The sequence below is a fragment of the Lepisosteus platostomus genome, chromosome 2, assembly GCF_059453375.1.
Source record: "Lepisosteus platostomus isolate fLepPlt1 chromosome 2, fLepPlt1.hap1, whole genome shotgun sequence".
Taxonomy (NCBI): Eukaryota; Metazoa; Chordata; class Actinopteri; order Semionotiformes; family Lepisosteidae; genus Lepisosteus; species Lepisosteus platostomus.
Genome location: NC_142612.1, coordinates 11822178 through 12292151, shown reverse-complemented (window position 1 = coordinate 12292151; position 469974 = coordinate 11822178). Strand labels below are relative to the sequence as shown.

Below are 469974 nucleotides of genomic sequence, written 5' to 3'. Positions count from 1 at the left end.
TAGCTGTTTCTTGAATGAAGTCAAAGTACTGGCTTCAACAACGCTGCATATTCTGAACTCCCACAAAACTCCCACAAAACAAAGAAATGCCTTCTATTCTTGTGTCTTCTGTACTTAAGTTTACCATATCAATGATCCTTAGCTTAGTTCTAATTGTTTCCATAATCATACATGTAATGGAAGTAAGGCTTATTGATCTACATTTACAGTACATGGTTTGGTTTTGTCACCCTTTTTATGGATGGGTGCTACATTAGCAATTTTCCAGTCAATAAGTACTCACAGTGATTACTAGCTTTCTAATAGTGTATGAATAATACTGTACATATTTCTATGTCAGTACAGTTAAAGTATAATGCTTAAGCGCTCTTCACTGTTTATATTATTTAACAGTTTTATACAGAATTTATATTATTTCATAGCTTTGTCCTTCTTCAGTGTAAGGCATGATGTTAATTTATTCCACGATAAATATATTAATTAAATATTAATTTAATACCTCAAATATTTCCTTTCAGTCATCAATACGTTTCCTATATTTCTTAGACACTGCATGTCTTTGTTGTTTTTTATTTGGTGCTGTGATGATGAAAAAGTATTTCTATTATTTTGTGGCTGCCATTGCAATATTGTATCTTGTGTCTTAGACCTTTTAATATCTGTTTTTACCTGCCTTGCAGTTAATTATATTCTTTTTAACTGTATTCTGTTTGTCTTTAATAATTTTAATGCTTTCTTTCATGTTTTTTATACTGATTTACAGTAGTAAACTGCTTTCTGGTCTTTGATTTGCTTACTTATGGGATGAATCTGCTCTGTGGTTCATGCAGGTGCGAAACATCCTGGAGTGGGGAGATCATAAACATGATTATTTATAGGCAGGTCTAGGTAAAACAAACACCCCAAACAGCTGTAACTCACAAAACCCTAAACACAAGCGTAAGCCAGTTGGTTAAGCTGCTTACCTACTACAAAATAAAAGCAGATGGTCCCTCTCAGAGACTCTTCCAAAACACAAAATTTAAAATTTTACAAAGGTTACTTGCCTGATCAGTCACTTGTTTCCCTTTCTTAGTTGGTTGTGGTTTGCGTATCAGAGGATACTGTATTTCTCTGCAGATAACTAGAGGTTGAGAAGAGCAGACAGCAGATGTTGACCGTCTCCAGAAGCCTCAGTTTCTTGCTTTTTACACAGTCATGTGAGTCCGGGCAAGGCCTTCCACACAGCTTTCTGCAGAATATGCAGCAGTTCAGACAACAGCTGTCATTTTGTCTGGGCCTACTGCTCTACTGCCCCTACAGCAGGGTTCTGTACCTGTGTCACCCCATCTACTTCTCTAAAGCTACTGTATGTCTTATACTTGCGAACTTCTCTCTTCTGCAATTGTAAACAAGTACACATCACAGGTATATTATAATGCACTTCTGTAATGATTCTCTCATGACTATTGTCCTCACTCTATCCTGTTAGAAGACAGTTGATCAATACAGACATTCCCTCTAATAGGTGTTCTTAAGAATGTAAGGAAAATTAAAAATCTCTCACAACAACCACTTCTTCCTTTGAGATACACGTCCGTTTGCATTATATTACGCTTTTATAATTGCATTATGATTTCTATAAGAAGTTGGTGTTCTGTAGCATAGTCCTAACATTTTGACCTTTCAAATTATATTTCCTAAATGACTCAATAGATTCTGAGGCCATTGATTCATTAAGGTTAGGTTCCTGTGAATGAATGCTCTTTGTGATGTACTGTATAGTGCTGCACATCCACCTCTTTATTTTTTCTCTCTCTTTGGAATGCTGTGTACCCATTCATCCCTATTGCTCTCTGCTGGCTCTGTTTCAGTGATTTCAATTACATCAAAATTGCATGCTAATGAATTAACTTCTATTTCTTGCATTTTGTTTCTAATACTCTTGCCATTAAGGTATAAGCATTTAATTATCTTGTTCTTTGATGTTTTGTTTTTCCCTTGGGTTCTCATTTTGACTTTTCTCTTTTTGTGCCTGTCTTGCAGAAGTTCTTTGGATTTCAGCCCCTTCCATTCTTGTTTAAATGTTTTTTTTTCTGTAGTTCCTGGTTTCCATTTAATTCTGATTACATCAATTGCATCAGCACTGGTACCTACAAAAACATTTCTTGAAGGTTGAAGGTTTGTGTTTAGGGATTAACAGTTGTTTGCCTTTAAGTGTTGTGGGCATTACTTTAGAGAAAACCATTGATTTAGTCCTTCTCTTCAGTTTCCAAGGTCTATGTTTGTATGGAAAACACACTGCTTATGCCAACGTTGTTTGTCACACCCAGAAAAGCACCTAGGTCTTCTCTTGCATCACTTCCCTTTGTTAAGAGCCTTTCTAGCCTTTGGGTGATGTTTGCCACCCCAGCTGAAGGGGGACAGCAAATAGTGCCTGATTGATGTTGTTGAAAGTGATCCTGCTTTCCTGGGACCTACTGCCTTGAACTTCCAAGCACTGGCTACTACCAGGTCCTGGAGTGAAGTAAATGTATTTGGCAACCTGGGATATTAAGCTGTTAAAATAAAAGCTGTTTTATTTTATTTCCCTCCTTAACCTAATACCTTCTCTTCTCTGTCAAAAAAATCTGAGCTGTTGCTCTGATGATATGGGTTGTATACCAACATGCATATTGGATTCCCTCTCATCCCATCCATCTCATGATCCAGTCTGAGTTTCTATAACATCGTCTCCAGCACAGTCAGATTTTGGGGAACGGAACCCCCAGTTACCAGCTCGAAAGACGAGATCTCATTGCCGTAAAGCCTAGACAACCTGGCAAGGCAGCAACTTGTTTCATTCTCTTAGCCACAGTGTAAACATACCACAGACTGTACCACCATACCACTATACCAGAACCGAGACACCCAGCAGCACAACAACACACCGCAGTGTGGACCCATGAGAGCAGCTCCATTATACTGGCCTCCTGTCAGCAGCTGCAGAAAAACCCCACAGGTTTTTATCTTATTATATTCTACACTAATTTTAACACTTGTAGGGATCAAGGGCCAAGCTGTGGAAGTCTATTGAACACACTAGTCCTAAAAACTTGCTTGTTATTTTTTCACCAAAAGACCCAGACTGTGACATCCTAATGATTCTATTCACTGTTGTATACAGACTTCCAAAACATAGTGATCCCCTGGAAATACACACCTGTTAAGATGGATAACAGCACAGCCGCGGACTAAAATATGCAGCCTTGCGGTTCTGCAGGTGTGCTTCAACAGATATAAATAGTAACAATTGTACACATATCGGGGAATCTTTGTTTCCTTGGTTTATTACTCTGTGGCTAAGGATCTGCGCCTGTGGCTGTTGCCGGTTTGTTTCCCGCGGCCGGCAGAGGAATCGTACTCCGTTGGGCCCCTGAGCAAGGCCCTTAACCCCAACTGCTCCAGGAGCGCTGTACAATGGCTGACCCTGTGCTCTGACCCCAAGCTTCTCTCCTGTCTGTGTGTCTCATGGAGAGCAAGTTGGGGTCTGCGAAAAGACAAATTCCTAATACAAGAAATTGTATATTTGTATGCATTTTTATACATATTTTTATGTATATATGCAGCCTTATTGTACCCCTTATTGTATAAGGCTGCATATGGCCAGCAGCCATATCACCCTGCAAAGCACAACGGGCAACCCACAGAAGCTAAGCAGGTGTGAACCTGGTCAGTACCTGGATGGGAGACCTCCTGGGAAAAACTAAGGTTGCTGCTGGAAGAGGTGTTAGTGGGGCGCTCACCCTGTAGTCCATGTGGGTCCTAATGCCCCAGTGTAGTGACAAGGACACTATACTGTAAACAGGCGCCGTCCTTCGGATGAGACGTAAAAAACCGAGGTCCTGACTCTCTGTGGCCATTAAAAATCCCAGGGCGTTTCTCGAAAAGAGTAGGGGTGTAACCCCAGCGTCCTGGCCAAATTTCCCGTTGGCCCTTACCAATCATGGCCTCCTAATAATCCCCCTCTATGAATTGGCTACGTTACTCTGCTCTCCTCCCCACTGAGAGCTGATGTGTGGTGAGCGTTCTGGCGCACTATGGCTGCCGTCGCATCATCCAGGTGGATGCTGCACATTGGTGGTGGTGGAGGGGAGTCCCCATTACCTGTAAAGCGCTTTGAGTGGAGTGTCCAGAAAAGCGCTATATAAGTGTAAGCAATTATTATAATTATTATTATATGGCCAATAAAGTGATCTTATTAAAATTGTGAACTTTCTCAGAGATTGTTTCTAATACATGTTATCTATACACTAGTGACATGTACAGGTAGCACTTTGAATTATTTTAATTTTTTTTGTGATAAACAGCAGTGTACAAGTGCAATAAATTGATCTGATCATCAGGTTCCTTTAGGTAGGACCTTCCCATGGATCTTTAGATGCAGTATACAGTACAGTATTTAAACATGGGAGCTGTTGGCTGTAGGGAGAAATTTCCCTCCACAATTTCCAGAATAATTAAAGAAAAACTATAGGCAAGTATTCTGCAATTTAAAATTCTAATTTCAACATTTAACAGAAAAATATACTTTCTATTCTCAGATTTGAATGTTTTGTTAATTCTTATAAAGAGGAAACAAATCAAAAGTAGAATTAGTTTTTGAAAGAACTTGTAATAGAAGATTTGATTATTTGATATAAAATCAGTAATGTTTAATTCACAGAGTATTGTATTTAATATCAATTGTATTTGTTATCAAATCCATTTACATTTAACCATATAAAACAAAAAAATAAGCTGTTTTTGCATTGTACTGTAGTACAACAGCACAAATGAAAAACAATACCTAGATTATATACTGCATCTACTCTATAATCAGTTTTAGTACTTTATGAGGTGCATTTAGTGACTAATTTCAAACTTTTCCATACCTGCTTTCTGGAATAATTACATATTTCAAACCCACACAGCATAGCCTTATCAAATCTCTCACTGCAGGCCAGCAGCCGAAGAAATGCTTTCCAGACACAACTCAGACAAGTCCTTCCTGGCTGAGGCTAAAAAAAAAAACACCAACAGTTACAGTATAATGCTGCACTACATATTGTCTTTGTGTACTTGCTTTCTTCTCCATATGTTTGATATATTTTGTACTTATCATAGAACAGGATTTTGATAGATACTAGATAACTGATAAAAGTGTATGCTTGCATGTACTGTATAATAAGCAAAGGAGCACTGACAGTGTATTAGTGCCTGTATAGAGCTCAAATTACACCAACTGTTATTTATAAATACATGTGTTATTTATAAATAATATTTTTTTTCCAATTTGTTTTTTTTTATTTTATAACATTAGAACTGTCGGACAATTCAACCCCAAAAAAGTATGTTATTCTTGATGGTGCCAATTCAATTTAATGACCAACGCTGGAATGTATCCGTGTTTTTTTCTGAGTGTAATTAGTTATTTAAGAGATGCATCATTATCCCCATTTAAATATTAATTGCTGACACAGATTAACTGAGCCGAAGACGGCTGTGTCTTTTGAAAAAGAGCTTAAGAGCAGTACACTCTAGCCATAGCCAAAACAAGAAAAGGTGGATATGTCTGACATTTGGAAGGGAAACTCATTTTGACAGGAAACCACCGAAATATCACTAAAGGAAAAAAAGAAAAAGGGAGCAGAGGAACACTACAACATTAACTACACATCTGCTAGATACTTTTCTGCATGTAGAATTTACTGTAGCTGAAGGAGCAGAAATGAAAGTTTTTTTTTTACCTTATCCATGACAACTGTGATAAGCTTTTGAATGTCCCTTGATTATTCATTTTGTGAGTTTCTTGATTAAAATATTCAAAATCTCACTTTTCCCCAGATTATTTTTGATTATTACTTTTCCAACTGATTATTTGTGATGTTTGAAAACATGGTAATTTCAAAATAGCTCACAGGTTCCATCAAGTTTGATTTGCCCTGCTGCGGTCTTTTTTTATTACAGTATAATAAAAGTTTTTAAAAATCATTTTTGGCAGGCACTGTTCCTTTGGTTTCCTTTCTATCAGCTTCTTCCAGTATACCTACAGTAAAATGTGGTACATTGAAAGGATGGAGATAAGCACACAGATGTGTGCATATGTAGCCAGGGGCCTAGGTGGAGGCAGAGGTGTGAGGGGTTGTGTCCTCGCACAGGCTGAGAGCTAGTTCCCTACTACCAGTTCTACTGCAGTACTCTTGTCCTGTGTCATCCTGTAAAAATGTTCGGAAAGCCTTCCATGATATTTTCTAAATAAACCTTTAAATAAAGGGATCCTGTGTGAGTCCAGTTTGATGCATTCCTGTTGACGTACACTGGTTGTTTAGCCGCCTGTGCAGCGTGATGAAAATGCACCTACGAGCACTGTCAGCCCTCCCACTGTGATGTGTTTGTTAGTACGATGGAGAAGAAAGCGATGTGGATCGGCTTTCTTTCCCCTGCTCCTTGTTGACAGAGTGGCATAATCCAAATCCAGACAACTGAAAATACACCTGTCTCACAATTCCAGTTCCAAGAGAACCGTATACAGTACAAAAGAGTCAGCCATCTGTCGCTCCAAGTGGGAAAAAAGAGTGATCAGTGCAGGACTGATTTATTTAACAGTGTTCTAGCATGTTCCACTATTTTGGCAACTGGTGCAATTAATACTATGGGAAACATTTGTGAATTTACCCCCCTTTTAAATTTAGCTACCGAGGTATTACTAATTATGCCAATACAAAATCTTAGCCCAAAGTTAACTACATCTAATTTATACTAAAATTAAATTTCTGCCCAACCCCAGGGGAAAACCTACAGTGTTACTAGCCAGCGTCACCATCCTGCAAGTAGCACACAATTAAACGCTAAACTATTGACATATCGCTTGTAATTCATTTGATTTGTTTCAATCTGCAACACCTTTTTTAGTCTTTTCAGAGTTGTTTAAGAATTTAAGGCTGTCTGAGACTGTGTTGTCAGTTAGAAATGGGAAAAAAAATAAAAATGAAGTAAATACTCCATTTAAGCTTTATCTGAATCATACTGAAAAAGTCTGAAATCGCGAATTCTTTTTTATACAACCACCAAATTTGCCATTTTGAATTGTTCCATGACGTAACCGTCCTTCAATGACTCTTGTACCCACTTGGGAGGGAATGAGACATGCAGATCTAATCCTCCAACACAACCATCCAAAAAGCCATTAGTCATTTCTGACACATTGCAAGCTCCATAATGCTGCACAGGACAGTAGCACTGATTGCAGAATTGCAAATCTGAGAGAGTCATGCCAGCCCTGCCCAGATGAAACTCAGCCTGCTGTGCATCACCATTAGAAGAATGCCGATCACAGCTGGGTAGTGATATGACCAGGACTTGGGTACGTGATGTGTGAGGGATGCAGTTCAACCTGGATGTGTTAATTGATTGATACACGCAGGAGCCTCATCAGGTCGAAATATTAATGCCAATTCATACAGTACCTACCACGCTTAGTGTAACTATTCTGGATACTATATTTGAATCATCAATGTGAAGCAAGAGGACAAACACGTTGCTAAAAAAATAAAAGCAAGTCAAATATGTCACACTGCACATTTCATTTTGGAATCTTCAGTTTTGCATTAATTATAGTTCTAGTTTTAAATCTACAAATGTATTCATTTGGGTGAGATTAATCAGCACTTATTCATTGTCAACTGCTAGTATCAAAACATTAATTTCAAGTATGAATGTTCTATTGATGTGGCTTTTGCATTTTCTATTCTGATTTTGCCAAAAATAACTTAAATAATAAAACGCTTAAAAGCCATCATATTATATATGACAATTTGGCATCATACAATGAACTTTATTAATAACTAAGTCCTAAGAGGGAGATTAAAATGACTGGAATACAGCCAATCTCTTTTGATAACAGCAGATGTTGCCTTTTGTGGTTGGAAGTGCAACTGAATAAATTAGAGGTTCCTTAGGAAATGGATCCTTTGAAATCTGAAAATAGTTTTTTTTTCTTAAAAGTAAATAGATATTTACATCATTCAGTGCATGTCTTCTATTTTAAACATCAATGTTAAAAAGCTTGCATTGGTGGTATGCTCCCATAAATCCACTGTGTTGTCTACAAGAGCAGTGGATGGAACTGTGCAAATGATTGATTACCATAATCCACATCATTTTAGACAAAAATTTGGAGAATGGACTTGATTAAACATATTCTTTGAAATCTTTGGAGGTAATGCCACATGAAAGGATTTTTGTGTATGTAGTAGAATAAATGACTTGATTTAATTATTAGGCCATTCAGTTCATAAAGCAGGACACTTTTTATATCCTGGAAGTGAGTTAGACCTTTCAGCTGTGCTGAATGAAACCAAACCTCCCACTTTCAACTGTAGGCTTTAATAAGGGCTGCTCATTCTTCTCTGCTGTAACACAATGAACATTAAGATTTATTCAAATAATTTTAAAAATAAGATTATAGAGGTAAATTCTTGGGTTCTATGTGGGTCCAGAAACAGACAAATTGACTACAAAACATTATATTAGGAGTATGAGTATTGCATCTACCACCTAATCCTTTAGACACACAGCTCTTAGGCCCATGAAGAGTCTTCGGTGTTAATTTCGAATATAAGAAATCAAGAGCTGGATATAAATTCTAAAATGAGTTTGCCCTTAAAATACTGTGGTTAGGAAAAGGAGCTGTGTAGCTCTCTTAAAGAAGCACCACAACACTGGTTGTGGAGTGATAATTACAACAACTATTATGACAGTGTAGTGCTTTTTATGAGGTTTAGGCAGATGTTAAAAGACTAGAACAGCTCATCTGGCAAGATGAATTGACTTCTATTTCTAGTGGGGAATGAATCTGATATTTTCAAAGAAACACTGAAAGTTATACGTTGAGTGATTTTGAAATTTAAAACTCATATTCTTCTCCTACTGCAAGTCATTCTATGAAGTACATCTTGACACATGTGCATCTATTGATTGTATTAAGCCTCCTGCAGCCTGCTGGACAAATTTATTTGATATTGACCCTCTCCCTCACAGATATTGCTAAAGGACCATGGTTTTCAAATCAGCTTATTCAAAATGAGAAGCCTGACTAAAGTGAATCGGATTTGACTAGACATGACATTTCGCCATTTATAAATCAATTGAACTTTTGTTTTCTTATAGTCATAAAAGATGACACCATATAAGTTATTTTAGAGACTAAGTTAAGACAGATATATTGGCCTGTTGATCTTTTTGTTGTTAAAATGTTCAACATAGTCTGTTTCATTTTACATTGACATTTTCATAGAATTTAAATTCTTTTCTATAATTTAAAGGACTTTTTAAAATTACAGCAATTATTGTAACAGCCATGTTTTTCAGAGTTCTGCATTTGATGATTTTCTCTAGATCAAAAGATACACATTTCAAGATACCATAGACAACTACATTGACGTCACATATGAGTACATTCAGTGTCCATTGTATGGCCTCCCGCTGCAGCAATTAGTGACAGGAGACTTTCTGTCAGTGTCAGGAATAGATTTTATATAAGTATAGCTCAGCAATAGCTAATGCACCCCTAACAATACAGTGTTGCTAAAGAAAAAAACAAAGTTGTTATTTTCTTTGAATGCATATTGTAAAACATGTTTTTATTTAGGTTGGACGTTTATAGAGAAAGATGGGGGAGGAGTTGCAATATGGGCAGTTAAAGTTATGGCTTGTGTTTACTAAGTGAAACAAATGCTTAACACATTCAAATACATCGTATTCCAGACTTTAGTCTTTTTGAGTTTTCACTTCACACACCAACTTAAAAGCCTCCTCATTACTATTTCAAAGTTTTTCTATGCTGTAACTATGCAAGTAGTCTGTATGTCTCATAATACATGAGCTACCACTGCCAAAAATTCAAAGATATTCACTTGCTACCAAACGTATAAATTGGTAAGCAGATTTTTTTTTTGTGTAGAAACCAATCAATTGATTTGTTCTTGAAAATAGCCTTAAATATTTAAAATTAAAATGTATGCAGAAAACTATTCTACTTTTTTTTCTGTATCCTGATCTCTCTTATGTACATTATATAGTTTTAGAATTTATACAGATTTTAAAAATCCATTCATTGAATTCAGAAGGAAATGATCAATGGCCAGTTTCTCACTTTTAGTTCATCTTTGGAGAATTTTTTTTTCAAAACATGATTTTAGCTATTTTTTTCAGGTCAGATTAACTGAATTATGTTCAAAGTGAGGTATGCATGTTGCATTACTTTTGTTATTAAGGTGAAATAAGAAAAATATGTATACTAAAGGACTACTAAAGTATACGAAATGGTAAAAAATGCATGTAGAAATATTTTCTTCTAAAATTTGACAAAAGAAGCTTTGGCTTAATCCACCTGTCTGAGGGCCAACCACCTGGATGTTGGATGAGGAAGTTAGGACCCACATGCAGAGCAAGGAGGTAATTAAGGGGGAACTGAAAAGGTGGAAATAGAATAGAGGAGGATTACAGAAAACCAACGCAGATAAGAGAGATTGGTATAGAATGGCAATTATACCTTAGCGGGAAGTGACATTGATTGATTGATAATTATGATTTTAAAGTAGCAGAGGTTAATAAGACCTAGGCTGGTGTCATCCATCCCAAACGTGTGTTAAAATCTCCAAATATTTTTTTATGTATCACATTAGAGCTATCCCAGACCCCCCCCAGTATCATGACTACTTTAGAGTGGAGGATCCTGGAATTCACTTTAATTCACAGAATTCATTATTGATATGCCCTGAGGAAAGCTGCAAAACAAAGCTCTGCGTCTATGTATTTAAAAACATATCACATCATTAGCTTCAACAACAATTCTGACACATTAAAAATTAAACGAAGAGCGAAATTCTATGGAATACTGAGAAGACACAAATGCAATAAGAAACCACAAATTGAAGAGACTTGAATCAATCCTACTAAAACAACATGGCAAACACAATTAATACAAATCGTGGTCTGTTTATATTGATAAAGGGTGCAATGCCTGCCAGTGTTTGGGATGTGAGATGCACTGAAAGGCTTGGCCAATGCTAAAAAGCATGTATTAATTTCCCTAAATTGATCTGTACAAATTCCCTAAGGTTTCTGAATAGCTTTGCATTCACTGTACATGTATAGTATCACATCATATCTGATTTTTGGAGGTTTGCAATGAAACTTCTCGAGCACTTACCTGACAGTGTGATTCTATTAAGGTCCTTTACTGCTGAGAAACTCAGTCGTTTGCGTACTGAATTGGAAATTATTAGAATAATGGAACATTAGCGTGGTCTACTGGCTACACACAGGTTAAGTGAATCATCACATAAAAAGTTGGATGGTACAGGCTAATGAGATGAAAACAAAAGGTTTCAACAGTTTAGAGTGTTATGAATGTGCTGTGTATGTCAGTGTGTGGGTGCAGGGGAGTCACTAATTCATTCTGAATACTGTGCAAATAGACATAGCTTGCCTTTAAGTATTCATAGCATGTTGTCAGAACATTTTTATGTGATGAATACTTAATGTCAAGTTATATCCCTTAGCAGGGCATGTGTGAAACATTATGCACAACAAGGTTATAATAGGTTATGGCAGTTAGAATAGCAATATTGAAAGGCATGAAGTTGTGTTGATTACAACTTGAGGTGTCTAGATGGAGTGGGAGTGAGGTATGGCAGACGATGCGCAGAATTTTCTCCTGTATATCTTTCTATTAGTTATTAATTTGTTTAGACTTACTTACTTACCATTTTATCAAATACTTATCATCAGGAATGAGAACCCATCTCCTTAATGAAGTGTTAATACATTGAGAAATAATTTGGGATATTTTTCCTTCTAGAATTACTGCAACAATGTACTGTATCTAGCCTGAGCATTATATAATCATTCATCTGTTTGCTGTATACAACACTTCTAACATACACCTTAGCACGCACAGCTGAAAGCAGGGAGCAGATGGCCAGGTTAACAAGCATTAAATGACAATCTGACACTCGCTCCTTTTATAAAGTATTCATGATGATCATGATTCATCTGGATTACAATGCTTTATCATCTGGTACTGCACATGATAAAAAAAATTGTTAGGATGTTGGGCTAATTGAATAACGTACTGGAGAACCACAGATTTGAAGACTGAAGGGTTTCCTAAAAATTGCCGCTGGAAACCCTTAATTTGTTTCTCAGCTACAGTATAAGTTTTCTTTAGATTTATCCTACAGCCAATCACTCTATTGTTAATATATTCCTTCACAAATGCCTAACCATGTATTGGTTATATTCACCTTGTTACAGTACATGTCCTTCTCATTAAACTAAATATTTCCAAATTTGAGAACTTTCCAAATGTCATAAATTCTCTACATTTATCCTACTATGACATTAACTTCCTCTTCAGCCAAGAACGTGGGTTTTACCATGATTTACTCTCTTCCTCTTAACCCATTCTCCTAAGCATTTTTTTCTGACATCTCTTTATAACACCTGTAAGAAATGCTGTTTGCTACTAGGTAATGCTCTATTTCTTTCTAGATATGGGTTATTGCAAATTTCTTTTGACTGGTCTCAACGTGTCAACAACCTGTTCTTTTCAACCACCATTCAAAATTTATGTTGGCTAAGATTTTTTTCACTTTTATTCACAATTGCACATTGCCAGTCTCCAGCACCCATTTTAAAATACAATTTAAATTTCTTGTCCATACTTTAACTTGCACTGTACTTTTGCTTGACATTGTATTCTATTTTCAGCAGATATCTACTGTTAAAAAATCTGTATCTGTATATAGATATGAAGGGGGTTCACGGTTCCCTCTCAAGTATTAGCTTCACATAATGCATTTACCTGTTAATAAACATGTCCGTAATTAAAATCTGCATTTTACTTCCAAAGCCTTGTTTTTTATGAAGGTTTTTCTAATTTTTTTTTCTTTAAGGATAACACTGGCTGCTTTTTTCATCATTTCTTTTTTACTTTCTCTTTTTTTGCGAAAGGACAGTGGTATTAAATCAGTAGAGCACTTACTCTCAACACATTATAATCTCCACTTTATAAGTGGTGCTCTCTTAACAACAAAGGTAAAAGTCTCCTCTATCACTGCACAGGCACATTAAAAATAGATAACAAATAATCAAAATGAATGATTTGTATGCCTTTCATATATATCATAGCCGCAGATATTGCTGCTAGACTTCACAAAGATAATGCGATTTTTAAAGTAATGTGATTTGCCTTTTGAATGTTAGACATTAATTTAAATATGACATGTACTTCTTTTAAAGTGCTGAAAAGAATAGACTAAAATCCAAGCTTTTGTTACGATTCACAAAAGTAAGTTACATTTTAAAAAGGGGTTAAAATTTGCAAAATGCTGGTGTCGCTGAACAATCTAAAGTTCACATTGTAATTCTCTCATTGATCACTTTTCTATACATTTAGAAGTTCACACTTAATGGCTTAATCCAAAAGGCACTTGCCAGTCACCATCTTTAAAGAACAATAATGAAACCAATACTTGGCACTACATAATTATACTTGCTAATGAGCTCACCTGCTGGTTGGCTATATCCAAGCAAGAAACTGTCAAGAATGTTAATGTTTTTATACCTTAATAGTAAAATGACAGCTGAAAAATCTTCAATTTAATTTTAAAAACTTACTTTATACCACTATTTCCTGTCGATAGTTGCTTAATCAGGGCAGACTGCTTGGTTCTTTTTTAAGTAACCACTACACCTGTACAGTATGAACTGAAAGATTGCATTTGGTTGCAGATATAGCATATCACAAAGGCTTTTTATCAAATCAGCAGTGGTTAGAAGAGGGATAATTTGCAATTATACTGAAAACGACCACACACATTAGTAATTAAATCATCTTAATTGACTTGAAAAATTAATTATACTTTATTCATATTTTCTCTGTGGCAGACCCTAAGTGGCCTCTGCTTTCTCTTTTTTTAAACAAACCCACAGCTTGCCCTGTCATTTTCCCCCAGAGAGATTATACTAACCTGATGACATTTAAAAGGGTGGAACTTATCGAATTATTACTTTATCCAATTTCCTCCACTTTCCCTCAAATGTAATCGTCTAGAGATTTTACTTTATATATCATTGTTCTGTAGTATCACCTTTAACTGCACTAAAGCTATTATTTTACAAATCAAAGGTGAATTATTAATTCACAGCTGTAAAGGGATGCAGTCTGTTGGATCTTGTCTGAGCATTTCATTAGAAGTGATCTTTGAGTTACTTGAAAACACCTCCCTTTGAAAGAACTTACTTTCCTGAAATATATGGTCAAGAACAGCAGTATCAGTAACATTAGTATTATGGATTACAAAACATGGCACATTATGTTCTCATTAACTACATTATGGAAAAAAACTCAAAAATCTCTTTATTCAGTGATGGTAAAGATTAATAAGCTGTAACTGACAGGAAAATCCCTACCCAATGTGTCATTGTGCTATTTCTATGAGTGGTTGTTTGTATATGAAGGGGAAATATGCATAGACATCTGGCAGAAAAAAAATGAGACTTTGAAGTTTCAACTAAGGTTGCTGCTGGAAGAGGTGTTAGTGGGGCTAGCGGGGGGCGCTCACCCTGCGGTCCATGTGGGTCCTAATGCCCCAGTATAGTGACGGGGACACTATACTGTAAACAGGCGCCGTCCTTCGGATGAGACGTAAAACCGAGGTCCTGACTCTCTGTGGTCATTAAAAATCCCAGGGCGCTTCTCGAAAAGAGTAGGGGTGTAACCCCGGTGTCCTGGCCAAATTTCCAATTGGCCCTTACTAATCATGGCCTCCTAATAATCCCCTGCTATGAATTGGCTACATTACTCTGCTCTCCTCCCCACTGATAGCTGATGTGTGGTGAGCGTTCTGGCGCACTATGGCTGCCGTCGCATCATCCAGGTGGATGCTGCACATTGGTGGTGGTGGAGGGGAGTCCCCATTACCTGTAAAGCGCTTTGAGTGGAGTGTCCAGAAAAGCGCTATATAAGTGTAAGCAATTATTATTATTATTATATGTGATGAAACACCCACAGAGAAAGATGGGTTAATGCTGATTTACACATGAAAAAGATATACAATAAAAGAATAACAAAACAAAAAAAAATGCTTCTTGGTTTGCCTTATTTTTTTACAGGCTTCTTCACATTCATTCTAAATGTGGATAGTGCTTCAAACTACCGAGAGAACAAAAGAAAAAGAACAGGAAAAATATGCTACATGTTTCGAATTCGCCAAGTATTTTTATGACATTAATTCTATACATGGACTATGGTTCAAACAGAAAGCAGGAAAGCAAAAACAAGACACAACAAAAGAGAAAAATATGCTATTTGTTTCACATTTGCCTCTCACATTATTCTCACGTTGTCTCATTCATTCTATATGTGGATCTGGCTCCACACAACAAACAGGTAAACAAGAAAAATAAGACCGAACAAAAGAAAACTATACACTACTTGTTTTGCATTTGCTTTGCTTTTCTATTGCATTCACTCTATATGTGGACTGTGCTTCAAACAAGCAGGAAAATGAAAACTCAACAGAACGAAAGATTAAATATGTTCCTTGGCTGGCCTTCACTTCACACTCTATTTGTCTATATGCAGACCACAGCCCTCAGAATTCGAAGCCCTTCGTCTTCTCTCCCTTCATGTTCTTTAATTTAGTCCCGACTCGTCCTTCTTACCACTGTATTGTTTCTGTACCCTAGTGTTCAGTTTGGGCCTGGGCTCCTCTCTCTTGGCCCTACTGCACCTGTTAACCCCTCTCTTTGCTCCAGGTCTGTCCGGTGCCCTACCTGAAGCCCAGCCAGCACGAGTTGTACAGTTGACACTATCCCTGGTTTCAGCATGGTTGGTTTAGGGGTTCATGTGTTTCTTGTGGGGTGGGAACAGCTCCAGGTTCCTCCCTCTTGGCTCCTGCTGCTTTTGATACCAAAATTAAAACAATAAAAATTATAAATTACGATGATAAAAATGACCATATTACAGAATGCATCGTATATTTTACACTCTTTACAACATTTTAAAAATTCATCCATTTTAAACATTAACTGTGTATATTTCAAACAATCTAGATTGTATACATAATTTATATTACCATGTAATAATTGCTCTCTCCCAGCTCTGGCACATCTTTTCCTTCAAGTGCAATAAACTTACTTATTGGTTCTTTAGGGTCTTTAAAGCAACACATATTGTTTTTTCTCTTATTTTGCATAAGATCTTGTGATCATTTTAAAGACATTCATGACCTCTATTTTTACATTGTGTCTTACGGTATATTGCTCTGTGTACCCACAAAGCTAACAAAGTTAGAACCTAATCCAGGGTGTAGGTAGCTTTATTTACAGTATGTTGTCTCCAGTATTCTGGCTTGGTAGTCACTCTAGGCTGGAGACTCCTGTGTAACACTGTTGCAGACTGTTTGCCTTGACTGTTCTCCTTGAGTGAACCTGTGTTTCCTGGGAGCATAAATTGTCTTTGGGAGACTATGTTAGCTACTATGTTAATGAAGTTGCATGCTGAAACAAAGTGACCCGAGGTGGGTGGCCAGCAGTTTTGTTTTAGAATACAGTCAATAGTGTCAGTTACCAGGGTTTTCTCACATGCTGATGGCAGTGTCTCGTGTAAGAAGTGTGCTTGAAGAGAGTCCTAAAGTAAAAGCAACTGAGGTTAGTATAAGTCTGTGGCGTATCCAGTGTCTTTGATTAAACAAGGGAAACTAACAAGAAATGCTATGATCGTTTTCCATATTACTAGAGAAACTGTTTTCTACAAAAGCAGAATGTGGTGCGAATAAAAATAAAGGGAAACGTAAAGCAAATTGTTTTCATAATAAAGCATTTTCATCCAATTATGTTTTCACTGGGACTTTATTTTGAACATTGATATGTAGTCACACCTTTTAACTTCATTTTGATATAGTCATTTGCTGGATTTGTTTGCCGCTTGTTTTCGCTTTACCAAATCCGATACACAATAACCAAACACATGTGATACAATACAATTCGTTTTATAAGTAGAGACCTAGACATCATGACGTAATACTAACAGACCTGAAATGCTCTTATTGACTTATTGTATTTGCATACAGCATTTCAAAACCAGGATGGTAAGAAGTGTTAATTAAAGCACTGCGGAAAAGCCATTCATAATGAAAATACTTTTTTTTTAATTAATGGTACAACTATTCCTTTACCTCTAAAAGAAATAAGAGTGAAAGAAGGCTTCTGGATTGTTATAATCTTGCATGTATGGCCATTATGGCCAACAGCCATATCACCATGCAACTCACACTGGCAACCCACTGAAGCTAAGCAATTCTGATTTTGATCAGTACCTGGATGGGAGACCTCCTGGGAAAAACTAAGGTTGCTGCTGGAAGAGGTGTTAGTGGGGCCAGCAGGGAGTGCTCACCCTGCGGTCCATGTGCATCCTAATGACCCAGTATAGTGACGGGGACACTATACTGTAAAAAGGCGCCATCATTCTGATGCGACATAAAACCAAGGTCCTGACTCTCTGTGGTCATTAAAAAGCTCAGGGCGTTTCTTGAAAAGAGTAGGGATGTTACCCTGGTCAAATTTCCTATTGGCCTTATGGCCTCCAAATAATCCCCATCTATGCACTGGCTTCATCACCCTGTTTTCCTCCCCACTGAGAGCTGATGTGTGGTGAGAGCACTGCCACACTCGGTCTGCTGTTACATCATCCAGGTGGGGCTACACATTGGTGGTGGTGGAGGGGAGTCCCCATTACCTGTAAGCATTTTGAGTGGAGTGTCCAGAAAAGCACTATGTAAGTGTAAGGTATTATTAATTATTAATATTTAGAAGTGAGAAGAAAACAACCATTCTGAAAGGATATCAGATAAACGGTAATTCTTTCTCATTAAGCATATACTTGTACACGTAAACATTAAATGCACAATGTCTGAAAATTACTGTACATTAAATGTCACTCATGCAGTGTACTGTAAGTAATGTAAATTCTAGATTTCAATCATCCAAAGCAAGAAAAAGTTAACAAAAAAACAAGTTTTTCAGCATCCTCAAGATGAACGTGGGAACCCAAAATATTCTTAGATTAAATGAAAAATTGAAGTGTATTACTCTTAGATTAATACCCTTCTACTTCGGTTTCAGATGAACAAGCTGACACAAGTGGACACTGAAGAAAATATATTGTAGGTTTGGAAGATATATATTTTCTAATAAGAGCATCATAATGATACAAAACAAGCTGGCAGGATCATATGTCCCTTTCCTTTCTGTTCACCTTTTGCCTTTTCTCTTACTAGTTAGCTTCAGCAAAGGTCACAGTGATCAGATGCACTGTGCAGGGATGAGAAACTGCCTCATTTTTCATTGAGTCGCTTTTCGTTTTCCATTTCTGCATTATTTCGTAGAGCAACAGCTGCTTTAAGGCAAACAAGCACACTGAAAGTGATTGGATGATAAATACGCTCATACATTTTTAATCAATGTTACATACTTCTTACAGCCTCTCACATGTACCAGAGTATAAGTTAATACAGAGGGAATGACAGAAAAGATTTGAGTAAATTGTATCTACTGACATTGCAAAAAAGACTTTTTGCTATTTCTCTAAAAAGATATTTGTTTGCTTTTTTCTTCTGCTCTTGATATTGAACAAGAGATGCTTTTAAATCAAACTGTAGTTTAAAGCTTATTTGCCAAATTCAGTCAAACCTTTCATTTGAAATTGAAAAATTAGGTTATTACTCTTAAATTACGACTTTGAACTTTTTATTGTTTTTTCCAAATAAAAAATAACTAATAATGTACAGTAAATATACTGACAGTTAATGACTTTTTCAATCAAGAGTCGCTCTGAAATGTGGTCTTGTAATGAATTAACTGAAATAAAAGCGTCTTCTGGCTGAAAATACATCGTTGTCTCCTAAAGCAAATATAGTAATGTTTAGGATGGAGACATTAGAAATATTTACAAAGGAATAAATAATGTTCGTGGTAAGATGCTGGCTATGTTTTATCAGAGTGAGGTGGCTAGTTTATGCAGTTATCCTGAGGAAGCCCACACTTATAGTAGGAATGTGTGGCATCCTTTCCACAGTGATTTTGGATCACAATAGCCTCTTCATTGGTCATTTTTTAGCTTTTTTCAGCTGCATCACAGAGATATTCAGGTGATCCCTGTTACCTGCAGCCATTCATGCACTGAATATCTCCAGAGTATTTAAAGACTTTTTATCTTGGACTTTTACTGTTTTTACCGTTCTCGTTTTAAGAATAGTGCACTGCATAGTTTGATCAACTGTGTCAATGTACTGTGCTACAGTATATGTCTGTTTTTGGAGTAATTGTCATGTCTGTTGTGTTTTGATGATCTTTTATGTCTATGAGCTGTGTTGGAAACTTAATTTCTACCTTGGGTACTGAAAAAGTGTACTGTATCAGAATATACTGTAGGCTCCGTTGATAAGCCCTTTGCTATGCTGACCACCTATTTTTTTAAAACAGGAAATAAACTCTTATGTTACTAAATTAAAGTAAAAAAATAAACCGGTTTTAATAACTTAAGTAAGAATCCTGAGAATTACTGTTCCATTCACATAAGGAAAAAAGAGGGTAAATTTAACATGCCAGTTATACTGTAATAAATGTTTTTATGAATGTGGATGTATATAAGGATGGGTTTGTTTTGATTTCATGAAAATAGGAAATTTATATAGAGAACAAGCTTCTAAAAGAAGAAAGCTTGATTAATGAGTGTTATTAATTCTGCTTCATTGTATTACATAATGGACTTAAACATAAAACATACTTCCGCGCTTTTTAAAGAATATCTCATTTAACTCTGACATGAACATTTATCTCAATATGTGTGGAGGACTACATGTGTGCTTATTTATATTTTAGAGGCCATGGCATACATTCTATGATGTCCCACATTGTATTTAGGCCAACAGGAATCAAAATAATTAGATTGCAGAGATTAGATTGCCTGTTGTATAGAAGGTTTGTGGAGTTTTCTTCTGTTGCAGTTGCAACAATTTAACGCAGAAAAAAGTTCTCTTTTCCAAGCTTTCCAGCCCAATACCTTACAAACCACTTTATTTCAAAGCTGAATTCACTCCATTAGCCTTTTTTCATCTCATGAGGACTGCAAGCTGGGTAAAACTCCTTCAAAACAATGGTTTCAATCTATCTGATGTGGACTCAACTGGTGATGTGGCTGAACTACTAAAGCTATTTTTGGACGGTCTATTGATTCTGGAGCTTTATGTGAGTTTCCCCACAAAACAGTCGCCAAGTGCTTAATGCCAGTGTTCAATGAACCATGGTGCACAAATATCCAGATATTATCAATATTTATTAATATTATACAAATGATCATTTTTATTGCATTTCATAAAGGTTATCCGTATTCTTCCCCTGGTATGCTAATTATTAGTTCTTGTATTGGATATTTCAGATAGCTGTGGAATAGCAAAGTACATTCATGTATAACTAAATTCTTGTTCGAATTGTACTGTAAGGTACAGTAGGCTTCTACATACATTTCAATCAATATTCTGTCTGGACTTTAAATGTTATATTGCAAATGTAAAATGTTATTCTTTTTTACATCCCTTAAATAAACATTTTGCCTAGGATTTTTCACTCCAACTCTGCCAGTTGAAAACCGTTTGGGAATTTAGCGTGACAGGGCTCAACAAGCTTAAGCCTCATAAATGCCAATGAAGCGCAAATACAGCTGCTGGCATAATTAATTTAAAGTATACCTTTGTTTGGTTGGCACAGGATATGAGGTAAACTGTTGTGCAGATGTTGCCATCGCTAGGCAGCCTCTTCTTGCAGGAACAGAAGGAAAAGACCCCACACTCCTCCAGCGGTTCTCCAGGTGGTTCCTGATGGCATATTTAGATGCTTCCTGGGGGAGACAGCTGTTCCAGGTGTTTTCTTTCTGTGAATGCAAAGCTCTTTAAATTTGTTTTCCCCCCATAGGAGAAAGGGAATTGAGGAGATGGGTGAGGATTCTGGCGATGTTGTGAAAGTGGGCAATATGTCCATAGGCATTTTCCCAGTCCTGTTTCCAGCTGCACATGATCTCTTTCTGCTCTGTCAGCAATGTGCCATCTGTCACTTTGATAGCCTCCAATTTACAGCAGCTCTTTTTTTAAGTCTCTCTTTGACACAATAAAGAGACCTTTACAGTGGCTTTCTTCTGATGTAACAGACTCTAGAGAATTATTCTGAAGAATCATCTCTTTGTCATGCTTCTTTCTGAGCCTCATTTCTATGACTTTTGATATTACTCTCTGAAGTCATAATTCTTTGAGATTTCTTTTTTAAACAAGGCTATTCCTTTTTTACTTCTCTTTTTATCGGGATATAATATTTTACATTTGTATGTTTTTCACGCACATCTTTCACATACTACTGCCACTATAACCAGAATTGTGCTTTTACAAACAATTACTTTAATTTATTTTACAGGAGCCCCTTGAAAACAAGTTGACACATCTCAAGGGGTTTTATCCTGTCACCAAGCTCTAAAAAACAATTAAGGTAGAAATCAAAACATTAATGTAGGAAAAAGGTAACAATATTTGTGCAAACTATACGTAGAGGGTGTTTAATATACTGTAGATATGCAGCAATTTACAAATAATGTACTTCACCTTTGAAAAAGCCAAATGTTATCAATGTTGAAAACATTGACATTGTACTCTAGTAAAAATTTCAACTTGACAATAATATTTTTTAATTTAAATGAATCAAATGTTTATTGATTTACTTTGAATCCATAATGAATCCATAATGAGTTTTAAAATAAAAAAAAGTTTGAGATAGAGAAAAGGAGAGTGCAATAAGTTTTTTTGTATTATGAAGGCAAAAGAAAAGTCAAGGATGAAGTATTTTGGAAACAATAATGTGAAACATTTTAGGGAGATTGCTGACATATTCATTTTTCTCTCAGTTGTGTACCAAAGAAGAAAATTACAACATTAGGCTGAGGAAAGACAGAGTTCTGTATGCATACTGTATGTATTTTTGGAAAAATAAAAATGTTGATTTTGGATATTAAATATTTTTCATTAATTGTCAATCCGTGATACTCAAATGACCCTGGCTGTTGCATGAGCACTAAATTACCACATTTGACTGGGCACACTTGATGAAAGTCAAACTTGGTTAAAATCAAGAAAGAAAAAACAGAAAGAAAAAAATGAATCCCACTTATCAAGAGGACAGCACCTTCTCACCATCACCATACTGGAGCCAGAAGTCAGTCTGTGCAAAGTCATTTGCTGTCTGGCATGTTCAAAGCCAGCAACTGCCAACCCGACAACATACTGCAGCCAAAAACAGTGAGTCAATTAAAGGCCATAATTTGGGAGACAATGAGTCATGACCTCTTGCCAAAATCAACACTTCATCCTGCTCCATTTTCGTGATCCTTTTCAGTCTGCCAGTTCCTGTGCATCAGGCATCAGTATATCAATAGCAGAAACTCTGGCAAACAATCATCATGTAGAATTCGATCAAGTCCTATGACTTTACTTGCTGACCTCCATACGGACACATCTAGATGAAACAACATTTCAGTAAAACAGCTCAGGATTTTATGCTCTTCATGTAGCTGCCTTCTTGTGACATGAGACTGTGACAGCTAAGCTATGCATGCCCCACTCCTGAGGCTTGAAACCCATTGAACTTTGGTGGAATTACTAGGATCATGTGTCGCGTTCAGGGCTCATTTAGGGTTCAATGAACACATGGTACATACTTGTCAACGCTATACAAGACAATTGGGACAGAAGCCCACAAAACATCTGTAGCTTGACACAGAGCTTGTGTCATAAATCTACAGCTTGTATAGCATTTGACAATCTCTAAAAGTTAACGTTAAAGTATTTATATAGATGAAAATCATATCGTTTTCAATTATGACATGTTACATTTATAATGCTTTTCACTACATGACTGTAACATACTATAAAAAATATAACATATTCTCTATTAAGTTGTGGGTTATTAGCATACAATAATCTAATTGGATTCTGTGTCATTCCTTCCTCAAGTCTCTGACAATGCAAAATACTGTACGTTTCCTAAATTTCCCCAGCGGTATTGCCCATCTCTTTTCATTTTTGTGATTGAGCTTTTGAGGCTGTCCTCTAGATACACAGGCAAAATTGCAATTCAGTTACGCTTTCATGAACAGGAGTAAATAAACAAAAATCACTGGTGAAGTATTGTACAGTGAATGCCAAAACCATGCATAAACCCATCATATACTCTTTAACAACGTGTAAATGTGCACATAAATGTAAAGTGTTTCTTCTGAATCTTCATTAAAATGATTTTTATGGATATGGAGCTTTATTGTTATGCTGCATATAAGGACCTTAAGTACTACAGTATATTGGTCCGTATTATCCTTATATCTATAGCCCATGTTTGTGTTCCCGTGCCAGCTGTAAGCATGAGTTTAAAGATGCAGAGCTCTACCCGAATTCAGGATTGTGTTGGTCAGGCTGATCTGTCTCATTCTGGCAGGTGTCTATGAGTTTATGGTGTTTTCAGTAAAACCTGCATCATTCCCCTAGCTGATGCTAACTCTCTTGTGGTACTGTATACTGTATCTCACACTGTGAGAAATAGAGGATAGTTCTAACATGGAGGAAGGTAACCACAGTTCCCATATCCCTGTGCTGCTTTAGTACTGGTGATTTAACATTCAATTTTGCTTTTAATCTGCAGGTTGTGCAGAACTGGAAATTACGTTGTCATTCTCTGAACAGATGATGTGGTAATTCATGTTAGTTCCACATATTATTCTCATTAAGTACTATCAATGCAAGCATCTGCAGTGCGATATACGTAGGTAGAGTAGAAGCTGGTTGCTTATTACCCTCATGAGTGTCAGCTGAAATGATCCGAAAGAGGCTGTCTTTGGTGACTTGACGCATTTAAGTGGTGAGAATTCCCTCAGAAATGTAATAGGGATAGTGATGCGGGAAAAAAAAAACAGATGTAAGAGTACTGTCATGCCCGACATCCCTCCCTAGAGGGCGCTCCACTACTCCAGTTTTTGTTCCTGTAATTGTGTTAGCTCCCCAGGTGAACCTTGTGATGTGTATTATTTAAAGACCAGCTCCTCCAGTCCTCGGGGTTCAACATCAGGGTAAGGATGTCGCGAGGCCCACCTAGCACCAGGAAACCCTACGTCCGTCTCCTGAGGGCACAGGCCTCATCCCCGACACCTCCCGCTTCCCGAGCCCGGGGTCTGGAGGATCTCGCCCCGTCACCCTTGGACCTCCATGTTTTGTCTGTTCGTGTTTTCGCCCTTCCCGGGGATTTTAACCTTGTCGTGTCCCAGGATGGATTACTCGCTGATGGACTCCCGGACTGTGCCCTGACCTGCCTTTGGACTCGTTTGAATTTGGATGCCGTTCTTTGTCTCCCCCGTTCACTGTCTCACGGACGGTCACTATTATTTTGTGCACTATTAACCCCCTGTGTGTTTTCCCATACTACGTCTTCCGTTTTCTCCAGCTCTTACCGCATCGCATAGGGTCCACTACAAGACCCGACAGGGACATCTGCCCATGGTCGTAACAAGTACTGCTTGGCATAATTTTTAACAACTGTTGTGTTTAACTAATTAAAATATCTAAAAACTGAGAACATGATACAAGCAAATGGTTGTGCAAGTTTTTTAAAAAAAAGTTTAACTGTCAGATGTATTTACTGTATTTTATCTCATAAAGAAACAGTATACTTACTGTATCTGTCAGTTGGTGTGTTTTTTCTGCTTCTTTAAAACTTTCTAGATTTAATTCACAGAGTTATTTGCTAGTCTTCCCTTTCTTTCAGAACATTCCATGGAGAGGTTTGGCTACTGTAGCAAACCATCTTGATTTGGAAAATTCACTCTATCTGCCAATCTCTGACATGCAAATCTAGACATGCGTGCCTTGGCGATTTGGGTTAGTCATGCTTGTCAAACGGTTTTAAATGGTCCACTTTTAAAATGCTTTTGTTTCATTCACATTTTGTCAGAATTAAGGAAAAAAAAACATTATCCTCTCACTGACCTGTATGACGAATAGAAACATTGGCTTATATTCTTATATACTGTAAATATAAGTTTTTTATTTATTTATCATATTTGTTTGGAAGCAGACATCCTATAATAAAAATCCTATAAGACAAATAATATATGATTTCACCTATCTGATTGTCATATAAGTTTCGTAATCATTTGTCTTCTTATGCCCGGAGCAAAGTCAATGTTTCTTTAATGAGCTGCAAATAGCTGAGTCATAACTTTAAGTAAATAAGTAGCAATGAAATTGTAGGTGGTACAAAGTGGAATGATGGGGATTTTAATTACATTTCACAAAGTTATGAAATACTATTTTCTTAAAGAAAGTGAATGGGCTACAACTGTACCTTGAGACAGACCAAGCCTGCCTTTCGTTTGTTTGGTGGTGGGTTAATTTATGTGAGGATTATGTTTAAGTTGTTAACGTTATGTACAGTAGTTGTTACAACAAAATGTTATAACAAAATCCATGTTGAAGTTCTGTGAGTATTGTCATCAATTAATGTCCATTTACAGTTCTGTATATGTACTGAACATGATCATTTCTTTGTTAAAAAGCTTAATTGAAGAAGACCTAGATTTTTTATATTAAAAAGTGAGAGTAGGGGTATTTAGTGACATTTACAAAGGATCTCTTATAGTTATTTTACAAAACTGCTATTTTCCTTCAGATACATTATGTAGGACTCTTTGATTTCGGTATTTATTTTAAATCACATGACAACTGTTTCAATTTAACTTCATTCAGTTCTATTTTCCTTAAATAAACACAAACCCTGCCAATTAAAAACATGGAGAGTTGCTGTACACTCATAACTGCCTGGATTTTTGCTTAATATTTCTTCAAACACATTTTAAAGGTGATTATGATCACTAATCTCAGTGCCTGTTTAATTCAAATTTCAGGACTCAGTCGTACAGTTTAACTGACAGTGAATTTATAATGATTGACTTGTTTTACTGGTAGTAAAATAAGATGTTCAGATAAATATTCTTTTTGATAGAATGCCGAGTATTTAACAGTTTTTTATCTAAACACTTCGTACTTGTGTTTATTGAATACTGTCCTAAATTAAAGGTTACAAAATTTTTCATTACATTGAGATTCTCTGACATTTCAGTGGTTGAAAATGATTATTTCAATGGTCGCAACAGGTGGAAAACAAGCACTGAAACTGTACAAGTATGATAAGAAAAATAAAGAATTGGTCATGTGATTTAAGCTGACTTTTACATGAGTCCCATCCAGGGTGTCCAGTACTACTATGCCTGCTAGGTTAATGCAGCCCTATGGATCAAGTGGTTAAAGGAAATGGATATATAGATGGATTATATTATTTGTGACTGTTCTCAGGTTCATGGACAGCATATTAATGTACAGCCAAGGTTTAGAGTGTATCCAGTTAGGGAATCTAAATGTGTTGCATCTCTGCTGTTTGTCCATGATGTTGTCCTCTTTGCCTCATCTGACTCTAGTCTCCGGCTTGCAATGGTTTGCAGCATAGTTCGTTGTGGTTGTGTTGAGGGCCAACACCACCAGATCTGAGGTCATGGTTCTCTCCCGGAAAAGATTGGCTTGCTCTCTCTATGTGTGTGTGTGGGGGGGGAGGGAACAGCCTCTAGAGGTGGAGGTGTTTCTGTACCTTGAGGCCTTGTTTACTAGTACAGCAGATATTGACATTGACCACTGATTTGGCACAGTGGCTGCAGCAATGCAGAAGCTGTACCAGACTGTGGTGGTGAAATGGGAGCTGAATTTTTGAATGACGCTCTTGGATGTTTGGTTGATGTATGTCCCTTTCATCACTTATGGTCACAAGCTTTGGGAAGTGACAGGACGAATGAAATTGCCGGTACAAGGCAGTGATTTGAGGTTTATCTGTAGGGCCTTTAAGGTGACTCTGTTACAGTTAGGAGCTTGGCAATGTGGAAGGACCTTAGAGTAGAGTGCAGGTTTCCCTGGATCAAGAGCAGCTAGTTGAGGTATAGTTCAGCATCTAGTGAGGGTGCCCCCCAGGAGCCTCCTGCTGGAGATACACCAGGCAAGTCACACTGGGAAGATGCCCTGGAGCATACTGGGGCAGGCTGGAGGGATTACATCCCCTGTTTTACCCAGGAGCACCTGTGAATCTTCTAGGAGGAGTTGGAGACTGTTGACTGTCTGCCCTACTCAGCCATCTACCACTACAACCCTCATCAGTAGAAATCTGTTAGAAAATACACTACGGCCAGCGGTCAATCTCCCAATCAATTGTCTCATCTGCCCATTCCCGTGACAACATGATTATGCAGGTTGTCAGTACCACCATGCTATAATGAAACAGCACTTATCTCCTTAATAGGAGGGTATTTATATTGTTTTTGCCATCATTGCAGCACTCGGTCTTAGTTTTGGCTCTGTGACCTGGTGTTTGTTTTTCCTGTGGTCGTGTGAATTTTTCCCCAGGGCTTTGTATTCTTATTCCATCTTGACTCTTCTGCTTTGTTTCCCGACCATGATTATTGGATTGTCCTCTGCCTTGTTTGGTCTCCAATGCTTGACCTGGACTCCGATACCCTTCCCTAGTTACGGTCCTCTTGCGAACTCGACCCTTCTCCCCGGATTTCCCTTTTGTACTTCTGCTTTTCATGTCCGAGGCGCGATTACAGCTCTGCACCCGCGGCACGCCTGCCGGCTTGCTTCGGCAGCTCTGTAGTCTCACACCGCCTTCTGTGTATCCTTTCTTCAACACATACTGCTGCCACCTTCAGGGTTGTTCAGTGGTCCATTACATTGAGATCACTACAGGGACACATCACATCCATCATGTGTATGAACATGCAGTGAGGTAGCCTTTTAATTTATGGTTTGTTAGCTATGGAATGAAAAATTGTGGCTATGTAGTGCAAGTATGCTTTCAACAACCATTCTGCTAGCTAATTATTCTTATTCATTATTTGTTGTTGTTGTTGTTGTTGTTATGGCTAGTTTGGTATTAAGTACTGTAAACAGACACAAACAGGCAAAAGGACACTGGTCACAATAAGAAGAAATTTTGCTATCGAATTCCCCGAATTCACAATGTATTTTAATGGATGTTAGAATTCCAGACAATATATTTACCAATTACTAATTCAGCTACCCAGACATTTTCATCCCCAAGATCTAAAAACGAAACAATGAAATAATTAGGTAACAAGTGCAAGGAAACCAGAGAGATGGATGTAGATCCTTTCTATGTGAATCACCGCCAGAGAGCAAAGGTTTTGAATGATGCAGCTCATGATTGACACCGACATTTCCTATTAACTTTTTTTTTCTGCTATACTGTAGGTGCTAGGTATCAAAAGGCTCATCTTCCCCCCATTTGCTCCTCTAGTGTCAAAAAGTCATCCTAATGAAAAGAAAAAAAACTTTTAAGATTTTATACTCTGCCTCTGACACTCCTTAATTTTATATGCTCTTGAAATGGAAAGTCACCACTTTCCACCACCATTAGAAAGAGCTCAGTTACCGCTCTCTCTTTTGCACAACACTGCAGATAAAATGTTATCAGTCCAGAATCTTCCTTACAGCTATGTTTGTATGTCTCTGAAATCTAATTGCCAAGAAGATTAAGCACACATCTTTTTAACTAATGTATATTATACTATGTGGATACTTTTCTTGATTTAAGTCTTTTCATGTACAGTAATTGATGTACTGCACTGTCAGGTTTGTGAAATTATAGTCTAGTCTTTAATTTGTTGTAAAACTTTGACACCACGAACATTCTTTTCTAACTATATATATTTTGAAGTCTGTGGTCATGGTGTGTGTTTCAGGGCGATGTTCTCTCCTTCAGTTATACTTTCCAATGCAGCTGTTTGGTAGTGAAAGTGAAGAAGTGAAATGATAGAAACTCAGATACATTTATAGTATCTGCTGACATTTTCTTCCTTTACTGAAGTACTGTAACAAGTTTGTAGAGAATCAGAAGAATGCTTCTCACTTCTAAGCTAATAGAAGAGGATACAGCAATATGGAGAGAAAGTGCAAATTGTTTTTTGACAATTCAACAGTGCATCGGAGGTGACAAGACTCATTTCTATCACAATAGCCATGAATATTGTTTGTTTTTCTAAGGAGAAGATTTAAGTCACACAGCAACAAGACCTTTGAGGCAATTACAGTAGGTGTTGACTCTCAAATAATAATAACTATACATGGTGGATTTTATAAATCAGTTGTTGAAAAGGGGAAAAACATACTTTTCTGTACTACATATTGAAATTTTAGAATTTTAGTGTAGATTTTAAAATATTGTGTAAATGTGGCCAAAATGGCAATGTGTTAACTGGTATCCATACCTATTCATTGTGATTCATTCAGGAAAGAACATTATACGTTAAATATACAGTAATCCTACAACAGCAAGTACGTATTCCAATTATATACAAAGAACTAGTGTTTGTTTACTGAATATATAAATATTTTAAGTGTATTGATAGTCTTTGTATATTTAAACTTTAATCTCGTTTGTGGAATGCCTTAATCTTCAATATTTGGTATCAGACCCAACAAGATTTTTTAGATAAGCCTTTTACCTTTTTGTACAAATAAATATTGATGACAGAATACATACAAAAGGAACTGTGGAGAATATTGGCGACTTTAAATGACAAAGTTTGAGATTTAAGAAAGACAAGATTGCTTAGGGAAGCAAAGCTCTGTTTCTTTAGTATGAAAAATTACATGCTAACGACATTTGAAAAATACACATTTAGGACGCAACCACGGGCTAAGTCAATACTTACTTAAGACTCACATCTCATTTAATCGTGTTTCACCAACAAAACCAAACCACAAAACCTGTTATCAATCAAAAAAGGTCAACCGGATCTTCACAAAACCGTTTTCAGAACCGAAAAACACCCAAGGTAATCGGTCAAAAAAAATGATTGTGCGCTTCGTTACCGCCAGCGACCACGGGCCAAGTCAATATTTTCTTTTGAGACGTGCGTCATACTTAATCGTGTTTCAGCAACAAAACAAAACCACAAAACCTTTACAGAAAACCTGTTATCAGTCGAAAAAGGGACAACCGGAGCTTCACAAAACCGTTTTCAGAACGGTTTTCAGAACCGTTTTTATCTGATGATGCACTTCATCAAACTTCCAAAGTGCATCGATAAAGTAATCAATAAGCCAGCAAAACATGACCCCAAAAACCAGCAAAAAAAGGAATATATCCCACGTTTTTACCTTATTCGGAAATATGATATATATCCACAAAAGGCTAAAATAACTCCAGACCTGGAAGAAACTCAAAGTTCCTGATTTTGAATTAGAAGCTGGACCGCCCGAAAAGAAGGTGATCTGATTGGTGAAAAATGCTGTCAATCATTGTATTTTCAGCCATTCAGAGTTCTTAGGAGGTGAGACTTCCTCTGGAACCCCCAGGCTGCATTCAAACTTCCATTCTAGCTGTCAATCATTGACTCAGAAGGGGTCATCAATCAGATTCTTATCAGTGGTCCTTTTTTTCACACCTGAAGGCAACTTTTTTTTTACTGCCTAACAGCAGAAAAGGGCTCTCTAGCTGTGTATAAAGGTTTTTTAAAGAAATTGCAATGGCTTTTACTGTTATTGCTTTCAATAACTTTTATAATTTGGGGGGGAATTTCATTCCAGATCCAGTCTTCACAAAACATTATGTAGAATTTTTTCAAATTTATCAATTTGTCCCCAATTATTATCCAAGCTAGTAGACTTGGATAGACTCCGTCCTTCGGATGAGACGTAAAACCAAGGTCCTGACTCTCTGTGGTCATTAAAAATCCCAGGGTGTTTCTCGAAAAGAGTAGGATGAAAACACCTTTTCTAAGATATAGACCCTTAGAAAAAATTGAAGAAATACAGGTTAGTTTTACGCTGAAACATAAAAAGAATAAATGCAAAGTTCCAACTCATGAGCCATCTTTAGGTCGAGCCTTTTTCAAGCTCAAGAGCTGGAACATTGCATTTTCTTTCACTTTTCTAGTGTGGAATTAAGCTTGTTTATAAAACTTGTTCTTTTGCAGCCAGCACACACTGATGCTGCTCCCCATTCAAATATCATTAATTAATATTAATCAGGCATTTATATAAGACCTCTTGTACAACAATATTATAATAAGTACATCAATATTGGATCATTTCAAACAATGTTAAGGCCCTTTTCCAATAAATTGAATACATTCTTCTTAGGTCATATTTGAGGCTACATGTTTTTTGTTTCACCATTCAGAGAAACAAGCCTGTAACTGACATGGGAAGTCAGATGATCTGACAGACATACAGTATGGTAATCAACAGAATGAAAGTGACAGACCTGTAAAGTATGTAAATTATATGAACTGAGAAGCCTCCTTATATTTTCCTTAAGTGCTCTTTTCCTTTGGTAATCTAAAATGTGCTGTTTTCATTAATCCCTTGCTTTTTTATGTACACTGTAATCAGACTGCACAGTTTAACATGCATAACTTGAAAAAGCATCATGATGCTCTTAGTTTGTGTAAAAAATAAAATCCATATTCATATTGATCAAGACTGCAAAACACCCTTTGTTCTTCCATTAGCTTATACATTTCACGAGTGACAGTGTCTTCTACAGGGCCATCTCAAGGGGTGGGCAGGGCCAGGGTGGAGGGGTTCTTGTGTGTAGTAGTGGCAGGGAGCAACTTTGAGGTGATGAAATAGCTACCTAACTGGCCTGCGCAAACAGACACACAGAACCGAACAGAACGACTAATCGCTGTTGTTGCTCGTGCTATCAGTAACTTCAGGTGTCTCCATGTTAGCATCCTTGTCATCGTCGAGATCACCACCCTTGTCCGTTTCTTCTTCGCTCCTGGTTTTTACAACGAACCTTTCCAAAAACCCCTTAAGTGCCACATTTGCATCCTCCCTCTTCTGCTTCTTTTTTCTTTTCTCACCCCCACTGTAGTATTTTCGAAATTTGTCCCTAACATTTTTTTAGTTATGCCGCAACAACTTTTAGCTGGCACCTATGACGTAGTTAGTGCGGGACACGCCTCTGTTTTGAATAAAGCATCTGCTCTCCCATGACCTTTAATTTTCACCTCGACTTAAAATAAGAGTTTTGTGTGTCGCTTAATTAAATTATTTAAACTAGTATGTATTTATATTTTTATGCGTGTGGGGATTGGGGGGGGGTTGTTCCTGGGCGGCCGCCCCCCTCGCTTGAGACACCCCTGGTCTTCTATTGCAATTGCCTTGGTAAGCAAGGAGAAAAGAGCCTTTGGAAGAACTAGTGTCTGACATTTGGATGACTTGAGCATCCCCATGAGCATGTGTTACGGTACAAAGCAAAATCAAATAAACAGAAGATAGGAAGGAAATGAAGGAATTTCCTTTTTTGCTTTCATAGCACCTGAAGTCTATTTAGTTACAACACAGTTGTCTTGGTATCCCTGGTGTCCTAACTGCATCCTAACTGGGATATTGCTGTTCCAAAGGGTAGAGGAGTGAACATTTACAGTATAGTGAAGCCTTCGATATTGTAGTTAGGAACATCACATCTCAACTCCACTTGAAGGGCTGGCACACATTCTGCTTCTATGTCATTTTATATTCTTCCTAAATAAACCAAACTTTTATCTCTGACGTATTTCCTATATTTTGTCAAATGCGTTTGCATCAGATTGGAAGCTGGCTTCTGAAGCTTCCTTGGATTGTCATATTCCATGTTTCTCTGTTGATGCCAGGACTACGAAGCTTCCCTTTTCTGGGCGTGGATTTTGTCAGTACTCTTCCCACATCTATCTATTTTTTAATTACACGCTCTTGTTCTGGTGTGAGTTGGTTTTCCATTCTCTTCTGTATTTCTGTTATTACCGCGAAGGGCATAAAAGCCTTTCCCTTTGTTGTGTTCAGTGTTTTTCCTTAAAAAAGAGAATTCAATTTCATTTCATTCACATTTCATTCTTTCTCTGGGCTGGTGTCTTCTTTTGCTTTATTTATAGGTTCAGTTGCTTTTGTACCGCCTCCATGAATAAGTCTTCCTGTTTTCCTTCTGAGATTCTTACTCCTTTTTCTCTGTGATTTCTGCTGCTGTTGGCATTCACTCTGGCCTCTTCTTCACTTTGTCATCTTTTATTTCAGGTGTTAGGGAGAAAATAATTAACAGGATACGAAACAGCAGACTTCTCAGCATCAAGCTGCACTAAAGATTTCCCTATGGCCTTTTACTTGAAAGTGTGCCTGCTCCTGTGATCATTAATAGTCAGGATCTGTAACCATGTTCCATGCCTCCTTGCACCCCTGTCTTTCTATGTACCCCTTACAGTATATGTAATCCTGCACCTTTCTCGATTGAAGGTGCAAGGAAGCACATATTATACAGTGTAATAGGTTTATTCCATGCTGAAAAGAGAAGAGAGGAAACACAACGTTTCGGCTGTGAAGCCTTCTTCAGGTGTGTCTTCACAGAAGCCTTCACAGACAAAATGTTGTGTTTTCTCTCTTCTCTTTTCATCATGGAATAAACCTATTACTTGTTCCTTTGCAGACTACACATGCTGACGCAGCTACCCACCTGAACTACTATAACATGAGTATTTATACTAATATATTGTGTATACTATATACTACTATAGTATATAGTATATTTAGTATAGTATAATAATATATAGTATATATACAATACTAATATACAGTACTATGAACTAATGTACTGTGTAATGCATTTTGTGCTCCTCAGTATTCTCCATGCTGCTTATTGCCAGCCTTCTATCTGCTGTCTAACATTCTCCAGACAGCTTTTTTATTGCATAGATAAAAAACAGCGGTGAGACGAAGGAGATATTCATGTTCTTCCTACTGAGAGCCTGCTGTACTCCATGTTGCAAATTTTGGGGCGTTTTACCAAAGAAACCTAAAAATTAGTTTGCTAGCTGCTTGTTGTTGTGATATCACTTGCTCCAAACACAGAGTCTTTTTTTCCCAGACAGCTGCAGAGCATAAGGTTCTGATCTACGTAGATGAAGGTCTGATCTGCACACTGACCAATGAGATGGCTACAGTATGTTACATGCAGCACTTGTCGTGGACGATCTCAGTAAGGTCAGTCTCACATTTAACCTAGTGGCGAACCACATGACTACTGTATGTTCCTGAATCTCTTGATGAACTTTCGTGATGAGTGCTTCACTGTCACACTACTGAATTGCCCCTCTTGCCACATGCATGGGTCAGATGGTGGTCACTGCCTTTGGCCAGTGCAGGCATGGTTTAATTCCTTTGCATTGCATCCAGTGGTGTTGTGCTCTTGATAGGATACCTTCTACTGGAGATACTGTTTTAAATGTGTTAATTTGTATGTGTTCATTTGGCTACAGTTTTTGTCAAGTTTTCATGGAATGAAATACTTTGCATATGATGGTGTGTCCATTGTACTTAAGTGGGAAATGAGGGGTTGGTGTTTTTCACAGCACTTTTAAAGCAAGTCTGCCATAGTCTGGAAATTGTTGTGAGACACTGGACTAGAAACATACTTTATTTCCATCAGTGGCCCTGTTTCAGCCTTCCTCTCTCAATGATACAGTATCTGTGCTGTGCCTAACGTGGCTACTCCACATACTGTACCTTTGGTAGGTTCTATTATAAAGACTTGGCTGGTTCCTTGAGCCATTTGGCCCTGATAATTACGCATCTTGGATCTGACCACAGCAGCAATGGTGCATTATCCTCTTTGTATTCATTGAAATGAAGGGATACATTACTCCTGTATCCTTGGTTCATTAAAAGACAAAGGTAGCCACCAAGCCCCTAGGGTCCAAGAATGGGGTTTGTCAGTGAAAGAGCAGAGCAGGAAGTGTCATCCATATATCCCCTCAAGGGGTTGGAGATCACTATGCTTACTGGCCTTTGGCTGCATTGGTATAAATGTTTCATTCTCCTCCCCTGGGGATGATGATGATGATGATGTCCAGCTAGTTACTGGGGGATGCACAGCAAATCCCTCAGTACTGTAGATGTAAATGTCACATGCATATACAGACACACAAAAGGTAATTGAGTATGAGAAATCGCTCTTCATCACTACACATGTACAATATTTCAGTGGGCTTTTACTCCTGCATCACAATAATCAAACAGTGTGACCAGTCAGTAGTTGATAGCAGATTTCACTTTTGCTGCTGGATTTCTGCAAAGGTAATCATTATTATACAATTAGTTTGATTTTTTTCATGTGCACCAAAACTCAAGCTACTGTATGACCGCCTAAGCCAATATGATTTCAGTTCTAGATGTTGTATCTCTGCATGGAATCTCCAGACTCTATGAGGTTTACTGTAGTTGGTTAGGAAGACATAAGACTTCGTACACATACCCATACAACACATTTTTTGACAAAATGTATTATCCATCCCCAAATCAGATTACAATTTTTATAGAGAAGGTAAGAAAGAAGCTGCACAAAAATATCACCTGAGGGGAATATCAATTATTGAGATAGAGTTTCTGGGCAGCATGAGAACTGTTAAAACTGATTGTTCACAGTGCGCTGAGAGTGAAAGGAAACCTATTCAAATAAAGCAAAATAATACAAAATGAAAAACGTTAATACAAGTTAGAATTTGTGACAACCTATACCATCCTAATGTTATACAGTATGCAACAGCTGTTTTCTCAGTTGTGGGAAATACATTAAGGAAAGCTATGTAATATTCTGAAGGATATAATTAACAGATTTTATTCAGACAGAGAAGAGGTATTAAGATAGGGAAGAAACTTATTCTGGCATTTGCTAAAAGGTTTTTTGTTGTTCACAGTTTAAAACTTGGCATGTAAGCTAAGTTTATAGAATATGCAATTATTAAATCCTTGTTAGAAAAATTGCTAAAAAACTTTAAATCATAAATCAAATAGGACTTCCAAGCTATTCGCTTCATGAATGGATATGCTTTAAAAAGGTTAAATTAAAGTCCTAAAAATAATAATATGGGTAATATGAGAGAGAAAAAAAGAATAGAAAGAACAGATTGTGCTCATGTGACAAATGTATTACCTGGGAATATTTACTTTTATTTCCGTATAAAGTTTTTACATGTGAATAGTGCACAAGACTTTGTGATGGCAAGCAATCTGTATTTAATTTCTGTTTCCCCACAATATGATAGAAAGAATGTATTATGAAAACTGAAAAAGTTATAGGAGGAAGAAGTCATTCATATTTCTATAATAGACTGTCAGAAAAACATGGAGAAAACTGTGCTTTCAATCAGCTAACAGCAAGAATACCTACTGTGGCGTGTAATTTAAAGATTTAGACATGAATCAGACTGGGAACAAGGCTTCATTCGTTACCTTCTGATTTATTCAATAGCATGAATTGCGTTCTCTTCTCTACCATACAATTTTCTCTCCTCAATGGATATATACATACATTTATTTTTGTGACATCTAATTTTCCAGCTAATTTATTGCTGGCATAATAACAGAATTAAGCAAATAATTTAAATCCATTTGATTGTGTTCATGGAAAGACTGCCTGATTCATAATTTATAACCCATCCCCCTTTGAAATACTGTGTAAGAAATGGGGAATGCCAAAGTGTTTAATATTTTAACTAAGACATAATGAAATGCTTTTGATGCTCGATATACTGTACAATATTGCAAAGCATTTTGGAAAGGAAGGAAAAAGTGGGTCTAGAATGCAAATCACATTCACAGAGTAATAGCTTTTATGCAAAAGCTTTTACCTAGAACATTATTTCTTCTTATGGTTACATGTAACAATTCATGGTAGAGTGGTTGTCAGCCAAACCATCAAAAAGTGCCTGCATAAATATTGGAAGTGATACTGGATTTTTAAATTTGGTAAACACTAGGAAGTTAACCTTGCATGACAAAAGCATGAAACTTAATAGCTCGTGAAGGTTACTCCTGATGATAGATTGCAGTCGAGTTTCATAGTGTATTTCATACCGTTATGTAAATTACTGTATCTAATACTCTGAGAGGGGTTTGTGAAACTGGTACTGTTGACTATGGAACAGGTAGAGCAAGAAAAACAATTTAAAAAAAAGATAAGTAATAGCCTTCTTTCCACAGCCCGAAGAAGGCTCCACAGCCGAAACGTTGTGTTTTCTTTCTTCTCTTTTCAGCATGGAATAAACCTATTACTTGTTCATTTGGAGCTGTAGTGGCCTGGGCTCTGACTCCACTCTCCTGCCTGCTCTGCACTGATTGCAGAGGAGACAAGATACTTGAAACACCTGATTTGTAGTGTGATGCCACACAGCATCAAGTGCTCTGGCTTATTTAAGCTCTGCTTAGCTTCTCCTCAGCAATCCAGCATTGCGTCACTCCTGAATCACCACCTGCTGTTTTCTAGCAGAGTCCTCCCTGCTGTTTCCCTGTTCCCTGCCTTCCTGGACTTTCCCTGTTGTTTTGTGGTTTCTCAATTTCCTAACATGCCAGGACTCCGGCTGAAGACCCATCTTTTATGTTGTGCTTTCCAGAGCTGATCCGGTTTTCTGAGTGTGATAGTGTGGTCTGTGTCCCACTCTGCATCCAGTCCCACTGTGGGTGCTCTACTTGGCTTGCTCCAGGGCTCGCCTTTGGTAGATCTGCTAAGCCCGGCTCCTGGGCTGCTTTCTATGAACTGTCCCGATAATATGTCTAGACTGATGCACTACACTACACCGACAACTGTTAAATTCCCAATGGAAAATTCAAATCAGATATCAATTGAACACTAAGATACTGTAGGCCTTCAAAGAATGCATGCCTACCTGTTGTGATTTTTATTATTAACTTTTAGGTGGAAAAAATACACTGTTCATTGGTTAATTTGAGTGAGTTCACGTTTCTTGTGAATATTTGGAAACATCTTTCAGATTTACAAATCAAAGCCAACTGAGAGGTAACATAGACATGCATGCCTGAAATTTTAACCAGGTCAGGCTCCTCTCCTAAAATACTTTTGTCCTTACTTTACAATAATGTAAGTACTCTATATATCATTTTTCATGCACAGCACCGACACGTCCAGCGCAAAGAACTCTGGCTACTTTATAAGGAATTAACTTTGATGTATTACTGAGCGGGCAATCCCTTATTAAAGATATAAAAAACATTTTAAAGGGAACTGATGACGATGGAATTTAGATTAAAAAGTGAAGTGCATGGAAGTATATTTCAATTATTAGCTCAAGGGCAATATTAATAAAGTCTAGGTTAGTGTTAAGAAGCACAATAAATCACCCAGCACATGTAAAATAGAAAACAGAGTTTATGAATATATCCTGTTTTTCAAAATTAGTGCAGTTGTTCTTTGAAGCTAGGATACGAAGTGATGTGTTTTAAACCCACCCTTTACTTATTTTACTCAGAGCTGGACAACTATACAGTATTCTAAAAGAACACAAAATAGTTTAAAAAATGTAAAAATAAACATCATTGTTCTGAGCTGTAATGCCAATAAATTCTGAATTTGGAACATTTACAAATGTGAGAATTTGTTTTTTATTTGATCATTTATTAATATGAAAATATTAAATCATTCAAAATTTTTAATAAAAAATAAAAAATACTTTAGTATTCTGTTCACACAACTGTACAGGTGAAACAGTAAATATGAAGAGTAAATGTTTATCTCCATCGGAAGAAAAATATATATTTTTGGGAGGAGCTGAATGTGATAACTCTATTTTCAACAAATCCTTACTGTACATGGGTGAAACAGTTGAAGAGGAAGGTATTAGTGAATTATGTTGATAAAAACGTTTAGCTTTTATTTGAAGTTTTTAAAGAATTATAAACGTGTCACTGTATTCGTTGGTAGTTTAGAGTTCCTAAATATTTGGGTGTGGCTCAAAGAGTTCACTGTTTTCTGGGCATTTTGCTTGACTTGAACTTAACTGAACTGTCACCATTTTATTTCTAACTTCCTGTGTTCTTTCAGTCTTGCAGGAGAAAACAAGATAATAATAAGAAAAAACACAAAAAGGCCCTGTGTGCTAAGCTGCACTACAGTTCCCACTGTAGCTTTTTACTCAGTTTTCTGTCCCTGCACCTCCCTGGTGCTCTGTGTACTCAATTACTATTTTATTGTCCCTTCCATCAAAATTAAAGTGGACTTCTGTTAATCTTTTCAATTGTCTTTTACCTAGCGCTTTCCATAATGTACTGCCAGAGTCACAAGAGGTGTATTCAGTTCACCTTTGAGTACTAAACCAAATTATTGACACTCATCTTTAGTCTGTCTCTCACTGTAAGCTTATTTTACAAATGTAAAAAAGAGTGTAAATCTGTCTCCCCTCTGGCAGTGGGGCATAGGTACTCTTGAATTAAAATCTCCGGACAGCTGGCTAATTTATGCTGTATCCATGGAGGTGGCTACAGTGCATATAGCACAGACCATCGCTCTCGAGCTCATACTTACAGTAACGTGGAGAAGAAGCACTTTGAGTCACCTAGACTGTTCTAGTTTTCCTGGTGTATTCCCACACAATGAAGAATTAGCACTCACCTTTCACAGAACTTCCTGCTGTCATTATGCACCAGCAGAAGCACTACACTGCGGATCAGGTAGAAAAAAGATTAATTGCTTGACCAACCTTATTAAGTGGGTCCTTAATAGTAACCGTAATAATCCAAATTGTACAAGCCGAAAGAGTATCTAAGAATATTCTACCCAAATGTAAGATCAAAATTTAGGTTTTGAAGGCTTATTCACATTGAAAGGCATGTACTGGGTATTTTCTAAAACACTCTGGCATAATCAGGCTACAATCCAGGGTACACTTAATGGTCTCCAACAATACTATTTAGAGTTGACTTCATGAATCTGGTGTCTGCAGCACAGCGCTTTGGCAACATGAAAAAGTAAAAGTATTAAATTGACAACTACTGTAATTAGCTCCTAAGTGAAGGATGAAACTCATATTGAGATTTTGGCCTCACCAGAAGTAAGATTTGTGCAGAAATGTGAAGCTTGCATTGAAAATGTAATTTTATCTGCAAGGAAGAAATCTCTTAATGGTTGTTTTGCATCCATTATTCCTGGTGTCCCAGTCGGAACTGAAGGACAGTTAAGCTCCATTTTTTTCCAGGATATTATAACCAGAAAGCAATATCTTCTGTAAAGAAACTCATGCTTGGTAGAAAATGGGCTTGACAATAATTTAATGATACAATGGCTGTATTAACCTCAATGTCCAAATGATTAAAACAGCATCAAAAATCAATGTTCTTAATTGATTAATATAGTATGCAGTACAATATTTATGGTATAAACTGAACAACGTAGGTCAAAAGCATAGACTGTACAATCCAGAGGAGCTGGTATCGAACATTATGCATTTACAAATATATGTAAATATTATTGCACTCTGTAGTTAATAGTACATAAAAATGAGCTTACTTGGATTTTTATGCCAAAACCAAGCTAATCCAGGATTTAACTACAGTTTTTCAAGGGTATGAATACATTTTAATACTAGTATATCTGCTTCTTTATTGCCAGATACAATGTGAAAACACAACATTTAAATAAGCCAAATTCTCCCTTTAAAGACAAAAAGCTTCTAGAATAATCAAGGGTTGTAGAGATACCTTCAGACTAATGGTAAGGTATGTCAATGTAAATGCAGCATGATAAAAGACTTTTTAGCAGTTTGTAATTAAAGCCTTTAACTTAACTGAATAGTCCCATACTAGACAGAGACAGGATACATGAAATGTAAAATGTCAGTTTTAAAAATTGTGTAGAGGTGTTTTTAAGTCAATTAACAATAAACATTTAAGAGTGCTAATTCTGATATAAATCTTTCTTGTGCATACTGTACATACAGTATATTTACACATTTTACATAGAGAGAGAATGCAGAGCCACTTAGAAAACTCCTAAAAGACCTAATAAAATAATGTGATTTTCAAAATCCTGAATGGCTTTAACCATGCAGCAGCATTTTAAATAGACAAGGTCCATAGAGGATTAGCAAAGGAGTGTCTAGTGCTGGGCACTCCAGAAAGCCCAAATCAAGGAGGGAATACTGTATGACAGGCATTTTCAGTGTCCTGTCATGCTGTCTTGCTCTAAATTCCTCTGTCATGCTGCCTATCTAATTTATTACATGCCTGTTGTGTAAGGACTTAAGGACATAATAAAAACAAATGTATTCCACATTTTACAAAATAAATTCTGTGGAAGGACTGGGAAAACAATTTAAACTAATTTAGCATCTCAACTGAGCTGGAAAAAGTAGCACTTTTCAATGACTACATTTAATAAAATTATGTTATCAAATGTAATAACTGAGGGCAATCAAAATGCAAGTTGTCTCCTGGAGCAAATGCCCAGCACTCCTACTGGTATACATAGACGTGTTATAAATTAAAAATTATTGCAGCAAAATAATGTTCCTTGCATAAAAAGTAGAGCAATTAATACAATGGAGAACACCTGGTGTGAAAACAAAAACAGGATACAGCAGACAAAAAAAATCCCTCTGAGAAACTTAACCTCTGTCCCTTGATAGGTCTGGACCTTAGAGAAGTTTTTACTAGAATTCTATAGAGCTCAGGTGCAAAATCATTGCTAACGATGGGGGAAAGTCAATTAGAAAGGATCATGTCACTGATTTCAGCACCCACACTTTTACAGTATACAGTACATTCAATGCCCTTTTTGTTTTGTAGTGGCATCACACAGCATTTTCCATTTGGCCTGCAGTATTAAAATAATGAAAAACCGGTTTCCCCATATCACTGTTTTTGTTATAAATACAGTATACCCTTGATTTGACAGATCTGGACCTAACAGACTTCTGTTGTTTCCTACTGTACAGAAGGTGTCCAACCTACACAGTAACAATGGATTTAAGTCTGCTACTTCAGGCTTTTATCTGCATGTTATTTAGATGCAGGTAGGAGGATATGTACTGGAGTATGGCCATAATGGCATTCAAGAGTGGTGAGAATAGAAAGTGTATTAAAGTGAGTGTTAGTCAGAAACTAGAATTTGAATCTGGTGTGTCAGTTGCATGAGTGTGTGAGGAGTATGGTGTAAACATGTTTCATATAAACAAGAGATCTTGTAATTTTCACTAATATTTGATGAGTGTGCAATGGCTAGTGGTACATACTGTAGAAAGCATATGAAAGTAGTCAGTGATAAACAATTGGAGAAAATCTACATACTGTAAAGGCATGAGTGGTACCTTATGTTCCGTAGCACGGGAAGGAAATTCGTACCAAGCCCGATAAGCATGCAAAGCACCAGAACTTTGCTTCTATTGCCAGTGATGGGTGATTATAGAATGTCTGTGGTATGATAAGCAGTAAAATTTATGGTGAATCTCTAAGTGCACCAGTGGAAAACGTGGAGCCACTTTGAAAACTCCTTAAACACCTCCAAAAATGGGTCCATAGTTCATATGTACTGTATATTTTGATGAACCTGGATTGGTTTGTGAAATCTGAAATATGTGATGGTGGAGCACACCTCCCACTGTACAGCACCTGAGGCTCATCAGGTTTACTATTTAAGTTCCCCGCGAGATCACGGACGGGGTTCAAGTTCTGAACCAGCGGTGTGGAGAAACGGGTACTGAACAATTATTTTCCCCTTTAGTAGAAAGACTCGCCTTAAGCTATGACTACACACCGGCACACCGCTCGCTCGCTCGCTCCCTGGCTAGGGAAAAGAAGCGCTCTGCCAGTGCTCACACAGTCCACGCAAACCCCTCATTATTACAAATGTTATACTCCTGTTTACAAAATAACTGAAAAATGCATATCAGCATTGCTTTGCACCACATACACATATAATATACATTTACTTTGTGACTAATGGACGCTCCTGGTGTTCATGGACCGCACTTCCCCCATATTAGTCCATTAATGCAAGGTGTTACCGTCTTTATACAGTAGACAGCCATTTGTTTGTGTTTAGGTATATTCTTTTCATTTAAGCCAATTGAGAACAATTCTCATTTAATATGACAACAATTCTCATTATGACAACCTGGAGAACCATTAATATGGTAGATTAATAACTGGAGCAAGTTGAGTGTTGAGTAAAGCAACAGGGTCAAACCTGGTGTTTGAACTCACAGTCCTCTGATCGAGAGTCTTAACAACTATTTACATGCTGTTATGCCTGTTCCATACTGTTTATGTTCTTATGGCTTACCACATTGTGTGAATGCAAATGGATTGAGAATTGTTTAATAAATAGAAGACACAGAGCTAAAGGTAAGAGCTGAGTGTTCGTATTAGGCTGATGAAAGTACCATTTGGATCTGCCCTAAGACCACAGCTCTTCCTGATTATATTATCTTGATAATAGTAGTAAACTAGTCAATTTACGGATGATAACAAAATTGGAGGATTAGTAAAACTACAGAATCAACAAACGAAATGCAAAAAGATTTAGATTAAATTTAAGACTCAGAAAACACGAGGAAAATGCTGAGTAATGCAGGGTTTTACATGCAAGTAGCAAAAACAAACTATTGCAAAACAGGAAAACATTGAACAGGCTACTTCACACATATTATATTATATGACATATTATACACAGTATATATTTTAGATTATGAGGGGAAACAATAAAAAAAGCATATAAAGGCAAACAAAATATTAGGATATACTGTACAGACCCAAGTGTAGAATTTAAATCAAGGGATGTTATGTTAAAATTGTATACTTTTGTAACAGGGCTCAGTGCACAGACTTGAGATCCCCCCCCCCTCTGAAATCCAGTCAGTGTAAAACTCTGCACTCTGAATAAGAAGCACTTTTTTGGCCAGCTTCCTCCTGTTTGAAACCATTAATATGTTGCATATTACGTAGCATTCGTGCTTATTTAATATGGCAGGTGAATGCAAAACTAATGTTTAAGAAATGCTTAAAAAGAGGTGCTTAGCACCTCTGACAGTTCTAAATTCAGTCTTTATAAAGACACTGCACATAAAAATATTTAAATCTTACATATTCATTTTCCCCTACTCAGTAATGACAATGCATTGTGACCCTCTTTCTTGTAGAATTACATTGACATTTTCAGAATTTTTTTAGCAGGGAAGAAAACATGCACATCGCTGTTTAAGAGTGATCTGACTCACCTACTGTACGTAGACAACTGTCCATTTTTCTGTTGAAATAAGAGACACAGTGAGCTCACTCTCAATGCCCAGCTTTAATGCATGTCATTAATTACTGTATGATGTGCTGCCATGGGAAAGAGTGATTATCATTAATGAGTCACACCCAAGAAATAGCATACTGCTAATAACAAAATATGCTAAGCATTATACTAACAAACTAATATGGTTTAAGTACAATAGAATACTTAAAAGCTTATAAATCAAATCAACAATACTGCACTATACTGTATGTGGTCTTGACTACACTAAAAGCATTATTGAAATCAAACAATACAATTGTACAATAGTTAAAATGTACAAAAATGTGACTAAATGGAAAAAGACTGAAGTACAACACAAATATGGACTATTGATAAAACAGATTTGAATTGCTTAGAAAATGTTTTTATTTCAGAGGAAAGAATGCATGTTCTGTCAAATGCTAATTCATGGTTGTGAATCTGAGGTGAAAAAGAAGCATTGGATACAAAAAACAATGCTGAAAAGATAAATATATATGTACTGTAAATGCTCATGAACTGTGCAGCATATAATAACTGACAAAACATAAGGTACTGTATTGTATATGTTTTAACTACAGATCATTCACGATTTCAAAAAACAAATACAAAATACCTCATCTAATATTTAATTGATAGCCTGCAATGAGCCAGATAGAAGCCAAAGTCTGTGTATTTCAGCACTGCTTGCAAATGCTTTATCATTAATCTTAACTTTCCATGGCTTGTTGAAGCTTTAGCAATAGTACATAAGTCAAGGGAACAATTTATGACAAGCAGTGAATTCTGCAACATGAATTATTTTGTAGAAGTAGTTTGATCCTCTTTAACAACATAACAATTAACAGAGCTTTGACTGTCACTGAATCCTTCCATTTGGCTTTTTCATCTTTATAAAGATAAGTATGAAAAACCTCACCTAAGAAAATTTCAGAAGTGTCAGTGAAGCAGCATTCAGCAATGGTTACAGGAGTTTATATCAAATAAAATAAAATCAATGAATGCTTTGATATATAAAATATATATGGCAGAAGACAAATAGACTGAAATTCATTTATTCCTTTTATACATTAATCTAGGTTATTTATTTTCTAAATTCTCAGAAATTCTGCCAGCAACCCTGTCAATTAGAATTTAATACATTCATCTTTTCCAAGAAGTTCATTTCCTACCCATAGCTACATTGTTATGGCAACAAATCAAATCAAAATCTTAATTGTCAAAAATCTGGAGCCCTCACAGAAGACTGAACAGGAAAAGACAGATGTGAACCACCATAAAAATAAGTTCTCAAAATGCATTTTAGATAGCAATCAAACTGTTGAAAAGTTTTTAAACATGTCAAATATACTAATCTCCAAAATAAAGATTGTGTGATCTAAATGTAATATCTTAATGATCTGATATTTGTGATTCTTTTTCATGGGATGCAATAAGTACCAAGAATATCTACAAAATTCAAATTGTAATTTCTGTGATCTCATAGATTAATTTAAGTCAAAAAGCAGAAACTATGATCTCAGGAACACTTGTTCACAATAAAAACCATATTATCTATGACAATTGTGTATGCTGGGCCTTCATTATACAGTACTGTTCACCATAAATACACACAAACTATTGTGTATTTCCACATAGTGCCCAGGACTTTTCGGCCACTGCCCAGGTAGCCACTACACCCACTAGGAATAAAACTTTTTGATAATGATCAGAAGAAATCATCCCCAATTCTTCCCGGATACGTTTAGAAAAGTGTTACTGGTATTGAGCTTGTGTTCTTCTGTTTTTTTATTTTGAGTGCCAAATAAAGTCTTAATTACCATTTATAATTGAATTATTAGTTTAATAGGACAGATTAAACCCCCTTCCGCCCCCAACGTTGCAGGAACAGTAAGTTAATATCTTAAGATCTTTACCCATTATCTGTAATGTTGCGGCTGGATAGAGTTGCAGGGATGGCGATTTGTCAGAACCCAGCTCAAGAGACCGGAGGGAGAAAAGTCGAACAGCGAACGTCCGGAACAGATACAGAGTGGGCTCAAGTACGGAAAAACCGTATAGTAAGACTTGTAAAAAAAAAAAAAAAGACAGAGAAGGGCTTCAGAGCTGCCATGGGGCTGCAACATGAGTGCATAGAGATATGCAACATAAGTGCAGAGAAGACCGTCTAGCTCAGCAAACAAAACCATGGGGGTGAGACAGACGTGCAAGTGAAAAGGTGACTGTGGTGAAAAAGTTCCGTCAAATCTCCGCCTCTGCTTTATATAGAAAAGTGGGGATTGAATAAAGAACTCATTAACACGGATCATGAAAATGTGATCCGGTCAGAGCAACAAGACCCTGGAAAACAGTGAGCCCTCGTGAGAATGTGAGAATGGTAGCCGAAGGACGCCGTCCTGGCATTATCTTTATTATTTAGAAATCGTCATTGACTAGACCTTCAAAACACTTTAATTATTACTTTTTTGTTTGTATCCATTTATTTTTAAAGAAGTTACACACATTGTATTAAGCCTTCAAAATATTGCTCACCAAAAAGCACATTATTAAAAGCTTATGACTACATTCACAAAGTGTTAATACAAAATCTAATATTATTTTTTAATGTTTTGTTTTGTTGTGGGCTTAGACTATACTATGTCTATGTCTTAATGTGCCTGGAAATACATACTTCACACCATCATTAATATTGCAGGAAAGCTAGATGATGAAACTTGCTTTAATAAAAATAAATCTCTATGCAATATTTTAAATGAGTACTTTGGTTCTCTGAGCGATATAGTCATCAGAATAAATGAGGCATACATTTAAGCTTCAATGCACATAAAATCTGTACTCATTTTGTCAAATTATTGTCATTTAGTATTCTTTTGATGTTAAGGACATCATGTATCTATTTGGATATTGTTCTAGTTGATCTTATCATGCAATTTCTATATATTCTGAATATATACAACATATGTAGAACATTGCCCTTACTGAGGTGTTTACTATAAACAAGTTGATAAAGCATAATGCATTTCTGAATCTCTTGATTTGCACATAAAGAGTATGAGAAGGATTTTTTATACATGAATTATGGTAATGCCACTGTTCTCAATGTACTGTAAGACAAAATAGATCCATATTACATCGCAAATTTTATATTGAACATCTGTTAAACTTCCATACTGAGAAGCAAAATGGGCTCATTACTGTGTGAATTTCTTTGCAGCTAAATAAATCTTAAATCCACATTTTTAATTTGTGAACTCTGTTGAACTTGTATATCAGCAATCATGAGTCTGTACCTTTTTTTAAATTTGTGACATTTTCTGTAAAAACTATGTTTTAGAACATGCTGTAACATCTGATTTGCAGTGTTAGTGCTGCACATGGAATACTAAAACAATAATAATACAGATAGGAGTTGAATACAGTATATGTAACAATATCTAAGACACTGTATACACAAGCATCTTTTGGAGTGTTAAATTTGACACACTGATTAACCAATGTACAGTAGTGCTACTCTGTGATCATCATGACAGGGGGCTCTCAGTGTCTATGACATTTAAATGGAATCATTACAGGCTTTTTGCTTTTCAGATTGCAGTGGGTTTGGAATTGTTTTGATGTGTGTTTGAAGTGATCCCATTTATGGTAAAAACAATCCAAAGAATTCATACAATGGTACTGCTTGATTCTGCAACTTTCACTTTGACAACGTTTCATGTAGTCCGGCACAAACTTTTTGACATACTGTAATTTAATCAAATCTTCAATTAATTGCATAGCTTCACCAAAGCTGTCAGATTCTGTATAGTATAGAGCCATTATATTATATAAGTTAAAACAAAATTAATTTGCCCATTCAGTCCACTGTTATTAATTTCTAGTCATATTTGTAATGTACTAACATTACTGTAAGTATGTTAATATCTTCTGTAATAATTTTGGGAGGTAAATCTTTGACAAAGGAAAAATTATTTTCTAGAGAATGTTTAAATAACAATGGTCTATTGGTTCAAGGTCCTGAAACATTGAAAAGAAGGCTGTGGAAAATGTTTCTGAACATTTATTTGTCAGTGGCACCAGAAGTATTAACCTTTGTAAATGATATGCTTTTATGGTAGGGATGGTGCTGGCAGAAATAAAAGACATAATGAAAGCAGCATGATCTGGAAAGATTGTGAGGAGACGGGATAGTGTCTGAGCTCTAGTGAAACATAGAGGCTAATTCTAGCGTGAAACTAACCTCTACTTGTTCTTTATTACCTCAATAGGGTATTTATTACATTGAAGGTGTCACACTTTGGGGTTAAATTGAATTTATCAGTAAATTAGAGTTCATCTGAGACTTCATGTCACCAATAAGGTCACAAAGAGACAGTTTGACAAAGTATTGTCAAGATAGTGATATAAATCTCTAGTACCTAATGGATTTCTGAAAAAAAAAAACATCCAAAGAATCACTGTTGATTCTGAAAAACTTTATTCCATTGGCTATACAAAAAAGGAATTATTTCAGTTACCTGTTTAAGTCTTATAATCTTAGTGTGACAGATTAGTATGAAGAAAACTGTATATATTAACAATCAAATGAAATTAATGAATGACAATAAAAAATCCAATTAGTCTGCACAATGACTTTTGCAAATGAAGCAATATGTACAATACAGGTGAAGATCTCTTTCTGATACGAAATTTTAATAATAATAAAAATACTGACATTAAGTAATATGTGTTTTTGTACTTTTCAAATAAAATTAACAACAATACTAAAATTTTATTTTATCTCAAAGTCACAACAATTCTGAATACAAGCTAATTGGTTTCTTTTGTGTATTAACTCTTAACATGTATACTGTACATGCAGGTACGTATTGTACTGTATAGTGATACACGATACACAATGTTGAATTAATTTCCTCATTTCATCTATGTTCTTATCAAGACATTTCTTGAATAGTATGGTTTGAACTGCATCCATAACATAAGTTCAATGTGTAATTGTTCTGTAGACCAGACTCTTAAGAATTAAATGAGCCATTCAGGAGTCCCAAGTACCCTCGTGATCATGATGTTGAAACACTTTTCAACTGAAAAATCACTGAAACAAAATCAACTTAATGATAATCACACAGTGTTTTTGACATTTGTTCTTATTTTATAAACAAAATGCTGTTTTGTTTGCTAGATAATTTGACAAGAGAATTATTTTTTAACCCCTCTATTTTATTTATTTTATCCAGTGAAGCACCATAACCTATGGTGCTACCAACCTTAGCACCATCAATTATGCCTCACAGCACATAATCAATTACAAGTCTAGTCCTTCCTATCCACTTCGCTCATAGTCTGCATTATATGCCTCTTCAATTAATGACAATCTGTGAAGTACAGACCTCTAATCATGAGTAAATTTCCATTAGCATGTGCATATTTGTAAGCTTCAGAAGGCAACAAAAATCAGAACATTGAAAACTAAACAGGCTAAAGGAATAAGTATTTCTTGTATTCCAAAAGTGCTTTGTAAATGAAATATTAATATCATGTGAATAACCTTGACCTTGCTATGAAGAAATATTTGAAGTGGGTCTGGGTGGGTCCTGGTTAACAAACACACCAAACATACAGAGAAATTAAAAATACCATGTTATGACCCCAAGTGTCTAGGGGTAAAGGGGTGTAACATTTAGGATAACTTTTGGAAGCAGGTGGGTTCTGGTGAGTCACTAGGAACCGTGATAACAATAAAATGCACTCTGATTGGCTGAGAAGCTGATTGATGATGACATCATACTGAAACAGTGGTGTAATGATGGACCAATGGGGGAGGGAGAACAATCAAAGGTCAGCAGTGTGGGACATAACAACAAAAACACACAGACCACACACTGGGATGTAACACCCCCACCAATAAAAACAAACATCTAATGTTTTGACAAAGCGAAAAACATAAAGAAAACAAATTTTAAAACTCTAGAAATGGCATCAACCAACACATTGTCTGCACCTTTCTTGTGCATGAGCACAAACTCATCTGCCAAAACAGCGGCTTGTGACAAGGAAGACACTTTTTGTTCATTTAAATAGACAACAATGCGATCAGGTAAACAGTTCTTAAATTCCTCTAATAACATTAACTCGCACAATGAGTTAAACTCGCTCACTTTACTAGCTACACACCATTTATCAAACAGAATTCCCTTTTCTCTGGGGAATTCAACAAATGTTTGGCCTGACACTTTACGATGATTTTGAGAGCGTTGCCCTCGAAACACCAAAATTCTGCAAAAAAAAATCCTTACAAGGGGAATTTGGTATCCTGGACGAGCCCTTAAAATGTTACGATCCTAAGTGTCTAGGGGTAAAGGGGTGTAACATTTAGGATAATTTTTGGAAGCAGGTGGGTTCTGGTGAGGGACTAGGAAGTGTGATAACAAGGGGTTGGTGCAAAAAGTGATAATTTTAAGTTGAATAAGTGACTGGTATGAAATAAGACACAATAACACACAGGGGTAAGGAACTAGAGGGGTGCCAAAGAAAAGAAAATAACAAACAAAATGGAGCTGGCTAAGAAAGTGAGGGAAAGCTAACCTGACTACAAGAGAAAACCCGAAACACACAGTCTTCGGTGTCTTCAACACCCTAGCTAACCTCCACTGACTACCCAAAACCATACAAGACAAACGGCACTCACCCGTACTAAACCAGTGTGACTAATACAAGAATCAACTACGTGTGTGCAAAATGTACCCAACAATCTAAACTAACTCTATACACAAAAGTTCACACAAATACACAAGTGAACTAGGAATACAAACAAGAGTAGAGAAGTAACAGGGAACAAAAGAACACAGAGGTCGATACAATAACAAGTTCGGGCAAGGTAATGGCGAAACAAGGATAAACACTAACAAACGAAAGTACAAAGAAACAGACAGAAACCAACAAAACAACAAAGCCGAAGCTATACGAAAACACACACACACCCACACACACACGAAGCAAAACATCAAACCAACAAAGCCAAAGCAAAATCAAAAGCGAAGCAAAAACCAAAGCTGGGGTGTCAAAAGAGCATTTCTGTGATCTATATCTAAACTTCTCTGGGCATCAGATTTTGACATGGTCCCCAAACCAAAAAGTATGAGTGTGAAATCATCAAGACACTTGATAAAAGCTCTTGGAATTTCATTGTCTTCAATAATCTGTCTTCTTTCGAAACATTTTCAATGAGGTGAAAAATACAGTACAGTACTCTAGGATCCTTTTTAGGCTACTGTAGGGTTAGGGTTTGCAGAAACATTAAACGTTGGCCTCCGGTAATCTGCTTATCAGTATTTAAATGACACAATTAAACGTGTTTGCCCATTAAAATTGGTTTCCTTACAACTTTTGATCTGGCTCAGTTTATACAGTACGTAAAAATTGTCTAAGTAGTGAGAGAATTCTAACCCTAACCCTTAGCTGGGGTTTCAAAGGAGCATTTCCAGAATCTGTGCTCCAGGCATCGGCTTTTGAAATGTTCCGCAAACCAGAAAATATGACTCTGAAACAATCAAAACCATTCAGCTCTTAGAAATTCATTATCTTCAATAATCCATCTTCTTTAGAAACGTTTTCAATCAGGTGAAAAACACTGGTAAAATGGTATTTGATAGAGGATCCATTTTAGGCTACTGTATGGCTAGGGATAGCAGAAACACTAAACGTTGACCGCCGATATTCTTCTTAATGGAATATAAATGACACAATTAAAAGTGTTTGCTCATTAGAATTGGTTTTCTTACATCTTTTGATCTGACTCAGTTTTGGGATACAATTAGTGAAGGGCACCCTGTACCTATCAAGCAGCAAAACGTAAATCACTGTTGACTTGCTCTCAGTATATGTTTACCTTTAATTCTAACAATAGTTTTTATCACTGTACAAATAAAAATAGACTCAGACCTATTGGTCTGCAATTATATCATTCAATATATTCACCCCTACCCTGGGTGAGAGCTACACTGGATGTTTGCTATGAGTACTACCAATGTCTAAACCAGCTGTTGGAATGTTATGTAAATGGCTATTGAATAACATCTTATTATAACAATAACAGTTTAACACTTAATTATATTAAGTGTTTTACTGAAACTATATTTGAATTTTTTCCCAATTCAGGTAGTGTTTTTGGCCTATATTTGGATTCGTCCGTCTGACATATGCCAGAGTTGCTGATTACTAATATTCAGGCCTGTCTGACTTGTTCTCCCTCTAAATACCTGTAAATTGCCTCAGTCACATAGTTTATTTCAAGCAATGATTCAATAAAACAAATTCAAAGAGACTCAGTGTCCCTTTTCTCATGGTGAAATCAATCATTTGGAAGGCAAAGATGTATTGTACCAATCAGACATTGACTAGATTAGGCTGTTCCTCCAAACTGAGCTGAAAGGCAAGAATGAAAGTTATTAGTGATGTCAACATTTGAAAGAGTTACAAAATGCAGTGGCTTAGATGGAAGAAATTGTGTGAATCAACAATATCCTGATCACTCTAGAGTTGGTCTGCAACAGAGACAGAGGCAATAAGGAAACTATAATAAGCCATAAAAAAATAATAAAAAGAAAGTGAATGACCATGAGTGGGTCACTGAAACTTCTTTCACCTATAAAAGTGTTCCATTAGAGCATTCATGGTTTGATTAAAATACTATAAAACTGCATATACAACATACTTAAATCCAATTTCCTAATTACTCCATAGACTTCAGCTTTCTCAATGAAAGAAATGGTTTTGGCATTGGTAACATTGGTCAAGGAAGAATGTATTTTGTAAGATAATTCTGATTAGGCAGATTAATATTTTCAAAACACTGTTTTATAATGCAGACAGCCCCCATTCATTTTAACTCTATTGTTCTCAGTGCTGCATTGCAAACCAGAAACTTGAAATTCAATTAAATTCAATGTATTTTTATATAGCGCCTTTCACAACAAGGTTGCCCCAAGGCGCTTAACAATACAGTTGACGATACATTTTGTCAATACAGAACAGAAGACCAGAAGACAATGGAGGAGAGGAACCAAAAACTCCTTAGTAAGGAGAGAAAAAACCTCTAGGGGTCCAAGGTCAACTAGTTGCCCAACCCCTTTGGGCATGCTAACATTATATAATTTAAAAAAGGAAACGATGAGGGTATTAATCCATCCATCCATCATGTCTTCTGTGTGTTAGTACTCCATGCAGATCTCTGTAGACAAGTAAATTCACCTAAACGATAGCTATATCCACGATGTCCCTCTCGGATCCACAAATCTTTCCCTTGCAATGTTGTGCAATATTTGGAATGCTGAAATCTACAAAATATTCTCTTTGGTTTATGATTCATAACAAACAAACGCCTTTCATTGTTTTCCTGGCTTCTGCTATTAATTGTAACATGCTTCACTGCCTCTGAGAACAAAACTATCTACAAATACAGGGACCTAATAATTAAGCAATATTAAGTACATAATCTAAATGAGAAAAGCAGATGAACAATGAAAGTATATATAACCATATCTTAAACTACCTTCTGTATTCACTGGAAATGTAAGTGTGCATCTGCAATGTATGTATATATATATACACTGTCCATATTAATTAGATAATGCCTCTCATAATTTAAAACCTAAGAAGTTATATACGGTATGTTCAACAGGTAGTACTCCCATGGGAAATCCAAAAGCTCTGCCCAGAGATTCAGATGATGAGTTTGATGCACAGGTATATTGTATCAAACAGAGAAACTGAAGCAAGCAGTATATTGTATGCACAGATGAAAGAGAAGGTGACACTTTGTTCTTCTGACTGTTGACATATGATGATTCCCCCAGGAGCTTGCAAATTAAAAAAGACATCTAGCATTTGATGCATGTTTTCAAGATAACGGTCCTGAGATATACAGTAAAGTACTTTGCTGGGTAAATAAAAGCAACAGTTTGAATCTTTTGTGTGCACATGAAACACTATTATTAAAAACAACATCAATAATAAAAGGATTTCCATTTTCTTTGTTTTTTTTTCTTAACTTCACTCCCTGTTTCTACATCTTTTAATTGCACAAATGAAAATCTGAAATGAACACAATACATGTTTATTTATATAGCATTCCTCAAGTCATGGCGTTTTAGAGCACTGTACAAAATGAAAAAGAATTTTAAATCCAGCAACACCTAATCAAAAGCACATTCAAGAAGCAAAGTTTCTAAACTAATTTTAAACAAATCTAGCATCATAGTATTTCTGATGTTGAATGGAAGGAATTGCTGAAAAGAAGAACATACCGTAGCATCTAAAAGCACTGAAACCAGCCGACTGAAGATGTTGTTTGGGTACTACCGGCCAATCTGGATTTTTAGACTTCAATAAGCTATTAAGTATGTACGAAGTTAGAATCTCCTGAAGGCAAGAGGGCTCTGATCCATGAAGGGCTTCATAGGTTCTTACTGTAATTTCTAACCAACTGATAAACATGATAGCACATCTTATTGGGTGGAATTGGGATATCCAATTTTGCACTTTCAAAACCCATCTAATTTTGTTTAATATAGAATATGCAATTACTTTTGCCACCTTTTTGGTGTAATAATTTAAGAGTTTTTTTTTCTAATTTTGCCTCAAAGAATTAATTAACCTCCCTCTGAGAGGCAGCCTCAGGATGACCTTTCTGGAGTTCTATTTTAACATCTATTAAACATGTAAGACTTACAATTAAATGCTCAATTATTCATTTAGGGTTTCTGACCGCTCTCCTTCACTTCATGCTGGAGCCAGAGAAGTCTGTTTCAGCAGGATAAACCCCCATTTAGGGGGGGTACCACAGACAAACCTTTGTCGTCTGTTCTTTGATGAGTATTTTTTCACTATTGATTTAATCACATATGTAGGTTAGGTTCTTTATTTTTGCCTTACTACTGTTATTGTTTCCTGTGGTGTTGACATACTATCAATCAGCTGTTCGATCATCTTTTGGAATGCTATGATATACAATAGCAGATTTTTCTAAGAAATGATCATTAAATTACACTATCATTTAGTCATGATAAGGGGCAGTGCATAGTACCAGTTAGGGCTGGAGACTCTTAATTAGAGGGCCAAAGGGTCAAGTTTCCACTGCAGACCTTAAAGAATGTATTTCATATTGATTGCTCTAGTCCACCCATTTGCACAAACAGGTATCAGCCTAGATGGGGTTAACCCTACGATAAGCATCATAACTAGCATGAAGTACTTACAGAAACCCTACAGAAAATGTGGCAAATGATGAAAGTAAGGTAAACCCACAATAATAATGCAACAACGTTACAGTAAATCCACACTTGTGAACTTCCTAATGAAACCAACAATAACCTTCTGTGGCTTTTGTCTGTATTTCTGTTTGGGATTCAGCCAATGACACTGAAACCAAGTAATGAACCCACTTGCAGGAGCTGACAAAGTTACCCTGAAGGAGATCAATACTGCAAAACAAAACCAAATCCAAAGGGGAAGCCAGTAATCAGTAAACCAGGGAGAGAGAGACCGAAGCCAAGCCGTAATCCAAAAAGCCGTAGTCGAAGGAGTAAATCAAAAGTCTGTAACCAAAAAGTAGTAGCGCAGAATAAGGCATAGCGCAACAAAGTAGCTCAAACTGAAAACCAATACTGAGCGAAGAGGTAGGGAAAAACTGTGCTTAAGTACAAGATGAGACGGAGGTGTGGTGGTGAATACGTGCTCCTATAGGTTGTCTAATTGAACTAGGACTACACCTTCTTCTGCCTCTTCCGTTGCCGGAAAACAGGGATCGTAACAATTTCTGGTGAAACCAAATCAGTTGATGCAGCTTATTTTTATTTTTTGCTTATTGAGCTCTTTTTGACTCATTGTAGTGATGTAATTTGTGGAATACAGTACCATTGGGATCTCGAATAGGATCACTGCTGTTCCTAATTTATATCTGTGATTGAGATACAGGAACAATTAGTTAGCTAGTCAGGTCTGTAGATGATACCAAAAATAAGAGGATTACCAAACACTAATGAAGAAGTAAATTAAATTCTAAAAGAAAAGTCATGATTTAGTAAACATATACTGTAGGAGAAAATGTTTGATTTACACAAGAAAAAGAGGCTACTTATGAAAAACACTTACAGTAGGTATGTTGATACATCATTTACAAGACAATGTGGAGAAGCAAAAAACTAGGCAAATGCAATGTTAGGACTATAGTTAAAGCAAATAATTTTTAATCAAATGTTGTATTATAATTCTACAATACACTAATAGGACGCTGTCTAAAATATGATGTACTGTATATATATTTTTCCAACATGTTATAATATGATACAGCAGCTCTGGAATCAGTCATGATAAGAGCAAACAGTTACATTTCTGGAACTGAACATTTTTATTCTTTGAACAGAGAAGACCATAAAGGGGACCCTAAATCTTTTCAAAATCCTCAAAGGCACTGAAAAACCAGTGGATTTCTTCAGAAAGAACAGTGAAACACGAACCAGAGGGCACAGGTGAAAACAAGTGAAGGTACATTAGATTTGAGAACAGGAGGCATGTCTTTAAACAGATGGTGATAGGAATATGGAACACGCTACCCAGCCATGTTGTTGAGGCTGATACCCTGTCTTTCATCAAAAAAAGGCTGGATGAGATCCTTTTAGCTACTAATTAGCCAACATCCAAATGTGTTAGCTGGAATAACCTCTTATCATTTTCAGCCTTTCTTTAGTTCTTATGAAAATATCAGCAATCTGCTGTGAAATATACAGTATAGGCTGGTGTGTTTGAATAATACAAATAAACCCACCAGAGATACTGTACAAAGGGATAAAATACACACTCAGAAACATTGCCTACAATAATTGTCTTTAACATTTAAACAAATTCAGGTTTAAATGGTAAAATATCTTTCTTTATTAAGCAATCAAAGTTATCAAAGTAAAAAGTGTCTTTCCAGACAGCAAAAAAATAAGTGCACTAAAAACTATTGAAATGAAAAAGCAATTACTGATTAAATCACATGATGATTAAATTGTAGAATAATTACATGAAACTGTGCCATATGTTTACAGTGTGTTAAACATTGTAATCAAAACATTATTATCAAAAATAAAAAAAAATCAACAGCATCACCTTCCTATAGCAGTCCAGTTAAGGGAGTTGTAGTGCTTGCTTTTGTGTCCAAATATCCAACATGCACTTAATGTGTGTTGTTTGTTGTAGGTTTTATTGATCCCTTGTGCTTCTCTGATTTAGTCATACTTGAAGATAATTACTTCTGATGCAGTAGTTAAAATGCAAAAGAAATCGATGGATTGCAAACAAATTAATAGAAAAAAGCTTGAAGTGACCTAAAATAATAACAATTTAGGATAATTAATTCCTCATTTGCTGATAAGGGTGATACAATGAAATTGGTTACAAGGTTTTGTCACAAGCTTGTCTTAAAAAGCTTTAGAGATTTCAATCAGGGAAAGTAGCTCAGGTATCTTTTATAGGAAATAAGGCTTAATTGATAAACAAGCTGAAGTTTCTAGATGCTTCAAGATATATACCTGTACTTTACTTAAATGATATAATCTGATAAATATTTGATATAAAGTAGTTCATGTATTGAAATATAAACAACAGTGTTTGATGATCTGTAATATACAGTGCCTGTAGAAAGTCTACACACTCTTTCCAAAGTAATGAAATAAAGACATTTACAGATTATACAGTAACACACAACCTCCAAGTGAAAAACATGCTCATTCTGAAAAGTATTTACAAATCAAAACTGTAAAAAAGAGTTACAGTACATACTGTATACTGTGCAGCCACTATATGAAATGAGAACAAAGCATAATGCTAGCTAACATTTTCTTTTAAAATAGTCCTTTCATAACTATAGAATTCAAACAGAAAGTAAAAAGAGTTTCTAATTAACATTTACCATAAATAGAAAGTGGGCTATTCTTGTTCATAAATTGTTGAAAAAGTTAATAATTGAAATATAGAAATAACTAACTTATTTAATTAATTCTAAGTTAATTCTATTTTATAGTGGATCCTATACTTCTTGAAAAATGTGGATAATGATAATGCCTCCATAGTAATGCTCTACTGTATAAATGTGCCTACCAATGACCCTTGCTAATAAAAGACTTTGTGTAAACCTTCAAGTTATAGACAACAAGTAAAGTAGGAATTGAAAGGATGTGGTGTTCCTTTAGAGAAGATACTCCATAAACGTATATTGTAATTTCTGTATAGTAACATCCATTCATGTTCTAACCTATTCTTCCAATGCAGAATTATGAGGGAGCTGAAGCCCATCCCAGCAAGCAATGGGCGCAAGGCAGTGTCCTGGAAGGCACATCAGTCCATTGCAGGGCAGGCACACAAACACATTTTCCCGAAGCCAATTAACTTAATAATGAACCTGGTTTCCTCCCAGAGACCCAGTGTTTTTGGACTCTGGGAGGAAACCGGAGCACCTGGAGGAAACCCACATGAACACGAGGAGAACATACAATATAGCACTCCAGGTCTAGAATTGAACGAACCCAGGGCCCCAGCACTGCAAGGAAGTAATGCTGATGACTGTGCCTCTGCCCCCCCCAGAATAGAAAGTATTTAGTATAATTTTTCACTTTGTTGAAATACACCACAAGGAATGACCAACGAACTGTGATCACTGATGCCATTTGAGAGGTCTGTAAACATGAATAAATATTCAAATACATTTTGAAACGCAGAGAAATCCTTTCAATGATGCCCACCCGAACTGTATGGCATAACTATTCTTAACATTTAAAAGGCGTGGTTTTAACAAGACTTTAAATACGATCAATTACAAATTAAAATTAATTGCCTGTACCTTGCAGAGGCAGACCCCTTCATTATTAGAAAAATATATCCTTTTTTAGTGTCACTGTTAATTTCAGGTGCTATTCCACAAGAGGGGACTAAAGACAGTGTTTTAAAATGGTGTCGTTACAAGAAACATTAAATGATACTACTCTAAGCCAGAGAGGGAGAGTTGTAACCCAACTTTTTTTTCAAAGAGTTGGATATATAGATTATGCTGTTGATTGTAAATTATTATGATTTTGAAAAGAATTTAAAAAAACTATTTCGCCAGCTTTCATATCACAATGGTAATATCTTGCTGTAGTATTGCTACAAGTGTTACTGTTACAACTGTTTTTGCACCTCTAGTCCCTTTTTTTGTAGTTTTTACATTTGTTATGCTATTATTAATATTTTCTTTATTATTTTATATTTTCCTTTAAACATTTAATTTTAAGGGCAGTAAGGTGGCATGGCTAGCACTTGCATCCTAGATTAATTCTTGACTTTGGTTCCTTCTGTGCTTAGTTTGCAGTTCTCCCTGAATCTCTGTGGGTTTGGTCTGGATGCTCTGTTTTTCTCCCATATCTTCATGCTGGCTTGATTAATTGGGCAGAATTGTCCCTGTGTGTGTGCTACTTATGGACTAGTAAACTATGTAGTAGCATTTGTGCAATTTTCTTCAGGAACAGGCTCATGGTTACTTCAATCCTTACCTTTAATAAGCAGCATTCTGATAACAGCTGGAATAGATTTCATCTTAAAATCTCGGTTAAAACTACAGTAAACATGGAGCTAGTTTAGGACCATGAGATTTTGTTTTGTTGTAGTTGTTCTATCTTTAAAATTATGAATCTTCTTACTTTTTAGAAAAAATATATGGTTCTTTGTATTGTAGTTCTGTTTTTATGTGGCTTTATCTCATCCTGATTAGCCATTTCAGTACTGTCGGTCTGAATTTGATGTCAGCATTACTGCCATGAACTCAGACAGAAGTCCATTGCATTTTTTAATGGTATTTTAAGAGGTACCCATACCTCTACAAAACCCTTTAAACTTATCTAGCATTATCAACTGCATTGTCTTCACTGATATGTACTTCTAACACATGTAATTTTATGGAGCTGAAAGGGCATTGCTATGGGTTATTTTAAAATTGCGTTCCTTCTCATTAATTATGACAGTATGTCAATTAGATATCAATTGAGTGATACCGTAAGTTAAATTAGAGCTCCGGAAGAATATCAGTAGAGTACAGTACAGTATATTATAGTATTTTATATTTTCTGCAAGCACAAAAGCTGCTAATACTCAACATTTCATGTTGTGATTTAGAAAATATTTATTTTAAACGCATAATTTTTTGTTTCTGGAAATATACATTTTCTTAAAACCAGTTTTGAAAAAGCTTTTATATGTTGGAGCTATTATGCTCAACAATGTGTTAAACCAGGCATACAGTAAACAGCAGAGTGATGGCTGTGACTCCAAATTAGTACAGAATTTTCAATCAATAACATCTCCTCTACCTCTTTTAGAATCAATTCTTGTTAGATTCCAAGTAGGTCTTATTAAATTTAAACGAATTACGGGGTTCCATTGTTTCCACATAATTAGATTATCTGCTTGAATGTGTTCTCAAAATATTACTACAAGGTGAATTAGTGGGCTTTGCAGTTTCAACATAACAGTGTAATGACATCTTATAAACACTACTATCTTTGTATTTAAGAAAGAGAAGCATGCTTAATGATCATAAGAAAAAAATAATGCGCCTGAGAATTGACATGTAAAGACTATTGTTTTTATTAGACATTCCCAAATATGCTTGCTTGTGTTTTTATCCACGTTTTTAAAATTGTACTCATAATTTTGTAGGAAGGCAGTTTGTGTCCAAGCTTACTATAACTTTGTTTGAAAAACAGTATTTTATTTATAATACTAAGCTGTCAGCAGCTTTTATAGATTAAGAGCCCTAACACTACCAGAGTACTTGGCTGAAATACAACAATAACCAAGCACAAGAAGTAGAGCACCCAAGTACATTTTTACACAGAACATCATTAGGTCTTCTCAGCACCTCATTTAGATTGCAGAGGCTAATAAGGGGCTCATGCAATTTTACCATTGCCAGGCAAAACACTATTTGTGAGGTGGGGCTGATTGCACAAGATTGATGAACAATTGATTTACACTCTCATGTCATACAGTATGTACAACTTTTTTTTGTAAATAATAACTTTATAAATAGTTCATTTACCCTACATTTACATAAAAAAACACAACAGCAGCTGACCCAGACGGCAATTGTTATGTGTGGGAGATCCTGCCAAATTTAATAGGCGATGACCCCTAAAAAGAAGAATTAGTTTTGTTTTGGTAGCAGACAGCTTCACCTAGAAATTGTAAAGGTCCTGGGAACCCTATAAACCTGCAACAGATTCTTTATCTGTTTTCTTCAACAGATTTCTATTTTCTTTACCTGAAACCAACAAATCAATCGATTTCTTCATTCTTTACCTGCTAAACCACCAGGTTCTTAGGTGCACTTTAAGCTTGCCAGTTCTGTATTCTTCATGGTTTACTTGAGCAGTGTGAGGCAGTATTTTTGTGTTGCTAAAGCCAATAATAAGACAATTAATACTACTAGAATGTTAGGATATACATTAACATAAAGATTTAAATATATATATTCCATAACCTAAGTGAAGTGAAATATTCAAAACAGAACAATATTTACACATGATTCCAATAAAGATTATTAATATACAGTAGACAGATTGACACTTTATTGATCCCATTAGGGAAATTGCAGTCCATGGTCTTGAAACCAGATTTTCACCAATTGCAATTTTTTAGTCAGATTTGTACCCAGACTCTCACCAACTGTAGACCAGGACGCTACACGACAAGCCACAGCACCACTCAGTATAGCAATATCTATTTCATTTCTGATAAATGTTTTGCATTTAAAAACGTATTTTTTAAAGTTTGCTATAGTAATACTAGCTACCAACAGTCAGATACTTTAAAATCGTATTGCTTTCTGAAAATAAAAATGATTTACTGCTTAGAAAGGATTTACCTTTTCCATAATGCAGTTGAGCATTCATAGTCTGTAGTGAAAATGATTTGCTGGGGTATTTAAGCTTCTGTTAGTGCCTTACACCATATATCCTCAGCTCTCCCAGCAGCTGAATTCACCTTCAGTCTTGCATATCTTCTTGAAACAAGCCACCCTTTATATCCCATGGAAACAATTTCCTCTCTGGAGTCTCATTGCTGATTTTTGTTTTGCTCTCCAACCAGCCCCAGCGCAGTCCATATTGAGCTGGTCTCCATTTTCTCAACTTTCATCAACTCACATGATGCTGGGTCTGCTACCCTAGTTTCACTTCTCACGCCATGGTCCCTATGCTCCTGCTCAGTGTCCCAGATTCTGCTTACAGAAGAACTTATTTACAGCCCCCTTGTGCCTTTTGTGTGTATTTCTGCCTTTCCCTTATATTTCTTATATTATAAAATATGACTACAGTATATGTGTGCAGATCATTAGAGCAGGACACTTAAAATGTGTTCACTATCATCACTAAAGCTCTTAAATGTTTGCCAATTAACCTAAAACCTCAGGCACCACATAGGGTTAACCAGCGAGGTATTATCTTACAGTCCATTTCTCTTTCACAACACCCAGCTTTTTCAACACACTTTCAAAAGCCCTTTGCTGGATCTTCATTTACAAGTTCCCTCCATCCTTTATTTCTTGGATGTCTTTCTTTCACTGACTCTCTCTTTACTTTAGCTCTTTCAGCCTTGACTGGAGTTATAGCTTAGCTCCCTTCAGCACAGTGAAAAATTAGGCAATCCCCCTCTGATTGATACCGTTATTTATTTCCTCGAGCTTGCTTCTCTTATAAGATCTCAATACAAAGATTTTAACCCGGGATCCAACTGCACAGCACAATAAGGCTGTGGGGCCTTGCTCCTGGAGCAATAAAATGGTATCACTATATCAGTCAGCCATCTCATCCATCACTACACTCTTTAACAAATCAACAGTGAGTGACCTGCCACTCATTCCTACACATTTCCTCATAGCACTTACAAAGCTGACTGCAGCACGAAATGCTATCTGTTAATTCCATGGATTGGCATGGCAAATTTCACTGCTCCCAGTAGAATGTCAATCACCGCATTAGAGATCGAGAGATTGAGGAGTTCATTTGATATATGTACATGTACAAAGGGATTCTTGTTCACTCCATTCTATCGGGACATGCACAGTTCAGCAGACAGCACAATACAACAGATAATACCACACAATGAAGACGGTACATTACATAACAGTAAATAATAAATAGTAACAGTACTGTATGTACAGACAATAAACATACGAAACACTACATACTACATACAAAGCACTACATACATGGTAGAAAATCAAAATGCAGAGTGCTGAGGTGCATTGAATTCTGAGGCATTGAACAAGTAACTGTTAAAGATGTATGCTGCCATAAGGTAGAATCTTTTTCCAGTCCAGTGGTAAATGCTTTAATGGTGCAGTACTGCAGCACAGGAGGGAGAGGAGTGTGTGGCAGGGATGATTGGGATCCCGAATGATGGATTGGGCTTTACTGTGATTGTGGATGGTGTGAATCTCATTGATTGAAGGTACTGTACAGTACATGTAAGTCACATCCTGTAATCCTGTGTGCCATTGCCACAGTCCTTTGTAGAGTGTCTTTGTCATGTGTGGTAGTATTGCCATTCCTTACAGTAATGTCACTAGTGAGGACAATACCTTTGATGCTGCAGTTAAAGTTCAAAGCACATTTAAATACCTTCAGCACCAGTCCTCTCAAGTTAAAAAGCTTACATCACTTCTGAACCCATTCCCCTATCCTTGTGTTTGTGTGTCCGAGCACACTGAACATCTTCTGCAATTAATAGGGTTGGGTACCGACTCTAGAAAACGTATCGTGACATACCGCAAACTATTTTGCATGTATGGAGACTCTCTCATAGTTTGATTTCTTGATTAGTAAAGCATATTGAGTTGTATACAAAATAAAGTAATGAAAATTATGTTTTTTTTTTTTATTGGAACCAAAGAACTAGAAATAACAGTGAACCGTGTAACAGAACAATTTAACAACATGCAGATTTTTGTCAATAATTAAATGATTAAATATTTTTTCACAAGGTATTGGAGGTTAATTTCACTAAGCAAGATAACGATGTAAAATTCAAAATATGACAGGTGCTTGTAAGTTGCAACATTTTTTCTTTACAATGAGTAAAGTTGTCATTCACAACCTTATGAAACATGTATAGCATGTTCCATTGCCCTTGGCTATTTCTAAAACTTAAAAGAATCCTCAATACTTGCTTAAAACATTGCTGAGACAAGACATTCTTTATTGACTTAAACAGTAAGACAATCTTACTTGCAAAAAAGAAAAAAAAATCAAAGCATGTCTAATGGTAGTAATGGAATTAAAAGCATGTTGAAGACTAGACTTCGCTCCTGACTAGAGTTACATTAGAATCAGAAAAACTAGAAAAAACAGCATATTTTCAACGGGTCATTGGGAATGCCCATATCGATGAAAGTCAAGGTTGTTCTGAACCAATCAGCTGCGATTATTTTTGTGTGATTTCCGAAATCACGTCATATTTCTAAACTTACTAGCCAATGATATGCGGGAAATACCTTTAGTATGACTTTTTTTTACTCACCCTTTTAAAGTCAACAACATATTTATTGCAGTCATTTTGTTCTTTGAATCACATTTGATTTTATGAATGTAAACAGAAGAAAATCTTTGTTAAAATCGAAAAAACGGAAAATGACGGAAATTACTGAGCGTACCGGCACAGTCTTAAATGTACCATGGTACGTACTGCGTAACTAAAGAACTGCAGTTTACTGTGCACCTCTAGCAATTAAGTATTCTGCTTTGGCATTGCCAGGGTCTCATTCATTAACCTTTTTCACATTTGCTCAAATACTATTCCCAAGAGCAGATTATCCTGAATGTTAATCTCCGTGGTCAATTTGGAAATGTTACTTTCTATCTATTCTGGGATCTTTCTTGTTTATTTTGGGGTACTGAAGACCCTGTCCTTAAAAATGGGTTGTCATTTTCCTCAGTCAGGTGATTTATCTCAATAAAGCTAATTAATGTGAATCATGTCTATTCCCTACCTTTATTAAATTCTGAATGCTTATTATATCAATAGACCTCAACAATACATTTGATTTGTATTCATAAATATTTAGCATTTTGCCTCATAATTGTAAATAATGGATTTACAATTGTATTCCAATCAAAATCCTGTCACCTTTCCTTTATTAAAATATACATTTGTAAGACAGACATTTAGTACTATAGCTTGGCAACCTAATACAATAAAGCAAAGAAGATCCCCCATATACTACACATTTCCTGTGCTGTGCAATATAATTTAAGCAGCTGAATATGTCCAAAAAGAAAGTGAAGATAAGAAACTCTTGTTAAGGTTCACTTCAGCCCCAAAGTACAGCCATGAGGTCACAAAAGTGTCTAACAATTGTGGGATTGAGAACCCTAACCCTAGCTGGGGCTTAAATTGAGCAGTCCTTCTACCTTTTTGTAAAGCCTTCCATTCGTCAGATTTGAAAAGGTTTCTCAATCCATAAAAATAAGCCAAAAACAATTAAATCCATTAATAAAATCTCTTTGTTCAGTTTTCTTCTTCATTAACGTAGGCAGGTTTTCAAGCAGTTGAAAAATGCAGTAAATACAGTTCAGGCAAGGCTAGATTTAGGGTTACAGGAATCAACCAATTTTGATGCCATTTCTACTTCTGATTCAATGTAAAATGACAACATTGAGACAGTTTACCCAGTAGAATGGATATTGTTAATTTTAATATGATTCAGTTTTGGACTACACTTCCTGTAGTTTGCAAATATAACTGAAGCAGCAAAATCTGTACGAAAAAAAAGTGACAAATGGAGAAAAGTATCACTCTTCCTAAAGTTCCCTTGGGCCACAAGGTACAGTACAGCCATTAGGTAAAAAAGTGTCTGAGACGCTAACCCTAACCCTAGTTTTTAATTTGGGCAATACTGCTTTAGGTCTCTGAAGAAATCCATTCATAAGATTTGAAAATGTTTCTTAATACAAAAAATATGAGCCTGAAACAATCAAATCCAAGCATAAAACTCTTGTTTTAACCCTAAGCTGAGCTGGGCCTTTAATTGAGCAATCCCACCACATGTCTATGAAGCCTTCCATTCATCAGATTTGAAAATGTTTCTCAATTTAAAAAAAAGTTTAAAACAAACAAATCCATTAATCAAGTTGTCAAAGTTGTCTTCTTCATTAATGTATCTTCCATAGGCAGGTTTTAAATCAGTTGAAACATGCGGTTAATATGGTTTGTAAATGAGCATACATTTCATACTTATCAATTTTAATATGACTTACTTATAGTTTGGGGGCACACTTCCTGTACTGTGCAATATAATTGAAGCGGCCAAATCTTTTTTTGTCCCCAAAAAAAGTGAAGATGGGAGAAAAGCCTAAAATTCACTTGGGCCCCAAAGTACAGCCCTGGGGTTAAAAGATGTCGAACTACTCTGGGATTGCTAACCCTAATCTTAGCTGCGTCTTAAATTTAGCAACACTGCTACCTATGTTTGAAGCCTTCCGTTCATCATATTTGAAAACGTTCCTCAATCCCAAAAATATGAGCCTAAAACAACCAAATCCATTCATAAACACTCTTTCAAATTTTTCATCTTCAATCATGAATTTTATACAGGCAGGTTTTCAATCAGCTGAAAAATGCTGTTGACACTGTATTTAAAGATGCATACATTTCAGGCCAGGTTAGGGGTAAGGTTTGAACCAACCATTTTTGACACCATATACTGTATACTTCTTGTTCCAGTGGAAATGATAAAAGAGAAAGAGTTTACCCAATAGAATGGATTTTCTTTATCAAACTTATGTATACTACAGTATATGCATTGTGTTTGTATTGACCTAAAAAGTTCATAGGCTTAATTTGAAGAATCTAAACACTTCACTGAAAATAGAAGCAGCACAAGTCACCTCACAACTAATGCCACAGTGGCATCTCAAATACTGTAAGAAAGGCTAATCAAATTAAGGAAGACCTTTTAAAGTGAGGTGAAGTTAGATTTACTGTCCCTTCTAACGATATCAGCTTCTGTAGCTTGGTCAGATGAAAACTGGGTAAAGGACATCAGATATTATACAGTTCAACAAGTATGATTCACTATTACTCCAGCATAAAAATATCTTGAAATAAATCTGCAAGCATAATCAATATATTTACTGCTTTTGTTATTTATTACAAAACGAAAGGAATTTTTTTGTAGCAAATACAAAAGTCTCACTTCTACTGTTAAGCCATAATGACATGGAGGATATGTTAAATCTTTGACTGTTAGCGTGTGCAGAAATGAATATCTTTGCATTATTTAAAGGGGTGTGCTACATAACATACATCTAATGCTTATTAAAAATGTTTTGTATCCATTTTATGTGTTCCAAAACAGCACAAACAGTTAAAAGCAAAGTAGAATTAACAGATTTTTTGCACGCAATAGATAAATATTTCAGGATGTTGTACCTTCAGAATATCACTTTTCATTGTTGAAATTAGCTGCTTGCCTCCATTTAAAAGTTAAATTGATAAAACCTGAGGTGTAAAATTATAGAACAATTTGAGATTGTATGAAATCTTCTTTTTCTGTATAGAAAGTTGATTTTTCCATGAAACGTATAAACTTATTAAAATGTATTAATAATGAGGGATCAAACAGTTATTTCTCTTATTTCATTAGTTTTCTTTTATTGTGTAAACAATTTACCAACATCATTTACAGTACTAACTATCCTGCTAGAGTAATGGAAAATTACTAACTGCAACTTAAGTGTGAGCTGGCTACATGCCTGAAACGTGAAGGGCCGAGCCAGCCTCGGGCAGCCTGACCAGAACTGAGAGTGCCTGATATATCTGCTTAAACTAAGATTAACAAAATCTAGAAGTACATAATGTCTGCTTAAATAATAAAGGAACCCAAGAATATTCTTACAGTTTATAACGTACCAAGTCTAGCAGCCTTTGCTTTACACCATATATGGCATGGAATTGTACTGAAACTGTTCTGGGTGGGTTTTCTGTTTGTGATTTTGTATAAAAAGCGTCCTTTTGTATCAATAAGTTGGGTCAGTGCTTCATCGGCTTTGGCTCCCGTATACATACGTAATAAAGGTAATGCCTGCTTCATACACACTCGTGTCTCCTTTGTAGGATTCAACAATAATTGTTTAGTTGATTAAGTTATTTATTAGACTTACTGTGCATGTTCTACAGTATGTTTAATAGGTATAGGAACAAGTAAGGAATTGCTTCATCTTGTGAGCTGAAAATAGTGTTACTTCTTATTTAATCTATTTTTTTAGTATGGAATTAATCTCAATTTATTGCTATATTTAATACTTAATTTAGCAGGTACTGTACATGTTAAGTCATGCCCTCAGAGAACTCACCACCCTTAATCAACTCCATCACATTCCAGTGCAGTTTCCAATGAACTAATCAGACACACCTTCTTCTACCTGCCTGCTTAAACCAACTTGACACACCACTCCTTGCTCAGTATTGGGTTTTACCTACCGTTGCGGCATTGCGGCGTTGCGACCCTGGCCTGACCTCCTGGCCACGTTTTTGGATAAATTTCGGCTGGCACTTTTGAGTTCAGAGGATTCTGCTTAGGGTCCGTAACAGTAACAGTCACACCGTAACAGTATATATGTGAACAATATTGTCACGTGTGCTCTTGCTACAGAAAAACGAGTCAGGGTATTTACTTGTGGAAGGTTCTGAAGGTTTTTTTGATACCTGAAAATAAATATCCAGTACAGCATGTCCTTTGTGGCAATACATTTGAGAAGAATCTAGGAACAGGTTATATCCAATAACATAATCTAGTCTAAGAATTTAAAAGACCTTAATCTGAAATGAGTTTTTTTTTAAACTTTTACATTTTGACTAGACAAAGGTACAAAAGATTTATTTTTCTTGTTTGTTGAAAATCGATACATTTAACATATTTGAAATATTTTTAATGTCCTTCATTAGATCACATGACTTGTCCTTCTTTCATTGTTTCACAGGCTTAGGTGACCTAATTCAGAGTTTGAAGTGGTCAAAAAGCTCAGAATTTGGTAATTTATATTCATGGCAACCTTGTAGACATGCTGGTTTACTTTCAGATAAATATCCGTGCCTGCTGGTAATAATTTAACAGGGTTGTCCAGTATTGGATAAAAATAATGGAATCAAACAATGAGATTCAAAATGAGGTAAATATTCATGGTTTTAAAGGTACCTAAGATGGAAAATACAGCAGTTCTCTAAATGATGATGACTATGGCAAAGCAATACATTTGAATTTAATCACTAAGGCAATTTATCAAGGATAATAGGATTATAGTGGGGATGAACCTTTTCTGCAATTCCTCTTTTGTGTACTTTTTGAATATCTTTAGCTGAATTTCCAAGCTTTCAAAACATTTTTTATTCATGCATATACTGTGAATATTTCAATATTTTGTCACAAACTAAATTTTTAAATCTGTCTTTCACTTATATTGACTATGGTTTTAAATAGAGATTATAGCCTTTACTAGCAATTGATTTGCACAATGATTTTATTAATGAGTGATTTTTTTCATTAAAAAGTTCTTCAAACACTTTTGTCCCCTGAAAACCAACCTCTTGGCTGCAACAAAAGAAGGGATAACAAAAACAACCAGAAGCTTGCTACATCAAAGGAATATGCAATAATGCTTATCATGTTTATATTCATGCATATTTTAGGTGAATAAACTGTCTGAATTGTTTCTCTTAAATTACTTGTTTAAATCTATCTTCTGATTTGAGTACTTAATACAAATTCATTTAAATACCCAATATTGAACCACCAAAGAGTCATAACAAAAAGACTACATATTACATTGATAGCCCCACATTAAATACGTAGTAGTGTTCTGTATTTCAGAGGAATAATTATAAACCTGTTGGAATTTCCATGTACAGTAACATTGAGCATGTTGAAATGAGGCTACTTCTCATTTTTAGCTTCCACTCCCTGGTGCTCAGGACTTAAACACACATGACGCTATTGTTGCTCAAATGAGATAGCTACAAGTCTTTAAGCCTCATCCATTAAATTCTGCCAGTGTTCAGACAGAGCATGACCCCAAGCTCCACACCAAACCCTTCACAATCCCCTCCGTCTTACAGAGTCAGACAATCTGCAATCGAAAACATTCAAAGACAGTATTTTAATGGCATATAGTATACTCTTGAAGACAATTCATGCTGTCTCCTTTAAGGAAATTACTGTACATTATTTTTAGTCTTTCTAGTGTCAGATTTATTATCTTGTTTGTTCACACACACAGATGTGTTGACATTAATGAACATACCGCTTATAAGTATTACTGTATAAGTATATTAAATAATACTCAAATATTGTTTTTTTATATTTAATATTAAAGCTGTGATGTACTGTTGTACATTATGATTAATGTACAACTGAAATTTTGTTTCAAGGATTATGTAACACAGGGCCCTGCATTATTACAGTTCTAAACCTTCCTTATTACACTTAAACAGGATACTCTGCATGAATACTGTCAAAGAATTCTTAGATTAACAAGGAGACATACAATATTTAGTATTGAGCACATATACTGTGTCAGATCACCTGAAAGTAGGGAAGTTTGGTCTATTTGTGCAATAACTGGAATAGGGCCATTAATCTGAATTCTAACAGGTATCCAGACCCAGGCTCACAGGGCTCCAGCACAAACACATTAACACTACTTCAAAAGAGCTTGGCAATCCAGAATGTACTTTACATATGCTTTAAGCTCCATTATAAGCACTATAATCACATGGCATTCTCTTATCTTTCAGGGCTTTTGCAGGGTTATCTGCTTATTTTTTGTGTTTCCCCTATGATCTTTAATATTTTCTTTCCTAGGTCTTAAATACCCACAATAATCTTTTTTGTGATACACATACAGTAGTCAATGATAAATTATTTAGCTAAAAAGTAACCCTTAATAAGAAGAGTTCTGAAATCTAGCATCTGTCGAAGCATTCATGCTAATTTCTAATCATGTCCTACTGTTTAAAAGCTAGATCTATTAAAAAACAAGTACTTCAAAGACATTTCCAACAGGTTACTGAAGAAAAGGCTTGGTTATTCTGAAAGCCAGAAGACACTGAGGTCATTCCTGGATCTGGACTGATAAACTTTGCTTTATACAACAATACAACTTTATTATGGGAAATACTGTAGCACTTACTGTAAACCCAGTATTAGATTTTTTAACAAGACCTTATTAGAAAATTTTGCAATGTAAAAAAAGAGAATCATTCCTGCCTTTTCAAATTGAACAGATTCTTTAAAAATATATATTATTCTTTGAAAGCCAATTTATTAAGTGCGACTACATTTACATTGCTTACAAACAGGGACAAAATTTTAACTGAAATACCGTATACCGTACTTTATATTGGCATATTTAAAATAATCTTCTTTCAGTTTATATTTCCAAGTTTTACCTTGCCAATTTAAAATTAGATATTCTAAATGCATTTCAAAAATGAAATTGTACCATTTTGTAGATGTTTTTGCATTTTATTATTTTTTGCCTGCTTAAATTACATTTTGTACAAGGTCTTACAATTAGGAGAAAAGCATGACAGAGAATATATAAAGATATAATATTTTGTTTTCAACAGGTCTGTAAATATATCTAAAAAGACATTTAAAATGAACTGAAATTAGGCATCTGCACTCTGGACTCATTTTCATTATCAGCAGGTTAAATTTAGTTTCCGTGGCAACTGTTCCAACAATTTATGGCCTTCTTTTCAGAACCTTGATTACACTAAAAAAACAAAGCAGCTGGAAGAGCAGATTTATCATTTTGGTAATTATTGATTGGAATGCATCTGTCATAATCTCAAATACAAAAAATGTCTTCCCAATTTGACACCAATATTTTCTCATAAAAATAAAACATAATGAATGGATATTGTTTCTTTCATTAAAACAAACAACCTAATTTAACTTTACCCAATCCAACTGATAAATACAATGTAAGGACGAGTCAAAGCCATTTTCAATGCCTTTCGAAAACAAACCAACTAAAGAAATAAAACTATGAATGGAAATTTCAGTTAATCCATTACAATATCTGATGTAAAAATCACTTACAATTTTAAGTGTATTTATAAACATGAACATATACTCACACAAAATAAAAGTCAAAATTGATTGGAAAAAAAGTTATAAATGTGAGAAAAGACTTCTACATTGTACCTACTGAGTAACACAAATTATAGTTTTCCAAAAGCTCTCACTCATACACTATAGTGTTTTTTCTAGAGATGGGGTTGACCTTTCAGGACTGTTGGGAAAACTCCCAGCTACTTGTTAACAGCAATTGTTGAACAAATTGTTTTGTTTAAAGACAAAAATGTCTGGATTCCTCCATAGTTTCTTTTTGTTGTTTATGTTTTAGTTCTCTGAAAGCAATTTGTTTATTCCAGCATATTTTGTGGCATCAATGTTTAGAAGGTGTGACTAAAGTGCTTTGCTTTGTACAATTGCCAAATGTACTCTTGGATTCAATGAACACCTCTTGCTTTGTATCACTTCCACCTGTTTTACTGAAATTTGCCTTTCCTTGAACTTTCTAGAAACACATTCTGTTTTACCCTCACTAATAAAGTGACGTTCTAACTCTGTAACAAACCATTTCAGTTTGTTTAATCCCAGAATCCTGGTTAGGCAAATCCGAGAAATAATCTTTATGAAATTATTAAGATCTTAATGTGCGCATTCCTAGACAAAACATGCATTAACTGAAATTAAATGGTATATTGTTCTGGGTATATAATATACTAATTTTTATGTACACCGAATTATGGTAAAACCATAACTGCTAGAAAAAAGTAATAAGTGAACATGAAGTATTTAGAATGATGATTTAATTTACATTTTTTAATTTAAAAAATGTGCAACTTCAAGCTTCTCATACATTTTTCTTTTAAATGTTTGTACCTGATGGATAATACACGGGTGTTTCAAAAATATTGTTTTCAAACCACACCATATCACATTTAGTATTTGTTTTTACCACAGTTGGTTTGTCTTTATAAATGTTTAAATGTTTTCTGATGGAAAAGCATGGAATACATTGATTCTTGTCATCTAGTTGTTAAACAGTATGAGGTTTGACTGTTATCATGTGCTGTACACACCAATGGCTACAAATCTTCCATGCATGAGACTGAGAGCCTTTTACTGGCTTGACAATCTGAAGTCCTATAATTACAGTAGAACAAAATGACAGTAACTGGTACTAATGCAGCTGGGCGCTACAATATGTAGGGTACAATATATAGTACCTGATATGTTTCTTATTTTTAGCATTCAGTTTTAAGCGAATGCTATTGCTTGGTTTTTCACCTTCTTAGAAAATATTAATGTGAATTATAATCATTATTTTTTAATATTATTGTTGTTATTGTCACTGTTGCTTGTTCAAATTCTGACCCTGCATTAAATGTAAATGAACACATATAAAAAGCTATGACAGATTTTTGCCATGTAAGAGATGACTAATATCTGATTTCTCCAGCTCTACACTAATACCATCTCTCATGAATGACAGGTTTGTAAATGGCCTCCTGTATAATTCAGACTGAGAAGAAAGGTACTGCTATCATTCGAAATAGTGTGGAGCTCAGTGTTGTGGGTGGCAATTAAGCATTTCAAATGAATTCTCAGTCATTTGGTCTGGAGAATGGTCTGGAGAAAAAGCAGTAATTAAGGTATTCTAACTGGTACAAAACCATAGACATGATTGTTATAGTCTATAGTGTATTGCTTTTAATTACATTTTTGACTTTTTGTGGTTACAGTTTTTATAATATTTAGTAGAATAGCACACTAATATGTATCTTTATCTTTATTTGTTCTTACAGTATGTACAGTACTATTTTAGGCAAACTTAAGAAAACCCCTGTGACTGTACAGTAACTGAAGAAATTTAACTTTTGGTAGGAGCCTCTGGTGCTTCCATTGATGCTAATTAACTTGATATCTAGGTCATTTAAAATGCTGCAGCATAATAATGCATTCATTGGTAACCATTGGTAACCATTACATTTGTTATTTATTGTGCCTTCTTATAATACCTCAAATGTCACCTTTATATTTTCAAGTTGTATGAAAAACAATTATTTCGGTATTTAAATGAGTAGAAAATGCTTTTTCTGTCTGGATTCACTGTAGAGTGTATACAATAGCTTTACATGTGGTACTTCCATTAAGATACAGTTACCTATAAGAAAATCATGAGGTAAATTGCTGTTTTGTGTAGGCAATTATATAAAATGGACCATTTTAATGCCAAAAATGTATTACTTTCACTGGATATGCTCATCTCATTAAAGAGACTTTGTTTAATTCTTGCTTGTTTCCAAAAACCCATACAAGATAAAAAACAATTGTACTGTGAACAGCTTTGCTTATTTGAACTTGGGATGTCCTTGATCCAGATTTAAATATTGGTTCACTACTGTATTTAATATCGAAATAATTGTTTGAGTGTGTTTCCAGCCCTACACTGTCCATTCTATTCTTATCCCGCATTTGAAATAATGATTTCTGATCTCAAAACACTTTTTATTGTTTATTTTTAATAGCAGCAACAAAGTAAGTTAAAATGCAGCTTATAAGGAACCAATATATATTTTGAAACACCTTTACCCAACATATTATGTGTTGCTTTTCCTTTATTATCTATAATATACTGGAATTTTTTATTAAAAAATGTTTCCGTAAATGATATTGTCTGTTCAAGATTTCGCTAGCTACAGTGCATGCATTATGAATGCAGTCCCGTTGGACCCCAAGTGTGAAATTGTACAATGTTAGGTTTCCCACCTGCGCCATGGTTTATAAGAATTTATTATTTCTTTTCAGATGAAGCCTGGCAAGAATTGAGTATTCTCGATGCAATCCACAAGAGAAGAGCCATTATAGGCATAAAATTGAAATTTGAAAAATAGTGTCTGAGGGGGATATGTAAAATATAAGCCTTTCCTGTGGAAGCTGAAATCAGAGCATGAAAGATGTTTAAAGGTCACTCAAATGTTTACAAAAAAATACTTTAAAAATGTTTTTGGAGTTTGAATCATTAAGAGATAATGCATTCTTGTAACAACTGAATAAAAAATAATAATAATAGTAATACATGTAATAATAATTAATAATAAGTTTTAGTATGCAAATTCACTTTTCATTTTATGATTAGGATTAAATAATGTGTTCCACAACACATGGGTTGATTAAAGTTGGATGCAAATGTAATTTTTCAAATTGAGTACTGTATAACTCAATTCAGAAATACTTAATTATTGATCATCACAAGAACCAATATAGCAGTACTCCCTAATTTTAGGCATGGTTATAAAAAGTGAGCATATTTGATGTTGGTACAGTAGTCCGAATAAAATAGTCTTAAATTATAACACTGGTCCGAATAACCTCCACCCTTTTGCAGCTTTTCTTATTTTTAATTTTCTCATTAAATGTGTTCCATTTTCACAAATGACACAGCTGCACAACTGGATACTTTACCGCACTGCATGATCATGTCAATAATGTTTTTTGGCAAAATCCTCTTCAATGTAAGAGCATACTCTCTCAGAATTGAAATAGGTTGGTCAGGAAATGAATTAAAGGAAGCAACTGTATTTGGAAATGCATGGTTGTCACAGCATGAGTTTGTCTGACTTATGTCCATGGAGTTGTCCTGGTTTTTGTTACGTAAGGCAAGCTCCTCCACTGCCATAGTGCCAATAATACACCAGAGTACTTGAACAAAATAGCCTCAGTTGCGACTGGAGACACATGTAAGGAGAGCTAAAGTACAGATGATTACTAAGATGGTTGCAATATAGAAATAACTACTAGTGTGTCTTTTTGTGCAAAGCAGAGGTAACCCTGAATGAAAGAATTTCAAGTGTTTTATAAGTTCTTTAAATGATTATTTCTTATAACAAAAAATACAAATATATTCCCACTATTATTCCTATTATATACACTATAATATAATTCCCATTACATTAGCAACAAAAAGCTTTAACTCTGAATTTTGTTGCAGCATGTAAGTTAACAGTATACAATATATAATAAATGTATTTAAGTGGTTTTTGAACAGGGTTAGCATACATTTAGACTTAAAAATGTGTTTCTGGAACAAGTTGTCATATTGGGAAAATCCATATTACATTTTCTAAACCCCTTATCTTACCTACAGTATATTGATTCTAGAAGTATGGTTACTGCTAAGATTTTTAACTGTTGATATACTGTATGAACATATTCTCTCATCATATCATGTCTCCTTGCAGACGTTGGGCTTCCAAATTTCAAGCTATCATCTCCAGGAAATACTTGTCACAGTTTATAGCAAAACTAATAGTGAACTAATGCTGTGGCTTTTCACAACAAGAAAGGATGAACCAGTGACCTGGCAGAGGTGCCCAAAATGTTAATTTTGCCCAAATTATTTGGCTATTTTACAGACTGTACCCCTGTACCTCTCTTCGTTGAGGTTATGCATTCCAGTCAGGTCACACTGTATTTAACAATAATTTAGGCAGATTTCTTGATTGAGTAGTGATGTTCTTTGGGATAATAAATGCGGAGCTCGTAATGTGGTGTCTAAAACTAAGTGAAATGAGCCAAAATGAGCTGGTTAAATAACCTGGGGCTGTCACATCCATCTGATCTGTCTACATAGCTTTTTCTTTCGGATTCCAGGGACTATTGAATGAAAAACCCCAGGAACAAATAAACCAAATGAGCCAAATGACTGTAGCTGAGAGGCTGCTCAGGGATAATGCTGAGACGAAATCTTCATGTTCCAGGGCCAAAGAACATCTGTAACATTTCATAAATTAATATTAATTTTGTTAATATTAGTTTTTTGTTTAATTGGATAACTATTTTGAGACATTCCTAGTTGATGTAGCACGCCAAGGTCCTTCCTCACTATTACAGACACAGGCATTATTTGAAGGTGCAGGACAGGACTTCCAAACTCACTCTTCACACAACCGACTTTATTCTCACAAAGTCTTCCCTCATTAACTGACAACAGAGTGAGAAAACAAACACCATAATATTAAAAAAAAACACCATGTGGGAACTTCTGTGTTTCATTTAATCAATACACAATTTGAATCACCCGAGCTCTTCCAAAGGTCACTCTGTTATACTGTGTTTAAAATATTTGGGTCCCATACACCTACTGTACCTGTAAGTGTTCTGTTTCATATGCACATCTCTGAATTCTGAAGGATCCTAAAGTGCTTTAAGGTTAGGAGTTGAGCAGCACCAATGCACCATATAAAATGGAGAAGTCTATTGAACCAGCATAGGGAAATTCAGGTACACCAGTTTGAAAAAGTCTGAACAGGAAATTAGCATTAGACCTCTGAAGTTTCTCTGAAACATATTATCTTCTACATCAGAGTGTCCACTATCAGCATAAAAGCACAACCAGTTTTCCTTGGAGGTCTGTTATTGAAACATTAACTAGATCCCACCTTGCTTAGTTTCTAAGATCTGATTAGAAAAGACTTCATACAGTATGTATAGAATAGTATTTGTATATTCAGCTGTGGAGGCTACTTCAGGTGTTTCATTTCTTCTCTTTTCAGCATGGAATAAACCTTTACTTGTCTCTTTGCAGCCTACGCATGCTGACGCAGCTACCTACTTGAACTATTTTTATATTATATTTTAAATAAAACTTTTGACAACAGTTTATTAATTTTAATTATGTATACACTTATGCCATATTGTGAAACATAATACAGCTATTTTGTAAAAGGACTGTCATCCTTATTCAACCTTTAATGGGGCAAAATTAAAAAGACAACTTTGTAAAACTAATCAAATCTTCCATCACATATTAACATATTATATTGTTAATTCAAAGCTTTTATAACAGATTATTAAAGCAGACAGTTCAAGAGTTTTAAAATCCAGATCTTCCATCTCATTTGCCTTGTTGATGTCTCTGGACGGTTGAAGATATTCCATATGACCTAAACATGAAGATCCCCTAATATTAATGTTCAAAAAGTTAATATTGTTTCCTTCATGACTGAAGTTGGAATGCAAACACTTTTCTTTTGTGTGAATCAATCTTTTTTCTTTGAATTGAACAAAACAAGATCAAAGCAACAACCTCCTAACCCCTATAACTAGTGGTTCCCATAAACATGTTCCTACCACTGTAAGTGCAATAAGAAATTAACCATGCGGCTCTTGGATAAAATTTTTCCTGCTTCCCCTTAAAAGACAGTCAGGAATCCATCTCAGAAGTTAAAAGAAGTTTTTATTTCATGCGCATGGGAGCGAAACACGCAGAGATGTTCAGTGTAGTTTTCTCAAAGTAATTAAACTAGAACAGTCCATAAATATTTTTCTGTTATCTATCACGCTTCCCTGTGCTTACAAGATTGTCAGTGTTTCGAAATAACGCATTAATTGCATTAATTGCAAACACATAAAAGAGCTGTGAATGTACAGTTTGGTAGGTGCATGCACGTCTTCATATTTCCCTATTTGCTAAATATAACTTCTTTTCATACAATTGGCTACTTAGATTAGTAGCATACACTCCTATATAACATTATAGAATTACATAGTAGCCCTTGCATCCAGCATTCTTCCAATCCAGTTCAAATCAGTTCTGAATGTCCACCTTATAAAATATTGCATCTTCTGCAGGAAAAGTGTGTACAAAGTTCACAGAGACCCTCTCAGCACTGCCTTTACCCATTACCCTGCTTGGCCTTGTTACTGCACTAAGGATCACTAGATGGCTCCAAATTCAGAACAGGACAGGTTCTACTGCTGCCAGGAGAGAGAATGCCAGGAGAGAGCCTCTTTCATCTGAAGTTTTGTTCACCAACAAATGTTTAGCAGCAATGAGACCAACCACTTGGATGCACTTCTTCTGCCTGGAGTTATCAATAAACAAGAAGACAACTTGAAAATAAAATAATAACAGTGGACAAAGAGAAGGCAACTTGTTTCCAAACCTTAAACACATCCAGACACACATCCAGTACCGTATGTGGAAAAAGATGCCCACTTTGCCCACTTTACCTATAATAATAATAATAATTGCTTAAACTTATATAGCGCTTTTCTGGACACTCCACTCAAAGCACTTTACAGGTAATGGGAACTCCCCTCCACCACCACCAATGTGCAGCATCCACCTGGATGATGCGACGGCAGCCATAGTGCGCCAGAACGCTCACCACACATCAGCTATCAGTGGAGAGGAGAGCAGAGTAATGAAGCCAATTCATAGATGGGGATTATTAGGAGGCCATTATTGGTAAGGGCCAATGGGGAATTTGGCCAGGAAGCCGGGGTTACACCCCTACTCTTTTTGAGAAACGACCTGGGATTTTTAATGACCACAGAGAGTCAGGACCTCGGTTTTACATCTCATCCGAAGGACGGTGCCTGTTTACAGTATAGTGTCCCCGTCACTAAACTGGGGCATTAGGACCCACATGGACTACAGGGTGAGCACCCCCTGCTGGCCCCACTAACACCTCTTCCAGCAGCAACCTTAGTTTTCCCCAGGAGGTCTCTCATCCAGGTACTGACCAGGCTCACACCTGCTTAGCTTCAGTGGGTTGCCAGTTGTAAGTTGCAGGGTGATATGGCTGCTGGCTGCATGGGCAAAGTGTGCACAAGACATATACTGTGAAAACATATTGGGTGTAGTGGACTGCTGAATGAACCTAAAGGGGCAGCAGTCTTCATTGGAAGAAGGATCCTAGTACAGGAGAAGACAGGAACATGCAAGCAGGCAGGCAGGGCAGGCAAGGTATGGTTGCAAAGCCAGGCAGAAATGTAGAGGTTGTAGAGCTACAGGCAGAGGCACAGAGGGGACATCCAAGAAGAATGGTGGGACAGGTAAGAGGTCCAAACACTGGAGAGAGTCCACAGAGTCAGGCAGTCTGGGTCAAGCACCAGAAGATGTAAACCAAGCCCGAGGAAGAGACCACTGTAATGTCAGTGGAGTGGGAATAAATAGTCTGCTGGCAAAAAAGTAAGTGTTGTTTAATTATGGGTGGATGGCATTGACAACCTGCCCGACCATGTTGTCACAGAACTGACAGATTGAAAGATCGATTTGGTGATTGACCAGCGGGTCTGGTGTTACGGGAGCTGGGAGCAGCACTTAACTGAGCACAGAGCACTGGGACAGTGAAGTGAAATTTCTCCTTCTTGCTGTATACTATTGAAATCTGTATTTCAGATCAACATTTCTCAATTCAGATCATGAATATGAGGCAAAAGTATGAAATTTCAGGTTTTGTTTTTGGTTTCTTTTCATCCCGCGAAATACATGCTTAGCCATGTTAGAACAATGCTTTTTGTTGTGTTTAATCCCCTATTTCAGGTGAACATAAGTATTATGACAAATGGCTGACAGGTGTTTCAATTTATTCCAGTGTTCTATGTTGCATTAATTGCATTAATTGCAGACACATAAAAGAGCTTTGAATGTACAGCTTGGTAGGTGCATGCACGCTTTAATGTACAGTAGGCTTGGTCCCGGTCTTTGGAATTCATACTTTGGGTCTGCCTCTTGAGTTTGAAGAAGTAAACCAAAAGGAAGAATAAAGAGCTGTCTATGATGAAAAAGTAATCAATTATTAAGACAAGAGCAAAGAAAATTCCAGTTGGAACTATTCCAAAATCAACAAAATGGAATGTCATGAAAAAGAAAGAAACTACTAGAGTAGTAAGCAATTGGCAAAGATCAGATCATCCAAGAAAGAAGAAAGCAGTTGATAACAGAAAAATAATTACTGCTATTAAAAAAAAACCCTAACATACATCTAAAGGGATTGCAGACAATTTCCAGAGTACAGGGGTGATAGTATCTGAATGCACTGTGGGCAAAAGGCTTTGACAAGAGAATCATGAGGGCTACACTAAAAGATTCAAACCTCTCATCACTAAAAACAGAAAGGCCAGATTAGAATGTGCAAAGAAGTAAAGATGAGGCACAACAGTTCTGCAACAAGGATTTATGGACAGAAAGAAAAAACATCTCCAAGGAGTTCATCGGGAAGAAGAAGTGGAAACTGGCCAAGTCATTCTCCTGATTTGAATCGTATTCAATATGCATTTTTCTTTCTTGTTGAAGAGCAACCTTCAGTCAGAAATCCTCACCAACAAGCAACACCTGACAGTCTCTGCTTTTAATGCCTGGCTAAGCATCTCTAAGGAACATATCAAGAGTGATGTAAATGGAATGCAAACTTCAAGCAGTCATTGCATGTAAGTCATTGCCCTTAATTTGGGGCAACCAAATTCTTATTTTACCCTAGTTTAATTTACTTACATTTCATTTCCCCCAATACTTATTGCTTACCTGAAATTGGGTGGCATTAAACACAAAAACATTTTTGTTATGACATGGTTTAACATATACTGTATGCACAAATCATCACGAAATAAAAACTTACATTCTGTTCTTTTGCATCATATTTATCATTTGATCTGACATACACATTTCAGCAGTAAATAGCAAAAATGTCAAATTTCACTTCACTGTCCCAATACTTCTGCTTTTTACTGTATCTTTAGCATAGAGTGAAAAGCAATACCGAGTGGCTGTCATCATATCTCTAAAAATAATCCAGCTGAACATCTATCTGGACTGGACTGACCAAGCAATCTTTCCAAAACTGTCTTCTGAGATCTGCCCATGACATTTTGAAGTCTAAATATATTTAAATTTAAAAAAAGTGTAGTCTAAAACCAATGAGGACTTTCATTGGAAAACAATATCTTTAACTGTATTCTTTTATTTATTACTTTTCATAAGGAAATCCTTATGTTGGTTTTCATTTAGTTCTTTGACAATACTGTACCTGAAATACCTGTTTTTGCCTAAACACTGTAATTGTTTGAGTACAGTTGGCATACAATCACTGTTTTAAATTTGTTTTAATAGACAAAACATTAAACTTTAAATGTATTATTAATATTTCCAACTAATAAATGAAAAATGTACATTCTTTATTTCTTGTGATCAAGATATAAGGAAAACAGAAGTGAAGGTTTGATTTATTTTTCACAACATTTTGTATACTGAATATATTATAGGCAAAGAGAAATGCCATTCAGTTTTCAAATAAAGGACTAAACATAGCTTTAAACAAAGCACTTGAAACAAATGTGAAGCATATTTGTCTACGGTTCAGATTAGTAAATAATTAATTATAGGAATTTAGTCTTTCTGGATACAAATGATAATATTATGGCTTGACAGAAATAATGCAAAAGCAGCATCACTGAAGCCTTTCAAGTTTACTCAAGAGGTTTACTGTTGAGCTCAATTAAAGTGAAAGTAATTTATTTAAAACATGCTTAGTCAAAACTGCTGTACTTGTGTAGCCTCCCTGTTTATTTTCAAAAGCTTGCATAGGCCCTACCTTCATGTAATTACACCCTGCTGATTTGGTTAAAGGCACTTTTTATGCTTCAAAAATGTTGACATTGCCTTAACAAAGCACAACCTTTTACAAAGACTCTGTGCCCTGTGTGATTCTCTGTGAGTGCTACTGCAATTGATAGACAAGGTCAGGCTCTGCCTATAACACTGAAGCTGGTCAGAAATAAGGAGCAGATTTGAAAATATCACACCTTTTTCAAGAGATATCTTTACTTTTGCTTAGGTTGCAGCAGTATTTTATACTGTATTCATTTTGCTGCTTAAAGTCATAATTACAGTATGTGCTTGATCTCTTATGCACCATTTTTAATTGGATAAAAAAACAATATTAACATTGTACTAAAAAAGTGAAATCTACTAGCGGTGTTTAATTTTATCTCTACAGTACCTACCCTTTACATATTCTATTATTAAATATTTCATGCCTGATTCTGAAACTGAAATGGTGGTAATATTATTAGCTGTTTTCCTTTCATACAGTTTTTCTCAATGAACTGTTGAATTCAAAGATTTCAGTTAACATTTTGCTGAAGAACCTGTGAACGCACTATATGAAGTGTTTAATTTGACTATCATACGGTAGTTTGGAAATCGGATCATTAGGCTTTCAAGTAGTGCCAGTTTTTCTGTGCTTTAAAACTGCTTTGGTTAAAGACAGGGAAGATCAACAACACTCTACTAGTTTACTTTATAAATGTGAGACAAAAATTGTTTTGTGCTTTAACCAAGGAGGCAGTCTGATGCATGTATTGGAAAAAACTTTTTGTCTTAACCGTTTGCAATAAAACTGGTCAGATTTCAAGAACAACCCAATAAGTTTTACTTTTTATGCTTGAACATTAGATAATATTATTATTGTACTCTATTAGTGCAATAATCTGTACACCTACAATATCCTGCTTTAAGAAAAGTGGCCTATCACATAGGGTCTGGTCTTTGATTAGCTGGATTAAAATTTTTTCACCTTCAGGCGAGCCAGCATGGGCGGTACACTGGAGCTGTGGTTGACATCGCTGCCTTGCAGCGCTGGGGTGCATTTCTGTGTGTGCCTTGAGATGGACTGGCGTTCTATCCTGGGTGTGTCCAATGATGCGCCTGTTTCTTGTCGGCATGGGCTCCAGCTCCCCTGGGACCCTGAAGAAGTTAGAAAACAGATGAATGGATGAACCACCACTCCTGTTAACTACAGATTAAAATGTCTAAATGAACTGGGGGAACTGATAGTATTTTTCTACTTAAAAAACTGTGACTATAAGAAGGATGAACAACTTTACTTTACTTCTGGATGAACATAACTATGGTACTAGTTTGAAGTGCTGGTCTGGACCTTTTTTCGGCACTTATTTCTAAAGACGGCTAATCAGTAAATCTGACTTGAAAGCCGAGAAGTCACATATCATGATAATAATAACGGAGATTTGTTATTCGAGTAAGTCATAATGTTCTTTTCTCCTGTCCAAAAAATGTTTGGTCAAGTATGGTTTTAGTTTCAACAGAATATATGTAAACCTTTTCCCACAATAAAAACAAGGTAGTTGTGTGACCATCATTTCCTGCTCTTCATTTTCAATATACAATCTGTAACACTTAATCCTCTTATAATAAAAAATGGCCTATTAACATCAAAATGTACAGTAAATGTGAATGTAGTTAGCATGTAATTAACATCTGTTGAATTTACATCCCTCTGTGAACTTATAAGACCATCTGATTACTATTCTGTTCTTACAAATGTTTAAAAGTTACCTTTATCTTTGGAACAATCACACCAGTCAAATCAAAATCTTCAGCAAACTTCATGAACATCAAAGCTCTTTGTAATCTATACCAAACATGTTGTTGTCATATATTTATCACCCAGATTGTGTGAAGACTACTTAACAAAATGTGGCCTCTTATGCAAAAGACTCCTGTTCAAGGCTATTTAGCCAATTAAATCCAAACGAGTATAAAAGAGTCAGCAAATAAGATTAAGCCATTTAGGTTGCATTGCACTGCTTTATATAAACCACAAACAGCTCTTAAGTAAAAGTTAAAGAATTAGGGAATTACTGAATTAACTGCATTGGTTGCCAGACAGAAATTTCATCACACTAAAACCTGTTTCAGACTTGCATTTCCTATGCTGAAGTGACACTTTATATGCTCACAATAGTTAATCATTTGCTTGGTAGATCAAGCCCTGTACTTCTAACTGCTGTTCTCCAAAACGTGTTTGGTCAATGAACACCAAAACTGATATTTGAATTCTTATTTCCTCATATTCATCCTTTTTTTTGCTTTACTTACATCGTTGAAGTAGTTTGCTTGGACACCTTCAAAACAGCTGGAATTTTCAAAACATTTTGTGTGTTATAACCCAGATTTCTCTTTTTTATACTGTTCTCTAAACATTCAAATAGAGAGCATTGCTTTGGATTTTTAGTGCCCAGTAAATTTAAAACTTGGTATGAAAAAGATAATCATTAAAACTTTCTCAAACTAATGGAAAAATTCCAGAACCATTCCCCATGGTGTTTGACAAGGTTTGATAAAACCTTTGTTTGTGTCTCCACAGGGAACTGCCCTTGGTCCTGAAGCATAATGCAGTTTAGGTTTTCATTATGTACTGTAATAGGTTTCTTCCATGCTGAAAAAAAGAAGAAAGAAAACACAACGTTTCGGCCGTGGAGCCTTCTTCAGGTGCTTCGTTCTGACGCAGCTACCCACCTGAACTATTGCGTATTGTAGCTGCAAGGCTTATTATGCAGTGTTAGAATTAAGTGTTCAGAAAAGTTTTAATAATCTTTATGTTTCAACCTTCAATGGAAAACGACCCTGGTACAGCTTGGCTCTGTGTATTGGAGCTTTTATGAATGCATATGAGATGGGCCTCTCTGAAAAGCAGCATGTCCTGACTCTAAAATCGGGGTGCATCTTTGACACCTTTCGAGAAATGCCCTGGGATTTTAAATACCACAGAGAGTCAGGACCTCGGTTTTATGTCTCATCCCAAGGACGGCGACTTTTTACAGTATAGTGTCCCCATCACTATACTGGGGCATTAGGAACCACATAGACCACAGGGTGAGCGCCCCCTGTTGGCCCCACTAACACCTCTTCCAGCAGCAACCTTAGTTTTCCCCAGGAGGTCTCCCATCCAGGTACTGACCAGGCTCACACCTGCTTAGTTTCAGTGGGTTGGCAGTTGTAAGTTCCAGGGTGACATAATGGCTGCTGACATAATAGCAGATCTCAGCAGCTATTGTTTTATGGGTTCCTGCACAATTTGTTTTAACTGAAATGATTAAAATCTCACACCCAAAATCATAAAAATGTGAACATGAATAAATGATGAAAACTATAAGGCATTTCTAGCTGCAAACTGAAAAAACCTTAGAAAAATCAATTTTTTTTTTTACCCAGAGGAAAGCTTGAGAAATGGAATCTGGTCTCAAAATGAGTTCAAGAATGTAATGTGTTCAGGGGTGCTTGGTTTGACTTAAAAGTTTCATCCTAAATCCCTATATCACAGTCCATTGGATCTTGCAGTTGTAGAAAAAAGTGTGATAGAATGAATGCATAATAGAACAAAGACATGAAAAGCTATCTCAAAACCAATGTACCTTATTCCATTTTTTTCATTACATGCACATAAAATAGAATTTCTTTAGAACTTTTTAGAATTTCTACTTTTCAAGGTACATGAACATTTAGTTTTCGTCTCACAAGACATTCAGTTGTCAGCAATAAAATCACTGTGTGGCTCTCAGTCAGGAAATGACAGATCATTAGGTGTATTTTTATGCTCAGGGAATATACCTGTGTATTAGTGTGACCTGTAATTAATACGACAGTTAAATGTGGAAACTATAAAAGCAAACAGATCCAGAAAACAACAGGGACAATTTAAAACAAAAACCATCCCTTGTGACAATATACTGTAGTGTGCTTTGTTTTCTCTAGTAGTATACTGATGGGTGCTCCAGCCTCTATTGTCATGGCATTGCCACTAACCTTGCAAACGCACATAGGAAAGAACGAGGAAGGGTAGAAGACATCTCCGCTCCGACCCACCCACCTTTGAACCATTTGTTCAGCTCCCATTGGACGAGAGGTGCATCCCTCGCTGACAGCACTGCTGTATCCCAGAGAGCTGAGAGAGCCACGGTCGATTCACTCCGATCTACCTCATCCAGTCTCCACGTTTAAGGCAATCCTGGGCACGGTTCTCTTTGTACAGCTCGACACACGCTAGGTTAAAGCACTTTTAGTGCTCAAGACCATTGGAAGGCTGGGAACGCTTTTCCAACACTGGCAAATATTGAGCACCTGAAAATTTTGTTTTAAAAATGCATTTTAGTTTTTTGTTTCAATACCAATCAAAAGTAGGATTTATTTCTTAATGATCTGATGAACTCAGCATCATGTGGATGTTTTCATATTCTCTTATATCTTATATCTTTTGCCTTTATGACGTTTTCTAAGATTTAACATCTTCAGCATGAGGGTATATCATTGATTTGATGATGATGTGGACTACCCACTGCATAGAAAGTAGAGAACAGAAACATTTTATTGTTTGTATTTTTTGTCCAGTTACTTGCTAGACATTTTTTTAGTTTTGTTTACTGCTTTGTGTGTGTAATAGAAACTGCTTAATTATGACTGTGTCCATAGCAGTGTCAAAAATAATGAATGTACAATTCTGAAACTGTCTATATTAGGAGAATCTGCTTGTGTTTTAATAGCCTGATTTAATTATTTTAATGTAGTATTGACAGCATTAGTGATACAAAATTTCTCATGATAAAAAAATAGAATAAAACCTTATGAGTTCAAGAGTAATTTTTAAATGGTTCAGTATGTGTACTGTATGTGATCCAATTACTATAAGCGAACATCATGTGGTTTGGTGGTCATCTTCATTCATTACCTTCATATAAAACATCTCATTTAACAAAAAGATTATGTAATCTGCATTGAAGTACTGTGTACACTTGGGCATCGAACTAAAAAGCTTCATCATTTTTATAGAGAGGTAAAATGTGGGTGCTCATTACACAGAAAATGATTGTAAACAACATAAGAGCGACGCTTTGTCCCTTTATCAAATTTAAAAATATTTTGGGAATATTTAGAAATACTTTTTATGAATGTAACCAATTAATTAATTTCATATAGAGGATGTTCTTCAAACACATAAGCTCTAAATGGTTCAGTTACAGTAGTGCGACCATAACATTGCTAACCACATACACAGATCACAGGAAAAATAAGAGCCGATTTCTATGTAAAAATCTGGAAAAAAAATGTAGTTGAAATCATAGACATTTTCATAGTTATAAAATAGAAGTATTAAAATGAACAAAAAAAAAAAGCAAAATCAGTGTCCAAATTAACATGTGAGAATAGCAGGTATTAAAAACAATCATCAAACCCATTGTTCAGGTGGGTGGGTTTCTTCTTGCTAAAAACAAAACTCTTCCCACTTGATCCTGCTCATAAAATAGTGCTCATTTTATTGTAAATACATTTAGCTAAGACACATATAAAGTGCAAGGGTAAGAATGTAAATGATACAGAAAAGACAAAATTTTATTTTTCAATTAACTTATATAATGTACATTGTTTACCAATATTAAAAAAAGAATTATGAAAATAGCATGGAAAATAGAAATGGATTGTTGACAGTTCTAAGTCTCATTTACAATTTTCATTTAAAATGCAACACTGTAAAAACAACTCTACTTGCAAGACAACACAGTATCTTTCATAAAAACAGTTAACTGAACACTTGTATTACAAATCTGAAAAGAAAAGAAAAGAAAAAAGTCACAGAGTCTTCAAATCGCTCAATATAAACCAGCAACTATTAGTGTTTGTTGTTGTGTAACATAACACAAGGACCTGGATAACGAGAGGGCTCAGTGTAAAACATTATGCAATATATGTGTGATTATACAATACAACCTTTAGATGGTAAGATTTAGTATTCTACTAAAATACTTGCAATAAATCTGTGGAGGCAACTTCGGAGGCAAATCCGTGGAGGTTAATAAAGCAAGAATCTAGATAAAAGTGCTTTGTACAGTACCTAAAAAGTTTGCACTAGTTTACACTAGAGAAGGTTTTGAAAGTGAGCAAAGTCTTGTTCTGAAAACGTTATAAAAAGGGTGTTTAATTAAAATGTTATTATGGATATTTTTAAAAACCGTGCCAGTAATGTGATTTTTGGACGTCTTTAAGGTAAGGTGTTGTGTTGTATGTTTTAGCAATGTAATATACTGTACTTTGTTAATAAAATTTACAGTAGTATGTGAATACAGGCACTCACACATGAATTTGAAATATGTATAGAGATACAAATTTGGTGTTTTACTTTTTTTGATATTCTACTGAACGTGTAAAACTATACCTTTGTGCTACCCATAATTTGAATGGGATCTTATGTAGTCATCATAACACCTTAATAGTGACTTCATGATACTACAGTATATCAACATTGTAATCTTGATGTTAACCCCACCCATATCAGTAAAACAAGCTACAGACAAAGCTTTGTCACATGCTGTGCATTTTTTCTGTTGACTCGTATATCTGTGATATCTCCTGTGACAACAGTCAAATAGGATTCTGAATGTTGGTATTGTCCATACAGTATGTACTGTAGTCTCTATTCAGGTTTTATGCATGGTACAAAACTTTTAAGCATGCTTACGAAGTGTTGAAACTTGAAAACAAACTTTCAAAACTGAGTGCTGGTCTATTCTTCTGTTTCTTATTAAAGTGCATGCTACTAACATAAATATCAGAATGGAATTAATAAAATGCTTTGGATGGAAACCCTCTAATGCTTGATTAAGAACAGACAATTACAAACTGTTTTTTAAGTAATTGTCTATAATGTTGCTTTTTTTAAAAAAATGAAAAGTTTTGAATACTTCTTTCCATAAGTGATTGTCTAAATTATTTTAAGTGAACATTTTTAGTGAACTGTATAAAGAAATTATAATGAGAGAGTAATAAGGTTGTCAAATCATACAGAAAAACAGTATTATCAAGCAAAGAAGAACAGAGAACATGAACTACTGAGAACAGTAAAGGGCACTTTAAAAAAAGTAATTATGAGGTATATAAAACCCACCAGGTGAAAGTTTTACTGTTTTAAATGCTTCTTAAGACCTTTCATATCTTAAATCCTTATACTGCTTATGTATAAGCTATTTCTATTTTTGGAGAATAGTTAGACAGGTGTTTAATTATTTTTGCAGTGTCCCACAGTCAGATCTGGTAGTGGAAATGTAATGGCCTGAAAAGTGAATGTCATTAGCAGAAACTGGCAGAATGTTTTCATGTGCAGGTCTAAAACAAAAATGTTTTCAACGAATAAATCGTATGTGCCCTCTGAGGATTTTGAGAAAATAATTTTTATATGAAAGCATTGCAATTTAGGCACAGAATATTTTTTATGAAAAATGTTACTCTTCACTCTTGGCCTCCACAGTTTTATGACTAGAATCCAATTAAATCTATTTAGGCAATTCAAAGGAAAACTATGAATGAATTTGACTGAAATGGAAAAATATTGAAATTACCAACACAAAGCAGCTAATGGACATCGTGCCCCAAAGGACCTTAACAGTAATTTAAGTAAGTGACATTCCCTGAAAATATTTAATCATTTTTAGCAGTCATTAAAATAACCACCCATAAGGTTTCTGAATGTGAAACTGAATGTTGTTTTGAGTCCCACTTACTTTTTGTTTTTCTTTCTAAAGATTGATTGGAGACATTTTTCTTCTAGAATGTTAGATTGTACTCCAGTCCTTCTTAAGAAATGTTTAGCTATTTAGTTCTGGAATAAATATAATTGTTGCCTTATTGTGATTGGTCTGGTCTCGACATGGTAATTGTATACTTTTTGGGTTGCCTAACTCACAGACATTTAACTGGAGATGTAACTACATGTAACCTTTTAAGCACATTTTACCACTGCTTGCCGCTGGAATAGAACCTATACAGTGTTAATAAATCAGTGGTCTGCTTTAGATAAAAACATACGTATAGAATAAAAACTTACAAATAAACATGGTGTTCAATAGTAAACCAAAAACTTTATACCCACCATTGTAGATAGGCAGTTCTCCATATGATGAAGAATTAAAGTTACAATCCAAAACATTCTGCGAGAAAAATCTCCATAATAACATTTGAAGCAAAGGGTATACCTGTATTTGTATATGTATTGTATGCATGTGTGTAAGCAAAAATAGTTAAATTAGTTTTTAATATTAAAACTATAAATTTGAAAAGGGATTTACTGTACCTCCTTTAGAAAACCATAATCTGTTGGTACTTAGGAAAGAGCTTAGGAAAGAGCTTGTCAAAAAGGAAATAAATTATGATACAATTTGTTTACCATTAACACCATACCATTTGAATAACATGTCTAATTCAACCATGTAGTCTTAAGATTTTTCTAAGCATTTTCAAATAATTAGAGCTCATATACAGTTTACACAATCTCCTAATTAGCATAATCTGTGAAACAAACTACTAGTTCTCTAAAACAACTGAAACAAAACAAAGAAAAAAAAACAGTGCTTTAATCATATTTTCTGTCAAAAGACTGCTTCTGTTAACAATTTGTTTTATCTTAGATCCTTTTTTATAGTTTCACATCTTTGGCATTTATTTATTTATTTTCCTCTGTTAATCAATGTAATCTTTGAGCTACGACAAATCTATCACAGAACGAACCTCACCAAAGTTTTACACGTGTAGATGTTAGTATCTTCTTGAATCCGTTACACAGATTCTTGATTCTGGTACACAGGTTCTAATGTATCCTGCATCTGGTCTATTTAAATTTTGGATCATATTCTGGTATTACTATTACTAGTATCCTAAGTTACTAGTAACTTAGAAATGACCTGTGTGGAACCTGGGTAACATTCATGAGAAAATTAAGCCCTCATTTACATTGAATTGCTTGCTGTATCACGGCAAACAGTACTTCTATTAGAGATATCCATTTAATTATACGTTTCTGAAGTTAACTGTATATAGTTACAACTTTTATTCATATTAAAAAATAAAAACATAACATAAATTAACATTAATTTTAATGGAAACAGTAACACAGTATTTTATATTGAATGTGACTATTCACTTAGATTCTGTGCTCTGTAGCCTAAACAGTAACAAAACTACTAACTTCCTGCCTTCCAACTGACTTCAACAATTGTCAAAAGGACTAGTTTCTTCTATGAGAAAGACTGTTCTGGCAGGGAAGTTGAGGAATTATTTCAACTAAATTAAAACATTGTGTTTATTTTCTTTAACTTTTACTTTGCGCTAAACAGCAGTTATTTTAATGGTTGCAATAATATATTATTTGAATTGGAAACTTTCTTAAATGAAGGAGCATAGTAAGAGTTCCTCTCTCTGTTCCAGGTTAGTCCTTATCATTGACATTTTGGGAAACACTTGGTCAAGGTGACTGATTGTGTAGAATTTAAGAGATACAGCAACACTGCTATACTGTAAATGCAATGGTTTCATTTTCTAGTTGTTGGCAACTGTGAACTTCCGTACTCCACACAGAAGGGTGCCAGCTTGCGCTATGAATACATTGAAGCCATGGCCTTTGGCTAAGCACCTTTTACAGCTGTTTCATTCCAGACAAATATTTGAACATGTTGTATAAAAAAGCATCATGAAGGATTAAACTGCATACAAGAGAAAGGCAGAAAAGGATAATACAGTAGAAATTCGAGAAGCCACAAAGCCAATCACTCCAGAAAATATTTTAATATACTATAAGTAGAATTAACTTGTTGAAGTTTACAAGTGGTATGCTACTGTATGAGTTCAATACAATTACAATGAAATAGAAGAAAACCATTGATGACACTATGAATAACACTCGACACTACCTTTAAACTCATCAAAAATAACAATTGAAACTTGTCACTAAGAAGGCATCAAATCAACATTGATAAGAGACTTAAGGAACAAAGAAAAGAACATGAAAAACAAAACATGAATTGCTTATTCAGCTTAATGCTCTGCAGTTTGTATTCAGTTTTGCAAACACATTAAGGAACAAATCTAAGTTGTACATGTACTGTGTTTTTCCCTATAAAAAAGAAACCGCATTTCACCACAGTGGTAATAAAGTGTGCATTTAAAGTTGTTGTAATAAAGTGTTGCACAAAAAACAAGAACGGGGACTAGTAAATGAGCAGCAGGGAGACAAACTTGATAATGAAACACAGAACTCACAGGACAGTATGAGAAGGATCAACTATTTCTAACAGTAAAAACGAGTCGTACAAAAGTTGGCACTTCTGCGAAAGGAAACTAGACTTGGATAGACTGCCACAATGGCACATCAAATTGTTTTGTCAGTTTGGGCTAAGCCTTTGGTGATGTATACCTCAGACCCAAACTGAACCTTCTGAGGTACTCGGTTCCTAGTACAGAGGCTATTTAACGAAAGCCTTAGAGTTCTGGAGCAGCTCCAGATGATACGGGATGATTTTACCTTCTCGGTGTGTCTACACATGCAGCGACTGCCCGGGATAGCTGCTAAACTAGATATTTTGAACAGACATGGCAGAAGCAGCACTATAGCACCCTTTAAACTGTAGGATTACATTGACCACGGTGACGTGGATTAACAGGTGGCATGCAATCCAAAACTTGATCGTAGAGTTCAGCATCCAGGAAACCTCTCAGTTCGATGTTGAAAACAACCTTAAGTGGCAGCAGCTCTCTATCCAGTTTGCTGGGAGTGTTCATACCATCTCTTAACTAAGTTCCTTAAGACTAAGTGGTTATAAAACACTAGTTTACTACTACGTGTAAATCACATTCAATTAATTGTTGAGCTGTAATTGAAAGTTAGAATCTTGATTGCAGCTTCTTTGCTACCATATCCTCCTATCCCCACTAATGAATTATGGTAATGATAATTAAGAGCAGAACCCGTCAAGACATCCCATCTCTTCCAATCTACCTGAATGCAGCCAGAACTACAGTCCAGTCTTATACTGTATATACAGTATTAGAAATTTCTCTTTGGGTCTTGAAGATATAGATGTAAATATAACAAGAGACACCTATGGGAAATAATACTGTTTCCATTGAAAACCTACATCAGCCTTTGAAATGAGAATATCGTGTTTCACTATAGTTATTTCTTATTGTGTCATGCAGTTCTTTTTTGTCTAAGCCAAATTAAAAACAGAAACATTTTCAGCTGAGAGTTATAATGTGAAAATATTTAATATATCTTTTTAGTTCCTTGGAAAATTCAATTATAAATATAGGACAAGCTTAGTTTTTTGTACATCACACTAATATAAAAATAATTACAATTCATTGTATTTCAGCTAACATACAGTGTCTTTCTTCTTTCCTTTGTTGCTGTTATTGTTCATTTCTTTGGAAAATTGTATCGAAAAACAGTTTTGCTCATTTCCAATCAATTTAAACCGCATATGGGCACTGTATTTACATGCTTTTAGTATGTCATTTTTTTGTTTTGCGTCATTTGTGCACCCTTAGGGATGTCTTACTAAACTTATTACCACACAATGTCAAAGTGAGATGTAATTCAATGTGATGAGCACACAAATCATAGCCATGAGCTATTTTAAAAATCTTTAGGGACTTGTAAGAAGGTATTTCAGCAAACAGTCAAAAGCTGCAGGTTTCCCTTTATATGATTTGTCCACCTCTGTATGAAATGACAGTTACTCCTCCCAAAGAAGGCACTAAATGTTGCTTAATGTCACTCATACAACTTGCATCCTTTTTTTGACTGATGGCTGAATGAGGATATATTTTTCAGCTTAAACCTAGTGAATGTTTCTTGATAGGAGTTTAAGAGTTCAGTAAAAACTGCTATGATAGGCATATTCCTAGCCTTAATGTCTAACCCCTTGGCAATATAACATGTGCAACAGGAACTCCAAGGGTATTTAAAGACCACCTAGTTATGTGTATTTGTTTTCTGGTACCTGAAGTACAAGGCAGAATTCCTGGCAAGGCTGCCAGTATAAATCACTGCGAGGTTCAGCCAGCTTCCTGATAAGGGAAGCCAGGTCTTCCTTACGGAGAGGCTCGAAAAAGGAATTGCAATAATTTAGCTATGGCAATGGTTTTCTCTCCAATACTCTTGGAAAGTATTATTTGTTGTAAAACCACTGAACTATTGTTGGCATTACCACAAAGGTTTTTTTTTTTCTTTTTTTTTCCCTTCTCCGTGATATCACCTCCCCCAGGAGAAAAAAAAAAAAAACAGCCGCAAGACAGTCCTCTTCATTTCAGGAGAGTTTCTGGAGTTAAAGGTAGAGGTAGCCGACCCAGTAGACGAGGTTGAACAACAAAAAGGATGTGGGAAAGAAGACCCGAGAATAGGCGTCTAATTCTAAGATGTCAATGTGAACCCGTCCTTTCCGCCATGCCCCTGACTTACATTCTTCATAGCAGCAGAAAAAACTCTGACAGTCTTTGCCATCCAAGCACTCATATACGCAGGCCTCCTCAAACTCCTGCCAGTACATGGAATTGTTCAATGTGATCACTGTCGGAGGGGGTCCTACGTCGAGCACAGAGTAGTTCTGGAAGATATGGCAAAACAACTTCATCAGTGGGCTGATATTGAAATAATGTCACAGCACATATGAACGAGATGAGATACAATTTAAGTTCGACGACCACATTAGTCTGTGCAGTAAGCAGAATCCAATCACACCCAGCAGCGCCTAGAGAGGCTCACCCTGAGCAGATCTGATCATCTAATCGCTTTTTTCATATCTGAACATTTATCCTTTCATCCTTCCATCATACTGCTTACTCCTGGTTAGGATTGTAATAACCAGAAAAACCCACCCAGAAAAAAAAAAAACAGGTGCACAGTTTGATGCCAGTCCCAGTACATCCACAAGGACAGTTTAGAGACACCAAACCATGTCTTTAGAAGGTGGATGAAAAACAGAACTGAAAAAAAAAACAATTAAACAAAGGAAGAAAATGCATACTCCACACAGACTTTTGTCTGGAATCAAACCCAGGATCCAAGAGCTGTGGAAGCAGCAGCGCTAACTACCACACCACTATGATGTCCTGATTGATCGCTATTAAAAAATAATATTTATTTTAAAATTTCAAGACAAGACATACAGTATCTTAAAACCTGTATCTGTATATGTCAACATTAATTTATCAAAAAAACTTGGTAAGCCAAGGAATTCTTCCAGTCTCTCCCTGCATCCCTTGTTTAAAAACTTACCTTTCACCACCTCTCTAATAGAACATGAATTATACATCTACTGCATTGTGAATGTCCTGTTTGTGGTAAATGCCAAAGGATACACTGGAAAGCAAGACTGATGTTTAAAGCTGAAAGCTCAAAGAAAATTGAATGCACGACTCCTTTATAAAGTTTATACCTACAAACACATTTTTTTACAATGTGCAGTACTGCTTTTGGAGCAAAACAAAACCATTATCAATTATGTCAAGAGTGATAATCATCTAATGGAATAAAATGAGTCGATACAATTTATATATAGTATTGCTTATATACTGTAGGATTTGATATTGAGATTCAGCAATGTAGTGTTGCTTAAATATTGATGATAACAATTGTATAACATCGCCAGAGGAAAATAGTCTTCATAATTTACTAGGATGCAGTAAGGGAATCCCAAGGATTCCTTTTCTTTTAAAAAGAGTTAGTATTTATTTTGGAAAAATATAATATCTTTATGAAGTGGAAAACATCTTTTATTCAAAAGCTACATCAAGAAATCTACAACTGGAGTCTCATAATTACCCCCCAAAAAATTGTTTAAGAAATGTCAAGAGTGCTAAGAAACACTCTTGTGACTTTTAATATTAATTTAACTTGGAGATTACTTACAAATAAATTTCAGGGGAGGATTTGGAAAATAATGCACGCACATTAATAAAATAATAAATAAAATAAATGCATTTAGAGTTACTTTTACAATTTATCTTCATAGAGATGTGGGGCACACGTTTACTGTAGAGTGTCTGTAGGGCTTGATTTCCCCAAATAATCTATTTTCACACCTATATTTAATTGAGTTGTTAAAAAATAAAGCAAACCAAACATTATTAATAATACTTATCACCATTATTAAATCATTAATTCAAAGAAACTGCTGCTCCACTTTGAAACTTGAGTAGCTTTTTAAACACACATCATGCATTTACCTCCACTCACATAAATTATCATACCATACATAAATAGATAAATATGCCTAGCTTTTGAGCAATTAAATAAAAGATTCTGTAGTAACAAATACACTATAGAAGGTAGAAATAAAAGCATGCTTTCATTGGTGGAACAATAACAGGTTAAAAAAAGACAATGTCTGAAGAAAGACAAGTCCATATTCTAGTGATGTTCCTGTAAGATGAAATTGGTTAAGCTCCATCTTTACAACTCATCTGAATTTTGAAAAACATTTTCTGTCTTGGATAATCAAGATAACAATAATAATCCATTACCTGCCTGTAAGCAATACTTTGAAGCTTAGCATGAATGATTAGGCAATTCATAGGGGGCGGTGTGTGCTGCCAAAACACCTCCTTGGACAGAGCAAAGAATGTAGGTAGAGACTATGGAAGAAAGAGGGTGGTTTCAAATCGCACACCACGATCAAAATACCTGTTCCCTACCAATCGATTGGATATGTTTTTACATTAACTATACGGTCAACTAAAGTCCAATGCACAGGTTTTAGTGTTTTTGTGATTTAAGCTTCATCTCTTCAGAACTCAAACCAAACTAAGTAAACAACTGAAACAAAAAAAAGAAAAACAAGTCATACAGTACAGTACATCCTGACTTTTTCCTGGTGGTCAAACACTGAGCCAGTGCAATCAACTGAGTCACTTACAGTGTCTTGCAAAGAATTCATCCTATTCCATGATCCCCCTTTTGTTTGATTACAAATGATGTACATATATTTTAAAGAGAATATTTTAATAAAAACTTTAATAATCATAGTGAACACTGTGAAAGAAAGAACTTCTGAAATAAGCTGAGTGTTGAGTTCATAAGGTATTCATCCCACTGAGTTAATACTTGGTGGAAGCAACTACAGTTGTTAGTTTTTTTTAATAAATCTCCTACCAACTTTTCACGCTTTTTTTCACACTCATTCTTTTGTGTTAACTTGCCAACCAAGCTCTGTATACTTGGTGGGGATCATCGGCAGACTGCAATGCTCAAGTCTTGCCACTGAGTATTCTCTATTGGACCATTTTAACTTTAAATGGGTCCCCTAAGGACATTCACTTTCTTCTTGTTAAGCCACTCCAGATTTGTTGACAAGCTTGGCAGCTCCTCCTGATCACAAACAGCCCAATACCATCATGCTGCCACCACTATTCTTATCAATAGGGATGGTGCTGACTGGGTGATGTGTTGTGCTGGAGCCAGATGTAACACTCTACATTTAGACAAAGATGTTCCAATTTTGTCTAGTCTGACAAAAAACCTTTTGTCACATGTTTACACTATCACTAAAACAATTTTGCACACTCCATTAGAGATTGGAGGTAGGTTACCATATAGGCCAGGTTAGTGGATTGACAAGAATATTATTGACTAATCATTTTCTCCCTGAAAGAGTCACTGGACTCTTTAACTCTTTCAAAGTCAATGTAGGTCTTTTGGGGGCATAACTGATCGTTTTACTCCTTGTCAGGCTTCTTGATTTTGAGGAAGTCAGAGCTAGACAGTTCCTTGAGGGTATGATACTGTATACCTTCCCATTCTTAGTAATACATTTCTCAGTAATCTTAGGGATATTCAGTGTCTTTGATTTTTTTTTATTTCCTTCTCCTGACCTCTGATTTTCTACAACTCTATTCCTTTTGAAGGCTTGTCTTTATAGTTGAATCTTCACTTGAAATTCACTACCTGACTGGATGACCTTACAGAATAAAAAATCTTAATTCTGAAGCCATGTAATCTACTGTTATTGTATACAGGCAAAGGACAATTTAATTAATTGTCTAATTTGTCAAACTAACTTTATGCACCTGAATTAATTGACTTGTTGAATTAAAAAATAGGTTTAACCTAATTTAGGTCACATTTGCAATTCAACATAATTAAACATCATTGGAAAAGACTGAATACCTTTGTAAAGCACTGTAAGACCCCCTGAACAGTTATCTTTTCTTGCACTGTTTGATTTTCAGAACAATTTACTAAAACAGATGGACATGGACAGGTAAATGTAATCAGCAGGTGCACAATAAAAAGTATATGTAAAATATTCTATATAAAAATAAATACTATGAAAATAGATTTCTTTATCTCCCACTCTAATCACTGATTCAGAAAAAAACATAAATGAACATTTGCTGGCAAAGAAGAAACAAAAACAAACAACTATTCATATTGTTGTTTTAATTACTGTTAAGCTAGTTAGCAAGAAAAAAGAAAGACTAAAGTGATACAGTATATCTCCTTTTTCCCTTGGTTTAGTGCACATAACCTACAACATATTCTGATTTTCCAGCTAACATCTCACCGATTTTTTCTTCTTTGTGCAGCTTGGCTTTCTCACGCTGGAGTAGTAATTGAGGGTTGCGTATTCCATCAATGCAGCAAACACAAACAAGAAGCAAACTGTCACAAAGAGGTCCATTGCAGTCACATAGGAAACCCTAGGCAAGGAATTTCTTGCAATTGTACTCAACGTTGTCATAGTCAGCACTGTTGTTATGCCTGCAAAAGAAACAGGAGATTTTCTTCACTTGTTGCTTCATCATGTCAGTTACTCATGTTTATATTTACCAGGTACCTACAGTATCTATTTAAGATGAGCATATTGGGTCATTAAGAATTTTGCAGTTTTCCGCTAGTGTCCTATATCCCTGATACGCAGTAGAACATTTTTTGCATGACTTTTTCTGTCATCTATTCTCAAAAAGAACATTCCGTTCTTTGTTTCTTTATAGCAGCATAGGAAGTGCTTTTTGCCCCTCTCCCTGATGCTTTTTTTATTGGGAACACATTAATATCCTTTGGTATTTCATAAGCAATAAAAATGATAAACTGCTGAAATGAAATGAAAATGATGCAACAGAGAATACCCTTCCTCCACAGCCCAAACATTATGATGTTATGAACATTGAGAGATGCTTTAAAAATTAAATGCCATTCATAAAAGCACTGTTGTCCAGAGGAGTCTAAAGAAGCATCGAGACAATAGCTACTAATGTAGTTCTTCCTTCTCTTAAATCTTACTCCCTCAGTTGTCAAGTTGGTTTTGTCTTTTAATATACGAGGGAGATACTGATGATTATTAAAACTATTTATATTACATTTGTTATTAAAGTGGGAGAAATAAAAGTTATATGAACTGCATTAAAGGAACTACTCTACTCATTTTGGTTAAAGGTTTTTTAGCGTGGCGAAGTCACCTATTGTCTAGGGAGTAGCAATGTGCATGCTTGGAGCCTATGAGTGACCAGACCGAAATCCCAGCAGTGATACAGTAGGCAGAGCAGCACAGGATATTCAAACCAATTCTGTTCATTCACACAGTTCAATAATACTAATAATACTGTTCAATAACGAACGCAGAAGTCATCAAGAACATTTCAGGACACGTTTACAGAATGAAAGTACTACATCAAGCCTTTGTTTATGTAAGTAATCTTTTACTCAGGGAGCAGAGTTCTGCAAATTCCTCTGATCAAATTGAACTATTTTTTCTCTTGCACTCAGCTCACTTGATCCACTGGGATAACCTCAACATTATTAAAAGGAGCAACGGAATAATAATTATATTAACATTTTACATGCATTTGAAACTTTGGGAGATAAGAATATATATACAAATAGGTTAATACAGTGAACATATCAAATTTAATATCATTTTACCACTGTAGTTCTCATTGCTCAAGGCTACTAATTAAATGAAAAGATTAGATTTCTTTCATTATATGAAGTGTAGAATAAGATATTTTTACTGCTTTTAAGCATCCTAATACAAGATACAGTAGTTCCATGCTGCACAAAGAGTATTTTGGCTACACAGTTGTGTTATACAAATATACCATTTGCAATATTCAGTCCCTGAAAGAGATAGATAAGATATAAGTGATTCAAAATAAGTGATATAAGTGATAAGAAATTGATTGAATACAGCAAAGTTTGGCAACATATTAGAATCATAGCAGGAATTAAGCAATTTAGCATACAGTATAAGCTGTATGCTTGACATTATATAATACATCACAAATCATCTGCATTTTGATACAATCGTCTTGTTTACCATTATAGTATACAGTACAGTATATACATATAGTTTGGGTGGATAGCTGCGTCAGCATGCATAGGCTGCAAAGGAACAAGTAATAGGTTTATTCCATGCTGAAACGAAGAGAGAAAACATAATGTTCCCTGAAGAAGGCTCCACGGCTGAAACGTTGTGTTTTCTTTCTTCTCTTTTCAGCATGGAATAAACCTATTACTTGTTCCTTTGCAGCCTACAAATGCTGACGCAGCTGCCCGCCTGAACTACTTCAAGATTAGTTATATACAGTACCTGTTAACCAAAACCCTTCTTTTTTTAGGAAAAAAATAACTGTTGAGAGAGTTTACTAACTAATGGTGATTTCCTTTTAAATTCTCACAGAAATATGTCCGGTGGTCACAAATATTGGTGATATTAAATGCATCAATTGTCAATCATACAACTGAAAATCACATTTGGTTTCAGATGATGAAATGTGTATAATGCCCTATTAATAATTCCTTCACAAAATGTGAATATCCTTGGGGTGCATTTTCTGGAGTAAAACAGTTTAAGTCGAATGGATTGTTTGGGTTTTTCTTCCTGCACTGGGATATACATGCTTTTGAGTTTAAATGGCCTCAGATTTACCTCTATCCATTGTGGTTTGTAGCCCTTTGGAGATTTTTAAATCTAAGAAATGTTTCATGTGGTTAGCACTTGTGTGGGAAAACAACGATAATTATTGTAGGCGCATGACACTGGTGACATTTTAGTGAGTGTATTCTCTTATACCTGAATCTAAACATCAGAAGTAATGGTAAGGCATAACAGGCTGGAGCAGAGGCGTAAGAAATTAACTCTTACAGGTGATACAAGATACAAGAATCATTGATCACCTGACTAATGCTGCTGTAAGATAGCCCGACACTGACGCTCCTGCCACTAATTCCCTTTCTTCATTTTTTTTTTTGCTTTTTTCTTTCCTCTTAAATTGATCATTTTTTAAATTGTGTATGACAGCAGGGGGGTACAAGAAACTGGGCTTGTTACCTGCTTTCTCTTCAAACAATGGCACTATAAGAGTTTGAGCCTCCTGGCTAAAGCAGCCTATCTGCAGAAGATGCAGCTTGTGACAGGAGAGATGGCAGCCCAGACCACAAACTTTTCAGCAACACATTTTAAATTGTGTCTCGGGCAAAGTTCCTCTCCCGGAATCTCTGGATTCTGACCTAGCTCTTTATTATTTGGTCTGAGCTTTATATGACTTTAATTCTTAGTGCCAGTGTGGGGATGGTGCAGGCATGGAAAGCTCCTGCTTACTGACAAAGTCAAAGCTTTGTTGCACAGGAACTTCAGTATAGGTGTATGACTCTATTTCAGGGGTCTTTAGGTATACAGTAAATGTGGAGTGGAACACTACTAAGGGGCTCTATGCATTATTTATGCAAAATGCTTATTTTAATCATTTTTTGGTATTTTAATAATTTTGGAAGAATAAAAGTATGCTAAAAATATTCAAAACATTATTTGAACCTAATGAACGTCAAATAACGTGTGGCACTGTTTTCAGTGAAAAGGGGTATTCTTCCCTTATGCGAAGGCTAAACTCAAATGGAAATTTCTTGACTCTATCCCGACTTCATTACCCTAGGACTTATTTAATGCATATAAGAGAAAGTAAATACTGATTTAATTAATCTTTTGGGTAGCTTTTTTAAAAGGAGTATTCTGCTGTTTTTACTTTGCCTCATTATGTCATTAATGATCTTAGATATTAAAAAAACAGTAAAGATCCTTCCCTCAGTGTCATGGTTGTGTTGCTATTTTTGGAAATGAACAGGGGTTTCTTCAGTATGGTCATTTCCTCTGAAGTAACTCAATGATCCTTTCACAGCTCTAGACCTCCCAGTCAGAGGGATGTCAGTGCTATGCCTAGTTTTCAGCCTGCTCTGCTGCAGTCACTGACATTTAAGGTATTATCTAGTCAACCAGTCACTTATCTTTGTTCTTTTTTAGACCCTATTGATCAGTTACAGTGCCTACTGTGCAGTGTAAAGTGAATATCTACTTGTGTTAAAGGTGTAATGATTTCAGGACTCTAGTGCAACTGTTGCTCTTGTGTGCATCTTTTAATCAAACAATCTTCTTTCTTTTAGTAGGATTGTGTTGAATTGTATCATCTTTTTTCATATTCAAGTTCATACTGTATTCAATGATTATCATTTATTGGATTTTGCACTGTAGAAGCAACACAACACAAATCCTGCCTTTCTTTAGATTGTGAGTGAATTATTGACATACTTAGATTTCAAAGATCTGTAGAATCACTTCGTTTTCAAAGATGGGGGCAAGAGATGTACAACAAAGTAATACATCCAACATGCAATCATATATTTGTTATCATTTATTGCAGTGGTCATTACCCTTATTGAGATGGTTTTTGCAGTGAAACTAGAATCGAACAACTAAGCCAAAAGAACCCGATGGAATAATTATTTTGTATCCACTAAAAAAGCTGAATTGCCCTCACTCCTATGTAACCAGTATTAAGCATTTAGATTGGTATTAATATTCGATTTTGCATTTTACTGAAATAAGAATAATTGTTTTGGGTTTTTCTTATTAGTATAACAATAACATGTAAAGGTTTATTCCATGCTGAAAAGAAAAGAGACACAACATTTTGGCTGTGGATCCTTCCTCAGGTTTTACTATTATTTATTTTTTTCCTCAATATGGATTGTCTTTTACTGTCTTAAAGTACAAAAAGCAACATTGCATTTAACTTATAGTGACTGAATCATATACAGTACTAATATTTTAAAGGGACTGAATAATTGTTTTTTATTTAATAAATATTTTTGGAGTACGTTCTCTGAATGTCTTTATCTTTAATGAATGGTAAATTATTATGAATATAGGTGTTTCTGAGCAGACATTTGATTAATGTGTTCTTTATGTAATAAAAACAACAAATACAATCCTGGCTGCAGTTTTCCTACATAGATTGATTTAATAAGAATCTCGGACTAAATTAACTCCATCAATTACTGTTTTCTGAAATGGCTATTTCTTTTTACATTATATCACATTTAAAAACATTAAGGAAATGTCAAACAGACAGAAACATTAGTGAAAATATTCAAACCTATAATTTTATAACAATGTTTTAAAAATATCATTTTTAACAATATTTTCATGCATTTCTTTGTATAATTCCTATTTTTATTAGAACCTCTAAATCCTCCTGTAAATTTGGAGTCTGAGTTGAAGTCTATTTAAAAAGATTACTATGAAATATTCTAAGTATACTGTATCTTGAACTGAAAAAAGTGTATTTAAATAAAACATTGTTCATAGAATAGTAGGTACTGTATCATGTTTCCTATCAATTAAAACCACAGGCTGGAAAAGCACAAAATATAACATATAAATCACAAGTACCTTAAAATGTAGTTTAGTGCATGAAGGAAACCCACACAAACATACAGTACGTACTGAACATATGAGCTCCATGCAGACAGCAGCACAGATCCAGAACTGAACCCAGTGCCCAAGAGCTGGAAGGCACTAAAGTGAACCACTACACCACCATGCCACCCAAAACAATACTATTAAAATGTAAATGCAAACTTTATAGCTACCCCAAAAATACTTAACTGTATTTACAGTAAGTTCTACAATAGACTGTACATATGGAAGACAGATGACACTGATCTATCCTGATAAAAGCAAGGAGTGAAGCTGAAACCTACTGACTACATAGGCCTATTAATCATACTCTAGGAGAAAAGTTTAATACAAATGTATTTTCGAGAATGTCTAATCTGTAAAAATTAAAACCAATGATTGTTATATTTACATTTAAAGTACACAGAAATGGCTATACACTTCATGTAGTCGCTTGATCCAAAGCATTTCAACTGATGTGCACATTATGATGATGAGGTATAGGGAAATATAACATGAAAGAATAAAAAAATAATAATTCACTGAATGAGATTGTTAAATTAACAGAGTTACCTTAACCAAAATGTTCCACAGAACTGCACATTAACAAATGGAAAGCATGTAACAAAGGAAAAAAGGAGAAAGAAATTTGAAAAGTAAATGAAAATGTAAAAAGTCACACAACCTAACAGCATTAATAGGCACAGAGGCACATCGGACTTGTTGACTGACAAAGGGAACAGCAGCTACTGTAAGTGGGAATAAAGATTAAGTCAGCTTTTATAATAAAATGCATTAGAATTGGAGACAATGCATCTCTCAAGAGATATTACAAGTGATAACTTTCCGAGTCCTTATTGGCAGGGGATCTGCGATTGCTGAATGCGTTTTTTTATAGTTGAAGCGGGGAAGTTCCAACTGGGATACCGCCTTTGTACCCTTATGGTAAACTTATAATCTAAAATGTGATCTCCAGACTAATCTACCCTTTCTTATTACAAGCAAGAAAAAAAACACCCTGTGTTCAGTTCAAAGTTAAAATACAAGAAAAATCTTCTCTTGTGCTAAGGTTTGTTTTGTGACCTGAAATTGAGGAAGATTTCAGTTGAGGGGTTCATAGAATGCCATCAATTAACCATAAAAACATTAGCTGTAACAGGACTGAGGTGATAAAATAATAATGTTGTTTTGCTATTTTGGGCTTTATATGATTAGTATGTTCTTATAGACTTTGTGGGGGAAATGGTTATTTTTTTCCAGTAAAAATAAATTAACAAAAATAATAGAATTGCATAGAGTGTAGCTTTAACTTGACATATTGAAATTCAACTTGTATAATCTAATGATTTTGATCCACTCCTGTTCTGCTGAAGTATTAAATTACTCAGATTACCACAATGCAATCTCCAGCTGCATTCCATGATTTAAAGCAGAGCGGAAATGGTTTTGTTAGCTTACCAAGTGCTGTTCTGGCTGGGGTGGCGTCTTTCTTAATCCAAAATGAGACCCATGACAAGACAACCGTGAGTATGCAGGGGATGTACGTTTGAATTGTGAAGTATCCCATTCTTCTGCTCAAATCAAAGTACACTGTCATTACCACATAATCGCCTAAAAGACATATGGAAAACCACATTAGAACAATCATGTTCTGCAAGCATTGCTGCACTTAAATGAGCAGACATCACCATTGATTTTATAGATTTACACCTTCAATAGTGTTTTGACCTTTTACTTAAAATTAAGACTGCAATGATAAATTCTCTATCTTCTAAATAAGTATAACATTTCTGTAGTTTTTCACGGAAAATGTTGTGGCCCAATGGCATTTCATCATCCATGGTTTGCTTTGAAGCATGTTACTATTACTTGGTTCTCAGAGAAAAAAAACAACTAATTCTATCTAAAACAGTGGCAAGACCTTCTGAGGTCTTCTACCCAAAGTTAAAAGCTTAAGAATATGCTCAGGCAACTTGATTTCTTGCTGTTGAAATACATGAAGGAAGCTCATTGTAGTGAATTGTATTTTCTTCAGATCCATCATCCAGTAAACAAATAATAATAAATCACTGTTTTATTTGCACTACAAATATCAACATATTTTTCACTACAAATTGTTGTTAATTCACAGCCAAAAAAAGTTTCACACTCTTTTATGGAAAATACAGGTTGCCCAGGGTATAATCCTGTTAAAAAGAATTACAGAAAATTAATATTCAAATTGGAAAAAGAAATCTATTGCTAAAGGTCATTAATTTGATTTTTTCTGTTGTATGTTTTCAATACTGCCTTTATACTGTATATCTGTCATAGTTGATTGAAGAGTGTTTTTAAAGGGGACAGAGAAACCATTGAACAGCTTATCAAAGTTCTTAAAGTTTTTAGAAAGTGGGCTTTGTAAGGATGGGGCAATATGCAGATCACTGCAAGGTTAAATGGAATCTTACCAGTTGTAGCTAAAGAACAAATCAGAGATGTTCTTTCTTAGTCGTTAATGCAACTCTTCAATCAGTGATTCAAGAGAGGGATAGTGACCGAGAGAATTGTTAATTGAGTGTCTGTGCATGGAAAGAGTTACAGAACTAAAGCAAGTAATTATAAATTGATTTATTCCAATTGCATGAATGGTAATAGAAACACTTATTATTATTAAACTAGGGGTCCACCTAAATAGAAATATGGTCTTAGGGGATAGCTGACACTATTTTAGAAATGGTACGATCTGATTAAGTGACATGTTACAGCTCTTTGATCGTGCAGCAACAGTAATTGACACATACAGAACATGCAATATGGTGTAATTAGATTTTAAAAAAGGCTTTCAATACTTTGCCCAAGAAAATATGTTGTTGTTTTTTAATTGAAGATTAATTGGGGGACTGTGTGTGTATGGATTTAGAATTGGTTAGTAGATGAAAACTGAGAATAAGAAGTGAATGGTAAAATTGGGGAGATTCTGTTAGTGGAGTACCGCAGCAGATGAAATCTTAAAAATATCTGGATAGATGTGAAGACTGCTGATGGCAGAGGTGACTTTAATGCTTTTGAGAGCCCAGGGCAGAACCCCATATTTACTTGTTTGCCAGTCCAGACAGTACAATATTTTGTATTTTTTAAAGAAACCATAGATCCTTTTTTAGGATTAAGTGAGTATGTGAAATTAAGTATTGTAAGCAAAATGTTGTTAATACTGGTATCAAGAAATAGTACTTGTTTTATTGGCTGTGGTTATTGTACGTAATATTCAAATAATATTAGCAGTGGCACCACTATTTTTGCACTGGATGTAGATATACATTATAATTTAGTTAAAATACATATGATTATTATTTATAAAAGAAGAAAGCACATTTAAAATGTCAAAAAGATTAAAGTTACATACAGTATGTAAGACCTCAGACCTGTACACTAAAGGGTTAACAACCTACAGCCAAATGCCAAATAAATCTATAATCAATAGGCAGAAATATAAGACTAATATTCCACCTTTATCCCATCAATTTGAGTGGTTTCTTTCCAGCTAAAAAGTACAATGAAAGGTGTCAATTTACAGGAGTATAAAGGCATGAAGGAACATTAAATTACAAAGTTACTACAGTCTGTGACCTGCAGTATAGCACATATTTTCTGTAAAGCAAAGAAAACAACTATATAGCCTTTAATAAAACAAGTTAAATGCTCTTAGCATGTCAAACATAAGGCTTTTTGTTACTTCAATTCCATTTCAGCAGAAGTGATGGATCACAAATTTCGAAAGTAAACCTTGTTTGCGACATATTCCACTTTTCTGCAATGAATACAGTTTCTTCATTCCAGTTTGTACAATCCTATTTATACAGCTGCAAGAAAAAGCTTGTGAACCCTTTGGAATTACCTGGCTTTCTGCATTAATTACTCATAAAAACGTGGTCTGATCTTCAACTAAGTCACAATAATAGACAAACACAATCTGCTTAAACTAAAAACACACAACAATTGTACTTCTTCTTGTCAATATTGAACGCATGTTTGTCTATTATTGTGACTTAGTTGAAGATCAGACCACATTTTTATGAGTAATTCATGGAAAAATCCATTTATAATCTGATTGAATCGGAGGACATAAAAAGTAGTGTACAGTAGATGAATTAATTCAATGTTAGCAGTATCTACAACAGAAAAGTACAGTATGTTTTAAGAGGTTCTTTCAGTTATCAGATTTACAGTATGGGCATATATTGGGGAAAGAAAAAGTATAAACCAAGCTGATGACATTGGGTAAGGATAGAAAAATATTTGTTTCGGAAACTTTAACTGCTCTTGGAACTGTGATCATGATCATTAAACATATTAAAACATTAATTAATCAGATTAATCATTAACTGCAATAATGGGAAATTCTATTTCTATTTCAATTTTCTGTCATTAAAATATAAATAGTTTTTAGATAACATCATCTGATGTTTTGTTTCACAAAATCAACATTAAAAATTTGGATGCCTTGCTTCCTTTTTATAGATCAATAATATCTTGGCTTGAGGAATGCCTAATACTTTGCTGTCATGTTCTCCAGCATACTTTATCCTCTAATGTCTAAACGTTTTATGAAAATGTTAAGTATTAAGTAAACAACAAAATGATACCTAGGATAAAAACTTTTACTTGTTAAAAAACCCTTCTGCAATTTGATTGATACATCAGATCGTTTGTGTTGGATTTGTTACTTGGTTTTAAGAACAGCAGCGGTTTTAAGGACTTTAGCTTGATCAATTATTTTTGCAAATGTTTTAGGTGTAAACCAGCACCCATCAATTATTTGGACTTCTCTGATGGCACAGCCCTAGGCATTAGATGACTGGCAGGTGATCTTATCAGATAACAAAAGATGAGCAAGAGAATGGTTTTGATGAGGTATCAGGAATTTTACAGTTAAAGATTACAATAACAAAGAACTTGAACCGTGTCATTACATCATATCAACCTTTTATCTGCTTTTCGTTTAGAGTAAGAGCTGTCATTTTCTTTAATCAGCAACAAAAAATAGTACCATCTCTACCTGTCCAAGTACTAAACAGTAGGTAGATTTTTTTTCTTCTCCATGTGGTATTAGTTACAGGGTGCATTGTATTTGTGCCCTACTTTTATCCAGATATATTTCTTTCAAAGCCAAATGATGAGCTTGATCTTAAAGGATGAATAATCAGACAGCAGGCAAACTTTTAATATTTTTTTAATAAAATATTTATACAATTAAATGTCAATGATGATTTGAAGTTGCCATTTCCCCCTGACTCTAAGCTAAAAAATTATTAATATAAGACCACTTCAGCTTATAGCACTGAAATAGCACTTCAAATTTAAATAAAATTAAACCAACTAGTTGAAACAAAACATTACAATCTAGATGGTAACCAGCAGTTTGGGGAGAGAAATGAATGATTTCAGTTTTGGAGCGGTGCTAAAATTCTATAGTGCCCTAGCCAGTGTGACCTTATCCAGAATATTTTGCTAATTTTTGATCAACAAATGGAAAGATATCGCAACACTGTTAGGGGTCCTTAGAGGGACAATCAAAATGATACTAGGTATGAAATGGAGTGTATGTCATAGACTGATGGATTAAAAGAACTAATTTCTAGCCTGAAACAAAGAAGACTATAGGGAGTGCTGAGGTTCAACACTCCAGAAAAAACTCTGTCCACCCACTCCTTTGTTTTAAACGCAACACAGAGGCCAGACCCAGAGGGCACAACTTGAAATAGTCCAAATAACTTGAAACTCAAAGGGCCATTGGATTATTAAAATGCTAAGACTTAAGTTATTTTTCTGACAGTTCGTCATTGAGGACATTGAAGAGGCCTTGACGGGTTTCATGTACAGTACCACTACGATACTAAAAGACAGGTGAGAAAGATGGGTGGCGTTGCCTCCTCTCAACTCTCACCTTCCACATGTCATAATGAGCATCCATTCATCTATTATCTAAACCCTTCATCTAATTCAGGGTTGTGCGGGAGCTGCAGGCTATCCTGGCAAGCAATGGGACCAAGGCAGCATACATCCTGGATGTGCCAGTCCACTGTGTAGCAGAGCTAGTTCAGATATGTTGACATCACCGCCCTCCCTGCGCGTAGCAGGGACCTCGGCTGCCTGGGCCGAGGGAGGTGTCCTTTAGCTCATGCGGCTGGTTCCCTGTTGCGTTATGCTGGAGAACTGGGTTCGCGCCCCAGGTGTTGCGGGACGGAATGGGTGGCGGAGGGCACGAGTCCGCGCGGAACCGCGACGGTTACATTGGTGTCGTGACCTGTACGGGACTGTCCTTCGCCGAGACGAAGTCGGCAGGGGAGGGTGTAGCGGAGCTAGTTCGGATACGGTGACGTCACCGCCCTTCCTGCGCGTAGCAGGGACCTTAGCTGCCCAGGCTGGGGGAGGGTCTCCTTTAGCTCAGGTGGCAGGTTCCCTGTTGCGTTATGCCGGAGACCTGGGTTTCGCGCCCCAGATGTTGCGGGACAAAACGGGTGGCGGAGGGCACGAACCCGAGCGGAACCGCGATGGACACAACTGCAGGGCACACACAGACACACACATCAGGGCCGATTTTCTCAGAAGCCAACTAACCTACCAATGTACCGTATCTTTGGACTGTGGGAGGAACCTGGAGCTCTAGGAGGAAACCCACGTGAACATGAGAACTTCATGCTGATAGCACCTAAGGAATTGAACAAAGGGCCCCAGTGCTGCAATGCAACAAGAGTGCCACCCATAATGGATATAACATATACATTTTTTTTTCATTCAGCACATCTTTAACATTATTACTAATGTATCAGTGTTTAGGGTTTAATTCCCAAATGAAGTAGATTGCAAAATGTTTGATTTAAATATGATTTATAGCATGTTTTAAATATTTTGTAATCAATTACTGTTAGTATATTTGGGATAAAACAATGCTCCAAAGTGACCTATGCAATTATGTACATCCAGAAGTAATTCTAGATTATTATTAAATTACAGTCACTTGATCACTGCTGTATCCTTGCTGAGATGGTCAACAAGGCTTTTGCCTTTAGAGGTAAAAATGAATTAATAAATTATAATGCAATTCTTTGTACCTAAAAATATTATTAACAGTTTGAGGACAGCATTTTTTTATTTAGCAACCATTTTATCACCCCCTACTGAATAATTTGAAAATATAAAAAGAATGTAGTGTGAAATTCAAGCTGACCTTTTTTTCCAGCTTGAAATGCTATTTATTGATGACTTAAATGTCAGTAGTTGTAGGCACTTTTTTATGTATTATTTTTAAAGCAATTGCTTTGTGACTTTTAAACATTTACTGGCTGTCCCAGATTAGGTTTGTTTTTCACTTCATTGATCTAAATACAGTAATTACAAAATGCCATAAATGTAACAGTGCATTGCAAAAGTATTTAGGCCCTTCCTATTTCTTAAACTTAATATGTTATTCAGAACCCACATCCTTAAATCGAGGACTTCCAAGGGTAGATAATTTACAGTACACATGAGAAACCACTAGAATATATTTATTGCATTAATATTCAGATCTGTGAATTCTGTATTTGATTTAAGCAACTTTGACAGCAATTACAAGACACAAACCCTTTTGGGTAAGTCTCTGCTTTGTCCAATATTTGCCCATTCTTCTTTGCTCAGACTCTCTCCAGTTGCTTGAAGATCACTTACGAACAGTGGTTGTCAGGTTTTCCATTGCTTTTGAAAAGGAACTGGGTCAGGACTGCCCCACTCTTGGGAATTCACTGTCTTATTGATATGTCACTCCAGTACAGCCGTGGCCTAGTTCTTTGGGTCATTGTTCTACTGAAAGGTGAAATTTCATCCAAGGTTTGGACAAGGTTCTCGTCCAAAGTGTGAATCAGATTTTTCTGTAACATTCGCCAGTATGTTGCCCCATCTACTGTATTTTCTCATTAGTCTTGACAAGTACCAGCTCTCCATGCTGATGAGAAGCATGACTTTAACCTAATGCTGCCACTTCCATGCTTAATAGTAGGGATGGCGTTGACTGACTGATGCTCCATATAGAGTTTTGTCAGATGTACTGTAGTTCTTGAATTTAGGCCAAAAACATTTCATTTCTGTCTTGTCTGACTAAAAAACATTTTGCTACATTCTTGCAGTATCACTTAGTTGCTTTGTTGCAAAACCCATGCGGGATTTCAGATGTTATTTTTTTCAGTTTCATAACAGCCCCCTTTGTGGAGCGATTGAGATATACAGTAGTTGACCCACAGATATTTTCTCCCATCTCAAATACTAATCTCTGAGGAGTGCTGCCAGGAAGATTCTCACTCTAGAGGGTGTACAAGGTGATGGAAGGCTTGGACTAGATGCTATGGGCTCTGATAGTGTGTGAGAAGTATGGTGCTTCTCCGTGTTAGTTACAGTATGTGTGCGGAACAGAATGTTTGTGATTTTGGTCCAATATTGCAGACTGGTGGCACCAGGAACACAGGCGGTGGTGGCTATACACCGACACTATGTCAAAAGGCAGACTGTCTGAATGTGGTGTGTACTGGCAGCTGCTAGGGCCAATAAGAAATATGGTCCAATGCAAAGTCAAGGGCTCCAGGAGTGCCAGGAGCTGCGATATTCGTGTTTTTTTCAGTTTGTTGTAATGTTTGAAGGGGAAGTCTGTGAGCAGAAACTCCACTGATAATGTATGCTTGCTGTCTGTGAGCAGTAAGTACTGTCCACCGCAGAGCCAGATACTCTAAGCAAATGCAATAATAGAGAGTGTTTGGTATGTCTGATTAGTAATGTTTTATGTGTGTGTGAGATGCAGCCTGGTGGCGCAGGGAAGTGTCTGCTGCTATATGCGTACATGAGGTTGTCAAACTGCAGCCTGGTATTACACCAGGTGAAAAAATAGCTACTAAGACTATTAAGACTTGGGGCTCGGTGCGTCAAGTTAATACACTGGGAACCCAGGAGCACTCAGAGAAATACACTGTGGACCCAGGTGCTTCAATACAAGAAACTCCAAAACTAGTAGCAGACACAGCCATTGGTGTGTCGGACCATCAATAAGGTAAGGGAGGCAACAAAGTGGTTCTGGCCAAATGAGAATGACGGAGAGTTGAGGTTTCCACTGCTGCTACCTATGAGGGACCACAGGTATGCAAGACTGCTGTCCATAACCCGATGCCCTGAGATGCCCTGGTGAAAGCAGTTTTAAGCTTGGCACGTGAGAGATAGGAACTGGTGTAAGGGTGGCTGAGCCTGGGAGACCATGAGTGAAAGGCCTAGAGATCCTGCTTGCCAATCTCCAGCATGACCCCAGACATAAAAGAAAGTGCCGAGGCATGTGAATGATTTATGTTCTGACCCCAAGGGCAGACATGCAGGAGATCTTTGGGCCTGCGAGCGACAACTCGAATCTAGCATATTACCCCAGAAGGGGAGCAAATACAACACTACTCTTGGAGAACAGTACTCTTGGAGAATAGGAGAAAGCAGCTCATATTAGAGTGAAAACGTTGCCTGGCAGTCAGTGGGTGGGTGAATGGCTTGAACCTGCCTCGATCAAAATTCCTAAGTGGGAGCCTTTCCATGCGGCATCACAAGATAAAGAATTTAGAAAGTTCTGTACTTCAACTTGGACATACTGAAGATATTTATCTTTAACATTGCTGTTTTAATACTATTTTAAGCTTTGAGGCTGACAGTGCAATGAGGCATTTAGAAATTAACAAAAGAGTAATTTATTGACTCATAAGGCACCAGCTCCATGGAATCAATGAGATTTTGAGCACTCCCCAATTGTTTTGAGATGAGGAATTATTTTAATTTTCTTTGGTTTCCCTTTTCAGAACGTTGCCACAAAATTGATGGCTATGGTTTGGGTCTCTACAACATAATGCAAAAGATATAAATACTGTTTAACAGGACTTTAATGTTTTATACGGCACAAATTAAACAAGCCACATTTTCTGTCAAATGTGGCTTTGACTGAATTAAAACGAATAATATAAAATAACAATGAATAATAACTGCTGTGGGTCACTGTTTGATTTGTGCCTCTTTGGGATCCCTGAAGAAGAATGTGGGAATAGCATAATATAGGGTATAGTATAGGGAATTGCATAATATACATCAGAAGGTTTTATTTTCTAAAAGATGTTTTCTTTAACTGTTTTGTATACTAAAACCTTTTCTCTTTTATATAAGGACTCAAAGAGAGCAAAACATTCAGCTTTAGTGAGAAGTTTTTGGATCAATTAAACATGAAGTAAAAGGTACAGTATAACTTCCAGAAGTACACATTGTGTAAAGTGATGTGTATTCTTTATCAGCGAAAAGGAAATGTGTATGTGTCAGACAAGATCTTGGGTCAATAGGAATGCTATGGAGACACATTGACATTATTTGAGAAGACACCATTTTCAGTAAAATATTTAATGATTAAAATCTGTATTTCTGATGCTGAAACACACTAAGCCTAAGGCAAGGAAAAAGAATTCCCTTTTAGTAATCTCCTGCAGATAAATAACACAGGTATAATTGATAGCCAATGGCTAGAAGACATCTACAAATAACATTGCTGCACCTCCATAGCAACGCCAATGTATAACCTCATCTAAGCTTTGAAAGAAGGGAGCTAAAAAGGAGAAAGACAAAGAGCTAGAACACAATGTACAGTAAACACAAAGAAGAATACTGTTTGAGTAAAATCAGGATTCTGAAACAGCTACCTAATCTCTTGTTTCAAGAAACAAACACAATCAGCAACACATACTGTAGCTTTAGAAGTCATGATTTCAGTACTGTATGTATCTAAAGAGATAATGTAACATACTTCTTCTTTTCTCTCCATGTTGTCATTTGATCTTTTTTCTTTTTCTGTCTGAGAGTTATTTGGAAGAGAATAGACTGTGGGCCTTGTTATTGATATTATTTCTTTAAAGAAATAATCCACCTCTGCTAGACACCCTGGACAGGAGCTCAATGAAGCAGTCATCTTTTGCTTGGCCTTTCCCACATCTATGGGCAACTGTTGTTATTTCTCAGGGACTGTCTCAGACCTTTGTTTCACGACATGCAAATGCTTCTGTATTGCATGTTCCCTTTCATCAGCTGCATCTAGCTGACCTGTCTCTCACAGTCAGGTACTGTATTATTCTGGATCTTACCTTGTGGTTTATTTGGCTACAGGTTCTCATTTGTCTCAATCAGCTGAGTTTGAGCATGATGATCAGTTCTGATTTTTAATGCAGATGTTAAATTCAGCGTTTTGCATTTTTCTGCTTTGTGGTTCAATCAACAGAGTGGGGGCCTTTATGAGTTCTCATTTGTAGAACAGTGAACAACAGTGCATTTCCATTTATCCTTCCTGCCAATCCTATAGATCTGGGGATATTTTCTCTTTCCCCATTTAACTGTGTAGTGTGCTCTCTGAAAGCACCAGTTCTGTAGGGTTTGGGCATTTACTGGGACAATTATTAATTGTAGCAGTAAATCACAAAATTGATTCTTTTGATGGCTTTAGAATCCAACCATGCTATATTACTCAAACAACGCACACACACAGGTACTAATACACGAGGATACATTTATTAATACATAGAATATGCATGTAAACCTAACAGATCTTATCGAGAGGGTTATCAGAATACAAAAGGTAGATATTCAATCAGTTCCGAAGAGTTACATATATCAAGAAGACATACGTTCAGTATATCATTCACTTAGACCGTTTCATAAAGTGAACTTGGTTACAACTTCTACATTAGATACTCAAAACAAGTACATAACTCTTAGGAATTAAACTGATATCAACTGGTTGGGATAACAATTGAATTCTCGAGCTGTAATGGATTGAAGTTGAATACTAATCCAATCTCTGGGGATTCAGATCTCCTGCGGGCTCTCTGGCTCCGTGCCAGGCTGTGCTGTGCTGCTTGCGACGGTGTGCTGCTGATGCTCACTGACCGGCTAGTTAGTGTTGGCTGAAACTAGCAAGAGTTTGTGCACATGAGAAAAGATGACTGTGGGTCCCAGCAAGTCAGGAAGAGGACCGGTTTGTTCCTGATGAAGCGCTAGTTCTGAATAGTGATTCAGCTGTCCACAGTTCCGACCTGTTCACGAGGCTTGCTGCTGATGCTTGCTGCTGATGCTAACCTCGGGTGGATCCTCTGGTTACTCTCTGGCAACCTCCGCTCTCGACTCTTAGAACAGAGGAAAGTTCTGGCACTCGGACACCCTGGCCGTTCCGTGGTTGTCCGGGCTGAGTCTCAGGATGGTCAGGAGGCGTGCTGTGAGAATGTCCTGGCCTTGGGAGCCTTCTGCTCCTGGGCCGTCGTGCCCTGGAATTCTCCTTTGAATTCCCTTTAGAATTGTCCGAAAAAGTCTCTCAGGCCCTCTGTGTTGCCCGTTTTTACCTGGAGGAACGTCAGCTCGTTCATTGGCTGAAAATTCCGTGGGCATCAGAGTCCCACGTGGGTTACTCGGCCCTACCAGTCCCTGATTGGTTGGTCCAGGTGAGATATGAGTCACTTACTCCTTACACCTAGGAATGCAGTCCAGATGTCCACCTGGCACTCCCTAGACAGATAGGCGCCAATGGATGACCATTGATCATGATAGCCAGGCTTAGCTAAGTGCATGCCCATTTGGGAGCTGTCCCTTATCAAAAGAAAACATCTTTAAATCAGCCTGCATGAATAGTTTCTCTGTGGCTGCACCACAGAGATGAAGAGGGAGATGGGGCCTCATTTGGGAAAGCACAGCAACACTTAATTCTGTCTTATTAATAAGCATTGCCGCTACAACTGTTTCTGAAGGGAAAATACTTCCATATCTTCTCTTCCTTTTCTCGCTCTAAACTTCCTCTTTCTTTTTTACCTTTTGTAGTGAGTTCTTCGGCCTGAGACCATTTGAACAGTTGCAAGTTGCAGGTGAGCTATCCTCAGGTGCAAATCCATGTGCTGCTGCTCCCTGGGATTTATATTTTTCTTATTCCCCTTCTAAGGCTTTCTGCTAGAAGACATTTTGTCTCTTAAACAGGTACAGGTATCCATCATTCCCATCTCAGATCTTTGGAAGCCTGATCTACCATCTCCTTCAGATTCCACAAGGCATTACTTTAATGCTGCTTTCCCACCAGAATCCTGTTATACTATTCTTTTAACATATTGTCTTATCGTATACATTGGAGATATTTGATGATTTAAGCAAAATTAACCAAATTTTGGCAAACGGTGGCAACATATAGTATCTGTGGATTCATAGTGCATGTTGGTGTATAAAGATTGATGCTATTAACATTTAAAACCTATGACAAGTTACATAAAAATCTGATAATATCCAAATTAATTCTGTATTCTTCAGAAGGGATGATTTCATGATTTTCTTAAAATCCCATGGAGTAATCATGCAGGGTTATAATAGGCATTATGAAACTAATGTCCTGTGCATTTCTCGTTCATTACAGGTTGCGTGTCCAAAGGTGCCTTACAATGTTCTCACAATAGTGAAAAGTTTTTCATTGCAGTTGCTATAAACCTGAAACTTCTGTGAACCCAATGTGCTGATTAAGTTACGTTGTGTTATTACTATTAATTAAATAATGTTAATGTTAATTTTGAAAACCTCCAACTGTTTTTACATGTAGCTTTTACATGTAGCTCATGTAAAATGTGTTTTGCCACTCCCATCTGCCAAAAAATAAATAGAAAAAGTGTTGAAAACCTGTATAGACTGGTATGGCTTATACAGTACTGGGTATGGTCTAGCTTCTTAATATCTTGTAGAAAGGCTTGTACTGTACTTTCTTGCAATGCAGCAATCAGCTGTGTGGAGCAAAATTCTAGGCACAAAGTTTACAATAAATTACTTTGTGTTCATAGTAAATGAAATTAAAAGTGTTCATAGTAAATGAAACAGATACTAACAATATGCATGTTCAAGACTGGTCTGAGCTTCCTCACTTGTAGCTTTTACTTCATATTAGTAGTTTATTCAGCTTTATAGCACCTGCAATTTTGTTGTCCGTGACACTTTCATTTGAACTGAAAATCACGGAAGGTCCATTCCTATAGGCACCAGTGAATCCCACTGCAGTAAGGGCTACAGTATAATATCTTGTTTGATGTAATCTGAATATAGTAAATATCCTTCACAAAGTGCTCTCACAGGTTTTCCTCTATTTGTAGAATAACATGAAACAATCTTAGGCCGAGTATTTTGCGTGGAAACACAATCGTACATAAAGGGCAAATGTGTGTGCAGGGCAACTTAGCTGTTCTGAGCTGATCATCACATACAGTATTAATTCCATGGATCAGTGGTCCTCACTCTGGAAGCCTCAGAGAAAGCCCGGGGGCTAGCCAGAAGAGACTGAAAAGACTTCAAGTAGTGCACAAAATTAACAATTCCACCAAGTAATTATAATAGTATTTGTACTTTTCAGTGAAAATATTACACAAATTTTTTGCAAAACTGATGCCCTGTAGCACTGTTTTTACTAATTTTGCTAGTGATATTTTCATTACTATATACTATATACTATATATATGAGCTACTGTATATACAGTATATCACACTATATTCAGTACAGTGAGCTTGCTTTTATCTCGGTTAATTATTTATTGAAAACAATGCTTTTTTAAAAATGAAATCCACATTTAGAAATATTAGTCATATTGGTATCTCTGGTCAAGATAATGTAGAAGAATTGGTTGTTTTGGCATCGATGAAAGGAAAAGAAAAAGAGATCAATTTGTTTCCTGAACTGTGCCCAAATCTTTTGTGACTGTCATACCAGGGTCCTAGTCCTAAAATAAGACAGAAGCAACACACTGCTGATTGCTGAGTGTTTATTTGACACTGGGTGATAAAAATCCATAGACTTAAAGTTTTGTTTTAAAAAAGATTGACTTATTTTCTTTACAAATAGTGTCTTATTTATCCTGAAAAAAATATTATTTATGAAATAAATAACATTTTATTAACTAACAATTGAATGTTTTCAGCTGTACTAATATAAGGAACAAGTAAAGGTTTATTCCATGCTGAAAAGAGAAGAAAGAAAACACAGCATTTCGGCTGTGGAGCCTTCTTCAGGTATTTCTTTTCTTCTCTTTTCAAAATGGAATAAACCTTAACTTTTTCCTTTGCAGCCTACGCATGCTGATGCTGCTACCTACTTGAACTACTTTTGCAAATATAAAATGCATTACTTCATATTTTGGAAAATTTACTTTTTACAATATAACGATCTTGACATACTGTATATTGATAGACAAAAGAAAAGCAGCACTCAGGTTTAATAAAATATTTTAAATTGATATCAAGCCAATAGAAAATGGGATTGACAATGTGCCAGTTTCGTACAGGAACTGATTTCTACTTAGGTTTATAATATATTAAATACATATCTCTGTTATTATTTTTGTCCTTTACTTACAGAGTAATATGTTTATAGAACCAAGAACTTTGTCTTTAAAAATACAACATCAATATGATAATTATTTATTACACAAGTTTAATTGTTTGGGTGGTGTGGAAACTACTGTCAGTAAAACAGTTCCTTTAGACAGAAACAATTTGCTGAACAAATGTGTGCAGTGTATCACATTATATAATCAGACAACACTGTCAAAGCAATTTTCATGTGTAAGAAGAGTTGGTTCAAGATTTCTGAAGCATTTGGAATTATTTGAAATATGATGGAGACAATCTAATAAGCTTGTGTGAAAAATGTTAATTTAAAAAATAAGAATGATTAATTTAGCCTAACAAAGAGGAACCAGATTACATCAAAACTTCCCCATCAATCACAATGTTCTAAGCCCAGTACTTTCCATTGGATAAAAATGTAAAACTCCTGGTACACGGTGACCTGGATATACTGTTAAAACTGTAAATCTGTCACAACCTCCTGACTCTTGTTTGGGAATTTTTTAGTTTGTATCTTGGTGGCAGAATACCGGCATTGGCAGGTTAGAGGACAATGTTTTTTAGTTACATCTTTTCTGACTCCTTTAATCCTTCTTCTGAATCTTATTCACAAAAAAGAAAGCTGTCATCTAGAGACTCACTTTGAATTTGTGAATAGATCATAAAGTTACAGTTTTCATTTAATCTGGGCCTAGGGTACTTGAAAGTCAGAAACTAAAGTTATTTTTGGTATAGTGCCAATTGTAAATTGAAATTAATACACAATGTGAAGATTTATCCTACTTACATAAAATAACCTTTGCTTGTACCAAATTTAACATACAGTAGTTGTATTATACAGTATTGCCACATTTTAGATTTATGGCTAAATCCAGGCTAGATTTGAAATGCAGTTTCATCTGTAAAGGAAAAAATGGTTCTTCAGAGTTAAGCCTGAGTTGGAGTCAGAGTCGGAGTCATGTCAGATCCATTCCAAGTCCAAATTGCTATTCACAAGGAATAAAAACACCTAAGATTTAAAAGAAGTTGAGAAAGTGCATTGATTTACTAACGCGCGCTTGGCTGGGAGCCAGCCCTCTGACCATAGGATGAGGAAACTAGGACTACCAAAGTTGGTTATGTCACCTCAACCCACCAATTCGGAAAAGAGTAAAGGGAAATTTGAAGATGCTGGTAAAAATAAAACATTGGGTTGAATCATCTATGCATCCAAGTTGTTTAATGAACTAGTCAGGAGTACCGTGATGGGCTACTGACAAAGTTGCATCTACAGTATCTGAAAAGAATGGTCAAACAATTGGTCTGTGGAAAATATGGCTTTTGTTAAAATCCCATGGAGGTCGTAAAGAAACAGGTTACAAGACATGACAAGGACTTTCTTGTTCATGAAAAGAGGACTGGTGGAATAAAAGACATTGTGAAAAGAGCAAATGGAATCCAAAGGATTGCAGAACCAGCAGAAACACCGCAGCAGATTGGAATTTCATTATCAAATTGGTGGATCACATCATCGTCAGGTACAGAAGTGGAATGGAGGACCAGCACTTGTTTGTTGTAATCTCAGAAAAATATAGTGAAAACTGTTTTTTTCTATGGGGCATTTCATTTAAAAGAAAAAGAAATGCAGTGTTTGTGGTTTGATTATCGTAGTTTAGCTTGAGTCCAGTCTTTGACAACAGGAAGGGGGAGTAATGGAAGTTGAATGTTGCAGGAGTGATGGTGCAGATGAAATCATCCAGAGCCTGGGTGTGAGAGAGCTATAAAAAACGGATATACATGAGGATAATGATTGTATAGGTGGAAAAAATGTGGCGGTAGACCTCTGTTTTCAGTGAGAAGAGAAACCCCCAAAAATCTAACCTTGCAACATAGATACTTTGGACTGAGAAGTGGGTTGCAAAACATACTATAAGAGAAAATGTGACAACAAGCTGGATATTGAGTGTGAAATATAATCATCAGAGCAGCAGATATGAAGATCTTTTGCAACATTGGCAATGGTGGCAGCAAATCAGGTTGGAAGAGAATTAGGTAATGAAAATTTTAGAGAATGGTCCATGCATAAGATGAATCAGGCACAAAAGAGACTCTTAATTATGGTATATATTGCTCTTGTGAAACATCGGGAATGATTATTATCAAATCTTGTGTCACCATCTTTCTTGAAGTTTCATATTGTTCAGGACTACAGTTCTCCAAGTGCAGAATTTAGTTTCTGAACATACAAGTGCTAAAGTATGTTTCTTGATACACTGTATGGTGTGGTTGTCACGATTGTAGTCCCTCCCCCTTAAGGGCGCTCCTGCTCTTTCACTTCGGACTTGATTTTGTGCATCTGTCCCCTGTTCCAGCCTCCTTCAAGCCCACCTTAAAAGCCAGACGCTCACTCTGTTCCAGGCTCTGCATTGGTTACCTTACCAAGCGAGTCTGGGATCTGAGCGTCTGTTCCCGTTCCCCTTTTTATCCCCTGACCCTCCACCAGATCCTGCTCCGGTTTTTAATCCTGTTTGTCCTCATCTCCGATGGACCACCTGGCTTTGGACTTTTTTCCTTTCTCTTGGATTTCCCATTGGACTCTCATTTGGATTGTTTGCCCCGGACTCACCCCCCTGAACACCTGCGCACCATGGACGCCCCCTGTTTTCATTCCTGACCCCCGGATGCTTTTTCCCCCGTGTTTTCCTCACTCATCCCTGGTTTTTGTCATTTGCATAGGGTCCGGAAAGAACACTTTCATTACAGTGATGTGTCTATAAAATAAAACTAAGTGAACTCACCTGCAGTTTTTATGTTACAATGTGAGCAGATTGTCAATGGTAAATAACCAAAGAAATGCTACTGTACATAAAGAAATGTGCTTATGGTCTTCAGACCTCTGAGGGGAAAGCAATAATCAATCATAAATCACATGCAAATTATTGTAGCACTGGGTTTACCATGTTGAAGCCCAGAGAACATTAAATTGAGCAAACAATTTCCATTGTGGGAAAATTCAAGATGAATGGTGAGGAACGATGACTGAGCATGCATTTATTATGTTGGTACTGTATAGTGGTTTGTAGTTTATGTTCTTTAAACCTGGGTTTCAAATATGTTATTCCACAATAAACATAGAAAAGTGGTATAAGTGACAGGCTTAATTGCAAACTACGCTTCTAAAAAATATCAATCACAAGTTAGAATCACAATCATACTGTACATGCATTATATTTTTACTGCAACCTCATTTACTTGTTTTGTGGGAATAAATAAATAAATGAATAAATAATTACCTGATGATGTTTTTATTACGTCTGTAGTGTTTCGTAAACCCATAAAATCAAACTGGTAAAGTCTCCAGGATTTTTGATCTGCAGCTTCCACTGAGTTTTTTCTCCACTTGTAAACCATTTCATCGCTTGGGTATCCATCTGTAGTCCCCAAAAAAACAGGAATGATCCACATCACATACTGTAACTGATTGAAAGATCACATTCCTTTTATGACCTTGTGTTTACAAAAATAAATTATAGGTTTAATTGAATGATACTTTGACTTAAACCTGCTGAGCAATATCCTAATCATTCCCTCTGATGATTCTACAACATTTCCTTGAGAAGGTCAGGCATGAGAATGTGATAGTTTCTGTGAACTGTGACAGCCTCTGGCTGGCCTGCCTTGACAGATTCTTCATTTGGCAAATTTACAGTTGCAGGCTTGGGGCAAAATTTATCACAAGGATCCTGCAGTGTGGCAACAATGTGTTTGGCTGAATGGGAACATATGTTGGTTGGAAAGGCTTTTCACTGCCTGTCTTTACTACTATCCAGAGCACTTGTGCATCTCTGGAAAAGCAAACATTTGTTTCTTTTTTTTATAAAAAAAGCAATGGTGCCTAGTCTGTGGTCCAAGATCCAGTCCACTGACCCATTGTGGTGTTGTTTAGTCCATTGGGTTGTTTCCATGGCTTACAAGATATCATTGACCCCTGAGAGTGGTAGTATACTCCATTAGAGCCATGAACATGTGTGCTGGCCCTATTTCAGGGTGTTTCTCTAGCTCTGTGAAGTTGGCCCCCTACAAACAGCATAAACGATGATACTCACTGCATTCATCAGTGCTGTATTTGTGCTGGTTTGTGCCATTGAAAGTAGTGCTTGTGCTGCTTACGTTTCCGAGACAAGTTAAGTTCTCCTATGATGTTGTAGGCAGGATGAGTGATGTCATGCCCCCGAAAAAACAAGATGCTGTATCTCAGAAATGAAAGCAGCACAAACACTGTTCAGCACTTTCAAGAGCATTAACAAATGCCGTGGGTTTCATTGTTTGTGCGGTTTGTAAGGGGGCCAACTTCACGGAGTTTGTTTCTCTGTCACACTTCTATTCTGCTACTTCATATACAATACTTTTCTGAGCTACTACTTGCTGAATATGACTAGTATCTAAAGTCATTATACTGTAAATAACCATACCGGTGCATTTGTGTTTTAACAATACTGTATCCCTCTATTTTAATGATGCTGTTATGGCACCCCACCCCTGGGTATGCCACAGATGTCACACTCAGCATCACAGTAATTGGTAGCTATTATTCTCATTCATGGAATCACATATATAGGAGTACATCTAGCTCCCTTAGGATTCCAGATGAAAGAAAACATTAATATAATTTAAGCATCCATGATGAGAGAGTGTATTTAATGAGAAAGGCTACATGCAATTTCAAGGCAGGTTTAGGGTCTAACCTTTTTAGGATTAAAGATTATTATCCGTATTTAAAATGTTCTTTAATTCCTACCTGCAGAAAGCTATTACAGGTTTCTTTTGCTTTCATTAATTTCCTTTTTAAAGCTTTGCGCAAGAACCTTCTAGGATGTCAGTTATTAATGTTCCCCAAGGAACCAAAATGGGATATAACTTGAATATAATTTGCACTACGGTGTAAAGTCTGGGGGCCAAATTTATTTTGAAAGTGTTTGGGACAGACATACAATTTACTTCATTTACATATCTATTTCAATATGCATCTTATTAGAAAATGAAATTTCAAATTGATCAATTCCCAATAAAAATTAAAAATACTATAAAACAATATATTTTGTTATGGAGATCTTTTCTGTGTACATCAGATACCTCAATTATGAATCCATTAATTTAACAATACGTAAAAACATAGTAAATTAAAAATATCTTCAGATTTTTTCACCACTGAAACTGAAAAAATTGCAGTAGGATTGACCCTACCATTTACAGTATGTTCTTTACGCCACATAGTATGAGCAGGTCTTTAATCCTTTTAATTAGCCTTCTCTTGGTATTCATCTGAAAGAACAGCCATCTGAATTTAAGCCAGACACAAAAATCTATATTCCTGTCCTTTGCAATTGAAATTAGGATAAATTACAAACTTAGAAGAATGGTGTTTTGAATCCAAAAATCAGATAACAGACAATGAACAAAAACTAAGAAGGTGTATTATAGATAATTATACTGTATACCTGCTATGACATATTTTGAAATACACAGGATTCCCTTGGAGCCATTTATTTTTAATGTAACAATAAATTTCTGAAACATTGAAGTTGTGAGAGTGCTTTGTGAGAGTGCTTTTAAGGCCACTAGGAATCAATTGGACACTACAAAAATCAATCTAAGCACACAGATTCAAAGTTTACAACTTTGAATTACATATGCCACTATATTAATACAGCAACAAATACAGTATGCACAATAAACCAAAAGGAGAAAAATATATTTTAACCAATCTGTTATGATTTCTCACTCAGGAAACACAAAGATACTAGTCATAGGTTATGTTATGCTGACTATTGCACTATTATTGTCAACTAAATTGTCAACAATTTAAATCAGCTTTATATAATTACTTCAATATCCACACACTCTAATACAAGTAAACATTTTATGAAATGTGTTTGGGACAATAATTTACTTTGCAAGGATTATAAACAAATTATTTTACACTCGTCCACATTCACATGCTAGCCAGGCCATTCTATGGAAAGTTAGAAAAACTCCTGGGTAGTTGGAACAAAAGCTGGTTTACTGCAGCTATGTCTAATCTTCTTCAGCAGGCTTGTTGTGAAAGTTTGTACTGTCAGGCCTGGAAATTAAGCATTGAGTACCATTGAACAAGGAGTTCTTTCCTGTTTCACATACTGACAGTACATCTAGCTGAGTTGGCTGTAGCTATTACTACCGAACATACATTGGTATGTAGCCTTGTCAGCAAAGGTACAAAGATGATCATACAAAATCATAACTGGTAGCTAGTCCAATGATTTCTCTTTTTGCAGAGTAAATTTTGAGAAAAATTCTGTTTATAAATATATGGATTCAGTCTCTCAACTTGGTGTTCATTACAATTTTTTTCCTTGTAGCTTGGACAACACTGCTTGCAGTTAGGTGGTTAATTAGCTTGTCAGGTTGCCAGATTCCTAGTCTGAAAGTGTTTTAATTGTTGTAGGAACAGCTTTTAAGTCCAGTATAGTCAATGTCCAGTAATCATGTTTGGTGACTTCATCGGGGGTTGTTTTCTCCGAAGGTAAGATATCTTTTGGAGTATTGACATTTGACCTCCACCTAAAGTCCCCTCCTCTTGGGATTGCAGATAAAGGGGTACTAAATTCTGGGCACTCCTTTCCTGAAGTTGTCTATTCAGCCATCGATTTTTTTAACCACTTTTATCCAACAGATGGGTACAGGGGAGGCAGTGCCTATTACGACATGCACAGGGCAAAAGGCACGATACACCCTGGACTACATGCTAGTCCTTCGCAGGGCACACCCAGACGCAGACTTGTACACACTCACATCAGGCCAGTTGTACCCAGAACCCAATTAACCTACTAATACTGTACTTCTTGAGACTGAGGGAGGAAACCCAGACAAACAAATTCAACACAGATAGAACCTTAGGTTTGGAACTGAACCCAAGGCCCCAGTGCTGTGAGGCAGCAATTCTAGCCATGGAGCTGCTGTGCCACCCCCAGAAGGTGTCTAGATTGACCTAATTTCTGAAGTCCTTGTTTGTGTTAAATGTCAGAACATGCCGTTTATCAGAGAATCCCCATTTCAGCCACATTCTTAAGGTTTTGGTAGAGGAGGTAAACTGAAGAAGCTTCCACAGCCGAAATGTTGTCTCTTCTTTTCCTTTCTGCATGGAATAAACCTTCATCTGTTCCTTTGCAGCCTACGCAGCTACCTACAGTACTTGAACTTCTTCAACAGAAAGATGATTAAAATGTTTGTGAACACCTAATTCTAAGTATAATAATCACAACCTAGCTGATACAATACCATCTAATGCATTCTGCAAAAATCCTGACTAGTTTATAGCTACTGTATAAATTACCATGGAATTTTGCAACCACATGCTTCCCCCTCAATTTTTTTTTCAGATACCAAGCATTTGCTTCTCTGTTAGGGGTAGACAATGCAATCATTTTATTCCAGAAGTAACAGTGCACAGTGGGCTCGGAAGGTTTAACAAATTCCACTTCCGAAAATATATTGGGGATGAGGCAAGTGCAATAATTTCTGAAGAGGTAGCAGACTTGTAGGTGGCAAAGAAAATTGTACTATTAAGCTCTAAAAGTTGTTATAGAGGCCAAAGCATTATTATATCACATTTTTATGTAATTTAGATAATGTATGCAGAGGTTATTATTGTTTTTTTATGTCAGAGGGATATTATTTTTTTGTGCTGGTTTTTAAATCATTGGTGAATAAAGGTTTGGTATGTTTACTGTTTGTTCTGAATGTTCTTTTAAATTGCATTATCTTTCCATCTTTATTCAGTATGATCTTATATATACTAAATATCTAGTATGACATTTCTGATTTTACCTACTTAAATGATATTCTGTCAGGACTTTATTGATAAAATTACACTTAAATGATTTTAAATTCAGAAATCAGGAGCTACTTTTTATGAAAGCTACCTTAAGATAAAAAAAATGGTCTTAAAGGGCATTAAAAAAGTACTTTATCAAACATGCAGTATATAATTATCTTCAACATCCTCGGAAATTCCTTTCAAAGTTTGTCAGATAAAAGAAATAAACAGAATTGCGTCTAAAAATTATAAATACATTTAGTCTTTTATTCTTAGTATAGTGTCACGTCAGAACTAAGACAATCTTGTTACACACAAGAAAGGCAAAAGGCTAAAGATGAGAGAATGTAGTGTAGTATGTATAATTTTAAAAATCTCTTTCAATAACTAGTGCAATCTACTTTTTTCTTTTAAATACTGTAATTCTCTTAATTTCCCCTTTCACTTTAGGTGATACTTTTCGCACATTACCATTCTGAATACCACTTTTTGCCTTTTTTTTACATTATTGTGATGCAGTACAAGAAACTGTGTACAATATTCACATGAGGTCACTCTTGTACATTTACTGTACTATACAATTGTAAGTTGATGTCCACTGATTTAATTGACACAACAAAAATACCACCAAAACCACCGTTATAGTTATTGTACTGGACCTGGTCCAAATGCTTGTGTGTTGCTGAAATAGTATTAGCTATCACCTGGAATTTTGACAAGTTATTAATGGTATTGCATTCCAGATAATTTGTATGTGTTAGAAAGGCAGATTTAAGTCTGATCTGTATGGTACCTAAGAGGATGCTACTTGTTGTCTGTGCATAGACTAACGTTTTACCCACCTACAAGTTAAATAAAATTGGAGCTTTCATGTGGCACTGGGTTGCAAGAAGGAAATCTAGAAACATACAGTATTAGTAGCATAGTAGCAGAATATTGCAAAATTCAGCAGCTGCATCTATAAAGAAAGTTTGGAAGATTGGTTATAAACAAGAAGTTTGACTTCCTCAAAGGTTTGTCCTACAAACACACTGACCATGCGTTTTGCTTTGTGTACAACAAACAGCATATGAAACATAAAATATGATCATTGAGAAAATAGATTTTCTATTAGCGGTTGGATCTAGGCCACAGTCTTTTTTCTTAAAATCCATGTTGTCTACCTACTGTAATATCCTCTTTTGCTCTTTATACTGATTTCATAACTTCTGAAAGTTAAGATACAGCATATTATTTAGCATAGGTCTGTGATTATGTGTCAATGTAATTTCCTTTTTCATGAGAAAAACATAGATTTCCATTTGTCAAACATCATACCAGTTTTCAGTCAATCTTTCTCTGTGGCTTGTATATTAGACTGCTTCTTTCATTAAGTGCAACTGAATGAACATCATTTGACTCGGGAAATTAATTGTTTTTAGTTACTCCAAATGTAATCACCCAGAAGAGAGATTTTTCAAACATGTGAAAGATTTTTGTACATGTACGTTTCTGGAAATCTACTCTAGTAGAAAGCCAAATACATAGTTTCAGAGTCCCTGGTATCGAATCCTTATCGTTGCTGCTTTACAGTATGTGATTTCACTTTCATTTGTAGCTGAAAATTCTTGGCTTGGCCAGTGTTAGAAACGTCAATGCTTGTGATGAATCACTGTACTACAGATAGTGTGAGCATTCAAAAGTATTAACTGTATAGTGGGACTGAGGGCTATAATTGAAGGTGGTAGGTGTAAACAATTTTTGAGACTCTCATATAGGACTGAGATACTGTATGATGATATACAGTAAGATACTGCACATGCAATATTTATATTTTTCCCCATTAAATGTTTGAAGGCAAGGAGCATTTTGCGGAGATACTGTACATTATACATTTTCAATGGGGTATCATGAGGCTCGGCAAATTAAACCCTGATCTCATTCTCAATTCCAAAATACAGTATGGTACTTTTATTTGAAGTTTACATGTTTCTCTCTGGCTTGTGTTTTTTTTTATCCTGGATGCCCTGGTTCCCTTTCATCTTCCAAAGACATACTGCAGTGGCGAGGTTAACTTGTCTAAAATGTTTTGGTATGTGTGCCCAGCAGTGAACTATTAGTTTATGATTTACCTTAAATCGAATGTTTCTGTCAGTTCTGGGTTGCCACAGCTGTGACCAGGACTAGATGGCTTTATGACAAAAGATGGATTTTGATTTACTTCTTTTTACTTGTTTGTTGTATATGGAATATGAATATTAATCATTGTTCCAGCTGAAAAATTAATTTGACTAACAGAATTCAAGACAAATGCAAACTCACGGTGGTAAAATGAAGCTTGTTATGATTAGACCTACAGCATTATTTTATTTAATTGGGGTGGCACAGTCACAGTTCTGTACACCCAATTTAATTTTTTGTATAAAAATCATAAAAAGCGTTATACACAAATGAATTACATGGTACAGACAGCAAAGGGAAAAGTGGTTCCACAGAAAAGTCAAACAGGTAGGTAATTTAAAAATAAATTCCCTTACAAGCTAATTACAAGAAAGGGCCGCATAACCACAATTCAGTCAACCATGTGTATAATCAACCACACTGCCAAGGGGTTTTATTTTATTATTTAACAAAACATGACTCTCTGGATTTAAAACTAAACCTGTAAAACAGGAAAAGAAATGTCTACACCAGGGGATGAAGAAAAATTGTTCTTTCAATATGAAGGTACATGTAATATAGTGTCTCACCTACTGTAGGAATATGGTGCAAAACTTAATTTGTAGAGTAATACACAGTCGACATTCACACAGTTTACAGCATTAACAAATTCAATGAAATACTGTACGCATTCCACAGGGACACTTACTGTACAACATTATTCAAGATCACAATGGTTAAGGGATCAGGCTCTGAAGTATTGTACAGTAGCTCAAAAAGTAAAGACACAATGTTGACCTCTGTAGTTCAGTAATCGTGAGGTCTAGCCTGGAGCATGTCACTAGCTCACAGTCAGTAGGATTTATCAAGTAGTGGTGCGTAACTGGCAGAGTCCTACTGAGGCTGTGTTTGGAATTGACCCAGGCTCAGTCACACTGAAACATATTCCTGCAGTGTGGTGCCTGGTGACCCCTCCAATTTCAGTCATCTCTGTAAGGCCCAGTAGACCTTGCCGTGTGTTAAATTGAGTGGCTCCAGTAAGTGAGCATGTTACAGGCACAGGTTTCTCTGTCCTTATTCTCCCTTGTGAAAAAGGGAACTGATACAGTACAGTACATAACTTGGCATCACAAATGGTGTCATTTTCATTTCAGAATCTACATTTAAACTGTGACACACTTTCCCGTCTTTTTCCACTGCCTGGATTCTGGTGTTCAGCATGCATATCCTGATGGCTTGTGACATCCAGACCTGAAGTGCCTGACCCAAGATAGCAGACCCAGGAAACGTCAGCTAATGCAGACAGATAACTGTGATGATAGACCAAGAGCAGAGAATTCCCAACTCTTAAGATTGCATATTGAAGATAAATATGATGAATTAATTGACCAGAAACACATTGGGTGGGGGTTAAAACAAATAAGGTTTATTAAAAATACATTTGTAATAAATGTACTGAAATGTTTGAGCAATGAACGTTGTATTGATTAATTCGATATATTCATTGATTTTACATATCACTGCCTGTGCCATTCTCTCTATATTATAGTCAGTTATTAGTCTCATTTATTCCTCAAAATTGCTCAAGCTGTCAGTTGTCAAGAGATAAACATAAGATAACCTTGAAAGATTGGAGCATGGTCAGCAACTCTGCCAGGCCTCATAGATAAGGTCTGGAAGAAAGTGGTTTTAAGCATAAACACACTGTATATAGGGCATGTTGCCCCTAACCAGGTTGCTATGGAAATAGAGACAGTTCACAAAGAGCACACAAGACTCAATCATGGAGTCCAGGGTTTACCATGGAGTTCTTCTTATTTAGCAGGAGGTTCCCATGATGAAGATAAGGGAAACTAGATGGAACTATTCTGGGATGTTACCAAGGTGGGGCGATGGAATGACAATATGCCAATTAATCTTAGTAATTAGGTTATGTCTTATAATCAAACTTATCCGGTAAATATTTGTTACTTTTTAGGATAATGCAATTCTATCTTAAAACATTTACACTGTATATCTAAAACACCACTAAATGAAAGTCAAGGTGCTCTAAAATATTATGATCTCAAATATTTGTAAGATATTTTAAAGCGATTACCCAAAGTCAGGTCTTGACAATTTAATGATTTTAATGCTGAATACTTGAAAAATTAAAAGGAACAAAATATAAACTGTCAGTATGCAAAAATACAACCTATTGTAATTTAAAAATTAGTAAAGACTCCCTTACTAGAATTATCATTGCAAAGTGCAAAAAATACCCTTATACAAATACACTAATAGAGCTCCATTTCTTGTTTGCATCATAAAATTCTAAAATTTAAAATCAATAATTTTGAGCACGGATAACAGTTTCGCCATACATATCTGGGCAATTGTTGGATCAATTGTCTTTCATAATGTGGACTACTTAGTAAAATACAAAACCTGCTAGAAGGTATATTGAACTGATTTATTTTATCAAAAACAGCAAACAAAAAAAAAAAAACAGATACATTTCAAAGAACAGAACTCATAGAATAGCAAGAACAGCTCATTGAATTTTTCAAAGTCAAATTAAAGCTGTTTTGTATTGTTTGGCAATTTGCAGGCTTTGCAATATAAACAAATTATCGTCCAGTCTCTGGGCAACAGCCAAACCAATTGGCTGGGCACCTTCTTATGAATAATAAAAGTGCACACAGGGGTGTAGCTAATCTGTATTAAACGTGATTCAAATATATGTAATTAATTGTATCTAGCTTACTATAATTGCTTAATTTAAAGTTCTCATTCCCAGTGACAGCTAATAAAAAAGATTAAATAAACTAAATAGGACTTAGAAGGAATATTTTTGTCTTTTCCATCAACCTTACCTATCCAGCCTCTATTGTCAAGAATGAATGTCTTTTTTATTATATAACATATATCATATCGCATCACTTTTAAGAAGCACCTGCAGTACATACTGCAGGTCAGCGTCGTGGTGGCCTAGAGCAATCCTGGGAAGGATTGGGCACAAGACAGGATACACCCTGGATGGGATACCAGTCCATCACAGCGGAAACACAGACACAGATATGCACATGTTTACACTGGGTCCAATTTCACAGAGGTCAATTAACCTACCAGAATGTCTTTGGAGTGTGGGAGGAAACCAGAGCACCCAGAAGAAACCCACGAGAACATGGGGAGATCATGCAAGCTGCACACAAACAGCAACCCAGGTCCAGAGCTGAATGCAGGGCCAAGGGCTGTGAGGCAGTAATAATAATAATAATAATAATAATAATAATAATAATAATAATAATAATAATAATTGCTTACACTTATATAGTGCTTTTCTGGACACTCCACTCAAAGCGCTTTGCAGGTAATGGGGACTCCCCTCCACCACCACCAATGTGCAGCATCCACAGTAATACCAAACACTCCACCACCTTGAGACCAACAACATGTATTATTTTTTTAAATCGAGAATAGCTATATGATAAATTCATGACCATGTTTGGTGGGTTAAAATACAATAAAACCGATGAAGTGTGCCACATGAGATTAATAAAGGTATTGTAAATATTCTCAGCCATTTCTTCCATGTGTCTATTGAACAAGACCTGGTCATTGAATACCATTGAGTACATTAGTATAATATATTCAGGCTTGAAGTCAATCTTGTTCTAATTGAGTGTTAATCATTGACACTGTGTCTGTTTTTAAGATGACTCTGTGTTGTACGTGCTTGGCTTTCCCTCTCCAGTTTGTGATTACTTACTATACTAAGAAATAAACTGTACAACTGAACAGAAGTTGCTTGATATCAGTTTTGAGAACATTTAACTCACTGAAGTTACTAGTGAAATAAACAACACACACTCCACCTAAAGAAATACAATACTTTACAGTACATAACCCTAGAAATGCAGTCACCTCCTAGTAACCTGCATTTAGAACAAAATGCACTCAATGGGTGATATACTGCAGTGTATCTACCCAAAAATATAATCGCTTTTCCCTCCTGTCACAATTTTACATCAGGTTTACTACAATATTTCTAAAAGGAACAACCTCATACAGATTTTAAAGCACTGAACAATAGAGGAATCTACAACCAATCAACAAAGTTCACCATATTCTAATGCAACTATCGGTGAGTAATATACTGTATATAATATTTCAATTATTTCATTCAAGTCAGGGAATACCAAGAGTTCATGGCTATGTTTTCTTTTATTCTCCCACACAATAGACACAGTACTGTAATAGAGTAATAATCAGGTCCACACTTAGACAGATATTTATTAACAATAAATAAGATTAACACAATGTTACACAACATTCAACGATTACACTATACACAGTTACAAGTCTGTGAGGGTTCGGAGTCCTTTCTTCCATAAGCATAGAAAATTCAAGAATTGTTTTCCCTTATAATCTCAATACAACAAAATACTGTACCTTAACAAGCCAAAGAGAGCGATGGTGTGTCTTCATAAACAAAATGGACCCAAACCAAAACTAAAACTCCCTCTGGAAACAGAAGGTTGCAAATCAATGGGAAACAATTTCTCATTTCTAAACAAAGGCATTACTAAAATGGGAGCAATGTTTTTAGCCTCTCACTTCCATAATATAGGAAATCAGAATGTCTTGAAATAAATCAGAAAACAAGCTCTCTTATTCAATCAAGCTCAGAGTCTGGTATTTTTCAGTGTTCTGATACCACTTCAGAACTGAATTTCAACCCAATTTAGGGGGAGAAACAGAAGCTAATTCTGTATAGGCAAAGCCATACACAACTCAATTAGTTCTACAGTACGTACAGTATGTTAAAATTTAATGCAGCATTAAAGAAAAGAACAGGAATTCCGAATTTTCTTCATTTTTTAATATATCTTTAGCACCCATTTTCCCTGTTGACATACTGTTTAATACTGTTATGGTTCTTTGAAGTACTGTACCTGTAGCTGCTGAAGTGTCTTTAAGAATACAATGGTTAACAGCTGGGGAGGGTAATTTGAAGTCCTTCTGAGCTTTAAAGCCAGAAAGTAACTACAATAGTTACTTAGTTGTGCTGGGTGTGAGACAGACTCATCAAATGAATCATTTGGTTTACCTTAATTAAGTTCTGGCTAAATGATTAAATGTCATTAACAATCTAGGATCACAGCATAAAGTGGCAGGTAGGAAGAGAAAGAAAAGGACACAGAGAGAGAAGAAGGCACACGACATTCTAAACTTTGATTTCCTATATAAAGAATCCCCCGTTTAGAAACAGACTCTCCTGGTTAGTGAGTGCATTTTTTGGAATAGAGAGATAGGTTCCAATTCATTTTGCAGCATCCAGGTTTGTAGAGAAAGAGATCTATCTGTAAGTATTCTGTTTTGTTTAGAAGGCAGATTTATCTCTCTTTTTAGCCTGTGTAGTGTTATATACAGTAGGATGTACCTGTAAATACTTGGTAGCAGTGAGAGGTTTTTCTGGTTAGTCAAGACATATGCCTCTGGGAAGCTTTGTTTGTAAATAGTGTATGAGGCACTGTATGCTGTATTTTTATGTTGTGTTTTAATGTGTGTATTGTCATTATTAATAAGTAATTTAACCCAGAGTTCAAACCAGAGTGTCTGAATTATTTTCACCAAAACTGTGCCAGAGAACAAAGAACTCAGGTGCCTCAAATTCTATCAAACGCTTGGGTATGTTCTTTGAAAAATCTTTACAAGTAGGGGTTTGCAGTTATTTAATTATCTTATTGATTAATCTACTTGGCTATTTCTGGTATTCTCTCATTCTGTAACCCCTATGTGTAACAATATTAAGTTTGCCACTGAAATCTTGCAGTATTGCGGGAGGTCTCCAGACAACTGAGCAACACAGCTTTGTTGTTCAGACGCAGAAAGCAATTCCTGTTATTAAACACTTTCAGTTGTGAAAGTGCTGTAGTGATTGCTGGTGTCTTGCAAACCAAAGAGTTAGCCTAGATTTTAGCACACATGCTGTAGGATTAGGAAACATTGTTATCTCCAGTCAGAAGTGAACTAGTCAACCTACAGTTTACTTTACGTCTGCCAATTTAAAATGTCATAATCTTGAAATTATACAAACAGGGAGTGGATAAACTTTCTGCTTTCACATTCCCGATGTCCTTTTTATTAAAAAAAATGTATTATGGTTTTACAGCAATGATCTTATCAATGAAGGGTTTTGCTTATATACTGTACAGCATTCCTCAGGAAATTACTGAATAATGTACTCAGATTTTATCAAGAATTCACAGAATTAGTATTCTTGCTTAGCATTTTCACAAGTTCTGTTTCACAGCATCACATTTCTCAAACCCTCATCTTAACTCAGCTATGTGATTTTGTTTTTAATTCATCGCAACATGCAGCATTAAAAGTGCTATCTGGCATGTAAGCCACACTGAAAAATTAAAGTTAAAGCATATTTCAAGTATTATTTGCATGTGTAGAATGACAGATTCGTCAATTATATGAAGGCTAGTTTAATAACTGAGATGAAGACGGCAATGATTGCTGTGATCACACCTAATAGAGTCCACCAGTACCTGGAACACTGCATTATAAACCTGCAAGGTCTCTAATGAAAAATACCTGAAATAATGAAAGAATTAAACACCCAAAGAAAGCTTATCGGCTGAAATTTTGTATCTTTTCTATCTATTTTTCAGTGTGGGATTAACCTTTACTTGTTCCTTTGCAGCCAACGCACACTGACACAGCTCCCCACAGGAATCATTAAAGCCTACAACTTACGAAAAAAAAAACCGAAGGATTAGAAAGCTTGTCGCGGATAGAAAACACTATTGAGAAATTGCATAAAGTGCTTCTTCGGGACTTTTAGGGAGGAAATATGGAAACGACAGTGCTGAAAATAACAAGGACCTCTACTTATTTCAGAAATGTTTTGACAAAAAGTACTGCATATACTGTATCACCAGCAAACTAACATCTAGTTCCTCCGGCTATCTTGGACTGCTGCTTAATAATTTCTCTTCATGGTACAGTATATGAACAAGCAAAAATCATGCAAACAAGAAACTCTGATTAATCTGTCAGTAAGATGACAGCTAGATTGTTCTAAAACTCCAGGTTTAGAGCTTAGGAGCCATATTAAAAAAACAAAAAATAGTCCACATTTACAGTAACACATTTGGACTTAGGTTCTAAATGAAGGTTCTTTAGAATATACAGTGCTAAAAGATATTTACAGCTACAGTACTGTATGTAATGAAATGCAGACAGATTTGAGACCATCTTGAGATGAGTGACTCTAGGATTGGTACTTGTGTAAGAGTGCATACTAGCCTAAGAAATTCCATAACCTTGTGTAAAGTGATAATGAAATTCTCTAACTGAACTGAATTATAATGTTCTTCGGAGGATAAGGTAGCATTAACTTGCAAAAATACTTTCAATGATAAAAAAGCCCGACTCTATACGATTGATCTAGAGACTATGTTGTATACTAAACTAATAATTACCCTGGTTTGCTTTTATTTTCTTTTTAAAATTATAACCTGAATACTTTTTCCAATATGGTTAATGTTTGCAGTGCATAACATATGGTTTCATGAGTATACTAAAACTTCCCTGCTTCTATAGAATTGTAATATCACCTGATTCATACAAGTATCGTTAGCTTAACATTAGCACATTACAGCAGAATGACCCTATACTGTAGAGTTTAATACAATGGGCTCTGTCTTAAGTGTTTTCACAGCTGGCCTGGGTCCTTGTGGCAGTCACAATGATCAAAAGAGCATCATTAAGTCATGTTAAACTAATCCTCTGTTAAAGCATTAAGTTAGCCCTCTTTGAAGACAAATATGTAACAGTGACTAAACCATTTCTTGAGAGGTCATTAAACTCATCTACAAAGTCGGCCTCAGGACAGGATAAACACAGCAAGACAATAAGCATAAGAGTGGTGAATCATCGCCATACTCAATGGAAAAGGAAAAGATTGGACAAGGAGAGACTTTGCCTCCTTCAAGCAGACTGAAATCTAGATTCTTCACAGGTATTCCGAACACTGGAAAGAAAACCATGCTTTTCATCAGAGGGCTTGTCTCTATTGTTAAAATTTTGAAATCTTATGCCATAGGGTAAAAGATACCTCTCCTTGATTCATAATGCATTATTTGTAATATGGAAATCGGTTCCCTTCATTTGTGAGCATTTGTTTCTAGAGAGAGAAATGGTCCAGGACAGGATATTTTGTTAAGTAGTAAATAGTGCCCCTCTTTGTGTTTTTTGTGTATAGATTTCTATATATCTATATTAAATCTATGTTTTCTATATACTAGCCTTTGGCACTCTATCAATGAGAAATGATGTGTTTAGAATGACTACACTTGTCAAACTGGTTTTGGTATACCTGTGCAGTCTTTTAATTACTGTATGATCACTTGAAGGGATTTCACAAAACCAATGGCTGTAATTCATATCGAAAATGTCACTAGAACAAGGTCTTCGTTGAATTGAAATTTTACTTTTAAAATTTTACTTGACACAATAAAATGTAATTAATACAGATTAAAAGAAATAAATGAAGAACCGTAAAGATATTTTTGTACAAGACATTTGTATATGAACAGGGGACTTTCAACACTATTTTCCTAAACAACGATCAATATACTCTATATAATAAAATATAATTAACATGACTTGGTCATGATAGTGGTATACATTGAACCTGGAAAAAAAGGAAGGAAAATGTTTTAAATGATGGAATCATATCCATATAACTGTATTATAAAATCATCTCCAAAATTTCACTCCTTTATTTTCAATCCACTTTTTTAGAAGTTCTTCTGTTTTTGGGCTTATAGCAATTTGTTCAGGCACAGATTGTATTTAGCATGTACTGTATTGTTGGGCGTGTGCTGTCAGCTCTCTCAGGTTTAGAATGATGGCCTTTACATTCATATTGCTTCTTGTCATTTCACATCTTGCCCTCATTCAGTCATTATCAAGTGGTAGCACACAAAGCCCTCTGTCTCACTTGATTGAATTTGAGCCACTATCTCCTATCAAACTGATTGGACAGTACGCAATCGAGATGATTAGGATGGGATAGGTTTGGCTTAACTGGCTAGGTTAAGGAGCAGCCTTCTGGGCATAGGATGAGAAGGCTTGAAATGCATTCAGAGAGAGGAGTAAACTACAAAGTGGAGATGACTTGGTCATACACCAAGATTCAGAATGCTTACAAGGCAGTACCCCTCCCCCACTGTGGAAACTCAGACCACATCACTCTGTTATTCCTCCTGGCATACAGACAGCTGCACAGGTGAGTGAAACCAGTGGTCAGGACGGTGAAAGTGTGGCCTGAAGGAGCTGAATCGGTCCTGCAGGACTGTTTTGAATGCACTGACTGGAGTGTGTTTAAGAGGCAGCCACACAGGGATCACACACCAACATACAGGAATATGCATCGGCAGTCACTAGCTACATCAGGAAATGTGCTGACGATGTCACACTTACAAAAGAAATAAGAACTTTTCCTAACCAGAAACCATGGATGAACAGTGAGGTTCGCACCCTAATCAAAGCAAGGGATGCAGCATTCAAATTGGGCAATAAATCACAACTAAGGTCAGCCAGGATCAATCTTAACAATGGTATTAAACATGCAAAAAACACGCTCAAACAGGAATTAGAGGAACAATTCACCACTAATGACCCAAGGCGTATGTGACAAGGTATACAGGCCCTCACACCTGCCCATGATGCCTCCCTGCCTAATGAGCTCAACACCTTCTATGCTCGGTTTGAAGCCAACAACACCGAACCAGTCATCAGAACTGCACCCTCCACTGCTGACCAGCAGCTCTCACTGTCTGCAGATGAGGTGAGGAGATCTCTGCTAAAAGTGAACACATGCAAGGCTGCAGGACCCGACGCCATACCCAGTCGCGTCCTCAAAGCCTGCGCCAATCAACTGGCGGGTGTATTCACAGACATTTTCAACATGTCTCTGGCCCAAGCCGTAGTCCCCACCTGCTTCAAGACAACCACCATCATCCCAATACCAAAGAAAACCACAGTGACTGTCTTAATGACTACCGACCAGTGGCACTAACACCTGTCATCATGAAGTGCTTCGAGAGGCTGGTCATGAAGCACATTAAGGACACCATTCCAAACACAGTGGACCCATACCAGTTTGCCTACCGGTCCAACAGATCCACAGATTACACAATCTCCATTGCCATATACACTGCCCTATCCCATCTGGACAAAAAGAACACATACACAAGACTACTATTCATCGACTTCAGCTCAGCTTTTAAAACTATTATCCCAGAGAAACTAGTCAAGAAACTCAGTGCACTGGGTCTCAACACCACCCTCTGCAACTGGATTTGGGACTTTCTGACAGCAGACCTCAGGCTGTCAGGCTTGGAAACCACACCTCTGGCACACTAACTCTGAACACTGGGGTCCCCCAGGGGTGTGTGCTTAGTCCATTGCTCTACTCTCTCTATACCCACGACTGTAAGGCCAAACACAACACCAACTCCATCATCAAGTTTGCCGATGACACCACAGTTGTGGGTCTGATCACAGACAATGATGAGAGGGCCTACAGGGAGGAGGTCAATCTCCTTACAACATGGTGTGATGACAACCACCTCACCCTCAACGTCAGCAAAACCAAGGAGCTGATCGTTGATTTCAGGAAGCTGCAAACCAGACATGCCCCTATCCACATCAACAGGACTGAAGTGGAAAGGGTCAGTAACTTAAAATGTGTCCATATCACCGAGGACCTCACATGGTCTCTCAACACCACATGCCTGATCAAGAAAGCGCAACAGCGCCTGTACTTCCTAAGACGGTTGAAGAAGGCTAAGCAAAGACCGCAAAGCCCTACAGCGGGTGGTGAAAATTGCCCAGTCCATCACTGGGGTTGCCCTCCCATCTATCCAAGACATTTATGACAGACCGTGCTTGAGGAAAGCTCTAAGCATCATCAAAGACCCCACACACCCCAGCTACAGACTTTATGATCTGCTACAATCTGGAAAACGGTACCGGAGCATTCTGGCCTGGACTACCAGACTCAGAGACAGTTTTTACCCCCGCACTATCAAACTATTAAACTCCCAGCCTCTCTCACTCTCACCTCACCTCTCACCTATGATCTGAACCTCACAGTGCCTTCTTTCTTTCTTACCAAAAAACCAAACACCCATTGAAAATCTACCTCTACCATACATGTCAAAAGCTCACTCCCCATAATTTCTATCCCTTTATTTAATTCTGTTGATGCATATTTTTGCACATAACCTGTTACCTTTTTGTTGTTTTGCACATTGCCTGTTGCTGTTTTTGCACCTTGTCTGTTGTTTTTTGCACACTGCCTGTTGTCTCTGTCTTTCTTTTGTTATACAATTGTATTGTTGTTGTTGTTTTTTTTCTTGTACTACTTTATGTCCGAGAGCTAGCTAAATAGCATTTCGTTATACCATATACCTGTATATGAGCATAATGACAATAAACTTGAACTTGAACTTGACTGGAGGGACGAGACAAATGTAAAAAGAGGTGTTTGTGTTAGACATACTGTATATAGCCGATTAATGTGTCTTTAATGATTATGATTAGGAACAGCCAAGTAAGATTGTCTTGTCCTTGTTATCCCAAATATTAAAGGAATAGACAGCCAAATGTAAGAACATGAAGCTAGGCTAACCAAAGGAAGAGAGGAAAGTTTTTTAAAAAGGTAAAATAATTCAGCAGCTGATTGCAGATTGAAAAAAATGAAACAATAAATACAGTTTCCACAGATGTATCAAATTACTTGAAAACATTTTTTCTTGAAAGACAGAGGTTTTTTGGTTTGTAAATAAATCTTAGAGCGGTGTGTTCTTTTGAGGGGGCTGGTATACAGGGGTTTACTTATTTCAGACAAAAGCATTGGATGATGGTGTGTGTGAATGTGGTAATGAGTAACATGAGATAGGTCTGAACACATTTATTGTGGAACAAGTGAGAAATATGTTCTTGTATCCAATTTTACAAAGACTTTGATGCTTAGCTAGGAGTCCTTTTTCGACTCTCATAAAATTAGATAGCTCTGGCTTTGAGCGTAGTACATTGACAGATTAGCTCACCGAGAACAAAAAGCACATTTGCAATAAGGCAGCATTTACATAATAGAAAATTTAAAATATAAGAAAAAACCTGCAGCTGTAATTATGTACTTATTGTCAGGGAATAGTAATGGGAGTTGATTAAATTCCTGACTTTCTTGTATCTTTGTCGAAGTAACTGACAGCCACATGCTCACATCAATAAGAAACTGATTCTGTGTTGTCTGACAGAATGGTGAGTTTGTCCAAGTGTGTGCTTGAATGAAAAGAGGTCAATGAACATTGCTGTGCTGACACAACATGAATGGTCACACAAAAGAGGTACAGACTTTAATCTTGCATTTTCTCTTGCATACCAGTTCAAGCAATAAAAGCAGTGAGGTCATATCCATTTAGTTAGAAATGGAAATGGTAAATGTGCCTCCGAAGCCCTGGAATAACTGAAAAATGATAAAAGATGAGAGGTTATGAACAGTAGCTACATGAAAAATAAATCTTATAAACAACATTTATGACAAGAAATTGTGTTGTTCTTTTTTCTAATCGAATAACCTATGTACTGTATACTGTCCTTATTGTTAATTGGTAATGTAAGTGTTGTGATTTACAGATTACAGATTTATATTTCAAAAGGGTTACTGAATCAAAGATAACTAGAATTATTATTCATACCTCAAAGAACAGCACGAGCATTCAGAAAGAACAAAACATGGTGTGTTGCTTCCTGAAAACTAAACCCACAATTCAAAACATCCTCAAGCCTCTGTAGCTCAAATAATAGAAACAAAATGACAATAAATTATCACATAAAACATTCATGTAGTGCCTTTCAGTTTCTGTTATCCAAAAACTACGTATATACAATATACTTTCATTCTCTCTTCTTCGTTATTAGTATTGATTGGGTATTAATACAAACACCCAGGCCCATTTGTTAAGGATTTTTTTTTCTGATTAAAGAATGAACCACAAAGTATATATTGTACTGTAACTTGAACGTTTGCTTTATTGCCATATGTGCCACACGTACTGGTACAATGGAATTCTTACTTACAGAAAGTCTCTCGATTGTTATAAAAGTGTAAAACACAAAATGCAGACAGTGCATCAAGACAATATACAAACAAACAGTGGACAATGTACGAGTAAACAAGTAAACAGTTCAAATGTAAACAATCCAGACATGTAAACAATGACTGCAGATGTGCAATAAATAAAAATACAATGAGGTAGATGGTGTAGGTGTGGTCCGAGGGGCATGGCCAAATGTGTTCTCCAATCTTGTGGGTACAAGCTATTGAGGAATCTTGTGGTAAGTGTCCGTATGCTCTTATATCTCTTGCCTGAGGGCAGTGCGGTGAAGAGCTCATGGCCGGAGTGGTGACTGTCCTCTGTGATGGCCAGAATTCTACCACGGCAGTGGTCCTCACAGAGCTGTTTAATCTCTGTGAGACCACAGCCGATGATCTTCTGGGCCAGGATCACCATTCTCTGCAGTGCCTTTCACTGTGGAGAAGAGGTGTTGCCGTACCACACGGTGATCCCGTTGGTGAGGACGCTCTCGATGGTGCAGCGGTATAAGTTCACCAACACAGGTACTGGCATCCTCATCGCTTGAGGCACCACAGCAAATAGAGGCGCTGCTGAGCCTTCTTCAAGATAATGTGTTCACAGTCCAGGTTAGGTAATTAGAAATGTGAATTCCCCAAAACCTAAAGCTGGTGAATGTTTCCACTTCCGTTCCATCAATACTGAGTGGGCTGTGAGTGTGTGGCCTGTGTTTCCAAAAGTCCACTACTAGTTCTTTTGTTTTACTCACGTTGAAGTCCAAGTTATTGTTATGACACCATGCGGTTGTTGTTGTGTGTCATATAAAATGTGTCATTAGTGACCATAAAAAATGTTTGCAGTTTAGTTGAGTACGCTTCATGTTTATTCTAATAAATTCAAATTCAAATTCAGGTTACATTTCAGTGTCTGTTATAATTATCCCTTTCCAGGTAAGAGTTTGTTTCCTATATGTACAATATATTATCATTTGTAACCATTAATATGTTGTTTTTAGCTACAAATTATTTCAAAAGACTGTAAAAAATCTCATGTTTAGCTAAATGTTGCAGTGCAGTGCAGAATTAATAGGTAATGTAATACACTTTTCTTGAACCTAATTGTAATAAGATGTTCTCCTGACATAAATGTTGTGACTATCTGTATTACATCTGTAAATCAAAAGAACTATACTAGAAATACTGCTTAGTATTTGTGCCGTTGGAGATTAGACAGTCCCTAAAATTGCATTTTGAAAAGGTCATTAATAATAATAATAATAATTGCTTACACTTATATAGCGCTTTTCTGGACACTCCACTCAAAGCGCTTTACAGGTAATGGGGACTCCCCTCCACCACCACCAATGTGCAGCATCCACCTGGATGATGCGACGGCAGCCATAGTGCGCCAGAACGCTCACCACACATCAGCTATCAGTGGGGAGGAGAGCAGAGTAATGTAGCCAATTCATAGAGGGGGATTATTAGGAGGCCATGATTAGTAAGGGCCATTTGGAAATTTTGGCCAGGACACCGGGGTACACCCCTACTCTTTTCGAGAAGCGCCCTGGGATTTTTAATGACCACAGAGAGTCAGGACCTCGGTTTTACGTCTCATCCGAAGGACGGCGCCTGTTTACAGTATAGTGTCCCCATTACAACAACACTTTGATAAACTGTTTTTTGACAACAAAATGAAATTAAAATGAGTTTGCCAAAAATAACTACAGTACATGAAATGATCATTATTGGTATACTGTGTTACATATTCCCAAAGTACCATTTTTTGGCTAACTGACAAAATGGCAGCAATATTCAGTCATACTGTACATACAGTTACTTTTAAATGTATTCATACTCTTGACAAAGCGTAGTTTGTTGTTGAGTTAGGAAAGAAATTATACAGTATGTGCACATCAAGGTTTGTTTACAGCCACAAATGTTAAAATGAAATGTTGAATATAGACATTCATTTTGCTTTCATTTTCTTTACTAAAGCCATCATTAGTTGAACTTCAGGGGTATGAATACATTTGGATGCAAATAACAAGAGTGCACTGTGTATACACAAATACCGTACGTGCTTTGTATTAATAACAGAGCTTAATAGCAATACTTTGATTTGATTGTTAATTTAGTCTACACAAAAGAAAAAAAAGAAACACTTTGGTCAGTAAAAGACTGATACTTAGATGATTAGAAAAAAACTATTAGCAATTTCATAAACTGTACATACGTATGAATATATCAAATATGGTCTATAAACAAAGCATTTACTGTACATGTCATTAAAGAGGCTCTAAACAACATCACGTACAGTACTCCTTGGTTAATGTTACGAACATACAGTAGTTTAGATTCAGAGTCAATTAATCTACAGCAGTAGTAGTTTATTGCTCAATATATTTCTGTAATTTACTAATATTTTTAATTAACTTTAGTAAAACATTTAAATAAAAACATAATTTCAAATAAGCTTATAATTACTTTATAATTATAGTATATTTAAGGCAAAAAAAGAGGAAACACAACAGACAATAACCTTGCAGTACATACTGTATAGCCACAGTTAGACAATTAACTAAGCTCAAGGTAAAAACTATTTCTACTTTTACTGTGTATCAAATTATTAAAAAAAAACATTTCTGGATAACACTGAGAACCTCGGTTAATAAACTTAAAGGAGTGTTCTTTTAAAGTATCTTTTGAAAGATTTATGTTTTTAAACATCTGTCGATTAATGATGTGAGAGAAAGTGGTAATGATATACTGTACAAAACTCATGTTATCAAAAATGAATCTTATCTCAGAAAAAGCTGTCAGAGCATAACACTGACAGGCACATGCTCAAGACCTGTGATATTTCTGTGTGAGTGATTGCTCCTTTATTACACCACATTATTTATCATACTTTGTTTATTATCTTACTTTGAAAATAACAGTTAAAAGTATTTAAAAATGTTTCTTTTATCACCATACAGTATATCAAGAGCCACAGCTGGGCTGGTCCTATTAAGGCACACTGGATGCCCCCCAAAGGGACAAGCAGAGACATCCCCGGAAGGGGGAGTTTTACACTGACAGTCCCAGAGGGGATTGCGCCTGCGTAAGGTGTTCTTTTTCTTTTCTTTTTCTTTTTGCCTGTCCCATCACGTATTTTCACCGGGGCAGGCACACACACACACCTTTTTCATGCACAAAGTTCTTGTTTGGTTTTTGCCTTACGTGCCCTGCTTAGCAGACTGGACCCCGTTAAGTAGGGTAAGTCCAGTCTGGTCACCATTGTGCTAGAGTTTGTTTTTTTTTCCCCAGGCTGGACCCCGCTAAATAGGGTAAGCCCAGCCTGGAGATCACGAGGCACAGCAGTCCACTTGCTTTTTGCCCTTTTGTTTATTTTTTCACTCTTTTTCTATTATTTTTGGTCCCTGCTGACCTCACTTCCGTCCCCTCACCCGGGGCGTTAACTTTTTACTCACCGTGGAGCCTCCCCCACTGCACTGTCACAACATAGTGAATACTAATATCCTTCCATTCGTCCATTTTCTAACAACAGCATACTCCTAGTGAGGGTCACAGTGATAACATGCTGGGCGGGGCACACCAGACTTCCCTTTCCCCAGAAACAGTCTCCAGCTCCTTCTGAGGGATTCTCAGGTGCTCCTAGACCATCTGAGAGACACTGTATAACCCCTCCAGCGTGTCCTGGATCTGTGCTGGGGACTCCACCCAGATGCCCAAACCACTTTAACTGGATCCTCTCAATCAGAGGAGTAATGACTCTACGCCAAGGTACTCCTGGACTGCTGAGCTTTCCAACCTGTCACAGAGATTAAGTTTCCCTATGGAGAAACTTTATTTCTGCCCTTGTACCAGCAATCTCATTCTTTTGGACACTACCGGAATCTTACAGTATGACCATTGGTGAGGATAGGGATAGTGACCAGAAATCCAAGAGCTTTGTCCAAAAACTCTTTACCCTCTATCCAGTCTCACAAGACCCCTAGGGACCTAAATTCCTCCACTTGGTGCAATTGTTCCCTCTTAACTAGAGAGAGCAAGCCACTCTTTTCCAGGAGAGGATCATGGCCTCAGATTTGGAGGTGCTGACCCTTAACCTAACAGCACCACACTTGGCTATGAACCTCCACAGTGCATGGCATAAATCACAGTCAGATGAGGCAAAGATGTGGCTGAAATCCTAAGACAGCTATAGTGTTCTAAAATAAAAATACGGTTTCTCAATTATTTTTCACCCTCAGTTACATGAAATCTTTCTATGTGCTGTCCTATTTAACTTTGTAAGTGACTATATACTGTACATGGTGACCAATTTATTTAGCCATTTTGTTCATTCATGCGTTCAGTTTATTTGTGTTGTTATTGTCTAGTTTACCTACTGTATACATAAACACTTATTTCAGTGCTGTCTGAACTGAAAATGTTATGTAGTGCCACACTATGTATCAAGTTGAAGCTGAATTTAAAAAGCAAGTTAGAAATGTTCAGAACTAACTGGTACAGTACATGCAGAACATATTATAGAGATTACAGAAATGTTAACCGTAATTTGAAGCTAAAAAATAACACATCAGCGATTGCAGTTGTACTCATTACCCATCAGTAATGACTGAATCCAAAGGTTTACCGATTACGCTACAATGTTTTTGTTTTTTTTACCAGAATGTAAAAGCCCTGGCACGAAGAATCACTGTACAAAATCAGGTCTCTTAACAAGCAAGATTTATACAGAAGAGAATCAGAAGTGATGTACTGTATCATCATTTTTAATACAGCAGTTTCATGTATCCGGCACCCCGTGACTCAGGAAATATGTTTCTACCATACATGCAGAGTGGGGTCTCTGTGGATGGATAGAAATATGCCACTTAGATTAAAAGTCAGTCTTGCTTTTGTTGACAAATTCCACAGTGTGGAGGGAAATGTGATGATACTCCTGCCCATGCCACTATAATTCATAAATCATACTGCCATAGCTATTTTATCCAGACTTAGTGAACATTGGAGGGATGTCACAGTGGAAACAGACAGGATATCGGAATGGAAAACTCAAGGACTCAGTTTGACTTGTCAAATCTAAAATAAATCTGAATGCTGACATTTTCAAAAGAGGGTTTTTAAAAACAGCTGTGCTTTGCTTCCCTGACTATCTTTCTTCAAGACTGGAAAATTGTCAGTACATTCTCATCAGCTATTTTGCATTTTTTAATATTAAAAAATCAAATCTGATGTTATTGCGATGTACTGTATATAGAGGCATGCAAAATATTTTTCAGCGTTTGCAACCACTTTTGTTCACCAGCATTGCTACGTAACTGGAAAAAAGCAGTGTGTATGATGCTGTATTATTTACAGTACATTCAATTTGAGTTTGCTTGGAAACCTACATGATGTAATTTAAAATATCAACAGATAGAAAGTCAGCACTCCTGGTGAAGTTTGAAATGTTAAAAACACATCCCAACTCTGTGCCCCAGACAAAAATGGTAAAACTGCTGACAAAATCCATATTGTGGCTCCATCTGCAGTACAAATTTCATAGATACAGTAGTTGTGTCATATACAGTATTGTGCCATTTGTCCAGTTCTATTTTTGTTACCTTTGGGCCAGATTATTCATAAATATTCTATAACTTTCTATAACTTTTCATTGCTTTGTTGATGATACCCTTCTGTACACCCATCTGGAACTAGATAACAGAACTATGCTTACTTAGACTTACTGTACTTTCAATAGAAAGATGTACTGTAGGCATCTTACTTAACTCCAATACAGGTTGTGTCTTAGCTTAAGAATATTAAAAAAATACCTTTCTGTCATTTTAGAAACACTGTTAAAAATATTATTTTGTTTCTAGAGACATCAAGTTAATACTGTCATCTCATCCAGGCTGGATTATTGTTATGATATTTTTACTGTTTTAATAACTCACACCATGTCATACAGTACAGTAGTTGCAACTGGTGCTGCATTAGTCTGCTAGAGCCCTTAAAAATCATATACAGTATCACTCCTGTGCTAGCATCTGTGGATTGGCTGCCAATAAAGTAGAATAATTATTAATTACCAAGGTAATTGTTACAGTGTTATTTATAATTGTATTGTTTTTCTTCAATATGCTGTTTTTGTATATTAGTTTTTCCATTTTACCTCATGCTGCTGTTTATTTTTAGTCATGATTTTTAAATTTGTTTAGCATTCTGAAAAGCACATTCAAAACTCTCGGATTTGATATTGATGATGATCATCATTATTAATGTGCTATGCAAACGAAAATGGTATTGCACTTTTATGAACGCTACTGTAAAATCAAAATTAAACAATCAAAACAAAACTAAAATGTAAGGCAAATATGCTTTCTTATAATACAATAACAAACTGTACCTGCCTCCCTCTCTAAGCAGTCTTTTTAGTTATACTATAAAATGAATCCCAATATTTTTACAGGAGTGATTATGATGGTTGAGCAGCATTAATTGGAAACGCTTAATGATTTTCCTGTAATGTAATACAATTTTGTAAGCTAAAAGGCATTGCAAATTAAATCTACTGTATTATCAAACACCCATTATCCTTCTTTATCTTCTGAGGGAAGATATTCCTAATTGAGAAATTCCTTTTTTCTGCCACAAACATTCTAAATGTGAGGTCATTGCATATTCAATTCTCTCTGTTTATCTCCCATACATGTCTATGAAACAAGCCTCAGACAACATCTACTGAAACAAACAATTGTATCACTGTATTTGAGAAAGTTTGCTAACACATTGCTAACATTGGTTGTACTGTACCTTTTATTACCTCTTTGGTACTCATGCAAGGTTGGTTAAGGTTCACCAGGTCCCTGATTCAATTCTCCTCTCTCCAGTGAAATTAATATACAGTACATTAACTTAAATGTATGCAGTCATTTAAAGGAATAACTCTTACAACTCATATTGTAGATAATCTTCAATTAACTTATAACTCATTATAAATCAGGGTGGTGGGGCTGATGGGGGGGGGGGTATCTATAAATGACATTGACTAAAAAGAAAAGAAAAGAAACTGCAAGAAAATACCTGAAGCAATTAATGTATGGAACGGAATACCTAATATATAATGATACCAGTATGGTTCCCAGTGAAAACAACAAACAGAAGAATAAAGAACATTGCATGCTGTGAAACAATGTGTATTTTTGTTAAGGGAAGTGCTTCTTACTGTTTCACTGACTCATGGGTGAGTGGGCACACACGAATGTTGAAATGAGGTCAAAGATACACATTACTGTTCATTGTCTATTATTCATCAAAGAATGTCTGTAAGGGCTGCCTTTTGGCTTTAGGTCTAACAACATTAATAGCAAAAGTACAAAAATCTGAATTTCAAGACTATTTTTATTTAGTAAAATATTCTCTTTCCCTGTATTTGCCATCCATCCATTTTCTCACCATTCCACAATAGAGGGTTCCGGGGGAAACCAGAGCTTAACAAATACACACTATCACACCGATGACAAATTTTGTGATATGCTGCTGCTGATAAGCTGCTGCTTTCGTATTATCTCCATTAAATGAATGTTATTTAACCTCATAAACTACATAAAAAATTAGAATGACCTTTTATACAATGTAATCATTAGAAACAGAACTCCAGAAAGAAGTGAAGTAAACAAACGGCACAGCAGTAGTTCATTGATACTTATGTGTCAGAAGCACTACTGTTAACAATAGAACTGAAAATGTAAGAATTTTAAAAACTTCTATAGGTGCATTTAAAACGTTCTAATTTAAGTCATGCTATAGTATATAATTATTATTGAAAAAGCTTACCGTAGCCCACAGTTTATACCCCATCTTCTTTAACAATGGATATATAATAACTGGCAACTCTTTACCCCATTATCTTTTTAAGCACTAGTGATTAAAGCATTAAACCCAAATTATTTTAAATTCAGTCTAATTAATTGATTCTGCCTATCTGCTTACCCTTTTGTTAGACCTAAGAAGATACTTGTCTTCCAGTGATTAATGGTGTATTAAAAAGAAACACAACAAGGTACAGTACTACTGTACAGTATATCAAATGTACTTTGTTCAAATGGATTTTAAAATAATATTAAGAGGCCACAAAGTAAACATTGAAATTATAAGTATAGCTCATATAGAATCAAACAAAGAAGCATTTCCTTACCAGGGATCTACAATATTCCATTTTAGCTAACAAGGGGAAATAGCTACAGTAAGTAAAGTAAAGAAGTGATATTGTAAAGAGGTGATATTGGCGTACATGTGTAACCAGCTGTGGACAAAAAACCTGAAAACCTTTTGATAAAATTTAGATTATTATGATAAAATATGATATATATATAATATACATTTTATTGAGCTACTCACAAGTGATCAGTGAAGAGAAAGCAGAAAATAATAAATGTGTGTAAGAAACATTACACTGTTTTGAAAAGACCAGGAAAATACCTGACAGATGACAATTTATGTGAACAAGTGCAGAGCCTAGCAAAAATATAAACTGTAGGCTTGAACACTGAGCTTGAACAAGTAACTGATGAAAAAAAAAAGATATTTATGTTGACACATCATTTACGTCTTCTAGATAACGTGGGAAAGCAATCAAAAACGCGCAACATAGAATATCTAGTTAACAGTGTACAGTTTAAATAAAGAGATGTTCTGGTAAAATTGAACAATTCTCTAGCAAAATGTCCTTTAAGAAATTGTGTACAATTATGGTCACCATCTTACAAACTTCTCTGGAATCAATCAAGAAAAGTGTAATCGGATACTGTATATTATTGGTTTCAAATAAATCTCTTACAGATTTGGCATTATTACAGTTTTAAATTATACAGAATCAACATAACATGGTACCTTGCTTAAAAAAAATAAATTTCTTTACAGCACATTTTCTGCAAATTACAAAAAGCAGAGCCTCCCCTTTTATTTTGGAAACATTCCATGTCTATATCATACGATGCTCTGGTTGTTATTGACCATTCCAACCTCCCATTACATTTTTCTGTCTTAGAATAGATCGTCTCCCTGGTGTCAAATGAGAGACAAACAGAAAAATCTATTCTTTCACTGTGCAGTTGTAAAGCCTGTGATAATGCAACATCATTTAAAAAGGGCGTAAGAAATCGTTTCAATTAAAGATAGAATGACAAATTTTCAAACTGTACAAATGGCATTACCGGAACACTAACTTCCTTTAAAAAACCTTGTAACAGTAAATTAAATATTACAAGGTTCAGAAATTCCCACTTTCTTTCTGTGCCTTTTCTAAATGTTTAAGCAATGAAGTGTAAAAACTGTTTTTTGACAGACTAAGCAGACTAAGTGAATATCTCTTACACAGCCTTCATTCTGCTCAATTCAATTATCCACACAGAAATACAGTAAGTGATAGTTTTTGCTTGATACATTTATTTAATTAAAAAAATATATGCTCTTTCTGGAATCAAAGAATAAGTCTTCTTTTTTCTGATCTCAGGCATGGTGCTTTAGTTTGTAAGTAGGAGATTTTTAACTACTTGCTATAAAACTGCATTAGAATATTTTCTGTACCCATTGCTTATTTTATAATGCCCATAATTGTATACTATAGAACTGAAGTTCTGCTAGAAAAATACAGGTAACAAAAATCCTAATTTGCATACAAATAAACCCAATTTAAAGAACTCCTGAGCTATTGTCATTGCAATTTTATGAATAATGCTGAGATTTTAAGTCATACAGTATGTTTTCATATCATATGTGCCAGTCATATGTATAAGTAATGTGTTCTCAAATTATTCTAATTGTTCATTTGTGTAATTAGAGGTGTTCTGAAAATGAAAATGAAGTGTCCCTGTCACTATACTGGGGCATTAGAATCCACACAGACCTCAGGGTGAGCACCCCATTCAGGCCCCTCTAATACTATTTCCAGCAGCAACCTTGGGTTTTCCCAGGTCTCCTGTCCAGGTACTGACCAGGTGTAGCGGAGCTAGTTCGGATACGGTGACGTCATCGCCCTCTACTGCATGTAGCAGGGACCTCAGCCGCCTGGGCTGGGGGAGGGTCTCCTTTAGCTCATGCGGCTGGTTCCCTGTTGCGTGACGCCAGAGACCCGGGTTCGCGCCCCAGGTGCTGCGGGACGAAACGGGTGGCGGAGGGCACGAGACCGCGCGGAACACCGATGGTCACACAGGCTCGCACCTGCTTAGCTTCAGTGGGTTACTAGTTGTGAGTTGCAGGATGATATGTTTGTTGGCTATGGGTGAAAGTCAGGATACACCCTGGATGAGACATACACAATCTCACCAGGGGCAATTTTACAAACACCCATTAAACTATCACTACAGTATGTCTTTTGCACTGTGGGAGGAAACCTGAGCACCTGGAGGAAACTCACATGGACACAGGGAGAACATACAAACTCCAGGCAGATAGCACCCCAGAAATTGAACAAAGGGCCCCAGCACTATAGGGCAGCAATGCTTAGTACTGCACCCCAGTGACACCCTGCATCTACATTTTTTGCAGCACTGTATGTGTTCATTTTTATAACTTTCCCTTAAACTGATAAAAAAGTTACAATACTGTATGAGAAATAATTCTTATTTTGTGTTTACCAGAGTCATGGGCAATATACAGTATATGGTGGATGGCTTTTATCTTAATGTTGCAGTTACAACTGACCCGCCACTAGAGGCAGCTACATGGCCTCTAGTCTTTGTAAATAGCCACAGTGGGAATTAATTATGCAGTCATGGTTTAATTGTTAAAGGGTTCTTAAATGTGAGGAATTTAACTTTTGTTTGGTATAAAAAAGGCATGCATGATGTTAATTTTGGCTGAAAAAGTTTTGAGTGCTATTTCTTTATTTCTGAAAGACAATCAATAAACAACAATAAAGCCTCCAGGGGGCTATTTTACAATGGAAGACTGCTCGGTTAGCCAGATTAATTTTTGTAAATATGTTGAAAAAAGTCTGGCTTTTCAGTTTCACAAACAAAGATCAAACTGCATCCAGTTACGTAGCTATAGCAACACATTCTCCATTCTTAACCTGCTCGGGAGCAGGTTAGCTCTAACTTAGCTTGACTTTGCAGTTAAGAGCTCAACTCACAGACCAATCAGTCTCTTGCAAAAAATAACGTCATATTTCTTACATAATGAATGTACTGGTACAAAATTTAATTCTAGCCTAAAAAATATGAGGAGTGTTATAAATCTGAGCAAGATATTACAAAAAACAATTATTTACTGTTTCTCCTTCCTCCTCTCCAACCATACCCTGTGATAGTCCTCCCATTCATCTAAATCAACAGACTGGAAGAGTTAAGAGAGACATCACAGCTGAGCATTACTCAAGATAAACAGTGACCAGTTCTTATAGGATATATTTTTTATAATTTTATTTAGATTATACTTATCTTCTAATTTGGGCATATTTTACACTGAAACATGTTTCTGCTTACAGTCTCAGGACAACAAAAAAGCCATTTGATATGCTTGAAGTGGTTTTCATTACGGAGAATAAGGTTCTTTGTATTCACTTTAGTTTGGGGTCAGAATGATTAATTTTACATTAATAGTATAGTGGTGCAAAACCTTTTTAAAAAAGTTTTAAAATATATTTATAATAAATGAACCCAGATCAGTAAAACAAACATACAGTATATAATAAATCTTTCATACTGGTACTTTCATTCTGCAAAGGCTCACACTTTCGGGGGAGGGAAAAACTTGAATATGGCTAAATTTACATTCAATAATTAACTTTAATTTAGGACAGTAAACAGATATTTTTAATATCTGAGTAAAACATGATAAGAGAATTAGTGGTGAACCATTTCTCAAACAAATTGATTTTTTAAAGCTCCAAAAATCAAACAGGAATATGTTAAGAGGTGTTTTCTCTTCAATGCTAATGGGTTGGTATAGTGGCATGGTGTTTCATGTTGCCTGCTGCTTTAAAGCCCCAGGGTCCTAGAGTAAATAGTGGCCATAGGTGCTCGTCTGCATGGAGTTTGTATGATGTCACCATGTTTGCATCTGTTTTCCCAGGTTTACTTCAAAAGACATACCAAATAGGTTTCATTAGGGATTTTCAACTGTCCCTCTCAGAGTTCCATCCTGGTCCTGACGAGGAATGGAGAATACAGGTACAGTACCTGTATATACTGTACACAGCCCAGTGTCAGCGTCTAGTACAAATCGGACAAAAATAATATGGGTATATAATTGTGTACTACATAATTTATTAACAATAATAAAAACACAAACAAAATAAGCCAGTCATTTTGATGGGTTAGGTGAAAATAAGGTGAATTCTAGGCTGTATTAAATTTGGGCAGCTTGGTTAGCATTGCTGCCTCTCAGCTCTGGTAGCCTGGGTTCAATTCCTGGGGTGCTATGTGTATGAGTTTATATTTTCTCCACGTGTTTGTTTGGGTTTCCTCCCACAGTCCAAAGACAATGGTTTCTGGGAAAAATAGCCCTGGTGTGGGTGTGTGCATGTCTGTGTGTGTGTCTTTGTGTCCCCTGTGTCCCATCAATGGTGTATCCTGCCTTGCACCCATTGCCTGGGATGTGTTCCTGCTTCCGTGACCCTGAATTGGATAAAATGGTTTGAAAATGGATAGATGTACAGTATGTATTACATGCATTCCATTACCTCTACATACAGTACCTAAAATATCAATTCACATATTATTAATGAGTTTGTCTTCCTCCTTATCCTGCATGATAAAAAAAAACCCAAACATTTTAAAATATTAGAGTCAAAGACTCTTTTCAAATCTGGTGCAAAACCTCTCTTGTAGGCCAATACAATACAGAAGCCCAGCTAACAAAAAAGGATAAAAAATTCAGTTACAAAAATGGCATTGCTTCACTAAAAGTCCTGCAAAAATGCTGAAAAGCCACAAACTATGAATAATGCAGCTAGTGTGCTATTTGTGCTCCAAATATAGAGACAGCAAACAAAGAAATAGCTCCTACAGTAAGTTTTTTAGACAGTAAACATGCTGACCATTCCAACACCATCATGATTTATGAAGAACTGCCAGCTATTCCATGTTCAAAATCTACAGAAAAATAAAATATCTGGAAGTAAAAGAAACCTTAGTTTCTAGTCAAAAGCTTTTTATATATATATACATAAACATCAATAACACATAAAGCAATATTTAATTTTTGAAAGGTTTAAGGTTGACTCAGACATTATATATATATAAATATCCATGCACAAGAAAACATATACATATATACATATAGATATACTTACATCTGTTGTAAATGTTTGTCATAAAATCAGGTCAGACATACTGGCTTCCTTTAAAACCTACTTATGGTATCCTTGTATCAATACTTCAGTGGTTCTACTTTCATAAAATGTTTCGGTAAAAAGTTAAAACTAACATCTGACAAAAGGGAGATAACAAATACCTGTTCTGAAAGGCTTTATATTTCTATGCAACTTTTTCAAATGTATGTTGCATGCAATCTTAATTTAATGCTGCACAGTGCATCTGGGTACGTAAGAATAAAAGCTTTCAACTTTTTCTAGTCAAAAGGACCAAATTTGCTTTGCACAGTCACAAATGCATTTTTCCTGACTTTTAATTCAGTACTTTATATTTGCTTTCAAAGGCTTTGAATTATTTAAAGAGCTCATAAGGTTGTATAATAAAACAGTAATCTAGCAGAGCCTATACAGTATGGTGCAGGAGAAAAACAGAGATTTATAATTATACAGTTTGCAGAAAACAAATGAATAAACATGGTGACATAAGTGTGACAAGTTTGCTAATAATAAGAAACTTTACAGTCTGAAAAAACAATTATAGATTATACATATTGTATGCCGATGTTCAATGAAAACCGTTTTCCATGTATTAAAAAATCCAAGCATTACATGTGCAAAGTTATTTAAATTTTAAACAGAGAGCAGATAGGTTTTTTGATGAAGTAGCATTGTTTCTTGCGATAGCAAATACTGAGCTCGAGACATGCGCTCAATACTTTACGAGTTGAACTGCAGTTACAAATATGAGTTTATTAAGAATTAAGACCACATACTGTACAACTGAAGTACTGAATATCAACCGGGTGCTATCAGTATTAATAAGGATGGACTGTATGTCAGAGAAGATGGCAAAATAACAAGACGTTTTGCTTCAACAATCAACATGCTTATCCAGAAAAACTGACTAAATGCAGGACAGTCCTCCTTTTACAAGGTCACAACATCCCAGAACCATCATATCCATCTGCATAATAGTTTTTAAGGCTGTGGCAGCTATAGCACAAAGTGTCCTTGCAAGAAGTAGCCCGGACATCAATAGAATAACTGCAGCTCACCACCTGCATGAAAACAATACAGACGCTCAGAGGCCTTTAAGGGATAACATAATCGCAGCTAAAAGATGAAACCAGCATCTTCTGTGGGTGCATCTGAGGTGACGGCAGAGAGAATGGTGTGTCTTTTGATTTACGGATGAATGAAAACTGGTCTTTGACAAACTTGACTCTATATAACACAGATGGAGATGTCATGATAGAAATTCTGCAGACCACTGGATTATTCAAGTCAGCTGTGAAGTGCCAGAAGTGTGATGATGGGTGAATTATCTCTCTCTCCCTCCTTGAGGACAGCCTGCTCAGTGATACTGAGCCAACAGATGTTCTTTTCCTGCAAGCCAATGTGGACATGTCCATGTTTCAGCAAGACCATAACTTTCACCGCCTGGCGGGGCCACCAGAAGGAGTGGTGAAAAGTGCCATGGCAGTCTTTCCAGAGGCTGATCAGGTGTGCGTGTAAACGATGCCAGGCCAGTGTTAATATCCAGAGCCTCATGCTTGCAGCACACTTTTGACATTCTGATAGTGTTATGTTTTGTGCTGAAATCTTGTCGCAATTCTTTAATTGGAAATGTTGTTTACCTTGTATCTGCTGTGTTTAAAGCATTGGATTATGTCCCTGATTCACAGACAGTTGTGTTTCTTTTGAAGTATGAGAAAAAATCAAACAAACATAACAAATAAGTGGTGCTTTCTTTCATTCCTTGTAACTACAAGCAACATCCCACCTTCCCAATTTGGTCATACAACAGATTCAAGATTATTATTATTTTTGTGTCATGGCTGAGTCCTACAGTGTACTGCATAACATACGTACAGTACAAAATAACAGTCTTAATTCCAATCAGATAAAAGCTCATTTCAGGTGTAAAGAAGCCCACGAGTAGGACTGCTCATCTATTCAATTTCAAGCTGTTGACGTTAAAGGGTCCATTGTAGGTCTTGATATTTATTTGATATTTCAATGTGCTCATAAAAGGGCATGAATAATTAGCACATCTCAATTGATAACCTATGCTTTTTTCAAATAATCCATATAAGTCTAAAATCCAGATTTTTCATATGATCTACTGTATATTAAATCTAAATTTCCAGTAAATGCATCGTTATTGAAGATAACGTTAAAACAAAAAGGAACCAATAAGTATGGAAGTAATATTGTAAAAAAATTAATAAAATGTGCATTTACAGAAAAATAAACATCAATACACACAATGATAAATTTGAAGGATGCCCAGTATCAATGTTTCTCTGACCAAACTTCTTAACAGGTAAAAAAAAGTCAACATCAATGTAAAAAACTATAATTCTGTTAAAAATGTGCCCTGCTATAAACTGTGATAGTAATTTCACTGATAATTGTAAACCCACATTCCCCTCACACTTTTTCCAATTTCTTTAAATTATAAGCTATTCCCTATTTAAACATTTGAATAAATAAACAAAAAGATTTACAAAAATGATATTATTCATAAGCATGTTTCCCTTTTGACACATAAGGCAAAAGTAAAACCTCCACCAAAATTAATAACTACGTTTAGAAAGTAAAAAGAATGGTATTTAGAAAGGTACCCATGGAGATGCTTCATTCTGAGAAAAACCCTCATGGCAGAAAGAAATCTGCTTCCATCAGAAAAGTTGTTTCCTGTCATGCACAATGGGATCAACTCTTGCCATCTGGCATAAAGTGGGTGTGCTAACTACTATTCTTTGGAACCATGGGTCTTAAAGTGCATCATATCATTTGTTTTTGTTTATTGTTTTCTTGTTGATAATTGTTTGTGCAGTATAGTTTAATCCTGCATGTACCTAATAGTGGTGAGTTATCATTTTCCTATTCGACCACCTGTTACTAGAACACTAGAACTTCAGCCTCAGTTCGCAGGTAGGACAGGGAAATGCCTCAGTCATTAGTGCACAGCTAGACTGCCCTCAAAATCAAAGACTGATTACCACTAAGTGACTGGTGAATGAAAGCTGGGGTTTTTGTTTCAGGATGAGATTTAACACTAAACGTTTACTGTATTTCTATAATTTTCAACTCAATACAGAAACAAAAAACGAAGCAATTCAATTGTCAGTAGCATGTTGCTGATGTCACACTCTGTGGCTTAGCACTCCCCTGTCCTGTTCTGTGCAGGCAATCGCAAAGGCTGTGTATTGCTTCAGTACCTAAAGACAGTGATGGTTTAAATATCATATTATTTGCCAGATAATAACTTAAAGCATCGGCGCTCTGGAAAATCATCTCTAATACAGTACATTAGATTAAAACAGGAATTTCTAGCCCAAAATAAACAAAAATGCATCATGCTGCAATAAAAGCCAACTGAAATGTAAACTTACAGTGTGTGCACAGTTGAAGTCACCCGCTGATTTATTACAGAATGGTATTAAATTATGATTAAAAAATGGAAGTTATTTAGCATACTTAAAAAAGCTTAACATTGTTATATAGTGCTTACTGTATGTTAAGATGTTCAGAGATTTGGATCTTGTTAAAACAGAAATCATTTAAGTAAACGTAAACAAGGTATACATTTAACTACAATTAGCAAATTAGAAATGCGAAAATTTTAAACGGACTGAACATTAAAATATTTAGTCATCATTCTATTTCCTGTATGCTTAAGTAATACTTACAGCTGGAGAATATAAGTGGGCAAGAATGTTCATCCATTGGAAAGTTATGAAGTTGAAGCTGACATTCTGCATTTATGGTGAGCCTGTTAAACAGGGAAAGAAAAACATTTATTCCTGGTCTTCTGGAAATAATATGTATGTATAATAGTATGTTCTTTACTTGATAATATCACTAATTTTGTACTTGCTGAATGAAAAAAAAAAATAAATCCAATACTTCCTAAATGAAGTCTAGTTATAAGTATAACTGATAGGTAGAAACGGTATTCATTCTTCTGCACTGCCAGGTCCTTAGAATTGCTTATCCATATATATACCCCCTTGTATTCTTTTGGCGTTCAGAATTTCAGGTTAATAACTATTTCAGACAATGCTACAATGTGCAAATAGATTGCTGAGCAAATAGTCACTTGAATTTGAAGGTGAGGAAAACCACATTCCAGATTTGCTAATGACTGTGATAATATGCCCAGCTATATAGATGGACACAAATGTAACTCCGGTAAATTTACTGTATGGTGTCAATTTATTATTAACAAATGTGTATAAATAATTTACATAGAAATATCACTATATTTAGACTGAAAACAATATTGCATCATTTCATTGTATGCAAGGGAGATGTAGAATTATGAGGTTTGTTTTGCAAATAGGGTCTTGCACCAAAGAAATGAACCGCCATAATAAATATAGCCTGTTACTTCCTATGAAACTGCACTGTCTGAAAGATAACTCTTTGTTTTTGTCTCTTCTTGTCAATTAATAATTGATTTATATGAAGTTTCTCATACAGAATGCTGCCACCTCTGTTTAGAAGTAGATCTTTCCATACTTAAGTAACAGAAGGTTTGCTAGATAGAGGTAAAACTTTAAAGTAATGCACTTTGTATTGTAGCTAAAGACCACCCCAAAAATAAGAGCTTTAAAATAGACTAAACAGTCTTAATAATAAACTGTGCCTTTGAAGGTAGGGATCATGCTTTAATGCTTTAAAAATAATATCTCAGTACTGTGATTACACTACAAAAATTAAAACCAATAATGGCTCTAGCTTAAACTAAGATTTTCTTATCCTCAGTTTTTCCCTTTGTCTTAGTTACAGACGTTTTGTTCTTGTTGCCAAGGGAATATTTTGTAGTAGTGGGTACAGTAAGACAAATTATCTCAATTGGTACAATTTCCAGAGTACACCCGCATTTATTTAAAGAGACACAGTAAATTAACTACACATTCTGTTCTGTTCATGTCCTTTAAGCATAAAGCTCCCCATTATGATATTGGTTGACAGGGAGGCACAGTACTATACTACAGTGTTTAGCATTGCTGCCTCACAGTGCTGGGGCCTTAGGCTCCATTCCTGGGGTGCTACAGATGTAGCCATCAAGAATGTGTGAGGTGTCCAGAGGTATGCTGGAAGAGGCACTGCAGTGTACAGATCTGATGTGCAGCACCTCATTCTTATTTTTCCCTAATTGTCAAATGCAGGACTTTTATGAAAACAAAATCCTAAATATAATCATAAAAATCCACATCACTTAATTGAAACCCCAAAAGAATATTTAAAATGTTGGATTGTATTGATCAGTTTAAAAATAATGAAAAATATGCAGCAACTGTGTTGATTGTTATATTTCATTACATTTGTGACCAAGCAAACCCACACAGAAAAGAATACTTGTAAAACATTTGTTGCCTATGATTTTCTAAAAAGATCTTGTATCTTGAATTTGAATCTTGATTAATTCCCACCTCATAGTAGATACTAAAATTATCAGAACACACTAAAACAGAAAACACATCTACATATAAAAACCCAATAAACAATTTTAATAATTGTTTCTGGGTTGATTTACAGTACATGATAAAGATAACTCCCATGAAATATAATACCAAACAGATTTTTGCCAACTGATGGCATCATTTTGAGAGGGGACAGTGAAATGATAAGCAGTTTTTGTACTGATTTGGGTTATGTTTCAATACATTTATGAAACTATTACTTTCAATGGGGGTTATAGGAGCAAGCATCCTGGGTGAAAAAAGGCTCCATACTGTATAGTACTTGTATTTGGTAGCACATGGGTTTAGGAATGCAGGAATACAGTCATATAAGAGTCATGTGACTACATTAACCCTCAAAATTAAACTAAAAGGAGACAAATGATAATGTAAGAAAACTTCTTCCCATATGCTATACAGTACATCACACATTAATTCAGTGGTGTGTCACTCTGATTAGATGAGTGAATGTGTTGGACAGTGGGAAAAGTAGATTCTTAGTTCATGTATTTAGTGCCACGAGCTAAATTGAAAACTACAACAACTGCTTAGTGGTGGGTTTATTTAGCTAGGAAGTTTAATTTCCTGTTACACTGTAAAATAACATTATATATAACACATACAAACCTTATATGTAAACAACAAAAATGTAAGATTACTGATGCAACCAGCACACGGTAGCAATGACTTGTATTAAAGTGTGGGAATTTATAAAAATAATACATTATAAAGGCAAACAATATTTAAAAAATGAAACTAAAGTGAAGTGAAGCTCTTTTGACTTCAAGTTGATGTATGCTGTAATAACAGTAGTTTGTGCTCTTAAACCAAGGCAATGCACTAGCCCAAAACCTTTAAAGTGCAGACACTTGAGGGGGCATATGATGAATAGTTTACCACCATCATAACTCAACACAAGATAATGATTATTCCATTCAGAATTCCTTCAGTTTGAAGTTCAAATAAGTTGGAAGACAAGAAAAATAAGTAATTACTAGATGTTTTGTTCTTGTTTATGTACAGTACACTATAAACAATCATACTGTATACTGTATGCATGAGTTTAATTGTGTATCATACCTCTTTCACTGTACACAATCTTGCACGAAACACTGAGAAATACACTAAAAATATAATATTCTAAATAAAAAAAAACATTTTGTGGTGATTGTGTCATTGTGGTGAAAGTGTGGTTTACTGTTAATGGAAGGTCTAGTCTATCACAACATGATAACTGCTTCAGATCTGACATAATAAAACATATAAATTCAAGTGAATAAGGAAAGGGGTGTCAATTATTCCCTTACATTAAACACTTTTGGTGCCAAAGTACTGTATATACTGTATTCTAACACTTGTGGTCCTTATCTAAATCTTTTTTCCTGTGTTATAATCATAGACAACAGCACCAAGACCTTATATTGTATAGCATTGTTAATCTCAAACAGGAACCTTTCGAAGTTTGCCTTTGCTGTGCCAAACACTATATTCTGACGTGTACCAGACATTTTCTGCCACCAAAATACAAGATAAGCACAAGTAAAAAGAAACAGTAAACAGACCTTAGTTAAAGGGCTTATTGATAGTTATCCAAAATAAAAGCAATTCCAGTTATACTACACAAAATATCTCTGTGTCATAGGTTTTCATTTCACTTTTGCTCTTAAAGAATCAGGCAAATCATTAGCTTATCTGGACAATTTTAACACTCTTCAAAGGTCCTCAGATATTAATAATTTAAAGAAAGTCTGCCCTCAAGGATTAGAAATGTGCACTTACGGCTTCCATCAATACCATGTGTCAGGCAGTCATTGCTATTTTCAAGCCATGAAAACACACAGTACTATGATATGGGTGTGACATACTTTTGGAAAAATACTGATAAAGGGCTGTACAAGAAGACAGTGCATCTCTTGCTTGTCTCTAAAGGCCAGTAATACTGTATTCTGTAGTTACAAGAAAAGTACACCGTTAAATTCTATAAATTGTTAGCTATATGAACCATTCATATAATTTAAAACAAAACTAACTGTTCTAATTAAATATTAGAACATGATACAGTATGTTAGCTTTATGTACTATCCTTGACTGGCTATTTAAATATTATGAATATATATATATTGCATATAATCCAATAAAAGAAACAAGGGATTTTTCTAAATACCTAAATTTGTTGTTGTGAGAGTATCTTGTGTTTGTGAGAGTATGGAACAAACTACCCCATGATGTTTTGAAGCTGATACCCTGTCTTCCTACAACCTACTGTAGATCTACAGTATGTGACAAAAAGTGCCACACATCCACAATGTGTAACACATCTCAAAATAACATCTCATCCAAAAGACAGAAAACATTATAGCATTTTAGAACATACTTTTCTAGATCTCTGACTCTAGACTCTCTGATCTCTATTTCTAATGATACAAATATAATTTACTATAATCCATCAGTGGAAACTCTGCTTTATTTCTTTTACTATGTCACTTATGTTAGCACAAACCATGCAATTCCAGCTACTGTATGTCCTGTAGTTTTCTGTTTTAGTGTAATTAATTTCAGTGTTCAACTTCACAGAAGTTAGGAAAATCCTGATCGAAAATATTTGATTTTTTTTTTACTGTTTGGAGATTATGATGCATACCTTTTTAATATTGATTATATTTAGAGAAATAAAAATAAAATAAACGAAGTAATTATGTCATAAAAATCTTAACATTAAATCTTCAGAACTGTAAAAAGAAGACATACCACCGTAGTTTCCTATTTTGACCTTAAAAAGAAATCTTAAACTCCCAATAAGAGAACTCTGATTAATATACTGTATTAATACTGTATGTCATACACACTTGCATGTGAGTATTTCATATCTAAATATTCAGATCAAAGTTTGCTTATTTTATCAGCTTCATATGAAACAATTGATTTGATTTTCTTTTTCCACACTCCCAACTCTTTCTTGATGTTCGTGTTACAACAACATTTAGAATGCAGGAATTTAGCTCTAAAGCAAAGAAGCTTTGAAAGTCGGTCATGGTACTTTAGTTCTGTGTGATGGTCAAGAAAATATGCAGATTGTGAGTATTAAAAACAATACGATAAATAGATCTAACAGATGTGAAAAAACAGCAAACATAAAATTAGAACTTTTATTTTGTATTTCTGTGTAAATCTTGTAGAAGTTACATTATTCAAAGACTTTAGAAAAATAACTTACTGTATCATCTAATTAAGTCTGAAGATGACCATGAAGTAAATTGTGCTATTTTTTTCAGCTGTAAACAGGAGGCCTAGAGCTACAATGGTAATGCTGAGATAATTTAGAACTGATGAATCTTCAAAAGATGGGTTTAATACTTAATAAAATTCTATAAAAGAATAGTACTTTGGCACACAAAAGCAAATAAGAAAGAATATTAATGGTATAACAGAAGAACACTATAAGACATCATGGTGTGTGTCACTTGTGCATATTTTATTCTAAATTAAAAGGATTCAATGCAGCTATAACACATTTACTGGATATAGTAAAATTATAGTAATATTATACTTAGTATCATTAGGCAAATTAAATGGGATAATGTGCAAGACTGGGTGGCACTGATCCAGTGGTTAGCGTTCCTGCCTCACATCACTGGGATCCTGGGATCAATTCTGGACCTGTGTTGCTATTGTTGTAACAGACAAATACAGTACGTTCTGGATCCCGAGATGAAGTTTAAAAAAATGAGTTTTATTGCAAGCAAGGAATAATAAAACCAAAGTATTGTTTGAAGTACCGGTACAAAACTTCCAGTTTATATAGCCCTTTTCTTCAGCTTCTGACGTAGCTCGTTACCATGGTAATGGGGGGAGGTCACGGTGTTCGGCCAATTCACAGACTTTGGTCACTCTTAATGGTCTGTGTTAGATTTCCTTCCCTGGGGTGGTTTCCTAGCTGGCCTCTGGAATCCTTATCAGTTATCTCCCTTTCCTGCCATAACTCTTAAGTCTGTCACTTAGAAGTCCAGTCCTCATGAAGAAAGGACTCCCCTTCTTCACCTTATATCTTTCTTCACTTTCTACGTATGTGAAGTTTGTATGTTCCCCCCATTTTTGTGTGGGTTTTCTCCCACAATCCAGAGACATACTGGTACAGTAGGTTAAATATCTTCTATAAAAATGGGCCTGGGTGTCAGTTTGTGTGTTTGTGTCTGTGTGTGCCCTGCAACAGACTGGCATCCAGAGTGTATCACACCATGCGCTCGTTGCTCGTCAGGATAGGCTCCAGTTCTCTCATGACCCTAAACTGGATGAAGTGGTTAGAAAATGGATGCTTGGATGTGCAGCACGAAAGAAAAATGTTTTACTAAATGAACAGATGATATCATTATGTATTAGAGTGAGAGAGGGTTTGAACAGTGTCCATGACCAGAGATCGGGCACTCCTTGGGTACAGTTGTTTCCAATAAGAAAAAGATGCTCTTGTACAGTATGTTGACAGCCACTCATGCAAATAAGCAAATTAAATTAACACATTAGTCTAATTTTGGAAACATCCATATTCAATTAGTTCACCACGTATATAAGTTGAGGTGTCATGAAGACTATGCTCTTCTAGAAAAAAGGGAATCATAAAAAGGAGAAGTTTGAGCTATTGTGTCAGAGTTGTTAAGTTCACAGGGATATATACTGTAATATAGCCAAATTGAGCCTGAGACACAAATAGATGGTAAATTGACATCCAAGGTGTCTGAGATGAAATGATAGGGATATTTTATGACATTCAGCAGTAATGAAAAATTGTGATAGAATTGTATCTTTAATGCCCTTTTCATAGCTTTTACAAAGAGCAAAATACAGAAATCATCAAGAACAAAATCCTTGTTCTTGAAAAAAGAGCATTTTTCATGGCCAATTAGCATGCATTACCCTATTTTGCTTCTAAATCTTTGATTTAAGAATGGCATTAAGCCATGTTTTAAAGGCTTCTAGTAATCCATTATTATGTTTAATGGCTTCCTCTTTTGGTTTTTCACACTTCATAAGATGTACAGCAGAAAAAATCTGCTGTAAAATTGTGATGCCCCTCCAAAGACCTTCATTTCTTAAAAAGAAAAATGTTTTTTTTTCCTTTGAGGAGAGGTGCACAGAAAACAAGAATGAGATTTCAGAAGGTAAGAAAGTTTTACAGTTGATCTCACACTGGAACACTCCGTCATTAATGATTAAAAAAATAAAAACATTTAATTCTGTTTCATTTCAGAAATATTCTCAATAAGCCTAAGGCCATTCATGTTCTCCTTATAAACATACTGTATAGCACTGTGGATAGTAGTATAAAGGGCTATTACAAAAAATTACAAAATTCTTTTGTTTTTATAATGTATTATCCTTTTAGCTAACATTCACAACAATTATTGCAGCAAAGGAAAAAAAAAGAAAAAATTACAATTCACTAGCTTTTCCAACAATTCCCTGGCATTTCAATCTGTAGATACAGAGGAATGAGTGCACATTTGCACCATTCACCATGTGAATGCACATTCAAATCCAAAGTAGAACTGCTTTACATCTCTAAATTAATTTCAATATGGTTTCAACAATCAATAATATGAATAAATGGTGACACTTGACTTAGAAATATGTTTGCTTTTGTTTTCCTTTTCAGAGAATCCCTGTTAGGAACCCACTTACAATATATCATAATTGTATATATATATAATATCATTTTCTACAGTGATTTATCATGATTATATTGGTAGACAAAGTATTGAACGTATTTCAAAAGAAAAACAATAATCTCATTGTAATATTATTATTGCAGTTGTTATTTTTATTAATAAGTAAAATATCATTTTAAATATAAATAGGCCTAATATTTTGATTTCAATGTCAAGCACATTGACGTAAGATTTAATTTAATATTTTTTTAAAGCTCCTCACTTGCTACCTTAGGTGGGGATTAACTGCTGTCCCATCTTAATTTGAATTCTCTTCCCCTGCTAATACCAAAAGGCTTGTTCTTGTTTGCTTCTCAACAGCTGTAATTTTTCCACATCAAGCTCTTGTTACCTTTCTCAAACCTAACTTCTGAGATAATAAAATTCTGCCTTTGGCAGATTTTATTGTAATTATAAGATCACTTTATTGGACATATACAGTACATTTTCTTGCATTAGGAATTTGTCTTTTTCACATACCCCAGCTTGCTCTCCATGAGATGCACAGACAGAGAGAAGCTTGGGGTCTGAGCACAGGGTAGGTCCTCTGCCGGCCGCGGGATTTGAACCAGCAACCTTCCAGCCCTAATTTGAGCAACCTCTTGCAAATTCCCTTAAAAATGTTTCTCTGTTTACCGCTATAAAGGTAAAGTGTGAAGCTTTAATTTAATTTGCAGAGTTGTTTTACCTCAATGTGTACAAAATTTTCCCATCATTCCATATTCTGAGGAGCTGATTGGGTGTTGTAATCCAATGGGCGTCTGCAGTTTTGGAATTTCTGAAGATGGTGTCTGGTATCCAGATAAGGCCAACCATATTGCTGTTCAAAGTCAATATTTTCATTGTACTGTTGAATCTAAGTCGGCTATCGGTCCACGTCTGAGCAAAAAAGATGTCAATTTGGTATTCCTGTAACAATAAAAATGAGACATTTGTAATATTCCATATACTCAGCAATTGTTAACAATGTCTACAAATTGTAGCAGCTAAACTAGCAATACTTGCTACAATGTTTCTGAAATACATTGCATACATCTAATATTTTCTTTCATATTTGAATGAACGTAATAATTGTACAGGTAATTACAATATAATTTACCCATAATTGAGCAAAGAATAATGTTTTGCATTATTTTTAATACTAGATTGTAACTTAGTAAGGTTGTTGGTGCCAAAATTAAATTAAATCCAAAGCAGACTTAAGATAATAATAAGAATACATGTTATAATGTAAAAACCGTCAGCATGATAAATTAGAAAAACTGTGGCTTCCGCAAATGCAGATACTGTACAGTACATACTGTAAGTTTATAACAGATACACAAGATTCTTCGTCCAACAGATACATACAGTATTCTTGAGCAGAAGGTCAAACTTCGACAATTCGTCTGTGTTTACAGTAGTAGCACATGGATACACATAATGGTTTCCTGTTACACATTTATGCATCCCTACATTTTGATACATTCACATTTATTTTATGCAGTGCTAAATGCAATTTTTAACTACATACAGTGCGACTTGGTGCTAGCTTTCAATTTTAAACATCCCTGCTTTTAACGATAGTCGTAACTAAACTTACAAGTTTAATGTTACTACTGACAAAGTCAAGGTACCTCCTTCCCAATGTTGGATTATCAATGTCTATTTCTCTAGCTTTTTATTTGCAGAAACCGATATCAACATACTGTATCCCTAAGCAATCATATCTATTGCATACAGTACAATTATTTTATTTCTCATACAACTCAATGATGTACATCCAGGTGGAAAACATGAAAATGACTCTTAGTATTTAAACAGGAAATTAACATTTCCATGTGTGATTCAGGGAATTGCACATACAGTAGTTTCTTATCAGGCCTTACATCTGATAACCCACTTGTTTTACTGTCTTTACTAAGCCTGTGTAAAGGTAATGCCATTCCTAGATATACAGTACCAGTGACTAAATGCTTATCATATAAAATGCATTAAGTTACACTTAGATTTTTTAAACTAAAAATCTTAGAATTATTTAATTTTGCTGGGGTGAACTAAAATATTGACTCATTTTCACTCTCTGGTAGGCAGGGAAGGCATAATACAGTCTACACTATATATTTTTAACTAAATATAGAACATTGTAGAGCTTTATACACTTTACTTCCAAGGTAAGTATGAAAAGTAGGATACTTGGAGTGCCTGTATTTAAGAAATGATCATATCAGGCCATCACCAATTATATCTTAAAACCAGTTTGGATGACAAACCTCTGAAAAAGCAATTACAAAAACAAGCATATTTTACCACAAAACCAGAGCTTAATTTGAAATTTACATCTAACCTCATGATTTATAAGTGCAAATAATTATTTTGGGCACATTCAGAGAAATCTGCACAAGAACCTTTTACAGTAGGTCATTCTGTAGATATTGCTTATTCAAATATTTGTCTGTCCATTATCCCACATGTGTTTAGATTTAATTAAAAAATAGGTGAATAAATGAACAGACTTTTTAAGCACAAAAAGTTACTAAGGCTGCATTCATTTTAAGACAAATAAAGTTCTTAATGGAAAACAAAAATGAAAATCAAGTGAATGTCATACAGTATGTCGTAGTTACATTTACTGCAAAGGAACAAGTGAAGGCTTACTCCATGCTTAAAAGATAAGAAAGGAAACACAATGTTTCGGCTGTGCAGCCATCTTTGGGTGGCTCGAAGAAGGCTCCACTCAAGCTACCTACTTGAGTTATATTTACTGTACAGTTTCCCTTAAACTAAAGCCTGCATTACCACTTGGGACACTATCAAATATAAATCCAAACTGAATGCACCAGCAAGGTAAAAACAAAATGGATCTGCATCGATGTTTAAATAAATAGGACTCCCGGAATCAATAATTTTCTGAATGTGTTTTTAAAATGCCTACATATAGTAGATAACATATACTGACAGGCATTCAAAATGTAGCTATTTAATATTAGAACCAATAATGTGTTACATCTCTCTGTATACAGTATGTATGTTATTTGCTCTTATTTTTCTTCTGCTTTCATTATTGCTTCCCATAAAGACAAAATGGCCCAGAGGTGAATGTCCAGTGGGAAAAACTCCATGCTTTTTCCATCTGACACATGTGATAAACTCTTATAGCATGGTAAACACACACCTAAATAGAGACAGCAACAAATAATCACTCTTATTTTGCATGATTCTCCATCCTCTCCATCCTCAATATTCTCAGCCGACAATATTTAAACATGTACAGTATCACTCCTTTATCTGTTCTTACAACTCTGCGAAAGACACAATAGAATGATATTTCTTGACTGTTTTTTGAAATGTACAGTACCATCTGGAGCCTTTATTTTATTTTGCTTTATTACCATAAACTAATGATAAGTCAGGAGGCTTTTATAGTTTGATCTCTTTGAACTCTGGCTATTGTTTCTAAAAGTAAAAATAATTTCACATTTGATTTCTAATTTATTTCACAATAATTTCTTTCAGTAGCAAGAATGTACATGAGCCATGTACCCAAATGTTTTTTTTTCTTCATTTTTTTAAGGACAAAGCCTTGGTGGAATCTGCTACATGACCATAAAATAAGAAAGCAATTTAGTCAAGCAGGCTTTAAAATAAGGTGATAAACCCTTGTATTGAAGAAGGAAGACTGAATTGGGTCTATTGTTTCAATTACATTGATTTGTGAGTAAGAATCTTAGTAGGTCACTAGGGAAAATGGTTGCTTTTGCATCAGATCTTCCTAAGCCTAAGACTTAAAGTGAATGAAGTCTGAAACACGTTATTACAGCAGAATTGCCATTGTAAAGGTTGGATATATCTTCAATTGCACCAGCAAAGTTTATTCCTAGCAAGACTACTACAGACTCACTCTCTTTAAATGAAATATTTGTAGGAAGAAACAAGACTTGACTTGATTGCTTCTTCAAGAAGAGTAGTTCAGAAGAACATTATAAGACAGATGGAGAGTCTTGGAAGCTTCTCAAATTCATAGCTAGAGAACCTACAAAAACATTTTATAACATACACACACAATAATTAGCACAAAGCATCCTGTTGCAGGAATGCAACCTCTTTTGTGCTATGCATTGTGAAACTCCCAGTATTGTAGACTCTTTAAGCAAAAGTACTTTGTTAGGTCTCCTTCTCATTGAACTTTCATGAACTAAAGCCAGATTTATTTCATTCTTGTATCTGGGCCAAGAAGTCTATGCAGGGCTTGTGGGCCTTTTAATATAACTGTCTTATCAGGCTTAAACTCCCTGCACTCTGAACCATAGATCCCCCGTAGAATTATATGAGTGTCTAAATCAGCTTCTCAAAGGTGCCGTGGTCTTTAAAAGTAAAGATATATTTGCTAGGCAACCCCCGTGATGAGCATAGTCAGATAAATCATTTTCTGTTCCTTAAACACATTCATCTTCTGAATAGCTTACACTTCTCAGTGCCATTGAATCATGGCAGCTTCACAGTTACTAGTGTCATCTCAAGGTGCCCAAGCTTCTGGCTGTCTAACTTCAACCTGGCTTTCCATTGGTCGTCCCTGCATCACAGTCAGCAGTTTAGTGATCATGGTGCTGTTGGGGCTTAAGTGTTTTTCTCTTCTTATTCCTGCTTGGCGGTTCTATACCTTATCCATAATAAAGAATTCTCGCTAACTTAGAGAAATGAAAGAACCAGACAGAGTCTGACTGAAACATGAAAGCAGTCTGTACTGAGACAAAAGCAGCTTGATGGCCGAAGGTGAAGAAGCGGTTATCTTCTATGCTTTCAAAAATATTACAAGACTGAAAGATCTGCTTACCAGCCACTTGGATTTATATCTTTAGTTCCTGAAAATTGTAACATGAATGCAAATAAAGTAGCATTATGAATCATAAATTAGATGTCAGAGAAACCTAAACATTTTGACAGTGAAATGAGGATCTCTGAAAAAAATGTCATAATGCTTTGCACCAATGAGAGCATAATAAAACCTGACAGTCCAATTTATTGAACAGGCTTTTTGTATCACATCTTTAAATGAACATGATTTACTAAAGCGTAAATGAGTTAAAATACATTTGATTATAAAAATATGTCATCATTGAAAATAGCATTTGTTTTATTCTTCACATACAGTATACAATACAGGTTAACAAAATATTGAGCACTTAAAGGGTGTGTTTATTGTAAGTGGATTTGATGCTTATTATTGCTTTAAACAAGCATAATCAAAATTTATCAGAACATACAAATGGTGTTTTTGGGCCCCATGAAATGCTCCGATCAACTAATTGCTAAAAACAAAATGAACAAGATGGGCTGATTGGCATGCCTTTGTCGTCAAATTTTCAAATAGTCAAATAGTTTTACACATAGTCCACAAGAACTTCTGAATGCAAAATTCATTTTCTACCAAACTCTAAATGCTGTCTATGAGATTCATTTTTGTTTCACCTTTATTTTTAATGACTAATAAATCATAAGAAATAATAACTTTACTTATTTTTCTAACTACTTTTATCTTTTGGCTATTCCTTAGTTAATAGCATATATTTGATTGTTTTTTTCTAACCCTAATTTTCACAGGGGAAGGGGTTATTCATCATTGGAAACAGCTTGTGTTACAGCGCAATTTAGAGTTACAGGTACAGTAAATGTCCACAGTAAAAAATTAAAATTGCTGACCATACTCAGAGCACATTAGATGTAATTTGAAAGTGTATTGCCCAGAGCTGCAAGTGGTATGCAAGCATAATGCAGAAAACTTTAACTCTCTATTGCATCACTTAATTAATTTAAACAGCTTATCGTACACATTGCAGTGAACTGGTTGAAGTTGCCCCCTCAATATATCTGTCTGCAGACAGAGACAAATGTGACTTTCTTTTGCAAAAAAAAACAATTAAATAACTTAGCCAGCGGGTATCAAAGCCAGCCATTAAATTTTTACTTTGACTCACTTGAACATGATTGTTCAGAGGTATAGTACTGTCAAATACCCTCAAAATTTCGATTAGATTTTATTTGATTGAGAAATTTCACAATAAGGTAATCAATCGGCAACAAACCTTGTATTTCAGGTCCTATCTAACTTTTTTAATGCAATATTAATGAAGTAAATTGCCTTTTTTAACTAATGATTAGAAAATGAAAATATCACAACGCATTTTGGAATTAATCAGACGATAAATATTTTTTTCACTGCCATAATCCTGTTTCCTCTTGAGAAACTGACACACAACCTAATGCGAACACAACCACTTTTTCCTGAGCTGTTTTTTTTTAAGTTCAGGAACTGGATTGAAAATAGGGGTCTGAAATGAATGGTTTACACGAATTCAGGAATCCATGCTACCTCATCTGGCTGGCTTATTATACAAATCCTACAATATGCTTGAACATATGTTTCAGATTCTTACTTTCAGTAATCAACACAGATTTTTATGAGTGACAGAAGGCATCCTCTAAGTGGAAAATTACAATGAAAAAAAGAACTTTCATTGAATGTCAGCATTTTGCAAAAGTTCAATTCATTATTACACGCTGTTAAATATGTTTAACATACTGTACTCACTATGTACAGGTGTATTAAAGGGTCTCAGGACAGATCTAGTACAGTACACTTAATGGCAATTTTGCATGGATTATATGTTGCATGGATTGCTTCTGTGTAAAGATATAAATCCCTTTAGGCCAAATAATTTATTTTATAGGACTGAAGTGTTTTGATTAATCCATATTTCAGCTTTGAGAAACTCTCCTCTACCATGTTTAGTCCATGACAAACAAACTGCTCTCTGCAACAGTTTATCACTAATTAACCAAGCTGGGTATGGATGCTTTATGCACATTTTATACTGTATATACAGTATGCTAAAAGAGTGTAATCTTGTATTATGCAGAACTGACTACTAGACAAGAATAGTCACCAGAAAATAGATCCATTAATATATAGGTGCTCAACATGATATACGTAGGAATACATGAACAGGCATGTTTTTACCATCTTCAAATTTAACAGTCCAGATAGCACAAACGTTTATCATTTGAACAAAAAAATTACCTTATCAGTCTACAAAACTAGAACATAAGATGATCACAGGATTTTGTGCAACTCAAACAAGAAAACCTTCACTTAATGTTTCACTTCTTATAACACATACAGTATAGCATTCTCAGATGTTACAGTATGTCTTGAAACGTTTCACTGGCTGTGGCATATTCAACCTTTTCACCTTTTTTAGCATATATAATTGAATTAAATTATACTGAACAGTTAAATATATAAGCTTCTCAACCATAGAGGATCTTAAAACCTACACTTTGCTATTTAGTTTATATTTTGTAATATCTCATATTTCCTTAACATTAGGCCAAACTATTACTGTATTTGTGATTTGGCTTGGAAATTCAATTATGTAATACTTGTAGAAACTTAAGCTAAATTATACAGTTGTGGTGGCTGACCTTAGCGTAAGCCCTATGCTCTGTATTCCTGTATAGAAATTTTGTATATAGCGTATAAGACAAAACACAACATATTTAGAGAAATATAGATTATTCTGACAGCTTCATCATTTTGCATTTTGTCACAAGCAATTCATCATCCCTATCTCTTACACTGTTTTCTACAAAGAGTGTACATTATGGTATAGATAGATACTTTATTGATCCCGTGAGGGAAATTGCAGTGCAACAGCAGCTTAACACAGACAACACAGCAACAGTGTAACGAATGACACAATAATAATAATACAATACAATCAGTACAGTGAGAAGTGCACTAAGAAGAGTTACTCACAGTCCAGAACACACAAAGAACAAACCAGAACAGATCAGTTCACAAAAGTTGTATTGCACAATATAAATATAAATGTATTGCACAAGTCCCTGGCATATACTGCACAAAAACGGTTGTAAACGGGAAAAAGAAGAAGAACAGATGTAGCAGTTTACTGTTCAGTCCAGAAACAGGTCGCTGTCAATGTTGCCTCTGCCCAGATGCAAAGTGGATGCGTTGTACAGTCTTATGGCAGAAGGCAAGAATGACATCCTGTAGCACTCCCTGTCGCACCGTGGATTGATCAGTCTATTGCTGAATGTGCTCTTCATTTCTACAAGCATGTCATAGAGGGGATGGGAGACGTTGTCCATGATATCTGTAGTTAAAGTTCACATATACAGTGATTGCAGAATTTCATCAATGTTCACTGTGGTGACTAAAGCCTTGGGTTCACCATATCATTTTAAAGTGATATGTATTATATTTCCAAAATCTAAAGCAATAAGTAGTCCCCAACCCTGCCATTGACAGGTGTTTTATGAGGAGATGTAGAAAGAAACCACTGTTAACAGTATATTCTCTGAAGATCTACTGTGAGCAATTTGTTTTGTCTTCTAAAAAGAGTTGCAACAACAAAATGTTGTTAAAAAGAGTTAAGAATTCATGACTATTGAATTTTGATCATATTACACTTTCTATTCATTAGTGGAAAAATAATATAATGACTTCTTATCAAGTATGAGAAGAGTCCTATCCAGTGGTAGTTTAAGTGTTACACTTTTATCCATCCATCCATCCATTTTCTAACCACTTTATCCAATACAGAGTCACAGAGAAGCTTCAGCCTATCCAGGCAAGCACTGGGCACAAGGCAGGATACATCCTGAATGGGATGCCAGTCCATCACAGGGCACACACAGACACAAACACTCACAAACCAGGGTCAAATTTCATAGAAGCCAAATAACCTTCTGCACCTGCATGTGTTTAGACTGTGGGATGAAATGTCCAAACGTCTTGCAGATAGCACCATAGGGATTGAACCCACGATATTTCTAAATACAGTATTTATGAAATGGAAAATTACAGTATATCTATGCACCATTGCAAAAAATAATCTAAGAAAGTAAAATCAAAACATGAAAGCCATTATGACAGTTAAGATTTATTACACTTACTATATTCTTAAAGACCTCTATTTCAGTTTGATAGTTTATCTCAGCTATATACTGTAAAATAAAATGACACAAAGGTATATTGTATTGAAAGAACCGGGTTCTTTCTGCATGATTAAAGAATCTAAACATTATGTGTCTTATTTTTAATGAGATTTTCAGATGCACAGGTAACGGTTCCCTGAACCTTTTCCTAAAATACAGTATGGTTCCTGCTGATTCATTTATCAGACCCAGGCTCTCCTTTGAAATCCATGACCCCACCAATTATGCAAGGGGAGCATAATGACTGTCTTGTTCCATTTATTTTCACAAGAAAATAAATAAAACTGTTGTGCTAATGTACTGTATAGTATACATACTATTCAAACGGCCTGGAGATAGAATGTTTTTTTGAGAATCACATATACCGTATTCCCTTAATCTGTATAAACTTTAAGTTAAATAAAACATTTTTAAAAGATACTGTGCAATACATCACAAAGAGTGGTTTTCAGATTCGAAGATTAATTTGTTCCATAAGCAGCCCAAAGGAGTTGACTGCACAGTAAAAGAACTGCCTTCTGATGAGATAGGCCTGGGCATCTCCACTTTTGGTAAATGACATAAGGCTCATTTGGACAATAGTTGTTATTGAGCCCACTAATGCCTCCTGGACTCTGTTTTTTCAGTTTGTACTTTGACATGTATGTCATGTGTGTACCATAATATTCCTTAACACCTTTTCATGGGGATTAGTTGTCACAATTTTATTCCAGTGGGATGTAGACATAGAATTGAACTCAGTCTAATGAATCCCCAAAAGGATACATGATTAAGTGTTATGAGACTGCTTATTCCCAGGGATAAGCCCTGCAAAAGTTAACAGAATCTGTATTCACTTACAGAATGTACTGCATGGACAATAAATATACAGTATAACATTATATATTTATGTAATGGTATATTTGTTGTGCACTTACAGCATAGATACACACTGATGTACAGTAAAAGATACTATTTTATTGCTGCTGTTCTAATTAATTGCTACTAGAAGTAGTGCTTGCCTTTTGTCACAAAATGGCCGAGTGGTGGCCAAAGCAGGTCCTTTTCCCCAAATTATGGCACCACCATAAAGCACTCAGTAACTGTATATCAAAGTGCAATTTATTCACAGTGCTCGTCTTCCCATCAAGAAAAATACAAAAAGATTTACAAAAAAAAAGCTCAGAGACAAGAAATCACAAAAAAGAGCCAGCTAGAACTCTACTGTACATAAATACTCTAACATTCTTCATCCTTTACTCCCAAACGCACAATTCAACTAACCTTCTAGGCTGAGGAGGAGATTATATCGTTTGTAAGCCCCTCCCCCCGCCCCGGAATCAACCATTGTCCTAGTTATCTTTGATTTTACACACAAAATGTTTCACACTTCATTCAGTCTGGTCATCATAATTCCCAAAACAAAAGAAGAAAGAAAGAAAAAAAACAGATGTATCCAAAAATAACATTTAACCGCTTCCTTTTTTACCCTTTCCCCAAGTAAAAGTAAAAATGGAATCTTCCCATTGAAACCTGCATGTGTCTTTTCCTTTACACGCTATAAATATGCCTTTAGAAGTAAGGGTTAGGTTTGGATCTTTGGAGCCACTATTCACATGACTGCAACATAAAAACGGACAATACAATACCGTATGGTTATATGAGTAGGTATCTGGATGCCACTATGCCTCAAATTATTTTCCTGTGCTGCACAGGCCTAGAGTCTTCTGTCACACCTTTTTTAGTTTTATGCTTTACAGTATGTACACAATGTCAGAAGTACCATCTCACTGCAAAAAAATCACAATGCATACTACTTGGATCTCCTTTTTGATGTTGGTGAGGTAGTGTGACTCTTGATTTCTCAGACTGTGGCCTATCATTGACAGTTTGGCAGACAGGTTAGAAACTGCAGGCTATGAACACCCCAGACTCAACATGTTCATAGTCTTACTCCTATAACATAGCTACAATATAGCATAAAGGTGTTGTCCTCTTGAATGCAGGGCATATTGGTTTCCTTCTTTGTTTTACTTAATTGATTTTTAACTGGCTTGAAATTCAACAGATTCAATCATCACATTACCTGTGCTCAATCAGTTCTTGCACTAATGAAGTGCTTATACAACAAAGTCACTCAGGTGTAACATGGTTAGTCATGAATGGCCAAATACTCAAATGATGGCAAAAATATTTAATCAATATCCTAATCAATATCAATATTTAATTAATTTAATTGAAAAGCATTCCTGTATGAATAGATGTTTCTTTTTATTATCAGTATATTTGTAATGTTTCCTCAATTCAGCCAAGTTCACACAACCACTGAATTATCTCAGAGTCCTATTTTTCACATAGACAAAGGGGAAAAGGAAGAGCAACAAACTGTTCCTATGGCAACTGAATTCACTACAACAATATCGCAACAATAAAAAAAAAGAATAGCAATTTTTGGCTGAAGAAGTTGCTGAACATCTTCCATCCATCCATTTTGTAACCGCTTTATCTAATTCAGGGTCACAGGGGAGCCAGATGGCAGTCCATTCCAGGGCAAACACAGAGACATACAGTACACGCTCACACTCATATCAGAACCAATTTTCCCAGAGGCCAATTAACCTGGGAGGAAACTGAAACACAGAGATGGATGACCTGACCCAGTGGATGAAGTAGAAAGGGCACACTTCAGTAGTGGATAAACTTGGTCCAATCATTATACTGTATATACTGTATTGAATTATCATAAAATAAAAGTCAAAGGCTAATAAGAACAATGTTCTAATTGAAAATGAGGTGTTACATACATGCTTTTAAAATGTTTCAGTATAATTCTTAAAAATATATGGCATTTTCTAAACTATATACAAATAATCCCCTGCCAAAGAATGTAGTCTCTGCTAATTTGACTCAGATGTTGATCCCACCATAATAAATGCCAAAATGATGTGAAATATCAAAGCCCAAAAGATTTAGATGTGAGGAGAGCTGTTTTGAAACCATAGAATGCTTTGGCAAACATTCAGTCCTGGGTCAGCTTAATTCAAATTTGAAACAAGTGTTAGTATTGTAACGCAACGGGGGCTCAGGCGGGCGCCCTTGCTGCATTAGGTCGGCCCCCCATCGTCGGGGGCTCGAACCCGGGACTCCCGCGTCACTCAACAGGGACCTAGCCCGGTGAGCTAAAGAGAGATCTCTCTTCGGCCCAGTAGCTGTAGTCCTGCTATCATAGGGAAGGGCGGCGACGTCACCTGCTCTGGTAAGCCGGCTCTTACACAGTACCTGTCGGCCGTAAGCGTTACAGTATAAAACTCTAGATTGTGAAACTGACTTGTAGCATTAGGACAAATTAAGTGTAGGGAGAAAATAAAGCAGAGTTCAGACTATTTTTCTAGAGTTGAGGTTTGAATTGATTCATTCATTAATCCTGAATATCAATACACATTTTTAGGTTAGGGCCCACTGGGACTGATATACAGTACCTGTATGAAGGTTGCTTCAATAAGAATGAAGATCATCACAGATTTTTGTGCTTCTATTTAAATAAAAGATGCTGCAGATTTACTTGATGATAAAAGGGACAAATAAGAAGGAAAATGGCTACAAGTATTTAAAATTCAGTAGGGTATACCAAATACATAAAAAACAGAAGGCGATACTCAAATAGAACGGCTTGCTTTCACATTTCATAAGTTATAACTTTTTTTACAGACAATTTTTACTGAATTGATTTTCCATTTCTGGGCTGAACACAATCTGCTGAAACATCTAACAGGTTTCAGTGTGAAGCTTCTGTTCACTGATTCACTTTGGCATCAACACCTCGCCGCATTTTCACTGAAAGGAAACAGCTGTATTCCTACAGTATGCGTTCAAAAGTAGTTGGTCCTGTCAGTTTCAAAGAGGGTTCTGATCCTCTTCACAGGGAATCTTCACTGGGGGAAGATCCCCTATTACCGTCCTCTCTGGAGCCCACAATCTGCTGGGACTGCATGGGTACATACTGTATACTGTAGTTTATCATCCATTATTTGAAATGTTGTAGTGTAATTGAACTCTTAGTGTAAAATGAGGTATGTTACGTTGAGGCCACTCCATTATACCCCCAAGTGAGAGAAAATCCCAGTTATATGTAAACTGATCATGTGCTGAAGTGTGTTTGATCTTGTTTAGGTTTTGGAAAATAGATAGATAACCCACATAGAGATAAGAACAGAATAAAGACTACAAGCTAAAGGTGGTCACTTGGCGCATTGTCACTAGGCAAAGTCTCATTTTAATTTAAACAATATGACTGGATGGCTTTTACCACATTCTCCCACTGCTTTGTGTACAAAGGTATATTCTGTTTTAAATGCACTGCCTCTTACTTTCCAGGGTCAGATAACATACAGTGGTTCTGTGACTTGTATCATGTAGATTGAAGCTGATATCGTGTTGAGGTTATGATGAAGTTATAAGGTGAATTTATCAGGGCTCACATTGGCATTGTATTCCCGAGAGCATTCTTGATTTTATTCCTTTATTTTACCAATGAAGCCAATTGAGGATAAATGCTCATTTCTAGCATCATCTTGTAAACCCAGCTGTATACCAGAGCATTTGCTGGAGTAGTTTCAGTGAATTATTGTGCTGAATGGTACAACTGCAGCATCCCACATGGGATCTCAACTCTCAACCTACTAACCCAGTGGGCCTAAGAGTTCATAGTCCAAACCACTACTCTATAGTGATGATTTCTCAAATCTTGATTCTCAGTAAATTAAAAAAATAGTACTAATATAGAAACTTTCTTATTTCCTTAATTGTAAAAATGATTTGCAAAATGATCCTACCCCAGGCTGTTTTCATAACACAGTGCATTCCATTGTCATTCCTGGATCCGCTAGCACTTACAGTAATGTTTTTTTTTTCTTTTAGTCCAGGATTTTAAATTCTGTTTGGATAGACCCTTTCAATTTTTTTCAGGAAGGGGTCAACTAAATTTCTTAAAATCGTTTTACACTATTCATTGGATAAAAAGTTAAGTTCTTAAATAGATATGAAATAAGCATGCATATAAATATATAGTATTACAATATATGTAATAGATATTAAAACTAATATGTATTTAAAAAAATTGAAGAAACAATATGTGTACACTGTATAGAAATTTAAATTTGAATTTGAGGAATATACAGACTTGAAGCAACAAACATTTTATATGTTAATGTATGTTTCGGATCATTTACAGGTATCTCCAAAAATTTTAATATTTTTTTTTATTTTGAGAATATGGGGTCTACAAAATCAGAGATTACAGCATACCAGTGGTTTCAACCAATGTCAAATTCTTCCCTGAGCACAAAGTTTATTATGGCTCATCTATATTAAATTCTAAAAATGAAATAAAGAAAAACTTTAAAGAAACACAACAATAAAGTCTGTCCTCTAGGACTGCAAAATGGTGTAGATTCAGTTATTTATTTTTCGTACATGAGAAGTTTGTGAATCGACAAATCTGATTTCCACACCAGAGTCTTACAGTACCTCACTGATTGCTGTCACTTTGTCTGTCTTGGCGGGTTTAGGTCTGAAATTGGTCTCATTAAGTCTAGTGTTCCTCAGGGCTCGATACTGGATCCCCTACTTCTCAGCATTTACATGTTTCCACTTGGTCAGCTTTTCAGATCACATGGCCTCAGTTATCATTTCTAAGATGATGATACTCAAATATACATCCACACCAAATCTGACACTGATGTGGCTCTATTCTATCTACAGTAATTGCATGTCTATCATAAAAACTTGTATGACTCAAAATTTCCTTCATCTTAACTGTGACAAGAAAACAACAACTGAGAACTGACAAAGTCAGTTCATAGATGGGGATTATTAGAAGGCCATGATTGAAAAGACCAAAGGAGAAATCTGGCCAGGACACCGGGGTAATACCCCTACACTTTTTGAGAAATGCCCTGGGATTTTTAATGACCATGGAGAGTCATGGTTTGGTTTTACATCTTTCCAAAGGAAGGCACCTTCTTTTACATTATAGTGTCAACATCTCTTTGCTGTGGCATTAGGATCTACACAGACCGCAGGGTGAGTGCTCCCTACTGGTCCCACTAACACCTCTTCCAGCAGCCACCTTAACTTTCCAAGGAAGTCTCCCATTCAAGTACTGGCCAGGCTCACACCTGATTAGCTTCACTGGATCCTATAAGATGACAGACTCTAAATTGTCACAGTATCACTTAACCTGCTTAAATCTGGACAGTGTAAAATGGTACATATTAACCCCTGTGGACAGCAGTTACATAAAGAAGTAGGGATAAGCACATATGATAGTATTCACAGTACAAAGGGTCATGCATGAAGAATGTAAGGAGAACACTCAGTGATTAGCATTTTGGGAACTGAAATATGTTATCTGAAAGATTGGAAATGTCTTCATCTACATTATAGAAAACCTCTATTTCAAGCAGTGACAGCTTCAAAATTGTAACAAAATTAACAAACATTGTAAACAAATGAAACCATCCCCTCTGTTTTGCCCCTGATATACAGCAGATCATGTATTGGATGATGTGTGAACAACCTCACACCCCAAGGAATGCCATAGACACACACTGCAGAACAGAGATATACTGTACAGTACAGTAAGTAAAAAAAGAAAGAAGAGCCAGGAAACTTGTATTGGAAACTTACAAGCCATGATATAAGCAAAATCCACCTTCATTAAAATGTCTACCAGTGAAAGTGTGGAAGGGAAAGTGCAATTACCTGTAAAATGATTATAGAAAACATTCCAAACAAACATGGTCAAAGGTCTTCTAGTATTCTAATGAAAGAATGATATAGGGGAAGGGAATATCTGCAGCCACATGCATATTGTGGAGTTGCACCAAGATACACTGTACTCCTAAATAAAGCAATAATATGGAAATAATATCAATATTAACTTGACATAATAATAAATATGAAAGAAAATACACACAGATTCAGCAGTTCAGGGTCCAGTTGTCTGAAGAACCCCCAAAAAATATCTCCACTTATTCCTTATATTAGAAATGTTTGCAATATAAACAGAACTAATAAATATTATCCGCAATATATCCTATGAATAAATGATCAAACACTGTTACTTTGCACATCAATACTTGTTTTGCACGCTGTGGTTAAATAATCTGGTAATTAAATATAAGCTCTCCAGTTTTTTTTTCTATTATCCTCCCTCCTGTCAGCACCTGAAATATAGTAATTATACACGGAGCAGCTGTTTTGTTTTGATTTTCTACGATAAGTATCAGAGTGTTCAGACTTCAATTCAGGATCCGTATAATCACTTCTTTTCTTTTTTAAATATTGTCATTCAGTCATTGAAGATATCTTAATTTATTTCCTCTTAGTCACATTTTATTAAAATAAATGTGCATTATTCTGTTTACAATTACACATTACCTTCTGACATTTCTTTTCTGTTTGTACCTTTAAGAGGCTTGCGACGAACTAGCCATTGTCCATACCTCATACCCACTTAAAATATGAATGTCTGTAAACAATACAGAGAAGGAAAACTGTATGTTATGCACATTGCTTATGTTTATTGTTTTTTCAGCAGGTTGGAATTTTTTATAAAAAGGTTTACGTTTTGATCACTGATGTACACTGATCTTTATCATTAAAGAATCGTTTTACTGCAGTTTTTACTGCAGAATGTTCTGATTGATCACTGCCTCTTCACTACATTCTTCCTCCAGTTCCTTATTTCACCCAGGACCACCGCTAGTTCTCTGCATCTCCTGCTTACCATTTACAGTACTTGTGTATTCCACTCATTCTCTAACTCGTCACATCCTCTCCAATGAGTCTCCCCCCACTCCAATGTGTGAAATACTGTAGCTACTTGCAAAGCATCATCTCTACACCATTTTGACTATCCAGCACCTCCTATGAACTCACCAGTTCTCCAAAGCTATAGATATTACAATCTTCCTTAATACAGTACTTTACTTACAAATCTATAAACATCATCAAGGTCTTTGTTCTCTTGCACATTTCATGTTTTTTTAAAGTTACTGTATTGTTAAAGTTAAATTTATTTAGGTGTTTGCACATACTGTGAACAGCACTTTATTTTTCATAGACTGTGTAAATCACTGCCTTAGGTTTATGCTGCATGCTGCAAATTTGTTAGGCACTGTAATTAGAATTGCACTATATAAAGTAACTTCGTATTTATTCTATTATATATAATACTATTTCACTAGGAATAACAACTTCCAAGAATTAAGTGTACTAAAAGAATTATGGAGTGTTCAGTCAAAATTTGGCTTAACCTGCTTGGCTGAGAGCTAACTCCCCCTGGTCAAAGAAAAGGAAGCTAGGACCCCTATGCAAAGTGAGGAGTACCTGCAAATGTGGAGATGGGGTGGGGGTGAATGCAAAAAGATGTATTGTATAGAGAGCAGGGATAACATATAATATTTATACATTTTTAGGTGAGGATATAATGTCAGGGGTGATTGAGAAATTACGAACAGCTGAGACTGATTGAACCTGGCTGTTGTCACCCCTCCTGAACTTCCATTATAAACTCTGTTTAATCGCTAACTTTATTTGAAACTAATGAATACATAAAAGAAGGCCAACTCATATGTACTGTAAATTAATAAGAAAAACTGTCTTTGTTATTTAATGTCTACAGCACACATACTGCTCGTATGCCAGATCTGACCTGCCAATCTCATTTGTTTAGCTCATGTGGGAGGTGTGGTAAGAGCCTTGGCCAGTATTCTATTTGTGCTTTGTCTGAGCCTGCACAGCCCACAGACCAAGCAATAAGCCTTGGTAATGTTACCAAGAAATTACCAAACTACCTCCATCCAATCACAGTGCCGTTATTTGATGTTGTTATGGAATGCCAGCCTCCTGAGGCAATCACAGCTCTGGTAGATTAAGACCGTATGAGCTTCTACTGGGAATTTTTCTGTGTTACTGATCCATCTCTCTCAGATAGATGGAAAAGTGGGAGAGAGGATGATGGAAAGTAAGAGCACAGGAGGAGAGAATCATACAGGGAAAGAGAAACAGAAGCTGACAGAGATGCAGAGTCTAAAGCTAGGCTGGCTGCTCTTGAGTTTTCTCATTATATTAGTTTGTCATGTTAGTTATTTCTGTCCTCTCTCTAACTCTCTTACAAGTCTTGGAAGAAGGTGTGGGTGTCTTTCATTTTTGATTACTTCTTTCAAAGGGCTATGAACCTGTTAAAGGACTCTCTCTGCATAAAATAAGTGTTTTCACACTCTGAACAGCAGCTATGTTGAGTGCCCAGAATTGTCCCATGTATAGCCTGTTACAGAATCAGATATCTAGTTTGACAGTCACTAGTTTTTTTGCACAAAAATGGTGGGAAAAAAATGACACTGTGAGACATGTCCTCTAAACTCCTGCTCCAAATTTTGGACCAGTCTGAGATACTGAACCAACACTGGTCTCACTATACCTTGTGTTTTTCTACAACCTCAAAAATATATTTTTGAACACATTTATACAGTAAGAGTAATTATGTAAACAGGTCAAGGAAAATAAAGAAAGTCCAGATTTAATAGAAGTGAAGAAATGTTCTACTTACAGTAGTTGTTGAAATGAATGAGAAACATCTGTTAGTTTGCAACATACAGTATGTGATTTGTTCTGCTGCTAACTGGCTAACTGTTGCCAAGGAGCAGTATAAAAAGCTGTAGAGGTAAATTATTGTTTTTATAATTCTAACAAATAAGGGTCCATATTTTGAGTTTATTTTTTGTTACCCACCATCCTTTTGCCCTTGCATTTAATCAATTCTGTTTCTAGTTAAAACACAAACTTTAATGACAAAATAATACAAGCAGGTTTTCATTAATCATCAGGCACTGTTAGTCTAACATTATTAGTCTGTCACTCAAACAGAATTTATACTTTAGCTTTGATTCCATTCTTGCAGTTTACCAGTTGATATAAAGTGCCTTGCAAAATTATACAGACGCATCCTCTGGTGTCCCCTCACCATCACATAACATTCAATAACTGTTTATCCAATTCAGGTTCATGGTGGCCTAGAGCATATCGTGGCAAGGAATAGGTGCGAGGTAGTACATAGCCTGGACAGAAAACCAGTCCATCTCAGTGTGAACATACACACACTCACACCAGGGCCAACTTTCCCAGACGCCAATTAAAGTACATACTGTACCATCGTGTCTCTGGACTGTGCGAGGAAATTGGAGCACCCAGAGAAAGCCCACACAAACACTGGGAGAACAAACTCCACACAGAGTGTGCCCGAGGAATTGAACCCAGGGCCCCAGTGCTGTGAGCCAGGCCAGCAATGCTGGCCACTACACCACCTATGGTATCCCATTCTTGAAAAAAGTTTTTAAAATGAATAATTCATTCAAAACCTGAATGCACAAACTCAAGACTTCTAAGGGCAAGCTAAGTTACAGTAAATGTCAGCAAAAACTAAATAGAAAAAAATGAAATATATTAATTGCATAGTAAGCATTGCAAGTGTTCAGACCTATGGTTGCATGTGTTCAACAGCTGGTGATCATCATAATATTATTTTCAAAAGAACATAAATTTACATAATGTGCACTGGTCACAACTATATTTTAGCTGTGGCTAACACTGGTAAAAAAAACACCCCAAGACACACTTAGAGGACAATGAGTAGGTTTTGTTTAATTGAGACCTAGGAAATAAACAATAACTAATATTTTGTCATTGCAAAACACCTTCAAAATTGTGAAATAATATATGTAATACTATATCATGATTGACCAAGTAGTTTGATCATTAGTAGATGTTATAGACTACAATAGTGAATCGTACTTTATAATACGTACTGTACCTACTGTATGATCCAAATTTACATCAAATCTAGCTCACCATAATAAATTAATTTGACACTCCTGATTAAATACAATGTGAAGGTCTATACAGGAAAGAACTAAGCCATTATTCAAAAGAACTAATAAAGAGTTGGGAGGTGTGACAATACTGTAAGTCTAAATAGCGATCAAGGATCAATTCCAGGAGGGACAATTCAGAACCTATCCCATATGTCTATAGCGTTATTACATCCAAATTTATTATAGAAGTTGAAAGAAACCATAGCTGCTATACTACAGTACACGCCTATAAAGTTTTAAAAAATAATTATCCACATGGCAGAATCTTCGGAAAACAGGTCGGACTGTTCTAAGAATATTATGTTATTAGTTTTATATACGTATAGGATCCAATAAAAATAGAACGGCATGTTGTTTGAGAGGCAGATATCAGATTTGTTCCCATAGCTATTTATTCTGAGACATCACTATTAAATGGAAGTGGATGGTACCAGATGTTCAGTGGGGAAGGTCAATAGGGAAATGTCATTCCTCATATATTTGTCATTGTGTTCTCTGCTTTTTGATGTAGTTACATTTTACAAAATATCACCATTTCATACAGAGACACATGAGGAAGTTTTTGCCGGCAGGATTTGGTTGAAAAGTAAGGAAAATGTCCAGTGTGCGTATAGAAAGAACATCAAGAGAAATGTATTCTTATAACAAATTTACTAATTTACTAACAGGAAAAATTATACTGTATTTGTATAGCAGCTGCACTGACATTTTTTTACGTGACATACTGGAAGTAGATCAACTGTGCTGATTACCATTTGTCATCAACACTGTGGTCAACGGCACATCTCATGTGAAGTTCACAGAATAGTAGAGTGTGAGATAACCAAGTATGACCAATGTCTACCTTTTAAATGAACTTCCAACTTACAGTAGTTTGCACCTGGGAGTCTTGTTGCAGTTTAAATAAAGGAAATTTTGAATCATCCAGGATTTAATGTCAGAGATGTAATTAGAGAGTGCAGGAACAGATATTTCAGTGTCGGGTTTAGTACGGGGGTAGATTTGAGCACTATCGGCACAGAAATGATAAGTCAGACCATGTGATATTAATGTCTGACCACGTGGGAACACGTAAACGCTGTATAGTAGGAGACCCAGAATAGAGCCCTGAAGAACACCAGACTTAACAAACTCAACTTTAGAACTGAAACCCCAAGAGACACAAAGTGTCAGCATTCAATAAGATAAGTGCTGAACAATTTTAAGAGCAATGTCAGAAACTTCAAAGTCTCAAGACGGGAAAGTAAAATGCCACGATAAACAGTGTCAAAAGCATCACTGAGGTCAAGGAGAATAGGGATAGATAGAGAACTGGAATCATCAGCTCTAAGAAGATTGTAAGTAACTTTAACAAGGACAGTTTTTGTGCTGTGTACTGTAGTTGTCAGAAACTAGATTGAAAGGGTTCGAAGAGATTGTTTGCAATGAAATGTTTTTTTTATTGAATTGCAAAAGGATATCCTAAACTTTTTGCAAGACAAGGTAGGTTGGATATAGAACAGAAATTGTTTAGATTATCCAGGGTCACAGGATAACTGCTGCCAGTTTAAAGGTCGTTGGTACCAATCTAGTGCACATTTATTATGTTGAGGATGACAGGGCTGAGGGCCGAAAAGAAGGACCGAAATATAACTGGAAGAATGGAATATAATAAACGTGGTGCATTTCATACACGATACCAGCTTACTAGTTGCAGGACGCAGTGTCAAGTTGAGAAAAACGTGAAAGAGTGAAACTTGAAAGAGAAGACCCAGCAAAACTAGAATGTGATTTTGGAAGTTGTCAATGAAAACCATTCAAAGACTTACATGAAAACCATTCTTATTCAATCTTTTCCTGAGGATAGACTCATGAAATCTAACATTTACCATAGCGAGAGAGGCCCGTAGACCGCTGGATTTTTTGAGACTGGGTAAATTGGCAACAGTCTCGAATTTTCTCCATTTGTTTGTCTTTCTTACCATGGAATTGTTTGGACTTATTGTTACTTCTTGCTTGGAAATTGCTTTGAAACTCTTCCCAGACTGATAAGCAGCAACAATTCATTCTCTAAGACTGTCAAAGATTTCTTTTGATCTGGGCATGATGTGCTACCACACACATATAGTATGTGACAGAAATTGACAAAGTTTCAGCTTTTATACTGTATAAATGTGGAATAATTTCCTGATGATCAACTAACCATTTGCACATGTTTTGATTCACCTGATTTTATACACCCTCTTAAGATGAGATCTCGAGATAGTAATACTAAGGGAGCATTTCCTTTTCCTTTTTCACACAAAAATATTGAATGTGGGCTATTTTTTTTATAATGACAAAGTATAATTGTTTGTATTATTTATCAAATCAGGTTAGTTTTATCTACTATCTGGACTTGGTGAGCACTAGTTGAAGATCAAATTTGTGTATTAGCACTAACCTGCATATGGTATAGCAATGGCTCCAGACAAAAATAAATATGTTTTGCTTTTATTTAGAACTTAGGGAGCTCAATAATTTATCTCAGGTGTATGACCTCAGCAGTATTTTTTTAACGAGTGCAATGTTTCAGATTGTGCACCAGCTTACAAAATACCGTATATAGAACATGTAAGAAAAAAAACATTACAATACAAAAGGAAATGCAAATTAAGTAGACTGTTATCACAACCCTGGTTCCCTGAAATAGCAACATACTGTAACTATCACCTCAAGGCCAGCAACTCACAGGTAATAGTTCCACACTTGAAAAGGAACCACAGATTTATATGGATAAAATACCGTGAGTGTTCCTGATGACAAATACCTGTCTGCATTTTCATTAGCTTTAGCACAGCAGTGCAGAGCATGAAGCACTGCTGGTATGTTGGCTTAGCTGTTAATGTTCATTCCACAAATGAGTGGCCAGATTTGAATGTAAAAAAAAATCATACCAAAAGACTTTTAAAAGCTAGGTCATGCTGTCTTCTTTCCTTGAACTCAGCATGAGAGACAGAGACATAAAGTGCATATAGAAACTCTAGACACCCTTTCCGAAGTAAAACATTTTGTGGCCTACCAGCCTGAAATTAACACACATTATGTCAGAATTAATTTAACTTGTATTTACACATACACACCAAGTGAAAAAGAAATGCTAACAATCAAAAGTAAATACAGTACATTTGAAAACCTAAAAAATGGGTTGGATAGTCTACACATCTACAGTACTATAGTATATAAGTAATAAGTTCAAGTAGGTAGCTACGTCAGCATGCGTATGATGCAAAGAAACAAGTAAGGGTATATTCCATGCAGAAAAGAAAAGACAAGAGACACAACGTTTTGGCTGTGGAGCCTTTTTCTGCAGCCTGAAGATACAGTACAGTACTTGTTCCTTTACTCTTGTAAATGTTACACTTAAAATAAGTAATATATTACTTTGGAAAGTTAGTAGACTTTCTATAGGCACTGTACACTGTATAATTCGTTACACTGTGGCTGTGTTGTGTGTGTTAAGCTGCTGTTGCACTGCAATTTCCCTCATGGGATCAATAAAGTATCTATCTATCTATACTTTATAATACTTTACCCAGCATGGATGGCAGATTGTCAAGCTGTGTAGGACTTCCTATTCTTTTTATAGTCTTTTATCTTAGAGTGTTGCTGCATGTTATGTAGTGTTTATTTATCTTAATGCGCAAAATCTAATCCATATCCTGTTTTCAGCATCTTTATTTTTTGTTTTTCATACAAATTCTATGATTAAAGATCAGTTTCTTGAGAAAAGTACTGAAAAATACATTAAAGTGTCTGAGACTTGATGAATATTTTTTTTTTCACTGACACTGACAAAATTAAATATATACACATTACTTCTTCGAATAATTTATTGAAAGCCTCGGTTGGTGTGCTAGAATAAAATAAATTAACTATGTTTGCCTTTAATGATAGGTTATTCTGTTCATTAATACAGTAATACAGTAAGTGTCATGCCATGAATAACTGAATAAGTGATAAACTGTAAAAAATAGTCATACTGTTATGCAGGTGATGTAAGGACATAACTGGACCATCTACAGTATTTGTAATTTACTTTAATTCTTGTTGATAAAGTCAAAATGAATCTGACAGGCAGTCAGCAATGAAACATGAATACTACAATTCTGTGCAAAAAGTAGTCTTTTCTTACACAGTACATAATTCATTACTTACCAATTAATTAATTTGTTTTGTACTTCGATCAAATCGAATGATACTTGTATTAATCAGAAGAGTACAATGAGATTCGTGTCATGAATGAAACCTCAAGGACAGAAAAAGCTACAGCATTATAACACTTTCCTGCATTTTAACAAGAAACTACTTTTGTCATTGGACAGCAAAGCTGACATTTTGACTTGTACTCACAAATCCTTCAGAGCATTCTGGGGATTTTCAGCCATGACATTTTGTCCAGTTTAAATTTATAAACAATTCTCTGTTTTTGAACACTAACCATAAGGAGGACTCTATGACAGGCACACAGCTAAAAAATCCATTATTACAAGAAACATTTCAAGACATAAAAATACCTGGTAGTCCACTAAATAGTATAAAAGTGCCATTGTGACATCCTTGCACTTTATCCTTTTACTTCACTTATACAAAATAACCTTTAATTGATTTTATTTAGAAATATTTCAGCTTTAGTAACAAAATGCAGCTGCAACATGAGCATTCATCTGTTTTTTAGCGTTTTTATTAAAATCATAAACTGTATAAATCCTATTAAGGTTCCAAATTACATATTTATTTATAATGAGTTCAGTCTAAGCATCAAAAAGTAATTTAATTTCTTATCAGATTCTGTCCTTGTGTTTTGAGTCATGAGGTGTAGATTTGCTGATAAAAACAAAACTTATATACTTTAAATGTTTTTAAGGATACTTTTAAGATAGTCTGAGGGCACATATGTTAAATGTTATGCAAAAATTGTTTAAAGAAACAAAAATGAAGTAATTATCATAAAGATAGCTTTCAAATTCATAGGATTTCTGGGGATTAGGCTGATGCAGGAAAAACATTTTTTTCATGCCTTCATGCAATCCTGCAAACTGAAATCATTATTTTTAAACACATTTTATTCATTAAAAAAACAAATAAACCAGCAAACACACATTACACATAAAAAAATGGGAGCTCACATGTAAGAAAGTTGAAAGTGGGAAAAGAGGGCTAATTTAACAAGTCCAGAAGATTACAAAATGAATCTGACCATATTGGTGCCGTTTTGCTGAAGCAAAATGGAATCAAGTCATGTGCCTGTATATATTCAAAGTGGTCACAACATTCAAGTGTGGTTAAGTGTACCATAGTCTCAACCCAACCATATAAAACACATTTGTGCTGCAATCAGGCACACCAGCAAAAGATGTTGTGCCTAAAGGTACAGTAAGTTGGATATCACCTAGGGGGACTAGCAGTTGTGGGTGAAAAAATCTCTTGGATATTAGCAGAGATAATAATATCCAGATAGGCATAATCTGAACACTGCTATATACACTGAGATATAATGTGGAAGAGAGGTTTTCCAAGCAGTGGAAGAAAAAAGTACAGGGAATGATTTTGGCTGTTGTTTGTCCATAAATACAACTCAAGGTATTACTGTACATAAGGTACTGTACAATGCTAGAAATATCAGAGAGAAACAAGAGTTTGTCATAGGAGCACATAATGTTTGGACCCCTGTATGTTAATATGAGCATTACACTTTGTTTAAAAATTGGTAGCAGCTGCTTAAACATGTTATGTCATTTACCAAACCCATTTTTACCGTTACGGTTTCGCGGGAAGCTGGAGCCTACCCAGCAGGCGAGCGCAGGGCAGGTTACACCCCGGAAAAGGCACCAGTCCATTGCAGGGCAAGTGTAAGCCAATCCTACATGGGGACAATTTGGAGGCCAGAGTAAAGGCAGAGGGGAGAAATTATCGAGAAATTCCCGGGGATCTTTAATGACCAGAGGCAGGACCTTAGTTTAACGTCTCATCCAAAAGACGGCGCCCACTATGGTATAGTGTCCCTGCCACTATATTTGGTCATTAGGACCCACACAGACCGCAGGGTGGGCAACACCCATTGGTCCCAATAACACCACTTCCAGCAGTAACCATAGCTTCCCAGGAGGTCTCACATCCAGGTATTGACCAGGCGCAACCCTGCTTAGCTTCAGCTGGTAGCATTAGTGAAGTGAGAGCTGCAGGGTGATATGGCTGATCTGCTTAAATATAAGAAGCAATAATAGTAATATGCTGTGTGACCTGATGAGATATTACTCACCTCGTCTACACAGAAGTGGAAGGACTGACCTTCAGAGTACAGATCTTAATGTTAAATGAATGACCAATGGCAAATAATTATAGAACAGTCCACAGGTTTTTCTATTTTCTATTCCAAGTGACTAAAAACTCTCACTGCAAAGAAAAAGGATATTTGATCAGGATTTAGTATAATATGGATGAGTGACCATGTCATCAGAAGCTAATCAGCCCTTCAGGAAAAGCTTTCCTGTTAAAGATGACAAATCTGTGTGTCCATTCACTGATAATTAATGTTTGTAAATAATTTTATGTCCGAGTTTGTCTGAGTTTAACACTGATCCATGGTCCATGTCTAGAATTATCCAGAATTAAGATTCTTTGTCTCTAGAAAAACTTGCACAATTTATGACTTAAAGGTTGACTTTATCCATTACTGCCAGTCCAAATGGAATGTGATCTGAGCCTGGAGATTTCTATATGGATTGAGTGGCTGCCATTTAAAAGCTTAGCCTGTTTAGGGAACAACTGAGGCAGTTTCATTAGGTCACATCATTTTCTGATCATAGCCAAGTCAGTAGTCACTTCACAAGTTGATGATGTAAATAGATGTCTTGGAGAATGTCAGTTACATGCTCAGGGATTAGAGAATACAACATTATTGCCTTAATAGAAGCTAAACAAATTTCATTTTGGTTATACTGTATATTGATTATACACTTTATTGAATTATATATTGAACTTACTAGAGTGGTTGACATGTTCATCTTGTCTTGTGTATTATGAATTCTGCTCTTTTTTTTAAATGGACTTTTCATAGTGGCCAGCTTTCAAGATTTACTGTACTAAGTTACAATTTTGTTTTGTTTCCAACTGCAAGGTTGTGGTTTTGGTTAAGCTTTAAAGCAAAAACAATGCAAGAGACCCTACTAAAGAACTCAATAACCTCTAATTAAATATATATATATTTATTTCAATATTAATATTAATTTATTAAACATCCTTTCAAATCCTAACAAGATGTCTAATTCTTAAGTAAATGTGGAAATGTAATGTTCTACAGTATGTAGAAAGCATGTGATATCTGGACTCATTCAAAACATATATAGAACCTGATCAAATATGAGGACTAGTAATATATCTCTAGATATAATCAGAAGATATGGAGAAAGAAAATATACAGTAGGTAATACAAAATTTTGGTTTGTGACTATATGAAAAAGCAAAATCTTTTAATTCCATTATTTCTCCCAAGCATTATATATATTTCAATCTTGCACATACATGTCAAGGTCTTTGGAGGCAGACAAAAGTAAAAGTTGTATTTGTTGAAGAGATCTCTAATGATGGATTATAAATCAAATTACAGACTGTTACATACCCCCCTATAACAAGGGCAAAATCCTGATATTCTGAGTTTATACCTTACAATGTCCTGCATCATAAAAACTGAGTATGAGGTGTGATGATAAGTACAACAAATTACATATTATTATGCAATACTATCATTTGACAAACTACCTTCAGTATCATCTCCAACACCCTTGAAGAAAATGTTTATCTTCCTATCAGCAGCTACAAGCAACCCCATTTGTTTTATCTGTGTATAGGAATGAGCAATGACTGGTCAATATTTATCTGTGAACATCAGCTGACATGAGATGAGTCACCTGAAGCAAAGCGTTTTGAACTTTACAATGGTGTAAATACATTTAGCACTGCTGATAGGTGAATTCAAGTGGAATTATATATTTCATTCAAGCTATTGTTACAAATACAGTATGTGGTTAAAAATACAAAATACACTGGGATTAATAATAATTAACCATAACCCATACAAATATACCCAAGCGGTTGGTAGGGTTAGAGGAACCTAATTTATTTGTTCTCTGGTGAAAGAGAAAAAAATGAGAAGCAAGCTAATGTAATTAAATAATTTTTAACATTCACATTAACAATGACAACAACACACAACACAACATACTGTACTGTATATGTTGCCCTCTTTACAAACAAGGCGTCTCAAAGGCCGATGTCCTCACCAACCAGAAAAATCCACTCTGCTAACTCAGTAATAAGAAATCCTGTATAATACCTAAACAGGCCCACAAGAGAGATAAACCTGCATCCTAAATAAAACAGAATACAACTTAGAGTAAACCTACCCTAAAAAATCAGGATGCTCCAAAGTGATGGGAATCCATATTCTATAATACGCCCACTAACTAGGAGAGAACATTTTTAGCCTGGGGATTCCTTATAAAGAAAAAAACGAGTTTCCGAAAATAAAAGAACAGGTTTAATAAGAATAACAAACTCTGTTAGATTTAGCTAGAATCTTGTCTTTTGAACAAGATCCTCTCACCTGGCACACTTCTTCACCTGTGTCTTATCTTTCTATTTCCTCCACTTTCTGCAAGGGTGGATCTGCAAGCCTGCTGGAAAGTGAGGCTGGATTTTCCACAGGACTGTATTGGAGACAGCTTTAAAATAAATTAAGAAGTCTACGTCTTTTTCAACTAGACAAAGACTAGTCTAGTCTGGGCTTTGCAGGGAAGAAGTATCCATAGCCTACAAGAAAAGAAACTTTTTTCTTACTTCTGACTTTTTCTGACATGATTCCTCATGGCTTTAAGGCACAGGCACAGCCTCAGCTCTAAGGCAGATTAGCCACGTACCTTCAAGGCCTGCACAATGCAAACAGGAATGCTATCCAAAGATGTATTTTAATTTAATTTATAATAAAAATGGGTGCTTAACATGAAAACATTAATGTACAGTAGCCATCGTAGATGGGACCCAGCAGAAGTCATGACATCTGCTTACTTTACACAGTAAAGTCCTGACGGGAGTGCAACACAAACATCAGAAGATAAGCATATAGCTCTCAACATATTTAACTGCAAGCTGATGGGCAAGATACACAGGGGCCTACACATCTCCATCTCACTCAACTCTTGTGGACATCTGAGACATGGATGAGATGCGTTGCTGTTTAAGGATTCTCAGTGATAGTGGGTTAATGACATGACCAATCTGCACTCTGAACAGGAACCTTTCCTATCCCTTGAGACCCTCATCAAAAACTAAGTCAACTAACTAGTGTTTTTTTATTGCAAATGTTTACCTAGTATATAAGAAATTTACAAAAAATGATTAGCCATTTAAATAGTTACAAGGATGTTCAAAATTTCTAAATGTATTATTATATCTTATATATGTAGTTATATCTGTTACAATTTAGATTCCAGTGAACTAAGTTGTTAAAAACAAACAAAAACTTCCTGCTTCTTTATCAGAGTAATATATCACATACCCTTGTAAAAGGAATACAATTAATCTTTGTAGTGAGGTTGTTGATAAAGTGCTGTGGAGTGATTTTCGTGTTCTAAAGAAGCAGTCAATAAAAGTTTAAGTTTGAAGAAGGCACAGAAGTAAAATCGTTCACAGTTGGTGTTTTTTCTGTTGGGACTTCACATTTTGACATACTGTAGTTACTTTCTGCTGTGGTCAGTCCCTCAGGGGAATTTAAAGATACAGAGCAGCTCTGTCTTGTTAGCGAGCAATTAGATATCTGAATTGCGCATTCTGTGATAAGCCTCATTTATCATTTAAAAAAACATCACTTAATGAGTATAAAATACAGCAATTCTGAAAGGTATCTGGGGACCCTTTGGTGTTAACATTAATAGGCTTAACGTAGTTGTTGTCAATGAAATGCTGAAAATAGATCAGACACATGCACATACAGTATATATACAGTAAGATGTGGAGTGTGATAATAATGTAAGTAGTTAGTAGTGAGGGATCCATTAGCAAGAAGTGGCAAAGATGGTTTATGGCACTTGAAAGCTCATTCTTTTCAGTCTCTATATCTTCCTCTACCTCTCCAGTTATTACTTTTAATTTGGATCTCCCTCTCTATGTGTACTACATGGTTACAAGAACTGCTGGTCACCATCTGGAAATTTTCCAGCATTCAAAAGTTGTTCCACTTAATTGGAGCCTGTTTAACTTGACTTGAAGATAAACCCTCAGTTTTGCAAACACATAAACACCTAAAGTCTATGGATTGTATTATAAGCTAAGGTCAAAAGGTTGAACACAAGGTACTTCAACAGGTGTTATTAGGAAGAGCAATGTACTGTAATTCTTTTATTTATTGAATCTGAAGCCCCTTGAATCTGATGATGTCTCTCTAGTAAATCAAAGTATCAGTTAAAAAGACTTTATACTGTACAAATGTCATGCAAGACTGAGGTGCAGTATTTCACCTCATTCAGTGTACTGTATGTACAAAGGCAAGGACAGGTGTGGTTGTGATGCAATGTTTTTGATAATGGAAATTCAGACTTCAAGATGACCAGCATCTGGTGTCTAACATTCTGATCTACAGTATGAATCAGATTGTTACCGTACAGTACATTGATGTGTAGATATGTGAAACTTTCTGTCATTGGACATAAACATAACATTGCCCCAAGTACCATCTGCTGCAACTGGTGCCACTGGTACATATTTTACAAATCCACGCCCTTCTGCCTCTGACATTCTGCTACGGTATGTGTGTAACTCCAGACCACATACTAACAGTAACACATAAGAGTGTTTACAATGTTATGGATGGGGGATGCTGGATCTCTCACCCCATAGCCCTAATCTGAAGCTTAATTTCCATCTCTCCAGTCCCTTCCACAGACACCAGCAGAGGGTTTACAAGAAACAGTGCAGTGCAGCAAACAACTTGGCTCAGGGACTTGACTAGAATTTCTATTATGTTGTTCATGTCTTATTGAGGGATAAGCTTTAATATCTTTGGAGACTATGTGAAGAGGTTATTCAGTATGTATATTTAACTACAATATATAATATTTGAATTAATGCATTCATGTTGGAGCTTTTGTTACCTTATTAAAGCACATGTATAGTAAACACATTAATTAAGAGCTCTAATTCCACAATAAACATTAAACTAATATGTACAGTGTGTTACAATTTTATTTTTTGTGAACAGCTTTCTGAGAATAGTCTTCAGCAGCTGCTTTACAATTCTGTCAAGTACTCTGTAACAAACTTACAAAGGGCATTATTGCAAACAAAAGATTGATTTATTGAATGATTTATTGCAATGTGGCATGAATGTTGTAACACCGACTGAAAATAAGCTTCATAAATGAATAGAGGCCATCTAACCCATCTACTAGCTAGTTTGGTACAGTATATAGTATTCTGAAAATCTCATCCAGCAGTTTCTTGATAAAAGTGTAACCAGTTAATTTTACTGGTTTCACCATCACTGTGGACATTATTAACTTTCCCTTAAACAGACTAATAAAAAATAATTATTAATTATACGTATGTTTCAGATGAAGAGATCAAATGTGTATTGCATGTTTTGAAAAATGTTCTGTTTAGAAAATAAACAGGTGAAAGCTTTATCTTACTTGGAGTTTATTTTTATCAACAGATAATGGTCATAAATAAAGTGCTTATGTATTAAAACTGAAGGAGACTGCAAATCTATGTAGGAGAAACTAGTGAGCTGACAGGATCCACAGAGTGTCCATCACTCCTGCCAACATACCCACCAACATCTACAGTACTGTACTCACTATTTATCAAACAATCTTGCATGATTTTGAGATATCCCTCAGATTTCTATATATAGATATTTTGTCACTTGAAAACTGTGTAGTGTCAGAAGTCTAAGAGAGATATTGCTCTAAATGAACTGGCTGGAGAGGGATGCAAGTTGAATGATGAAAACTCAGGGGAATGTGGGAAAGGGAAAAGAGAGACCCATCACAGGCCTGTCAAATGCAGTGGGGGAAAGCATCATTATGTCTCAGAAAAGGAACTGTTTTTCTCATCTGTCTGGGCATTGGGCCAGTGACAAAGCTGGCTGAGAAATAAAACAAATGTATGATGGTAGGTGTGCACACCAGGTCCTGCATGGCTGACCACGTTCCAGCTGCATTCATCGCTGCCAACTGATCCTGCTAACACACTAAACTGCCAAGTGATTCAGAGAATTTATGTACTGAAGAATGCATTGCGTTTGATTTAAGGTACCCTCCAGGAATATATGTCTTAATTAAAGAGATTTTCTCTTCAAATTTTGGGATGACGTGTACACATACATACTGTATACAGTACTATAATGTACTGTATATACCTTTTCCCTCTAAAAACTGAAGCAGAAGCAGTAGTAACACATCTAGAATGATTCAACTATCTTAGCTCAACATTTCATAGTATATCAGAAGCAGGTATGTTTTAGCGCTGCATCAAAAAATGGTTTCTTTAAATACTACAAAATTGAAAAACTTAACAGATACAGTACAATCCATAATTTATAACTCTGGTGCTATCTTTCTACCTTCACAAAACATGGATCATCTAAAGAACATTTTTAGTATTCTGAAATATTTTAATACACATTTTGCCCCACATTTCCTCTCTGCTATTGGAATTTTAAAATAGACTGACGAGGTGAGTGTTTTATGAATTTAGCTCTAAGAGGCATGAAATAAAGCAGGCCATTCGTGTGTCAGTGAGAGACGTTAAACAGACCCACAGGCTCACCTCCATTGCCTCAGAGTACAGCATCATTATTAAAAAAAATGCAAGCACCTTTTCTAAAGAATACAGTTACATCTACAGCACCATGCCACCAGATGTCTTGCTTATTTGCAAGTAAAACGTCAAAGGAATCTTTATTTCTCAATACATATTTATATATTTATACATTATAATGATATTTAGGGGTGGCACAGTGGCGCAGTGGTTGGCATTGCTGCCTCACGGCGCTGGTGTCATGGGTTGAATTCCTGGGGTACATGGAGTTAGCATGTCCTCCAAATGTTCATGTGGGTTTCCTCCAGGTGCTCTGCTTTCCTCCCACAGTCCAAAGAGCAACAGTACCAGTAGGTTAATTGGCTTCTATGAAATATTGGCGCTGGTGTGAGTGTGTGTGTGTCTGTGTACGCTGTGATGGTCTGGTCCTTCCTTTCAGCATGTATCCTGCCCCGTGCCTGTTGCTTGCTGGGATAGTTTCCAATTCTTCACTGTACAGTATTAGATCGTCGTTAGAAGGTGGATGGATAGAGTATTATACAGTATATAATACACTTCATGCCCAACCATAACTGACAACATCATAATAAATTGTTACTTAAAGGACTGATTTGGCTGTCACAACTTATGTTAGCCAATTTTCTGTCTCAAAGAGAATCAATTTGTATGTGCAGTACATTGTTAGTAAATATAATGTCTAAATATACACTGTATCTCCCCTTCAGCACCACCATATACATACATTCACATGTCGATCTATTTTCTAACCGTTTCTTCCAATTCAAGGTCACAGGATGAGCCAGAGCGTATCCCAGTAAGAAACAGATGCAAGGCAGGGTACACCCTGGACATACAGTAACACCAGTCCATTGCAGCGCAAAGTCACAGAAACACACACTCACTCTGGGGCCACTTTTTCCAGAAGCCAATTAACCTACTTGTATGCCTTTGTTCTGTGGGAGGAAAGCAGAGCACAAAAAGAAAACCCAGACAAATATGGCGAGAAAATGTGCATCCATTAATAAACACACAACATTCAAGAGACACAGCCACAGGGATACCTCATACTGTAAATGTTTTCTATATTTTGGAAACCTTCTATTTTCAACAAATGTTCTACTTGCCATTAAAAAAACAAACAAACAAACAAACACTTTCACAATGGATATAAATGTATTCTAATTGTTTTCATGTTGATTTCACTATAAATCCTGCAACGGTGTAAGTAACTAGAAATAAGATCTAAACCTTGGGGTAACCTGTTTAAAGATTGAGGCAATAAATTAATACAACTGAGACGTGATGAATGGTTTTATTACTAAAGCTATTGCTTAATGTTTCTCCATAGGAGTTTGCAAGGCATAAAATCATACTGTTTTTAATCCAATGCTTATTCCAGAATGATACAACTATACTTGATTGCAAGGATTCAAACAGAGAGGATTCACACAGAGATGCATACACAACTGAAGCCATTAACATTAAAAAGAGCTCCTTTATGTCATTTTCTGCTTTTCAAGCAATGCATTGATTAATTTTAGCAGCAGATGTAAATAAGCATGTTCCTCCGTACTTTGAATTTTCAGATAGGAAATTAAAAACAATTAGTTGTCACTAAAGACTGACCACAAGATGTGGTGCATTTAATTGAAAAACAAATTGAGTGCTTATAAGGTTAACTAGTCAACTCTGCGTGAGAAATTGACTGGCACGTGCATTTATTATGTATGCACCTCTGAGTTCAAAACAGTGGAATTCTAAACTAAGAAGATGTAAAATGTGATGCAGGTGTTTAATAAGATGACTACATACTTGTGTGCTGTCTATTCTCAAGTGTGACTCTGATCAACAAAACATGTCCAGGTCTGCAGAATAGTTTATGGTGTTATGAGGCATTCTGGAAATTCTGTATTCCCTACACTGCAGATCTCTTTGGGACTCTTTTTTTTTCTCCCACAACCACAAGCAACATGGGTAAATCTTAATTTTATACCCATCAGTAGGAACTGGAACCTTGTCTTTTCAGGAATGTATAACATTTACTGGACGTCTGGGAACCTAGTCAGATAATGCAGGTGAATTTAACTAGAACCCCTAGAATTCAGTTTTAAAGAAAACCTTTCCCCTGTCGTAACTTCTGCAATATCATCGCTTCAATTTCTGACACACACTCTTATGCTTCACTTTAATGCAACGAGGACATATAGTACCAGATCTCCTTAGATTTAATCTCTGTGCAAGATAAAAAATAAAGAGCACCACAACTGAATGTTTTCCATCAGAACTTGAATCTTCAAGCTGAACACTTTTATGGGTGAAAGAAGTTAAATGTCAGCAGAACCTTCAAAGGAAAATAAAGCTTTATTTAAAATATTCACTTTTAAAATGTCTACACAACATTTGAATTTCAGCAAAATATAATTGTTGGAAAGGAGTGAAAACTTTTCCAAGACATTGTCTGTTCTTATTTCTAATTTCCAATTGTATTTTTTTTCAAAAGTGTAATATTGTGTTACAGCCCTAGCATCCCGCCACCAGAGGGCACCTCAACCTCTGGTGCCTACTTCATCCATTCAGAAGAGGCGTAGATCAAGCAGACAGCATTAGCATTAGTGTCTTTACGTCATTACACCTCCCCTCCTCAAGCCTACTTAAACCCTGCTCTTGGTCCAAACTTTTCTCAGTATTGTTTTCAACACCTTGAGCTCGCCTTCTTGTTGACTGCTGTGTTCGCTCTGGACTTATTTTCTGGATTTTGGCCTGTCCCTTGACCTTGATTTTAGGATTGCGTCTTTCGTGCTTTATACCATAATAATAATTGCTTACACTTATACAGCGCTCTTCTGGACACTGCACTCAAAGCGCTTTACAGGTAATGGGGACTCCCCTCCATCACCACCAATGTGCAGGATCCACCTGGATAATGCGACAGCAGCCATAGTGTGCCAAAATGCTCACCATACATCAGCTATCAGTGGGGATGAGAGCAGAGTCATGAAGCCAATTCATAGATGGGGGTTATTAGGAGGCCATGATTAGTAAGGGCCAATGGGAAATTTGGCCAGGATGCCGGGGTTACACCCTTACTCTTTTTAAGAAACGCCCTGGGATTTTTAATGACCACAGAGAGTCAGGACCTCGATTTTACGTCTCATCTGAAGGACGGCGCCGGTTTACGGTATAGTGTCCCCGTCACTATACTGGGTCATTAGGACGCACATGGACCGCATGGTGAGCACTCCCTGCTGGCCCCACTAACACCTCTTCCAGCAGCAACCTTAGTTTTTCCCAGAAGGTCTCCCATCCAGGTACTGATCAGGCTCACACCTGCTTAGCTTCAGTGGGTTGCCAGTTGTGAGTTGCAGAGTGATATGGCTGCTGGAGAATACTGAATCTATCTCCTGTTTTTTGGGACTTTTTCTCGCCTTTAGACTCCGGCCCTGGACTTTCTTGTGACCTTGTAACCCGCAAATGGTCCATCCCTTGGCTTCTGAGCTGTGGTCAGCTTAACATATTGCTGAAGGCTTAAACAGTCACCATGAAGTAAAATATCAATGGCTACTGATATGATGACGTTTTTTCAATGTTTATCAGATATAACTGTAATATGACCTACATTTTCAGGAATGATAAAATTGATAAGGAAATTTGTTTAATGTTATCGAAGATAGTTGGAATATACTTGGAAGATAGTTCTTGACTTGAAAGCTCTGTTCTTGAGGTACTTCAAATGGTAAATATGGACCACATCAGACATACTGTATATTGTCTTTAAAAATAAAATATAAGCAATTAAAGATCTTACAAATAATATGTGTCAGAACTATACATTAACTTTTTTTATAAATTACAGATTTATAAAATATATTGTATATATATATATATTTATAGATATTGTCATCCAGATCCAGTATTTCAGGGAGAAAAATGGAAATTATGATTCCAATTTTCTTAGAAGTGGTATTTGCTATGATTCTATCTATGATGATAAGATAGATTAGGTGTGTGATCAATGAAAAAGCAATCCCAACTTTTTAACCTGTATTGTGATGTCCCCAATTTGGATGTCAAAATGTTTCAACTAAGAAAGAAGAGAATAAGGAGGGAGTAAATAAGACAATATAATAACAGATTGCAATAAAAAATCGGCTTTCATCTGACCAATTAAACTAACATCACATTTTGCTAGAGCTTGCAATTCACATTAGCTCCCCAAAACCCCAAGTAATTTTAAAACTGTTCAAGCAATTTATTGCAGCACTATAGTAATCAAGGAAAAGAAGAAGCCAATATCTGTTCTAATACATAAGAGTTGTGCACAGCTGTCTTAAAACAATGAAGAGAAGAGATCATAGTAGGATCTACTGGAACAGTGGTTCAAACAGTGCAATATTTGATAACTCAAGTCATCTTGCCTAATCACCCCATTTATATCAATGAGCTAGCTTACACGAACAGAAAACAATATTGATAGCATCATGTGTTAGTTAACGAGTGAAGCATAATCATCTAGATAAAACCATTATTACGGAGCATAATACAGCCACTGAAATTTTAAACGGGACATTCGGAATATCTTTCGAGGAAGGTCAGAATGGTTTACCCAGCAAAATCTCACTCTGAATAGTACATTTTAGTTTTTGCACTGATGCTCTAATAAATGCATTTTGTGAATGAGATGCTTGTCATATTTGGTGATGTGGTTGTGCTCTTGAGCACGCCCACACAAAAATTCAAAGACAGCACAATCATGAATAAGACATTTCAGTGGAGCAGACTTACTTATGGGCTGGATCTGCACAGTTAAGCATTTTAATGAATCAGCATTACAGTATTTTACACAATGCGCCTGTTATACACTGATATACCTACAGCATAATTGTCCTATATTTTATATATTCAATCGGCTTGGTGTGTGTATAGTAGAGTAAAATTTGAGCTCTGGCTTATTTTTGAAAATACTGCAAATTGGATCAAAATAATTGGATCAAAATAAGTGGGTAGCTCAGCAGCCTGGTGATTAGATAGAAGGAAGCAGATACCCTGGCTTCCATCAAGAAATGACTGGATGAGATCCTCGGTTCAATTAGCTACTAACTACCAAATGCACTAGACAAGCCAAATAGCCTCCTCTTGCTTGTTATCTTTCTTATGTTCTTATGATTGCCTTTCCTTACTTTCGGTATATTTTAAACATTTTCAGCAGCTCCACAGTTCCAGTGAGCTTCAGGTACTGTGATTCATTTCAGCACATAAAGGCATTCTTCCACTTCTGTTCATGCTCATCCCCTGTCCCAGCCTTGCAGGTATGTTGGATTAATTTGTCCTTTCCGTTGCACATTACACAGTTGCATGAACAGTTTTATTGGCTTTAGGAGTTACTACACTTAGAGGTCACATAAACTAAAATACATACAGTACCTAATACCTACACAAATGCATAGCTCAATGTAGCAAGTTTGGGAGAAGCATTGCTATTGCTATTAAAATAAAAAAAAAACTGTTTCATAAACAAATGACATTGCAGTTTTGTATTATTACTTGTAGGCTTGTACAGTATGTGAATATATTATTCAATTTATATTGAAACTTGTTTTTTTCAGCAGATTGTTTTCAAGCTACAACTAGTGAAAGAACCACCGGCATCTTCCTACTTTTCTCATAAGTTTGTGCATCTCCTTTTATAAATGTTCTGCATCATTAGCTGTTCTTGATCCTCCTTGACAAAAGGCGTATTTCATAAAATGACATACTGTATGCCAATATTTGTAGCTTCTGAACAGACCTCTAAAGGCTAACCAGTTTATCCAGTATATGATAGTTTGCCCTTATGTAGAGCTGAAAAACTGCCAGGGATTTTTTTTATAGATGCTGTCATATTTTGAGGACAAAGTAAATTTGTGAATGTGTAGAAATTACAGATAGAGTTCAGCCTCAATTCAGATAATGGAATACGCAATTACCATGATACTGAAGACAAATGTTTCAATAACACACAGTACTGCATAGTGAACTCCTTCTCATACTGAATCTGCCTGATTGTTCATGATGATGATCTTAGACAAGAGGAAATGCTGGGCTTCGTTGAAATAGTTGAACTGACCACAGTTAGTTTGATTATGAGTTAAAGGTGTCAACCAGGGTGTATATTGCACTTTAGCATTTACTGTATTTGGTGGGAAAAAAATCTATTCTGATCTTGATGTGTTCTTTGAATACCTAGGCTGGGCACATTCCTTAAGTCTCAGCTTGCCTTTCAAGTGAGGTGTAGCACTTTATTTCACTTATTTCACTTATCATTAGTGCAAGCTATCATCTCTGGGATTCGCTGCTGCCCTGGTAATGTGGTAAAATGGCAATTCAGTTTTCAATATTTGTCTTGTATTCTGCACCTTTAAACTTAGAAACTGAAAGCTGAAAAAGTTGGAAATAGTTGTTGCTGTGAAGACCCAAGTTTTGTTATTACTGGTGTATAGTGCTTCCTCCATTTAGAGAATGATTAATTAGATAGAGTAACATTAATTAGAGGGATGCCAGGTCACTGCGAGGTTGGCTCTTAAGTCCTGAAAGTCATTCTTTCATTTCTCCCTCTACAAACTTTAGAAAAAGCAGAAGTGAATTAAAAGTATGAAATTTAATTCGTTCTCCTAAATTAGCAACACAAATTATTCGGATTGATGGACTTCTCATTCCTCCTTTCATGGACAAAGAGTAGGAATAAGAAGTCATGAGGCAGTTCCATGTCTTGCAGCCTTGTCATTGAGCAAGTGCTTATTGATATTCATACCCACAGCTCGTCATCTAGATAATACTATTTTCATTGAAATGGATTGTTTATTCATGAAGAAATTAAATGAAATGAAAGCATTGAAACAATGAGAGCAATGAAAACACTAAAGAAAATGTTACTATTAACTGACTTATATTGAAAATAAATTAAAAATTGTTGGCATCCAAAAAGATACCATCTAAGAATTACTGTCCTTCAACAGGTTTAAAATAGCAAATAATAACAGTTCAAAAGACAAAGACCTAAACATGAGTAAGTACATGCATTTTACTCGCTGTTTTATTTTAATGATTATCAGAATGATATCTGGCAGCTGAACTATATGTCCTAATGAAGCCACGTTTTCTCCTGTTGTGCATTGGTTCAGTGCTGTGATTCAGCCTGAGCAGGTCTGTGTAGACATCCTAGCTGCTCATTTGTGTTCAGGACTGTTTGTTCTCAGTTTATATACAATTTGTAAGCCTTATTCTCATTGAAAACAACATTCAGAAAATACAAACAAATGAAGATGATGTACTCCAAATCCTTTTCTTACAAAATGTGAAGCAATAATGTGCCTTTTCGGTCAGACTGTGGGGCCAAGCCTCTGCACTAATGCACTAATATCAGCATCATGTGTTAGGAGCACTGTTCTGCACCACAATCATGCTTGATCAGTCACCAGAAACATACAGTACCTGATTAGTCACAGAATTTTTTGGAGCAGGCAGGCAGTTTTGCTTTTGCGATCAGTTTTTTTCCAGCTAGCAGACGCAATGGGATACCAACTTCGGTATGTTACAGTATTCATGTTTAAATAAAAGCTAACACACCTTAAGATATGTCCTATATTAAAGGAGTGCTGCTGCAAAGTAAATCTTAAATATACAGTACAAAGTGTGTGTCTTCTTGTTATATCAACTGCATACTTCTATGAAAGTGCATTCTTCCTCTGCACTGATCAGTGGGAATAGGTGTGCAGGCTGTATTGCTTATTTTGTCTTTAATGAGTGTACATAATATATGTGCAGACATTCATAAATAAATGTCAACAACTTAAAAACACATTAAAGATAATAGGTAACAGCATTTGAGTAATAGCTGTCACTAGCATTTATCTGTATTGATTCAAGAATTTTACATTGCTCTTGATATTTATTCAACCATTATCCATCTTAAGGAACACCTGGAACAAATCAAATCATGCAATTGAGAACATGTAAACTCTGTGTTAGAGAAACTAACTACTGTACCAAATAGGCTGGGTGCCAAACAGCCTCCTCTCTTTTGTAATCTTTCTAAATCCAAATTATACCCAGGATCCTGAAGTTGTGAGGCAACAACATTAATGAACATTCCACTGTACCTGACTTACAGTGTATACTTACTGTAAATCTTAAACCACATAACGATCGTGGCAGATGCCATGTGTATATAAGATAGCAATAGGTCAACAATAGAAAATATGAAAGGGAATGGGACATTAACTGAATGTTTCATACAGAGATTCACCAAAAAGGACACTATATTGAGCCTGGTTCTTCTCACTGGCCAACTTTGACTGGAATTTCCCAAGACATGGCATGTAATGAATTTAGTACCAACAGGTACAGTACGAGGTCCCTTTTCAGGCCATCAAGGTCCATCGGAAATTGGGGGCAAGGCCATCTTGACCATCTGACACTGGAGGTGGAGATGATGTGGTCAGCATCACACTCCAGCTGGCCTATTACAACCCCCGGTAGTCATTTGGAAAGCAGGGTGATTGGACCTGGGAGCTGTCTGGAAGGAATAAGAGCAAGTTACCGCCTGAGCTACCATGGCTAGTACTAACAGGGTAGGATCAAAATAAGTTAGCCAGGGATCTTTGGGTGAAAGAGCAACTTCTGTGACTTTCTGTGTGCCTACAGGTTTGCAGTGACATCAGAGTGCGGTGCACATCTCTTGCAATCCATGCGAGCTCTCTTGTGAGGAGATGATCTTATAAATCTACCATTAACTAGGTTCTTTCAAGAGGCATTAAGACAGTAATGGTGACAAATGTCATACCTATGACTTGTGAAAAAAAATAAATTAGAAAAATGTCTAGTACATATGGCACTAATCCTATCTAAGGTAGACAGCATGATTTTAGACCCACAAGGATCTGTTTCTCAAATCTGCTTGATTTCTTAGAAAAAGCAGCAAGCAGTACAAATAAGTACAAGAAAAGCCCACAATCTTTTCTTCCAGAATTGCTTTTACAGTATATGAAGAAACTTAAATATTTCAATTTAAACAAATATTTATACATGTTTTTTTTTTTAATTTAAAGCTATGATAGTACCTGGATTATGTACTCTTTAATGTGAAAATAATTGCCTCTTGTTTCTGATTATATCGGTCCTTATAGTTTAAAAATCATCAGACCTCTGGACAAAACAACATAAAATACGTCTCTGAAATGCCTTTAATGACATCAGTCTGCAATGATCTTTTCAAAGCTAATGTCTTTCAATGCTTGCATGATTATCTGGCCTGTTCTCAACATAATAAGTAATAAGTAATAAGTAATAAATAATAATAATAATGTCATGTCACTATACAATGTCGCGGGAACATTGCAAGGCAGGGTACACCCTGGAGGGGGGGCTAGTCCATCGCAGGGCAAGTGCAAGCCAATCATACATGGGGACAATCTGGAGGCCACGGTAAAGGCTGAGGGAGGAAATTTGGCGCAGACACCTGGATGACTCCCTACTCTTATCGAGAAATGCCAGGGGATCTTTAATGACCACTAAGAGTCGGGACCTCGGTTTAACGTCTCATTCGAAAGACGGATTATAATAATAATAATAATAATTTCTTGCATTTATATAGCGCTTTTCTGGACACTCCACTCAAAGCGCTTTACACCTGTAGGGGGACTCCCCTCCACCACCACCAATGTGCAGCATCCACCTGAATGATGCAACAGCAGCCATAGTGCGCCAGAACGCTCACCACACATCAGCCATCAGTGGGGAGAAGAACACAGTGATGAAGGACATAAATGAGGATTATTAGGAGGCCGTGAATGGTACAGGCCAATTGGAAATCTAGCCAGGATGCCAGGGTAACACCCCTACTGTTTTTGAGAAATACAGGTACCCTGGGATTTTTAATGGCCAAAGAGAGTCAGGACCTCGGTTTTACATCTCACCCAAAGGATGGTGCCCTTCTACCATATAGTGTCCCCATCACTATACCATAGCAATAGGAACCTAACAGACCACAGAGTGAGCACCCCATTCTGACCCCTCTAATACCTCTTCCAGCAGCAACCTTAGTTTTTCCCAGGAGGTCTTCCAGCCAGGTTCTGCTGTAGTACAAATGCTACAGTACAAAACTTCAGTGGCAATGGTGCTAAAAGTACATGACTTGGAAGGACATTGACCTGACAGGACAGATATTATGCAGGGATAACCTTTTCTGTTTTAAGCTTTACCAATTTGTATTAACTGCAAATAGAGCTGTAGTGTTTCTGTCATGTGTGTAAACAATTCCGAACCATTTCAGAGTTCATGCAGGAGATTCTTTGTGATATTTCAAAGATGACAAGCTTGCTTTATTTAATAAATAATGTCCCAGAGATACATCACAAATCCAAACTAAAAAATGCCACAGGCTTAATACTAGTACACATTTTGAGCTTGACAATGCCATTATGGTGCTGCTTTTGCAGTAAACAGATAAATTCAGCCATTGGTCCTAATCCAGAGGGTCTGCAACAAATGTGTTCAGTAGTCTGAGTGAGACAGAGAGGGTTGGGGGAAAAGTTATTGTTATGTTAGCTGTGATATTAGCAGATATAGATGCACACAAGCTTGGGGGAGGCACTGAAATGCTACATTTATCATACAGTGTACAAGTCAATATCAATCAAAAAGAGATGAGTATTTCAGAAATGAACAGTGTGTACTGTATGTGCATTTCACAGGTGACTATCAACAGCAAAGATATCTGTTCTCACTCTTGGTAACCACAGATTGATTTTTTTGTTTCTTTTAAAGCACTACAATTTTGTCAGAGTTTAGAAAAAAGGAGGCTAGAAATAGACTTGTGAACGTGATGAACAAAATAATTAAAAAAATACAGCTGAATGCCTAACAGCAGAGCATGATTCCAATCCTAATGCAGTCTTACATGAAGGTTTCATGCTATTTACATGATTTTAAGTACCTTCAATTCAATGGGAAAAAATGGTGTTTCCACATACAGTACACCTTCCTTTACTGTTACGACCCCAAGAGCCTACGCGTAAAGGGGTGTAACATTTAGGATGGGTTTAGATGCAGGTGAGTTTCTGACGGATTTAAAAAGCATGACAACAAAAGTGTGGTGCAAAAGGGATTTATTTTTTAAAACGTTAATACTGTACGTGACGGGTACGTAACAAAACCAAACAGATCTAGGTAATACAGTGAGGACTAACCTAACCCAAACAAACAAAAATAAAAGGGTCTTCGGCGTCTCCACGCACCCTAACTTCCCTTGCACGACTAACCAGAACCAAAATACACGATTGACACACGCCCCTAACCTAACGTGTGTAGACAAAACAAACCTACGTGTGCACAATGTTACCCGACGACCTTACCTAGGTTTTCCTCCGGTGTACAAGTTCACAGTTAACAATAAGACGACACAAGTGAACCAATTGCACGATTATGGGAAGACGGGTAATACCGAAAAAAATACCCGACCGACCGACCGATGGTGTACCTGAATACAGTGGAAGTGGAAAAACAAAACAAAACATACGGACACACACGGGGACGTAACATTTATTCTTTACTGTTTTTAAAATGTGTAAAACTGGAGATAGAGTTAGACCAGTGTATGCATTCTTAATAATAATACATCAAGCTTTAACGACAGCAACACAACATCTACTTTACTGACTACTTTACGGAAGTAGCCCTGCTACGAAGTGCATATTATCAGAATTAAATACGTGTTCTGTCATTGTAATTCATCATTTTCTATGCATGGAAACCAAATCGTACAGTGTACAGATCTGCTACATGTGTTTCACTCCTCCACTACTTGAAAGGTAACTCAAGTATAACTAAGCTGATAAACAGTGAAAATACAACAGCCTTTGACATCAGTAGCTAATTTCTAATGGTTTGTAACAAACAGAATATAATTTCCATTGTAAATAACACAGAGGTTTACTTTAATTGTATTGATCATAATAAACAATAATAAAACACTGAATAGTTATATCATAGATTCATGTGATGTAATCAAAGTGCTAGTTGACCTGTTTGGTATTTGAGTAGAATCTGTTAATTAAGAATCTGTATGAATATGTGTTCATAGAGACGTCATTTAAACTTCCTGACAAGTGTTGTACTGACTTTATTCATGTTAGCCAGTAGAAATGTGATGGTGTGGAGAGGAATCATCTGTAGCACAAAAATTCTGTGCAAATCAAGGTCAATCTCATTTCTCAGTCATACATTGTTGAAGTCCTTAGCCAACTATTTACCTGTTCCTACAAGCCATTTATAGAACAATGCAAAACAATATGGTGATTACAATAGTAAGGCTTCATGAAAACAAAAGGTCCAGATGTTGTCATTTCTACAGTAGCTCTGTTGCATCCACACAAGAAGAGTGGTGGCACATTTCACAACACATCTATTTAAAGTTCTTTAACTGTGGGAATGCTGCTACTGTAGCATTATGTTAATACATAAGAAGGTTATATCTGATACAGGTATGTGCTTTGAACTGTTTTAAGTTTGACATTAGGTGCCATGTTGAAAACTTATCACAATGTCATTATCCGCTATTGTGTTTAATATCTATTTTAAATATATTTTAAATCCATTAGTCCTGAATGTTTTCCTGTGTGTCTGTATATTATACCTGATTGACTTTGCCGTATCTGATCAATTGCAATTGTTCTGTAGAATTGTACAGTACATATAATTAAATGGCTATTGTGGCTTTTCTAAGCTTACATGCAATGATAAACTATCGTACTGTACAGTATGTGTTGGTTTTGAAAAAAAAATGAAATGGTTCTAATAATACAATGGGAGTTTTATTCAGGACATTTCTAAAAATGCTGCGATTCTGACTTTTTCAATTGCAGGCATTCACATTTGTCTCCCTGAAATTGTTTTATTAGTGTATAAGCCCAACATAGTGAGTGATTTAGTCACGGGTATTCCCTTAACAAGATTAGTAGGGCTCCCAAATGACTGTAAGGGAAGAACGAGTTTATTTAATTATAAACAGGAAGAGTTAGTCGTCTCATATGGGACTAGGTGGGAGAGTATTATGAAAGATTATCATCAAAATAGGGCAGCATGGTGTTATTTGTATTTCATTCATACCATAATGTAAAAAAACATTGTCTGCTTATGCAGAAGATGTTTCGATACTTACAGTATACTGTAGGTCACTACTTTAGGAGCAGCATGACAATGTCACTAACTACAGTATACTGCCAATCCAACCAAGAGGGGCAGATAGTCCAAACTTCACCCCATGTAGCATTTCCTTCCTGCCACCCATGTGGTGTTGTCTTTCAGTAGGTGTGGTCACCCAGTTGTTGATGACAGTGATTTTATCCATGTGTCGTGGCTTTCCCAGTCACCAGATCTGGTGCCCAGTTATTTGTATAGTGACTTTACACTGGTGCTTCCATTCTTTGTCCAGTACCTGTGTGCCTAAAACAGCTTTTTGTCTTTTGACAGGAAGTGATAAGTAAGTGATTCTTCATTTTTACGAAAAGGACGAGGCCGTTGTCAAAATTCCAAGGTATTAACCTTTGCTATTGACTGCCATACTGTTAGTAACAATTCAGTAGAAAAAGCAGTTTGCCAAAGGAAAACTGCAAAATCTGCTAAGAACAGAGAAAAAGCAAAGTCTTTGAATCATTTTTAAAAAAATGAAACAAAACTGTTAGCAGCCCTCATCCAAGTCATGGCTGCCCTGTATCCTGGATCTGTGTGGAGCATGAACTGGATCTGGAATCACTCTAAATTACATTTCAGTCTTCCCTGATTTTCTGTTTCATTCTCTCCTCCCCCTTTCCTTTTGATAACCGTATAGGTTTCCCCTGTGCCAGAAGTATACAGTAGATGTGAGAATTACTTTAATTTTGAAGGATGTACAGCAAAAATGAAAGAAAAACACATGTTGAGATGAGAGATCTGTTGAGGGGGTGGTGCATGATGAATTCACAGTTCTGATTTTCCCTTCTGCTCCTCTGGCATACCTGCACCAAAAGCACTATATCAAAGATTCCCAACAGCTTGATTCTGTACAGGGGTTTGTCACAATCAATTTCATTTTACTATAATCCACTATAGTTTATGAACTAATGCCCAAATATTACCACTATGCACTGTTACCCCTATGAGGGACGGAGCAGTGGCTAAGGATCTGTGCCTGTGGCTGGAAGGTTGCCGGTTCAAATCCTGCAGCCGGCAGAGGAATCCTACTCCGCTGGGCCCCTGAGCAAGGCCCTTAACCCCAACTGATCCAGGGGCGCTGTACAATGTCTGACACTGCACTCTGACCCCAAGCTTCTCTCCCTGTCTGTGTGTCTCATGAAGAGCGAGCTGGGGTATGCGAAAAGATGAATTCCTAATGCAAGAAATTGTATATGGCTAACAAAGTGATGTTATCTTATGTTATATAGTAACAGTTTACAAATGTTGACATAGAACTAAGGTCCTGCTAGAAATACCTATGCAACTTGGCTTATTTCAAGCACATTGTTGTACGTGGTGTGGTTTTAATCTCTATGACATACTCCTGAAGCTTTTTTATTAGCATTTCCTTTGAAAATAAACTTGGGTCTTGCAGGCAAGTTGAATAAAAAGCTTCATCTACTGTCAAAATACAGCTGGGGAAATATGACAATGAAGATTAAAGTTTTCCTATGTGATGTTACCAAATGCCTTCAAAGCAGAATCAATACCCCCTCAGCATTAACTCCATAAGGCATGCCATCATCTTCTACAGTGCTTTCTATACTTACTTCAACCTTGAAAATAATCATTTTATAATTTATTAATCCAATGTATCTGTTCTCTGTTATACTGTTATCAGTAGATTCATGTTATGTTATGACTGTGACCAGTTGTCCTTCTCCCTGTTGGGATGGAGGCTGCTGTCTTGAGCCCAGTGTAGTTCTTCCTCGAACCAGTTTGCTTTCAGTCCTGCTTGGATTCACTCTCCTGGCACCCCCACTTAAGCAAAGTAGGTTTTTGCCTAAATACTCTTGAAATTACTTTCACTGCTGTTGCTCTTTCTATGTTCCCCATGCACTGCTATTGCTGAAGATCAGAAATGACTTTATCATTTCCAATCAGGAATCCATGTACAGATAACATAGACTGTACAATTAAATGTACTGTACAACACCAATTAGAAATAAATTGATCTCAATCCCTTAACAGCTATTTAAACAATTGCAAAATAACAATCGTCCATCTAGTAATCCATTTTCTAATCGTGTTATCCACGGATGAAAGGGAGCTGGAGACTATCCCAGCAAGTAACAAGCTCAAGGCAGGATACACCCTGGATAGGACACTACTCCATCGCAGGGCATACACAGACACAAACACACACACTTACACAAGGACCACTTCTCTCGGAGGCCAATCAACCTACCAGTATGAAGGAAGCCAGAGCACAGAGAGGAAGCCCACATGAACAAGGAGAGAATATACAAACTCTATTTACATACAGTAGCAACCCAGGTTCGGAGTTGAGCTCAGGGTCCAAGCACTGTAAGGCAGCAATGCTAGCCACTGCACCACTGTACCACCCCAAAGCTAACATACAAAAAGAAAACGTAACGATTTACTGCTCACAGATAAAAAGAGCCCACTGTGGGTTCAGTTACCTGCTATTGCTCTGCCAGGCTTCTGCAAAATCAACATATTGTACTAAGGTATTAGCATTGGCACCTTTCTTCAATAATAATCAGCTGCTGATAAAATTATGTTGCTTACAAGACCATATGGTTTGCAGGCTTTATGCAGCGTATTTAGGGACATTGACAGACAAGTGTAACGAACAGTTCTTTCCGGACCCTATGCGGACGACACAGTCCGACGAAGTGGGGGAACACTGGGGAAACGTCATGCAGGAATACGGGGCTGAAGACAAGGGGGCGTGTCCAAGGTGCGCTGGTGCACGGGGGAGGTGTGGCCGAGGCGAACAATCCGAGAGAGTAGTCCTTAGGGAAAATCCAAAACACAAGGGTAAGTCCAAAACCAGGAGATCCATCAGAAGAAGGAATTAAAAACACGAAGGCCAGGTCGGAACCGGCGGAGAGGGAACGGGAACGGGAACGGGAACCGAGGTTAAAACCTTAACGGGACCAGGCGCTTCCAGGTCCCGGACTCGCACGATATGGAAATCAGATGCAGAGCCCGGAATAGCGTCAGCGCCTGGCTTTTAAGATGGGCAGGGAATGGGAAACAGGTGCATAGAATGAAGTCTTAAGTAAAGGGCTGGAGCACCCTTAAGGAGGGGGAACTAATATCGTGACACAAGTTCCCTACAATTACATTAATCTTATAAGGTAAGAGCACCAGCTATTCCATTATCAGCACACTGGTCCAGTTCATACACTACTGTCAGTGGTATTCACTATCTACTGTGTTAAAGAATTTTTTTCTTATTAAGTTTACGTCATATTATTTTACTTAGTATTTTGTATTTTTCTCATTTCCATAAGATCCATGGTGCAAGCTACGAATAACAGATACTGTATATTAAAAAATGCCTGTCTGATTTTCAAGGCTTTCAGTTTTCATGTGAGGCAAACAGAGTAGACAGCAAATATCTTAAGAGTACCGAGAGGCTGAAAGAAACAATATACTGTAGATGGCTCAAGATGGCAGATTTAATATAAGCCCCACAGGAGTTGTCAAAATAAATGCTTTGCTCTTCAAAGTGACTCCAGAAGATAGCTTACCTTTGCATGGCATGTCAACTTCTAAGAAATGCCAGGCTTGTACTTTGTGCTATTTTCCTTCATGTAAATGAAGAAGGTTCCACGTCATGCTATACCCTCATCATGTAAGGTAAAACGGCCATGATCACGAGCAATGTTTTGTGTCATTTTGTGCAGTTCTTTGTGTGGGAGCCTCAGCCTCTCAGCAAAATGCACTTAATATAAAACTACACTTAGTTAAAAATGTTAGGAAACAGTTATGGTTGTAACTCTTTGTTTGTGATTCATGGACTACACTTCTGATTGATTTTTTTGGTTCTTTTTGCTGTGAGAGCCATAAAAGTGATGGCGGTGAGCATTAGTTCAGTTTAGAGGTAAAATCTAATACTGTATGTTTTGAAATCCGAGTTTTTTCCATTATTCAGCACATAACCCAAATCCCCTTCTCTACCTACAGTATCAATCAGTATCACAACAAAATAATTAAAAATCCATTGTGGTCTTATAACAATATTCCAAGCATTTAAAAAGCGTTGAATGAAGATATTTAAAATAATGCAATTTGTGTCAGTTGTCCACTAACATCAACTTTCTTTTTCTCAGCAAGATTTATCCTTAATTTTTCACACAAAAATATCTATCATTGGCAAATTAATAAACATAAATGCTTAATGATTTCCTTTTTAATTTGTTAAGGAAATGTAATTCTGATAGATTGTGAAGATTTTTACACTGCACACTGCTTTTTAACGACAATATTCGTGATTCCAGTAAATGTCTACTAGTGACTAAAACTAAGGTTGCGTGTGTGTCAAATTCATTCTTAGTTAGGTAAAGCCTTGAAGACTTTATGTAATTCTGTTCCTAGCTAGAGGGTTGTATGGTCTTGTCTAATCAACGACTGAAACTGCAAAGGCAAAAAAAGTGTCCAGGAAACTTAAGCAAAAAAAGCACACCTGATTCAAACTTTATTTATATATGTACCAGACTACAGTACATCTGATTCCCTGTGGGGTGTGCTAAAACAAGACTACTGGTCCTTTATTTTCATGTGTATTTCAATTAAAATATAAATATGATGTTTGATTATATACTGTATAAATCCTTAATTGAGTATGAATGTACTGTACTTCCACTGCAGATTCATGTTTAGGTATTCACAGAAAAATAAAATGTAAAATAAAAAATATCTGAAGCATAACAAATGTAAATGATAAACTTTTTTAGTACTATTGTAAGTGAGGAGTACTCTACTGTACATACAGTATCATGATTGTTGTATCTGCTTGGGAACATTTGCTTCAACCTTTTGGTTTAGTGTCCTCTCCTCAGCAAATCAGCAGCAGTTTCATGTTGACTGAGATCACTTTAGCTATCATGTATCTTACAGTCCTCAAAAAACCTTTAATTTTTACTTGCCTCAAAAGCTATTTTCAAAGTTTTACTGTAGCATCACCTGCATGTAGACAACTTAATCTGAGGAACCAGACATCAACCTTCAGTAGTTTCTTCCTTGACCTCTTCTACTGTCTCAAGAGTTCCCTTAGAGCTTTATATACTGTACAACAGTGGGTGACATGTAAAGTTAGGCTGTTATCCATTGATAGGATTATCCTTTATTAGCTTGCTACGTCCCAGTGTGTGTTCTGTGTGTGTTTTTTTCTATGTCCACACTGCTGACCCTTGATTGTTCTCCCTTCCCCATTGGCCCACCATTACACCACACTTTCAGTATGACGTCATCATCAATTAGTTCTCAGCCAATCAGAACACATCTTATTCAGCATATAACATGGAGGTTTTCAGCAAGGAGAGGCCTTTCGTTTGACTTCGGTCCCGTTTGGTTTTGGTTATCGCTTCGCTTCGGGTTATTGCTTAGGCTTCGTTTGTTGGTTTGTTTTGCTTTGTGTGTGTGTATTTTTGTATAGCTTCAGCTTTGTTGTTTTGTTGGTTTTTTGTTAGTTTCTTTGTACTTTCGTTTGTTTGTGTGTTCATCCTTGTTTTGCCATTACTTTGCCCCAGTGTTACATGTTCAACTTTTGTGTTCTTTTGTACCCTGCTCCTGTTGATTACTCATTTCCCCCTTGTAACATAGCTAAACATTTCTAATTGTGCTTTTCTCATGTGACATTTCTTTCCCAGGAGTCATATTGTTTTCTTTACCTAATTAAAACTCCAAAATGTTATTACTGCCTATTTAATCTTTGTAAAACAAAAGTCTGCATTATCTCTGATTTTCAACAAATAATCATTTCCAGTACTGCAGATTTTCTCTTACATGGACATTGGTGTTTATACTGGCATTAAACTTTTCAGCCAATCAAGGTAATCAGGACAAAATTGTGTTACCTAGTCTATGAAACCACAGTTTTGAAACAAAGCTATTCATTGTTTTATTTCTGTAAACATATTCCAACTTTTAGTAAAATCAGAGCCTTTAAAATAGCATTTAAAATAAATGTTCAATCCTAGAATGTGAGAAACTCAAAACCCAAGACATTTGTTCTCATCTCATTTTGTTCTCATCATTTGTAGCCATTTGATGGCCAAGATCAAACCATTCTTAAACTCAATTGTCTCAGTTAACTCATGAACAAACTGCCTTTTTGAGTGTCACTTTAATATTGGAGGAGTTAAAGACAGCTGCTCAATCTACATTATGCAAAACAAGTGAACCTCCTACAATAGCTGACATGGCATTCCACCTGAGATGCTGCTACCACGGTGGGATCACGTTGACTCTTTTATACTAAATAATACAATTTTTTCATGGCAAATTACTGTATCTCTTTTCTTAGAGATCTAAAATCAGCTCTAATTGCACTCAAAAGATTCATTAGAATGCTAACCATAGACTACCAAACAGACAATTTGCCAAGCAGATGGAGACGTGTCACGTAATACATTTGAACCAGACAAGCTTCCTGAAGTCCCGATTTGCTTCCAATAACATATGGCATCTCTTATATATTCCACATCAGGTCCCTCATTAAATAACCTCTTGTTATTGTAATCTTGTTCTTGTGGAAAGAATTGCAGTTAGGCTACAGTTTGCTATTGTAAAAACTTATAGCATGATCAGATGTTTTTTCTAGTCCTTAGAATTTGATAAGCTTCTTTCTCCATTTTTTTGCTGGGGGTCTCCTTTTTTTCTTTTTGTACAGTATGTTTGGGAGGAATTTCATTTTCCTTTGTGTGTTCATTTTTGTTTGTTTAAAAGAAAATGTCGATCACAAAAAAACTAAATGTTATCAAAAACCTGTTGAGGTGTCAGACCCAATAACTAATTTTCACTCAATAAAATCAATATTAATATTTAAAAATGTGTTCTATTGTTTAATATTTGGTATTTGCATTAAATATTCAATGCCTGTATATACACTAATGTTTGATATCAGACACATGCATAAATTAAGGTTGTATATATATTTTTTTCTGCTTTCATCTCTCACCATAGGAGCAAACCTGTTAATGTCTTTCCACATACAGTGATAAGTTTTCTGGCTCTGTGGTACATCTATACAGTTATGAATGCAGATGTACTGTATTTTCTTGTACCTGTCAAGCACAGGGCACAACACACTATTAACTACATTGAATGCATTTTGGGCTTGAAAAGGTAACGTTGTGTGTTGTTACAATCCCAAGTGTCTAGAGGTAAAGTAACATTTAGGATCATTTCTGGATGCAGGTGGGTTCTGGTGAGGGACTAGGAAGCGTGATAAGGTTGGTGCAAAAAGTGATAATTTTAAGGTGAATAAGTGACTGGTTCAAAATAGGACACAAGAACACACAGGGGTAAGGAACTAGAGTGGTGCCAAAGAAAAGAAAATAACAAACAAAATGGAGCTGGCTAGGAAAGTGAGGGAAAGCTAACCTGACTGCAAAAGAAAACAAGAAACACACGGTCTTCGGCGTTTTCAACACCCTAGCTAACCTCCACTGACTACCCAAAACCATACAAGACAAACGGCACTCAACCATACTAACTAGTGTGACTAATACAAGAATCAACTACAGGTACGTGTGTGCAAAATGTACCCAACAACCTAAACTAACTCTATACACAAAAGTTCACACAAATACATAAATGAACTACGAATACAAACGAGAGTAGACAAGTAACAGGGTACAAAAGAACACAGAGGTTGATACAATAACAAGTTTGGGCAAGGTAATGGCGAAACGAGGATAAACACTAACAAACGAAAGTACAAAGAAACAAACAGAAACCAACAAAACAACAAAGCCAAAGCTATACGAAAACACACACACACAGCAAAAACAACAAACCAACAAAGCCGAAGCAAAACCAAGAGCGAAGCAAAGCGTCATAGTCATGCAAAAACCAATGATTCAGATTGTGCATAAAAATACTTCATTTTAAATGTAAAGTGATTTAGGCTGTCAAATTAAAAAAAAAAGTCAGATCTTAACAGACAGTAATAAAAACAAACCTTGCCTAATGTCTGCTACAGTATCAAAGGAAATTAATGTGTTCTGTGACAGGAAATCTGAAAATGCTAGCATTCTCTTTCTTTATTGCCAAGATCCCTCAAGTGTAACATTATTAAATATATCACTAGATTTCATAGATTGAGAACACAAAATATTGGTGCTTTTTTAGATCAAAGCTCAAAAGTTCTTTTCTCTGTCAAAGTAACTGATTTTTTTTTTATATATAAAATATGTATAAGTATACTGTATGCTGATAAAACTGAAATGACTGGAAACCCCACATAAAAAAAGGCTTGTGGAGAAAACAACACTGTTAATGTATCTTCATTATAATTCCTACTCTACATCCCCACATTTTAAAGAGTGTGCAATTAGTTGCACAGAGGTGCATACAGTATGTATTAGTAATGAAGACATCAGTGGGGAAAAGAAACACCACCAGCACTATTTGGCTTCTCTGTATACTGTATGTTGTATTCGAATCTTTCTAACAATTTGAAGAAGGAAGAAACTGATCAGAGCATAGAATATCATTTAAAAGCACATACTCAACTGATTTATCAGGTATCACACTGTCTGCCAACAGTGTAACCAGTGAAATAAGGTTTTGTTGATTTGCTGTACTTCACTATCATCAGTTGCTCCGAAATATAGAAATTGCCATGAAGAATGATAAACTCTGCTCCCCACCCCACCTCAACTGTGCATGATTTTAAGTTGCCCGATGCTGTTCACAAGGAATAATGGGATTACTATTTAATTATACATTATTTACATTTCACTGTTATTATTTACATGCTTTAACAATTTAATTTCTTAAGGGTTTCATTTGATTTCTTACTTCCTGTATGTCGTTGATAAGACTAATGACTTGTGTCTTGAGTTTTTTTTATCGAAATAATTAACAGACATAAAACAACATGACTTTATTGTTAGCATTTTGTTAATAAATCATTCCATTACTACACAGAACATAATATAAAGCAAGACAGTGCTGCGGGCAGCTAATGACATTTATATCTATTATAATGCATTTTGTTTATAGGAAACAATTTTGTTACTAACTTATCTTTTATAGATCAAATTTAAGATTTTTTTTAAAATAATGGTTTAGATTATACAGTATTGATATTTAAATAACACTGCTGCCTCCTGGGCCTTGGGTTTGATTCTGGGTTTAGGCACCTTCTTTTTGGAGTTTAGCTATTCTCCCTATGTTCTTGTGGGTTTTCCTCAAACGGTAAAAACAAACACTTGCTGGGCTTTTCTAAATTATCCCTTCCCCTAGGTTATACTATAGGGGGAAAGACACCATCAATGTCTCTAGTGATCTCTATCATGCCTTTTTCCCTGTGCTTCAGGGATAGCACGATTCTTATATGAGTTGCTGCAACCCTTACCAGAAAAATCTAATTTTATTCTGATGGTTGGAGGAATTAAAGCCAGATCTCTCTGAAGACAATTCAATTTGCTAATGGGAGGGAGTAGTATTGTTTTGTTTTAAAACAATAAGTATGTATTTATTCTGTTTATCAGTTTAATAGGCACATCTGGACAGCCATTCGGAACTACTATGTCAATCTACAGATTATTCATGTTTAAAATCCCTCCATCCGTTTACTAACCACTTTATCCAATACAGGGTTGCTGGAGAGCTGATAATCAACGTGCACAAGGTATGACAAACCCTGGACTGGGACACTAGTCCATATCAGGGCATACAAAGACAAACACACACAGGGTCAAATAATCCTTCAAATACACAGGACCCAACCAGTGACTAGGAGTTCCTGATAGCAACAGATCTTTCAGATGGAAAGTAAATGAAATAAAAAGAATTAGTTGTACCATTCTCTGGTTGACATACTGTAATATTCAATTGACTTTATTGGATTGCCCATAGAGCAGATCATACAAGGTACTGTGCTATGCTACAGTAGCTGAAGCTTGAAACCTGAAGTCGGGCTGTATGAGAAAAATGCAAAGTGGGACCTCAAATCATACCTTGATCAATTTTTCACTCACATTATGGATATTTCACTCTTTGTAACTGCAACTTGATGCCAGTGCTTATACAGTATATTTAAATACATCTGTACATGTTTTTTAGAAACAACAATAATTGCATTAGACCATTCAGAAAAGTTCATGGTGAAATGGGCTGCTTTAGTTATAAAATAAGGCATTACAACCATACAATCAAAATCCACTCATACTGTAACTTTGTGACTGGTAAGACGTCACTTTCCTTAATTTTTTTATCTATACTAGAATACAACTCTTCTGACTAATGCTTGTCCCTTCATTTTATACTGACTAACAGAGACAGATCTTGCTGATATCATGAAGTCTCACAAGATCCCAGTCAGTGACAGGGCTCCTGCTGTGTGTCTTGCTGAGGAAGCCCCTTTCTGGCCTACTTAGCCCAAATGGAAACTTTCAAACACAGTCAGTGAGAAAGCCTGGACTCAAGCATTTGATTAATGAGCCATAGAGCACATTCACTACCTTTAGAGACCTCAACCACATACTGTAAGTCCATTGGGAGGGCTTTACAAATAATATGACATTTATAAGTTTCAAGACTGTTCACGTTTTGCAGAATCTGCTTTATTTGTCACTAGAAAACACCAGTAATTTCCACATTTATTTTTTTTATCTCACAAAACCAGCAAATATTCTCTTTTATTCTTGTTTTGCAAAATGAGCACTTTTAAAGTTATAAGCTTTCCCATGTGTTATACAGCCTATAAAATGTACTTAGCTTTTTCTGAAATTCAGGGCATGACGTACAATGGTTTGCAAATAGGTCAACTTTTCAGATGATGTATAGCCTGTGTTTAATATGGTATGTGTTACTTGGCTTTTTAATCTCTCATTTGTTCTGCATTTATACAAAGCAGATTTTGTACATTTTCTGTTTCAGAACCTTATATTAAACAGTCACACAAATAGCAAGTTAGGAAAAAAAAGCTGCACTGAAGCTCTCCACATAAAGCACTTATAATTTCCATATTCCTACCAAGTTTTAATGAAGTGGAAATGCATACATCATCATAGTTCGTATATAACATTTTTTTTTGTCCAAGTAAGTACTTAAAAAGTATCATTTAAGGCACACAAATCTTGCATTCCCTAATTAACTTTTTTTGCTGTATTTGATTAAGATTCCCCAACTAGTTTCTCCACTAACTACCTGTTTGTGTCTGCAATTTCAACTTTTTGTAGCACCTGATGTTAGTTAATGCAGTCAAAAGATGATACAAAATCTGTAAAGTCCCACTGATATCAGATTTATAGAAAGCATCTCTCTATATGAAATGCTACAGTATATCGATTCCTTCTGGAAAAACCTGGTCATATTTTTGTTAGTCAAGACATTCTATACAAACATTGAAATGTATAATTAAGATGGGCAAAAGCTGCTGTAACACACAGAATAAAATATTTAGGCTTGTATTAGGTTCACATACTGTACATTAGTACCCACTATCAATGTGTTTTTCAGATACACTTACAACTATACTGTAGATAGCATCCAAGAAAAAAATACCAAGTTAACAGGTACTAATCCCAGACAGTTGTAAAGTAATGACTTCATGGTGAAAAGATGTTCTTGAAAAAAGTTGTTAAAGGGGAAATTTAAATGTAAAGAAATTTGTCAATTAAGTCATTCATTCTCTCATGACATTCTCAAGCACAAAGCCATCTGATACTTAGCAGCCTCGTTACCTAGAACAGCAGATTCCTCTGCTTTTCATGCACTCCTAAAACATATTTTGAAATTACAGATTAGCCTTTGGAATCCCCAGTCATTTATATGCAATAAAAAAAAAAACGTGCAGGAGGGGAGCTTTGTTTAATAAAATAATATATACCACTGCCTCTTGAGTTTCTGTATGGGAGCTGTGAATGTTTGGCATGTACAGTACTATGTTGCTTGAGAAGAAAACAGAGACCAAACATTTTGGGATATTGATATAATCTAGGACAGGGAAAATGTAAAATACAGTGAATACTGCAAGCTTTTTGTATCGCACTTCACTGATAGTTACTTAACGTGATCAGTTCCCAGATAGAGTACTACTGTAAATTCTTCTTTAGACAGAATGGTTTTTATTGCCTACAAAATTGTTTAACATACAAAATGCTTACAAGGATATTTGCAATGACACAGTACTTAACATGTAATAGAAGAATCCAAGAATAATTTTTCAATAAGAGGAAAGCAATTATACAGAAATTCACACCCCACAGTCTAAGTGGTAATTTAAATGAATATGACAGCAAATAGCAGTTGGATATAATTTTAATAAAGTTTATTACCTCTCATGATTTTGTTTGGTTTACTGATTACTTCACCCCCTCCTCCCCCTTCTCTTCAGATTTATATATTTAATTCTGTCCATGTGCAATGAACAATATGTTCATTTACATGGTATCACCATGGACATTTTCTATTAAGGGTGAAAAGGGACAAGACAGATTTGGGAAAAAAAGTACTGTACAATAGGCACAAAAATCACAATATAAAGATCTGGGGAAATGTATTTTTGCAATATACATTTGACTTTTTACTGTTTTGTTATTTTCAATTTTCTTATAATCATTTAATAATAATACAATTTCTGGACTATCCACTCAAAGCTCCTTACAGGTAATGGAGATCCCGTCCACCACCACCACGTGCAGCATCCACCTGGATGATGTGACAGCCATAGTGCACCAGTATACTCACCACACATCATGTATCATCATCTTGTATCAGGCATGATGAGAACAGAGTAATGAATCCAGTTCATAGATGGGGATTTATAGGAGGCCATGATTGGTAAAGACCAATGGGAAATTTGGCCATTATGCAGAAGTAACACCCCTACTCTTTTCAAGAAATGTCCTGGGATTTATAATGATCACAGAGTGAGGACATCGGTTTTATGTCTCATCTGAAGGATGGTGTCTTTTTACATTATAGTCACTATACTAGGGCATTAGGACCCACACAGACTGCAGGGTGAATGCCCCCTACTGACCCCACTACTGTAACTCTACTTCCTGCAGTAACCTCAGTTTTTTTCCCAGATGGTCTCCCATCCAGGTACTGACCAGGCTCACACCTGTTGAGCTTCAGTGGGTTGCCAGTTGTGAGTTGCAGGATGATATGGTGGCAAGAACATAAGAACCGATGCAAATAATGGGAGAACATTCAGCACACTGACTCATTTGGTCATCTAGTAGCTAAATCTGATAGTACATTTGTAGTTAAATTAAACTAAAAGATCTTTCAGGGAACTCTTAAAAAGCCTTGAGTCTGGAGCTCCACCACTTGACTGGGAGGCCTGTTCCAGACACCCAAATAGCATTTCCTCATCTCCTTCCCACATAAATTCCCTTCCTATTTCTTCTTATGACCCCCATGTCTTCATGTGACTACTGAGTGTAAAACAATCTCACACGATTCTGTCTACACTATATCTCCATTTCATGTTTTTATTCTATATCCATGCATTGTTTGCTTTTGTATTGCTTCTTCACATTATCTGGATTCAAACAGGAATGAACCTACATACAAAAACAGATTCCTTTCAAGTGCATCTTCCTGCAGCTCAGAATAACTCTTGAAATACTATACAGTACGTCTTGTCTTTGTTACTCCTACCTGTGTGGATTGCTTTGTACTTAAATTAAATAACTTAAATAAATGTTAAAATAATGTTAAATTTCTACAGTAAGTTTTTAATTTGTTTTTCATTGTTTCTGTGTCTAGTGTATATCAGAATTAAGATTACTGATTGGTCAAGAAGAGCACCTTGTCTAAAATGGACCTTCGCAGCACAAAACTTTTTAAAATAAACATTTTCCATTCTTATTTCAATCCATATGCACGCATTACCTCAGTTCCTTATTACTTTCAATTTTAAATTCTTTTATGAGGAACCTTATCAATATAGTTCTGGAAATTAAGTACTATTGAGGGTGATGCATCTGAGTTCTACAGTAGCTGGGATTAGCTTGTTTGCAGTTCTTAGCTTGATCACCCTATTTTGAAAGTTTGAAAAAGTGAGTTTCGTATTCTTATCTTTGGGATATGAAACAAGTAAACAGAGCCTAAGGTGCAAATGATCAAAACATTGTACATTTATATACTGTACCTGTATGAATTTGCTTGCAAAGCAAACTGGTGTCAGGAGCTTATTATTATATTTGTTATTTTATGCCTCCAAGTTCTAACAATATCAAAATTTTTTGTTTCTTATTCAAAGATATCTAGCAAGCAAATGAAACTAAACCTTCCCTTTCTAAATCCTCATTGTCTTCCTCTTAAAATTAGGAATTTTACTAAGAGTTTTTTCGTTGTTTTGTTTTGTCCCACTTTTTAAGTACTGGTGTTACAGTTATACAGAAATTCACACCCTCTTTGGGGCAATTCACCCACCTTTGGGTTACTGTACTGTACATGCTAAGTGAGAGATGAAATAGGTTAACTAGGGTTTTAGGAATAACAGCTCTCATTCAAGTGTGACAGAGAAAATACTATTGGACCATAGAAACCTACAGTATGTGTCAGTTATGAAACAATTATTCAGTACTGCTAGACTGGATTCTAGAGCATATGGCACGCTATTACCATCTGCTATTGCTATGCAATGTGTTGATCCGGTTGTATTTTGTGTGAGAAATGTTATCAATTTCATATAAGAATTCAATAGACCAGGGATCTTAAACTTAAACTTAAACCTGGAGGGCTGCAGTGCCTTCTGGCTTTATAGTCGAACTTCTCATTACATTAATCAAATTATTTCCCCATTTACAAAAGTACAGCTTTGTATTATTTCTCATTTATTTTTTTCCCCTTAGTTGACCACAGAAAACATGTAATGCATTTTCAGTACTCAACTGCTTAACATGTGCAGGCCTGGGGAGAATTATCACCTTTATCTAATTAAACAAAACTATTATGTAACCTAGGTGGAAAAATCTCCAATTAACACTGATTTCTAGTCTTCTGCTATTGGCATTGTGTATAACCCATTCAATACACAGTACGGTAGGTACTAATAGCAGTGCAAAAATCTATGTACTGTAACAGTTGAATCTGTTGCATATTTCCTCTCCAGCTCATGGCAGGCTCATTCTCCTGAGGCTAAACTTACAGGTCTTTTGAAAATTCTGTTTTCAGAAAGTGAAAAAAAGCATTTACTTTCTGAATCCGGACAATATTTTAGTGCCTCTTCATCCATTAGTTTTTATTTATATTTACACTGAGTGGCCACTTCATAAGTTACACTTGCCCTTCCCATGTAATTGACTGTGCAATTAGTGACAGCATCGTACAGTACTGTATGTGCAGACAGTGCTATTTAAAGGAGGTAAGTAGTTACCTATGGATTGTGTGTCTGCAATTCAGAGGGGGAATGGGCAAGTCAAAAGACATAGGTGAGTTGAACACAGCATGGTAGTGGCTACTAGACACGCTGGCACGAGTGTAACAGGAACAGCAACCCTCCCGGAGTTTTCATGCATGACAGTGTCACAGGTGCATCAAGAATGAGCCACCAAGTAACATCCAGCCAGAGGCAGTGCTGTGGTCAGAAAAAGACTGTTGACGAAAGGGACTGACAGAGGCTGACACGACTGGCTTCAGTCAGTCAACTAAAAGCTGAGTACAACAGCGGTGCTGAAAGTGGCGTATCAGAATGCACAACTTGTACCTTGTTATGGATGGGGTTTTGCAGCATAAAACAGTAAGGTGTGGTTGCAGTGGCCTAAGGAACACAAACGCAAGATCCTGGAGGACTGGAAAAACATTGCCTTGTCTGCTGAATCCCATTGCTGTTTCATGCTGATGGGAGGACCAGGATATGGAAAAAACTGCACGATTCCATGGATCCATGCTGCCAAGTGTCAACAATGCAGGCTGGTGGTGGAGGTGTAAAGGTGTGGGATGTGTTTTCATGACACACGTTGGGTCAAGCAATGCTTAAATGCCTCATGACATCTGAACATCATTGCCGATCAGGTGCATCCCTTCATGGCAGCAGTGTACCCATCTGCGGATGGGTTTTTTCAGTGGGACAATGCTCCATGGCACAAGGCTAGGAAAGTCCTGGGATGCTTCCAGGAACTTGACAGTGAATTCAGCTTAATGCAGTGGCCTCCCCAGTCACCAGATCTCAATCCAATCAAGAATCTGTAGGATGAGATGGAATGAACTATTCGGAATAAAGATACATCACCAGCTAATTTGAACCAGCTCTAGGACACATTGGAGTCAACATGGGCCAGCATCCCTGTGCCACACTTCTGACACCTTGTGGAGTCCATGCCCTGATGAATCCAGGCTGTTCTGAAGGCAAATGACAATTAAGTAGATGTTCCTAATAAAGTGACAACTCAGTGTAGATGTTTATGTGGTCACACTTCATAAAATGTTATCTTGATCATTCATGCATGATTTTCAACAGCATAAATCAATTCAGTTTATGGAACCTTTTTTTTTGTTTTGCTGTAAGCCTTCTGACAGCTTTACTTTACAAATTAGGATTAAAAATGGCTCTATTTATTAAAATGAATCTCTTTAGTTTATTCTGTTTCAAATGTAGAACTATAAATTGCTTTTTACTTTCAAACACCACTTCAAGATATCTGTGGGAAATCAGTTCCTATTAGATGCACATCAGATTTTTCCATCTTTATTCAGCTTCAGAATCTATATCCTTAGCACCAAAAGTTCTGTATTTCTTTTTTCTGTAACCACAGCAACAAACTTCATTGATTCTTTCAGCTACTTTATCATGTGGTGCAAAATCTATATCTGTTGTTCTGTCTGCCTGGTTGGGATGAACATTGAGCAGGGCTTATTATTTTATCACTTTTTCACCTTGTAACGTTTTGAGTCCATATTGTTTTACTGTTCTCTTCTGTAATCTGAAGTTTGTGCTATGTTGCTCAATACAATAACCATAATAATGAACACTGTCTGGTAAAATAAGTACCATAAGTACTTGGCTTTGGAGGTATTGCTACCTCACAAATGATCAGCCCACAAATCAATCAAAAAATAATGCTTTTTTACATCTAAACTATAACAGTGGTGACAAACAGTGTTCATATCACCACACACATTTGGAAAATTACACATACCTCCATGCAGTCTCAAAGCAGAGATTCAGACTTAATGAACCATGATTCCAATATTAATTCAATGCAAAAATGCTGTTAAGCCTTTTCAATTATCAATGACAATTATGTCTATGGTAAATAAATAAATCCAAATGTGCGAAGAGGCTCACAATTATTTAAAGTATCATGGCATCCCTTATTAAGCACAGTGAAAAACAATCATTCAATTATGTAACATTGGCAAGGTACATGTTTTATATGGGAGGATCTAACCATTGACAAAACATGGCAGCATTCAAGGTTTATAATTAATGTTAAAGACCACGTAGGATTTTTTAAATATTTTTGGAGATATATCCACCAGAATTTGAATCTTGCAGTACTCTAGTCACTAGCTAGTCAGATTAATTGATAGATCGATAGGACTTTACTGATTCCGAAGGGAAACTGGGGAAAGTCTATCCATAGATATATACTGTAGATAAAGACTTAAAGGAAAACTGATGGGTTCTTTTAATCAGTGATAATTATTTTTCTTTATATTACTAGGAAAAAAAGCTAAAAGATTTGGATGTACAGCTCTCTATCTTGATAATGTCATTTCTAAAATTGAATTTATTGCAATTAGTTTATATTCCCCATGGTGTGGTATGGATCTTGGCTACAGTGCCACTTTGTACTTCACAGAGCAGAGGATTACCTCTGCTGTCTTTGGGCTCATTCTATTGAGCTTGGCATTAAGACACCACCTGCAGATGCTCCTATTCCTTTGAAGATAAAAATGTTATGATTTACAGAGAAGGCCAAAAAACAAAGACGTATGACAATAGAGAAGATTGTGGAAGCCTGTGGGGATTATCAGAAGACAGAGCAAAAGGAAATCAATAAGCAATTCCAAAATTGTTAAACAGCTTTGGAGATGTTAGCTTGTAACTAAACATTTCAACCTTGTCATCCCACATTTTCCCCCTAAGAAAGAATGGATAATTTTGCAGGAGTCAGTGGTGAAACAAAGAGGTTTAAACTAAGTTATATTTTTTCATTATGGTGCTTAATATACCAATTCATCTCAATTTACCAAGGAACCTAGCTTATAATTGAACCAAGAAAAAAAATGTCTTCCAATGCCCAAAGGAAAATCATAAAGATATGAGAATGTAAATACCATCCATTCTGTATGCAACAATTAAATCATATTCATCTGGTTCATTAGTAGCATGTGGCTAAAGGAAAATCTTCAAAGGCCACATCAATGTGTAGTGGAAATTCATTTGTATTTAGTTAATGAGGCATACCAAACACCACAGTCAGAAGAAAAAGAACCAACATCTACTGTACATCCTCCTAGTTACTAAAGGCTGTACAATAAACACTTAAATGTTGCAGTAGGTTTCTAAATATCCGTTGTCTTACACTTACAGTTTTCTAACTTCCCTGATATACAGTATATTTTTACAGTATATACTGAAACTACTGAAACTTCCTTTTATCTGTAATATTACGTATTAAATATTTCCCTGAAGAAAAAGCATTATAATATTCTACTTTAAAAATGTATTTCAATTAAGCATTTTCTGTTTACTAGTCAGATGTCAGAATGTCTGGAACATACTGTAAATAAGAATATACTGTAGGAGGTTTCAACTGAGATGAGGCCCACCGAACCCTTTTGATAGTTACAGTAGCAGCTAATTGATCCAAGGATCTCATCCAGGATATTGAGTTAAACAATGTGGCTGGGTAGGTTGTTCAATACTCCTACAACCCATGGAGTCATAGTATTGACTGTGTCAAATAATACTTATATTTAGAACACGCACTAACTGGTCATAACCAGAAATGTGTTCTTGTATAATGTAGACGGTGGATTTACTTTAGTTGCTGTACAAATAAAATATTGTATAGATGATGATGATGTGATGGTGTCTCTTTGATATTATAAATATGATTGAATAATGTACTTGCACGTAAGACTTATTTAATGGAGTACTGAAAGACCATGCTCAGTCCCATCAATATTTCATTGTACAAGAAAGCTGAAAGCACTACTTTTCTCCCATGGCTTTTAGATTAAATACTAGAACATCCTGCAGTGCCAACCTAAACATAGAAAAAAAAACAGATTAATGCAGACATTAAACAGCTAGAGATAAAACAGAACCCAAACAGAGATATACTGTATAACTATTTCTAGCCAAGATGATTTTACCCTTGTACTGCAATCAGATCCATACGTTAATCCTTATGGATTTATGTTTTGATCCACCAAAAAATTTAGAACCATACATTTTACTATTGCTATAATAATATTGTAAGAAAATATGTACACATTTTATTAAAAACTATTGTTAATCCAATTTCTTACTAAATGAACGCATTATGACATTGTAGTTCAAGTAGATAGCTGCGTCAGCATGCATAGGCTGCAAAGGAACAAGTAAAGGTTTATTCCATGCTGAAAAGAGAAGAAAGGAAACCATGTTTCAGCTGTGGAGCCTTCTTCGGGTGTTAACTTCTTACCACTATAACAGTGACAAATTTATGGGTTTTTATTTTGGTTTTGAAAACCCTAAATACAATATGTGCATAAACAATATAAATCTATTTCAAAGAATCAAGTTTTCTATATGCTATTGTAGTAAATAAACTATTGTATGGTTTATTGTATGCATATAGTACCTAGCAAAAGTATTCAGACCCATCCTATGGTTTCCCATTCTGTGAAATTGCACTTAATTATATTAATGAAAACCTACAGTAAATGCTCAAAATACTTTTAAAGGTAAGTAAAAACAAAGAGAAAAAAGAAATATAAAATATGCTGATTGCATTCTGAAGTATACTGTAAATACCCAACATTTGGTGGAACTTCCTTTGGCAGCAATTATAGCCACATGACATTTTAGGAACAGTACAGTAAGTCTCTAATAGTTTTGCACACTGGCTTTGTGAAATTGTTTCTTACTCATCTTGAAAAATGTGCTCAAGCTGTCTCAGGTTGTTTGGGCATCGCTCATGGACAGCAGTTTTTCAAGTCTTTCCACAGATTCTTAATAGCCATGACTTTGAGAGGACCACTTAAGGGGTTTAACTCCTTCTTATTGTAAAGCCACTCCAGTGTAGTGTAGATACAGTATGGCTTTGTGTTTTGGATCATTGGTCTGCTGAAAGGTTATTTTTTGTCCCAGGTTTACTTCAAAGATTTGCCAGTACTTTGCTCCATGCATGTTTCCATCATTCCCGTTAAGCTTCCCAGTCAATGCTGAGGACAAGCAGAACAGCTGTATACTGTAAGATACAGTAATACTGCCACCACCTTGTTCCCTAGCGGGCCCCGAGATGTTTTTCTTTTGTGGAGTGTATGGGATGTTGTTGACACAGGGACATGAAGTTTCTTTTACAAAACGTCACCCCTAAGTTGTTTTCAAAGGTCCCTTGGTCGCCATAATTGAATCTTGGCTTGAAGATCTCTACCTGTCTGAGGGAGCATAGAGAGACAGGCATACAGAGCACAGTATTTATTCTAAATCACATACAGTAAGCCACTGCTGTGCACACACTCTACTGCGTGGCTCGTCAAAGTAATTTTTCACATCTAATTGAGTTTTGCCACAACAAAAGGATTTTATATTAATTATCCATTGACTTTTTTTGCTTTAAATATGTGGAGTAGGTAATGTATATACAGCAACAAATATTAATTGCTACTTCAAAATGTCATGACTGCAAGCTTGAATGCAGCAAACTATGTAAGTGTCTAAATACTTTTTCAAGGCCCTGTACATCCATATACTGTATACATCAGGAGAAATGAATTGATCTACATATTGTGTTTTTTGCTCTACCATTTCTACTCATGAGTGGGTGGACCCCTAAAGGGATTATACTGCAGATGGGCTCCCACAAGCACAGGACTTACTTCTTTAAAGCTAGGATTTCCTCTGCTACACACCGTTGCCTAGGACACAGAATGACCCAGACATTTAAAAATAGCATTCTTCATGCAGGCACATTAAAGCTGTCTTTCAAACTTGGCTTTATTAATGAGGAGAATCCATTGTTTAGCAGGGTCAGAACATGCGCCTTAGTGACTCATTTATAAAAGAGCGGGTTAGATGACTCCCAGTGCTATGTGTAAAAATCATGGATGTGTGAGCTTCACATTTTTAAGGTTCAGAAACACATAGAGAGTTAAACAATAAAACAACATGCCTTTTATAATTGAAAAATCCAAGCAACAGCTGTTGTGGCCTAATGTCTATTGCTATTTTCACTTTTTTAAGGAGACATCCATCATTACAATTTTTTTGCACTAAATCATAAATATTGCATCTCATTTTTGGAATGACTATATGACTTACTGTAGTGGCAAAACCTGTCGTGCAATGTTCACATTTTCAAAAGAGATTAGAACGGAGATTGTTGGTGTTTTTGTTTAAATTTGTAGTGTTGCCTTCTCAGACTTACAAAAAAAACATTTGAAAACATTTTATTTTTAAATGGAACTGTTTTCTGCATTCCTGAAGAACATTTCTAGTGCTAACATGACAGGTACAGTGGATAATAAATTGAAGTGGAAGTCCTCTATCAATTCACAATATTCCAATTTTCATTGTAGAGGTTGTACAGTAAATGTTAAAGTGAAACTCTGTTCTTGCCTTTTTACACCACCAAGTTTCATTAAAAAAGCATTATCTTGTGCAGACAATGGTGGCAGATACTGTTTAAGAACCAATTTAAACCATTTTCTTTGTGTCTGAGGACTTTCTGCTGATATTCTATATATCTAGCTGATAATTTCAAATAAAATTCAGGTCTGAGATGCAAATTCTTACCTAGTTTGTATTGAGTTCAATCTTTTATTTTTCCTACCAGGCAATGTTGCCGTAAAGATGAAGCATAAAGCAATTGATTTCACTTTACAAAAATGAACAAAGAAAAGTCTTATAACTAACAGTTTTAAAAATTTGTGCAATAGTAACACCTGTTTTTTGGAGCCTTGTAAATTAAGAAAAGGGGAAGAAAATACAAATGAAAGCAAAAGCTACAATCCATTACACCTTCCACACGTAGAAGATTTACAAAGTTCTCAGAAATCAAGGAAAGCAATTTCTTACAAATTAAACTAAAATAGAGCTAAAAAAAGTTATTTCAGTCTTCACAGGGAAGTTTTAAGAAGAGGCTAAAAGGTTGTAATACATTTTAATCAAAATCTTACAATAGTGCTTTAAATTTGGTCAAGTTGCCTTGTCAGTTTGTCAAGAGGTCAGTTGTACAGTACGTTTTCAAACAGGCGAGATTGAAAGATAGATTCATAATAGTCTAGATTAATTTGGTCATTTGTTCAAGTAACCATTAAAAAAGCTGAAAATTAGTTTCGGGGAAATAAATGTTATGCTGCATTGCAGTTTCTAGTACTGTAGAACAGCTTCATGGTTTTGTAAAAGTTTCTTTAATGCTCACTTGCCTCAGACATACGATGACAGTACACAGCTTGATATTTTTCCTGTCTATTTACTACTTTGTAATAGAAAAAAATATAATTCCATGTGGAATTTTGATAAAATAAATAATGTATGAAGACATATGGCCTCTTCTATTTGCCCCCGGTTTAGTGGAACACAATCCTGCAACCAAATGCTTTTCCCAAAGCCTGTTGCGCTGCCATAAAATGTACAGTCTTTCTCTTTACTGTGACAGCCATCTTCAGTGAGGCGATTACAGCTCTCCCTATAGGCAGAATTATGTTCTCTTCACAAACTCTAATGAGACATGTAACTCCAGACACAGTGAGAGTCTGCAACACCAGCAGTGAATGCGTGCCGACAGTCAAGTCCATTCACATTTTTTCTCTTGTTGAGTTCTGATGCACGGGGATATACACATAACTATCTCTGCATTTGCTGAACTCAGGCTGATTCACACTTTCGGCATTTTGTGTTCTTCATTCTTAGAAACACTAAACTCCATGTGTGTAAGCATGAGCCTAATTTATTTCCCTATTATTTAATGAAGTAGCCACCAACCAATGGGAAACAGCTGCCCACAAAGTGTGGGAGACCTGTGGAAAATCTCTGTCTCTTCTCCTGAGGGCATGTACAATAGGTGTAGCATGCCTCCTCCCCTTCCTCTTTCATTGCTTCACACAATGAGTGGTCCAGATGGAAGCTGGCCTGACTCCAATCTCCAGATTGATCTACTGTACACACTCAACACAATCAATTGTGTTTCCTGAGATCAGACAAATGGCCAAACAGCTGTTTCTACCCCTTCTACCCGTTCACACCCCCTCCCTAGAGCCCATCCAAGGATTTTTTAACCACCTAGACATTTCTGCTATCTACCAACCCCTCTCCTAGCATATCTTTCTCTTTGCTCTTGCGTGTAACTCTACTGTGGTAGCAGTAGTAGGAGCTGACCATGTCACCAAGTAGGATAACAAGGCAGAGAGGTACAGGTGTGGTGAGTTCCTTGTATCCATTCATTTCCTCGATGCTCTTTGTACTCTGATCTGGTTAATATAGTAACGGAGACCTCTGTACCTTATTTATAGCTATAATCTTGCACTCTTCTTCCTTGACGTCCCACTACTGCCTAATATACTTCCTATTATTTTATTGTTACCTGTTGTACCCCAAAGGTAGACAATTTTTTACCTCCATACTTGAAAGTCCACTGGTTGCTGTGTAATACATTCCAAATTGATTTTGTTATGGTACTGTAGGTACTCAAAAAGAGGTTAATAAATACATCCATTTAGGAAGATGGGAGAACATTACACACTCAAAGCTAAGGAGAAGCTGCTGGTCTGCCTAAGGCTTGCTAATAACCATGGGACTAGTGTTGAAGAAAAACACTTGTTGCATCCTCTGTGCTTCCCTCCTGCTCCAAGTTCACATGTGTTAAGGCTTCCCTGGCATCCCTTCAATTCTAATTCATTTGTCTCAAAGCCGCACCTACAGCTAACACAATTGCTGTTGCTTCTTGCAACTCCTAAATCACAGCACCCTTGTTTTTGTTCACACTCCCAGTCTTTCTCCCAATATGGCCATGTGCACAAAGTAGCAGGCGCTTACCTGATGCCTTGCTCACTATGACCAAGCTCACTGAGGTACCTGAAGGTCAGCAGCAGGATCTGCTGCTTTTTCACTGCAGGAACCAGGAGCAGACTCAAGCTTTCCCTGATATCCATTTGGAGCTGGAGGCTACAATTTCTCTTTCCACTACAGCAGGACCTCAACAGCACAGTTGTGTGTTCCTAGGAGGTTCATAGGAGGAGTTTAACAAGCATCTACCCTTCAATGCCAATGGTTTTCTGTTCCACTGGCTGGTGATAACTCTTTAAAATGAAAGAGAATATTTGGCTTCACCAATAATCCTGGTTTTCTGACAATGAAGAGTAGCATCCAAGCTCCTCAGGCTACATGACAACCCCTTTGAGGGGTTTGTCAATAAAATAGGAAGAGAAAGAGCTGTGTTAGTCCTATACCCCACCCCCTCCCCTAAAGAGGAGGCAGGATAGGGCAATATGCTCTCTACCAGCCAATTGGCAGCACTGGTGATATAAAGTTCAATCCTCCTCTGTCTTGCAGGTGGCAATATCCCATTTGCTATTGGATGCTCTTCACTTTCAGGAAACCAGGTTTATAAGATTAATCAAATAAGAGTAAGGATTTCTGTTATGTGTTCTGTTCATTTTAAGAATAAAGCTTCTAACGTTCCCTCATAAAATAATGATGTGGCATTTGAATTGTTGCTGGAGTTCAGATTTCTAGCTTTGATATTGAATCTTGGGCATGACTAGTTCTTAACAGTGTTTTACAAAATATGTATTATTTATGATATGGTTGGTCTTTCTCCAGAAAAATCACAATGACACAAATATATAAATTGTCTATATATTTATTGTGCAGTACTGTATGTGCCTCTGAAACAGCTCATCAAATATGACATTTTAATTAAAGTAGTGGCATATACATATCCATAATCAGCGGTCAACTGGTTCAGGACACGGATTAATTGCTTTGGTGCATAACAGGTTTCAAGGGATGTCTATTCTCTTCAAAATACAAAGTAAAAAATGCATAAAGAAAAGGTGTTAGCTGTTATATAACCATGTTAGTGGTATAGCACAAAAGTAAATAATAAAGACATTTCTGAACTGCACACAATAAAAACATTGTCAAGGCAGTGGGGGTTAAAAAAGGGAAGCTATCCTTATGAAAATCCAAAGTTGTTCTCCAAATACTGCAAATTGTGCAACCGATCATTACATTGATCGCAGAGAGAATTGTAATACATTAAGATAGTACAATAGCTCACAGGAAGGTCTAAGAAAGGAATGGGCATTTTTTACAATCATGTACTCTTTTTTCAGACTAACATGTTTGAGCAGTAGTTTTAACTAGAAATTATTTTAAGCAGCAAAATGTCTTTAGCTTTACAGAACTATGGTAACTGTGGACTATTTTCATTCTGTGTCTGAAAATCTACACTATAATAGTTTTTTTTTACAATACCCATGAGATTTTTGCTCTTGGTTCTTTACAAAAGGTTCTTAGAAAGTTGTCTGTACTAAAAATAAAGGATATGATAATTATATAAAAATATTGACATTTATTAGTTACGTTTTCACCTGTAAACTGTCTGGAACATTGAAACAAATTATAGTACTTTTATACTGATCAATGTACAAATGCACTGATTTCATGTAACCTACTGAAATCTGATTTTGTGTAATACTGTATAGTAAAGTATAGGAGTAATAGACTAGAATTACAAAAATATATTTAAAATAATAATGATTCAATATTTGAAATATTTGAATACTGCAAAAAAGGCAAATAAAGCAACAAATCATTCTACTGAGGAAAAACTCATACTGTTAGTTTTTCTTATTATAAAATCACATTTTGGATTTTTTAGTGTTTTACTCATTCACATTTTATTTTAATCTATGCAGAAAAAAAAACAATCTACCCAAAATACACATGAACAAAAATGCACTTCTCTTGAAGCAATTTAAATGAATAATCACAAATCGAGAAGGGAAAATGATTTTTATCCTATTTTGAAAGCACATCTCCTCAGTACATTGTTTAAACTACAATTGAAAATTTTGACATTTAAAAAAAATTGTAAAATAATTACAGGTCAGCAGCTTAATACACCCACATTCAGTCAGCCCTAATAATTTATCTTCATTTGTCACTGCAAGACATCATAAAGCAGCTTAATTATACAGCACATTAGAATTTCAGAATAAAAATAAACAAAACCAAGGCAATGACAAAGAACAAATCTGTGTCTTACAAAATTAACAAATTAGTACAGTATGTTGTAGTCTTGGTGGAAATAAAATGCTGTTGTTGGTATTTACAGTATGTAAAATTACTAATTATTTTACTTCTATTATTATTATTATTATTATTATTATTATTAGTTACATTACATTGTAACAAAAGAAGACTTTGAATAGCTGAACATATGGAAATGGCTTTTTGATGATTTCTTTTATACCCTGACCTGTAAGCACAAGGATACAATAGATTACAGAGGCATTTTGTACATACAGTACTTCTGTCCCAGACCTTCCACCAGATCTAATATTGGAAAGAAATACCAACAGATTAGCTATCAGCCTTCACAAGAATATTACTGAATTCAGAAACATACAGTAACTCTTTTTCACCTCTGAGCTTACCTACGGTACATGAGTCATAAAATCAACTTCTCACTCAACCCACTGTCATAGACACACCATATTAAAACTAATTATGTCTTACAGTAGCTCGGTTAATGGTTTACAAAGAGAGGCAATGCATAGCTGCTAATCTGAGATTTCTTCTGATGTATTGTGAAAGCAGATGTGCAGAGAGTAGCTACAGCTGTATCTTTTATTTGAAAAGAGTCAAAGATGGCTTATTCAGCATACTTAGGAAAGCATCTGAAATAAAAACAACAAGAGGAGTACTTACTGTAGCTATCAGAAAAGAACCCAATGTCCTGTCTTACAAGGCGAAAAATATATTAAACTTGCATCATGCAAGAGAACACATAGTCTTATCCCCTTCAATAGCAGTTCTTACAATGAAAAGGTGATTAAATATTTCTAAATAGAATCTATCAATTATTTTTCATATTAAGCCATTTAAACATTACAGTCATTCTTGGAAAAATCTGACGTCTCCAGTTATGTTTTAATTTATATTTGTATTTCTAAAAAATATGAGTTTGATCTATATAAAATAATCTAATAAATGAGCATCAAGAAATGACACAATTATCCTTAGCCAGAACAATAAAAATCCTTGTTTTGGGAAAAAGAGACCCAGACATCCATTACAATTCTTCAAAGCAATAAATTCTGTTCCCTGGAATATTAAATTTATGACATTCTCAAAGAAATGTCAGAAAATATGTATAAAATTGTTTTTCACAGATGCTAAGATTAAATAGAGGCTATATAGTACTTTTAGAAATCATTTAGAAATTCAAATAAAAAAAATTCTCCTTCACCATCACTCAGATAAAGCTTTTTCAATGATAGTTTGCAAACTAATGTAATACTGTATGAGTGCATAAAATGAAAATTGAAAAGAATGAAGAGACAAGATAAGTGTTTAAAGAGGTGTTGTAGGATGGATTTAAATTCTGAATGCAAAGAATTTTCAAGGCTGAGACAAAAGTTTTTTTTTTCTATTTTTACTATCTTAGATCTTAAATGCATTTGTCTGAAAGTAAACCATGTAATTTTTTTACTTAATAATCAAGTGTTTTGTTTTTTCATGGTACTGTAAGTTCTGCTAATCAAATCATATTCTAAATGTAATTATTTCTAGATTGTTTTATTTTACAGTTCAGTCATAATCATTCAAAAAAGATTTATTTGGAGAAAACTGACCATTCTCTGTATTTATAATATATATTGTATAATATAGAGGAAATTTAAACATTGTTTTGTTATCCATTCATAAAACTACCATTAGAACAAATACATTGACAGACGCATTGTACTGAAACACTAAAAGTAACATTAAGTATCTAAGCCAATAGTATGCAAATGATTACATTTTGGCTCACAGCAACAAATTCAGTACCGCAGGGAGAGAATGAGGACACAGACAAACTCCTCCAACCTGTCCGAACATTAAGCCATTCATCTCATGACACACTGGAAGTTCCACAATTCCTAACAGGAGAGTTAGCACTGATTGGAGAGTGACACCACTGACTGACGACATTGCAAGCAGGAGTCATTTTCTTGCCAAAAGTCTAAACAGGCCTTGCAGACTAATCCCAACCCTATTCTAGGTAGCACTCTCTTAAATGTGTACCTCCATTTATTCCACGTTTGAGGAGAACATCATGCCCAGATTGCAGACATGGATCAAAATCCTTAAATGCACGGATCACCCAGGAGACTATTTAAAGATCAGCAACACTACAGTATCCTCAGCACACAATTAAAAATACATTTGGGATTATATGGGACAAAAAAAACAAGAAGCGTTTCTTTACACATCACACAGTATGAGCACACTGACAAGATTATACTGCCGTGCTAGAGACATTTCTATGTAGGTAAAATTAATTTACTGATATGAGTTTTTTTAGTGATTACTTTCAGTCTATGTAAATGAGAGCAAATGGTGTTTATATCAGAAATTCAGGACAGAAGTTAAATCCTAATCTTGCACACTTCTGTTCACCTACATACTGTACAGTATATAGGTCCCGCACTCAGGACTCTTGCAGTAAACTCACCCAATCAGTCCTCGCTAAAGTAGTGGGGGAGGTGGGTTTGGACAAACTGTAGGTTACCATTTCCACAGTTAGAAAGTCATGCCAAATACTTTATACATACAGCATTTGTCTCTCTATTAAATTCATTAGGATCTAACCAAACTACTGGAACCTTATTTATATGTCAGAATAAAGCACAAGACAGTAGCTGACTTCATAATCAGAATTCTTTATAGGGACATGCTCAAATACCATAACATGCACAAGAGGTCATGACATTTGTTTTAGCATTGCATTGTAACAAGTGCTAGAAATGATGCTAAAACATTTTTTTACATTATGTCATTTGAACATGTCCCTCTAATTAACTGTATGTGATTATTACATCTTCAGTAGCTGTTACGGAGGGATTATGAAGCAATTTATGCAGCAAGATTCAAAGAAGACAAATTTATGCTGGAATAACTGAACATGCAGTAGTTAAGTGATACTGTATGCTTTGCCTTCAGCCACTGGAAGTGTCACTATTCCAGCACAGACAATATGTTGGAATGTGATACTGTTCTTATAAAGAGGTTAATACTCTAGCCTTTTGTTTAGTATTGTAACGCATACCGCCATCAGGGTGTGTAAGAGCCGGCTTACCAGAGCGGTGACGTCGCCACCCTTCCCTGTGATAGCAGGACTACAGCTAGTGGGCTGTGGAGAGATCTCTCTTTGGCTCACCGGGCTGGGTCACTGCAGAGTGACACAGGAGTCCTGGGTTTGAGCCCCCGACAGTGGGGGGCTGACCTAATGTGGCAAGGGTGCCCACCTGAACCACTGTAGTGTTACATTGGTGTCAGAAGTGGGGTGGAATAGCCCTTCGCTGGGGATGGCGAGTTAAGCGGGGGAGAGTGTAACGCTTATGGCCATCAGGGTGTGTAAGAGCCGGCTTACCAGAGCGGTGATGTCACCGCCCTTCCCTGTGATAGCAGGACTACAGCTACTGGGCTGTGGAGAGATCTCTCTTTAGCTCACCGGGCTGGGTCCCTGTTGAGTGATGCGGGAGTCCCGGGTTCGAGCCCCCGACGGTGGGGGGGCTGACCTAATGCGGCAAAGGCGCCCGCCTGAACCCCCGTTGTGTTACAGTATGTTTTAAGAATATTTATATAAACATTTTAAAAATACAAGTTTAATATATCCAATGATCACAATGTCAAATCAAGAATTCAAGACATACAATAGTCTAAATAAATTTTGTCACAAACCCTGAAATAATGACAAGGTTACTGTGCAATGCTATAATAAATGTACAAAATACATTTATTAGAACCCTCATTTGGCCATTCCCAAAGCAGAGATCTGACTCAGTTTTATACTTATTTAATATAACGTGATTCCATACTGATCAGATTTTTGTTCGTATAATGAAAAACCTAAATTAGACTATTTTATCTGATCTGCAAACTTGCATAAAAACATTTCATCTCGGGCTTTAGAACCATAGCGATGGAGTTCCTCTCTCATTTTGTAACTGCACAAAACCCCACAATGACATGTTCTCTTATAATGTCCTAGTGTCCACATCTATATCACATTAATGATTAAATGTCATCACTTACCATGTTTATGGAGGATACAGGCCCAATGCTGTTAACATATATGTCAACATCTATGACAGTTGGCTTTACTGTAAAACAAAGAATTAAGAAAATGCAAAGTTAGATGTTGTAGTTGATTGAGCTCTGCAGATTCATCTGTACATGTTAAATACAATACATTATCATATCTGAGCTCTTGAAATGTAGAAGAAAGGTGATTAAATGTAGAACAAATATTGTAGAAGAAATATTGTTAGTGATCTTTCCCATTGAACTACCAGTGCAGTTGATTACTTTGCAAGTCAAAAGCAAGAAAAAAACAATTCACTGCCAGAAGGCAGAGGCATTGAAAGCTTTAGTTTACCACTACCTTCATCCACCTCATGGTTGTCTAAAACCATAGAATCAGAGCTGTAGTCACTGTCACTGAGAATAACATTTTCTGCTCTCCTTTCGGCTTCAGTCTTGCCAATAAATATTCTCAGTCTGACATGTGCCTCAAATTCCTACATATCTCAGCATGAAAAAGGCAAAACATTCCTCAAAGTTCTCAAAAATATTTTTCAACCTATTTTGTGCTGTTTTTTTCATACTGCAAATTAAACAATAAAAGGTTAATTGTGATTGTTATAGTGAAAATTTAAAAAGAAGAATGGTATGTCTTGCTTTTAACATCTCTTTTTGTCTGCATCCTACAGTACATTTGTGGCAATTTACAAGCATCAGCCTCAGATTTAATGCGAGAAATCGTTTAAAATATTATACTGTATGGCATTATTTAGAACTTTTTGATGGACAAGTAAAACTAAATGGTTGTGTTGGTAATATACAAATATAAATACTAATTTTATCTCAGTTTCATTTTTCAATTTACTTTTAAATTGAAATATGAATCTATTTCATATATAGTTCATAAACTTTTTTGTGGTATTTGGTTTAAGCATAGCTCTTTCTTAAAGGGTTTTTAGAAATGTTGAATGCTGAACTATTAAGTACAGTACGCAACAATTTCTGAGTACACTCTTACAAAATGCTGAGATAGTACATTCATGTTCTTTGCTTTGCCAACCACACTGAGGTTGTTCTCACTATGAAAAGTTAGTATATAACATTAATAATCATGTATCAAATCAAGTGAGTGCAATCAAAGCTGAACAACCAGTTACAGAACAGGATGTGTTCTGCATGTCTTAAATAGTCTGGGCTGTGTCACTCAAGCAGCATACTCTACATACTGCATCAGAGGGTAAACATTAGTGTGAAATGACTTTAAAAGCACAAATGACTACAAAAATATCATCCCAATAAAAATGAAATCATATTCTGGGTAACATTTGTTTTCAATACATTCTCAAAATTAATTATGCAAGAGCTATCTACATTTATAGACTCATTGTATGAATTGATAACAGGTCTAACACAATTTACGCCCATGGAATCAATCAATTACACAGCAAGAGCACTGTGTCTTATTCTATGCATTTGCTAAAAGGGGATGCTTGAAAGGAAAGACCCCAGAGAATTAATTTAATATTGATTGATGTTGTTATGGCCTGCTTTATAAAACATGTCTTTGAATTCCCGCTACGTATTTAGTGGTCTACTTTGCTCATTTAATTACTGCCTATTTTGGCAATTTTATGCATCACTTAAGTGATTATCCCCTTCATAGTCATGGATTAACTCTAAATTCCCTTATACATATAGATAGTATTGAATTGCCGTTTACCTTCATCAGTGGTGTGAATAGAGGAACAAGCAATTAAACTGATCTTTTTACAATTGTAATATTGAAAATAGGAATATTCTCAGTTTTCCACAAGAGAGAAGATCAAGTTAAAATTGTACCCATTACAGATCACAATAGAGCTGAATATTTATTGAGCTTTGGGAGCTGTGGATTCAGAACTTCCCAGGTAAATAGATTTTCTAAAACCTTTCTAGACATCTAAAGGGAACTAAAAGCAATTTATCAGGCGTCAGTATAGATCACACAATTCTTATCACTTTAAGAAAAGCTTATTAATGGGAAGACCTATGAAAGTCAACTCATTTCACAGTTTAGTTTAGCAACAGCTATTTTATAAGATAACTGTTTGATTGTTTATCTTCTTCTTTTGATATCTAACACTACAGCTAACAGCTTCAGTTTGATTCATTTCCTAGACCTTGACCAATCCTTGGACATGACATGTCAGTTCATTGTAAGTAAAATATTCAGCTGATGAGATAAAATCATAGTAAAAACTGCGTTGTCAAAAACTATTTTCCCAAGTGCATTTACCTTGTACCAAGGCCTAGTGTAACCAAAGAGCTTATAAAGGCTACTTTTGTGAGACCGTAGCAAAATGAGAATTGAGGGTTATTAAGAAGAGCTAGGAAAGTAAAAAAGTCAGAGAAAACATTCTAGTAAAATTCTGTCATGTCGGTCTTGTCATTCTAAACACAAAACAGATAACAGTCTGATAATACAGTATGTGGGTTCCACCTCTTTCTGAACATACAGTACTTCAGCAACAAGAACAAAGTCCAGTACATATGTGTGTAAATAATTGGGCATTTTAAAAGAACATTCCTAATCTTTGTAGAAACACTATTAAAATAATTTAACTTAGAGATTCTTATCACTATAAAAAGTCAAACAAGCTATATTATTTGTCTCCGTTTCAACACTGTTGATACACAGTTGGAAGTTTTATGCATTCTTCACATTCAGTTTGGACATTGCAAATTAGACAAGGTCATTCAGCCCATCTAGCCCATTTGGTAGAAAATGATCCAATCATGTTAGGATACCACTTATATACTGTAACTAATGTGGGTTTGCAATGGAAAAGAAAGATTCAGGACAGATATCTTGGAAAAAAATGATACGGGATTTAATATTTATTGAAAATTTCACTTTTGTTTAATCAAAATATTTAACTTTATTCAAAGTTTCTCTCTTGCTTTGGAAGCACTGGCCTCTGACAGAAGTGCCTTGTCAAAACAGGGTTAGTTGCTTTGGGACAGAATACTTACAATGACACCTGTTACAGCTGTCAGAACTCATTCAAAATGAACCCAATAATATGGAAACAAAACACCATCTGGACACATTCATTATCATGTGTACAGGTAGGTGACTTTCCTAATGACAGGCAATGTCCTGATATGACTTGATTTAAAGGTGCACTGGTAAAGTAGTGATTTTTAAAATAAATACAGTAGCATTATAACTTTTATTCTCTTGTAATACCCTATTTTGGAAATAAGAAAACTGAACATACTGTACTGACATACTGCTCTCTCAGGACTTTTAAAGTGCTGCTCTCTCAGGACTCTTAAAGTGCACAAAGTGTATCAGGGTCAGATCAAGTTTTAATGTGCTTCCTTAGCTTTTTAAATACAATACTTTTTTCCCCCATTTTTATCATCCTATTTATTACAGTAAAAAAAAAATTCTCACTCTGCTTTACATAGCAGGTTCTAGTTTGCCATTATTGTCAGCCCTTTGGCCACTAAAGTCAGCCCTTTTTAACAGTTGTCAAAACGTCAAAGAAAAACTCAACAATCTCTACTTCATAATTGGCTGACCTCAAATTATGCAACTTATGGCAATATTCCTTTAAAAATGTTTTTTTCACATAATCATATAGCACAATACAGGGACCACGGGGCTGATTTTAAATAGCACAACCTATATTTTCAAAACATTCAGAATGTATCATAATTACTGTAAGCTGGTATCCAGCTTTTAAGAAGTGTAAAAATTTAAATCGGGAAGAACCAGACTGAAATGAAATTATGCAGGATCTTTTTATGTAACTATTTTGGTGACTGGATAATCAAATCTGCATCTGGGAATTTTACATAAATAGAATATTAAATGTAAATAAGAGCTACTAAACAGAACACAAAAGTACCACTCTTTGTAATGAGATTACCAGAGTCCATGAGTACAACAAAACTCTGGTGTCTTTCCTCCTAAGCTGACAATACAACTCACAAATCTTCAACAGAGTACACAACTTGTAATACATGATTTGTTGCCTGCGCTAGGAAATTAAATACTAAAATCATTTTCAGAAAATAACACTCCAAAGAAAGTCGACTACTAAAAATATCTAAAACATGACCTGTATTATACACTTGTCACAACAGACAGACTAAAGAAGCATTTCTAAGAATGGTCTTTGCTGATCCTATTAAAATAATAAAATGTTTTTTCTTTTGCCGTTTGTGCATTCCTCACATGTTACTTCATTAGATGCTATTTGATAGACAGCCACATCACATATCATGACAGTTCAAACTGCTCGGCTTTTTGATTTGCTAAACATTAGGTGCCAACAACTAGGAGAGTTCCCTCATCAGATTACTTGACTCTGACAAATCTGGTTGAAACTCATTTGAATTACTCAATTATCTTTATCTCAGTATTAAAAATAAATGTATCCATAACATTCAATGTTAAATATCCTTGAAACAGTCTTATGTAATATAATAAACTGATGTAATGTGTGAACCCAATAAATCATGGAATTAACATACTGTAAATCAAGTCAGTGATTTTTAAAGCATCCTCATGTAAAATATTATTTTGCACTTTCTAAACAAGCATACTTGTTAGAGAGGGGAGGTTGGTTAGTATTTGAAAGATATCAATATTTATCTATCCGCTCATTTGTATCCTTTCTCATGTTCTAAATGAGGAGAGCAGACTCATTTGATAACTAATCACAAACATTCCAGGGTATTTTACAATAGGTAATCAAAGACCCATCAATATTTCAGATGCATCTTTCATGACTAAGTTGAAATACAGTAGCAAATTAAATGCCAAGATATGGATTTTAATTTTAATGAAAAATATACTAAATGGCACTTGTGTGTGTTTGAATACAACATATACAGTACATGCATGTTTGTCTTTAAACACACTACAGAGCAAACTTAATTGCAAAACACACTATAATCAGAATTACAGTAAACAGGGCTCACTCTTTTATATCTTCTTATGTGCAAGTGATGAATTAGTATGGCAGGTGCTGTACATAATTAGGTTAGGAGACTATGGGACACTAATTCATTGAAACCTTCCTTGAGTTCCTAAATTTCAAAGGCAATACCAAGTCTTGAGTATTTTTCATCTGATTCACAAACCATCCTTGCTTACAAAATATGCTCATGACAAGATTGATGGAGCATGCAGAAAGCCAAGGTACTCTTCAATAACGTGCTTTTTGTACCTCTGACACAAAGAAACAAAGAGGGTCTAATAGATTAGTATTACTTTTACTACTCAGTAAATATTATAGAATAAAAGGAATAGTACCATGTCTATCAAAGCCTTTGAATCAAATTGTAATTTTCACCAAGTTTTAAAGATCATTAAAATATTCATCACAATATTTACATAGCACCCAAGAGCTTTCACTCCTAGAAAATAGTGTTTTTTACCACATTAGAAAATGTTCTGGTTAGAGATTGTCTTTCCAAGTGAATATTAAACAGTAATTATCTCTTCACAATGATCTTGATACTCTTAGTCTTTCTAATCTAAGAAAACAATAAGACAGATGGTATAATCTCTCCTTCATTGCCAGAACTGATTTTTGCTAATGTCCTGCATAGCCTCTTTTTAACAAATTAAAAACACGACCGTAAATTCACTGAACAATTATGCAAAGTATCTTGGTAGTTTCACATAAAGAAACTACAATGCATACCTCTGTTTGACAGGTAATGTTTTTGTAACGGAATCGTTCTTTCAGGACCCTATGCAGATGACATGATCTGTGGTAGAGTGAGGAAAACGCGGGGGAAAAGCATGCGGGAGTCGGGAATTAAAAAAGGGGGTGTGGCCATGGTGAGCTGGTGTTCGGGGAAAGTGTGACCGAGGCAAACAATCCAGAATTAAGTCCAAGGGGGATTCCAAAAGAAGGCGAAAATCCAAAACCGGGCGGTCCTTCCAAGACAAACAGAATACAAACGGGAACCGGCAGGAACAGGAACTTAAAAGCTTGACGGGACCAGGCGCTTCCAAGTCCCGAACTCGCCTGGTACGGAAACCAATGTAGAGCCCGGAACAGCCTACGCGCCTGGCTTTTAAAGGTAACTGAAAAGGGGGCTGGAACAAGGAGCTGGTGCGGGAGATGAGTAAAGAACAAGGAAGGGCTGGAGCGTCCTTAAGAGGAGGGGTTTACGAACGTGACAGTAATATAAAAGTAATATTCAAAAAAAGTTAGATTTAAAATGGTTTGGAATGTTAATTCAAATAACAGTGGGGTTCATGCAGTAAATTCTATGCACGAACACATGACATATACTGTACAGTACCTGGTCAAAGGAAGCAGCTTTCCAAGGCTTCAATATACTTCATATAATTCTATAAATAAATGTTTGTGGGCACATATTATACAGTATGCACATATTGCTGCCCAAACAAAGTATTAGAATTCCCATCCATCTTCACCAGTAATTACAACCACAACACAGCATTCATTTCATAAACTTTTGACACAGATGTCTATGGAGAAAGGGAACCGTTCAGCCAAAAGAAGTTCACACAGCTCTGCATGAAAGGTGTGTAGCAGTTCAGCAGCTTCTTTCAGCTTATAAATCCACTCAAAAATGTACAGACAAAAAACATTGCTTTTTTTCTTCATGTTAATTAGTAGATGATAATATCTATAAATCACTTTTTAAAACTACACTAAAGTCACTGTTTTGGAAGTTGTCAACTGTACTGTATATACGATTGCAGCCAAAAATATGCCCTTCTTTCTTCTAGGAATGTGGTACAACAAAGAAAGGTATTTTTGTTGCTTTGTTGCCAGATGAATCAGCTTGAGGCATTTGTTCATTAAACATATTGCTTTCTCTGCACATAGTTACTGCCTTTGTATTTTTTTTGTGAATGTTAGGAAAATGCTTACAAGAATACTGGGATCAATATGAGTAATACTTTTTCACATATTATTACACATAATAATAATTCCTTACACTTATATTGCACTTTTTTGGACACTCCACTCAAAGCATTCCCCTCCACCACCACCAGTGCATCAGTCTGCAGATCACACACCTGCTATCAGTGGGGAGGAGAACAGAGTGATGAAGCCAATTCATAGATGCAGATTATTAGGAGGCCATGATTGGTAAAGGCCAATGGGAAATTTGGCAGTGGCGCTGGGGCAACTCTTTTCAAGAAACATCCTGTGTTTTTTAATGATTACAGAGTCAGGACCTTGGTTTTATGTCTCATTCAAAGGATGGCGCTATTTTATAGTATAGTGTTGCTGTCACTATACTGGGGCATTATGTCCTACACAGACCGCAGTGTAAGCAGTCCCACTAACACCTCTTCCAGCAGCAACCTTAGCTTTCCCAGGAGGTCTCCTCTCCAGGTTCTAACCCGACTTGCTCCTGCTGAGCTTCAGCAGGTTGTCAGTTGTGAGTTGCAGGGTGATATAGCTGCTGGCATATAAAATTGATAGTAGCAAAACGTATTTGTTTTTTCATTAAGAAAGCTGTACAAGGGTATGTGTGTTGTCTGATTATTAATATTATGATACTGTACATGTCTGACCTATTCAAATTTTGAGGCAAATTCATGGTGAATTAAAGAAAACTACTGCATTCATAGAAAAATACATATGTAATATGAAAGTGTCTTAAATTGGCATATAAGGCAACATACAGTACACTCTCCTGTTTTACAATCTCTCCACATGTATGAAGTGGATTAGTATATTGAAAAATATGAATCATACCTGCTACAGGAAATTTATCAACCTTAAACAAAAAGGTAACATTTTAACAGAAGACTGCTAGAATTGTTTCTCTAGAAAAAAAATAATAAAAATTGAGTGTAGAAATTAGAAAGATACAAAATGTCTAAAACATTTGTACAATAGTGTGTACAAAAAAGTCTAATTTTAAATTGTGTTTTAGAAGATTTGTTAAGAGTAAATCTTCCAGCATTCCAGCATCCAATCTTTATTTTTTTAGAAAAACACATGAAATAGAGTATGTCAAACGTGTTAGTATATTAATATTTCCCGTGACTACTGTCACAGACTAGTAAATAGACACATGGAGCGCTGTTTGTTACACCCAGAAACAGACAAATTGTCACACAGGTGATGCCAACTGGTGTTCAAATGGCTGAGCAACCTGAAGATTCAAACTTAGATGGACATATTTCACGCTGTAGAAATATAAGTCAGCAGCAGACATGGGACACGACTGCACAGCAGCTCCTCTGTTTAATGTGAGAAAAGACATTTTCTCAGCTGAGACCCTAGCAATATTGAATAAAATCTGTCCATTTTATAAACTGCTTTATTTAGTTCAGGGTCACAGGGAGGACTGAAGCCTAACACAGCAACGGGCGCAAGGCAGGATACACCCTGGATACCGGTTCATTGCAGAGTCCACAGAGACAGAAACACGCACACTCTCACACAAGGGCCAACTTTCCCAGAAGCCAACTAACCTACCAGTATGTCTGTGACTGTGGGAGCAAACCAGAGCACAAGGTGAAAACCCATGTGAACAACGGGAGAACAGGGGAGTGTATAGATAGCACCACAGGTCCAGAACTGAACCCCAGGCCCCAGCACTGCTGGGCAGCAATGTTAACCACTGCACCATCACGACTTCAACTACTGCGACTTCATGCTTAGCCTTTAAAACGCATTGAAAGTCCAATTTACATTGTTGCAAAGACAACTGAACAAATTGACAAAAACAAATGAAGATTCTGGGATGCACAAAAAGCTGGAAATAATGTCCTGTTTTTTTCAGTAGCATAAGTATAGAAACTTTCCTCCCAAATGATGCTGTGACACTTTAAATATAAGACTACAACTGTAATATACAGTAATGGTTCCAGAAGCCCAACTACAAAGTACAGTATATTTGTACACCTCACCAGTTTAATTGAGAGGGAAACTGATGTAGCCAGGGTTGTGCAAGCCCAAAGTGGAATTTATTCAGGACACCAGGGTTGACACGTCTACTGTAATAAATGGTGAAATGAGATCTTTAATGACCAAGTAACTTGGACTTTGAATCATAACTACAAAATAAAACAAATGAGCTTACTGATCTGACTGGCCTCATCTTCTTTGTAAAGGTTCTTATACTGTACCTTCTATTTAACGTCTACTGTATGTCCTCTGTCTTCTTTTTGTTTTTAGAAATTCTGGTCCAGGTGATAGGGGTCCACCTAATGATCCATCATCACCTTTTCCAATAGAGATCATTATCTTACTGAGATCAAGTGACAAGATCAGGCTACAGGGTAGTAACTCCACTGTCTACAAATATTAGGAAACACTCCTAATGGTGGATCAATGCAGCTCGAGCAGGAAACCTCAACAATTCCAGTACATCAGAGATACCCAATGCCAGTTCTGGAGGACCAGTGTGCCTCACCAGGTTTTCTTTCCCTTTTGGATCCTTATGACCAGCTTCTGCCAGCTCTTTAGAAGCTGATGCTTTAAAGAGACCTGGAAATCTTCCAGTGGATGTTCACATACTGTACAGTACATCCTATAGGACTGCTCAGCCAACAGAATTTCATGCAGCTCTACACGATAAGAGAACAGCATTTCAGAAGTGTCTTGCAGCATGTACTGTGATTCTTTTTGACTTTTCACCTGCCAAACATTAAATCAAGGAGAGTATCTGAACTGCCAGATTAGCTGCGGATATTGTTGTTGTCAACTATACACCAGAAGTACATGTACCAGTAGTTATGCCCCTTGTGAGGCCATTTACATAATCTTTTTTTTCCTGCAGCATAACACATTTAGAAAAAGGCCTGGGTTGCTACTACATTTCTCAAAATTCATAACTAAGGAATACACATTCTCTGTTTTGGTAGGACAATACTTGTATGTACTGTACATGCATATTACACATACAGTATAGTACACAAAAAGCATTATTTAGAAGAAAGGTATTCACCTATGTGAATGGTGGGTAGCTGCGTCAGCATGCGTAGGCTGCAAAGGAACAAGTAATAGGTTTATTCCATGCTGAAAAAAAGCAGAAAGAGAACACAACTTTGTACAACACCTGAAGAACCTGAAGAAGGTTCCACACCTGAAGAAGGCTCCACGGCCGAAACGTTGTGTTCTCTTTCTTCTTTTTTTCACCTATGTGAATGCTTATTACTGTAGGGAAGTGCTCAATTATTATTCCAGTCTGCCAGTCTACTGCATATACTGCATATTCTAGCTGCTGTCAGTCATGGCTAGCTCTTCCTATGAATGTATTAAAGCCTTGAAAAAAAATCCTCCAAAAGCTGTTCCAGAGTAAAGCAAAACTACTGGATTTTGATCATGAATGAGTTGCTTCAGGATATCAAGGACATTAAACACAGACTAGGAAAGACATAATCCTCATCCAAAATAACTAATAATAGTATTGACCAGACCCATCTCTGCTGAGCTTCTGAAATATTTCCTGACATTTCATAATTGTGAAAGGACAAGCAATGCAAATAATGAACATTTAGACAGGGTCATAAGTAAATGCATCCCACATATCGCATTTGTTGTATTTGCATGTTGCATAGTTCCTATTTGCAGAGGTTCCTTATAGGCTTATTTTATGATTGGTAAAGTGTAGCTAAAGTCACCAAGAAGACAGATATCATTGAGTAAGTTCTTGTTTTAGAACATGAATAACTTAATTCACCCCATCCAGGGTTGATTTAACAGATCATATACAGTAGTACCGTTTGGAACAATCAAGTCTCCAGAAATTCCTGATTACAAGTATTCATCCCCATTGATGGAGTTACCCTAATTAAGTCCATGTGCAAAAGAATAGTTGGGCAGGACACACTATCAGTGTAATGGTCTGTCTATATACTGTACTGTGCAATTAACGTGGTTCAACTTGTCTTCAGAGTAATCGCATGCCCTCAGATACAGCAGATATTAAATTTTGACATAAACCTCACAGTTCTACAACAAATGGACCAGAAGAAGGTTACTTATTCCCTTGAGTATAATGAAGTATGTTATTAAGAAGTGGAGAGTGCATCACACTACCCAAACACTACCTACTATGCCTATAGTACCTTTTCTAAAGTAAACCATTTTGTGGCCCAACTGTGATGCCCAGGCTGGGAATGACTCATGTCCTGCTGCTGCCAGAGGCGACCCAAACTTTCTCATTAGTTCTCAGCCTCCCTCCAGGCTTGTGTGCACAAGGTTGGGACGGCTCTCAGTTAGGCCAAATACCTTTCAATCAAGCAGTCAATCAAGGTCTCAATCTGCTCATTGTACAGGCTATTTAAGGAGGCTTTCTCTGCTGTGTCAGTGTTCCAACAATGATATAAGAGCCATCCGTGCAAGCAAATGCTTTCACAATCTTTCTTCCTCTATTGCATTAGGAGGGGAGTGTCGCTGTCCCCAAGTATCAGCCAGCCCTTCACCGGCTCATCTTTCATTTCGGCTGCTGTCTTTCCCAAGGCTCCTGATCGCCAGCTTCTACCGTCCAATCTTGAACAGTTTCTTCCACTGGGAACCCAGCCTCATCCCAACAGCTCTCTCCGGTTTTCCCTGCCCAGGCAATTTTACTCCTGCACTCCCTGCTGCACGTAATGGGCAGCCTTTCTCCTGCTGGAGCACCCTCTGCCTCACTTCACATTCATCCGCCTGCCAGCTTCTTCTCTCTTCAATCACACCATCACAGACCCCCCTGGCCTCACCGGAAAAACCCAAAGAAGCACCCTGACAGGAGTTCTGTGTTCGGGCTTCGGACAATCATCACACTGAAACTCCGTTCAACGGTGGCTGTAGTATCACGCCAACAGCTCGAAATCAAGACGCATTCAATCAGAATTAAATGGAACTTTACCTGTATATCAGACATTTAATTTACAAATATACAGTAGTATATATCATGCATTTATATTTTATTTCCAAAATGTGTAACATTTATTGACACGTTGTAACACAGCTTTCAAGTGAAAAACAAATGCTCAAACGTTCTGAAAGGTTACTTTGGAAAGTGCGTGTAGACCTTCTATAGCTGCTGCAGTTTTATGTCAGATTCTAATTGACAGCATTGTGTTTTATCATTACATTTCCGAAATAAGAAGTCAATTTGAAAATATATGCCTTACTTTTAATTAATGTAATTAATTAAAATGTAATATTATTGGTAGAGAGATTAATTTTGCAAGGCACTGTGTATACTAAACTTAAAAATAAACTTGTTACTTAAAACTGCCACAGATTCAGGAACTGAAAAGGTACTATCAATACTCAGTTCTGGTGTTTGGGCCATCATTGGCAGAATTGTTAAATTCTCATGTTTCAAGAACACTATTGTTATAGTAGGACAGCAGGCAGAGCTGTGAGGGGGGTCTTTTGGTCTATGATTCACATCAGGTAGTCTATCATTCTATATGTCTGAATTCATGGTGTGAAAACACAGTTCTGTTGGTAGATGGAGAGTATGGGTTCTCATTTGTGTTTTTCTTTCTTTATTTTCACCTGTGCCAAATCAACTCTCTCATTAATGAGGCTATTCGGTTGAAGCCAGTGGTAAATGACCAATTAATGAAATTGACACAAAAATATTATCAATATCCAAAATCAGTATCTCTAAGATTCCTAAAAATGCATTTGAAATTTGTGAAACTTTGTTAGCTACTGTACTGTATATCTGATATAACCTTTTGTGGATGTAAATCATATGAATTTAATAATACTTTTTTATTGTTTGTGATCTTAGTTTTGTAACATTATTTCAAAATAATTAAAAGCAACGGAATTGTATATTTAATCATATACGTAACTTGATATAATTATATAATAATTATACATAACTTACAGTATACAGGAGGGGGAATACTTTTGGTTTTGATAAGACTGAAGATTCAAGCGCATAAGTGATATAAATTCAATGCACGTTAAATTGTTTTAAACCTTGCTCAGCTTTTCAGCATTTCAAAGTTTAAGGTCTACATCAAAACATCAATCATTCTACACTAAATATTCTACCTTTCTAAATATGTGTTGCGGGAACAGTGAGACTGAAGTCAAGAAGACTGATGAACCCAGTTGTTTCTTTAAAATAATAAAACAGTCACGATCTTCTACACAAAGAATATTAACTAATACAATTTTATAACGCATATACCATGAAAACCATGAAACCACTAGACAAATGTAATAAATTGGTAGTGATATAAATAATGGAGAATGATATTTATAAGGATATACAATATCCAAGACATGTGTCCAGTAAAAATATGAGAGCTGAGGGTTGCACTGTTAGAAATAAATCTCTTTTCTGTATATTATCAGAAACACATTTCATCGAACTATAAAAGATATGGAAACCAATTTCCATTTTAACCCAAATACTGCACTTTAATGGATTCTGAGACTAGCTCTGTTATAGATTTTTATAATTGTTTACAGAAGATATTTTTAGCCATACATGAAAAATACATATTTAATAAAAGATTTTGAAGGACATGAGTGCAACACAAGTACGACACATTTGTGCTCTTGCATATTAAGAGCACAAGAGCACAGGAAACACCCAAGAAAAAAAATTAAATATTTATAATTAAGTATGTTTATTTTAATCCTGTATGCAGTATATAAACAAAAACCCTCCCAGATCAACAGCTTGCAAAACATGTTAGAAAATAATTTCTACAGGATAGTCATACTGGTTTCAATGGGATTCAATGGGATAATTAGCTACTGATAAATTTTTGATACATTTTTGGTATCTTAGAGGAGGGTTCACATACAGGAACGTGTAAAAACCAAAACTGAATGAGAAATGGGGTAATTGCAAAGCCCATTAATGACTTTGATAAAGTTTCTATGGTTTCCTTTGATCGGATATACAGTAGTAAGGCTTTCAATCCTACCTGAATACTTGGTTGGTTGGCAATAATTTATAAGAGAACAAACACACCAAGCCACACCAACCTTTTTCAAACCTTACCTGAAGCAATCCCTCCAATCCCCAGCAGAATTACACATGTCTAAAGTACACAATTGTGTATGAATGTGTAGCATTTCTCTGCCTGATGAAGAGACCCCAGTAAAAACAAGATTACATTACAGAGTTTTACCATAGTTCAGGGGTTTGCCACTCTAGGTCTAGGTCTAGACCTAGAGGGTCACAGACCTGCATGTTTTTCTAATTGAAAATTGAGATCTTAAAAGCATATTACTCCTCTTAAGTAAACAGCTTTGCTGATCCAATTAAAATAAAATGAAAGACATGGCTTTCCAGGTCTAGAAATGCACACCCCTGCTAATAACAGTAGAAAAAGAAAAGTTAAACAAACCTGCACCTGAAGTTGAACAGGGCAAAGTGCTTGCTATAATCAAAAGCAGACACCAGCCATGGTGTACTATAGCCAAACCTCAAGAGCAATTATAAAGTTGAGGAGACTTTTGGGTTAAACAACTAGAGATGTAGGATAAGTGTAGGCTATTAATGCTGATGAAATGAACTTCAAGCTTCAAGTACTCTATCGTGAAGTGTCTCAGATTACCGAAATGAATTCAATCTTCTTAACAATTCAACAGCCTTACTCAGTAATTTTGTGGTTTGACTCAATGAGCTCCCTGTATTCTGTCTCATCACAGCAAAAATAAAACAGGCACATCTGAGAGGGTTCAGAGGCGCATGGCTGAGTTTAAATCAAACTTTAAAGATACAATTTTAGCAAAGTAATGTCAAAGAACAATTTAATAGACACTAGAAAAGGGTATTATGCAGATTTCTATAAAGTACAGAAAGATATTAAGGTTACATTTTAGGGAAGTATTATACTGTAGGTACTCCAGAAAAATGTCATTCATTATATTAATACATACTGTATCACATAATAGGTATTACATATTATCATGCATTTTACACAAGAGAAGGAAGTACTAGCCTGTTTATTTCAAAGGCCTAATCCCATCAATTGTGGTATTTCGTAATTTTCCCAAGGTTGGAAACTACTGTACGTTCCTTATTCCTTACCTCACTAGGTTTATAGAATAAACCTACTCTTGTTACTGTACAGACATTATGCTTGCCTGAATGTTGTGTGATCACATAAGCTAGTTAATGCTGATGTTTCAAAGTCATACTCCAGAATGGTCAGTAACAGTTTTAAAAGAAAACACCCTCTATAAAAGTACAGTATATACAGTACTATACTGTATGGTACCTATCAATGAATAACTTAAATTGAATATCAAGAATAACTTAGGGGGATGAAGACGTCTGACAAACAGCTTCACAGGGTGAGGCAATGTTATGGGAAAAGTGGTTTTGAAGGTCTTGATGATATTGAGTAGGAAAGTTTGGTTTTGCAACATTAAGATTTAAGTACAAAAAACTGATGCAGAAATTAAACTTAACCATTTATAACATAAAAGACCCAAAATTAATCCTAACATATTTTAATTCAGTGTTTAAACCTGAAAAAAAAATTTAACAGTTCTTCAGGGACCTACAAGCAATTTCTACCACATAATAAAGAGATTTTTCCACTATTTACACACCCTTTTCAGAAACACTCCATGTTCTGACTCTACATGATGTAACTGTTGTAAAATTCAGGTCTAAAATTTCCAAACTAATCAACTTAAAATTGTACAGGGTTAAATTCAGAATTTCACTGTTAATGAAATATAATTTCAAACTGTTATCTTTAAACCAGTAGAAATTTCAAATTAAAAATATTTTGATGCCCTTCACCATTCATCCTACTGTATGGTGGGACCTTCCCACAGGCATGATTGAGGCAACCACAAGTATCAAATCCCTTTGATACAAGAAAGAGTCCATTTACTTCTCCAAACTGAAATCAGCTAAAATGTAAAAACTATCACTTTATTTCAGGTATGGACAGAGGTATTTTACTTTTGCCTTTCTTTGTGATACGTATTTGAACTTATGCTTTTGCACAGTTCATTTAGCCTTTTTTTAGGTTACACACAATATAGAAACAATATGTACAGTACATTAATGTTGTTTTCCTATTTGAGTGCTCTCTATTTTAAGAGCAAGGACAGTGAAATGTATTTATATACCCAGTTATATAGTATACCCAGTTAGTAAGCATGATGTGAAGGACACTGTTGTATCACATCCTCCTTCGGCATTTACGTTACACAGTATACTCTACTGTATGAATATAAGAAAGACAGTCTGCAGCTTTATTCTGGGCTTTGTACTGAATTGTAAATTTCAACAGTTGTATATCCACTTGATATTAGATCATAGTCTTTCATACACAGTATCCCAGCTTAATGATTTGTCTTTAAGGTAACCCATGTTCTGTAAGATAATATCTTAATCCTAATGAGTGAAGTGCCCATTTGATTATGAAGCACCTGTTCACGATTGCTGAATACCTAGAGTACTCACTCTAGGAAACAGCTTCCTGCTGATATAGATAACAGGTCTCAAATCACTAGATTCCCTTTTAATAAGCAAGCTTCCCAGACCACCTTTAGATGTATCAGTCTCTTCATCAAACTCTTTACATACAGTAAAACTTCTTTTCAGTTGAATGAATGAATCCAAGGAACAAGGCCGTCCTCACCGTTTGAAATGGGCTTGTGCTATGCCTCAGCAGTAGCCTAATCGACACCAGTTATCAGAGAAAATACCGTAGCACCCTCGCCGCTACCGCCTTAGGTCGGCCCCCCACTCCTGGGGACTCGAACCTGGGCCTCTGGCGTCACTCAAAAGGGACCCAGTCAGTTGAGCTAAAGGGAAATCTCCCCCCAGCCCGCCGGCTGTGGTCCCTGCTATCCACAGGGAAGGGTGGTGACGTCACCGTGCTGGTAAGCCGGCTTGAACGACCTGCCATGTCAGCCGTATGCATTACAATACGCATATACTGTACAAGCTACAAATATGGCTTTACAAAGACTCCTTATTAATTACAGAAGGAGTCCAGTAAGCACCTCACAAAAAAACATTGTTGAATAAAAAAAAATATTGTGAAAACTAAAGCACCAGTACGGCTCTTTCTTTATTATGATTTCTCACGCACTTCACATTATCCTTTTCAAAAACAAAACTGAACGGGCGGAATCAGAACGAACTGAACATTTTTCCGGAAGTGCGGGGTAGCTGTCTGTGCAAATCAACTTTTGAAGACGCTGAGAAACAACAATATCCACAATAAGTATCAGAACAATTATAAAAAAAAGAAGTAGATGTTCAACACGTAGATTTTCCAAAGGACACGTGAATGCATAGTTACCCAATAGCCTACAAGTAACCTGGCGGTAAACACATGCACCTTCTTTCTGGCTCACTTAATAAGAGGGGGGATGGGACTGTCTGACAGATACCAAATGCTGGATGTCAGGCTACAGAGACGTATTTTTTGTTTGGCTTTAAGCCTCGTTTGATTACACTTTGGAACACACAGCACACACCGGCAGCGGCCCGTTCTCAGTTCCCACGTAAAGCCCAGAGCCAGGTACTCACTGCTATATTTTCTCTTTTTTAGTTTGGATTTGGGGTTATCAGTATAAGACACTGAAGCGGCTTCTTTGCTTGTAGGTCAGCCTTCCTCCATGTCTTTCCTCCTAAGAGAACTTAACGCAAGCCACTTATCCATGATATGAAGGGTACAGTAATTAAGCAGTTATACTACATTCTGCATTAGCTTTCTTGTCATGACACATACTGCATAATGGCGTTAAATGGCAGTCAGGCAGCATGCTTAGCCATAATATCTATAAAATGTTTATATTATTTTATTTATATTGTAACGCATACGGCCACCATAGCGGGTTGTTCGAGCCAGCTTACCAGCGTGGTGACATCACCGCCCTTCCCTGTGAATAACAGGGACCACAGCCGTCGGGCAGATGGGAGATTTCCCTTTAGCTCAACTGGCTGGGTCCCTGTTGAGTGACACCGGAGGCCTGGGTTTGAGTCCCTGGTGGTGGGGGGCTGACCTGAGGCGGCAGAGGCGAGGGCGCATACCCACGTGAACCCAAGAGCGCTACAATATAATATATAATGTTATATATTCACGACTCTTTTACAATTACAACCAGGGCCAGTGCAAACCATACTTGGGCCCGGGTGCAAGTACTGAAAGTAAAAAAAACCCCACCGGCTTCCTTCTCCCTTCGTCAGTGCACACAGAGCACAGAGCAAGAGAGCAGAATTAAAACGGGCTAACATATTGAACTTGATACTTAATAACTAGTTATTTAAAAGTTTACAACTTAACTCGTCGCAGCAAACTTAGCGATGATACTGTATCACTAAAAACCACCTGCCTTGCTGTGCTGCTCTCTGTAGACAGCAAAGCCAGAGCTGACAGTCTTTCCTGCGACATGGTGGACCTTAGATAAGTTTTGATCAATTTCAGTTTGCTAAACGAGCCTTCAGCACTGGCGACAGCAACTGGAATTGTTAAAAACACTTAACATGTTATCACTGTGTTTGGAAACGCAGATTTCATATCTTTGTTGACCAAATACTGCAGTTCCTCAGATGGAGTGTTGACTTCATTGGGGGGCAGATGAGACAAACTTTAATTCAGTTGCCAAATCTCCGCCATGTCTGCTGAAAACAAGGCAAGTTCGTTGCAGGCTTCAGTTGAATTACCTCCAGTATGTTTTATGTCAAACAAAAGGCCAAAAAGACAGCTGAATTCGGTCAAGAAAGAAAAAGGTTCTTCTGTCTCAATGATGACAGTGTCCAGAAAGCAATTGATAAAGTTCACTTCAAACTTTTCATCTCTAATTGTCTTTTCTGTTCTTTGCGTTTCTCTCTACCCTACTTACATTTCTGGATCGCTTTCATGTTGCACACTAATGAACATACAGTAGCTCAGCTAAATGTAAGCTTGTCTGTTGCTCAGTCTTGCAGGGGAACAGGTCGCGTTTTCCAATTCTACATATTTTGGAACAATTGCAAATAATCTGCACAGTCGTGTTTTCCAATAGATCATTGTGTTTTATTTTAAAATATGCCAGACTAATATTGCTATTGGATAATACATAGTCTTCCCCATCCCAGACATACTGTACAAACATTCGTTCATTTATTTTAAGGATGGTCAATTCTAAAAAAAAAAGTCTGTAATTTTAATTATGTTAGCAACGGCCCCCCCTTAGATCTGAGCCCGGGTGCAATTGCACCCATTGCATTCCTGTATCACCAGCCCTGATTACAACAACCATTTGATGGCCCCTCTGAAGTACCACCTTGGACCACGGCCCACAGGTTGAAAACCACTACCCTAGAGGTACCACTGTGTACTGGATATTTTCAAGAGGTTTACTGAATGCTGTAAGGCAAGCTGTTTTGACTTAAGTGTCAAAGGGACTTAACAGTACTCCAGGGTTTGAGACCTGTTGTAAAAGTTTAGATCTACATCTTTGTTTGTTATTATGTCTTATGGTATTCCTGTTCTTGAAAACAACTATACCGGACTTTTCATATTTGTCTTGCAGTTTCAATAGACTAGCTTCCAGCTAAGAAGTTCCACATGGCAATAACATGACATACAGTATTATGTTCCAGTGGTCCAACCATATTCAAGGCAATTCTTTCAAAAGACAAATCAATAACTGAGTGGTGAAAGAGCAGCTTTAGATGCTAGAGGAATACTCCTATAAGTAGTGCTTTCTCTTGAATAGCATTTCATACATCAGGTCCAGCATCAAATCAACTCTCAACAGCTGCAATTATTTTTTTGGAACTTCTCAGACAGTCAATAGAATCATTTAAATTTCTTTTTTAGCTATTCACTTTGTTTTGGTATCTCTGGGCTTTAAAACATCCACCATGCTGTTTTGAGGTTCTAAATCACATTTCTCTATCTCAGCTTAAAAAAAATAATTTCAGACAGACCCCCAGTATCACATTACAACCATGTTACAGGGTTATGATATTTCCAATACATCTCTTCAAATGGGCCCAGCTTGCACTTGTATTAACATATATTGGAAATTCTCAACAATACTCACTGTAAGTAAATACAGTATGTCTGATTTTGAATTGCAAGGTTTATTCAAACTGTTGGGTAACTTCTTATCTTCCCATGCACATATCTGATTTTAACCTTCCCTCGTTCTTAGGTGGGCACCTTAGTTTGGTTTGACCTGCCTGTCCACAGTTCTAACAAGTCATGAACCTCTCTGCTCGTGCTCCTCAGAAACTAGCCCAGAATAAGAATCTCTTAATATCCATACCTACTGTGGTAAACAGGTTTAATATATATTTTTGCAGTATTTTTCCAAAAGCACATAAAGTTCTTCTGGAGATTCTCTCCCCTTAACTTCTATCAACCAGAACTGCTGACAGGTTTCAGTACTAATCTCATTTTTTAACAACATGAGCTTTCATTTCATCATAGTCCACAGCACCAGCTGAATCCATGGCAACAAAGGCACCTTGTGTCTGGCAAGTTAGAAGTGATATTAGACTTACAGCCTAATTGCTTTCTGCCACTTGAAAGCCCAAGCCACCCTCTCTAATGCTGTGAAGACATGTTCTGTGCCATTACCATCTTTAACCTTTTGGTATTATAAGCTCTGTCTAGCCCATAAACTGTCCTTATGCCAGCTGATTGAGTGGTTATCCATCCTGTTCATTTCCATTGGCATCATTGAGCCATGCCCTTCATCATAGATTAATAATAATAATAATAATTGCTTACACTTATATAGCGCTTTTCTGGACACTCCACTCAAAGCGCTTTACATGTAATGGGGACTCCCCTCCACCACCACCAATGTGCAGCATCCACCTGGATGATGCGACGGCAGCCATAGTGCGCCAGAACACTCACCACACATCAGCTATCAGTGGGGAGGAGAGCAGAGTAATATAGCCAATTCATAGAGGGGGATTATTAGGAGGCCATGATTGGTAAGGGCCAAATGGGAAATTTGGCCAGGACGCCGGGTTTTCACCCCTACTCTTTTTGAGAAACGCCCTGGGATTTTTAATGACCACAGAGAGTCAGGACCTCGGTTTTACGTCTCATCCGAAGGAAGGCGCCTTTTTACAGTATAGTGTCCCTGTCACTATACTGGGGCATTAGGACCCACACAGACCGCAGGGTGAGCACCCCCTACTGGCCCCACTAACACCTCTTCCAGCAGCAACCTTAGTTTTTCCCAAGAGGTCCAGGTACTGACCAGGCTCACACCTGATTAGCTTCAGTGGGTTGCCAGTTGTGAGTTGCAGGGTGATATGGCTGCTGGCATAATCATAATTGCTGTTTTAATTGAACTAACTCATGTTGCATGGCTATACAACTCTGTTCTTGCTTTGCATTATTCTCCTCCATTTGATCACCTCTCACACTGAACTTGTAAATAGGCATTGAAAATGCTAAAACACTGACACAGCTCTCTCTGCCACTTCCTGGCTATACAGAAACTTGGACTGCCTCAGTCCTACATGTGGCTGTCCTTTTGAGTTCCTCATCCCTTGAACAATTGGTAGACATTCTGCCAACTTCAACTCCCTTATTCTTATATAACCAATACCTCTAAACAAAAACCGCCAGTCCCACTCAACCCATTCAAGGACTGTATGAACTATCTCCTGATTCTAAGTGTAATGGTTAATAAAACATATTCAGTGCTATTACAGGAAACTGCATTTCACCACTGAGTAAAAAATACAGCATATTTTCACAAAGCTCTCTTTAAACAAAGTCACACCATTCAGCCTATGGTGGGACCTTCCCACAAGCATGATTCAGTCATCAAATCCCTTTGAGACAAATTGGTATCCTATTCTAAATCTTTCCTCGTCAAGATATTGCTCCAGGCAGTAGAGACCTGAACTATAAATATAAGATGGGAAACACTGAGCTCGAACAAACTACCTGTGAAAAAGACTAGTGTTTATGTTGACAATAATTTGCATCTTCTAGACAATGAGGGAAGTAGTAAAAAAGCTGAATAGAATGTTAGGATGTATAGATAAAATTAAAAAAAATCAAGGGGATACATATTAAAATTGTACACTAAATTAATAAGGTTATGTACAATAAGGATCTCATAGAATTTAGTTTACAGTTTTTACCATGTTACAAGAAATATTTTTCTGATCTAAAAAGACTGAAGAGTGACCAGCTACATTCCTGAGCTGCTAGAATCTGCTACTCTGCCAGACAGAAATAATTGAACCTTTTTTAGTCTTGAACTAATAAGATTATGAAAGGATGTAATTTGAGTATTCAAAATGGGAATTTTCAAGGCTGACACCCCATCATTTTTCAAGAAATAGCTAGATGTGATTCTTGTTCAATTTGTTACTAGCAACCAAACAAGCTAGATGGGCCCAATGACCTCTTCTCATTTGCAGCCATTTTTATATTCTAACTGCTTATCACCTGAGAAATGTGTATATTTCTGTTGTGATATTGTGCTTGAACTACTGTAAGTCCCTTAACAATACAATCCCATTTGGTTTTCGTTTACAGGATAGAAAATCTATAACAGGAAATTTTACATTTCCTCCTGTCTTCTATGAATATATTCGGCTATTATATATTCTGCTATATTTGTCTGACATTTTTATCCAAAGCAACTAACATGCGTACCAACATATATACTGTAACAAATGGGGGTTAACACAACTGGTGAAAATCAAGATTTGATCGAGTGGTTTTGTCAATAAGTAAAATAATTATTCATAACCCCCAACTTGTAAGTCATTTCTTCAGAATATGCCTGAGAGGTTAGTATAATTAGAGGCATGTGAATTCTTTGTTATCTGGCACAGCTTGGATGAGAGGAGTAATAATCCAGGCACACGAAATAATAATAATAATAATAATAATAATAATAAACTTTATTTTATACAGTGCCTTTAAAGGTAGCTTCTCAAAGTGCTTTACAGAATGACAACAGCAACAACAACAATTAAAAATAAACAATAAAAAATACACAAGATAAACCCGATGAGAATACACAGAGTTGACAGCCCTGTCACCCATAGAGTGTAGACGCGCTTGGGGGACACTTAGGAGACCAGAATTAGAGGAGCGAAGGTTGCAAGATGGGGAGTAGGGCGATAATAGATCAGACAGGTTCTGAGGTGCCAAGCCATACAGAGCCTTAAAGGTGAGCATTTTGAAGTTGACACAAAACTTGACAGGAAGCCAGTGCAAGGATTCCAGGATAGGAGAAATGACATTACTTGCACTAGACCTGGTCAGGATGCTGGCTGCCGAATTTTGGACATACTGGAGTTTGTTCAATGTGGATTTAGATACCCATGTGAGTAGAGCATTACAGTAGTCAATTTGGGAGAAGACAAACGTGTTTATCAGCTTTTCAGCCACAGTTAGTGATAACATACTGTAGGGTGTAGTCTAGCAATGTTTCTGAGGTGAAATAAAAAGATGTTTTAACAATATGCTGCACATGTGAGTCGAATGTTAAGCCTGAATCAAATATCACTGCAAGGTTTTTCAATTTAGAAATTTAGCTCAAGTACTGTACCATCCACAGACAGGGTTACAGGACTGGCTTTACAAAATGTATGGGTAGTGCTAGTAAGCATGACTTCAGTCTTGACACAGTTAAGATGAAGGAAATTTTGTGACATCCAAGTTTTTATGTCAGAGATGCAATTACAGTAGATAGATACTTTATTGAATTAGATAGAATAGAGACAGCCACATCAATGTCAGGTTTGGTATGGATGTATATTTGAGTATCATCAGCATAGAAATTGAAGTTGAGACCATGTGATCTTAAAAGCTGACCAAGTGGAAACATATACATGGTGAAAAGTAGGGGACCCAGTATCGGACCCTGAGGAACACCAGAATTAAGACCAATTTCAGACCTAAATCCGCCAAGAGAGACAAAGTGATAGCGATCAGTGAGGTAAGACTTGAACCATTTGAGAGCAGTGTCAGAAACTCCAAACACCAACTCCAAAAGTAAGATGTCATGGTTAACAGCGTTGAAAGCAGCACTGGGCTCAAGAAGAATGAGAAAAGAGAGAGAACCAGAATCAGAAGCTATTAAAAGATCATTAGCAACTTTGACCAGGGCAGTTTCTGTGCTGTGAAGTTGAAGGAAGCCAGATTGGAGGGGTTCGAAAAAGGTGATCTACAATGAGGTGGTTATGTAATTGAAATGTGACAGCACGTTCTAGAATTTTTGCAAGAAAGGGTAAGTTGGAGATGGGGAAAAAAATTGTTTAGATAGTCCAGCGCCATGTTAGGCTTTTTTGGCACAGGAGTAATGGCAGCATTTTTGAGGACCATTGGTACAACACCAGTGCTCAAGGATTAATTTATAATATTGAGGACAATGGGACAGAGAGAAGTGAAATAGGACTGAAATAAAGTGGTGGGAACAGGATCTTACATAGAGGTGGCAGATTTCATGTCTGAAACTTACTGAGGGATGCTGTCAAGAAGAGAGTTTGGTTTATGCTCTTAGTTTTTGTTACTTAGTAGACTTCCTTGAAATGCTGAGAGATGCTGAACGAGAAGAGGTTACTTATGATGACCTGGAGGTCTATGTTGGCACAACACTTATATCTTCGGGAAAGCAACAAAAAGGCAACATTTTATATTATATAGTTACATGCAACAACTGTATAATATACAAGTTAGGTCTCATTTAGATTAATGTGTACATGTTTTGGTAACAAAAAAGATATTGCTGCCCTGGAATCAGTCCAGAAAAGAGCAACCAGATGCATTCCGAGACTTCAGGGAATGTCCTGCACTGATAGAATGAATGTTTTAAGTCTTGAACAAAGAAAGCTACAAGGGAGCCTGATCCAAGTACTCAAAATACCCAAAGGTATCGACAAAGTCAACTAAAGGACTTTTTCAAAACGAACAATGAAACGGGAAACAAAGGGCAGAAGTGGAGATTACGTGGAAGTGCATTTAAAAGAGAGAACAGGAGGAACGTCTTTATCCAAAAGTTTTTGGGACTGCGGAACAAGCTACCCAGCTATGTTGTTGAAGCCAGGATCCTAGTTTCTTGCATGAAATGGCTGGATGACATACTCGGATCAAGGGAGTTTTAACTAGCAATTGGGCGAGATGAGAAAAATGACCTCCTCTCCTTTGTAACCTTGCAGTGGGAGTGAATCCTGTGTGGGACACTGCTGTTGGTGCCTTGTCCCTCAAATTTCTTCAGTGTCCTACTGTATAAATAGGTACTCTCCAGTCTGATTGGTTAAATATAAATGTATTATTATATCTACTTCCATCACAGATTGTGATTTATCATCATGATGCAAAGCAGTCCACATCCTCTATACTATGATTAAATGTCTAAATTCCTCTAACAAACGAAGGACTTCCACAGCATTAAAGGTCGGGTCAATGAATGTACTGCTTCTTCGCAAAATAAATCAAACTTCCACAGAGGCTTTAATACAAGATTGCAGGAAAAGATGACAAAATTGTGATTCTGCACATTTATAGCATTAAGAGGTTCGAGTGAGGAGGTGTGTCAGTGTGCATTGGCTGCAAAGGATAATTCCTCACTGAAAAATAGAAAGATAGAAAAAAAAAACATTTTGGCAGTCAAGCCCTTTTCAGATCCTAACCTTATTGTTAACAGCTTTAACCCCAGCCAATCCCAACTGCAGCAGTTCATAAAAAATGACTATGTGCATCAAAAACATTAGACAGCATATTATTTCTTTACAGGTTATGTTTTTAATCTACTAGCATTTACTGTAATGTTTGTTGTACTTGCCATCAGTGTTCAGAAAAAGATCACAGTCTACTCCTAAGAGCAGCCTCTTTGATTGGCAAGCATGAAAAAATAGGGTGATTCATGTAATCTACAATGTTGCAATGCTCTAATTGAACAAGCACAGCACTGTATATAAAGCTGCTTTAATAAATGCTTTCATTTTTAGTCTAACCCCAAACAGTTAATTTAGTAAAGAAGTGGTTATTTGTTAAGATTACTGTAATTCTTTAAAATGTGCTAAACATACAGTACTGTATATGAAAAATGATTACAGGACTGAGAGTAATGAACATATTATTACTCTAAATACTTAAACATTTTAATATCTATATAATAATAACAATAATTTCTTACACTTGTATAGTACCTTTCTGGACTCTTCACTCAAAACACTTTACGGGTACTGGGGACTCCCCTCCACCACCACCAATGTGTAGCCCCACCTGGATGATGCAATGGCAGCCGTATTGTACCAGAACGCTCAACACACATCAGCTATCAGTGAGAAGGAGAACAGAGTCATGAAGCCAGTTTGTAGATGGGGATTATAAGGAGGCAATGATTGGTAAAGGCCAATGGGAAATTTGGACTGGACGCAGGTGCAAAACCCCTACTCTTTTCAAGAAAACACCTTGTGGTTTTTAATGACTATAGAGAGTTACGACCTCATATTTTATTTACAACATTACACTGCGGGGTGAGTGCCCCCTGTTGGCCCCACTAACACCTTTTACAGCAGCAACCTTGGCTTTCTCAGGATATCTCCCATCCAGGTACTGACCAGACTCACACCTGCTAAACTGCAGTGGGCTGCCAGTTGTGAGTTACTGGGTGATATACTGTAGCTGCTGGCTATATTATTTATAAAGATGTGTATTTCAGCCCTAAATATGTTGAAAATACATATGTTTTTTAATTAATCTTTTAATGTTCTTCTGTCATCTGATTGTTTTCATCACAGCAGAAAGATAACAGAAGCTTCCGTAAGCCTTCTTCATCATGACTGGATGATGAAGAAGGCTGAACAGAAATGCAAAACACTTGGTACCACATCATTAAAAAGTGGAAAATCCAAAAATTGTGTGAAGAACTCAGTTAGAAGGTCATCAATCTAAACAATTCTGCTAGTGAATATAAAAAAAAAACATAAGACATCTTCATTTCAATTATGTTATCCATAATCTTAAAGCCTCAAAATACTCTAGCATAATCAGAGTACAATGTCTACAAATCTGTCATTCAGGTTTGATCTTATAACTCTGGTATCTACAGCTGCAGAGTTCTACAGCAGCATAAGAAAAAGTTGAATTTGCAAAAGCAATTTGTTTAACTCCCAGGTCAAATGGTATTGAATGATATGTTTGGAGAATTGCTATAATGAATTAAGCTCTTGGATTGTGTCATTAACACTATTGATTAAAAATATTCAGTGCATACCTAGATTTTCATCATGTATCAGCTTTTAATTACATTTTATTAAGGTTACAAATAAACTGATATGGTATTAAATATGCATATTTAACAAAAAGCAAATAGCTTTGTTATCCTTGAAGTCTATAAATATTATATTTCTGTTTTTATCCTAAAAGAAAAAAATAATGTTTCACATAAAATAGGAGGCAAAATGCATATCTGGAACACTAGGGGTCTTGTGCGTCTTGTACATTATGAATTGAGATGTGCATTTGCTGTTTTAAAGAAATATCTTTGCATATCAGATTTCAGTCAATTGCCAATCTAGAGCTTTGCAACATAAATAGAATAAAAGAGGATATGGCTTTTAATCATGACAGACATCTATGATAAACATGTCTTTTTCTCCAACCTCTGATATTACAAATCACCCTGTTTGGAGGAATGACAGAAATTCAATTTGTCCCTGCAGGGAAAAATGAACTTTAAATTAATGACCTGTCTGCCAAGACTTTTATATCATAATTATGTTTCCCATATGAATGAAAGAGTAAATATTTCTCAAGATTTCTAATTTATAAATGTTTGAATTTATAAATGTTATAATTTTGAAAGGTCTGTAGGGAACATAAGTAAAACCAATCTGTAATCAAACACTATTCTATCTTTCTAAGACAGTACTGTAAATTATGTGGCCAAAATAAAGTTTGTTTCAATGGTTGAATATCACTATACATTGTAATAAAATGCAGAGAAATAAGAACCAGTAGTGTTCTGGTTCAATTTTCAAGGCACTTGTAAATACTGTACATTAATAATTCTAAGCACCAACAAAGTATGTGACCGTGTTTAGGCAATTTAATGTTTTAAAATCACATCTGACCAAGTCACTTGTTTAAATGTTTATCACATTGCTTGAAATCTCAATTACAATCTGTACATGTAGAGATTTAAAACTAAGACTAGAATTTACATATTCAAAAAGACCTGAGATTTTCATCCTATGAAAGACAAAGGGAGCTGTGAATACCACACCCTTTTATGCATTGGGAATACTCAGGACATAACACTTGTGCCTCATAATGTCAGGCCTCCTTTCCAACCTTAACCTGTCACATATGGTATAAGCCAAAATAATACAACATGCTCCAAAGAGTTACACAATAAATGGTCTCAATATTGCAAGAAAACATGGGTCAATGTATTATAGAATACCTCTCAGTATATTTATTCATAATGACCATATTTGCCTTCAAATGTAATTTGTGATTGACTGTTAAAAATAAAGCTGAAGATAAAAGTCAAAAGGAGAAAATTTGATTTCCAGCTCCACTTTGGAAATGATAATGAACTCAGCCCACACTGTTGTATTTTCATTATATTATACAGTACATTGTCTTGCAAAAGTATTCAGACCCTTGTGCAGTTTTCATATTTGTTGTTTCAAAGTTTGAAGTCATTACATTTTGAAGTACTGTATATACAGTATTTGTTATATACACCACCTAATTAACATAATCAATTAAAAAAAATAATTTGTGCACAAAACCACCCAAAACAACCACACAATTAGTTGAATGCCATCTGTCTGTGTGCAATAATAGTGGTGTACTGTATATGATCTCAGAATGAATATACCTATCATTCTAAGGTCTCTCAACTAGGCAGTGAATTTCAACCTTTCAAGTGATGATCAAAAAGCTTTTCAAACAACTCAAGATCAGAAGAAGGGTATGAAAACATTTCACAGACCATTAATATCTCATTCGTTAAAAAGTGGAAGACACATTGCCTACATCAGGATGACAATCTGAACCAATGTTTAGAGTTGGTGCTCTGATGTCAATGGTGACTTTGAAATACATGTAGTTCAGTGGCTGAGGTAACCAACAATGTCCATTAGTCGACAATATCCCTATCATATTACAAAGGGCACATTGATGGAAATGAAGAAAACATCTCAAAACCCACATGGTTTTGTGGTCAAAACTGGAGCTACAGTATTTGGTCTAAATGAAGAGCTTTACATCTAATGCAAATCCAATATAGTGAATCAGTCAGTCAACACCATGCCCTACTGTGGTGTTACTGTATATACTATATCTGCATCTCATCAGCAGAGACTGGGAAGCTTGTTAAAACTGATAATAACATAGATGGAGCAAAGTACTGGCCAAACGTAGAGAAAAACTTGCTTCCTAATCTAATCTACAACTAGGGCAAAATCCATCTTTCAGCAATGACCCAAAGCACAAGGCCAAAGCTACACTTGAGTGGCTTAAGAATAAGAGAGTGAATCTTTCCAAAGCACTTAAAAAGTATGTGGTTTGCTGAAAAACAGTTAAAGGACAAAAGAAGAAACAAAAAGTAATATGAGCACTTAAATATTAGAAGCTGTTTTAATTTAGGTATTGTATTTTCCAACTAAGAACATAATCCTATCTGTTTTTTGGGGAAGTGAGGCAATAAGGTATAAGTTTGTCTCAGAAGGGTGTATTGTGGTAAAGAAAAGAGAAAAAAGTGATAATCCGACCCAAATGATTTGAGACATTCTGGAATTGCAGCAATCCTTTGATGAAAATACATATTTGTTTCTTTAGCCAGAACATTTTATATGGGAAAACAAAAACATATTAATATGTTAAAACTATTTATCTGTTAGTGAATTCATTTAAAACTATAAACAGCAAAGACAGACACAAACCCCTACTGTGTGCATGTAGCCCAGTTTCTTTGAGCTTGTACAGTATCTGTGCTATACTTGAGGTAGCACATCCTGAGGGTAGGCTAAAGCTCTAAGAATGCCATCTGTCAGATTCCTTTCTTTATGAGCCTGAGGAATTTTTTCAGCAGGCATAAAATACCCCATGATGTCCTTTTCTGGGAACTTCAGCATACACAGAATTTTCTGAGGAGGTTAGAAAAGTAGCACAACTCCTAGCTGCTACAGACCCTACCAAAGGGTTCCATCTCATGCTTTTAAAACTTAACTTATTTATTTAAATTATATGCACCAGAGAAAAAAGCATCAGTTGCCCATGAAACACCTCCCTCCACCAATTTTTTTTAATGATATCTGAATGACATCCTCTGAACTGCATTACTAAAATGAGGTCTCATGCAATCAATTCTGTGAAGCAGATTCCTCTATTTTTTTGTAAGAGAAATCATCTGGGTCCACCCACACCTTTCCACCAAAATCTATAATAATTATAGATAATCCTCCAAAGACATACAGCAGATACGTCTTCCCTAATGCCCATTCCCACCTCCGCAAATTTTAATGTGCCGAGCTGCACACCTTGAATAGCAAATCATAGCAACAGATCTCTTACACACCTGCAGGATTATGGGATTTCCAAACAATATTGCTTGATAAATTTCAGCCTTGTCTAAGTAAATGCATTTTGCATGAAAATACAAAGGTAGATTTGAATGCAATTGGAAATTCTGACTCACTGTTATTGAAGCCCGATGGCAAATACCTTAAAAAAATTAAAGAGAGTGACAAAGTTCTTAATCTTAAATAGGTCATTACTTTGCCATAACATACAGAAATGATAAAGCCTCCAATGAAACAGCCCCGCATTGTAATATGACTCCTTACAAAAATGCTACAGACTTAATAACCATGAACAGAAGAAAGGAAGGAGGGCAACTTTGAGATAGACTTTCTTACTGATCCGTATACTTAATAAGACTAAAAAAATCAAATAGACATACGCTTTTTATTGCGCTATTCTATCTACAGTGCATGCATATGAATATGTTTTTATGCGTATCCATGTACCATTTTAAATCCATCCATATTTAAAAGCATAAATAAAAATAAGACATGCTTATTGTAACTTGATTTCATACTCTAATGTGGATTATACTAACAACATTTGCTGTTATATCAGTCGGTCACATTGTTAGCGGTAGGGGTTTATATATTTTTTATTTCAGACATCCCTGACCACGTGTAATACATGTAATACAAATGGCATTAATAAATAAACACTTTAGATAAAAATCTATAATATTAATACAGTGACAATGACAATAACCAGCCTTCAATGTAGATTGACTGGATGTTTTCCAAACCCTGATCCTAATCATATCCTAAATATCCCTAACCCTAGGAATGGGAATGTATAATATTTTAAAGAAATGTTTATAACACTGTTAATAATACTGAATGTTAATATAAATCAATTAAGATTGTTAATAAATAGTTATTAATGGGAAAAGAAACTTTTAAACAGTTTTAGATAATCTCTCTAACTGTAATCATACACATAAAGCCAAAATACACTAATATTGAACACATTAGGACATGCAGATCTAAAATGATTTTTGGAAAACATCAACAGATACTATAGAACTAGTACTAAAGATACTATTTTCATCAAAAAGCTTTCATCTCTTTTAATGACACTCCATTGTCTATATTGTTTTTTCTAATTGTTGTTACAGTATATGAAGATTTGTGTAGCTTTTTATGCATTATTTATTAAACTTTGTTAAGGTCTTATTCCAAGGATTACTAAAACATAACTTTAATGACCTCATACTGAAAATGCTAGTAATGCACTAATTATTTGGTGCCAGGGTACTCTCGGGATTACAGTATGTATCAATTATTGTGTAACTGAACTTCTTAATAAACATGAATAAAGGTAAACTAATGTCACACATTAGGCAGGTATAAATAAAGGGGAAATATCATTTTTAATTAACAGGCCTGATTTTTCCTGGAAACAAAATCCAGTTAAAATTGCCCGACTAATCAATTTACTGTGGAATATGCCCTTTGTACATAATTTTTCATAGAGGAATATCTAAGACAGTAAACATTAAATATGAATCTGGTTAGAATAATATTGTATTGAATGATATAGTAAGTCAGAAGAAAAAAAAACTTTCTTTCTTCCCTTTTACTTTAATTCACATAGCATATTTCAATAATTCATCTACAGTATATCTTCATTATTTCAAAACTTATCCATTTGCAACTTCAATTTCCCATCCCACAAAATGCAGAGTAAAAAAATCACTTTAACGTTGCTGTGTGAATGTGGTGCACTTGCGCACTTCTCCATGATTCAGAACTCTTCAACCACTTCAGTCATTCACACAAATGCTGGGTGACGCTTAGATAATAAGCATGAGATGTTACTGATGCAGGGCTACTGTACATGGAGGCATCACAACAGAACTGGTGGCAGTCCTTCGGGTATTCAATATGGTGATAGACACAAGTCTCCAAGCAGTCATAAGTGTGCTAGCAATGAGAAGTCAAAAGAAAGCAGGCATTAATTTCTGATCCGACATTTAAAACAGCTACACAACAATGATATTTCATTAATTCTGGAAGGAAAACTGAATAGCACCTTGAAGTCTTTGAACCTGAAATGTCTGCTATATTATTGCATTTGACAGCTGCTATTTAGCCAAAGTAATGCCTAAATAGTTTCGTCCTTTTTTACATGTCCTGTGTAACACAAGGTTGATTTGAATTTCATATTCTCAAGCTTTTCAAACCATTCGTAACTATTCCATGTAGCAGAATGTACCATATGTAGTAGACTGACCCATTTTATAGGGTTCCCCACATCAACCAAAAAGAAACTGACATAATAAGGCCACTACAACAATGGTACAATGAAAAACAGACTAATAAAGGTGCACAACTAATACCTTATTACTCTGCTTGCCCCCCTTACTTACATACTGTGCTGGCTCTTGCAGATGTAGAGAAGACAGATGTCTGAAGCAGACTGGTGCAATCCCAGCCTTAAAGTCTAAAAGCAGCCTTAAAGGGTAGACTTTCTCCATTTCAAACATTTTTCTCTGTTAAGTGTTTTCTGGGACCCAGATGTTGAAGTGCACCTAGCAAGTTTTTTACTTATTTGCTTATTTTTTTATTATGGTATTTTTGGAATGACGGGCACAAAACAATATTTTTTAAAAAAATATCCTTGTTGTAGTTTCCTAGCTTTGAACAGTCTTGCTAGAAAATGATAAATCTGATAAATGCTACAGTATATGAAAATAAAAATGTTAAATGTTAGAAAATGATCAAACTTGGTTTTGAGCAGTAGAAGAAAAGTCAAAGCTTTTTTTAAAATTAAAAGTCAGCTTTTCAGTTATTATTTTTATTATTATTAGATGATGCACAATTTCTAGATACTGTAAATCTTTACTGGAGAATGATACATACCACCTGTGTAAAGAAAATGATAGTTCATAAAAAAATAGAAAATTGTATTGTCCTGTTATTTTAGACACTTGTTCATTGCTAATCCTTCACATTACAGGAAACATCCATCATAACACGGTAGATAAGTAGATAACCAACAATCGACAAAAATACAGAAATGCAGAAAATGAGATGCGACATTACTTTGGTAATTAGTAACCTATTGATCCAAGAATCTCATTCAGTTATTTCTTGAAGGAAACCAAAGTATCAGCTTCACCAACAGCTTCATATTGTACAGTACATGGCTTTATGAAACTCAGTGTTTCAAGCTTATACTGTATCTGTCTTATATTTTGAATTACCTTTGCATCTCCAAAAATCTGTGTTAATCCTCCTACAGTAATTTGGGATCACCTGTAAACTTAACTAGTTTATAGTAATTATACCACAATCTAGATAATTAATATAGATAAGGAAGATCTGTTGTCCTAATAAAGATGCTCTTCTAATGATAATATATATTATCATCCTCTAATGACCCTCTAATCACCCTCTTATACAGTACTCCTCTAATGACTCTACTGTATACAGTATATATACAATATAACCCACCAGCCTCAATGTCCAGCCCAGGCCTGAGCATACGACTGCTATAATACAATGATGTAGCACATATAACGAGAAACTTTTAAAAATTTGTACCTTAATATGCTCAGAGAAAGCCTTAAGTTGTAAATGTATGAGGCATCCCTCACCCAATTCTAATACAGTTTTTCAGAGCCATTATTGAGAGTCTTCTGACTGCCTCTGTAAGCACAGTATTTGGTTCGGCAATGTGTCTGCCCACCCCGAAGGCAAATTTCAGTGTGTGGTTCGCTCTGCAGAGAGGGTCATTGGCTGTCACCTTCACTCCATTGATAATTTGTACAATTCCTGAGCAAAGAAGTGGGCAGGAAAGATTGCTAATGACCCCTCCTACCCAGGTTACCACCTGTTTCCTTACATTCTGGAAGATGCTACTGGTCTATTAAAACCAGAACCACCTGGTATTTGAACAGCTTCTTTCCTAGAGCTGTCTTTTTTGCTTAATCAGAAATCTTAGTAATATTGTATGTGCGCTGTCTTAAAGATGTCTATTGGTTTTGTTTGTGTATGAAATATAGTATGTAGAATGTTTTTGCAGAACCACATACACCAGAGTAAATTCCTTGTACTGCACATGACATGTACTTGTTGAATAAAGGTTATTCTGATTCTGAAATTAGTACATAAACGTTGGTCAGGATGGGATGGTGAAACACAAACACAAAAACTGTAGAAGAAGTGCACTGTACAGTATATATCTTTGGTCTGTTTTTGTTGCACTCACCATACGTCAGCTTTAATTATTGCTCTGAAGCATTTCTCTATACAAGTGGTTTGTTTTACCAAAAGTAAATGTATTATTTACCTTAAAGAAAATTAACACACAACACGAAGAGAATGTCAAATTAGACATTTTGCCAAATTGTCATAATAACTTCCATATGAAGTTAAATCTGACTTCAAAACGTACATATATCATACAGCAATTACCACACAAACAAAAACTAAGAATGCAATGTGTCTTCCATATATCCACATATAACTTCCATATGCAAATAATCTAAATAAATAGGTATTGTTACGGCTGAGTGGGTCATAAAATTTAACAAGCATGAGTTCATTTGTATTTGTCGGTTGAAGCTTTGATTCTGAAATTATTACTCCATCACCAGAGAAGTACCAGAAAATGAGCTCACATGCATCAAAATTTAAAATAAGAATACCTGAGTGATAAGTGTAATTATTTTATTTCCTACCCTCTATTTTCCACTCCTCTGTAGTTTGTAACAGTATTTTATTATTAAACAGCCTCAAAGTCTTTTTCCATCTAACACTTAAAATTCATTATTGTTTCTGTTCCTCTCACTTCATCTCACATTAGCCTACAGTATTATACAATTCTGCTCTAAATACAAGGGCCCTACCTGTAAAACCAACTAAATGGCAATTACAGCTCCCAGTGCTATAAAAATGTATCTTGTTTAGGGTTTTATGTGTTTTTTATCATGAAAATTGTTTGTTGCTTATCACAGCACACTGCAAAAACAAAATCAAAACATATCCAGCCACAAAATAATAGTTCAATAGGACAGGTTTCCATTTCCTTATTCCATGACTTAAAAGCATTTTAAACCTACATTAATCTTAAAATATGTTCCAGTTTTAGACAGATAGCACATAAAATTGACATTTATTGAAAATTATTCCCATTTTAATATAAGCCAGATTTCCTTTGTTGTGATGCTTAATTTTAATGTTATACTATACTATTTTGATAGTATTGCAAATGCATATGAATAAAATCAGGAAAGGTACTTAGTACAAACTAAAAGAACAATTTATTTATCTCTCTTTTCAGAGGAAAAGGATCCTTTCAGTTGTGCATTGTTTTCAATACGCCATTTTTGGCTTGTCTCCCTAATGATCTGGCAAGTATAACAGGAAATAGAAAGCTTTCTAATCAAAATATTTATTTACTCTTTATTGTTGCATGCTATGTCTTTTTTCTTTTTGTTTGGAAGTGTTTGGTACTTTGCTTATAAAGTCTCTGAGAGAAACTAGTCATCGTTACTTCATTATTTCAATTACAAAATACATCAATCATTAGTATGAATGTGGTGCTTTTTTTAAATACATTACAGTGAATATTACTCAAAACGGTTTACTTTGGGAGCTTTGCATGTGGCTCAACCAGTAAATGTACTCAGCTGACATTTCAGGATGAACCCTATGGTCCACTGATTGCAGGTCCACATCTGGGTAATGTAATCTGTCAACTTTTCTTGGGATTCCCAAGAGGTAGTAGCTTGGTGTTGCTAGATTTGGGTAGGCTACACTAAGCCAGCATGAACACCACTTTTGCTTTTATGCCGAACAGTGACTCCTAACATGTGACGGTTTCACTACGCACTGCTAACTTCCTCCACTACGACACTGTAGAGCTCCCAGCTTGTCAAATGAGGAATGCCTGAGGCAAGTGAGAAAGTCAAAGGAAGTCAGAAGGCAGACCACCAGTTCTTCTATAGGCTCAGGCTTGTGCTCACCCTTGGGCAAGAACACAGGCAAACCCATAAAGTCTCACATGGCTTCATTCCTCCCTTCATAGCTCATACCACCTTACTACCATTCCCATACTGTATATCTACAGGCCAGACCAAAGGCTGGCCTCCTTTGCTGCTTCTTTTTTCCTTAAACCACCTAATAGCTTTGACTAGCCAGGGAGTGATCGTAACTTCACTCACGGCATTAAATCTCCTGCTAGAGGATAGTTCAGTCGGCGCAGTTCTTACCGTGAAGGGAACAGTGCTGGACAGACCACAGTAACATATTAGCCCATCACGTCCTGTCAAAGATCCACAATTTCTGTCTCCTCTTGCTCCAGCCAATCAGATGGGCCCTACATCCTGCTGCCAGTGTGCTTGATTTTGAGAGTTGAATTTGCGCTCAACTCTTATTTTCTTGTGGAATCCAAGTATAAACCTATAGCTATATCAAGAGACAGTTGTAGGGCCAATCTCTCATACTTCCACCTGCTTACCCTAATAGTTATATTGCTTCACCACCATGAACCCAAATTCCCACACTCAACTAACGTGCTAATAAGTAAGTAAGGAACAAGAATATCATCAACAGGACAAGCAGAACGCATAACTCCCAGCCTGGGCTCCTATTATTCCTCTATAGTAATTAAGTCCACAGGTCCATAGGCTTTAGTCCTGTCTCCTGCTGACAGGGCACCATTGTTGCTGCAATACATTGTCCTAATGCTTGACAGTGTAATTTTGCTTGTGTATTCTGGATTAACACAAAATACAGTAATGTGATATTGCAGCTGCTAGAAAAAAAAGCTTTGTCTTAAGGTTTTAATATGTACATTCATGTATAGTATCTGGCAAGGAATTAAATGTAGACTAAGATTTATAGAAATGTGTATTGTGAAATATTGTGGGATCCTCAACATCCTTTTGCTTTTTGGGTTTCTCCAGGGAAAAAAAAGTTTCTTACTCCACATGTATATTTAGCTTTATCTTTAGTTTCTGTTATAAGTTGTGTATTATTTGTCACGCCCTCTACAGCCAGAGGGCGCTCCTTCTCTGTCCTGTCTCTCATTTCCGGTTCTTCACTGTCCTTCCGGTGTTTCTCTCTCTCTCTGGGACTATATATTTCCGGGTCTTTCATTCTGCCGGGGCTCAGCATTGACATTCGAATGTCATGAAACTTGCCTAGCACCGGGTCGCCCTATGTCCACTACCTGAGGGCATAGGTTTCTATACGGCATTTCCTGAACAGCTGAGCCCGGGCTAACCCCCGTCTCGCCGCTACACATAGCGTCTTTTCGCTCTCCTGTCATTCCACGGTTCGTCCCTTCCGACATCCGTGACATTATTATGAACACAAATGCATCATTTTGTCTCAGATTTTTAATTTCCAGTATTATATTAAACATCAACTAACATTTGTTGTGGGAGGTCCCCCATCATACCATCAACCTTGATTGGCAAGGTCAGGTGACAAAATAGTAATGCTGTTTCAGATTTTATGTGATCCACGTCTTCATAAATCCCTTATACAGTAATTCCTGAAACTGATCCATCTTTAAACAAAAGGCCTGGGTTATAAATCAATAATTGTCTAGAACCAGGCAGGCTATATGAGAAAGGGGAAGGGGCTTGTCCAAATATGTTTTCCCATCTTGTCAAAAACATTATTTGCAACCACCTCTGTGGTGTGACACACAAGAAGGTGATGGTGTAAGTCTGTGTCAAGATCCAGCTCGAACTACAGAGAACCAGGGAGAGACACCCTTCACCTTGCAACAAGATGCAGACATGCATATCCCCCTTCTGATAAGAGCTACATAGAAATTGTTGACTTCAATACAGACCATTCCAGTGGTTCCCTTCCTGGACTGAGGGTGACTCATTCCTAGAACCAATTTCCCTTGTTTATAACATGGATCTTGCATATGATTCCATTTGAACCAATTGGGAAAAAAACACTTGGTTCACAATAGTAAAAACTGCACGTTAATTTCCAAACAATAAACAAACTTGTCAGGCAGCTTTTGAACTCAATACGAGAGGACTTCCACGAGCAATGTTCAACCAGCTTAATGACTTTCTCACTGCAAGCTATTCCCCCAAAGCGTATCTTAACCTTATCCTGGATAGCAGGCAGCAGGATGAGGAGATGTTTATCTGTCATGCCATTTTTCAGCAGGAAGTCAATATCCCCTTTCTGCACAAAAATAACCAAGGGAGCTACAGAATGTTTCAGCAAACATTAAAACTCAATTTCATGTGCAGAATAAGGTACAGTGACCCTTACGTCAATCATATCCATACAGGCTTTACAGGATCATTTCATCTAATGGAACCCAATTACTGCCACATAATCTTAAATCATTTGCTCCATATAATAAAAGCCAACAACCATAGAGAAGTAAAAGAGGAGACAAAATTACCCTCTGTTCAGTTGAGACTTTTTTCTGCTCAGGTTGCAAGGTAATTGCGGGGTCCCACATCTTATATTCAATGGAAAATACACAAAAACAAAGTTCTTTTGTTTTTGTGGTGATTTGTTATTTCCACAAGTACGAGTACAGTAGACTGAAGTAGTTCAAGTAGGCAGCTGTGTCAGCATGCGTAGGCTGCAAAGGAACAAGTAAAGATTTATTCCATGCTGAAAAGAGAAGAAAAGAAACACAACGTTTCGGCTGCAGAGTCTTCTTTGGGTGTGCAGATTTGCTTATTTTAAATTTGGGCTGGCTGACAGCGTCATGGATGACAGAACAGGGCGTGATGAAACCGAGATGAAGGATGTAAACTGCAACATCCAATTAGCAGAGCAACAGACTAGGATCGTGAGGCGAATCTAGCTAGTGAGTGAGCTGTGAGCCTCTCCCAGCCCCCTGCCCAAGGACCAACTACCCTTGTGAATGTGACCCGAAGATGAGTACTTTGATGGACACATCTTTTTTGCAGTAGAATAGGTAGAGCCAAAGTATGTAACAGTATTCGGTATCACTAGTGCTAAATCTCTTCAGTCTTTAAGAGGAAAGTGGAGATGACACACACCTGGCAGTGTGGTGGCTCTGTGGCAGAGGATCTGCGCCTGCAGCTGGAAGGTTGCCAGTATGTATCCCGTGGCCGGCAGAGGAATGCTACTCCGTTGGGCTCCTGAGCAAGGCCCTTAACCCCCAACTACTCCAGAGGTGCTGTATAAATGGCTGACATGCTGCTCTGATCCCAAGCTTCTCTTCCTGTCTTTGTGTCTCATGGAGAGCAAGTTGGGGTATGTGAAAAGAAATACAACAAATTGTATATGGCCAATAAAGTGATCTCATCTTACTGTATGTGAGTGGTATTTTCACACTTTTCTTCTGCAGGGGTCTAGGTGATAACTAGTCACCTACTGTAATCTACTGTACAGAAGATTTTCTTTTGGTGTTAATTTTTAATCATATTAAATATCCTTTAAATTTTTCCTTTAAAATTATCCAGAAATTGATTCCCAGTCAAATATGCCAAAAAGAGCAGTTTTACCACATCGGTCCCTCCCAGCAGTTTTAGATATTATTGTTACTATTTTTCCAAGTAGTTAAATGAGATGTCCAAAACAAACATATATATATTATTTTCAACAGAATTAATATATATTTAGTGTATTTAGTGTTTAAGGTCATTGTAGTCAATAATAAATCACATTTGGCAGGCAATGACTAGTTTTCACTAAAATGGGATATAGTGAAGTCTCCATCACTGCTAATGATCATTTAAAGGGATGAATACAGTAGCCCCTATCCATTTTTCAGAGAGGCTCAAGCCTGTTCCTTGAGAGTCACAATTTATCATGGTGCCTTTCAATCATTAACCCTTAAAAACCCCTGGGTAATGGTTTAAGCAATTCAATTAAGGCTTAATTGGGACACTTTAATTATTCTGAGGAATCTCCGGATGGAGTGTGGTACTCATGAAAAAAACTTGATGATACATCATAACTTAAATGTAGCCATGTCCTTCCCAAAAGGCAGACAAATATCAATGCAGAAAAACATTAAAATGTTAATATAATTAATAAAACAAGCATCCAGATATTCAAGTGAATAAAAAATATGAGCATACAACATTTTAAAGGTGTTTCTAAAGCATGGCACATTTACTTCTCCACAAAACAATTTTATCATTGTCATACCAGTATCTCTCAAAAACACTAAAGAGATTCTTTCTTTAGGAAAAAAAAACAAATTCAAAGAAAGTAAGGGGAAAATGCATGTGAAAATGCTGTTTTTGATTAATAGATTTAGGTAGATTTTATTTGAAAATTCCTTTTGTCTTGACTCAATACAAACCTGCAATACCTTTGAAGCTCTTCAAACCGAACTAACATCAGTTATCCAAAGGAGCCATTTTAAGATTATGGGCAGTATTTCATGAAAAGAAAATGAAGAAATGAGTAATCAATGTTATAATGAAAAGGTGGCAGATATACCCACTCCTTTCATAAGTAGTAGTGGGCTTGTTGACATTGGCAGTATGATGAATTGTTATGGAAAGATAATGGTAGACATCCTTTCTGTTGAAAACTTATCTTTCAGTCTCCATTTTATAAAAGTGCATACACTGATTGAAATCTTCCCTACAGGGATCTTTGAATTCTCAGTGGTGCCAAGAGTGTTGCTTATAACGCTTTCAAAAGAATGGATGATTTCATGGATGAAGTATATACTGTAAACACCTGTCCTTTTTCTCCCTCAGGGTACTTGTTACCCGCTTCCCCCACACAAATCAGGACATACAGGACTATTGTTACAAGAAAATTATGGGAAATACTAAAAATAGGTCGCGACTATAGCATTATGTTATTACATCCCTTGTCAAGTTTGATAAAGCTACCTGATGTGCTCTGGCAATATGAAAAGCATTGCTTAGCTGGGCTTCTTTGCTATCCACAGACCATTTATTTTATCTACTACTGTGTGAGATAGGAAGAACATTTTGGTGCAAAAAGTGCTGGGTAAAATGTTTTCAAATGTCCTGCACCTTCTATTTATGTTTGTTTAGATGTACTGCACAATATGTTCATACACATACAGTACAGTTCATACACAGGGCCTAGGTTCATGCCAGTACCACAAAAACACAGCAGGACTAATCCTGCATAAATACTGCACCATCCTTCTGCAACATAATTTGCACACAAGACTGCCTGATACAAAATGGAGTACATACTTCTGTATTTGGAATTTGACTTACAATTTAAGATACATGTCTGCTTTCTCCATCACATGCATGGTTCTGTCTCAGTGTATTGTATCTATGGTACGTCAAGCTCACTCATATCTGTACTGTATGCTTGAACTGTATTTCTGTTTCCTTGAAGTGTATTAACACGTGATCACAATATGATTTGGTTGGAACATCCTGCATGCATAAATGCCACTCAGCTCCAGTCAGTTATCAAGTTACATCACCATCAGCAGTAACAATATTTTTCATTGCAAAGGTAAAAGAAGGCCACACCAATGACTCCTCCACTAGTCCCAATCAGTCACTTCTGAGCTGCACATCACGATATACAGTAGAACTGTAAAACTGTAGATTTATCATGCCAGGCATATTTTTTTTTTATTTCCTATTTATTGTTCATGAAAAAGAATGTAAAATTAGTGGAGTATTCATGCAAAGAGGTTTGGATTGCACCTTATAGTACAGCCAGTTGATGAAAACCAGAAAGCTAAACTCCCTAAATCGTTGTTCTACAGGGCTATGTTTTGATTATTGTATGTAGAAGAGCAATGTAAATCTTTTGCACTGTTTTATACTGTGTCTTAGAATGAAAACAAATAGCTTCAAACGTTGATAGTGGTCTGTTAAATAAGAAAAATAATTGTGTGTTATCTTTTGTTAGATTTATGAATGACTTTGTTTTTCGTTTCAAACTAACCAGCTAGAGACCAGTTTATCTGTCCTTTAGGTAATCTGACTCTGTATTCCTTCGGCTGGCACTCGCAATTCATATTTTCTGGTGAAAATAAATGCATTATACACATTCAATCTAAGAGAAATATATTATTACTGTAAAAGATACAACTGGGAAGCATAACTCATCATCTTTTTCAATTTCTCTACCACTAGCTTTAGTGTAGTCATAGAGACAAACATGAAAATGGGTTTACTCAGAATGCCAACTGACAAGTGCTTTCCTGTCAAAATGCTATAAATAGCACTGAAGAAAGAGTTACGGGGAGTCCCTTCCATTCATAATGCACAGCACCTGCACAGACATTGTGCACGGATCATTTTTCACCCATTCTTGCTCCTAAGTACCTCTACCTCACCTTTTATTGTCATGGTATTATAGTTGCTTCACGGTCATTATGACAAATTGCTTTCTCAGCTGTGCTGATTTATGTACCCAATAGAAAAGCAGCATCAGTTTTGATTTTAGCATTTTTTTGGATAAAGAAAAAGATCAACATTTTCAATACATTCATGGGTCATGGCAGTTATTTTTTGCAACTTCTCAGACCTACGTTCACTGTCAGCAATCCACCCACTAATAGGGAACGTGAGCTGGGAGTAGACCGTAGTGAGACAGGTTAGTTTTACCCTCCTGATGATGTGTTGTTGCAATTGGTTGTAGAAATTAATTTCTACATCAAAAACAAACTAAATAAAACCCAATACTTACTGTAATGCATCATTATTTCTATTGTATAAATCACAATTACCGTATTCGTTGTCTAAAATTGCCCAAATATACAAATAAATGTACTGTAGATACAAGACTGGTTTGTGTTATTATTTGCATTCCTTGCCCACTCACCCACACAACAAAGTACATGCAAGAACTCACTTCCAATATCTGGTCGAAGTTTCTTATCATATTCCTTTAATAAATTGTTCAATATTTGTGTGGCATCTGTCTCTTGAGTTTTCGGAGCCAGCATCTGGTTCACAGTTACATCCTCATATTCCTCCTCATATTCAATGGTCTGGGAACTACAATAGAATGAAGAAAAAATAGTGAAGCATTAGAAAAACTGTTTATGCTTCTGCGTGATGTGAGTGAAAAAGATGTGACATTTCTTTAATTAAAGAATGTTTTCTCTTTGTGTTATCACTTGAATGTATCTGAGTTACAGTATCACTTTAACAGGCCAAATAATTTAACTGTTGTCACATTGCAGGTTCAAATACATATACTTTATGGTACTGTATATGTACGCTTCAGCTTTTATTCTGTTAAAACTTGTTGCACAGAATTTATGTAAAACAGAGAATATTTATTGAAAATTATTTGAGAAGCTGATTTGTAGTCATTTCATTGGAATAGAAGGTCAATTAGAACTAAGGCTGCAAAACGGTTTCAAGAAAAGATGTACAAATGCAGTTATTAACAAGCATACATTTTGTGAACTACAGTACTAAATGTAATTTGAATAGTCAAACTGTACTTGCTTTAGTTCTGTATTCTGTCCCAAGGCATTTGAACTATAACCTTTGCTTTTAGGTTTGTGCTGTATAAATGCACATACAAATCCATTCTCTAGCCAAAAAAAAATGCCCTGGTAAATTAAACCAGCTTAAACCACAAGAACCCCCTTAAATTTGCATGTGCAGTACATGCCAATGGACATATCAAGCAATTGATTTAAAACTTACAGTTGGCAATACCTGTGTGGTACAATTGGAAGCACAATTGCAATCACACAGCTGGTTACCAGGGCAACCTGCCCAACAGTTAAAAAAGCAGATGATTTGCATAGTTTATAAGTCAGATTACTTAATGACCCCTTACAATTAAAAACTATTCCTGTATAGACCTTTTCAAATATTATATAGCACGATTACTCCTCAGTTTATAAACCTGATTTTTTCACAGAGAGTAAAGAGAAAAAGTAAAAGGTCACAAACAACTTCTCCAATAACTCTTTAACATTTAAGTCTTTGGGGAGTCTAAAGAAAATATCATGGAACTGTAATAAGTGAAGCAAAATGATTTATGTGAAATTCTTAGTTGTAATTAATATAATCCAGTTAGGTTCTTCTTTTAGAAAATGTAAATTCAACATAAATGTTTGTGATAGAAAACCGAGGGGACCTCCAAATAATTAATTACTATTCAAATGTTCTAACAACAAAATTATCTTAAATTGCAAGATAAAAAAACAGATTTTTATGAATTCAGTCAAAAAACGACATGTAATATAATTTCCAGCACATTAACATATTCCTAAAATGTAAACGCATTTAATTATACATGTTTTCTGCGAGAGACTGCAAATTATATCTGCTGTAGTACAGTATCTCCCAAAAACAGTCATTAAGAAAATGCGCCCATCAAAGTGATTTAAGATGCGAACTATTAAAAGGTAAGGAATTAAAAAGCCACTTACCATGCATGGAAGACCGACAGAAGTAAGAAATAAACCAGTAGTTTGGGCATATTTATGAGAAGACGATTCCAAGAATTCGTTAGAGTAAATGCTGTGCTGTATCTAAAAAGAAGGGGGTAGAAGATACAGCTGTACATGTATTTTCTTCTCAGTTTTAACTACCAATGTTTGTCAGTTGAAAGGAAGTGAAAACTAAAAGATAGTTTATAATCCACAAATAAATTCACGTATCTTCGTCTAACAGGTATGAGAAATTTTGTGCAGCTCCGGTACTTTCACAGCGAGAATCAATTGTGGGAATTAATGGACCAGCCCCTCCTGCTCTTTAAAGTTGCATTAGCTGCCTTCGATTGCACCACAAGATACACAGACATACTGACGCTCACAAAAGCAGGGCACCAACTCGCGAACTGGGAAACCTACAAACCCCTTCATACATTCCCTAGAAGCCCCTTTTCGTTGTTACGTCATCGTTTACCGCGACGAAACTCAAATGATTACACAAACTTTAAATGTTCTTTTGTTGTTGTTTTTTTCTTCTCCGTCTGTAGGAATAAAGTCTTGTGAGAATCCATATTCTGAGAATTAAATCTCCTGTATTGCTGTCATTTCATTAGCTCATGAAATTGCCATTCAACATCCCACGGTCTAGTCTGGAGTGATTCTCACAGTATCTGGAAAGCTGTTTATGGAGGCTGGGGTGTCAATAAAAACGTAGGTAGGGTAAGAATACACTGTACCTCGAGTTAATTAGCTGATTTCAGCATATTTGTTTACCTGAATGAGTGCCTTGCAAAAAAAAATCTTACTTCAGTATTCTTTCAAGGTTGTTTTGTTTTAGTTGGTTACTACTCCCAATTTTGTAATTAGGATTAGCAATTATTGCTAATTTATTTTAAAGAGATGCATTTAATAGATTCAACACTTAATTCAAATAATCACTATGCAAATAAATTCGTTTATAGGTTGCTGGAAAAGCAAACAGCTGCAGTGATGTTTATCTTTCAAATCTGGCAGGCTGAAAGAACACAAGACATTGTGTAGCCCTTTTTGTGGTGCTTTAGAAGTATCATTTATCCTAAAGCTTCTATTTACAGTAGATAGGGTACAGGTATGAATATCCTATAACCAGTTTTTCTATAAATAGAAGTACAGTATATACCAATGCTTTTAACTAGAGTAACATATTTGGAAACATACAGTAGCTGCATGCACAGTATAGAGCTACAAACAATAAATTTGTGAATTAGTTTACTGTTAAGTACTTTACCGTTGGTGCAGGGTTTCAGTCTTAGGATTTTATGTCTCCTTAAGATTTAGTGAATGGGATAGTTATTATGTTGCAAAACATTATTTCGAACAGGAATTTCCAAAACCTGAATATTTCTTGTTGTTTTTTTTTTGCTGTTGTTGATACATTTTGTTTTGCTTTATGTAACCGTATCTTTATAGTAAGAGAAAAAGCATACATATTCATCATGCTCCACGGATGAAACAGACAATGAAGTACTGTACAGTACATTTCGGTTGCACAGAGGAAAGATGGTTTCATAGTGGTGATCAGTACATTTAAATCGCCGCTGAAATGGAATAAATTGTTTTGCCAAAAAGCGCATGTTATAGAGTATCTTTCTGCTGGAATATTCTAGAACCAAATTACTGATTTCTGCATTTCGTTATCAGATCCGAAAGTGCAATATCTGAGTCTCTTGTTCTTCTCTACCAGGGATCATCATTATATAAATCACTTCAAGAATCTACCTCCTTTGCACTCCTTGAAATTGTGCTGCAATTAAAAAAAACGCTCTTGCTTCAGGACCATGGATAGTACAGTACATTGCGTTTATTAAACACTTTCTCGGTGGAATCAGTGCTGTACTCTAGCCCGTACCTTGGGCGCCTTCCATTTTTACTAGGTCATAACTGTACTAGGAATATGACTGATATCTGCATATTACCCATTTCCACTACTTACCTTTGGGCTTTCAGCTATTAATAAAGGAAATCTATGGTAAAGAACTGCAAAAATGGCGAAGTTTAATTGTTTTTTTTTAACGGAAGATTCACATGCACAGTACTCTCTCCTGTTCTAAAACCATTTTCAAATACGTGGATTACGCCGTATTTGAGGTTATTTCTCCGTCGGAACAAGCAAATTATGTGGTGGGCGGTGAGGTTTGTTTGTAAAGCCGGATCATCTCTTGTGCTGGTGGTCTATCTATTAACAGGAAGCTGCTTAATCAGCCGCTTGAAATTGTGAGCTGCGAGGCAGGCTAACCTCTTGTGGCTGACTGGAGTAATGCGACTGCCTAATCTGCAAATGGAGGGTGTCTCTTATTTCACGGGGATCACCATCTTCAGGAGCGAGCTTCTCCGAAAGCGCGTCATTTCGTTTTCGGGTGATCTCATTAACGATTGCAGAGGAAAATAATTTGTATCGGATAATGCTTTCGAGATAATATACATAAACTGGACTTTCAGGCAACCTACTCCGGGATGTTTATTACTTTCTAGCCTTTATAGCAAATTATGTTTGATGAACGTGTACTCGTTTGGGTGTCAGCTTAGATACCTTGTTTCCTATCACGGTGTTTCGTTTAATTTGGCCGATTAATCAACTAGAATAGCATTTGTTACATTTTGCAAATGAAAGAAACGTCTGCGCCACCTACTGTACCACGAGATGTTTAACTCTAAAGTTGCAGAGGAGCAGGGTACAGAACACAATTCAGCTTAGTGACACCAGGTCCGGAGAGTGTTGTATGTATAGTGTTTTAACCCGGTGAGAATAATGAAACAACAAAAAGGAACAATAAACAAAAAATATAACAGACGACTGACAACATTTAAAATAATTTTGTAAGTGGCATCAGTACATTTTTGATGAGGTACTGTACGTCCTTCGTGTACTGCTACAGAACGCAGTAACATTTCACAGCGTGCTGAATATCTTCTGATCTACGTGTTTGTAGTGACTCTTCCACTATGAAACAGAATCGGGCAGATCAAAACTCACACTGTATGGTATGCACTTGCTGAATGATTTTACTCTTTAGGTGGTTACCAAAAAGATACGTAAAAAAATCACTTTGTGAAAAACAATTTTTTATTTTAATTTTATTAAAAATGATGCCTCACCACTTACTGTATATGATAATTGGCTGAAAAAAGGGAAACAAAACTAAACAGAAACAAAATGTTACATTTGCAAAATAAGTGCTTAATATCTTGTGTTTGCAGGCCTTTGGTTTGTGAAAGGCAGAAAGATATAGATTTTGCAGATGGAACCATCTCATTCTGTGTGTGGGCAATCTCATTGGGGTTCATACCAGGAAAGGAGCCAAAATAAGGCCAGGATTAAATGACCAACTACTTTAGTTCATCATGGGGAAAAAGACCATTTAGAATAGCCAAATCTTGCCCGATGTCTTTAAACAGAAATAGGAGCATCTACTGAAAAAAACATAACAGCAGTATTTAAATTACATACATTAAACTCCTAAGGTCTAACTACAGGGCTCCTTCCTGATATTCACTATAATTTGGAAATGTGTGAATATGAAAGTTTTTGGAGTCTACCATAATAACGTAATGTCTTGAATGTTGGATGTGTAAGGTTCTACTATATGTACAGTACATATTAATATTATTCAACTAACAATGGGCTGCCATTGTGGAAAACGAAGTTTCAGAGCACAGAAAAATACGACAAACAGCATATGGAAACACATTGCTTCATGAACTATAAGATTCATTTTTAAAGGAAGTTTTCACAAAAGAATGAAGATATGAGGCTCCGTGTATGTTCTACATGTAAAAATTACATAATTGGAAATGTAAATATTTGAGCAAAACACAGCAGAAGATTGTATCACAAAATAATTCACTCCCACTCTGTCCAGTAGACTGAAAACCTTTCAAGAAAACAGCAAAAAGGCAGGGATGCAGTAATTTAGTGCCATCACAAAGATCTTAGGTTGCAGTACACAGTAAGTGCTCACAGGATGATAAATAACAAGTTTGGCAGAAGTAGCTCCTTTAAAAACAGATAGGTCTAAGATGTTTCTTTCACACTGCAGGAAGTAAACAGTGTTGTATTCCTTCCATCTCATACTCATTCGGGTCGGGGTGTTTGTTTTTTATAATCCAAAGGGAAATCGATAAAGCATTCCATTTCTTCATGGAAACAAAAATAATGCACTTGTATTGAAAACGATCATAATGTTAGAATCATGATAAAGTACTTCTTAGTCCAAAAGTCCACTTGGAAAGTCTGTAGGTCCATTAAAAAATAACAGAAACTGTAAAGTTGTTTTGCTTTTCTGTCCACAGGAACACAATGAAAAAGAAAAGTTTCCATTCAGCTCCAGCTTGTGTCAAACATCCTACTGTAGGTCCATTATGAATAACCGTACTGTGCTGTTAAGTTTCCAACATTATCCCTTAAAAGGACTTATGATGCTGGGGCGGTCATCCAAATATTTCCTTGGGTGAACAGACAGGGTTTAAGAAATCCTTGGCAGTTGTTTCTTGATTAATCTGACCTTATCTTTATTTGCACTGTGCACATATTTAACTGATAACTCTCCAGCTCAGTAACCTTCCCATTTTCTTCCTTTTGGTATAGTTTGCAGCACAAAGATTTCCTCATAACACATACTCACCTGCAAAGTGTTGAAAACATCCAGCAAAATAAAACATGGGATATGCTCAGGTTACATCATTTTAATTTTTGTGTTCTTATTTTGCTCACATGACATGTCCTGGGCTTGATACATAAAACATACATCAATAAAACGTTTTTTGAAAAGGTAAATGGAAGCCTCAATTCTCAATCAATTCATTTTATCATTATGCCTCTGCAAGAAATGGCATACAAAGTAGTTAAGAACTCTAGCTCGTCTTGCACAACTCAAATGCTAAGGGGAAAACATTTTGTTTTAAAAAACTGAAGACCCTAGTTATGAAATATATCAAGCATTTTATTTATTGCTTTAGTAACAGTTAGAGAAAATGGACTGCACATCAGCTTACCGTAAATTAACAATGCAAAAACATTTTTGGTGAAGCAAGCTTCTAGATGCACTTTTCAACTTACACACTCTTAATTTAAAACTTTGAGAGCATCTTAAAGTTTTTTCTTCATGCTTTAGGCTTAGTTTTTTTTTCTGCTTCACTTTCATTGTATTTTAATTTTACTGTAGCTCTTTTGTACCTAACAAGAGCTACAGTATAGATTCTGAGCCATGTAGTGTATGCTTCAGATTTGCCATTTTGAGCTTGGCATCACACAGGATTTCATCAACAAGTAGTGCTTTACTGGTGTGAAGTTAATTAACCCTGGATAAATTGTCACCTGAAACCACTGAAAATACAAAACTAAGTGAAGCACTCCTTGTACTGTATGTCCAAATCATTGATACATACAGCCAGCAAAATGTCATTACAATAGTTCACCATGCATACTGGTTACTCTGATTTTCCAGGTAATTTTTCACAGACAAACTTCTGGAAAATAAAATTAGATCCATATTCAACAGTAAAAATCTTTCATATTCCTTTCTTTCGAAATTCACTATTTTGAACTCCCAATTTGGCACGGTAAATAGCTGCTGTTACACGCAAACATATCATAGACTACTATATCGAAGCTGATTGACATGAAGCTGAACCCTACTTGTTGAGATTAACAAAAAACAATTGACAATTATGTGTATATGTTGGTTCTTTCTCAATAACCATCTGGCTGGTGTAGTCAACATGACCTTTTCCCCTGATTTTTTCCTCATGTAAAATTTCATGAGTTTCAGAACACAGTTTTCAATGAAATAGAATACTTTTAGGTAAAACCAGCTTCAGTACCACAAAGATTACAGTACTTAGAGCAAAAAATAATAACTGCACAGAATTGAAAATCATTTAAACTTGCATCTACATTATATGGAAATAAGCAAAAATGTACAACAGTTAAAAAAACTAAGACTTAAATTCTAAACAATCCCATATTATTGATAGTGAAGAATTGATATAAAAAGCGATATGTTCAGGTTTAGCTGTCAAAATCTTAAATTTCATCTAGATATTGAATACATAATATAATGCAGTCCTTGCTCACGATACGCAGTAGCTTGCATTTTTGTTGCATAATCTGTACATTATCTCTCTTATAGGTTCTTCCTACTTTGTCCTGTAGCACTCTCGGGTTCACGTGGGTCTGTGCCCTCGCCACTGCCACCTCAGGTTGGCCCCCCATTGCTGCGGGCTTGAACCCGGGCCTCCGGCTGTGGTCCCTGCTATTCACAGGGAAGGGCGGTGACGTCACCACGCTGGTAAGCCAGCTCGCAACACCTCTAATGGCCGTATGCGTTACACTCTCCCCTGCTTAATTTGCCATCCTTGGCGAAGGGGTATCCCATCCCACTGCTGACACCAATGTAGCACTCTCGGGTTCACGTGGGCATGCGCCCTTGCCGGTGCCGCCTCAGGTTGGCCCCCCACCGCTGGGGACTTGAACCTGGGCCTCCGGCATCACTCAACAGGGACCCAGCCAGCTGAGCTAAAGGGAAATCTCCCTGCAGCCCGACGGCTGTGGTCCCTGCTATTCACAGGGAAGGGCGGTGACGTCATCGCACTGGTAAGCCAGCTCGCAACACCTCTAATGTCGGCTGTATGCGTTACAATACATTTGGAACTTAAGTACAAAACATTGTTCTGTGATATACTGTACACTCAATTAATCAGATATAAAATTATTTTTCTTTGTTCCGTTTATAACATTTCATTTTTCTTTACTTGATGGGAATTTATTTTCATACTTTTGCTAATTTAAAAAGCCAAATCTTAAAATTAGATATAACAAATCAAGAAATCGTTTGCTTTTGTTTTTTAATAAAATTGTAAAAATGTCAATGATAAACTTTTAGCTCCCTCTGTTTTTCAAATTTCTTGGATTGGATGCAATATGTGACAATCAAAGCTTGCAAGAATGGAAATCTGACAATATAGGCAAAACATATTGTGTGGCCATTCTTCTTCTGTCGCTACTGTACTTCTTAAAAGTTTTTTTTATGAAATCTTAGTTCACATGACTTTCTAATCCACTCTTAAATGCCCCTTTTACAGTATATATGAATATATAAACTCTGTTGTCATTAAAACCTTAATAAAACAAAATTATTCTGTATTGCAGTTGGATCTTTTTCATTTTTGTAACATAATGCATACCAACATTTTTAATGACTGTTACTGCAAAATGTTATTTGGGTGTGTTAAACAGGTGATGTAAAGAATATTTCCTACTTTGCAATGATAAAAATACTTGCTGCGTTGAATAAAATGCAACATTCTTTAAGAAAATCTAGTATATTAGTATAGAAATCGTCAAGGCAAACATGGCAATATTATTCCATATAGCTTTGATCATGCAACTTAAGAAAACAAGTAAGGTTCTCCAAACTTGATTAGAGTAAGTCTTCAGTGCTTGGCATCAATTTCTATGGCAATCCTGTTGTTGTACAATATGGCTGAAGTTCAGGAACTGTAAACAGAAGCACTTTATGTAGGGGTCTCAGCTCCTTTAATAACTGGTTCTCGGTTCAGGTACGTGGCCCAGTATACTAGGTTGAAAGTCCCAAACAACACTGGGAAAACTATCCTCGACATCTTGTCAATCTTGCTGACACTGTTGTATGTTTTTTTAGGGTCTGGTGCCTTTACTTCAGCAGGTTTCAACTGTACCGACGTGCTGTTTGAAATAGTGGAAAGAACAGCATCCTTTGTGATGTTTGGCGTGTAGCTAACTCCTCCAGTGGGACATGCATTGTTCGGTTTCTTTGAAAGTGCCAAGGGGTCCTTTTTCTGTATATGACAAAAAGAGTAACATAAAGTAAACAAACTACAGTTGAATTAATATGGTAATAGAAGTACTGGAGTAAACCTACTTTAAACAATTCTCACACTAAGCCGGGAAAACCGTTGTCTTAAAATACTGTACATGTGAATAATGTCAGCGAGTGACTTCCTTGTGGAGCATTCTGGAAGAACATTAGGATAATCAGAATGTGTAAATAATCAGAATTTAATATATTTTCCATGCAATGAACATAACCACATAAGGGTTCATAATTACTGGAGTGTAGCAGCTGTGCTTCAGATACAGTACCTGAAAACAAAGTAGATATCTGACACGAATGTCATAAGTGACAGTATTTTGTTTTTAATTTCAGATACCAAACTACTGTAAGCTACTCAATATAATTATACATAAACAGAAACATACATTTTCTGTTTTCTAGTGTATGGAGAGAGAATTTAATACTAAACCATACCTTAGGTTGACTTGCTTCAAGGGCTTTTTTCCCATCCCATGCCCAACTTCGTTTGGTGAAGTAGTTGACAGTAGCAAACTCAATTAATGCAGAAAAGACAAAAGCATAGCACACTGCTATAAACCAGTCCATTGCAGTGGCATAAGCAACTTTAGGTAGTGAGTTGCGAGCACTAATACTGAGTGTGGTCATTGTAAGGACAGTGGTTACTCCTGAAAAAGAAATGTAATGTGTTTAATTAATACATAATGCCAGCAAAACTGACATGACATACTGTAAGCTGATCGAAAGATTACGAAGGAGAGTAGGCCATTCAGTCTCTAGCTACTGTTCAGGTATTTGTTTCCTGATCTAACAGGTTTGTAGCTAATTGATCCAAAGACTTCATCCAACCATTTCTTGAAAGAATCCAGGATAGCAGCTTCAACAATATGATTGGGTACAGTGCAGTACATTTTGAAATAACTCTTAGAAATATAGGAAAACAGTGAGAATACAGTGTTTGAGAATGCACCCTGTAATAACCTCAGCTGAAGATCTAGAAATAGATTTGCCATTCTTTAAAAATGACTCATGACTGTTAACCCATTATTATGAATAATGCACAGACAGCATCATGTAGATTTATTAATTGAATCACTGCAACTGACTTATAGTACAACATAAACACTGAACATGATTTAGAAACTGGCTTAAGCTACTGCTGCTTCTGCAGACATCATCTTTGTCTAGACACGACTAATGTTACTCTTACTAATTATAACTAGTCATAGTAAAAATAGCTACAGCAGTGTAGTATTATAGTAGATGTAACAGTACTAGTATGAGCAGTAGTAATAGTAATACTTACCAAAGACAGTTCTGGCAGGGACAGATTCTCGGTTCAGCCAAAATGAAACCTGGGACAGAATGACTGTCATAATGCATGGCAGATATGTTTGGATGACAAAGTAACCGATTTTCCTCTTCAGATAGAAATGTGCCATCATAACAGTGTATTGACCTGAAAATAATGGAGCGAGGAAATTACTCGATAGTTGCAGCATGGAGAAAAGAACAGGTCCAATAGAGCATGAAAAATGATGAGAGAAAACAAATTCCCTTAGAAATCCGGGAGCTTATTAAAACATTTAGGTAGACAGTGCCAGCGAAATTAAATTCAATGGGGATTTCAAATTCTGTAAAGGATGCCCTTAGGAGGTTACAACTGGGGAATCAGAAATTGTTGGTGCTGAAAGACAGCTGTGTTATAAAGTGCAGCCATATCATATATAAACTAACATTTAAACAAATATTTTTTTACAAAAAAAGGTCATATTAGAATAATAATAATATTTAAAACAAAGGTTACCTAGTTGAACACGTGTATTTCAAACTCAAGAGTGTGACAGTTAAAACATGAAAGAAACATTAGGGAGAGAGAGAGAAAATATTCTGTTAACCAACTGAAGATTGCATTTTGAGCTTTTAAAAAATCCTTTCTAGCCCTCCTCTGTAGAGTCTGATAAACTACAGAAAATCCACTGATGACTGCTGCTTTCTCCTGGCAAAATCGGATTTTTGTATCTCACTAATCCCTTGTCACAATCTGCATCCTGCAGTTTGAAATCCACGCTGCAGAGTACTGCTTCACTTCCTGACGAGATTCATTTAGGGACATACAATCTTGATGTTAAAAACTGGTAATTAATGGCTTAAAGCAAATGAAATACTTGGAAGGGGATTGAAAGGACCAGAACCAACTTTCTGATTTCTCAGCTGTAGTCCTAGAACCACAATGTCTTCCATGTGTGGGTTCCTCACTACACGCACCAATGACTAATACTCAAAAATCTTATTCATCGGTGGGACGCCCATTAGAGGAGTATAACTCTGGATTGTTTGGTTTTGATGCATGGAGCCTTATGGGATTTTAAAAGGAATGAAAATGTACATTTGCTGGATATTCCTGCTAAGGGTTTTCAGTGTTTATGGCGAGCTTCCATTTATTGCCGAAAACAACGCAGCCATGTTGGTTAACTGGTGAGTACGTGTATCTTTTTCTTACCTTAAAAACCCTTTTGTCACTGGGATTAAAGCATCAAATGTTAATGGATACACAGTGGAAACAAAGAAATGTTGCTGAGAGTCATGTTTTTCTACTGTACAGTAAATAACTACAATTTCAAAGAACGGAATTCATATACACCGGAATGGTCTAGTTTTTTTAACTTGTATGCTTTGTCTTTTTATCTTACAATACGTATTGAATTTACAGTACTTGGTAGTCAAAATGTTCAATTATCTCACTTTCTGATCCTGAAGTTCTTTCTTATCCCTTCCCAGTTTAGTAAAGAGGGTTTACACCTCAGCTTAGGGCTGCTAAGTAAAACCCTGCAGGTTCTGAATCCTGTCAGAGGTTGGTGATAATGTACAAAAGGTCAGCTAGACTTGTACTTTCTTACCCATGCCATGTAAGTGCAGAATATTTGTACCGTCTTCTATACAAAATATTAAAATAATTCCTGTTACTTTCATATACCATTTAAGGTTTTGCATATTTTGCATAGCACAACCACAGAAAAGAAAGGAAAGAAATAGAACAGAATGTAACAAGACAATTACAATGAGAAATCATTATGTGTAAAGATGTTGGTAAAGTCCTAAGCAAAGAATTTATTAATAGAAAAAAAATAATCAACTTAGATTATTGTCTAATTGCATGCACTATAAAAGCACACACTGATATGAGAAACCTGTATCTTTAATAACCTTTCATCTCTGAGAAACAAAAGTGTATTACTGATTTATGTAACAGAATTAAGCAGATGTCTTTATATCCCACGTGTCCAGAACATGTTATCCAATCCCGATAAAGTGACATCATGTTCTAAATGCTCAAATACTATGACCGTGCGTTTGGATTAACCCTAGATTTCCAACGGCTCAAAGTAGGGATAAGACATGTTTTTTTTTCCCGAGTGGACAGCTGGCAAATTATGTTTGCTGTCATGCTGGCATGGACCCAGATTCTAAAGATAACCATATGTACAGTACTTGCATTCAATGTTAATTTTGTGTAGTTTCAAACTGTGTGTATAGACATCTTCAGTAGAGCATAACAAACCTCGACTTGTATAGGTGTCTTCAGTCCCTGCTGTTTGTCCGATTAGATGATATTGGTTCAGTCTTGAACTATCTTCAGCCACAACCACCGATTGGGCAGCTCCATCTGTCCAGGTGTAAACAACTTCCGAAATCGGATAGGCATCTGTTAAATAAGAGAAGGAATGAACCATCATAAACAGATGAGTGAAGGTCAACATATTTTCTAAAGAATTTCCATTAGAAATATTTTTTCTATTTTGAAGAATATCTATACATCATCGAAAATATGAATCATTATATTATTTTTCAGAAACATTATGAACTATTAATTAGTTGGGTCTCCTATTCCAATTCAAGATGGTCTTGCAGGATGTTCTGAAATTAAACTAAACCAAAATACAAGTATAGGTGTTTATAGGTGTTTTTTTAGCAATTGCTTTATCCTCAGAGGTTTGATGCAAGCCAGAACATAATCTAACAAGCACAGTATGCAAGACAAGACTACATCCTGGACATGACAAGGGACAGTGGACTATGGGAGAAGACCAGATTTAGAGAAACCCACACAAACAAGAGGATAACCCTTAAAACTCCACACTGTACAGCAGAGTCAATCTAAGCACCCAAGAGCTTTGAGGCAGCAGCAGTAACCTCACCACTCACACAACTTCTCCAAGAAATGTAACAACAACATCACAGTGGACAGGAGTGGAATGAATTGGATCTACAGTACAGATCCTGAATTCCTTTACTGCTTTAACTGTGATCTGAGTGATCTGAAAAGGAACCAAATCATTCAGCTGTCATTTAAAACAATCATTTTAAAACAACTTCTTTTTTGTGAAAAGCACAGCCTTGTAGGACTTATTTTGTTAAACGTTTGGAGGTGAACACTCCAGTCCACGTGCTTTGAATTATTACTGCTTAAAAAGGGAATGGTAGTCAGTGCTATGAGAGCTGAATTAATGTTTTGAGATTGAATAAAATGTGATTATATTTTAGAGAGGGCATATTTTGAAAGCCTGTGAATCTTGCCTGCCTCATGCCAATGAGAGGCCAGAGATTGGAGTCTAAAACTATATTAGTTCATATGGATACAGTATTGTACTATAGTTGTCATCCCTGCCATACTACCAATCCTAAATTCCTGTCCCAAGAACTCACTCAACATCCAAAACAACAATTAACAGGTCATAAAATTTTGATTTAATGTCAGTTGAAATGTGAGTTCAGCGCTGATGCAGGAATATGCTGGAACTTGAAAATCCTTCAGAAATACAGATTTGTATCATCATCATTACTTTCAGTAACTGCTTACACTATCTAAATCAGGATCATGGAACCCAGAGTCTATCCCGGAAAGCACTAGGTGCAAGATGGGATGCCAGTCCATTGCAGGACACACACCTGAAGACCTGACACCTGTTGAAGGTTCCACAGCCGAAACGTTATGTCTCTTTTCTTCTAAGCATGGACTAAAACCTTTACCTGGCCCTTCACAGACAAACACACTCACAACAGGGCCAGTTTTACAGAAGCCAGTTAACCTACCAGCATGTCTAAGGACTGTGGGAGGAAATCAGAGCACCTGGAGAAAGCCAACATGAACATGTGGAGAACATACAAAATCCATGCTCACACCACCCCAGGAACTGAACCTACTGTAGGTCCCCAGCCCTGTGAGCAGCCACTGTGCTGCCCTGGATTGGGGTCCCATATAGTTTAAATCTACAATTAACCACCAAAGCACAAGCACAGAGAAATAAAAAGGTGCCATAGTGAAATTTTAAAAGCAGTTTGATAGACCACTATTAAGATTTTTTCTAACATGATTGTTTTATACTTTGAAGTATTTCTATTTTTAAAAAAACTAATCTCAGGTGAGTTAAAACATTCACCAGCAGTAAATCTTTCTTTCTTTAACCGTGCTGAATATCTCACTGTTTGAACAGCAGTGTCTCAGAAAGCATTCCTTGCTTCCCTTTCTCTAATGTCATTGAAATTCTACAACATGACTCTAAATGAATCACAAGAGCCTCACATTATGCATGCAGAAATGAACAAGCAAACAAACAAAAACGCCTTTCACTCCATTTAACAATTAGCATTCCTATATTTGTCTCTAATCACTATCAAAACAAAATATGTCAATTTCCTTCTTCAAAGAATTTTATATCTGCATTGTGGAGTTTTCCAGCCTCTTCAACATTATGGTCAGTTCTGACTGCTCAGAATATGGTGGTTAAGGGTAAATGGATAAAAGAGAGAGGGGGAAGAAGGGTAGTTCCCCACCCACTCTTGCCCAACAATATACCCCTGGCTCCCCACCTTTGCTATGTTTGCGTTTTTTTGTACAAGCACAGCTGTGAAGAGCAGCCTATGATCAGTGGGTAAATCCATAAAACACAGTTAAGTAGAACAAAAAAAAATGGTAGGAAATAAACAACAATGGAACATCAGCACAGAACTCCAGAGTCAAAACAGAAGGCATGCTGATAATCTCTAACGCACAGTATAGTGTAATATCTTTACAAGCCTAAGAGGAATCTTAAGTCAACCGGAAATTTCAAGGCAAGGTGCTACATACAACAGCAATACTCTTTGATATCTAACAGAAAAAGTGGAGGAAACTCCTGAACAATGTTCATTCTTGTTCTGCAAAACAAAAGTGCAATCTGTGTTAGCATCTATTCATATTGCAGTGCAAGTCCTCCTAAAATAATAGGAGGCTTTAACAAAACTGTGGAGGCTTAAAATGCACCAACTTGCTCGAACACGAATAATACATCAGTTTCCTAATGCAGCAAGATAAATGATAGGATTGACGTAGCTCACTACTTCTAATCCCACCGCAGGGACTTCAGATCTGAGAAAAACTATGGGAAACATTGAAAACCAAACAAGAAAAGGATGGAAACCTGTCAGATCTTAAAATAAGCAAATGCCAACTGCAGTAACAACTGAAAACACAGTTCAGGACTCCAAGGATAGCTTCAGAGAAAAGCCTGGAATTTATTGACAGTAGATTTGATTGGATAGTATTTGGTTTGTGTCACTGCTGGAATATCAAAGGGACATGGGGATTTTAATTCAGGTGGCAGATGATCAGCCTTTAAACCAGAAATCACCTGGATGACTCCTTTTTTTATTGCCTCCAATGTTGACATAATTGAACTTGTAGAGACACACAAAGGGATATGAATTCTAAATGTTAATTTTATTATGCATTTTGAAAGTTCTATATAGCTAATGAACTCTTTAATGGTCTTTTTAGGTACTGTAAGTGCACTTCAGATTACACTCTGGCTGGTCTATACTTTTCTCTGCAGCTGTATTTCAATGCCAGGCAGCAAAACCCACTGAATCTGGATAATTACAACCTTATGAACAGCTTTTAAAAACATGTGAAAAACATTTTTTCACATTTGTAAAGCATTTAAGGCAACCTTGGCTTGATGTTTTATAAAACTTGTATTGTAAACTGCAGGAAGTGAGGATCTAAAACATCTTACTGTAAATGATTTCAGTCTAATGCATATTTCTCTGTGGTACAATGTGAAAGGATTCAACTAACAGAACTAAATGGATTTGGGTTGCCATAGAAATAGTATTTCATACAGTCTTAAAAATATGCACATAACCCAACAGCAGTATTGTTTAGAAATGGATGGCTAGTTGATTCTAAGAATTAATTAACTCTGGGTTTCTCCCTGGTATCAACCATGTTTTAAATCCTCCTAAGGTCATTTATTTTAAGAGTTTTTAAATATAACTCTCATATATGACAAACAACCTTCCAAATACAGAAACTAACTATTTTGAGTCATCTTATCACAACACTGATTCACTGAACATTTCTCAAATTCTAAATGGCTTTTGTCACAAAATATATGATTGTGATCACAGAATACTGATTTATTTAAAAATTGTATAATAGGTAATGTATTTCAGTAAATATTTAATACATGATGTTCTAATCTATCTAACAGCACATAACAATCTAAAAGCAGTTTTCGGGCTTTGAAGTTGTAACAGCTAGGATAATTCTGGCCACTTTCTTTATATATAAAGGCTATGGTGACAAATGCTACTGTACACTACATATGAGACTCCCAAAAATAAGCTTTATGTCAATGTACTAGGAATTATAGCATTTATTAGTTTTGACCTGACAGTCCAGCAGAGTTTTCTGTTTTTTAGCCAGATTGGTTATTACAACAATTAATATAAAACATAATTTTACATCAGAAAATAACACTAGAACTGTCCAGTACCTTGAATTTGAGCCAAGCTATACGATTTATAAGAAATACATCTAAAAAACCTTCAGTGATCAGTAATCTCTAAAGTACACAGTAAAAAACCAATACAGTTTTCCTGCATAGAGAATTTAAGCAGGATCCGTTAATTTTGCATTTAATTACTCTGTAAGTTTAATTTTCATTGCTTCCTGGATTCTTCACACTTCAAGAAAATGCTATAATCGCAGAGTGGTGCAGGGAGGTACATATTAAATACAATGGAAGCAAGATTAACACAACTGTAATCAAATGTAATTCTGTATATATTTTAAACAGTTGCAGTTTTTAATAAATTGTAGTTGTATAAACTTGATATATTTTCTATACTGGAATGAAGTGTGGTGGTGTCTTAGCCTTTTGTTATGAACAGAATCTCCATTTATTCAATTCTGTTGTTAGGGTGACTTTATTCAGTTCCAAGTCCTCATCTGTCATCAGTCTCTCAGTGCAAAGAAAAAAATTGTAATTGCTACCTATTTCTTCACTCTCCTCTTAAATCTTCAATTAGATCTTCATTAGCCCGTCATTATAATCTGTGTAACTTCAGGTTTTTTTTAACTTGTCCTTAAGGTTCATCCCTCTTAGCACAGGGATTAGTCTAGCTGCTCTTCTTTGAACTCTTCATTAAGCCATAGGTCTTTATGTACAGTACGTGTTAGTGTTTGTGTCAGTTTCAGATTATGGAAAGCTTAATTGTGAGGAGTATTCCATGTTGGGCTTAACATTGCAACAATCCATGTCTACAGTAAAACTACATTATAAAAAAACACATACAAAAAATTGTTACACATTGATTATATATAAAATATATACAGTACAACATTTTGCATTGCCAAAGCAATGAAATGTCATAACATCGAAAACCTTTTCTACCAGTTGCCCTTCATGTGTTTATCTTTACTTTTGTAGGCCCCAAATTATTAACTGACATACAGTATATCTTCCCATTCTGCAGGGTATTCTTTCTGTACAGGTCCCTCTGCCTTTCTTTGAAAATCTTTGAACTTTTCCATTCTTATAATGTTTCTAATTATTTAAACATGTGGAAGGAGAAGGACATGTTCTTACTATAAATGCACAAAAATGTACAGAAAATACATTTTGTTTGAATAATATATATGGTGGAAGGTTAAAACAAAATTTCAAGTTGTTTCATACATAGGGCTCTGCCTATAGACGATGTTAGTCTAAAGGTTAGTCAAATGCAAGCTTTTCTGGTGAAAAGTTAAAATATACAGTACATCAGTTTATTGTACAGTATGTGCAAAATAAACACGCTCCAAGCAATTCAGTCCACTGACTTCACATTATACAATAGCCTTGTATGTACAGTAGCCTTTTGCCCTTTCCAGATTCCAGTGGCTAAACCACTGTACAGTACTTTCCAAATGAAAAAGTCTCTTAAGTCAGAGACAATGTTTTTTGAAAGTATAATACAAAACAGACTCTGAAGCTCTAATAATTTTTTTTCAAATGTGACATTGCTTTCACATTTCAGAATTTTACCATAACAGCATAAGGTTATAAAAAACAGGAGCCTGTTTGATAGGGATGAAAACAGTAGCTCAAACATGTATTTACAGACCTCTGCATTACACTCTGTTGCCATGCTACCTTGTAGTCATACTGTATGTAGAAATACAAGTGACAGGGACATTTTACAATATGCGTGATTAAAAACTGATGAGGTGTACAACATATGACAGTGATAGAGATGTTGAGGTAATTGCAGATAGATTGCTATTAAGTTTAATATTGAACCACTTTTGGATGATCATAGTCAAACTAGTATGAAGTAGAACCTTTTCTACTTTCAAGGAAAACAAAGAACCAAGAAGAGCCCGTTGATTACTGAAGGCAGTAGTCCAGCCATTTAAAAACTACATAATTAAGCTAAAGAAAGCAAGCACATTTAAGGAGCGAGCTGGTATGACATTAACTTTACCTCATTCCTGATGAGGAATTCTTTACATTACCCTGTTTAGGTTGTAGACCTTGTCCAGTATATAATTATTAGTTGCCTCTGAAAAATTATTATTATTAGCCTCTAAAATGAAGCAAATGAAAGTTCACATTTAAGGTCTTGTCTAAAATCAAGGTTGTAACAGAGTAAATGGACAAAAGGGAAAGGCATGGGTCTGTAAAGGCTGGGATTTTGCATTGCAAGGATGGTACAGTATATCCATGTTTAACAGTTTTACAGTGGAAATACTCACTTCTGATTGCTGATGTTAAACAAACATTGATTCATGTTTTATTGTATAATAATGCTTTTTATAGCATCATACCATTACATTTGAAAAGCAAAGGGAAGACAAATGAATCAAAATAGCCATACTGACATACAGTACATTGTAATACAGTGAGGAATGTACTACACTAAAGCACTGCAGTTAGAGGAATGTTAGAAGAATGAGCAACACCTATAGTTTGCACATTTTCATGCAGGCTCAATTAAGTGGTCTTGATAAACAGTCTGCTGTACCAGCATGGAAGTACTGTTAAACCAGGAATGTGCTGCACTGCAGGCTTTCAAGCATTTCCCATACAGTAAGTAGCACAGTGTAAGCAAGCTTCTTTCTTACAACTGCAGTGCAAGTGATTTCAACAGAGCAAATTTTTGAAAGAATACATACTGTAGTCTTGCAAAGGGGCAATGCCTTACTGAAAGCCTGTAGAGTATTTTGTACTGATCAGCTTTTGTAGAAACTGGTTTGCTTTGAACAATTAGTTACCATGTTATAGAACAAGACAATCTGAACAAAACCAAAAATAAATTGTATGCAATAGTGTATAAACCAACAAATTAAAATATGCATGCTATGTAAATAAAATACTATTAGTTATATTCAAGTGCAGCAAACAGCAAATAAGTAAAAAATGTTGAAACATACTGTAAAAGGTTATGTTTAAGTCCGAAGAGTAAGATTCTCTGTAGCAATGCTAACCAACAAAGCTGTTACATTTTGTTACTATTCTGAGGATAATCCACTAGTGCAGCATATGAAAATGGACCTCTAAAATTCAAACTAGTTTTCTTCATTTGATTTTAAAACTACCTTTACTTTAAAAATTGAAAGGATTAATTAAGGTTTAATTAAGGGTCTTACTTAATTCTTAAAATGAATGGACATGAAGCTTTAACCCCATACTGTATATACTCTTACATAGTAGAAATAGGGCTGACTTCTACCATGCACAGCATTTAGCCAAAGTTTATTTGTGCAAGTAGAAGAAAATCCTCTTACATAGCCTTATATTACCCGTAAAGATCAGTACCCACCACACTTAATCTTGTTTACTCCTTAAATGCCAATTTAAAAAGGCTATTTGTTTAAGTAGAAAAGAAAATATTGAAGAAACGATAATAGTTTAACTCCAAAATTGTACTTGTACTAGAATGCATTTATAAGGGTTTATAAATCAAGGTACAGTAGCATTATTCAAGTATTGTGTACGATTCTGCTGCTCCAGAATCACTCCTGAGAAGATCAACCAGATGCACTCCCTGATTTAGAAGAATGTCTGACACTAAGGCTAAAAGAACTGACCCATTTAAGAGCAGAGCAGATTACCAGGGCCCTCTCTTTCAAACTCTCAAAGAAATGACGATCCCTCCTCAGAAACAGGAACAAAACAAAAAGCAAAATAGAATATACTGTATGTAGAACTGCATTTCCAGTAAAACTGAGAAGGGGGGGGGGGGGGTATTTCTTTATGCAAAGGTTTGAAGGAGTTTGGAACAAGTCACCCACTTTGCTGAAGCTGATAGTCTAGCCTCTTTGATGAAACAGCTGGATGAATGCTATTGTTATGTTTTTAAAAGCTAGACTTTTTAACATAAAGGTATCTGAACAAATTTACTATTCTTAAAAGTACAGCAACTTAATCAAATTAAGTTGAACTTTTTTTTAATATTCTTTACTAAAATCAGGCTAGTAAGTGCCTCAATAACTGGTTTACAGACAAATATCTATTGCCATATCCCAGGGGAAATGGGTATATCTAGAATTTAGAATCTAGAATAGGCATATAACCCCGTTGCATTCGCCAGATAAGGTGCAATAGCCATGAGATGGGAGACTGAATCCATCTGTGGGTGAAGCAAAGAAGCAAACAGTGTTCAGGCAGGCAAAACTGAAAGCAAACTCAGTCCAAGTGCCTCATCAGGCAGGTGATCAGGTACAGTAGGTCAGAACCAATTATTCATGGGTTTAAAGCACAGAAGTTCACAAGGACAAGGATTGTGCCTGTGATGATCAGCAAATTTCTTTTATCACTGGGAGGCTTTCACAAAATTGCAATGTACTGTTTTACTGTACACATCTCCGATTTCAACTGGCCCTGTTGGTGGTGGATATGTTTGGGTATGTTTGCGGTCTCTGGATTTAAGGATAGCAATTGAGGCTGCTATCTGTAAATGCACTGGAATAGTGATATCCCAATGAAGTTAACGAGGACGTTACAAGAAAGTTCAACCCAGAGTAACAGCTGTACTCAGGACTCTTAGAAGTGAAAATGTGGCATATCAAGTAGGTCTCTGGGTCCTGATTCATCTGTTCCATCTACCCATTTGTCTCTGGAGAGCATCCAATGGATAAGTTGATCTTGATCCCCGGACATCTACAGAAGGCACACCAAAACCTATAGACGAACTGGAGGGCATGGTTGGAGGTGATGTAGAAGGGGAACCCACACAGGCGAAAAACCTCTTTCACAAAAATGTAAGCCATCTGAAGGGCACACAGAGCTTGTGTAAAGGAACAAAATGGGAGTCTTTTGAAAATTGGTTGGCCATGCTTAAGTTGATGCAACAGCCCCAGGGACAAGGAACACCAGTTGATGAAAGCTGCCGAAATTAATTACCATGGATGCTGAGGAGACAGTAGAGGTTGCAAGTGGCTGGCACAAAATGATTTGAGGTCCATGGAGTAATTACAGATAGAACAAGCTGCAACAAATTTATCAACATCCCTACTCATATTAGGCCACCAAAAATACCCGCTGACGATTTGTATCTGGCAGTAGTAGGAATGAAGAGTTTATTGGATGGAACATTTGAAGGAGCAGGAACAGAAACCTTTGCTGACCTCACTGTCTCTTCAACCATTAGCACCAATGATGCAGGAGGGTGGGACGATGTGCTCAGGATCCACCATGGAGTTGTCTGGGGCATGGATCCTTCAGAAAGCATCAGCCTTATCGTTCTTTAACCCGAGCTTCTACAAGATGGTTTAACTGAATCATGAAGATAATAAATCCCATCTCACCTGCAAGGGCTTAGTGTTTTTGCCTTCTCCATACAGGCTAGATTTTTGTGGGTTGTGAAGTAACTTATTGCCCACATCATAGGTCTGCACAGCTACTAAGAGCCTCCTGGAAAAATAAGCTCAAGGGTGAAGAATCCTCCATGGACCAGGCTGCTGAGAAAGGAAAGCCCTACTTCCACATCCAGTTCAAAATACTGCAACAAGGAAGCCAATGTAAAGAAGGGCTTCATCTTGTCAAATGCTTGCAGCTCTTTGGGGGACCACCTGCCCTCATGAGGAAACTTCTTGGAAAAGAAAGTGATGGGAGCCGATACGACATCCTAGGGATGCAAAATGATAGAGAAATGTGGTACCCCAGAAATGTGACTTTGTGAACGTCTAACATCTAATTTAGCGAAAAAATGTTGTTGGCATTGCTGAGCAAGAAACACTGCCTAACATGTAGAATGTGAAGCTGAAGTCATCATTGTAGACTACTACTAGATTCATGATTGAGGAAATCCCAAAATATGTCATTCACTAAGTTGAAACACTGCAGGATCATTACAGATTTCAAATGTCGTGACAAAACATTCATTAAACCTGGAGCTCGTGTTGAAGGCTGTCTTCCGCTCTTCTCCAAATTTGCACCAGGATGTAGGGTCTTCTCAGGTCAATATTAGATCATTTTTTTCTGTTTTCTCTCAAGGAGAAGAAAATGGAAAGGGATATCTGTTTTGACAGTGATGTTGTACAGTCCACTGCAGTCTATACATGCATGAAGGGTTTCATCTTTCTTCTAGAGGAAAAAGAATCCAGCACTAACCAGAGATGAGGATGAACAGAAACCCTTCTGGAGATTCTCCTCGATGTGTCCCTGCATGGCCTGTGTTTTGACTGGAGAAAGTGAAAAAGGTGACCACTGGGAGAGGATGTCCCTGACAAAAGAAAAATGAGGCAACCATAGGGCCGGTGTGAGGTGGCAAACCCAGTTGAATTGTGGTTTTGGTGCTCCAGCCATGGGAACCCAGAACCAGCAGACAGAGAGTAGAGGAAACACATAGCATTGAAGTTATTTTGGTGTACATGGTGCTGACTGTGAGGTGGAGAGGGCTGATCTGTTTTTTGACACCACAGATTTTCTGCCAGAGTGAGACTGGCCCTTCCTATTTGCATCAGTTCTTCCCCTGTGCATGGATTAGCTTTGTCCTATCTCCTCTCGGGAAGGCGACTGTCCAAGAAGCAGTGCTGCAGCAGAGGGCAGAGCTGGAGCTACCTGACAGAGCGAGGCGAATGCCTGCTGCATGTTGTTCATAGCAATGCACAGGTTTTGTACTACATCCCTCAGCTCAGATACACTAGCCTCCTGAGGACTCCAAGCAGAGCGTGACTGGCCAGCACTCAGTGGAAATCTTTAGAGCCCACTGGATTCATATATGTACTGTAGCTGTCATACTGTAATGCTGTTACACTCAATTGATCAAGTGCAATGGCCATGAGACAGGAGGCTGAATCCAGTTATGCCTAAAGCAATGAAGCAATCAGTGTTCAGGCTGACAAAACTGAAAGTAAACAGTCCAAGTACCCAGTCAGGCAGTCAAAGGTTGGAGCCAGTTAAGCACAGAAGAAGCCACAAGGGGAAATCCGAGAGATTGGTCGAAAAATGAACCAGGGTACTCAAAGCCAGGGAATAAGAAACACAGAAGGGAGGGGAAAATAAAGGCGAGGGGTGTAATTTTATGACAGAGCAGGGAATACTGTCATCACAGAGCTTAAATCAAAGAGCTTAAATATGGTGAACAAGGTGAGTAATTGTTTAATTGCACACTGGTACTATAATCCATTGACCTGGCCTCGTTACAATAGTAACCAATATATTAACGAAGTGATGGTCACCTGGAGACAGGGGTGCTTGGGGTGAATACACCAGAATTCACCTGAGGATGAGCATAACAAAGAAATCATAGATTAATAACCCTCTAGATGTCAAGTCCTGTCATTACTGGTGGCATACTGCTGGCTCAATAGAGGCGTTAGCCAGGATGATCTCAATAAACAAGAGTAAAGTTCACTTGGAACTCTTGGTACAGTATATTCCTCCATAAATCCTTTTCCAGCAGAATCCTCTTCAAGCAAAAATAAAATACACATATGTCCAATATCAAAAACTCTGGTTTTTCAGAAATTCCACTAATCAAGGAAGACCTACTGTAAAACATTTTTTTTCTTCCTCTATTCTACTCCTGTTTGACCTTTCTAATCAATGACAGGTTTAGTGAGCTTTCTGGGAAATACACAGTAGTATGCTGAACTAAATATTACTTCTAGACTTAGTATTTCCTCAAAACACGGAGCACTTGTATTGATGTACTGTACCATCCATCAACAGATAATATACTGTATCTGTTGATGTCCTACTGGCAACCTCCAGCATTAGAAAGGAAGGCTCAAAATATGAAGATGTAAGTGTTTAAGAACCACAGCAAATGCAATGTACAGTTTATTAAATATAAAACCTTACAAGCATGACATGAAAGCAGATAATCCAGTCTTTCATATTTTAGCCTACAAATCCCTTACATTGTCATTAAATTAAAGGAAGCAAACAGGACTAGTACATCTCCTTTATTTCATTTTTTGGCCATGAAAGGTTAATTTTGAATAGATGACTGTATATAAAAGCTGTCATGCAATTTGATATTAAAAGCATTTGCTTATTCACAGATTATTCTGCTTTTATTTTGCTTATTCATCTGACTACCAATCTTTACTCAGAAAGGCAGTATATTTTGTGACTTTATGAAGGAGAGAAAATTCTGTATACTGTAGTTGGTTGTTATTGATGTGCATTTGCATGGCTGACCAAGATGCATCTCTTCTTTCCACCCTCAGCTACTGTATTTGATGATGTCTGACTGCTGAAAATACTGTAAATGGTATCTACAGTATTTTAGTGCAACGACCAGTGATACTTAGCCTATGTAGATTCAGCACTGGGTTTAAGAAAGACTTGCAGCACAAACACCTGCAATAATTAGGGCAACAATGACAATAATAATAAATTACTGTTGCAACTGCTTTAGCAGCTGGTTGCTGTTTCTATGGCAGTACCCACAGCACTTGCATTCATAAGATCAACAAGAGCAACAATTAAGAGGACAAAGAGAAAAATAAGCCGATTTTTAAACAGAAGTCTCTGCATTTATAAATGGGAGCCACCTCTCTACGTGAGAATAATGTGCATTCTGGTGGACATCTTCTTCAATTGCTTATGTGGGTAGTTACAACTCATCTTGATGGAATAGTAATCCATGCCGGAGCTGAGACCAGGAAATTAAGCAGTGATTTATCGATTAACCATTCTTTACAGTAAATTTGTGTCAGCTAAATTATATATCAGATGACCAACTCTTGTATTGATGAAAACACATTCTTTAAAGCCTTCCGTTCTTCAGTTCAGTCAAGAATAAAAAAAATATTTATACTGAGATTAGTTTTTTGTCCAATTCTAAATGCTGGTTAGTCATTACCTTTCATGCACATCGGCACATACCTAGGGTGACATTTTAAACTAATGTAAAATAACCTTAAAATCCCTTAAGAGGTTTACATTGTGAACTCTTAATGGTGTGTAACAAATACTGAACTATTTCTTAGTTACTATTAACATTTGTTATTTTCTGTAGTTACTTACAACTCCCAAACTTCAGAGGGCAGGCATGTGCATCCATTGGGAAATCTTCCAGCTGCATAGGACACTCAGCTGATATTGTCAACCTATAATAATAATAATAATAATAATAATACATTAATTGACAAACATACATAATAGGTATCATTTCATGCATCCCTGAGACAGGACACAAAGACTAGGGAGGGGAAAACAGGAGTACTTGGAGAAAGCCCATGAGCACAAGGTTAAAACATGAAAAATCCACAGAGGAGCTGGGGTTCGGATTTTGTTGGTTTACATCATTACAGATAAATTGGTCTTTAAAAAGTGTTAAACTGTATAGAACAATGTAACTGAAATACATTAATAATTACACCCCTATCAAGACTTTGAAACTACTGTAATACTTGAAAAAAGTCCAGACTCTGTATCAATGTGCTCATGTACAGTAGATTGTAGTTATTCTTGCTGCATGAGCCTCCCCATGTGGTATGAGGTGGTAATACCTCATGAAAACAATGAAAAACACCTTAGTCTTCCATTATACCTTAAAAAGCTGGTTATAAACGGATACACCAAACCGATATAAAAGATATGGTTATTCATTCATCAATCCATTGAGTTTTCCATGTTGTGTGATCTTTAAATCACATATGTTGAGCAACATTTAAAATGGATGTCTAAAAACAATTCATGCTTAACAGTAACAATAAGAAAAACAGCAAACTGTTTTAATAATATACTCAATCATTTATTTCAGCACACATACTATTCATAATGTAAAATTAAATTTCATAAGAACCCTCCTAAACCCATGCAGAAAACATAAAAGAGATACATGTTGCAATGGTGCCATCTTGTGTAACTTGTGAATATGACACATTGATTTTTTTAAAGTGTTAATAGCAAATCATATCTCTAGCACCACGAAGTTCCAAAATTAAAAACAGTATTAGACATTAAAATAATTTATTCAACTATCTTTATTGTTATTATCTATATAGTCACACTCAGATACACATATTCATCATTATAATATTAGAGCAGATATTGGAGATCCTGATTTCCTTTTCTTTCACATTTGCTCAATTTGCTGAAATAAACTAATAACTTACAGTACAGGAAGGGCATAAACATGAACAGGTTTGAAGCAGATTGCATTTTAACAATACAAGGACATGCAAAGCCTGCAGAACTGTATCCCTCTGAAATAGTATACGTACTGTATATAAAAATAGTATATAAAATAGTAATAGTATATAAAAAGAATACTGTATTGTATTCTTATTGCAAGAGGCTTATATATTTAGAATTACTGTACATGTTTTAAATATTTTCAATAATCAAGAAAACTACCAACACACAGGAGGTGCAAAACAACTACAGTATGAGGTTGCAAATAACTTTAATTATTACTGCCACTACCCTGCTAAGCATTAGGCTAAATATTGTCATTATTGATGAGTTTAGCCCCTTCTACAACATTAAAATTTAGAAGAGCTAATACCAAGTAATTGTTAAAGAACCCATCTAAAAAACTGGTTTTAGTACAGTCAGCCATATATCAAGTTACCTATTTCCACTTCATGAACCTGAACAAAAACAAAAAAGGAACTCATGCTGTTGTACTGCCATCTTATTAAACGTATACTGTATGTATGACACACTGATTTTCTTAAATTTGACAATACTGTATGTCTCTTCCCTAACATAAAACGCCTACAGATTTTGCTAGAGAAAGTCTCAGCTCCCTATTGAAACCTATAGACTTCTTCAGAAATTTGGAATGTTGTTATAGAAGCTATCAGGTCTGGTTTAGAACAAGTTGTACAAAAATGTTCCAGACCAAAAAAAATCTGATGCAACCAAAAATCTTTTTTTTTTCTATTTAGAGTATCGAAATCCTTCTCTCTAATCTTTCACATATTATTCCCTGTTATTTTGTATTGTCCATTTTGGAAGTCAGCGTCATAACTAATTCTGCTACTACTGTATTATTTCTGCCTAGTCTCATCCATTTATTCATTGGATATTTGTATCTGTCAAAAATAATACAAAATATATCCCTACATAATAAATCACAAGCCAGTACAATGCATCATAAATATTTCAAGCTTAAAGGGATGTTTAAGGTACTGTAACATAGCAATTTTACATGAATCAGTCCTGTCGATGTTTTTCACTATTTGTGCCTGCCCTTATTGATACCTTAATTGATCAATATGCATTTCAAACACTAAATAGAAGGATATTTTTCTGTTGTCAAAGGGATGTAGAAGCAGTGGCAATAGTGATATATTGGAATAGTACAAGTAAAATGTCTAAGAAATCATGTCACAAGTATTTACAGTATGTCATATTCCAATTTCCTGCTTTGTTCTCTGATATTAAGAAAGTAACTGGAATGATATACAGTAGTATATGGCATCTTATTGTATTTGTAAAACTGAGAATTCAGTGGTCAGGAATGAAATGTTATACTGTACCCTGATAAATGGCAAATTAATGGCAGTGTAGACAGTGCAGTAGAAATTGGATGCAGACATTTTTATTGAAAAAAAAAATTAATTAGCATTTTTTCAGTCAGGAAAAGCACCTCTCTAGGAAACGTTATGCTGTTTCCTATAAAGTGAAACTACAGTAGTAGGGCCAAATCAAACAATCTTCTCCTTCCCGTAAGGTCTGAGCGAACACCTTCAGGATAGTGTTTCAGCATCATCCCTATCATAAGAAGTTTATAATCTCAAATGAGAACCAGGCTTGGGGACTTACTGTAATAGTCACGTTTGATTTAAGAAAAGACAGATGGGCAGATATTGAACAGCAGTCTAAAAGTTTACCATTTTTACCTCATTGTGTACAGAAGAGTCCCATCATCCCCGAGTCGGAGTAGCTTGTTGGGAGTTGTCATATTGTGAGCAATTGATTTCTTGCCATTAAGGAAGAAGGTGTCTGGAGTCCATATTTTGCTGGCTAGAAGGTTATTCAAAGGTAGGTTTTTCATAGGACCATTAAACATAAGGCGTTCGTCTTTCCAGCTTTGGCGGAAGAAAACATCAATTGTATATTCCTATATAAAACAGGGAGGCATCTTAATGTAAAGAAACTGCAATTAACTTTACACAAATTCAATAAATATTATAGGAGCAACATAACAGTTACTTATTTTAATGAAAGACTTACCATTTCAGTATCCGATACTGGGCCAAAGCTTGTAACATAGATATTTGTCTTTATCTCCGTTAACCTTTCTGCAAAATGTTATAAAAAACAACATCATTCTGAGAATACTTTACTGTATGTCCCATGCAAAATGTATGGCTTAATAATTGTTCTGCACAGTTACACCAGGGCACCTCCATAAGAAGACATCCAAAAACGAAATAGCCTTAGCATTAGGCTTAGCATTGTTTTGGCATACCATAAAATGTCCATTTTGTTTTTTGTAATCACTGGGCATAATACATGGGGTAATGGATGCACATTTATATTGGGTAAATGAACAGACCAGGAGAAAAGCAAAAACTGATAGAACTGTTTGCTTTATTTTGTCACATGCTCTCTGCCAGATCAAAAGTTAAAATTAATTTTATACTGTAAATGACATTAACAGTTAAGAGACCATACATGTTTTGATCACATGTACCCTTTTTAGGAACTTCTTGTTAGTGAAACAAGGGAATTCAAATGATGAACATGCATGAAAGTGTGACTTAATACACTACAGAATTACAGTAGGTGTAACGTGATCCTTAAAATATGGTCACATTTTCTTCTCTTTGATAATTTAAAAGGAAGGTCATAAGAGAAATACCATGGGTTTCTCTGGTGACAGCTTTATTAAATATAATTTTCCCTATTATTTTTCCTTCTCAGACCAGAATGTACTTATAACTTTATCATGTCTTCCGTGCTGATCACACTGTTTTATAGGCATCATAGAAAAAAAATAAAGTAGGGTGTCTCACTTCATATGGAGCCAACCGGATAATTTAGTTATATATAGTACCTAAGACATTTTAAAAGTTCACAGTTTTTGATGCTTGAAGCCAAACATACTTTTGACTACGAATAGCAACATTAAGCGTATTGAAAGGTTTATTGGGTGTTTTCATCAGAGTAATTTTAGCAAAACCTGCTTTGCTGATTCTCCTGGCCATAGGACAAAGAGACTAGTGACCACATGCAGAGTGAAGAGTGACCAAGGGCATCAGCAAAGGTGGAGGTGAGGTGGAGAAGGAGGAATGTAAAAGAGAAAGGGACACAATTACAGTGTTTATATTTTTTTATCTGGGGAAATTATGTAAGGAATGATTACAGATTGCTGTTGACATCCCTCCCAAACTTGTGTTATAAACTCCATTTAAACAACTCATTATTTAAATTATAACAGTATTAAACATACAGTAAATACACAAATACTGTACATAAGAGCTGTATTTATTCATTTGAAAAGCATCCGTTAAGTACTGTATAGGTCATCAACACTTGTGTTCATTTATGTGGTTGACTTATTATTATTTTGGGAACCGTAAGCAGTTGTTTTTGTTAACAAACATTTTTAAATAGTTTTAAAAAGCATATGTATTTTCCTGATTTCTATAACTGCTTTGGTGCTTTAGATAAAATGTTGTTCCTTTGTATTTGTATTTAAATCTATGTAATCATAGATATTAATAAACATATTTTTAGAAATCTTGGATGAGAAAGTGGAATCAAGCAAAGTAAAATGAAACTTTGCAGTTTAAACACTGAGTACAAATAAACAAAATATTGCAAACATTTTTATGCTTCGACCTTGCACATACTGTATATAAAATGAATTCAGTGTTTGTGTGTGCTAAAACTGGAAAAGGTAACAGCTGGAGACTGCAATATACTGTAGGAATCATATTTCACTGATGCAAGTACCAAAAAAAACTCCTCTCTCTTACAGAAATAAGTTTAACCATCTACAGTACAAGTCAACTACTGTACTACTGCGCGTGTAAGGTGTCATTGACACTGCTTAGATTTAAATTAAAGGGAAGAGCCTTTTCAACCCTGCAATTTCAAGCTAATTTTGGGTTTATATTATAAGATGAGGAAAACAAAGAAAATGTATCGGTTGCACAGATATATACAAATAAAATATATAATATAATTATATACATTAATGTAATATAATAACATCTTTAGCACGTAGTTCCTTGAAGACAGTGTTACAATATAAATATGAGTAGTCCTTGCACACAGTAGATTCTCTTTGATAAAGTTAATATTGATCAGAAAACAGCTTTCCTTTACAGAAACATGCAGGAAACATAGTTCACTTGGAAACGTTAAATCTCAAGATGTATTCATTTGTAATAGGACATATGTAATTGTCCCATATGGTTTTGTAATTTATGAAATGCTGACTACAATTATTTTTTAGTAAATGTTATGTTAAGTAAATGGCCATGTACCTTCTTATGAAATATAATAACCCCTCTATGAACACTAGAGTTGTTACTAATAACATTATCACTAAAAAAATGTTTGCACGGAATTCAGTGAACTGAAAATGTTACTGCTTGTATTTCTTTTATTTCATATTTGTAATACTGTATATTTATTGAAATACAGTACACCAGTATAAAAATGCTTCCGTTACATTCAACGCATTGTTGAATTTAGAATCCGAATTAGAGCTGATTACAATATGCTGTATTGACAGAAATAACTGAATGAATAAAGTGAAAATTGCTTGTCCATTCACATTATGCTCCTCAAACACCAATCTTTAAAGATTTTAAAGCTTGGACATACTGTACTAGATGAGATGTTTCATGCCAAATTCAGATTTGCAAGTTACTGTAAGTACCGATTAAAAGCATTTACAGCACAGAAAGATACTCATACAGCTCATTACCATGCAAAAAGTGAAACCGTTTTCCTGGAATTGTCTTAGATATAGATGTACTGTAGGTGATATAATACATACTGTAGGACTTGAAAAAGCTTATACATTATGGTGTTTTAAACCTCATGGGTCATTATTCTATTATTCATATACAGTACTGTATATACAGCATACCATACCTCCCAGTCCAGGACGAAGCCTATTATCATATCCATCCAGCAGTCCATCTAAGATCCTGGTGAAGATGGTGATATTGTCATTTGTTTCTTCCGTAACAGTTCCTGCTGCCATCTGGGACAAACTAGAACAGGAACAATAGGACCTATATGAAATATCTAGATTTTAACATAGTCACTTGAACATGTAATTGAATCTGTAACTGAACAGTTTCGCATTGCTTCAATGGAACTACTGTAATACAAGTTTACTGTAAACAGGAACAATTTGGAATTCAAATGAAAACTCTTGCCGATGGTATTTACATAAATTATTATGTTGGGGGGGGGGGGGTTCTGTATACATTTTTGAGGCTTGGACAGGTATACATACTGTATAGTATATGACATACAGTATGTAACTCATGTGATGACATGGTTTGTGATTTTATGAAGAGTCAGTTTCAAGGTGTGTGAGGGGACCAATTATGTAGGTTTTGGTGATGATGATCATGAAGCTGATAGATTCAGTGGGATAAAAGTTGATATCAATTTCAATGGAAGAATACAATGTTAAATTAATATTATAAAGTTGTACCCTGCCTAGTGTTCCCGATGCCCTTGTCACATTTGTGATTGCAATCAAACAGAAAAAGAAGGTAGAAGATAGCCATGCTTTACCCAAGACGGCAGATCACGCTGACGATCAAAAAGAAAACCAGTGGGGATTTCATTGTAACAAAGCAGAGCATCCCATTGTCCATACCTGAAACAAAGGAAATTCAAAACCAGCAGGTTCTTCCATCGGAAACTGGTGAAAGCCATAAAACTGATAGAAATGTAAAGCAGCAGATTAAACAGTTAAATTAACTGTGAAGTTAAACATTACTTCACAGTTTTTTAATTAATAATTGATTAAATACTGTTAGCTAAGGGGAAAGTATTCTGCACTTCAGGATAAAGTGTGTTGAATATTCAAAGCTCCCCATAATCAGGGCATCTTCTTACGTACATACTGTACAGTATGAATTACTGTATATCTTTACATCACTCTTGTACAATGAAACATCGTTTAGAATTATAATAATTTCAAGTAAATGTTGCCTTTTTGTTGGTCTTTATTCGGATGAACCAGTATTTAAAAATGTTGTAATTCCATACCATGTTCATTAGAGGTCGTCTAAGAACATGAATAGTCTGAAATAACACGAATACCCTTATACAGCATTCTCTTGTATTAATAGAATGTGAAGTCTGTATTACTGTGCATATTAAAATTATTAAACCAATTATTATTATTTATTATACTCTGACAGAAAACCATTTTTCTGCCATTTTAATGTCGCGCTTTTTTATAAATCGCATCACTGGTCCGCAGTTCCGAATTTCAAAATCACCTTATACAGCGTGAGTACTTTATTAGAACTCATCAATCTCTTATCAAGCCCGATATTAAACCTTGCGGCAAATATAAATATGAAAAAAAATAAAAGTGCCCCAATAAACCACCTGGCTGGGCTTCACAACACGTCACCAAGCGAAAAACAGCTTTCTTTAATATCCTTGTTAAGGTGCCGTGTTTAATTCGATTCGTGATTTTGCCTATTGTGTCAGGAAGCCTCAATAACGTTACCCAGCTGCAACTGTTTGCAGCATTACAGCTCTAAAAAACATACCTTCACGATACTGTTAACACATTTTGTGTAATAACCCAAACGTCGTCGGGAACAAAACCATAACGAACACGACGTATGCTTTAAAAAGATTGAAATACCTTAATTTTTAGCGGAGAACCTTAACGACCGGCGCTGAATTCCATTTGAACCGAAGTGCCAACACTGCAATGTTCAAAGTAGCCGTTTTGCTTCACTGATCTTCTGTTTGAATCACTTGAAAAGCTGTGCAAACCTTACATTATTCAATATTCCTTTATCATAACAGCACAGGATGAAATTCTTCTACTCATTTCCATTTATTGTCTTTCATTCATGTTGCTCTCTCAATTCCTGGAGCGGAGCATCGAAGATTAACGGACTGTGGTGCTGCAATAATCCCCATATAGGTTGTGCTATTCCCCCACCCCCTTCCTCTCTCTACCTAGTCTTCCTATCTGGTTTTCCCACTGAGGGACAGCCCGTCTTTTCTCGCAGACTTTTGTTCAGTTTAGTCTTCATTGGCGCCGCTTCACTGCTTTATCAATACAAGCAATAGTGGATTTGTAAACGAGTACCCGCTTACCAGATGCTCTGAGGTTCCAATCTCCGTTTTAAGTTTCTTCTGGGATTCCCTCTTCCGAGCCGTCGCTGTTATTGCTATTGTTAATATTGGGAATCAAAGTGAAGGACGTCACCTCTCTTCGCACACCATAATTACCTCTCTGGGGAGAATAAAAACACAAGGGGAGGTAAATGAGACGATCAGTCCTTTTCAGGAAAGAAAAAATCTATCCCACAGCCCCGATAACAACAGGGGAGCAGAGTGTGCAGTTTTTTTTCTCTCTCCTGTTCTCAGACCTTTCTGCTTACTTAGCGTTCCTTTCGCTTTGCCAATACATCAGTATTCCCCAAGAATTCAACAAATCTGCAGAACTTGTGATTCTTACAAAAGTATATAGTACACAAACGGACATTTGGTCCATTATCTGTCATTCTGTCAAAAAAGGCGCAAACGATTTCCCCACCCACTCCTACAAGGTCGTTAATACCTCTATTTGCGATGTAGCCCTTTGCCAAGGGCTGGATCTGGCTAAACAAGGACCGCCAATGAAACGAGACGATTTTCTCAACAAGTAAGGTGTCGTTGCAAATACTAATTACTTCTGAGTGCCTTCAACGCAACTACGAATCCGGAATATTTTTAGGTATTGATTTAAGTAAAAAAACTCAACTGAAGTGCAAGTAGCCTAGTATCCGGAATACATTTTGAAGTATTAATACATTAATAGAACAAAAGGCCATAATCTCCAGTACTCAGCGAAAATATGCTTTATAAAAATAAATGACATTTCTTTCAGTTCGACTTATACTGTACCTGTACATTTACTGTATTTTCAGGGGTATGTACAGTATTTGATGGAAGGCTTTAGGTGCTTAGCAGATGTCCGTTTTGAACGTTAGATGGATAAAAACAAATTTAATAGAGGTAGTTTCCAAGACCGCCATCAGAGGGTAGCCTAATCCTGTATTTGTAAAGATTAAAAGTATCAATAGTAAAATAATAAAGTAATGTTATTTTGCATCTTACGGAATGCTTGCCACTTGGATCCATACAGTATGTACAGTACAGTAAGTGATGTAGAAGTGAGTTGAAAACTGTACTCTGACATGGATTAGTGACATAATATTGTTTTCACAGGTGCAATAAGATCAGATGTGATACAGTAGTTTCACATTTACACTTACACACGCGTCCAATCGTTTCTTTGTGAGGACTTCACATTGACTCCCATTTTAATTTTGCTGTTCTAAACATTCCAATGAAGCTACAACAATGGTGAAAGAAGACATTAAAATATCATTTCTAGCACTTTGAGATTTAAATAAAAACCCATTTGGTTTATGTTAAAAGAGAATTGTTTTGTGGGGACGCACGAGCATCGCCTGTTCGTCATTACTGAGACTTCTCTTAAAAGTCTTTTCTCCCCCAAATGTATACAAGCAGAAATAAATAAAAATCTACCTCGGCTGTGGACAGCTCTTACTCCAAGGAGAGATCACATGATGGTTTGGTCTTGGAATGAGGTGATAGTAACTTGTAAGCTCTTATAAATCTATAATATACTGTATTACTTATACTGTACAGTACACAGCAAGAAATCAAAACTTTTACGTTTTGATCTTTACATTCATTTGAACATTTAATTCACTTTTGTAGTTACAGTAGATGTAAAATAAATTCTTAATTGCCACCCGACGCTGCTTTAGTCATTAGCACGTACTGCTGTTTACTGGAAGGTAATCTGATTGGGAGCCTCAATTTTTACGTAAGCATTATTTTTTTAAACTGATTACATCAAAAGTTCAAAAAGCAATACTCCAGTGAGATCACTCTCCCTTAACACGAACGTTGAACCCTTTAAGAAAAAATGATAACTGCTTGTATGTAATACTTATATCGAGAGTAAAATACATGAATGGGTTTCTTTATAACTTTAAGACGATAAGGTTGATCTGAAACCAGAACAGAAAATAAATAAAATAACTGCTAACATACAGTATATTAAGAATTTAAGAAATATTATGAAATATATTAAAAATACATATGAAGAAATTCAAGGCAATGATCTATACAAGAAGTGTTAAAAGCAGATTATCTTCGGAATAGTCAGAAAATAGTCTGAGTCAACCGAATAACCCAGTAATGCAGATACTGTATCAACTGCTTGCTACTGTAGAGCTAACAACCATGCAACGAAATATATAGAAATCATACTGTATGTAAAACACAAACAACATTTTACTATAGTTTTTCAAAGATAGGGGGTTTTCTACTTTGCTTTTTTTTATTTCCACATTTGGGAAAATACACATACTGCCTGGTCGTTTTCACGGTTTTAATGATATCTGAGTAGATGTCAAAGCCTACTATCAAACTACAGCACTGCAGTCCGCTAACACCCGTCCCTGAAAGTGTGCAAAGATTGCGTGGGCGGCAGACAATTTCTGCCCCACTGTAAAATGCGCATCAAGCCATTGTTTTCTGGAGGCACTTCAGCACCACAAATTCAGTGGACAGCTCCCGGTACTCTTACAAGCTGTTTAGACCGCGGCGAGTGTGAAGTTGAACTGACAGGATCCGTTGTTTGCCCTCTGCGCTAAGTTGCTCCGTAAGGCTGTTAAATAATGGGTGCAACATTCCAAAGCTCCTGATGCTATCTAATTAAGATTACAGAATCTAGTTATTACACTAGTAGCCCAGCCACAGAAGTCAATATGATTTCAAAAACGTTTCTAAAATAACTGGAGGCACATGATGCGATCTTGAGCATTTTAAAATGAGAAAAAAAACCACAACGCAACACATGAGAATTGAAAGCTATAGAATAATTCATTGCGTTTTAATGGACCTCATTACATACCGTATATAAAATGGTCTAACATTTGTTTAAATTTTATTTAAATGTTAGAAATATGAACATTATATTTTTGTAGTTTAAACTAAACGGGTTAGGTCCCGAAGAGAATAGCGTGCTAAAAATACAGAATGGTATGGTACTCCCAGCTCCCAGGGCACAGCTCTCAAGAGAGGTCTCAAGACCTTGATAGAAAAGGTGTGTAGAAAAGGTCGCACAATACTGTATGCTATTGGAAACATAAGTGTTGTATTGGTATACCTCTTAACTTTTGGTTTTAGTGGGTTAAATTAGAGAGCGAAAAAGTTTTTAAAAAAACTTTAACTGCCCAAGTGGGCATTGCACAGTCATGCCCAGTACGCTTTTAGAAGAAATAGAACATATGCTCCAGTTGTAAAATCTTTTGCTTTAAAAAATAATAGTCCTTTCAAAGCAAAGGTGTCTTTAATAGAAGGGTCAGTATTTCAAGAAATGTACAGTAGTTATGCTTAAGGTCAGCTGGATAAACTATATAGGAAAGATCAAGGTTGCTTAAGTTGTCACGGGTAAGCCACCCGATCTGTTTAGGACCAGACCGCGTAATGGGGAAGGGTGGTACTGTGTGCACATGCAATGATAACGAATTAGCCGAGTGGTACCTGCTGGCTGTATAAGATAAGATAACATCACTTTATTAGCAATATACAATTTCTTGCATTGGGAGTTCATCTTTTTCACATACCCCAGCTTGCTCTCTATCAGACACACAGACAGGGAGAGAAGCTTGGGGTCAGAGCACAGGGTAAGCCATTGTACAGCGCCCCTGGAACAGCTGGGGTTAAGGGCCTTGCTCAAGGGCCCAACAGAGTAGGATTTCTCTGCCAGCCATGGGATTTGAAACAGTAACCTTCCAGCCATAGGCACAGAGCCTTAACTACAGTGCCACCACTCCATTATCATTGGAGCCGGTCCTGACTCCCGTGAAATGCGTAGTAAAGACCCTATGCGGACGATATAATCCGGAAGTGACTGGAGAAGGACAAAAGGGAAGACACCCGAAGAAGGCTTCACAGCCTAAATGTTGTGTTTTTTCTCTTCTTTTTTCAGCATGGAATAAACCTATTACTTGTTCCTTTGCAAAAGGGAAGACATGGCGAGGATCAGGACGGGATGACAGACGGGGGGGGGGGGGCGGTGACGACAGTGATCTGGTGCTAGGGGGGTGTAGCAAACTATTCCAGAAGGAAGTCCAGAAAGGGGAATCAGGGTGCAGTCCAAGGTCCAGGTGCCGGGACATTCATCCAGACGATCACTGGAATACCGTTCTGAAGCCTATGCCCTTAAGCTGCGGACGTGGGGCAACTTGATGCTAGGCTTCAGGGCCTCCGTCTTCCAATACTGAGCCCAGAAGAGCGAAGATGCCAGGCTTAAATAACAAAAACAGCAACAAGACACAGGTGTAGGAACTAAAACTAACGGGAATACAAAAGGGTAGGAGCACCCTCTAGAGAGGGGAAGAAGATCGTGACAGGCTGGAACCTCCTGACCGATTCTATCGCGTGGGCGGTGCAGAAGGAAGACGCGTTGGTGATAACGCAGCACTTAACGGATAGCGGCGGCCGTGTCCCAGTTCTCGCACTGCGCCTCAAGCCCTTCCCCCAGTTTCGCAGTTCTGTGACGTAGAGCAAGTGTGGTCTTCAAGTGCGCGAGTCTTCGAGGGTGCATAGTTATAAGATGAGTAATGGGACACCCTCCCTTGGGGTCACTCACTGCTTACACGGCTCAGGGTCAAAATGCTTCCTGTTGGTGCTTCTCTTCCAGTGGCTAAACGCATGTCGGAAAATATATATTTTTAAAGATTTATTTTTCATTCTCCACTCGCAGTTTGATGAAATTGAATGTCATCTCGTGTATCCCTGCGAGTAGTGACACGTCGTGTTGAGCAGATTCGACTAAATACGGGCGAAGTAAACTAAGGAAAACTTGACAATACCACTGTTTATTCAAAGCTTTGTATGCTAAATATATTTGATATTGTCTGCCCCAGTACAAAAATGACAGTTCGAGGAACGGTCATTCACGTTCATTCAAACTAAACTAAATAAGGTAAACTTGGCAATACTTCAAAACTTTGTACTATTACATACTATTGTACTATTTAATATTCCGTGTACAAAATGGCCTTATCTTTGACCATAGCATACATTCACAAAACACAATTAGTGCTCTAGAAGAAATACACCTTTAACATTACGATAATGTTCCCGCAGTGAAAGATACCTAAAATATATTGTTCTGTAATAATACTCTTAAAGCGCTAAAGAGCCATTGAAGGACTTCATTGTTTACCTCATGGTAATGAAGATGAAGTTTATAAAGTTGATTACTTACAGTACATGTACATTTGTTTACCATTTTTTCCCTCTTTTTTCCTTTCCTTCCTTCCTTTCCTGTCCTTCTACTCATTTTCAATTTTGACTTTACTTAGTGTTTGGTTGTTACAGAAATACATTGCTGTCATCAAAAAAAATCATGAGTTATCTCATTAGTATGAGAAATTATATCATTATTACAAGACAGCAAATTACCTCATAATTAGAAGATAGAACAGTACATTCTCACTTATGCGATCATCACTCACATAGCGCAATTGTTCTACAATACCTACAGTACTTTATCATTAGCTGACTTTCAGTTTTAAGCAATGAAATTGATTGCGTGGTACACTTGTTCCTGTTTAAGGGTGAGTGTCCTCATGGTTACAATAGTGTTCACATGAGGTACAAATTGTAACATTTTATTATGAATAAACTAGAGTATAAAGTAAGTCTGTGCACATTCTGCATTGTTGGACAAACACTAAACCACAGTTCCAGCTGAGCTATGGGTAGCTTCTACAGTATGTGCTGCCATTGTACAACGTATCAGGTGGTGTGACATTGCTATCCTGTAATTAAGAGATAAATTGCTATGTTGTAAAGATGATTTGCTGTCTCGTAATAACAGGATAATTTGCTTGTAATCATGAGGTAACATGGGATTTTTTTTCCTTGACGGCAGCAATGTGCTTCCATAGGCTGCTGCATAGTTTTTTACAATGTTGAGAAGACAACAATTTGCAATTAAAGTCAAGTGCAACGTGGAGCTACAGTACGATAGCACCTAAGAACATAATAAGAGCTGCAAATAAGAGGAGGTCTGGTTATATAGTACTGTATCTAACCAAGAGTCCCATCCAGTCATTTTTAATTTGAAAGAAGTAATCGTATTGGCTTTAACAATCTGGCTGGTTAGCATGTTTCAGACCCTCACTACACTTTAAGAAGACAAAGTGCTTCAGTTTTCCGAAGAATGTTCTCAGCATGAGAAAAACTCCCACTTAGTTCCCAAGTGTGCCCTCTCATCATGTTTCACTGTTGATTCTGAAGAAGTCTACTGGGTTGCCCTTGCTAATGCCTTTGAGGATTTTGAATGTGTGTCAGGGCCCCTTGTAGCCTTCTCCACTCAAGTTCAAAACAGTTCAGTTGTTTTAGACTGGAAAGTACAGATTACTGTAGGACGTTCCTTTAAGCCCCGGAAAGTATTTGGTCATTCTTTCCCGGACTAACTCTAGTTAAAGGAAAACCAAAATTGTACACAACATTTTAAATGAGATCGTAAAGCAATATGTTATTTTGTGACATGGTGACCAAAAGTGGACACAGCATTTTAAATGAAATCTTACCAATGCGTTGCACTATTTAAACAAAACATCCTTTGACCTAAACTCTGAAATTTGAACTATGCATAATAACATTCTGTTTGCCTTTTTTATTATTGCTGTCAACATCATGTAAACGCTATATTGACATAAACCTAAACCTAAATGTAAGCCTTTTCAATTGTTATTTCCTTAAATCTACTGTAAGTGGTTTCGATGCTACTTTTGTACAGCTTATGTTTTTGGTTGATGTTTTTCCTACCCCGTGATTTAGCATGATACATGTACAGTATAGACAATCTGCCATGTGTGTAGGTTTGAATTTTGTCTTAATCTTTTTGAATTTATTTCCCACGCTTCCACACAGTATTCTGCCCCTCCCATCTTGATATTATCTGCAAACATGTCTTGTTTACTAATGATTCCATACTGTAAATGTCTAAATTAGAAAGAAGTGGTCCCTATACAGATCCCTATGGTACTAATTACTGTACACCAATCTGAACTGAAATTTCAATCTGAAATTACATCAGTCTGAACATTTACTCCATATCTGTATGTTCTGTTTTCTAATTGTTAACCAATTCTTCATTTAAGTACATGGATTTCATTGAATGTCTGCTTGTATGCTGTCCTTCTACTCATCTTTATTTTTGTTTATATTTTTTACAGGAATGCAGTTGATGGAAACAAGAAATTATATGCAATATATGATACCAGGTAAGGAAAGCTTTTTGTATAGTACAGTATATTTAAGGACAATTATGAAGAAATTTTGGACATTTTATCTATTTTCCCTATTAATTACAGCATTATAAATATTTTTTGTGACAATACCTTATCTTTGGTTATTATTATTTTAATTTGTGTTCAAAAGTATAATCTTAATCTTATTAATTTAAACTAAGGTAAATAATGTTGTTAATAGTCAAGAAAAAACAAAGTGTTTCCCAACTTCTTATTTTCAGCTTTTTCCCAACACTGTAATTTATTGATAGTCATGATACCAAATATGATCAAATGAAAAGTTAATTTTTAGTAACTATGTTGTCTGTCTACTTATACACCTTTTAATAGAAAAATACTTTATCATGTTTGCATTTTCCTAAAGAGCAAAACCTACAAATGGATGGTTGTCTATGATAATGTTACTTTATATCTTTTGCCTTTTAATCAACACCAAAATCCAACTGAAAGTTTTCCAAAACTAAGAAAAATACCGCCTTTATAAAAAATTATATACTTTAAGTAATGTACATTTTCCACCAAGATGAGAATATTATTTCTTCTTAATTGCTATTGCAGCAGTAAAAACACGAAATTCGAGGTGCAGTCTAGCAAGAAAGTTCAAAAGGAAGGGCTCCAGCTTTGCTCCAGCTGTGCTCATTCAAGCCACCATAGGTTACAATAAAAATTCATAATCTCAAGTTCATGTTTATTGTCATACTCATGCACAGGTACTGTATATGGTACAGTACTGTATAACAAAATACTATTTAGCTGGCTCTCAGATGGTAAGTAGTGCAAACATCAAGACAATTGTGCAAGAAAAGAAGACAAACAACAGGCAATGTGCAAAACAACAACAGCTGTGCAAAATCATTCATCAACAGAATGAAATAAAGAATACAAAATAATGGAGAGTAAACGTCTTGACATGTGAGGTAGAGGTAGATTTCAATGTGCCTTTGAGTTTTGAGAAATAGAGAAGACACTGTAAGGGTTCAGAAAAACTGTCTCTAAGTCTGGAAGTCTGAGCCCGGATGCTCCGGTACTGTTTTCCAGATGGTAGAGGGTCAAAGAGTCTGTAGCTGGGGTAGGCCCCCTCATCATTGTCTGTGATCAGACCTACAACTGGTGTCATCGGCAAACTGGATGATGGAGTTGGTGTTATGTTTGGCCTTACAGTCGTGGGTGTAGAGGGAGTAGAGCATTGGGCTTGACTAGTTTCTCTGGAATGAAGGTGTTAAAAGCTGAGCTGAAGTCGATGATATTGATGAAAAGTTGTCTAGTAATACTAGTAATAGTATTTCTACAGTACATGTGGTTATATTTTAAGTAGAGTCTAAGCAATACAAATACTTTGAAGAAACAGTCATAGTGAAGTACAAGTATTCTTTGCAAGCCTAGTTTTAGTTACTGCTGGTAAACTGGACTGATGTATTTTGTGATTGTGACATTATATAGTGAGCCATTACTCATTACTCAAACATTTAGGTTGTACCAATCCTTGTCCATCAAAAAAGAATAAAAAATCAAAATCATTGCTGTTTTTTAAAGAATAAGAGGCTGAAAAATGAAATACTGTACATATCATTTTAAGAAACTGCTATTCCTAGATCTTTAATTCTCATCATTCATCATTGTTACTGAATCTATAACATGGTGAGTCTCTCTGCCAGAGGAATGTGCAGTACAATGCTGAAACTCTAATCCTAACCCTCTGGTCAGCAGCATTATGTGAAAGTTGTGTTACTTTTATTTTTCTCACACAGAGTTCAGCCACTGACCTCATTATAGAGGAGAGTGGTGTTCCCTCTGTGCAATATCAAGATCCAGAAGACCTTCTCAAATCTCCAAGCTTGCTATGAATTAAAGTCTGGCAGTCTGTGCTGGGAATCAAACACATTACTCTCGAAAGCTGATTGTAAACACATTAGCACAGCAGCATCCTGCTACAGGTCTATCCTGGAAGCTAATGGAGTAGGAGAGATTTAAGCAAGCATTATTTTAAACAAAAGTCTGATTCTTTCTCCTAATTGTCCCGTGCTGTGCAATGGAGTTATTGTTATTTTAGAAAAAAAAAATGAGTAGAAATAAAAAGTATGTGACATGCTGTGATTTTCTGTGCCACAACCTGAGCCAACCATTCTCTGTCCTTCCTCAGCTCCCTTCCAATACGTTTTGTTAAAATCTTGATTCCATATATTCATCACTTTTATATTCTTAAACATTATGGAGTAGTTTAACTACTAATTATTTATTATCTTTGACACTAAATATTGCAAATTAATTGAACTGACATTTTTCAATTTCTGGTTAATTGTACAATACAGTAAATACCCAGATTATAAAGTATGATCATAGCAATATTGCAAATGACATTAACAAATGCATGACCTATCTTGGAAAGGGATGTTACTGTATAAACAACAAAACTGTTGTACACACAAAGTAGGTCTAGCTAAAACAGACATACAAAGTAGCCATAAGGTAAAGATACTTGGCTTTTATCTACAGTGTAAGTATAAATACTCAAACACACACCTAAACAAATGTTTATGCTCCCCCTTGAGCCATTAACTAGACTTGTTCAGTCACTTACTATCTATAGCTGGGCAGTTAAGATGTTTACCATCTCCAAAACAATATCTCCATATTTGAAAATTTAGACACTCATAAAACATCTCAGTCACTTGGCTTCCCCTCTCACTCCATTTGCATGACAGTGGATCTGTTCTCCTTCCCTAGAAAGTAGATAAAAGGCAAAACCCTGGAAGTCCCTGTTTATGGTTTTTATTAAAGAACCACCTGACCAGTCATTCTCACGCAATGAGTCAGGTGACTGAAAGCAGCAGCTCATTCCCACAGCATTCTGGGGAATGTGGGTCTGACAAATATCTCTATCTAGTCTAAACCTGCTGCCCTCTTAAAATATGTAGTTTATATTAAAATTAAAGCATGGCGTTTGGTTGCCACCATCCTAAAAGACAATAAAATCTTCTGCTCTGAAACACATTCAAGGAAGATAAGTTTTCAAATTTACAAATACCTTAGTTTCTGTGATTGCCAGAAAAGTCTTCACGTTATTGAGGTACAGTATGCATAAACTCCAGACAATAGTAAACAAAAACAAACAAAAAAACAAATTGCAAACATGCAGAATCCATGTGGTATTTGATTCATACAGTACTATCAGGAAAATGGTCTTTCTTTGCCAGATTGGGATTTGAATACACAGAGATTGTCTTGTTTCTAATGATTTATAGTGCTGTGCTTTGCTTTGGCTGCTGAAACCCGATGAAAGAGACTGGTATAGGGCTGTATATTTTCTTGCGGTATTGTGGTCAGTGCTTTCTCATAATATGTTAATTTTTTAAATACTAGTTTCACTTCTGTAAAAACAAATTTGGCCACTGGAATTGGGAGGTCACTTACACATGTAATACTTTTTTACCAATTCCAAAATACATATTTTATGCTGATGTAAAGGTTTACTTAACAGCCTTGTCCTGGTTGAGTCCTGGCAGTGTCCAATCCACTGTGGAATTACTGTAGAGGTTTTAAATTAATAATCTGGCTAATCTTCTTATTTGAAATTGTCAAATGTTATGTTACTGTGTAGTCTACTTCAACTTCCAACTGCTTTATAGCTGAGAACAATTGCAAAAAAGACTGATTAAGATCAGAGACTGATTAAAGGTTTCTGTAATATACAGTTCTTTCCGGACCCTATGCGGACGACACAATCTGAAGAAGTGGGGAAACACTAGGAAAACGTCATGCAAGAATATCGGGCTGAAAACAAGGCGTGTCCAAAGTGCGCTGGTGCACGGGGAAGGTGTGGCCGAGGCAAACAATCCAGAAGTAATCCATAGAGGGAATCCAAAAACACAAGAATAAGTCCATAGCCAGATGATCCATCCAAACAAGGAATTAAAACCATGAACCAGGTCGGAACCGGCAGACAGGGAACGGGAACAGAGATTAAAACCTTAACAGGACCAGGCGCTTCCAGGTCCCGGTCTCGCACGGTGCGGAAACCAGATGCAGAGCCAGGATGAGCGTCAGCGCCTGGCTTTTAAGGTGGGCTGGGAAAAGGGATCAGGTGCACAGAATTAAGTCTAAAGTAAAGGGCTGGAGCACCCTTAAGGAGGGGGGACTATAATCGTGACAGTTTCCTTACTTAGGCGTACAATTCAAACAAATCATTAGTAAACACTGTCCAAGATTCAGCCTGAGGGTCTCTGCTCTAGTGGAATATCCAAGATACAAAGTACCTTGCAAACGTATTCAGTCCCTTCTTATGGTGTCCATTTTGCTTCCTAAAGTGAAATTACAAAATGATGTACAGTATAGACATTTTAAACACTTTTGTTGTATGCAAACTAAAATGCTTAGATTGAAGACTTTCATGGGTAAGATGAGGTAGAGTAAATGTCACTAAAAAATAAACAATATAAATAAAAATCTAATAGAAAAAAAACAAAATGTGTTAATTACTTAAGTATTCAGAGCTGTGAGTTCAACGTGTTATGGAAACACCTTTGGCAGCAATTAAAGCCCCATGTTATTTTGGTTAAGTCTGTATTGACTTGGCCATGTAATTTGTGTTTATTCTACTAGTCAGAATTACTCAAGCTGTCTAAAAATGCTTTGATATTGGTTATGGACAAAAGTTTTCAGGTCTCAATCTGAGGAGTCAAGTCAGAACATTGACGTAGCCACTAAAAGACATCTTTACTTATTTATAAGCCCTTCCAATGTACCTTTAGCCTCCAATATGCATCATTGTCCTGCTTGTTTGATCACATTATGTTTCACCACATTTTTGCAGGATCACTCAGGTGCTTTGTTGCAAATTTCATACAGGATATGAGATGGTTTTCCACTCTACCTTACAGACCAGTTTTGTGGAATAACCAGAATATTGGCTCATGATCGTATTCTCCCTTCACAGCCATTGAACTCTCTAGGTCTTTCAAAGTTTCCATTTGCCTCATGATGGCATCCCTAACCTGTTTCCCTCTTGTCTGACTGTTCAATTTAGAGGGAGAGCCTGATCTAGGCAGTGTCTGGATGGGATGATGCATCTTCTACTTTTTAAAAATTGAGCAGACTGTTCAGAGACTTTCCAGAAAATGTCCTTACCTGTTTCCTGTGCTTTCAATTTCCTTATCTCTGACTTGCTATGAAAGCTCCTTAGTCTTTATGGTTGAGTCTTTGCTTCCCAACTTCACTACCTGATCAAGGAACATCAAAGAGGCCATTGTTTTTATTCTGAATTCATAAGAGCCCCTCTAAATACACACAGGCAGGGGCCGATAAAACTGATTATGTGGCTCATTAAGGTAATTTTGAGCATCTAAATAAATTTAGGTTTGCTCCAGCAACGAGTTTAAATATGTAAAGAATCAAACCTTTCCCTTTTGCTTTCACGTGTATTATGTGTTTACAATACATATTTAGTTTTGCTTTATGCATCAGATATGTAGAGTACTGTAGGTTGTGTATTTAGCAAGTATTGATCGCTAAGTGTCATACAGTAAGTGCTTTAAAATAATAACAGTGCAACGGTCTTAATAATCTTCCAAGGCACCGTCTCTGTACTGTCAATTCTGATACTATCTGACAAGACATCTATTGATGATAATGGGGGTGAAGGACTTTTTTTCTCCTTTGATCTGTTAAAACTCAAAGTCAATAAAGGTGCTTCTATTTTAGAAGCTGTGGACCTCACACCCTTTTCATAGTGTCAGAAGATGTATATATTATGGTGGATATATATATATAGTATAACAAGAGAAGCGGTCTGACTGACTACCATTCCTTTGTCCTGCTACTGCCTCTCCAAGAAGGATTTCCAGAAATAAACAAACTGACAGTTTTGCTGTATTAAACTAGAATGAGAAGTATAAGAGAAATTTCTATTGAAAAAATATGCCCTTACCACTGAAAAAAACTGAAAGGGGAATTAATTATGTTTTCATCCTTCACACTATTAAACCATTGGAAAATATAATGAAGAAATGGAGTATGTTACTGTACATACAGTAGTAATCACTATTACTCATTCTCAAAGAAGAAGTCCAATCCTACACTACAGCATTTCTTAAACGTAAGAGGTAATCAGATTGCAAAACTGGGTAACCTGAGCCTAGGATATAGTTAGTTAATCCCCATATAATAATCACTACTGTATATGTTTAGCAGTGGACAGCCTCCAGTGGAGTGGAGGAGACATGCTTGATATGAATGCGAAGGAATTCAATATGCATTACTGTATACTGTAGCTAATTTCATACTGATGGCGATTAGGTACAGCTGTGTGTGATTGACTTGTAGTTGTTATCCTTTCCAAACATCAGTTAATAACTTCCATTTATCTTATTGATTTCAAGCCAAACTATCGAAGTTCCTTCACTGTACTCTATGTTTTTTTGCATCTCATAGTACAAACATAGCTTGTAGGTTTCGAGTATATTAACATTATAGCATGCATGGAGCTTAAAATATATCCTAAAATATCCTAATACTAAAACACGTTAACATTATATACAGTTTTAATTACAGTATTTGTAAAACTGTTTATTAAATACTAAATTATAAACTGAAAATGTCTATGTTATTAGAAAGTTATTAATGTAAGTTAATGAATATCATTAATTCTTCTTCAGAACGTGTTAGGTTGGAATGTGGGAAGTTTAGAAATGGGGTTGAGTGCATGTTTGTACACATGCTTGTCTTTGGGTTTGTATCACAATGTACAGCAATGCTGAATCGTTTCTCCTGCAATGAGAAGAAAACAAATCATTGAAGTATCTTGTTTTGTGAAAAAAAAAACTCTGGGGGTGCACTCCAAAATGCACACTCTCTTAAGTGTACACCTTTGTCTCCAAGTTTTTAAGCCTGTGCCATTCACGGAGTTTGCTGTGGCTAGGACGAGGACTTCAACAAGAAAGAGATAGATAGATTTCATCTCTCACAATCTTATCACATCTCTTAGAGGGACAATTTGCCACAACAGAGAAATTCCCAGTACACTTTCATCTCTTTAGAAGAAATGGCCTGTGGTGTTTTCACGTTGGAAATATTGGTTCTTTGCACCTCCCCAGAATTAGATGTGTGACCTACAGTATTCCCTAGGGTTTTTTTTTTCATTTTATTTACTGTCAGTTAATTTCTATGATGAATCCCTTAAAAAGATTGCTGGATCCTAAGATTGTGTTTTATTCAAAAGTCATTATAAACACTACAGTACAAATTATGTGGCCAATTTCAATTTACTGTATTTAAACCCTCAATGTTCTTTGTTTTTTTTTTCCACCAAACATGACTTGCACACACAAATGTTAAGAAGAACAGTATAATAGCCTGACCATCATGTTGCTGCTTACTGTATGTGCTGCTGATATTCTGAATTCATACAATCATTTTGAAGGGTGGATATATACAGTACAACATATTTAATTTAACCCTTCAGCTAACTATATAAATCAATTGAAAGCAAATTTTAATTTCCGGCTGGAGAGTAGAGATCGACAAAGTAGAGTAATTTAATGAAGTTATCTGGGGAAGTGTCTTGCTCAAGATTACAGAAGCAACGTCTCATCGGCAATTTTGAAGCCTGTGTGCTAGAGTTCACAGTTTTGTTGTTGATCAGTACTGTAAGTGCTTTTTTTGTCGAACTCTTTCAGTGAGAAACTTCGATACCTATCTGAGTGATTGTTAAATTGAATAAAAGCACATCTCGTAAAATCTCTGTTTACATGCAACCTGACGCTTCCCGGTCAGCAACAGTTTCACTTTGCCTTGTCTACATGCATCTGAAATGAGTAATTACAGCACGTCTCACAGACGCTGTGAATGCAGAGCTTTTCAAGGAGTTCCTGTAAATCACGAACCATTTTATGATGACTATCTTATTACCAGTCTTTTTACCGAAGACGCAAATTTATTCACAACTGACATATAATATAATTATCTTATAAAGCTCAATAACGTGTTTTACAGTATGTTGAAAAAGCACTGTCACATACTGTATTACTGTACATACCTGTATGCCCTCAGTTAAGAATAATTAAAACCGGCAACTGTCAACCTGTCAATCCGTAGTCTGTGTACAAAGCCCTTTCTTTAATCGTTTTTCACCCAGTAAGGCATGGGCTCACCTTAACAGAACTGTTGCTAGCCCTGTTGAGCCTTTATGAGGTCCTAGCTCTGCCAATGAGCACAACCTCACTTCGAGTAGCTTTCAGACTGGCGTATCACGTGGGCACTTTGCTTTATAGTGAATCATTTATGCTTGGCATGTCAATTTCCACAAACTCAAGGCAACGTGGTTAGAATCGCCCCGATTCAATGACTGTCCAGCGCAACAGTGAAAAAACCTACACCGCGAATGTCGACATAAATTCTGTAGCGGCATGGAATTGCACAAAATCGGAGGTGTTACAAGTAGATGATGTTTAGTGCGTTTGCATAATCTTGTTGGGACCGATGTATGTGGTTTTCTAAAAAGGATTTTTAAAAGGAGCGGGATTTATGCTGGGTAGCTGAGCAGCAGAAGACAAAACTCAAGGGGAGATGGAACCATGGTCTGGCTGAGACCGAACCACAAAAATATCTTTCTGCCATTGCCGGCAATGTTTCAGGCAACATGCATCTGCCTTCCCGAGTGCTCTTTTTAATTACCGCTTTAGCATCCAAGAGGGAGTACGTGGAGAAACGGATTGTGACAGATATTTACTGACATAAGACATCGCATGGACCAGCAACGACTTCTTTATCAAACACCTGCTAAGGGAATACATTTATCTTTACTTATCCGGTCAGCCTCAACACTGTACTGACACCTAACATTTTAACGTCTTGTTGATAAACTCCTTGACATAAACGATCCTGAGGAATGTGGGGATTACAGAAAAGGAGACTATTTGGTGTTCTTTCAGCACCCGTGATAGTAGCAGTTATGTGCTGTGCACAGAGGTAAGTATAGAGGGTACAATAAAGCGTGAAAACTGGACAGTCGTCTCGTTTGAAAAACTGGATTTTACCTTTTATTATTTCTTTCTAGCGCCAACGAGCCAGGGAACATGTCTTTCGTGAAAGAGACTGTGGACAAACTGTTAAAAGGATATGACATTCGCCTTCGACCAGACTTTGGAGGTGCGTCAGTTCTTCTTTGAAAAAGTGTATTCATTACGTTTTGAAAATGTCTTGTTCAGATATTTTCGTATTTTTATATATCCATACGCTTATTTTACGCACATATTTTTCTATTTGTTCAGGTCCCCCGGTTGCCGTGGGAATGAGCATAGACGTTGCGAGTATAGACATGGTATCAGAAGTCAATATGGTAAGTTTCAACATTCTCTCTACATACGATATATATTATTCCTTTTGTGTGTGTCCATTTAAAAGCAAGGTCCAGTAAATTATTTTTGCGTTTTACTTAATTAGTACATTGAAGTGATTTGTGAGGAGAGATGGGTTCTAAATGAAGGGCACTAATCAGATATATTAGGATGTAAACTGTTTTAGTGACTTTGTCCTGGTGTTTTAGTAACATCTTCTACGAACTGTTTACTTCAGTAAATGCATAAGAGTAGAAATAAGACATTGCTAAACTTGGCATCATAAATTCAAGAAGTTTGAAAGAACATGTTTATTGTGGAACCACGTACTGTACTAAGTAAAGACAGCAATATAGTCTCACATTGTGTAAGCGACATTGGCGTTCTCAGTCTATGGGATGGCTGCCCATTCCCGACACAAGAGCCTGCTTCAGGAAGTCTTATAATTGACTTTACAGGAATGCTTTAGTAGAGACCACTGGAGAACAGCTATTATGTTCTAAAATGAGTTTCTGGCCAATGACTGGGCAGGCCATTACCAATTTGTGGTGCCTTAATTCTTTCCATTTCTGCATTGCATTAACAATGCAGATAGTTGTACCACAGTATGTGAGAATATTGTTTGATTTTCAATGGCAAATGACAAAGGAAGGGGTCTTTGGTAGAGACATTGATGTTTGGCACACTAACAGTGTACAGTCATCCTGCTGTGACCTTCCATGTCCCGTATCTTTCCCCACATCTTAGCAAACAGCCCAGCCTTTTCTGAACTAACTTGAAGACTGATCAATGAATATTCGTGTGTTTGAGAGTTGGTGAAATAGTGAAACCCTGGAATAATTAGAAAAAAATGGTTAGTTACAAAACTCAAGCTGTCTTTGCTGTAAAATATCATAAACAAAAGACTAGCTTTGTGTGATGTGGAGAAGGGCTTTCTTTATCTGTAAGCCATAAGCCCAATATGGAAATAAGCTTTGCTGATTAGTGTTGACATTCACATAAGTTTTGGGACATTTCATCTGATTGTTGGTGTTATTAATTTTCTGCACTCATATCCCCAGTTTCTTTTTCTGGTTTTTGAATGTACAGAATGTCCAAGAACAGTTGCCTTGGCTTAACATGAATGGGGTAATCATCATGCTAGCACCCAAGGAGGGAAAATCCAGTAGTTCAAGAAGAGCCTCCTTATTTTTCCAGTACTCTATTGCCCAACTGTGAAGTCACGTGAACTCTGTGTCTGGGACATGACGTTCTGTGTTCAGAGACTTCCCATGTTCTGTACTAGCAATCATGCCTTAGAAAGGCCCCCATGAACTTCAGGGAATGTCTAATTATTTTTTTTTCATGTTTTTGTGTTTCTTAAATAAAGGTTCTTGTGGTAACTCATATACATATTATGTTATTGATATGTGTGAATGCAAAATCAATATCATTGATGTGCTAAATATGGCATTGAATTATTTGCAAGAAAGTTATTCAATGTTTATTAATATGAAACTGCTACTGAAACTAAGTAGATAAGTAGCTAAGTAACTAAGATTATTTTTACTGTTTGGGTGTTTTATTTAATTAAATGTGTTGGTTTTATTGGAATTTAGCCGGCTGCAAAGAAAAGATGACAACAATTGATGTTCCATCTGAGAAAAACAACTATATTAATGGAATTTATTATTGCTGCCAAATTGTATGTGCTCATACTGTATGTTGGTTTTTTTTTTTTAATTTGGCCTTAATTGTATTGCAAAGTAAAGAATAAACAGGTATATTTCTTAGAAAATAAAGAGCTTCAATGTTAATAGCTTTCTTTTTTCAGGAAAGTATTAGAATGTTACATTATGTTCTGTATAATTATATGCAGTAATATTTATTTTAAAATGTTTATTTTATGTAAAACAATGGGATCTCATTTTAGAAAATGTGGTAATTGCAGTACAATTTATCGAGGCTGTCCATGGTGCTGACAAGCAACAGTTGCATATTCTGAGCTTTATACTGTATGTTGAAATTAAATACATGGCGCATTTTCTACAAAAGAAAGCAATTAAGTTAATATAAGTTTAGTTGAGATAGTGTTAACAAATTAGTTTTATATTTCAGAGTCAATAAATAAAATAAATTGCTTTAGCTACAGTAGCTTTTAATATACTGTGTATACAATGCAATACACTGTAAAGCAGAAAACTTTGCTTATAAATTAGCTACAGTAAATATACAGTAAGGTTAATAAATATTTGTATATTATTTGTATAACACATACATACTGTACAGTATATAGTATGTATTAAACCACAGTTTACAAATGTTAATTGCTAACATAATAAAATATAATTAATGTTATACTTTAAAATGTTATAAATAAAAATATCTAAGAGCTTAGCAAAGAGCAATCCATAAACTAACAGGACATCACAGGTACAGTACATGTCCAATACAATTGTGATGCAATGAATCAACCAGGGTATTATTGTATGGATATGAAAAAATCACTTTTATCCTGGACCTCAAACCTCTAAATACCACAAAATTAATTTGAGTATGTTGTAATCAAAGAGTGCCTTTTTAACACAAAATTAGCCTATTTAAATTCACATTTATGCCTGATATAATAACAGGATCAGTGGAGCTAAAGGGCTTTGCTTTCATGCACGTGGCCTTCTGTAATTATCATATTAATTGTTGTTATTCCAGCCAGAAAGGGAGATGTTTTATTTTAATTTGAGGTGCACTACAGGGTGACTGGAAACCTTATTTATGCAATACTGAGGCATTTTCAGTGTCTAATTACCATATTAAAGAATATGATAAGGAGTTTCTAAATGACTTCAGAATTACAGATAGAGATAAAAGACACCAACATGGGGTGTGGGTAGGGTGGGGGTTAGCTGCAGGGAAGTATCAAATAAACAACAAGAAATCCCTTGGAATTCTGGCCAGAGAATTAAATTACATTCTGCACCCCATGAATACAGTGTGGTGAAAAGTAAGTACACCCCCTTAGAATGTTATGATTTAACATATCTAGACATACTCCTCACCAAGTCCTAATAGCAGATAAAATAAGCCTGATTTGACATATAACACATAAATTATATTTTGTCAATGTTCTTTTTAAAAGGGCAGCCAGTATTCAATATCTTTGTGTTAAAAAGTAAGTGCACCTTGTGCTGTGAAACAATAACTTACATTAAACATTTCCTGTAAGAGTTGATCAGCCTCTCACATCTCCTGGGATTAATTCTGGGATTAATGAGGTATAATGGCCAACTCTTCCTTATAGAACTGCTTCAACTCTATGATTTATGAGGTTTTCCTTGTTTGCACAGCTCTTTTTAGGTCCCTCCACAGCATCTCTTTGGGGTTCGGTTTTGGACTTTGACTTGGCCATTCCAAAATCTTGAATTTCTTCTGTTTCAACCATTCGGTGGTAGATTTACTTATGTTTTGGATCATAACCATTTGGATAAACTTTTGGTTCATCTTTAGCTGTTAGCCAGATGGTGTCTCAATTTCCTTAGTATACCTTGGTAAAGTATAGTTTGGAATGCATGGTAAACTCGATGATACTGTAGCCAGGTCTCTGGGTCTTAAACAGCATTGCAGCCCCAGACCATCAACTTCCATCACTGTGCTTGATGGTTGGTATGTGCTTCTTCTGGTCAAAGGCAGTGTTTGGCTGTCACAAAACATGACATATTCCATTATAGCTAAACACTTCACTTCTGATTCATCTGTCCAGAGCATATTCTTCCAGAAGTCTTGTTTTTAAATCAAGTGGTATTTTGCAAACTTAAGCCATGCAGCAATGTTCTTCTTGGAGAGCAGGGGTTACCTCCTGGGTACCCATCCATTAAAGCCATTATTTTTCAGTCTTTTCCTGAAGGTGAACTAATGAACTCTGACATTTAACATAGAGAGAGAGGCCTGTACATCCCTGCATACCCTTGGGGGTCTCTGAGGCATCTAGAAGCATCATATGGTAAGCTCTTGGAGAGAATTTGGTAAGATGGCCACAACTGGGTAGATTGTAGAATATTTTTCTTAGTGTGGAATGATGGACTTCATATTGTTCTGAAATGGCTTTGATTGATAAGCAGAAACAGTTCCTTCTCTAACACTGCCACAGAGTTCATTTGATCTGAGCATGATGTGTTACCACAAACCTACTGTAAGTGCTTAGTACCAAACTGACAAATATTCTGATCTTACGAACAGGTGGAAATCACTTTCTGATGATCAGCAAACATTTACACATGTTTTGTTGCACATCCGAGGGTACACCTACTTCTTCCCAAAAATATATTGAATACTGGCTAATGTTTTTTTAATAATGACAAAGTAGAATTTTTTTTTTTATCAAATCAGGTTAGTTTTATCTATCTATCTATGTATCTGGTTTTAACTACTATTATTGCGGTGAGGACTAGGTAAATGTCAAATACTGTATGTCTAAATACTTAAAATCTTAAGGGGGTGTAATACACACTATACTGTATATTAGATAGATAAAGAATAGTATGCTATGAAGTAGCATATGGTGAAGCTCTTGTTATGTTTATAATGAGATGAACAAATGCAGGATATGTTACATTATTTCAGTTGGTCATTATTTAAATAGCCTATGTTTGTTTTCCTGGAAATTGCATAGCATCACCACAAACTTGAACAACTAACAAAATATTATTTAAAAAGATAAATATAAATTTAGTTTGTCCATGTTTTCTGATAAAATATAACAATTGACTCTGCATTTATGATATGGTATAGCCATTTGCTTGAAGGGTCTCTGTGTAGGAGCATGAATTAGGTGTCTGTTTGTTGTATCCAAGATGAATATACAGTAGATAAAAATTTGTTTTTGGTAGAAAGGTGAGGGTTAGCAGTGAACAATTACATGATATAGTTCAAAGCTGAAGCCTCTGGTATTTTATTTTTCTCCTGGAATCCAATGTCAACAAAATCACATACCGTACAGGTTCCTACAGTATACACTGTACATGATGAGAGAAGATTTAATGACCTTGGAGTTAGTATCAGATAACGTTACAGTATATTCTCAGCCTATTGTATGTTTTGTATTTCTGATAAATAATATAATTTGAGTAAAACAGTTGGAGTGTATAGCAATATTTGTTAAGCATGGCTTTTTTGTTGGCTTTTGTTGTGATGTGATATAATATAATATCCTAAAATTTAGAAAAAATATTCCACTAGTTTACCATATACAGTATACTGTACAGTGGAATATTGTTGAGGTACAGGAATATTGTTGGTGTGTTGTGGAAATAATACTTGAATTTTGTTGGTGTATAATTTAATGACCTGATCTTGACAGGTGTTGCTCCTTAGTTACTGTATTATATAATTTTTATTTTACTATTGCAACTTTTCCATAATCTTTTTTTTGGGGTTAGGAAGTATTAGATGTTGTACAACTACTAAAAATACAACTTCTGATAATAAAAACAAGAATCAATTTGATTTATGAGAGCTTTCAAATGTAGTTATATGTTTAAGTAAATACTTTTAGACAAATATCATAATTAAAAATAAACAATAAAGCTCTAATACGAAAAGTAAGGAAGTCTTTTACTCAACTTTCGAAGAGTAAAGGATTTTGTCATTATGTTCCACAGACATAGTGCTGTCTTTAGTGCCCTTTATCTGGAGCCTGGTCTTAAGTATAATAAAAATATATCTCATACAGTATAATAATGTAAGTGTTGTTCTGTACTCAGGCAGTTAGTCCTTAAGGTAATCTAGGGCTAGACCATTCAGTACCTTGTTCTTTATGTCATTTTAAAATACACTCTAATATTCACAGGGATCCAGTGTAACATACACTTGATGAGAATCATATACTGAGATAGAATCATTTTAGTTAATACATACTGTAAGCTGATCCGATAAAACAAGGCCTTGACCCTGGTGATACTATATAATGTAAATGAAATAAATGGAAAAAATATATCCTTGTGACATCTCTAACATGGGCTTTGAATGACAACATAGGGTTAAAAATAAAACCAAGGTCTGTAACCTCAGTCAAGGTTTTCATTGGAACTGTCACAGTCAACAGTGTCAGTGTCACCACTGTCAACAATAACACTGAGCTCACCACTTTTACATGGCTGATATTGGGATCCAATAAGTATTAACTTGCAGTGGCATAGTGGTACTGTGGTTAGCACTGCTGTCTTGCAGTACTGGTGCCCTGGGTTAAATTCCTTGGTTGCTATCTGTGTGGATTTCTGCCAATGTTTATGTGAGTGTGTTGGACTGGAGTTGGTGCTCCAGTCTCCTCCCACAGGTTAAAGACATATTGGTAGGTTAATTGGCTTCTGTGAAAATTGCCCTGGTGTGAGTGTGTGCATGCTTGTGTCTGTGTGTGCCGTGCTATTGGCCAGTGTCCTGTCTTGCTGGGGATAGGCAAGCAACATCGCTGTATTGAACAAAGCGGTTATATACAGTAATGGAGGGATTGAAGTACAGTACAGTATTAACTCAATGTTGTCCCTGAGTCTTATTACTACAAGGCAATGCAATTACCACTGTCTCTTGACGTTATTTGGTAGGAAAAGAGAACTTAAGTAAAATTTAAAAGTTTGATTTGTTCAAGTCAATATTACATTTTACAAAAGCAAGGACAAAGGTAGATACTGTAGGAATATGAATAAAGAGCTGTACAAGTGTTAAAAATAAACAGCTGTGTATTCTGGAGCTACAGTATATGCACCTGTAGAATGGAAATTGTGAATGTGAATGTGAATTTATATTGTGAACTATATTTATAGTTCACCATGCTACAAATAAGAGAAGCCAAAAGGATGTTCAAGATCAAGGCCAAAAGCATTAGGTACAATTTTCCATGTACAACAATCTAACCGTAAACTTTTCAAAAATTATTTGTTTCAAAAATTGAAACATATTTTCAATAAACATTTCTGAAAGGGGCATATTAGAAATCTCTATAGAATATGACAACACAAGAGTCATTAAAAGTTTAAATTGTTTAGGCAGGCATGTAGTCCCATACTGGTGCATTTACTTGCATCATAGTATTAATATTAATTAATAATATACTTAATACTTACTTAATAAAGTATTAATTCTATAATTCTTTAGCATTGTTTTACAAAAATAATTTATTTTCAATCATCTAAGTTTGACGAAAAGTCAGCTTTCCTTAATAATGGCCATTTTTACTAAGCTTCCATTGATAGTACCTTTGGAGAGATTTGTTCATGTTGGTCTTGGTGTTCATGCCAAATAAAAAAGGTGGGTGATACTATAGTAAATAAATTCACTTTTGTAAACTTTAGATTCATGCACTGGGAGATGAACTACACTGTATAAGAAAAAAAGTGCTGAAGAAAAAAAAGTGACATTTGTTGAAAAAGTGACAAACTCTGGCATTTGTAGTTCAGATTTTTTTCCTTCCAGAAAGCACTAAACAGAAAAATGTCATTTTACAACAATATTTCTGAAATACTCAATTAAGACACCATGATATTCATAAAAACAGAGCTGTTAAATAATTTTAGCATTGTGTTTTTTAACACAAAAATTGAATTTAATTTGTTCTGTGTGGTGTTGTAAAGTGTAGCTTTTGAGTGTAGAAAAATCACAAGTACATTTGAAATGACTGTAGTCTGAACTTACAAGCATTTTTATATTACCATTATAATTGTAAGCTCATGAGTATGAAGTCATTGCTTCCCAGTCCAATGCATTCTGCTGTCTTTTCAGAAATACGAAGTTCATTTTTAATTTATACAAATTCTATGTTGTTAAATTATTCTATAAAAAAATGATTCCCTCTGAAAGGTGTGTTTTTAGCTGTATGGAATTGTAATTATTTTCCTTACTGTACTTACTTCCTGACAAGCAATGTTTTTTCTGAAGCTGCATTTAAGATACAGTATGTCCAGTGTCAGAAGCATAGAATCCTTCACATTTAACAGGCATTTTCAAGCAGGAACTAATTAAGACCTAAAAACCAGGTGATTTAAAATATTTATCAAATAATTCTATTATGAAATAAAGGTCAATTAAAATTCAGAAATCCACGCAGCCCCATGACCTAGAATTATCCATTCCAGATTTAGAGATAGTAGAGACAGTAGTTATTCTAAACAGAAACACAAACAATTGTTTGGAATGCCAAGCCCTGTAGTTCAGATGCTGTTGAATGGATTCTTGGCTCTGTAATTGGGATGCCATACAGTAAGTGTGCAATTAGCCTTTTGCCACAGGGGGCTGGTGGGATAAGGTTTCTTCGGCTTGCTGTCCCTGCAGTGAATCCTGTGGTTTGCGAGGCTTGCAGTATTATCACTGAGAATGCACTGGTGCTCCGTTCAGTGCTGGCTCAGCTGTAGGTAGTCTGGTGTACACACTGCAAAAAAAAATGGTTAGCTTGATATACTGTAGTTTGTTCCAAGACAGAGCCTGCCGTGACTGTGTCTTTTTTCCTTTTGTTGTTTGTAAAACTGCCATAAAATGACTTCTTTCAAGGTAATCGACAGTTTTTCTGTATCAAAAATCGGAACCTTCTTTAAGGGTAGGGCATAAAGATGGATTCCTGTCATTTTCCAGAATTGCTTTTATAGGTGACACAGGCTTTCAACATTCTTCAAAATCTCACAATTCTTTAAGCTTGCATATCTCTACTTGTTACATCTGTGGAATTAACGTTGTGTATAGTAAATCAAACCCCCTTTTTCCAATGTAACTACTGTCCGATTTGCTATAATAAATTATAATTTTGTCTTGTTCAAATAGCCCGCTGTCATGGTTACAGCCAGCACATTCAAAAGGCTTCAGGCAGAGAAACAAGCTTGTGGAATTTACAAGAAGATGGTAGCTCATTAGAAAGGAGCATTATGCCGGCAAGAAGCTTTTTATATAACAGAGAAAACAGCATTAAAATTAATTTAATCTGTTGCAGGGCTACAAATCTGTTTCCTTTTTTAGAAAAATTGTGACATCAGAACCAAATCTTGAACTACTGCATGATATTTTTAGAATTTATTTTACATGCAAACACAGAATGGTTTTTAAATAGTGCAGAGAAAATTTGTCTTTTATTAAATACTCTCTACCACAGAAATAATATGTTTATATTAATTCACTGGTTTCATGTAAGAGTCCAGGTATGATTCGTTTGACCTGTTTGTTTGATACTGTATGTTTATAGTTTTAATTTAAGGCAGGGTTTATAGAAATGTTCAACTAGGGATTTATTAACTGCTGTAGAATTTCTGCCTGTTTTTTGTACAAAACAGATTTTGTCTACTTCGTGAAAAAATATTGTTGCACAGTTCTTAAAGTGGTCAAAAACAGTAAAATGTTGTGAGGGCTGTTTGGATGGTTGGGGTGTCTAGACAGGAATATACTGTATAGTGTTAATTAGGATAAACAATTTGAGAGGGATTATTAGAGAGATCGGGGCAAAGTGGTACACGTGGATTAAGTGTACACATTTGTACAAGCTGCTTTCATAAGCACCACTGCCCTATTACAGCTGGTAAAACAGAAAATGTAGTAACTATAGATAGTGGATGTGTATGACTGCACTGTTTCTGACATACAGTATATTTTAGAATCATGTGCACATACAGTAAAAATCTTGTATGGGTAACAGGGCTCAGTGACACTAAGCATGTTATGAAAGTGACATTACCCCCTTGAAACCTAGTCAACCAAGTCAAGCCCGGCATACTGTAGCTGAGTTTGTTACTTCATCACTGTCTGGTGGGTGTGCAACATGTAGCTCCCATAAGCAACTGCAATCAAATCCTGGCAGGGGCAGAGCAGAGCTGCACCTTTCACATCTGTACTGTATATTAACCACATGCACATGTACACTGCATACTATAGAGATTGCATGACTACAAGTTTTCTGACACGCTCAGCTAATTAGCAGTGGAATGTTTTCTTCTTTTAGTATGTTGATGAGTGAATTCATATTCTGGATTTAGCCAGGTAGAGCCTTATGGCACATCATTCCCTTTTCATCCTTCAAAATACCCGCATGGGAGGCTGGAATAAGCTTGTTGACAGCTACAAATTCTTATGTGATTGTGCCGTCTGGAAAAGAGAATTTGCAAATTCATACACAATAAACAGTCTGCAAGGAAGCCTTATTCCAACACAGTGCACTTAAACCTGTCAGGCGGTATAATTAAGTCTGGCTAACCCAGTCTCTTTTTAACAGTGCCTTTGGATCACAAACCTCTGAAGAGCTGCACAGCAAGTCCTTGCGTATTATTCAGATCTCTTTCAAAATTAATTATCTCCATATTTTTGGGGACCTACTGTGTAACGGGCTTCTCATATTTGTTGCACCATGCATACAAGTTCTTGTTAGATTTCTTTGCTACACTAAAAGAAAATAATTCCTAGGAATCCCTTTAGTTCTGAACTGCATCTGCTTTATGAGTGTCGTCCTGTTCTTTTTGGCAGTTTGCTACATTTGTTTTGCCTAAAGTAAATGCCATGTTATTTTTTTATTTTAGTTTTAAAAAGGAACTAAGAATAATTTTCCAACAATTGATATTTGTTCCTAAACTATTTTAAAACTGTATCCACTAAGAACATCGCCGATATAGACTAAGAGTACACTAGATTAAGAGCATTGTAAAGTGACCAGTGTCACTTTTGCACTTCAGAAGGCATTCCACCTCACATTCCCGCACGGTTCCCAATTAGCCTTTTCCCCAGCCTATTCAATGCTGCCTCACACTCTCACCTGTGCTCAGTATTAGGTTTTCTTGGTTAGAGCTATCCCCGTCTTCCTGTGATTAATTATGTCTTGGTTTTTGGCTTCCTGGCCCTGGTTTGTTCTCCGACTACGTCTCCTGGTTTTGTTTTGGCACTTTGACTATTGTTCTGGCTTAGACTCTCGGCTTCCGGCTTCGCTTCTGATTTTGTACTGGACCGGTTTGTATCCCTTCGGCTTTCGGACCTCGGACTGTTTAATCGACTACGCCTCTGAAGTTCGTCCTGATTATTCTGCATGGGGTCCTCATTAATATTCCGTAACAGTTTTCTTTTCTTACTTATCCCATAATATGTTTAGGGCTCAGAAAGCATTGCTTTTGTTGCCCGAAAAATCCCCAGAACCCACAGAAACGAACTGTTACTTCACAGTACAATAGGCACCCTTGTTTTCCACAATGGTGCTAACAATAATCATGCAGTGGAAGTACTTCCAAATGTTTGAATTTCTATATTGAGGTAAGAGGGTAATGACTAAGGGACACATTTGAAAATGAATATTTCAGGTAACAAATTGATTTTCTTTCAGTTTATGACTTTCAAGCCAGATTTTTTTAAATCTCCTAGCCAAATACCTCTTGGAAGCTGTTGGGTTTAATATCATTTTGGATGCAGGTATGATTATGGCTTTCATGAATCATATACTGGTACTTGACAGATCGAAGATGAAGGTGATGAAATGCCCAGTTTCTGGAATCCATAGCACTGAGAAAGTGTATATCTGGGTAATATTCCATACATATACACAGCATGTGTTTAACCCTTTAACCAGACATAACCCATTATCCTGATTAACTAATTTGCCTCATGTTATTTTTTTTTTTACAGTGCTACCATGTACCAAACCTACCCATGTCTTCTGTAGGACACAGTCAAAGTTTTTTTTTAGAAATAATTCAGCTGCATTATGTTTGTAACTGTATAAATCTTGTTTGGAAAAAAATGAAAACTAGAATCAACTCTGCTCAACAACTATACTCCCTTTTTCTAATGAAAGTGCATCAGAAACTTCTAACAATAACAAAGGGTAAATCAGCTGGAACCGATGACATTCCTCCTGAATAGCTAACCATTTGACACTGGTTAGATCCCCTTCTGCTTGAAATGATACATGCTACCACTGAAACATTCATTTCGAAGGGTTTTTAATACTGCCATTACACTTTGTGCAAATTATTGTCTGATCTCTTTAATTTGTTCCTACACAAAGCTACTGTACTGTACTGTATATGCAGAGGTTCTGTCCCAGTGACTGGAGGCCTACTGTAAACAGTATGAACAAATTAGGTCTCTGCCATCAGATGGGATTTATTAGAGAGCATTTAGGATCTGCTAATTTTTGACACCTCCTCTAAATTAATTGTACAGCTACTGATATTGCTTACCTTCATGGCATTCCTGAATTGGGGGATGAGAAGGCGTTTGAACATCCTCAAAGTGAATGTCTATGGTATGGAAGATATGGGTTTGGGGTTAAGTTTCATTAATACCCTTAAAAGTTTATACTCAAATGATTTAACATTTGTGTTAACAGGCAGCAAACATTCTTTAAAGTGTGCTATGTTTAAGGGCACTCATCAGGGATGTGTGGTTTTCAATCTGCTTCTTCTCTCTATCCACCATTTTAAGCTGTCCTTCAGCCTATGGTATCCACTTTAATTTCTGTTAACAATGCTTAACATCGCAACTTTCTATGCTGATGATATATTGTCATAAGTATAAAATGCCTTCAAACTCTCTCATCTGCTTACTGTTATTTTAGCATTTCAGTACTTGGTTTTGGACAAAAACGTTACTGTAAGTCTGCAGTACTGAAGGTAATTGTCTAATAGTAAAAAGGCTATTTTGCCAAATACCACAAATACAGTAGGCTGCTACTCAGAGTTATTTTTATTTATGCAATAATCAACTTTAATACAATTTTTAAACATGCACGGTGCCCTCCAAACCAGTGGCCATCGGAATGGCAAAGTCAAAACTGATGTTTATACTTTACAGTTGAGCAATTTTTATTTGTGATTATGAGATTAATATGAATAATACAATACATTTATAGTTGATCACATTAGAACAGTTACTGTACAGTATGTGCTTTGTGTTCAACCCAATGATTTCAAGTGACCATAAGTAAGGGGCACATTCATCAAAGTAAATTCAGAGTGTAAAAGTCAGTATTTCGTTGTACAGTATATTCCTTGGAGGCAATAACCACATGAAGTCTATGACCCATTGAGCTCACCAAACGCCTTGTGTAATCATTTGAGATGTTTTTCTATATCTTTTACTGTTCATGAACTCCTTAGTTATATTGGCTACATACTGTATTTTGGTTCATTGTCATGCTACATGATGAAATACAGTCAAACAAGTATGAAAGCATTTTCTTCCACATACTGTAAGTAGACAAAATGTTCTTGCAAATATAAGAATGCATTATGCTGCTGCCTTTAATAGTTACATCATTAATAAGAGATGAGTGAGATGGTTCTAAAGACTAAAAAATGTGTTTCCTCTCTTTAATTTGTATACAGTAGCTCTATGATTTCTCTTTCACCCCTTTATGGTTTCTGTAGTGCAGCCAAAACCTAATACAAAAAAGAGACAAAACTTATTGTAACTCTGAAACATAATAAACAAAGTATATTAGGTGTAACCTGCCTGGCTGAAGGAACTATAGCCTGCCCATGAGAATGAGACTGATAAGATTGAGAGAGAAGAACTAAATCCTATATGATGTGACAAAGAGACTTAAACATGTGGCAAATGTTTACCATGTTATAAGCTTATTTGGTGAAACTCACCTGGCTGAGGGAACATTACCTTACCTGTGAGGACTAGGTTGACATGGCCCCCAAAATATATGAAAAAAAACCTATAATACGATACAGAATTCTTCAGTTGTTAAAGGTCAAGATAGCATATGGATTAAGGCCCAAGTTGAAGATTGAATACAAATGGGAAAAGAAAGGTTTGAGGGAACTTCAGTAGCATTTCCAAATTCACTAAGTAGAAAAGTGGTTTAGGACACAATGCTCTAGAGAATACTATTTGAATCAGGGCAAGGGGAAGTCCATAACACAGAAGCAGAAGAACCCTTAATTGTGGAACATGATGAGCTTTCATAAAGTATATTAGGCTCTAATTTGATGCCAAATCCATATTTTGTGCAGACTAATGTTCAGTGATTAAATGTGGGTAATGGAATTCCTTGATGAACAGTGAAGAACACCGCACTAATTGAAGGATTAATCAGAATGTGTTTGAAGCTGAAGGAGAATTAGATAACATTTCAAGGAGTGACGTAGCAGGCAGTGATTTTCCAGAGAGTATTGGGTCAAGGTATGGCTATTGGTTGCCCAAAGATCACCCAAGAGTATTGGGTCAGAAGGTATAGCTGTCCAATATTAGTGTAATTTTAGTTGAAATAGGGTGGTTTAAAAGGAATGTTTGTGGAGATGGACTTAAAATAAAGAGTAGACCGTTTGAGGTGCAATGCTCTCAATAATAATCTGAGAAGGTCGCACTGCATACCAAGGAAATCATACTGGACTATGGCTTCTAAGTAAGGCCTAGGAGAATTTCTGAAAGAAGAACCCTGCAAAAACTACACTATAGAGTAAACTTCTTAATGCCAGGAGCAAAGAAGTTATAAGGGAAGTGAGAAACATTGGTGAAGAGGTGTGTCTAAACAGTATGCCCAAGAGTTGCTATATACTGTATAGAATGCTAAACCTGTAGGGAAAAATGAAAAAAAAGGTGGTGAGAGCACGCATCAATGGCTAAGCGGGCATCCATGAATAGGAAGAAGTAGTGGCAGTGGTGAATTAATCAAGCAAGTTGTTTCTGAGATATGTGCTGTAAGTCAAACTAGCATAGTTGGCATGGGAAAAGATGTCTAGTATTGAAAGCAGATTCAGCTGCTGGGAGAGTTGCAAATAAAGTGGTGTAGATGGAACACAGCTGATCATGTGGACACAGAGAAGAGGACCATTGGGGGCCAGGCCCAATGGTTATCCCTCTCCATTCAATGAGTTTGGAGTTCTAATATTATAGTAAGGCAAAGACCGTCTCAAATTTTCAAATCTGGCTGTAGTTCATAAGCTCAGATGCCTGAGGCTACCTGTGGTGAGAAAGGTTGGAGGCCCAACCAGAAACAAGGAAGAAAAGGTGAAGAGAAGGAGAGTGGAGATGGCCAAGAGGAAGTAAAATTAAAGGGCTAAAGAGAAGGGGAAGAAAGGGAAATAAATGGAGTGGTCACAACTTTTCTGGAATTTCAAGGATGTTGAAGAAATCAAATGAGTCTGAAGTGAAGAGCAGACATCATTGTCACTCCAGAGTGCCAATTGCTTTCTGTATCAAGTATCAAGAGGTAGAATCTGAATTCCACTTCAATCTCCTTCAGGGTCCCTTTGAGATAAGCCACCATCTATTCCCTTATATAAGACTTTTTTTAAAAGAAGCTATGAGATCTATATCGGGCAAGAGCAGTGCAAAATAGTATCATGAGAAAACGAATGACATTTTTCCTTTTTTTCTAATTCCTTTTTTTTTTCAGGTCGAGTAAAGACTCAGTCATACTGTAGGAACACTACGGTTTAGTTTTCTAAGCACACTTAAGTGTAGATGCCAAGCAGGAGCAATTGCATAATAGTGCATTTACAAAACTACTAAAAGTACTAAAATACTTTTTTGTATTGTTCTGTACTTTCATGTTTCTAGCAAGAGCAGAGGGAATAGTGAGGAAATAAATATGTGGAATATGATCAACATACAGGGCAGGGCAAAGGGCTGCCCAGGGAATGTTGATGTGTAGGAGCTAGTGTTGTCAGCAGGACAAGGAAGTTAGGACAGCATGGGGGCTTGTGCAAGCACTTGGGAGAAGATGCAGAACTGATTTATCTACTGGGTAAGCTGTAGGTAGAAACTGATATGGCAAACAGCTGCAGGAAATATGTTTTTCTTGCTTTTAATTTAGTTCTACTTTCAAATTCTTAGGGGTTCCATGGCTTGGCAGGAGGTCTGTGGATGACATAGTTTATAGAAAACTGGAGTTTGATTCTACTGAGCACATGGAAGCAAAAGAGCAGCCACAGAGAGTAATACAGTTACTGTAGGTCTGTGTCTGCTAAGATCAAATGCTGAAAGCAAAAATGAAGAGGGTAGAAGAAAGAAGTGCAATAAGGATTTTCAGTGGTTTATGTGTTGGAAAGCAGAAATAGACAATATTTGGAATTTTTTATCCTCCCAAACAACTGTTGAAAACACCATATTGGAATGAAATGATACTTGAATCTCCCAGAAGAATCTCTTACAAGCAGCCACTTACTAAATTCTTTAATCTGCAGCATGAAAGTACTTCAGGGGTCTGATCAGCTTTAAATGTTGATTCTACGGCTTTTTTAATCACTGTGTCTAGGCATCAATTTAAAGAATGCATAGCTCTCCATATAGACTTCAAAAATTAATATATTCTAGAGTTCCCTGTATGCACTGTAGATTTAGTTTTGGTTTTTTGATAGAAACGTCCATGCCTGCCAGTAGCCATATCACTCTGCAGCTCTCAACTGGCTACCCACTAAAGCTAAACAAGGTTGAGCCTGGTCAGTACCTGGATGAGAGACCTCCTGGGAAGCTATGGTTGCTGCTGGAAGTGGTGCTAGTGGGACCAGCAGGGGCTGCCTACCCTGCGGTCTGTGTGGATCCAGATGCCCTGGTTTAGTGGCGGGGCCACTATACTGTAGTGGGCGCTGTCTTTTGGATGAGACGTTAAACCGAGGTCCCGACTCTCAGTGGTCAATAAAGATCCCCAGGCATTTCTCGATAAGAGTAGGTAGTCATCCAGGTGTCTGGGCCAAATTTCCCACCTCAGCCTTTACCGTGGCCTCCAGATTGTCCCCATGTATGATTGGCTTGTACTTGGCAAATTACATGACATTCATTTTCTATTTTACATATTTAGACATGTTTTAAAGGTAATTTCCTTTCTCTTCTATGCTTTGGAAAAATAAAGGATTTACATTCTAGAAATAATTCTAATAAGGATAGTCGATGTTCAGTTTGTGTAATCTCTTAAGACTATCTGATTTTTCTTTCTACTTTTTACGTTTACATTTATACTATACATACAGGTATGAAGATAATAAAGGTTACAAATAAGAGGGTGATGTTTGGCCCATCTATCTATCTACAGTATCTATCTATCGTAGTTAGTAACTAATTGATCCAGAGACAAAAGCTATAATTTTAGGCACCACAGCATTTCCTAGTCATGTTCCCGTCGAGATTAAGTTTAATTATACACCCAAAGGATAAATTTGCTCACCACAGCTAAAAATATGTTGACTTTTCATTGGGAACTTTTGTATTCACTCCCCAGATATGGATCCCTTTCTATCTTAAAATTATTTACATGGAGTGCCTGGATGCTCATACTGCTCATACTGTATGCATAGTGCTAGTGGAGAGGTGGTGAAGGCCTGGAAAGCATGCAAAGTAGAACCAATAATACTTTTCAGAGAAGAACTTTTATATTTTGCATAATAAATAATAACACTAGAAATAATGGAAACTGAGAGTATTAAATAAAATGGAGGTATTTTCTTTAAAAAGTCATTGTTAACTTGCCATATAATACGTATAGCCACACTGTCTTTCAGTGATGATAGCTTTGTATATCTAGTGATATCCAGGTTGTTGCTATGGTATGTACTGTAGCTACAGTATATGCATCACAAGCGTAGAGCAGAGGTGTAATACACAGTCTCCTAACAAAGTCTTTCCAATATCAATCCTTAAACATATCACAGTACGATCCACAGTGCTGCCTCAGGCACTCTATGTGATCTTTCTCATTACAATGAAGAAAAATTTAAAGGCAGCATTAACCACCCACATCGCTATGCTCCTAATCTTACTAAGCCTGTTGAAGTCAGTGAATGATGTCTGAGCATGCAGGGAAAGATAACACTATATAAAAATTCAAATAATAATGTCAAATATATATATATACATAATTCTACTTTTCTGCATTAAAATTAAAGCTAATTGATATTCATTACCATATATATATATACAATTGTATACAGGATATCTCTTACAAAGAACACCTTTCAGTATTATGACTTATTATGGTCTGTTTTAAGCATAATTATAGGAAGTAGCTCACCACTTCACAAATCTGAAAAACAGAAAGGTCTATACTGTATTTCATATGCTGTATATAATGTATATACAGTACTATACACACAGTACTGTATGTTGTTTTTTAAAGTTTTATCTATTGAATTAATCCTCTGTTGGGAATCACATTTTTAAATGCTGCTTGAATTTACAGTAGTCAAGTATTTAAAATACATATGCATTACATGACTACCATAACAAATACAGTAAATACAGATAAAAAGCAAAGGCAGATGAGTTTTGTGAGAAGAGTGGTTTCATTTTCACCATCCGTCCTACTGTAAATCCATTCTCAGAAGGATGGAGTTGCAGTCTACAGTTTCCTTTGTAGGAGTAGGTTCAGCGCAATGATAAAAATGAAGCTAATGAAAGTTCATGTGACAAAATACCCCCCATTGTGATATTTCTAAGGTTCAAGTTATTGTCTGGACAAGGGTTTGGCAACTAACACCAAATAGCTTTACAGATAAGGTCAGTTATTACCACATTTATGCAGTTAATAATGTATACTCGTACTTTATAACATTTAAACACATAATTTAAAGTACTAACAGCATGTTTTGCCTCCTACAAAAACAAAATGGATGATTGCTGATAGGACTGTATGTCACGACTGTATGTTATTGGAGGTTACTCACAAAAGTGTTATCTAATGGTGTAATCTGTGTCAAAAATTCCAGTTCCCTTGGAAACCCTAATGAGTCTTGAGTCACGATCTCAGTTTGTTTGTAATCTTCAACAAGAGATCAAAATTGTGAAGAGGTTACTGAAGATGAAGATTTTGAAATTCAGGACCACTATTAGACTTAAAAGTAAATTGTATTATAAAATTATGAAACAGATTATTTCTTGTGTTATTTTTTGCAAGATCCTGTGTAGATGTTAGATACAGTACCTGGAATGTTTATTTGTGGTTTAAAAGCCCAGGTATAAAAAGTATGGGAGCCATCCTTAATTATGCAACAAAATAGATTCCAAACTACATTTGCTTGTCATACAGTATGTTCTAGCAAATATGTGATAGCATTGTGTGTTAAAGGACTGTTAAAAGGCTTTCAAGCATTTTTGTCTTAGCTTTATGAAGTTGATCAATTTTATGAAATGTAACAGGACATGCCAGGCACAACAGATATAACTCAAGAGTTAATAAACTAAATAAAAATTAGGATCATAAGATAATGTTTGTAGTTCCTGATCAAAGGTGTTTTTGCTTGTGACAAATAAAGTAGGGATTTTAAGGAAGCACGTAGCAAATAGAAGGTCAGTGATGCCACACAATCCTTTATGGAGTCACAAAGATCTGAACCTATGTGATAACATTTTATGTAGCCAACATTTCTGAGAAAGACCTCTAGTGTGCTAAAATGAATAATAATAATAATAATAATAATAATAATAATAATAAACTTTATTTTATATAGCGCCTTTAAAGGTGGCTTCTCAAAGCGCTTTACAGGATGACAATAACAATAAATAAGAAGATTTCACAAGATATGACACAATTACAATTACAACAATACAACAATAACAATAGAGGAGACCGTGGAAGGTGGTACTAAGAAGAGCAGAGGGGTGAAGAATGGAACCAGTTCAGTAAAGGCTTTTCTGAAGAAGAAGATTTTGAGTCTGGATTTGAAGGAGTTTAGAGAAGGTGACTCTCTGATATCCTTGGGCAAAGAGTTCCAGAGCTTGGGGGCATATCAGGAGAAGGCCCTGTCGCCCATACAATGTAGACGGGCTTGGGGGACAGTAAGGAGGGCAGAATTTGAAGAGCGGAGGTTGCGAGGTGGGGAGTAGGGCGATAAAATTTCAGACAGGTATTGAGGTGCCAAGCCATGTAAAGCCTTATAGGTGACCATGAGAAAATGTTTTGTATTATAAAACAATACCCATAGAAATCAGAAGAAACGTGAGAACATGTTTTATTTTTAAATGTGCTAGTGCTTATAATAAACTACTTGTAAAAATCAGTTCTCTTCATATTTTTGTCATTTTCAAGAAATAAATTTAAGTGGAATGAATACATAAATGCTATCTTCCAAAAGACAAACAATAGCAAACAATAAAGGCAGAACTGCTAGAGCTGCGTTAAAATGGCAGGAGTCATATGAGGTATCAGATGAAACCTCACTACTGTGTGGGCGTGAGTAGAAAATGTGTAGTCAAGGAGATAAGGTTTATTTATTTATAATTTGATTGGATAGATTGCTTAACTGCAGCGTTCCAATACATGCTTATTTAATGCAGCTTTAGTTTAACTCTTTATAACCTACCATCAGATTATGATGGCACTAGTAATGGCAGTGATAAATATTTGAGAAGCAATGTACTATATCCCCTTATAAATTTATACTGTATATACTACTTTGTGTGCCATTAACATTCCAACACACAATTACTGCTTTGCAGAAGAGTTATTTAGAAATGCATTGTTCTTTTAGGAAATGCATCTAGTGTTATTTACACTTAGGAGTTTAATTACTTTCCATTAACCTATGCCTATTTGCATTAATAAATTTTCAAGCTGAAAAAAAAAATCAGCTAATAAATGAGTAAATCACCTTTGTGTGGATCTTAAATGCCACTAAATGCATCATCTTCTACTTTACCAAATCCAGTTGAAACCCAATATTGGAGTGTTGTACGGGTCTGATGAGAAGCTACTATATTTCAAAATTGATCTGGCTTTTATAAGCTTGTAATGCCCTACAAGAATTAAAAGAATTCTTTCTCATTGAAGCATTCATCAATCAAGTGCATCCAACTAAACTGGGTAGAACGGATCTTGCAGTGACCACAATGCACCCCTTCTGTATTTAGTCTAAATCTGTTGTAAGAACCTGCGTGTTATACTGTAGATAATGCACTTGTTTTCTTGGTTCTTTATTGTCTGGCCACAGAAATTCTCTAAAAAACAATTTCACTTATTTTTTTCTGGGATAGAGTGGGGATTCAGCGGATCCTAGCTTTCCACACCGAGGAGGAGGGTTTGATTTCATGCGTAAAACTGACAAGATGATATCCTCCTTGTGCGTTATTCCTGTTTCAGACAATCAGTGACATCAGGAAATCCCCAGACTATCCCTGTAGCAAAGCCCTGTGCTATTTTTAATTTGTAGTTCCCGTCATCCTGAGAGTGGGGGTGGTGACTTGGAGAATTCCAGAGGGTTATGAAAAGGGCTGTAAAAGCCACTGAAATGCACTAAACCTACAGCTTCATTGGGTAGTTTTAAACGCCATTCCTCTTTTGTACATACATTATTTTCTGTACAATGAACTATATACAATTTGTAAAAAAAATTGTCATTTATCTTAATCACAGTGCGTTCCTTGACAACCATGATGTTATTTAGCAGTGGTGAAGATAGACGATTGATGATTGCAAAGGTGTAATGAAACTGGAATTGAATGTCGAAATCTGGGAGAACAAAAGACAAATTGATATTAAATGTAAAAGAATTATAATGATATAACTATAAAAGCCTTAGAATTATAATTCTAAAAAGCCATACCCTTCTTTTTGTGAGTTATAGGTTTGCATATTGTTTTTTTCCTATAACATGATTTATTCTTTCCATTTTGTGAAGTGTTATTTTTTTAGATTTACAGGTATGTGATTAAGGCATTTAATCCTTGTAGTATAATTGTTTCCTTCAAATATTTACTGTAACAGAAATCTTCTTGCTATAATCATAAATAGATTATATTTATTTATCAATAAATAGAATTACTACATGTTCTTTCAGTGAGTCTCTTTCAGGTTTGATCTTTCTCAATTCTCATTTTCTCAATTATGATATTAAAATGCTTTAATATCTTTAGTTGTCTGTTCTGAAAAAAGACTTTTATTGTTGTTACATGGAAAATATTTATTTTCTGAAATATTTAAATAAGGCATTATCAAATGTTATATAAGAAAAAGCATCTAGTATATCATTACTCGTAGAATAGACGGTGTGAATCATAACATTGATGATCTATTACACTTTAGCTGGTCAGAAAAACACAGGCTCATTCATCACGTGGACTAATGTACAGTATATGTAGAAAAAAATCATTTTTAGGTGATGTGTGATATATAGTCCATCATGTGTATCCAATATAGATATGAATTACCAAAGGAAGATGTGCGAATCTAAAACGTTATTTCACCCCTATGTGCAATTGTTTTGTGCATAATATATACTATGGAATTCAGTCAGGACTGTCACGATTATAGTCCCCCCTCCTTAAGGGTGCTCCAGCCCTTTCACTTTAGACTTCATTCTGTGCACCTGATCCCCTTTCCCAGCCCAGCTTAAAAGCCAGGCGCTGACGCTCATCCAGGCTCTGCATCTGGTTTCCGCACCCTGCGAGTCCGGGACCTGGAAGCGCCTGGTCCCGTTAAGGTTTTAACCTCTGTTCCTGTTCCTAGTCCTAGTTTTTAATTCCGTGTTTGGATGGATCACCTGGCTATGGTATTTCTCTTCTGTTTTTGGATTCCCTCTTTGGATTACTCTTTTGGATTGTTTGCCTCGGCCACACCTCCCACGTGCACCAGCGCACCTTGGACACGCCCCCCTGTTTTCAGCCCCGTTTTCCTGCATGACGTTTCGCTAGTGTTTCCCCACTTCTTCGGATTGTGTCGTCCGCATAGGGTCCGGAAAGAACTGTTCGTTACAAGGACCTAATGAAAGACGTTAAATTATATAGATACATATTATCCAATGCATTAAGATAACTAATGGTTTTGTAATTATCAAATTTGGAAAGGTTATATAATTCTAGTTTGTTGCACTGTTCATCAAAGCTAGCTATATGATGCTGATAACCCCTAATAACGGTGACTAATAACAAGCCCTTAATCTACAGTATGTTTGCTAACTTTGCCAATATGAAACTATGAGATCTAGTCAGTACTTCAATACTTCATACTGTATCTGTCTATGCACCCATCCACCTTTCTACACAGTTGTCTCCACATACCTTGAAGCATGGTTGTCAATGCAGTACTAATAGTACTACTATATTTTCTCTGCACTGTATAGTGCTTTTCATCCCAAATGATCCTAATGCATAGGAAGAAACAAGAGATAACCCACCTAATGCACCACTGAAGTGCAGCACCCACATGGGGACAGTCATTATGCACAGTATCACCATCGCCTCACTACAAAACTACAGTTCATGCAGAGAAACAGAAATGAGAAATTGCTTAATGGAATTAAGAGAGGATGTGGAGTAGGACAATTTGAGTTAACCCAGAGTAGAATTTAGCCAGAACATGGGGATTAATACATTACTTCTACTTCTTCAAAAAGTGCAGAGAATCTTTAATGAATCTTTAATGATCTAGCTGTCAGGACCTTGGTTTAATGTTTGTTATGAATGATGGACCTCACACCACAGAGTCCCCGGTCACATATAGGCCCGGGTTTTTAAATTTTGATTCAGACAGGACCTCCTTTAGCGAAAAGGTTTTTCCTGTATAACATACTGTATACAGTACTGCTAAAATATGGATAAAATCAGATCAGATCAAACAAACAGTTTTACCAGAATAGAAAAAAGCGAAACAGATGGAGCTTTACTATTCCATTATACTATTCCATTATGCAAATCATTTTTATTTTAATTACATATTATTGCCATTTGAAATCCTGTTAGATCCTAAGATTCTCTTTTGTAATTGTGTCTGGACTACACAACTTAATGAAGTGCTGTGCAATATTATTTTCAATATATAATGCATAAATGTGTGTGTGGACACCTTGAAGTATCCATATTTACACAAAATAATGCACAATGTACTCAAAAATAGTGCAAAATAACACATGCTAATGCAATATGTTAGCTAATGCATGAAGTTATATATTTAAATGATTTAGCAAACATTGGCCAAAGCATACTTAATATGCATTAACATTTACCTCTAACACACATTAAGTCATATTAAGCATTTATTGCTTATGAAACTCTAAAACCACATAACCTTAAATAATTTAAAGTCCATTGAAACAAGAAGATAATGTCCCAGCAGATTTTGTGAATGAAGCAGAGTGTGACTGAAGTGATTCACTTGTGACTGAGCACATATAACATGCTTGTCAACTTCTAATGCGTGGAACTTCTTCTATGAAAATCCAATATGTGTCATGTTGGAGTGAATATGTTATGGTTGTTCTCTTTGTTTAGCAGGATGTACAGTACAAGCAGAATATGATCTGTATTGTATTAGATGGACACATGCATGTCATTATTGTGTGATGTGTTAGTTTTAATTTCTCTTGGGACACAGCACTTTTACATTCCTGTTGTGATTATTATCTTGCATTTTGAGGACTTTTTATTGACAAGTGGTATTAAAACATGAATGACGTAATTCATTTTTTATAATTGTTTTTTCCCAATTACTACTATTGTGGCATTAAAACCTGGTTATGTGCTGTGAGTCTATGTATCGGGTTAACTATAACTATAATAATATCTACTTTTTCTGAGTTTGTCTTCTTAGAAATAGTATTAATACTATTTTACTTTACTGCTGTTTCATATGAGAAAGGTCATTGAATATTATATTTGGTGAGGAAATGAGAGCACTCAAAGCTTTTGAGTATTCCAGATGCCATTAAAAGTATTGTTACTCCATCTCCACCTACAGTACTCCTTAATTATTTGGTTTGTCTGAAGGTTTTCGGTGGGATATTATTATTTTTGTGGAAGAAAACAAATATCAGAACAAAAATTAGAGGTTCAAGACAAGGCCCCTGTTCTGTTTAAAAAATAATAATTCTGTTGCCTGGGTAACAGGTGAAATGCCCATTTTTTTTAGAATTCAAAGTCTGTCAGAACCAGCTGCTTCAAACAGAAAGCAGCAAAATGTCAGATGACAAAGTGAAAATGTTTGCTGGTGCAATGATATGTCTTAGCTAAATATAGAGATGTAAGTGATAACTGAAGGTACTGTACTTGTCAAGTGACTATGCTAATTCCTCTTTGTCTGCCTCAGAAGGTAGAGTACATATGAAAATGACAGGGTAGATGTCAAGGATATCTCATCTTTGTTTTGCTCTCTACATTGTCCAGAAAGCATTGTATAAATTATAGCATTAATGTCGCTTATCCTCTAGTTATAACACTAAACATTCTACAGAGTCAACACCTGCATTTTTTATAAACTTTTTATCTTAAAGGTTAAAATTCCTGTTTACATTAACATGCGCAAATTATCTCTGAGGAGAATTGCAGTGTCTATTGCCTTTTTTTTCTTATTTCATTTTACTGTTAGTATTGAAAAGCACACTGCCTATATACAGTATATTACTTGGCTATGCTTCTGAAAGTTATACTGTATGTTGATGTGTTGTAGTCTCAGATTTATTTTGTAACAGTGCAATATGATGGTCCAGGAAGAGAAACAAAGAGAACCCCCTGGAAGTTACGGAAGACTTACATATTTAAAATGTATGCCTTAGGTTAAAAGTCTAATTAGTCTTGAAATTACACCTAAAGTCAGGCAGCCTTATTTACAAAACTCTAGTTTTCTTGCCTGAGAAAAAAGTGTTTTTTTTTTCTGCTATATATACTGTATATATTTGTGCAGAAAGATTGTTAATGTTGTCTGTGTATAGTACCTTATCTAAGCCTGTATTAAAAATGAGAGTTGGAGATCATGGGTATAAACATGAATATACTGTAAGTGACACATACAGTACAACAACATAACATTACTTGGATCCTTGACAGTAATGGCAAGTAGCGTAGTCACTTTATTTTCTCCCTCTCTCCTTCTCCTGAATACAAAAAGTCAGTTTATATAACTAGGTCAAACCTCATTTAACAAATAGAAAAGACATAACCTATTCTAATACTTATGTAGCATATGCATTTGGACAGCTAACAATACATTCATAAAAGTGTTGTCACACTGGTTTAGCTTGAACTTCTGTGAATTCAATTAAAAAGGAATCCAATCAATGGAAAGGTGAGTGACCTTTTCTCTCCCTGGGCTGTGCTACTGTCAGCCACTCTGTCTCCTCAGTAGAATAAAATCACTTCTGAAATCTTACATCTCCTGCTGAAGTGTTTCTTTGGCAGTATTTTAAACACTTTCACCTACTTGTGGTCAGTTAATAGTGTGAAGTAGTGAGAGAATGCTTTGTTTGAAAACTACTATGTTGGTTCAAAATGCAGGACCTGTAGTGTGGCCTTGAGCCAAGATGGCCGCATTGGAAGAACCTGCAGAATGAAGCACAGCTGGTTGAAATGTAATTGGTGTTCAGAGGAAATGAAATTCTACTTGAGGGAAATAATTTGATGGGATACTGTAGGCTCTGAATGGAATTTACTAATTTTCTGGACTAAATCTAAATCTAATTTCAAGTACTGTAGGCTCTCTCATGGCACTAGCTTTGGAGGAAGAGGAAGATTATGGATGATGATGATGGCATCCCTTTCTCGCTTCATGTATTATCCTGCCTTCCTTCTCTCTTTATTTTTTGTCTAGATGTCTGTTTCTGTATTTATGCTATGGCCCATTCCTATATAAGGCTAACTAAATAACCTCACTGGGAATGGCCTAGTCATTACTCAAAGTGTATTCTTTAATATGATGATCTTATTGATAAAATTCACATTGATAAACCTGAATTAAATATTCGGGCTCATTTTGTCTATTTGTATCTTTCTCCTTGTTTACATGCCTCATAGTCCAAAGACAGCTATGTACAGTAAATATAATCAAACAATACCCATTGCATGAAGTGTCCTGCGTAAGGCAGCACATTTGAGAAGTGGAAATGTTGCTAGCCTTGCTGAAATGCAGCTGCCTCCCCCAGTCACAAGAATGCAACCTGAAGAAGGCTGAATAGCCAAAATAGTTTTTCTTTTTCAAAGTGGCTTTACAGTACCTATTTCTTTACAAACAATGCTGACACAGCACGGTAACATTAGTTACTAATAATGTATTTTACAATTATCCTTGTGTTGTTAATGTTAAAATTCAGAAGTCAGGCACTCAGGAGCTATTATGGATCTTCTAACTTTAATGAACGATAAAAAATAAGTGTTAAATATCAATTGTTTATTAGAGTCTATTTTAACAGGAGTATGAATGAAGATCAAGAAAAATGATACATGCCAACCATATTCTTATCTGGGTATACATCACATATTTTTAATCATTAAGAACATCTGTTTAAAGTTGATGAGAACAGATGTTAGAGGAAATTAAATTAGCTCAACGTCAGTCAAGACCATGAAAGATGATGGGTATGAAAGAACTAGTAAACACATAATGTTAAGCTGAAATGCATTGTGTAATTCTATCTCTGGCAACGTACTGTATGCTATAATAATTGCTATTATAATATATACTGTACATTGAAATGTTTTGGGGCCAATTACAATGTACTTCTAAAATACATTGCAATTCAATGTACTTGTGGTAAGAAGTGATGCTGCAAATGAAATAAATACAGTATATACTGTATGTACTGTACATGTGTATACAACATATACTGTAACTGCACTAGAAAATTAAAAATAAATATGTGTAGCGGAGCTAGTTTCAGCAAGGTGACGTCACCGCCCTCCCTGCGCATAGTAGGGACCTCAGCCGCCTGGGTTGGGGGAGGTGTCTTTTGGCTGACTCGGCTGGTTCCCTGTTGTGTTACGCCAGATACCCGGGTTCGCACACAGGTTTTGCAGGACAAACCGGCAGGGTGGAGCGGCGAGGGCCCGAGCCCGCTCAGAACCGCAACGGTCACATATTTATATTTGAGGAGATACATGTATTAGTATAGCAAACAGCTGGTAAGGTCATTTCCTACACATCTGGTTATGAAGAACATCTAAAATGATTAATTAGTTGAGTTGCCATCCCTACAGGAAGAATAATGTCTTTATATTAGAGTAAAATCAACCACAGCTGAGGGGGGAGGTAAATATTTCTTGTCTAGCGAAAAGGGATTGTCTTTTAAGACTCATTTAAAATAACACAGATATCACCCTGTGTGCACTTACTATGACATATTTAATAAGTGCAAAACTCAGCATTTTTTATCCCATTATTGTACTGTACTTGTATTCTGTGTGGATAGCTTTTTCTCATATGAAGCAGCATTCATTAATAAATCTTTTAAACTTGTCAGTTCTACAAGCCCAAGCCTGCCGTACTGTATGTGTAATTTTATGTTCTTGCAAAGGTGCATGAATGTAATATATAAAGACAGCTTCCTAATAATGCGTTTTTAAGCAACTTAGACTGAGTTTCTGCTTAAGAATGTACAGTATGTTTTTATTGTCTGCTGAATATACAGTATAGCAAAAAGGGTAGCACGGCTGGAATGTTGCTGGTTCGTATCCCACGGCCAGTAATGGAATCCTACTCTGTTGGGCCCCTGAGCAAGGTCCTTAACCCTGCGCTCTGACCCCAAGCTTCTCTCCCTCATGGAGAGCAAGTTGGGGTATGCGAAAAGACAAATTCTTACTACAAGAAATTGTACATGGCCAATTAAGTGATCTCTCTCTCTCTCTCTCTCTCTCTCTCTCTCTCTCTCTCTCAATTCAATTCAAGGTGCTTTATTAGCATGACCGATAGGTCTCTCTCTCTCTCTCTCTCTCTCTCTCTCTCTCTCTCTCTCTCTCTCTCTCTCTCTCTCTCTCTCAAAAAGGGTAGTTTTGTGGACATGGGACCTCAGTATAAATAATTTGGTAAAAGTTAATTCATTTCATTTTCTTATTTCTATTTCTATTTCTCTTCCTTGCACACAAAAAAATAATGTAAAATTAGTTCAGGCTGCACCATACAGTATGTTTTCACTTATTTGCTTGTTATATAAATTAATTTTCTGTTGAAACAATGGCTTGTGCAGTAAGTGCTTTATTTCCTGCAATTACCAGCATTTCAGCATGTTCATGGGGCAAAGAGTTATTAAGCCAGAAGTGGCTGGTGGGTGTTGACTTTTTGTTTTTAACACACAGTAAGTGACTTACTTTACTGGTGAGAGGGAGAATATACAGTACAGTAACAAAACCAAAGGCTTGGATTTATATTATTCTAGTTTTTCTGTTATTGATGCAGAGGAGGCAGTGTCTCATTATAGTCAGATTGCCCTTGATGATCATCATTTCTTATTCCTAAAACGTTTAGAATAACATTGTAAAGAAAAAGCAAATACTGTAACAATGTTCCCATAAAAGACAAGTAAAATCTAAACCTAAAAAACACTTAAATCTAAATGAAAAGTAAATGCAAGCTAATCAAAGTAATTTATAAAGACACTACCACATAAAATGACCATATTAAAGATTACGAATAGCCAGCTATCTGCCTGCAGTGGCTTTTTCATCTGCAACACATCACATTATTGATTCCACTAGCTGTTCAGAGATGTCCGTGGAGACATGACCACAGCTTGGAGCAATTGAAATAAGTCTGCATAAGACGTGTTTTGTGTTTCAGTAGCTTCTTGACACATGAACTGTACTTTCTGTGTGAGTCTACCAATCACTGTGTGTAAAGTGCTTTTTTACTGGCAGTGTTTGAATTAACACATTAGTCGGGTCAGCTGTTGCCATTAGCAATGCTCTAGAGGCATATGAACATATTAAACACCCTGTGGGGTGATTTATATCATCCGTCTTTCTTATAGAGCAGCATGCTGGAAAAGCCTGATCTGAGACTACGTCACTGTCCTAAGGAATCATGGGATATACTGGCAATTCCAACTTTTCTGGAAAGATGCATTAGTGCTGTAGAAGATACTATTCTCAATATTTAGGTTCTGTAGAGCATTGTCCTAAAAAGGTAAACTCCAAATAAAAGGAATTTAATAAGTTATATTCATTTTAAATAGAATTATAAATGTACAGTGCTTCATATATAATGGCACATATAATTTAATTACATTTACTGCAATTTCAACAGAAAACAAAAGCAAAAAAGAGGATCCACAGCATACTGTAAATAGAAGTGCAAAAGGTACTTACTGTATATAACCTACTGTATACATATTTTAATGAGAGATAAAATGTAACTTACTATGGTAACTGCATAATAAAAATATCCTGTAATGAATCTGTAGCACCTTAGCTTTAAATATTTGCCTCTCATTAAAAATGGTCACATAGGCTGTAAGTTTAATTCCATTCATTTAGGTAAATCAGCATAAATGTTTTATAAACAAAGCAACAAATACTGTACAATGCAACACATTCTTAACTGCTATATACAGTAGGTCCTGTCCCCCCTTCTGTTTTGTTTGTGTTATTTCTACTCTCCTTATTTTCAGATTATATTTTCATATAAGTAAAAAGGTCACAATGTCACAATGTGAATAAACCAATTACATAATTTTGCTGAGTTTACAAATTATATTTTAAGTTTAGAGGCCACATGTAAGGCCTGTCCTGTATAAAAGTCTCAAGTTGAATGGGGTCAGCTAGCAACTGTGTATAAAACACCAGTTGAAAACATGATATTCAAAATATTGTGCATAAGCATAGAAATTTACCATTAACACTAATTAGTGCACAGTCTGAGTGGCACTTGTTTCAATGAGTGGTTTGTTTTGAAGGCTTCTATCCTGAATAAAGTTTAAAGTACTCCAATTATTTATGAAATATCATTCTCAACAGAGAGATTCATTTAAACATCCAAAATCAACTCCTACAGCCTCCCTGAGGCTTCTCTTCAGACTTGCTCTTTTGTTTGAAATACAATGTAGTTAAAGAGGTAGAGTCAATAAATATGTCAATGCAAACATTTTGTTTGTAGAGGTGACCCCAGTGCTTGTGTTAAATCATTATAAATCTTTCTTTAGAACATAAGAACTGTGTAAGAACTCTGAAGAAGATCCATCCATTCATTTTCTAACTGTTTGGCTAGCAATTGGCACAGTGTGGGGCACACTCTGGACAGGACACCAGTCCATTGCAGGGCACACAGAGACAGGCAAGCGCACACTCACCAGGTACAATCTTCCTAGAAGTCAGTTATAATACCAATATATCTCTGGACTGTGGGAGGAAACCGGAGCACCCAGAGGAAACCCACAAGAACATGGGGAAAACATCCAAACTCCACCTTGATGTTTCATATGGATTCATAAAAAATGTTTTCATGGATAGTTAAGGTTGCACATTCAATGCACAGGAGTTTATATGCTTTCATAGAAAATGTGTATGTGAGACTGATGTTTGGTTACGCCTGTGTTTTGTGGATGAAGATTCTTGAGTAATCACCACTCAGCCTTAAGTGGTGGGACAGATTCATTTAGCCTATGCTGCCAGTGTTTGTGCAGGGTTTTTCTTTTCAGTTTGAGATACTGTAGCATATAAAAAACAAGTTAAGGAGAGATTAAGTGCAGTAGGTAAAAACATTTGCTGATCTTGGCTAAACAGAATTCCACCTGAATTATGACTGCAGTAGCTTTACGTGATGAGCAGCACCCTCTGATCTTGGAATCAATTAAATATGGAGCAGTGGAGACTTGTTCATTTCACGGGGGGCAGAAAACAGCTTTAATTACTCTTTTGTTGAAAAAATATGAAGAGACAGTGAAATGTTCAAAATACCGCCTGGCATCAGTCATTTGTATTGCCGTTAAGCTACAGTATATGAAAAGGATCTGGTGATGGCATTGATGACAATCTGACAAATTAATACATGAAACTGGCTTTACAGTGCCTTGCGAAAGTATTCGGCCCCCTTGAACTTTTCAACCTTTTGCCACATTTCAGGCTTCAAACATAAAGATATAAATTTTTTATTTTATGTGAAGAATCACCAACAAGTGGGACACAATTGTGAAGTGGAACGAAATATATTGGATTTTTGAAACTTTTTTAACTAATAAAAAAATGAAAAGTTGGGTGTGCAAAATTATTCGGCCCCTTTACTTTCAGTGCAGCAGACTCACTCCAGAAGTTCAGCGAGGATCTCTGAATGATCCAATGTTGTCCTAAATGACTGATGGTGATAAATAGAATCCACCTGTGTGTAATCAAGTCTCTGTATAAATGCACCTGCTCTGTGATAGTCTCAAGGTTCTGTTGAAAGCGCAGAGAGCATCATGAAAACCAAGGAACACACCAGGCAGGTCCGTAATACTGTTGTGGAGAAGTTTAAAGCCGGATTTGGATACAAAAAGATTTCCCAAGCTTCAAACATCCCAAGGAGCACTGTGCAAGCGATCATCTTGAAATGGAAGGAGTATCAGACCACTGCAAATCTACCAAGACCTGGCCGTCCCTCTAAACTTTCAGCTCAGACAAGGAGAAGACTGATCAGAGATGCAGCCAAGAGGCCCATGATCACTCTGGATGAACTGCAGAGAACTACAGCTGAGGTGGGAGAGTCTGTCCATAGGACAACAATCAGTCTTACACTGCACAAATCTGGCCTTTATGGAAGAGTGGCAAGAAGAAAGCCATTTCTCAAAGATATCCAAAAAAAGTCTCGTCTAAAGTTTGCCACAAGCCACCTGGGAGACACCCCAAACATGTGGAAGAAGGTGCTCTGGTCAGATGAAACCAAAATCGAACTTTTTGGCCACAATGCAAAACGATATGTTTGGCGTAAAAGCAACACAGCTCATCACCCTCAACACACCATCCCCACTGTCAAACATGGTGGTGGCAGCATCATGGTTTGGGCCTGCTTTTCTTCAGCAGGGACAGGGAAGATGGTTAAAATTGAGGGGAAGATGGATGCAGCCAAATACAGGACCATTCTGGATGAAAACCTGTTGGAGTCTGCAAAAGACCTGAAACTGGGACGGAGATTTATCTTCCAACAAGACAATGATCCCAAACATACAGCAAAATCTACAAAGGAATGGTTCACAAATAAACGTATCCAGGTGTTTGAATGGCCAAGTCAAAGTCCAGACCTGAATCCAATCGAGAATCTGTGGAAAGAGCTGAAAACTGCTGTTCACAAACGCTCTCCATCCAACCTCACTGAGCTCGAGCTGTTTTGCAAGGAAGAATGGGCAAGAATTTCAGTCTCTCGATGTGCAAAACTGATAGAGACATACCCCAAGCGACTTGCAGCTGTAATCGCAGCAAAAGGTGGCTCTACAAAGTATTAACGCAAGGGGGCCGAATAATTTTGCACGCCCCACTTTTCATTTTTTTATTAGTTAAAAAAGTTTCAAAAATCCAATAGATTTCGTTCCACTTCACAATTGTGTCCCACTTGTTGGTGATTCTTCACATAAAATAAAAAATTTATATCTTTATGTTTGAAGCCTGAAATGTGGCAAAAGGTTGAAAAGTTCAAGGGGGCCGAATACTTTCGCAAGGCACTGTATGAGGGAGAAAAGCTGCTTCAAACAATAAACAGTACCCAGGTTGTTACATATTATCACCACTGCTAATATTCTCCCAAATTATTGTGTTGTGTCCCTTGATGCAGAAAGTCTTTGACAGGGTGGAATAACCTTATTGATAGGAGATTTTAGAACAGTTTAGGTCTGGTCCAAATGTTACTGTATGTCCATGATAGACTTTGTATTGTTCCCCTTATTTATCTGCAATTGTCAATCATCTCCTCTTTAGCTGCACAGAGAAACAAGGCAAGGGTGTCCCATATCACCCCTGCTGTTTGATCTCTTTTTGAACACCTTGCATCAGTATATCTGAGAACATGAAAGCATGTCCCCTACCTACAGTATGGATGAGGACTGCAGTGCAGTGGAGATCTACAGTACAGATGTTTCCTTAGTGAAGCCACACTCACGTTTAGGAATATCATCCTGAATTCACACTAAGCCTAGAAAAAGTTAGAAAATATCATGAATAGCCCTCCTAAATTTCATTGGCTATCTCCTATCTGGCATAATTTGTATTTACAGACAGAACTCAAGCCTTTCACATACATATCATAGAGCTCAAAGGGCATAAATAAGATAAAAGATGTTTATGGTGAGACAAGTTTATGTACAGTACTGTACATTTCAAGAAATCTAAAGCAGATTTCGGTTAAGATTTCGATAAGTAATAAAGGCTTATGGTGTGCCATGGAACATGCCCCTACATCCAATCGAAAGATGGATTGATCCAGCTGCCAGATAACAAAGATCAGTAACAATTACTCAAGGAGTGTATATGCAAAAAGTTGCCAATAAAAGCAATATGGGAGAGGGAAAGGGAGGAATTGGTCCTGAACTGGGAATGGAATGGTCTAATCCAATTACAGCCTCAAAAAACTCAGTCACCAGCTTGTTGACTAATTTATAAGATGTTCTTTATGTCACACCTTATAAAAGGTTCAGAGTGGGACAAATTACAAGCTTAGTGTGTACACTATGTCAGATTTTGTAGGAACTGTATTACACATGTTTTAGAAAAATCCAGTTATCCACAACCTCTGGACTCATGTCTGTACTTCAGTGGTCAAACTAATTGTTACATAGGACAGTACATTTCAAACTAGATCCTTGCCCGTGTTTGTTGAATGACGATTGTTATGTTCCTTTTACTTTAATTCAGAAAAGACTGCTTTTTGCTAGCTTCACAGCTGAGCCCATACATTGAGTCAGATAAATACTGGATACTTACTTTTCAATAAATTGTAAACTTAGAATGTACAACCTCTGGAATAAATAAGGGAAACCTTAAAACAATTCAATATTGAAAATTGATTTTCACAGTTGTTTCAAAGTATGCTTCTTTTCTAAAAAAAATAAGTGTCACAGAACCTATACATGGAATAGGAGGATCCTTATGCGTGACCGGAATCCCACAGGACACAGAGTAGCAAAGGGACAATCCAAAGGCTGGGTCGATGAGGCAGAGGCAGAGGCAGAGGCAGAGGCAGAACACACTGGAGAATACTATGAAAGGCTTCTCAATAGTGAGCATGGGAAGGTGTGCGAAGGGGGTTTAAATACTGAAAGGTGTCACGGACGTCCAAAGGGACTAACCGTGGGGAGCAGGAGAGCAGAAAAAGACCCATATGCGTAGCGGCGAGACGGGAAAAAGGCCCGGGCTCATTAGTGCAAAGAGTTCAGGAATGCCGTATAGAAACCTATGCCCTCAGGGAGCGGACGTGGGGCGCCCTGGTGCTAGGCGGGTCTCAGGACATCCGAACGTCAATGCTGAGCCAGGACAGAGTGCAAGACCCGGAAATATATAGCCCAAGGGAAAGAGAGGGACAGGAAGGACAGCAGACCGGAAACTAGAGACAGGACAGAGAAGGAGCGCCCTCTGGCTGCAGAGGGCGTGACAAAAGGAAAGGGGTGTGATTGGATGATTGGTTAGGGAGTGAGAATTTGAGGAATCTGATGCATGTGAGAATGTGATGGGTTCAATCAGGGGTGAGATTGTGAAGCAGAGGTTCCGGGAATGTAACGTCGTTTGCGATGGAGAGTGTGGAATGTGACAGGGACAGAAGGGCGTTTCCGAGTAAGAGTGTGGGGCGTGACAAAATACACATATTGAATAGTGTACGTATTCTATATTGATATGTATTAAATTAGTATTCCATGAGTATTTGGATAAAATTGTATGACTGTATTGTATTGATACTGTATTGTTGATGTTTGTTCTAATTTGTTTTTTATTAATCTATGTTTGAAAATTCATTAAAAATGTTGATCACAAAAAATACCTGCTCCTGAAAAGAATATATAAACTTAATCACAGGATGAACTTCTAATGCTAATTACATTTTAAAAAAACACAACAAAAAACATGATTTCAAGTGTATGGTTTGTCTTTATTCTTTCATATATACTGAAATATAAACCAGAAGTGTATCAAACCAAACAATGAATTCTGAATTATGTAACAGACAAAAATGCATAAATATTTGATAAGTAACAAGAAATAGGTTTATTCCATGCTGAAAAGAGAAGAGAGAAAACACAACGTTTCAGCTGTGAAGCCTTTCTTCAGGTGTGAGGTGTGAGGTGTGCCTTCTTCACACCTGAAGGTTTCACAGCCGAAACATTGTGTTGTCTCTCTTCTTTTCAGCATGGAATAAACCTATCACTTGTTCCTTTGCAGACTATGCATGCTGGTGCAGCTACCCACCTGAAATAATTGATATGTTCTGCATTAAGACTAAGAACTTTTAAGATTGAGAGTCACTATGCTGTTCTCTGTGTTTGTGACTTTGCCAAACATGTTATATTTTGTAATTCACAGAAATACTAGCAGATTTCATTTGCATTTGTTATTTTTGTAGTATCAATTGTCTCTTAACAACTGGCTAAGCCAGGATATCTCAAAGCAGTGAATATTGTAATATGTATGTAACATATTATGTATATGTATATAATATATAAAGTAAACAGTTCTGATTAAAATACCATGAATGTGTCAAAAGATTGAAACATGAAATAGAATAATTTAACAGGAAAGCAGGGACTCTAAAGCAGTTTCCAAATTGGTTTCTGATACAGTATACCAAATTTATGTAGTAACCATTATCAGTTATTTATATATTATTAGTCAGCATAATGGAAAGCATCATATCAAAGTTAATTTATTATTACCTCTGATGGATTTATTAATAGAACCAAGCTCCCAAAGGAACATTAGATGATTAAATTATAAACAACTTGTTCCAGCATACACTGTATGTACTTTGAGGTATGTATCTCTGAGACCTAAATCCTTGAAAAAATGCTTTCTTGATAAACTGCTGAATATTCAAAATCTGTTAAATTAATTCACCACAGCTCCATGCTTTCATGACTGCATTTCCTTTTAAAGCAGGGTCATTTATAAATGGATTAGGAGAACAAAAAGGCAGTATAAAGTGGTATCACCTTCCCTAAATGGTTTAGCGGTTGTCTGATTGCTGAACTGAATGATAAATCAGTTTTTTTTCTTTTTCAGACACTTTTGAAAGGTAGCAAAGCCAATTAAATATTTAAATTACATCAAAGGTGCAATCATAAATGGAATCAAGCAACTTCTTTTAAAAGCTAAATTATCAGTAAGGTTCAGTTAAAATCCAATATGGTATCTGTAAAAGTACACATGCCAAAAACACATGACCTGTTTTGCTCTTTGGTAGTTGAGTAGCTACCTGTAAGTGAAATAATAAGACAAGAAAGACTTTCAAACAGATGATGTTAAATGAGATTTAAATGGGCTCTCTTATGCTAACAGTTTACAATATCTTAAAGGACAGAGTGCTAGGTCTTAATTTCCCTCAGGATGTAAACCAAACTAAATTACAAAAAAAATCATTTAATATGCATCTTAATTGTTACAATCTTCAAAAATCATCCTAAAAGAAAAAAGTATTGTTTTCAAACATCTTATTATGATACATTTTTCTATTGGATTTCAGGAGCCAACTTACTGATTACATTATTTTTGCTGATGATGGTGACATTCTGTGGAGTGAGGCATACTGTAACTATCGCAAAATGTGTTTTATAAAGGAGTTTTATTAAATTGTGAATTATTGCTTAATTAACAGTTAAATTAAAGGAATGTGATTGATGAGGGATTGTTCTGTATGTACTGTCTTAAGAGTAAAACAAATTGATAAGTTTTATCCTTCATTGACACCTACTGTAGGCATCCAGGCTTTTGTAGCGAGCTGTGCACTGAACCTTAATGAAGATGCAATGTGTCTGTAGAATGTAGCCTGGATCCTAAAACACAGTCTTGCAAAGCATTATTTGGCAGTTCTATAAATAACACTTTGACAAACATAAAATCTATTCCAAGCTCTGGTCTATGGGTTATAGCTTTCATTTCGATAAGGTTTAGTCTGGTCTTCTCTAGAGGAAGCCCCCTGAGTCAACAGCTCTTGACAGTGGTAAAGAAAGCCAATCCAAAAAATGTAACATGTGTATTGCAATGAAAGCTTTGAACTGCATGCATTGTACGAGCTATGGATGATTTAATTTATTTCTTTTGCTTCGGTAAAGAACAAAATTTATGGTAGAGCTCTAAATAGCAGTTCAAAGCCAAACATCTAGTTAGACTAAATGCAGGTGTGCTTTTTAATTGTGAAAGTTTTAGAGCTTTATCACTAGATAAAAAATGTAAATGTTTTTTTTTTTTTCCAGAATCGAAAAGTTTAAAATTTGTTTCCGCCATACTTTTTGGACTTTAAATCGGGATTCGTTTTAATTTTGTGAAGTGCTTTATTAATACTTTACCATGGTACTGTAAGTTCCATTTCCAAAGGTTTTTCATGGAGGCATACTCTATAACAGTTGGTAGTGTATGTAAAGCATATAAATCAATCTTTTTCGCAAAAGAATGTACAATCAGTGAGTTTTAGAACCAAGAAGTGACACTCCGATCTTGATGCCTGAATTAAGATGACAAAAAAGAAAGAGAAAACAACTTTTCTTCTGGATTTTCCTATTTGTGCATTTCAGTATATACAGTACCATGAAACACAACATTGTGTGTTATTCCTCCATTCTGTATTGCAAACACCACTAGCAACACAATTTGTTTTCAACAGAAGGATGACTGTCTTTTGGACTGAGCACTATTTTCCCTAATGGCCAAGGTCACATATGTTGTGTATTGTTTAGAGGATTACATAAAGTGAATGAATCCTGATTCAAGCAAATAGTGGCCAAATGCCAAAAATATATTACAATAAGGAATTAAAGGAATTAAAGCATAAGTGCAATATTGCTTTGTCAATGTCAGGTCTGCTGTCTGTTGGAAAAAGAAATACGGCCACTATTTACTTAGATTAAAGATTTCTCTTAGTGACTAGTATCATAGTAAGTGTTTAGAATCTTGAAATCTGAGGAATATATAATAAAAATATATGATCAGGATTCAATCTGTGTTTAGTGCCTATTACAGGAATTCTGTGTAGGGTGTCCTAATTTGATTCCTCAGTTTTTAAAAGATCAAGAAAAGCTTGTTCTATAATTTGGACAGGGAAAAAAATTAATATCATTCTTTCTTCTCTTTTTTATTTTAGGATTACACATTGACTATGTACTTTCAACAGTACTGGAGAGACAAGAGGCTTGCATATTCAGGAATCCCATTAAACCTGACACTTGATAACCGGGTAGCGGATCAGCTGTGGGTGCCTGACACCTACTTTTTAAATGATAAGAAATCCTTTGTCCATGGCGTTACAGTGAAAAACCGGATGATTCGCCTACATCCAGATGGTACAGTGTTATATGGCCTGAGGTTGGTATTGTTAAACGGGAAGTGAAGATAAAAAATCATTCTCTGCAATTCATTAGTACTCTTGACATTTACATCTGAGGGGATTTTGTACGAGAGCTGTGGCTGAATATATTATATAACTCCAGACTTCAGCTGCAGGGAAAGCCTGCAGAGAACATGTGACAGGCTCAGTGTTTCTTAATCTCACAGGCAGTGTCAACAGTCAGGTTTTATCTATTTATACTATAGTTTGCTATATTGGGAATGCCCTGCAGTTACAGTAAAGACTAACAGAACCAATGAAAATTCATTGGTTAGACAAAGTGTTTAATTAGCACTGCAAAAAAGGATGCTGTGTCTTGCAACACTGAAAGGTCAATGCAAAATGTACTGTACATTTACTTTGTGTAACACTAACACCCATTTCACTTTAAATAAGTGACGCTTTGATCATCTGATCACGCAGTAATCAGGCAATGTCAAAATACCACAACAAAGCAGTTGTAAAATCTGTTTAAAGAAATAATTCTTTTTAAACAAAACTCTAAATAATGTCTAAATGGCACACTTAAGTGGTCCTTTCATGTGATTTTCTTTGAAAAAGACTGATTTGTTCTTCATTTAGCTTTGAGTCTGCTAATAAAATGCTAATTGATCTATATTTTTTATTTAGAATACTTTGTATTCAGCATGGTTTTTTGTGGTAAATACTATATAAACCATGGCGTGAGTGATGTATCATAGGATTTCCATTTTTTGCTGCTGTTTTAAAACAATACTTGTGCTACACAAAATAAAAATAGATAAAAGTAACAGTATATAAATTTATACAAAATCATACAAATGTATTAAACTGAGGCAATGTACAGTTACCACTGTAATAAGCGTATATCATCATAAAGCATAACTTTATCAAAATATTGATTAATCTCAGACTTGTTTTCTGGACAACATCTAATTACTGTATACTGTATGTAATAAATACTGAATGTACAGTATACAAACAAGTTGACTCATCTTGGTGGGCCTTATAGGACTCTGAGAGTATCTATAGTAGGAACAGTTCAGTTTATGTCTGCTTCTCTTAAACATGAAAATACAGAAACCCTGAAAGGTTTGTAAACCATTGAAAAGGTGTTGAGAAAGGTGTTGTGCCACCATGATTTTTTCCCTCCATCACAAACTGTGTTGAGAACTTCTTTTGTGACTGACATTATCCATGTCATTATATCTTCTGAAACTCTCTCCAGACTTTTCTGGACATAACAAAAGTTTCAGAGAAGTTAATCCAAGACAAAACTATTTAATTTTACTTTATCACAATGTGTATTCACTGTCTTAGAAGTCTTAGAATGTTCTTGCATGCTCTTTCCTTACTAATACATTTATTTGCAAGATAATTTTTCTGTTTTAAAATGACTTAGGACCATTTTGACATTAGGACAGCTGTTTGTACTGTAAATGCAATGAGACTGTGCGTTTGTTTCCTAATACAGTATATAGTAGGCACTTCCACTATGCAAAAAAATATTCCTGCTATTACTTTTTCTGCTTGAAGTGAAATTCAAATGATTGTATCTCAAATGGAATTAACCTCACCTATAACCTGAAAACTATGTCAAAATTTCTGTTCATGGTTAGTAAGGAGACATTTTGCAAAAATCACTTGACATGACCATATACTGTAAGCTCCCTGAATAAAGTGAAGTCCAAGCCACTTTTTCAGACTGTGAATTGCAGTGATTTGAACTTCAGCACACAGTACATGAGCTACTCCTGGAAGGAGTAAGCAGGCCCACTTGGAAAGTTTGTATGTACGTATTTAATAGGGTGCATTCATTGCACCATGTTTTTATTAATTGAGTATTGTATATTTTACAAGACAATGCTTGACACCAATAATCAGGGATATTTGAAGACCGTGACTATGACAATAGAAGCGATTCCTAAGTAATGGTCTCATACAGATGGATCTGGAATGACTGGACAAAATTTGCATATACTGTAGACGTTGACAAATCGGAACACACACTGTTAATATAATTTCTAAGGTCTGATGTTATGTTACCAGGACCTGAAATATTGATTTTACATTATCTCTAAAACTCACAACACTAGTATAAAAATTCATATGCTTACAAAAAAATTCACAGCAACATACTGAAGGCAACAATTGCTGAAGGTTTATTCTTTTCACAAATAACTAAACCAAAGTAATATCAGAGGTGGTTGGGATGCAAATTTGAATTCCTCAGTGTGCATTTGTGTGCAGTAACTCTGAGCACTTCGCACTGCAAGGCAGGACATATCAATAAGGTAATTAAATCTGTGAAGGTGGCTAGTGCCTTGTTAAACAAAAACACATTCAATTCATGGATAACATATTTAATAACAGAGCTAAACAAAAGGCACAGAGCTTGTCCAGTGCACACATTGTCTTTTGTCTTGGTCACTTCCAAGTTAGACAGCTTGAAAATAAGTAAGAAAAGGTTCATTTCCTTGGTTACTTTTTAAAAGGTGTCTCCATAAATTTGATTTTGATTTAGGATCACAACAACAGCTGCCTGTATGATGGATCTGAGGAGGTACCCACTGGATGAACAGAACTGCACCTTGGAAATAGAAAGCTGTAAGATGTCCACAAAGACATGTGAATGCATACAGTAAATCAGGAAGCCATTGCATGTTTACATGCAATGTAAACATTACATTTTTTTTATTTTTACAATATAAAAATATTACAACCAATCTAATAATTATAATAATAATAATAATTGATGTTTGCTGTCCTTTTAAGTTGGTATTTATAATTTCTTTAATATTCACTTATTCCCTGTTTATTCAACAATATAGTGAAATCCAGACTGTATGACTCAGGCACTAAGATACATTTACTTTGTTATGCTCAACTGGGTCTATCACTAGATCCATACTGAAATGTGGAAAGAAGTGCATTGGAAATAAAACTAAATGTTGAGTGTTGGAGTGAGACCTATTATTTTATATAATACACAATTTGGGATTTTCCAACTAAACTAGTACTCCCACTTTAATTATGAAAAGCATTGTTTTTTTCTTGTTGAAACTAATGACTGACATTGTTTAATGCTCTTAAGCGCAACACATTAAGGTTTCCAAAAGTGCTCAATTATTTTTTATGTCAGAAATGCTATCAGAGATACTTGGAATATGTTGACCTATGTTAAAAACAAGGTATCATACTCCTTGTGCATGCAAATCATACAAATTGAAAGGGCTATTAAGTTGACTGGTGATCACTTCATACTGTATATCATTGTTTTGACTTTTCAGAACTTGTTGAAGATTTATATATGATTAATGGAAGTATACAAACAGTGTAGTTCAAGCTGGCTCTTCATGAATCATGGATAGTAATCATCTACCTGTCATCACTGGTAATATCAGCTGACACAAAAGCAAATGGATGTTCTGTACAGTACATGTACAGTATATTACCTGGCATACATGTTTTCCTCAAACTATTGGTCAACATTGGTTAGTTCACGAAGAATTGGTGCTACATCCCCACATTATCATGTAAAATTATTATTATTTTCCTCTTAGGCATTTTAGGCACCAATTATACTATTTTCCTGCTAATTAGTCATAATCCAGTAATTGGATGTCAATGCAAATGTGCAAGAACTAGAGTGCTTGCTGACCTTTCTTGTTCGGGGACCTTACAGGATTTCTCTTTTTTCTGTGCTATCCAGATGGCTACACAACAGATGATATTGAATTCTACTGGAGAGGTGGGGACAGTGCAGTCACAGGTGTGTCCCGGATTGAGTTGCCTCAATTCTCCATTGTGGAACACCGACTGGTTTCGAAGAATGTTGTCTTTGCCACAGGTAAAAATCACAGTCTCTGCCATTAAGGTTTGTCAATAAATAACATTTTAGATGGTTGACTATAAATGCACACTGCATGATGGTGCAGTGGTTAGCATTACTGTGTTGCAGTACCATGGGTCCTAGGTTCAATTCCTGGGATGCTAACTGCATGGACTTGATAGGTCAATTGGATTCTGGGAAAAATGGCCCAAATGTGAGTGTTTGTGTTCCTGCAATAGACTGGTGCCCCGTCAGGATGTACCCTACCTTGCATCTATTGCTTCATTGCTTACCAATTAGAAAATGGAAAGATGCAGAATCTTTAACTTGCCCATACAAAGACAGAAGAGCTTAAGGAGAAGGCATAATCAAATATTTAAAACTTGTTTCACTTTTCTGATCCTGTCTGACACAAAATATGGCCAATATTTCTCCACAACAGACAAACAACCACTGACATCTTCCTTCTTCTTCAGGGTGATCTGGATAGAAACACTATTTACCTGTAGGACCAATGTTATCCAATGCAATAATATTTCATGCCACTGCCTGTGGCTTGTTCTGCAACCATAAGCCTGCTCACTGTATCGTGTACAGTGTAGTACCAGATGAAACTGCAGTTTAAACAAAATGGACAGAGGATTTTGTTCCTTACCTTGTTTCTTACAAGTTGCAAAAAAGACAGAGTGGAGTTTCCTTGGATTTGACTGATTGTAGACACAAAAATACGGAATAGGCATCTGTACATACTGTAAAATGTAAAGGGGGGCTCCCCTGTAAATGTGTGTGTTGCTAACAACTGCGTCACAAACAGTGAAAAACTATTATTTATGACACAATCCTTATTCTTTTCAATTTGGAAAAGAAAACTGAAAAAGACCCCATTTCAGATGGGAAAAAATGCTCTTGTAGAGAATGCTAAATCCTTACTAGTTGTAATTTTATCACCCATTGTGCCTTGACAGGCTGCACCTCTTTTTTCACTATTGATGTGTATTACATGCTGGTACCTAAATAGTAAATCACTTACTCATGCGAAGTTGCAGCCATTCTCTAATGTTCCCATTTTAGCAGTAGCAAGAGTGCACATACAGTACATACTCAAAATGTAATCAACTATACTCCTTCAAATATTTCAATATGTCATTGTTACTTAGACGTATTTGTTGGCCTTCATCACACTACATCTGCATTTATTTTATACAGTACCAGCAGTGAAGTTTCATTATTTTACTTCCGTCATTTTGTTTTACCATTATAAAACTGAATAGCATTAAATGGTTTTGGTCTTAAACATAGTACAAGGAAAAGGAAAAGATTTTTCTTTCAAAGTAATAAAAGACATTACTCTTGGCCTCTGCCTAATCAAAAATGCATTAAGATGTAAGTCTACTGTATATCAATTAAGTGATAACAAGAAAAACGATGACCAGACAATACCTCTGTGTTAACATATCTTTTGGACAGATTCTCTGTTAAATATATTTAATTGTGCTTCTGCATTCACTCACTTGCTCATTTTCTCCTTAATATCTACTGTACAAACACAGTCCCATAAACGAAAAGAATTTTGCTGTTTATCTCTCTGGAACTGTGAACTACTGGAAATGCGTGTAAAACTTTATTTTTACTTTTTAAAATATTTTTTTTATATATGAGCATATATCTATATATACTGTAGTTCAAGTAGGCAGCTGTGTCAGCATGCGTAGGCTGCAAAGGAACAAGTAAAGGTTTATTCCATGCTGAAAAGAGACAAAAAACACATTTTGGCTGTGGAGCCTTCCACACCCGAAGAAGACTATACAGCCAAAATGTTGTGTTACTTTTCTTCTCCTTTCAGCATGGAATAAACATTTACTTGTTCCCTATATCTATTTTGTTTTCTTTTTGACCTTTTGTTTCTTTAACTCCACATCTGTAAGTCTAAAATATTTTATACTAAAAAGCTATTTCTGGTATTTCTGCTTGAGGTGCATGGAAACGATTAGCTTTGTTAAAGTTTATCATAAAATCTAATCCAGTTTTCCATCCTATGATCCTCATGCTCATCTTGAGTGATCCCAGGAGAACCTTTGTACCACTCATTCGAAAACCTGTCTAATTAACAAGTTTGCTTCATACACTGGCTTTACCAAAAATTACACTAGAATGGTGAATGATAATGGAGTGGCAATTATCCTGCTGTTTCTTAAAGCCCTTTTTAAAAAATGCAGAGCTTCATACAGCACATCATATATTCATGAAGCCCAAGACGCACAGCATAAATTATTCTCTTATAAAGCTCCTAACACTCATGCAAGTGATACAGTAATGATTCATCCTCTGCATTTTAGTTCCTAAATTAATGAGATCCATAATGGATATTATTTTTTATGTATTTTGAGAGTGGATAACAATGCCTGTGCTGGCTTGTTGTTGGCTTTTGAACATAATGGGCAAGCTGACTAAGAAAGACTATTTGTTTTACTTCTCATTGTTTGCTGGATAATCCTTTCTGTTTAGTATAAATTAAGGGGTTTAGAGTACTAATCAAAACGTCGTGAACACACACAAAGAAACAAATGTGTTTAGCCAATTAGTAAACCATTGCACAAATGTGTACCACCATTCTATTGAAATAAAAAACAACACACTGTCAGTATAATGTTTGTCTGCTCCCAACACATTGATTCATATACTACAGTATCCAGTATATGAATCAATGTGTTGGGAGCAGAAAAGAATGCTCCTTTCAACTAAGTTGTTAAAATCGTAAACTGAAATGCCGTTATGTACATGAATGTTCAGAAAGGGTAGTTTTGACTTTCCCTAAATGCAGTGTCTGTATCCCAGTTGTGCCTGAAGGTATTACACGTTACTGATTTGTCCTGACAATTTTGTCCTTATCGTCATGATGTTCTGCTTTCTAAAGGTGCAGATTTTAAACCAAACTGAAAAAGATATTTCCAGAGGCCATATCATTGAATACTATGTTATATAACAGAAGTATGGCACTTTCATGTTGAATTACATTTCCCAAACAATTTCAATTGGAATTTTAGAACTTCACCAATGGTAGAGAGGATGAATCTCTGCTAATGATTTCATGACTGCACACTAGTCACAGAAGTACCTTTGAAGTAATGTACTGTAGCATAACCTCAGTCGTATCACCATTTACCTTGAAAAAGGTCTATGCATCCCATTCTTGATATTGGGCAGACATCTCTAAAGTACAGAAATTGCAGTAGTGCCCATCGTGGTCTTCAAATAAATCTGTTCAGCATAAAACTGAAGTCCATGGTGACAAATGACCTGGCATAGAGGAAACATGCAAATACTTAATAGTAAAAGTTCCAGTACTAAACCCTATGGAACAAACTGAAACCCTTAGAAAGTCATTAACTACTTTATAGAAGGTTGTTTCAATGTTGTCTCACTGTCCACATTCTGACTATAAAAGATTCAAAGATGTCATTAGATAAATGATGAGATTGCTAGTGTGATGCCAGAAATTCAGAGAGAAGATATACTGTACATTGGAAATGTAGCACTTGGTGCTCCTAGCTAGAACTTGGGGATCTGAGCTACTGTAGGCTGATTGTTACATGAGTAATGGGAACAAAGCAGACTTTAAGCATGTATTAATAATACTTTTTTGATAAACAGACATTTACTTTGTGCAAAACCCCAAGGTGTGTACACAATGGCAGGAGACCATCAGCAATCTTGATTAGCAGTAGTATGCAGGAATAGTATTGCAGTTTAGCTCCTTTCACAGAACTTGTTCAATTATATGTTTTTGTAGAGAGAGGTCAAAAACAGCATCCAGTGTGTGAACATTTGTCAGATTAAAGAGTTGCAGCTTCCTGACTTTCCTGCCCTCTTTGCAATATGTGTATGTAGTGAACTAGTACCCTAAATCACATACTGTAAGAATATTAACATTTTAGAACTGATGACCATTGACATAAACAGGCAATTAAGTTGGATTTCCTTTACAGCCCACCAGATGTGACCACCCAGAAGCATTTCTACATCAAAAATTCTCAGGACATTATAGCTTGATTTAGTCACTCAGTAGAAATACTGTTAACCCATGAGGAATATGCGGAGTACTGTATGTAGGTTTCATTCCATATTCACATGAAGGTGCTATACATGTACTGTATATGCTACACTTAATGTATCGTGACTTTTCATCTCCAATAATATAATGCATTTTTTAATTAAATGCAATTATGCCCAATGTATATGTATTTATACATATATTCTCTGATGTTATGTGCTTTGTACTCAGAACTAAGTAATGAAAAATCATTGTGCAATTTGAAACAAGAATGCTGGTTTCCATAGTGATAGACCCAATGCATGCTGGCGTTGCCATAGAAACTGAAACAAAACATAATGTATGCCTGTGTGCTGTTTGAAGTAAATAGCCTTTTTTCTTCAATCTTTTCTTAGGTGCCTACCCACGATTGTCTCTGAGCTTTAAGTTAAAGAGAAATATTGGATACTTCATTCTTCAGACCTACATGCCCTCAATTCTGATTACCATCTTGTCTTGGGTGTCATTTTGGATCAATTATGATGCCTCTGCTGCAAGAGTTGCTTTGGGTATGTTTATTTTAAGAACTACAAATAGAGTATGTTTAAACACATTTTAACAAATCAATGCTGAAAGTTTTTTTTTCCAGTCTTACATAACACCCACATATCCTATATTTCTCATCTTTATTTTTTCAAATGTTAATATTGTTTTACTGTATATTTACATAGTTTCTTTATATTGAATATAATAGCAAGATTTTACGGGTTGTGGCATTCCATGTACTGTCACTTGTTTTACCTTCATTTATTTTAAACACAACCCCAGAAGCCTGTTAAATATTTTAAAAAGGAGACTCATGCATTTTAATGTAAATGACTAATTGAAGACGTATTCAAGTGCAAAATTTAAATATTATCACTGTCTGAAATGATGTTACGATACTTTCACATTAACTGAAAAATATGTGATACAATCTTGAAGTACTGTTCAAGCTGAAGTAAAAACAAGTAGCTGAAGGAACAATTTAAACTTTACATACAGCATTGGGAATTTTGTACTTTATTACTGACTTTCTTTTATTAAGTAATTAATAATATACTGTTCCCAGTTGCATGGATACCACTTTTAGACAATGCTGGTCAGGAGTTTAGTTGGATGATTAGTATTACGAGTAATGGCCATCAAAACAGTCTCATTGATTTGATTAGAGATCAAAAATGGTACTAGTCTATTTTCAATTTTAGATAGATAGATACTTTATTGATCCTGTGAGGGAAATTGTAGTGCAACAGCAGCTTAACACAGACAACACAGTCACAGTGTAACGAATGATACAATAATAATAATAGTACAATACATACAATACAATCAGTACAGTGAGGGGTACACTAAAAGAGTTACTCACAGTCTGGACACACAGAGAACAAACTAGAACAGAACAGTACACAGAAAAATCGTATCACACATATGAATATAAATATAGATGTAAATATAGATATAGATATAAATATAGATATAAATGTATTGCACAGGTCCCTGGCATATATTGCACAAAAAACAGTTGTAGACGGGAAAAGAAAAAGAAAGAGAACAGATGTACTGTAGCAGTAGATGTGTACAGTAGATGCGTTCAGTCCAGAAACATGTGCTTTTGCAATTGTACTGGTCAAGACAAATTTTCCATCAGATTTACAGATTAGAGGAATAAGCACAGTCAATCCATTTTAGGCAGTAACATCAACTCAAAAGGATAAAAGATTCTGTTTTTTATCTTCTGTACATAATGCTTCTGTACTATATATTTTTGGGTTGAAGGAGATACTTTTAATTTTGGTAAAATGCATGTACTGTACCACATTCTGCATAAAATATTTCACTTTTCAAAACATTATTTTCAGACTACTTGACTTAGATTACTAGGAACACTTTTAATATGTGTGAGTTATTAAAATGACATAGTTGCAGATGAACTAGTCTCTTTTACATGTGTTTGGTAGAGCCTATTCTTTGGTGACTAATGAATTTAATAGTCTTCTGTGCATTACAGCCCTCACAAAGTGACCTTGTATACATTTATATTGTTATAATTTGAATGTAATATTGCAATTTAAATTTCAAGTTTTCTTTTGTTGCTGTTGTTTTTATTATTTTTAATGTGGAATAATTTATTTTTTAAAATTAATTTGCATAACTGGAACTGGAGCATATTACGTATGTTTTATTTTTCTGCTAAGGAATGCAATATGAATGGAAATAAAGTAAAGATGTAGTGAGTGAATCACTTCTGATATCAAATAGTCTAAAGGTGAGAGAGAATATTGGGACCGATAAGTCATTTCCAGGTGTTATCAGAGGTTAAACTTATTTTGGGAGTTAATGTCATTGATAGTTGGTGGTAGTTACCGTGCAGTTCAGTACTATGGATACAAAAAAAAACACCATATTATCTGGCTGGTCTTCAGAAATCCTTTGTTCCTTAGGTAACCCAAGGTATACTTACTGATATAGAGGGGCTGCCTTTAATGCTGATACTTGGCTTTTTGTCTTTATAAATATAGAGGGCAATTCTTCCAAAGCAGAGACTTTTTTGAGCACAAAATCCAAAAAAGTTGCTTTGATATTCACTTGAGGTAAGGAGTCATATCATGCCCCACGGGCAGACTGGATCTCTATGGAAGCCTGGGGAAACTTAGGATCTTTTATTATGCAGCCACACAGATAGTTACTCTAAACCATTAGTGTGAGCTTAGCTGGGTGGGACTGTACTTGTCATTAAAAATTGAATATGTTCCATTGTGCTGGTAGGTTCTGTTTGGTTACTGTATACACAGTATTATTCATGTTAATCATATACTGTACACCCACTGCACATTTCAACACATGTAATTAGGCTGTTACATGTAGTGTAACATTCCACTATGGTTTGGATGTGTTGTGCTTGGAAAAATCATTCTGTACTGTAAGACTCCTCATAGGTAATATGTAGTTTTAATCTAAGGTTCATAATTTGGTCTTGAATTTCTTTTGTAAATGAACTTACAATTTGAAACCACAGAACAACAGCATTTTGAATATACTGTACATGATGATTGTAATTAGATTTTTGTTACTTTGGTGCAAAGGAAATTCCTCTGGACTTTGCCATGTCTTTTTGTTATTGTAAATTTATAACCTATAACCTGTTCTTCATTTTGCAATTGTATTGCTGAAAAGTAGAACAATGCTAATGTAACAGATCTTATAAATCTCAATTGTGCAGTAATTGCTTTTATATACCCCATGCATGATGCAACTTATCTGGCCTTTCGACACACACTGAGAAAAAATAGTCACTGTACATTTTTTTTCTTATACTGTACTTATTAAAAAAGGCATTATGCCATTGTTTTACATATACCGAGACTTAATACTTAAGAGAAGTCATATAATATATAATTTGTATGACTCTTAACCACTAATTTTAGTCCTGCTGGATGTCATATAGGTTCTGTACAGTACGTTTTTGCTGAAAGAGATTATATTAACTATAACATACAGTAGGTAACTATAAATATTAAAGTAATACTAAAAGACATATCAAAGTAAAAACAAACATTTAGGGAAATGCTTTGGTGTGTAGATAAAGCTTTTGGCTATTTCTTTCTAAAATGGTGACAAATTTGCAGAAAATTGCAGGACGACACAAATTTAGTGTGAGAACTGTCTGGTTAGAGAATACAGAACATCTTTAACACTATTATTATATTTTTGAGGTCAGACACTTTAAGTCTGTTATGGGTTTAGTATTCCATTACAGGTGTAGAACTGTGCTGCCAGTGGTTAATCAGAATTATTTGAATCATCTGACATCCATTTCTAAAAATCATAAAATTATTTGCACAGGTTAGACAGACATTTGTCTTTTGTTACAAAGACCTCCTGAGCTAATATACTTTTAGCTTGCTTTTTCATTTTCACTTAAGCACATACTGTACAGTATTGCTGGAAGAATGTCCCACAACTGCTCCCTACAATATTTAAAATCTTCATTACCTGCTTTAGTCCAAAATTAAAACTATTTTTTATTTTAGATTTTTCAAGTCATCTTAACTTTTACTAACAGGAAAATACAACAGGAGCTGTCCGTGGTACTCTTCCTCGCTGCACCCTCTGTCCCAATGGTTTTCACACATTTTCACTACTACTAATAATATCTTACCTGCTGTTGAGTAGGCCTGCATTTCAGAATTAAGGTTAGCAAAGTCAGGTTTAATAGAAGGCAGTTATATCCTTATATCGCTCTCAGCATCCTACCTTTAGCGATGCTTTGTCTTTACTGCTGTCAGTGCCGAAAACAAACGAGCCTCATAGCAGGTAAGACAAAGGTACATTGTGGCAAAGGGCATTAATACCCTCAAGGTTGACTTTGATAGATCCAGGTATTTGCCATTACTAGCGCCCACAAATGCACCAGTGGTTTCTGTAACTGTAACTGTAACTGCAGTCCCCTATCCGACATCAGCTCCATCAGTTTCTCATGTTCATAAAATGACAGCTTTGGAACCGGGGGTGTAAATTCAAACGGATTTTGCATCCAGCCCTCAGATGTGTCAGTTGTATTTTCACAGCTGCTGACTTTGGTGATCGAGATTGCTTATTTAAGAGCATTTTCTTTTTTGCAGTGAATCCTTTGAGCACTGGAAAGCACTGAAGGGAAACTTGTTGGACACAGCTAGCCCAGAATTTTAGTTTTTTTTTTAAATATTGCTTCGACCTGTGACAGGGACACCCTGGAGACTTAAATACAGATTGTTCAAAGCAGAATAAGTGTCTGCTGGATACGCTAGTTTCTTTAGCCAGTATTCTTCATGCAAGCAAGATAACAACTCAAACGGGTCATCCACACAAAAACTGCTAAACTTCACATCTCACTTGAGAAGCATGTCAAAACATTGCCGCATGCTAACCAGTGCACTTTCGTGTGCACTAAGTGCATCTTATGTTTGCTACCGATTTCATTGCCCATTTCGTGTTGTGAAATTCTCCGAATTCAGTGGGCAAACTTTCATGAAGTTAAAGTCAATGATTTCACAGAATCATTCAGCACTGATAGAAGTTCTCCTAGCATATTTTTAGAGGCAAGACCCTCTTGTGTCAGAAAGAAAGATTATATCCAACTTTTTAGTGGCCTTTCCACCACTCATACAACTTACCATGTGTTGCATAGTTGGTAAACATGGATTTTCTGTGACTTTGTGTGGCATTCTTTGTTTAGTCACTCTTTAGCTCAGGAGGTAAGATGCATTCAATGCAGCCTTGCAAGAGCCAATGCCTGCATGGATTAGTTACATTTGTTGTTTGTGTTTTTCCAAATTCTTCTAGTTTACGTTTGAAAAATGCAAAAGCGGTGGGTATTTTACATTAACTGTAAAGTTTTAGTTCAAAAATTAGGAACACAGTTAAATACTCTGTCTCCATTTAGTTTCCTGCAAAATGAAGGTTACAGGACTGTTTCTTTACAACACAGGTACTCAGTGCCGGATATTCAGCGATATTACTAAAATCCAAGGAATCTAACAAAGGCTGTTGTTTTTTCCTTATCTATCTCCATTGTGACAAAACAGGAGTAATTCAATAACAACCTACCTCTAAGAACTGTGGCAATGCTCCAGAAGCATGCTCTGATATTTTGTGTGGAGAGTCAGTTTAAAGCAGTTTTTATATTTGATTGTTCAGCTATTATGGAGTTTTTTCACGCATCCCTAGAGCTCAGCTAGTGCACCCCTGAGGGTATGCACACCATAGGTTGAAAACTACCACTCTAGCCTCAAGCCATTTGCCTCAAGACAACCATTCTTTTCTTATCCATCCATTAGCAGAAAGCTGCTGTACTAGTAAGGCTTGCTGCAAAGTGGAGCTTATTCTGAAATCACAGGGTGCAAGTCCAAGATTGTGCCTTGACCCATGTATTTAAAATAGATCAAAAATTGTTTGGCCAGTTCACATCAGAATTTGTACATACAGTACTAATAATATAAACAGGACATATAAATGTGAAAATGGGATTCCTTTATGAACGAACATGGCTACTTTACTTTTGTCTTTTTGTCATAATACTAATTCCTGCTATATGAAAATGATTTGGTTAATTGATGGCAAACATGGCAAGTGCATTATAGTAAGGATACCATTAATATTTAATGCACTGCCATTCATGCAATACCAAGATGGGCACATGACTACCATTTTTTTCACACAAATCGATCATACATGTTGATTTTGTACAGTATGTTCCCCCTGTGTTCACATGGCTTTCCTCCAGGTACCTTGCTAGAAGAGGCTCTGGCTCTCCCGTGACCCTGTATTGGATGAAACAATTAGAAAATGGATGGATCAAATATATGGCTATCCGATAGCTAATTTGTACACAAAGATTCCCATTGTCTTGGGAACCACTACACCACCTGACTTTAAATGTGGCAAACTGCATCACACTCAAACTTCAGATTTGTACCTTACAAGTTGCAACAATATGTTTATGCTTACTCTAGGTCTACACGTACTTAGTATAATCTACCTACAGCAGTAATGCTACTGTAACTACTCTCCTTCAAAACCATTTCTGCTAATATACTGTAATTAACTCCAAACTGTTTATGTATCATTCAAGGGAATAAGGTTCTTACAGTACATACACCAGGATTGGTTAATTTGTTAACTGACATTTTAACACCCATTTCATACCACAAATTGCTCCTGAGCAAAAAGTGTTTGGACAGCTAATTCAAGTGTTAGATCTTTTCCATCTCATTTTCAAAATATCAAAGGATATTTTCAGATTTGGATAATTACACTTAGGAAAGTGCTTACAGTTCAGTGCCACAATAAATTATGACTTGAAATCGTACTGTATAAGATTAGATAACAGGCCTGTGTTCATGTTTTCTTTTTTGGGGAAAGATATTCTTTGCTTCTTGTTCTTTATCATCCTAAGATGTCACTTGTTGTTTGGCAAGCAGTTATTTACTGAAGCAGCTTGTCTTCATTATTTGCAAGAAGAGAATCATCTAACAGCAACAAGGGAATATTTTCTTTCTACGAAAAGAGATGCCTGACAACTATAAAAGAAATAAAATGTTTTCATAGCTAGATAATCAGTATCTAGACATCATTCTGAGCTACAGTACGTGAACATAGGAAAGCTTTTTCTATACTCCCACTTGTTAGATAAAGACTTTGGTGGTTTAGTTACTTATGGTAGAGTCTGTCTTTTATTTATAAGTCAGGCTGAGATTTATGTACAGACTGTAACAGGTACAATCTAGACTAGAGCATTCATGGCCAGATTTTCTAATTAACAGTCTTCACCTTTTTATCCCTTTGTGGATAACAAACAATGGGGGTAACACAATATATTTCTTGATAAAAAGTAATTTTATCACAAAGCATTCAGTATAATATGGCTATTTAGACTTCACTGACATAATATCATAAAATAGACAAGAGCAACTTACATTATCAGAAGCACATAAGGCTCTCAAAAACTGTTGTGCAGTCATGAGGCATCCAGTTGGTGGAAGCTTATGAAAGTTGTAAATATGTATTTTTCTGCTCACTTTTGACATAACCAATGTTCAGAGATTGGGAAACCTAGTAATGTCATACTAGGACAGTATACTGAGAAAGATTGGCCACTACATTTGTGATTTTAATGAGTGTACTAGTGTCCTAGTACACTAGTGTCCTTGAGATACCTATGATGGTGGTCTGTGGCACATACTCCAAATCTTCAGAAGCTTTGAAAATGCCACGTGTTCAAAAACGTTTTTTCTTCTGAACACTTACACCTATTCAACTTCAACCTAAAAGATAATCAGCATCAGTCAAAGCCATATAAAATGTGCACCTTAATAACGTTTCTGAAACCAGTTTTACACCTTAAAGGAGTCATAAATCAGTTTGAGAAGTACAGCACATCGTATAAACTGTTCCTGATCTGAAGCTGCTTGGTGAATTAACAGCAATCATAATGGGTAAAATTCTAGTACTAACAGTACGCATGAAACATGAAAATGTTGGTCCTGTACAAACCAAAAGACTGCCTGTCTGCTCTTTCAATTTTTTCATTGCTGGTATGCAGCTTGTAGTACTCCCACAAACAGTTACCATTGTCTCAGCAACTTTTCTCTCACAGATTCCATCAGTGGCTGAAACTGAAATGGTAGACATGAGTGGCATCAGTTTTTTCAGAGCACCTCTTAAATTGTATGAGGTGGTGAAAAGGATCTATGTAAGCTACAAACTTCTGGTTGTAGCCATGCATTGAAAACAGTGAGGTCTGAGGTTGCGACATATGTGAAGACAGCGAGGTCCAGGCAAGTTCTGTTGAAGAGAGATGTTCGGCAATCTATGAGTAATATGAGTTATAAAAGTAATGCTGGTAAAGGCATTTGTGGCTTGGCACGAAAGAGAGGTGCTACGTCACGCCCCCAGAGGAATCGGCATTACACCTCACATTCCAAAACAGTTCCCAATAAGCCCTTTTCCCCAGCCTATTTAATGGTGCCTCATAATCTTCCCGGTGCTCAGTATTAGGGTTTTCCTGGCTAGAGCTACTCCCAGACTCGTTGTTATCCACTACTTGATTTTTTGGCTCCCTGAACTTGGTTTGTTCTCCGTCTACGTCTCCTGGTTTCGGTTTTGGTACTTTTGCTCTCGTTCTGGTTTTGACTCTCATCTCCCTTACGGATTAGGGCTCCGCCTCTGGGTATTTGTACTTTAGCACTGGCTAGTTTACCTACGGCTTACTGACCTCGGTTTGTTCTTTCGACTACGCCTTTTGGAGTTTGGTTTTCTGCAGAGGGTCCTCACTACTAATTGCTAACAAGAGGTGCACCCTCATCTACAAATGCACAGCCTGGAGGTCGGATGCTTGTAGTACTCATAGCTGTGAGTGTTTGTGAGTTATGAGTCTGGGGTTCTAGGTTGAGGCACTGAAGACTCTCAGTGTGTTGAGAGGGTGAGGCCCAGCTGGATTGCGTAAGGTGAAAATATCAGCGGCTGGAGGCAGACATGAAGTCCGAGGGCTGACTAGGGGAGAGTGGGAGAGCCAGTAGACATCATGAGTGAGTTACACCAGGGAACAGGAGAGGCAGTCGTTTGAAATCAGAACTCATTAAAATTGTCTAATTGTCAATGAGCCGCAGTAGAGAATCTTGCTAGAGCAAAACATTCCTATACAAAATTGTTTCCAGCTTTCTTTTTGTGTAAAAGATCTTTTAGCAATGTAGGCAACATTTGATCTGTTTTACAAAGAGATGGATACTGTATATATATTTGTTTTCCTCATTTTTGTTGTTACCATAAAGTGCATCTGTAAAATAAATGAGCCTCTAGTTCAGCTGCTCAAAATCATAAAGACAAACTCAGTATTTTGAGTCAATTGGCAAACTATCTTCAAAAAAGCAGAGCTGAAAACTCTTATAAAAGTGGTGAATTGTACTAAACTATTACATATCAATTTTTGGATTTTCCCTGGTGAAATATCTTCAGTTCCCATTTGATTCTGATGCGAATATTGTGAAGCTTTGGGAAAAAAAGAAATACTGAGTGTTTAAAGACTGAGTCTTCTGGTGAAAAAAATAAGCTTTCAAAAAGAAGGCTAGGGAGGCACAGGGAAATCATGTTTTTGAAGCTTTCAAGGTGTGGAGTCCAGTGACAGGAAGAAATCGCTCAAGGGGTTGGTGAACAACTTATATACATTATCTGCAGAGGAATTGAGTAGTGTATTTCTGTACTTAATGCAAAATAGTGGTATCTAAAAGGAAAATTAAATTCCTGGAGCAACCCAATTTTAGACTCCATCTACAACTGCATAATGTAGATGCCTACAGTACACAGTTACCATAAATCAATTTAATGATGGACCCACATTTTTTTATCTTTTACATTTTATTATACCACTTTTCTGATTTATATTGGTTCATTTGTTCTCTGCAATATGCAGTTTTCATTTTTCACTGATAGCAAACCAGCAGTCATAGAGCTACAGTCAGAGGTTTTGTGTGCATGTTTGGTATCTAGAAAAAATGCTGAGTGACCTTTACTTCTACTCTTAATTTATATGAGTGTTACCAGGGAAACTCTTGTAGGCACAACTAATACAATGAGATAGTAATAGTTCTTTTTTTCATTTCTTTCCTTAGCTGAATGAACAATAAAAAAATCTATATTAAGGTTGGAAGTATACTGTAGATGTCTATGTTGTGAATGTTTATTTTAGTGCTACAATATGAATGTATTTTTTCAGTCCTAATTGATATCTCTTGGATATAATATTTTGAATTTTATTACAATAGAACAAAATATTGTAATAAAGTATGGTGTAGAATCTCTATAATCCAAAGCAATATAAATATAAAGCAATATGTATGAGATGTAAGGATGAGACTAATGCCTTAATTACAACTCATTTAAAAGCTATGTAATTTGCATGTTTCTAGAATATATAAATTCATATATGCTGCACCTCTTGTTCCATAGGTGTGAGAAGAATCTCAGTTGATTGAATGGCTTTGTTTTTACCCCCCCAAACAATCTTTGAAAAGTTTTTCTAAATCAGTTCATGAACTTTGGGCTTATGGACTCTTGAATAGGTTTGTTTGCCTGTATTAATTCAAAGTCCAAGGGTTATGCATCATATAAATACACAATTAATTTAGAAAGGCAAAGACAGTTATTGACAGTGCATACAATGTCTTATACACAGGCCTTTTTCTGGATATTCCTCTCCCCTTTAGCTAAGTTTGTCCTTGATCAAATGCACACGTTTTGCAATTAACTAAAAACATTTGCCGTCATTGTTCTAATGCTTAATAAAAATATTAAAAGTGAAATATGGACAAATATATCTACTGCTAATGTCAGTACTGGCTGCAAGGAAATCAAATAGTTTAATAAGATCTCTTTGGGCCATGATATCTTTAGGGTAGATGAATGGTTCTCCAATGAGCTTGAATTAAGTGGCTATTGCAGTGGTTCAGTCAGACCCACAACCTCTCATTCAGCTGACAGCTATACTGAGTCTATGTGGTAGTTCATTTCAGGGGGAGAAAACTGGACAGGGTCCACCTAAGCTAGCTTAATTTTAATAAAATCATAAGTAGCGTGTCTACAGAAACCCAGACAGGCATTGAAAAAAAAAACGGAAAAGAATGCATAAGTTATTCCTTAAGATAGTGCACCATGAATAACTATTGACATCTACCCTTGATGTTTATTCATCATTAAAGAGTGTTAATTAGGAAGTGATAACAAGATGGTTTTATCTTTGAGTCATTTTAATGTTGATCATCATATCACGTTCAATAGCTACTTATCCAATATAGGGTCGAGACTTGCCCAGGAAGCACTGGGCACTAAGCTGGTTACACCCTGGAAGGGATATAAGTCCATCACAGGGCACACACAGACACCAACACGCACACACTCACACCATGGACAAGTTTACAGAAGCCAATTAATGTGTTCTACATGAAGAATTTGGTTCTTTCGTTTTTTAAATTGTTTTCCCTTCCATTTATATTGTTCCTCCATAAAACAATAATAATTAAGAAGCTCTTTCTTGCCAGTATTGTTTATGGTTATTGTTACAAATATTGCAAGTGACTATTGAAGCGTCTTGATGAATCTACATCAAATGAGTAACATGTGACCGGTGTTAACATTTCCAGTTCTTGGAAGCTTCGAAGCAAGAATAAGTTTGCTGAGATGCAGGGGTAGGCAATTCAAGGATCAGAGCAATCCTAAATTTTATCTAAGTTAACTAACTTCTGTGTAAATGAGCAGTCCGTGAACAGAGCACAAAACAGGCAGACAGAAGGGACAAAAGAAGAAGGAAGAGACAGGAGGGACGACAAGGGGCAGAAAGTCGAGTGCTTCTTGTCCTGATCCATAAAGACCAGATTAGAGATAAGTATTTGAACTTTGTTAATAGAGCTTTCTATTCTATTCTTTCTCACAAGTACACATCTGGCTCACTGCCCACCCCTATGACTTGCAACTCGCTACGAGAAAATCAAACCAGTTTGATTTTATTGTAGCGAGTCGCAGAGAGTTGTAGGGGATATTAAGAGCACTATGACTGAGTCGATGGAGGTGTCACACTACACAACTAATGGTAACGGCAGGCGCTGTGACTCTCTACAACTTTCTGTGATTTTCTTATGATTATGTATATAAAGGCTACGACTGAAAATCCTAGGAAATGTCGTGTAGTGTGACGCTGGCATTAGTTACAGTACTTTGATTTTCTGTGTCTCTCAGGTTAAATACAGCCTCTCCTGGTTAGTGTGAACATTTCAGAATAGGGAGATTCCCATTGATTTGGTAGCATCCAGGTTTACAGGTATTTGCTGTAGCAGGCTTGACAGTAGTCTGGGGGTTTTCTGGGTGGTCAGGACATAGGCCTCTTGAACACCTTTTGTGTAAAATTGTAACTTGCGTCCAAACATGTGTGTTGTGCAGTATGTTGATGTTGTGTGTAGTTTTACTGTGCTGATAAATATTTGTTTAAAGGGGAACAGCTGTCCCACTTTTTTTCAGATCAGACGTTATAGAAAAAATCTACAAATTTCTAATTATGCACAATATCATGAATTTTGTGAAAGTACCATAAGTCGCCATGTTGTCGCAAACTCGCTTTTGAGTTCCCGCGAATTGCCCTTCCTGGTCACTAGTCTCTGTAATAATTAATGTGATGTATGAGCGAATAAATACAGGTTGTGCAGCAGACATATTACCGCAGAAATGTTCCAATGTGATCTGCATCCAGAGGTCACAAGTAAGTAGTATTTGTTGGCTGAATGTCTCCAAATCAAAAGCAATATTTCTATTGGACTAAAAGAGATATAGTCACAAATCTGTTTGTTTACAATGTCAAACGGGCTGCATACTGTATGTCACCAGAAGTTTTGTTGCCTCGTTCTGAATCACAGAATATGGCGCTGTGCATTTCTGGAAATCTCGTCTGTTTTATAATGTCAATTGGAAGTTTTACAAGATACTGTGTCCATTTTACTTTTATTGCTGTTTGAAATGCACTCATGCTGATTCTTTCTAACCCCAAAATATGAAAATAGCATTGCAGTTCCTCTTTAACCAGTGTGCCTGAATTGTTACTCTTTTCACTAAAGCTTTGCCAGAGCACAAAGAACTCAGGTGCCTCTAATTATAGCAACCCCTTGGGTATATTCCTGGGGAAATAATTTACAAGTTGGAGGTTATGATTATTTAATTTAAATACTGATTAATTCACTTGGCTTATTTCTGATAATTCACTTTTTTTCAGAACCCCCGTTTGTAGCGTTATGAATCATACTTATCATATTCTTCTATAAGATCAATTATACCTAGAATTTAAAGGATGCAAAGGAGCATATCAAAGGTGTGAAAAAACATATCTTTAATTAAATTTTATTCTACACTCTATTTTGCAAAGTATCATTCAATAGGGAAATCAGAATCAGAAGCTCTTTTGAAAGAGGACATAAGTAATTTTTAAAACTATGCTAAGTTATTCCTTTTTAATAAGTTGCATAAATTATGTTTAGTAAAGATAAATAAAAGCACTGTAGCAAAAGTTGGCAAGTACAGATGAAGAGATTTCTGTTGGATGCCAATGCCCATAGTGGAGGTCTGAAATCCCAAAGCTTTAGGAAGATTCGAATTGAAAACTTGAAATGCTTTCATCACATCACAAAGTGAGGATTATTAAACAGCCTTTAGTGTGTTCTGTATTCAGGCTAAATTAAAGTGGCTTCACTCAGTCTGCTAGACCTCAAGGGTCCAGGTAATTAAATTTTAAGAAGTAATTCAAAAATCCACAGTTAGTCAATAAAATAATGAGGCAGAAGATGCTGGGTGAATTCATCTGTATTTCCAGTGTCTTTGGTTGCATGTTTCTCTCTGAGACAAAAAATATGCTACATTAATGATGTCACAAGTGATACAAAAGCAGCATCTTATGAGTTATTTCTTCAGATAAAAAATGCAGCAATGAAAACATATCTTAACTTTAGAGACCTGTACATACCTTGTTGTGTCATGTCCTGAAAAAAACATTAAATAGTAATGAACCCACAATGCTTTTTAACCTTTCTTAACAAGTGAGCATAAGATAAACAGTACATAATCATACAGTATGTCCAAAGCTTTGTTTCAAATTGTATTGTCATTCTGGTTTGTGCTGGTATGACGCATCACAAAGTGCGTGCCTGGTGATTTCATCGATCCTTGGTAGCTGTTAAAATATGTGAGTGTTTACAGTTTAAGAGCTGCAGTCATTTTATTCATACAACACAATGCTTGTTTTCCAGGAATTACAACGGTATTGACGATGACAACAATCAACACCCATCTTCGAGAGACTCTACCCAAGATTCCCTATGTCAAAGCTATAGACATGTACCTGATGGGCTGCTTTGTTTTTGTCTTCTTGGCCTTGCTTGAATATGCTTTTGTCAACTACATCTTTTTTGGAAGAGGCCCACAAATGCAGAAGAAGCTTGCAGACAAAGCAGAAAAGGCTAACAATGACAGGACCAAATATGAGGGCAACAGGGTAAGTCTCCTTTATGTCTGTTCATTTGCATTGATAAAGTTAACTCAGCCTATCACAATGAAGAAAACCACTGATATAAACTGTTTTAAAATATTGGAATAACTTTATGGTGTATGCCTTGAATTAATAAATAAGTATCAGGAACTTCTTTATAAATTCCAAATTAATAGAAGGCTCGCATAGCATGCTCAAATATTATATGGTTTTTAATCAGAATAATGTTCTGTGTAATACCAATTTAACAATCCAATAAAGTGAAATTCTCAAATGGATTTCATTCCGTGTTCGCACACAAATGAATATTATTACTAGGTTTTACATCTTAGTAAAAAGTGATGATTCTTAAACTTAAAATGATGCTTCTGGAATTCCACAACAGAAGAAATGAAAGAATAATATTATTTTTATGTTTTGTAAAGATATATCAAAGTATTAGCCTATTAACGCTGTACTCACAATGACTAGATTACATAATCTAGATTCCATAATCCATAATTGAATTGGTGCCTCAAGTAACAGATATATTGTAATTAGTTGCTTAAACTTTCAAAACCAAGCATAAAGAAGTACCATACAAAAATTACCAAAACAGGACAAACTCCTTTAGCATCAACAGTCTTTACTGACCATTGTTTGTCCAAAATTCTTAAATATGTAAATGATATTAAATTAAATATATATATATTAAAATAAACTAAAACAAACTGGTAAAATAATTTATTAAGTGCCAGAATGTTCTGTCTTCATTAATTGTGAGTGGCTTGCCAGTAATGTAGTATTAAAACCTTTGGAAGTGAGAAATAAACAAGAACAACTGTGGATGCAAGAATGCAGAGTAGGAATTTAACTGTAAGGACCGCAACTACTACCAAAATATGCCCCTTCAAAACATATACTGTAAACCCTTCAGGATGGTGAAAAGTATGTGGCCCAGTTTCTGAATCAAAAATATTTCTGAAGCTGCCATCAAACACTTGAATTAAATTAGCTCAATGTATCTGCTGTTATCTGATGCTGCACGGTGAGATGTAGTCTAAAGTGATTCTAATGTAGCAACCTCCATTAAAACAAGTGGTTAGTCCCAGGAAGGAAGAGATTAGGTTGCACCACCATACAGTAAGTGCTACTCAGAATTAAAGGTCCAGCATCTAAAAATGAGTCAGTAAAACAGAAAACTTAAATTTCTCTTTGCAAGTACAACCAATGTGGAGAAAGTGGCACTACCACCCTGATGCCTGATCTTGTCAGGTCACAAATTTAAGAAAGTTGGACCTGGTGGTAGGTCTTCAGGTTGTAATCTAGGTTTAGCTGGAAGTGGTAGTGGTATACCAGTATACTCTTTCCTCTGGTCCAGACATTTATATATAAACCATTCATATAATTTAAAACAAAACTAACTTATAACAATTAAATATGAGAAACATAATACATTGGTCAAAAAAGACCATGAATATGTATGGTGACAAAGAACACTGTGTTGTAGAAGGTTATGTCCTTTAGATATAAAAATGTCAAACCAAAGTCCAGACTTGGTCATTGAAGGCTCCAGGGCACTCATTAGATTAAGGGTGTTCACCTCAACATCCTGGCTAAACTCTACCATTAACTTGCACAACCTTGCCCCTCTAAACCTTCCTCTTCATCATTGGAAACATCATTTTTGATTTCTCCAGTGGTCTCTGTAGTGGGTTTCTGGAGCATAACGGCTTAGGTGGGCCACATCCTACATATTGGAGTAATTTGGGATCATCTGAGATAAAAAACACCATACAGATTCAAGTAAATATTATCATAAAGTCTTATCATACATACAGTAAGAGTCAAAATGCCCTGGAAAAGTAAGTAATACTTCATATAAACTAATCCATATTTATTTTGCAAATCTGAAGCAATTAGCTCTCTTCAGTTTAAGCCATAGATACGCCTATTGAAAAACAGTGCTGTTGCCAATGTACAGTATCTTGATCAGGATGTTAACTTAATAGAAGATATATCACAGTTAACTAGGAATAACAGAATAATAAGACCAAGAATGACCTGTATTTAAAGGATTATGCAGTTTTTTGTAAATAGTTTGGCTAACCTCCTGGCCACAGAACAAGAAAGCTAGGACCCCCATACAGAGTGAAGAGTGAGGGGCAGCTGCAAAGGTGGAGATGAGGTGGAGGTGGGATGCACAAGACGTACACGTGGAAGAGAGGGATCATATATAGTATTTATAGTACTATAAATAAGGAGTAAATAAGGAGTAATCAAGAGTAATTGCTAATTATTGACTGCTGTGTTTGAATGAACTTGCTTGTTGTCATCCCTCCTAAATGTTCATTACAAACTTCATTATATCTTCTATTAATATATAGATTCTGGAGAATTACTGCTGATAACAAAGCCAACTGAAAAGAAAGAGAATGAGACAATGTTTTATATTTGTCGCAGAAAGCTAAATGACCTTAAGTACTGTAAAGGCCAGTCTGCTAAAGTCAGAACATTTTTAAAGGTTTCACCTAATTTTAAAAAAGTATAAAAAATGGTGTGAATACGGAACTAGAGTACAAGGTAAAAGTGTTCATAGAGCATAGATTTATGTGTGGAAAGATGAGGGGTTAATAAACTACCAAGATTAATAATGAACAGACCCTTACCAAATTTCCACTTTCGTTTACATTTGATACATTAGTGGCTTTCATTGTATGAAATTAATATTTACATGTTAATATTACTGACTATTCCCCTAATTTTTTTGTATTGTTCTGATGAGGCTCTCACAAAGAAGATTTTTTTTTTGCCGTAGTCTGTTCTGGAAGGAGGCAATTGCAAGCCAACGTCTGTTAAACAGTCCAATCAGGCGCAAGAGCATCGGCACTCACGCGCGGTGAGTGTGGATCTGTGGCTGTGTTTCCCGCTGAACATCCCTGAATCATTGCAGAAAAGCAAAACTTTCTATGGAAGACAACAACATTCAAACCGCCAAACCATTTGTTAAGAGATCACTTTGTCCGTTGTGCAAATGGTCATTTGTTTTGCTGGTCACATGTGGTCCTCCTTCCCCTCCTTTTTTGTGCATGCTCAGCTTTGCAACCTTCTGTACATGCAGACAGCTTTAGCTTGTTTACTGATGGAGTAGTTGGGCTGATTTATTTAATTCCTATTCCTATTGACAAGGAATCATTCTGGAGATATTTTTTTAAGGTCTGCCATTTTGGAGTAGCTCCAAACAGGTGCCAGAATCAGAAAGAGATGTGAAAATTTTTTAACAAGACATCAGATTCCTTTAGGTCATGTATGATACCATGAACAGCACTTTGATCCTTTACACCAATGAATATGACAACCATATTTAATTAAATAGCCATTTTAAATTCAGTACAAAAGGTCAAAGCCAGTGTCTGAAGTCTATTTCTCATTTCATCCACAAGGTCTTTTTCTGCATCTCTTGTAAATATTTCAAAATTATTGGAAAAAGACATTGAAGAATTTGCCCCCAAACTGTCTGTTAATTTAAATCTATAAAATGGTCTGTGAACAGGTGTCAGGGAAAATTAAATTGATGTAAACTGCACTAAGCTTTTTATATCTCCAAAAATGATCAGAGAATATAAAGATAAAAAATGTTCAATGTCTTCAATCATTTTGTATCAACAGACAACAGTGCAACCGTGAGAGACTGAAGAGAATTTTGAAAAGCATAATGTAAAAATTATGAAGCTATGCAGGAAAGATGAGACTCTGCCATAATATAATCTCTCTCATAATCTCTTTCATTCACAATCATGGAATGGATGGATCACATTTCTTTTTTATGATTACAAATTACGTAGTTTAAAATATTGTCCAAACAACTGAAATTAAAAATATGAGAACAAAAAATAAAATAGTGAAACAAACAAGTATTTTTGGATTAAATGTAGCCATCACAGATTTCTGAAATATTGGAAACAATATCAATTCAAAACACCATACTGTATATTTGAATGCACAAACTAAAGATGAGTGTGCCTTAGCTCAAATTATTAGCACTTCTGAAAATTCTGTCTGGGGAAAATTAAGCAGACAAAAATGTAAAAATGGAGCATGCTTTAAAAAGGTCTTTCTATAAATAAAATTAATATGAGGCATCTTTATAATATTATAGGCTGGGACTCTTTTGTCAATATGTTTGATATAGGACTGCTATTGAGATGGTTGCTAAGGACAAGGTGAATGTACAATTTTAGATTCCATCTTAGAATCCCTCATAAATCTTGTCCATTATGCATTACTTTATCTGCATTAAGCTCTAAAAATAAAGACACGAAACAATGCACATTGCTCCGGCTGTTCAATAATTGTACCCCTCAGGTTCGTTTTAATGAACAGCATTTTTCTTCCTTTCTTTTTCAAATTCTTTTATTGTAGACGTTGGTATACCAAAAAGCTCGCCCTCTTTAGAGGAGGGAACAATCATTAAAAGTTAGTTTGAAGAGGAATAAGCTTTGAAAAATCACAAATAGGGACCTACTGCAATTGATAACTCTATATTATTACACTGACTATTTTTTCCAGTAGCTTCTACAATAAACGCATAGCCTGTGCCATGTTTACAGGCTTAGTCCTTTTTACTTAATTTTTTGCAGAATAAGAGAGAAAACTACTGTTTTATTTTAAAAGTTCAAAATATTTTTCTGAAATTTATCTTGCTGATTTTTATAGAGCATTTGCTAGAATTATATGCATCCCAAAGAATCTACTGCATATGCCTTCTTCTTAATCTTAATGCTGAAATCACTTGTATTTAATTCAGTAATGTCTACTCGACCCACCTTAATATACTGAGGAGTTTAAATCTGCAATTAAAAACATTTGTAAAGCCCTTTCATATTCAAAGAAACAAAATCTTAATTCTAACCTACATCAGATGTTTCTATGTAAATAACAAAAATATATTGTGTAAAGTATGCTGTTCTAAGAAAACAAGCAGCCTTCCTTTTGTACGATGCCTTCCCCTGGCTGGGGATTTAATGAATGATCTCCAGTACATGTATTATAAATCAAATCGTACCACAGTCTTGAAAACCAGCTGCATCAAAGATCTGCAGTCCATTGAACATTGACTGTAAACAAAAAAAAATCAGTCTTTAGGGACATCACTTCCCCTTCTGTAGATAGTATACATTTCCTTTACTTTTAAGTTAAAAATACATAACTCATACCTGCTGTAAAACTTTGCTATCTGTCATAGCCCTGTTTCACAAATAAAATATTTATTTTTATTTTTTTATTTTAAAAAATGAAGAAAGTGCTAGATTTTCTCTCAAATACAATATCTTAATACTTCTGCTTTTCTAAATAAATAAGCAATGCAATTAGCATTTCTGCTTGTTAAGCATCCAATAGGTATTCCGCAACTGTCTATTGTGAACTTGATTATTAATGATCTTGTTGCATTAGTGAGTGAGTTTAAATACAAATGTTGAACAGTGGAAAAAAGATGCTTTCATGAAAGACATACAGTATGGTATACATGTACCTTTAGCATCAGTTGATTACCCACTGCATATTTAAGCAAATATAAACTTTTATATTTATAGCTTCAAACAATATTTAATGTAGCTTTGGAATTTTAATAGAAAATAATCTGCATCTTTTGGAATGTATAGTACTGCACAAAAGACAAATACTTCTCCTTTGATGAAAAGTGAAAGCCAAGGCATTATGTCAAATTCTACTGAGCAGAGAGCACGCTCCCATTTTCTATTATAGTGTGGTTTTGATTTGAGTCACGAACAAATGCTGAAAATTGTCTTAAAACAGTATTTAGGATTTATCATCTCATAACACACTTGCTCAATGGACCAACAGCAGGGCTAAATTTACTGCAGCTCATCAGTCGCACCTAACCCATCTATGTTGCAGATGATGTACAGTTGCAAGAAAAAGTTTGTGAACCCTTTGGAATTACCTGGATTTCTGCACTAGTTACTCATAAAAATGTGGTCTGATCTTCAACTAAGTCAATAATAAACAAACACAATCTGCTTAAACTAATAACACACAAACAATTGTACTTCTTCTTGTCAATATTGAACACATCGTTTAAACATTCACAGCCCAGGCTGAAAAAAGTATGTGAACCCTTGTACTTAGTAACTGGTAGAACCTCCTTTAGCAGCAATAACCTCCACCAAACGTTTCCTGTAGCTGCTGATGAGATTTGCACAATGGTTAGGAGGAATTCTAGACCATTCCTCCTTACAAAACTGTTTCAGTTCATTGATATTTCTGGGATTCTTTGCGTGAACAGCTCTCTTCAGGTCATGCCACAGCATCTCAATTGGGTTGAGATATGGACTCTGACTTGGCCATTCCAGAACATACTGTATATTTTCTTCTGTTTAAGCCATTCTGTTGTTGCTATACTCCTGTGTTTCGGGTCATTGTCTTGTTGCATCACCCAACTTCTATTAAGCTTCAGGTGACAGACTGCTACCCTGACATTCTCCTGTAAAATTTCTTGATACAATTTTGAAATCATTGTTCCCTCTATGAAAGCAAGCTGTCCAGGCCCTGAGGCAGCAAAGCAGCCCCAACCCACGATGCGCCCTCCACCATGCTTCACGGGTGGGATGAGGTTTTGGTGTTGGTGTGCAGTGCTTTTTTTTCGTCCTAACAGCTTTGCACATTTCTGCCAAAGAGTTTTTTTTGTGTGTCATAGAACATTGTCTCAGAAGCGTTGTGGAACATGCAGGTGGTCCTTCCATTAACATCATTCTTGTTCAGTGTTTTTCTTATAGTGGACACATGAACAGAGACTTTGGCAAGTTCAAGAGATTTCTGCAGGTCCATTGTTGTTACCCTAGGGTTCTTTTTCACCTCCTTCAGCGTTGCACACTGAGTAGCAACAGTACTGAATTTCCTTCATTTGAAGACAACGCCTTTAGAAATGCTTTTGTAGTCTCTTCCAGCTTTATGCATCTCTAGAAGTTCTTCTTCTAAGGTCCTCTGATATTTCTTTTGATAGGGGCATGGTTCACATAAACAGTTCTTTCTTGAGAATAATTTTTTATAGGGTAGGGCACCTCCAACCCACACCTCCAATGTCATCTCATTGATTGGAACACCTGACACCAATTAGCTTTTGGAGAAGTCATTAGCCTAGAGGTTCACATACTTTTTCCAACCTAGACTGTCAATGTTTAAGCGATGTTTTCAGTACGCATAAGAAGAAGTACAATTGTTTGTGTGTTATTAGTTTAAGATTGTGTTTGTCTATTATTGTGACTTAGTTGAAGATCAGACCACATTTTTATGAGTAAATAATGGAAAAAACAATGTAATTCCAAAGGGTTCACAAACTTTTTCTTGCAACTGTATATTAAAGAAAATAATAATCATTTTAGGAACAGTTTATCATGCTTCTTTACAGACTTTTTCATGCTAGATCTTTGTTACTGTATTGTTCTACAGTATGTGCATCTTTTGCATGTGCAGTTTTATCTTATTTATGTGTATCGTGCATTGTCATGTGTACTGTATGTATAAGTGCATTATTTAAACCGATAGGACTAATGTACAAATGTGTATGTAACGTTTGTGTATTAGAGAAATTTAAAATGGCCGTTACTTTGCAAATAGAGTCTAAAAAAAAAATGCACTGTAACTTTGGAAGTGTTGCACAGAAAGTCCATTGGTATTTCAGTCTTACAAAAAAAAAACATCCAGTAAACAAATTTATTTTGGTCTGGAAATTCACACACAATCTGCAAAGATCCAAGTGTTCCTGATTTTTGAAAATCTGATAATTTACATTAATTAAAACAGTGTCTGATTTGGCAGTCGGAACGTGGTAAAATTTCACCTTATTCTTTGATGACAAACATTTAGATGAAAACAATAGATGACTATGCAGAATACTCATTTTAGATAAGATGGGTGTTGCTCAGCACCTTTGGTTATAGTGCTCTGTCCAGCAGTTACTCTATAAAGCCCTCATATGAAGCATATGATAGACTACATAAACTCTGTGAAGAAGGTTTCATGTAACCTGACAGGACATTGTATGGAAAATATTTTGCGAGAGGCAATTTCTCAAAAAACAAAATGATGGAAACTGAGGGTTTTTTTTTCCTAAAAAATAATGCCCATAAAAGGTGTTCTAAAGCAAATGTATCACTATTTCAAATCTCACAGATTGAATTCAATTATCAAATAAATATGGTCCCCTTGATTTGTACTAAATGGCAGCCCTGTGTGTAAATCCTCTTTTAATGTTTTGATACATTTCACAACTGTCTAACCAGTACTCTCTACCTACCGTATTTGTAAGATCTTTGGTGAGCTACAAGTGTATGTGCTAAACTATTATCGAAGGTAATTTTTGCATTAGAGACAAATGCTTCCCTTTTTCATACTCCAATGAAATATGCTGTATATTCATTTCACATTCATGTTTCATACCAGTATTGTTTCTTACTTCTTTTTAATGTTGGCTATTTAAAAACGGGTGAAAACCTAGCTCTGAAGCAAAAGCTATGGAAATCTCCCAAGTAACTACTATCTGATAGAGCAATGTAAAATGTAATCTAAAATAAAATGCTCTTACTCATACTTACATATGTACAGTATATACTGTATTTACAATACTTTTTTTTTATATTTTGAATCTAGGTGGATGCCCATGGAAATATTTTGTTAACGACATTGGAGATTCACAACGAAGTGGCAGGCAACGAGATCACAACCAGCGTCACGGAATCGAGGAATTCCTCCACAGCCTTCGACAACTCAGGAATCCAGTACAGGAAACAGAGCATGCCTCGGGAAGCCGTTGGACGTCACAACTTGGACCGCAGCGCCCAGCTAAAGAAGAGCCGCCTAAGGAGAAGGTCCTCCCAGCTCAAAATAAAAATTCCCGATCTGACTGACGTGAACGCTATTGACAGATGGTCGAGGATAGTGTTCCCCCTAGCATTTTCACTCTTCAACTTAATTTACTGGCTTTACTATGTGAACTAAATGTTGAGTTGGGAATCTTTGGTTCTTTCTTTTTGAAAAGACTGCTTCTATGTCAAGGGTAGAATTGTTTACCCCTTTTGTCAAAGTTTTTATACTTGCAATTTTACCCAAAGTAGGGTTTACAAATGAATTGCGAACGTTCACACACAATTTTATAAAGACCTATAAAAAATGGATACCCACCGAATATAAGCACTGAAAGAGCATGCATGATATAATCAAAAAAAGTGGGAAAAAAACTACTTGCCCATTTCACAGACTGGAAAGAAAGAGCTATAACCTGATAAATAAAAGCATATAGTAATGACTGCAGTATTTAATCTGAACCTTATAAAATGCAATATACAGAAATGTGGGTTTGATTAAACAATTAGGTTGTAGTACCATTAAAATTATACACTTTCCATGTTCTGATGATGCTCATATTTATGCACATGAAAGTAACGGGATGTACATAATCATGTTTTATGATGCTTATGGATTCAAATTTTTGTGATGATATCATATGCATATAAATATATTTGCCTTGAGTAGGTATGTTTCTCATGGGGCACACTATGCCCTGTTTATCGTAAACTGCGCTATGTAATCTTGCTTTACAGTATGTATTTCTTACAACACACTCTAGAAAACAATAGATCTTAAAGCATTTCAGGATACAGCTTTGTTTAAAACATCTCATTAACACAAGGGTTAATGTTTTTTCAACAGAAAGAAAAAAATGCTTGAGAACATAATTTGCTAGCAGCACTGAAAGTGTTGCATTTAATATTATTTTTGATGTTGGTTAATTAAGAATGAGAATCCTGTTAAAGGATCAGAATTTTTCTAATGTATTTTGTTCATTTTTTAGATTGTTATACAATTACTTGTCTCAGGATCCACATATAGACATATATACAGTACATAACATTTACTGACATCAACACTTTTATCTTTGAAGTCACATTGAAAGCACCATAAATGTTGTACTTAATTTTGTAAGATAACTATATATCCATATATAGGTGACTATTGCATAGTTTATTTTATCTTGTGCTTTATATTGTGACAGCATGATTTTATTTTTGTGTAGATTACATACGGATCACAGTTTGTTTTTCCAGCATTTTATTTTTGGTTGCTGCTAACAGTCATTCTAATACTTTTTGCAGTGTTTTGTGAAACAGTGACTGTACATAGCTTGCTATGTTATTACATACAGTATACAGTAAAAGTGTACTTCAATAGGTCTATACAAACCACTTCCTCAAAATGACATATGGCCATTCAATAAATATCTAAATGCTGTTCACAACATTAATTTATTGGGTTAATGTTATATATAAAGTATATTTATTACACTAGTAGTTATTCATTATTTGTACATTATCAGTACAGTATATTACACACTATCTTACTGTGTTAACCTTTTTATTTTGAAACTGTAAACCCATATTCTGTTATTGCATATAACACAGTGATAATGTGTTTTTTATCTGTTTCTGAGGTATACAGTATGTGAGGAAAACATTATTATAAATAAATTATTATATTATTATTATAAATTAGGAATTGCATCAGGAAATAACCTTGACTGAATAAAAACACATTAAATTAAAAATACCAAAACAGGTATAGAGGCAAACAAGAATTTATGGAGAAAGTTAATTAGAAACAGGACATAATGGGTGATGGAAGTTAGTATTCTTAAACAATTAACTCAAATTACATCATCTCTGTGTTAAAATATCTCAGACTGCAGGCCATCAAAGCACGGATAGTGATTCTTCTGCCCAGGGGGTGTATTTCAATCAGGAAATAACCACAATTCCAATATATACAAAACGGTATCAATAGTGAATGATTTGTTTCTAAACACTTACCCTTTTTTGTTATTTACATTTTAGTGATAATAAAACATTTTGTAAGAAACAAATAAAACTTTCTATTGGAAATATATATATTATTTTGTTGTTACTTAGTTTTTCCTTTTTTCTTCTTTTCCAGTTACAGAGTATTTGTAGATAAAACTGGCAATATGCACCCCACACTATTACAGTCTATCTTCAGTATAATGGGAACGTTTTAAATATTCAAAATTTTGTCAAAAGACTAGTTCAACACTAGTTTTGAAAGAAAGGTTGTTTGTTTTGGAAGTTGAAAGTACATCTAAATTTACATGTTTTACATGCTATATAAACGGGTATTTTATTTAAAGCCATTTTCCCTTATAAACACAATGGTTTGACATCAGGCCACTATTTTGGCATTTTGGATTCAGTCAGCAGGCTGGCTTAAAGACAAGTGGCACATTTCTCAAAGCTTTTAAAAGGTCAGGGAGGACAAGCAATCATGCTGCTTTGTGTCAGGTATCAGAGGTTTTCAGAAATCTGGAGAAGACTTAATACAATTCATCAGATATAAGTACTGTACATTCTTACAGTGTGTCACAAAACAGGGAGAGACATGTGACATTTGGAGAAGCTGTGATCTGGTATCACAGCAGAGTCCTTTCAGGTCAATATCATGAGATATGAATAGAGAAGATAAGAACTGCCCACACCCGTATAACCTGTAAGCCCTAGAAGTAATAAACTTGTTAGTTTCTGATAAACATGACTGGTAACTAGGATACTAAAGCCTGTGATAAACTACCAACTTCTCATTTGTTATTGCGGAATCAATCAATGTGCAGTAAGGGCCTAAGTGAACCTGATGATTGCAAAGAATTAAGCATTACATTTCAGCATCCAGGTGTTTTTTTCTTCAGGAGTCATTTCCCAGTGCCGATATAACTTTATTACTCTTTTATATTGACAACAAGCAGCTTCTTGCTAAAATTGGGATGTACAGTACAGTGACAAAGTAACAAATTTATCTTTGATATATATATTTTTAATACCTAATGCTCTAAATGTGTGTGTTGGGAATCAGATTGGAAGATCACCATTATTTAAGTATGCTGAGGACAAACTTATGGTTTTACATAATAACAAACTTTATTATACATAGTATTATTTTCTCGTCTTATGTAAAAGTGCATTCATTGCTACTGTTTCCATTGTTGTATTGCCTTTGCACACCGTACTAAAAAACAATCTATTTTTATTTTGTCGTTTACAGCTCTAGATATTTGTGATTATTTTAAATTTTGGTTATGTACTGTAAGCTGCATACAAAAAGCCATAATGCTAAGTTTAAGTATGGTATTGTATAAAATCATTATGTTGTTTTTAGATTAGTACAGTAGAATCACTTCATAGCTTCAATAAAGTGTAATTTGAGATTTGTCAAGATATTGTAAACCATTAAGACATAACTCTTCATAAATGGAAACCAAAATTGTATCCAAATTTATTTAGGTTTCATATTTAAGGTGTTTTTTGTTTTGAAACAAATGTAATTGTAGGTTTAATTTATTTAAAAATAGTCATTTTAAAATACATTAAGAAACTGAGACTAAACATTTTTTTTGTCAGGGATATTAAGTTGAAATCATGAAAGAATGAATGTATTTGCTTCAAACACTCACTTTAAGTTATATCTATTACATAATTATGTCTGTTGTGTTTGTGTTTACAAATCCCTGTAAGCAAAGTATGGTTTTATAACTTAAGGGAAGACTTCACTTCAGATTAACTACAGATATTGAGATACACTGTAGGTAACGTGAATGTGAGTGAGATACTTTTTGCAGAAAAGCAATAAAAGATTGTTTAACAACATGTTTGCATATTGTGAAGTTTATGATTTGTATGCTCATGTAACACTGCTGCTTTTTTATTCTTATGTTTAGGTATTCATAAAGTTTCTGCCAAAAATAAGCAATTTTAAACTTTGGTGAATCCATGTTTCTTAGTTAACTGCTCCTTCTTCCCATAAATATATACTGTAGTGTTCTTTTAACATTTTTTCACTTTTATTGATTTCCTTCTGATAATGAAACTGATGCATAGTGCATTAAACCAAAACTTCCATACTGTACATAAACATAATTCAAGTCTATTATTTTTTCATGTTGGGTATACTTGTTTTAATCATAACTTCTTATTACTTGATGTCATAGAACCACAGCAAATATTTTTTCACCATATTTCATGATATACAGTACAGTACATGAAATTAAGAAATCCTACTGTATGTTGTAAAGTCAATGCAATGTAGACTGGCGTGACAGTGAAAGTGTCTTTTTTCAGTAGAATAACAAGCTCAAATACTGATGGTGCAATGTAAAATCCTACATCCTTAATTAATTAAATGCAGTACAGAAGATGCAGCATAACACATCTATGATTCCTCAGAAAATGATCCTTAAAGGGATCCACAGAGCCTTACTTGGCAGATACACTCCAGATGGGACACCAGTCTAGCGCTGTCCATACTCAGTCATCCATGCAAAAGACATGTCTTTGAACTGTGCTCCAATCCACAATCAACCCCAGGACCTAAGAGATGATTAAGCACCATGCCATACAATTTATTATTTTTACTAGAAAAGATTTTCCAGGGAATTTCTTATGTTATAATATTTGTACCACTCTTTTATTGGTTATAGCCTTTTTTAAGAATTGTATAACGTAGTAATAAAGCATACAGTATTTGGTATATTTGGTATTCAACATTTTCTAAGGATTCACCATTAAGATAGTGATCTACTAATAATACCAGTAGAGCCTTTCCTGATATACCGTCTCACACTTTTCCCATCTCATGTCATACATCAGCAAAACAGAGAAACCAGAGGAAAGATTATACATTAAGGCGGGCATTTATATAAAAAAACATACTGTTGGAAGCCTATATTACAGTACATAATCAAAATCTATTTTCTGCTGACTTTAAAAGCTCTGCAAGGCAAATGTAAAGGAGTACATCAGCAAAATCTGAAATGTAGCCACTAAATTACAAATAAAAATATTGTACCTTAAGTACCTTAAAAAAACTATGCTTTAATGCTGCAGTAAAAAGCAGACAGAAGTAAAATTGTAGCAATTCAGTTGTGCAGCATTACATTTCATTACTCAGGAACAAGTAAAGGTTTATTTCACGCTGAAAAGAGAAGAAAGGCTCCACAGCCGAAACATTGTGTTTCCTTTTCAACATGGAATAAACCTTTACTTGTTCCTTGCAGCCTACGCATGCTGATGCAGCTCCCATCTTGAACTATTTCATTACTCAGCTGTGGAACCTGAGTTCCGCAGTACCACGGCATTTCTTACACATTTTTACTTTTCAGTGTGGAAATAACTTCAACCTGTCCTTTTGCAGCTTGCATACTGACACAACTCAGCACTCATCTTTGTCCTTTAATACTGACCTCTTTTGCAACAATGAGCTTTGTGCTACATTCAATTTCTTAAGTTACAATCAACAGAAAATGGTACGATACACCAAAACATAGTCTGCCTGTGAGAACATTGAATTACAAAAACATTATTTCAATAAGATTCTTAAAATATAAACTAAAACTTGAAATCATTATTTATATGAATTAGATGAATTCTATCTACTGTACTGTTTTAGTGCAACTATTCTGGCAGGTGCAGTGAACACAAAATGTTGGCTTTAGGTAACATTATGGACATGATGTGCTGAAATTTAAAGAAGAGTGACTGATCAGTAATGCTTCCTATCAAAGGCTAATTTTTTCCTTAAAAGTGTCTTAAGAGTCTAGGACTCTGCTTTCTTCTTGTTGTTCATGAAATCCACATATACTGTATATGAAACTCTTACTCCCTTGACAAATATTCTGCTGAGTCAGCACCTATGTTTAAACAATCTTTGAGCTGAGGGTCAGATTCTCTCTGTAGTAAAATACTGCAGTTACAGTATGTTGGAAGTATCTACAGTCAATTTTTACTTCTTTTAATAAAAAGCAATAAGAAAATTAGGAGAGAATAGTAGAGTAACCTGGAGGATAAGAATGTGTGCTTATATACTGTATACAGTACTGTATAATTTTAGTTTAGTGTAGGTTTTCTGATAGAAGGTCATGAAATGAAACGTTTGTGTTGTACTATTTCCTGAAAAAAGTAATATTAACCATCCAGCAACAGAGCAGAACTGCTCAGCTCTCTCCAGCTCTTTCCACACAGCCTGCTACAGTACATCACCTACTGTATAAGTTAAAAATACCACTGGACTAGAGCTTTAAATTTCACTAACTGGCTGAATCAATCCTCACATACCCATCCATTCTTTCCAGCTTAAATATAACTCCTCATCTTTTATTTCTAAAAAATGTGCATATTTTGATTAAAAAACATTGCAATAAAATAGTAACTAAATATGCATTTTATCAATTTTGTTTCGATTTTCTTCAACCTTCCTCAATAGCCAGATTCATACTGTATATACAGTAAGTATTAATACATTGGCTTTAAGGCCATGAAAATAACAATGATCAACAGAACAGACAACAGTAAGCACAACCTTATAGTAATCAGGTAAAATAAACACAAGAATCTCTTCTCTGCATCTTTCCATCTTGGTGAATAACACACTCCACTGTCATGAAAAGGGAAGTAAATCTGTCAGTAAGCCTGTAGAGTCGTCTCTAGCCTGTCTTTGCACACTCTGCCAACACAGAACCTGGAGCGTTCGTTACAATACAGGAATAAAACCATATTGAATTGCAGACAGGTAGTGAATACTTGGGCAGGGGACAGGGAGAGGCTCATTCACTAATTCGATTTGTCTCACAATCCTAGTTTCTGGAGCTGTTAATCTGAAAATTGTTCTTAACATTCTTCGGCTCGGTTTCATCTCTTCTTCCATCCAAGACCCTTTCAGCCAGACCGAATTGCAAATAAGCAAATTTGCGAAGTTTAAATAAGTTGATGTCAGGACCCTACTGTACTATAAAGAAATCATATATGAGATGAGTCTTTCTCACTACGTTTGATGCAAGTGTACAGTATGTTTTAGTTTTTTTATTACAACAGAGCCCAGAGGCATCTTTCGTTGTTCATCTACTGTAGTTCTCTCCCAGCCAAACTACTAACAGCATTTTGGCAAGTGCAAAAAAATATATCAATCATGCACTCCTCAAAAAATTGCAGTCCAAACATCATGTTACATTAACAGCATGTTCCCCAGAGGCTAGAGACTTTAAACATTCTCCTTGTACTAGCCTTTCTTATCTTTCTGCTGGTGAGCTCAGGATTTTTCATTTAATTGAAACAGCTCAACGGTAGTTGTCTGTATTCTATGCATCAGCAGGATACAAGCACTTTTGAATGATGAATATTGTCTTTCAAGAACTCATGTTTATTGTTTATTTTAATTTGCATCTTACATAGTGCCAGCAGTCTCATTACACACCTGATCAGGTGGAGAAATGAGAAATTGCACCACCAATAGTTAGAAAGGAGTTTTAGGGAGATCACATTGTTCAAATACATAGTGGAATTTAGCCAGGACACTAGGATCAACACCTCTATTCTTACAAACTGTCATAGAATTAAAGACTAATTAGTAAGGACTTTATTTTAATATTGTGCACAAATTGGTTTTAAATTCTGATCCAGAGTGTCACCTACTGGTGCACCAACATCACCAACAACAACCTGCTTTCCTTATAGATCTCCCATTTCAGTACTGATCAGATCCAGACTTGATCATAAATCATAAGGAATATAGGAATGATAAACATAGTATATTTTCTTTTTGGGTAATTACACGCATACATTTTATCATAGTAGAACAAAAACATACTTTGTGTTGAGCCAAGTTAAGTGTCCATAAGAACTTTCACAAGTACAGTACATTTACAGTTAATATTTCGCAGCTTATCCTTCTGAAGCAATAATGAAATCAAAGGCCCATTGAGTTCAAGTCTCTGTATATTCATTGGAGATATTATACTGTAGCCACTTTTTGTTGCGTATTTTTGGGGTTGTTGCGTATTTTTGGGGAGACTTTTTTCAGCTTGTGATATGCATTGTATCCATTGTATATACTGTACATCTACAGTGTGACTTGGCCACTCTAATAGCTTGCCCCTTTTTTCCTCCTGATTACCTCTTTGGTTGCATTTTTCATTTGTTTTGGGTCATTGTCATGCTGCGTCCTAATGTAGCGAACAGTTCTATCCGGACCCTATGCGGACAACACGATCCAGGGAAAAGTGAAGAAAACACGGGGGAAAAAGTCATGCCTGATACAGGGATGAAAACAGGGGGCGTGTCCTTGGTGCTCTGGTGTTCGGGGGAGGTGTGGCCGAGGAAAACAATCCAGGAAGAAGTCCAAAGGAGAATCCAAAAGGAGGCAAAAGTCCAAAGCCGGGCGGTCCATCCTAGACGGATGATTAAAAATAGGAACCGGGTCAGAACCGGCAGGGGAAACGTGAACAGAAAATAAAATCTTAACGGGACCGGGCGCTTCCAGGTCCCGAACTTGCCTGGTGCGGAAACCAGAGCAGAGCCATGAACTGAGTGGGCGTCTGGCTTTTAATGGGGGCTGGGAGGAGGCTGGAACAAGGGGCAGGTGCACAAAATCAGGTCCGAAGTGAAAGAGCCAGAGCGCCCTTATGGGGGAGGGACTACAATCGTGACACCTAAAGCATCACCCAATAAGGTGGGAAGCATTTTCTTCTACATTAAATGAGAAGATGCTTCTACTGTATATTTTTGTGTTGCTGCTGCAATCATTAGTTACAATAGTTACAGCACATCATTAATTACCTCATCAGTAAAGATGAGTCATTATGTTCAAGGAGTGCCTATGCCCCTATGCCTCACATTACCTCCACCATGCTTCATGGATAAGGTGGTATTCTTTGGAAGCTGTAGTTCCTTTTTCTCCACAGTTTAACCTTCTCTGAAGGTGAAGATTAATTTTGGTCTTGTCTATCCATTCAACATTGTTCCAAACTCTCTTGGCACAAGTTTGTACTTACTGTATGAAGCTTGGTGGAGATGAGGTAATGGTCTGGGCATGCACAGTTACCGTACTTCTAGAACTTGATAACTCGTCTTTATAGATTACGCAAGCATTTACATCATGCATTTATCTAATTCCACCAAATATTGTAATAATTGGAAAAAAATAAGCATCTAAATAAGAAAACCTCAGCAAATAAGACTCATATTTGCTCAACCAACACAACTCTATGAGCATGGCTGAAGGTCAGTGAGCATCCTCTAATTTTAACATCTCTGCACACACTGCTGATGCCCAATTGAAATATTCAACAAAATGCTTTAAACCGTATTCCATTTGTAGAAGGAATAAATGTAATTCATCCAAGGTAATCATCCAATCACATGAAGCTCACCTAATGCCCAATCCATGAAAGGCTCTAGTAAATAATTTATCTCGAAATCTTACATATTGTACAATGCATAGAAATGAGGAAGGAGAGTATAGTAAAATCTTACAAGGCACACCTTTCCAGATGGGGGTGCATGTCAAAAGTAGGCATATGCAATTAATTACTGTATTGCCATGAATCTTAATTAACTCTTATCCAGTCAGAATACTACAGGATATTTTACAAAGTCTGATTATACTCCTCAAGGGACACTAAAAATCCCAAATTCAAAACGTCTAGTGTCACGGTCGAAATTCCCTCCTCCAGAAGGCCTCTCTAGATAATCCTTTTAATTATTACTTCCTGGTGTGTCTAGTTAAGTCCATTATTTAAGTTTTCTTCCCCCAGCCTTCAGAGCACAGCTTTGGTAAATGGTTGTCTCATGGCCCGCCTACCAACAAGCTTCATGGAGAAGTCTGAGGGCATAGGCCAGTAGTATTCACCCTAACCTTCTGAGCCCTTGGCCTGGGACGAAGCCCCGTATTCCTGGTTCTTGTTTTTTTGAGTGCCTGTTCCTTTTGTCCGGATGAATTTGCCAATAATGGACATATGGACTGTTTCCTGATTCTCCTGTGGACCTCCCTGCATTTGTAGCAATGGATACCTATCTTTCACTTCTGCACGGACTTCCCTATCATCACTGTGAGCACCAATAAACCTTGTGTGTCTTCCCTCAACTTTGTTCCCTATTTCTTTCCGGATTTGCCGCCTCACATAGGGTCTTAAAATACTCTTTCCATGGAAGCCTCACCAGGCAACCGTTACAAATTCGTGGGGTGCTATCTATGTGGAGCATGTTTGTTCTTCTTGTGTTTGCATGGGTTTCCTCCAGTTAATCTGGTTTCCTCCCACAGTCCAAATACATACTGGTAGGTTAATTGGCTTCAGAGATATTTTTTCCTGAAGTGAATTTGTGTCCCATCTAGGGTGTATCCTATTTAGTGCCTGGTGCTTGCCAAGATAGGCTCCAGCTCCCCCTTTAAAGTGGCTAGAAAGTGGATCCAGGAGAGACCCGACAGCATACTGTAGGCTTCAGAACGGCGTCCTGTCCATCTGAGTCTGGGGCTCGAAGCACTGCATGTGTGTACCCTGCGATGCATATACAGTACCTGTACAGGGTAGAGTGTTTCCTGCCTTATGCCTATTATTTGCTGCTAATCATGACGCCATATTGAACTAAGTGATTATTGCAAATGTGTGGATGTGTCAGATTAATCATATTAAACAAAAACGACAAAGGAAGATCATTTCAATGGTTTCATGATCACTCAAAGATCTTTTGATACACTTCTGGTCAATATTTTACTATGTACATAACTATGTGTTCTGCTTCATCCCTCCTTATTGTTTAAAAAAACACATTGGAAAGAATTCTTATTGTCATGGTGAAATGGGGAGGGCATGATAAAATAAATGTTCTATACTGTATCGTTTGTTTCCTGACAATACAAATGAATCATTGTTTAATTAAAATCTTGGAACATTTTCAGAAATGATTCTGATGGACAAAGGAAGAAAATACCAACTGTACAGAAAAATACAATTCTATTGTAAGAAAACAAACAAGTATCTTGTATAATGAATTGATGCAACATTTTGGGGCAGTGAAAAAAGCATTTTTTTACCTCAAAGGCAGGATTAGCCTTAATGTAAAAGTCCTGTGATGGTGGTATTTAAACCTTTATTGTCAGTCAAGCTGCTGTTTCTCTTAATGTGTACTTCACTTTGCTGAAACAATAATTTCAAAATACTTTCAACTGTAAGATTGTTGTAAAATCCATACTTGACATTCCACTTTTGAGGACTGGACAGCATTAAAAAATCCTGTGTTCTGGATTTACATATGTTATAATACATAATACATATGTTATAAAGTTCTTCTTAATGTTGTGCCATTTGGCCAGCCTTTTTTGGTGTCAACAAAACTATGAAGAACAAGCAAAGCACGTTTTTTGTTTTTGCCTCAGAGGTGATTCAAAATGAATACAAAGGTTGTGGAAATCCAGTTGTACGACAAACATTATTTATGAATAACACTCTGAAGGTCAGGAAAGTGAAGCTGATATCCCAGGGAAAAAAAGGTGTAAATTGATAAAATATAATTGGCATCAACCTCAAAACACTATTAAAATGAACATTCAGCCATATCAGTGGATCTCTCTTCTCACTAGTCTTCACCTTGTTTGTTAAGGTGTTAAATTTGTTAAGGAAGGTTCCTGAAATATTTAAAGTTGCAGTATATTTCAATAGATACACAATGTTGTGCTTTTGATTAGTATTAATAATAATGAACATTAGCATACATCTAACAGAATAATACTAAAATAATAATAATATTAAAACTGAATACATTTACAAAATAAATATTGCTAAAGGTAGAATATTTTAGCACATTCAACAATGGCAGCCAAAAGACCTCTTCAGCAATTTCATGCAGTATGTCAACAGTATGTTAAAATTGGTGAAAAAACAAAGGAACATCTTTGGGACTTGAAGTGCAGCCCTCACCTGGGTTATATGTGACACCAGCATCATCACTACAGATCAGGTAGAGAACAGAAGTTACTTTACCAACTGAACTAAATGGGAAGTTTCAGTTAACCTTATTGTGCAAATCCAAGTAGTATTTATTCCAGACACTGGAGTTAACACCTGAATAGAACCTGAGTTAGCCTCTATGAAAAGAGCTGTGGGACATCAATTGGAAAAGCAAAAGAACCACACCACCTACAGCACAGTCACTGGTCACCATGATGGGCCTTTTGGGGAACGCTGTAAAAGGAGGTTGTGTGTCTTGAGTGCCACCTTCACGGCCACAGAAACATTTATAACAGCAGCCTGATTTTCCTCAGGCTACTCCCTGAGGTACTGACCAGGACCAGTTTGGTTAGCTTCTGAGATCTTACAAAATTAGGCTACAACGAGGTAATGCTTCTGTAAGATGCCAAGAATTCAGTGAGGTCGTTTTCTACAGTCACAGAACAAAAATTCTATAGATGCTATAGAAAAATTGATATGCTCTGGGGGCTTGTCAGAATAGCCAGCATTCACACCATTTTAATTTTTCTGTATTTTAGGTGTTTTTCCATCATCTTCCAGACACTCCCACAGGATCCAAGTTTACATGATGCTCCCTTCTCTGGAGAACTACACAATAGTATTTTTTTTTCTCAATAGCTCTTCCCTCGGTTTACTCATAACACCACTCATTAATCACTAGGCAATAGAGTATTCAAAATTTTTTAGGCTCACTTCATGTCATTCAGTAGCAATTCATTACTTTCAACAAGCACCAGGTCTTCAAGAACAACCAATACATTTGCAACAGTATTCCAGCTGATGCTGTTTGACAAGAGACACCTTTGTGTATCAAACACCTGCATCCCTGACACAACAGTAGCCAGTTGGCCTGCATCCCCCATTTCTCACACTTTAAGATCACCTGTGTGGTGACTCTAAAGCATAGGGAGTAACCCTGCATCATCTAGACTCCTCCGCTGAGCTGTGGGGAGAATACCTTGCCAACTGAAGTTCCACTCCTCCAGGTACAATCGCCTTCAGTCAGCATGCTTCCTCAGCAGCACAATTCAACCCCATTGAAGTTGGCAAACAGCCACACAGCCCACTTGTCCAGTGACACAACTCAGTACTGCCTGAGCTGTACTTTCTCAGTAGTAAGCCTGCTCAGTCAGTACAGTAAGCTCTCCTAGGCTGGAGTCTAGACACATATCGTAACCCCCTGCTCTTTTAAGCATTTAAGTTTTCCCAGAGGTGTGTCTAATTCCACACAGAGTCTATTCTGGCACCTTCTTTCCCTCATGTGGACGTTCACCCTCTGAGTGCTAATTATTCATTCAAACTAGCTGTGCCTCATTATATAGCTTTTTCTAATGAACATAGGAAAAACAGGTGGCTCTGTCTCCACGTCACCTATCACTGCCTCACAGTGCTGTGAGTCAATATGGTCAGGAAAAGAAAAGAATGGTCACGCAGATTCTTTTTGAGGTAGTACTTAATATAAAGCATAAATCTGAGTGCTTCACCGCAGACAGCACCACTGTTAAAATCTGATTAAATTAAACTTGTAAAGTTAATTTTGTCCAAAAACACTACCAATCTGCATGAATAGTGTTGATTCCCAGATGTTACGTTTCAGATTTAAAAATAGAAAAAATGTAAAACTAACTGTGATACAAGTACATCCACTAATACATAATCTGCATATTGTATTATATAGAATGTATGTATTTGTAGATTTAAAATCTAGTAAGGTACTAATTGTCATCCATTTTCTTTCATTTGGATTGCATTAGATACAGTACATCAGCTAACTTTAAGTAAACACTGATGTATTTATTTAGCTTTGTATCACCATTTGCAATGCAACCATAAAGTAAAGTTAAAACAACAGTACTACTCTTTGAGAACTAATAGAGGCTAATTGAGAACTAATAGAGGCTAAATCCATACTGGAAACAATTCAATTTTGAGTCAACCTCTTCTATAGTAGAAGAAATGTATTCCAGCCTGGATGTACTGTATGCAGCTACAGCTCCTCACTCCAGCCTTACTATTTGCCTTTATACTGTATTGTTTTACAATTTTTATTAAAATTTAAACATTTCTGCCTTCTATATTAACAGTGTACAGGTGACAGTGTAATGTATGCAACAACACAAGTCTTAGCAGGTCTAAGACTACCATTCATTTTTGGGTGTAAAATTATATTACGATACATCTTGAGTTTCATAAAATGATTGCAAATGAGACTAGGACAGTCAGCCTATTACCAAACTAATCATTTGGTGGTTAGAAACTAATTAACACACGGATCTCATCCAGCCATTTCTTTAAAGAAGCCAATGTACCAGTTTCAATGATATGACTGGGTTGATTGTTCCACATTCCCACAATTCATTGGTAAAAGAAGTGCATTCTCTTTTCAGTTTTAAATACATAGTTTCCCCTGTGTTCTCTTGTTTGTGCTGCAGTGCTCATTCTGAAGAACACCTCTGGAATGACTATCAATGCCTTTCTGGTTTTGGTCCCAAAAAGACACTATGCACAGGCTGTTTTAAAGACTAGAGTTAGGAGGGTGCTACTTTGGAAGAGCTGTCTGAGGCCAATGCAAACTGTTCAGAAAAACAAGGTAAAAGCTGTTTGTCTTTCCTGTGTCATTGCCCTATCAGTACCAAGAAGCTGATACTGAAATCCAGCCAGGTTTTTATTTGCGCAAAGTTTAAACTCATCATGGATGTTTGGACAGTGGATTGTTGAGTATTACTTCATTAATCACATCATAATTCTCGCAGAACCTATGAGTTAAATTGCAACATATTATAGTAATTAATTTTATATAGTTATTTATATTATTTATAGTAATCCCTGAGTAAATGATCAGTCATTCATGTTCATTCATATCCAAAGAAGCTTGTTATGCATGTTTTGGCTATATCAATAAATTGTATTTTGTATTTTTAGAATCCATGTGTGAGACTGTACATTATTACGTTTGATTGGTGTCTAATGTCATCAAGTACTCCTACACCATGATGCCAGATAATGATTTTACACAAAACAGCTTTGTGAAGTCAGACTGACAGCCCTCTTAAGAACACACTTTTGTTTCAGTCTATGACTACAAACTGTTTTTCCATCCTGAAAATGGGCTTCAAGATTTCAGATTTAAATCTATTAAATTGTTAATCAAAATGGATAAGAAAACAAAGAAGATTTGTAGGCACCTTCCTTAAACAGTTGTAGAAACATGTGGAGTGATGTGTTATTCAGAACCCTGATACCTGGTGTTTAGACCACACTAAAACACCTCCCACTCCCTAAATTACCTCTTTTCTAATACAAGTACAGTACATACACTTACACACATACACCCATCTATTATCATTACTGAGATGAGTGGGAATAAAAGCACTGGTTGAATGCACTTGTAGAGTTATTTTGTTGTTGTTGGTTTTTTCCTCAAAGGTTTTCAAAGCTTTTCTTCCTACAAATTGCTACTTCACTATTTTGGGAGTTCCACTCATAATGCTCACATTCTCTTTTCTCTTCTCTTTCTATCTTTTTATTTAGGTATATTTTATCCATGTCTTTCTGTTACTTTCAGTTACACAATTTTCTCCATTTGGTTCTACATTTCAATAATTTAATATTTAATTATTCAGCTGCTTTGGGAATAATTTTCATATCATGACTACAAAAAATCACATACAACAATATTGTGGTAATTAAAAACAAAAGCATCTACCCTATGGTATAAATTGCCTAAAGTGAGGATTATGTAGTAATAAAGAAAGCTAAAAAGCTAAAACTACTGTATGAACTATAAAGGAACATACTGTATAAAACAAATACTCTTGAGAAACTGAAAGACAAACTGTCCAAAAAGTATGGATTTTGAACTAAAATAGTTAATAGTTTATGATTATTGGCTCCCTGTTAAATGTTAAAAATAATTTCAAAACATAATACTGTATTTACAAAATCAACTTCCACTGCCACATATTATTTTGTGAATGCTACCATAATAGCTATACATTTTATACAGTATGTTTGTAATTTGTGTTTACTTGTTAGAGAGAAAATGCTAGCATTTGTAATATAATAATTACTACTTCTACACTGCAGTTGGGGTGTTAAAAAAAAAGTTTTGGTCCTTACCACAACCATTGCTTGATAGTTGTCAATAACCATAAGAACAGTATTTGTCTATGACAGATCCATGATCCACAAGGTTTTCCTGTTGATGCAATGTACTGTAGAAGTCAATAATACATTCACTACAAACAGAGAAACAATCACTATGTGGCTCCTTTACAATAAAAATTAAAATATATTCTGTGTAATTGACATTATAAACATGCTAATTGTGATATTGTTGTAACTGACCTTTGGTGTTGTTTAAATAAGAAGCAAGACAAGTTTAATTTTCCTTTTTCTGAAATCTGGTTTATTTGATTGTTTGAAAAGAAGAGAAATACACTTCTATAATCAATTAATATTTCATATTGGCATACAGCGTCGCCTTGCTTATTTTTGCACCCCTGCTTCCTCTAACATGTGTTGATAACCTAATCAGAATTTGTAGTTATTTAGACCACTGTCTGGAAGACCAACAGGAACTGTTTCACAGGGTGTACATTTTAGGCACATACTGTACTCTTCCAATACAAATGTTTTACCAAAAAAAGATTACAAAAATAACATAAACCAGTGCTGTAACTAGTGGTATGATCTACAGTATAAGCTTATTTTGGTTATAACGATCAAGAGATGTTTAGTTAGAATATGTTTTCAGGACTTAAGACCTATCATTTGAAAAGGCAATGATGCAAAGCATGATTGTTTTTTTTTTTCAAATGCTGGGTGTGGAATAAAAATATATTGTCCATTTCTTACTGTCAATATTGACTTGCAATAAGAGGTGAGAAAGCCGACCACCATTTTATTGACTGGTAGGATTAATTTTACAAAGGCATAAGGGTTCTTCAGGTAATAACCAATAAATGAATAATTATGTGAAAAAGTGCTGCTGTAGGCAGAGGAATTCTCAGGTTTCTGAGCTCTAATGAAACCCTTGGGTAACTCCAGATAGATTTTTAATCTTTCTTGTTTGAACTTTCATAATAGAAATATAGATTCAGATCCCAAAGGTATATTACATATCATTATTTCATTTTTAGAATTATATAATTCAGCACTTTGAGCTTCCAGAAGCTGGGTAATTTGGATTTGCAAGTCTTATGTTAGTATTACATCAAATGTTGTAGCCTACCATCAAATTTGGTGATAGTCGAGGTGCTGTGTTTAAGTATTAAAGTATACTGCAAAAAGCAAAGCATTAGCAGTCAGAATTGAAAAAGTATGATTTCAAGCATATCGAGTTTCAGTGAATTTTACAGTACACAACCTTAAGAAACACCTTATAAAAGAGTTGCTTTTGACATTAAAAACTTGATTTGCCAGCAGTGAAGTAGAGTTATATGAGCTGGTGTTAAAATTGATCCAAGCTGGCTCTACACGTTGTAAATGGTAATGGTGCAAGTACCAATACAGTGGATAATAATAATAGAAATGAAAATTGGGCAACACCATACCCCCATCTGTTAAGGTCTTTGTAGAAAGGGAATTACGTACATGATGAGACTTGTTATTCCACAAGATGAGGTTATATGAGAATCAACAGCTGTAATAAAAACCTATACTTGTAGGTAGGAAGATGGAAATACACTGAAAAAGATCTAAAAATCTGGGAAGCATCATCATCTTGACTGCATTAATGTGACCAGCCATAGAAAGGGAAAGATTCAAATAGTGGGTCAGATCTTCTTCAACCTTCAAAAAAAATTCTTGTAGAATCCTGTTATATTTATAACCTAAGTAAGTAATCCGCCACTAGCTCTTTAGTGGAAACACTGAGAGAAGTCATGAACAGAAATGGATGTCACAGGTATACAGCGAATAGATAGTGACTCTGAAATTTAAGAACTGTAGATGGTGGCAGACTACACAATCTAGTAATTGTCAGGGTGCTAAGACACTTTTCCCCCACAACAGTGTCTTTGAATCTTGGTGAACCATCAGTTCACCCACAGACCATCAACAGCCAGTTGCCCTACACACGCATAGTCGATGCAACATTCCATAAATGAACTTCCAAGTTGCAAGGTATCTATGTAGTTTTGAATATACATTTTTTAAATGATTAATTTAGCTTTCATGTTGGTAAATTAGTTAAATTTAGTCATATCTGTTATTAAAATGCTACATCTACAATAAAGCAAAATAACATTTTCAGAAAAATAGGACTCATAATTCAGGTCTTTAAAAGAGTGCAGCAGACGTCCAGTAGGTACACACAAACTTCACATTCTTGCCTTGCTGTCATTTGAAGAAAAAGTGCTCTTTCTAAGCAGACATAAAATAATAATGGATGTTGAAATCTATGGTACACCTCTTGTTTCGCTGCCTGATGCTGAGATTAAAACGTGCAGTACAAAAAATATGTTAGGGGCTGCAAAAAAAAAAACAATACCCAAAATCTGCGGTTAAAGTGAAGCAAGTACATATTCTTACTTTCCATGTAAAATATGATGTGATTTGATAGCCATAGCAATGCATTATAATTTACATACAGTATACTGTCAAAGAAATCTGAACAGAAGTTTTAGAAGTATGGGCTGTGAAATATTTCGTGTTTGAAGTTAAGCCTGAATCACTTTACAGATTTCTAAAACTATATTTCTGACAAAGACACAGAAATCTAAATTATGCAAATTGCTTCAGTTTTACTGCAGATTTTGCAGTTAGTGGATCCTAGCCTGCAATGCAAATAACTTCTTTTTCAATTACATGAATTGTTAGTTCTATTTTTATTAAAATAAAATATAATTTTTCTATAGTGAATATTACATAGTCAGTCTCCTTGAATCATCTTATGAATTTATATTACATACAAATAAAGTAGAGCTAGCTCTGTGTTGCAATTTCAATTCTCACACAACTGAATCAGAAGCTATTAATTTCTTCAACTGAACAAATACTGTTTTGTTATAATAAATGCCGGAAATGCCTGACAGACTTTATTGGTGGGTTGCTTTGGTTGAAAAAACATCATCATACCTACAGTATGAATTGTAGGGACTCCACAAACCAAACAAAAATCTAGTAGCATACAGGCACAAATGGCAAAGGTGTTGTTGAGAGGGTACACAACACTGCCCCGTTTTTCTAAGGGACAAAGTAAATTGCATCTTCCACTAAACTAAAGGGCTTGACATGCAGCATATTAAATGGAGTCAAATCATGTTTGAACTTTTTCCTTCCATTTCTCATTTGCCTGTTTAGCAAGTTGGAATAAAGCTGTGTGTCTCCATTTGTCTACTTGTGCATGTGCTATTATTTTAGAGTTTGTAGTAGGTACTGTATACAATGTGGCTTTCCACAATAACTAAGAGGAGGATGTACTGAAGGCACTCTGAATAAAACTAAAACTGGTATATTTCATGAAAGATCTGTACGTGTATTGCCTGATTATAAATTGTATATGCTGCATATAGCAAATCTGTTGACATAGGTTTAAGGTTTTTAATGCACCCAATTATAATTCATAATTATAATTAATTCAGCGTACCTTTTTATTTAATTGGAGGTTGTATCCTGCAGAAAAGTATATTATACTGTTGCATTCTGTGACCCCCCACCGGTGTTGAAATGTCTCATGACCTCTGCTTCTACTCTTTCTTCTTCCTCCCATATAAAAGCAGGGGAAAGTCTTCGCTCTGCCTCTTTCTCCTTGTGTGTGTCCAGTGAATGCCTGCAGGGTCCCCTGTAAACGAAAAGGACAATAAACCTATGTCTCTCCGATTCACCTGCTCCAGCCTGTCTTACTGTACCACACTGCCAGCACTAATAAACGCTGGAGGCCAAAATACAGTATATTACCATAAGTAAAATGAGAATAAATATTTCTGAAGGCCTGGAAGTATGGAAATGCACCAACATATGCGATCGTGTACAGTAGATCTGCAGAACAAGCCTGACAATGTTCAGTTATCCTCAGCAGGATCCCCGTTAGTTATTGTTTACCTTTAATGGACAATCTCCAAGCATGTGATGTGCAGCAGGTTAACAACTGTCACGATAACATATTTTTTCAAATAAATGCTTGAAGAGCATTGTAAGGATATAATAAGGTAATAATAATTATTTCAAGTAGGTAGCTTCGCCAGCATGGATAGGCTGCAAAGGAACAAGTAATAGGTTTATTCCATCCTGAAAAGAAAAGAAATGAAACACAATGTTTCAGCTGTGGAGCCTTCTTCAGGTGTGATCGCACATGTTTCTAATAATAATTATTATTACATTGTGTTTCATCCATACACTCTCGTCATATAGAGCTCTGACTTGTTAAGAGCTCTTGCCTTTCATGAGAATGGAAAAGAATGGTCTTTTTGATAGAAGCCATCCAAGCAGGTTAGGGGCTCGGTTTCTATTAAAGACAGAGGTTATAAATCTTAGGGTTTGAGGGTTTTTCCTGGAGTGGAAGAGTAAGCAAATTTCAGAGAATGAAAGGGAGAAGTATTCAGACAGAGTCTCCAGTAATATACTACAGGTGAGCATCAACCAGAATAAATTAATAAGAATAATACATTTCATTTCTAATAGTGTTGGGCTAAAGGAACTTGTTACGATGCGTAGTACTGGGCCCTATGCAGGCGGTATAATCAGGAAGTGAGTGGAGTAGGACAACGGGGAGGAGATGACGAGGTTGACGAATGGGGGGGGGGGGCGTGACGACAGTGAACTGGTGCTCGGGGGGCGTGGCCATGACAAACAAGTCCAAGGGAGTCCAGGGGGAAATCCGGGGGAAAGTCCAGGGTCAAAATACAGTAGATCCATCTATGACGCAAACAAGACATAGTTAAAAACCGGAACAGGATACGGTACAGGGACAGGGAATAAAAACAGGATCATGAGGCCAGGCGCTCTGAGCCCCAGACGTAGCAGGGTCAGGACACCGATAGGAGGCCTACGCCCTCAAGCCGTGGTGGTAGACGGGCCTCCGGGCGTCCGTCTTCCAATGCAGAGCCAGGAGTAGCGAGAGCGCCTGCCTTAAATAAGAACGTAATCTATCCTAACTAATTAGGGAAGAGCACAAATCTCCACTCATTTGTGAAGACATGCAGGGGAACTTTCAAACCAGTGGGTCCCATTGTAATTTGTTTCAATTTGTCTCCAGCTTGGTAGCTTCATATGTTTGTAAATACTTACAAAAACACAATCTGGAATAAAAAGCCTTGACAACCCCCCTGTCAGAGGTCAAAGGTAATCGTATTCAGGATTCCCTTTAACTTTCTCTTAAATCTCTTCAGTTTAAATAATTTTTTCCTCTTTAGTTATTATAAATCTTTAAAACGTAACAGGAATTTCATTCACTTATTCATTATCTGAAAGTAGCCTTCTCCTGTAATCGGTTTAACAGAGCCCATTCCAGAATCGCAGGGTTCAAGACAGGACTGCACCCAGCACACAGACACATAAGAGCAATTTAAAGGCACCAATTACATGTCTTTGTAAGGTGAGTGGAAACTCATGCTTTGTAGGTTTCACATTTGTAAATGACCTGATGGGACAAGTGACCCAATGGAGTAGGCATGGTAAAACAGGAAGTTGTGAAAAAGGCTGTGGAGATTAACTGAAAAGTAAAAAGTCGTTCTTCCATGAAGTGATATAAAGTAAGAGAGTTTAAAGAAGGACGGGCTTGCTAATTGGATGTTTTATTACTTGAGACACCATATTTGGAAGAAGTGTGGTTGGTCATATCAATAATTACACTCCTAGTAAGATACGGGTAATACTGTATGAATTAAGAAACTGTCAACAATCTCATTTTTACAATAATTGGAAAAATATTTTTAAGCATGAAGCCTAGAACAGATCCAGCCATCTGTATGTTTTTTTGTGTTTTTATATGAAATGTCATTGTTCTTTTATTTTTTTATAAGTGACATTATAAAACGAATACTATCATTTTAAAATTATAACAATCCTATGTAATATTAAAATTAATAATATTAATGATGCACATTTATACAATGAATATACGGTACAGTTTAATTTTCAGATTCACTATCATTCAGATGCAGATTTTTGTGCTTTTTTCATTTTGAATTATTCTAGAATCTGCATTCTATAACAGTTATAAATGTCTCTGTTGAACAGGAAATCCATTTTACATATACAGTACATTAAAATACATGAGTTTACACTCTACTTTCAGAGACAAAATCTCTTGCTGAGAGAACACAAATCAATTTTCTTTGAGTATATTGGCTCCATGTTTTATTTAATTATATTTTTGTGTGATTTGCAATGTAGCAGAAATTAATATTTACAGTATTCCTACCCATATTATTTTCAAAGTGCACTTTTTTCCTCTGCTGTAACAGTAATTTGTTTTTTGAAAGCCTGTGGCTAAATCAGTGTAGGTGATTATACCTATGTAGCAAACTGTGTGGCGAGAAAACAATCGTCTTTGTTTTCGTTTGAATTTTTTAAAGCCTTATATATTATAGTTACAACTGTTTTTCCTTATTCCATATCCTTTTCTCACCAATGCTATGAATTATTGAAATATATAACTGTGGGAAAGATGAAAAATAGAAGCAAATAACTTACTCAAAGGATGTTTATCACAAACAAATTGACAAAAATTTAAGACCACAGCCACTATTATTCTTGATTGGCCTACCATCAGAGAAAAGATGACTATACAGTAAGTCCTTTTAAAATCTAATTACTTTATAATTGATAGTTTCAGCCGAGGGGACAGAGAGGGACAGTTTCATTTTATACTGTTGGAATGGTGGCTAGGGTTGTTGCCTCTTGAGTATAATTCTGTATACATTACAGTATATATAAGTACAGTATTCTCTTCTGTGGTGCCCCTAGAGTCTGCGTAGTCCCTTTGTCTTTGATCATGTGATGGACAGGGCATCTTTGGGTATCATTGGATCATCTCCCTCAACAGGACAAGCAGCATTCTGATAATGTTTGTATCTGGTAGTTAATTTTAAAATTGGCCGTCATTTGTTTCTAAAAATACCTAAAACTTAATAAGTTTCCTATTCAACCATAAAACCTTATTACATTGTTTAAATTCATTACTCCAATGCCTGAAAGTCATAACTTAATTTTTCTTTAGTGTTACATTCCCAGGTTTACTGTATATTGAAACTGAGTTCATCACTTTTTTTTTTTTACATTTGTGGACTAAGAAAAGTCTATTTGCAGTGGGAATTTGGCTGCAGTGGGGATTTGGCTGAAAATTAATGAACGAGGATAATCCTCTTAATTTACAGTATTTCCCAAATGTACATTATACAGGCATGGGAGAATGAGACCTTACGTGTAGTCTGAAAAGTGAAGCATGCCTTAGTTTGAAATTAATAAAACATCCTGAAAAGATTACATGTCTTGCATATGCAGAACATTGCCTACACTTACAATTTGCCATTACTTACATTTACAATGTTTTTTTTTTTAAGAAAATTTGATTTGGCTAAATAAAGTACAGAACTGTCAGATTGAGCAGTCGGCCAGTTCAGGACTTGACAGCATTGGATCAGGATCATCAGTTCTCAAGGCAGATGTACTGTACTGTCTCTGCTTTCAAAACCCCCCATCAAGCCATGAGCTAAGTGCCCAACACATGTTCCTGACAGGCTGTTATGATAGTTTCAAAAAATATAATTTTAACTTCACCGTAATACTAACAATGCTCTTCAAGTGTTTATAAAAAATAAATAAATTGACAGTTCTAAATTAATATCCCTTCAAATGGTAATAATTTTACTAAAGGTTTTGATTTAAGAGTTACACATTTTCTTGCCAATGACAAACATAAAAAAGTGTCAGTTATGTCTCTTTCCTAATTTGATGTTACATATTGTGTTTCTTGTGCAGTGTTTCATATTTAAAAGATTTAATAAAAATGAATTAAGCAGATATGTCTGTCTCAATACATTCTAAACCTGCTGAGGTGAGCACAGATTGATTTAGCTTTTGTTAATTTCTTCCACCTTCACACTGCAATCAGAAAATGAAAGCTGTGCATGCTTGGAGGGTACAAGTGATGGGTGAAAATGAACTGATCTGTGCTTGGCTTTGTATGCATGCATGTGAGTGCACAATATACTGTAAAATATTTATAAACAATCCAATACAGAAAGGTCCAGAAAGTTAAAAAAAATAGATAAATGAGTTGGTATATAAAAAAGGCATAAGATAAGATGTACGGTTGCATAAATTAATTAATATAATCTACATTTTTGATGTCCTCAAGGCTATTGTACTGTATATACTGTAGGGACTGTATCCACCACTCCCGATGGACTACAAACAGTCACATACTGTATCACAGGATTCCTACTCATATGCAAAATTATTATATTTTAAATAAAACATATTTTTTCTGGAAGCATGTGTGCTGACAAACTGACACCATTGTCAGCTCTTACTACACATCATACAGAAAGAAAGGAGTGGAAAGTCTAAATCCTCTTCTCTGAATTACAACTTTTAACTCTGTTGGCAATAATATAATTTATTGGGGTTTTTTCTGCAAGTTTGGTCCTTTGGTGTCCCATCCAGGGTGAACCCTGCCTTGTGTCTGTTGCTTGCCAGCTCCAACTCCCATGGGACCTGAATAGGATAATGGTTTTAGAAAATGGATGGATAGATGAATGAGTGTCAGGGGTAAGACGCAATATGTAAAAAGCAATTACTGTACATACACAGTAGTTCATGTTGTTGAGGTAGTTGAAGGAGTAACTATAATTATAGGAGTAAAATTGTAATTAATAATAATTATTGCTCCACTACCACCAACATGCAGCCCCACATGGATGATGCGATGGCAGCTACTGTATAGTGCACCAGTGTGCTCACCACACATCAGCTATCAGTGGGGAGGAGAACTGATGAAGCCAATTTTATAGATGGGGATTAGTAGGAGGCCATGATCGTTAGAGGTCAATGGGAAATCTGGCCAGGATGCCAGGGTAACACCCCTACTCTTTTCAAAAAACACCTTTGGACATGGCTGCTGGCTTTTATCTACCTAACTATTAACCTTTTCTTTGCAAAAGTATAATAAAAAAAAACAATTATTAAACATTTATGTAAAGAACTCAGGCCAAAGAGAATTTTTTTAAAAGAAAGCATTTTGAAAGCTTACAAAATTATATATTATTCTTTTTAAAAAACTGCTTTGAGAGTGAAGCTGTTTCTGCCAATAATCCTGGCATTAAGCAAGTGAGTGTTATATTATAAGTAAATAAAAATACTTAGATTGAAAATAATAACAAAACTTGCAGTGATATGCAATGTATTATGTATAATTCATTTTATTCAGATCTGGATTCTGCCATTCCATCTTAGAAATTCAGATTTCTATTTTATGGTAATCTAGTGATCTTCTAGTGAAGTACCGATGTAATTTATCTTGTAATCTCATAACTTTCTTTTTTCTGCCCATTTTCTGATGCAAAAAAGCAAAGTAAAACTGGTTTAAATTTTGTAAATAACGCTGGAGTATCCAGTTAATAAATATCAAAGTTTACCAGTTACCATCATGCAGATGAGAACTATCAGCCAACCTTACCCTGAAGCACAGACAGACCTTTCTTTTTTTGAGTACACTGCCTGCCAAATCTTTGGCATAGGAGCTGTGGGGTAACTTGGCTCATAAAGACCCTTAAGTATTCACAGTGTCATGCTGTTTTTTCCTACCAAATCTAGCATGATAAAATGAGTACAAATTATTTTGTTACTCAGAAAGTGTCCTTCAGCTGTAGATCTTTATGCCCAGTAATTGTGGATCTGATTTTGAACAGCCTCAAATTGTGCCTGACACTGGTAATGTATTTTGTACTGTCCAATCTGACGTAAGAGATTTGGGATCAAACAAGTCCAAATAGGGGCAGCATTATTTGGAGTGCTCAATGTTTAGTACTGGGTCCCTGGGTTCAATTCCAGACCTGGTGACACAATCGTCATCCCTCCTCTAGAGGGCGCTCCGACCCTTTTGTATTTTAGTTTCATTATTACGTTCACCTGTCCCTTGTTCCCTGTTTATTATTTAAATCCCATGCCTCCGAAGTTCAGTGCTCTGCACTGAAAGACGGACGCCCGGAGGCCCGCCTAGCATCAAGTCACCCCACGTCCGCGGCTTGAGGGCATAGGCTTCAGAATGGCTTCCTGACCAGCTGAGTCCGGGGCTTGGAGTGCCTGGCTTCATTACCTTGTTTTTAACTTCCTTGTTCCTATTCCTGTCCTTGATCCTGTTCCTGGTTTTAAATGTTTGTCTTCGATGGATCTTCCGACACCTGGACCCTGGTTTTTGTCCTAGTTTCCCATTTGAACTTCCCTCATTTCAACTCGTTTGTCTGCATTCCCCCATGCACCTCGATCACTGTCGACACTGTTTTCCTTATTGTCCTTCTCCAGTCTCTTCTGGGTTATACTAGGGTCCTAAACTACACACTTCACGGGAGTCAGGACCGGCTCCCATTACACCTAGGGTGTTATCTGCCTTATGTTATACAGTACAGTATGTTCTCCCTGTGTTCACCTGGGTTTCCTCCTGGTGCTGCATTTTCCTCCCACAGTTCAAAGACATGATAGTAGGTTAATTGGATTCTTTAAAAATTGGCTCTGGTGATAGTGTGTGTGTTTGTGTCAGTGTGTCCCTTGCACTGGACTGGTGTCCCATCCAGGGTGTACCCCACCCTGAGCCACTGTGACCCCGAATAAGATATGTGGTTATTGAAAGTCCTATAGTATAGGAGGGGATACACTTCAGCCAACCTTGAAATGCAACAGACCACTTTGGTGATGTGTTGGCAGCCATAAAGCACAGCATGCTCAATACTCAACATTATTGTTTTTGAAATTCAAGGATTATACAGTATACAGTATATGCAATCAATTATTATTATAATTCTTTATTAAATGACCCTTTCCTATATGTGTTCCTTTTTGACTCTGGTTATAATTCTTCTTCATTACCTTGTTTTTTATGGTTGTTGTTTTTCAGCAATTATTTTTACATTGACCAAGATTGAGACGTACTGTATATAATTCTTGATTTAACGTTAATACATGTTATTGTGCACTGAACAGAACTGTAATTTATTACTGACTTGCTCAAATTAATATCTACGAAGTTGCAATTATTCCATCAGGATTTATGACTTATAATGACAGACATAAAAAACTAGAACAGCAGCTAAAATTCTTCCCCGTCTTTGTGTCTCAGCTACTGCTCTTCTTTTGTTCTAATATGCATGAGTGTCTATTTGCACCTATTAAACAGTTTATATTTCAGCTATATAACACCAATACTTTATTTAAATAAAATTGCAGCTTTTGTTTTACTTATTAGCCTATCATTTGTATGTAGGAAGGGCTGGAGCGTCCTTAAGAGGAGGGGTTTACGAACGTGACAGAAAATCGTAATCATCAATAAAAATAATACAATAAATCACGGGAGTCAGCAGATCATAGACTAATATTCAAAGTGGCGTATTTTAAATTACTTTAAATTACAATTGCAAAAAGAAAGCAAAGGCTAAAAAAGCCTATAGTCTAAACACAAGCAACAAATGGAATTTGCAGAAGAAAGGAAAATCATTAGTAATCAGGTAAGAAAAACATTATACAATAAGGGAATTTTAGATGAAATAATTCTTTAAGCAATCCTCCATCATTATTTCAGCTCTCAATATTATGCAATTAAGTTATTGCAAGTTAATGTTGTCCTCTATGTTTTGGATACATTTTGTTCTGCTTTCCAGCTATAGGGGGGAAATCAGTGGTTCCTGCTGCCAACACAATAGAAAGGCTGGTCCAACCATAACAGGGTTTCCACAGACCAGGTGGATGAGAGTCTGAAGATGAGGCATTTTTGTAGGCTTATTTATTTTTCAGTCCCCTGCTACTCAAATGTTATGAAAAGTAATTAGACACTGGGTTTAGACACTGTACATTAATAAATCCATCTCAATGCAAATGGCTGATCATACACTCAGGGATTACAAAGACAGTAATAAAGTCACAGTTGAAGATATTGTGCATCCATGAAAATATCTGTTGCAGTCTACCTCGTAAATCATGTCTCGTATAATTAATTACAGTACATTCATATTCTTTGTGACACATACTGTAAAAACTGAGTTACTGCCATGAGCTAAACTCAAATGTGTTTGAAGCAATAGTTTAATTTATAAGATATTTATAAAGTGAATATCGATGTTTTGCTCATCATTGAGACACACTGGCAGAGTTTTGAAAATCCTGTAGAGAGATGGAGCTGGGCTGTATTTGTCATAGCTACAGTATGTCAAGTCTCCTGCAACCCTGGTCCGATCAAGAGAGCTCATCTGTTCTGGGGTCTAGAAGTATTATCACTGAATATACTATGATACTCGGTCTGGTTGACAAAAAGTCCAACTATATTAATGCCAATGAATGAATGACCAATCGGTTCATGGATCTCATGATTCCTATTCTGAGAGTGTCTTGGGCAGAATTCTGCTTATGAACTCTCGGCCTGGAATCATAAAGTAAAGGTCCGTTTAATGACTCGAACAATGGTGGTTGCAATTACAGTACATGGTCAATTCTTCCACCAGGTTTCAACGAGGAAGCTAGAGCAGAGAAAGTGGCCAATGTTCATGGCCTTACAATACCTTTTACAGTTCAATAATCATGGTTGGAGATTGGTTGTGACATCATCAAACGTAGTGTCCTCCTCTAAAAAACAAGTGCCTCAATGGTTGGTCATATTTTGGATAATTAACTGATGACCTGCATCTCAGGATCTTGATCCTGTTTAATCACCCAAGGAGTCAAACTGGACCCAATTTATGATGTCCTGGTTTTATGCTTAAGATTTGAGACACATTGGTTGTTGAAAAGGTCTGAAATCAGCAGAGTTAGGCTGTGCCAGAGTTGTTGTTCATTCAAGGAAACAGAAAGATTATTAGAAATGTTTCTATTACTTAATTCTTAGTGTAATAATATGCCCTGCTGCTACAACAATTATTGATGAAACAAACCATGGCAAATAAAACCACGAATAAAACCAAAGATCTTCAACTTGAAAAGGCACTCCAATTACAATACATTTGTCATTAAACAACCTTTCATCCATTTTTTAACATTCCACCATTTTTTAACATTAATCCAAGACATGTCACACAGGGCGGAGCAGTGGCACTGTGGCTAGGGATCTGCACCTGTGGCTAAAAGGTTGCTGGTTCAAATCCTTCTGCTCGACCCAACCACTCCAGGGGTGCTGTATAAATGGCTGACCCTCTGCTCTGACCCCAAGCTTCTCTCCCTGTCTGTGTGTCTCATGGAGAGCAAGCTGGGGTATGCGAAAAGACAAATTCCTAATACAAGAAATTGTATATGGCTAATAAAGTGATCTTATCTTATCAATACAGGTCACAGGGGATCTCATCTACTATTCTACCAATACGATCACAAATTAAAATCCCAGAGGTACCAGAACCTCACCACAATCACAACTGTTACAGTATTCCCTTTCTGCCATAAAATTAAAAATTCTGATTTAAAAAACCTTACACTAAACATTCCTGTAGTAGTAGCTCAGTTAAAAAACAACCTCTACTGCACAAGTGTTTTACACTGCAAAACAAAAACTTGCATTATAGCAAAATTATAGCATATCTGTGTCAGTTCCTCAATAACAAAATGTAACAGAAGTGTTAACAAACTTTTTAGATTATAATTTAAAAACACACAGTTTTTTTTTAATTCAAAAGAGGCAAACAAAACTTCCTTCCTGACTTTCTAGATAGTATTTTTTTCATTTTGTTACCTCTAAAGGGCCGTAGTTTTCTGATAAACTTCCAGCCTCCCAAATCAACAATGTCATGTCCCAATAGCGCGGACTATGAGTCCATTAGAGTTCTGGAAGGTAAGGGAAACTCCTATCAGCATGTACAACACTGTAGAGGCTTTTCTACCCTCTCAACGCCATTTTATATTATGGAGCTCGTTCTTCTGCTTCTTCTGCTAAACGTTTTCACACTGTAAGAAATCCGAAATTAATCCCAGGGTCACTCAACCATGTTTGTTTTGAACAGCTGAATTCACTGACTGTACAATGGAAATTCAGCTGTTTTTTTTTTTCTTGCGTGAGAAGAATAACCTGCACAAGTGTTCACACACAAAGACAGACCTGTCATGCAAAAAAAAAAAGTCCAAATGATTTCTATTAAACACCTTTCATCAGACACTGGAAGTCCTGCTGTTCAATTTGTCTCTTTCACTAAGCAAGAATCATTCCACTTTTTAATAGAAGAATTACAGATATTAAAATGAATTACAAATGTATACTAATGTACTGTATATGCACATACTGTATATATGATGTCCCTGCTATTTCTTGGGGAGCAAATGGAAAACAATGGAAACATTAAATTTACACTGTCCATCCCATACAGTAGGTAATGAATCAGAAGGGCAATTTGCTAAAGTTTTGTAACTAATGTATCTAGTATAAATCTTACAGTACAGTATGTCAGTTCAACTAAGGGAGAAGTGGGAAGCACAATAGGCTCTGTAATACATGACTATGGATACCTACATACCATTTGCTTCACACTTCTATATTAAACTTTCTAAACAGAAGATCCATGCAAATACTACACAAGGCAATAGATTGGGGGTGAATTAATTATTTTTCAAATACTTTCTGAGTGTCTCAAAATACTGTTGAGGAATCTCTTTAGTAGAACTGTTGTACAGTATATCCTCTTCTGGATAACTACAGTATGTTAGCTTGAATCTAGGCTTAGGGACAAAAAAGGTCACGGACCTTGTCACAACAAGTATGTTGTCTAATTGCCTAGTGATTTTTTTAAATGCTATTTACTTCACAGCAACTTATGCTACTGGTTCACTACAGGTATGTGCTCAAGGATGAGGATGCAAAGGGGAAAATCTGCTAAATGAATATATGATGCACTAATTCATTGCATTATTAATTTTTCTTCAGAATGACGGAGTGTCTATCTCTGGTGAAGGAGATTTTTTGCATGGCAAAACTTCAAAACTTCAAACCTATGCTGAAGTTCAAACTTCACAGACTGAACTGATCTATTCTTATTTTAAAAGTTTACTCATATGCTTCTAGCCATAAAAACAAAGCACTTGATTTGTACTCCCAAACATACTGGTAAGTGGTATAAAAAGAACTTCAGTGAAGTACTTCATTAAGTATTCTGGATGCCGATTGTTTTTTGTTCAGACTTGCTCTATAATTTCTAGATGAATGTATAAAAAATACAGTATACTGTATACCCCCAAAATATGTAATGCTACAAAAATGCAATATCAGGAGAAAAGAGAAGTGTTAGTAATGCATATTAATTGTTTAATCACATTAGCCACCATTAAGAAAATCAGCATACAGTATGCTGATATTCTTATATTTTTCTAAAAATTAAAAGTTTAATTTAAAAAGTGCATGCAATGCAATTTGCTAATGGTGCTTAATGGGCATCAACATTTTTTTTTTAATCAAAACAAGAGTTAAATGGTTTCATAGAGTATAGTGCTATCAAAACCACTGTTGTATGATATTAAGTATGAAGAAAAGTCCCAGAGCAAACAGTATAAAGCAATTTTCCCCTTGCTGCAGCAATTGAAAATATTACTGTATGTTGTTCACCAATAATGTTAAATTGGGGGAAATCAAGCTAAGCTTCAAAGTGAATCCCATTAAACAGGGATGAATGTGTTCAAAATGCACACAGCAATAAAAGTATAAAGAATATGCTGAATCATTTTTTTAATTTGTGCAGAATAGTAAAAGAAAAAGAAATGACTGCTATGTTCAGTAACTCTAATTTAAATGGTGAAAGACCTGTCTTTTATTGTGTGTTTCTTTCATAGTATTTATATATTAAATTATTTGATTACTTGCTTATGCTTTTTGTGCTCTCTGCTACCTGCAGCTTTGTAACATAACTCATTGTAAAAGGCCTTCAAATAGTACTCACCAGGATAAAGCATTCTATAATATAAAATATTGAAAAGATTGATTGCTTGATTTTATACAGCTGCAAAAGCAGTACTAATAGTTTCCTGAGGCACTAAGCAAACAGCTTAAAACCTGTATCAGCACATTTTGTTTACTGTCAATACTAAATGGAGGTTATGGGAGGGATTACATCAACAAGTCAATCTCATCTAATCACCATCATTACAAAAGTAGCTAAATATACTGAACTCAAACGTCTCCCTATGTATTTGTTTCAAGCATCCCTCCTCCATCTTCACCTATGTATCTTGTATTCACAGTAATTCAGCTTGCAGCTCCCTCTTGAATCACTCCTTCTGAATGGGGTTCCAGCCTCCTTGTCCAGTGGCCAGGGGGCTACCCATTAACCAAGTGGGTTAAGCCAACATTTTCTCACCAGGTATTCCAAACATTCACAAAGCATTCAAATTGTTGAATGCTGTTGTCCCAAGTAAAATACAATTACTGTAACTAATTTCCCAACAGCTCAACTTTTTGTTCCCCTTGAGCAACTATGGATTTTGAATACGAACCTTTGGTACATCTGTTACCAATTCATATCACTCATTCACTTAAAACACTGGCCCCTACAGAACATGATACCTGTAAATAATGATTTTTCTAACAAATTTAAACTTCATTTATAACACATCATACAGTACTATTTACACATGAGTTGTGTACTGTAACATAAATAATAATTATACATGAAGGATAACACTATTTCTACCTTCAATGTAGCTAATCATCATCTAAATCTCATCTACTGTATAAAGATATACATTTGTCAGCTGCTGGCATTCATTTTTTTTCCTTTTGATAAAAGCCTTTAATCAAAAAGATATGGGAATATTTGTACATTCACACTGAAACACAACAAAAATGAAAAAATTATTAACTCAAATGATTGATTTATACTGTACAAAACAATAACCTTCTCCAAAAAGAAAGGGACCCAGTACATTTGTCTGGAATTGTATTGCCTCACAACAGTTGCCAAGAACCACCAGATGTGGTCAATAAGCCACATCACTTTTTTCAGGCTATGATAACTGTAAAGTAGTTTAGGATCCCCTAAGATCCCCTAAGATCTAGGATCTAGGATCTAGGATCCCCCTCTGAGACAGAAGTTCCCCTTTAAGATCACATGATGCGAGAACTAGTGTATCAGAAACAACAACACTAGATAACGATAGCAATAGTAGGAAGCAATTTGAGCTTAGCCTGACCAAAAAATGTGAAATACCTTTCTTGATAAAAAAATAAAAGAAACAAAAATAACCTGTAAGCTGATGCTTTGCTGTATATCTGATATCTGGTATTTAGTTTGAAAGTTTGAATATTGTTCGTGAGAAATCCTCAAGAGGATTGTGATGAGGAAATTTAAAATTCTTTTTCTGTCCATTTGTACCACAACTGGCTTCAGTGTATTCTGAGGATGGAGCTTCTGTTTCATGGTGACGCTTTGAAGAAAATCTAGTCTTCCCTCACATACTGAAATATCTACTTTTCTCTGACATACCTCTGAGATCTTGGAAATCCCAATTTGGCTCCATTGTTTCTTATTTGACCACAGTATGATATCTAGTGGAAAGGTATAATAAAACGTGTTTCATATAACTATTAACACTCACCTATGTTTCAAAATGCTGCAGTTTTATCTTTCCCTCAGGGCTCTTAAGTGGAAATTCATCCCCACACAGGTGTTATGAAACACAAGTACCTTTGTACATACCTTGTGTTATTTCTGTATATTGCTTATTAGCATTATACAGCATGAATGTAGTATACCACCACTATAGCTTAATAGATGCATGTAAATCACATGCATGCTGAAAGGTAAATTGGTAGAGCCATATACTATACTTGTTTAACTGTAAAGGCAATACAAGAATTTAAGTTAGTAAAGCCAATGGTCTATCATGGGAATCACGTTAACACCATAATTATCTGCAGGCTTTTTTGTATTATCTCCCAATACATTCAAGCTACGGTACTCCAGCTCTGTTGCTTTTAACAGGTACCTTCAAATTCCTGCTGAGAAGCTGTAGATTAGCTATAACACTCAAGGTGATACCAAATATTAAAATTGTAAATATACTGTACTTGTGTGAAGTGGGCATTATAATGTCAAGACATGTTGCATGGAAATGGTAATTGCTAGCATTAACGAGAAAATACGGCGAACGCTACAGGAAGGTTTTAATTTCCCAAAGTAACACTTATTAGTAGTAAAGTGTACGGTTTAGTGGGCACGGAGAAAGCAACATCCAACTGAAGTGCCATTCTGAAAGAGAATTCAGAAGCTCATTTCACATTGAGGATTTTACATGACCTAAAAGCTACTTTGCCATTGTTATTAGCATTCATTGTTAATGTTATCTTTATGTTTACTACATTAACCATAAAAAGCTGTTTGTTATTCTTTAGGATGTAATACTATTCCATTTAGAATGATGTGGTATATACAGTATGAAGGTAATTTAATATGCATAGTAAATGTATAACTCTAAAGGTATAATGTTTAAACGCTTTACGTACAGTATCATCTCAGCCACTGTTCAAGAAAAAAATACAAAAAACCAAATCTTTGCAAAACCCTTCAGCTCTCATAAAATAAGAAATTAATTGTTTTTCTACTACGCAGGTTTACAGGCAGAATGGGCATCAAAATTCAGATATTAAGAAGCTCGGATATGTCACCTGTTAAATAACATTAAATCGTAGATTACAAAACTTTGACCACCTACAGCAGGTCCCACAAAGCATTTGACAACAGATACAGCAACATCAGGATGTATCAACTGCTCCAAATATTTTCTGAAAGAGAAAAACATTTTTGGACATCAAAATATTGTGGTAATCATGGTCTATTTGGATTTAAGAGCAGGAAACAGCATCTTCCCTAATATTTCCCATAGTTCCCATCATTATTAAACAATGTTATATGTTAGTGATGGCTGAAGCTTTGTGGAAATTTCCAGTAACATATCACACCTCAGGGTACGTATGCATCTGAAGGGAGCTAATAAGCAGTAATAAAAAATCAGTGGAAACTTTAATATATTAATAGATGATGATGAGTCTGTAATGTATGCAATTATGGAAAGCAATAAAGTGCACAAAGGAGGCCAATCTATCTAAATTAACAACATTAAAATGATTAAGCAATGATAAAGTAAAGTACTGTAGTTAAAATGATACAAACAATACCAATAATTTAGTACAGCACATTTCTCATTAAAGCAGCCCTTCATCAGCAAAATAAAACAAAAACATTCTATACCAAACGCTGAATCCGTTAAATATTGTTTTGTTTTCTCACTTGTTGTGTTTCTAGATTACCATGATGTGAAACTTAAATATTGAGAGCTACCAATGCATTGCACTACTACAAAGAAGGTGTGTGGCCTTTAGTTATATCAGTATCTGTGGTTCAATGTTTTTATTTTTCAGCTCAATAATGCCATATCACACACTGCAAACCACAGCCAAGATTCCTGGTGAAAATAATATTCAAGCAATGGACAGGCTCACCATCAACCAGATTCTAAAATGTAGATTTATACTTATGTTGACATTGGTCTAGTATGTTCAGGCACCGAGGAATGACGTGTCAGGCAGTGCTGAAAAGCTTCAACAGCATGAGCATTTTATGAATCTCGTGTTTCTGTATGGGTCAATAGTATGCTACCTTAATGGGTGCTAGATGAAGACACATCCATTATTCCAGAATTTGATCTTGGAGCTGTAACACTGGTAGTGTCACTACTACGATTAAAATGAGTATATACTGTGCTAATAACAAATCTACATGATGATTCAGCATCACACTATATTTTTAAAAGAAGTGGAGATTCGTTTTTCTGCTTCTACAGTACATACGGTACTGCATGGTATATTGCTTCTCAACAATGTCATTTGTGTTATTCCTTCATTGCTGACTGCAGTCCATTACAAGGGCATAACAACTGCTAATCAATTTTGAATAAACTTGTGATGCATCAGTTTGCACCTGCATCTGTCTAATCTGCAGGTACTGTAGTTGCTTTCCCTGCAGTAAGAAAACCTCCACATCGCCAATGTCTGAATAGTGTTTACGGCAAGCTTAACATTTCAAGGTTCATTTTAACATTCTTATACTGATCACCGTTCTATTCATTGCGGCCAAAGTTTTGGAAATGTCCTGGTATTTAGGAGCACTTTTAAATTAAACATGCACAGCCTTTACCATCATGTCATGCCACGTCCAAATAATTGAACATTACACAAAACTGTCCTACAGTACAGTATGTAGTAAGAAGTCTTAATTTGGGGGGGAAAAGTCCAATGTATGGGTTTTATTTTTTATTAAATTTGTTTTTATTTTGATGTATTTTTTGTGCCACACAAATTCTGCCATAGATTTCTAATTACTATTTATACACAATAACTAATAATTCAGAATACTATAAGTATAATAACTAAATAATTATAATTATTTTTATGATTAAAAAATTATATTAAACTGGGAAATGTGACGATATTAGTGTTATTCTGTACAGTATTGTAACATACTGTACAGTACATGTATATCATTTTGAGTTGTGGTGGCAACGTTGTAAAAAACATTCTGTCTCAACATTGTATTTGATTAAATTGTTTGTCTCTAGTACGGTACGCATGCAGTTTGATTAGTGCAGAAAGGCATTAATGGGTAAATAAACATTTAATCCTATAATGATTGGTGCTCAGGTATTTTAAGGGTTCATTGCGCCACCTGTCATTTTACAGAGTAGTGCGGCCCTGCATCAGATTATTTGAAAAAGTAAAAATGGCTAGAAGCAGTGCTTGTTGCAGAATACCTCCTGACACCTTGCACATTTTAAATGGCTGCATCTGTATGTTTCAGCAAATTCTTACATAGTGTATGGTGTGTGTTTCTTTTGAATTATTATGAATATGTACAGTAAATGTACAGTTTAGTTTGCAAAATGCAAAATTACAGCTGTAGAATAACTTAATTAATAGCATATTGAACTGAACATGCATAAATTCTATAATGTTCTAAATGTGGCTTGTAGTTCATGTGCATCATTTCTATAAACAAGAGGAAGTATACTTGTTACCTATTTATTTAATGCCTTTTAAAATATTTTTACATGTAAAGTGAAAAATAAAAATTCCCCCTCAATACAATTATAAAAGACAATGAAACATTTGTAACAGGTAAGCATATTCCTTTCAACTACAGAAGAGAAGACTGACCAGACTACTTTGTCAGTTACTTGCATATGATGCAAAGTCAAATTCAAGTTCAAGTTTCTTGTCATTATACTCATGTACAGGTATATTGTATAACGAAATGCTATTTAGCTAGCTCTCAGACAATAAGTAGTACAAAAACAACAATACAATTGTATAATAAAAGAAAGACAGAGACAACAGGCAGTGTGCAAAACAACAACAGTGTCACGATCGCTCACCCCTCCTCTTAAGGGCGCTCCAGCCCTTCCTTGTTCTGTCTCATTCCCCGCACCTGTTCCTTATCCTAACCCCCTTTCAGTCCGCCTTAAAAGCCAGGCGCTCAAGTCATTCGTGGCGCTACATTGAATCCCGTTTCATGTGAGCCTGGGTCCTGCTCCGTCTGGTTCCGTCTGGCTCCGTCATGTTTTTAACTTTCTGTTCCTGTTCCCCCCGCCGGTTCCGACCTGGTTCCCGTTTTTATTCTTCCGGATGGATCGCCTGGCCTTGAACTTATGCTTCTGTTTTGGATTCCCCGTCTGGACTTCTACTTGGATTGTTTGCCCCGGACTCACTTCCCCTGGACACCTGCACACCTAGGACACGCCCCCTGTCTCCATTCCCGTCTCCTGCATGACTTTTCTCCCCGTGTTTCCTCACTATTCCGGACTGTATCATCTGCATAGGGCCCGGAAAGAACTGTCCGTGACAAACAGGTAACAGGCAATGAGTAAAACAACATCAGATGTGCAAAATTATACATCAATAGAATGACTTTAAGGATAGAAAATTATGGCTAGTGAGCTTCTTGACATGTGAGGTAGAGGTAGATTTCAATGTGTGTGAGTTTTTGGTAAGAAAGAAGGCACTGTGAGGTTCAGATCATAGGTGAGAGAGGCTGTGAGTTTAATAGTTTGATAGTGCAGGGTTAAAAACTGTCTCTGAGTCTGGTAGTCTGGGCCCAAATGCTCCGGTACCGTTTTCCAGATGGAAGAGGGTCATACAGTCTGTAGCTGGGGTGTGTGGGGTCTTTGATTAGAGTTTTCCTCAAACACCGTCTGTCATAAACGTCTTGTGATGGATGGGAGGGCAACACCAGTGATGGACTGGGCAGTTTTCACCTCCCGCTGTAGGGCTTTGTGGTCAGTAATACTGCAGTTGCCATACCACACTGTGATGCAACCTGTCTGTGTGCTTTCTGTAGTGCATCTGTAAAAGTTAGTGAGGATCTCGGGACATATCTTAGCCTTCTTCAACCGTCTTAGGAAGTACAGGTGCTGTTGAGAGACCATGTGAGGTCCTCAGTGATATGGATGCCAAGGAATTTGAAGTTACGGACCCTTTCCACTTCAGTCCCGTTGATGTGGATAGGGGCATGTCTGTTTTGCAATTTTCTGAAATCAACAATCAGCTCCTTGGTTTTGCTGATGTTGAGGGTGAGGTTGTTGTCTTCACACCATGTTGTAAGGTGATTGACCTCCTCCCTGTAGGCCCTCTCATCATTGTCTGTGATCAGACCTACAACTGTGGTGTCATCAGCAAACTTGATGATGGACTTGGTGTTGTTTGGCCTTACAGTTATGGGTGTAGAAGGAGTAGAGCAATGGACTAAGCACACAATCCTGGGGGACCCCAGTATTTAGAGTTAGTGTGCCGGAGGTGTGGTTTCCAAGTCTGACAGCCTGAGGTAAGAAAGTTCCGAATCCAGTTGCAGAGGATGATGCCGAGACCCAGTGCACTGAGTTTCTTGACTAGTTTCTCTGGAATGATAGTGTTAAAAGCTGAGCTGAAGTCTATGAATAGTAATCTTGCGTACGTGTTCTTTTTATCTAGATGGGACAGGGCAGTGTGTATGGCAATGGAGATTGCGTCATCTGTGGATCTGTTGGGCCGGTAGGCAAATTGGTACAGGTCCAGTGTGTTCGGAACGGTGTCCTTAATGTGCTTCATAACCAGCTTCTTGAAGCACTTCATGATGACAGGTGTTAGTGCCAACGGTCGGCTGTCATTAAGACATGTCACTGTGGTTTTCTTCGGTATTGGGATGATGGTGGTTGTCTTGAAGCAGGTGGGGACTACAGCTTGGGCCAGAGACATGCTGAAAATGTCTGTGAATACACCCGCCAGTTGATTGGCACAGGCTCTGAGGATGCGACTGGGTATGCCGTCAGGTCCTACAGCCTTATGTGTGTTCACTTTTAGCAGAGATCTCCTCACCTCCTCTGCAGACAGTGAGAGCACCTGGTCAGCTGCGGAGGGTGCAGCTCTGTTGACTGGTTCTGTGCTGCTGGCTTCAAACCGAGCATAGAAGGTGTTGAGCTCGTTAGGCAGGGAGGCATCATGGGCAAATGCACAGATATTCTTCCTCTTGTAGTCTGTGAGGGCCTGTATACCTTGCCACATGCGCCTTGGGTCATAAAAGACAGATTATGGTTCATCACATTACAGTGTCCTTTCTGCTATATTTTATTCCTCAGCTATACATATTTTACTATAGTCTATTAAATCCCATTTTACAATTAAAAGTGTTTTGTTTAAATGTTAGTTTTTTGTGAATAACATCCATGAATCTTTACATGGAATCAGAACAGTTGCGTTCAAGTGCAATCAGACTCTTCCTGATTCCTGAAATGGAACAATTTTTAAATTACTTCAAATAATAATTGATTTGTAGGTAGAATAATAAGGACTGATACATAGTAATACACTATAGTAATGGAAGTAATATTAATTGAAATATTGAACGTAAAAAACATTTTCATATTTTCACATCCTACCGTATTTACAGAAATTATACTCACAGGATATTAAACAATTTCAAGACCAACACCTAAGCACAAAATGTATTCTGCAGTACTGTTGATTGACAGAAGTAGAAACTGATGCAATTTAAGGGTTTACAGTTGTGGACACCTGTAGAATATTAAAGGCCTCAGAATTAAACGAGCAGACTGTACTCTTCTAGAGTTCTGTAATGTGACTGAATGCTGCTTTATACTGTACGTTGTACTGCTTGCAACAGTAAGACACTTTTCATTCCCAGAATGCCTAATTTAAAGTGAGGACATCATGTGGAAAGTACTGTATATTTTAGAATCATAGCAAATCATTTGAATATACTGTATGTCTGACTTCACATCAAAGAACTGAAAAAATAAATTCCTAATCATTATCATCAACATCATCTTTGCTTTCAAATAGAATACATTTTCAAGTGCGACAACTCTAGTCATTACCAGTACATTTCTTATTTATGTTTCACAAAAATATCTTTCTTTGTTAAGCCTGAGAAAAAGAGCACAGTCTCCGTAAGTTTAATTATGAATGTAGTTATTCCCCAGATTGGCTATTATGATCATTCTGATTTTTATTTTCCTGTGACATGGAAGATCTTGGCATCTGCTTTACTTTTAATGAATTATCACTAGATTTATAAATTATCCTGATTCAAATTACTAACCTACAGGTTTGTTATTATGATAACATAATTATGATAACAAACAAAAATTATGTTATTATTTTACTGGGATTTAGAATGTACTTTATTGTCCACATACAGTGGATATTTGCCTTTGGCCTCACTGAGACAACATAAAAAACAGTGTAATGCAGAATACTGAAAACATTCAGTGAATGTTGTATACAAGCTATTAAATATAAATTACAACACAATGCAATACAAAACTTTCCAAAAAAATGAAATTATGACATGTGTGTGTATATATACTGTATATGCTCTCATAAAGGGGCTCATACATCAGAGTTTAAAAGACACAGAATGAATAACGTGTTAAAAATGTTTTTTTTTTGTAGTTTTGTAACAGAACTATATTATTTATCCCCTTCATCCCTTGTAGATCATGTCACCTTTTTCATCTGGCATTATTATTATCTTGAGAACTGAACCCCATTATGCAGTATGTTAAAGATTTGTTGATCTGTATTCCCTGCAAGCCCAGCTGACACCATTAGGAGTCATTTAAATTTTTCTTTGCTTCATTAAATTATAAGGGCCCTTGTCTTAAAACATTAACTTGGGGGTCAAGAGTAATAACACTCCATGAACTCCTACTTATCCTGCTCTGCTGGTCTGTAGGCTTTGTTGGGTGGTTTAATTTATTTATCCTGTTATTCAAAGAACCAATCTCTGTGCCAAGCAGATTTGGGAAACAAAGTAAAGTGGTACTGTACAGTACATACAAGAAAATAAGAACTGTTTCAAACAAGAGGAGGGCTTTTGGCACATTTAGCTTGTTTTTTTTTAATTGATCATAGGATCCCATATACAGTAGGCACTGAATGACATTAAGGTATCAGCTTTGTATAAAAAAGTGCCTTCACTTCCTGAGTGCCCTCTCTGCCTCTCTCTCTCCTCCTTCCTCCTCCCCTCTCCCAGCTTTTGTTCTTCTGTGCTGTTTAATCTTTGCTGTCTGCCCTGTCTTTCTCACACCTGCAGAAGGCTTCACAGCCATAATGTTTTTGCTTTTCTCTTTTCAGCATGGAATAAACATATTACTTGTTCCTCCATAAAAACAAAGTGCCTCCTACTCTCAGTTTTAAACGCACTTCCCATAACTTCCACTTGTATCTTCTGGTTCAGATTGACTGTTTGTAACGGATGTCGGAAAGGACGAACCGTGGAATGACAGGAGAGCGAAAAGACCCTATGCGTAGCGACGAGACGGGGGTTAGCCCGGGCTCAGCTGTTCAGGTAATGCCGTATAGAAACCTATGACCTCAGGTAGCGGACGTGGGGCGACCCGGTGCTAGGCGGGTGTCACGATTATAGTCCCCCCTCCTTAAGGATGCTCCAGCCCTTTCACTTCAGACTTTATTCTGTGCACCTGATCCCTTTTTCCAGCCCACCTGGAGCTGACGCTCATCCTGGCTCTGCATCTGGTTTCCGTACCGTGCAAGTCGGGGACCTGGAAGCGCCTGGTCCCATTAAGGTTTTAATCTCTTTTACCTTTCCCTGTCCGCCGGTTCCGACCCGGTTCATGGTTTTAATTCCTTGTTTGGATGGATCTCCTGGTTATGGACTCATTCTTGTGTTTTTGGATACCCTCTATGGATTACTTCTGGATTGTTTGCCTCGGCCACACCTCCCCCGTGCACCAGCACACTTTGGACACGCCCCCCTGTTTTCAGCCCCGTATTCCTGCATGACGTTTTCCTAGTGTTTCCCCACTTCCTCGGATTGTGTCGTCCGCATAGGGTCCGGAAAGAACTGTTCGTTACAGCAGGTCTCAGGACATCAATGCTGAGCGCAGGCAGACTGAAAGACCCGGAAATATATAGCTCCAGAGAGAGAGAAACACCGGAAGGACAGCAAAGCACCAGAAATGAGTTGACATTGAACACATCAATATTTACTATTCAATATTTTCTGAAAATGCACACTTACAAGTCTGTTTCCCATCCCTTAACCAGATCTTCATTAAAGTACATGAATTACTTTCAGTATTTACCGCCTGAAATGTATATTTTTTCAAAAGCTTTCTAGAAGTCTAAATACTGTATACTACATAATTTTCTTCTAATGCTTAAGACCTATTTCTGAATCTATGAGCTGATCATGCAAGGCAAAATCAGATGTTCTTTGAACTCTGTTGTTAAACAGCCGTATCTTGTCTTTAAGAACATTGTATCATTTAAGCAAACATATTAGTCAAGAGAGCAGAAGTCGCTGTGATTGGTGAGAACTTTCCCACCCTGAGTTTCTATTCTGTATAAAAACTGTATATTGTAAGCAGGTCTTTGAGTCTCGCCTTTCAGATCTCTTTAGTCCTGTATGCATACATAATAAAGGCTTTCTCTTTATCTCTCTCACATTGGAGAATCTTACTGCCAAAACCAGCCTCTAATTCTAACCCTTAACCCTTATAATCAAGTTAAACTTGATGAAAGTCCAATCCAAAATAAGTACTACTGTGAATAAAAAAATCTGATAACTTAAAGCATTGTAACAGTAATACCATTCAAATTTTCATTTTCAAACTCTGTTTCACATGAGTAATATTGAATCGCTGCTTAAAGTGCCTTTAATTGTTATACTATCTGTAACATATTCATTTAAAAACCAGACTTGGAAACTAGGTTTAGGGTTAGGCTTCTTCTTCAACTTACAGTAGCCTTCTGGTAATGTTATAGCTTAACTTCTGGAATGTTTGCACACCCATCACATTCATCTTGACATGTTTCATGTCTTTCTTATTTTCTCTTCTCCTTTGGGGATTTCATGATTTATTTGGTTGAAATTAAAATCCTTTCATCCAGTTACCTGCTCTGTCCATAGCTGTTTTAATTGCTTCTGTAACGTAATGATGTCACATTTCTGCCCCTTCACATTATTTCATTTGGACTTTTTTACTTTCATGTCTCTTTCTGTAAATCTAGCCATGCATGTTCTATGCTTGTATGATTTTGTTTCCAATGGAAAGCATTAGCAATCTATGGTTCCCATTCTGAACTAATCTTTATCAAACACATTTGGAATAATGCTTAATTCTTCAGGGTTATAATGTGAACATGGAATGTGTAGTTCGAATGAAAAGATGCTGGAGCCCATTCTTTCCTTGTTGGCTGACTCTGTACTAAAGGCTGTGGTAGAGAAAATTAAAGATACAAGTTCCACTAAGCCAAGAGCTGAGTATGGAATCGCTAATGGAGCATGCATGAAAATCTGAAAATGGGATGGCAGTCAAGACTTAGATTGTGAAGAGCATAGAAAGTCCACTTGCCCTTATTTTGCATCTGCTATCCTGGATATCCCTTGATATTCAGTGGTGTCAACAATCATCCAGCAATATTATTTAGTTGATTAGGTGACAATTGGTAGCTCATAACAAAACCTCTCTTGCTGCAGAGGAAGTCCTGGCCAGAGTTCTTGTTTACCTACTGTCTCCAAGCCCAGCATTAGAGCATAATGGTCATGATTTCAACTGGTGTAATTAATTCTCCAAATAGCATGTTCCTCATTGGACTCTTTTAGTATATTTATGACAGGTGACACCCAGCCAGAGATGTGTATCCCTCTTGGAGTTACAGATTAGAAGCCATCTCTTTGGGTAGTTCATTACTGGCAGTGTCATAATGGACTACATTTATTATATCCTGGTTTGTGTCAGAAAGACATACAATGAAAGCACTTTTCAGCAGCATTCCTAAGAAGCTGACTCAAAGTATTTAAGCAGACAAGGTTGTTTTCCATTCAAGAAAAATTACTACAGTATACAGTACTCTTTCTCAATACTTAATTCTAAGCATAACAAAAGCCATGCTGCTACACCTGTAAACGTATAAGCAGAATAAATAATTGAGGAAGATGGTGAGCATTCATTAAAAGGATTAGGTTCAGATTTAATATGAAATGCCATAAGTTTGGAAAAGCTACACTCAAATGATTAAACATGGCAAGTGTGATTCCATGAGGAACAGAAGAATTCTATGCCAAGGATAATTATCATTTTAATCTCTCTCTGTAAATCTGGATGCTACAAAATGAGTATGAACCTATGTTCCCAATCTAAAAATGCACCCAATAACCAGGAGAGGCTGTTTTTACCTGGGGAATTCTCTATACAGGAAATATAGCAAGCTCTATTAACAAGGTTCAAATATTTAATTCTGATCTAGACTTTCTGGGTTGTCTGGACAAGGACCTCTTACCTCTCTATGTTTCTGTCTCTTGTCGTGTCTTCCAGACCACCCACCCCATCTCTCTGTACCTGCCTGTCTTATGCTGTGTTCCTAGATTGTTCCTAGATGACATTCTTAATCATTTACCCAGAACTAATTAGCTAAGGTAAAGAAAGTTAAACTTTATGATTACTTTGATCACTGAATCTCTCACCTCTGCATCTCTGAAAACATCTTTCTTTGAAGCTCCCAAGAGAACTGGAAATGTTGACAATAGCCAGGTGTTAGCCATTGTATCTAGATTCTTCAAGACACTTCAATAGTCACTTACAATAGCCTATAATAGTATGGTCAATAATTGTGAAGCTCAAAGGAAAGGCAGAGCTATGAAGCACAGAGAGATCAATGGCCAGCCAGACCATAAGAAAAAATCTGTGATGATACCATTGTTGCAGGTGTGCAGAGATGGAACTAAGAATCCATTGATGCAGACAAATTGGCAACCTGAGCCAAAGGTCAGGGATACTGAGCTTGAGACAGGCATAAAAGCCATTGAAGAGAGGCAGGCATTTGACGGAAATAAGGAATCAAGTGCACTGGAAAAGAAAATCTGAGCTATGGACACCTGGACCCCTAGCTCTGGGGTATAGAGAGAATCCAACACCAGTAGCCACAGTGCATGTATCAGGGGCAGCAAGAGCTGTGGTTGAGAAGCTGAGAGCCAATGTAGAGCATTCCCAATGAGAAGCACTCTAACAAGGACAGGGCAAAGATCAGTTTGAGAACGGCAAGGAGAAGTCGGAATTGTCAAAGATATTGTCGGGGATGAAGATGCAGTGGGTTGATATTCACTATCATGAAACAGGGGCAGGAACAAAAGAGAGAGAAGGAGAGGAGAAAATATCTAGGTACTGTATATAGGAGGAGCTGGAAGAGAACAGAAGACTCTAGAAACGTACTTTCTTTCTATGAAGTGAGGAGAAGTAATATTTGAAGAGGCGCTTTATCTATATGGCACAGCAGAAGGCAAGTCCATGTTCATACAGAGTCCTTCGCAATGAGCAACTGTTTAGTCCGTGATTTTTAATTTTTTTTCTTCCTTTCAGAATAAGTCACTCAGTGTTGCAAATTAAGGAAGAACAAATGGAGAATAGCATCATGAACAATTAAACATTTTTTCTTCTCTCTAAAATTCAGCGGTATCATTTGAAACAACATGGCCCTGAGGACATGACTGTACCAGTGCTCTATGGAGGGGTGATATCAACAGGACAGAAAGAGGAAGAAAAGCAGTTGGGCAACTGTGGATTCAGTTTGATACTAGTTCGATACAATTCCAAAATTTTAAATGTAATTCTCTTCATTCAAAGCTTTTAAAGAAGGGCAGATAATGTGTTAAAGCTTTCATGGACATACAGTAAAATAGTGTTGAAAGTGCTATTTAGATAAACTTCAGGAGAAGCATAGTAGCAGTGACTTTGACTATTTGTGTATTATACACAAAGTATATTTGTGTATTATCAAAAGACTGTCAATCCAAAAACAGTCAAATACTTTTTATAATAGTTATATCTAAGTCAGAGAGTGCCAGTGATTTGAGTAGAAAAGGTGGAGGTGGCAAATGTTGTACAAAGATCCTAAAGATGAAGTGTTGATTTCTCCAGAAAAAACATTTCAACATTTGCATTCACTGAATAGCATTTTTTTTGCAGGTGCAGTTTTCTGTGCAATGTTTCCAAGTGCTTGCAAGACGGTCTACAACTCAATCACACAACTTAACCTGACTAATAAGAAAAATTGAAATGCATTGAGCAGATAATATAATAATTGAAAGCCAAGTTTAAACTAGAGAAAATAATAAAAAATAATGAAAATGTATAAATATGTTCAATTTTCTGGTGACATTTAAGTATACTGAAACAAGGGAGAAAAGTGTATTGGATACATCTGCTTTCTTTTACAAAAGATTTATGGAAGGGGATAGATGTGTGTCCTGTAACGTCAGCACTTTAAAACTAATACCGTTTTTTAATCTGTTTGTTTCTGTTCATTGTTCTTTTATGTCATCTGACAAATGTGGACCTGAGGTCTGCAAAAATATTTTGCATTATTGCACTTTATTCTTGACTCCTGGGCTGTTTCTGCTAACTTCATCCACAACTCAATCACACAAGGAAATTCTTAAAGGAAATGTGCTCCAGTACTTGCTGGACCGCCTTACATGCATGTGGTCAAAGATTAAAAATGCACAAATAAATATGCTAACACTGTCACTTACTGTACTATAAGGCTGTGTATAACATTAATCCTTAATTAATAAATTTAACTGGAAATGAAAATTAGGACTTTATATTTAATATTTCAGCTTGACTTCAGAGAATCTTTCTTGGCACGTTTGTTCAGATAAGTCTTGAATTCAAGCCACAACTCACATAGAAAATTGACAAATCAACAGTGAAGACCAAGGAACTTTCAAAACATCTAAGGGATGAAGCAGTGAAGAGGCAGATATACTGTAGTAAATGTATGGAGAAGGTGCTTTAAGCCCTTTAAGTGCTGTGAAGTTAACCTGATGCTGCCACCTCTATGCTTGACCATGACAGGGTGGTGATGACTGGGTGTTGTGCTGTGTTGAGCTTGCAGCAGACCTAATACTTTGCTTTAAGAAAAAAAAAGTTAAATATTTCTCTCGTCTGAGCACATCTGCATTATATCTCGAATGTCTTTTTCAGTAATAGGTTATTTCTTGCCAGTTGCCGTTTCAAACCTAGAACTTTGCAAAACTTTCAAAGTCACTTTTGGCTTCATGTTTCCTGCTTGACCCATGCTCGGGGTTTCTAGGTCTAACTAGTGTCTGTTAAGTATGTTGCACATTCCATTCCTTCATTATTAATAGAATGTACTATAATGTCCTTGAGCGGCTCAAAGTCTTGACTTGAGTCCATTAAAATTTATGGTGAGACTTGAAGATTTTGAAGACCTATCCAAAAACATGTTTCCACCACGCACTAACCTACCAAGCAAAATCTGTCAATCAGTATATTTCACTTTCATCTTCTTTGCAGTTTGTCAGACTTGATATTTGGTTAACTTTGTTAAAGTTTTAATTAAAACAGTTTGTTTTTTAATGTAAAAATAATTATATCACTTGTACTTTACTTCTTCAAATGTGATATTATTGGCATGGATTAATGTTTGAAAGTTACTGTATATACTGATCATACCAGTGACCTCCTCACATTTAAATTGTTGAAACTTTTCATTTTAGTATCACTATTTGAAAAGGGTGAAACACTTGAATTACATTAAAGGAGGAGACAGATATTCTAAAGGGAAATTTGGACAATCATCAGAACGTAAGTATTGGGAAATGGAGCACATACTGTATGAAGAAAGGGAATTTTGGAATATTATCAATATGAAACAAAACTGATACAATATAAGAAAGAATAATTATCATTTGGAATGTTTTTTTTTTTCAAATCCCACATTGAAAGTTTGTGTCTAGAAAAAAACTATAATGAAATATATATGATATGAAATTTATGTATATATGTATATAATTTATATATGGATTCATCAATCAAGAAAATTAAAAATGTCTGTTAAAGATAAAATTGAAACTGGAGGGATCTGTAGGCAGACAAGGAGATATGTAGATTTTAATTATCTCAGTTCAGAGTCCAGATGGCGTATTCAGATTTTTTAAAATATCTTCACAACCTGTGTTTTCACAAATGGTGTTCCTTATGTGATGAGCCACAACAGGGATCTGATCATGACTGCTCATGTGAGTACTACATCTTCTTCCTATCTAGGGAGAAGTGTGTGGTTATAATAGCAGTGAATTCTGCAATTATAAAAAGATTGCTTACTTCTATGGGAAAGTGCAGTGTCAACTTCTCACACAGGCACTGTACCAGTGAGCCCTGTTACACTTACTTTAGGCACATACTGTATAACACTACTGTATGGGGTTCATATTTAATATTGAAGGTCATTTTCTGGATGATTACTATGATAAAAAGAAGTTTTCTTCTATGCATATTCGATAATCAGCTGCTACATTATAGGACATGCTGGAGATGGCTTGATATCTAAATGTTTTCTTGATACTCCAGCATACAGATACTGTACAAGCATGATTTCCTAAAACAGGGCAGAGGTTAACCAAGGCCTGATGCTTAATGACCTTTGCTCAGGAGATAGGTTGCTAATATAGAACAACAGGTTAGTTATTTTGTGCAGCTGTTAGGGAGCTACAGCTGTTACAGAGCTTTGTTCACATCTCTGGGGTATTTGAGAGATTTCCTCACATCTGGGGTTTTCCTCTTTGCTAGAGATAGTATTTTAATTGAAACAGTAAATCTAATTTTGTTTATTCACAATTAATATGTTTGAGTCATCAGCCACAATTTAACCTACAAAACACAGAACATTAAAGTTCCAGTGGGATTAAAAAAATAAATCCAAAACCTATGTATGTTTAAAACAAGAATAAATGTGACTTTTCTCCTGTCACTAATTAGTGTTACTATGATAAAATTCTTTTTTAAGAGGCAGTAGGTGGGGATAAGATTTAGATTTGGTCTGAAGCTCATTGTCCAAAGAGCAGTGGAGAAAGATCTGCCAACCGGAGTAACCTGACAAATTGGTGGAAGGTATTGGATGGATAAAACCAGGAATCAGAGGCTTCCAGTGGTCCTCAGCCTCAGCTCACTGTTTTTTTTTCCTGATGGCTGCATCTACAATATTTGTCTCTTTACTGAAATCCACCTATTAAAAAAGATCACTGCTACAGCTCCCAAACAAGCCTCCCCTCACTTTGTAAAATTATTTCCTCAGAAAGCGCAAGTCTTGGCACAGGATATACTATACAAACTCAGTTTCCAGGCAATATCATACAAGTTGCACTAATTGCAATGTACGTTTTATTAGCTTTAGAAAAACTTAAAAAATTGAAATGTCACATTTTGGTGACAACTGGAAATGTGTCAATTATAATAAATAAAAAATAAATCTTTACACTCATATACTGTAGCATTTTTTGGACACTTCACTCAAAGGGTGATGCGACACTTTTCAGGACACCGAACTGGATGATGTGACAAGTTCTGGTCAATGTCCAGCAAAATAATTTAAATATTTCATTGTCTTGTGATGTAGGACATTCCATCAGTTCCACGTTTTCTTGTGAGATGTAGAACACTGTGTAGAATATCTAACATGCTACAGTTCACTAGAAAGCCTTCCTAACTTGATTGACAGCTGTTCAAGGGTGAGTTTCCCAAAAGCATCGTAGCGCTAAGAACATCGTAAACTCGATCATAAGATCAATCGTTAATTTACGAGTGTTTCCCAAAATCCATCGGAATTAAAGTAGCTCGTTAATCACTATGTGTGTCTTAAACTGACTACTTTTTGCGCCAACCTTAGCGACAAAGATCACCAGACGGAGCACATTAAATTCACATCATGACAATTCTCTGGAAATTTTCTGGAAGATTTTCTATTGATATTTTGTTTTAGTACGTAAGAGGAAATTTGGAAAAAGAACATGTATTTATACAGTAATTAATTAGTCAACCTGGGTAAATTTCATATTCATAAGTCAAATGGTCCAATAATACTCCCTCTTTTAGTACTGTACTTTTGAGGTGGAGTTTAAATTTTATTTAAATTCCATAAAGGACGTGAAAAATGGTGAAGCAAGGAAAACATTTGATATATGTAAAAATATATTTGTTTACATAAATATTTACTTCATTACCGCTGGCAGTTAATTGCTTTCTTGTTCTGTTTGTTTTCTTTCTTTTATCTGTATTTTCTCCTCTACTTATTTGTATGGGAGCGGCGAGGGCACATATCCAGAGAACCCCAATCCGTTACAATAGATTTATTTAAAAAAAATTAAAAATGCTTCGTTTTATACTTGACTAGATTATATGATTTTCATGATGAAATGCATTAATGGATTATTTAAGTTAAATCACTGGGCCTAATATTTATTTGTATTTGAAGTTTGAATACCATTTTATGTTCTGTCGTGATTGTTGACAGTAAAGCTTAGACCTACTTGTTTTTCAATTTGATTATAGGTCCTGTATTTGTTGAGTAACACATGCCAAGCTTAGTAGTTAATTTTTCCAGATGTCATTTGAATAAGATCAATTAAAATGGAGTTTCAATACAGCCAATAACTATAAATAACAACAGTATTTTCACATGAAACATTTTGGATTCCCTTTAATATCTTTTTTTCCCATACAATTTTGCTCACTCAAATTTGTGAGTTAAGGGGAAGAAACGATTGAATTAATCAAACCTAAAATACTTTATTTTGCATTTGAAATATTTGTTTAATCTGTCAAAAATTGTTTTTCATAACAGGTAGAAGGTTTTTAATACATATGTTTGCAGAAAGGATTTGTATTGCTATGACATTTTATTATAAAAGGCCAGCCAGATTCTCTGATGCTGTCAGCTTTTCTTATATGCAGTAGAATTGTGTTAACTATATCAGATTGATACAGCACTTTTCCAGTTTATTATTAATCACATTCACTTACAATTGTTGGTAGTATTTTCTTTTTAAATGTATTTTACGAACATACATCTCATAAAATCTCGTACGGTTTACCAGCACGGTGACGTCACCGCCCTTCCCTGTGACTAGCAGGGACTTCAGCCGCGAGGCTGATGGGAGATCTCTCTTTAGCTCAGCTGGCCGGGTTCCTGTTGGGTGACCCTAGGGACCCAGGTTTGAGTCCCCAGCGGTGGGGGGGGGGGGTGACCTGAGGTGGCAGCAGCAAGGGTGCATACCCACGTGAACCCGAAAGTGTTACAATATCTATCTGTATTGCAACAACATTCGCTTCAATGGAAGCACAGTGTAGACTCATGCTAGGTTATTTTGCAGACCATGCTTGGTTTAACACTGCATTACAGATGATCACTGAACTCTGCAGCAGAGATCAGCACCGCCAGGTTTATTTTGAAGGAGGTTGGCCATTCGATATTTCCCAGAGTTACTGCATGGGAGAGGGAAAATGGGATGAGAGAAATCCATGTCTGTATTCAATATTTCCATTTTCAATACACCAAGGTCGTCACACACTCTGCTGCAGCTTTTTGAATCAAGCCATAAATCTCTTCAAAGAAGGTGGAAAAGAGTATGTTTGTCTCTCTTTAGCTCCTGTACCTTAAGGAAAAATACAATATACAACATTTCTGGGGAAACAAATTGATGAGCCAGTGCCTACTGTAAACACTGAAATGTAGAATTCTTTGGTAATGGTTCACATTTTTCACCTTCTGCCAGAACATCACACAAAGCTGCTATGCTAAAGAAGCAGTGGGAAAAGGGGGGAAAAACATCAACCTATCTAGAGTATATTGTTACCTCTTTGTAGCAAATCCAGATATTATTGGTTTCTTATAAAAATATCATCCTTAAAGGCATCAATACTATATATCAAGAAAATTTCAGAGCAGAACAAGTAACAGATGGTTGAAAACCACACTTACTGAATTTTAAAATATCACAGTGAGAAAGATCTCTACTTGTTAATTGCTGTCATGAGTGGAAAGTTTCAGAACATAGGATGTGCAAACATTTGTCCTTTTAGCAAATTTATAAACTCGTAATGTGACCTATGTGTTTCTGTAATCACATGAACGGTTCTTTTCTTAGCTTATGCACACCTTATTAAATTCTCTTAATTGTTATTTTATTTGGAATGTAGTTTCTTCTGCAAAGAGTGTAATATTTCTAAAAATGCAACTTTCTGAGCTGATATTATCATATTAAATGGATGATCCTAAATCCATTCTAAATAACATCCAGCACAGCTTTATTGCAGATATTATGGAAAAATAAAGAATAAAAACAGAACTGTGTAGTACCTTGTCTGTATCTTACTTTTATCTTTGGAGCAGTGCACAACATGCAAAGGATTAAAGGCAAATCAGCCTTAAACACAAAAATGCTTTTTACATATGGTACTGTATGTGTTCTTTTATTTGTTTTGCTCACTGTTATTCAGGTTTTAAGAAAATACTGTAGTTTTACTTCTCCATCTTTTGCAACAATTTGTTTAATGTCTGAAATGGCTACGCAACACTGAATTAAAGAAAACAAGAAATAGTCATTTGTCAGCATTGCACTGAATATAAGTTAAATGCTCGTTTGTCCCCTATCCACCCCCGAACTTTAAAAAAATAATACTTTCTGCATGGTCAGTGAAAAAAAGTCTTGAGCATTAAAGTCACCAAAGGAATAAGAAAGACTGCTGATGATGGCTTTTGACAATAAGAAAACACACATCAAATAAAAACAGACGTAATCCTGAGTCTGTGCCCAGATTATAGTTATTACACTCCTTTGACCATTTAATCCAAGAACCTTTCTTGTTCAATTTTCTGACCCTTTAAAAGAACTTAGCTAACTTAGAACTCTAATAAAAATAGAGGAATTTGCTTTGTTATGCTAAGAATGTTATTTTTTAAAAAATGACAATAGAATATTTTCCTCCTCCACAGAGCAGACTGGCAGTGTATTGATTGGTATGGAGTCAATAAATAAATAACAAAATAATATACAGTATACCGATAAATATTGATATTTAAATAAAAGAGTCACTGTAAGTTATCTGCATCCTGAGTAATGCTTATAGGAGCTTTACGTTTAAGGTCAGCTGGGGAAGTCCAGAGCTGCAGGCTTTGCAGGTGCAGGCATAACAAACTTGAAATAGACACGCCTAAAGACATTCATAGCTCTTTCACAGTAAATCAATCAACTAGAGTACCCATGAGTCTGAATGTCTTACATACAGTACACTCGATGTAGAAAAACTAAGTTTTTGTATTAAACAAACTTTAAGGTTTTGTCTTCATACCTTTGAATTGTGTATGTGAAAACATAACTATTTTAGTGCATGCCCTTTTATTTCTCTTCCTGGGCAGATTTGGATGTGTATGTTTTATTGATCTTATCCTGAAACACCGGACAATAATGGTTAATAATTAAAGGCTGTTTCCATATACCATTCAACTGCCTTCTCTTTTTTTCAAGTGACTAAAATAGCCTGGATAAGGGCCAAAGTTTTGAAAGTGAAGTCAGTACTGGGAGAGCCAATTGCACAGATATGATATACTGTATATCACTACATGAACTCGCCTTGCTAGCTAGTCAGCTGCCTTAAACACACAGGGGCCAGAGGAAGAGACTAGTGTGAAACTGAAAAACACACCAGCTCTAAAAAACAAATAACTAGAAGAAGAAATAATAAAGTGAGTACTTAAGAACAAGAGAAAGCTTACATAACCTTTTTAGTCACCATTTAGTCCATTCTAGCCCATTTGGTAGTTAGTAGTTAATTGAGCCAAGGATCTCTTCCAGCCATTTCTTGAATGGAGCCAAAATATGGAGTTAGGTATTCAGTTGTGGTTTGTTCAGTCTGAACTCCTGGCACCAGGATTTGAAGTATGTTCTTTCATGTACTGTACATGTAGCTATTGAAATTGTGTGGCTAATTTGGTAATTTGATAATGAGGCAAATGTACTAATAATGGAAATTAGCTGTTCTGGTTTGCAGTTGTTTTTGTCTGTAAGCTTCAATTTGCCTCTGTCGTTTTGGAATTTTAACTTCAAGTACCTCAATGATATGTTGTAATTTACAAAAATCTCACTCTACTTCTTTTGTCTTTGGAAAGATAAGAGTCCTACAGTACAATGTGTACCCTGTACATAATTTTATATGCATCTAGAACATATTGTAATCATACTGGAAAGTCACAATAATTTACATAATAAATGCAACACTCCATTCTATTGGATTTAATCAAACACATACAGCATATATATCAAGCAAAATCACAGAAAGTGTAAAGAGTACAGATCAAACATTATTGATTTACTATTAGGCATGAGCTTCCATTAAACCTGTGCAGATAGCATTAACCCATGAACCTGATCAGCTTTTTGATAAACTGCTTGTTTCACTACTCTTCTTGTGCAGCTGGAAGATCAAAGATGTTAATTACGCTGGCGAATTGGCCTTGCAGATGTTCCACTGGACTCATATCAAGAGATAAAGCTAGACAAAGGCAAATTTTTTACTTTTACTTGAAGTCATATCTCATAGCCCTTCCATTGTCCTGCTGGAAAGCTGACACTTCTAGATTGTCTTATTGTATACCTGTTGGAACTCAAGGATGTCATCAATGTACAGCTGAGCAGCCAAACCAAAGACCTTTCTGTGTTAGAGAAGGTTCCTCCCCATATCATCGTAGTCCACATCTCAGTCTTGGTCTGATCTCAGAGAACTGTTTTGATCAATTCAACAGTCAGCATCTACATTGCAATGTCTCCACACTCTTTATCTTCCAGGGGAGGCAAAACTGGTGAATACAAATCGTCAGACTCTGGCTCAACTTCAAATGTTTTCTGCCCAACAGAAAACAAAATGTATCTATCTGTGGTCAATGTTGCTCCTGAATGGCCTCCAAGTATACAAATCATATTCCTGCAGGTGTCAAACTATAGTCATTTTTTAATGTTATTTATTTTTTCTCATGCTGTATTTATTGCAGTCTGAAAACAATGTCACAGGTGAATGAAACAAATGTAATGAAAGAAGTCCTTTACTTTATGATCTGTTTTATACAAAAGGGTGCCATTTACACCAATTTCTAGTAGAATGGTAATGTACTGTATATGTACTGTATGTCCTTAGAGATGTAATATTGGTGATCAATTATGTTATCCTACTTAAACAGTTAAATTGATTATCTGTTCTTCAAAAACTATGTATCTAAACACAAATTCGTTTTGTTTGTCAAAATGTAATTAATTTAACTGCTGATCGTTGTTCTTTGGTTAGCTTCTTCGTTTAATGAGAATGTCATTGTGGAATAACAATATACATTACAGATGTACTGGTGTTAAACTAAATAAGGCCTTATTAGTGCATTATACATTTTAACATAACATCCGTTGATTTAAATTGGACACTTTTGACTTTTGAATTGTAGCCAATTTATTTGGCTTTTAAGCTCTTTCTCCTCATTGTCTTTAATTTTTTTGGATAATAATGTAATACTCTACACCATAAAATAATGTAGCTTGAATGGGACTCAAAATTATGTTCCACACAACTGAATGACTCACGGTCAGTCATCAGCTGCTTAAGGTTCTTTCAACAAAGCAAAAAATGTTATGTACTGTAAATGTTTGAGACGCACCACCCACAATAAAGAGTGACTTCTGGTTACTTGGTCATTGCCTAACAGATTGCAAAACTATGGTGAGAACTACTAGATCAAGCCACAGGGGTTCACAAGGAAATTTGTAAAAACAATTGAAGTAATGCCTTTATGCATTATAAATAAATATAAATCCATCAGCGCAACATACATGATTGAAGAATCACAGTCCATTCGTACCATAGAATTGGTATGAGGTACTGTATTATTACTGCTGCCAGCCACATCAGGATTCTCCAGGAGTAACTGCCTTTATGGGTTATGCTCATTTGCTTAAACACTGTAGAAATTGAATTACAATCACCACATGATAACTCACAGGTTGTGGACTAACCTTGACTGATTTCTGCAAATAACATTTTTCAAGCCCACTTTAAAATGTTACAAACATTTATCAAATGTAGTGGAAATAAATATTGTTGCATTTCTATAACATACACAAACCTCTCTGTTGCAGGGTGTAGTCAGTCCTCTTTTTGGTAGGAAAAAAGTGGTCAAGAAGAAAGCTGGTTGTGTTAAATTTATTCTTTATATTTCATACTTCTCTGCTACTGGCAAACACAAATGTAAAATGCAGCTGTAATCATAGAATACAGAATCAAACAAAAGGAAAACGAAAATCACATTCTTCATGAGTCTTCAGCTTTCAAAACCTCATGGGTTGGAAGGGTCTTTTTGGTTCAAACTGGCTGAGGGCACAGGAGAGGAAAACAGCGATGGTACAGTATTAACTGGACCATATCTGCAGACCCCACCCATCCAACCATCCATGTGTTTTCTAACCACTTCTTCCAATTCAGGTTTGGGGGGAGCCAGAGCCTATCCCAGCAAGCAATGGGTGCAAGGCAAGGTACACCCTGGATGAGATGCCAGTCCACTACAGAACTGGAACCCTTTCAAGTCAATTCAGTTGAAGGAAAGGCAAGAGTAGAAAAATCAGACAAAAAAGGCAGTAATTCTCCACAGGTCCCAAAAACTTCCAACTGCACTTGGGTGGATAGGATGCAATTGCAGCAACCTTGTCAGATAAAGGTTTCTCCCACCTCTTTCACAAGAGGTACCAGAGATACTTTGTGTCATCCCATCCATTCTTGCATTTCCCAGAATCTGCCTTCCAAAGCGATTGGAGCTTTTTTGAGATGTGCCTGCCAAAAATGACTGCTTGTCTAGATAGCCTCACAGTTCTGGTGCGGTCCAAATACTCTTTTTGAAAGATAGTCAGGGCCTCGTGCATTACAAAAAATATTGACATTATTTGGTAAAGCTCAAGAACAAAAAACTCCTCCTTTTCTCATCATGCTTTTATTAAGTAGAATTGGTAGACTTGCTTTTGTCTGCTTCTCTGGGCAACACACTTCATAATCTACAGTACATCCCCCAGGTGCTGTGTGATCTCAAAAGGCCATTTCCAGTTAGCAAGCAGCTTGCAGGAAGTAGTTTAAAGCAATACCAATGTTTTGTCCCTGCATGAAAAACTGTGCAATTCTCTCCAGAGTGAGTAACTGGTCTCTCTCATTCGATATTCATTTCTAATGGTAGATTGAATGGGTTGAATCTGATGCTCATTTTCCACATGTCATTACCCCAAAGGTATTTCAAAGGGGCAAAAGCCCCAGGAGGATAGGGCACATCACACACAGAAAATAGTAGTAGATGGAGAAGTGGATTGAAAAAGTTAACCTTATGCAGTTTACAGAAGTTGGATATGAAGAACCTAAAGCAGTCTAAAACGTACATACTGTATCTCTTTTCAGATAATATTCATCTAAATACTTTGAACAGGATATCAGCTCTTATGGTGGCAGATACTGTATACAGCATAGGGCCACCACTCTGGGGTACCTCATTCCTAACAATAACAATGAACATGAGCAATGCCTGGAGATATTTCTCTCTAACAGCCAAACAAGGTTCACATCAATTCTTTCATTCTGGGTTTACATAAAAAGCAATGTGTTGAACAAAGTGGCACTGATCTGGTATTTGTTTTGTGACATTCTTGGCAGGGTACACACCACCTGGGTAGCACAGTATGTGTTCCAGACCAGAAATTCCAGGATTGGAATGAAACCCCATCACACCCAAAAACTAGGATCACAGCACAGTGGCCCAGCAAAAGGTATCGCTTGTTTGGTCAGAAATCCAAACTTCTTATGGTACTTTATCACTAATAACCTGGGCAGATACTCAGAGTAGAAGCAGACCAAAAATAACAGAAAATATCACTTTGAGATATGTGTTTATAGCTTTCCAGCTCAGAAGGATTGGAAGAGCCCCCAAATGGTATGCTAAATTAATAAACTATTGAAATAAACAGCAAGATAACAAATCTCACTTGAGGGATAAGAGTACCATCAGAGACAACCAGTTATTTATTAATACATACGGGCATACGGACTCTTGGCTCACATTCAGGTCAGATTATACAACTGGGGCCAGAGAACTCACAAATTATATAGAGCTTTGATGTTTATTAAATATGCGGGACTCTATCAAATGTATACACTCATATCCACCCAGAGTTTATTCTTCATCAATCAGTCACAATTGTGCACAGCACCAAATTAAGGGACTGGACGTGCCCTGCCACATTAACGATATTATTAATATGTGACTTACAGTATTTACCATATGAATATGTAGAAGTGTAACAGTTTGTACTGGTGAAGTCAGGTGGTAAAATATATCAACATGTATGTTGTTGCAGTAAATGTTGGTTGTTTTGCATGTTAAACAATCAGAATGGTTGTTGTTAACATATTTCACTCCAAAATCTAGGGGGACTTGAACTCACTTGTAGATTTAGTTAGTAGTTTAGACTCATGTCAGTTGGGCCTTTAAAATACAGAGAAGCTCAGATATGTCAGAGCTCCATACTACAGTGTATGCCTAAATTTCCTTTTAGGTTTCCAATATAAAGTGAAGATGTAATATAAATAATAACAACTGCAGAGTTCATCACTGGAATGAAGTTAAAATCAATTTTCTGAAGTGATTTGCTCATGTTTTAGATGGCTTGAGAAAGACTGCTGTGCTAAGATTATTGCACAGTTTGGGATATAAAGAGCACTTTAGGCAAGAAAAAATGTCAGTTCATATAAGTCTCAGACTTGTGAATAATAATTCTCCATCCATACAATACCACAGTAAGCAGTTATTATGTCTACAACACATTACCATAAGGACAGAGCAAGTGACCAGCATCATGAACTTGCTGATGCTGCATATGAATTTAAAAAAAGACTTGCTTTGATTGCACTTTGTTAAAATAAAAATGGGTGACTGCAAAAAAAAATGACAACAAAAGGGTCAAAAATAACAATATGATCACATCTTTTTACTCTGGGGACATCTACTTAGAAAATAAGCACGATTGTGAATAAGTCACACAGGGTGGAGTTCTTCATCATTTGGAACTCTGAGCATTATTAACAGGAAAACCTGTTAGAAGAAATTTGTATTGTATTTCTTGACGGTACTGCAAGTAGGTGATGACCATGGTAGGGAAAACTGCCTTGGTCCTAGAGTCGCAATCCAGCTTGATCTAAAATTATAATTTTCCTAATTAGAAAAATGTTGTGCAGACCACTATAGCAGGTGTTTCGTCATTGCAGTTTAGAGATCCTTCAACATGGAACTATTAACACCTGGAAGCTCTCAAGATCAATGGTTGGTCCATTCCTGACTTACATGACCAAAATATCTTAATGAACAGATGAATATATCTTCCAAGTCTTTAGAAGTTGATGACCTCATGGCCTCCTGTAAGATCTGCAGGACTAAGGCTGGGCATTTGAAATATGGAAAAATAAAAGAATACATGACTTGAATCAAAGTGAACAGATATCCTGGGTCTAGAACAGGTATGTACAGTACAGCATTTTCAGCATCTCATGCATTAGGATTCCCTGTCTCCTGGATTGGTTCTTCCACAATCATATGGACAATCGTTTTCCTTTATCCTGAGCCCAATAACCACAACAATGGTATTTTCTTCTACAAACAATAGACCACATTACTTTACTCTGTTGCACGTCCTAAATAATGTGATAAAGTAAACAACAGACATGCAATAAACCTTTGAAATAGTTAAGATTTGTATCATTTACTTTTTCATGTGGTATCGAAAGTGGATGATGTGTATATTTAGCTTTTTTAGAGAATAAGTGCAATTAATTTGGCAATCGCATTATCAAAAAGTCAATGAATTCATAAATAATGTATGAGTATCAAAATCCACCAGATAGTTTCACTTTCATTGCAACTCAAACATTATGATTTCTGCATGTTTTACTGTACAAATGTACTCTTGTTATTTGAGTAGTTTTACTACAATTAACGGTACTTGAGGTATAACCTGAGAATAAGCCATAAAACTCTCAAAACATATCTGAGCATTTTTTAATGTTTTTGATATAATATGGTGTACGATACCATCTTCTTACTCTATTGTATTAAATGGCTGCACATAATTCAGCTTTGAATCACTCAAAATCCATAGTCCTAAAAGAAAAGTCCTAAAGCCTTATAAAATTCCTTCCCGAACAAAAGCTATTTTTCATTTTTTTCTACTGTTTTTTCACCCATTCCTTCACGTGTATTGCAAAAGAGTTTCATTTGATAATGTGATGTGTACCGTAGGTCAGACTTTTCACTTGGATAGTTAAGTATGGAAAATATATTTAAATGTTTCATTGTCTCTGTGATCAAAGGCGGATAGAGTTGTATATATAATATACTGTATAATATAATAAATATATTGCACGTACGGGAGATGGGGGGTAATAAGATTTTCTCAAGATCTCGATATCAATGCAGAAGGTTGTTTTCAGCAGTTATTTCAGGCTATGGTCAAGAAGCTGAATAAGTGGACATTTACATAAATTTATCAAACTGTTTTTAACACAGTTACATTTATTTAACTGCCTATGTGCACCCAGCTGGATCATTTAAAAATCAGTCTGAGATGTACAGAAATTAATTTCAGTTTAGTTCATTTTCCTTTACAGGACAAAAGTCTTTGTGTTCCTTGTCTGCTCCTCTCATGCTGTAATGTTCTCATGGAGTTTACAGTGATAATTTGGGA

General features: G+C 36.1%; 3 protein-coding genes and 1 long non-coding RNA gene across 14 annotated transcripts; 1 reads left to right on the top strand and 3 right to left on the bottom strand.

The window, feature by feature from the left end:
• Positions 1 to 4646: 4646 nt before the first annotated feature.
• Positions 4647 to 30474, bottom strand: LOC148675928 (uncharacterized). Its single transcript, XR_015940851.1, has 4 exons — positions 30375 to 30474; positions 20817 to 20998; positions 15844 to 15970; positions 4647 to 5018 (listed from the first exon to the last, which is right to left on the bottom strand). It is a non-coding gene; the product is annotated as an uncharacterized LOC148675928 (long non-coding RNA).
• Positions 30475 to 88309: 57835 nt separating this feature from the next.
• gabrg3 (gamma-aminobutyric acid type A receptor subunit gamma3) lies at positions 88310 to 289455 on the bottom strand. 2 transcript variants are annotated; one of them, XM_088598299.1, is made up of 10 exons: positions 288793 to 289455; positions 287250 to 287395; positions 244005 to 244072; positions 168292 to 168512; positions 160126 to 160208; positions 123262 to 123399; positions 106028 to 106180; positions 99404 to 99600; positions 97365 to 97475; positions 88310 to 95446 (listed from the first exon to the last, which is right to left on the bottom strand). In XM_088598299.1, the coding sequence occupies exons 1-10, from the start codon at positions 288927 to 288929 to the stop codon at positions 95168 to 95170; spliced, it is 1533 nt and encodes a 510-aa protein (XP_088454425.1). In that variant the 5' UTR covers positions 288930 to 289455; the 3' UTR covers positions 88310 to 95167. The 2 variants fall into 2 exon arrangements, with proteins under 2 accessions (XP_088454425.1, XP_088454433.1); XM_088598307.1 differs by lacking the exon at positions 97365 to 97475 and having other exon boundaries at positions 288793 to 289453.
• A 4046-nt stretch (positions 289456 to 293501) lies between these two features.
• gabra5 (gamma-aminobutyric acid type A receptor subunit alpha5) lies at positions 293502 to 322282 on the bottom strand. Of its 7 annotated transcripts, none has more exons than XM_088598249.1 (11): positions 322173 to 322282; positions 321707 to 321845; positions 320150 to 320234; positions 319493 to 319614; positions 316613 to 316680; positions 316279 to 316499; positions 313451 to 313533; positions 300226 to 300369; positions 297970 to 298122; positions 297120 to 297331; positions 293502 to 296649 (listed from the first exon to the last, which is right to left on the bottom strand). In XM_088598249.1, exons 3-11 carry the CDS (start codon positions 320230 to 320232, stop codon positions 296347 to 296349), a joined length of 1389 nt encoding a protein of 462 aa, XP_088454375.1. In that variant the 5' UTR covers positions 320233 to 320234; positions 321707 to 321845; positions 322173 to 322282; the 3' UTR covers positions 293502 to 296346. The 7 variants fall into 7 exon arrangements, with proteins under 7 accessions (XP_088454375.1, XP_088454341.1, XP_088454366.1 ...); XM_088598215.1 differs by lacking the exon at positions 322173 to 322282 and adding an exon at positions 321243 to 321306 and having other exon boundaries at positions 321707 to 322160; XM_088598240.1 differs by lacking the exon at positions 322173 to 322282 and adding an exon at positions 321982 to 322160.
• Positions 298697 to 412538, top strand: gabrb3 (gamma-aminobutyric acid type A receptor subunit beta3). 4 transcript variants are annotated; one of them, XM_088598165.1, is made up of 11 exons: positions 298697 to 299141; positions 328891 to 328938; positions 338015 to 338106; positions 338229 to 338296; positions 377155 to 377375; positions 379901 to 379983; positions 381089 to 381226; positions 385655 to 385807; positions 399596 to 399840; positions 402632 to 402712; positions 408484 to 412538. In XM_088598165.1, the coding sequence occupies exons 1-11, from the start codon at positions 299014 to 299016 to the stop codon at positions 408829 to 408831; spliced, it is 1605 nt and encodes a 534-aa protein (XP_088454291.1). In that variant the 5' UTR covers positions 298697 to 299013; the 3' UTR covers positions 408832 to 412538. The 4 variants fall into 4 exon arrangements, with proteins under 4 accessions (XP_088454291.1, XP_088454301.1, XP_088454309.1 ...); XM_088598175.1 differs by lacking the exon at positions 402632 to 402712 and having other exon boundaries at positions 298698 to 299141; XM_088598183.1 differs by lacking the exons at positions 298697 to 299141; positions 328891 to 328938 and adding an exon at positions 337200 to 337926.
• Positions 412539 to 469974: the final 57436 nt, after the last annotated feature.

Excerpts from the sequence above, each read along its gene's own strand:
- gabra5 (XM_088598249.1), bottom strand. The coding sequence starts at position 320,232 with ATGGACAATGGGATGCTCTGCTTTGTTACAATGAAATCCCCACTGGTT. Across the intron at positions 316,681-319,492 it reads GCTTCGTCCTGGACTGGGAG|AAAGGTTAACGGAGATAAAG; the intron begins GTATGGTATGCT and ends AACATTTTGCAG. Across the intron at positions 298,123-300,225 it reads AGACACCTATACAAGTCGAG|GTCAATACACTGTTATGATG; the intron begins GTTTGTTATGCT and ends CATTATTTTCAG.
- gabrb3 (XM_088598165.1), top strand. The coding sequence starts at position 299,014 with ATGGAGCCTTATGGGATTTTAAAAGGAATGAAAATGTACATTTGCTGG. Across the intron at positions 399,841-402,631 it reads CCAAATATGAGGGCAACAGG|TCTGTTCTGGAAGGAGGCAA; the intron begins GTAAGTCTCCTT and ends TTTTTGCCGTAG. Across the intron at positions 402,713-408,483 it reads AGCATCGGCACTCACGCGCG|GTGGATGCCCATGGAAATAT; the intron begins GTGAGTGTGGAT and ends TTTTGAATCTAG.
- gabrg3 (XM_088598299.1), bottom strand. The coding sequence starts at position 288,929 with ATGTACAGCTGTATCTTCTACCCCCTTCTTTTTAGATACAGCACAGCA. Across the intron at positions 168,513-244,004 it reads CTGTATCCTCCATAAACATG|GAATACCAAATTGACATCTT; the intron begins GTAAGTGATGAC and ends TTATTGTTACAG. Across the intron at positions 160,209-168,291 it reads AAAATTTTGTACACATTGAG|GCTCACCATAAATGCAGAAT; the intron begins GTAAAACAACTC and ends CCTGTTTAACAG.